This window comes from Pristis pectinata, chromosome 12 (genome assembly GCF_009764475.1).
Source record: "Pristis pectinata isolate sPriPec2 chromosome 12, sPriPec2.1.pri, whole genome shotgun sequence".
Taxonomy (NCBI): Eukaryota; Metazoa; Chordata; class Chondrichthyes; order Rhinopristiformes; family Pristidae; genus Pristis; species Pristis pectinata.
Window position 1 is genome coordinate 5,140,404 of NC_067416.1, and position 576,716 is coordinate 5,717,119.

Sequence of the window (576,716 nt, forward strand, 5' to 3'; positions counted from 1 at the left end):
GAAAGTGGGAAGAATCAAAAGAGTAGTTGTTGAAGATAAACGAGGATGTGTTTATATCTGTTCAGATGTTATGTTGCAGTTATATAAGAAATGGTGAGGCTGCACTTGGAGTATCGTGCACAGTTTTGGACACCCTGTTATAGGAAAGATGTTATTAACTAGAAAGAGCACAGAAAAGATTTATCAGGATGTTGCCGGACTTGGGGGCCTGAGTTACAAGGAGAGGTTGCGCAGACTAGGACTTTATCCCCTGGAACATAGGAGATTGAGGGGTGACCTGATAGAGGTGTATAAGATCACAAGGGGAATAGACAGGGTGAAAGCACATCGTCCAGGGAGAGGTGTGATTAAAAAAAAAGAGAGCATAGATTTAAGGTCAGAGGCGAGAGATTTAAAAGGGACATCAGGGGCAGCTTCTTCACACAAAGGGTGGTGCGTATTTGGAACGAGCTGCCAGAAATAGGGGCTGAGGTGGGCACATTAGCAAAGTTTAAAGGCCTTCTAGATAAGTACATGGATAGGAGAGGTTTAGAGGGCTATGGGTCAAACGTGGGCAGATGGGACTAGCTTGCTGGGCAACACAGTCGGCCTGGACGAGTTGGGCGGAAGGGCCTATTTCCGTGCTGTATGACTCTATCCCAAGACATTCAAGAATACTTTTATAGTAAATGAGACACCTTTTCCCCCAAAGTTTGTTTACTGTTTGTAATGGAGGGATATTGTGCAGAGCAAGATCCCACAAACCTTTTCATTGATTGTGGTTGAAGAACAGATGTTGGCTCGGATCACAGATAAAACATGCTCCTCTTCCAAAGTGGGGACTCTGATCCTGCACAGGGAGATGAGAAGACACTTCCAACAGTGCAGCTCTCCCTCGGGACTGCACTGAGGCTCCAACCTGGAATAGTTGCTCGGATAACTGGATGGGGAACCCATGGCGTTCTAACTCAGAGGAGAGAGTGCTACCCGCACATCCACAGCTCCCTGTCTGACCCCGAGCGAAAAAAAAACAGAATGTCGTGCTCAGCACCTAAAGGGTTAACAGCATTAGGCTCCACAACTGTGCGGAGGTCGTGGCCAACAGCTGCAGATCCCACACACAGGGAAAAGCGCTGCACTGACGTCGAGTAGCTGATCGCGGGTCACACAACTGTGTCACTGATTGTGGAACTGCGGAACAGAGGGAGCAGCCCCCTTGTATCTGACTACCTTGTATCATCAATGGACACCAGCCTCCCCTCCTTGGATTCTCGCTGTCTTGGTGAAGCAGCCAGCATAATCAAAGACCCCACCCACCCAGGACATTCTCTCTTCTCTCCTCTTCTATTGGGTAGAAGATACAGGAGCCTGAGGGCACGTACCACCAGACTTTGGGACAGCTTCTATCCCGCTGTGATAAGACTATTGAACGGTTCCCTTATACGATGAGATGGACTCTGACCTCACAATCTACCTTGTTGTGACTTTGCACCTTATTGCACTGCACTTTCTCTGTAGCTGTGACACCTTTACTCTGTACTGTTATTGTTTTTACCCTGTACTACCTCAATGCACTCTGTACTAACTCAATGTATCTGCACTGTGTAATGAATTGACCTGTACAATTGGTATGCAAGACAAGTTTTTCACCGTACCTCGGTACAAGTGACAATAATAAACCAATATCGATACATCCACTCTCCTAACTCTGGCTCCACTGACCAGCACCCTTCCACGTGGAGGGGCAGCAACCCCGGAACAAAGCACCCCCCCCCCCCCCCCAAAGTGCAGCAAATCTCAACGTTCACACCAATAAATATCCTCTGCTTCCTCAACCCCTCCCGCATAAGGTGAAAGATAGTCATTTGCAACCCCACCTCACAGCTCCAAAACTCGACCTTAAAGGGGCAGAACCTTTTATTGATTTTGCCATGAACAGGATGTGGGCATCACTGGTGAGTCAGCATTTATTGTCCATCCATTATTGCTCGAGGAAGACGGTCTGAGCTGTGGTCTTGAACTGGTGACCTGCGAAGTACCATCAGTGGGAGGTTATTTCCTCTTCCTGGTTGCCGTCACGAATTCATGAACAGGATGGCTCCATCAACACCTGGCAACACCAGCTCCACCTTTGTCCAATCCATCTCTCCCCCACCAGCTTAAAACTGACATGCTTCTCTTTCCCACTTCTGATGAAAGTTTTCAACCTAAATCCTTAACTGTTTCAACTCCCTCAGTAGAGAGTAAATCTGGTCTCAAGTACCTGGGCAATACTGAGGGAGTTTGTTTTTATTTACTTCTGATACCAGCAAGTCCAGCATTTATTGGCCAACCCTATTGGCCTTGAGAAGGTGGAGGGTGAGGTCCCTCCATGAACCGTTGTGGTCTTTCCGTTGAAGACACTCCCACAGGGTCGGCGATGCTCGATGTTAGGTTGTGACATTGGGAAGGGAGGTTCCCACTTAGGAACTTGCTCCCCAAATAGTGCTGTGGGAGCCCGTTCCCTCAGAAGATTACAGCGGTTCAAGATGGTAGCTCACCGCCACCGCTCACAGGCGACACCCACGTCCTGTGAACAAAAAGGTGGACATCACGATCCCATGGCACAGGTTCAAAGAACGAACATGCTAACAAAGTTCTACAGATGTACAGTTGGAAGTATCCTGATTGGTTGCATCACAGTCTGGTACGGTAATTCGAATGCGCAGGAACATAAGAAGCTGCAAAGAGTAGTGAACTCAGCCCAATACATCACGGGCACATCCCTCCCCACCATCGGGAGTATCTACAGGAGGCGCTGCCTCAAGAAGACAAAGTCTATCATCAAAGATCCCCACCATCTGGGCCGTGCCATCTTCTCGCAGCTACCATCGGGCAGGAGGTACAGAAGCCTGAAGTCCCACACCACCAGGTTCAGGAATAGTTACTTCCCTTCAACCATTCGGTTCTTGAACCAACTGGCAAAACCCTAATCACTGCAGTTTAGCAACACCATGACCACTTTGCACTAAAATGGAATTTGCTTTCTTTTTATTCTAATTGTGTTCTTTCTTGTAAAAGTTGTGTATAATTTATGTTTAATTTATGTTTTTCTTGTGAATGCTGCTTATCTGATGCTCTGTGCCTGTGATGCTGCTGCAAGTAAGTTTTTCATTGCACCTGTGCACACATGGACTTGTGCATGTGACAATAAACTCGACTTTGACCTTGAAAGGAGAATTCTCCGTGCTATCTCCTGGAGTAGTAACATTCCACGCATAATCTTTTGCCTGTAAAATGTTTTGACATATCCTGAGGTAGTGAGAGGTGCTGTGCAAGCACACATGTTTCTGTCACGTCTGGGAGTGATGTTTGCCATGACCTCCACTACCACAGCAAATGGGAGAAGGGAAAAGTGCTCCCTGTAGTAATGCAGGGGACACAGCAGCCAATGTGCGTATAGCAAGCTCCCACAAACAGCAAACTGAAAACGAACATACAGGTCCTCCCCAGGTTACGGCATGGTTCTGTTCCCATCGATTGTCAGTAACCCGAACAGGTTGCAAGTCAGAAATGCAGCCGCAAACCAAATTCCCACACGGCAGAAGATACCTGCAGCCAGCAAGTCCATCCCTGCCGATCTCCCTGACGCTTGCTCGTATGTATGACCTGTACACAAGTTGGGCATTCATAAGCTGGGAAGGACCTGTGGTGGGTTTGAATGAGGGGTAAAGAATTGGAAGGTTTATTATTGTCACATGTACTGAGGTACAGTGAAAAACTTTGTTTTGCATACCATCCATACAGATCATTTCATCACTACATCGAGGAAGTATAAGAGAAAAGCAATAAGAGTGTAGAATCTAGTGGTACAGAGAAAGTGCAGTGCAGGCGGACAGACAATAAGGTGCAAGGCCATAACAAGGTAGATTATGAGGTCAAGAGTCCATCTTATCGTACTAGGGGACCATTCAATAGTCTTATAACAGCGGGATAGAAGCTGTCCTTGAGCCTGATGGTACGTGCTTTCAGGCTTTTGTATCTTCTGCCCGATGGGAGGAGAGAGAAGAGAGAATGTCTGGGTTGGTTGGGTCATTGATTATGTTGGGCTGGACATCAGGAAGAATCAGTTCAAGTCATTTATACCTTCTGAAGGGGGCAGGCTGAATTTAACAGGCACCTCTGACAGTGTTGCAGTCCCTCCATACTGCATTGGGAGTAGCTGTGAAGTCTCTGAAGTAGGGCTCTCCAAGGGAAGAGCTCCACAGACTGAGCCAGAACCAACAAAAGGAGGAAGCGGAGAAGGAAGCTCTTGCACACCACAAAACAACAATCTGCGCCCAGCTCTGCAGATGTTTGTTTTTAAAATCAGAATCCTTCCACGTTTGAAACAAGACCAAGTTTCACATCACAGACCAGTGCGTTATCTTCAAAACAGTCTGGTCGAGAGGTTCATGAATAGCAACACACAAAGATAACTGAGCCTGACCACAAACAGTCAGCTTGCAGGAATTTAGCGTCAAAAGTGGCTGGAGCTGACAGAAGCTGGGATCCTTGTAACTGTGTTGGATGTAGTGTACAGTAAAGCTTCCATTCTATCCTGTCACAGGACAGGGGTTAAATAGGGCAAATGTCTCTCTACACAATTCTGTCAACACCCCCAGGGTAGGGGTTAGATAGAGAGGAAATCTCTCATTATCCCATTAACAGTCCCAGAGCAAAGACCGTACAGATCAGGTACAGAGGAAAGCTCCCTTTACACTGTACTGATGTGACGAAATGATCTGTATAGATGGCATGCAAAAGTTTTTCCACTGCACCTCGGTACATGTGACAATGATAAAACAATTTACCACTGTCCCATCACACACTCCCAGGGCAGGGACTGCACAGGTTAGATACAGAGTGAAGCTCCCTCTACACCGTCCCATCACACACTCCCAGGGCAGGGACTGCACGGGTTAGATACAGAGTGAAGCTCCCTCTACACCGTCCCATCACACACTCCCAGGGCAAGGACAGCACGGGTTAGATACAGAGTGAAGCTCCCTCTACACCGTCCCATCACACACTCCCAGGGCAGGGACAGCACGGGTTAGATACAAAGTGAAGCTCCCTCTACACCGTCCCATCACACACTCCCAGGGCAGAGACAGCACGGGTTAGATACAGAATAAGGCTCCCTGTCCAATCTTGCAATGGGTTGGATGGACCTTCTTCCAGTGATAGAAACTTCTACACTCTATCCTGTGAGCCAATCAAATAACAGGAATAGAGACATGTGAACCAAAGTTGGTTGGGGATTTGTTAGTAACCAGAACATCCAATTGCAACATCTGCATTAGGTCACCAATCACTGCATTTTCAGCCACTGTTTAAGTTAGCTTTCAACATCAGAACAATTTGTGGTCTCAGTAACAGAACCACTTTCCGTTACCAAGGCAACAAATAGTGAATATCTCTGTACAGCCATTCAAATGTTACATGGGAGATGACGTACAGAGACTGCTGTGCACCAGACTGACAGAACCTGCAGAGAGCAGCAAACACGGCCCAGTCCGTCGCCAGCTCCTCACCTCCTCCCATCCAGTTCACCTTCAAGGTGCGTTGCTTCAGGAAGGCTGACAGTATCGTCAAGGATGCCTGCCACGCTGGGCCATTCCCTTTCCTCTCTTCTACCTTCTGGGAGAAGATGCAGGAGCTCAAAAGCCCGGACATCCAGACTCAAGAACAGCTTCTTCCCCACTGCTGTCAGTCTCCTGAACCAGTCACCTCTCTCACATCCCCTTCCCGGTGCTGCCATGTTCTCGAACCCTTGTATTCCCTGTATTTATTGTTGTAAATATTATTAGTGCGAGCAAGGAATTTCATTGCACCCTGGTGTATATATGACAATAACTTAATCGGAGTCTAAATCTAACATTAAATGTCAAATCATCTTAGCAAAGGGAATAGTGGTAGGCCAGGAGTGGCTGAGAGATGGCTCTGAACGAACATAAACCAAGACAAGATTTCAGCCACTCTATTCAAGCAGGAGGACAGGGTCTGGGTGAGGGGAGTGGGTGAAGAGATGGTGCTCCCAGGTCATCTCTCCTGCTACCAGCCCTCTTTTCACCTTCCACCCCCACAATGTTCCTCCCCTGATCGCTGTTCATGAAGGAGGGGAAAAGAGGATTTAATTTGATGGAGGATTGAATGAGGGGGTAGGGAGGGGAGTAGGGTCAGGGGCTGGGACGATTGTGGTTCAACCCTCCTCACAGATCCCACCTTCCCCTCCTGGCTGCCCGCGCATCCACTCTCTGCTCTACGCCAGCCATTTTGTCAGTGGCCACGGAAACGATCGAAGAGCAGAGATATTTGTTATAAAAGCAGAAAATGTTATAAACACTCAGCGGGTCAGGCAGCATCTGTGGAGAGAGAAACAATTAAAATGTTTCAGGTTCGGGATCCTCCATCAGAACTGGGAAAGAGAGAAACAAGTTAGTTTTTAGACAGCGGAGAAAATGGGTAGAACAAAGGGAATATCTCTGATGGGGTGAGACCAGTTGATCCAATAAGGTGGTTAACAGGCTGTTAAGATCAGATGAGGTTATTTTGTCTCTAATAACAATAATGGCTAGTCTGTGGGACATGCCCAGCTAGTAACATTATACAGTCAGTTCCCCCAGTTACGCAAGGGTTCTGTCCCCGAGAACTGTCTGTACGCTGTTTCTCCATTAAGTCAGACATGTCTGTTTTCTATAGCTACCCACATTGTATTGTTCTACATACCCTTGTTATAATTCTTTCATTTCATTGAATAATCACCCTAACACCCCCCATAATTAAACTAATGGAAGATACACCTTAGAACATAGAATATTACAGCACAATACAGGCCCTTCAACCCAGAATGTTGTGCTGACATTTTATCCTGCTCGATCTAACCCTTCCCTCCCACATAGCCCCCTATTTTGCTATCATTCATGTGTCTGTCCAAGTCTCTTAAATGTCCCTAATGTATCTGCCCCCACAACCTCTGCTGGCAGTGCGCTCCACACACCCACCACTCCGTGTAAAAGAAAAAACTTACCCCTGACATCCCCCTTATACCTTCCTCCAATCACCTTAAAATTATGTCCTCTCGTGTTATAGCCATTGTCGGCCTGGGAAAAAGTCTGACTCTCCACTTGATCTATGCCTCTTATCATCTTGTACACCTCTATCAAGTCACCTCTCATCCTCCTATATCCAGTCGTTAATGAATACCATGAAACATTTTATTATTACTAGCTTCAAGAATGCATGGGAGACTTTGTATAAATTCGGATTTCTGCAAGTCATCTGTAACTCAGAGAGCCCCCCACCCCCGTACAAAAAAAAAGAAAAATTGAGCCAAAAAGACTTCAGACAGAAATGGCCAGTTCTGGTACAAACAGAAAGAAAGAGCGAGTTATCTAAAGTTGGGGATTACAATACTAAATCTTGCAGGGTGTAACATGCCCAGACAGAAGATGAGATTGTTCTGCATTGTTGCAAGCACTTTTCCTGGCGAGTGGGTAGCACTGACAATGTCTCAGTGAGAAAGACGTGTACAGTTGAAAAAAGCCTGTAGCGAAAGGCCCTGTCTCCCAACTCAACACAAACTGACACCTTGCCAGCATTGAACTCAAAACAGTCATACAGAATGGAAACAGGCCCTTCAGCCCAACTTGTCTATGTCGAAAGTGTTGCCTAGTGAGCTAGTCCCATCTGCCTGCGTTTGGCCCACAGCCCTCTTAAACCCCTCCTATCCACATACTTAACTAGATGGCTTTGAAATGTTGCTGATGTGCCCGCCTCAACCACTATTTCTGGCAGCTCGTTCCAAATACGCACCACCCCTTGCATGAGGAAGCTGGCCCTGATGTCCCTTTTAAACCTCTCGCCTCTGATCTTAAACCTATGCCCTCTTGTTTTTAGCACCCCCTCCCTGGGGAAAATGACCATGTGCTTTCACCCTGTCTATGCCCCTCATGATCTTATATACCTCGATCAGGTCACCCCTCAACCTCCTACGTTCCAGGGAATAAAATCCTAGGCTATATAACCTCTCTTTGTAACTCGGGGCCCCCAAGTCTAGGCAACATCTGATAAAACTTTTGTGCGCTCTTTCTAGTTTAATAACATATTTCTTATAATGGGGTGACCAAAACTGGCAAGGCTTGTGTTGGGTTGAGAGACAGGGCCTTTGCTACAGACTCTCTTCAACTGTACACGTCTTTCTCACTGAGACATTGTCAACGTTACCCACTCACCAGGAAAAGTGTTTGCAACAATGCCTCGTTTTCTTTAAGCAATGCAGAAGAAACATCTCATCAAATATGGAGTAAAAACTGTGTTGAGCAAAAAAACATGAAAATAAATACCTTTCAATTGTTTATTAAACACTTTTGTAACTGACTACAAAAATACTTGGACATTTGGGAACATGGGCTGGTTGACAGCCATTGCCAATCATCCTATTGCCTTCCTTATTGGTGACGGGAATGCCGGGCATCATGATGATTGACATATTGGTCAACCAATGGTGGGAGCAGATTAGTTGAAAGCAGAAGAGTTGGGAGCCCCAACAAACAATTTAAGTAAAAGCAGAATATTAAATCCATTAAAAAAAAATACACAGACACAGAAAATATGACTTTAAAAAGGTAAAAGATCTTTGGTCTGATTTGGTCCTCAGGACAGAGTTTATCCATAATTGCTTCCTCTCTCTTACAGACAGAAGTGTGCCGTCTCTCACAAAGATGTTCTCAGCCCAGAAGCCTTGCTCCCTTCACAAAGGTTCTGCTCCGTGCGGAAATGATTCTCCCAGCACCCCCATTCCCAGGACGTTCCTCCAACATGGAGGTTGGAGATGAATGAGTGAAAAGGGTCTGGTTTGGAGGGAAGGAGGGGGGGGGGCAAGGGAGGGTAGGAGGGAGGAGGAGAAGGGAGGGAGGGAGGGAGGGGGAGGAGGAGGAGGAGGAAGGGCATGAAGGAGAAGAGCAGGGAAGGAAGAAAGGGGTGAAAAGGGAAGAAGGGAGGGGGAAAAGAGGGATGAAGGGTGAAGGAGGGGAAGGAAGAGGGTGGGAGGGAGGGAGGGAGGATGAATTGCTTCTCAGTGCCTCTGTTGCTGGAGCTTCTGGTGCCACTGCTGCCTCAGTGGTATCCTCCGGGTTGCCCTTGGTCCCACCTTGCGATGGGGTACTTGGCCGGTGACGTTCTGCCGTGGTGGGACGGTGGACACACTGGTAGAGAGCACAACCACCTTGGGCACCAGTCGGAAGTCCAGCTGTTGGGGGGGAAGGGGGGGGTGGAGATAGAAGGTCAGATCTTCAGAACTAAGGAGGGGTTCGGACAGGGAGTGGGGTAGGGGTGGGCGAGAGTCAATTTTGTCTCTTTGCAAACTCAACACAACCTTTACTCATAGGGAACCAAGAGGCGGCAAGAAAAATCCACAATGATCTACATCAGGGGTTATTGGGGGAGACAAGCAACAGATTCAGTCAAGTCCAGTCGAGTTTATTGTCATGTGCACAAGTACGGTGAGGTACAGGCGCAGTGAAAAACTTGCTTGCAGCAGCATCACAGGCACGTAGGTACAGACACCACACAGAACGTAAATTACACCGTGAAGAGAGAAGATAAAAAGTCTAAAGAAACAAGACATTAGTGCCAAAAAGCAAATCACAATTGAAGACAAATCCATGGTGGTGCAAGAGGTGGTCTGTAGAGTTCTGTTGCTAAGGTAATGGAACATTGCTGAGGTAACGTCACAGGCAGAGGGAGAGGTGGAAAGATTCCAATGCAGCCGAAGGAGCAATGGCCAGTGCTGAACTGATTACAACTGGAAATGTTATTTAATCTGTTCGTGGGATTGACTGGCCTTTCCTTAATTGCCCTTGAACTGAGGAGATGGAGCTTGACCTGGGGGTTTGATGTGGGCTGGAGTCACATATAGCCAATCGGGGCAAGGACGGCAGATCTCCCTTCCTTGTGGACATTAGTGAACCAAACGGGTTTTGACCATAATCTGATGATAGATCGTCAGCCAGAAAGAAGGTTTTCCCTCTTTCAAGGGTTGTTGAGCATTTTTCAGTCTTTTCAGATGCTGCCATCAGGCAGGAGGTACAGGAGCCTGAAGACCCACACCTCAAGGTTCAACAACAGCTTCTTCCCCACTGCCATCAGGTTCTTGAACCCACCGGAAAGACCCAAACACTACCTTGGACTATATTTCTTTTTCTCTGTGTTGTGATGTTTATTCTGTCATGCAAGTTATGTATAGCTTGTTCATTTAAGTGCATGTTAACTTATGTTTGCATTGTCTGTAACGTACTGTGCGGCTGCTGCAAAAAGCTAGTTTTCATGGCATTTATACCCTGGGAATGAATGCCCATGACAATAAACTTGAACAATCTGGAAGTTGCATGGTTGTAGTTACCAAGATTAGTTTTTTGAGCAAATTAAAGTTCATGATTTAATTTCATGTATTTCAGTTCCCCAAGTGGGTTTTGAACTCATCCTTGAATCAATGGTCGGGTCCTTTGGCTGCCATTCAAGGCAACTCTGTCACTATGGCAGCCTACACATAACCCTCAAGGTGTCAGAACTGCAGGAGCACAGAGACTAGTGGATCCTCGGGACTGGAGGAGATTACAGAAAATAGGGAGGAGGTGAGGTAATGGGGAGGGATGAGAAGAATTGGTCAACTGGAGGCCCAGGTAGGTCAGTGAGTGGAGGGGAGAGGGTTGGGGACGAGGGTGGGTGATGGATGAACAGGACATGGGCAATAGAGTTCAGGATGAGGGGTGAGGAAGTCACTGGAATAGCCCAGGGTTATAATTCTGACTGTGTGCGCCAATGTGAAGTACCTTAGGGCAAATTTAGCACATTGGAAGGGTCGTAGAGTTGCAAGTTACCACTGCAGAGTTACATAAATTAAATAAAAATCAGGAATAGGGACTCACCCGAGTTGACTGATTATCATTAACACTGATGTGAGCAGCTTGACTTTCATAACCAGGTGCTGATGCGGTAACAATATATTTCCCCGGTAACAGCAAACGGAAATAGTCCCCGTCCAGACCTCGAGACAAAAACAAGCGGCAGTTAGCCAGACCTGTCCATCCCTTGGTTCACACTCCTGGGATGGGGAGACATCTCACTACCAGTCAGCCGGTCCACAGAGCGGGGCAAAATTCCCAGCAAAGATGAGCTGAATGCTCAGCTTCTTGGGTCCGGTACTATCTTCACTCTCCTCCTCCTCCCATCGACATAGAGCAGTACAGTACAGGCCCTTCGGCCCACAATGTCGTGCCGACCTATATGAACCTTATCCCCATTCAATCTACCCCCTCCCGTAACCCTCCATTTTTCTTTCGTCCATGTGCCTTTCTAATAGTCTCTTAAATGCCCCTATCGTATTGGCCCCTACCTCAAGTCTCATTGAGATAGCATTGGGGCACGAGACAATGTTTTTTTGAGTAAGACCAGGGCTTCCTCATTCCCAGAACCAGAACCCAGAGGAGTGGATGACCAGCCAAAGACTGAGGGCCAAGGAGAGGGGTTAGTGGTGTGGTTGGGTAGGGGAGGTGTGGTTGAAAGGAAGGGAGAAACCACTACCTGGTGGCTGTTTATTTGCCAATGGTGACACCAATTGGGGCATCATAGAACATAGAACAGTACAGCACAGGAACAGGCACTTCAGCCCACGATGTCTGTGCCGAACATGATGCCAAGTTAAACTAAACCTATCTGCCTGCACATGATCCACATCCCTCCATTCCCAGCATATTCATGTGTCAAATACTAATAGCCTCTTAAACTTCACCAAACTACCTGTTTCCACCAATACCCTGGTAATCCATTCCAGGCACCCACCACTGTCTGCATAAAAAACTTGCCCCTCAAGTCGCCTTTAAACTTCCCTCTTCTAACCTTAAAAGCATGTCCTCTGGTGTTTGACATTCTTACCTTGGGAAAAAGACTGACTGTCTACCCCACCTATGTCGCTCATAGATGTTACAAACTTCTGTCTGGGCTCCCCTCCACCTCCGATGCTCCAGAGAAAACAACCCAAGTTTGTCCAACCTCTCCTTACAGCGCATGCCCTCTAATCCAGGCAGCATCCTGGTGAACCTCTTCCTCACCCTCTCCAAGGTCTCCATATCCTTCGTGTAATGGGGACGCAATACTCCAAGTGCGGCCAAACCAAAGTCATATCTAAAATATCATTTCATTGACAGGTAATGCACAGAAGGCCATTCAGCCCACACACCCATGCTGGCCAAAGGCAGGTTGATGTAACTTCCCAGACCTTGGTCCAGAGCCGTGTCCATGAAGGTCCCCGTAGAAATGATGATCCAGGTACGTTTTACCTGCAGAGAGGGTTTCTGCCTTCACCATCCTTTCTGACAATGATTGGTGGACCCCTGTTAATGGTCCTCAACTCTCCCCTAATTCTTTACTTTTAAATCTACAATCCCCAATTACAGAGGTATGTGGAGGAATCTCCTGGCAAAGGCAACTCCTCCGACTGTCCCTTCCCCTGCTTGGGTGCGGAGCTCCTGACCTGTTGCAAGTCTCCACACTGTCTAACCCTCGGTGGGAGGGCGATGTGAAATGGCGGTATCACAGGCTGCAGAGCAAGCTGGCCACCCCAGTGGGAGGAGTTGGGGGGGGGGTGGGGTGGTGAGGTGATAGTGGGTGGGGGCATTTGGACAAAAGGGAGTAAAATACCACAGAGGAATGCATTAGTTTTGTTGCTGTGGAACATACCTGTGGTGACATCGTGATTGATGCCAAAAACAGAGATGACAGCCTCAGGAATCCCATTGTTATTTTCATCCAAAACCATTCCTTTAATTCCCTTGTGAACCTGAAAATGATTTGGAAAGCGACAACTTGTCACCTCACTGTTCATAAGTCGCAGTAAATCTCTCTCTCTACTATACAGACAAACACTCCCTGGAAAACAGGGCAGGTTAGATACAGAGTGAAGCTCCCTCTACACCGTCCCATCACACACTCCCAGGGCAGGGACTGCACGGGTTAGATACAGAGTGAATCTCCCTCTACACCATCCCATCACACACTCCCAGGGCAGGGACCGCACAGGTTAGACACAGAGTAACACAACAAGTGCAGATATTTGGGATCCAAGAGGCCCACGTTCCAAATGTTAAGCTGGGATGCTTACAACCATGAAAAGCATTCTCATATCAAATATCCTACATTCCAGTGAGAGTGGAACATTTGCACTGACAAATCATGCAGGGCCACATCCACTCCAGTGGCTGAGATAAGATACAATGTGCTGTGTTTGACAGAGGTTGGGCTATTTTTAATATTCATAATGGTATGCATGGAGTCAGTGTAACAGCACAGAAGAAACATATCTATGGGGACCTTTTCTGTCCATCTAAACTCATCCTATTTGCCTGCCTAAGGTCCGTATCTTTCTCTGCCTTATTTATTCGTGTCTATCTGTGTCTTAAAAATAATGATCATACCTGATCCCATCACCTCCTCTGGCAGCGAGTTCCAGATATCCACCACTCTCTTCCCTCTCAGATCCCCCTTAAACCTCCTTCCTCTCACCTTAAACCCATGCCCTCTTTGTTTCTGATATCTCTACCATGGGCTTCATGATTTATACACCTCTATCAGGTCACTCCTCAGCCTCTGATCCAGGAAAAACTGGCTAACCAGTGGTTTGTGAAGTTGCAACATGATGTCCTTGTATTTGTATTTCTATGCCCCACCCTATGAAGGCAAACATACCGTATGCCTTCTTCATCACACTCTCTGCTGGTGTTGCCACTTTCAGAGAACCATGGACTTGGACCCAAAGGTCCCTCTTGTTCATCAACATTCCTTAGCGCCCTACCATTTACTGTACATGTCCTATTTGACTTCACAAAATGAATCACCTCACACTTGTCAGGATTAAATGCCACCCAACTTTCCATCTGATCTACATCCTGCCCTACCCCTAGACAAGCTTCCTCGCTATCCACAGCACCACCAATTTTCTTGTCAGCTGACAACAATCTCTGAAGTATTGGGCTCAGAGCAAGCCACCTGAAGCTATCCGGCCTTTTCCGATGGGATCAGTATCGGCAACTCTTCGGCAGTCTGTGGAAAGGCATGCCTGGCTTTGTTGGAAGTTTGTCCCTCCCAATGAATATTGTTCTGATGAAGCAGTATTGATCTGAAATGTTAACTCTGTCCCTATCTCCACAGATGCTGCCGGACCTGAGTATTCCCAACTTTTTCTTGTTTTATTTCCAGCAGCTGCAGTTTATAATTTCATCCTATGAATTTCCAACAGCACTGTAAAAGTAATACAACCTTCTGTCCATATCGATGAACTCAAACAGTTGAATTTTCTCTGCTGCCCAAAACTATGCAATTTGAATTTGGTGACTGGTTTGAGTTGCTCTCAGAGGACTGGGTGAACCCTTACCTCTTCGATGTAGGCTAGCAGTGCTTCTCGATTCCCGTACCACTCCCGCTGCAGCTCGTTCTCCGGTGGGAATTTCCTGCAGCTCAGCTCCAGCGTAATCTCAAAGCAGTTGGTGTGGAGGTAATTGAAGTCTTGCATCCCTGGGTGTCGCACAGGAAGCAAGAGTTCAGTCGCCAAGGCAAAGCGAAACAACCCTACAAATGAAGTTTGACCCTGCCAATGGGACCACAGGTCAGGAACGTGACGTACCTGAGAGGTGAGCCGGTTTGATGATAAACTGAGCCAGCAGCCCCTCAGCTCGAAAGAGGGCGATGTTACTGGATAGAATGGGGAGGGAGAGGAGGCTGGGGGTCAGGGGGGTAGTGGTGGACAAATGGGAGACCCTGACCCACCAAGTTTACAGCCTTTGGCTTGGCTACTTTCACCTCTGAGACAGATGGTCATGGAGTCAGATATGGCTTCAGAGACTTAAGCATTGCAATGTGGAGGGAGTGCCACACTGTCAGCAGTGCCAGCTCTCAGAAGAGAAGCTAAATCAAGCTGATCCCAGAGCAGGTGCTCTCTCCAGTGCCCTGGGACCGATATTCATCTCTCAAACAACCTCATTGAAACAGACCGCCATCACTGTCACATTGCGATCTGTGGGATCTTGCTGTGCGGTGTGGTTTCCACGTTTCCCCACATGACAACAGTGGCAGCTCAAGAGTACTCCACCGGCTGTCAAGTAGTTTGGGATGCCCTAAAAAGGATGTGAAAGGTGCCATATGAATGCAAGTCCTGGTGGGTGAGAAGTGTCCTGGACTGTCCCAAGGATTGCACCTGACGTAATCATGAAGCACGAATTCAGAGTCTCAAGTGCAGGTCCGTTCCTGCATTTAAAGCGGGGTTAAAAAAATTCAAAGGTTAATTGGAAAAATCTTTGGTCCCAGTGGGGCAAGAGGTGGTCCTGACTTTGGGTTCCCAGTCCTGTCACCAAGATGTGTCAGTGGGTCTAATGGGACCACCTTTGTCCACCATACTGTATAAAGGACACTGCCCTGAGATTTGGACCAGGTCATGACCTCCTGACAGTCATTACATCACTGCAATCACCACAGGTGTTACCATGATAGAGGAGCAAGTACTGTATGAGTAAAAGGGTGCAGTACATGCTCATCTGTACCAATGGTGTTGACATGGAGATGGTGGAGAGGAAGTTTCTAGGTGTGAATATCACCAACAATTTGTCCTGGACAAACTACATAGACACTATGGCCAAGAAAGCACACCAATGCCTCTACTTCCTCAGAAGGCGAAGGAAATTCAGCATGTCCCCGTTGTCCCTCACCAATTTTTACAGATACACCACAGAAACCATCCTATCCAGATGCATCATAGCGACCGCTCTGCACAAAACCACAAGAAATAGTGGAGAGTTGTGAACACAGCCCAGTCCATCACGAAAACCAGCCTCCCCTCCATTGACCCTGTTCACATTTCCTGCTGCCTTGGGAAAGCAGCCAACATAATCAAGGACCCCTCCCAGGTCATTTTCTCTTCTTCCCCTTCCATCGGGCAGAAGATACAAACGCTCAAAAGCACGTGCCACCAGGCTCAAGGACAGTTTCTGTCCCGCTGTTATAAGACTATTGAATAGTCCTCTAGTACATTAAAGATGAACTCTTGATCTCTCATTCTACTGCATCATGGTCCTTGCACCTTATTGTCTGCCTGCACTGCACTTTCTCTGTAACCGTAACACTATTTTCTGCATTCTGTTATTGTTTTACTTTTGTACTACGTCGATGTACTATGTATGGAGTGATCTGTCTGGATGGCACGCAAACAAATGTTTTTCCACTGCATCTGGGTACATGTGACAGTAATAAACCAATTAGGGTGTCAGGGAAGGACAAATGGCTGCCTTCACAGCAAAACCATGATTGGTAGGGGTCTTGGGCACTCATGATTGGCTGTCATATTGAGGAGGGGCTTAGACATAATACTGGCTGAAGAAAGGAGATGAGGAGGTGGGGGGGGGGGGGGGCGGGGGGTTGGCATCTCTCCTCTGACACAGAAGCAATGGATGCATTTGTCCCTGCCTCACCACCCAATATATCCAGAGCTCTGGTGGACATGGGTGGCAGAGTGTCACAGCAGCTGTCTCTCAGCTCCAGCAGCCCGGGTTCGATCCCGACCTTGGGTACTGTCTGTGTGGAGTTTTCTCCGTGATTGCGTGGGTTTCCTCCCACATCCCAAAAGAGATGTTGGTAGATCAATTGGCCTTTGTACTGTAGATGGGTAGCAGGACAACCAGAGGGAGTTGATGGCCATGTGAGAGGTAGGTTACGGGACAATTAGTGGGGGGATTGGGATTGATGGGATTGCTCTGACAGCCAAACTGTGACATATGAAATCTCCCTCCCTTCCACCTCTGTCACTCAATAGGTCACAGACACAGCGGTGCAGAACAGGGCGCCTCACCCCTCGCAAGTGAGTACCAGCTGGCTCCATTGGTGATCCCATCAGGAAAATAGTCTCCACAGTTGGTCCCACTGTGCATCCATCCATGGGAGAAGGAGTAGACACGGGCAAGCTGGGAGAGGGGTTAACAGAAAGACAGACAGGTACGATTAATTTTCTGGAGTTAATAAAAGAGTATCCCAATGTTCACAGAAGCAGTTCTCAATAATTATCAAAGTCTGGACTCCAAAGTCACATGCTCCCAGGGCAGGGACAGCACGGGTTAGAGGCAGAGTGAAGCTCCCTCTACACCGTCCCATCACACACTCCCAGGGCAGAAGCGAAACAGGGGAGACATCCACCAAATTCTCTTAACCACTGATCTGCTCTAATGAGAATCCCTCTCAGCAAGAACAGTCAACTCCACCCCAGGGTCCCTGTGCTTTCCACAGTGAACAGATGAGGCAGGTGTTGATCCAAAGTGTTCCCACACCAGGCACCCAGTGAAAGGAAGAGCCAGCAATCTGCCACAGCATGAAATACAGCTGCTCCCTCTGGTGGAGTCCAACAATGTAAAGGATGCAAATGTACTTACTCTGATAAGATAAGATAAGATTTCTTTATTAGTCACATGTACATCGAAACACACAGTGAAATACATCTTTTGTGTAGAGCGTTCTGGGGGCAGCCCGCAAGTGTCGCCACGCTTCTGGCGCCAACACAGCACGCCCACAACTTCCTAACCCGTACGTCTTTGGAATGTGGGAGGAAACCGGAGCACCCGGAGGAAACCCACGCAGACACGGGGAGAACGTACAAACTCCTTACAGACAGCGGCCGGAATTGAACCCAGGTCGCTGGCGCTGTAAAGCGTTACACTAACCGCTACACTACCGTGCCTGCAAACATCTGACCCAGATAAGATATCTTGATATTCACAGTGAACCACATTCATTAGAATCAGAAACCATCTTGCAGCCAATAGTTGCTGCTCGATATTTAACCACCCCTCCCAACCAAACCTCTCAATGAGGTTTCACTGCTGCTCGTTTGCAATTCACTGCCAAAACCCTTAACTGGATCCCAATTTGTACACCACATATATTCATCATACGAGCCCTTGTGGTGAAGGTGGCTTGTGTTACAGCCATACAAGGTGTTGGTGACCCTGCACTTGGAGCATTGTACACAGGTCTGCTTGCCATTATATGGGAAGAGTGTGATTAAGCTAGAATGGACAGGCTGGGACTGTTTTCCCTGGAGTGAAGGAGACTGAGGGGTGACCTTATAGGGGTTTATAAGATCACTAGGGGCAGAAATAAGGTGGACGGTCACAGACTTTTTCCCCAGGGTAGGGAAGTCTTAAACTAGAGGGGGTTGGTTTAAGGTGAGAGGGGAAAGATTTAGAGGGGACCTGAGGGGGAGGCTTTTCACACAGAGGGTAGTGAGTGTATGGAACCAGCTGCCCAATAAAAGACACTTGGGACAGGTACCTGGATAGGAGAGGTTTAGAGGGATATGGGCCAAATGCAGGCAAATGGGACTTGCTCAGGTAGGCACCTTGGTCAGCATGGAGGAGTTGGGCCAAAGGGCCTGTTTCTGTGCTGTATAACTGTATGGCTCTATTACTTGTGACACTTTGTGAAGGCTGAGGGAGTAATGCATGGTTGTAGGGGTGGGTTTGCAGGTGAGACATTTAACCCAGGGTCCCTTCTGATTGTTCGGGCAGACGTTGAAGATCCTCGGCACCACTTCCGTTGGGGAATGGTGGTGGGAGAGTGAGGGAGGGCTTCTCTGCCTGATGCCCTGGCTAATATTTAAACTTTAACCTACACCACTGGCTTAAAACAAAAGATCCATCATTATTCCCTCAGGGATCTTGCTGCGCTCAAATTGGCTGCATATTAAAAGGGCAGGCATGGTAGTGTAGCGGTTAGCGTAACGCTATTACAGTGCCAGCGACCTGGGTTCAATTCCGGCCTCTGTCTGTAAGGAATTTGTACCTTCTCCCCGTGTCTGCGTGGGTTTCCTCCGGGTGCTCCGGTTTCCTCCCACATTCCAAAGACGTACGGGTTAGGAAGTTGTGGGCATGCTATGCTGACACCGGAAGCATGGCGACACTTGCAGGCTGCCCCCAGAACACCCTACGCAAAATGATGCATTTCACCGTGTGTTTCGATGTACATGTGACTAATAAAGACATCTTATCTTTACCCTACAATGGCCATACCAAAGAGACATCATTGGCTACAACTTACTCTGAAACACCCGGAGACTCGTAGTTATTACCTTCTGGAAGAGTTCATGATCAGGTGTACTGGAGACGATGGGTCGGTGCTGGACACGTCCAGCAGGCTCCAGAGCCTTGTCGAAGGGGTAATTCGCCACCACGGCCCCTCCGTGCAGATTGGCCGACAGAACAAAGTTGTAGCTCTGCATCCAGCGGATGACGGCGTACGTCTCCCGCTCCACCTGCCAAGGAGAAGCATCACAAGGCTGGGGCTGCATTTCACCAATCGAGTTATGATGCATCTCTATAGAACTCTGGTCAGGCCGCACTTAGAGTATTGTGTGCAATTCTGGTCACCTCACTATAGGATGATGAGGCGCAGAGGAGGTTTACTAGGATGCTGCCTGGATTAGAGGGCATGTGCTATCAGGAGAGGCTGGACAAACTTGGGCTCTTTTCTCTGGAGTGGTGGAGGCTGAGGGGTGATCTGTTGGAAGTGTATAAAATGATGAGGGGCATAGATAGGGTGGACAAGCAATATCTTTTTCCCCATTACTGAGCGATCCAATACCAGAGGGCATGCATTTAAGGTGAGAGGGGGTAGGTTCAGAACAGACATGAGGGGTAAGTTTTTTTCACTGAGAGAGTGGTGGGTGCCTAGAATGTGTTGCCTGATAGGGTGGTGGAGGCAAATTCATTGGGGGTTTTAAGAGGGGCTTGGATGGGCACATGAATGAGAGGAAGATAGAGGGATATGGGCATTCTGTAGGCAGGAGGGAATAGCTATGTCAGCACAACATTGTGGGCCGAAGGGCCTGTTCTGTGCTGGCCTGTTCTATGTTCACCACTGCCTGGGCTCCATCACCACCACTCAAAGGTCCTTCATTACTCTATCTTCATTCACATCCCCAATTTCCATTCTATTGGATCAGAAAAGTTTAGCGGGATATGACCAAACATGAGCAAATGGGACTGGCTTGGGTGGGCACCTTGAATGATGGGCTGAAGGGCCTGTTTCCGTGCTGTATTACTCTATGACCATTTCCTACAGTTCTCGAACTCCCTCCCCAATCCCCTTGGCCTTGGTCTCTCCCCACTCCTCCAAGACATTCCTCAAATGACAGCTTCCCCGACCGAACATTGGGTCTCTCATCCTAACAGGTGGCTCGGCCTAAAATTGTGCTTGATGTCCCAGCTCAGAACTGCCTTTGGGATGGTACTGTTAAAGACATTACACAGTAGAAACTTTTGCAGAGATAGAGAGGGGCTATAGTTGGAAACTGTTGAAAGCCCTGACTGCCGTTTTATTTTATTAATCAGTCACCTTCATTGGGAGCCTCTTGGACAAGCCCAGCACTGAGTGTCCAGTTGTCCTGAGACGAAGGGTCTATCTAGTTCACTTCAGATGGCAATTCCAACAGAACCGTGTTGGTGTCGGACTGGAGTCACAGAGGCCCAAGCCATTCACAGTACAGCACAGACGGAGGTCATTTGGCCCATCATGTCTCTGCCAGCTCGATGTCACCGGGGAGGTGGTACAGGAGCCTGAGGACCCACACTCAACAATTCAGGAACAGCTTCTTTCCCCTCTGCCAACAGATTTCTGAACGGTCCACGAACATTACCTTGTTATTCCTTTTATTTTGCACTATTTACTTATTTTTGTAATTTACAGTAATTTTGTCTTTGCACTGTACTCCTGCCACAAAACAACACATTTCACATCATACATGTCAATGATAAAAGTCTGATTCTGTAGGTGACACTGCCTCCCAGATCCAGTAACCTGGGTTTAATCCTGACCTCCGGTTCTATCTGCGTGGAGTTTGCACGTTCTCCCTGTGACTGCACAAGTTTCCCCAGGCGCTCTGGTTTCCTCCCACACCCCAAAGGCGCGTGTTGGTAAGTTAAATAGCCGCTGTAAGTTGCTCTAGTGCGCGTTAGAATCTGGGGGGGCGGGGGGTGGAGATGGTGGGAATGTGGGAAGATTAAAATGGAATCAGTGTGTGGGAGCTTGATGGTCCTGTTTCCGTGCAGTACGACTCTACGATCAGCCTTGCTCTCCCTCATTCTTTCCCCAGACTTGCCAACTTCTCCCTACTCTGGGTAGTTATCCAATTCCTGTTTCCACTGCCCTTTCAGACAGGCTGTTCCAGATCAAGAAATAAACATCTCTGCTCACTATCTGGCTGCCAACTACCTTCACTTCATGGCCTCCAGCCACTGCCAATGGTTCCTCCCGACTTCTGCCGTTAAAACCCCCTCACTGAACCCCACGGATAACACATAGCCCCGAAAGCACGGTAGTGATCCATTTGGGTCACTGGAATCCAAGGGCTCCAAGCTCACTGTTACTAGTCTCAGGTTTTTATTTCCAGATATTTTTAAACAAGGAATGAAAATTCTCAAACTGGCCATGGTGGAATTGTAACTCCTGCTCTGAAGGTTCTCAGTCCAATTCTGATCTATTTCACATGCTGTTGATTTGCTAAATTATGTTCCGGCACATCAGTGTCACAGCTTGGAGAACCAAAGACTCTTTCAAAGTTTCCAGTATCTATAATAAATACTTACTCAGGTACTCTCAGGGCAGGGACATCAAGAGTTAGATACAAAGTAAAGCTCCCTCTACACTGTCCCATCACACGCTCCCAGGGCAGGGGCAGCACGGGTTAGATACAGAGTGAAGCTCCCTCTACACCGTCCCATCACACACTCCCAGGGCAGGGACCGCACAGGTTAGATACAGAGTAAAGCTCCCTCTACACTGTCCTGTCACACTGTTTATGGGAGGTACAATCGTACAGCTGGTTGAATCGCTGCTTCACAGCTTTAGCAGCCCAGGTTCAATCAGGACCTCGGGTGCTGTCTGTGTGGTGTTTGTATGTTCTCCCTGTGACCGTGTGCATTTACCCCGGCTTCCTCCCACACCCCAAAGGTGCGAGTGTTGGTGGATTAATTGGCCGCTGTAAATTGCCTCTAGTGTGCAGGTAAGTGGTATAATCTGGGGAGAGTTGATGGGCATGGGCGGTGTGGGAAGAAAATGGATGCTTGAGGGTTAGCACGGACCCAGTGGGCAGAAGACCCTGTTTCTGTGTCGTATGACTCTAAGACTATTCCCAGAGCAGGGAACAGCCTGGGTTAGAACTCACAGGAAAACTGCAGATGTTGCTAATCGGAAAACATCACCAATAGCTTGTCATGGTCTAACCATGTAGATGCCACAGCCAAGAAAGCTCAGTAGTGCCTCTACTTCCTCAGGAGGCTAAAGAAATTTGGCATGTTCCCTTTGACACTCATCAATTTTTAATTGATGCACCACAGAAATCATCCTATCTGGATGCATTACGGCTTGGTACGGCAACTGCTCTGCCCAAGACCGCAAGAAACTGCAGAGAGTTGTGGACACAGCCCAGCACATCAAGACACTGCCTTGGTGAAGCAGCCAGCATAATCATAGACCGCACCCACCCGGGTCATTCTCTCTTCTCCCCCCTCCCATCAGGCAGAAGATACAAAAGCCTGAAAGTACATACTACCAGGCTCAAGGACAGCTTCTATCCTGCTGTTATAAGATGATTGAACGGTCCCCTATGGATAAAATGGAACCTTGACCTCACAATCTATCTCGTTATGACCTTGCACCTTATTGTCTGCCTGCCTGCACTTTCTCTGTAGCTGTTACACTTTATTCTGCATTCTGTACTGCTTTTACCCTGTACTACCTCAATGCACTGTGTAATGATCTGTATGAATGGTATGCAAGAAGTTTTTCACTGTACCTCAGTACAAGTGACAAAAATGATCTAATTCCAATTAAACTGAGGAAGAGTTTCTCATGTTTGGATGAAAGGTTTCAGATCTGAAACATTAGCAGTTTTTCTCTCTCCACAGATGCCGCCTGACCTGCTGAGGGTTTCCGGTGTTTTCTCTTTTTATTGTTATATTAGAACTCACAGGCCCCTCCCCTGCACACTTCCGTTGACCAATGGGAACTGTCATGCGCCTCGGCTGGTTCTGCTGCACGGACTCACCTGCTCCTCCCAGTTGCTGCCGAGCGAGATGTGGTGGTTCCTGCCTTCCATCTTCTGCATAGCCAGGTGTAGGTCGGGAAAGTTACGGTTCAGGTCAATCCCACGGGCGTTTGCCCGCCCTGTCACGTATGAATTCATCTCCGGCCCCTGCAGAGAGAAGTTCACCCTGATCGGATCTCTTTGCCATCTCTTGCTCATCCACACACACTAGGAGCAAGTCACTAGATCCCGAAAGCCTGCTCTGCCATTCAGTGAGATCATGGCCAATCTGGTTTATCAGAACAGTCACAGATCCAGCAACTCTGGTTCGATCCTGACCTTCTGCCTGTGTGGAGGTTGCAAGTCATCCCTGTGACTGGGCGGATTTTCTCTGAGTACACAGGTAACACGAGAGGCTGCAGATGCTGTAATCTGGAGCAACAACCAATCTGCTGGGGGAACTCAGCGGGTCGAGCAGAATCTGTGGCAGGGAAGGAACTGTCGACATTTCTGGTTGAAACCCTGCATCAGGGCTCACTGGTGCAGGGTTTCGGCCTGAGGCATCGACAATTCCTTTCCTCCCACAGATGCTGCTCGACCCGCTGAGTTCCTCCAGCAGATTGGTCGTTGCTTCCTCCGGGTGCTCCGGTTTCCTCCCACATCCCAAAGACGTGCAGGTTGGTGGGTTAATTGGCTGCTGGGGATTGCCCCTGATGCGTAGGTGAGGGGTAGAACCTGGGGGGAAGTTGACGAGAATGTGAGGAGAATAAAAAAATGGGATTCATGTAGGATTAAACGGATGCTTGATGGATGGCACAGACTCAGTGGGGTGAAGGGCCTGCTTCCCTGCTGTATCTAACCTCAACTCTAGAGTCTTGTCTACCCCCAGCAACTTTTCACCCCTCACTTATTTACCACTGCCTTAAAAATATTCCAGGTCTATGAGTTTAATTTAGGGACAGGTGCTAGGATAAACCTGATCTAGGCTTTATAAAAGCAGTCAATCGCATTCTGCGGAACCTTCCCCTGAATGGGTCAGACTCTCATCCCTCCCACGACCTATTTGTCCCACTGCTGTCTGGCAAGCAGTACCGGATCATCCGGGCCAGAACTACTAGACTGTACAACAGATTTTTCCCCCCAGGCTGTCAGGCTCCTGAATACCCTGGAGGCAGTCTCAGGCAAATGCCACGTCAAAAGTCCTGGTTTGCACAACAGCGTATAAGAACTTTGGCCGCTGCTGAACATGTTTATACACTTAGTGCAATATACTGAGTTCTGTATTTTCTTTGTCCAATTCAGTTTTGCACTAACCTTGCACTAATTTTGTATTCTGTATGTAATTTGCACAATTTTTCTGTCTGCTTTTATTGTATGTCCTCTGTTCCATGTATGTCTGTTGTGAGAGTCTGGGGGAAAACGACATTTTGTTCCTCCATGTGTTTTTACAGCATATGGGTGAATCACAATAAGGTATAATTTGACTTGACAACTTGACTTGACAGAAGAATTGCACCTAATTCTGGGCTTCACACTTCATAGTAGCAAGGTCTCAGAGACCGAGTGATAGAGATTCAGGGATAAAGGGCTTCAGTTCTATGGAAAGACAGGGCAGAGGAGGTTAAAGGGAGTTTTATTAAGGGTGTTCAAATTCACAAGGGTTTTTGATAATTTGGAAGAAGCAGTTTCCAGGGGCCGCAGTTTTCTCCCACACCCTGGGTAGGTTAGTTGATCGCTGTAGGTTGCTCCTCGTGTAGGTAAAGTCAGAAAAAGAATCAAGGGGGTGGGGAGGGGAATTGAGAGGCATGTGAGAGAGAATAAGTCAGCAGGGATTCAGGGAAATAAGGAAGGAATGGGCCTGGTGGGATTGCTGCCCTGGGAACCAGCAGGAACGTGATGGCCCAAATGTCCTCCACTTGTGTCGTTATAAATTGTGGGTTCAAGTCCCCCTGCAAAGCTCCAGGTTCAGGGATGACACTCCACACAGTCCTGAGGGAACGCAGCATCAGCGGGGCAAATGTTGGACCAATGCCTTGGCTGCTGTTTTCAGTGGATATAAAACACATTGGAGGTACAACCCCGAGGCCAATACTCCATCAGTTACCACCACCAAAACAGGTGACCTGTTCCTCATCACGCTGATGTTTGTGGGAGCTTGCTGTGTACAGATTGGTTGCTAGATTCCAAACAAGAAACCACATTGCAAAAATGTACTTCATTAGCCATAAAGCCATTGTGGGGTCTTGAAAGTTGCTGCATTTTATGCTTTGTCTTTTGAAATGCTTCTCTTCTCCCCACTCCCTGCCTCCCTCTCCCTCCCATCTTATCTCCCCCTCTTCCTATCTGGCTCTTGATTTCTCCTCCCTACAAGTCTGGCTCCCTTTCCCTCTCCCCCCATGTCTGGCTCTTTCCCTCCATCTTCCTGTTCTCCCTCACTCCAAGAGTAGTTCTCCTTTTCTCCCTCCCTCCCCCCACGTCTGCTCACATTTTGCTCACATTTTGAAATGCTTCTCTTCTCCCCGCTCCCTGCCTCCCTCTCCCTCCCATCTTATCTCCCCCTCTTCCTATCTGGCTCTTGATTTCTCCTCCCTACAAGTCTGGCTCCCTTTCCCTCTCCCCCCCATGTCTGGCTCTTTCCCTCCATCTTCCTGTTCTCCCTCACTCCGAGTAGTTCTCCTTTTCTCCCTCCCTCCCCCCACGTCTGGCTCTCTTTCCCCTTACCACCTTCTAACTTCCAGCTTTGGGACACAGTGTCATTGGAGGGTGTGTCAGACTGGAGGGTGTGTCAGACTGGAGCGCAACCCTGACCCAGCAAACAACATTTCTGCCGCTCCTGCTAATCACCAATGCTTTTAATCTTCTCTTTTACCCTTCAAAGACAAAAAATAAACCATCAAAGCCGCCCGGGTAACATATAATTCTGACCACAAACTGAAGGCACAGCTTGAAAGGATTTGACTGGAAGTTAAACCTATCATTTTATGCACCGAATTTAGAATATCGTGAAGGAGACAAGGCATGGTGTCAGGTTGGACTAGGACTTCATTCCTGGTTATTTGGGTTAAAACCAACACAGGCTGAAGAGATCATCATCTCAGAGCTTTGAATGAATGTTTTTTGGGAAAGTGCTGATTCAGCCTCGGTATGGGAGACACTATGTTTATATGGGACAGTGTAGAGGGAGCTTCACTCTGTATCTAACCCGTGCTGTCCCTGCCCTGGGAGTGTGTGATGGGATGGTGTAGAGGGAGCTTCACTCTGTATCTAATCCGTGCTGTCCCTGCCCTGGGAGTGTGTGATGGGACAGTGTGAGGAAGCTATGTTCTTTTGGGTACATTAGATCAGTGACTGCCTTTCAGAAGAAAACATTGTGTGGCCAGATCATGAGAGGTTCTGTAGAGATGGACTCCCCAGGTAAGATTGGCAGCTTTTAGAAAGAGGAGCCTTTCCTGACCGGTTAAAGCCATGGATTTAGCTTATGTGATGTTAGAAGTAGGTTTTGAAGATTCCCAAAAATTGGAGCAGAGGATTGGGTAGGGGCAGGGTGGGGAGGGGAGTAAGGCTGTCTAGTAAGCCCTTTGTTTCTGATCAAAGATGAAGGTGATGATGTGATGAACTTGTTGCTAGAGTGAATGAGGGGCCGTGATTGGTGTCTCGGAGGCACTAGTGTGGGGAGGTTGCGTTATTCATAAGAGAGACCAGCAAGGTTGCGATGGGGGGTGAGCGCAGGGACAAACCTTGTACCTTCTAACCACACCCACCAACCCCAGGAGCCTGTGGTCCCCACCATCTGGAGGAAGGAGTTACCTGATCAGCAGCCACCTCGTATCCGTCAGGGTTCATGGAGGGCAGGATGTGAATGCGGGTTTCGTGGATCAGGTTGGTGATGCGCGGGTTCCTCCGGTTGTACTCCTCACACAGGTACTGCGCCAACTGGATCAGGAGCTCCCGCCCCAGCACCTCGTTACCATGCATGTTCCCCACATACTTAAACTCTGGCTCCACTGCAAGCACAGCACAAGAAACGTCAGCGATCGCCACACACGCACTTTGCTCTCCAACCTTCTCTCCTGCAGCATCACACAGCAGAAGGTGGCTGCTCAGCCCTTTCTACCCCTGCTACCTCTTCCAACACCATCATTTCATTAGCCCACCTCTTTTGTTCCTTTTCCAAAGGAGGTTTATTCAGTGATTACAGGATCACATTAATACAATATAACAGTACTTCACACTATTTACAGGTTCAAATTATAACACAGTCATTGCTATCCGGAATGCACCGGAGCTCCTGAGGTGCCCACCGGTCCTGGAAAGCCTCCAGTATACCCATGGATACCACATGCTCCTTCTCCAGGGACACACGGGCACGGATGTAACCTTGGAAGAGGAGCAGGCAATCGGCTCGGGTAGGACCCGAGTGCCCGCTGCTTGGACCCGTGAATGGCCACCTTGGCCAGGCCCGGGAGCAAACCAACCAGGAGATCCTCCCCACCCCCCCCCCCCCCCCCCCCCCCACTGAGCAACCACTGCCTCCCCCCCGGGTGGCCGCAGATCAGGAGCACAGGGCTGAAGTGCAGCCAGAGCTTGAAGAGCAGCCCCTTCAGATACTCTCAACCTCCATCTATACATGATACACAGTCTCCTCCTGGCCGCAGGAAAAACAAGCGGCTGGGGAGTCCATAAACTGACTTAAAGAATCTGTTACGTGGTACTGCTTTGTGTACTAATCCCATCTGTCTGCACATGGTCGGTATCTCTCCGTGCCCTGCCTGTTCACGTGTCTGTCTAAATGCCTCTTAAATGTTGCTATTGTATCTGCTTCTGCCACCTCCCATGGCAGTGTGTTCCAGGCACCTACCACTCTATGATAAAAAAATTGCCTTACAAATCTATCAAGGGCCTATCTAGTGCAGCAGTGGGAAGTGTGTATGGATCCAGAAGAAATGGCGGAGGTACTTAATGAATACTTTACATCAGTATTCACTATGGAACAAGATCTGGGGGATTGTAGTGGGGACTTGCAGCGGGCTGAAAAGCTTGAGCATGTAGATATTAGGAAAGAGGAGGTGCTGAAACTTTTGGAAAGCATCAAGTTGGACAAGTCGCCAGGACCGGATGAGATGTAACCCAGACTGCTGTGGGAGGCGAGGGAAGAGATTGCAGAGCCTCTAACGATGATCTTTGCATCATCGATGGAGACGGGGGAGGTTCTGGAAGATTGGAGGGTTGCAGATGTTGTTCCCTAATTCAAGAAAGGGAGTAGGGATAGCCCAGGAAATTATAGGCCAGTGAGTCTTACCCCAGTGGTTGGTAAGCTAATGGAGAAGATCCTGAGAGGCAGGATTTATGAACACTTGGAGAGGTATAATATGATTAGGAATAGTCAGCATAGCTTTGTCAAGGGCAAGTCCTGCCTTATGAGCCTGATTAAATTTTTTGAGGATGTGACTAAACACATCGATGAAGGGAGAGCAGTAGATGTAGTGTATATGGATTTCAGCAAAGCATTTGATACCCCATGTAAGGCTTATTGAGAAAGTAAGGCGGCATGGGATCCAAGGGGACATTGCAGTGGGGATCCAGAACTGGCTGGCCCACAGAAGGCAAAGAGCGGTTGTTGAAGGGTTGTATTCTACGTGGAGGTTGGTGACCAGTGGTGTACCTCAGGGATCTGTACTGGGACCCTTGCTCTTTGTGATTTTTACAACCGACCTGGATGAGGAAGTAGAGGGGTGGGTTAGTAAGTTTGCAGATGACACAAAGGTTGGGGGTGTTGTGGATAGTTTGGAGGGCTGTCAGAGGTTACAGAGGGACATAGATAGAATGCAAAGTTGGGCTGAGAAGTGGCCGATGCAGTTCAACCCAGATAAGTGTGAAGTGGTTCATTTTGGTAGGTCAAATATGATGGCAGAATATAGTCTTAATGGTAGGACTCTTGGCAGTGTGGAGGATCAGAGGGATCTTGGGGTCAGAGTCCATAGGATGCTCAAAGCGGCTGCGCAGGTTGACCCTGTGGTTAAGAAGGCATATGGTGTATTGTCCTTCATCAATCGGGGAATTGAATTTAGGAACCGGGAGGTATTGTTGCAGCTATATAGGACCCCGGTCAGACCCCACTTGGAGTACTGTGCTCAGTTCTGGTCGCCTCACTACAGGAAGGATGTGGAAGCCATAGAAAGGGTGCAGAGGAGATTTACAAGGATGCTGCCTGGAATGCGGAGCATGCCTTGTGAAAGCAGGTTGAGGGAACTCGGCCTTTTCTCCTTGGAGCGACGGAGGATGAGGGGGGACCTGATAGAGGTGTATAAGATGATGAGAGGTATTGATCGGGTAGATAGTCAGAGGCTTTTCCCCAGGGCTGAAATGGTTGCCACAAGAGGACATAGGTTTAAGGTGCTGGGGAGTAGGTACAGAGGAGATGTCAGGGGTAAGTTTTTTACTCAGAGAGCAGTGAGTGTGTGGAATGGGCTGCCAGCAATGGTGGTGGTGGATACGATAGGGTCTTTTAAGAGACTGTTAGATAGGTACATGGAGCTTAGAAAAATAGAGGGCTATGGGTAAGCCTGGTAATTTCTAGGGTAGGGACATGTTCGGCACAGCTTTGTGGGCCGAAGGGCCTGAATTGTGCTGTAGTTTTTCTATGTTCTATCTCATTTAAACTTTCCCTTCTCACCTTAAAGTCAAGAAATAAATATCCTTCCCATCTTTTAAGCTTTGTGGACACTCCCACTCTGTTCCTGCATCACCTGCAGGATTTATTTTATCTTTATAATGTTTTTCCTTTGTCTTCCTTCTTCATTGCAGTTACTTAAGGGTAGGTGGTAGCTGCCCGGAGCCAGGGAGGGTCAGACAGTCGAGGGAACATCAGAGCACTCTACTATGTGCAGTTTTGGGCCCCTTATCTTAGGAAGGATGTACTGATGTTGGAGAGTGTTCAGAAAAGGTTTATGAGGATAATTCCCGGAATGAAAGGGCTTACATACGATGAGAGTTTGTCGGCTCTTGGACTGTACTCACTGGAGTACAGAACAATGAGAGGGGACCTCATAGAAACATTTCAAATGTTGAAAGGATTGGACAAAGTAGATGTGGCTAAGCTGTTTCCATTGGTGGGTGAGTCCAGGACTAGGGGGGCAGAGTCTTAGAATTAGAGGGTACCAGTTTAAAACAGAAATGAGGAGATAATTCTTTAGCCAGAGGGTCATGGATTTATGGAATTCGTTGCCACATACAGCTGTGGAGGCCAGATCATTGGGGGTGTTTAAGGCGGAGATTGATAGGTATCTAATTAGTCAGGGTATCAAGGGATGTGGGGATAAGGCCAGAAATTGGGGCTAGATGGGAATAGTTTAGTTTAGCTCAGCTCATGGAGCAGACTCGATGGGCCAAATGGCCTACTTCTGCACCTTTGTCTTGTGATCTTGTGAGTACACTGTCCCACAGATACCTGACAGTGTTTCTACCTCAGCAGAGTAATACGGACCCAGCTGGGTGAACAGAAGTTCAGTCAGAGAAGCAAGTTCTTGAGAGGGCACTGAAATAAAATTGGGAAGAGGTAGAAGGATTTAGGGAGGGAATTCTGATACTTCACCCCTGATGAGCAACACACACACAAAATGCTGGAGGAACTCAGCAGGTCAGGCAGCATCCGTGGAGGGAAATAAACAGTTGATGTTTCGGGTCGTGACCCTTCACCAGGACTGGGTTTCCAGTTTAAACTAATCTGGCAAGGGGGATGGAAACCAGGATGTTAGGATACAAGATGATAGGGTAAGGGAGGATGTTTATAGAAACAAGTCCAAGACAGTGTGCAGTGAGGATGGTAAGAAGGACAGGCAGGTGAGAAGTCGGGATAATTTGCTGAACAACAGAAGCACAACAAAATCACTAGCAGATACTGGACTAAATGTACTATATTTAAATGCACGTAGCATTAGGAATAAAGTAGATGACCTAGTGGCACAACTACAGGTTAATAAATACGACATTGTGGCAATCACCGAGTCATGGCTTTATGACGGATGTGATTGGGAACTGAATGTCCAGGGGTACACAGTGTATAGGAAGGATAGACAGGTAGGCAGAGGGGAAGGTGTGGCCATAATGGTTAGTAGCGATATAAAATCAATAGAAAGGAAGGACATTGGGTCAGAGGAGGTGGAATCCTTATGGGTGGAGCTAAGAAATAGCAAGGGTAAAAGGACAATAGTAGCAGTCGTATATAGGCCCCCTAATAGCAGTCAGGAAGTGGACGATAAGTTGCAGTTTGAAATAGAAAAAGCATGCCAGAGTGACAATGTGAAGATGATTATGGGGGATTTAACATGAAGGTGGACTGGGAAATCCAGCAAGGCAGTAGAACTCAGGAGAGTGAGTTTGTGGAATGTCTACGGGACGGTTTTTTGGAGCAACTTGTTGATGAGCCCACCAGGGGATCGGCTGTTTTGGATTGGGTGCTGTGTAATGAATCGGAGGTGATTAGGGAACTAAAGGTAAAGGAACCACTGGGAACCAGTGATCACAATATGATTGAGTTCAGTTTCAAGTTTGAGAAGGAGAAGCTGATAACTGGTGTATCGATATTTCAGTGGAACAAAGGAAATTACAATGGTATGAGAGAAGAGTTGGCTCAAATTGATTGGAAGAGTAAGCTATCTGGAGGGACGGCAGAGCAGAAATGGAAGGAATTTCTACAAGAAATAAGGAAAATGCAGGATAGATATATTCCAAGAAGAAAAAGGTTTTGAATGGAAAAAAGGCACAACTATGGATAACAAGAGAGGTGAAGGCTAAAATAAAAGCAAAAGGGAGGGCATACAAGGAAGCAAAAATCCGTGGGAAAACAGAAGACTGGGAAACTTTTAAAAACCTGCAGAGAGAAATGAAGGTGGTCATTAGGAAAGAAAAGATGAATTATGAAAGGAAGTTGGCAGATAACATTCAAAAGGATACTAAGAGTTTTTAAAAAATATATAAGGAGTAAAAGACAGACATGGGTTGATATTGGATCAATTGATAACGGTGTGGGAGATTATAATGGATGATAAAGAGAAGGCAGAAGAACTAAATGAGTATTTTGCATCGGTCTTCACCGTGGAGGACATCAGCAATATACCGGTTAGTCAGGGGTCTCACAGAATGGAACTGAGTTCAGTTAAGATTACTAGAGAAGGTGCTAGGAAAACTAAATGGGCTAAAGACTGATAAGTCTCCCGGACCGGATGAGGTGCATCCCCGGGTTCTGAAGGAGGGGGCTTTAGAGATAGCAGAGGCATTGGTGATAATTTTCCAGGAATCGATAGACTCCGACATGGTTCCGGAGGACTGGAGGGTCGCAAAGGTAGTTCCGCTGTATATGAAAGGTGGGAGGCAGCATAAAGGAAATTACAGACCGATTAGTCTCACGTCAGTGGTGGGAAAGTTATTGGAATCGATCCTCAAGGATGGGGTTATGGAATACCTAGAGGTGCAAGGCAAGATAGGTCCTAGCCAACATAGTTTTGTGAAGGGAAGATCCTGCCTGACCAACCTATTGGAGTTTTTTGAAGAAATCACAGGTAGGGTGGATAAGGGAGAGGTAGTAGATGTTGTGTATTTAGACTTTCAAAAGGCCTTCGACAAGGTGCCACAGAAGAGACTGATTAATAAGATGAGAGGTCATGGAATTACAGGTAGGATAACAGAATGGGTGAAGCATTGGCTGGTTGGCAGGAAGCAAAGGATGGGAATAAAAGGACCTCGTTCTGTTTGGCTACCGGTTACTAGTGTTCTGCAGGGGTCGGTATTGGGGCCGCTTCTTTTTACCTTGTACGTTAACGATTTGGATGATGGAGTAAATGGTTTTCTGGCTAAGTTTGCGGATGACACCAAGATAGGTGGAGGAGTAGAGAGTATTGAGGAGACAGGAAGGTTGCAGAGAGACCTAGATAGTTTAGGAGACTGGGCAAGGAAATGGCAGATGAGATTCAATGTTGAGAAATGTGCCATTGTACACTTTGCAAGCAGAAATAAGCGGGCAGATTATTATCTAGAAGGAGAGAAAATTCAAAGTACAGAAGTACAAAGGGACTTGGGGGTACTCGTGCAGGATACCTTAAAGGTTAACCACCAGGTCGGATTGGTGGTAAAGAAAGCGAATGCTATGTTGGCATTCATTTCGAGAGGAATAGTGTATAAAAGTAAGGAAGTGTTGATGAGGAAGAGGAGAAAATGAGGCCTCACTAGTACGGGGTACTAGTGAGGCCTCATTTGGAATACTGTGCACAGTTTTGGGCCCCATATCTTAGGAAAGATGTGCTGATGTTGGAGAGGGTTCAGAGGAGATCTACGAGGATGATTTCCAGAATGAAAGGGCTTACGTATGATGAGCGTTTGTCGGCTCTTGGACTGTACTCACTGGAGTACAGAAGAATGAGAGGGGACCTCATAGAAACATTTAAAATGTTGACAGGACTGGACAGAGTAGATGTGGTCAAGCTGTTTCCCTTGGTGGGTGAGTCCAGGACCAGAGGGCACAATCTTAGAATTAGAGGGTACAGGTTTAAAAGAGAGATGAGGAGAAATTTCTTTAGCCAGAGGGTGGTGAATTTGTGGAATTCCTTGCCACGTACAGCAGTGGATACCAGATCATTGGAGGCGTTTAAGGAAGAGATAGATATCTAAATAGTCGGGGTATCAAGGGATATGGGGATAAGGCCGGAAATTGGGGTTAGAATTGTTGTTTTTTTTGTGCCCCCCCCCCCCCCCCCCCCCCAAATTTCTCATTTCTTTTTTCCCTTTTCCTTGGAGCAGACTCGATGGGCCAAATGGCCTACTTCTGCTTCCTTGTCTTGTGATCTTGTGACATGGCAACCATACCTCCATGGCACATACGATTGATCAGAAGTTGTAAACACAGTGGGGGAGAGAGAGCGCGCACAAGAGAGAGCACAAACTAGTTCTGCCATTTGTAGGAAGGAACGTACGTATGTATGTTGGACCTTTGAATTTTGGAACTGGAATATTATTGTTACTTGTACCGAGGTACAGTGAAAACTTTGTCTTGCATGCCGATCATACAGATCAATTCATTACACAGTGCAGTAAGGTAGTACAAGGTAAAACAATAACAGAATACAGAATAAAGTGTTACAGCTACAGAGAAAGTGCAGTGCAGGCAGAAACAAAGGACTGCAGATGCTGGAATCGAGATGAAAAACACGATGATGCTGGAGGAACTCAGCAGGCCAGGCAGCATCCGTGGAGAAAAGCAGACGGTCAACATCTCAGGTCAGGACCTTGCTGTTCTACTAATAGACAATGAGGTGCAAGGTCATAACAAGGTAGATTGCCAGGTCAAGAGTCCATCTTATAGGATCTCGTTCATATGCAGGGGAGTCCGTAAGTCAGGCGTGCAGGGGTGTTCGTAAGTCAAGCATTTGTAACGCAAGGACGGCCTGTATGTGGAATTTGGACAACCTCAAGGTGTGGAGGGCTGGTGGGAATCCAGTCAGGAGAGCATTGGAATCAAGGAGTCTGGGCGTAACAAGCGGATGGATGACTTGCTGAGATGGGGGGGGGGGGGGTGGGGGTACTGTACACATGAGCCATTTGGGCCAGATGTGGGATCAGTTGTTCTGCTCAGAGGCCAAGTTTGCAACGAGTCTCGTAGAACCCGAAAGAGGGACCTTGCAGGGAGATGCCGCTTGATTCTCCATTTCCCTTGGCTTCAGGATCAAGAACTCAGGGACGTTGTCGGGATAAGGAGTCACCCATTTGGATCACGATGAGGAGAAATGTCTTCACCTGGATGGTTGTGGATCTTCAGAATACAATGGAGGTTCACTCACTGAGTATATTCAAGACCGAGATTGATTGAACTTTGGATACTAGACAACACTAGTAGTGTGGGAAATGTTGAACGTTCAAGAAAGGAGGAAGAGGGGTAGGCCACTCAGCCCCTTGTCTGTCCTATGGTCATCTTTGTCTTATGAGGATAGGTTGAGTGAGCTAGGGGTTTTCTCTTTGGAGAGGAGGAGGATGAGAGGTGACTTGATAGAGGTGTACAAGATGATAAGAGGCATAGATCGAGTGGACAGTTAGAGACTTTTTCCCAGGGTGACAATGGCTAACATGAGGGGACATAATTTTAAGGTGATTCGAGGAAGGTATAAGGCGGACGTCAGGGGTAAGTTTTTTTTTAATACACAGAGAGTGGTGGGTGCATGGAACACACTGCCGGCAGAGGCTGTGGGGGAAGATACATTAGGGACATTTAAGAGACTCTTAGATAGCCACATGAATGATAGAGAAATGGAGGGCTATGTGGGAGGGAAGGGTTAGATAGATCTTCGAGCAGGATAAAATGTCGGCACAACATTGTGGGCCGAAGGGCCTATACTGTGCTGTTGTGTTCTACGTTCTATGATCTTGGCTGGTCGGCCTGAGATAAGGTACAGGGGTACATCGAGGTACAGAGTTGACACATATGGTACTTAACCAATCCCTGGACTCTCCTGGGTGCAGGCTGTGCCTGGGGGCACATGTACCTCTGTGAGGGTGGGTGGTGTCATTGTCTGGTTGCCTCAGAAACATACAAGTAAAGGGCAAGTAACCACCTCACCGCCAACAGACTTTCCTGGACCGGGAACGTGCCTTCCTCCGGGATTCATGACCTCTGGGAGAAGTCCAACTCTCAGAGATACATGGATGTCTGGAGCCCTTTGGTACAAGGCTCTTCTATTTGCATTCACACCCAAGCAACCCGAGATTCCAGGGGTACCAGTTCTCAAACGCAGCCGTGACCTCATCAACTGCTAGGACAGACTTGAGGGGCCAAATGGCCTACTTGCATTTTGCCTCTTGTTCATGTTCCTCCAGAGAGAAGGGGGTGGGGAGGGGGGAAGGGGGGTCGAAAATCAGAGCACATCATAAAAGAAGTCTGTGATCATTGCTGACTTCCGAGACAGTCTACCCAAGGTGCCAGGGTGAGGGATTAGGGGTTGGGACTGTGGCGGGGGTGGGGCAGGTTGGCTGGAGAGTCAGAGACAGGTAGGGGCTTTGTGTAGCTGTCTCTCCTGGACGCCAGCCAGTCCGAGCAGGCTCTCCAACACCAGCCGTCTTTGTGCTGGATTCATTCGTAGACACTAAGCCCTTTTCATGAGGCTCACAAATATTTAATTGTGGGATCCCAGAGAAGCGAAACCTCGGGAGGTAGAAGGGGAGGCATCTGCAGGCTTCTGGAATCGGAGGGCAGCCCGTAGACCGAGGGTAACAAGGCAACTGACTCCGAGCAGTAGGGGCAGGAATACCCTCTGTTGCTCACTCTTACCCCTCCCAATGTGATAGGTCGGGTTCCCACACCCTTCCCCATCCACTCACCCTTCCGTTCCCCACACATCCTACAGTAATTCCTGCCAATGACACCAAGGATTGGATCAGGCCCTACCACGAGGTCTCCCTTGGTCGAATAGCCTTCTAATTCTAACTACCTGGCTCTTTGGCCCACATGGCTCCTCTTTCCTCAGACTTGATGGGGAGGTGTTCAAAACCACAGCAGCTTTCGTTAAAGTAAGAGGAACCAGCTCCATTGATTGAGGACTTATACTCAGTGGACACAGAATGGATAAAGGGCCAGGAGAGAGAGGAGGAGAAACTTCTCACACGGTGAGTGGTGAGGTGGAATGAGCTGGCTTCTGTATCAAGCTTGTTCTCTGTGGAAAATCCATGGATTCCCTCAGCGACCTCAAAATCTACAAGCAGCATTCAGCATCACCCGAACTCATACAGCACAGAAACAGGCCCTTCAGCCCAACTCGTCCATGCCAAAGTCTATCTGAGTCAGCCCCATTTGTCTGCGTTTGGCCCATATCCCTCTAAACCTTTCCTAACCATGTACCTGTCCAAGTGTCCTTTAAAAACCATAATTGTACCCACCTCTAACACTTCCTTAGGCAGCTCGTTCCATATCCCCACCACCCTCTGGGTGAAAACGTTGCCCCACAGGTCCCCATTAAATCTTACCCCTCTCACCTTAAACTCATGTCCTCTGGTTTTAGACTCCCCTACCCTGGGGAAAAGACTGATCGTCCACCTTATCCATGCCCCTCATTATTTTATAACCCTCAAGAAGGTCACCCCTCAGCCACCTCCACTCCAGGGAAAAAGTCCCAGCCTATCCAGTCTCTCCTTATAACTCAAGCCCTCCAGTCCCAGAAACATCCTCGTGAATGTTTTTTTTCCCCATCCTTTCCAGCTTAATGACATTCTTCTGGGCAGCTGGGCAACTTCTTAGACCAGTCAGTGGTCCTGGGGAAATCTGGAAATGACCCGATCCCAACTCACCCCCGCCTTTCCCTGACCGTTCACACCGCCCAGCAACATCACCCCCACCTCCACTTCCCCAAATCCCACCCACACAGCCTACCACCGCTCCCCAGATCCCACCCACAGCACCCCAACATATCCCATAACCCCGCCCACACACACCCCCGCCTCAAACCCATCCCACCCCCACACATCCCATAACCCCGCCCACACCCCCGCCTCAAACCCCTCCCAGCCCCACACATCCCATAACCCCACCCACACACACCCCCGCCTCAAACCCCTCCCACCCCAACACATACCATAACCCCACCCACACACACCCCCGCCTCAAACCCATCCCATAACCCCGCCCACACCCCCGCCTCAAACCCCTCCCACCCCCACACATCCCATAACCCCGCCCACACACCCCCCCGCCTCAAACCCCTCCCACCCCCACACATCCCATAGCCCCGCCCACACCCCCGCCTCAAACCCCTCCCACCCCCACACATCCCATAACCCTGCCCACACCCCCGCCTCAAACCCCTCCCACCCCCACACATCCCATAACCCTGCCCACACCCCCGCCTCAAACCCCTCCCACCCCCACACATCCCATAACCCCGCCCACACCCGCCACCTCAAACCCCTCCCACTGCATCACCCCCACACCCTTCCTCCTCCACCCACCCCCTGCACCACCCACACACTGCAACCCTCACCACCTCCCATATCTCACGCATCCCCACCCCCCACACGACCCTCACACCCTCCTTCCATCACCCCCAAACTCAACCCAGCATCCATCAATCACATACACCCCTAACCCCACCACCCCTCAGAAAACCTGAGGCTGGGGCAACTGTAAGCGTCCACACTGCGACTGACGGCTTCTTGTTGGGTGGGGTCATTGATGCAGATGGAACCAGAGTGGGTAGCTGGAGTTAACCATGACCTAATCGAACAGTAGGAGAGTTAATCATTCCTATGGGATAGGATTAATGGGCTGAATGGCCTCATCCCATTCCCATTCAGTGTTGAAGGGGCTGTTTGTCCTCCCTCCCACTCCTCTGTAATATGCTGAAAGGGGGGGGGGGTGTTAGCTGAAATGACCTCTTCCTGTGTTCCGCACTTGATCCCTGACTCAGGTCACCCAATCAATGGATCCACTTTTGCAATCTGTTGTACGGCAGCCGTGCAGAGACAGTGAGCGAGAACAGTGTTGGTTGTGCAGGTAACGGGTCCCGGAACCACATCCCTACCCGAGGGACATCTACTCGTCCTTCAGCTCTCGACCAAACTACGTGCAACTGGTGGACCTGCAGGTGGCTGCCCACACTCCCAATCCCACCACCTCACACACTCACCCGGATTTCACCAGGGAAAATCCCTGATCAGAGAGAAATAGGAGCAGTCACAGAATTCCAGAGTTTGATTACATTATGATCCAAGGATGAGATGCATCACACAAAAAAGCTACCAGTGATTTAGGAATTGTACTGGTCCAATGCTTCAACCAAAGGGTGGTGAATCTGTGTAATTCTTTGCCACAGAGGCTGTGGACTGGGTGTGCTTAAGGCAGAGATTGATAGGTTATTGATTGGTAAGGGGGTTAAGGGTTACGGAGAGAAGGAGGGGAGAATGGGGCTGATACAAAAATCAGCCATGATTGAATGGTAGAGCAGACTTGATGGGCCGAATGGCCTAATTCTGCTCCTATATCTTGTGGTCCAATCCGATGGATTGCCAACCATGAGCAGCTTAGAAAGGAGGGAAATGGAGTGGGAACACGAACGCGGGCAGGAGACTCCAGCTCCCAAGGAGATTCCCGGTTTGTGGAGAAGGATGGGATCGGGCAGGGTTTCCATAAACAACCGTGTTTCCGGAGACAAAAGATGTTTGGAGAGGTTGGGTCTTTCCTCGCCACCCCTGACCCCCTTCCTCCCACTCGTGTATGTGGAGCGCCCCCAGGAGGGGTAGCTGGGGCTGAGGGGTTTCGTCCATCTGCTTTTCTTTCAGCTCCATTTCCCCACCTGCTTTTGCCAATTTGAAGTTGGGGTTTAGGGTGCAACTAATCCTCCTCCCCCATTTGCCCAGGGTAGGGGAAGGCAGGGGCTGTACTTACCCCTCCCCTCCACCCCAACTCCTCCATCTCCTAACCATTCACACTCCTCCTGCCCTCCTTCGCCTCTATCCCAACCCCCTTCACCTCCCCCTCTGCCCTCACCACCCCACTCCCTCTCTATCTCCCGCCACCCCTCCCTTTCCCCTCTCCCTACCCTCCAAATCTATCGTCTCCACCCCTTCCATTATCACCACCCCATTCCCCCTCCTGCTCTCTCAGCGCCTCCATCCCCTGCCCATCCACCCCCCTCCCTCCACCACCCCATTCCCCACTCCCACCCCTCTATACCCTACCCATCCAGCACCCCTCCCCCTATCTCCACCACCCCATTCCCCACTGTCCCACCCACCCACCTCCCTACCCCCCCCCCCTCCATCCCCTACCCATTCAGCACTCCGCCATCTCCAATCCCTCTCTATCCCCCCCCACCCCACCCCACTCGCTCCCCCCGGGACTCACACGGCTCATGGACGCCGGGGTGGTCGCTAAGCTCCAGCACGTACAGGTGTCGGCCCTGCTGGCTGCGCCCGATGCTGTACAGCCGGCTGATGAAGGGACAGTCCCTCTGCACTCCGAGCAGCGCCCGAACCAACGCGTCGTAGCGGTGATGCTGGAACTCCAGGGCGGCGAGAACCGCGGCGAGGCGCAGCCAAAGGCAGCCGAGGCGAGGCAGCATGGTGGGAGCCGCTCACCTCTCCCCTCGCAGCGAGCGACCAAGCGAGTACAACCCTCCCCAGCCGCAGCGAAAGGGGTGGAGGATAGGTAGGTCCCTTTATTTAAAGTGACAGCTTCCCCCAATGTGGGAGAGGGGTTTGTGGCAAACTCTTTACTGGTGTTCCTAGCCTCCTGTACCAAGTGCTGATATAAATCCCTCTCTCCCACCCACGTGGCGACAAAAAAAAACTTGCATTGATATAGCACCTTCAACCTCTCAGAGTGCTTTGCATGAGTCATTTCAGGAGGGTCTGTCAACCAGTTGCTTGGAATGAATTCACGAGTAGAATATTATACACTAAGCGATATCCAGGAGGGAGTTACAGGTTGGATGACATTGACACCTGGGAGTGGGTTACAGGCTGAAATCTAATCAAGGGTTTTGGGGGGGGGGGGGTGGGGAGGCGAGGTGGTTATATATGGAATAACCAACACCAGGGAGCGAGTTACACTGTGAAAACATTGCACGATTTCGGGGATTTACATACCGATAATGGATTCCCAATAGAATGTAATTTAGAATAACTGGAATAAGGGGTGTTGTGGTGCTGAGACCTCGACCAAGCACAGTTATTGATGTGTTTACCCCATCAGACTTAGGTCTGTTCCTGGCATACATCCACTGGGAATGACGTTGCAACCAGTGTTTCACAACCTTACAGGTCAGGGGTCGGACAATGGCACAATCTCAGCTCCACAACAGGAAGGATTAACTCTTTGGGGGCTGCAGCCAATTGCTGAGGGCAAGGGGTCTCAGGAGTTAGGCTCAGTGTAGATAAAGGAAGAGCCAAACGTTGACCAAGCTGGCAATGGAAGGACGGTGCCACCACACTCCTGCCGCATGGTGGACATCTCATCTTTGGGAGGTGCTGTTGAAGAAGCCTTGGTTAGTAATTTAAGGAGACAGAACACACTGCCATTTATGGACGGGATGGTGTTTAGTTCTGTAGGTGGGATGTTAAACAAATGGGCTGCTTCATCCTGGATGGTACCAACGGTAGTTGGAGCTGGACAAGTAAAGTGCGTCCAATCAGACTCTTGACTTTGACTAAGTGTTTTAGTTTAGTTCTGGGGGAGATCTGACCATCGCTTGTATGTCCAGCATTATTGCCCATCCCTCATTGCCCTAGAGAGAAGGTAGGGGTGAACTATCTTCCTGAAGATGCTCCCACAGTAATGCTGAGTAGCGTCAACAGCACTGATTTAGGCCAGATAATGCCTAGGATTTAGGTTGGTGACGATGAGGGAGGAATGACTCAGCTCCCAAGCTGGGATGGTGTCTGACTTGCCAGGAAACCCCATGGGTGTTGGTGTTCCCATGGACCTGCTTCCCTGGTCCTTCTTGGTTGTTGAGGTTGTGGATCTGGGGGCTGGTAATGAAGTGCATTTTGACTGCAGTGGTAGAGAGGGTGAACGTCTGCTATAGTGGGTGGAGTGCCAGTCAGACAGGTTCCTTGTCCTGGATGGTGTCGAGCTTCCCAAGTGCTGTTGGAGTTGCATTCGTGCTCCTGACTTGTGCCTTCTAGATGGTGAGAAGGCCTTGTGGCATCAGGAGATGAGTCACTCACCTCAGGATGTATAGCATCTGACCTACTGGTGATTTATGTGGCTGGTCCAGTTGAGTTTCTGGTCAATGAGATGTTGGTGATGGTAATGCCACTACGTGTCAAGGGTGAATGGTCAGTCTCTCTTTTGTTGATGGGCATTGCCTGGCACTTTTACGCCACAGATGTTATTTGCCACATCAGCCAATGCCTGAATGCTATCCGGATCTTGCTGTACAGTTGTGGGCTGAGGAGTTGCGAATGGAGTTGAACAAGGGGCAATCAGTGACAAACATCCCCATTCTGACCTTATGCTGGAAGGAAGGTCACTTATGAAGCAGATAAAGACACTGCCCTGAGGAATTTCTGCAGTGAGGCTGCTATGGTTGACCTCCAACAACCACAATCATCTTCCTTTGTGTGAGGTGTGACTCCCAAACATTAAAACATCTTCCCCTTAATGCCCATTAACTCTAGTTGTACCAAAGCTCCTTCCTGCCTCAGTCCCTTAATGTCAAGGCCAGTCCCTCTCAGCTTGCTGCTGGGATTCAGTTCTTTGGTCCATGTTTGGACCAAGGCCATGGTGAGGTTTGAAGTGGAGTGATTCTGGCAAAACCCAAACTGGGCATCAATCAGCAGGTCATCGGTGAGTAAGTCCTGTTGTCACTTTTTTGATTGAGAGTAGGCTGATTGGGTGGGAATTAGCTGGATTGGATTTGTCCAATGTTTTGTGGAGAGAACATACTTGGGCAATTTTCCACTGGTGAATGCTAGTGTCGTAACTGAACTGTAAGAGCAATTAGTTCTGGAACGGAAGTCTTCAGTACTACAGCCAGGGTGTTGTGTCTGGTCCCGTGATCTATGTTTTATCCAGTGCTTTTAGCCTTTCCTTGACATCACTTGGCAGATCATTCCAGTCTCACTACAGAAATTCCTCAAGGCAGTGTCTTCATCTGCTTCATAAGTGACCTTCCTTCCAGCATAAGGTCAGAATGGGGATGTTTGTCACTGATTGCGCATTGTTCAATTCCATTCACAACTCCTCAGCCCACAACTGCATACAGCAAGATCCAGATAGCATTCTAAGGTAGGGACATGTTCGGCACAACTTTGTGGGCCGAAGGGCCTGTATGTGCTGTAGGTTTTCTATGTTCTATGTTCTAAGACAGACTTCTGGAGGAAGTCTATGGATCATCTGCTTGGCACTTCTGGCTGAGCATGGCTGTGAAGGTTTCAGTGCCCACATACTAAGCCCTGCCATTAATGACCATGGAGGTATTCCTGGGATCTCTTCTGTTAGCTGTCCAGTTATCTATCACCATGCATGACTAGCTGAGATAGGACTGCAGAACTTCTAACTGGTCAGTTGTTTGTGAGATCACTTTGTTGCCTATTGCATGATGTTTTAGAAGTTTCGTTGGTCTGGGACGGCAATTCGAATGCACAGGAACATAAGAAGCTGCAGAGAGTAGTGAACTTGGCCCAATACATCACGGGCACATCCCTCCCCACCATCGGGAGTATCTACAGGAGGTGCTGCCTCAAGAAGGCAACGTCCATCATCAAAAAGATCCGCACCGTCTGGGCCATGCCATCTTCTCACAGCTGCCTCGGGCAGGAGGTACAGAAGCCTGAAGTCCCACACCGCTAGGTTCAAGAACGGCTACTTCCCTTCAACCATTTGGATTTTGAACCAACCGGCACAACCCTAATCACTACAGTTTAGCAACACTATGGCCACTTTGCACTAAAATGAACTTCGTTTTTTTGTTCTAATTGTGTTCTTTCTTGTAAAAAATTGAGTATAACTTATGTCTAATTTATGTTTTTCTTGTGAACGCTGCTTATCCGATGCTCTGTGCCTGTGATGCTGCTGCAAGTAAGTTCTTCATTGCACCTGTGCACACATGCACTTGTGCATATGACAATACACTTGACTTTTGACGTTTTGACTTTTGACATAGCCCTGTACTACAATTTAGCACCTCCCAGCACACCCTCCTGCACTCCTCATTGAACCAGAGTTGATCCCGTCTTGGTAGCAATGATAGCGTGAGAGAGCCAAGCCATCGTGGTGACATACATTTCTGAAGCTGCTGATGGTCCTCGACACCTCACAGTTTTGAGCTGCCAGATTTGCTCTGGGTCCACCCCATTCAGCACGATAGTACAACACCTCCCAAAAGAATCTCCTTATGTGGCTTGGGCTCAATTTGTTTCTGCTTATGATTCTTTGAAGCTCCTTGTAACACTTTGCAGGTGGTGCTGGCTGTTTGTGTCTTGCAGGAGGTGTTGGGGCCTTGGGTACTCACTAAAAACAGCTGGCTTCTGGAGAGGAGTCTGACAGCTGCACCTGCTTTCCATTGCAGTAGGAATTCATCACTGGAAAAGTTGTCAAGCAATGTAATGACAGGAAAAATCATTCGGAAAACACTGAGGCGAGCAGCGGTTGAAAACTAAACAGGGAACTTGATTATTTTTATAGCAATTGTGATTTTTCATTTATTTTTCTTACAAAATATACAGATCTGGATGGCTGAGCATTTGGTGGGCAGCAGTGGAGGACGTACAAACCAAAGTTACACAGGGAGACCTTGGCAGATGGTTGGAACAAAACATGCTCGTCACAAACACTCTCACACGGTTCGTCAGTGCCCCTGCTGGTGAGGGGTGGGAGCACAGGACACAGCCCTGGCACTGTTCTTGGAGGACTCTTGGCAGCGGCGGGTGCTGTGGCCATTCTCAAGAGGGGAGGCGCGGAGGAGCGCGGGCAGGAATGGAGGGGCGCGCATGCGCGCGCGCGTGTGTGTGGATCTGTCCATGCAAGCGCGCACATCGGAGTGGGATGACCGTCGGCTTCTCAGCTTGGGATGGGACGGTCCAGCCCTTGGGAATGTGGGAGCTGCCCTGTGACCTTGTGGAGTAGCCGGCTTGGAGGAAGTTTCATAAGAGGGAAAGGCAGAGGTTGCCTCAGCAATACAGAGGTCCTGCCAGAATAAAATGGTATTGGTATCGGTTTATTATTATCACATGTACCGATATACAGTGAAACGCCTTTGTTTGTGTGTCATCCAGGCAGATCAAATCGACAGGGATACCTTGCAGTCTTAAGGCTCTGCAGTCTTAAAGGAGCTACACCAACGTTGACACCCAGATGAATAAAATTGTCTTTTCAATCCATCTGGGATTCTGAGATTGTATCTCACTTTAACACCAGTGGTCACAAACAAAATTGGACTGCCCGGTATCCTGGGGGTGTTACAGAGACCGACCACACCAACTGTCCAAGACGTGGATGCCTCAGGCATTTGCATTGCACAGAGGGTCAGCATTTGTTTCCCTCCTCCCCAGAGCGTCTGAGCCTTCACATTTGGTATTGACTGGATATTATGTTTCATTCCCCAGTCACTGACTCCTTCCCTCCAACTGGACATTGTCCAAAACCAAGCCACCAGAGATGAGCTACAGACTGTATCTGCCATTGGAAGCAGTCTCACCTTACTCTGTCAAATCCCTTCATACTTTTGAACACAATGATTAAATCTCCCTTTAACCCTTTCTTCCATAAAAAGAACAACCCCAGCTTCACTTGACCCCAGTCACGTCACATAGGTGGAGCTTAGAAGCAGCTCACGTTGAAGGCTTGGGGTTTGGTTGACAACTCTCATTTGCCATTGTGGTAGCTCTCCCACTTCTCCACTCCTGTAACTTAGCTCACTCAAACTGAGCTCATCGTTGACACTGACACATTCAAATCTCTGCGCAAAAGATCCCTTCTACAAGGCCAGAATCAGTCAGGAGGAGTGAACTTCCAACACTTCACCCAGTTCCAGGTCAGGGACAGCACAGGATAGATACAGAGTGAAGCTCCCTCTACACCGTCCCATCACACACTCCCAGGGCAGGGACAACACGGGTTAGATACAGAGTGAAGCTCCCTCTACACTGTCCCATCACACACTCCCAGGGCAGGGACATCTGGGGTTAGATACAGAGTAAAGCTCCCTCTACACTGTCCCGTCACACACTCCCAGGGCAGGGACAACACGGGTTAGATACAGAGTAAAGCTCCCTCTACACCGTCCCATCACACACTCCCAGGGCAGGGACATCTGGGGTTAGATACAGAGTAAAGCTCCCTCTACACTGTCCCGTCACACACTCCCAGGGCAGGGACAACACGGGTTAGATACAGAGTGAAGCTCCCTCTACACTGTCCCATCACACACTCCCAGGGCAAGGACAACACGGGTTAGATACAGAGTGAAGCTCCCTCTACACCGTCCCATCACACACTCCCAGGGCAAGGACAACACGGGTTAGATACAGAGTGAAGCTCCCTCTACACTGTCCCATCACACACTCCCAGGGCAGGGACAACACGGGTTAGATACAGAGTAAAGCTCCCTCAGCAGCTGTACGCCAATGTAAATTCTTGCAGAAATTGATTATCTGGTTAACAACAGGACCCCTAGAGAGAAGGCTGTGTAACATCACTGGAGTAGCAGACCCCAAATAAAGCCTGGGCTTTTCTCGCAGAGCTCTGCCGCAGACAGAAAGAGTATTACGAAGCAGTCAATTGGTTAATATTAGTAAACAAGCCAAATCAATACTTTGGAGGTTTTGCACCCTCAAGGTATTGATTTGTCTGTCGCAATGCAGGCTAACCCATAGATCCCAAAAATAAGACACAAACCTGAGATGTTAAAACTGTCAGAATTGTTGGAAAGTAAATCTGAGACACCGTCAACCTTACGGTAAGAATCTATTCCACTGCTTAGTTCCCTTTGTATTCAGTGTACTTCCCTGCCCTCACGTTCATCTTCCTGAGGTTTTCACTTCGTATGCGATGCACACTCCTGTCTGCATTGCTTCATGGACTTGGAGGATCCAACAGAGAGTGCAGGATGGCAGTTATTGCTTTGACTTCCTGCCTGTTGAAGAATAATTTGTCATACTCAGGACAGAGGGTCATAAACCAGAGAAATTTATGGCCAGAGAAAGCCAACTGGCTTATCATTGTCCATGGTGGTTACCTGTTGAAGTGAAATGAAAAACACGATGATGCTGGAGATACTCAGCAGGCCAGGCAGCATCCGTGGAGAAAAGCAGCCGGTCAACGTTTTCGGGTCAGGACCCTTCTTCAAGACTGAAGATAGGAAAAGGGGAAGCCCAATATATAGGAGGGGAGGGAAAAGCAGAGCAGTGATAGGTGGACAAAAGAGGGGAGGCGGGGTGGGCACAGGGTGGTGATAGGTAGATGCAGGTAAGAGACAGTGACAGGCAGGTGCGGGGGGGGGGGGAGGGGAGAGCAGATCCACCGGGGGACGGGTCAAAGGGAAGGAGAGAGAAAAAGGGGGGCATTAGCAAGAGAGATAGGCTGGGAAAGGGAAGGAAAGAAGAACCGTGGTCGGGAGGTGTTGGGGGGGAGGGGGTGTGGGGATTACTTAAAGTGGGAAAATTCAACGTTCATGCCGTTGTTCAGGAAGGGTTGCCCGAAACGTTGACCGCCTGCTTTTCTCCCCGGATGCTGCCTGGCCTGCTGAGTTCCTCCAGCATCATCGTGTTTGTCATCTAGACTCCAGCATCTGCGGTCCTTTGTTTCCCCAGCTGAAGTTATCCTGCTTTCCCAGCTCAGTCCGCAGCACTCCTGGCCACGACTGTTGACGTGGTCATCCCACCTGCTCTTTCAGCACATTCCGTCTCCACCACCTTTCAGACAGGGAATTCCAACTCTCCAGCGCTCTCATCCACGCGGATGTGTTGGAACTTCAAAGATGTTTGGCTTCGTCTAATGTCTGATCCCAAAACCCAACCCATTAGGTCAGACAGTGAAGCAATTTCTCAAAGTGCTGCTTCCTCATTCTTAACGAATAATTCTCGTCCTGAGTGAGGATTTCTCATCCTGAGCGAGGATTTCTCATTCTGAGCGAGGATTTCTCACTCTGTGAGGATTTCTCATCCTGAGCGAGGATTTCTCACTCTGTGAGGATTTCTCATTCTGAGCGAGGATTTCTCACTCTGTGAGGATTTCTCATCCTGAGCGAGGATTTCTCATTCTGAGCGAGGATTTCTCATTCTGTGAGGATTTCTCATCCTGAGCGAGGATTTCTCATTCTGAGCGAGGATTTCTCATTCTGTGAGGATTTCTCATCCTGAGCGAGGATTTCTCACTGAGTGATGACTTCTCACTCTGAGCGAACACTTCTTGTCCTGATGTCCAGGTACACCCTATAGCCCCGCAAAAGATCTTCCCACTCTTCCAATTGTAGACCCCGAATGTTCTTGTGTTCAGTTGCTCCATCATCAGTGGGCACACCTTCTGCTGCTGAGAGGCCAAGTGCTGGAATTCCCTTCACGAATCTCCCCAAAAATCTTTCCTGCAGCATACACTCTTTAAAATCTGCCTCTAGGACCAAGTGTTTGAGTCCCAACACTTGAGTCCTTCAATGAGTCCTTCTGTGACTCAGTGTCAAAGATTAATTGTTAACATCCCAGTGAGAAGACTTTACTCTATTAGGGACCTTGTTGTTGTTGTAGAAACATGTCGCTAAGTTCCCCCGAGACTGGTCATTTTTCTCCAACCAGTGATAACCCTACTTCCTAAACACATACGTTAAATGACATTGTGAGATTAACAATGCTTTCCCCTGTCCTTCTGATGGATTCTTACTTATAATGTCATGGATCAGCTGATACTGGTGAGGTTCACCCTGTGATGAAGGGTATATCATTAAATGGTCTGTTCACTTGGAGGACTTTAGTACAGTTGGGGATAAAATACAAGACTTCTGGTAGAGAACGTACTCTGTAAAATTTGTGACGGTTCCACTGAGAGAAGCTAATCAAGCAGGATGCAAGAACATTTCACTCAATTCTTTACAGCAAAACTCCTAGGCAATGAATTGACACAGGGAATAGTTCCCTCTACACTGTCCCATCCCACACTCCCAGGGCAGGGACCGCACAGGTTAGATACAGAGTGAAGCTCCCTCTACGCCGTCCCATCACACACTCCCAGGGCAGGGACCGCACGGGTTAGACACAGAGTGAAACTCCCTCTACACTGGCCCATCACACACTCCCAGGGCAGGGACCGCACGGGTTAGATACAGAGTAATGTTCCCTCTATATTAGGTTTTCTTTCGACCCACGGGTTTAGAATTTAAACTCAGGTGACAAAGCTGAATGGGACAAGGAAGACATTTTGGCACAGGCGGGTTCGTTCCGTGAGTCCGACTCTTACAGCAGGCAGCATGACAGATGGAAGGGATGGGCTGTGGGTGACTTGCCCTTTTTGCCCCCATGCAACTTGGCGTTTTTGTATAAAGATGCTTATAGTGTGACCCAGTAACATGCTATGAAGATCTGTATCCTCTGCACTTGGGCGCACGTCTTGTGACTCATACGCCCATAGCTGCAACGATGTGAGGTTTCTCCATGCCGATTGTTTGCATTCTCGAGCAGCTTGTGAGGACCGTGAAAAGTACAAAACGTTTGTCACAGAAGGCTGTTCTCCCTCGCTCCATGTCCGTGGTCAATGGCATTGTCCAACTAGTGACCACTCCCACCTCCAAATGAAGTTCTGATGCCAGAAGTTGAAGCTCCCCGTTGCACAAGTCCAAGGTAGCCCCACCAAGGACAGGAGACAGAGGTCAGCCCATCACTGACCTCAGCTCCACCTCTGACCTCTAGATGACGTTCTCAAAAAGCTGCATTGACTTCATGATGTTTTCATCCTGAGAAAAATCAGGAAGAAATTAATTAGTGAACAAAATGCACACTTCCCCACACATGCACAATGTAATTAGACACGTTCACTAACACGCTCGTTCATACGTGTTCACTAACATTCTCACACCCATTCACTAACATTTTTGCTTACGTACACTCACTAAACATGTTCGCTCATAGACTTACACACACATTCACTAACACACGTTCACACACAGTTGCTAACTCTCACTCACCAGCACACTCACTAACACACACTCACCAACACTCACTAATACACACTCACAATCACATTCACCAACTCACACTCACCAGCATGCTCACTAATGAACATTCACATGCACACTCACATGCACACTCGCGAATACACACTCACACACACATTCATCAATTCACACTCACCAGCACACTCACTAATACACACAATCACATTCACCAACTCATATTCACTAGAACACTCACTAATGAACATTCACATGCACACTCACTACACACACTCACACATACATTCATTAATTCACACTCACCAGCATGCTCACTAACACACACACATGCACACATTTACACACTCTTACATGCACATTCACTAACAGACCCTCATGCAGAAGACATGCTCTTACTCTCAAACACACATGTGTAACTACACAAATACACAGTTTCTGTCATACGTACAAACACATACTGTCATACCAATACAAATATAGAAACTCCATCATATTCACACAACTACACACAGTCACATGCACACAATCACACACACTCACAAACATTTTCATTCACAATTACATTCAACGAGCCAAATACTGTTTCAGACCACTCACACTCTTACCAATACACATCCAATCATCACACCATCTCAGCCACACACATAAGCTCTCATGCAAGCAAGCAAGCTACAATATGCATAGGGACACAGGTATGTCCCTGCACCCTGAGAGACAGGTATCTCACCTGGAAGACCGGTATCCCCCTGGGGAACAGGTGTATCACCTGGGAGACTGGTATCCCACCGGGGAACAAGTATCTCACCTGAGAGGTGGGTACCTCACCTGGGAGGCAGGTATCTCACCTGAGAGACAGGTCTCTCACCTGGCAGACAGATATACCACTAGGAAACAGGTATCTTACCAGAGGATACACTCACCCCAGTGGGATACACATATCGCAACCTGGGATACAGTTATCCCACTGAAGCACGGGAATAATGATATTCCTCTGGATCACAGATATATGTATGCTTGGTAAGTTTGCAGATGACACCAAGTTGATGGTGTTGTTGAAAGGAGAATAGTTGTAGGATATAGGATGATATTGATTATTTAATAAGATGGGCAGAGCAATGGCAGATGGAATTTAATCCTGATAAGTGTGAGGTGATGCAGTTTGGGAGGATTAATAAGGGTAGGAAATACACAGTGAGTGTACACTAGGGAATGTTGAGGACGGGGGAACCTTGGTGCACAACAAGAATCTCAAATTTCTGTAGGTGTACGGTGGAGACCATTCTGACTGGTTGCATCACTGCCTGGTACGGAGGCTCCAATGTGCAGGATCGCAAGAGGCCGCAGGGGGTTGTATCAGCCAGTTCCATCACGGGCACGACCCTCCCCACCATCAAGGACATTTTCAAGAGCCATTGCCTCAAGAAGGCGGCATCCGTCACTAAGGACCCTCACCACCCAGGACATGCCCTCTTCACGTTACAACCATCGGGGAGGAGGTACAGGAGCCTGAAGACCCACACTCAACAATTCAGGAATAGCTTCTTCCCCTCCACCATCAGAGGTAGTTATTCCTTTTCTTTGCACTATTTATTTATTTTTGTAATTTATGGTAATTTTATGTCATGCACTGTACTGCTGCCTCAAAACAACACATTTCACATCATATGTCAGTGATAATAAACCTGATTCCAATTCTGAAAGGGGGAACAACGGTGAAGAAAGCAAATGAGATATTTTCCTTCATTAGCCAGAGCAAAGAATATAAGAGAAGCTGTGGTACAACTTGCTAACACACTGGTTAGAGCACAGCTGGAGTACTGTGTACAGGTCCAATCACCACACCACAGGAAGGATGTGACTACACTGGGGAGAGTGCAGAGGAGGTTCACCAGGATGCTGCCTGGGATGGAGTGTTTCAGTTATGGGGAGAGACTAGCGAGGCTGGGTTTGTTTTCCTTGGAGCAGAGGAGGCTGAGGGGTTGCCTTGATAGAGGTGTTCAAAATTATGAGGGGCATAGATAGATTAGATAATAGGAAACTGCTGTAGATTACAACAGGACATTGATGGGATGCAGAGCTGGCCTGAGAAGTGGCAGATGGAGTTCAACCCGGAAAAGTGTGGTGAAACACTTTGGAAGATCAAATTTGAAGGCAGAATACAAAGTTAATGGCAGGGATCTTAGCAGTGTGGAGAAACAGAGAGACCTTCGGGTCCACATCCATAAATCCCTCAAGGTTGCCGCGCAGGTCGATAGGGTGTTAAGAAGGGGTATGGTGTGTTGGCCTTCATTAGTTGGGGTATTGAGTTCAAGAGCAAAGAGGTAATGTTGCAGCTCTATAGAACTCTGGTTAGACCACACTTGGAGTATTGTGTTCATTTCTGTTCGCCTCATTATAGGAAGGATGTGGCAGCTTTAGAGAGGGTGCAGAGGAGATTTACCAGGATGCTGCCTGGATTGGAGAGCATGTCTTATGAGGATAGGTTGAGTGAGCTCAGGCTTTTCTCTTTGGAGAGAAGGAGGATGAGAGGAGACTTGATAGAGGTGCACAAGATGATAAGAGACATAGATCGAGTGGACAGTCAGAGACTTTTTCCCAGGGCAACAATGGCAAACATGAGGGGATGTAATTTTAAGGTGATTGGGGGAATGTATAAGGGGGATGTCAGAGGTAAGTTTTTTTTAAATAGTGGTGGGTGCGTGGAACGCACTGCCTGCAGAGGTTGTGGGGGCAGATACATTAGGGACACTTAAGAGACATATGAATGATAGCAAAATGGGGGGCTATGTGGGAGGGAAGGGTTAGATAGATTTTAGAGCAGGATAAAATGTTGGCACAACATCATGGGCCAAAGGGCATGTACTGTGCTGTAACGTTCTATGAAACTCTCTCCCATAGCAGAGGTGTCTTAAAACTAAAGGGCGTTGGTTTAGGGCAATGGGTAAGAGGGTATCTGAGGAGGAATATTTTTTCCCCCAGGGGGGTTTGGAATCTGGAATGCACTGCCCGAGGGGGTGGTGGAGACTCTCACAACACTTAGGAAGTATCCAGACAAGAACTTGAGTCGGCAAGGTATAGACGGCTACAGACCAAGTTTTGGTAAGTAGGAATAGTACCGATGATCAGCATGGACATGAAGGGCCAAAGGGCCTGTCTCTGTGCTGTACGACTGTATGACTCACTTGGACTACACATATCCCATTGGAACACAGGTACCTCTCCTGGGTATCAAGTGTCCCATTGGAGTACAAGTTCACCAGAGCACCAACATACCAGCAGCATACAGGTATCTGACTGGAGCAAGGTATGGCTCCTGGGACACATAGGTTACAGATATCCCAGTTGGAGTTATAAGCATCTGATCTGGGGTGGGGGAGGATGAGGGGTGGAGGAGGGTTTCACATCTGTGGCATGACTACCTCACCTGGCTACAGATGTTTCACCTGGGGATTGGTATCTCACCTTCTGACAGGTTTCGATGAATTCCTCGATGGTTACCACTCCATCCCGGTTCTTGTCCATTTTCTGCGGTGCATGAAAGGATACAGAGTGAAATCAGAACATAATGAATGTCTGTGCCGCAAAAATATTCACTGTGCAGGTTCTGAAACAATTGCTTGTGTTCTAAACCAATCAACCTATTGGTTAACAATTCACTGATCATGGAGCTGAGTTAATGAGCAGAATCAATCCCAGGGCAGGGACATCATGGGTTAGATACTTAGTAAAGCTCCCTCTACACTGTCCCATCACACACTCCCAGGGCAGGGACCGCACGGGTTAGATACAGAGTGAAGCTCCCGCTACACTGTCCCATCACACACTCCCAGGGCAGGGACAGAACGGGTTAGGTACAGAGTGAAGCTCCCTCTACACTGTCCCATCAGATACTGATTATTTTCAGCCAGTAACAGCTTACCTGGAAGAATGTTTCCACGTGCTCCTGTGGAGACTCTTCCCTCACTGTCGGGTAGGTATACTTCCCCATCATATCGTAAATGGATTTCATAATATCCAACATTTCCTAGAAAGCAAATGAGACCAAAAGACCACAGTCGGAAGGAAATCCTGTGTCCTATCACGCTAACAACTTATCCACAAGTGGTCACCCAGAAAGTGACTGCCAGACCATTAGAGCATGAGTTTCCATTTGCCATTCTCCTGACAGGTTCTAGAAACTGACGGAAATTTGTTGGGAATCACAGTTCCTGGGTTGACAGGAACATCCCATTCCCTTTCTCTTGGATGAATTTCCTGCTGCTGAAAGCTGATTTGCACTCAACAACAACTTGCATTTACCTGGTGCCCTTAACACCGTAACATGCCCTAGGGTGCCTGAATGTCATCGGGAGTTCAAACTCCATCAAGGTTCACCTCGAGGCTGGAGGCCGAAGCTGTGAAGACTAGGGAGGGGATTGCAGAACTCCGCAGCTGTGCACAGAGGGAAAGGAGACAGCAGGACTGGAGGAACGTGACAACTCCGGGGTTCCGGGGCTGGAGGAGGCGGCAGGGAGAGGGAGGGGCGAGAATGAAGGGGTGTAACAAAAAATAAGGGTCAGAATTTTTACAAGCAGGATTTTACCAGTCTGAGATCCAGCGTGGATCTGAGACCAGCAACCGACGCTTGAATACGATTCAGTGTTCTTTCTGCCTTTATGTTTCTGTCTGGTCTGTCTTTCTCTCTCCTCCTGCATCCTTTACTCTTTCTTTTATCTTCTTCCTGTTTGCATTTTCCTTTCCTTCTGTGTTTCACTCTGTCTCTCTCACACCACCTCACTCTCTCTCCTACTGTCTCTACATCTCTCACTCACTCTCACACTCTCATTCCCACACACTTTCTCTCTTGTAGCCTCTCTCTCCCCTCCACACACTCTCCCCTTTCACTCTCTCACATACTGTCTCTCCCCCTCACATTGCCACCATCTCACTATCTGTCACTCTCTCACCGTCACTCTCTAACGTCCTCTCATTCACACCCTCTCTAATTCACTTCATCACACACACACTCTCTTTCTCATTCACTCTCTCTCTCCCTCTCCCTTCTGCTACCTCTCTCATTCACTCTCTCCCTCTCTCTCACACAGTTTCACTCTCTCACTCACATCAGTTACCCCTCTACATCCTCCCCACTTCCCAGCTACCTCTCTGGTGATGCAGCCGTCTTTGTTTAAATCGTACAGGTTGAAGGCCCAGTTCAGTTTGTCATCAACGGAACCACGAAGGATCACTGATAAACCGGTCACAAAATTCTGGAGCAGAAGGAGAGAGGAGGAGAAACAGTTGGATTTGCTCAGGCAACAGTAAGAATCTCTGATGTTTACAGTCGCAACCTGGAGCCCCAGATGGTGTTTCACCGGGTTCAGGAACAGCTACTTCCCTTCAACCATTCTGTTCTTGAAGCAACTGGCAAAACCCTAATCACTATAGTTTAGCAACGCTATGACCACTTTGCACTAAAATGGACTTTGTTTCTTTTTGTTCCAATTGTGTTTTTTTTCTTGTAAAAATTGTGCATAATGTATGTTTATATTTTTGTGTGAATGCTGCTTATCTGATGCTGTGTGCCTGTGATGCTGCTGCAAGTGATTTTCATTAAGATAAGATATCTTTATTAGTCACATGTACATCGAAACACACAGTGAAATGCATCTTTTGCGTAGAGTGTTCTGGGGGCAGCCCGCAAGTGTCACCACGCTTCCGGCGCCAACATAGCACGCCCACAACTTCCTAACCCATACGTGTTTGGAATGTGGGAGGAAATCAGAGCATCCGGAGGAAACTCACGCAGACACGGGGAGAACGTACAAACTCCTTACAGACAGCGGCGGGAATTGAACCCGGGTTGCTGGCACTGTAATAGCGTTATGCTAACCGCTACACCACCGTGCCTTTGCATCTGTGTGTACATGTACTTGTGCATATGACAATAAATGACTTTGACTTTGGTGAATGTCAAGGGTTGGGAGGTGCTGTTTCACGCAAGTAGATAGGGTGGTAAAGAAGGTGTACGGCATGTGTGCCTTCATCGGTCGGGGCATTGAGTATAAGAGTCAGGAAGTCACGTTGCAGCTGTATAAAACTTTGCTTAGGCCACACTTGGAGTATTGCATTCAATTCTGGTTGCCTCAATATAGGAAGGATGCAGAGGCTTTAGAGAGGGTGCAGAAGAGGTTCACCAGGATACTGCCTGGATTAGAGAGCGTAAGCTATAAGGAGAGGTTGGACAAACTTGGGTTGTTTTCTCTGGAGCGTCGGAAACTGAGGGGAGACCTGATAGAAGTTTATAAAATTATGAGAGGCATAGATAGGGGAGAGAGTCAGAATCTTTTCCCCAGGGTAGAAATGTCAAATACTAGAGACATGCATTTAAGGTGAGAGGGGAAAAGTTTAAGACAGACATGTGGGCAAGACATTTTACACAGAGAGGGGTGGGTGCCTGGAATGCGCTGCCAGGGGTCGTGGTGGGAGCAGATACGATTGTGGCGTTTAAGAAGGTCTTAGGCACTTGAATGTTCAGGGAATGGAGGGATACGGATCATGTGCAGGCAGAAGGGATTCAGTTTAATTTGGCATTGTGTTCGACACCGATATTGTGGGCTGAAGGGCCTGTTCCTGTGCTGCACTGTTCTATGTTTTATGTTCAGGAGCCTTGGTGAGTTCCAGCAGTATGAAACGTCAGTGGCAATTTTTACAGCTGCTGCTTTCTGGTGAAGGATATTGGCTCTAACATTTGATTAGACAGGAAGCCACCAATAGGGATGGAATGGGTTTCCCAGTATCACCAAGGGAGCCTAAATTTCTTGAAACTATTTGACTGTGGAGGGCATCACTGCCTAGCTTTATCCAGTCACTGGCTGATTTGCACAACACACAACACACCTTCCAGAAGGATAGTTCTCGTTGAGAAAGGGAGCAGTTATGATCTGGAACTCACTGCTTGTAGGGGCGGTGGAAGGAGAATCTCGGATTGGTACAAGGCAGGGCTGTGGAGAAAGGGCGAGGAAATAGCATGCACTGGACGGGCCAAATGGTCTCCTGTACTGTGTCAATTCTGCGATTCTAAGTTTATGTTCTCATGGCCCAGCAGCTGTTCATGAAACGTGATGCCCAATGTGTATCTCCGTACTGACCTGGTGCCAGAACTTCACCTCAGTCACCACAAGGGATCCCTGACAGCACTTTGTGTACATGGACACCAGTGAATTAAGGAGCACGATCATCACTGTGAAAGGGCTCAACGTGGTATTCTCATAACTCAGGGCCCAATAGATATAGGACAGGGCAATCCTCCCATCATAGAACAGTCCCTCAAACCTCTCCCATCAATGTTTACATCATGGCTGGTTGGTGACTCAAATCTCTGCCCTTGACTCGAATCCCTCATACCTTTCCCCAGGAAAACTCTTCCAGCCTCAGACCCACTTGTTTCTCAGTGGTCCCAGTAGGAGAGAGAGTTCCATCAACAGTGATTTGCCCAACAGGGAGAAGAGATCCCTGCTAGAATCTCCCCCAACCTCTGGACCTGTACTTGACCACCACCAACCCTGCATCGCACCAGATCCCAGGAGACCTCTCTTACCTCAAAACTGACAGAGCCATTATGGTCTGTATCGAAAGCGTTAAATAGGAAGTGTGCATACATACTGGAATCTGCAAAGGAAAACACATTAATTTCAGTCAGGGAATGGTGAGATTTTCTTGATTATTCCACATATCCAACATGAGGAAAATATCTCTCGGCAACATCCCATCTCATGCTCCCAGGGCAGGGACGGTGGATACAGAGTGAAGCTCCCTCTACACCGTCCCATCACACACTCCCAGGGTAGGGACAGCACGGGTTAGATACAGAGTGAAGCTCCCTCTACACTGTCCCATCACACACTCCCAGGACGGCGACAGTGCAGGTTAGATGCTTTGAACCATGTCCAATTCAGCATGACCAGGTCAATGTTTAGGCAGTAAGTTCACTTCTCACAACTGCCAACTGATGCCCATGACTTCAGGACAGAACTAAACCACCTTCCCTCAATAGTCACTGCGTTTACCATTGACACACCCCCTCCATTAATCTCCCTGGGTTAAATACACAGTGAAGTCCACTGACCAAAAACCTCACTGGACCAGCCACATAATTTCCGTGGCTACTAAATGAGCTTAGAGTCTGTGTTAAGTGACTCACCATATGATACCCCAAAGCCTTTCCACCATCTACAGGGTACAAGTCAGGAGTGTGACAGAACACTCTCCACATGCCTGGATGACTGCAGCTCTAACAGCTCTCAAGAGGCTCAACACCAGCCACTTTATTGGCATCCTATCCCCCACTTTAAACATTTGCACTATCCACCACAGGTTTACAGAGGCTGCGACATGTACCATCTACAAGGTGGACCTCAGTTACCTGTCTTGAACCTTTCAACCGTGTCTCCCGGTCCCATGAAAGGACAAGGGCAGCAGGTTCCCCTCCCAGTCACCCACCATCCTGACCTGGAAAGACATCACCGTTCCTTCTTCGTCACTGGGTCTGTCCTGGAACCCCCTCCCCAACAGCACCGTGGGAGCACCAGAAATAGGTGGTATAGTCAACAATGAACTTACAGGGGGATCTTGATCAGCTGAGTATGTGGGCCAAGGAACGGCAAATGGAGTTTAATTCCGATAAGTGCGAGGTGTTGCATTTTGGAAAGTCAAATCCAGGTAGGATTTTCAGAGTGAATGGTAGGGCCCTGGAGAATTGTTGTAGAACAGAGGGACCTAGGAGTACAAGTACATGGTTCCCTGAAAGTGGAGTCACAGGTAGACAGGGTGGTGAAGAAGGTTTTAGGCATGTTAGCCTTCATCAGTCAGGGCAATGAGTATAAAAGTTGGGAAGTCATGGTGCAGTCGTACAGGATGCTGGTGAGGCCACATTTGGAGTATTGTGTTCAGTTTTGGTCGCCCTGCTGTAGGAAAGATGTTATTAAACTGGAAAGGGTGCTGAAAAGATCTACAAGGATGTTGCCAGGATTTGAGGGACTGAGTTATAGGGAGAGGTTGGACAGGCTGGGTCTTTATTCCTTAGAGCGTAGAAAACTGAGAGGTTGGACAGGCTGGGACTTTATTCCTTGGAGCATAAGAGACCGAGAGGTGATCTTATAGAGGTGTATAAAATCATGAGGTGCATAGATAGGGTGAATGCACTCAGTCTTTTTCCTAGGGTTGGGGAATCAAGAACTAGAGAGCATAGGTTTAAGGTGAGAGGGGAAGAATTTAATAGGAACTTGAGTGGCAAGTTTTGTTTTACACAAAGGGTGGTATCCATATGGAATGAGCTACCAGAGGAAGTGGCTGAGGCAGGTACAGTTAACAACTTTTAAAAGACAATTGGACAGATACATGGATAGGAAAGGTTATGGGCCAAACGCGGGCAAATGGGACTAGCTTGGATGGGGCATCTTGGTCAGCATGGACCAGTTGGGCTGAAGGGCCTGTTTCTGTGCTGTATGATCCATGAACTCTACGAACTCTATGAAGAAGCAGCTCAACAATTAGGCTTAGACAATTAATGCGGGTTACACCCATGTCTCAAGAACAATAAAGTCTTTCTAATTACTTTGCTCATGAGTACATATTTTAGTCACGTTACTACAGGCTACACCCCTCTCCCAGAACCTAGTGACCTTTAGTCGACGTTAAATGAGCTTGCAAAATCCGCCACAATCAAAGGGCAGCCAACGAGGAATTGTTAAGGGAGGGTCATGCTTAATCAACTTGACGTAAGGACACACAAGAAGAACACAAGGAAATAGGAGCAGGAGTAGGCCACTCGGCCCCTCAAACCTGCCTCACCATTCAATATGACCATGGCTGCTCTGCCTCAGGCCTCAGTTCTTCTTCTGAGCCCGTTCCCCATAGCCCTCAATTCCCTGATCTTCCAAAATTCTGGAATTTCTGGGATGACAGAATCTTGAGGCAGTAACAATAGTACATCTGAAGTACAGTTCATGGGTTTTAGAAAGGGATTTGACACAAGTCCAACATGAGAGACTGACCATAAAGATAAAAGCCCATGGGGTCCAAGGAGGTTGGATCCAAATTTGGGTTAATGGCTTCCTAGGAAGACAGACACAAGCTCCTAGGATGACAACCATCTCTTCTCAGGAATTAGCCTGGTGAATCTGCTTTGGACTGCCTCCAATGTTACTATACGCTTTTTTTTGGTAAGGGGACCAAAACTGTGCACAGTATTCCAGGTGTGGCCTCACCAACACCCTGCGCAACTGGAACAGAACCTCTCTTTTTAATCTCTAACCCCTTTGGAAGAAAGGCCAATGGCCTTCTTACCTATTAGTTGGACCATCCTCTGGACTTCTAACCTTCTTGCAATGTGGAGAAAGGCCAAGGGGAGATCTAATTGAACTGTATAAAGTTAAGAGAGGCTGAAGGTCCGAGCTCCCTTCGCAGAGAAGAACAGAGATTTCAGGAAATTGGTGGCAGGACTTAGCCATGAAGTCATACGGATGGTCCAACTCATCCATGCTGACCAAGTTGCCTGTCTAAGGCAGTCCCATTTGCCTGCGTTTGCCCCACATCCCTCTCAATCTTTCACATCCATGTTCCTGTCCAAATGTCTTTTATATGTTATTGTACCTGCCCCCTGCCTCAACCACTTCCTCTGGCAGCTCATTCCAGATACCCACCACCCTCTGCATGAAGAAGTTGCCCTTCAGGTCTCTTTTAAATCTTTCCCCTCTCACCTTAAACCTGTGCCCTCTAGTTTTTGGTTCCCTGGGACAAAGACAGTGTGCATTCACTCTATCTATGCCCCTCATGGTTTTATACACTTCTATAAGGTCACCCCCCCCCGTCTCCCAACTCTCCAAGGAATAAATTCCTAGCCTGCCCAACCTCTCTCTATAACCCAGGCCCTCGAGTCCTGGCAGCATCCTCGTAAATGAATTACTTGAGGAAATTTGTGTTCACGCAGAGGCTGGTGAGGGGACGGAACTCACTGCCTGAAGCGATAGTGCAGACAGGAACCCTCAGCACAGGTAGTTGGATGAGTTCATGATGAGTTGCAGCCATTAGAGCCACAGAGTAAGGAAAGTGGAAGTATTCTCACTAGTTCTACTTCAGATGGGCCAAAAGGCCTCCGTAAATGCCGAATTTCCCTCATAGGATCCCTGAACTTCCAGCTCTTGTACTGAAGAACTGCCAGGTAGGAGCAATAAATGCCTGTCCCACCTCTCCTGATCCAACATACCCTGTGTATCTGGATTTAGGTCACTACCATGCAGGGACCAGGATTTCTTAATGCCAGGAAGATTTTCCATATGGAGCTCCTCTGACCTTTGACAACAAGTGTCTCACTAGGTCATGCCTGAGGGCAGTTGAGAGTCAAGCGCGTGGTTGCAGACTGGAGTTACATACAGCAGCAGATCAGATGTTACTGGACAAGGTCGTCATGTTAAACATTAACTCTGCTTCCCCTCTCCACAGATGCTGCCTGACCTGCTGAGTATTTCCAGCATTTTGCCAGTAAAGTTGGCAGCTTCCCTTTCTAAAAGAGACGTTGGAGAAAGAGTTGAGACATTGCGACAACCCAACAAGTTTGTGATCACTTTTTCCCTGACACCTGAGTTTGTTTTAAGAAACTGAACTTTAGTTCTGTCCTGGTGGGATTCGAACTCATTTTCTACATTATGAGCACGGGCAGTAAGTAGTGTGCACCATCATGACCCTAGAAGCCGGTGGTGCTCGCACTTACCTCCTTGAGGGAAGAACTGGGAGTAGATTTGTTTAAACGTCTCTTCATTGACCACACCACTGGGGCACTCCTGGGAACAAGGAGGGAATATGGCATTACGTTTGAGATCTGTGTGATCTACATTCACCATTCTGATGCAACAGCATCTGTTCCTTCAGCATAGTCGTGGATCGAGGAAGGGGAATACGGATACCAGAAATTGGTTCATTGGCATATTGTAAAGGAATACAGGCATTAATATACAACAGGACCAATTATCTAAGGAGTAGGATATCAATGAATTTTCCTGTGTGTTCATTTTCCTCATTAACCACTGATATCAGTGCCAAAATGTGCAACCTATGACCTGGGTTTTTCACTCATAGTTAAACAGGGAATAACCCTCACAATGAGCTGCATTTAGCTCTAATAGCTAATGGTGCAACATGCTAAAAATTGCTAAATTGATGAAAATTTCCTTTTAAAAAATCATTTAGTTGCCTTATAATTCTTAAGTATGCTAAAATATGACTTGCCTTGCCCCCGAATGGCAAGGAATAAGTGTCAGTCTTAATGCAGAGCCTCCGTGGTTGCCCCAGCAAATGTACGAGTGGTTACCACAGAAAGAAGGTAAAAGTTCAGGGAGGAAGATGCGAAGACAAACGATACAGCAGACGCTGAATCTAGAACAAAAACAGAACGCTGAAAGAACTCAGCACGTCAAGCGGCATCTGTGGAGGTGAAGAGATGGTTAACGTTTTGGTGGAGACCCTCCATCAGGACTGAGAGGAAACAAGGGAGAATTGCCAGTGTATAATGGTTGGGGCATGGAATGTGCTGCCTGGGATGGTGGATGAGGCAGGTACATTGGTCAAATTCAGGAGATTACTAGATAAGCATATGGAGGAATTTAAAATCAAGGGATATGTGGGAGGAAGGGGTTAGGTAGTCTTAGGCGAGGTTTAAAGGTCAGCACAACATTGTGGGCCAAAGGGCCTGTATTGTGCTGTACCGTTCTATGTTCTATAACAAGAGGCTGGTGAGTGACATGTTGATCCAGATGGGGAGGGGACGATGGACAGAAGGAGCCGGGAGGGGGAAGGGGATGGAAGAAGGACAAGAAAACTAGGTGGACAGCTGATTGTGTGGGAGGAGAAGACCAGGGATGTGGCTCATAGGAAATTGGAAAATTCAACGTTCATACCACTGGGTTGTAAACTACCCAAGTGGATTATTGGGTCTTGTTCTTCCAGTTTGTGTCTGGCCTCTCTGTAGCAATGGAGAAGGCTGAGGACAGACAGGTTAGTGTGGGAATGGGAAGCAGAGTTAAAATAGGAAGTGAAGTGTCCACACGATGTGTGGCCACACACCTTGAATTACCGCAACCCCAGTAACCCTTAGTTAGATTGCTCTGATCTGTGCTGTAAATGCGTAAAACTGAGTGCAGAGATCAGCCAGGCAGACACTCCAAAGGAGCAACTGACTGATATCCATGTGGGGACCCTTTAATTTGCATATGGTTGGTGTCTTAGTGTGGGTGAAAAACGCAGGTCATAGGTTGCACATTTTCCCACTGATTTCAATTGTTAGTGAAGAAATGAGCGTTGTGCACTTTGATGGTATCGTCATGTTGACGGGTGATGCAGCGGAAATGACAGTCACTCTAGGTAGTTTCCAGTCCAATTTCCTGATAAGTTGGAAATGGGTGCAGTCACGTCAAATCATACACAAACTGGTTTTAATGTGGATCTTAGCATTAAAAACCATACACATGAAAGTCTAATATCGAGGCTAAGGTGGTTTACAACCAATGAAACACATCTGAAGTTTAGTCACTGCTGTAAGATAGAAAACATGGCAGCCATTTTATGCACAGCACGATCCCACTGGCAGCAAAGAGACCAGATCTCCTCTTTTAGTGGCGTTTGTTGAGATATGGATGTTCAAAATAGCTCCAGTGGGATCCTGTCGATGCACCTGAGGTCCAAAAGTGCTAAAACCCTCTCCACAACACTGATGTGAATTACGTGCGTGGGTCTTTAGCTCAGGTCTCGAGTCCAGGATGTCCCGTCACGGTTCAGAGTTTTTATATCATGTTATTTCCCACCGTTTATTAATAACACTTCCAGACTCAGGTCTGTGACTTACAAGGTGCTTATTCATTCAGTCTGTACGCCCTGTGCTTGTTGAATGGCAGAATGTGTACTCATTACATAGAATATGGTGCAGTAAAACCCTTACAAAGCCTATCAATAACTGGACAATATAACATTACCAATTACATGACAGAGCTAATGGTTACCCTCTCCCCCTCCCCTCTCAGATGAAGGCAGCAGTGCTGGTCACCGCCTTACAGCCCCACTGCCAACTTACCGTTTTGAAACCCCGGTAGAGGACCTGCAGCTCCTTCTTGGTGAACTTTGTTTGTCCTTGAAGCTGCTCGAGTCCTTCCGGTCGGTGACACACAGTGGAGGGCTCAAACTCATCCTCGATGCTGTCTGTTGGGGACAAAGGCAGAGTTAGGGAGGGGTGTTTGACTGCCTGCTGTGTCCGCTGATCAAGTGTGTGGAGAACGAGGGAAGAAATAAAGTGGGAAATAGCGAACGGGAGAGCAGGAAGGAGGGGAAAAGGGAAGGAAAAGGAAGGGGCATTGGCCCAATGCCTCTCCTCCCACCCCACAAACACCTCAGCAATTAACGTCTTGGCCTCGGCCAGGAAACAAGTCTTGGCCACTCCAGGCTGATCGAGACTACTCCCTACCCTGCTCCCACCCCATGGGCAAGCTTAATTATGCAAAACACCGTCCAGCCATCTTGAGTTGCCAACTTCAATTCATCACCTATTTTTGACCAGGAATCATGGAATCTTATGGTGGGAAAAGAGGCCATTCAGCTCGGGTGCCTATGCTGGCCCTTTGAAGGAGCTATCCAATTAGTCTCTTCCCTTATTCCTTGCAAACCTCTCCCAGCAATTCCTTCTCAAAGGTTCCTCTGGAATTATCTTTCCGGGCAGCACATTCCAAATCATAATGACTCACTGTGTAGATGTACTCACAACCTGCTACGTAAGATGGCAGTTTCCTTATCCGGTTCTTCAACTAATTACCTTAAACCTGTTTCTCTCGGTCATTGACCGTTTGAGCACCAGGAGCAGTTTCCTCTCACCTTCTCTTGTTAAAACTCCTCTTGATTTTGAACAATCTCACTTTAACTTTCTCTGCCCCCAGGAGAACAACCCCAGCTTCTCCAGTCTCTTCCCATGTTGTAAGGAGGAAGTGATGTTTCCATAAGACTATAAGACAATAGGAGCAGATTTAGGCCATTTGGTCCATCGTGTCTGCTCCGCCATTCAATCATGGCTGATTTATTTTTCAGCCCCATTCTCCTGCCTTCTCCCCATAACCCTTAACCCCCTTACCAATCAAGAACCTATCAATCTCTGCCTTAAATACACCTAATGACTTGGCCTCCACAGCCCTCCGTGGCAATGAATTCCACAGATTCACCACCTTCTGACTGAAGAAATTCCTCCTCGTCTCAGTTCTAAAGGGACGTCCCTTTATTCTGAGGTTGTGCCCTTGGGGTAAAATGTTCCATTTCTGAGGAGAGACTGAATAGACTGGTTTGTTTTCCTTGGAGCAGAGAAGGTGTGGGGGAACTGACAGCGAAATACAAAACTATGAGAGAACTGGAGAGAGTAGATAGTAAGAAACTTTTCCCCCAGCCAGATGAGTCTAAGACCAGAGGGCACAGGTTTAGGGTGAGGAGCAGAAGGTTTAGAGGGGATCTGAGGAAGAATTTTTCACCCAGAGAGGGGTTGGAATCTGGAACACAGGGGACGGTGGAAGCAGAGACTCTTGGAACATTCAAGAAGCATCTGGACGAGCACTTGAATCATCGAAGCAGAGGAGGCTAGGGCCCAAGTGCTGGTAAATGGGATTAATTGGGAACTTGATGGTCAGCACGGACACAGTGGGCTGAAGGGCCTGTTTCTGTGCTGTAGGACTATATGAATTAAAGGCCCCCAACCCTGTTACTGCTCTTGTAAACCCGATTAGTATAGATGTACAACGTAGATGTGATGGGCCAAAGGGCCTCTTTCTGTGGTCTAAGGCTCCATAACTCCACGACTAAACCTCTACAAGCCTGAGAATAGGAGCTAGGACGTTATGTTGCAGTTGTACAAGACGTTGGTGAGGCCGCACCTGGACTATTGTGTACAGTTTTGGTTGCCATGTTATAGGAAAGATGGCATTAAGCTGGAAAGAGCGCAGAGAAGATGTACGAGGATGCTGCCAGGACTCGAGGGCCTGAGTTATGAGGTTGGGCAGACCAGGACTTTATTCCTTGGAACGTAGGAGATTGAGGGGTGACCTTATAAAGGTGTATAAAAAGGGGTATAGATAGGGTGAATGTCTTTTTCCCAGGGTGGGGGAGCGAAAAACTAGAGGGTATAAGTTTAAGATGAGAGGGAGAAGATTGAAAAGGGACCTGAGGGGCAACTTCTTCACACAGAGAGTGGTCAGTATATGGACTGAGCTGCCAGAGGAAGTGGTTGAGGCAGGTACATTAACAACATTTAAAAGACAGTTGGATAAGTACATGGATGAGAAAGGTTTAGAAGGGTATGGGCCAACCGCAGGTAAATGGGACTAGGTCTGATGGGAATCGTGGTCAGCATGGACAAGTTGGGCCGAAGGGCCTGTCTCTGTGCTGTATGAGTCTATACGCTCAGGTTTGCATTGGGCCAGGCTGTCCAACCACCACTCACCCACAACTTGCACCCCTCGGCTATGAATGACAGCTCTGCCGAGCCCAGGGGTGACCCTCTGGTGAATCCTGTGCTACTTGCACGTCATTGGTTCGTGGGCTGGAATCACATGACCAGCGCTTGCGGCACCAATGATGTCCTCACGATAGGCAATCCCCATTCGTCAGCTGCACCAGCATCTCAGTCCCTTTGGTGAGGAATGTGCGAACAAAAGAATTGCCAGGTTCAAAATAAGAGGTTATTTTAAAAACCAAAAAACTGCAGATGCTGGAACCCTGAAATAAAAACAGAGAATGCTGGAAACACTCAGCAGGTCAAGCAGCGTCTGTGGAGAGAGAAACAGTTAATAATTCAGGTTCCAAAGACCCCTCGCCAGGAAGGAAAATGAAGAAGAGTCCTTGAACTGAACCCTGTTCCTCTCCCCACAAATGTTGCCTGACCCGGGTGTCCCCAGTGTTTTCTGTTATAATTTCAGGGGATTATTTTACTTGATTGGAATCTTAAATGAAGCTGGAAACAACATGAAGTAATCCCAAACAACTGGCAAATAAAACATGAACCTTCAGAGTTCATTGTGAAAAGGAAATCCACACAGTTTATGTTTATAAATCAAATAAGCCTTTAATCCCTATTTTATCTGGTTTTGTTATTTTCCATTGCATTTAATTATCATGTAATAATGCTTTTTTGTCAATGCTAGGAATTAGTACAGAATAGGGAGAAGATGCACTATTAATGAAGACACAAGGGAGACTGCAGATGCTGGAAATCTGGAGCAACACACCGTGCTGGAGGAACTCAGCAGGTCAGGCAGCATCTGTGGAGGGAAATGGTCAGTCGAGCTTTCATCTGGACTGGATAGCTGGTGTAAAGAGGTGATGGGGGAAGGGGCGGAGCAGGAGCTGGCAGGTGATGGGTGGATCCAGGTGAGGGGGGTGATAGGCAGGTGAGAGAGGGAGGAGAGAGGTGGAAGGCCTGACAGGAGAGGACAGTGGGGCATGGAATAAAGGGAGGGAGGTGGGGAGGGGAACCGGTGGAGGAGTGTGTGAGTGACGGGCAGATGGAGAGGGCAGGGGAGGGGAATGAGATAGGATGATGGGGTAGTTGGAACAGGAGGGTAAAAAGAAGGGGGAAAGGGGACAGAGGGGAGCGGTTACTGGAAGTTAGAGAATTCGATGTTTCATGTTGGAGACTGCCCAGGCGGAATATGAAGAGGTGTTCCTCTGATTTGAAAATTTAAATTAATGCTCTAATTAGCTAATTAATGCTAAGTTGTTAATGCGGAGTTCAAGATTTGCACTTTAAAAAAATATCCAGGCCGTGAACTAACCTTAAATTCCGATTTGTGTTTTTGTACCGTGGAATAAAACAAACTGTGCTAAATCAACTGCTCATTTTTCGATCGGGTAACACTGACGTTTTGCCTGTGAGTCCCAGCTGCGAAACCAAACTGCTGGAGGAACTCAACGGGTCAGGTAGCGTCTGTGGAGGGAAATGGACAGTCGACGTTTCGGGTCGAGATCCTTCACAGGACTGAGAGATCTCTACCCTCCATAGATGCTGCTTGACCCTTGACCTCCTCCAGCAGTTGCCCTTTGACTCCAGCTTTCAGCATCTGCAATCTCTTGTGTCTCTTGTGTCAGATGATCAGTCTAAGGTCAAAGTGGTGAGGTGAAGTAAACTTCCAAAGATAGGATAAGCTATCTTTATTAGTCACATGTACGTGTATTCGATTTACAAATCTATTTTTTGCCATATTAAAATTGCACCACCATCTGTCCACCAGAATATACCACACCAACATACCAATTTGTGAAGTTTTGCTTAATGAAATCTTTTCCAGGAATAAATCCCATTTGTAACTCAAGGGATTAGTGTAATTTGCAGTATAGAGCCTGCAATGGAAATGCATCTTTTGCGTGGAGTCTCCTGGGGGCAGCCCGCAAGTGTTGCCTCTCCAATTATAATAAATTGTAAATTGGTTTATTATTGCCACGTGTACCGAGGTACAGTGAAAAACTTTGCTTTGCATGCCGTCCATACAGATCATTTCATTACAACAGTGCATTGAGGTAGAACAAGGGAAAACAACAACAGAATGCAGAACATTATCAGTAGAATTTATATATAAAAGAGTAGAACGATTATCATAGAAGTAATGAGTGGATCTGCAGAGAGCAGGTTGCAAGGAGGCACCATGCTCCAGCACTATCTTGCATCTTTACCTATAAAAATAAGTTTTCCTGTGAATCCAGTGTGTTTAAAGGGAGTGGGAAATATACAGGCACTCTGAACCCTGGCTCCAGCTGCACATCTTGCTCACACTCTGCACTGATGACTGAGCCAAATGCTGAACCATCAGGATTTCCGAACAAGCAGCTGCTGGATTATCGGAGTTTTACACACTGCATTGCATGTAGGCACCAGGGGAGATGGGTGCGTCCCTCCAGACAGGTGGGTGGAAATAAATTGCTCCTAGCTCCTGAGGCAGTTTACTTTACAAACTTGTCTGGCCATCCATTTAGAGGGGGAGATGCTGCATTGTGCCAGACAGCCTTTGCAGATACAGTGGGACCTTAAATTTAGACGGCATAGGTTTAAGATGAGAGGGGAAAGATTTAAAGGGGACCCGAGGGGCAAGTTTTTCCACACAGAGGGTGGTGGGTATATGGAACGAGCTGCCAAAGGAAGGGGAGGGGAGGGTATAATGACAACATTTAAAAGATAGTTGGACAGTTTATGGATAGGAAAGTTTTAGAGGGATATGGGCCAAACGCAGGCAAATGGGACTAGCTCAGGAGGGCACCTTGATCAGCATGGATAAGTGGGCCGAAGGGCCTGTTTCCATGCTGCATAGCTCTATCCCCGATTTATGAACATTCGATTTACAAGTCTATTTTTTGCTATATTGAAATTGCACCACTGTCTGTCCACCAGAACATACCACACCAACATACCAATTTGTCCTTTTTAATTTGTGAAGTTTTGCTTAACGAAATCTTTCCAGGAATAAATCCTATTTGTAATTCAAGGGATTACTGTAATTTACAGTATAGAGCCTGCAATGGAAATGTAATTGTGCTGGAAGATACAACAATGTGAACATAATTTGAGTTCTTAGGCAGGATATAGTATGTTATAGACAATACATTTGGAATGCTTGTAGAGGAGAGTGTAACGTTACCATAAATATTACTTCAATTGCTCAGCGTGGGAGCTGATGATGTTCTGGCTTGAAAATGATGTTGGGAGTGGTCGACATATACACAGCCAGGACTGGACGTCAGGCAGTTCTGGCAACTGCCAGAGGGGGCAGTGCAAGGGCCAGTGGGCCCGTCCTTGTGAAAATATTACCTAAAGCATCTAACGTTAACAATGTCAACATTCTATTTATATTCATTCTGATTTTTATGTATCACTTCTGAAGGTGCTGTATTTATAATTCATGGGCGGCACAGTGATGCAGCGGTTAGTGCCACTGGCTCTCAGCTCTAGGGATCCGGGTTCAATCCTGACCTCGGGAGCTGTCTACGTGGAGTTTGCATGTTCACCCTGCGATCACTCAGTATTCCCCTGGGTGTTTTGGTTTCATAGCGTCACAGTGTCATACAGCACGGAAACAGGTCCTTCGGCCCACCATAACCATGCTGGACAATGAGCACCTACATACGCTAATCCCATCTCCCAGCACTCAGTCCCTAGCCTTTTACATGGTGTTTTAAGTGTTCCAGTATTCCTAAGGCATGCTGGCAGGTTAATTGGCAGCTGTAAATTAATGTTGGCAAATAGCACAAAGAACAAAGAGGAGTTTGTGCAATGGAGATTATGTTATGAACCCATAAATTCATTATCTAATGGAAAAAGTTGGATAAACTTAAACTGGCTGACCCTGGAAACACTCCAGATACGGACAATAAATCACCCAAAACAACTCATAACAATAAACACAGAAAAAATAACTTGGCGTCGAGCCATGGCTTGAACTTGGGCTGCTCTGCTTTAAATACCATGGACCCACATGGTACCACAGGGCTCAAGGACAGCTTCTATCCCGCTGTTATAAGCCTTTTGAACGGACGTCTTGCACAATAAAGGTGAATTCTTGACCTCTCAATCTACCTCATCACAGCAGGAGGCCGCAGAAATTTGGCATGTCCTGGTTGACCCTCACCAATTTTTATTGATGCACCATACAAAGCATCCTATCTGGATGCATCACGGCTTGGTATGGCAACTGCTCTGCCCAGGACTGCAAGAAACTACAGAGAGTTGTGGACACAGCTCATCACATCATGGAAACCAGCCTCCCCTCCATAGACTCTGTCTATACTTCTCTTGGTAAAGCAGCCAACATAATCAAAGACCCCCCCACTCCGGGCATTCTCTCTTCTCCCCCCCTCCCATCAAGCAGGAGATACAAAAGCCTGAAAGAACAAACCACCAGGCTCAAGCAACAGGCCACCAGCACTGCACTTTCTCTGTAACTGTAACACCTTATTTTGCATTCTATGACTTCTTTACCCTTGTAATACCTCAAGGTACTTAAATTTAGGAAATGATCTGTCTGGATGGCATGGAAAACAAAGTTGTTCACTGTATCTCAGTACATGTGACTCTAACAAACCAATACCATCGCTCTGTACTGCTTAGTCTTTCGGCTCAAGTCTCCGGAGTGGAACTTTAACCCCTAGGTTACTGACTCACAGACATACGTAGCCCTTACTGAACAGACCCCTGACTGAGGGAGGGGCAGAGTCCCACACTGCTGACACCCCAGAGCTGGGGGTGGGGGGGGGCGCGATACATTGTCAATGCACTGTTGGGGAAGGGGAAGAGTAGGGAATGGGAGTGAGGTAGGATGTACGGTTTGCAGAAAGTCAAGAAGGGAGAGTGCAAGAGGTATCACACAGAAGAATACTGATGGAAGAGGGAGAGGGAGAAAAAGAAGTCTGAGAGAAAACAAGAGAAAGAGAAGAAGAGAGAAAGGGAGCAAGAAGGTCTGGAGAGAGAGGATGTTTTTGAACAGTTGTCAAGTTGATAGACCTTGCCCTCAAAGTGGTCACAGAGAAACGTATACGGGATCTTCAGATGGCCTGGTCCTTTAGTCCAGTGGATCTCATCCTTATAGAGGCATAATGAGGTAAACCAGGTTCAGCGGAGCAAGATCTAGTGATCTACGGTGTGTTGTCTGAAAGGGCAGCGGAAGCAGATTCAATAGGGACTTTCAAATGGCAAATAGTTGAAAAGGGAAAGTTGTGGGCAAGAACAGAGAAGTACTTGGAGAGCTCCTTAAAAGACATGATGGCCTGAATGCCCTGTGCCAAATCTTTCCACAATACCACCTCCCAATTATGCTTCCTGATGCTTAAAACATCATTCAGTCTCCAGGGTCTCTCTCCCATCACCTCCTGGAGTTCAGTCTGAATCTCCAGTCTTCTGAAGCAGGGTCCTCCTGAGGCATTGGTGCCAAGTCTGGGTGCACATGGCCCTGAAGGACTCATCACATGGCTTTCCAGGTCGCACCAACTGTTCCTTCAGGTTTATGACGGACAAAGACACCATTCTTACCTCCCCTGTGAGATTTCTCCCCTGAATGGCGTCAACTAGTCAGCCATTAATCAAAGGGAACTCCAGGGCATTCCTGGACGAATGTTAAATCCCATCCCAGTCGAACTTGTCCAACACTCAAAGTCAAAGCAGAAATGGATTTCCCTACAACTTCAAAGCCGTACAACAACCCTTTCCCACTGGAAGATATTACAAGGTAATTGACATGTAAGGTTAGCGGTTTCTCTCCCCACAGATGCTGCCTGACCTGCCCAGCATTTTCCGTTTTTATCACAAGGATCTAGTTATCCAAACACAACACTATTGTATCTCAAATTCCTAATCCCTGCAGCCATCCCTTCTCAAACACAAACTACTCTTGTTGCTGGAAATCCGAAATTACAACAGAAAATGCTGGAAATATTCGGCAGGTCAGACAGCATCCGTTTATTTCTTGTTATTTTATTAATCTCGTTCAATGTCATTAATATTATCCCCAATGATTGGGTGTCTGGAGATACCTGCTCTGGGTCCACATGGTGCAGTGTGCATTATATCACTCTGATGATACTGCTTCCTAGGTAATGGCCCAAAGGTGGCAGTGACCAGCTATGAAATAATTGGATCATTCCCCACATCAACTGCACCCAGAGATGACACTTGTGTAGGTGACTCAATCACATCACCTGTGTCCTGCATAGATTCTCCACCCATTGCATTTTGATGGTGAACTAATCTTGCCTTTATCGGGAGGCTATGTTGTATGCAATTCATGCTGTTTGCAATTCAGACACAATTTCTTGTCGTAGTTCAAAAATACTCAAGTAAACTCTGTAAACTGATGCAATTCATAAGTAGAACCTGTAGACTGTCTGTTGTAGTTCAAAGATTCTTTCGCCCTTGAAGTATTTTGTCAGGTACACAGTGCTCTACACAAGAGTGCTTGTTGTCATTTCTGCTGTAAAACATCCTCTCCTTCCCCTTCCCTATCATACTGGTTGGTACCCGTGGTGTCCACAGATACTCTGTCTATTGGTCACCTTGTGGGTGTTTGTGAGAGAAATAAAGACACATAATATTCAGTCATCATTTTACACGAGATAAATATGGGTAGAAGATTCACTTGCATTCACTGAGTGAGGGCACCAGCTTAGGCCGACAGCATGGTAAGATTTTCAGGAAACGCTGCTTTAATGCTTTTGTGTTATGACGTGGCTGGTTGCCTGAAAGTTCATCAAAAAAAATAACAAGAAAATTAACCAAATAATAAAGAAAAAAAAAACTACATATCTTCTTAAAAATCTCAACCAATTTTGGGTGATATGTCCACTGGCTTTTAAAACATCCTGGGGATTTATCTTGCATTAGGGCACGTTGGTATCAAACAAAGGGACTAATCTTCTGGATGCTGCAATATTTAATTATTTATCGATGCCAGTGATTGCTCTGTGACATTGTCCATCATCATTTCCTGTGATGCTTGGACAGACCTCCCCTTTAAGGCTGCTGCTCTGATTGGGCATATCCAGCTATGGGTTGTGAACGATCTTGGCCAATTGGATGCCTGTGTTGGAAAAGATGGCAAGTTACTGGCTGTGGATCACTGGACAGCTTTATCTTACCCTATTGTTTCAGGTTGCTTTTTGTCCTCATGTGACATCTAATGTTTGGAGTACACTGGATATGGAACATCTTTTTGGTTGTCTTAATAAGGGAATTTGGGCATTTACTAGCATCTCTAGATGAGATAGTTCAGTCTTAAGGCTTGGGGCAATTATTTACCCCAATTGTTCCACTGTAGGTGTATCTCATACCCTCTGAAGGGGTTTTCCCCCGAGCACTTTAGTTCTGATTGGGAATGGGAGGGGATTCAATCTGTATACATCACCAAGACCTTCTATACTAAACCAATCCAGCATAGGCAGTTTGACCCACCACTTTAAACACTCATTCCCTTCACTACTAGCACAATATGTACCAGATACAAGATGCATCGCTAGTGTGCTTTTTGTAGATGATGCATGCTGCAGCCAAGGCGCTCTGCTGGCAGAGAGAGTGAATGGGTGGGTTGGTCTGGATGGTGTTGAGTGCTGTAGGAGCTGCTGTCGTCCAGGCAAGTGAAGCATGTTCCATCACATTCCTAGCTTGTAGACGGTGAAGGAACTCTGGAAGTGTATTGAGTCACTTGGCACACAGTCTGACCTACTCTCATGGACAGAATGTTTACATAGTCGCTCCACTTCAGAAACCACCAGGAGATGTGGCAGATTCATGATTTCACCAACTCGCACTGCCCAGGATAACCAAGATCAATTTCCCTCTGGTGGGATTTGAACTCACAAAGTCAGGAACATGCACAGCCCGACACCTTAACCAGCACACGGACCAGACCCACACAGGATGCGGGTAGCCTTCATTCTGCTGTGTGACGTGGGCTAGTAGCTCTTCTCTCCTGTGGAAACTGGGAGAAAATGGATCAGGAATCTTTGGTATGGGAGCTGACATGATTCTCAACCACCACAGCTCGTTATGCAGTGTAGAACACCCAGGAGAATTTGAAAGCCAGCAAACTCAAAAACCCAACATTTTAAGGAACACCCAATGCAACTTGTCTTCAAAGATCAAAACTCCCAACGCCTGTCCTTTCTCTACAGTGTAATGTGTTTCTGTCAGTCTGGTTTTATCTCCATACCTCTTCTCCCCCCTATTCCCCTTCCTCCTCTATTCAAGACCTTGCTGGGGGTGGGAAGGATGCTTGGTTGGGGCACTGTTCAGTAACCCAATGTCAGGGTCCATTCATTTAGACAACAAGATCATTCAAACTATTCAACATCGGGAGGCTTGGCATTCCTTCTAACCCTTCAAAACTTTGGGCTTTATTCCCAGAAATTTAGACTGTCAATGAGTCCTACAGACTCACTTTTCGAGACATTTAAAGGACTTGATAAGGGCTGACGGAGAGAAACTATTTCCATAAGTTAAGAAGTCTGGAACAAAGTCCAAAAATTAGAGCCAGGGTTTCAGGTGTGAAATTCAGAAGTCATCCTCATGAGGCAGCTGCTAAAGGTGGAGATTGACCCACAGATGGGAATTATTTTTGGGCCAATGATGAATTTTAAATGTGAGATTAACAACTAAAGAACAGGTTCATGGCATTTATTCAGGACAGTTTCTTACAACCTGTGGAACCTTAAATGCTGTGGAATCAACTGGCAAAGACTATTTTATATTTGGTATTGAGTAATAAGAGACAGGATTAATTAATGATCTCATGGGGAATGGTGATCATAAGATGATAGAACTTCACATTCAGTGTGAAAGTGAGAAACTAGTGTTTTAAACTTATAAACGCAAACATAAAGCATTGAAGTCAAAGTTGGCTAAAGTGTACAGGGAAAAAGATAAAGAAGTAATTGAGTAGCTAAGCAATGGTAGATATTTTAGGAGATATTTAATAATGCAACAAAACATGTAATAAAGATTCTACAAGAAGGATCCATATCTCACCAAGGAAGTTAAGGAATGTGAAGATTGGAGGTACATTGGAAAATTGGTAAAATTTTAGAAACTAACAAAGGGTAACTTAAAGATAATAAGGAGGGAGCAAATAGATAATGCAAATAAACCAGTAAAGATTAGACAGTGAATGCTTCTACAAGTATAAAAAGAGGAATGAATTAAACACTGTTCCCTTCAGAAGACCGGAGAATTAATAACGAGAACAAAGAAAGTGCCGAAGACTTTGGAGAAAACATCTTGTATCTGTCTCAGATGAGAAGACACGAAGGGAGTTCTAGTCATAGAAGAAAATTAGGGGACAAAAGGGAAGGAGAAACTTAAATAATCATTATAGTTAGAGATAAATAGTAGGAAAGCTAATGGGACTGAAGGTTGACAAGATCCCTGGATATAATGTAACCTGCACACTGGGGTCTTAAGGGAAGCAACTATGGAGATAATGGATGTGCTGACAGTGATGTTCCGAAGTTTTCCTAGATTTTGCAAGATCCCAGTGGACTGGTAAACTGCAAATGTAACATTTCTTCTGAAGAAAAGAGGGAGAAAAGTGGGAAGGCACGATATATACAGTAAAAGATAGGCTCCAAAGAACATTGATAAACAGAGGGACCTTGGGATTCAAGTCCACAGTTCCCTGAAACTGGTGACACAGGTAGAAAGGGGTGGCGAAGAACACATGTGGCGTGGCTTGCCTTCATGGGTTGAGTCATAGAATATAAAAGTTGGGATGCTATGTTGCAACTTTAACAAAACACTGGTTAGACCACACTTAAGAGTATTGTGTGCAGTTCTGGTCACCACACTACAGGAAGGATGTGATTGCAGTGGAGAGAACGTAGAGAAGATTTACCTGGATGTTGTCTGAATTGGAGGACTTTAATTATGGGGAGATGTTGGAATAGGTTGGGCTTGTTTTCCCTGGAGTGAAGGAGGCAGAGGAGGTATATAAAATTGTAAGAGGTACAGGCAGCATTTAGTTTAAATCCTGAATTCTAGCTTCTACATTTTGTTTACATTTATTTGATGCCGTGCAGTTATCACACGGAAGAAAATGAATTGGCGTTTAGTTTTGTCTCCACTCCTCGAACCTGGGCTCTAAATCGGATCAGATTCAATTTCAATTTCAACCAATTTAGGGTGAGGGTAGTTGATGTTGCTCATTGGCACCCCACACTGGCAAAGTGCGGAACTGTAGCTTTAACTGTAACTGTACAATAACTGTAACTCTAACACTGCATTGGAGCTGGTGGGGTTGGCAGCGGGAAAAAGCTGGTGTGGGTGAGAAGGGGCACGGGAAAAAGAAAAATATTTGACACTAATTAAAATATTGGTGCAAAAGTGCCCAATACTGGGACACTGATGGCCAACTGCAGATCCCTCTTAAAGGTACAACCAGAGAGACTGACAGAAACACACTTCATCGTAGCTGTGATAGAGCAAGGCCAACAAACACATGCAGCAAGCAAGTACGTTAATGATAAGTTGGGTTAGCTTTCTTGTTATTCTTTCCTCTTTCGTACAGAACTCAAGCAAGCGCTTTGTTGGTTGTCTTTGAGGGCATGCAGAGAGAAAGTCTAAGACAAGAAGAAACATGAAGCTGAGAGGTAAAAAGCGAAGTGGTAAAAGCATTTTGTTGCCAGCAGGGGCCTGAGGAAACAGGCTCACCCACATCCTACGCTTAACTAATCTCACTGAGGAAATCCCAGTCAGAAGTTGGAGCTACCATCTCTGGTTGAAGGAGTTCCTGGAGGATTTGTCACATGAGCATCTCCCTCTGATAGTCCTACCCCCTCTCCTCACCCATTGGTTGTCCATCCTCATGATGACGCACATTCCCATGGCCAATTGAAAAGTGGGCAGACTTCTTTGTACTCCGATTGGATGATTTTTGATTGTCAATCAAACAGCCTTTCCATTCCCAACAGCGATATTTTTATAACTAATGTGTTGAAATATTATTACCTTTGCTTAATGCCCCTATTGATTTTTCTCCTGGGTCCGGCAGGGGAATGGACTTGAACTCCTCTAGTCTTCAGATCATAGCTGGAGTATTAGCAACTGTGGACTCCACTCCAGGTCCACAGATATCAGTAGGATTCAGAGAAGGCTGGCAAGGAGGAATCAGCTGGTTTTGGATCTGGTGGTTATAGTGGTGCAAGGGAGGCTTATTCCTATCAGCTGGAAGGGGAATAAACTCTGGACTCACCATGGTTTCATACTAGGGCCACCAGTTGGAAAGGAAGGTCTCTGAATTGACAGCCTTCCAGCATTGATTTGGGCTGAATGGTCTCCTATGCTTGAATAATTCTCCAAGTAAGTGAGAGTGTCATGGGATCAAAGACCTTTTACTTTGTGTGCTGTAGGTTCCTCAACTTTCCATCACCAATTTTCAAGCCTCCTTTGTATCTGAAGCTATTTGTTTTCCTCTTTAAATGAATTAGGTGAAGAATCTCATCTCTGGTCATTTTGCTGTATAAAGCTGTGGTCAGGTCACATTTGGAGTATTGCGTGCAGTTCTGATCGCCCATTATAGGAAGGATGTGGAGGCTTTGGAGAGGGCGCAGAAGAGGTTCACCAGGATGCTGCGTGGATTAGAGGGCATGTGCTATCAGGAGAAGTTGGACAAACTTGAATTGTTTTTTCTGGAGCGGCAGAGGCTGAGGGGGGGTTTATAAAATAATGAGAGGCGTAGGTAGGGTAGCCAGTCAGAATTTTTTCTTTCCCCAGAGTAGAAATGTCTAATACATGAATTTAAGGTGAGAAGGGGAAAGTTTAAAGGAGATTTGTGGGGTGTTTTTTTTACACAGAGAGTGGTGGGTGCCTGGAACGGGCTGCCGGGGCGGTGGTGGAGGCAGATACAATTGCAATGTTTAAGAGGCATTTAGACAGGCAGAGGAACAGACAGGGAATGGAGGGACATAGACCACGTGCAGGTTAAATTGGCATTGTGTTCAGAGCAGACAAAGGTGGGTTGAAGGGCCTGTTCCTGCATTGTGTGTTCTACGGGCATCAGCGTGAGAGTATTGGCTGCTGGTTCTGTCTACAACCACATACACAGTCCCTGTTGGCTTCAGAGGAACCCAAAACTCTCACACTACTGTAGTGACTGCAACTAGAGTCAAACATCTCTCTCTGGAACCTTTCCCTTGTGAGTGAAGGAATGGACAGGCAATAATTAAATATTACAGGGACAAGGGGCAGGTTTTAACAAACCTAGCCCAAAGGATTTGGTAATTTTCCACGATTTGAGCTCTATGATTGTAACGATAATTCACTGATACACTGGCCTTGTGAGATCACTGATTAAATTACCAGTATTAACTATGAAATTAAACTACTTAATCATGTGGATCATGAGCTCCTAAGGTGAATATTTTATTGGATGTCTAATATTAATGCTAACTTTAAAATAGTCTAGGTTATTCAGTTTGTTCACTTTGTTCTTGAGAGCTTCAGTCCATGGGCATCTGTACCCCAACCCCAAGAACTTGATCTTCACCAGATATGGGGCATCCGTTGGAGAGTGGGGCTTCACACTGAGCCTGCTGTCCCTCACTCGGAGCCCACAGGAGTAAGGAGGCACGAAAGGTCTTGCCTTCCTCAGCCTAAGGATGCCACAACCCAAATTGTATTGGCCAAGATGGCACATGCCCTCTAATCCAGACAACATCCTGGTGAACCTCTTCTGCACCCTCTCCAAAGCTTTCACATCCTTCCTGTAATGGGTGACCAGAACTGCACACAATACTCCAAATGTGACCTGACCAAAGTTTTATACAGCAAAATGACCAGAGATGAGATTCTTCACCTAATTAATTTACAAGATGGGGCATTAACCCTTGACTCTCCATTGTTTTATCATAGTCCATCATTTGGGGCCGAGGGTCCCTTGAAGGGATCTTGCCCATCTTGGATTGTCAATCATCCAGGATGGTTTTGAGATAAACAGGGACTAAAGGTTCACCTCTTGGATGCTGTTATAAAAAAATAGAAAAGCAATTTGGCAACTTTTTATTCTCTTTAGGTGCTTTTGTTGCAGAGAAATGTGGGCTTCTTCACTGGTGATCAAGAATCATCCAACTGGGTAACAAATAGTCTGTTTGGCTTGCGATTGGCTGTGAGTAGCTGGGCCACCGAGTGATTGGACCAGTGGTGGTGGTTGGTTCAGGTCATATGATGAATTCTCCAAGAAGTTGTCCAACCAGAGTTGTGGCAGGGTTGGCCGCAACTTTTTGCTGTTTCAGGTCTGTCGTGAAGGCATGCACACGGAGTCTCCTGGAAGGAAAGGCAGCTGACATCGCTCTGTGCCCAAGCCCGTGCCTCAGGAAGCAAGAGCTGTGTATCCAGAAGCTGCAAGGTGGTAGCAGCGGGAAGCAGTAAAGAAGCGGACTACTGTAGGTGGGAATAAGGTTGGACGGATGGGATGGAACAGACAGAATGGGAGGATAAATAGAGGGTGGTGGACAACTGAGGAGAAGGTGGTGATCTGAGCGAGACTGACAATGTGAAACTACAGGAGGCAAGATGGAGTTGTTTTCTGTGATCATCATAGAATAAAAGATCTTTGCAACAGCTATCCAAATAATCCTGCTTCGCAGGAACCGAGTCCCCCATCTGTTTGCTGACATACCTCACCCTCTTCTCCCAACAACCTGGATTCTCATTTGGGTCCGGCCGCCTCCCAAGAAGCTGTTCAAGCAAGGGTGCCTCACACTCCCTTTTTACCTGATGTTGAAGTATAACCGCTTTCCGGCAAGAAGCAAATGAAGTTAACCAGGTGGGGGAACGTCTGCTGATCCCCCCCCCCTCCCCGTAACACAGAACATAGAACAGTGCAGCACAATACAGGTCCTTCGGCCCACAATGTTGTGCCGACCTTTTAACCTCACCTAAGACTATCTAACCCCTTCCTCCCACATATCCCTCGATTTTAAATTCCTCCATATGCTTAACTAGTAATCTCTTGAATTTGACCAATGTACCTGCCTCCACCACCACCCCAGGCAGCGCATTCCACACCCCAACCACTCTCTGGGTAAAAAACCTTCCTCTAATATCTTCCTTGAACTTCCCACCCATTACTTTAAAGCCATGCCCTCTTGTATTGAGCATTGGTGCCCTGGGAAAGAGGGTTCCTCTCAATATTTTGTACACCTCTATCATGTCTCCCTCATCCTCCTTCTCTGTTGTCCCTCCTGGCTTCCACCCACCTTCCCCCCTCACAGCCTCAAGTCAACCAACTCAGAATGGACCAGACAGTGAAGAGCCTGAAAGATCGGTGTTGCATCAAGCATTTCCCTTGCCTCATGCAACCCTTCTCCTGCCCATAACTCCAGGTCTTCAGATAAATATCCCAAAATCTCTCTCCTGTCCTTATTGCCAACCTCTTTGACCAGGTTCTGATCATCACCCTGACTATCTCCTTCAGAGTGTTAGGGTCACTTACTTTAATAATGTTTCTGTGAAGTTTGAATGACCAGACCTTAATAGAAGTGTTTAAAATTATGAGAGGCATAGATAAGGCGGACGGTAACAGTCTTTTCCCCAGGGTAGGGGAGTCCAAAACCAGGCAGAACAGATTTAGGGTGAGAGGGGAAAGATTGAAAAGGGACCTGAGGGGCAACTTTTTCCACGCCGAGGGCGGTGAGTATATGGAACGAGCTGCCAGAGGAAGTGGGTGAGGCAGGTACAATAGTATCATTTAAGAAGCACTTGGATAGGTACATGGAGGGTCAGGGCTTGGTGGGATATGGGCGAAATGCAGGAAATTAGGGCTAGCTGGGTGGGCACCGTGGTCGGCATGGACTGGTTGGGCCGAAGGGCCTGTATCTGTGCTGTATTGCTCTATGACCCTACGACTCTTTTGCTTTTGCTACTTTAAAGGAGCTATGTAAATGGAAATTGTTGTTGTTGGTCCCTGAATGATGGAGAGACCGTGATTGTAAGATCAAGGGGCAGGCAGACAAAGGAGAAGGGAAGAACGATTCAGTGAACAGATCAGGGTGCGGAGGATAGCAACAGATCCAAGTTATGAAACTTCAAGAGAGGAGTGCACGGAAGATGGGAGAGTGAGAAATGCAGAAGTAGAGATGGTGGGTGAGAGATATACTGAGGAAGACAATAAAATTGAGACATACTGTTGGAGAAGTAAAGGAATAGAGGGAGAAAGAGATGGGAAAAGGGTGAGAGGGATCAAGGAACAGACAGATACTGCAGACAGAAAGGAAAACAGGAAAATATCCTGGGTAGAAGGGAGGTGAGAAGGTAGGGTTCACCTGAGTGATCACCTGTTCCCCTCTCTGCTGAGGAAACCAGGTGTATACACAGACCAGCACAAGGGGTCGAGTAGGGGTGGAATAGGCGAGACATTTTATAGCGAGGCATTTCAATATAAGCATTCATGCAAACATTTCCTTTGGATCATCCCAGCCACATGCAGTCACAGAAACTCTAGCAAAGGTTTTTGCTGTCCAGGCTTATAGATCACTCTTAAATCCTGTTTAATTTTGTGGTGCTCAGAACCATTTCCTTTCGGTGTTTGCTGGGGCTCAGCGGGGTCTCTCAGCAGTGGGTTCAAATCCCACCCCAGCTCAAAAGCCTGCACTGTCGGAAGTGTTGTCTTTCAGAGAGGATATTAAACCAGGGTCTGTTGGCTCTCTCGGGTGAATACCATTGAGCCAAGGGCTCTACGTCGAAGGCAGTGGTGTTGGTTCGAGGGCAATATTTATTCCTGACTCAATGTCACTGAAACCCATAATCCAGCCACTTCCTGTTGCTGCTTATGGGAGCTTGCTGTGCACAAGTTAGCTTCATAATTTCAGACATTCCAACAGTACCTTTACATCATAAAACCCTTCAGTACTTTGCATGTATTGTGGAGGGTCGTGGCTGTCACGTGACAGCACTGCCCCCTACCTGGTCGGAAGACACGCCACTGTCAATCAAGGTTTGGCCCCGCCCCACCCATCAGTGCACACCTGACCATTGGCCTTTGTAAATTACCTGGGCTGGACCCCCCAGCCCTCCAACATGAGAAAGAGTGCCACATGTGCTCAGTTCTCTCTTTTTGTCTGCTCCGAGGGATTCATCCTGCTTCATTCCAGGCCAAGGACCGTGGGACGGGGCTGGAGAAATCATTGGTGAGGTGCGCACTGTTAAAAGGGTTGGGAGCGTTTTAGTTAGTGTCCCTAGTAGCATAGAGCCATGCCTTCACTGAGTCAAGGGGTGGCAGGTGTCGTATTGTTTTTCCTTGATTGTATGTACCTAGTTCGCTCTGTGTGTGTGTGTGCGTGTGTGTGTGTGTGTGTGTGTGTATATATTTTACCCCATTGCAATTTTCCCACGCTTGCTATAAACTGTGCGCGTGTGTGTTATCCTCGCTACCATCTTCCCATGTTTGTCTTTTGTAAATAAGTCATTTGTTTCCAAGACTGTGTTCAGAGTCCTTGCCCTCTGAGACCCCGAATCTGTTTCACAACAGTCCCGTCAGGACAGAGGGAGAGAGCCGTCTTCCTTTGTTGAGATAAATCATTCTTCAGAGAAGTCTATGGTATGTGAATCTAACAGGTCCCACAGACTGTCCACTCTTCCCTGTCACGGATTGTAGCCACACTGACCCTCCCCCACAGACCTTGAATACCTTCACCAATCATGGACTTGACTCATTTAGAGTCCTGTTTGAAATTATATCAACAAATTCTCCCTGAATATCAAAAATAAAGCAACCAAATTCAAGAGGATGCATCATTCAGGTATTGTTGTTAATCAGTGTTCATCAGTGAGTAGTGACTGAAGATCACATCCCACCATGACTAAATTCACAAAAGCAATTATTATATAAAATGCAAATGAAATTTGCCAGATTAGCAAAAAAAGAAGCTAATTAAATCACAAAGAGTCCTTCAGCAACAGAATGCTTCCCTGGTATGGCTGCAGTGAAGCAGTGAAACAAAGAGTCAGCAGCTACGGAAAACATTCTACAAAATAGGTTGCTCCATCACTCCCAGGGCAGGGACAGCTCGGGTTAGATACAGAGTGAAGCTCCCTCTACACTGTCCCATCACACACTCCCAGGGCAGGGACGGCACGGGTTAGATACAGAGTAAAGCTGAAACCCATTCTCCCAAGCCTATAACACCATCTTCCCCATCCCTGTATCCCCACCCTCCCCGTCCCTGTATCCCCACCCTTCCCCTCCCTGTATCCCCCCCCTCCCCCCCGTATCCCCACCCTCCCCATCCCCGTCCCTGTAACCCAATTCTCCACAACCCTGTGACCCCCTCCAAATCCCCGTGACCCCATTCTCAACAGTCACATCCTGTAACCAATTACCCCACCAACTCTATAATCCTAAAAATGTACATTGCCATACAATCCCAAACTCCCAGAACACCATCTGCATAATTCCACACCCAACAATCCATCCACAAATAACTCCATAGACCATAAACCCTAATCCCTGACCCCCTCCACACCCCGAACCAGATAGGACTGCAGGGAGTGCCATCTGCAGCTGGTGCTGGGGAGTGGGGTGATAACCACCCCAGTTCCCAACTCACTGGGGGGGGGGGGCGCGGGGAGGGGGTGGGAGATACTCGTCTGGGAGAGGGGGAAATTCCCAGTGGCGGGATTGAGATAAGAGCCAGGATTGGTGGGTGGGCACTTGTCAAAACCCAGTGACACACCCTGGCATGAAATGTGACCTAATATGGATGCCAACTAAATCCAATTAACATATTACAGGCAGACTCGTTCTGGCGATATTAATTATTCATGTACTATTGAGTTAATTTACATAAAAGGCAGCAATCATTTACAGCCTCCAAAACCTGGCCACAAATCTCTTTTTATCAAACACATGAAAATTATAGAATCATCAAGATCTATGGCACAGAAAGAGGCCATTTGGCCCAATGATCTCCATGCCAGCTGAGATGGAGACTAGCTCACCTCCCAGCTTTTGCGGTCTGTGGCAGAGTTCCTCAAGAACACAGTTGACTTCCTCATTTCCAAGCACACAACCAGTTTCGGTATTGCCTAGAAACTTCTCAGTCGCACATCTTGACTCATATCACACATGACAGCATTCAGTCACTGGACTTGGTGACTTTCGCAAGCTACGGGAAATTTTTAAATCTGTAATGTCTCAGGACTCATCTTTCCCCAGAGCTGAAAGGAAGGAAAGTTTGTTATATGCAGTTGGCCCAGGGTGTACACAGGTCTGATCTGGAGCAGGAGCTGAAATGATACATCCTGTTCAATGCTCTTATTCATTAGACTCTTGAGGAGATCTTGTGTGTGTGTGTGTTTATTCATTTGTGATGCACTGATGTGATGAAATGATCTGTATGGGTGGCAGGCAAAACAAAGTTCTTCACTGTGCCTCTGTACCTGTGACAATAATAAACCAATTTACCATCTTGGCAATGCTGGCAAGACCAGCTTTCATCACTCATTCCTAAGTGCCTTTGTGGTGAGCTGCCATCTTGAACCACTGTTTTAAAAATGTATGGGAGAATTTGTGCAAAGTCGGATCTTCGCAAGTTAGGTCGCCCGTAACCTAAGGAACCCCGTACATTTCCAACTTTCATTTACACTTTCTTCTAAAATCTAGGATGCATGGAAAGCATCCTATCTGGATGCATCACGGCTTGGTACGGCAGCTGCTCTAACCACGACCGCAAGAAACTGCAGAGAGTTGTGGACACAGCCCTGCGCATCACGGACACCAGCCTCCCCTCCTTGGACTCTGTCTTTACCTCTCGCTGCCTTGGTGAAGCAGCCAGCATAATCAAAGACCCCACCCACCCGCGACATTCTCTCTTCTCTCCTCTCCCATCTGGTAGAAGATACAGGAGCCTGAGGGCACGTACCACCGGGCTCAAGGACAGCTTCTATCCCACTGTGATAAAACTATTGAACGGTTCCCTTATACGATGAGATGGACTCTGACCTCACGATCTACCTTGTTGTGACCTTGCACCTTATTGCACTGCACTTTTTCTGTAGCTGTGACACTTTACTCTGTACTGTTATTGTTTTTACCTGTATTACTTCAATGCACTCTGTACTAACTCAATGTAACTGCACTGTGTTATGAATTGACCTGTACGATCGGTATGCAAGACAAGTTTTTCACTGTACCTCGGTACAAGTGACAATTATAAACCAATATCAATACCAATAAGTGTTATCAAGAGCATTGATTCATCAGCAGTAGATGGTAATCAGGAGGAGTTTCCTTGACCCTGTTCAACCTGATGCTGTGAGACTTCATGGGCTCTAGAACAAACATTGAGGACTCTAAGGCTACTTCTTCCAACCTGTATACCATTGTGCCAGCGTGTCTTGGGGACCTGTCCTGCTGGTGGGACAGGATGTCTCCAGGGATTGTGATGGAGGAGTTTGGCACACTGTTTGTAGGTATGATTGTGTGAGTACCACTAGTTCAGGCTGTTGCTTGACTAGTCTGTGAAACAGTGAAACAGATCTCCCGGTAAAGACACCAGCGCATAGGTGGACATGATGACGTTGCAAGAGTCAGCTGGGTTGGAAGGGAATTTGACTTTTCCAGTTTGGGAGACTTGGCTGTGCTTGTGTATGTATTGGATTAGTGACAGTGGGGGGCGGGGGGGTGGGGAGAGAGAGAGTGAGTGAGAGAGAGTGGGTGACAGGTGAGAGTGTGAGAGACAGTGAGAGTGAGAATGAGTGAGATTGAGTGTGTAAAAGTGAGAGAGAGAATGTGAGAGAATGAGAGAGAGTGAGTGAGAGAGAGAGAGAGAGAGAGAGAATGAGTGAATGCATTGCATCCAAGTGTGTCAGTGTGTGTGTGCATTGCAGTGTGTCCAAGTGTGTCTATGTATCGGTATGCATATACTGTGTGCACATGTATGCATGTACAGTACCTTTGTGTGTGTGTGCGTGCATGTGTGTGCATCTGTGTTTGTGTGCAAGTGTGTGTTGTATATGCATGTGTTTGTATATCATATCTGTGTTCATGTGAAACACCTTGCATTGATGTATGCTGAGGTAAACATTGCACACACTCAAATCTGAAGTTTCCCCCACCCCCAAATTTACTCCAAAGCTGTAACAGTAAACAAGACAGCCTGGTTTTTGAGAGCCAGGAAGAACATAGTATAAAACCAGCCCTCACTGTCAGTGAGTATACGCAACCAAGACAAGTTTAAACCATGACATTTTCAAATTAGAATTTGCCTTTCAGCAGAAAATTAATTAACTAAATTCAAGTTATTTTAAGCAACTACAGCAGTAATGGGTGAAGGTTTATTTATTAGCAGGAGAATGTGAAGAGAACAAACACAGTTACTTATCCACAGAAAATGCTGGAGGGACTCAGCAAGTCAGGCAGCATCTGTGAATAGAGGAACAGAGTTAACGCTTCAGATCAGTGATGTGATGATGAAAAGTCCTGAAACGTTGGCTTGTGTTTCTATCTCCACAGCTACTGCTTGACCCACTGAGTATTTCCAGCACTTTCTGTTTCTGTTTCAGATTTCCAGCAGTGGTGGTTTTTCAACATTTGTTTATCCATCGGCCCTGACGCCCCATTGCAGTGCTGAGGGAGGGCAGCACTGTTGGAGGTGTCATCTCTTGCATGACAAGATAAACCAACGTCCCTGCGGACTCAGGTGGAAGTTAAGGAACCCATGACTGTGCAAAAAGAGCAGGGTCATTATCCCTGTGTCCTGGGAAATATCTACCCGACTACATAAATAAAACAGATTATTTGGTCATTGTCCCTGTTTGTGGGAGCTTGCTGTGCACAAACTGGCTGCCACATTTCCAACAGTGATTATACTGATTACAGCTGAGAAAGTTGCTATAGAAATGCAGTTCTTTCTGGTTTTCAGGGGAAAATGAATGGACTTTGTGATGTTTAGGGATCCAAGGGGTACGGAGCTAATGGAGGAATGTGAGGTAAAAGAACTGCCATGATCTTATTGAACAGTCTTTTCCCTACGGTTGGGGATTCAAGAACTAGAAGGCAGAGATTTATGGTGAGAGGGTAGAACTTTAACAGGAGCCTGAGGGGCAACTATTTCCACCCAGAGGATGGTCCATATATGGAATGAGCTGCCAGAGGAAGTGGTTGAGGCAGGTACATTAACATTAAAAAGACACTTGGACAGGAACATGGATAGGAAAGGTTTAGAGGGATATGGGCCAAATGCGGGCAAATGGGACTAGTGTGGATGGGCATCTTGGTCAGCATGGATCAGTTGGGCCGAAGGACCCATTTCCCTGCTGTATGACTCTATAATAGGAGAGCAGACACGTGGTGGACTAGGGTTCTTGCTCCCAATCCCTGTGCAGTGATCCCTGGGCAGAACTTTGGAAGCAGTAGGTGTTCACATCAGTACCTGGTGTCCGGTTGCAGGATAAAAGTCACCAGAGATTGTGTACCTGACCTACAGGACACGGGACCGGGAAAATTGCTTCCTCTGGACTCTTCCTTCCACTTAGGGAGTTAAAACAATTGGAAGTAGGGATTAAAGGTAATGAGTCTTTCACCATAACGAGAGCGAGGTTGCTATAATGATTGCTAGGCAGATGTTTGGTCTGGGTGTTACACGTTATGCAGCATCCTCCCCACACACCACCCCACCGACCCTCGTTTCCCCTCCCGCACTGCTCCGTCCCGGGGAAACCCCAGGAATAAACTGAAGGTGGCACTTACATCGGCCCCTCTTGTGAATGCGCCCAGGCAGCAGGATGCGAATGGTTTTGAACAAGACTCCAGCCGTCTGAGGGACGAACGCCATTGCACCAGAACCAAGGGTGGAACCGCTCAAACAGGACGACTCACCCAACTGCCCATGCTCACCCAACCAGCAGGTAGGACCCCACCCCCTCACCCGCTCTCTTCCTCCCTCACTCACCAGCCCTCTCCTCTCTCTCTCTCTCTCTCTTCTCTGACTCACCCCTTCACTCTCTTTCTCCCTCTCTCTCTCTCCCACCCCCTTACTCTCTCTCACTCACTTACTCCCACTCCTCTCTCCCTCCCCCTTCTCTCTCTCCCTTTCCTTTCTCGAATACTCTCTGATTCTTACCCCTCAGGTCTCTCCCTCTGCACACTCTCTCTCTCTGTCTCTCTCTCTCTCTCTCAGCTCTCTTTACCTGCTACACTCCCTCTCTATCTGCCCACTCTCTCTCTCCCACCTACCTCAGGCTACTTGCCCTTTTCCTACTGTTGTCTTCCTCTGAGCTGCCCTGTGTATCTGTCTTACTCTGTGACAGTCGCTCCCACAGACTGTTGCTCCCAGTCTGTCTCTGCCCTTACATACGTGTGTGTGTCTCTCTGTCCCACTGTCTTGCCATGTCTGTCTCTCACCTCCTCTTTGTCCGTGTTCCTCTTCCTGTCTGTCCCTGACCCCCAGTGAGTCTCTGTCTAGTTTCCTGGCAGCCTCCCTCACTCTCGCTCCTCTCTCAGTGTCCAGCCTGCCTGTCTCTCTCTCTGTCTCACTGTTAATTTTTGCCTCTATTACTTGGCTTGTCTGACTCTCTGTTACCCCCCCCCCCCCCCCGCCTCTGTTTCACCCTTTGTCCACTTCTTGTTTCGCTGCTGTTTTCTCTCCGTCTGCCTCTCTCTCTCTTTCTCTCTCTCCAGATCTCTCCGTCTGCCTGTCCGTCTCACCCTCTGTCTCTGTCTGCCTCCACCCCGTCTCACTGTCACCCGGCCTCTGGTCTCCCTGTCTACTCCTGTCTCTCGGGACATGGGTGCTCCATCCCTCTGACAAGCACTCTCACTGCGATGGCTATTCTGTCACCCTCTTCACTAATCACTGCAGCAGCCGCAATGAGACAATGATTGAAAGGCTCCACTGCACCCAAGAGAACGTCACATTGTCATGGCCGTACGTTGGAGGAATATTCATCTAATCCCAAAAGTACCAGTTGGAACTGTGCACACGTTAGGTCCAAATTGAACAACACAGGAACAGGCCCTTCGGCCCACAATGTTGTGCTGCATTAAACTAGTAATTAAATGTCTAACTAAACTAATCTCTTCTGCCTACACATACCCCTCCATTCTCTGCACATTCGTGTGCCTATCTAAGAGCCTCCTAAATGCATCTGTCGTATCTGCCTCCACCACCACCCCTGGCAGCACATTCCAGGCACCCACCACTCTCTGTGTAAAAAACTTGCCCCGCACCTCTCCTTTGAATTTACCCCCTCTCACCTTAAATGCATGCCCTCTGGTATTAGACATTTCTACTCTGGGAAAAAGCTACCGGCTGTCTACTCTATCTATCACAGTTTTACAAACCTCTATCAGGTCTCCCTTCCCTTCCCCTCAAATGTACAATAACCTTCCCTCAAATTCAAACAGTAAAAATGTAAGTTGCCTTGGATCACTTAGTTACACATTATTTATCATAGAACAGTAACCAGCTGAAAGAGTAGCAGATGATATGTGGGGGCAGGGGGGGAGGGTTTCACGTCCTCCCTGTTAACGGGTGGGTTTCCCCCGGGCGCTCCGGTTTCCTCCCACATCCCAAAGACATGCGGGTTGGTGGGTTAATTGGCTGCTGTGAATTGTTTCTGGTGCGTGGGTGAGGGGTAGAATCTGGGAGGAGTTGACGGGAACGTGGGGAGAATGAAATGGGGTTGGTGTAAATGGGTGCTTGATGGTCAGAGTGAACTCATTGTGTCGAAGGGCTGTTTCCCTGCTGCGTGGTTTATGTCTCTGCAACAAGACCTCAAGAACCTGCACATGGGAGCACCCAGAATATAATCTAAAGCCACAGACAGCACGGTGCGATCCCAGACTGACGGTGCGATCTCAGACTGATTGTGCGATCCCAGACTGACATTGTGTGGTGCCAGACTGTATAGTGCGATCCCAGACATGATAGTGCAATCCCAGAAGCACAGTGCGACACACACAGACAGTCAGCACGGACTGGGATGAGATGTAAAGAGGCTTCAAGGGCATCCGGACAAGTTGAGTGAGAGGGTGGGTGAGAACATGGTAAATGGACGAAAGTGGCAAGGTTTGAGTTCATCCACTTTAGTATCCAACATCGGAAAGCTGAGTATTTATTAATTAGTGAGAGACCCAAGAGATATTGGTGATCAGAGGATCCTGGCCGTCCTTGGCCCCAGATTACTTAAGGCCAACTTGCTGGCGCAGTGAGAAGAGCCATGCCCTCTTCTCACAGCTACCATAGGGCAGGAGGTACAGAAGCCTGAAATCTCACACCACCAGGTTCAGGAACAGCTACTTCCCTTCAACCATTCGGTCTTGAACCAACCTGCACAACCCTAACCCTACCTCAGTAACGGAACACTACGGCCCACCTCTTGTACTGCCAAGGACCTGTCTCTGTGCGTTTACACTAACGGCTTGTTTTGCGCTCTTCTTCTTCACTGTCTTGTATAATTTATGTATGATTTATATTCTGTGTGTTGTCTGTACCTATGTGCCTGTGATGCTGCTGCAAGCAGGTTTTTCATTGTACCTGTACCTCACCGTACTTGTGCACACGGCAACAAACTCAACTCGACTTGAGGAAGGCAAATGGTATGTTGGCCATCAGAGGAGGATTTGAGTCCACGAGCAAAGGGGTCTTATAATTATAGAGGACAACAGTGACACCCCTCCTGCAATATTAGAACATAGGACAGTACAGCACAGGAACAGGCCCTTCGGCCCACAATGTTATGTCGAACTAATTAAATTAGTAACCAAATGCCCAAATAAACTAGTCCCTTCTGCCTACACAATGTCCATATCCCTCCAAATGTGTACAGTTTTGGTCTCTTTGTCCCCATTGAAAACATAATGTTTGCCATAGAGGGAGTGCAATAAAGATTCATTAGACCCGTCCCAGTGTGATTTCAAACAGAGAGTGTAATTTAGCAGTACCTAGACTGACACAGTATGATCCACACTGATAAGCATCCATGTGATGCTAGACTGATAGTACATTTGTAGACAGACAGAGATCTCAGTCTGCGAGTGGGACAGCTTCCAATAACAGAGCAACCCTGTTCTGATGCAGTGACCTGAGACTCCCACTGTGATCCCAGACTCAGATTGAAACAGTGAGACACACAGAGTGCGATTGTAGATTTACACAGAGTGAACACTAACAGTGTACCCATACCTTAGGGACTGCAGCAGTACAAGAAGGCAGCTCACCACTACCTTCTCAAGGGCAATTAAACGCTGGCTCAGCCTGCGAAGACCACATCCTTGAATGAATATTAAAAACAAGCAAACACGTAGTGGGAGAGTGCTGTCCCCATGTTTTCCTGTTAGCCCAGCGATAATCCATTTCGACAATTCCATTTCATACAGACCATACTATTGCTGGTGGGAAGAATAATCCCAGACTTTGATCAGATGTTCAGAATTCGATCATAGATGCACCACAGAAAGCATCCTATCCAGATGCCTCACTGCTTGGTACGGCAACTGCTCTGCCCAGGACCTCAAGAAATTGTAGAGAGATGTGAACACAGCCCAGTCCATCACGCAAACCCCTCCACTGACGCCGTCTACACTTCCAACTGCCTACATAATCAATGACCCCTCCTACCCCGGTCATTCTCTCTTCTCCCTTCCCCTGTCAGGCAGAAGATACAAAAGCTTGAGAGCACGTACCACCAGACTCGAGGACAGCTTCTATCCCACCGCTGTGAGACTCTTGAACGGAGCTCTCATACACTAAAAGATGAACTCGTGATCTCCCAATCTACCCTGTCATGGCCCTTGCACCTTATTGTCTACCCGCAGCGCACATTCTCTGTAACCGTAACACTACATCCTGCATTCTGATTTTCTCTTTGCTTCCTCGATGTACTTATGTACGGAATTATCTGTCTGGATGGCATTCAGACAAAAGCTTTTCACTGTATTTTGGTAAGTGTGACAATAATAAAGCAATACCAATATCACAGATAGTCAGTGCAGCACCTGACTGATATTGCAATCCCAGTCTAACACTGCTGGATCCCAGGCACAGTCTGACTCCTAATTGAGAGCAAGTGGAGCAATAAGTAAGATGCTGGAGGCAGCATCTGTGGGAGGGAAACGGAGAGTCGATGTCGAATCTGCATTTCCCTCCACAGGCGCTGCCTGACCTGCTGAGTTCCACCAGCAGTTTCTCTGTTGCCCCAGATTGCAGTATCTGCAGTCTCTTGTGTCTCCACTTTGACACTGAGTGGTCCCAGACTGAAACAGTGCAGTCAAATCAGCCAGGAGGATCTTGGATTGATTGTCCAATCCCACTTTGTCAACGTGGTCACAGATTGACACGGAGCGATCCCAGACAGGCACCGTGCGATCTCAAACTGTCACGCTGTGTATAAAAGAAAGGGGAAGAAAACCGACAGAGAAGAGAGGAAAAACTATTTCAACGCAGTGTGTGGTTGGGATCTGGAGCACAGCACCTGAGATGTGGTGGAGCCAGGTCCCACTGCCGGAGAGAGTGGGTGAAGCTGGGTCACTGACAGCATCTAAGAAGTATCAATACAGAAGGGTGCCTACTGGTCAGTGTGGACAAGTTGGGCCGAATGGCCTGTTTCCATGCTGCACGATTCTATGACTCGATGACATTGTGGCCTTTGAGAGGTAATTGGATAAATATATGGAATAATGTGGCACAGTTTCAGATAAAGTTGCAGGGGTGGGGAGTGAAGTTAATGAATTGCCCTAGTTAGGAGCTAGCATGGACACAATGGGCCAAATGTCTCTGCTTGTGCTGAAACCATTCAACGAGCCAGAAAGACATGTGATCCTGCACAGTTCAGAGAGATCCCAACCGGACTCACTATGCTTGCGAGCTCCCAGTGCCACGCCATTTCAATTTCCTTTCCCATTCCCCCACTGACTGTCCATCCCCGATCTCCCCTACTGCCAGGGTGAGGGTCAACACCTCATATTCCGCCTGGGTAGTCTACAACCCAATGGCATGAACGGTTTATGGTAATCTCCCTCCAGTGGGTTCTTTGCCCCATTTCCACCCTCCCCCCCTCTCCTCTCATTTCTGTCCCCTTTCCCTCAAACTTCCCCCTCCCTCCTGCCCCACATCACCCTCCTGGTTTTTGTCCATGCATGGCACACACAATTCACCCACCCCACCCCACCCCACCCGGTTCTGGTTCCACCTGCCATGCTCCTCTCCCCTGATGGTTGCCATTCTCGCCCCCTTTACTTATCTGACTTCAACACTGGTAGCCCTTTGTGCTCCAGCCCATCCTCCTCCACCTGTTTCAAACCTTCACACTCCCCTCCCTCCACCACCTCGCTCCATCTGTCTCTCATTTTTTCTCTCTCTCTTTCTCTGCCTTCATCTATCATCCACCTGCCACTGTCTCCCACCTCCACCCCCGCTCCTCTCCCCTACCTGGTACCACCTGCCCGTCATCCTGGAGACACCAGACGCCGGAACCTGGAGCAACACACAATCTGCTGGAGGGACTCAGCGGGTCGAGCAGCGTCTGTGGGGGAAAGGAATTGTCGACATTTTGGGTCAGGATTTTGACCTGAAATATCGACTATTCCTCTCCCCCCAACAGATGCTGCTCGACCCGCTGAGTCCCTCCAGCAGATTGTGTGTTGCTCCAGGTTCCGGCGTCTGGTGTCTCCTGTGTCTTCACTATGATCCCAGAACGGACAGTGAAAACCCAGCTACCTTTGATCGTAGATGGTCACAACGCAGAGACACTGTGTGCTCATGGATTGCCATGTGATCCCAGGTTACGATGATATGATCCCAGACACAGCCACAACACAATCCCAAACAAATGCACTACAAGGTCAGACTGACAGTGCCTTTGGAACAGATTAACCTAATGCAATTCTGTTCTGACATAGCACAGTCCCTGCCTGCAACCACATGATACCAACTGACAGAGTGTGACCAACACTAGATCAGTGCAATCCCACACTGAGACACAGCTGTTGTGACACGCTGCCTCCTTGTCACTCAAAGTGTGGGTTCTCGATGAGTCATGTTATAAAATTGTTCCTGAGCCTGCAGTGTGACTATCCTCTACCTTGGCTCTACCCACTGACCTGAAAGTACTTGCTTCCTACAATTACTGTATTACCATGCGATGGCAGTACTTCACTCTCAAAGACAGGCACAGCGACCCCAGACAGTCTGTGTGATCACGGTCTAAGTCAGAACAATCCCGGACTGGCTCAGCGCTATCCCGGACTGATATAATGTGCTCTTACACAGACAGTATGATCTCAGACTGCTACTTCAATACTGTAATCCCAAGCAAACTCGTCACCAAACTCCGAGACCTAGGACTCAACACCTCCCACTGTAACTGGATCCTTGACTTTCTAACGAACAGACCGCAATCAGTGAGGATAGGCAGCAATACCTCCAGCACGATTATTCTCAACACTGGTGCCCCACAAGGCTGTGTCCTCAGCCCTCTACTCTACTCCCTATACACTCATGACTGTGTGGCCAGATTCTGCTCTAACTCCATCTACAAGTTTGCAGATGATACCACCATTGTAAGTCGTATCTCAAACAGCGATGAGTCGGAGTACAGAAAGGAGATAGAGGGCTTAGTGGAATGGTGTCATAACAATAACCTTTCCCTCAATGTCAACAAAACAAAAGAGCTGGTCATTGACTTCAGAAAAGGGGGCGGTGTACATGCACCTGTCTACATCAATAGTGCTGAGGTCAAGAGGGTTGAGAGCTTCAAGTTCCTGGAGTGAACATCACCAATAGCCTGTCCTGGTCAAATCACGTAGACGCCAAGGCCAAGAAAGCTCACCAGCGCCTCTACTTCCTCAGGAGGCTAAAGAAATTTGGTTTGTCCCCTTTGACACTCAACAACTTTTATTGATGCACCATAGAAAGCATCCTATCTGGATGCCTGATGGCTTGGTATGGCAACTGCTCTGCCCAGGACTGTAAGAAACTGCAGAGAGTTGTGGACACAGCCCAGAGCATCACGGACACCAGCCTCCCCTCCTTGGACTCTGTCTTTACCTCTCACTGTCTTGGTGAAGCAGCCAGCATAATCAAAGACCCCACCCACCCGGGTCATTCTCTCTTCTCTCCTCTCCTATCAGGTAGAAGATACAGGAGCCTGAGGGCACGTACCACCAGGCTTAAGGACAGCTTCTACCCCACTGTGATAAGACTATTGAACGGCTCCCTTATACAATGAGATGGACTCTGGCCTCACGATCTACCTTGTTGTGACCATGCACCTTATTGAACTGCACTTTCTCTGTAGCTGTGACACTTTGCTCTGTACTGTTATTGTTTTTACCTGTACTACCTCAATGCACTCTCTATTAACTCAATGTAACTACACTGTGTAATGAATTGATCTGTATGATCAGTATGCAAGACAAGTTTTTCACTGTACCTTGGTACAAGTGACAATAATAAACCAATACCAATACAGCGCGATCCCGGCCAGACATGGTGTAATCGGATTGTGTGGACCCATATAGTGATTTCAGGTTAAACAATGCCAACCCAGACTTACACGGTATGACCCCAGGCAGACAGTCCCATTCCCACCTGACTGTTCAGTCCCCCAGTAGATACTGTGGGACCCAGACTGAGATAATCCAATCCCATACTATCAGGAGAGGCTGAACAAACTTGGGCTCTTTTCTCTGGAGCGGCAGAGGCTGTGGGGTGATCTGTTGGAAGTGTATAAAATTATGAGGGGCATAGATAGGGTGGCCAAGCAATATCTTTTTCCCATTATTGAGCGATCCAATACCAGAGGGCATGCATTTAAGGTGAGACAAATGTAGGTTCAGAGGAGACGTGAGGGGTAAGTTTTTTTACTCAGCGAATGGTGGATGCCTGGAATGCGTTGCCTGATAGGGTGGTGGAGGCAAATTCATTGGGGGCCTTTAAGAGGGGCTTGGATGGGCACATGAATGAGAGGAAAATGGAGGCAGATGGGCATTCTGTAGGTAGGAGGGAATAGCTATGTCAGCACAACATTGTGGGCCGAAGGGCCTGTTCTGTGCTGTACTGTTCTATGTTCTATGTTCTTTACTCTGCATTCTGTTACTGCTTTTCCCTCAATGCACTGTGTAATGAATTGATCTGTACGAACACTATGCAAGACAAGTTCTTCATTGCACCTGGGTACATGAGACAATAATAAACCAGTTTACCAAATTTACCAGACTGTGCCAGAGTACACAGTGTGATCCCAGACTGCATAATGCAATCAGTGGCCTCTGTCTCACCCCTGCCCTGCTCCTCTCTATACCGGCCATCTCCCCTCTCAGTCCTGATGCAGGGGTTCAACCTGAAACGTTGACAATTCCTCTCCCCCCCACAGATGCTGCTCGACCCACTTGAGTTCCTTCACCAGACTGTTTGTTGATGCACAGTGCAATCCCAGACTGATTCGGTGCGATCCCAGACCGACAACAGCAATCCCATTTTGACACAGTGCGATCCCAGACCGACTTGGCATTATCTGAGGCTGCACAGTGTGATCCCAGACAGACTTGGCATTATCTGAGGCTGCACAGTGTGATCCCAGACAGACTTGGCATTATCTGCTACACAGTACGATCCCAGACAGACTTGGCATTATCTGCTACACAGTACGATCCCAGACAGACGGCATTATCTGAGGCTGCACAGTGCGATCCCAGACTGCCATTGTGTTCCTTTCTTTTTCAATCTTCTTATTAGTTTCCAAATTAATACAGATTAATATATAACATCGATGTTTGTACATGTAATACGAAGAGATCAGGAGAACAATCATGGCATAGATAATCATAAAGAATAGTAAAATATAAAAAAAACTGTAGATCCCACGATCTCTTAGTAAATGAATATAATATAAAAGAAAGGAAAGAAAAAGATTTATTGTGTATATAAAAGGAAAAAAAATCCCCAAATCAATAAGAAAAATTGTAAACAATATATGAAAACAAACTGAAAAAAAAATTTAAAATAAGAAAAAAAAAGACTGGACTGAAATTTCTCAGTAGAAACAGAGCAATATTGTGTCGTCAACTCCGTTCCTCTAAATTGGAAAGTTATTGAAAGGGAATCTATATCATGTGAAAATATTGAATAAATGGACTCCAAATATCTTCAAATTTAAGCGAAGGATAAACAGTAACACTCCTAATTTTTTCTAAACATGATATAGTTTGGGAGAACCATTGAAAAGTAGTAGGGGGTATTGGATCTTTCCATTTAAGCAAAGTGGATCGTTTGGCCATTAATGTAACAAAGGCAATCATACGGTTAACGGAAGCAGATAAATGGCCAGACTCTATATCCTTGGTAATCCAAAAATTGCAGTGATAGGGTGAGGTTGTAAATCGCCATTGTTGTTCCTAAACAGGCAGAGTGCGATCCCAGACTGACATTACCTGGTCCTAGATGAGGTTATATCCAAACCGGGTAGTGCGATCCCAGCCATACAATACAATGCCACTCTGATAATGTGCTGCCAGTGTGGCACAGTGCGACCCCAGGCCTGGAATGGGGTCACTGTATGGGCAGGACTTCAGTATGTTACATACTGATACTCATTACTGTTCTATCCACATGGAATTCGCACCAAGGTCAGAAGGAAATTAGTACAGGCAAATTTCAGAGCCACACAGTAGAAAAACAGGCCCTTCAGCCCATCGACTCCCATGCCGACCATCAACTACCCATTTACACCAATCCCATTTCATTCTCCCCAGATTTCCATCAACTACCCCCAGGTGCCACCCCTCACCCACTCACTGGGGACAATTTATAGTGGCTAATTCACCTACCAACCCGCACATCTTTGAGATGTGGGAGGAAACCGGAGCACCCGGGGAAACCCATGCGGTCACAGGGAGAATGTGCAAACTCCGCACGAACAGTGCCGGAGGTCAGGATTGAAGTTGGGTCACCAGAGCTGTGAGGCAGTGGCTCTACCAAGCTGCCCCACTGTGGCACCCTACTCACTGCGTCTGCCTGTGGTAACATTGCACAATCTGTTATCCTCCAAAAACTACAGGTGAGATCAGGACACAATATCTCAAGAAGAACAACTTTATGCTAAAGGGCTGCTGTGAAGATTCACCAGCATAACTAGCAGGCTAAGGAGGGTGAAGTTGTCGGGACGGTTTGCAAAGACAAGATTTGTGCTCCCTGTGTTTTGTGATGCAGTGTTAGGATTCAGCAGGTCTCTTCCCTCTGGTGAACTGACTCCGGAACAAGAGGGCTCCACAAACTTAGAGGGAGGTCACTCAAGGATGGTATCAGCAAAGGCTTGACACACAGGCTGGTTTAAACCCAGAACCCCAATCCAGAAAGCTGCTGAGGCCGGAACTTATTGAACACAGATTAATAAATTCTTGTTGGGTACCAAGAAGGAGAGACTGGAGGCAAGATACAGATCAGCCATCGTATAATTGAATGCTGCCAAGGTTTGAGTGGACAAATGCCCTCCTCCTGTTCCCAGGCAGAGACTACATCTAGTTCCACACATCCAAACCTGACTTGTGTCAGTGGCGAGACAGTTGGAGTTGAAATACATTGACATAAACTTTTCAAAAATAACTCGTTACAGATACATAAATTAACTAGGAGGAAGGTTATATTTTACAAGGATATATATAGAAATTTAAAGTACCTTAAACTGGGTTAATCTGAAAAAGCTAGACATTGATAAATGAGGCAGTGCTCTGGGCTTGCCGTCTCTTCCTACCTTCACTGGAGAAATCAATCAGTCCCAGGAAATGTAACAGCTTCAGAGAACTTAGAACAAGGAAGATAATGCCTACAGTTTGCAGTCCTTCAGACTGCCACTCAGTGTCTGCAACCATCCTGCTGTGACCTGCAGTTCAGAGTGCAGAGAAAGTGGTGCAAGAAGGAAGCAAGACCCAATGGACACTGAGGCACTCACGGACATGTAACACAGCATCAGAGTTACAGGAAGACGAGACCGAGAGATTCACAGTGAGAGGCACAGGCTGAGTGAGCGATATACCGTAAAATGATATGGAATGAGACGGGGTGAGGGACGCACATATGGTATACGTACGTGCGTGTCCGTACACGTACACAGGCACAGAGTGAGAGACAGCAACACACACACACACACACACACACCACACACACACACCACACACACACACACACACACACACACAGAGTGAGAGACAGCAATGGACGCAAAGAACACAGTCAGAAACACAGGATGAAAGACTCAGAGGTGTACAAGAGAAGGTTTCTCAGTGAACACACACTGAAATCAGGGACAGAGAGTCTCACATACACACAGTTTCAAACACGGAGTGAAAGTCACAGAAAGGTACCACGGGTAAGACACCCTGAAGCACCCACCCACAGACAAAGATACAGAGGCACACTCTCAAGGTTGTTCAGGGACACAGATAATCACACACACATAGAGCACACAGAGACAGATGGTCCAAGTTGTCGGCAACCCCGGAATGCAGGACGTGGGTAATCATCATCTGAAGACATTCCTCAGCCCACATCTTAAGCTGTTTAAACACTCAGCGACAGAGTCAGAGTCCCCATTGGCAACTTCTGTTTGAAAGGAGAGCCGCCACTAGTCAAGGGAACTCAGCATCACCACTGTGATGTGGTAGTTCAGCAGCCTTTGTCTGTGAAAGGTTTGTGCTCTCGGGAGACGGTGGGGCTGTCGTTCAGAGTCGCTGTGGGTCTCGGAAACGGTCAAGACCTCCACAAAGCCTCAGATGCAGAAACCTGGAACAAGCGATCTGAAGGAGAAGAAGAAAATAAAAGCCCCCGGGCATGGGAAGAGTGAACAGAGGTGTTGGAAATGGGCAGAAGGTCTGTCAGCCTCTGAAGAAAAGAAGTCTTGTTTTCTGGTCACGCCAGGGAAAGAGAGGGATGATAAAGGAAGGAAGCAGGTAAGAGGTGGAGATATTGCTCACTACCAACATCTAGCACTCTAAGCCTCCGTCCACTTATCCTTCAGCACGTTCTGCCCCGTGTTTTATTCACTGAACTGTCCCTCTCGGAATCTAGCCCGTGGACACTGCTTGAAACGTTCAGCTTCCTGTTGACAGGCGATGTTCAGCTGGCCTTTCGGAACATTGTGGCCTGCTCCCAAATACACACCAGGTCCTGTTCATCCCCTGAACCCTGGCTCCCAGTTCAGCAAAACATTGATGTTAAGTTCTTACACCTGCTTGCAAATCCTTCTGTTTGTTTGCCCCTCTTTATCCTTGTAGCCTTCTCCAGCACACTATCCATCTGAGATCTCTGCACCCCTCCAATTCTGGTCTCCCGATCATCTCCAATTGAACTGTTCCACTATTGACTGCTGTGCCTTGAGTTCCAAGCCCTTTAATTTCTAGAATTCCCTTTCCAACACCTCTCCAGCTCTCTCCTCCTCTTCAAGACTTTCTTCAACACTGACGTCTTTTACCAAGCCTTTGATCACCTGACCAAATACCACTGACAATGGCTCAGTGCTCAATTTTGTTTGGTAACACCTATGAATCATATTGGGTCAAGGTGCATTACGAGAGGCGCTACATAAATGCAACTTGTTATAGTAAAAGACGGAAGAAGAGGTGCGGATAACATCACTGCTTTCAGCTGCCTGTGTGTTAGATTCTTACTCGAATTCTTTCCAGTGTGTTTAACTGGCACTCTCAGGTATTCAGCACTGCCTCTGTTTTGGCAGCTGTACAAGCTGCTCCTGGGAACAAAACTGAGCAGTCACAGTGTATTTAAAGTAATGTACCTAATTTCTGGATGTGTACCATTTGGTTTAAAGTTAGGTCCATGCAAGGGAGTATGTTCATTATCCCATCACACACACCCAGGGCAGGAAACAGCACAGGTTAAATACAGAGTAAAGCTCCCCTCTACACCGTCCCATCACACACTCCCAGGGCAGGGACAGCACGGGTTAGATACAGAGTGAAGCTCCCTCTACACCATCCATAACACACTCCCAGGGCACATCCACATCTGAAGGTTACTCTGTTGATTTGTGTGTTGCTGGATCTGAATGCTTCTGCAGGCCTCTTCTGTATCCCTGCTGGCTCAATGTATATAAATCAAGCTTTTCCAGAGGGATCAGGAGAGATATGTCAAAAGTTAGAGTTTAATTTACGATGAGCGATTGTCGGCTCTTGGACTGTACTCACTGGAGTACAGAAGAATGAGAGAGGACCTCATAGAAACATTTCGAATGCTGAAAGGACTGGACAGAGTAGATGTGGCTAGGCTGTTTTCCTTGGTGGGTGAGTCCAGGACTAGAGGGCACAGTCTTAGAATTAGAGGGTACCCATTTAGAACAGAGATGAGAAGAAATTTGTTTAGCCAGAGGGTTGTGGATTTATGGAATTCGTTGCCACATACAGCTGTGGAGGCCCGATCATTGGGGGTGTTTAAGGAGGAGATTGATAGGTATCTAATTAGTCGGGGCATCAAGGGATATGGGAAAAAGGCTGGGAATTGTGGCTAGATGGGAGAATAGTTTAGCTCATGGTGAGGTAGCGGAGCAGACTCAATGGGCCGAATGGCCTACTTCTGCTCCTTTGTCTTGTGATCTTGTCTCATTGAATAACAGAATGGGCTGGAGAGGAGGAATGGCCTCCTCCTGTTCCAACGTTGCTAATATCTGCACCGAGTTGTCAGTCAGCTCCCAACGGGATCCGAGCCTAAAGGGTAACCAGCTGCCTGCCCTTTACTGAGCAGAGCTATTGGAGCCATACCATCTGCTGTTATCCGTATTGACATTACATCTGTGTAAATATCATCTTCACCCCAACAGCGATGGGATTGGAGAAGTGTCACAGTATGGTGAGCCTGTTGACTGCAACTCAGACGGTGGGATTGTTCCTCTCAATGTATCAGCCAGTCAGCAGCCTTGGGTTCTGCTGGGTCCCAGTGCCTGCTGTGTGCGAAACCCCGACCCAACTAATCGTCAACAGTGGCTGCGTGTGGAGCACTCTGGTTCCTGAATGCAGAAGCAGTGAGCGGAACAATCTGGAGACACCCCCCTCCTGCAGTAAGGAGGGGGTGCAGTACTGATGGTACGGTCTATGTCTCTCACACACTTTAGAGAACAGTACAGCACTCTACAGGCCATTCGGCCCATGACGTTGTACCGATCTTGATGCCGATTTATACTGAATGCCCTCCTCCTGTGTATCGTCCACATCCCTCCATTCCCTTCACATTCCTGTGTCTATCTAAAAGCCCCTTAAACTCCACCAAACTGCCTGCTTCCCCCACTACCCCTGGTAACCCATTCCAGGCACCTACCACTCTGTGTAAAAAAAACTTGCCCCTCACGTTGCCTTTAAGCTTCCCCCCTCTAACCTTAACAGCATGTCCTCTGGTGTTTGACATTTCTACCCTGGGGAAAAGATTCTGACAGTTTACCCTATCTATGTCTCTTCTGATTTTAAAAACCTCTATCAGGTCTCCCCTCAGCCTCCGTCACTTGAGGGAGAACAACCCAAGTTTGTCCAACGTTTCCTTACAGCTCATATCCTCGAACCCAGGCAGCATCCTGGTAAACTTTTTCTGCACCTTTTCCACAGTCTCCACATCCTTCCTGTAACGGGGCGACCAGAACTTCACACAATACTCCAACTGCGGCCTGACTACGGTTTTATAAAGCTTCCTGACTCTTACACTCAATGAAGGCGAGCATGCCATATGCCTTCTTTACCACCTTACCCACTTGTGCAGTCACTTTCAGTGAACTATGGACCTGGACCCCAAGATCCCTCCGAACCTCAATGCTATTAAGGGGCCTACCATTTACTGTATACTTTCTCCTTTCATTTGACCTCCTGGGTCTCCCGTCTCCTCCCTCAATGGCTCCATCTGTCCACCACCCCTCCCTTATCTGGTTCCACTTATCACCTTCCTTACTTATCAGCTTCCAGCACCACGTTCCACCTTCAATCCTCTGCTTCTACCTCCATCTGCCCCTCTTTTCTTCCCCTCTTTCTCCTTATCTTTTACTACCGCTCTCTCTCCTTATCTGTCTCTACCTATCACCCACGAGCTGCCGTCTCCCAGCTCCGCCTCTCCCCCTCCTGGTCCCCGTCTGTCCATCATCCCCCTGCTCACCTGGTTCCACCTATCACCTGCCAGCCCCCCGTCTCACTTCTCCCCCTCGCCTCTTTACATGGGCTATCTCCCCTCTACACTCTCAGTCCTGTTGCAGGGTCTCAGCCTGAAACATCCACCATCCCTTTGCCTCCACAGATGCCTCTCGACCCACTGAGTTCCTCCAGCAGTTTGTTTTTTAAAGAACTTATTTCTGATGTGGACCCAGGTATACAGAGCACAATTGTGAGATTAAATTGGTTAGTGGTTTACTATTGTCACATGTGCCGAGGTACAGTGAAAAACTTTGTTTTGCATGCCATCCATACAGATCATTTCATCATGTCAGTACATCGAGGTAGTACAAGGGAAAACAATAACAGAATGCAGATTAGTTACAGCTACAGAGGAAGTGCAGTGAAGGCAGACAATAAGGTGCAAGGTCATGACAAGTTAAATTGTGAGGTCAAAAGTCCATCTTATTGTACAAGGGCATTATACAGTAGGGAGAATGAGAAACTTCACACTGGGACTTCAGAAAAGAAATGTGGGGTTGCTGGTGGACAAATCAAAGCAGGCTCCAGGACAGTCCAGGACAGACTCCAAGAGTACAAAAGCCAGGGAGAGATATTAAATCTATATAAAACTTGAGCTTGACCCCATGGGTCCGGTTCAATATTCTTATAACAGCAGGACAGAAGCTGTCCTTGAGCCTGGTGGTACGTGCTTTCGGGCTTTTGTATCTTCTGCCCGATGCGAGGGGGGAGAACAGAGAATGTCCGGGGTGGGTGGGGTCTTTGATTATGTTGGCTGCTTTACCGAGGCAGCGAGAATTGTTGACAGGTTAGACGGTAACACGAGTGTTGTAGAAATGGGGAAGTTGCCAATATACTCCATAGACGGACAGGTAGAATAGGAAGACAAATGGCAGGTAGAGTTTAATACAGGAAGTTGATGGGTTTCAGTAGGGAGAATGACAAACTTCACACGGGGACTTCAGAAAAGAAAGCTGGGGGTGCCGGTGGACAAATCAATGCAGGTGCCAGGACAGGTTAACCAAGAGTACAGAATCCAGGGAGTGATATTAAATCTGTATAAAACACCAGCTTGACCCCATGGGTCCAGTTCTATGTATTAGGAAGGACGAGGAGGCTTTGGAAAGGGTGCAGCGGTGTACCAGAGCAGTGCCGGGGATGGGGGCTGTGGGTAGGGGGAGAGACTGGAGAAGCTGGGGCTGTTCTCCTGGGAATGGAGGGTTAAGGGGAGCTCTGATCAAAGCCAGGAAGGATTGCCATGAAAAGAAGGCCGCATATGGCAACAGTGCTAGGCCCAGCCAGAAGCAGGAATTGCCCTGCCAATTAGACAGTGACTACAATCACTCCCTCCCCCACGACCAATGATACAGTGTGGTTGCAGTGTGCACCATCTACAAACTGTAGCACAGCAGCATAGAACATAGAGCATAAAACAGTACTGCACACGAACAGGCCCTTCAGCCCACCATGTTGTGCCAAACTAATTAAGATAATGAAACAGAATCCTTTCTGCCTGTGCATGGTCCATATCCCTCTATTCCCTGCATTTTTGGTATTGGTATTGGTTTATTATTGTCACTTGTACTGAGGTACAGTGAAAAACTTGTCTTGCAAACCGATCGTACAGGTCAATTCATTACACAGTGCAGTTACATTGAGGTAGTACAGAGTGCGTTGAGGTAGTACAGGTAAAAACAATAACAGTACAGAGTAAAGTGTCACAGCTACAGAGAAAGTGCAGTGCAATAAGGTGCAAGGTCACAACAAGGTAGATCGTGAGGTCAGAGTCCATCTCATTGTCTGGAGGCTCTGAAACACCTCTATCGTATCTGCCTCCACCACCACCCCTGGCAGTGCATTCCAGGCACCCACCACTCTCCATGTGAAAAAACCTGCCCCGCACATCTCCCCTGAACTTAACCCCTCTCACCTTAAATGCATGCCCTCTAGTATTAGACATTTCGACCCTGGGGAAAAGATACCGGCTGTCTGCTCCATCTCCGCCTCTCATAATCATCTTAACTTCTATCAGGTCTCCCCTCAGCCCCCGCCGCTCCAGACAAAACCCTAGTTTGTCCGGCCTCTCCTGATAGCACATGCCCTCTAATCCAGGCAGCATCCTGGCAAACCTCTTCTGCTGAGGCTTCTTTATCCCATGGCCTGTACCACCCAGAAGGACAACAGCAGCAGACACATCAGATCGCCGTCACCTGCAGGTTCCTTTCCAAGTGGTTCACCATCCTGACTGGGAAGTATACAGCCATTCCTTCACTGTCGCTGGGTCTAGATCCTGCAGCGATGTGGCAACACCCTTACCACTAACCACAGTGCTTCAAGGAGTCAGCTCACCACCACCCTCTCAAGTCAAAGTCAAAGTCAAAGTCGAGTTTATTGTCACCTGCACAAGTCCATGTGTGCACAGGTGCAGTGAAAAACTTACTTGCAGCAGCATCACAGGCACAGAGCATCAGATAAGCAGCATTCACAAGAAAACCATAAATTAAACAGAAATTAATCAGATTTCTGAATGGTCCATGAACCCATGAACGCGGCCTCGTTATTCCTTTTTTATTTGCACTCTATTTATTTTGTAATTTATAGCTTTTTTAAATGGCTTTGCACTGCACTGCTGCTGCAAAACAACCAAGTTCACATCATATAAAACAGTGATAATGAACCTGATCTGGTTATATGCGATTTTTAACACAAAGAACACAGTTAGAACAAAAAAATACAAAGTCCATTTTCGCGCAAAGTCATAGTGTTGCTAAACTGTCATGATTAAGGTTGTGCCGGTTGGTTCAAGAACCGAATGAAGGGCGAGACTTCAGGCTTCTGTACCTCCTGTCCTGTCTGATGGTAGCTGCGAGAAGGTGTCATGGCCCGGATGGTGGGGATCTTTGATGATAGATATTGCCTTGTTGAGGCAGCGCCTCCTGTAGATACTCAAGGACAACAAGCAATGTGCAATCTGCCCTGTGTACTTCCTATCACTCCCCAGTGTACAGAGGTGCCAGTATATGGTGGGATTTTCTGCTGGCCCCTTGTAACTGGGGCTGTTATAAAGAACTTCCATGCTTCAAGTTAGGGAGAGGGCAGAGCATCAGATCTTGTTCCTTAACCTATCCAATCTACCCTGTGAAACCTGTCCAGCTCCCAGTGACCATAGCCAGTGAAGGATGGAGACCAGACACCAGAGGGGAAGTATCCAGCAACCTCATCCAGAATCCTCACCCAGCACATTCCTGGAAGATGAGAGATGCTTCTCCCAATTCTAGCCCTTCTTGGATATCCAAGATTTATATGGAAAGATAAGAAAAAGAATGTAATCTTTTGTCAAATGGCAAGGGAGATGTTGAAAAGAAAATTAGGAAAGGGATGGGTGTGAACAAATACTGTTAGTAACATCAAGGAATGGGCCGCCCCGTTACAGGAAGGATGTGGAGGCTTTGGAGAGGGTACAGAAGAGGTTCACCAGGATGCTGCCTGGAGTAGAGGGCATGTGCTATAAGGAGAGGTTGGATAAACTTGGGTTGTTTTCTCTGGAGCGTCGGAGGCTGAGGGGAGACCTGATAGAAGATTATAAAACTATGAGAGGTGTAGATAGGATGGACAGACAGAATCTTTTTCCACAGGGTAGAAATGATAAGTACTAGAGGACGTGTATTTAAGGTGAGAGGGGGAGAGTTTAAAGGAGATATGTGGGGCAAGTTTTTTACACAGAGAGAGGTGGGTGCCTGGAACGGGCTGCCAGGGGTGGGGGTGGAGGCAGATACGATAGAGGGGTCTAAGAGGCTGTGAGACAGACACATGACTGTGCAGGGAATGGAGGATATGGATCACGTGCAGGCAGAAGGGATTTAGTTTAATTCGGCATCGTGTTTGGCACAGACATTGTGGGCCGAAGGGCCTGTTCCTGTGCTGTACTGTTCTGCGTTCTGATCTATGGAAAGTGTGGATGTTTTACTCGTAAGTAAAGGATGGGAGGGAACCAAAGGAAAGGGTGTAAAGGGTGAGGTGGAACACATTGGTATGGCTCTTAATCAGGTGGGAGATACAGGCTTGGCAATGAGTCGACTGCACAGGAACGGTGGAGAAGGATTTGCTTCTCTCAGCAGCGAGCTCGGTAACCAGGGGAGAAAGATTTCAAGTGATTGGTGGATGGATGAGGGTGGATGAGAAATTTTCTTTAACCCAATGAATGGTGGGTTTTTGGAGCTCACTCACTTCCCAAAAGGGTGGTGGGGACACAAACCCTCAGCACATTTAAACCGTACCTGTTTACTGGTATAGAACATAGAACATTACAGCACAGTACAGGCCCTTCGGCCCACGATGTTGTGCTGACATTTTATCCTGCTCTATCTACCCCTTCCCTCCCACATAGCCCTCCATTTCTCTGTCATTCATGTGTCTATCTAAGAGTCTCTTAAATGTCTCTAATGTATCTGCCTCCACAACCTCTGCCGGCAGTGCGTTCCACGCACCCACCACTCTCTGTGTTAAAAGCTTACCCCTGACGTCCCCCCCTACACCTCCCTCCAATCACCTTACAATTATGCTCCCTCGTGTTAGCCATTTTCGCCCTGGGAAAAAGTCTCTGACTGTCCATTCAATATATGCCTCTTATCATCTTGTACACCTCTATCAAGCCCCCTCTCATCCTCCTTCTGTCTGAAGAGAAAAGCCCGAGCTCACTCAACCTATCATGGTGGTAAGTTTGCAGATGACACTACAATAGGTGGTGTTGTAGACAGTGAAGATGTTTATCAAAAATTACAAAGAGATCTTGGTCAGCTAGGTAAGTGGGGCAAGGAATAGCAGATGACATTCAGTCCAGATAAGTGCAAGATGTTGCAGTTTGAGAGATCAAACCAGGGTAGGACTTTCACCATGAATGGTAGGACCCTGGGGAGTCTTGTAAAACAGAGGGATCTAGGAGGACAAATACATTGTTCCCTGAAAGTGGGGTCACAGGTAGACAGGGCGGTGAAGAAAGTGTTTGGCACACTGGCTTTCATCAGTCAGGGCACTGAGTGTAGGAGTTGGGATGTCATGTTGCAGTTGTACAGGAGTTAGTGAGGCCACACCTGGAGTATCGTCTACAGTTTTGGTCACCCTGTTATGGGAAGGGTGTCATTCAGCTGGAAAGAGTGCAGAGAAGATTTACAAGAATATTGCCAGAATTCGAGGGCCTGAGTTATAAGGAGAGGTTGGGCAGGCTAGGACTTTATTCCTTGGAGAGTGGAAGACTGAGGGGTGACCTTATAGAGGTGTACAAAATCATGAGGGGCATAGATAAGGTGAATGTACTCAGTCTTTATCCCAGGGAAAGTGAATCAAAAACTAGAGGGCATGGGTTTAAGGTGAGAGGGGAAAGATTTAAAAAGAGACCTGAGAGGCAACTTCTTCACGCAGAGGGTGGTGGGTATATGGAACGAGCTGCCACTGGAAGTGGTTGGGGGCAGGTACAGTAACAACAATTAAAAGGCACTTGGGCAGCTATATGGATAGGAAAGGTTTAGAGGGATATGGGCTGAACACGGGCAAATAAGACTGGCTCAGGTAAGCAACTTGGTCAAAGGGTTGGGGCGAAGAACCTGTTTCTGTGTTGTATTACTCTGTGACTATGTGACCTGGGTTAACACTTGAAGGACTGTGCCCTGAAGGGTTGCAATGCAAGCGCTGTGAGGAGGGATTAATCTGGATGTCTCTGTTTACGCTGGGATGGCCAAGACCTTCTATGGGTGGAAACCAGCTTCAATGAACCTTGCATTTATTGGCTAAAGAAATTTGGCATGTCCCTGTCAATCCTTACCAATTTTTATCGATGTACCATAGAAAGCATCCTATCCGGATGCATCACGGCTTAGTATGGCAACTGCTCTGCCCATGACCGCAAGAAACTGCAGAGAGTTGTGGACACATCACGGAAACCAGCCTCCCCTCCATGGACTCTGTCTACACTTCTCACTGCCTTGGTAAAGCAGCCTGGATGACCACACCCACCTCGGACATTCTCTCTTCTCCCCCCTCCCATCGGGCAGAAGATACAAAAGCCTGAAAGCACGTACCACCAGGCTCAAGGACAGCTTCTATCCCACTGTTATGTCTATTAAACGGTCCTCTAGCATGATAAGATTACTCTTGACCTCACAATCTACCTCGTTATGACCTTGCATCTTATTGTCTACTTGGACTACACTTTCTCTGTAACTGTAACACTTTACTCTGTATTCTGTTATTGTTTTACCCTGTATTACCTCAATGCACTGTGCAATGAATTGATATGTGTGAACGGTATGCAAGACAAATTTTTCACTGTACCTCAGTACAAGTGACAATAATAAACAAATTCCAATTCAAGATTCCTTTTGGGGGCTTTGGCCACCAGGTGGCAGCTGTAGCCTAGACACAGGCCTGGAGACAGATTTGGTTCAGTCACCGGGAGATTTGCTTGATTGTGTCTTGCTACCTCCTTGGCTTTCAGTTTCTCATGCTCTCTGCCTATCCAAATACATCTCCCCTCCACCCTCCTTCCACCTCCCCTTGCTCTTGTAAGAAGAGCACACGGTGTTGCTGGTGTATTAAGCTGCTAGATCAGGATACACTGACACCCATCTCAGCTTGCCACTCACTTCAACCCAGAGAGGGTCTTGTACCCAATGTCTCCTGACTCCAAACTGACTGTGAGCCACGGTTGGCAATGAAATGGTTAATAGAGGAAGAGGCAGGGACCTGTGAGCAGATTCCCTAATTCCCGGGGGAATTAGCTGATCAGGGATACCCATCTCTGCTCCCCTTGCAATAAGGTTTACTGATTGGATGGTTGAGATTTCAGTCTCTTTTAAGATATCTTTATTAGTCACGTGTACATCGAAACCCACAGTGAAATACACCTTTTGCGTAGAGTGTTCTGGGGGCAGCCCGCAAGTGTCGCCACGCTTCTGGCGTCAACATAGCACGCCCACAACTTCCTAACCCGTATGTCTTTGGAATGTGGGAGGAAACCGGAGCACCCGGAGGAAACCCATGCAGTCACGGGGAGAACATACAAACTCCTTACAGGCAGCAGCCGGAATTGAACCCGGGTCGCTGGCGCTGTAATAGCGTCACGCTAACCGTTACACTACCGTGCCACTCTTGCTCTGTAAGTCACACAAAGCTGTTCAGTGATGCCTGCGCTCTACTGAACCAGAGGGTTAGTGTGGGGAGGGGGATTAGAGGTAGAGACAAGGCCAGTGAGGAGAATCAGTGGAGGGTGTGGGATGGATGTGGTGGGACCAAGAGTTTAGGCTTGGGCGGGGAGCAGGTGGGGCTGGGTGAGATTCAGGGGATTGGGCAATGGCTAGAAGCGGCAGGTGGGTTGTTGTTGCTGGGGGCGGCGGGGTGGAGGGGGGAAGGTCCTCCGTGGTGGGCAGGGGGCTGCTGGAAACCTCCGACAGAATTCTGAAGCTCTTTGTCACCTCCACCTATCACCTCCCAGTCTCTGTCACCCTTCCCTCCCTCAACTGACTCCATCTGCCAATCAACCCCTCCTCACCTGGATCCACCTGTCGCCTGCCTGCTCTTGCCCTGCCCCTCCCCACTATCTCCCCTTCACTCTTTCAGTCCAGATGAAGGGTTGAGCCTTCCTCCCAAAACGTCGGCCGTCTATTCCCCCTCCCACAGATGCTGCCTGACCCGCAGAGTTCCTCCGGCATTTTGTGTGTTGTCTTGCCTCCCTTACAGAAGTCAGCTGGGTGGAGAGCTTGCACTGCCTACAAGATCAGAGAGAGGTGGTTGGGGATTGGCGCAGTGTGGTGGTGGGACAGAGGCAGATCTAGATGGCTGGGTGTGTGGTGGTCCAGAGAGGGGTGAGCTCCCGTCATGGAGAGAGGGCTTTGCACCGCAGGAGATGGTGTAGGTGTTGTGTGTTTCCATGGGTGGTTTGCGCCTGGTTCTGCTTCTCAGGGACGGAGGGAAGCAGGTAGGCCGCAGAGAGGAAGGGCGCAGGTTCGAGGAACAACACCTCATATTCCGCCTTGGGAGTCTCCAACCCGACGGCCTCAACATCAATTTCTCTAACTCCCGGTAACCCCTCCCCTCTTTACCCCCCACCTGTTTGTTCCCCCTTTGTTTTTCCTCATACCTGTGGCCCCTTACCCCCTCCCTTTCCCCTCCCCCACCCTCATGAGCTGCCCATCTATTCCCCACCTCCTTCCCTCTATTCCATGGTCTACTGTCCTCTCCTACCGGATTCCTTCTTCTTCAGCCCTTTGCCTACATATTTTCAAACAGTGATCCTAGTTCTAGCTTCTCCTACAGGAGGGAACATCCTCTCCACATCTCACATGTCAACACCCCTCAGGATCTTATGTTTCAATAAAGTGCTGTCTCACTCTTTCAAACTCCGGTGGGTAGGAGTCTGGACAATCCAACCCTTCCTCGTAAAACAATCCACCCGTTCCAGTAGAGACTCAAGAAACTGCAGATGCTGGAATTTGGAGCAACGCACAATCTACTGGAGGAACTCAGCGGGTCGAGCAGCATCTGTGGGGGGAGAGGAATTGTCAACGTTTCAGGTTGAAACGCTGCGTCAGGTCCTGAAACATTGGCAATTCCTTTCCTCCGCTCTGCCGGCTGAGTTCCTCCAGCGTGATTCACTGTACCCTTTCCAATAGGTCTGCAGTTACAGTTATCGTCAGGGTAATTGGGGAAATCCCCCACCCTTCTCACAACCTTTTCCATTTACCTGAGGGAACAGGTAAGGCCTCAGTACAACATCAGCATGGCCAAGAAAGCTCATCAGCGCCTCTACTTCCTCAGGAGGCTAAAGAAATTCGGCATGTCCCCTTTGAGCCTCACCAATTTTTATAGATGCACCACAGAAAACATCCTATCCGGATGCACCAAGGCTTGGTACGGCAACTGCTCTGCCCGGGACCGCAAGAAACTGCAGAGAGCTGTGGACACAGCCCAGCGCATCACAGAAACCAGCCTCCCCTCCATGAGCTCTTGTCTGCACTTCTCGCTGCCTCGGTAAAGCAGCCAACACAATCAAAGACCCCTCCCACCCTGGACATTCTCTTTTCTCCCCCCTCCCATCAGGAGGAAGATTCAAAAGCCTGAAAGCACGTACCACCAGGCTCAAGGACAGCTTCTATCCCGCTGTTATAAGACTATTGAATGGTTCCCTAGTACCATAAGATGGACTCTTGACCTCACAATCTACCTCATTATGGCCTTGCACCTTATTGTCTGCCTGCACTGCACTTTCTCTATAACTGTAACACTTTATTCTGCATTCTGTTATCGTTTTCCCTTGTACTCCCTTGATGCACTGTTATAATGAATTGATCTGTAATAAACGGTATGCAAGACAAGTTTTTCACTGTACCTTGGTACATGTGACAATAATAAACCAATCTACCAACTTACATCTCAGCTGAGAGGCTGCACCTCCAGTTATGCAGCACACCACTCCCGCAGCCTCAGTTCTGCACTGGCAGCCAGCCTGGGTTATATGTTCAAATCCCGGGGAGGACCTTGAACAACTTTCTTCTGACAGAGGCTGAGCCATGCTTCACTCTTCCATGCTTCACTCAAGGACAGCTTCTATCCCACAGTTACCAGACTCTTGAACGGACCTCTCATATGCTAAAAGTTGAACTCTTGAACCCTGGATCTCCCAACCTACCTCATCCTTAGCCCTTGCACCTTATCATCTGCCTGCACTGCACTTTCCCTGTAACTGTAACACTATATTCTACTACCTCGATGTACTTACGTATGGTATGATCTGCATCTTGGCAGGCAAAACAAAAGCTTTACACCTTATCTCGGTACATGTGGCAATAATAAACCAATATCCAATATTAGGGTGATTGAGTCATCCAGCACAGAAACAGGCCTTTCGGCCCAACTTGTCCATGCTGGCCCAAGCTGCCTACCTGAGCCAGTCCCATTTGCCTGCGTTTGGCCCACATCCCTCGAAACCTTTCCTCACCATGTACCTGTCTAAATGTCTTTGAAAAGACATTTAGCTGCCTCTACCACCTCCTCTGGCAGCTTCAGTTGGTTTAGGCTCAGTATTAGATGAACAGACAGGGAGCTCTTCAAACTGGAAAGTGCAATGTAAACTTCAACAGGTGGCTTTACTTTTACGATTATCGTTTATCAATGTCACATTGGGTGTGGGACGTCGCCATCAAGCACCTGAAATCTGATGACACCTGAGACAGCAGATACTGCAATCTGGAGCAACAAACAATCTGCTGGAGGAACTCAGTGGGTTGAGCAGCATCTGTGGAGGTAGAGGAATTACCGATGTTTTGGGTTGAAACCCTGCATCAGGACTGAATCTGCACCTGAAGTGTTATGTTTGGACCCTGATGACAGAGCCATATAGAGAGAGACAGCAGGAAAACAGGCCCTTCGGCCCACTGAGTCCATGCTGACCAGCGACCACTCATTTTACTTTAATCAATCTTATTCTCCCCACATTCCCATCAACTCTCCCCCAAAATTCTACCCCTCACCCACACACCAGGGACAATTTACAGCGGCCAATTAACCCACCAACTCACACTCCTTTGGGATGTGGGAGAAAACCAGAGTATCTGGGGGAAACCCACACGTTCACAGGGAGGATGTGCAAACTCTGCACAGACAGCGCCCGAGGTCAGGATCGAACCTGAGAGGTTAGACAACAAGGAGCACCCTGGTTCTTACATCTTCGATCAGTCAAGGTGACCAAGGAGGATCTTCAGGAATAATTGCATCCTGTTCCTTGGGTGAGCCAACTGCTATCGACCAATGCTCTTTGGCTCAACTCACAGCTATTGATCTGAAAGAACAGACAATAAGTCAAGCGTCAAGATCAGCTCGAGGTAGGAGATTTGTGGTCGGGGGGCTCCATATCAATGCACACAGCTGGCTTCTGACACTGTCAAAATCCTTGAACCTTAAGGCAATCCAATCCGTATTCTCTTATCCTTCCCAAATGAATTTTGTGGGAATGGATTTGGAAGGGGGCTGCTTTTGTTGCTCCTTCCCTCCCGGAACATCAGTATCCGTCTCAGTAAAGTGGAATATTGAAGCAAGTCTTTGGATGTGGGCTGGCCAGTCCCATCTTTGGATCAAAGGGATAGGTTCAAACCCTGCTGCAGATGGTCTCCCCAATTGGGGTCTGAAACTCCAAGGTGAAATTCCAGGTTAATGTTCAGTAGGATACTCTTAACCAGTGAGTTCTCTGACCTACCATCTGGCTGTGGTTTCCAATAACCACACCCTCATCAGCTGGGTCAAGGCCATGATGAAATTATTCACAGTAGGTTGTTAATCAGCTTGAGGAACCTTGCACTAATTCAAGGGAAGATACCAAAACAATGAGATTGCCATATTGTCAGACAGAAAATCAGCCTGTGACTCCTTCCACTGAGGATCCTGTGGTATTATTTTAATCAAGCATGGCGCTGGAGAACTTACACCCCGCAACAATCATTGCCAGTAAATTGGCAGAATGGTCAGAATGCTGTTTTATGGGAGTCGGATGATCACACTTCAAAAGGACATAAACAGATGTAAAACACTTTGGGATCCCTAAGATTGTGCAAGAGGCTAGACAAATACACAACTGTCCTCACTGAATCAGCTGCAGTGAAGGTATTAGAGGGAAACAAATGCAGACATTTAGAAATCAATAAGGATATCAACCACACTGAATCTGTAGCTTCTGAGACAATTACAGAGGGTGGGCAATCCTTCGTATTGGCACCCTGCTTCCTGCACATTGGGAAGTGTAGAGGGAGCTTCACTCTGTATCTAATCCGTGTTGTCCCTGCCCTGGGAGTGTGTGATGGGACAGTGTAGAGGGGGCTTTACTCTGTATCTAACTGTCCCTGCCCTGGGAGTGTGTGATGGGACGGTGTAGAGGGAGCTTCACTCTGTATCTAACCCGTGTCCCTGCCCTGGGAGTGTGTGATGGGACAGTGTAGAGGGAGCTTCACTCTGTATCTAACCCGTGCTGCCCCTGCCCTGGGAGTGTGTGATGGAACAGTGTAGAGGGGGCTTTACTCTGTATCAAACCCATGCTGTCCCTGCCCTGGGAGTGTGTGATGGGACGGACGGTGTGCTATTGTCTTTGACTCCTGCCAGCCATGGAGAAGAGTGAGGGAAAGGATAGAATATTAATGATGAACTGAAGCAAGCTCTCTGTCTGAACAACAAACCATACACAGAGCAGAGTTTAAATATTCATGATGGGCTGCTTGGAAACAGCTGATATAAAAAATTAATGCGAGAGATCGTTTGTGGGACTATTAGACAGACATTGTTTAATGTTTACTTCACCATGATCTATCTCCTGGTGTTAAAAGCCCCAATAACCAGTTAGCAGCTTGCATTGGGCCTCATTGTAACAGTGCAGGAGGCCTGGGCTGCTGTTGTTCTGGTCTGACACTCACCGTTAATCCTGTTTTAAGTACCTTGTTGTGAGGTGAGCAAATGCAAAGTTTGCAGTTTGCAGCATCAAGGTCACTGGCTCCTGTGTCACCCAAGTACTCCCTCTCTCTCATTTTGACCACTTCCAGCCCTCCGAACCCTCGGCACTACTCCAAGTGTACTGGGTATCCACAAATTTAATTACATCGCCTTCAGCTGACACATTCTTTTCATTTCTGTCGCCACCCCCCCCCCCCCATCTTGTATAATACTTGTTAGAACAAAATTCTTTGACCATTTTTGCACACCTGTCTTAATAATCTCTTTAAGCAACTGTGTGAAAATTTGATTGGTTAATACAATGTGATCTCCTCTACCTTGGGGATTGGTCTATTATTGTCACATGTACCAAGATACAGTGAAAAGATTTTGTTTGTGTACCACCCAGACAGATCATTCCATACATAACTATGTCGAGGTCGTACAAAAAGAAAAACAGAATGCAGAATATAGAGTTACAGTTGCAGAGGAAGTGCAGTGCAGGCAGACAATAAGGTGCAAGGCCCATGACGTGGCAGATTGGGAGATCGAGTGTTCATTGGAGAAACCAAATGCAGATTGGGTGACCATTTTGAAGAGCACCTGTGCTCAGTCCACAGGAGTGATCCTGAGCTTCCATTACTTGCCACTTTAAATGTCCGTGACCTCCTGCACTGTCACAATAATGTAGCTTTGAGGAACAACACCTCATCTACACTATCAGGCAGGCACGGTAGTGCAGCAGTTAGCGTAACGCTATTACAGCGCCAGCGACCCGGGTTCAATTCCGGCTGCTGTCTGTAAGGAGTTTGTACGTTCTCCCCGTGTCTGCGTGGGTTTCCTCTGGGTGCTCGGTTTTGTCCCGCATTCCAAAGACGTACGGGTTAGGAAGTTGTGGGCATGCTATGTTGGCGCCGGAAGCGTGGCGACACTTGCGAGCTGCCCCCAGAACACTCTACGCAAAAAGCTGCATTTCATTGTGTGCTTCGATGTACATGTGACTAATAAAGATATCTTATCTTATCTTACGGCCTTCAGGATTCAACATTGAATTCTCCAACTCTAAGTAAGCCACTCTTTCTGTCTGTCTGTATCAGAACTCACCATTTCTGATTCTGGCTCAATTTTCTCTCTCCCTTAGTACAATCTGACCTCCTGGACAAGTCGCATAGTCCTGCAGTTAGCAAGACATGATACAGACAAAGGAGGATAATCTGATTGTAACTACCACATTAACAATCCATCGAACATGTTCCCTTTGTTCTACCTGCCCCTCCTCCACCTTCTCCGTGCTGAAAACTGACGTGCTTTCTCTCTTTTCCGGTTCTGTTAAGAGGTTCTGGAGCTGAAATGTTGACTGGTTTCTCTTTCCACAGATGCTGCCTTACTGAACAACTTCTTCCAGCAGTTTTGGAAGAACTCTGGGATGTTTTGGGGTTAGGGACACTATATTGTTGATGCTAAATTGCATGTGACCTTTTTGTTTTGAAGGCTGATGCTTCCCTGCAATGACTGGCAGGTAATAGCAATGCAGTCTGAGACCTTTCCTCCTCTCCAGCCTCGGTTGCACGCAGTTTCAATGGAATGTCCCAACATCTTCACCCTTCCACAATCCCAGCAATGTCAGTTCAAACCCGTTCCCTACTCTTACTGATTGATCTGGGAATAGAATTCATAGTTACACAGCACGGGAGCAGGCCCTTCAGCTCAACTCGTCCATGCCGACCAAGATTCCCATCTAAGCTAGTCCCATTGGCCTGCATTTGGTCGATATCCCTCTAAACCATGTACCTGTTCCAAGTGTCTTTTAACATTACAATTGTACCCACCTCTACCACTTCATCTGGCAGCTCGTTCCATATACCCACCGCCCTCTGTGTGAAGAATTACGCCCCAGGTTCTTTTTAAATCTTTCCCCTCTCACCTTGAACCCATGCCTTCGACTTTTAGACTCCCTTTCCCTGTGGAAAAGACAGTGACCATCTACCTTATCTATGCCCCACATGATTTTATATACCTCATCCCTCTGCCTTCTTCACTCCAGAGAAAACAGTGTCAGCCCATCCAATCTCTCCTTATAACTCAAGCCTCCAGTTGCGACTGAAATTCTCCGGCCTTCTGTCTAAGACGGTAGGAAATAAAACCGAAATAAAGATTGTAGTAAATAGAAAGAGTCTTTGGTCAGAGACATTGTCACTGTTTCTCTTTCTACAGATGCTGCCTGAACTGCTGAACTGCTGAGTGTTTTTACACCAGTTTTGGGTTGTTATTTCAGATTTTCTGCACCATTTGTATTTTCAGTCAGGTATTTCTCTTCTACCCAATCAAATCTCATTTCGCATTTAGGTAACCCTATAATCTTCCACACTTGAATGGTTGCAAGTCCCATCAGGCAGAAGATACAGGAGCCTGAGAGCACGTACCACCAGACTCAAGAACAGCTTCTATCCCACTATTGAACGGTTCCCTTATACGATGATATGGACTCTTGACCTCACAATCTACCTTGTTTGACCTTGCACCTTATTGTCTACCTGCAATGCACTTCCCTGTAGCTGTGACACTTTACTCTGTATTCTGTTATTGTTTGTACCCTGTACTACCTCAATGCACTCTGAACTATCTCAATGCACTGTGTAATGAATTGATCTGTACAAACAGTATGCAAGACAAGTTTTTCACTGTACCTCGGTACAAGTGACAATAATAAAGCAATTCCAATACCAAGTCTACCAATCTCAGAACTTAATCCTTTAAACCCTGGTCACCCTTCCTGTTTACTTCTGTCGATATTTCAACACTTATTGTCCATCCCTAGTCCCTTGATTACAAACAGGGAATGTTGGAAAAATGAGAAGCAGTTAACATTTCAGGTCTGAGACCCTTCATCGGAACCAGCAAATCCCACTACTCAAAAATTATTGATTTTAAAAGTCGCAAGATTCCTCACCACAGGTTGTAAATAAGGTGCTTGCTTTTGCTTGAGCTGGAATACTGAAGTGTGAGTTACATACTCTACTGGAAATAGTCTTCCCTCTGTTTAACTCGATACATGAGATTGGTAGCGACAGCCGTGTTCTGCAGAACTGTCCCCTAACTTGTTATTGAGCTCTCTGGGAAGGGAATAAGGATCCCTTTGGTTATTGCTGGGAGGGAGTCACACTGTTAGAACAGATAAGGGAAGGTTTTACTCTACAGATACTGCAGCTCACACTAGAGCAGTTGGGTCTATGTACAGAGGACACCACTCTGCATTTCTGCAGAGCTCCACTTTCCTGAGGTCAAGTCTTCTGCAAGCGCAATGAAGACTTTGATTTCTGCAGTGCCTTCTGTGTCCTCAGGACTTTGGGACAATGCACGTTTAAAACCCGTGAAGTACAGTCACTGTCAAAATGATGGCAGCCAGTTTGTGCACAGCAAGCTCCCACAATCACCAGTGGGCTAGTCTCCAATAAGCTGTGCACTTGGTGTGTTGATTGAAGCTTAAAATTAGTCACAGGGCAGTGGAGAGGACTCCCTGATCATCTCCAAAATGTCCATCTCTTGCAGCTGGCGGAGTGCCAATTTCAGCAGTTCCTCTAAACCACTGACACCCAGTTCTGGAATTGGCAAGTCAAGTCGTGTTTATTGTCAGCTGCACAAGTCCATGTGAAAAACTTACTTGCAGCATCACAGGCACCTAGCATCAGATAAGCAGCATAATTTAAATTATACACAATTTTAACAAGAAAGAACACAATTAGAACAAAAAAAAACAAAGTCTATTTTACTGCAAAGTGATCAAAGTGGTCAGAGTGATGCTAAACCTGCAGTGATTAGGGTGGTGCCAGTTAGTTCAAGAACCGAATGGTTGGAGGGAAGTAGCTGTTCTTGCTTTTGTGCTTGAGCCTCTGGAGTGAGACTTCTGACCTTGAGGGAACATCAAACCTTCTGACCTTGAGGGAACAGCGCTAACCACCGAGTCACAGCAACCACCCCAGCACCAATGACTGAAGCCTCATGAAAGTGAAGTGAGTTGCGTTGGATGGTTCCAAGTGTCAAAGGAAATGTACGGCCTCCACAGTTCACCTCATCACCTCCCACTGAACTTTGTGTTTCCTTAACATTCCTTTCAGGCCAATACAGGATTCTGGTTCAATCCTGATCTCCGGTACTGTGTGTCTGGCCTTTACATGTTCTCCCTGTGACCACATGGGTTTCCCCCACATCCCAGAGATGTGCTGATTGGCCACTCTGATTACCCCCAGTGAAGATAGGTAGGTGGGCAGGAGGAGAATTAGCGTGGAATCCTTTTGTATTTCCCTTTAACAGAGGAGGCCATTTGGCCCATTGGGTCTCTGCTGGTTCTCAGAGCAATCCCCCCTCCCCACATTTACCAAGAGGGGGGAAAGGAAAGGGAGGAAGTTTAAGGGAATGTGTGGGGCAAGTTTTTTCTTACACACAGGTGCCTGGAACGGGCTGCCAGGGATGGTGTTGGAGGGAGATACAATAGCGGCATTTAAGAGGCTGTTAGACACGCGAATTTGCAGGGAATGGAGAGACATGAACCACGTACGGGCAAAAGAAATTTAGTTTAATTTGGCATCATGTTCGGCATAGATATTGTGGGCCGAAAGGCCTGTTCTTGTGCGGTACTGCTGTATATTCTATGCTTAAGAGGAATTCAGACAGGCACAAAAAGATACAGGGAATGGAGGGATATGGACTATGTGATGGGATTAGTTTCATTTGGAATTAGTGGTTGGCACAGACATTGTGGGCTGAAGGGCCTGTTTCTGTGCTGTGCTGCTCTATGTTCTATTCTATAACCTACGATATCATATATGACCTTCAATACCTTCTTGATAGCCCCAAAAGCCTGGGGGGACTTTACAGCAGCCAATTAACCTAACAGCATGACTTTGGAATGTGGGAGGAAATGAGAGCACCCACAAGAAACCTACATGGTCACAGGGAGAACGTGCAAACATTTGGGATTGAACCTGGGTCACTGGAGCTGTGAGGCAGCAGCACTAACTGCTGTGCCGCAGAGCTACCCTGCACGAACATGCAATAGAAATTGGTAGGGAAAAATGTCTGATAGGATTGCTCTGAGAACCAGCATAGACTCGATGGGTTATAGAACATAGAACAGTAGGCACAGAATAGGCCTTCAGTCCACAATGTTGTGCCGACATTGCTAATCCCTCCTACCTACAGAATGCCCATAATCCCCTATTTTCCTCTCATTCATGTGCCCATCCAAGCCCCTCTTAAAAGCACCCAATGAATTTGCCTCCACCCCCCTATCAGGCAACACATTCCCGGCATCCACCACTCTCTCAGTAAAAAACATACCCCTCACGTCTGTTCTGAACCTACCCCCTCTCACCTTAAATGTATGCCCTCTGGTATTGGATCGCTCAGTAATGGGAAAAAGATATTGCTTGTCCACCCTATCTATGCTCCTCATAACTTTATACACTTCCAACAGATCACCGCTCAGCCTCTGCCGCTCCAGAGAAAAGAGCCCAAGTTTGTCCAGCCTCTCCTGATAGCACATGCCCTCTAATCCAGGCAGCATCCTAGTAAACCTCCTCTGCACCCTCTCTAAAGCCTCGACATCCTTCCTATAGTGAGGTGACCAGAAATACACACAGTACTCTAAATGCAGGTTAACTAACCTCTTTCTGTAGCATGAGAAATGTGCACCATTTAGCACTCAGTCTGCCAGTCTCAGAAGGAAGGAATCATAAGATCTCTCTGGGACATAACCGCTTGTCTTTCAAATCCATCGCTGGGTAATTGATGGTGCATTAGCACTATATCACTGTCAAACAGTGCTCCTTCACATCCTGTGGATTAGCATCAGCCAAACACAGGGTGGACCGTTGAGTTATGATGACAGTGTATTGAACAGCAGCAATAAATAACAAGGAGGAATGACTCTCCCTCTGTTGAAGCTATGATAGACCTGCGTGATTCATGTCTTGAATTCCTCAATCGTTCATGTGTCTATCCATCATTCCATGCTATCTGAGGTCTACAGTCCCTCCAGCTTGTATTTCTCATTACACTGTGACACGGTGTGAGGAAGAAAAGTCAAAGGACGCCAACGATGTTTGATCTTCAATTCTTTCACTTGTCTTATCGAAAACCTCCTTGATAATGTGTTGTTGAGTGATCTGGGGAAACTATAGACAAACACTGCCAGTCTCAGTAGCTGGCACCTTTCACGTCCCTCCTTGCCTTTCAGAATGTCACAAATGATTCACAGTCAATATTTGTCTAACCTACAAGTACATGGTTTCCTGAAAGTGGCACCACAGGTAGACAGGGTGGTGAAGGTGGCTTTTGGCAAACTGGCCTTCATCAGTCAGGGCACTGACTATAGAAGTTGGGACAGTACGTTGCAGTTGTACAAGGTGTTGGTGAGGTCGCATTTGGAATATTGTGTTCAGTTTTGATCGCCCTGCTATAGGAAAGATGCCATTAAGCTGGAAAGAATGTTGCTGGGATTCGAGGGACTGAGTTATGGAGAAATGTTGGGCAGGCAGGGACTTTATTCATTGGAGGGTAGGAGAATGAGGGGTGATATTATAGAGCTGCACAAAATCATGAGGAACATAGATAGGGTGAATTCGCACAGTCTTTTTCCCAGGGTTAGGGAATCAAGAACGAGAGGGCATAGGTTTAAGGTGAGAGGGGAGAGATTTGATAGGAACCTGAAGGGCAACTTTTTCATCCAGAAGGTGGTCAGTATATGAAATGAGCTGCCAGAAAAAGAGGTTGAGGCAGGTACAATGACAACATTTAAAAGAAACTTGGACAGGTAAATGGATAGGAAAGGTTTAGAGGGATATGGGCCAAACGCAGGGAAATGGGACTAGCTTGGATGAGAATCTTAGATAGCCACATGAATGATAGAGAAATGGGGGGCTATGTGGGAGGGAAGAGTTAGATAGATCTTAGATCGTGGGCTGAAGGGCCTGTACTGTGCTGTAGTGTTCTATGTTCTAATCTTGGTCAGCATGGACTTGTTGGGCTGAAGGGCCTGTTTCCATGCTGTAGGACTCTAAACTATTCCTCCCCACAACTTAATATGAACTTAATTTTTCTCTTTCCCATTTCTGATGAAGAATCTTCAACCTGATAGAATAATTCAGTTCCTTTCTCCACAGATGCTGCCTGACCTACTGAGGGTTTCTAGCATTTTCTATTTTTATTTCAGACCTCCATCATCTGCAGTGTTTTGAGTTTCATGTTTCTGTACCTTGACAGTTAGCGGACACAGAGCATGCCTTTTGCATTATAGGGGACATGGTAGTCAATGTATGCAGAACAGTTGGGCAGGAACCTCATCAAAAGAGTGGCCATCTGATCTTTTACATTATGAGTCATAGAGTTATACAGCACGGAAACAGGCCTTCGACCCAAATCATCCATGCAGACCAAGATGTCTACCTGAGCTAGTCCCATTTTCCAGTGTTTGGCCCATATCCCTCTAAACCTTTCCTATCCATGCATCTGTTCAATTATACCTGCCTCTACCACTTCCCCTGGCAGCTCGCGGTCCCTTTTAAACTTTTCCCCTCTCGCCTTAAACCTATGCCCTCTAGTTTTAGACTCCCCTACCTTGGGAAAAAGACTTGAGACCATCCACCTCATCGATGCCCCTCATGATTTGATCAACCTCTATACGGACACCCCTCAGCCTCCTTTGATCCAGGGAAAACAGTCCCAGCCTGTCCAGCCTCTCCTTATAACTCAAACCCTCCAGTTCCGGTAACATTCTTGTGAAAAGGGAAGGGGGAACCTTGGCTTAATGTCTTATCCTGAACACATCTCTGTTGGTGCAGAGCTCACCACTACTTTGAAAAGCATGAGAATTATTGCCATGGTCCTGCCCAATATAAATTCCTCAATCAATATTATTAAAGGACCAATTAATTGGTCATTATCACATTGCTGTTTGAGGGAGCATGCTATGCATAAATTGGCTGTCGTGTTTCCTACAATACAAGATCTTTGTCCTCAAGTCCCTGGTGTGGGATTTGAACCCACAATCTTCTGACTCTGAGGCCAGTGTGCTACTTACTGGACAACATCCAACACAAATTGTGAGGCTAATTGAAAACTGATGATTGAAAAAATAGACGCTGTCGCTGGACATGTTTCCTGCCATTATTTGTTCTCCAGCGAACATTACCAAAGGAGATTAGCTGGCTTGAAACAAAAGGTGCTGGAGGAACTCACCAGGTCAGGCAGCACCTGTGGAGGGAAATGGAGAGTGGACGTTTCGGGATGAGACCCTTCACTTGGACCCTTCAGCAGTCCAGATGAAGGGTCTTGACCCAAAACGTTGACTGTCCATTTCCCTCCACAGATGCTGCTTGACCTGGTGAGTTCTTCTAGTGCCTTTCGAGTTTCTCCAGATTCCAACATCTGCAGTTCATTGTGTCTCCAGATTAGCTGGCTATATTTTTAGGGGTCAGGGCTTGCTGTGCAGAGATTTGCTGCTATGTTCCTTACAATACAACAAAAACACACTTTAAAAGTTACATCAATGGCTATGAATGTTTTCTTTAATGGAGAGCTTCCTCTTTGAACTGGGTCCCAATGGGAAGGCTCCTCTTCAATAGGGCATGCTGAGAAATCTCTACCAATGGACCCTCAATGGTTGCTTTACAGACTAAGATTTGTAATTTCATTGTTTATTAGAGCACGGAAGACCGTGCAATGATGGAAACACTCAGCAAGTCAGGCAGCATCTGTGGCGAGAGAGAGACGGAGTTAATGTTTTAGGGCAAAGACCCTTTTGGAATTTGAAAAGAAGGAAAACAAGTTGGTTTTAAGTTGCAGAGAGAATGGGGGAGGGATGGATAGGACAAAGGGAAGACCGCTGATAGGGCAAGGCCTGGGTTGATATGGGGATAATCTGTAAATTAGCTTGTCTGCTTGAAGGGTTAATGGGGGCAGTTATCAACCCGTTGACCAGATGACCTTACTTACAGATTAACCCCAGAGTAACCCTGACCTCAGTCCATCAGAGATGCTTCCTTTCTCCACTCCATTCCCTCCCTGAAACTTAAAACTAATTTACTTCCAATTTCCCAGTTCTGATGATGAGGCTACAACTGCAAACATTAAATGTGTTTCTCTCTCCATAGATGCTGCCTGACCTGCTGAGTGTTTTCAGTATCTTCTGTTTCCATTTCAGAATTCCATAATCTTCAGTTTCTTCATTTTCACCTTCTTTACCCTGACTGACAGGAAGTGGACACTGAACATGTTCCTTCTACATTGAATGTTACGCATATCTTCTTTCACATTATGTATGTTGTGTTCCCCCCCACTCCCCCCAAGGGTGGCTGGTGAAGCTCCCTACGAACTGTAGCCCAGGGGTGTTTGAACAGACAATGCGTCTCCAACACCACTTATTACCTTCCTCGTTCTATGCATTACTGCTAATTTTATTATAATTCCTGGTCACTACAAGAGTCGGTACAGTCTAAGTAAACAGTGAACATTGATGCCTTTCAGCATGATATCCTCTCTCAGAATAGATGTGTTATTTCAGGCCTCCTGTCAAAAAGTTTCACCAACAGACCCCCTGTTAAAGAGAAATCTCATTAGCAGATCCCTCCATTAACTAGGAGTCCCATTTCCCTCCATAGACGTTGCCCGACCTGCTGAGTTCCTTCAGCACTTTTCGTGTATGGGAACACCTCATATTCCACCTTGGGAGTCTCCAATCTGTTGGCCTCAACATCGATTTCTCTAACTTCTGGTAGCCCCACCCCTTATTTTCTCCCCCTGCCCCCCCGACTCCTTTGTCTTCCCTTATTCCTGTGGCTCCCTTGTCCCGTTTTGATGACCTGCCCATCTCCTCTCCTCCCCCGTCCTTTATTCCGTGGTCCACTGCCCTCTCCTACCGGATTCCTCCTTCTTCAGCCCTCGGCCTCTTCTACCCACCACCTCTCAGTTTATTACATCTTCTCCCCCCCCCCCCCCCACCCACCTACCATCCCCCCCTCACCTGAACTCACCTCTCACCTGAACTCACCTCTCCCCTGCCTGCTTGTCTGCTTGTGCTGCTCCCCATCCACCTTCTTATTCTGGCTTCTACCCTCTTCCTTTCCAGTACTGATGAAGGGTCTTGGCCCGAAACATCAACTGTTTACTTTCCTCCATGGATGCTGCCTGACCTGCTGAGTTCCTCCAGCACTTTTTGTGTATTGCTCCCATTATCAAACCTTCAGTTAAAGAGGAAAATATTATCAGCCTTCTGGTTGAACAGCAATCCATTACAGATTATTGTGTAAACCCCATTATTCGGTCTCATTATTACACCCACTTTTCTTGAAGAAGGTCTTACTGATTTTAGTGGGAATATGTGATGCATAAATTAGCTTCTCCTTGCCTATGACGGGGACTGTTCGTCAAAAGATAGGTCATGCAAAATGCTTCAGGAACCTTGGGCATCTTGGGTATTGAAGACTAATCTCCATGATTTTCCAAAGCAGGATCAATAATTTGACAAAGAGATGGCTTTTAAGGAAGGTTTTAGAGGAGAGGGGGTAAAGAGGCCAAATGGTTCAATGGACAGAAGGAACAATGATGTTATTTTTGACCAAGGAGACACCAGAGACTGCAGCTGCTGGAATCTGGAGCAACAAACAATCTTCTGGAGGAACTTAGCAGGTCAGGTAGCATCTATGGAGGGAAATGGACAGTTGACGTTTCATAGAACATAGAACATTACAGCACAGTACAGGCCCTTCAGACCACAATGTTGTGCCGAAATTTTATCCTGCTCTAAGATGTATCTAACCCTTCCCTCCCACATAGCCCTCCATTTCTCTATCATTCATGTGGCTATCTAAGAGTCTCTTAAATGTCCCTAATGTATCTGCCCCCACAAACTCTGCCGGAAGTGTGTTCCACAAACTCACCACTGTCTGTGTAAAAAATTTACACCCGACATCTCCCTTATACTTTCCTCCAATCACCTTAAAGTTATGTTCCCTCGCTTTAGCCATTTTCGCCCTGGGAAAAAGTCTCTGACTGTCCACTCGATCTATGCCTCTTATCATCTTGTACACCTCTATAAAGTCACCTCTCATCCTCCTCCTCTCCAAAAGAGAAAAACCCTAGCTCACTCAACCTATCCTCGGAAGACATGCTCTCCAATCCAGGCAACATCCTGGTAAATCTCCTCTGCACCCTCTCTAAAGCTTCCACATCCTTCCTATAATGAGGCGACCAGAACTGAACACAATACTCCATGTGTGGTCTGACCAGAGTTCCATAGAGCTGCAACATTACCTTGTGGCTCTTGAACTCATTACCTCAACTAATGAAGGCCAACACACCATACACCTTCTTAACAACCTTATCAACCTGCACAGCAACCTTGAGGGATCTATGTACGTGGACCCCAAGATCTCTCTGTTCCTCCACACTGCTAAGAGTCCTGCCATTAACCTTGTATTCTGCCTTCAAATTCGATCTCCCGAAGTGTTTCACTTCGCACTTTTCCAGGTTGAACTCCATCTGCCACTTCTCAGCCCAGGTCTGCATCCTATCAATGTCCTGTTGTAATCTACAGCAACCTTCTACACTATCCACAACACCACCAGCCTTTGTATCATCATCAGCAAACCTACTAACCCATCCTTCCACATCCCCATCCAAGTCATTTATAAAAATCACAAAGAGCAGGGGTCCCAGAACAGATCCCTGTGGAACATCACTGGTCACCGACCTCCAGGCAGAATATACTCCATCTACCACCACACTCTGTCTTCTATGGGCAAGCCAATTCTGAATCCACATAGCCAAGTTTCCCTGGATCCCATGCCTCCTGACGTTCTGAATAAGCCTTCCATGAGGAAACTTATCAGACGCCTGACTAAAATCCATGTACACCACATCCACTGCTCTACCTTCATCAATGTGCTTTGTCACATCCTCAAAGAATTCAATCAGGCTTGTGAGGCACGACCTGCCCCTCACAAAGCCATGCTGACTGTCCCTAATCAGCCTTCTTTCGGGTAAGGTTTCGGGTCGATACCTTTCATCAGGACTGCTGAAGGGTCCAAATAAAGGGTCTCAACCTGAAACATCGACTGTCCATTTACCTCTGTAGATGCTGCCTGACTCACTGATTTCCTCCTTATTTTTGACCAAGTTTGTGCTCTTATGCGAGTGGAAGTTTGACAATTTGCCAGCTTGTTTGAAAATACAAAACACTAGACATTTACACCTGAAATGTGGATTTATTTATCAACTGGATTCATTTTAATGAAGCATCTTGACAGAACTTTGTAAAGATGCCTTTTCCAGAAGGAAAGAAACCAAGGTCCATTTTCCTTGGCCAACAAGCTGTCTTGGAGAGGTTACGTCCTCCCCATGTGAAGATCAAGTTTCCCAGGCTGGGTTAAGAGATTGGGAGAAATCCATCTCATGTTTCAGTTGTATCTCGGTGGACAGTTTTGTGGGAAGGCTAGGTCAAGTTCAGGATTGATGCAAGGGTATGGCCCACCTATTGAAAGAAAGTATCTGGAGGACAGAGGTATAAAATGAGAGATAGTGTGACAGGGAGAATGAGCGAGGGACTCGGGGCAGTTAACTTTTGGCTTGATGTCCTGTCCTAGAGAAAGCATGCTGATAGGACAGATTTCTGATTGAATTGTTCAAAGGAGTGTGAGAAACAGAGAGAGAGTGTGCAGACAGCTACTGTTGGCACACTCAACCAGCTAATTTCATTTACTGCGTGTAATTATCATTTCTCAATAAATCAATAAACCATTTACTATTTCTCAACCTTCTGGGTAATCTATGACCTTCCTTTAAAATTTTAAAGCTTTAAGCAGGGAAATACAAAGCTCGGAGCCCGGACAGCTGAAGGCACGTGATTCAGAGGAGAAAATAACTGAAGAGGAATGTCATAACCCGCCCAAAATGTTACTCGTTTTGACTTTTGAGCTGAGGTCTGCCGAAGAGATGGGGGAATGACTCAAGCAGGGTGGGGGGGGGGGTGGGGGGGGGAGGAAATGCAGCTAATGGAGTCATTCCATTCCTTTTCTGCAGCAAGGAAATAATTATTTGGCAGTGTGGAGATACAAGAGACTGCAGATGCTGGAATCTGAAGCATAAAACAATCTGCTGGAGGAACTCAGCAGGTCGAGCAGCATCTGTGGAGGGAAATGGACAGTCAACATCTCGGGTCAAGACCCTTCATCTGGCAGTCCAGGTGAAGGGTCCCTAACCAAAACGTCGACTCTCCATTTCCCTCCACAGATGCTGTTCGACCTGCTGAGTTCCTCCAGCAGTTTGTTTATTGCTCTATATCAGCAAAACTAACTGCAGCAACAGAGACACAGCTGGGGAGGGCGCAGAAAAGATTTACAGGGTTGTTACTGGGACTGGGGGGGGCTTGTGTTACAAAGAGAGGCTGGATAGACTGGGACTTTTTTCCCTGGAGCATAGGAGGCTGAGGGGGTGACCTTTTAGTTTATCAAATCACGAGAGAGCACAGGGTTAAGGATTTAAAAGGTGCTGCATTGTGCCAAACAGCCTTTGCAGATACAATGGGAGCTTAAATTTAGACGGCATAGGTTTAAGATGAGAGGGGAAAGATTTAAAGGGGACCCGAGGGGCAACTTTTACACAGAGAGGGTGGTGGGTGTATGGAACAAGCTGTCAGAGGAAGTGGTAGAGGCGGGTACAATTACAACATTTAAGAGGCATTTGGACAGGTACATGGATAGGAAAGGTGTAGAAGGATATGGGCCAAACACGGGCAAATGGGACTAGCACCTTGGTCAGCATGGATGAGTTGGGCCGAAGGGCCTGTTTCCGTGCTGTATAACTCTGTGACATCCACGGCTATTAATCTGCGCTCAATACCAACTAACAATCATGGGAATTCTAATGCTAGTCAACATTGCTGCATTTGCTTAATAACAGTTTTTAACCCCTTCATGTTCTACCTAACATCACGCTGTTCCTACTATGGACTACACTGACCCTCTTTCCTCACCAGTGGGGTTCGCTCATTCACCCATCACTTCCTCTGAAGGGGCAAGCTGCCAAGCTAACCTAATTCTCTCTCTCATCTCTCTCCATCTCTTCCTCTCATTGACTCTCACTCTCGTCTCGGTATCAGACCATCACCCCTGTTCTCACTGACCTCTGGGCTGAGTTGTGTGACCCACTCCTTCTTTAGGGATCATCAGCCTCTCCCCAAATCTCTGGCCCCCCTCTGCTCAGCCAATCCCAGGGCCCTCCCTCTGCCCAGTCAATCCCATTCACAAGATTCATCTCATTCTGCAGCAGACAGTAAACCAGGCCAATCAGATTCCTGGAAAACAGCAATGAAACACACTGCACCAAGGAATATGTAGATAGATAAACAGCTCTTAAGTCATTTCTATGGAGTAGTTTATGCTTTTTCTAATATAAAGCACTCCACAGAAATGACTTATTGGCACTTTGAAAATATTTTAAAAATATAAAAAATTGTTTATGTAGTTTTATCTGTGTCCACCTCTGTAGAAATTAATATGTTGGTAAAATTTACAAATTACCACGATTAATAAAAGAATTACTCTCCCACATTTTGTCTGTCATTTCACAACACAGCTAGAATTTTTTTTGAAGATTTTCCAACAATTTAGTTTGACCTTTATCTATCCACGTAAGTTATAACTTCCATCTATAGTTTAGGATGTCACCTGTCTTAATATCACCAGCAATCTTATCCCATCATCTAAATCATTTGTAAACACAGTGGACACTTTGGCCCTGGTCACATCCTTTCCACCCGACCTACCCATTACACCAACTGTCTACCTCCTGCCGCCCAGTTAGGTTCCAAGCCTGGTCAGTAAAGTGGCTCCATTTGCAACCCTCTCCGGGGAGACAGATGGCGTGAGCAGGCAGAGAGGAGGATAGAGACGGATGCACAGGGTTTCAGAGCTGTGTGGACCAGCAGGGTGGGTCAATGGGGCTTGTTCTTCACTGGTAGAAGGGAACCATTCACATTATGTGTTGCAGCAGAACATGGGGCCACGGGGTTGATTCCCGGCTTCCAAACCCCTTAGTTACCCAATCAGACTCAAAAAGCTGGAGAGTGTGTATAGGAAATACATAGGGTCAGAGGGCAGCTTTCGCCAGGATCTTAACCACGAAGGGGTTAACTGGGTTTACCTTATAAATAGGAGTGGAAGTAAGCCATTAGGATCTTCGAGCCTGCCCCACCGTTCAACAACACCATGGACGATCTTCTGCATCCAAACTATTTTTTAGCGCTATCTTCATTTTCATTGACTTTTGTTTTGATTGAACTCATTGACTGAGCCTCCATGGGACAGAGAATTCCAATGGTTTATCATCCTCTGAGTGAAGGAAGTTCTCCTCATCTCAGCCCTACCCCTTATTTTGGGACAGTGACCTCGAGTTCCAGTTTACATTAATCCGTCTGAGCAGGTCAGGAAGATTAGGGACTCGCACCTCACACTTGGGATGAAGTGATAGATGTCAAGAAGAGGTTTCTTCTCTGGAGGATCATGGCTCATTGGACATGCTGCCTTCTCCTAAGGTGGTCCACAACTCACTGGCTTCCTTCATCACGAGCCAAGGCTGTTTCTGGTTGGGGTTTGGATCATTTTGTAGAGGAGGTCATTGTGTGGCAACAGAAACCAGGGTCAATGTGATCTCCTGGACTGGCGTATGGGCTAATGGGTTTGAGGAGGAACTTCACAAACTTATTTCCTTAGTTGTCTCAGGTTTTTGTCTTTCCCAGGAGATCCCTTGGATCCAGATGGGGAGGATAGTTTACAAAATTGTGACAGTCAGTATTTTGTTAAAGTGACATTATACGAATGGACCAGTGACTCTGTATTATCAGTATATAAATACAATTCTTCCTCCAGTCACATGTACTTACGCTAACACCCGTAACAGAGGATTCTCTGATCTACGGGCTGTTCCCGGGGACACACACAGAGACGGACATCAACTGCTGCTGGAAGGTCATCAACTCGGTGAAAGACGCCCTTTGGTCTGCCCGAAAATTGTTGGTCTCCCAGCACTGCGAGATGTCCGTAGGGGAATGCTGCCGACTGCCACATTCCAGGCTGCAGGAGTACGTGCTGAGGGACACACTGAAGCTGGGCACAGCCAGCGCGAGGGCTCGGTGGGGAAGGACGACAGTTTAGGGTTCTTCTGCCACAGGAGAAGGAGGGGCGGGGTCAGGCAAGGAAGCCGCTCAAACGTTGTAAATATGGGATTGGGGTATCACCCCAGGGAGCCACATGTGTGGCATCGGTGCTGTGTTTTTTATATATAAAAAGGTAACACTAAGAATTGAACTGTACACGAATGTAAAGGTTTGAACAGTTTTATTATTGTATATAGTTTCTTTTATTATGAATAAAGTTTATTTTGTATAAAAAAAACACCCAATGGTTAGAACACAGTGGCACAGCGGTTAGTGCTGCTGTGTCCTTGGACCTGGGTTCGATCCTGACCTCTGGTGCTGTCTGCATTGACTTTGGATACTTTCCCTGTGATGGGTGGGGTTTCCCCCTGGGTGCTCCAGTTAATTGTCCACTGCAAGTTGCCCCCTTTGTGTATGTAGGTGGCAAAAGAATCAAAGGGGAATTGATAGGCATGTGAGAGAGAATAAACTGCAGGGGTACAGAGACTGGTCTAATTGCCTCCTTCTGTGTTTTAATAGCATCTGACAAAATTCAGTCCTGGACTATTTTGTATTTTGCTTCATCCTGCCTGTTTAGTCAAAGTTCAACTCAAGTTTATTGACATCTGCACAAGTACGTGTGTGCACAGATGCAATGAAAATCTTACTTGCAGCAGCATCACAGGCACATAGCAGTACAGGCAAAACATTCAGAAGAAAAACATAAATTAAACAAGAATTGTACAAGGAAGAACATAACTAGAGCCAAAAAAATAAACAAACAAGGTTCATTGTAGTTCGAAGCGGTTAAAGTGACCACAGTGTTGCTGTACTGAGGTAGTGATTAGGATTGAGCAGGATGGTTCAAGAACCAAATGGTTGAAGGGAAGCAGCTGTTCCTGAACCTGGTGGTGTGGGACTTCAGGCTTCTGTACGTCCTGCCCGATGGTAGCTGCGAGAAGATGGCATGGCCTGGATGGTAGCGATCTAAATGTTAATTGAAACCAAGGCTGGTGCATAAAGAAGTCATAGGATCATACAAATTAGGACCAGGTGTAGGGGATAGAGGAGTGTAGTTTGGGAGATGCTGTGGGAGTGAATCCTCTTTTACCTCCTGTCCATGTACCTTAACAGGAGGTGGACTGAGTCAAGGTATCCCATGGAAGTGAGTCATCCACGTTCAATCCAATAAACCAAAGACAGGCAGAAGGGTCAGGGGCTCCAGGGATCAATACCAATCATGACGTCTCCAAATGAATCCTAAATTGATGCCAGTTTGCTGGTGGGATTTGAGCATCTGGAGGACGAGGAAGTCACTGGCAAAGTGCCACACTCCGGAATGAATTATTTATTCAATCATCTTCCCCACTGCCTGGGGCTTCCAGAGAATTACCTGCTACTTATCAGTGACAGTCCCTACACGGGATGGAAATAGACCTGTGCATTATTTATCGGAGGAAAGTTCACTGGTTCCAGGACGATGAAACCTTCAGAGAAAAAGGCAGGAGAAAGGCACTTCTCACAACTCTGCAACTGGCTGAGGAGGCATCATGCCTGAATCCTTGAGAGGCAGACAAGAGGTAAAGAAACATTTTAACTTACCAGTGCACATTTGGCACAGGGACTCTACACTGTCCCATCACACACTCCCAGGGCAGGGACCGCACGGGTTAGATACAGAGTGAAGCTCCCTCTACACTGTCCCATCACACACTCCCAGGGCAGGGACAGCACGGGTTAGATACAGAGTGAAGCTCCCTCTACACTGTCCCGTCACACACTCCCAGGGCAGGGACTGCACGGGTTAGATACAGAGTGAAGCTCCCTCTACACTGTCCCATCAACAGCTCCTCCTGCAGGCCACAGATGGGATAGGCATTGAGTGGCATTCCCTGAGCCTGTCCTCACTTTGTGAGCTGGCTTGGGTGATCAAGAAAGAAATCAGCATAACAAGATTCAGTGGATTTCCACTGAAACATGCTAAAAATAATTGTGAAGCAAAGTATTATCCTTAAAACTCCATTCATGTCCTCATCTGCAGACTGAATGTCAGCTTGTTCCTTTGAAGTCCCTGATAATTAGTCCTTCAGAAAGGCAGAGAGGTGGGAGTCTATGTTGGAATGCTGGGGATTTTTTAGCAGGTTATTTATAGCACATCTCTGGAGACAATCCCCATTGTGATTCACACACTTGCAGACTGGAAGCAGTGGACCAGAGCTGTATGTTACGCAGTGTGATATTAGCCCCAGCCAGTGAGTCAGTGACAGAAACAACCTCTGTAACCTGCTCTGATGTGTAAATGTCCAATTACATCTATTCATAGTGGTAACAGAGACAGTGGAGAGAGTCCCCAAAGCTCAGTGGGGACACGAATGTACCAGAGGCACATCCGGCAGGAGGTCGATCTCATCCACACGGAAGAAGATAGGAAAATAGCAGGAGTAGGCCACTCGGCCCCTCAAGTCTCTTCCACCATTCAACATTCAAGGCCTCAACTCCTTACCAGATGGCCATAAACCCGTAATCCCCCAACCTTTCAAAAAATTATCTACCTCCACTTTAAATATTTCTATTGCGCTAGTCTCCACAATCCTCTGGGACAGAGAATTTCAGAGATACACAGCTCCCTGAGTAGAAATCTCCACAACCAGACCCTTGTCTTGTAACCATGATCCCTCGTTTGATAGGCTGGGACTATTTTCCCTGAAGTGCAGGAGGCTAAAGAGGTAAATAAAGTCACAAGGGGCATAGATAAAGTGGATGGTCACATCCTTTTTCCCAGGATAGGGAAGTCTAAAACTAGAAGACACAGATACAAGGTGAGATGGGGAAGATTTAAAAGGGGCCTGAGGGGTCACACAGAGGGTGGTGGGTATATGGAACAAACTGCCAGAGGAAATGGTAAAGGCGGGAACATTTAGTATTTAAACATGGATAGGAAAGGTTTAGAGGGATATGGGTCAAATGCAGGCAAATGGGACTAGCTTGGATTGACATCTTGGTCGGCATGGACGAGTTGGGCTGAAGGGCCTGTCTCTGTTCTCCCACTAGTGCAAACATCTCAACATTCACCCTGTCACGCCCCTGGGATTTTATATCTCAATAAGATCACCCCCTCATTCTTCTAAACTCCAAAGAACACCAACCAGACCCATTTAGCCTCTCTTGATAGCACACACTGGTCAACCTGAAAGGACTCAGCAAACACCAGCTCTGGAAAATCTACCCGCACCAATTTCTCACATCTCCCACCAAAGGTCACAAGACACAATGAGGTTCATCGAAAAGGGTCACTATGGTTGTGTGGGCTGCTGTGTACCATCTGCAAAGCGCATTGCCGCAGTTTTCGAAGTTACTCCAACAGCTCCTCCCAAAACAGCGACCTCTACCTGGACGGAGAGCAAAGGCAGCATGTGTGGAGAACACTGCCTCCTGCAGGTTGCTCTTCAAGATGCACACCATCCTGACTGGGAAAATTGCTGTTGGCTCCGAGACCTGAAATATTTTATTTCCCCTTTGCCTGCCTGTTTAGTCAAAAAATTGGAAGCATCTTCACCAGAAGGACAGAGATGGTCCATAATGAACAAAACATAGGTTGCCATTGCACACACAGAAAGATCCCACAAATAGCAATGTGATAAACGACTGATGTCTATTTTATGGTGATGTCGGATGAAGGATAGATGTTGACCCAGAAGGTGAAGAGGAAGTCCTCTACTCTTTTTCAAAAATGTGCTGCTAGATCCCTTGAGGGAGCAAACTGAACTCTGGGACATCCTGAGGTTCAAAGAACATTCAACAAGGTCCTAAGTTAGAACTTCATGAAATTGTTTTTGATAGACTCAGAGCCACATGACCAACAGATAGAGGCCAATCAGCCCATTGTGAGTGAGATGCAAAAGATAATAGCACTGCCCCACACACACCTCACATGAAGACCCATGCTATCCCATAAATGCAGCAGTAGATGAAGATACATACAGGAGTTGACAATGAGACACATAAAATTGATCCTGCTGCTAGATGCCAGCCCTCATTTGCTAAACTCTACCTGATGTATTGATGAACCTGTGCACATTTAAGCTCTCCTTTATCTGTTCAATTATGGCTTGATTTATTGACATGCAATTGCACTCTATCTAAAATTCATTTTGTCTATGATTTGAAGTCATTGATATTAAACCTGCCTTGTTCAATTTGAGAAGAAAGTTGATTGACTGATGATGGGCTCCAATTTCTGCCAAATCCTGTGGATTGCTGATCTCGCTAATGAAAGGATGCCTACTCCAGCAATGAATCAACGCTGAAAGTTTCACAGTATCTACCCTGGCAGAGTTTGATGGGACAGTGCAGAGGGAACTTTACTCTGTATCTAACCCATGCTGTCCCTACCCTGGGAGTGTGTGATGGGACGGTGTAGAGGGAGCTTCACTCTGTATCTAACCCGTGCCGTCCCTGCCCTGGGAGTGTGTGATGGGACGGTGTAGAGGGAGCTTCACTCTGTATCTAACCCGTGCGGTCCCTGCCCTGGGGATGTTTAATCCCACGATCTGCAGCAATGACAGATACCAATGAATCTGCGCTAATAAACTGCCAATAAAAATCAATCCCATAAAAAAAAATCAGCACCAAACCCTGACGGTCGTTGTGGATATTGAGGCTCCATTTTTCGGTAGAAATGTAAGTAATTGACTAACTGGATGATCAGGAGGGCAGCCTGACTGTGACAGTTCACTGCAATGTCTGCACCTTCCTGATACAGAGATTTATTCCACAAAGCTGCACCTGAACAAGGGAAGAAATATCTAGCAGGTGCCTCTCTCCGTTCCAGTTTTTGCTTCATTTTCCCCGTGGTCTCTGGACGACCATTTTGATTGCAATTCGTTCAGTTGCACTCCTTTTTCAGGCACAAACTGGTTAGTGCAAGTGGGTGAAACTGCTCACCTGTCAGTACCAGAACCACCACTCTGAACTGGAACATGACCCATCCTGTTCTGGAACCCCTTCACATCAGATCCAGCCATTCTAGAACACCCTGCTGCCACAGGGACTCCATTCTAGAACCTCTCCACATCTCAACCCTCTACACCACAACCTACCGCTTTGTCTTCCTGCCCACACTCAAACTCAGAGCATCGGAGGCTGAGGGAAGAGCTGACAGAAGTATGTAATGTTATGAGGGCCATAAATAGGGTTGATAGTCTTTTCCCGAGGGTGGAATTGTCAAATACTAGAGGGCATAGCTTTAAGGCAAGAGGGGGAAAGTTTAAAGGATATTTGCGAGGCAAGTTTTTTTTTAGACAGAGTGTGGTAGGTGCCTGGAACATACTGCCAGGAGAAGCAGACATGAGAGTGGAGTTTAAAAGGCATTTAGACAGGTACACGAACAGGCAGGGAATGGAGGGATACAGATTACGTGCGGGCAGATAGAATTAGTTTATTTCGGCATCTTGGTCAGCATTGTGGGCCAAAGGGCCTGTTCCTGTGCTGTACTGTCCGATGTTCTATGTAATATGGTAGCCTAGTGGTCTCCAGGCATGGTGTATTGATCTCGAGATTTGAGATCAAATCCCACCAGGGCAACTAGTGAAAGTCTGGAATAAAAGGTTAATCTCACTATTGATAACCATGGAACTGTGGAAATATCGCTAATACCCATTTGGTTCTGCAATATCTTTCACTGAAGGAAATCAACCATCCTTAATTGGTCAGGCCCATATGCAACTCCAACCACGGTTGACTTTCCAAAATATCCCTGCAAACCCTCAGCTTGTTGGCATTTGGGGAGTTGGGCATTAGTTACTGATGTTGCTTCATCCCATTAATTATGAATAAACCCCTTCCTTATTGCAACTGGGGGTTGGAGGCTAGAAATAAACAGACGTTGTTCCAATTGTACAGGACATTGATAAGATAAGAGATATCTTTATTAGTCACATGTACATCGAAACACACAATGAAATGCAGCTTCTGCATAGAGTGTTCTGGGGGCAGCCCGCAAGTGTCGCCACGCTTCCGGCGCCAACATAGCATGCCTACAACTTCCTAACCCGTATGTCTTTGGAATGTAGGAGGAAACCAGAGCACCAGGAGGAAACCCACGCAGACACAGGGAGAACGTACAAACTTCTTACAGACAGCGGCCAGAATTGACCACAGGTTGCTGGCGCTGTAAAGCGTTACGCTAACCGCTAGGCTACCGTACTGCCCGTAAGGTGCCACGTGCCTGGTGAGACTGCACGTGGACTACTGTGCACAGTTTTGGTCCCCTTATTTAAGGAAGGGTACATTGGAGTTGGCGGCAGTCTGGAAGAGATTCACTGGGCTAATTACTGGGGTGAGAGGGTTGTCCCATCATCATAAATGGGAAAAAAAGTTTCGAACTGCATTCTTTGGAGTTTAGAGGAATGAGGGATGAACTTATTGAAACAGAACCTTATAGAAGATGCTTAGGGGACATGACAGGATAGATGATGAGATGTTTCCACCAGCGGGAGAGTCTCAAAGCAAGGGACGTAGTTACAGATAAGGAGCCAGTCATTTAAAACTAAGGTGCATAGACATTTCTTCTCACAGATGGTGTTGCATCCCTGGAATTCTCTTCCTCAGAGGGTTGCAGAGGCTGGATCACCAAAGGTATTTAAGGAGGAAGGAGATACATTTCTGACTGGTTGCATCACCTCCTGGTACGGAAGCTCCAATGCACAGGATCGCAGGAGGCTGCAGAGGGTTGTAGACTCAGCCAACTCCATCACGGGCACAACCCTCCCCGCCATCAAGGACATCTTCAAGAGGCGGTGCCTCAAGAAGGGGGCATCCATCACTAAGGCCCCTCACCACCCGGGACATGCCCTCTTCTCGTTACTACCATTGGGGAGGAGGTACAGGAGCCTGAAGACCCACACTCAACGATTCAGGAACAGCTTCTTCCCCTCCGCCATCAGATTTCTGAACAGTCCACGAACCCATGGACACTACCTCGTTATTCCTTTTGTTTTGCACTATTTATTTATTTTTGTAATTTACAGTAATTTTATGTCTTGCGCTGTACTGCTGCCGCAGAACAACACATTTCATGTCATCTAAGTCAGTGATAATAAACCTGATTCTGACAGATGAGGGAATTGGGGAACTGGCACAGAAGAGGAGATGAGGCCTGGGGAAGATCTGCCATGATCGCACGGAATGCAGGGCAGGCTCGAGTGGCCGAGTGACCTACTCCTGCTCCTATTCCCTGTATGGTCATACCCGAACCTGTTGGATTCACACATCTCCTTGTCTGGTCTTGGGGCACAGAAAGACACCTCTTAACTACTTTATTGCCTTTGTGTCTTGTTTTGGACCCACATTTTTAAGAGCGTTGTTAGGGAATTAAAATTAAATGATGAATTGTCAAGGCTTCACAATAGGTTGCTGTTAATGATCATATTCCCTGGTCTCCCTCCCTCACAACTAGCCCACCCACTTCTGCCCCTCCCCTGGCAGAATCTTACTGACTGTCTTAAACACCTTGGGGCAGCCTTGAGCTTGTGAAGCTCTCTGCACTAATGAAAACCTTTCCTTCCACTGTCCATGCTTTTCCATCCAGGATGAATGAACGGCAGTGCAAGCTGCATCAGGAATGCCCCAAACGTCAATGTGTCCATGGGACCGACGTTTCCAACACCTACAGTTCTCAGTGGTCTGCTGCTAGATCATCGATTGTCAGGACTAGGAAGAGATCTGGTGATCCGTCACACACTTCCAGGGCAGGGACAGCACGGGTTAGATACAGAGTAAAGCTCCTTCTACACTGTCCTGTCAAACACTCCCAGAACAGGGACAGTGTGGGTTAGATTAAAAACTAAGTAATTACTGCATCGACTGTGTCCAGCAATATCCACCACGCCAATTATTCTTCATTAGCCATCCCTCTGGCCTTTATAATTGGGTTAATAATCCAGTGCCAATATGATTATGGATTAGGGATAGTTTGATTCTAACTCTCTACTTCAAATGAAAGTTACTTCAGCTCTTCCAACCTATCATGTATCAGCTCTGAGACGTGATGGGACATCTCCCTCCATCACCCAGGCAACCTGAAGCAGAGCCACAGAGTTCAACGTTCAGTGCACTAAGTTCAGGGGAGAAGTTTCCTAATTTCCATGCTGGCAGTTGCGAGGGAGACTGCTGTGATCATCTCAGTGGGTCAGGCAGCATCTGTGGAGGCAGAGGGACAGTCGATGTGTTGGGCAGGGACCCTTCGTCGGGACTGTGACAACATCAGCAGTGTGAGGGCCTTGGCTGACGATTCAATAACGTTGGGTTTTCGCACTCTGTGGAACTTGTCTCATGAGTCAAGCCAGACAGCCCTGTATGGTGGTGAGATTGGAATGGGGTAGGGAAATCATGTGGGGCTGGGGGGGGGGGGGGTGGGAAGAGGAGGAGGTGTGTTGTTGTTGACTCCAGAAACTGCCATCAGCCAAGGAGCAAATGGAACCTTGCTATTCAGTGTTATGGACCTAGGATCCATTGCAATTGGTAGGATGGCGCTACTAGTAGAGCCACTGTCCTACAGAGACAGAGACCTGGGTTCAGTTCTGATCTCCAGTGCTCTCTGCGTGGAGTTTGCACGTTCTCCCCATGTCTGTGTGGGTTTCCTCCGGGTGCTCCGGTTTCCTCCCACATTCCAAAGATGTGCAAGTTGGTAAGTTAATTGGCTACAGTACATTGTGAGGGTAAGCGATGGAATCTGGGAGTTAGAGTCATGGAGTTGTACAGTTGTAAAGGCCCTGCAGCCCAATTCATCCATGCTGACCAAGATGTCTATCTGGGCTAGTCCCAGTTGCCTATATTTGGCCGACATCCCTCTAGGCCTTTCCTATCCATGTCCCTGTCCAACTGTCTTTTAAACACTGTAATTGGACCCACCTCTACCACCTCCCCTGGCAGCTCATTCTATATACCCACCACCCTCCGTGTGGAGAAGTTGCCCTTCACATCCCCTTTAAGTCTTTCTCCTCTCACAAACCTATGTCCTCTAGTTTTAGACTCCCCTACCCTGGGAAAAAGACTGACCATTCACCTCATCTGTGCCCCTCATGATTTTATAAACCTCTAAGGTCACCCCTCGGCCTCCTACGCTCCAGGGAAGAAAGTCCCAGCCTATCCAATCTCTCATTATAACTCACGCCCTCCAGTCCTGGTAACGGCCTCGTGAATCTTTTCCGCACCCTTTCCAATTTAATGACGTCCTTCCCATAGCTGGGCGATCAGAACTGCACATAACTGGGAACGTGGGGAGAATAAGATGGGTCAGGGTGTAAAAATGATGGTCAGTGGGCGTAAGAGTCTTTTTCCATGCTGTATCTCTCTATGACTATGGTAGGAGCCTCGTTTGACAGTAAGGTCATAAGTAGGAGGTGTAGACGGTTGACTGCATAGCTACCAGAGACTGCCCAGCTGTAGATCAGGGCTGACTTTAATACCTTCCAGCTCATTCTCCATTCCTCGATTCCTTACAATCTAAAAACATCAAATAATCACATCAGTGGCTGCATGCAAGAATAATTTGCTCAGGGGCAGGCAACACAGGGGTAAGGTGGAGAGCTTTTTCTCACACTGGAGGGAAATGTACAGCTGTTGCTCTCCCAGGGTCAGATTTCAAAATTTTGTTTCATATAGTGCATGGGGATAGACTTCAAAAGAACATACACACACTGGCAGAACGGGAGGATGGAATTAAATGCAGAAAGTCATACACTTTGTCAGGAAGAATGAAGATAGCATTGCAACATTAAAGGGTTCAGGTACAGAGAAACCTGGGTGTGTATGTGCTAAAATCTTCACTGGCAGCAGGGCAAGTGGAGAAAGTGGCTACAAAGTCTTATGTGATCTGGGCATCTTAAATTGCGGCACAGGCTACAAAAGCATACAAGTTACTGTGAATTGCTTCCAGCCACAACAGCTTCTAGTCTTGATCAAGCCACTTAAGGATGTGAAGCCCTTGGAATGGGCCCAGAAAAGATTTACCAGAATGGCTCCAGGGATGAGGGCAAGATTTAGGGAAGGGATAGAGAAGACGGGGTTATTTCTTGGGGCAGAGGGGTTGACATATGGTGTGGGTGATCAAAATACTGACCAGGCATACAGAAACAGCTTCCGTTGGTGGAATGGTGAAGGTCCAAAGGACAGGTGTGGAAGGTTAGTGAAGGAATCAAAGCCTTTGTTATTCAGGGAGTGAGAGTGGATTGCTGGCTAGGCTCAACCATGGCTTGAAAGAAAAAGAAAGATTGCAGATTATGGGAAAAGGGTGTGAGAGAGGGAATTGGAGAGCTGACAGCGAAAGGGTGAGTCAATGGTTTCTGACTGTGGGCATTGTACGGTTTGTTCCACGATGGGATTTATGACTCTGCATCTTCAGCTTCCTGAGATTCACAATCCAATCAGTGAAGAGATTTGACCCCTTCTCAACAAAAACAACATGAACTTCTTACGCCACTTATTCCACACAGTGTGTGGGACCTTTATCTCAATGAGGGTCAGGATCCATGGAATCTGTATCTCAGTGAGGTGTGTGAGAGAGAGAGAGAGAGAGAGAGAGAGAGAGAGAGATCTGTCCCCCAGTGAGGGTCAGTGTATGTGTGTGAGAGCGATCTGTCCCCCAGTGAGGGTCAGTGCGTGTGGGACCCATCCCCCATTGAGGGTCAGTGTGTGTGTGTGTGTGTGTGTGTGTGTGTGTGTGTGTGTGTGTGTGGGACCCATCCCCCAGTGAGGGTCAGTGTGTGTGTGGGAACCGTCCTCCAGTGAGGGTCAGTATGTGTGTGTGGGACCTGCCCCCCAGTGAGGGTCAGTGTGTGTATGGGGCCTGTCCCCCAGTGAGGGTCAGAGTGTGTGTGTGTGTGTGTGGGGGGGGGGGAACCCATCCCCCAGTGAGGGTCAGTGTGTGTGTGGGACCTGTCCCCCAGTGGGAGAAACTGCCTGTGGGCAGAATTTTTAGTCAATTGTATTTTCCTAGTAATCATTACACAAAGATTTACTGGTTTATAACACTCTGCTGTTAATTAACTGCTCTTAATCAGTTCTGTCTGCATTGTCTGCAGAAAACCCTGTCACCAGGGACAGTTTTGTAAATTCATTTACAGAATGTTGGCATCACTGGAGAGGCCAGAATTTATTGGTCATCCTTAATTGTGTTCGAGAAGGGGAAGCGAAAAGCCCTCTGACCTATGTCTATGTTGCACATTATCAAGTCTGAAATCATGGACAAGAAGTACACCTTTAAGGTATAAACCACCCCCCCCCCCCCCCCCCCCCCGAGGGTGCACTTTTCCCACGGAGCCTCAGGCACTCCCTAGCACTGGCCGCCGACTCTGATGCACAAGGTTTGACAGTACAGTTTAACTGCACTCCTTTCCCACTCACCCACTGACACCTTTGCAATTCTGAAAACCGACCCTTGTCCATTGAATCCACGCTTTTGTATGTGCTCCACCAAAGCCCCGAACATCTGGCCCATCTCCCCCAGCTGCGCAATCTCCCACTCCTCTCCCTCCCTTTCTCTCAAGTAGCTGCCTGGGTTTTCCTTAACTACAGTTTCCCCCTTTGCCTCAACCGCTGGTTACGAATTCGAGTCTCCACAGAGAGGGGCTGAGTTTCAATGTGATTCCTTCCCCCGCCCACATTCAACACAACGCTTATTGAAAAGTACTAAAACCGTGGGGTAGAAGAGTCGAAGATACAGCAAGAATTTGCTCAGCTGAATTTACTTCCTAAAAGAAGTTGCGTTTCTAAAATAGCCTCGCTCCTTGCAACTTATTCCACTGGCAGAGTTCAAGCTGAAAAAGTCCCATAATGACAAACAAATAAGGATCGAACTCTGAACAAACAACGCAGTCACACTGGGGGCTCAGATTCCCGACAGGATTCACTTGTTTCTTGGTTTACATCAAGAGTTATTTCAAAGCAGAGCAGAAGGCGAGTGTTCAAGATAAACGACAGTACCTGTTTCAATGACCACCGGCTCGAAAAGTCCAAATTGCTCTAGTACTTTGACAAATAGGGCGAGAACCACAAGGACAGCTATCATCTCAAGGCCCTCCAGATGCATGGCGAGGTGCGACCATTCCGTCTCCGCACCAGCGACCAGACCCCGCTCACCTCCGCCCGTCCGCTCTCCAACGGTGGGAGGGGCATTCACCTAGAGGAGGGCTGGGGAAGCGGTGGAGGGGGTGCCACCAAACTTTCTCTCTGCTCTCCCCTCCTCCCCCACCCCTTGCTCTATGTGGGAGATGGAGAGGGAGGGAGAGGGAGATGGCGAGGGAGGGAGAGGGAGATGGCGAGGGAGGGAGAGGGAGATGGCGAGGGAGGGGGAGATGGCGAGGGAGGGGGAGATGGGGAGGGAGGGGGAGATGGGGAGGGAGGGGGAGATGGGGAGGGAGGGGGAGGGAGGGAGGGGGAGGGAGGGGGAGGGAGGGGGGGAGGGAGAGGGAGGGAGGGGGAGGGAGAGGGAGGGAGGGGGAGAGGGAGGGAGGGGCAGGGGGAGGGAGGGAGATGGGGAGGGAGATGGGGAGGGAGATGGGGAGGGAGATGGGGAGGGAGATGGAGGGAGATGGGGAGGGAGATGGGGAGGGAGATGGGGAGGGAGATGGGGAGAGGGGGAGGATGGGGGGGGGGGAGGGAGGGAGATGGGGGGAGGGGGAGGGAGGGGGAGATGGGGGAGGGGGAGGGAGGGGGGAGGGAGGGGGGAGATGGGGGGAGGGGGGGGAGGGGGAGGGAGGGGGGGAGGGGGAGGGAGGGGGAGGGGGAGGGAGATGGGGGGGAGGGGGGGAGGGGGAGGGGGGAAGGGGGAAGGGAGGGAGGGGGAGAGGGAGGGAGGGAGGGAGATGGGGAGGGGGAGGGAGGGAGATGGGGAGGGAGGGGGGAGATGGGGGGAGGGAGGGGGAGGGGGAGGGAGGGGGGAGATGGGGGAGGGGGGGAGGGGGAGGGAGGGGGGAGGGAGGGGGAGGGGGAGGGAGATGAGGGGGAGGGAGATGGGGGGGAGGGGGGGGAGGGAGATGGGGGGGAGGGGGGGAGGGGGAGGGGGGAAGGGGGAAGGGAGGGAGGGGGAGAGGGAGGGAGGGAGGGGGATGGGGAGGGAGATAGATGGAGGGAGATGGAGAGAAAGGGAGATGGGGAGGGCGGGAGATGGGGAAATGGAGGGAGATGGGGAGGAAAGGTGGTGGGGAGAGAGGGAGGGAGGGAGAGACGAGGGGGAGAGGGATGGGGGAACAAGGCTCGTAGGTCGAGAAGTGGGAGCAGGTTGCAATGGGTCACGGGGAAGGTGCCGGGGACTCGGTGGGTGGGTTGGAGCGGTGGGACATTGTTTGACCTGGGGCTGTGTGATCCCGGGGCAGGTTTCTAGCAGCGCTGCCAGTGTGTGAGACTGAGAGGGAACATGCCCTCCCATCTCAATGACACCACCTACATCGATTTGCTTAATGCAGTTGCCGGGGCAACGGCTGATGCCTACTTAAACTCCCTCTCCCTGCCGTGACGGTCCAACTAGCTTTTCCCCTCAGCAGAGATTACAGCATCCTCGGTTCCTGACTATCTCACAGGTTGCACCGTGTGGTATGCCGCAGCATTCCAGCAAAGTTAAAGAAATTAAAGGAAAGCCTGAAGTGCCCCTGGATCTGGGTGGTGCAATGTTCGGAGCACCTCAGATCACTGGCGCTCACAGTGTGGGTTGTTAACCTTCACGGGTGAAACGGTAGCCTTCAGGAATAAAGATAACTTTTCACCCAGACTTGCTTCAACCGAGAAATCCCAGGGGAATTATTTAAAAAAAACAAAATGCGTTATTTCGTTCTCTTTTTGTAGTTTATTATTTGCAAAGTTATTGAACGCAGGAGTTGCATTTCTATAGAGCCTGCCACGTCGCTTTCTGGACATCCCCCTCCACCCCCCGCCCCCATTTCTATTTTGAAATTCTATAGGAAATACGGCCACTAACTGGTGCACAGCAAGCTCCCACAAGCGTGACCGGCCAGAGATGATGGTCAGGAATCCTCCAATCAGGAAAGGAGGATTTTGCTTGCTTTCCAATTGGCCGTGAGAAGGCAGGAGTGGGGTAGTGTTCTGATGGGCGTGTCCAGTAACCAATGGAGGAAAAGTGTCGCCAGGACATTGTTCTGGTGGGTGGGTTGAGCAAGAGGTCATGTGATGAATATTCCCATAAATTGCTAGCCAGAATTGTGGATTGTGAGAAAGGCTCAGTGTGAAAGAGGTGTTGCTTCTGTTATGTAAGGTATCGGTGAGACCATATCTGGAGTAGTGTGGACCGTATTGGTCTCCTTCATTCAGGAAGGATCTCTGAATGTGTTGGAAGTAATTCAGAGAACCAATACCTGGAATGGGTGGGTTGTATTTTGAGGAAGGGTTGGACAGATCATGCCTGTATCTGAAGGTGTTTAGAAGAGCAAGGGGGCACTTGATTGAAGCATATGCCAGTCCCGTGGGGACTTGATGAGATGGATATGGAGAAAATGCTTCCTCTTGTGGAAGAAACTTGAACTAAGGCTCACTGTTTAAAAATAAGCAGTTTGCTCATTTTGGATGGATTTGTTTTTCCTCCAAGAACTTTCTCCTCCTCAGAAGATGGTGGAAGAGGAGCCTTTAAATACTTTCATTGTAGTGATAGATTACTAGGAGAAGGTAGTAGTGCAGATTTGAGGTTAAAATCAGACCTGTTGATTTAATTGAATGGCAGAACAAGCTCAAGGAGTTGAACGGCTCACCCTTATGCCCAATTCACGTGTTTGTATGACTCATTTGGTGCCTGGACCTGGATTTGATTTCCCAGTGGTACACTGGCACAAATTGACCCCACCACATGGAGACCCTCAGCCATCATTCCAGACTATCATCTGGGAGGAGACCTCAATTTTCTGTGTGTGCATGTGAGAAGGGATGTGGGTGGTAGAATTTAGGAGAGATGCAATGGGTGTTGGAGAAGGAATTGGCAGGGAAAGGATAAGAAGAGAGGTTGAGCAGGGAGAGATGGAGAAGGAAGGAAGGGGGTAAGAGCAGGGGAGAATGGTTGAGCAAAGGCAGCGGAGTGTTCAGGTGTTGGGAGAGTTGTGAGGAAAGTCCAACATCACCAGGTTCAAGCTTTTGTTCTTGTAAAAACTGTGTATAACTTGTTATCCTTGTGGATGCTGCTTATCCGATGCTGTGTGCCTGTGATGCTGCAGCAAGTAAGTGTTTCATTGCACCTGTGCACACATAGACTTGTGCCTGTGGCAATAAACTCGACGACTTGAAAGGAGGGAGAGGAACGGGGGCAGGATGTGGGGGTCAGTGGGCAGGTAATGGAGGTTCGGGAGGTGGGGGGTAATGGAGGGTCGGGAGGTGGGGGTCAGTGGGGCGGTAGGAGGGGTGGGAGGTGGGGGTCAGTGGGGGGTAATGGGAGCACTTCTGCCCAAGACTCTGTGTGTGTGTGTGTGTGTGTGTGTGTGTGTGTGTGTGTGTGTGTGTGTGTGTGTGTGTGTGTGTGTACAATAATCCTCCCTCTAATTTTCCCCAATGTAGCCTGGGAGGATAAGGGGTTTATCTTGGTTAAGGTGACAAGTGAAACTGTCTTCACTCATCATTCTGATGCCCACTTGCTTTTGCCTCTTAAGCATTGTATCTGCATCCTTCATGGAGATCGCAACAATGCACAGTGCTTTGCTCAACACAAGGTTAACACGACCTCTCTGCTTTTTTTTTTATCTCTCTCATTATTCCATTTCCCACATCAGAATGGTTCGTGCAAATGTTGAACAATGGTGGTCCCAGCAACGATCCTTGTGGAACATCACCTCCCATTGTTTGCAAGCCTACACAACTCCAGCTCCCTGTGGTGGGATTGGCTTGCTGTCCACAGTACAACCTGTCACCCACGATTCACATGCTACCCTTGAGTCACAATGTTATAACTTAATTAAAGGCTTTCTGAACACACAAATACATCGCATTTGCTGCATTACTGATAGAGATCTTGTTAAAAAAAATGTTTCTCATACCGCATAACACAATCTTTCAGTGATAGCATACGAGATAACTTGTCTAAGCGAAGCATGGATAAATAATTGGAAATGATACATCTTCAGGGCAAAGACAGAAAGCAAACAAGAAAGGTCTGCATATTTGGAGTGCCCCTCAAGTCATAACGGGGAGCTTGGCACTGAAGAACTTACCTGTAGGAAAGTATAGGGCAATGGGACTAATTGGAGAGGTACTTCAAAGAGCAGACACAGGTGTAATGAGCTGAATGGTCCCCTTTTGTATCCCATGGTTCTATAACTAATGTCATTTTGTTTTTCACTGCCTCATTTCAAATGATACAAAAGTGTCCCCAAAGATGCATGGAGCCCAATGATACAACAGAGTTGAAAGAGCAAATGCGTTACAATCGCTGATTCACTTGAATGCTAATGAGTCAAACTCCACTGATGTTAATTAATTTCTCATGGCAAATTGCCACTAATTGGTACTAATTTGGCTGTCAGCTCAAGAGAAGTGATCAGATTCCTTGGTGTGGGAAATGGAAGTGTGACATCGATACAATAAAACAGCTCACCCGGGGCAGTAGTGGGCAGTACAGAGAGGTTTATCCAACCTGTTTTTATTTATTATCCCTATTGTCCCTGCCCTGGGAGTGTGTGATGGGACAGTGTAGAGGGAGCTTCACTCTGTATCTGACCTGTGGTGTCCCTGCCCTGGGAGTGTGTGATGGGACAGTGTAGAGGGAGCTTCACTCTGTATCTGACCTGTGGTGTCCCTGCCCTGGGAGTGTGTGATGGGACAGTGTAGAGGGAGCTTCACTCTGTATCTGACCTGTGGTGTCCCTGCCCTGGGAGTGTGTGATGGGACGGTGTAGAGGGGGCTTGACTTGTGCTGTCTTTTCCCTGTGGGTGTTTGCCAGACAGTGCAGAGAGATCTCTGTATCTAACGCAACATGGTGGCCAGTGTTGCTGTTCATTGAACAATGTTGGAAGGTTAGAATTGGGCAGTATTGAGACCTGTGGCACTGTTGGAGGGGCAATACTGAGGGGAAACCAGACTGTCAGAAGAGCGATACTGAGGAAGTCCTACACTATCAGAGGGACAGTAATGCAGCAATGTTAGAGGTGCAGTACTGAGGGAGCTCTGCACAGTCAGGGGCACAATATTGGTGGTGTGTTGCATGGATGGAGATGTCTAATGTAGGAACGTAGCAGAATGAGGTGTGACCTTATAGAAGTGTTTAAAATTATGAGAGGCATCGATAAGGTGAATGGGAACAGTCTTTTCCCCAGGGTAGGGGAGTCCAAACCTAGGGGGCATAGGTTTAGGATGAGAGGGGAAAGATTTAAAAAGGACCTGAGGGGCAACTTTTTCCACGCAGAGGGAGGTGAGTGTATGGAATGAGCTGCCAGAGGAAGTGGGTGAGGCAGGTACAACAGTATCATCTAAGAAACACTTGGATAGGTACATGGAGGGACGGGGCTTGGAGCGACATGGGCCGAACGCAGGAAATTGGGACTAGCTGGGTGGGCACCGTGGTCGGCATGGACTGATTGGGCCGAAGGGCCTGTATCCGTGCTGTATGACTCTATGTACTGCATTGCTTCTGGACAATCACTGCAGGAGCACTGCATGGTCACAGGGACATCATCAAGGGAGCACCACACTGTCGAAGGGGCAGTATTAAGAAGGCATTGTACATTCGGAGGAGGCGTACCGAGGGAGCCCTGCACTGTCAGAGGGGCAGTACCAAGGAAGCCCCACCTTGCCCTAGGAGTGGTATGGAGTGAATGCTGCGCTGTTGGAAGGATAATACGCAGGAACCACAGCACTGTGGAGTCTTTACACAGATAAATCTTTTTCAGGTTATGTCTACCCTCTCAGCTACATGTACAGGAAGATCAGGGAAGCTGGCCCTGGAGCTCTGTGTCCAACAAGGAGCAATACCTGCTGCATTGCAATGGGGATGACTCTTTAAAAACAATTCCTGCATTGTCTCCAGAGGTGCCAGGAATCTTCCTTTCACCCATAGGTCGAGAATGGAGCAAGTTGATTGCCAGTGTCTGGCTTCTCCTCTCCCAGAAGCTCTTAGCTTGATGCCAGCAGCCAAAGAGCTGCTTGGGTTGTCAGAAGATGAGAGTCAGTGTGGAATCGATCGGAAACATTAGCTCAGACTGCAGTCACCGGCTTAGCCAACTGCACATCCAGCGAGCCTGTGGTTATATTGCCCATCAGTCTCACACTGTTTGTGATTTCTAACTGGTACTCATCCAGAACTCCAGCTGCAAGTAACCTGCATTCGTTCCCCTATACACCCTTCACCCTCTGTGCTCCCTGATCTATATTAACTTTTCAAACAGCAATAGCTCCATCTTAGAAGTCATAGAGAGATACAGCACAGAAACAGGCCTTTCAGCCCACCCAATCTATGCTAGCCATCAAGCTCCTACCTTAGTATTTTCTGAGCCCCACTGTGGTCTTCACCCCCTCTCGGTCCCTGTCACCCTTCTCCAAGATCTTTGTTCTCTCCCAGTTCTGGTCCCTAATCCAACAAAATAATTGTATAGCGACAAACAAGCTGCTGGGGGATCTCAGTGGGTCAGGCAGCATCTGTGGAGGGAAATGGATCCAGATGAAGGGTCTCGACCTGAAACGTCGACTGTCCACTTCCCTCCACAGAAGCTGGCCGACCCGCTGAGTTCCTGCAGCATCTTGTTTGTTGCTCCAGATTCCAGTAGTCTCTTATGCCAATGTAATTATAGATCTGCTGTCCAATCTCTCTTGTGCTATCTCATCCATCCTGTGGCGTGGCACTCAGATCTGTAAGCTCCAGCTGCGGCCTAACTAATACTTTCCACAGTTCCAGTATTACCTCCTTGCTTGGATGTTCCTCTGCCTTGGCCCCAAAGTATCTTAACCAGCTTATCTTCTGCCAGCTTCATCGATCTGTAGACTTGCACTCCTAGGTCCCTTGACACTTCTTAGCATCCTACCATTTGTTGTGTAATCCCTTGCCTTACTTGTGAGCCCACACTCCAATATCGAGCAAGGAGACAGGCCCTTCGGCCCATCTTGTCCATGCCCATTTATGCCATTCCCATTTTCCTGCATTTGGCCCATATCCCTCTATTCCTTTCTTATCCATGTACCTGTCCCATGCTTTTCAGATGCAGTAATTGTTCTTGTCTCCTTTGGCAGCTTGTTTCAAACACCCATTACCCTCCATGTGAAAAACTTGCCCCTCAGATCTCCTTTAAGTATTTCCCCTCTCACCTGAAACCTATGTCCTCCAGTTTTAGATTCCCCATACCCTTGGAAAAAGTCTGTGACCATCTACCCTATCTGTGCCCCTCATAATTTTATAAACCCTTGCACTCCAGTGAGAACAATCGCGGCCTATCCAATCTCTCCTTGTATCTATAGCCCTCCATTCCAGGTAACATCCCGGCGAATCTCTTCTGTATTCTTTCTAGTGCTACCACATCCTTTCTGTATGTGGTGACCAGAACAGCACACAACATTCCGAGAGTGACGGAACCAATGCCTTGTACAGCTGCAACGTGATGTCCCAATTCTTATACTCACTACCCCTGCCTCGGAAGGCAAGCAAGCTAAACGTCTTTTTCCCGACCCTATCCACCTGTGTTGTTGTTTTCAGGGAGCTATGAACTTGCACCCCAAGGTCCCTCTGTACACCAATGCTTCTCGTGTCTGTCCCTGCTGTTTATTGTGTACATCTGGCCACTATTAGGCAACCCAATGTGCATGACTTCACATTTATCTGGCTTAAATTCCATCTGCCACTGCTCTGCCCAACTTTCCAGTTGATCTTTGTCCCTCTGTATCCTCAGGTAAATTGGTTTATTATTGTCACATGTACCGAGGTACAGTGAAAAACTTGTCTTGCATACCGATCGTACAGATCAATTCATTACACAGTACATTGAGGTAGTACAAGGTAAAACAATAACAGAACGCAGATAAAAGTGTTACAGTTACAGAGATGGTGCAGTGCAGGCAGACCATAAGGTCCAAGGCCATAACAAGGTAGATTGTGAGGTCGTACCAGGGGACCGTTCAATAGCCTTAGGCAACCACTCTCACTATCTATAACTCCACTAATCTTCGTGTTGTCAGCAAACTTACTTATCAGACCACAGGCATTCTCATCCAAGTCATTTATATATATATGACAAACAATAAAGGTTCATTAAAAGGCCCTGTGAAAGTAACCTCTCAACCAGAAAGGATACTCACATAACTCACCACCATTTGACAGCCGATATTCCCCTGTAATTGTATTGTGTATAATACCGCCATCTGCCACAGCAACATTCTACATTACAGAGCAAAACTCAACAAGGCTTTTCTTTGCCATGGAATTTCAATGGGTGATCCTAATGGGAACGTGAGTCACTAGTCCTTTGCTAATCAACTGCACCAAATCTAAGACTCTCACCCAACAGAAGCTGCCAATCTCACCCCTGGGAACATGGTGATATCAGTGGGGGAAGGAAGTGGCGACCAGTGTGTCCCAAAGATGCTGGCACACTGTAGCCGCTCCTACAGAAACAAAGAAGTCTCCGGCAGTCCACTCCGTCACCACCTCGTTCAGCTCACCACCCACAGTGGGACTAGGATACGTGAGAAATAAGCTGTCTGCTGATGAACGATTGGTCTAGTCATCAGACTTTGAGAGATAAATCACAGTGCTGTGGGAGCACCTGTCTGGATGAAAGGTTACTCAAGACTGCTCATCGCAGTGTGATATTCCGACTTCCTGCACAGCAGCCGTCAAAAGCAATCGTCTGGGTGAGCGGTCTTTCCAACTTGCCCTGGTTAGTGTTCGGTTCCCATCCATTTAATACTTTTGACAATCAAAAATAGATTTCCAGGATGGAAATGTCAAATACTAGAGGGCATAGCTTTAAGGAGAGAGGGGGAAAGATTAAAGGAGATTGACAAGGCAAGTTTTTTTTACACAGAGTGGTGGGTGCCTGGAATGTGCTGCCAGGAGTGGTGATGGAAGCAGATACAATAGCCATGTTTAATAGACATTTAGACAGGCACATGAACAGGCAGGGAATGGAGTGATACAGACCATGTACAAGCAGAGGGGATTGGCATTATGGTTGACACAGACACAATGAGCCGAAGGGCCTGTTCCTGTGCTGTACTGTTCTATGTTCTATGTAAAAAAATGCAGATGCTGCAACTCTGAAATAAAAAACATAAAATCATGAAGAAGGCATGCCAGGGGCTCTACTTTATTAGGAGTTTGAGGAGATTTGGTACGCCACCAAAGACTCTTGCAAATTTCTGTAGATGTACGATGGAGAGCATTCTGATTGGTTGCATCAGCGCCTGGTGTGGAGGCTCCAATGCACAGGATCATAAGAGACTGCAGAGGGTTGTAGACTCAGCCAGCTCCATCACGGGCACAACCCTCCCCACCATCGAGGACCTTGAGGTGGTGCCTCAAGAAGGCGCATCCATCACTAAGGATCCTCACCATCCGGGACATGCCCTCTTCAAGTTACTACCATCAGGGAGGAGGTACAGGAGCCTGAAGAGCCACACTCAACGATACAGGAACAGCTTCTTCCCCTCCGCCATCAGATTTCTGAACGGTCCATGAACACTACTTTGTTATTCCTTTTTTTACACTATTTACTTATTTTGTAATTCATTGTAATTTTTATGTCTTTGCACTGTACTACTGCCTCAAAACAACAAACTTCACAGCATGTAAGTCAGCGATAATAAACCTGATTCTGATTCTGATCCGTGGAAAGAGAAACAGTTAATGTCTCAGTACCCGAACCCTTCGTCAACTGTTTCTCTTTCCACAGACGCTGTCTGACCTGCTGAGGTTCTACACAAGGTATTCTTTTTATTTAATACTGTTGACATCTACAATTAGGGAGACAGCTCATTGGCTATTCACTGGACATATTCCTGGATCAAAGTGCTGCACCCATGTCAGATATGTCTGCCCTCTGTTTTGATACCTCACTGTCCCACCAACCAATTCAAGGGAACCTATGGGAAACCTAGTACCCACAAATGCTGTCAGTTTATGGTGTCCTGCAATACAAAAGGAGCTAACACACAGAAAGAGCATACAGGGTGATGGTAATCAATAAGGAATTATCAGCTCCAGGGGCATTTACCATCCATGATGACAAATCAGTCCTATTGATCTCAAGTGTGATTGTCCCATTAGATCTGTACTCTCATTAATTGTCATTGTCAAGGTCAGGATGTTTGTGGTGGAGACCTTGCCAAACTGTCCTGTTTATGTCTGATAGCCTCTCAGTGTTAGCCAGCAAGCCTCACATCAAATAAACACCAATTTGTTCTTCCCAATGCAATAAAGGGCTGCTTTAGGAAGGCATAGAATCTGAGTGAAGCTCCTTCTGCACTGTCCTGTCGAACACTTCCAGGGCAGGGACAGCATGGGTTAGTCAATGTGTAAACAATCTACATCAATGATTTGGATGACAGAATCAACTGTAATATAAAGAAAAAAAACAAGCTGCTGCAGGAACTCAGCAGGTCAGGCAGTATCTGTGGAGGGAAACGGACAGTCAACGATTCAGGTCAAGAGCCTTCATCTGGACTGAAAGATAGAGGGGAGATAGCCGGTGGAAGGAAGGGTTGAAGCAAGAGCTGGCAAGCGATAGGTGGATCCAGGTGAGGAGGGGCGATGGGCAGATGGAGGAGGGGAGGGCGGAGGTAGCGACAGAGGCCGGGAGGTGATAGGTGGAGGTGCCAAGAGGGCTGCAGATGGTGGGATCTGATAGGAAAGGAGGGGGGAGCAGAGAGAATGCAGGGACGGTTCACCCGGCTGATCCCTACAACGGCAAGTTTGTCGCGTCGGGAGAGATTTAGCAGGCTGGACCCCTTGAATTTGGATCAATGAGAGGCATCCCCATGGAAATGTACAAAGTTGTTAAGGGCTTTAGAGGGCAGATGTGGAGTAGGATGTATCTCCCGTCTGGGGTATTTGGAACCAGGAGTCACAGTCACAGAATAAGTGGTCAGCTATTCAGGACAGAGATGAGAAGAAATTCCTTCAGCCAGAGTGTGGTGAACGGGCTGCAGAGGCTCAATCACCTGAGTGTATTCAGAATGAGATCAATAGATTTTTAAATATTAAGGGATATGGTATTAGTGGAGGGGAGTGGCACTGGAGTAAAAGATCCGCCAGGATCTCATTGAATGGTGGAACAGGCTAAAGGGGCCGAATGGCCTACTCCTGCTATTTCTTGTCACAGAGTCATAGAGAGATATAGCGCGGAAACAGGGCCTTTGGTCCACTAAGATCATGCTGACCATCGAGCACCCATCATTACATTAGTTCTACCTCAACCCATTTTATTCTCCCCACGTTCCCAAACCCCCCCAGATTCTACCACTCATCTACAGATGGGAGGCAACTTACAGTGGCCAATTCACCCCAATGCATGTCAGGCAACCTCACCCCAGACCCACGAGTGCAACCCCATGGCATAGGGAATACCTCATCACAGTAGGCTTAACATGAGGGTGGGCTGTGGGGATGCAGGTAGGAGACAGCTGTTCCAGGTACATCCAGCTGTGCCACACTCCCTTAGCATGGCATTGGGGTGGCAGCCTTGACTTCTGTGCTCAGATCCTAGGGGTAAGACTTGAATCCACAAGCCTCTGACTCAGAGGGAAAAGTATGACCCAGTGGGGTTAGCCTGTTGTGAGGCTCTATAGCTAGGACCTAGAGGCATTTGAAGGCTTCCTCTGGTAATGAGCAGTTGTATAGGGGATGGGCTGGCAAGGTTGGCAAAGGACACAACAGAAGTTTGGGCACAAAGTGTGGCACAGCTGACATTGCAACCCAAGGAACTTCTTCATTGAAATTCCTGACATGTCACAGGCTCTCATTCGTGAAATGACGTCCCTGGGAGCCAGTAATCCTTCAATGCACAGATGAAAAAGCTAGCTAAAATATTTGAGAAGAGGAGTTTGAGACTGGGTTTCAGTCTGAATATTTCTCTACCAACAGACTTGGTGTCTCCTTGCGAGAAGCTCGGATTATGTTGGTAAAGTGAGCTGGAATTTCAGTGCCGTTTGACAGATGCTGGGCAGTCGCCTGAGTCGTGCAGCTTCCAGCTTAGAAAGTAAACATTTGCACATCCAGTCTGTCACTCTGAAGCAGGACTCTGAAATAGGCAGTGTTGATAATTCCGTGTAATAGTCCAGCCCCCAGAATCAGACAGCCTCTCATAGGATCTACCTCATGTGGAACAATTGTGTAAGGCAAATAATAGTGACTTCCTCCACTGACTTTACTGGTATTGAGGGAGAGGAATGCTGGGGCCATCTCCACACTGCCTCATGCAACACACCCAGTGCAGGAATGGCACGGGTCAGATACAGAGTAAACCTCCCTCTACCCTGTCCTACCACACACTACCAAGGCATAGATAGCACTAGTTAGCAATGGAGTAAAACTCCCTCTACACTGTCCCATCACACCTCCCAGGGCAGGGACCGCACGTGTTAGACACAGAGTGAAGCTCCCTCTACACTGTCCCATCACACACCTCCCAGGGCAGGGGCAGCACGGGTTAGATACAGAGTGAAGCTCCCTCTACACTGTCCCATCACACACTCCCAGGGCAGGGGCAGCACGGGTTAGATACAGAGTAAAGCTCCCTCTACACTGTCCCATCACACACTCCTGGGGAAGGGAAAACACTGGTTATTGTTAAGCACTCCCAGTCCAGCTAAGGCACTGTTGAGATAAAGAATAACATCCCAGACACAATATTTTAAAACACTCTCAGCAGAAAGTGGAGCAGTACTTAGATACAGAATGACAGGGTTTGATGTCAGCAGGTGTGTAATCTTTACCACACTTCCTCCTCTTTGACAATGTTGGCCATTTGGTGGCAATTAAACCAATGATGAGAGCAGAGGGACAGACCTGATGTCAGGGTTAACTTCTCAGCCAGATTTTAAAGATGAAAGGTTAGTGCATGATCCAATGCAGTCCCACTAGTGCTTCATCTGACCAATGCCCATCCTTCTTGTTTCCATAGGGATTCCCCTGGGAGTCAAAAAGGTGAGGAATTAGAATGTGTTCTTATGTCGTATGTGCAACAAGGTAACACACTTGCAACTTGAAGAACTTCTCTCCTTTCACATTCTTCTGTCTGAATTGAGGTTTCCAAATCATTTGAACTTTTACTTCCCTCACACAGAATCTTAATGAACCCAAACCAGGGACCTCAGGCTCGACAGGGAAAGAAATAAAATCACCAACGTTGAATCTTTCAATTCTCTTTCACTCCCTGTGCAGAATCCCAGTGGTGCCAAACACCTCCTCATTTCCTCTCTGTATCGAATCCTAATAGACCAATTTCCTGCCTATTTACTTGCATTAAACAAAACCCTGAAAGATCAAACCTCTTCCCATTCACTCTCACTGGACAGAATCCAAAGGACCAAACCAATTCCTGTTCATTTTCTAAGCTGAATCCCAAAGGATGACACCTTTCCATCATCCTCCTTGACTTCTTGACCAACAGATCACAATCAGTAAGGATAGGCAGCAACACCTCCACCACAGTTATCAACACAGATGACCCGCAGGGCTGCGTCCTCAGCCCCTTACTTTACTTCCTATACACTCACGACTTTGAGGTCAGATTCTGCTCTTAGCTCCATCAATAGGACCACAGACAATTCCATCATAGTGGGCCAGATCTCAAACAACAATGAGACAGGTAATAGAGAGCCTAGTGACATGGTGTAAAGACAGCAACCTTTCCCTGAATGTCAGCAAAACAAAAGAGCTTGTCATTGACTTTAGGAAATGGGCTGGAGTACATGCCCCTGTATGTGCCAATGGTGCTGAGGTGGAGATGGCTGAGAGCTTCTAGTTCCTAGGTGTAAATATCACCAATAGCTTGTCGTAGTCCAACCACGTGGATGCTATGGCCAAGAAATCACACGTTCCTCGACTTCCTCAGAAGGCTAAGGAAATTCAGAGTGTCTGCGATGACCCTCACCAATTTTTAGAGATGCACCATCGAGAACATTCTATTCAGATGTATTCCAGCATGGTACAGCTACTGCTCTGTCCAAGACCACAAGAAATTACAGAGAGTTGTGAACACAGCCCAGTCCATCATGGAAACCAGCCTCCCCTCCATTGACTCTGTCTACTTCCCCTTGCCTTGGGAAAGCAGCCGACATAATCAAAGACTCCTCCCACCCCGGTCATTCTCTCTTGTCCCCCCTTCCATTGGGCAGAAGATACAAAAGCTTGAAAATACGGTCCACCAGGCTCAAGAACAGCTTCTACCCTGCTGTTATAAGATTCTTAAATGGACCTCATATGATAAAGATGAACTCTTGACCTCACAATCTACCTCGTCATGGCCCTTGCACTTCATTTGCCTGCCTGCACTGCACTTCCTCTGTAACTGCAACACTATACTCTGCATTCTGTTATTGCTTTTCCCTCTGTACTACCTTGATGTACTTATGTTTTGGAATGATCTGTATGGATGGCATGCAAAACAGATTTTCACTGTACTTTGGTACAGGTGATAAATAAACTAATTACCAACTACCACTTAATAGAATATCAATGGACCAACCCCTTCCCATGTTCTCCCATTTTACACAATTCCATTGGAACAGGTTCATCCCATTAACTCTCTGTATACAATCCCAATAAACCAATGCTTTCCTATTTACTTCCTATTCAGAATCCAGTGCACCGACCACCTTCCTTCTCAATCCATTGTATGGTTTCCTGCTTCAAAATGCACCCTGACCAAGGGTCTTGAATTATTTAATTGTTGAACCATTAACTTCGTCGATCTAAGCCAAACATTTCCTGCAGAAGGCAATATAGGTTAGAGATCAAATGAATTCCTTGTATAATATGTTTTTATTTAGGGCTTCCTGTTTTTGTTTGAATTAAATATTAATCGTTCTGCACTAGAGAGATTTGTAATCTGATTCTTTAATTGTACATCCCCTGGTCCATTCTGACTTGATTGCTGCAGAACATTCCTTAGCCAAGATATCCAGAGCCGATCAGTATGCAGCTGTAGATTAATTCATCTCAGTGCTGGAGGTGGGTGGGGTCTGGCCAGATCATTTAACTCTCTATCAAACTATCTCACAGCCTCTCTGTAAATCAGCAAGAATCAAATTAACCGGATGTGGTCTTATTGTTGTTTGTGGGAGCAAGATGTGTACAAATTGGCAGCCATATTTCCTATAGTGTCTGTGCCTCATTGTGCTTTGGAGCTTTTTTGAAAGGGACAAATAAAGTGCAATAGAAATGCAAGGTCCAACGAAGAGAGACAGCAGAACCTTATCACCTGGAGGAGAACCTCCCTAGAGTCACATTACAGCCTGATTTGGGCGAATGAGTAAGTGATGGTCTGACCTTTTGAGTTGGAAAGTGCTGGGTTCAGTGGAGACACAAGGGATAGCAGATGCTGGGATCTGGAGCAAAAAACAAACTGCTGGAGGAACTCAGCAGGCCAGGCCACATCTGGTGCAGGGTCTTCATCTGAAACATCAACCATTCCTCTCTTCCCACAGATGCTGCTCGACCTGCTGAGCTCCCTCAGCAGTTTAGTTTCACTCTGGAGACTTGAAGACAAATGCCATGCAGTACCACAGGGTTAGAGGTGATGTTTTTCAGGTGAGTTATTAAATTGGGGCTCTGTCTACCCACCTAGGAAGCTGCACAAGACCCAAGGCACCCCTTACATGTGAGTGAGCATGTTCTGCATGGTGTTCTGGCCAATACTCACCCTTCAATCAGGATCATCAAGATGATATGGTCATTATCTCTTTGATGTATGTGGGAGTTTGCTTTAATGCAACAATGGCCATACTTCCAAAGTACTTACTAGGCTGTGAAGCATCACGGGATGTTCCTAGGTTGAGAAGGGTGTTTTATAAATGTAAAGTCCATCGATCTATCACTGTTACTTCAAGGGAACTGAGTCAAAAATCTTGGAGTTGCCCATTTCACACCATTGGGGTCACCAGCACCACAGGTAGCTCAACATCACCTCACTGGAACGAGTGGGTAAGTGGTAACTACTGGTCTTAGCACAATGCAGATCCCAAGTATGTGAAAGTGGTAAATGGTTCCGATTACCACATTTTAACAGTCTTCTGAGCACTCTATTCTCTGGTGTGCTTTATCCCTTTATCCTATGACTTAATAGAGTTCATAGAGTTATACAGCATGGAAACAGGCCCTTTGGCCCCATTGGTCCATGCCAACCAAGATGCCCCATCCAATCTAGTCCCATTTGTCAGTGTTTGGCCCATAATCTTCTCAACCTTTTCAATCCATGTACCTGTCCAACTGTCTTTTAAAAGTTGTTATTGTACCTGCCTCAACCACTTCCTCTGGCAGCTCATTCTACATACACACCACCCTTTATGTAAAAAAGTTGCCTGTCAAGTTCCTATTAAATCTCTCCCCTCTCACCTTAAACCTATGTCCTCTAGTTCTTGATTCTCCAACCCACCTTTCATGGCTTTCATGATTTTATACACCTCTATAAGATCACCTCTCAGTTTCCTACACTCCAAGGAATAAAGTCCTAGCCTGTCCAGCCTCTCCCTCTCCGTAACTCAGTCCCTCAAGTCCGGGCAATATCCTTGTAAATCCTTTCTGCACTCCTTCCAGTTTAATAACATCTTTCCTACAGCAGGGCGACCAAAACCGAACACAATACTCCAAGTGCGGCCTCACCAGCGTCCTGTACAACTGCACCATGACCTCCCAGCTTCTATACTCAGTGTCCTGATCTGCTGTATTGGTTAGTGCTTGCTCTCTGAGCAAATCAAGCAAAACTCCAAAACATTCCCTCAATCTCACATCCTCTATAAGTCAGCCTGGTTCCATCGGGGCTGAGCAATTGGAACTGACATTTCACTGCACAATTCTTTTCCCAGGAGGTTCTGTGGAAGCTCAGTCATTGACTGCATTCAACGCTGAGGGTGGGAAGATTATTTGGGACAGTAAGGGAATCATGGGATATGGAGACATGGCAACACACCGGTGTTGAGGGAGAAGATCAGCCATGATCTTGATGTATGGTACAACAGGCACATGGAAGAACTTCCTATATCAGCTCTTGATTCACAAGGAGCAGCACACTTCCAAGGACATTGTCTCTGGAAACTGAGGTTTAGCTTATTTGGGTCAACTGAATAGATATGGTGGAGCAACCCAGGAAATGAGACAAGATAACATCCGTATTTTCACAGAACTTTAAACCCATTGTCAAGGCTTGTTGAGAGTCAATCACATTGGTGAGTATGAAATTGTACATAGGTCAGGGAAGGAATGAAGCTTCCCTTCCCTTAAGGGCATTACAGAAGCAGGTGGGTTGTTAAGATAACCTGGAAGTTTCATGGTCACTTTGATGGCATCTAACTTCTTCTTTTATTCATTCCAGGGATGTGGGCTTCACAGGTTGAGCCAGCATTTAATTGCCCATCCCTAGTTGAAGGTGGTGGTTAGCTGCCTTCTTGAACCGCTGCAGTCCTTGAAGTGGGGGTACACCCACAACACTGTTAGGGAGGGAGTTCCAGGGATTTGACCCAGCGGCGGTGAAGGAATGGCGATATATTTCCATCAGGATGGTGCGCGGCTTGGACGGCAACTTCCAGGAGGTGGTGTTCCCCGGGCTTTTGCTGCCCTTGTCCTTCTGCCTGGTAGAGGCGGTGGGTTTGGAAGGTGTTGCCTAAGGTGTCTTGGTGAGTTGCTGCAGTGCATCCTGTAGATGGTACAAACTGCTGCTACTGTGCGTTGGTGGTGGAGTGAGTGAATGCTTGTGGATGGGGTACCTATCAAGTGGGCTGCCTTTTCCTGGTACAGTCTCGAGCTTCTTGAGTGTTGTTGAAGCTTCATTCAGCCAGGCAAGTGGGGGAGTGTTCCATCACTCTCCTGACGAGCCTTGTAGATGGTGGACAGGCCTTGGGGAGTTAGGAAGTGAGATACTCGACACAGGATTCCCAGCCTCTGACCCACTCTTGTAGCCACACTGTGGATATGGCTACTCCAGTTCACTTTCTGGTTCTTAATTGACCTTAAATCTGCCAGTAAGATTTGAATTCACATCCCCAGTTCAATAGTCTGGGGCTTTCGTCAATAGTCCAGAAGATTAGCCACTGTGAGAACGTGCCTTAACTTGCAGGCAATCATCCTTACAGCTCTGTGATTCAGCAATGCTGGAGTTCATTTTGTATTTATTCATTTCTCAGGATGTGGGTTTTGCTGATGAGGCCAGCAGTTATTGCCCATCCCTAATTGCCCTTCAGAAGGTGTGGTGAGCTCTCTCGAATTGCTGCGCTGCTTGTGGTGTAGGTGTTCCCACAGCGCCGTTGGAAGTTCCAACATTTAGATCGGATGTTGGGAAGTGAAGAGTTATATACTTCCACACCTGGTCAACGACTGCCTTGATATCAAGGGCAGTCCCTCACTTCACCTCTAGAATGGACAAGGTTGTGATAAGTTCTGGCCCTGAGTGCCCTTGACAATCCACAAGCCAGGCATTGGTGAGGAGGCCAATAGTGAGGAAGTGCCAGTGGATACAACCATCAATGACACCCTCCATCTTTTTGCTGTTGATTGAGAGCAGACGAACTGGGTGGTAATTAATGTGACAGGATTTGTCCTGCTTTTTGTGAACGGGACATATCTGGGCAATTTTCCACATTGTTGGGTAGTATACCAGTGTGGAACAATACCGGACAGTTTGGCTGGAAATGTGACTACCTCTGGAGTGCTGGTCTCTAGTACTACAGCTGGGGTCTTGCCTGGTCCCATAGCCTTTACTGTATCGAGGACTCTCACCCATTTCTTGATATCACATGGACTGAACTGAATTGTCTGAAGACTGAAGATGGCCGGGATTTCTGGAGGGAGCTGAGACGGATTCGGTTCAGCCTTGTCTTTAGCACTCAGAAGCTGGGCCCCTTTGAAGATGATGATGTTCTTGGAACTCATCCTGCCAATAGCTGTCCGGTTGTCCACCACAGCGCTTTGATCTGATTCATCATGTTGCTCTGTCTTTTGCATGCTCTTTCACTTGTAGTCCTGTGGAGCATCTTCTCTAGTCTGGCACCTCATTCCAAGGTATCCTGGAGCTGCTCTTGCTGCCCATTTACGACATTCGTTGAAATATTGATGAGCGAGCGCAAGCAATCTCAGTCAATGGTTCAGAAACAAGGCTCGGCCTGAGGACATCCAGTGAGGGGGATCTTTGAGAAGCAGAGTTCCAAAGTCAGCTATTCCTCCATGCCAACCACACTCCCCATGTATCAAGGCCCAATCACTCTTATTTTGTGGTGAGAAGTATTTTTCAAACACACACAGGTGCATGGGGATCAGAAGTTATCAAACAGCCCCCTAACCTTGCTGATTGAAAAGCTAAGCCATACTCATGCATACAAAGTGGTGCAGGGATTAAATGAATTTGGAATTGGTTTATTCCAACTCCCTAACTCCTGTGGGCACAGGATTCAACACGTGTAATAAGGCAGGAGATAAACTACAGAGGAAAGAGAGAGGAAACTTTCCCATATTTCTTTATAAATACATGAGGGTCGGCACAGTGGCTCAGTTCATAAAGATGTTGCCTCACAGCTCGGCAACCTGGGTTCAATCCTGATCTCCAGAGCTGTTTGTGTAGAGTCTTCATTTTCTCCCTGTGACCATGTGGATTTCTCATGGATGTTCTGGTTTCCTTCCATATCCCAAATACGTGCAGATTGGTGAGTCTATTGGCCACTGTAAATTGCCCCCAGTGTGTAGGTGAGGGGTAGAATCTGGGAGGAGTAGATGGGAATGTGGGGAGAATAAAATGAGACTAGCGGGGGATTGGTGTTTGATGGCTAGTGTGGAGCTGGTGGGCTGAAGGGCCTGTCTCCATGCTATGTGTCTATGACATGAAAACTTTGTCCTTGGAAGATCAAAGGAAATAATTTGCTTCTCCCTTAACTTACATCACAAGACGGACCTCAAGAAATACAATATCTGCAGTCCTCGCAAAACTCACAAGGATTCTATTGGATTCACCTCTGACCCCAATCCATTTTGTTGTGACTTGATTATCTGAAGTTAGTTGACTCGAACGCTATAAATTTTTGAAGCACCCAAGTGGAAGTAATGGACTTATGGAAACTCTTGTATCGAGGGAAAGTATGATGGTGTGTGTGCTATTGGGGATCCTGTCTTCATCAAACAAATAGACTGGGACCCAGAACCAATCCATCTTTATGTACTGAAGATCCCTCTCAATTATTTCCATCACCTCATTGCCAAGTTCACTTGTGCTTTCCAATGATGCCCTAAGACACACTAATGATCAATACATAAACAAGCTTGGACTAGTACCAATCTGCTCTGCCTCCTGTTTCCTTGAGCCTGTTACTTTGCTCTCTGTCCTTCCCCTTCATGGGGCTTGAGTTCACTTGTGACTCACTGAATAACATTGTCACCAGTGAGCCAGGTTGACCTCCGAGCACACAACGCAGGGGGACATTTTAGATAAGAAATTAAATTGGGGCTTTCTTTGCTTTCTCTGGTATGTGTGTAAGACATCGCTCTCTCAGAGCCCCCATCCAATATCACATGTGGGAGCTTGGTCTGCAGTAGTTGTCCGGTCTACTTGCTAAAATTATAACTGAAGTTACGTCACTGGCTGAGAAAGACTTCGGGATCTCTTGACACTGTGGAAAGACCATAAGACAAGGGAGCAGAAGTCGGCCATTCGGCCCATTGAGTCTGCTCCGCCATTCCATCATGAGCTGATCGTTCTCCCATTAGCCCCACTCCCCCGCCTTCTCACCATACCTTTGAAGCCCTGGCTACTCAGTATACCTATCAATCTCTGCCTTAAATACACCCAATAACTTTGCCTCCACAGCCGCCCGTGGCAACAAATTCCACAGATTCACCGCTCTTTGGCTAAAGAAACTTCTCTGCATCTCTGTTCTGAATGGGCACCCTTCAATCCTGAAGTCGTGTCCTCTTGTACTAGACTCCCCTACCATGAGAAACAACTTTGCCACAGCTACTCTGTCCAGGGCCTTTTAACATTCAAAATATTTATAAGAGGTCCCCCTCATTCTTCTGAACTCCAAGGAGTACAGCCCAAGAGCCGTCAAACATTCCTCAGATGTTAACCCTCTCACTCCTGAAATCATTCTAGTGAACCTTCTCTGAACCCTCTCCAACGTCAGCACATCCTTTCTTAAATAAAGGCCCAAAACTGCACACAGTACTCCAAGTGAGGTCTTACCAATGCCTTACAGAGCCTCAACATCACACCACTGCGCTTACATTCTATTCCACTAGAAATGAATGCCAACATTGCATTTGCCTCCTTCACCACTGACTCAACGAAAGGTGTTACAGAAAGGCAAGGAATTTGTTTGAATCTCAACTGACCAATTTCACTTCTTGCTCTTGTTCACAGAGATTTTTCAATCTCGTCTCATTCCATTACCCATTTCTCTACTTTTTCATTCTTTTCTCCAAGAACAGTGAATTCAATCTGGAGTGCAGTTACTTGGACACTGACTAACCCTCTCTCACACTTCAGGAAGGTGGCAGTCACCATTCAGATGTAACTTTAAACATGCCAAGATTCCATTCTAACGTGGGGAGAACGTCACCAGCGATCATGATATGCTGTTCATTCATTTTTCACACATTTTACCACTTGCTTGGTTCAGACACAAGCCAAGTGACAGTCTTACAGACAGACAGACAGCGAGAGGCTGGAAACTGCTCAGTAGGCCAGGCAGTACCAGGGAGCAGAGAAACAGAGTCAATGTTTCAGGTCAAAGACCCTTTATCAGGACAGATTTAATGAGAAGACAAGTGTGTCTTACAAGCCCCATCCATGAGAGAAATAAAACAAATGATGGGTGTATAACTGAAGTTGTTAAATTCAATATTAAGTCCTGAGGGTCGTAACATACCCAAGTGAAAGATGAGGTGCTGTTTGGAAACAGTGTAGAAGGTCAAAAGCAGAGTGAGAGTGGGATGGCGGATTAAACTGGAAGCTCAGGGTCACCCTTACTGCAATGTGATGACCCAATCTGTGTTTGGTTTCTCTAACACAGAGGAAGACCACATTGTGAACACACAATGCAACATTGATCCCACTAACTACTCATACAATCGTTATTTATTTGAATTTCTTTCATTTTAGTGTGCTATGTCCATAGCTCCTACTATGATTTTTTCTACACTGGAGGGACCACGTACATACTGGAATACCACCTCAACTGCGAACCACACGCTTCCAATCACCTGCCACTTTAATTCTCCGTTCTCCTCCCAATCTGACCTCTCGGTCCTTGGCTTTCTCTAGAAGGTGGAGGAGTGGTGTCTCATTTTTTCGATTAAGCATCTTACAGCTTTCTGGACTAAACATTCTCAACAGCTCAAGAACTTTTCTTTCAGAAAGTGGCTGCCGACAGTGGCTTTGTTGTTCACTGAACCTCTCCCCTCCTCCACAGATCTGTCACTTTATTCTTAACCTCCCCCCTCCCCTTTTCTTAAAGCATGTCTTATCCCTAAGTCTTCATGGTTCTGGTTATAGATCAGAAATGCTAACTCTGTCTCTCTCTCTCCTGTCTTACCTGCTGACTATTTCCAAGCTTTTTCAGATTTTTTTTATAGCGAACATCCACTATATTTTGGCTGTTGTGAAGGTAATCCCTCATCCTTACCTCTCTGTCCTTTGATTCAACATTCACTGCCCTTCTCCAATTACAGTGGCTCAAAGCTCTACTAAGCCAGCACTGATATGACATTCACTTACCTTATGAGACACTATTATACTGAAGCTAAATAGATCATCAATTCGTCCTAGTTACAGGGCAGAAGAACTGTTTCAAATTGGTATCATTTTGCTTTGTGTTCCATAAGGCAAGTCAATATCTTTCCTGGTGCTGTGCAGATTATTAGGATTATGGCTAAACAGAGAACTGGAGAGAAAAAATATTTGGAATCTATTTTCTCTTTCAGCTTCATTGATTTGGATTGATTGGGTGATGACAACATTGCACGACCCGCCAGCTATCACAAGACCTTCACACACAGCTGTCGCATAGAGGACGGCCACTCGATTAACCCTGATACCACTGACATTCAGCACAGTCACTGGAGGACGTGGGTGGTTTACATAACATGGGTGGGTGCTTCCAAGAGCAGTCAATTCCTGCACACACCCCCACCTAAATAAGGTCTCATGCCACTATTTTGTGGAAGAGAAATTTTCCCTGATCATCTGGCCTTCTTTACTCCTTGATCAACATCATTAAAGCAGATTATCTAGTCATTATTACATTGCTGTTTATGGAGCCTGATGCAAACAAATTAGCTGCAACATTTCCGGCATTATAATGGTGACCAAAAGCGGCTACAAGGTTCTTTTGGATGCCCTGGTAGGTGCTATATAAATCTAAGCCGCCTTTTTAAAAGCATCTGCACAGATTGCACAATGTTTGCCTCTTAAGCTATTAACCGCAGAATGGATTGACCTCACAGAGTTATTGTGGTGATTATTGAAGTTAATGTCACTATAGCTTTGAATGATTGGAACTGCACAACTATATAAACAGTTAGAAAATCTGGAGATTAGATTTGCTCTGTGTTATAAAGTTATGTGTTCATATTTCTTCTTTCTCTGGTTCCCTTGCCAAGTCTTTCTGACTCATGCCAATGAATAGCAAACCACCGGTGCTGGGGTTGGAAACTCCCTCTCCTTTCAAACCTCTCTGCCCCAATCTCTCTCTCTTGAGCTTACACACACGCACGCACTCATACACACGTGCACTCACACACTTTCACACTTCACACACACATGCTCCATGCACATGCACACACTCATGCATGCACTCAAATACACGTGCACTCACGCACTTTCACACTTCAGACATACACTTCATGTTTCACACACACACACACACACACACACACACACACACACACACACACACACACACACGCACATACACACGGACACTCACTCACATGCTTTCACATCTTGCACACGCTCATATTTCACACTTCATACTGCCTCTTCATCTCCCAATCTACCTTGTCACGGTCCTGCCACGTTATTTGCTCACCTGCATTTTCTCTGTAACTGCAACACTATATTCTGCATTCTATTTTTCTCTTTGCTTTCCTGATGTACTTACATACAGAACGATCTGTCTGGATGGACTGCAAAGAAAAGCTTTTCACTGTATCTCAGTACATGTGACAACACCAATATACACACCACACACACACACACACACACACACACACACACACACACACACACACACACACACACGTGCGCGCGCACTCTTGATTGCTAGATTAAGCTGTCCCTGGGGCACAAGCGTACTTTTGAGGGGATGGTGTTGGCTATATAAAGACAGCAGGAGTAAACTTGCAGAGGATGTTTACACCAGGAGGGAGCTAATAATTAAGGAAGGAAGCTCAACTCAGGTGTCAGCCATGGCTCAGTGGGTGGCACTCTATGCTCTGGGTTAACTATCAAGAATTAATGGCGGCACAGTGGCACAGCTAGTAGTGCCGCTGCCTCATAGCACCAGAGACCCTGGTTCGATCCTGACCTCTGGTGCAGTCTGTGTGTGGAGTTTACATGTTCTTCTGTGACTGTGTGGCTTTCCTCCAAGTGCTCCAGTTTCCTCCCACATCCCAAAGACGTGCGGGTTGGTGGGTTAATTGGCCACTGTAAATTGCCCCGAGTGTGTAGGTGAGGGGTAGAATGGGGGTGAATTGATGGGAATGTGGGGAGAATATATTGGAATTGGTGTAGGATTGGTGTAAAGATGGTGCTCGATGGCTGGCATAGACTTGGTGGGCTGAAGGGCCTGTGTCTGTGCTGTATGATTCTGTTACATGTAATCAAAGCCTGCACGTCCTGTATAGCAATAACTACTACATTCTGGCAGTAGCCACATTATCTACTGGCCTACCTTTTAAGAAGATAGGAAAAACAGGGTACTTATCTCAAGTGTTCCAACCAATGCTTACCAACACCTAAAACAGATTGTGGGAGCTTGCTGTGCATTACAGCATTGGCCACACCCCAAAAGCAATGGACAGTGCTTTGGAACATTCTAAGGATGTCAAAGGTACAGTAGAAAATACTTCTTTGGCCACTTTCTGTGGTTCAATGTTGTACATTCAGTACCCAAGTTTTGAATTATGCTTTAATGGGAAATTCAGTGTAGATTCAACAGCCTGAGGGTTGTCTTTGGCTGACATTCTCTGCCCTTTAAAATGATGAACAGGATATATTCCTACCTATTGCAGTTTGTGTCACTATCAATTAGCCTAGGTCAGGTTAATCTTCTACTAACATGTCTATCAAACCTTCTTAGGTCAGGTGTACCTGTGTATATGGGGAATAAATATCCCTCTACACTGAGTTAATAGTGTGCCTGAATGTCAAATGAAAAGCAGCATCCTATTGTACTAGCATACCATTTCCATTTCTATGCCAGCTATTGTGACCGTATTTCTGAGCAGCACAGTAGAACTTGTTAACAGTAATTTTTGTTCCTTATGCTTTTGGAATACAAAATTGGCATTGCCATTGCCTCATTTATCATCCCAGCATTTTTAACCTTGGTGGTGTCCTGGATTGGTTGATAACGTTTTCTTTTAACTCTTTAGAAACTTTCCAAATTAATTCAATTAAATCCCTTATACAGTTCAACAACTTGCTGTCATATGGGTCATTCTCTCTTCTCTCCTCTTCCATCGGGTAGAAGATACAGGAGCCTGAGGGCACGTACCACCAGACTTAAGGACAGCTTCTACCCCACTGTGATAAGACTATTGAACGGTTCCCTTATACAATTAGATGGACTCTGACCTCACGATCTACCTTGTTGTGACCTTGCACCTTATTGCACTGCACTTTCTCTGTAGCTGTGACACTTTACTCTGTACTGTTATTGTTTTTACCTGTACTATCTCAATGCACTCTGTACTAACTCAGTGTAACTGCACTGTGTAATGAACTGATCTGTATGATCAGTATGCAAGACAAGTTTTTCACTGTACCTCGGTACAAGTGACAATAATAAACCAATTCCAATACCAGTACCAATCAAGATGACCTTCAGATCACATATCTACACCACTTCTAGGTGCCTATTTTTGCCTTCATGACTCTGCCCTTACCTCAGCTCATCTGCAGATTAAACACTTATTCATGGAATAAAGACAGAAAAGGCTGGAAAAACTCAGCAGGTCAGTCAGCACCTGTGGAGAGAGAAAGAGCCAATGTCTACAGACCCGACACGTTGACTGTTTTTCTTTCCATAGATGGTGCACGACATGCCGAGATTTTCCAGCACTTTCTGTCTTTATTTCAGACTTGCAGCATCTGCAGCTTTTGTTTTTGACCTTCATTTACCCTTATTAATGGCTTTGTTATTTCTAAACTTGACAATTCTAATGGTATCCTGGCTGACTTATCATATTCTATCCCATGTAAACTTCAGGTCATCCAAATCTCTGTTACCTGCATCTTATTTATCCAAAACCCTGTGCTAAATGATCTACACAGTTTCCTATTTGAGCCAAGCCTCAATTTTGAAATTATCGTCCTTGTTTTCAACTGTATAATTACCATGTGTGTAATGTCCTCCAGATGTGCAACCCTCCAAGATTTCTGCACTCCTCTAATTCTGGCTTCTCCTGATTACCCATATGTAAGCTCTTCATCTTTGGTGACTTCCCTTTAGCTGCAAGTGGTCTAAGCATTGTCCTAAGCCTCCTAGCACCTCACTGCCTCTCTACGTCTCGTTCATCATTTAAATAATTTGGAGGAATTAGTAATGCAAAACAGTGAAATGGAGGAGTTTCTAAATAATTATTTTGGACAGGTCTTCAGAGTAGAAGACACTAAAATCATTCCAATAATAACAGATAATCAAGGGCTAAAGGTCTTTGGGTGTCCTTAAAGTAGCTGGAGATTGTGATTGGTTGTGATTTAACATATTTCAGGAGAATTCCCTGAGGATTGGAAAATTACAAATGTCATATCAATATTCAGGAAAGGAGGGAGACAGAAGGCAGGAAATTAAAGACCAGAGAGTCTAAAATCTTTCATTGGTAAAATGCTGGAACTCATTCTTGGGGAGGTAATAGCAGGATGTTTAGAAGTCTTGAGACAATTCTGCAGAATCAGCATGGTTTTATGAAAGGGAAGACATGTCTGACAAAGTTTCTAGAGTCTGAGGATGAAATGAACAAGGTCGATAACAGGGAGCCAATGAGCATGGTGTATTTGAATTTACAGAAGGTATTTCATAAGGTGCTACCTGAAGGTTCACAAGATAAGAGGCCAAGCTGTTGGGGATAATGTATTTGTGCATGGATAGAGGACCAGCTAACTAACAGAAAACAGAGTCTACAATCAGTAAGTTGCTGTGTGCCATAGAGATCAGTGCTGAGTCCTCAATTAATTTCAATCTATATTGATGACTTGAATGAGGAGAAGTGGACTATAGATCAGTTGCAACTTCTTCACAGCTTGGTTAGTAAGTTGTGAAGAAGATGCAAAGAACCTGCAAGAGGATATATAGAGTCATAGAGTGATACAGCACGGATACAGGCCTGTCAGACCAACCAGTCCATGCCGACCATGGTGCCCACCCAGATAGTCCCAATTTCCTGTGTTTGCCCCTATCCCTCCAAGCCCCACCCTTCCATGTGCCTATCCAGGTGCTTCTTAAATGACAGTATTGTACCTGCCTCAACCACTTCCCCTGGCAGCTCGTTCCACAGACTCACCACCCCCTGCGTGAAAAAGGTGCCCCTCAGGTCCCTTTTAAATCTTTCCCCTCTCACCCTAAACCTAGTTTTGGACTCCCTTACCTGGGAAAAAGACTGTTACCATCCACATTATCTGGATTGTAATAGTCTTTTAGGTATAGGTAGGTTAAGTAAGTGATGGGTTAAGTAAGTGATAGGTAGAGAAGTTGGCTGAGGGAGTATAATGGTGGAAAATGTGAGGTTATCCAGCTTGGAAGGATGAATGAAAAATCAAATTACTATCTAAGTGGAGTGAGACTATCAAATGTGGTGGTACAAGGCAATGTTGGGGCCCTAGTGAATGAAAACATAAAGGTTTAGGCATGCAGGTACAGAAAATAATTAGGAAGGCTAATGGGATGTTGACCTTTATTGCAAGAGTTCTGGAGTATAAAAATGAGGAGGTATTGATGTAACTTTACAGGGCACCTGTAGTATTGAGTACAGTTATGGTTGCAGTATTTAAGGAAGTATTGGAGACAGTACAGTGAAGGTTGCCTTGGCTGATTCCTGCATTGAAGTGGTTGATGTATAAAGAAAGGTTGGGCTAATACTCACTGAATTTAGGAGAATGAGAGGTGACCTTATTGAAAAATATAATATTTGGATGGTGGCTAACAGGTTGGATGTTTTGCCTAGCTGGGATCTAGAACTAGAGTGGAAAGATAGTTTCAGTGCAAGGGGTTGTACATATAAGATATGACGAGGAATCTCTTCTCTCAGGGTGGTTGAAAGTCTTTGGAACTCCTTGCCACACAGAGTTGTTGAGGTAGAGTCCTTGTGTATACGTAAGGGTGTGGCAGTAGATTTCTAATCAGTAAGAGAATCAATCATGATGGGGCAAAGGCAGGCAAGAGGACTTAAGGGGTGTTGGAACAACCATGGTCCTATTGAATGGTGGGGCAGGCTTGAGGAGCTGAATGGCCTATTCTTGTTCTCAATTCTTATGGGCTTATTAACTGTGAGATGAATCTGTCACTGGCTACTTATATTTATTATTCATGACATAGGAGGCCATTCAGCCCTTCGAGTCAGAGCATTGTCATCATTCCCATCAATCCCATTTCCTCACTTATCTCCCTGTATCCTATTCTCTCTAACATGCTCATTAACTACACCCTGATTCACCTACACTAGGGGAATTTAACCCACCCACCAGCATGCTTTTGGGATATAAGAAACCTGAGCATCCGGGGAAACCCACGTAGTCACAGGGAGAATGTGCAAACTCCAGAGGCCAGGGCCGATTCGGGTTGCTGGGATTGTGAGACAGCAACACTGCCCTCTGAGCCAACTTCCGCCCTAGCATTTATTCATTCATAATTGTCCCTGAGAGGACAACAACGAGAACCATTGCACTCAGCCTGAAGAAGGCACAAATACAAAATTGAAAAGAAAATGACCTCCCAAACAGCAGCAGATAGATTGCTTTGATATTCTGATATTATCCTGCCATCAGCATGATATTCGCATTTATTAACATTGTCATGGTTTTTGATGCAAAATTAAATCCTTTAATTGGGCTCTTAACAATGCAGAATGCAATGAGAAAATGTCTAAATGCAGAGCCATAACTAATCTATCCATTAGAGGAGAGTAAATATGCAGGGAAATACTCAAAGCAACAATGAGAATTCTGCACTGCAACATATTCAGCAACATAACTTGCTCTAAACCAGGATTTGGTTGTTCTACTCCTGGGAACTCTCCTCAAGATCGCACTGTACTATTCAACAAACCCCCCCCCCTTTGGTTTTTCCTTATCCCTCTGACCCCTTTACCCCTTCTCCCACCCTCACGACCTGCCCCTCACCCACACTTTCCTCCCTCTGGTTCCCCACCTCCTTGGTCTACCATCCTCTCCTATCTGATTCCACCTTGTTCAGCCCTTTACCTCTTCCACCTATCACCTCCCAGCTTCTCGCATCGTTCCCACTTCCCCCCCCCCCCGCACCTACCTACCTTCCCCCCTCTCCTGGATTCACCTATCACCCGCCAGCCTGTGTTCCTCCCTCTCCCCCCACCCTTTTATTCTGGCTTCTGCGCTCTTTCTCTTTCCAGTCCTGATGAAGGGTCTTGAAACATCGACTGTTCATTTCCCTCTATAGATGCTGCCTGACCTGCTGAGTTGCATTTTGTGTGTTGCTCCAGATTTCCAGCATCTGCAATCTCTCTTGTGTCAACTAATCTCTCCTACTTTTATCAGGCAATCAAACCTTCACACCACCGCAGCTCCCACCAATGCTTTCTCACCCGGTTAGGAAACTCACCCATTTGGTCTGCACTACCGCGGCCCACATTGGAAGCTGTGCGTTTGACACATTCAGACCGATATTCCATACTTGCCTGCCCCAGATAGGGAACTGTTGATTCAGCACCACCCTCACTGCGTGCCCACGCTATCCCACCCCAGACAGGGAGCTGTTCATTCAGCACCACCCCCCACTGCGTGCCCACGCTATCCCACCCCAGACAGGGAGCTGTTTATTCAGCACCACCCTCACTGCGTGCCCACGCTATCCCACCCCAGACATGGAGCTGTTCATTCAGCACCAGCTTAACCGTCCACTCACAGTATTCTATCCCAGATGGGGAGCTGTTCATTCATAACCCTTCTTCTGCACGCCCACGCCATCCCACACCAGTCAGGGAGCTGTTCATTCAGCACCACCCCCACTGCGTGCCCACGCTATCCCACCCCAGACTGGGAGCTGTTCATTCAGCACCAGCTTAACCGTCCACTCACAGTATTCTATCCCAGATGGGGAGCTGTTCATTCATAACCCTTCTTCTGCACGCCCACGCCATCCCACACCAGTTAGGGAGCTGTTCATTCAGTACCACCTTTACCACGTCCCACCCTGTCCTGCCCAATTAGGAAACAGTTCAGTCATCACCACCTTAACTGCGCACCCACGCTATCTCATTCAGTTTCAGGAAAGCATCTGCATTTCTGTTAAAACAAAACTGCATAGAAAGAGATCTTTCAGTCCATTGTCTCCACATCTTCATGATATTTTTTGGAAATGAGGAGAAATAGTTTGGGTGGCAAATGGCGGCAACAGTATACCAGATAAAGACATTGAGTATCAAGGTTGGTGTGAAAGGACTTTGACTTATGGCCAGTCACTCCATTCAAAGCAACAGCATGGCAGACTTGGAGTACCAGGTTACTACATCTCTGAGCCAGTGAGTTTGAATACAAAATTTAGATTGTCATTCCCAAGTGCTATTCTGTGGAAATATCACACTGTTGTAGGTCCTGTCATGCCATGCATTAAGCTGAGTCCCATTTGAATCATCAGGTGAATGCAGAAACTCCTGATAGCACTATTCAAGCATAGAGTGTCTATTGACAGCACTGTATTAGTCAATGAATTGTAGAGGGCGGTGTGGAGCGTATGTCTGGGAGTCACAACTAGTGGCTTATTGTACATCAAACAACGTTCATAAAACAGAGTCATTTTAAAGACCAGAGAAAGAGAACTTGCGACAGAAACTACAGCAACCTCCTACATTAAAAGCAGGTTAATTTCTTTAGTAAAAATGCAGTGAGTGGAGAATAGTTGCATACATACTGTACACATAAAACCACATTTAGTCACTTATGATTGAAGGGTCAAGAGGCATGATAGACAGGGGAACTATTCACTACCCACTCAAGTTGAGAATAGGACTGTCAGACTATATAGACATGCAAATCAGAATGTTGTCCCGGGCTGCATTTGTACACTACTCAGCATTATTAAAACAGAAAATCTGGTGGTTTAGTTTATTGCTGTTTGTGGACCCCTACATAGTACAAATCAGTGGTCACGCCTCTTTGATTACAGCACTTCAGAGTCAACCATGCAGAAGTGGAATTGGAGTTATTTGTAATTTGTAATTTTACAAATAACTGCAGAGCAGGCATGTATGGCTTCTTCTCTAATGTATATTGAGGACAAGTTAAGTTTTGCCAACAATCCGAGAATCTTGTAATCACATTTACTGTTTAATCACATCCAGTTTCTTGATGAGTTCAAAGTCTCCATGGACAGAGTTAAATTTCATGTCTTCATCAGAACCGAAAAAGTGAGATAACAAGTGTGTGTTAATTGGCAGAGATGGGGAGGAGATAGGGAATCTTCATGATGAGGAGGAGACCAAGTTTCCCAGGTAAAACAATTTATTTAGATGCAATCGAGTTAATCATACCCGACCTGCCAGGAGAAGTGTATAGAAAAGGAGGTGAACCGGAATATTTAGAGAGAAAAAGAACAGAGACAAATATGCTGAAACAGTGAGATACAAAACTCAGCATTTGCTGGAAATTGGGAATGGAAGAGAATGCAATGAATACTCAGCATATCAGGGAGCATCTGTGGAGAGACAAAAATTGACTAAATATTGTAGATGGATGAGCTGACCTCCGAACTGGTCAGTTCTAGGAAAGGCCAGTTATCTGGGATTTTTGAAGCAACTGCCAAGGGCTACATTGTGCCTAGACAGGGGTGAGCTGCTGTTCCTAAAGCTTGGATTGGACTTCCATTGAAAGCATGTGAAGACCAAAGTCAGAGAGGTCAGAGTGGGAGGGAGATGGAAAACTAAACAGCCAGGTGTCTGGAAGCTCAGGGTCACCCTCACGGACTGAGTGAAGGTGTCCTGCAAAGTATTGGCCCAATTTGTTTGACTTCTCCAAGTTGGTGAGATCACTTAGTGAGCACCGAATGCAATACAACAAGGTGGAAGAAGGGCAAGTAAATCCCTGCTTTACTTGGAAATACTAGTTTGGTCCCTGGGTAGTGGGGAAGGATGATACTAAAGCATTTGTGTCATTTGGACTATCTTAATCTAGTCTATCACAGACATTCCCTTTGTTCTCTCCACCCCTCTGCCTCTCTGCAACCTAAAGTACACTTGCTTTCACCTTTTTTCTTGTTCTGATGAAGTTCCATTGATTTAAAACATTACCTCTGTTCCCCTCTCCACAGATGCTGCCTGACCTGTTGAGTATCTCCAGAAAAATGTTGTATTAATTAAAGTCAGTAGTCTGATTACTTAATATTGCACTGAAGCATAATTTTTAACTGAGCATTAATGTGGGGATAACATAGACCCAATAATATAATGACCAGTGGAGTTTACTTAACACAAGGGATGTCTTAGCTTCAGCTTATGCTGTCAGACAGGCACAGGACACAGAGAACGGACATGGAACAACAGCACAGAGACAGACCAGTAGAGCTGCCGCCTCACAGCTCCATCTTCCTGAGCTCAATCCTGACCTCCAGTGCAGTCCGTGTGGAGTTTGCATGTTCTCCCCGGGACTGTGTGGGTTTCCTGGCAGTGCTCCGGCTTCCGCCCACATCCTAAAAAGTCGTGGGATAGTAGATTAATTGGCTGCTGTAAATTGCCCCTGGTGTGTAGGTGAGTGGTGGAATCTTGGGGGGGGGAGGGGGGAGTTGATGGGGAGAATAAATAAAATTAGTGTAGGATTACTGTAAATGGGTGCTTGTTGGTCAGCATGGAAGATGGGCTGAAGGGCCTCAATCCCATCTGTGTGACTTTTATGACACTTTGGAACAGATACTTCCTCTCCAGTAGCAATAACCTGTAGCCTTTGCTTGTTCTAGACTGGATGACAGAATCATATAAAAAACATACAGAACTTAGTACCTACATTTCACTTTCTCATTAACCCAAGACAGATGACTCAGTCATCAGACTGCTGACATCGCCAGATGCTTGGGTAGTCGGCTACCTCTCAGTAATGTTTCCCTGCTCCTATGCTAAGAGATATGTTCTGACTGCAGTGTGATGTGTTTTGAATTCTTAAGATCCGACTGATGACTGTGTCCTTTTACCTTGCCTCACCTGAAGGAGAGAATCTGAATCAAGACAGGAACCAAAGTGCAACTGCGGAAGGTCAGAAAAGAGCATTGGTTGACTGCTGGGGTCTGGTGAGGTATGTTCTCACCTCGGGCGAACTAGCACAGGGTTCCACAGTGCACAGCGCAGAGGAGAGGGAAATAATTCTGATCATTGGCCTCTTCTGAGATCAGTTGTGAGACTTCTCCCTATCCTTAACTCAATGATTAGACCCTGACTTGGTGTCACTATGGTCAATACTGCTCAACACACTATTAACTGATATTACAAAGTCAGCCTCAGTGAAATAAACTGGAGACAAAACGTTGTATCTAACCAATGCAACTCAAGAGCAAATTCAAAGGAGATGTGCAGGGCACAGAGAGTGCTGGGTGCCTGGAATGCGCTACCAGGGGTGGTGCTGGAGGAAGATACAATTGAGACGTTTAGGAGGCTCTTAGATAGGCACATGAATGTGCAGAGGATGAAAGAATATGGGCCATGTGCAGACAGGGAGGATTAGATTAATTAGGTGTCATTAGTTTAGTTAGTTTGGCACAATATTGTGGGCCTGTTCCTGTGCTGTACTGCCCTGTGTTCAATGTTCTAAATTCAACAACTTCAGGTAACTGGCTTTCTCTGTGAAGTGGCACATGGACGAGGAATGTTGGATCAGCCGTGAGGCTGAAGGGGCTGACTGGCCTGTCTTTTTCCTACTTCTGATGATCTTATGGTCTGTTTGTATCAGATCTGCTCAGTTCTGCTGCAGTTTTGCTCTCTCCACAGACACTGCCTGATCCGTTGGGTATTTCCAAATATCTCTCTCTGGTTTCGGTTCTCTGATCTGTATTACACAGTACTTCCATGTGCCTTGTCTGGGCTTCTCTCCCTCTAACTGCCCTCATTAATCTGTCAACCAGAAGCTTTGTAAACAAGGTATCACCATGGCAACCTAGCTCTTGCCCCATCGGAGACATTCCTTTTGTCCTCTCCATCCCTACCCCACGCTCTCTGCAACCTCAAGCCAACTTGACTTCTCACATTTCCATTTCTGATGAAGGGTCTTCATCACTGCCCTGGGAGTGTGTGATGGGACAGTGTAGAGGGAGCTTCACTCTGTATCTAACCCGTGCGGTCCCTGCCCTGGGAGTGTGTGACAGGACAGTGTAGAGGGAGCTTCACTCTGTATCTAACCCGTGCGGTCCCTGCCCTGGGAGTGTGTGATGGGACAGTGTAGAGGGAGCTTCACCCTGTATTTAACCCGTGCTGCCCCTGCCCTGGGAGTGTGTGATGGGACGGTGTAGAGCGAGCTTTACTCTGTATCTAACCCACGGTGTTCCTGCCCTGGGAGTGTGTGATGGGACAGTGTAGAGGGAGCTTTCCTCTGTATCCACATGAACAACACCCGAGGTCAGGATCAAACCTGGATTGTTGGTGCTGTGAAGCTGCAGCTCTACTGGCTGCACACTGTGCCACCCTAAGAGAGACTGGTGAAAGTTTGGATTCTCTTCCACAAATGGTGATTGATGTCACATCAATTTTAAATCTGAGGCCGATAATCGGATATATTGAGGAATATGGTGGAAAAGACATGGAGTGAGGTCACAGATTGGCCATCGTACGTAGGAACAGGCTAGATGGGCTGAAAGGCCAGCTGCTGTTCCATTGTTCCCATAGATTTTGTGTTCAGCGCTGCTTCTCTGTGAAGCAGGGAGGAGAAAGGCAGAGGAAGGTACTTAAATATTGATGCTGATCAATTTTAAAATGTCCACAAGGTTCATCCAACGCAGTGGAAGAAGCAACTTGAGAAGAGGTGTCTCTTCCAAGAAATCTCATCTACTCAACTTAGTGACAGCCTCAGAGGGTTGCAACCAATCACTCTCTGGCCTGGGACTTTTCCCTGTCCCTCTGTCTCTGTACATCAGAGGGAGGAGGAGCAGATGGGGGCCGGTTTGTTAAAGCACAAGCAATTAACATGAGAGAAAACTGCACAATGAGCAAACATATCCACACAGGTCCTGTCGTGGCTGAAACCCCTATCTCGATGAGCTCAAAGATTTAAGGACAGTAAATAGAAGCAAAAAATCACATAGAACAGAGGAGGCCATTCAGCCAGTCAAACTTATACATGTTTTGCTGAACGAGATCTCCAGTCAGCCCCACCTGTTCACTCCTTCCCCCACAGGCCAAATTTCTCCTTTTCAAATACTTACTTATCCAATACTTATCCAATTCCCTTTCAAAAGTTACCATGAATCTGCCTTTATTGCTCTTTCCGTCAATGACTTTCAGATCTATGTCCTCTGGTTCATGAATTCTGTCACAGGAAAGATTTTCTCATTATTTACTCTGTTAAAGCCCTTTGTGATTTTGGGCACCTCGATTAAATCTCCCCCTAACCTCCTCTGCTCTGTTGAGAACAGCCCTGGTCACTGCACATAACTGAAGTTCCTCATCCCCTGTAATATACTGGTGAATCTCCCTCTCACTCTCTTGCAAGTAAAATGTAGCCACAGTGTTTAAGCAGCACCCTCTTTCTGCTTCCCTGGGTTGTTATGTGGGACACTGATTTTATGCCATTCCTTCAGATTGAAAGGAACTCAAAGTTCAAGAGTGATCTGGTTCAAGGACAGATTGAATAGGCTGAGTCTGTTTTCCCTGGAGCAAAGAGAGGTGACATGATATCGGTGTATAAAATTATGAGAGGCATAGATAGAACAAAGAGCTAGAGTCTCTTTCCCATGATAGGCGTGTCTAAAACTAGAGGACATAGGTTTAAGGTGAGAGAGAGGAGGTTTAAAGGGGACCTGAGGGGTAAATGTTTCACACGAAGAGTAGTTGGTATCAGGAATGAGCTGCCAGAGGAGGTGGTGGAGGCAGGAACAGGAACAACATTTAAGAGGCATCTGGACAGGCACTTGCAGGTCATGGGTTATGGAATTAATGCAGGCAAGTGGGATTGGTAGAAATAGGCATGAGGTCAGCATAGACATGGTGGGCCAAAGGGCCTCTTTTGTATGCTATCCAACTCTATAACATTGTGTGTGTAGAACCTCCTGCTGTGAACACAGCATGGGTGAATTTAGCCGAAAATATAAACAGAAAATGATGGAGACACTCAATAGGTCAGACAGCAAGTGTGGAAAGAGAAAATAAAGTTAATGTTTCAGATGTGAGACCCTTCATCAGAGCTAAAACGTTAACTTGGTTTCTCTCTCCACAGATGCTGCCTGATCTGCTGAGTGTTTCCTGCATTTTCTGTTCTTATTTCTGGTTTCTAGGGTCTGTAGTTTTTTTGAGTTCCATCTATGGGGCGAAGTTAACTGCGGCTGCTCTTGAAATGTTGCCTTCATTGAAAGAGCCTGTTACCTGAGTGATCTCTCTCTTGTGCCTTAGTCTTGTTACTTGCATGAGGTTAGCCGTGTGACCATTTCCTGCCCACTTCTGGCGCCGGTGTCCAGATGGCCATCTAGAGGCAGAGCAGAGCCACCAGACTAACTAACCTGAGAGACCAGAGCAAATAACCCCACACAGCACTGTGTCTATAAACAAGGTATTGGTATTGGTTTATTAATGTCACTTGTACTGAGGTACAGTGAAAAACTTGTCTTGCATACCAATCATACATGTCAATTCATTACACAGTGCAGTTACATTGAGTTAGTACAGAGTGTGTTGAGGTAGTACAGGTAAAAACAATAACAGTACAGAGTAAAGTGTCACAGCTACAGAGAAAGTGCAGTGCAATAAAGTGCAAGGTCACAACAAGGTAGATCATGAGGTCAGAGTCCACCTCATTGTATAAGGGAACCGTTCAATAAGACTATTGAACTGAGGGCTTTGATACATGGAGCCTATCTATCTGATGCCCCCTCTCCACCTTTATAACACACTCCCTACCCCATTCACTCCTCCTGGTCTGCCTTACATATCCAACCCACTGGGTAATTTTTAGATTTCAGATTAGTTTATTGTCATATACACCAGGGTGCAATGAAATCCCTTGCTTGTGTGAAGCTCACAGCGTAAAAAGTGTACATGGTAATAATAAATACAACAATACAATGACGGGTGCAAGACAACAGAATGGTGCAAAGATTGCAGTGCAGTCTGAGGCAGTGCAAAAAGAAATGCTAAAGGAAGAGGTAGAATTAAGAGTCTGAGAACTTGGCAGCACCACTGGGAAGGGGATGTGAGAGAGGTGATTGGTTCAGGAGTTTGACAGCAGCGGGAAGTTGTTCTTGTCATCTGGGCTTTCAAGGTCCTGTTTCTTCTCCCAGAGGGAATGCAATATTAGATCTAGTATTAGGTAATGAACCGGGTCAGGTGACAGATCTTTCGGTGGGTGAGCATTTGGGGGACAGTGACCACCGCTCCCTAACCTGTAGCATTGTCATGGACGAGGACAGGAGCAAAGAGGATGGGAAGATATTTAATTGGGGAAAGGCGAATTATGAAGCTATAAGGCTAGAACTTAAGAGTGTTAATTGGGATAACATTCTTGAAGGGAAATGTACTATGGAGATGTGGTCGATGTTCAGGGATCTCTTGCAGGATGTTAGGGATAAATTTGTCCCGGTGAGGCAGAGAAAGAATGGCAAGGTGAAGGAGCTATGGGTGACAAGACAGGTGGAACAACTAGTTAGGAAGAAGAAGGCAGCATACATAAGGTGTAAGCAGCAAGGATCAGAAAGGGCTCAGGAGGAATATAGAGTAGCAAGGAAGGAACTTAAGAAGGGGCTGAGGAGAGCGATAAGGGGGCATGAAAAGGCTTTGGCGAGTAGGGTTAAGGAGAATCCCAAGGCTTTTTTTTCATATGTGAAGAGCAGAAGGATGACGAGAGTAAAGGTAGGACCGACTAGAGACAAAGGTGGGAGGATGTGCCTGGAAGCTGTGGAAGTGGGTGAGGTTCTCAATGAATACTTCTCTTCAGTATTCACCAAGGAGAGGGGCCTTGATGACACCGAGGACAGTGTTGGTAAGGATAATGTTCTGGAGCATGTAGATATCAAGAGAAAGGATGTGTTGGAGCTGTTAGAAAATATTAGGGCAGATAAGTCCCCAGGGCCTGACAGAATATTCCCCAGGCTGCTTCGTGAGGTGAGGGAGGAGATTACTGAACCGTTGGTTAGGATCTTTGAGTCCTCGTTGTCCATGGGAATGGTACCGGAGGATTAGAGGGTGGAAAATGTTGTCCCTTATTCAAAAAAGGTAGTAGCGATAGTCCAGGGAATCACAGACCAGTGAGCTTTACGTCTGTGGTGGGCAAGCTGATGGAAAGTATTCTAAGAGATAGGATCTATGATCATTTAGAGAATCATGGACTGATCAGGGACAGCCAGCATGGCTTTGTGAAGGGAAGATCATGTCTCACAAGCCTGATAGTGTTCTTTGAGGAGGTGACCAGGAAGATTGACCAGGAAGATATTAAGAGGAATAGATAGACTGGACAGCCAGCGCCTCTTTCTCAGGGCACCTATGCTCAATACAAGAGGGCATGGCTTTAAGGTAATGGGTGGGAAGTTCAAGGGAGATATCAGAGGGAGGTTTTTCACCCAGAGAGCGGTTGGTGCATGGAATGCGCTGCCTGGGGTTGTGGTGGAGGCTGATACATTGGTCAAGTTCAATAGATTGTTAGATAAGCATATGGAGGAATTTAAGGTAGAGGGATATGTGGGAGGAAGGGATTAGATTGTCTTAGGCGAGGTTTAAAGGTCAGCACAACATGGTGTATTGTGCTGTATTGTTCTATGGTTCTATGGTTCAGAAGGTAGAAGAGAGAAAGGGAATGGCCAAGGTGCAGTCATCCTTGATGATACTGAAGCAACACACCGTGAAGGTGGGCTAGATGGAAGGAACTGACAAGCCTGTGATGGAATATAATCACACAGGATGGGTACACCAGCAGAAATGCCAGAATTTCTTGTCCACTGAACTGAGGAAGCAATTAAGAATCAATCACATGGGGTCATGTACACGGCTGACTGTGTAAGGACAGCAGAGTTCCTTCCTGTGAACCAGCTGGTCTTACGACGACTCTGATGGGTTTTGTTACAGATTTTCTTAAAATAAAAATTCAGATTTAATCTCAAAGTTAATTTCCACATCTACCATGGTGAGATTTGAGCACATGTCTGATCTGACTGCTGGCGACCAGCCCAGTAACACAATCAAAGAACACCCTGCTTTACAGTAGACACTGTGTACATCCTGTCTGACTGCAGGTTAGGATTTCAGTGAGGCTGATAAACTACATCAGCATTAAAATTGGCTGTTGTTTGTAGGACATGAGACTGAGAGTGAGTGAGACATAGATGGAGGCACCTGGAGAAAGGAGGGGAGGTAGGAGAGAGAGAGGGAGGGAGAGAGAGGGTAACACAGGGACGGAGGAGGTAATAGGGAGGGAGGGTAACACAGGGAGAGAGGGTAACACAGGGAGGGAGGGGGTAACACAGGGAGAGAGGGAGTAACACAGGGAGAGAGGGAGTAACAGGGAGAGAGGGGTAACACAGGGAGGGAGAGGGTAACACAGGGAGAGGGAGTAACACAGGGAGGGAGGGGGTAACAGGGAGAGAGGGATTAACACAGGGAGGGGGTAACACAGGGAGAGAGGGTAACACAGGGAGAGAGGGTAACACAGGGAGGGAGGGGGTAACACAGGGAGAGAGGGTAACACAGGGAGAGAGGGAGTAACACAGGGAGGGCGGGGGTAACACAGGGAGAGAGGGTAACACAGGGAGGGAGGGGGTAACACAGGGAGAGAGGGTAACACAGGGAGGGAGAGGGTAACACAGGGAGAGAGGGTAACACAGGGAGGGTGGACGGATGAGGGAGGGAAGGAGAGAGAGAGAAGGCAAAAGGAGAAAATGAAAGTGGGAAAGAAAGAGAGAGACGGAGAATTGAGGATGGGGACAGAAGGGGTTGAGAGAGAAAAGTAGAGAGATACAGAGAGAAAAATAGAGACAGAAAGAGGGAGAGACAAACAGGCCAAAATCTTAAGAGAAATGATGAATCTAGAAGGGAGATTCATTCAGCAAGGCAAAGTCATTACGAAGTGTGCAGGGGACATCCAGTGGTCACTGCAGCCTTTACACAGCTCCTGTGAGTGGTGATTTTTCTCCGTATCCTCTGCCTCTCACTGTGGGTACTCTACGTAGGCACTGCACACACCACAGACAGCCTGAGACTGTTCGGACTTGCCCTCTCTCCTGGTATCAGTTTGTTCTTCGCTGGTGATAGACTGAGAGGTTCCCGGTTACTGGAGCTCATCCTGATGTAACTTGCATTGATAGCGGTTGACAAGAGCCATATCAACTGTGTACGCGGTGTGTGACGGGGGGGGGGGCGTGTACTCAGTGTGTGACGGGGAGGGGTGTGTACACAGTGTGTGATGGGGAGGGGTGTGTACTCAGTGAGTGACGGGCAGGGGTGTGTACATGGTGTGTGACGGGGAGGGGCATGTACACAGTGTGTGACGGGGAGGGTCTGCATGGTTGTCTGATGACTGCGACGTGGTCAATCCCCGTGTTCCTCGGATTGCAATAGAGATGTTCGATTCCTGACCGTGGTCTCATGCTCGTCATGTTGAGAGGGTTCCAGCTCCTCGGACCCAACTCCCCCTCAGTATTCGCTCATGCCCTAGGGTTTGGATCCCTCTCCCTCATGGTCCCAGCACCTGTGCTGTGGCTGTGGTACCGGGTGCAGCACTCAGTCCCCAGGTCACTACAGTGGTCCTTTCCTGAGGACCATCCGTAAGTGGGAAATGAACAGAAACCGTGTGTGGGAGAGGATCACAGAAGCAGCGGTGATGGGAGAGCGAGCGGGCGCGGGAACAGTGGCCTCACGGACTCAGTGAGTCTGCTCAGCGCTCCCAGCTCTGCTCGCCACCCCTGCGCCTCCCCCCCCCGCACCCAGCCCCCGAGAGTTGTGGCTCAGGGAGGGGGGAGGAGAAAAGGCACTAGGTAGTTCCCTATCCCCACCAAGCAGAAGATCCCTGCAGCCTGCAGCAGCTGGCAAATCCATCCCCATGCACCCCAGCAGTCTCCCAAAGGCCTGTCAGTATGTACGGGGTGTCCATAAGTCAGGCATTCATAACCCAGGGGGTTTTGTAGGGCACAGAGCTGTCAGAAGCTGTTACAGTGCTCACTCTCCACAGGAGTTGAACTGCTGATCTATGTGCTCAAGGGTTGTTGACAAATGATATCTGATGTTGTGCAGTTCAGTCTTGGGATTAACGTGACTTGTGATCAAAATGTTGACTTGAATATTCCACTTAATCTTTTCTTTATAGAAATATGGTTCATTTTGGGAAAAAAAAATCCTCACCACATCCAGACCACCTCTTTCAACTGGAATAGACTCTTGACCTCACAACCTATCTCGTTATGACTTTGCACCTTATTGTCTACCAGCACTGCACTTTCTCTGTAGCTCTGACACTTTACTCTGCATTCTGTTTTATTCTGCCCTGTACTACCTTAATGCACTGTGTAATGAACTGATCTGTATGAACGGTACAAGTGACAATAATAAACCAATTCAATTCGATTCAATTCCCAGTATCCACAGTAGCTAAAATCCCAAGCCCAAGTGGCTCTCTGCTCCCAATCTTACAGAGTTGTTGTGCCTTATTCAGCAATCTGTGTGCAGGCACTGCCCTCTTCTGGTGCACTGCGATCACCCACAGCTGGACTGAGGTGAAAAGCAGACAGAAGGACAGGGCCTTTGGTCTTTGCACCATTCAGTTATGTCAGCGCTGATCTCTCCCCTCACACCATTGGCTCCAGAACCCTTAATATCTGCAGCCAACAAACAGTTCATCAGCTGTCCCTTCAACCATTCAGTTCTTGAACCAGCCTGCACAACCCCAATCACTACAGTTTAGCAATATTGTGACCACTTTGCACTAAAATGGAGATTTTTTGTACTAATTGTGTTCTTTCTTGTAAAAATTGGATTTAATTCATGTTTAATTTATGATTTTCTTGTGAATGCTGCTTATCTGATGCAATGTGCCTGTGATGTTGCTGTAAGGAAGTTTTTCATTGCACCTGTGCAGATATGTACTTGTGGATGTGACAATAAACTGATCTTCGACTTTGAGTTTGTCTCTCAGTGAGGCGGGGGGGTGGGGGGGGGATTGTTGTGTGTCAGGTGGGGAGATGAGGTAACTGTGTTTAGGAATGGATAAAAGTGCTTCAGTCACACACTCTCTGCATCAGCAGGTTTAACCCAGTACTGACAGTGATCAGATTGATACATACAGTGATACAACCCCCGATTTCCGTCATTACCCAGGGATGGTATGTATACCTGGGTTCTTACTGATCCCTATCCTTTGTTTACCTCTTTTCCCTAATTGCTTGTCTTGGCTCTCGTTCCATAGCAGTCAGGGAATATCATAACAAGGCACATCTGTCGTGTGTAACAATTGAGGGGCTGCAGGGAAAGACCCGACTCGTTCACTCAGTGGGCGGAATGGTCTCATTCCATGCAGAACCAATTTGAGGATTCTATTGTGTGCGCAATTTTACAAGTACCAATACGTCACACAAAAAGCCACTTGTAAACATAATCACCCTATTTAATGGAACAGATGGGACAGTGTCCCTGCCCTGGGAGTGTGTGGTGGGACGGTGTAGAGGGAGCTTCACTCTGTATCTAACCCGTGCGGTCCCTGCCCTGGGAGTGTGTGATGGGACAGTGTAGAGGGAGCTTCACTCTGTATCTAACCCGTGCGGTCCCTGCCCTGGGAGTGTGTGGTGGGACGGTGTAGAGGGAGCTTCACTCTGTATCTAACCCTGCCACTGGAGTATTTGAAGGGATAGTGTAGAGGAAAGGAAAGGGAGGGGAGGGGAGAGGCAGGGGTTGAGGGAAGAGGGGGTGAGGGAAGAAGTTGAGGGGTGGTCAATCTGGAGCAGAGAGGTGATACGAGGGGAGATACCTGGGTCGGGGTCGGGGAAATGAGCAGAAGGGAAAGGGGAAGGAATGAAGGAGTGAGAGGAGGGGTGATGAGAGAAACTGAGGTGAGATGAGAGGAAGGAAGAGGCACTGAGGGAAGAGGAGGTAGGGAGGGGAGGGGATGGGGAGGGGAGGTGAGGGGGAAGGGAAGTGAGGGGGTGGGGGAGGTAAGGGGAGGGGAGGTGAGGGGTTGGGGAGGTGAGGGGGATGGGAGGGGAGGTGAGGGGTTGGGGAGGAGGTGAGGGGGATGGGAGGTGAGGGGTTGGGACAGGTGGTGAGGGTTTGGGGGAAGGTGAGGGTTTGGGGGAGGTGAGGGGTTGGGGAGAAGGTGAGGCGATGGGAGATCAGGGAGCAGTCAGGGATGGGAGGACAGATATATGGGCTTATACTTTAGTACTGACATTGTGCTTGACATTGATTGGAATTTATTGATAGCTTCAATAACTAATTAATAACTCATTAACACCCCCCCCCATCATGAGAGACAGAAATAAATTAAAAAGAGAGTTCTGTACAATTTCCATTTCAGAAATTTCCAAATACATTATTCAAACACGGGACAGGTATCAGCCCTAATTACCACCATCTATCATTCCCAGTTCCTATAAAAAGTCTTCCATACTGTCCCTTCAAAACCTCTCAAGGCAGGGACATCAGGGGTTAGATACAGAGTGAAGCTCCCTCTACACTCTACATGATGCCCATTTGTGGGTGTTCCTTCCATCTGATCACCCAAGTGTCCTTCCTCTTCAGGGCCACCCATATCGGCGATTGCTGTCAGGCCAGGTCAATCGTCATCCAGGACTAAAACATTTAGCTAAGATACCACATCAATGAAATATTTAGTATCAGGACATCCTTATGCATTCATGACCAATGAAGTTCATGGTTTAGTGGCTGGTGGAAGGCAGGGCAAGTGCAGTATTCAACAATATCAGCATGGTCGGCACAGACTGGTTGGGCCGAAGGGCCTATACCTGTGCTGTATTGGTCTTTGACTCTAATAAGAACAGCAAGATCCCTCAAGCAGAAATGGCCATATCATCTCTTTTTAGGGATGACTGGATGAGCCAGAAGACCAGCAAGAGTTCCCTTGGCCTTCTTCCAAATAGAACTCATGCATCCCATTGCATCTACCTTGGGAGGGCAGACCAGGTCTCCATTCGATGCTTCGGATGGAGAACAAGTCCTGAACTCACCTCCTGCTGGCTCGCCTGCTGAGATAATAACAACCCAGCAGCGATGACACAGAAAGCTGGGATCCCATCCAGGAACAAGGATAGAATAGTGATGCACGCTGGCTAAAGACTGTGTTTAGTTACACTAATTCCACTCCTTCACACCCAAGCGAGGCAGAAATACATTTTGTGACGTTCAGTGAATCATAATCCTCCCTGTTCCAGTATTTACAGGAGCAAGCAGTGTGGCTTGTAACAATAGTCCCAGAAATCTCCTGATGGCTCAGTGGATGAATGCACAGACAGGAAGAGAATGCCACAAGTCAGGATGGATTGGTTGAGCTGGGATCTCAGCCCACGGGATTTTGGATATTGGCTTCAGTGTCAGATATCCTGCTGACCCTTTCATTAGCCCCTGTGGACGACGACCCTTTCAATAGGCTCCAACATTGAATCACAGACACTAAGAGCATAGTCTAACCTGTTCAACCCCACCTTACTGTTGTATGGCAATAATTACCTTTAAATTAAGCATGATATCAAAGCGTAACTGGTGCCCAGGAACCTGTATCCCAGGGAGTGACAGATTCCTAAGAACTTGTATCCCAGGGAATGACAGGTGCCCAGTGACATGTTTCCCAGAGAACTGGTGCCCAGGAACCTGTATCCCAGAGACTAACTGGTACCCAGGAGCCTGAATCTCAGAGAACTAGTACCCAGGAGTCTGTATTTCAGAGAAAAGTTACCCAGATATCTGTATCCCAGAGACTAACTGGTACCCAGGAATCTGTATCTCAGAGAACTGGTACCCAGGAGTCTGTATTTCAGAGAACAGTTACCCAGGTACCTGTATCCCAGAGAACTGGTGCCCAGGATCCTGTATCCCAGAGAAATAATACCCAGGAACCTGATGCTTAGTAACTTGTATACCAGAGAACTGGTACCCAGGAACCTGTATCTCGGAGAGCTTGTACTCAGGAACCTATATCTCAGAGAACTGGTACCCAGGAACCTACATCCCAGAGAAACGGTACCCAGTAATCTGTATCCCAGAGAATTAGACAAGTTGGGCCGAAGGGCCTGTTTCCATGCTGTATCACTCTATGGCTGTATAACTGGTGTTCAGGAACCTGAATCCCAGAGAATGGATGCCCAGGAACCTGTATCCCAGAGACTAGCAGGTGCCCAGGAACCTGTATCCCAAAGAGCTCCAATTCCAGCAACAGTAGCCTGAGGAGCGCAGAGTTGTGTGGGTACCAAAGTACACTGAAGACTGTTAATTGAAGTTAAAGGTGTTTTAAATATTGTTAATTGACTTTCACGCTGAAAAAAGTCAGTCCAAGGATGCGCAAAATAGGAGGTCATAAATCTAAGCGATAGGAAGAAGATGGACTGAGATTCAGAGCCCACCAAAATATTTTTAGTGACTCTCAAGGCTGCAAATTAAGGGCCGTTAAATTTGAGGCCAAAGAGACATTTCTTTCTGTCTAATTAGCACATAATTTAAAATGTGCTCTGCTGCTTCCTGCTCTTGGTTCTAATTAAACAATCTTACATCAGGCAATTTCTCTCACTGAGTGTCTGCTAATTGGCACCAGTGGTTCCAGCAGAAAGGAGCAGTAATTTAACCCTGTAAGTTGTGCGAGGGAAGGGGCAAGGCAGCGAAGTGAATGAGGAGGCAGAAAGAGAGAGGTTGGAGTGACGGAAAGACTAGGGAGGGAGGATGGGAGGAGAGAGGGGGAGGAAAGCAATCATAGGAAGGAGGGAAGGAAAGAATCAAGAGGGAGAGAAGGGGGAAGGGGCTCTGGGAGATGGAAAAGGTGCACAGGAAGAGGACAGAAATGGAATGGCACTTAATGGAGTCACAAAAAACTGCAGGTACTGGAATCTGGAGCAGAAAACAGCTGGAGGAACACAATGGGTCAGGCAGCATCTGTGGAGACAAAGGGATGGTAGACATTTTGGGGCAGGACCCTACATCAGGAGAGGCACTAAATGATGAAATAGACTGACCCCAACCTGGGATGGGGGTGGGGGAGAGAGGAAGGGGTTGAGGTAGGGTGGGAAGGTGGGAAGGTTAAGTGACTTATTCTTTCCATCAAGAAAGTTTGTACGTTCTCCCCGTGTCTGTGTGGGTTTCCTCCGGGTGCTCCGGTTTCCTCCCACATTGCAAAGACGTACGGGTAGGTTAATTTGGGTTTAAAATGGGCGGCGCGGACTCATTGGGCCGGAAGGGCCTGTTACCGTGCTGTAAGTAAAATCTAAAAAAAATCTAAAAGAAAGCAATGCTAGTCTAAAACATTGGAGTGATGACTGGCCAAACACCACATTCTGGGTTTACAAGTTCTTGAAGGTGAGCGGTGGTAGAATCTGAGGGAGTAGGATAGCTGTGGAGGAATGTGAGTCTATTAAAGTTGGGTCACTTGTCCTGATCGGACGGATACTCAGTGGCTCCATCACATGACCGCCTGCCTCCAAATGCCCCACCCCTCTAGCCTCAACCTGAAACATCGACTGTTCATTTCCCTCCATAGATGCTGCCTGACCCACTGAGTTCCTCCAGCTTTTTCTGTGCTGCCCACACACACATTCAAGATTTTTTTTATTGGACAATTGGTATTGGTTTATTATTGTCACTTGTACCGAGGTACAGTGAAAAACTTGTCTTGCATACCGATCGTACAGGTCAATTCATTACACAGTGCAGTTACATCAAGTTAGTACAGAGTGCATTGAGGTAGTACAGGTAAAAAAAGTTTAAAAGTGTAGAACGGTTATAGTAAGGGTAACGCATAGATCTGTAGAGAGCAGCTTGCAACGAGTCACCACGCTCCGGCACCATATCCTTGGGAGACAAGTTGTTCTTGTGTAATGCAGAAAAGAGCAGAGGGTGGGGGCAAATATCTGTGCACGTTAAAGCCCCTTTTCTACCCTCAGGACATCCCAGTGCAGCCTGCGGCCAATAAAGACCAACACTTTTGTAATGTAGAAAACATAACAGCCAATCTGTGCATAGCAAGTTCCCACCAAGTTTCCACAGGTGTGATAACGCTAGGTATTTTTGTAGGGTTTATTAAGGGTTAAATATTGGCCAGAAGACTTGAGAAAACTCCCCTGTTCTTATTCCAAAATAATCCATGGGATCTTTCTCATTGTCCTGTGAGCAGAGTTGGACCTCGAATGCCCCATCCTCTCTATCCAAGCAGTGCTCCCCCGATAGTGCACTAGCGCGTTAGCCTGGATTTTGGTGCTCAGGTCCGGGGGCAGGGAACCTGAACTCAGAAGCAGTTGAGCACCTGACACTGCTGCGCTCCGTATCTCAGGTGCTGACTGACCAGAACCTCATGTTAAAACCTGTGCCTCCTCTGCAGCTGAATATTGCAAAGCCCTGACTCAAAATCTTGTCAGGTTGAACCTGCAGAGAATTTACTTTCATGGTTCTGGCTAAAGCTCCTCAAATGTTGATTCAAGAAAGGTAGGGGGAGATATTTTATTCATGTCTGAACACTGTTCTTAGAATAAACTGAAAGGAAGGAGCTGGCTCAGAGGTGCTTTTGTGCAGATTCACAGAGTCTCAGACTGATGAATAATTTAGCGTGTACTCTGCAAGTGACAGAGTGTGCCGGTGGGTACAATACTGACTGGATCTGATGATGAATTCTCGATGGAAATTGCCTTGTCACCAGGGGTGGTGGACATGTGGACTCCCAAACCATTCCCTGAACCCCCGCCCCCCCCCCCCCCCACGACTGCCTCCTGAACATCATGGGATCAGGTCCTACTCCAGAGATTTGAGTACAGAAATCTAGGCTGACTGTCCTGTGCAGTGCTGAGAGAAAGCTGTCTAATTGCTAAAACCGTAAACCCATCTGCTCTCTCAAGAGGAGGTAAAAGGTGGTAGGTTAACGGGCAACTGTAAAATTTCCCTCAGTGTGGGTTGCTGGCATTAGAATCACAGGGGAGGTGATGGGCAAGTGACAGAGAAAGATGTAGGGTTACAGGGAAATGGGGAGAGGGGAAAGGGGATTCATTAATACTAAGGAGGCTGACAGGGACCCAATGGGTAACTGGCCTCCTGTGTTATCGTAACTTGGACAAGTGCGAGGTGGTGCATTTTGGTCAATGAAACCAGGGCAGGATTTGCACAGTAAATGGTAAGGCTCTGGAGGGTGTTATAGAACAGAGAGACCTAGGGGTATAAAAACAAGGATGTACCACTGAGGCTTTATAAGGCATTTGTCAGACTACATTAGGAATATTGTGAGCAATTTTGGGCCCCATATCTAAGGAAGGATGTGCTGGCCCTGGAGAGGGTCCAGAGAAGGTTCACAAGAATGATCCCAGAAATGAAAGGCTTAACGTATGAGGAGTGTTTGATGTCTCTGGGCCTGTACTCGATGGAGTTCAGAAGGATGAGGGGGGAATCTCATTGAAACCTACCAGACACTGGAAGGCCTGGATAGAATGGACGTGGAGAGGATGTTTCCATCAGTGGGAGAGACTAGAATCTGAGGGCACAGACTCAGAATAAAGGGATGTCCCTTTAAAACTGAGGTGAGGAGGAATGTCTTCAGCCAGAAGGTGGTAAGTCTGTGGAATTCTTTGCCACAGAGGGCTTTAGAGGCCAAGTCATTGGGTTTATTTAAGGCAAAGATTGATAGGTTCTTGATTGGTAAGGGGGGGGGGTGGTTGAAGGTTACGGGGAGAGGGTGAGAGAATGGGGTTGAAAAAAGTCAGCCATGATTGAATGGCGGAGCAGACTCGATGGGCCACATGGCCTAATTCTGCTCCCATGTCTTATGGGTACAGGTACATAGTTCCCTGAAAGTGGCAACACAGGTAGACAGGCGGTGAAGAAGTTGTCTGACATGCTGGCCTTCATCAGTCAGGGCATTGAGTACAGGAGTTGGGACATCATGTTACAACTCTACAAGATGTTAGTGAGACCACACTTGGAGTATTGTGTGCAATTCTGGTTGCCCAACTATAGGAAGGATGTCATATAGCTGGAAAAGGTGCAGAGTTATAAGGAGAGGCTGAGACTTCTTTCCCTGGAGCGTAGAAGGTTGAGGGGGTGACCTTATAGAGGTATATAAAGTTACGAAGGGCATAGGTAAGGTGGATGGTCACAGTACATTTCCTAGGGTAGAGGAGTCTAAAACTCGAGGACATAGATTTAAGGTGAGAGTGGAAAGATTTAAAAGGGACCTGAGGGGCAAACTTTTCACACAGAGGATGGTGGGTGTATAGAACGAGCTATCAGAAGCTGGTACAATTACAATGTTTACAAGATATTTGAACAGGTACATGGATAGGAAAGGTTTAGAGGGATATGGGCCAAATGGCACTAGATCAGATAGACAACTTTGTCAGCATGGAAGAGTTGAGCTGAAGGGCCTGTAACTCTATTGACTCTAAGTGATATAAGTAATCCAATGGTCACTATTTGAAGAAGAACAGGGTTGTTCCTTCCAGGGTCCTGGGTCAATATTCCTCCCTCAAGGGTGGACCTTGCTATGTACAAATCAGCTGTCACAGTTTAATGGATATCCCCTGGGTTCATTGTTTTATGCACCTCTCCTCCAGATTTTCTTGTTCCCCTATCACTTAGAGCAAGCCAAAGCGGCCGAGTAGCTGACTCCTGCTCCTAATTCCTGTGTTTGTAGTGGTTGGCCGAAAGGGATGACCCTGGCGTGCCTGTACCACACCTTTTGTTTAATTTCTCTGTGGGATGCAGTCATTACTCGTAAGTAAGACCATGGTTAATTGCCCATCCCTATTGGGCCTCAATCTGAGTGGCTTGGCAGGAGCATTTCAGAGAAGAGTTAATACATTTTTGCACATCTGGTATCACATATTGACCCAACCAGTTCAGGGCGGGGCTACCACTAGTGAGCCAAATGGGAGTTGACAACAATGTGAACATAAGAAAGAAACAGAAGCAGGAGGAGGCCATCTGGCCTGTTGAGCCTGCTCCGCCATTCAATAAGATCATGGCTGATCTGGCCTTGGACTCAGCTCCACCTACCTGCTTTCCCCCATAACCCTTAATTCACCTACTATGCAAAAATCTATCTAACGGTGTGTTAAATGTATTCAATGAAGTAGCCTCTACTCCTTCCCTGGGCAGAGAGTTCCACAGATTCACTACTCTCTGGGAAAAGCAATTCCTCCCCATCTCCATGCTAAATCTATTCCCCTGAATCTTGAGGCTATGTCTCCTAGTTCTAGTCTCACCTAGTCTCTGTAGTAGTTCCTCAGAGCTCATTACACAGACAAGTTCTTTAATTCCTGAATGATTAAATCCCAGTTCCCCTGTTGGCATTTGATCTCAGGTCTCTCGAAGATCTGGATTACTGGTCAGGTAAATTAACTACCATGCTATTATATGACTAATAGACGCCTTTAGCAAACACACCTTAAGATCACAATGAGAAGTTCAGTGACGAGCTTTAATTCCCTGGGAGCTGATTGGATTAGGAGACGACTACTCCAAGATTACTGGATCCAGGCCACCTAGATGGTCAGCCAACCACCCCGCCCCGCCCCCCAGTGGAGGCTGAAGCTTCCCAGCTCTCAAGGAATGAAGGAAAGGTAAAGAGGAATGAGGGTGGGAAAATGAATGGGAGGCTGGATAGGCCTTGTGATAGGGCCACCTGGATTGTACTCAATGAAAATTGTCTGTCCCACCTTCTGATCTGTATTGACCTGCCTCCCAAGAACGGGTGCCTTGTTTTTGGGTGTGCGGACTACAAGACCGCAGTTACATCCAAAGGCCTGGAATGGTTGGAATTTCATCATGGAATTTATGTTAATTAAATAAATCTCAAATGAAGCACCCAGATCAGCAATGATGACCTCAAAATTGCTAACCTGTTGTACAAACCCCGTTTGGTTCACTGATGTCTCTTGGGGAGGAAGACCCTTCGTCTATATGTGACTCCTGATTGGATGATGAGGTTAACTCTCAACTGCCCAGCATGTCATTCAATTCAAGGGTGAATGGGGATGGACACAATATGCCAACCTTGCCATCAAAACCCACAGTGAGTGAATAACTAAAACAATTTCAAATTGTTGATCAGACAGCAGAGAAACCTCAGTGACAGCGATACGCAAAGAAGGAAGAACAGTTATCACCATGAGTGTCTGCAACGCTAGGATCTGCCACTTTTACACCTTGGGTGTGAGATTTTAACATTGCAGTCTGCGTTAAGGTGCGGGTGGAAACATGCTAAAGAATCTTATTAAAATTATTTGACATTTTTTTTGGTTCTGATGCATGTCCCCATACTCTGCTGGAGACTGGAACTAGGGACTGTGGAATCAACCACTTGTAATGTCCTATCTCCACTCCCGGGCTGTCAAAGCAGAATTTTACAGAGAAATTTGTCTTCTTCTTAAGGAGTCCCTTGGGTTTGAGGATTGTGGTTTTGAGGGTTAGGAGGTGGCAGATGAAGCCGATGTGGGAACTACAGACACTGTCACAGACGGGGCAGGAGGTGTCTGATGGGACAGTTTGTGAGGGGGTGTCCTTCTTCTGATCATACAGGGGGCCCATGTGCAGCTGATGCGTGGACTATACATCATTGTCTCACCAGCTACAAAGAGAAAAATCAACACCTTTGTGTAAAAATTGTGCATAATTTATGTTTTTCTTGTGAATGCTACTTATCTGATGCTGTGTGCCTGTGATCCTACTGCAAGTTTTTCATTGCACCTGTGCACACATGGACTTGTGCAGATGACAATAAACTCAACTTTCTTTGAATTTAGTGCAATAATCTGAAGAAATCTAAGATAACTTCCCAGGATAGTGACTCCCTTCTAGTTCCCGAGGTTTTGCCTCTTCCAGGATCACAGCTACGGGAGTGGGGGTGGGTGGAGGGTGGAGTGAGGGTTTTACCATGATGCTCTCATTGGGTCTGACAAAGGGTCGGGATGCTGAAATGTTAACTGTTTCTCCCCCCATAGATACTGCCTGACCTGCTGTGTGTTTCCAGCATTTTCGGTTTTCGTTTCAGAATTTCAGAGGGCATGCATTTATAAGATATCTTTATTAGTCACACGTACATTGAAACACACAGTGAAATGCATCTTTTGCGTAGAGTGTTCTGGGGGCAGCCCACAAGTGTCGCCATGCTTCTGGCGCCAACATAGCATGCCCACAAACTTCCTAACCCGTACGTCTTTGGAATGTGGGAGGAAACCAGAGCACCCGGAGGAAACCCAAGCAGACACGGGGAGAACGTACAAACTCCTTACAGACAGTGGCCAGAATTGAACCTGGATCGCTGGCGCTGTAAAGCATTACGCTAACCACCGCACTAAGGTGAGAGGGGGTAGGTTCAGAACAGACGTGAGGGGTACGTTTTTTACTGAGAGAGTGGTGGATGCCTGGAATGCGTTGCCTGATAGGATGGTGGAGGCAAATTCATTGGGGGCTTTTAAGAGGGGCTTGGATGGGCACATGAATGAGAGGAAAATAGAGGGATATGGGCATTCTGTAGGTAGGAGGGATTAGCTATGTCGGCACAACATTGTGGGCCGAAGGGCCTGTTCTGTGCTGTACTGTTCTATGTTCTAATTCCAACAGGTTCAGTTTTTAAAACATTTTTTTTCTTGCCTCTTGTCCCTCTTTACGTTTTTTTAACATAAACCGAACATTACTGATGTAAGCGACCCCTCGGCAGAGTTCCAGCATGAGTTGTCGCTGGCAAGGCAAATATTTGTCATCCATTCTTAATTGCGCTGAGTTGAGAAATGCAGGACATTTCAAAGCGTGGTCAAGAGTTGGTCTATTTGATGGGTCTGGAGTCACATACAGGTCTGAATTGCAGCTTTCCTTCCCTGAAGGACATCAATAAGGTAGATGGATTTGTTTTAACATAGAACATAGAACTCTACAGAACAGGAACAGGCCCTTCAACCCACCATGTCTCTGCCAACATACGAGTGTTCCCAAACCGGAAACCATGGATGAACTAGGAGATCCACTCCCCACTGAAGTCGAGGACTGCTGCACACAAATCTGGTGATCCTGACCTGTACAAGAAATTGAGATATGATCTCCGGAAAGCTATCAGGAATGCCAAGAGACAATACTGGTTCAAAATGGAGTCCCAGACCAGTCGCCAGTTATGGCAGGGCTTGCGTGCTATAACGGGCTACAAAACGAAGTTGGGCTGCATAGTTAACAACAGCGCATCCCTTCCTGATGAGCTGAATGCATTCTATGCGCATTTTGAACACAAGGGAAGTGGATTGTCACCACCCACCCTGACAGCCTCCAATGCAACTGAACCCGTGGTCACCATAGAGGACGTAAGATCAGTCTTCTGGAGAATGAACCCGAGGAAAGCATCTGGCCCAGATGGTGTTCCTGGCCAAGTGCTCAGATCTTGTGCTGATCAGCAGGTGGGGGGTATTTGCAGACATACTTAACCTCTCCCTGCTTCAATCTCAGGTTCCCACCTGTTTTAAGAAGACCACTATCATCCTGGTACCAAAGCAAAGCAAGGTAACATGCCTTAATGACTACTGACCAGTGGCTCTGACATCCACCATCATGAAGTGCTTTGAGAGATTGTTCATGGCACGCATCAACTCCAGCCTCCCAGACAATCTCAACCCACTGCAATTCGCCTACCGCCATAACAGGTCTACAGTGGACACCATCTCCCTGGCCCTACACTCAGCTCTGGAGCATCTGGACAGCAAAGACACCTACGTTGAACTATTGTTTATTGACTACAGCTCCGCCTTCAATACTATAATTCCAAGCAAACTCATCACCAAACTCCGAGACCTGGGACTCAACAACTCCCTCTGTAACTGGATCCTTGACTTTCTGACCAACAGACCACAATCAGTGAGGATAGGCAGCAATACCTCCGGCACGATTACTCTCAACACTGGTGCCCCACAAGGCTGTGTCCTCAGCCCTCTACTCCCTATATACTCATGACTGTGTGGCCAGACTCTGCTCTAACTCCATCTATAAGTTTGCAGATGATACCACCACGGTAGGCTGTACCTCAGATAATGACGAGTCGGACTACAGGAAGGGGATAGAGAGCTTAGTGGAATGGTGTCATGACAACAACCTTTCCCTCAATGTCAGCAAAACAAAAGAGACGGTCATTGACTTTAGGAAAGGGGGTGGTGCACATACACCTGTCTACATCAACTGTGTTGAGGTCGACAGGGTTGAGAGCTTCAAGTTCCTAGGAGTGAACATCACCAATAGTCTGTCCTGGTCCAACCATGTAGATGCCATGGCCAAGAATGCTCACCAGCGCCTCTACTTCCTCAGGAGGCTAAAGAAATTTGGCATGTCCCCTTTGACACTCACCAACTTTTATCGATGCACCATAGAAAGCATCCTATCTGGATGCATCACAGCTTGGTATAGCAACTGCTCTGCCCAGGACCGCAAGAGACTGCAGAGAGTTGTGGACACAGCCCAGCGCGTCACGGATACCAGCCTTCCCTCCATGGACTCTGTCTATACCTCTTGCTGCCTCGGTGAAGCAGCCAGCATAGTCAAAGACCCCACCCACCACTATCGTATCTGCTTCCACCAGTTTCTCTGGCAGCATGTTCCAGGCACCTACCATTCTCTGTGAGTAAATAAAAAGAATGTGAACCTGGAGGAGGTTACAGATTTCAGAAAGCTGTTACTTCAGGGCTACATTGAGTTGTCAGTGCCATTTGGGAGTGGGGGTGAGGTGCTTTCTTTTAGATGAACAATTAAACATCTCTGAGCACCACACAACAGGCAAGGCTAACAATTCCATGACATCCGTAGATGTATCAAGAGTTCCTCATATCTTGCCAAGGATTTAACTCTCAGCCTTTACCATTCCATTTCGAGTACAGTCCCAACACTAGCATCGACCTGGCACTATAGAAAATTGCCTGGTTCGTAGTTGCATTTCTGGCAATTATCAACCAAATCATTCTCCTCTTCGTCACCAGCACGATGATGGAAGGTGTCATCAACTGGGCTATCATTGCTTCCTCTCTAATAAACTGCTCACAGATCTTCAGGTTGGTGCTCACTAGGACCAAACTGACTTGGAAATATATCATTGTTCCTTCACTGTTGAAGGGTTCAAATTCTGGAACTCCCTCCCTAACATCATCATGGGAGCATCTTCACCAGAAAGTGTCTCTCCACCACCTTCTCAAGGGCAATTAGAGGTGAGAATGAATGCTGTCCTTACCATGGATGCCCAGATCCAAAGAAATAAAAAAATACAACATATCGTTGCCCATGTGACCTTGCTTCATACAAGTGGCTTCCAGATTGGTCTAAGTAACAAACCTCAGCCTTATATTTTGGTTATGAAGTGTTTTGAGATGTTTGGAGAGATATGATACCCAATACAAAAGTCTCTTGCCATCAAATTTTACCAGGAATTATCTCAAAGCAACCTTCATGGGAGAATGATTCAGTTGCTTAAAAAATGAAACGGATCGTATTGTTTTCACTGGACGGAACACTCACTCTTTTATTTGGATGGTGACTAACAGAGTGATAACAGATTCATGACAATTGAAAGCCCATAGCTCTCAACCAATTGGTTATCACCCTATTAGCTAACAGAGCGAGCACAGACTGCACAATAGTTGGTAACTAATGCAGTATTAAATGATTGGTCCACTGTTAGGTACTTGGGCCAATTGCTCTGCTTCTTGCCACTCACTCCAATATAAACCAAAATCTCCTTCAAGCTCTGAACAGAAAATGAAAAATATGGAAGACAAAGGTTTACTCCGGTGATTCCACTCTTAACCCACCGCACTTGCATCTGTTGGGCTTCAAGCCCCGCTGTAAACTATTGACATCATTGCTTGAGGGATATCAATGATTCAAAGCCCTTGATGAACTATATGTAATGAGGTGGTGGTGTTAATAAGCACCCAGTGCCCTGCTACCACACACACACATTCATGCATGCACACGAGCGTGCACACGCACATATACATGTGCACACATGTACGCACAAATATGCATACACTCCAAATGCACATACACACACATGTACAATCACCCATATGCTCATGCACACACACAGACACAAGCGTGCACATGCACATTACGAACGAGCACACACAAGCACATTTACACACACACATACATACATATACATCAAAACACACATGTACAAACACCCATGAACACATAAAAACACGGGTATATATTACACATGCGCACACCCACAGTCTCTCACACACACACACACACACACACACACACACATGCACGGATGCACATGTACACACACACACACATACCATGCAAACACACACAGGCACTGGGACACTGGCGTACACACAGAAGCAGGTGAGCACACATGCACATAGAGGCACTCCCGCAACTTCAAGGGGTTGAGGAAAGAGCAGCACAAAAGGCTTATTGATGGTCCCAACATCAGCACAGAGAGGGGAGGGAAGGGAGGCTTGATAGGAAGACAAAGTTTAGGGAAGGCTCGAGCTATAATGAGCACTGCTGTGAAGATAAATTGAGGGAGAAGGGAAAGATTGACTGAAAGAGTCTTCCTGAGATCAATAATGCAGGAGGTTAATGGCCAGTTGGCGGAGACACTAATGGGAGGTTGAGCTTTCCAGAGATGTTTCATCTTGGGATAATTCAGTACAGCTGCTGTTTAATGGAATCCAATTAGCACCCGATAATCAGGCCTTCCTCTCTGCAAATTGATCATTTACTTGATGCCTCTCTCGGCAATTTCACACACACACATGCATCCCTTTGTAGAGAGGCAGCGGTTGGGGGGGGGGGGGGGGGGGCGGTGGTAACAGGCACAGAAAGTACCAACACCCGGCACCGTGTGAGTGAGCTCTTCCGCAAAAACAGCTGCTCTGTTTCTGTTTGAAATTCTGTGTCTGAGCAGAACCCCAGAACTCCACCGTCAATGTCCCAAGTTCGTGGGGTCATGCAGCACAGGAAAAGGCCCTTAGCCCCGCTGTGACCATGGCAACTATCAATGCTAATCCTATTTACCAGGACCTGGTCCATAGTTCTGGAATTCCCTCCCTTAACATCCCTTCCTCTGGCTAATTTGCTGTTTAAAACCTATCTAGATTCATAGAGCCATAGAGCAAAACAGCAAGGATACAGGCCCTTCAGCCCAATGTCCATGCCGACCACAGTGCCCACCCATCCAGTCCCAATTTCCTGCGTTCGGTCCATATCCCTCCAAGCCCCGCCCCTCCATGTACCTATCCAAGTGCTTCTTAAATGATACTGTTGTACCTGCCTCACCCACTTCCTCTGGCAGCTCGTTCCATATACTCACCACCCTCTGCGTGAAAAAGTTGCCCCTCAGGTTCCTTTTAAATCTTTCCCCTCTCACCCTGAATCTATGCCCCCTAGTTTTGGACTCCCCTACCCTGGGGAAAAGACTGTTACCGTCCACCTTATCCATGCCTCTCATAATTTTATAAACCTCCATAAGATCACTCCACATTCTCCTATGCTTCAAGTAATAAAGACCTAGCCTGGCCAACCTCTCCCTATAACTCAGGCTTTCTAGTCCTGACAACATCCTACCTCGTTGTCCACCCTTCTAGTCAACTCTCCCTTCTGAGTTGGTCACACTCGTGCAGCTCCATGTCAAATTTTGCTTGATGACACGTCATTCCGTGAAGTGTTTCCTTCATTACAGGTTCTATATATTTGCAGACATCCAAGCATTTTTTAAAGTGCCGTGAAGGAGAAAAAGTAGCAAACAATTTGTGCATGGCAAGATCCCACAAATACCATGTGATAGTGAATGAGCCTATCCACTCCAGTGCTGTTGACTAAGTCCCAAGATACTAAGATAAGATAAGATAGATATCTTTATTAGTCACACGTACATTGAAACACACAGTGAAATGCATCTTTTGCGCTGAGAGTTCTGGTGGCAGCGCGCAGGTGTCGCCACGCTTCCAGTGCCAACATAGCATGCCCCCTAACCCGCACATCTTTGGAATGTGGGAGGAAACCGGAGCACCTGGAGGAAACCCACGCAGACACGGGGAGAACGTACAAACTCCTTACAGACAGCAGCCGGAATTGAACCCGGGTCGCTGGCGCTGTAATAGTGTTATGCTAGAATTCCGCTGCTCTGTAGTTGGGGCAGATTTTATGGTCTTCTGAACTTGCCACAATTGCAACAGATCTCCTCAGATAGTGCAGCACTCCCTTGGCTCTGTGACTACGCATGTTCCTGGAGTAGGGATCGAGCCCTTAACCTCCTAGCTCAGAGGAAAAAGGGCAATTTAATGAGCCCATCCTGGCACCTCCAACCCTAACTAACTCTGGAGGAGCCATGTGACAGGAGATGAGAGTGTGAGGAGGGTCACTGGGAACTTTACCTCCAAAGAGCATCAGGTGTGTGTCATAAATACCCCAGGGTGGGGTAATAACAAGAGTAAGGTAAGCAGGGTCAAGAGGCAGAGAAGGGTTGGGAAGACGTAACCCCAGGGACAGTGTGAGGAGGCAGGAAAGTGGGGCAGGGTCCTAACGTCTTTCCCTCAGTAATTGTTCTGATCTTTCCCATTTTGTCCTGAGAACAACAGCCCCAGGTCACAGTTGATGCAGTCAAGAGAAGCCCAGGACGTATCTGAATGCCAGCTAATTCAGGACTCTTACAGTGCCTGCCCTGGGAGTGTGTGATGGGACAGTGTAGAGGGAGCTTCACTCTGTATCTAACCCGTGCTGTCCCTGCCCTGGGACTAATGTAATAATAAAACACCATATTAAATCTAGATAATACTCAAATGGAAATGTTCCAAACCATTTTGCGAACTGACATGATGTTGGAACCTTTGGCCTACGATGGGTTAATGAGAAAGCAGAAGACTGGCCTAAATATCCCTTGCTGTCTACTGTGGAATCAATCAATTTTAGCATAAATCTAACCTGTGATGATGAACATCTGGTGTCCCAGCTTATCAGCTGTGCATCATGTTCAAGGGTACAGTGTGCTGTTATAGGTTCCAGCACATACACACTGTACTGCTGTGAGATACACAGCACTGTACAGCACTAACACTCTGCTGTTACACAATAAAATCACAGGCAGCAGGAATGCAGCAGGTTGAAATGATATAAATCTCTCAGATGTTTTTTTACTGACGCCCTAGACTCCTCTTAATTTCAATTAAAGTTAAAATTGTTCCTCCATTATCGACGCTCACAATTTATGACAGAGAGGACGGACTTTTAGACAACAAGGAGGAAGATGGGGAGTGCACTGGAGTGGTTGAGTCTGCGGGCTACAAAGGCATGGGTGAGGGTTTCAGCAGGAGATGAGCTGAGGCAACGGTGGACACAGGCACTACATCAATAAACAAGATGCTGGAGGAACTCAGCAGGTCAGGCGGCATCTGTGGAGGCAGATGGACAGTGGATGTTTCGGGTCTAGACCCTTCGTCTGGATGGAAAGGCAGCAGGGAACAAAGGGCTGCAGATAGAATCTGATAGGATGATGGGTTCTATGCACTGCCTTCCTTTCCTATCAGATTCTATCATCTGCGACCCTTTGTTCCCTCTCGTCTCTCAGTCCAGACGAAGGGTCTCAACACAAAACGTCAGCTGTCCATTTCCTCCACAGATGCTGCCTGACCCGCTGAGTTCCTCCAGCTTCTTGCTCCAGATTCCAGCCTCTGCATTCTCATGTGTCCCCATGGGCACTGTGTCACTGTACTCTGCCTATAAACAACAGGCATCCAATGCGAATGTAAGTTCGGTTACATTAATGAGAGGGGTCCTGGGAAACAGTGACACTTGTTTCCAGACTTGGTGCTTTCAGAGTTGGGGCAGTCCAAACCAAAGACATCTGGCTCGGAGGAGAGGCTGGCGGTGCATTTTATTTAAAAAGAATAGAAATCTGGAATATCCAAGGGCGGCAGAGTGGCGCAACTGGTAGAGCCGCTCCCTCACAGCGCCAGGGACCCAGGTTCAATCCTAACCTCCGGTGCTGTCTGTGTGGAGTTTGCACGTTCTCTCTGCGATTGCGTGGGTTTTCCCCAGGAGCTCCAGTTTCCTCCCACCTCCCACAGACATGCCGGTCAGTGGGTTAATTGACCGCCGTAAATTGCCCCCATTGTGTAAATGAGGGGCAGAATCTGGGAGGAGTTGATAGGAATGTGGGGAGAATAAAAAATGGGAAACAGAATCAGAATCAAATTTATTGTCACTAACTTACATAATGTGAAATTTGTTGTTTTGTGGCAGCAGTACAGTGCAAAGACCTAAAATTACTATAAATTACAAAATGAATGAATAGTGCAAAAGAAAGGAATAACGAGGTAGTGTTCATGGGTTCATGGATTCATGTAGGATTGGTGTAAATGGGTGGTTGACAGTCAGTATAGATTCGATGGGCTGAAAGGCCTGTTTCTAGGCTGTATGTCTCAATGACTCTATATTTTAATAAACCAATGTATTTTAAATTATTTTTCACAGCATATGGTCATAACCAGACATTTATTGCCCTTCAAACGAATGGATTATGAGGATATTTTATAGCCTTCTTATCCTGGGTGACATTATGATTCTACACCTTGAGTCATAGCATTTAGCCATTTGGCCCATCCTATCTGTACTAGCTCTTGGAAAGGACAATCTGAATAGACCCACACCCCAGTTTTTGTCCTCGATATCCCTATAAATGGATCATCTCTGAAAACGATTCAACCCCCTTTGCAAAGTCAACATAGAATCTGCTTCCAAAAAGTAAAAGCAGGCACAATAGTGTAGCCGTTAGTGTAACGCTATTACAGCGCCGGCGACCCGGGTTCAATTCCCGCACTGTCTGAAAGGAGTTTGTACCTTCTCCCCGTGACTGTGTGGGTTTCCTCCGGGTGCTCGGGTTTCCTCCCACGTTCCAAAGACGTACGGGTTAGGAAGTTGTGGGCATGCTATGTTGGCGCCGGAAGCGTGGCGACACTTGCGGGCTGCCCCCAGAACACTCTACGCAAAGATGCATTTCACTGTGTGTTCCGATGTACATGTGACTAATAAAGAAATCTTATCTTAAATGAAAATCAAAAAAAACTGCTGGAGATCTAAAATAAAAACAGAAAATGCTGGAAATGCTCAGCAGGTCAGGCAGCATCTGTGGTGAGGGAAACAGTGTGAATTTCTAATCCTGCACTAATCCCATTTTACTCTCCCGACATTCCCATCAACTCTCCCCAGATTCTACCACTTGCCTGCACATGAGAGGAAGCTTCCAGTGGCTAACAGAGTGAATACCAGGTTGAAGGGGATATGGGTATTTCCAGAACTTTCTGTTTATATTTTAGGATCTGCCTCCAATGGTTGATCTGGCAAGATGTTCCAGATCACAACAACCTGCTGTGTAAAAGAATTCTTTCCTCCTGGCCCTTCTACTTCATGTGTCAATCACTTGAAATCCGTGTCCTCTGGTCATTGAGCCTGTTGCTACTGGAAACAGTTTTTTTCTCATTCACCTTTGAAAAATCTTCACGGGTCAGTCAAAACTGCCCTGCAGCACTGTAGCACAGCAGAGAGATCTGCTGCCTCAACAGCTCCGGCGACCTGGGTTCAATCCTGACCTCTGGTCCTGTCTGTATGGAATTTATGCATTCTCCCTGTGACTGTGTGGGTTTCCTCCGGGCAGTCTGGTTTCCTCCCACATAGAGTCATAGGGATACAGGCCATTCGGCCCATCCAGTCCATGCCGACCATGGTGCCCATCCAGCTGGTCCCAATTTCCTGCGTTCGGTTCATATCCCTCGAAGCCCTGCCCCTCCATTTACTTATCCAAGTGCTTCTTAAATGATGCTATTGTACTTGCCTCAACCACTTCCTCTGGCAGCTCATTCCACATACTCACCACCCTCTGCATGAAAAAGTTGCCCCTCGGATCCCTTTTAAGTCTTTCCCCCCTCACCCTAAGCCTATGCCCCCTAGTTTTGGACTCCCCTACCCTGGGGAAATGACTGTTACCGTCTACCTTATCTCTGCCTCTATCACGTTAAACACTTCTATGTTGGCACCGGAAGCGTGGCAACACTTGCAGGCTCCCCTCAGAACACTCTATGTAAAGATGCATTTCACTGTGTGTTCCGATGTACATGTGACTAATAAAGATATCTTAAATGAAAATCAAGAACTAGCCAACCTCTCCGTATAACTCAGACCCCCTGGTCCTGGCGACATCCTCGTAAATTTTCTCTGCCCTCATTCTGGTTTAACCACGTTTTTTTTATGTAATAGGTCATCCAAAACCATGCACTGTACTCCAAGTGCGGCCACATCAATGACTTGTACAACTTATACATCCCAAAAATGAGCAGGTTGGTAAGATAATTGGCCGCTGTAAATTGCACGTAGGTGAATGGTAAATTCTGAAGATACTTTAGGGAAATGTGGAGAGAGTGGATTGGGATAAGTGTGGATGGATACTTGGCAGACACAATGGGACAAAGGGTCTTTCTCCTTGCTGTATGACTTGATGGCAGACACAGTATTGAATTGAGACACAAGGGACTGCAGATGTTGGAATCTGGAGCAACACACAATCCTCAGTTTTCACCTTCTCAGGAGGTCCTGGGTTGTCCTTCATTGAGACATTGAGTCAAACTATCACACTTACGACAGAGAGATAGAGTCACAGAGTGTACAGCACACAAACAGGTTCTTCAGCCCAATTGGTCCATGACAACCAAGATGTCCATCGGAGCTAGTCCTGTTTGGCCGGCATCCCTCGAAAGCTTTCCTATCCATGTACTGGTCCAAGTGTCTTGTACCTCCTTCAACCACTTTGTCTGGCAGCTCGTTCTATATGCGCACCACCTTCTGCGTGAAGAAGTTGCCCCTCAGGTCCCTGTTAAATCTCTTCCCTCTCACCTTAAACCCATGCCCTCTAGTTTTTGATTCCCTTTCCTTGGGAAAAAGACTGAGAACTATCATTTTATACACTTATATCGGGTGACCTCTCAGTCTCCTGTGCTCCAAGGAATAAAGTCCCAACCTGCCCAACCTCTCCCTAGAACTCAGGGCCTTGAGTCCTGGCAACATTCTTAGGATGGAAAAGCAGAGCAGTGATAGGTGGACAAAAGAGGGGAGGCAGGGTGGGCACAGGGTGGTGATAGGTAGATGCAGGTAAGAGATAGTGATAGGCAGGTGTGGGGGAGGAGGGGAGAGCAGATCCACCGGGGGATGGATCAAAGGTAAGGAGAGAGAGAAAAAAAAGAGGCTAGGAAAGGGAAGACGAGAAGAAGCATGGTGGGGGTTTGTGGGGAAGAGATTGGGGATTACCTAAAGTGGGAGAATTCAATATTCATGCCATTACGCTGCAAGGTTCCAAGATGGAAAATGAGGTGTTGTTCCTCCAGTTGGCACTTGGATTTCTCCTGGCAGTGGAGGAAGCTGAGGACTCATGATTTAGAATGATGATTCCAAAACCATCAGATTGTTATAAAAATCCATCTAGTTCACTGATGAGGGGGAGATCTGCCAATCTTTTGTGGTCTGGCCTAATGTGAGTCCTTTCTGGAATGGTCCGGGCACTCACTCTGTCCAGGGGTAATGGTGATTGGCTCTGCCAGTGATGTACACATGCTGGATGTATCTGCCAAGGCTCTCACCTTCTCCACACCATTTAATTATCATCTACACTTGGTCACCAGATCACATTCCTCTCAGAATGTTTCAATCCTCTCTCTACCTCTCTCTCTCCCCTCCTCCATCTCTCTCTTGGTTCCCCCCTCTTTGTCCCTTTCTCTCTCTCCCTCTCTCTTTTCCCCCTTTCATTCACTCTCTCCCCCTCTCTGTCTTTCTCTGTCCCTGTCTCTCTGTCTGTCTGTCTCTCTCTCTCTCTCTCTCTCTCTCTCTCTCTCCCCCCCCCTTTGGGGTACTCCCTAACGTACCTCCTTGACAAAACTCAGCATCAATTTTTATCAGTAAATATGCTCCTCTGAAATATCTGGTGACACTTCACCTCTTTAAAGGCGCCACATAAATGCAGTTTTTTGTTATTGTTGCAACGTCAAACTCATCAGAACCCATTTAAAAACACACCTGAAGCCCGTGACAGGCACTAATTCAATGCTTGGTCTCATGGAGCAGCTTCAGAGCCATTGAACCAAGAAGTTTGGAAAGACTGATGATGTTATGAACTATTCTTGGTTAGATGTGTTTTAATTAGGGATTGAATATTTCATGGGATTATATTCTCTTTAGATCCTAGACTTCTGCCATTTCTCAGACTCCCTAATTTGATGTTTTATATTTATAACAGAGAGAACGAAGCCAGTGCATCCGTCACTTTCAATTCAACTGTTTCCTCTTCACTTGCCACACAAACTAATAATTTTACCAGCATGTCCCAGGGCAGGGCTGCACATGTTGGATGCCAAGTAAAAATCTCTTAGTGCCATCCCATCAAACATTCCCACGGCAGGGACAGCTCAGGTTATATGCAGAGTAAAGCTCCCTCTACACTGTCTCGTCACACACTCCCAGGGCAGGGACAGCACGGGTTAGATACAGAGTGAAGCTCCCTCTACACTGTCCCATCACACACTCATAGGGCAGATTTGATAATGATAAAGTTCCATCATAGTTAGGTTATTGCATCTGTCAAAAGTTCTGGACCGTTGATCCAGAGACATCAGTCGAAATCATACCATGGCAGCTCAGGCCAAATTCAAGTAATTGAATAAATCTAGATTTTTGCTGAAAAATGCTGGTCTCTGCAACAGACCATAAAGCGAATGATTGTCATAAAAACCCATCTGGTTCACTGTTGTCCTTCAGCAAAGGATGCCTGCCAACATCTCCCAGCTGCCCCTAAATTCAAGGGGAAATATGCGGAGAAAACCAAGGTTTCCTGGTGACCCAGATCAACGTTGCTCTCTGTTAGCTGGTGCTGCTGAAAGAGGTGACGTGGTGACTACAATCTTGCTGCTGTGTGCAAACTGGCTCAAGGTTCTCCTACATTAGAGTGGTAACAAGGGAGGAAGAGGTGAGGGAAGGTGGCTGCCTCATGCAACCTCTTCCTCACCTTTGATGTTTACTTGTTTGGCTGTGAATGGCTTGGGGTGCCTGAGATCATAAAAGATGCCATCAGAGGCACAACCCCCACCATTGAAAGCATCTACAGGAGGCGCTGCTTCGAGAAGGCAGCATCTATCATCAAGGACCCCCAGCATCCATGTCATGCCCTCCTCTCACTGCTACTGTTGGGCAGGAGGTACAGAAGCCTGAAGCCCCACACCACCAGGTTCAGGAACAGCTACTTTCCTACAACCATCAGGGTCTTGAACTGACCTGCTCAACCCTAACCCTACCTCAGGAGCAGAACACTACGGACCACCTCTTGCACTACCATGGACATCTCTGATTGTGTCTTTTTTATGCACTGATGTTTTGTTTTGCAAATAATCTATACTCTGCATGTTGTCTGAAACTGTGTGCCTGTGATGCTGCTGCAAGCAGGATTTTCATTGTATCTGTACCTCACCCCACTTGTGCACATGACAATAAACCCTACTTGACTTGACAAATGCAAGACATTTATTCCATGAAAGCATGACAGATAACCCTCTGCTTCAGAATGGAGGTATCTGTACACTGGAAGTGGACGTTGAGTTCACAACATCTCAACAGGCCCAGTGGAATGATGTGAAGACTCATTCGGTGCGTGAAATGGGCAGAGATGGCAGCCAGTTTATGCACAGTGAGATCCCACCAACAGTAGGAGTGCTGAGGGGTTATTCTGTTGCTGACTGAGGGATATGTGAAAACTTTGCCCTTCCATCCAAAGTACTATTGGCCCCTTTAACAGCAGGTGGTAACAAGGCACTTCCACCGCTGTGATTGGATGTGTGGCTATTATTAGCCCCAGCACCCCTGACCAACATTGTTGTGATCTCCACCCTCCCAGGTCAAGAGCTCCCAATGCCTACAGTCTCAGGGGTGAGTGAAGGGGTGTGGGGGGACACAGGGCAGGGCAAGATGTGCAGCTGAGCAAAGGCTTAGCAACTGCAGGTGAGGAGAGGGGTAAAACAGATTCATATACACAGCGCCCGAGGTGAAGACTCGGTTGGTCCGTCAAACGGGCAAAGATGGCAGCCAGCTTACGCACAACAAGATCCCACCAAAAGCAGGAGAGCTGAGGCGTTATTCTGTGGCTGAGTCCCGATGAAGGGTCTTGACCCGAAATGTCGACTGTTTATCTCCTTCCATAGATGCTGCCTGACCCCCCCCCACCCCCCCCCGAATTCCTCCACCATTTTGTGTGCGTTGCTCAGACACTCAGCAAGTGGATGCCCCTACCCAAATCCCATCTCCCTTCAACCCTCCCCTCCACCAGTTCTCCCCCCGAGCTTCAATTGTTCCTTACATCCTCTGCCACACTCTGTATGAGCTGAAGCTACAGGAAGAACCAAATCACAGGCACCGCAAAGCAGCTTCCCACTGACAGACCTTCCCCCGATAAGTACAGGCCACTTGTCTCCTTGCTTGTCCCCTCCTCACCCACCCTCTCAACATCCTCGACAATAACCAGAATTGCAAACCTCTGAGAAAACAAGTCTCCTGGACATTGCAGAAGTGACTTCACCCTTTAACAGATAGACATCACATCATAAACCAGGTAACCATAAGGTAGATTTCTCATTAAGATAAGATCAATAGAATTCACATCACCATCAATTAGACAGAGTTAAGATAATCATAACTTCACCATATTACAGCACAGATTGAGGTCAGTCATCCTTCGATTCCTTTCCTAACACTTTGAAAGAGCTCGCCAATTACTCCCGCACACTCCTTTCACTGTAAAACAGCCTCAGATATTCACCATCAGGAGTCACAAGCGGAAGAGAGGAAGACTTCGAAGGCAAGTGACCTTTAAGCAAAGACTGAGCTATCGACGAGCTTTCTTACCTTGGCTCAAAGTCCCGGTCAGAAACCTAAAGAAGAAGCGAGCTACTTTAGTCAGCTGTCTCTTGCACCGTCTCCTGCAGACACTCATTCTGATCGCAGGTCGAGAGAGAGATGTATTTGCAAATAAACATAAAAAATAAATTATGTTCTGTGATGGAGGGTCGACAGGATCATCAATAGTGGGGAAGATGTTCTGCGAGGCACCCAGTGACTGCTGCTCTTTCCTTTCCCCTATCTGATGTAAAAATCTCTTTCTTCTTGTCAGACAGCCAGTGTTGCAATGATCTCCACTGTTACATTGCAGTCCTGATTCTTAAGAAGTCTGAGATTGTTTTGTTTTAATTGACGTTTCTTTCTCTGTGTGTGTGTATGTCTCCCTCTCTTTTGCTATGGAGTAGGCAGCCCTCAAACCACTCACACACAACATCTGCTCGTGGTTTCAGCAAATTAAATACTGATACGGTTGCCAAGGGAACCACAGACTCAATGGCTCATATCAGCCTCACTTAACACCAGCCCTCAGCAAGCAAGGAGCTTAGGGTGTGTGTGTTTGTTTGTTGTGTGTGTTTCTGTATGTTTGTTTATGGGGGTCTGTGTGTTTGTGGGGTATGTTTGCGCTCGTGGGGTCTTTTTGTGCTTGTGGGGGTCTGTGTGTGTGTGTTTGTGGGAGTCTGCGTGTGTGTTGGTGGGGTCTTTGTGTGTGTTTGTGCTTGTAGGGGTCTGTGTGTGTTTGTTTCTGGGGTCTGTGTGTGTTTCTGGGTTTGTGTGTGTTTGTGGGGTGTATGCGTTTGCATGTGTGTTTGTGGGGGTTTGTGTGCGTGTTTGTGGGGTGTGTTTGTGTGGGGTCTGTGTGTGTGTTGTTTTTACACTATGTGAATGAAGGTGTGTTCTTGGTGTGGGATATGTGTGTGTGCCGAGTCTGTGAGGATATGGTTAAAATGTGTGCTTGTCTATGTCTGTGTGTGTGTCTGAATATGTGTGTGCGCATGTCTGTGTCTGTGTATGGGAGTGTGTATGCATCTGTGCATGTGTGAATGTGTGTAAGTGGTGAGTGTGTGCATTTCTATGTATGGGTGGATGTCTGTGTGTGCGTGCGTGTGTGTGTGTGTGTACAGCCATGTTTTATTTGATTTCCTTGTTTAGCGTTCCCCAGTGTCACACACTGCTGAGGCCGCTGCTGTTTCAGATGATTTAGGCAGAGTTGAAGATCATCAGGAACCTAAAATTAAACTCAATAAATTTGAGCTCATCCAAAGTTCTGCAGCTCCGTGTCCTGATTCACACCAGGTCCCACTTACTCATCTCCCTGGTGTTTGCTGACCTACTTTGGCTTCCGGTCCAATAATGGATGAAATTTACATCCTTAAATCCATCCCTCCCTTCTCCTGCGACCCAACATCCGCTTATCCTCCAAACCTGGCCTTTTGTGGATCTCTCCTCCTTGCCTCTGCCATCCTTCCCTTCAGCTTCCTGGTCTCCAGGCTTCGGAATTCCTGCCTCCCTGCTCCCCCTTCCTACCTCCTGCCTCTTTGACAAAGTGTTGGGTCACCTAATATCTCCAAATGTGGAATGTTCTTGCAGGTATGAAACATATTGGGACACTTTACTAAATTAAAGGTACTACAATTAAGTGTGTCATTGATTATGATCTGCAGGTTTATATTCTGGGGTGTCACCTTTAAGAGACCCAGTCCTTCTGCCTTGTTCTCTGATTTCACCCACAGACGAGGCTGTTGTATATTTCCAATGGGTTTACACAGAGTTTAGACACTCACTGTTTACAGTTGGGGGTGGTGATATCTGTTGCTTATTTCTTGCAATTATAGTTTTAAGCCTTGAAAATGTATAGATGGATTGAAATACTCCTTCAAGATGACAGCCCAGAAATTACTGCTTCCAAATTTAAGACTTAGGGTTTTGCACTAAATATTTTCTTGTTATTCGGCATCAGCCTCCTCTGTATGCTGCCCTTATGACCTCATGAATAAAAGTTTGGAATTAAAATGTGTAAGCTGGAAAGAGTGTGGAGAAGATTTACGAGGATGTTTTTAGGACTCGAGGGACTAAGTGATAGAGTTTGGGCAGGCTAGGACTTAATTTATTGGAGCATAGGAGAATGAGGGGTGATCTTATCAAGGTGTATAAAATCATGAGGGGTATAGTTAGGGTGAATGCACACAATATTTTTCCCAGTGTTGGGGAATCGAGAGCTAGAGGGCATAAGTTTAAGGCGAGGAGGGAGAGACTTAATAGGAACCTGAGGGGCGAATCTTTCACTCAGAGGGTGGTCCGCATATGGAACAAGCTGCCAGAGGATGCGGTTGAGGCAGTACATTAACAACATTTAAAAGGCGCTTGAACGGGGACATGGGTGGGAGGGGTTTAGAGGGATATGGGCCAAATGTGAGCAAATGGAACGAGTTTAGACGACTAGCATGGACCAGTTGGGCTGAAGGGCCTATTTCCGTGTTGCATGACTCTATGAATCTATAACAGTCTCTACTCAGTATTTCAGCAAATAAAGTCATAGAGGGAGACAGCATGGTAACAGGCCCTTCAGCCCACAGAGTCTGTACTAACTATCAACCACCCACTTACACTAATCGTACTCAATCCCATTTTATTCTCCCTACATTACTAGTAACTCCTTCCAGATCTGACCACTCATCTGGACACTCAGAGCAATTTACAATGGCCAATTAGTGTACCAACCTGCAGGACTGAAGATGTAAATTAATGAGATGTAGGAGGAAAATAGAACACCCAGGAGAACGTGTAAGACAGCACTGGAATCGCTGAATTTTTTTTTGTTCCCACCCCATTTCTTTTTCCCTTTTCCTTGGAGCAGACTCGATGGGCCGAATGGCCTGCTTCTGCTCCCTTGTCTTGTGACCTTGTGATCTTGTAGTGTCCTCGGGATTAAACAAAGAACTCCTACTTCCTCAACAAGGGTTGAGGATTAAATTTCACCTTTATAAGATATAAACAAATTGATCAATTTTATTTAACATTAATCAGTACTCAATGCGAACAAGTCATAGTTAATACCAATATGGTTACTTATCTTGGAACCCTTTCCCCAATAGCTTGTGGCTACTTGTTACAAGAGCACCATAATCTGTTGGTTCTTCTCATCTCTGTAGCTCTATGCAAGAAACGTTCTACCATTCAGTATGATCACAGCTGGTGCTCCAGCTCTCTATGTTCCTGCCTGATGTTATATCCTCTGATTCCCCGTGTCCTCTCCTGATGCAGATGTACTCTCTATGTCTTTATTGACCATGCTCAACAACTGAGCATTCACATCCCACCAGGTGCAATATTCTGAAGGTTTACAATTCTCAGAGTGTTATCATCTTGAGCAAATGGCACTGATTTCTAGAGTCTCCACTCAGGGAAAACATCCTTTAGCCTCCGTCTTCCTTGATAGAGAGATACAGCATGGAAACAGGCACTTCAGCCCATCAAGACCTGACTGGCTATCCACCACCCATTTACACTAATTGTTAATTGGTTTACTATGGTCACGTGTACTGAGATACAGTGAAAAGCTTTGTTTTGCAAGCTGTCCCGACAGATCATTGCGTACATAAGTACATCAAAGTAGTACAGAAAAATTAGAATGCAGATTATAGTGTTACAGTTACAGAGAAAGTGTACTGCAGGTAGACGAACAAAGTGCAAGGGCCATGATGAGGTAGACTGGGAGATCAAGAGTTCATCTTTATCTTTACCTTTACTGTATAAGAGGTCCCTTCAAGAGTTTCATAACAGCAGGATAGAAGCTGGTCTTGAGCCTGGTGGTATGTACACTCAGGCTTTTGTATCTGATTCTACGATTATCCCCACTCTTCCATTGACTCCCCCCAGATTCTACCCCTCACCCACACACTGGGGACAATTTACAGCGGCTGATTAACCTACCAACCTGCACGTCTTTGGGATGGAAAGCGGAGCACCCGGGGAAACCCACATGATCACAGGGAGAACATTCCAAACTCCACACAGAACACCAGAGGTCAGGATCGAACCCGGGTCTCTGGCGCTGTGATGAAGAGGTTCTACTAGGTGCACCACTGGGCTGCCCGTGTTTAGCAAAAAAGCTCGCTACCCTTGAGAGGCTCTCAGGAAACAAATACTGGCCCTGTCACATGTAGGTACTGGGCAACAACGATTGTTTATGATGTTCATTACTGGATCTGGTGTAGTGCTGAGTTATTGGGCTCTTAGTTCACTATTGGATCCTCATTTCTACAGTACTAGTAGTGGGCCAAATCTCAAATAACGATGAGCTGGAGTACAGACAGGAGATGCAGAGCCCAGTGGTATGGTGTCATGACAACAACCTTTCCCTCGATGTCAGCAAAATAAAAGAGCTGGTCATTGACTTCCAGGAGGGGGGCAGAACACATGCTCCTGTTTACACCAACGGGGCTGAGGTCGAGAGGGTTGAAAGCTTTAAGTTCCTAAGAGTGAACGTCACCAATTGTCTGTCCTGGTCCAATCACATAGACGCCACGACCAAGAAAGCTCACCAGCGCTTCTACTTCCTCAGGAGACTAAAGAAATTTGGCATGTCCCCTTTGACCCCCGCTAGGTTTCATTGATGCACCATAGGAAGCATCCTATCTGGATGCATCACGGCTTGGTACGGATACTGCTCTACCCAAGACTACAAGAAACAGCAGAGAGTTGTGATCATAGCCCACCACATCACAGAAACCAGCCTCCCCTCCAATGGACTCTGTCTACACTTCTCGCTGCCTCAGTAAAGCAGCCAACATGATCAAAGACCCCACCCACCTGGGACATTCTCTCTTCTCCCCTCTCCCATTGGACTGAAGATACAAAAGCCTGAAAGCACGTACCACCAGGCTCAAGGACAGCTTCTATCCCACTATTGAACGGTCCTCTTGCACAATAAAATGGACTCTTGACCTTGAGATCTACCCTGGCATAGCCTTGCACCTTATTGTCTGCCTGCACTGCACTTTATTCTGCCTTCTGTTATGCTTTCCCTTGTACTACCTCAATGCACTGTTGAAAAGAAATGATCTGTAAGGACTGCATGCAAAACAAGGTTTTTCTCTGTACCTCAGTACATGTGACAATAATAAACCAATTTACCAATTTTATCAATTTACCAATTTACTGGTGACTAAACATTTGAGCTAGAGTAGGATCTTCAGTGGTCTCAGGCTGGGAACCTGTATAATGGCTTCATGTGACCATAGTTGAAGTACCATGTTGCAATATTACATTGAGGCTACACAGCCTTTGGAGGAAGAGTACACAGGGACGGAGACACCAAGCCAAATGAAGTGATAAATAATCTCCTGCAGCTGTTTGACAAGAATTCCAATGCATTAATAAGCCACTGTATATTTTAAAACCAAGCACTGGCTTTCAGTGAGAACTGGGAGATCAAACTGTGAGCCTAAAGTGCCTCCAGCAACCTCAGGGCATCTTAATGTTGTTGGAGACAATATTCAAGTAACTTGCCATGAACAGCTACGTGATGATGACCAGATTATTAGCAATGTTAATCGAGGAGTAGATGTTCTGTTCAGAGTGTCCTACCCTTTCTGAAAGAGTGTCCCAGAGCATTGTTGATGTCTCATTGGAAGAAGGGTATCTCTAACTGTGCTGTGTTTTCTCAGTACTGCGCTGGGGTGTTAGCCTGCATTATGCGCTCAAACCAGCAAGGACTGCTCGCTGAGCCATCGCGCACACAAAATGTATTCCAAGAGGGTTCAATTGCAGCCCAGTGTGATGAGATGACAGACAATCTGATTACTGACTGAAGGTCTCAACCAAGGCTAGAGTGGATGGTGCCAGCAGCCAGATCTTTCCCCAACTCTGTGCTCGCTCAGCAAGCTCTCCTGAAGAAGCAGCAGCATGGCTGTAAGTGAGAAAATGACAAAGGATGAAGAGAAGGTAATTGTGTGCAGTTCTGGTTGCCCAGCTACAGCAAAGATGTCATTAAGCTGGAAAGGGAGCAGAAAAGATCCACAAGGATGTTACCTGGACTGCAGGGCTTGAGTTATGAGGAGAGACTGGATAGGTTGGGACTGTTTCCCCTGATATTATTATAAATAATAATCATAATATATTATCATAGATAATAATATATTATTAATAAATAACATAAATTGGTATTTTAAAAACCTCCATAAGGGGTGACCTTATAGACCTTTATAAAATCATGAGGGGCATATTTAAAGTGAATGATCACAGTCTTTTCCCCAGCGTAGGGGAGTCTAAAACCAGAGGTCATAGGTTTAGGGTGAGAGCGGAAGGATTTAAAGGGGACCTGAGGGGCAACTTTTTCACACCGAGGCTGGTGGGTATGTGGAACGAGCTGCCAGAGGAGGTGGTAGAGGCGGGTACAATTACAATGTTTGAAAGACATTTAGACAGGTGCATGGAGAGGAAATGTTTGGAGGGATATGGGCCAAACACAGGCAAAAGGGATTGACAGGTAGACAACTTGGTTGGTGTGGACAGTTTGAGCTGAAGGGTCTGTTTCCACGTATGACAATGCAGCACTCTCTTGGTAATGCTCCGAATTATCCAGCAAGGTTATAGAGAGCAATACTATACTGCTAAATCTGGATCTAAAGGAAATTGTAACTCTTATTTAACTCAGCGGGTCAGGCAGCATCTGTGGAGAGAGAAACAGACAACGCTTTGGGTCTGCAACTCTTCATCAGAACGTTCTGACCTGCAGAGTTTTTCCAGCTTTTTCTGTTTTCACTTCAGATTTCCAGCATCATCCGTGTCTTTGGTTTCGATACCTGGGAACGTGGAGGGAACTCTGTACTAACCTCTGCTACAACGAAAGGACAGAAAACACTGGGGAAAAGTGGCAGGTCAGGTGGCGTCTATGGAGAGAGAGCGAAAGACCTTCTGTTTCAGATTGATGACTTTTATCCCTGGAGTGTTTGACTGGAAGTGTGGAGGGATCCATACTTTACATCTAACCTGTACTGTCCCTGCTCTGGGAGTGCGTAATGAGCCATGCGGTTCTACAGCACAGAAACAGGCTGTTCGGCCCAACTGATCCATGCAAATTCTCTGAGAGAGAGAACAAAACCACAAGCAGGACAACACAAGTTCCACTAGTGGGAGAGTCACGGAGAGGGGAACATAAGGGGTTGGTCATTTAAAACTGATAACTGATAACAGTTAATATTGCCCATTCCTACATGCCCTTGAGAAGGTGGTGGTGAGCTGCCTTAAACCACCAGTCATTTTCTAATTGTGTCACCCCTACTGTGATGTTGGATTTGGACCCAGCAGTGATGAAGAAGTGGTAATATATTTCCAAGTCAGGACGGGTGGTGAATCTCTGGAACTGTGCCCCCGAGGGGGGTAGAAGCTGGATCATTCAATATATTTAAGGTGGAGATAGATAAATATTTGAAAGATCGAGGAATTGAGGGTTATAGGGAACTGGCACAGAAGAGGAGTTGAGACCAGCATAGCTTGGCCATGGTCAGATTAATTTGGCAGGGCAGGCTTGAGGGACCAAGTGGCCTACTCCTGCTCCCATGTTCTCATGTTCTTGAGGTCCTCCAGCACACTTGAACCCCACCCCCACCAAACCCACAAGGAGAACATTTCTGCGAGAGGAGCCCTCAAGTTGTGTGGGCCTTGAATCCAACTGAGAATCTGTCAGGTGGTGTTAATCTGGAGTCCCCATTGGCCTGGACCTATTAATTCAGCATTTTGAATTCCAAAGGATAAACTTAAATCCTGCTTCATCAATACGTATGCCTCTTCTTTACTACAGTGAAAGATGTAGCAGTGGGATTAGAGACATCATCAGCAAAGATCTGAAAGGCTTGGGTGAGACAAATGTCAGCAAACGTTCAGGGAGTCCACACATATCTGCAGGTAGTTATACTGCAAATGATTCATCACCTCCTTCAGAGGGAATTATTTTTCCAATTTATTTTTATAAGCAGCCCAGTGTAAGAGATGCAACCTGCACTTTATCCACTCTTGCATTTTTAAATTCAAACAGGTAGAGAAGCCTGAAGTCCCACACCACCAGGTTCAGGAACAGTGACTCCCCTTCAACCATTCAGTTCTTGAACCAACCAGCAAAAATCTAATCACTACAGTTTAGCGACACTATGACCACTTTGCACTAACATGGACTTCTTTTGTTCTAATTGTACTTTCTTGTAAAAATTGTGTATGATTTATGTTTAATTCATGTTTTTCTTGTGAATGCTGCTTATCTGATGCTGTGTGCCTGTGATGCTGCTGCAAGTAAGTTTTTCATTGCACCCGTGCGCACATGGACTTGTGCACGTGACAATAAACTCACTTTATCTTATCTTTGATTTTGATGTATTTTATGAGATCATGGTTGAGAAAGCCAGCATTTATTGCCCATTCCTACTTGCCCTTGAGAAGGTGGTGGTGAGCTGCCTTGAACCACCAGTCATTTTCTAATTCTGTCACCCCTACAGTGATTTGGACCCAGCAGCGATGAAGGAGTGGTAATATATTTCCAAGTCAGGATGGTGTGCAGCTTGGAGGGGTATCTGTAGGTGGTAGTGCTCCTCTGTGCCTATCGGTCCTTATGCTTCAAGTGGGCGGGTTTGGGAGGTACCTTTGGAACCATTGGGGGGTAACTGTGGAGCGTTTGGTAGATGGTACACACTGCAGCCACTGTGAGCCAGTGGTGGATAGGGTGCTGGTCAAGCAGGCTGCTTTGTTGTGGATGGGCATGGAGGTTCGTCATTGTTGGAGCTGCATTTATCCATCCAAGTGAAGGGTATTCCATCACCTTCCCGACATGAAGCTGATGGAAATGTGTCGGGAAGAGAGCTGGTGAGTCACTTGTCAGGGAATACCCAGCATCCGAGCAGTTTTGGGGACATAGTATGTACAATGATGAATTGGTGATCCCCAGAATGGTGTTGATGGGGAAATAGTACTGTCACTGCCATTGTCAGGTTGTCCTCTTGGAGATGGCAACACCCTCATACCTATGCGGGGCAAATGTCATTGGCCCCCTCTGAGCCCATTCCATGTTAGAACATGGAACATTACAGCACAGTACAGGTCCTTCGGCCCACAATGTTGCGCTGACATTTTATCCTGCTCTAAGATCTATCTAACCCTTCCCTCCTACATAGTCCCCCCACTTCTCTATCATTCATGTGTCTATATGAGAGTCTCTTAAATGTCCCTAATGTATCTGCCCCCACAACCTCTGCAGGCAGTGCGTTCCACGCACCCACCACTGTCTGTGTAAAAAACTTGCCTCTGACATCCCCCTTGTACCTTCCTCCAATCACCTTAAAATTATGTCCCCTCATTTTAGCCATTTTCGCCCTGGGAAAAGGTCTCTAACTGTCCACTCAATCGATGCCTCTTATCATCTTGTACACCTCTATCAAGTCACCTCTCATCCTCCTTCTCTCCAAAGAGAAAAGCCCGAGCTCACTCAACCTATCCTTAGAAGACATGCTCTCCAATCCAGGCAGCGTCCTGGTAAATCTCCTCTGCACCATCTCTAAAGCTTCCACATCCTTCTTATAATGAGGTGACCAGAACTGAACACAATACTCCAAGTGTGGTCTAACCAGAGTTCTATAGAGCTGCAACATCATCTCGCAGCTCTTGAACTCAATACCCTGACTAATGAAGGCCAACACTCCATACGCCTTCTTAACAACCCTATCGACCTGCGTGGCAACCTTAGGGATCTATGGACGTGGACCCCAAGATCCCTCTTCCTCTATTATGCTAAGAGTCCTGCCATTAACCTTGTATTCTGCCTTCAAATTCGATCTCCTGAAGTGTATCACTTCACACTTTTCCAGGTTGAACTCCATCTGCCACTTCTCAGCCCAGGTCTGCATTCTATCAATATCCTGTTGTAATCTGCAGCAACCTTCTACACATCCACAACACCACAAACCTTTGTATCATCATCAAACTTACTAACCTACCCTTCCACATCCCCATCCAAGTCATTTATAAAAATCACAAAGAGCAGGGGTCCCAGAACAGATCCCTGCGGAACACCAGTGGTCACCGACCTCCAGGTAGAATACGCTCCATCTACCACCACTCTCTGTCTTCTATGGGCGAGCCAATTCTGAATCCACACAGCCAAGTTTCCCTAATCCCATGCCTCCTGACTTTCTGAATGAGCTTTCCATGAGGAATTTTATCAAACACCTTACTAAAATTCATGTTCCCCACATCCACTGCTCTACCTTCATCAATGTGCTTTGTCACATCCTCAAAGAATTCAATTAGGCTCGTGAGGCATGACTTGCCCCTCACAAAGCCATGCTGACTGTGCCTAATCAGCCTGTGCTTCTCCAAATGCCCATAAATCCTGTCTCTAAGAATCTTCTCCAGTAATTTGCCCACCACTGAAGTAAGATTCACTGGTCTGTAATTCCCAGGATTATCCCTACTCCCTTTCTTAAACAAAGGAAACAACATTTGCCACCCCCTAATCACCACTCCTGTGGCCAGTGAGGATGCAAAGATCATCGCCAAAGGCGCAGCCATCTCTTTCCTCACTTCCCGTAATAACCTTGGATATATCCCGTCCAGCCCAGGTGACTTACCTATCCTAATGTTTTTCAAAAGTTCCAGCACATCTTCTTTCCTCATGCCGACATGCCCTAGCGTATCAACCTGTCGTACACCATCCTCACGAACATCAAGATCTCTCTCACTGGTGAATACTGAAGCAAAGTATTCATTAAGGACCTCCCCTACCTCTTCCGACTCCAGGCACATGTTTCCTCTCTTATCCCTGATTGGTCCTACCCTCACTCTAGTCATCATTCTCACAAGATCACAAGATCACAAGACAAGGCAGCAGAAGCAGTCCATTCGGCCCATCGAGTCTGCTCCAACGAAAAGGGAAAAAGAAATGGGGAATGGGCAGGAACAAAAAAGGATTCTATTCTTCACGTGTGTAGAATGCCTTGGGGTTTTCCTTAATCCTACTTACCAAGGCCTTCTCATGCCGCATTCTAGCTCTCCTAAGTCCTTTCTTAATCTCCCTCCTGGCCACCTCGTAACTCTCCAGAGCCCTGTCTGACCCATGCTTTCTAAACCTTAGGTAAGCTTCTTTCTTCCTCCCAACAAGATATTCTACGTCTCTTGTCAACCATGGTTCCTCCACTCTACCATCCTTACACTGCCTCCATGGGACAAACTTATCCTGAGCCCCGTGCAAGTACTCCAAAAATATCCTCCACATTTCCGCTGTGCACTTACCCAAAAACATATTCCCAATTTACGCTTCCAAATTCCTGCCTAATAGTATCATAATTCCCCCTCCCCCAGTTAAATACTTGCCCATATCGTCTGCTCCTATCCCTCTCCAGGACTATGGTAAAGGTCAAGGAGTTATTGTCACTATCTCCAAAATGCCAAGATCTGAAACCTGATTAGGCTCATCACCTAGTACCAGGTCCAGAATGGCCTCTCCTCTAGTTGGCCTGTCCACATACTGTGTCAGAAATCCTTCCTGGACACACCTAATAAACTTCGTCCCAGCCATCTGCTTTACACTAAGGAGGTGCCAATCAATATTAGGGAAGTTGAAATCACAGGGTTGTTATTTTTTCACCTCTCCAAAATCTGCCTCCCGATCTGCTCCTCAGTGTCTCTGCTGCTATTAGGGGGTGGTCTGTAGAATACTCCCAATAGAGTGATTGCTCCCTTCCTCTTTCTGACTTCCACCCACACTGACTCAGTGGACGATCCCTCCAGGACGTCCTCCCTTTCTACAGCTGTGACACTGTCCCTGATCAGCAAAGCCACTCCCCCACCTCTGGACCTTACTGCATGGGGACGTGGGCTACTGATAACTGACAAGTTGTGAATGGGATTGAAGACAGTGCAATCCTCCTCCTTTCTGACCTTAGAATGGAAGGAAAGTCACTGAAAGTAATAGGGCCTTGGACCCTGTCCTAAGTAACTCCTGCAGTGATGTCCTGGGACTGAGATGATTGATCTCCGACAACTTTGTGTGAGGTCCAAAGCACTGGTGAGCCCTTCCCTTGATTCCATTGACTTTTTACAGGAGATTCTCAATGCCTTAATGTCAAGGGCAATCATTCTCTCCTCACCCCTGAAATTTAGCTCCTTGGTCCATGGTTGGATCAAGGCTGTGATGAAGTTCTGGAGATGGGTGTCATAGAGTCGTGGAGTCTCACAGCTCAGAAACAGGCCCTTCGGCCCAACTCGTCCATGCTGACTGTATTGCCCGGTGAGCTAGTCCCATCTGCCCACGTTTGGCCCACAGCCCTCTAAACCTCTCCTATCCATGGACTTATCCAGAAGGCTTTTAAACATTGCTAATGTGCCCGCTATTTCTGGCAGCTCATTCCAAATACACACCATCCTTTACGTGAAGAAGCTGCCCCTGATGTCCCCTCTAAATGTCTTGCTTCTGACCTTAAACCTATGCCCTCTTGTTTTTAGCACTGCTTCACTGGGAAAAAGATGATGTGCCTTCACCCTGTCTGTGCCCCTCATGATCTTATATACCTCTATCAGGTCAGCCCCCAATCTCCTATGTCCCAGGGAATAAAGTCTACACAACCTCTCCTTGTAACTCAGGCCCCCAAGTCCAGGCAACATCCTGGTAAACAGCTAACATTCGGGCGTTGTAGATGAAAGCTAAATTGTACAGCAGCAAGCATGTTTCTGGTGAGTCAGTGCCACATCAGATCACTGCTGATGTCACTTTGCTTTTGATAACTGATGCGATGGTAATTATCCGGTTTGGATTTCTCATGCTCTCTGTGGACAGTTGCATCTGGAATTTTTTCCATGTAGGTGTAGATATCAAACAACATGATGTTTTTTTTTCTCTCAGTGTGTAATCCAGAGCAAGATGTGACTGCAACTATTTCCGAGCTGTTTCCTGCTGCTTCCAACTGTGAGCTACCTTGTGCCCCTGGCTTAAACTTTGATCTGTAAGGCAACCATTGTGGAACAGTTCCAGGACGTTGGTAGTCCCAGCACAGCTCTGGACTGGGGGCTTGTCAGGTGAGTCCATAACATCCGGCATGGCCAGATCTGACACTCTGTGATACCCCTAGTCCAAGACCCAACCCTTCTTAACTTCTCCCCCACAATCTCCTGATGGATGGCTAGCAAAACCAGGGCTTTCACTGTATCTTGGTACATATGACAATAATAAACCAACACCTGCACTAATCCAAGGTCCCTATGCACAATTATCCTCATTATTGACTGACGTTATTGACTCACCTGTCACATAGCAAGACACGTTGTGGCTGTGGCACATGGAATCTCTGGGACTCCAGTGTGATCCAGGGAAAATACTACCCCAATCTCCCATCCCGACCATCTATCCATGTGCGTCAGGCTCCGGTGCACTCCCTGCCTTTGCCCACTGACAACCTGATCCCGGCATCCGAAAAGAGTGGTATAATTTCTGTGTCCAATGTCCAACGCCCAGTCAATTTTGCTCAAAGGTTTGAGCTTTGAGTGTAATCGAAGTTTGCAGCAGGACCTATTACTGAACCAGTCACTAGCATTCCATCTCTCCCCAATCCAACACACCCTTAGGGACACACTAGAATATCTAGGCAGTAGCTGTGTAGATGCCTGTGCTACTACTGTACTAGTTAGTGATGCGGAGTGTGGGTTTTCTGTATTAAAGATGAAATTTTTCTATTCCCATATCCCTTGCTGTATCCAGAGCTCTCTGGATACCTAGAGGTGATGCCTTTCACATTCATGTAGCTCCTTCTCGACTAGCGGCACAGTGGTGTAGCAGTTAGTGCCCCTGCCTCACAACTCCAGTGACCCGGGCACAACCTTGATCTCCGGTGCTGTCTGTGTGGAGTTTGCACGTTCTCCCTGTGACCACATGGGTTTTCTCTGGGTGCTCCAGTTGCCTGCTGCATCCCCAAAGACATGCGGGTGGGTGGTTGGGTTAACTGGCCGCTGTGAATTGTCCCTCGTGAGTAGGTGAGTGTGGTGGGGGCAGTTGATGGGAATGTGGAGAGAATAAAATAGGTTTAGAGTAGGCTTAGTGTAAATGGGTACGATGGTTGGCATGGACTCAGAGGGCTGAAGGGCCTGTTTCCAAGCTGTATCTCTCTACAACAAGGCCAGGATTCTTGTCCTCACCTTCCATCCCAACAGCCACCACTTCGTCCATCATTTCTGACACCTCCGATTTGATACCAGAACCAGGCACAATTTCCTTTCCCCTTCCCATCAGCATTCGAAGTGGGCAGTTCTGCCTGGCTTTTCCTGGTCTGCTCTTCCATCTCCATCAACACCCATTTCCCTTCTCAAGGCAACGTCCCACACCATCACAAGAGGTGTCCTCTCACCTCTTCCCATCGTTCCGAGCCCTTGACACTCCTTCCAGGTGAAGCAGCAACCTATGCGTACTTCCTCCAGTTTAAAGTGCCACATTCAATGCTCATGACATGGTCTCCCCTAAAATGGAGAAACCAAAATCAATTGGTTGACTGTTTTCCAAAATACCTCCATTCAGTCTGCAAAGGTAACCCTGAGCTTCAATTAGTCGAGGAGTTGAGTTCAAGAGTCAGGAAGTTATGTTGCAGCTTTATAAAACTGGCTGCATCTGGATTATCGCATTTATTTCTGGTCGTCCCATTACAGGAAGGATGTAGAGGCTTTGGAGAGGGTGCAGGAGAGGTTTACCAGGATGCTGCCTGGATTAGAGGGCATGTGCTATAAAGAGAAGTTGGACAAACTTGAGCTGTTTTCTCTGGAGCAGCGGAGGCTGAGGGGAAGTCTGCTAGAGGTCTATAAGATTATGAGAGGCATAGATAGACGGCCGGTATCTTTTTTCAAGGGTCAAAATCTCTAATACTGGAGGGCATGCATTTAAGGTGAGAGGGAGTAAATTCAAAGGAGATGTGAGGGGCAAGTTTTTTACACGGAGAGTGGTGGGTGCCTGGAATGTGCTGCCTGGGGTGATGGTGGAGGCAGATATGATAGGGGCGTTCAAGAGGCTCTTAGATAGGCACATGAGTGTGTGGGAATGGAGGGATATGGATATGTTGTAGGCAGAAGGGATTAGTTCAGTTGGGCATTTGATTACTAAGTTAATTAATTCAGCACGACATTGTGGGCTGAAGGGCCTGTTCCTGTGTTCTATGTTCCAGTAGCCTGTCACTTTAACTCTCCATCCCATTCCCACTCTGATAGTGTAGCGGTTAGTGTAACGCTTTACAGCGCCAGCAATCCAAGTCCAAATCTGGCCACTGTCTGTAAGGAGTTTGTACGTTCTCCCCGTGTCTGCGTGGGTTTCCTCCGGGTGCTCCGGTTTCCTCCCACATTCAAAGACGTACGGGTTAGGAAGTTGTGGGAGTGCTATGTTGGTGCCGGAAGCGTGGCGACACTTGTGGGCTGCCCCCAGAACACTCTACGCAAGAGATGCATTTCACTGCCTGTTTCGATGTACATGTGACTAATAAAGAAACCTTATCTGATCTTATCCCTCTGTCTTTAATTCCTACATTGTTCCAAAAAAGACCCACATAAATTCAAGGACAGCACCTCACTTTCTGACTGGGTCATTGCAGTCTTCCGCACTCAACAATGAATTCAACAATATCAGTAACCCTCCATTCCAACCTGATATTTCACATTTCCTGCATTTTTTTTTTGCCTCTGGCCAATTTCAGATTTTATTTCACTCCTTCCAGACACACCTTCCTGCATCTTCAGTTTTTGTACCTCAGCAACATTACTCTGACTTCTGGCATCCTTCACACGCTAAAGGATGAACTCTTGAACTCCTCTTCCAACTTTCCTCTCAATCTCTCCTCCTCCAATTCTACTTCATCATTTTACTGCATTTTACTTGTCTGCCTACACTTTCTCTGTAACTGTAACACTATATTCTACATTCCGTTTTCTTTCTCGTACCTCGATGTATGCATGATCTGTCTGGATGGCATGCAAAACTAAAGCTTTTCACTGCATCTAAGATAAGAAATTTATTTATTAGTCACATGTGCATTGAAACACACAGTGAAATGCGTCTTTTTGCATCACTGAGAATGTACTGGGGGCAGTCCGCAAGTGTCGCCACACTTCCTGTGCCAACGTAGCATGCCCACAGCTCCTAACCCGTACGCCTTTGGAATGTGGGAGGAAACCGGAGCACCCGGAGGAAACCCACGCAGACACAAGGAGAACGTACAAACTCCTTACAGACAGCGGCTGGAATTGAACCCTGGTCGCTGGCGTTGTAATAGCGTTACACTAACCGCTACACTACCGTGCCACCATCTCGGTACATGAGACAACAATAAGCCAATATCCATACCAATATCAGTTCCTTGGGCTGTCCAGTGTTCGGGGTAAATCTCTGAATTAATTGTTGGCTACCTCTTGCTTGGACCCTTCTTATTGCCAGCAGATCCTGCCTCATTGAGATGGTTCAGATTCCTGCTGGACACTGCCTGGAGCAGAGCTGTAGGAGGTTAAGATATTCCAGAATGACCATGAGGGTCACTTTGTACGATGGTTCATTGATAATTCATTAACTACCTATTGCAACCCCACCCCAAAGGGTAAGCTGGAAGGGCACAGCAATGCTGGTCAGCTGAGCACACTCACCGGTTGTCCCCAGATATGAGTGACAGAGGGTCAGGTCACAGGGAGAGAGGGTCCGAGAAGATCAGGGGATGTGGGGGGGGGGGCGCTTGGAGGAGGGGAGAGTGAGGGGGGGGGGGAACGGGAAGAGTGAGGGGAAGAGTTGGGGTGAGGAGAGTGAGGGATGGGAGAGTGGGGACTGGGCAGGAGTGAGGGAGTGAGGGGGAGAAGAGTAAAGTGTGAGGGAGGAGGGGAGTGAGGGAGAGGAGAGTGTGAGGGAGGAGGGGAGAGGAGAATGAGTGTGAGGGAGGAGTGAGGGGGTGGAGTGAGTGTGAGGGAGGAGGGAGTGAGGGGGTGGAGTGAGTGTGAGGGAGGAGGGTAGTGAGGGGGTGGAGTGAGTGTGAGGGAGGGGGAGTGAGGGGGTGGAGTGAGTGTGAGGGAGGGGGAGTGAGGGGGTGGAGTGAGTGTGAGGGAGGGGGAGTGAGGGGGTGGAGTGAGTGTGAGGGAGGGGCAGTGAGGGGGTGGAGTGAGTGTGAGGGAGGGGCAGTGAGGGAGAGGAGAATGTGGGATGTAATTTTGGGATGGGGAGGGCAAGGTGAAGGGACGGGGAGTGGACAGAGGGTGGGTTTGAGGAATTTTTGGGGAGGGACCCACTGTACACAGATTGTTGATTTGTTTCCAGCTGCTGTGTGAGAGAATTATTTTTAGCAAACATTGGTTTTGTGTCATGAGTTTATTGAGCAGTTGTCTGACAGGATGGCTGTGCATGGCTTCACCTATTGACTTCACTGATTATTAAGGGATTAGGCTGTTTACACACAGGTTATAGCAAAAGCTGACATCAGGATTGGGACCTGCTCTTCCTTTGTGTTCAACTGATCTCTATAATTGGTTTTACCACGAGTTGGCAGTCGTTGAAAGCCACTGTCTCTCTCTCTCTGTTAATTACCTTTCCTCTGTGACTGACCTTTTGAACCTTTTCCAAAGCATGATGTCAAGAGGAAGGTCTCTCATCCTCCGCCTTTGCTTTACTCCCTCTGCCCAAAAGCAGGGCTTCCAAGCTCAAACAGGTATGGCAAGTAAACAGTAGAGAGTCAGTCTGGCTCAGCGAGGAATACACTCGTCAAAGGGTGAAAGTCCAAGTCCGAAATCAGGAGGTTGAGCCATCATGTGCAGTGCTGAGGGAGTGCAGCACTGTCAGAGGTGCCATTAAACCAGTATCTTGTCTCTCCTCTCAAGTGGATGGGGAAGATCCCATGGCTACCAATCAAGAGGATCGGGGTGATTTTCTCTAACATTTATCCCAAAATCCACAAGAACTAATGTTCTTGTTCCTCATTTCCATTTGTCAGACTTGCTGTGTTTAAATCAGCTGCTGTGTTTCCTACATCATAGTTCAAACAAAACTCTCCATTGGCTGTGGGACATTTTGGGACATCCTGGGATTAGGGAATCGGATACATATGCAAACAAGGTCTAGGTTCCCCCGGGAAGAGAAACTTCCTCTCAGCATTCATTCTGTTGATCTTCCTCAGAAGCTTACACATTTAAGAAAGATCACTTCATTTACTCCAGTGAGTATTGGTCCAATTCACTCAACCTTATAAGAGAGCTTCCTTCATCGAAGGAATCAACCTTCTCAGAACTGTCTCCAATGCAAGTGTATCCCTCTTCATGAAGGTTGAAGGTTCATGAAACTGTGCTCGGTGGGAGGGGTCAGGGGCCCTCACAGTCAGATCCTTCCTGTACAGACGACATATCATCTCAATGCACACTTCCCCCAGGATGGCTGTGTTGGGGAGGAGACGGTCACCCAGCTCTTTACAGACTGTGGATTTGCTAAGAGCGTGTGGAGACGGATGCAAGGGTCCATGCCCCGATTCATCCCCAGTAGCTGCGTGACAGAGGACTCTCTGATCTATGGGCTGTTCCCAGGGACATGCACCGAGATGGACACCAAGTGCTGTTGGAAGGCCATCAATTCGGTGAAGGACGCCCTTTGGTCTCCCCGAAACTTGTTGGTCTCCAACACAGCGAGATGTCCGTGAGGGAACGCTGCTGACTGGCACATTCCAGGCTGCAGGAGTCCGTGCTGAGGGACGCACTGAAGCTGGGCGCAGCCAATGAAAAGGCTCTGTGGGGAAGGTCCACAGTCTGGGCTCCTCCCACTACCTCACATGGAGGGGCTGAGTTGGGTGGGGAGGCCCCTCGAACAATGAAAGGTGGTATCACCCCAGGGGGCCTCAGAAGTGACAATGCTGCAATAGTTTTAAAAAATAAGTTAACACTACTGAATGTAATGACCATGAATGTAAAAGTTCTGCACTATCTCTTCTTTTGTGCATATTTTTATTACGAATAAAGTTTATTTTTGAAATTAAACAGAAGTACACAAAACCATCCAGGTCTCGTGTCACCAACAACAGTAGGGTTGTAACCCTTACGCCATCCATTTCACAGTTGAGTCCATCGTTCCATTTGCCTCTCTCAATTCCTCCGTGCCAACATTTTGTGTTCCATGTGAAAGAACATTGAGATCCCTCTAAGATTTCTTTATTAGTCACATGTACATCGAAACACACAGTGAAATACATTTTTTTTGCGTCGAGTGTTCTGGGGCAGCTCGCAAGTGTCGCCACGCTTCCGACGCCAACATAGCACGCCCACAACTTCCTAAACTGTACGTTTTTGGAATGTGGGAGGAAACCGGAGCACCCGGAGGAAACCCACGCAGACACGGGGAGAACGTACAAACTCCTTACAGACAGCGGCCGGAATTGAACCTGGGTCGTTGGTGCTGTAAAGCATTATGCTAACCGCTACACTACCATGCCTGTAGTCTACACTACCGTGCCTGTAGTAACAGTCTATACCAACAGTCTGGAGTCTCTCTCCATTTAAACAACATTTGTATTTTTCTATACTTCTTACCAAAGTGAATAACCTCACACTTCCCCACATTATACTCCACCTGAAAATTTTTGACCAGAAAAGAAGCTAACTGCTGGAGCAACTCAAGAGACACAAGACGCTGCGGGTCCTGGGATCTGGAGCAACACACCATCTGCTTTTGATGTCACAGCAGCAACAGGAAATGAAAAGATGAAGAGAGGGTAAAAGGCCCGAAGGGTGTGGGCTCCAAGAGGAAGGGTCCTGAGGCAGGGTTTTGACTCAAAACGTCCACAATCCCTTCCCCCCCACAGATACTGTTCGAACTGTAGAGTTCCTCCAGCAGATTGCTTCTTGCTGCTGGGGGAGCTCAGTGGGTCGAGCAGCATCTATGGAGGCAAAGGGATGGTCCATGTTTCGGGTCGGGACCCTGCATCAGGATGGTCACACTGACCATCCCTCTGCCTCCACAGATGCTGCTTGACCCACTGATTTTTTATTCCAGTTTCCAGCATCTGCAGTTTCTCTTGTATCTGAACCTTTTGCCCACTCACTTAACCTACCTATATCCCCCTGCAGTGTTTCTTTTTATTCTCACGATCATACCTATCTCTGTATTGTTAGCAAATTAGGCTGCATGTAGCCCATTTGCTATATTCTTAATATCAAGTGGTTGAACCTTAGGACTGATCCCTGTGGGACCCCATTAGTTAAGCATACCAAGCTGAAGATGGCCTCATTAGCATCGTTTTCTGCTTTCTGTTAGTTAGTCAATCCTCTACCATGCCTGTATACCACCCCCAATGTCATGAGTTCTTACTGTGTGCATTCTTTTCTTGATCGCCCTTTATACCACATCCACACTGCTAGTTACAACCCCATAAAATGATCAAATACAACCTCTCTTTCATGAAACCATGTTGAAGCTGTTTAATTGTATTATGCATTTCTAAATGTCCTGCTACTACATTCTCAGTGACAAAAATTTGGTTTCCTGGACTATTATCCGCGATTTCCATCTCCCTCCTTTTTTGAAGTGGACCATCACATTTGCGGTTTTTCAATCCACTGACATTTTTCCAGAATTATGAGGAACTTTGGAATATCACAACCAAGGCATCCACTGTCTCCGCAACCACTTCAAGATCCTGGGATGCAGGCCCTTCATTTCCAGGGAACGTTGGCCGTTAGCCCCCTTACCTTGCCTTGTATTTTCTCCATAGAGATAGAGATTGTTACAAGTTCCCTCACTCCCTTTTATCCCCCACATTCCCTGCTATTGTAGGGATGCTTTTGTGTTTCCTACCGAGAGAGCAGTTACAAAACATTCATTCAAGTGTCTTCCATTTCCTTGTTTATGACCATTAATTCTTCAGCCTCTAACACCTTATCTTGTCTACACTTCTAAAAGCTCTTACTGTCTGTTTTCATATTTCTTACTAGTTTACTCTCATAAACTATCTGTCTCTCTTCATATTTTTAACCATCCTTTGCTTGTTTCCAAAATGTTTCCAATGGTTTGTCATTAATTTTGTCAACATTATACGTCTTTTCTGTCAACTTAATACCATACCTAACTTCCTTAGTAATCCACTGACATAGAGCCTTTAATTCTCAATAAATTATAACCTTTTTTATAAAGAAGTATCTCCTTAAATGTAAAGGGTGAGATCTGTACAGTGGTGAAAACTGATCTTGACTGGGCAGATCGTGATGTAGAATTAGAATCTATGCAGGTGGAGACAAGAAAGCCAAAGGGCAAGAAATATTGGTGCAAGTTATTTGTAAGCAACCAATTAATGGCTGTAATTCTGTGACATAGAGGGATAGAGTCATACAGCACAGAAGCAGACCCTTCAGCCCGTCATGTCTGTGTCAACTCTCAATCTATGCTAATCCCATTTACTTGGTCTGTAACCTACTTTGCCTTGGCAATTCAAGTGCACATCCAGATGCTTCTTAAACGTTGTGAGAGTCATCTGCGTCTATCACCTTCTCAGGCAGTACATTCCGGAAAATTCTTTCTCAAATCCCCAAAGGACTTGCTGCTGTTAGTCTAACATCCAGATGCTGGAATTTATCATGAAGGATGTAATCACAGATCACCTGGGAAAGAATAATCGGATTGAGGAGAGCCAACCCGGATCTATGTAGGGCAAGTTATGTTCAGCTAATCTACTGGAGTTCTTTGAGGATGTCACTAAAAGGATAAGTAAGGGGGATAGTGAAAGGCCTGGATAGAGTGGACAAGGAGAGGATGTTCCCATCAGTGGGAGATTCTAGGATTCAAAGGCACAGCCTCAGAATAAAGGGACGTCCCTTTCGAACAGAGATCAGGAGGAATTTCTTCAGCTAGAGGGGGCTGAATCTGTTAAATTCATTGCCACAGAGGGCTGTGGAGGCCAAGTCACTGGGTGTACTTAAGGCAGAGATTGAGAGGTTCTTCATTGGCAAGGGGGTTAAGGGTTACAGGGAGAAGGCAGGAGAATGGGGTTGAAAATTAAGACATAAATACTATGAGTGTGTGTTTTTATTCTGTACCTTTGGTAGCGATTTATAAATGCAGGAAGGATTAATTTCCATTGCCCAAAGTACTGTAATGCAGGGATCACTTGTCTTTTCAGAATGGTGACAAACTGGAAATGTTGATGTTCAAAGGAACTTGGTGTCCTTGTGCTCTGGTCAGAGACAACATGCAAGTCATGGAGTCATAGAGGTATACAGCATGGAAACAGGCCCTTTGGCCCAACTGGTCCATGCCAACCAAGATGCCCATCCAAGTTAGTCCCATTTGCCAGCATTTGACCTATATCCTTCTAAACCTTTTCTATTCATGTACCTGTCCAACTGTCTTTTAAAAGTTGTTATTGTACCTGCCTCAACCTCTTCCTCTGGCAGCTCGTTCCACATACACACCACCTTTTGTGTAAAAAAGTTACCCCTCAAGTTCCTGTTAAATCTTTCCCCTCTCACCCTAAACCTATGCCCGCTAGTTCATGATTCCCCAACCCCGGAAAAAAGACTGAGCACGTACAGCCTTTCTATGCCCCTCATGATTTTATACACCTCTATAAAATCACTCCTCAGTCTCCTACGCCACAAGGAATAAAGTCCTAGCCTGTCCAACCTCTCCTTATAACTCAGTCCCTCAAGACTTGGCAACATCCTGTACATTCTGCATTCTTTCCGGTTTAATAACGTCTTACCTATAGTGGGGCGACCAAAACGGAACACAATACTCCAAGTGCAGCCTCACCAGCATCCTGTACACCATGACCTCCCATCTTTTAGGTGAAACAAGCACTTTCAGGTGAAGCAAGTGATTAGGAAGGCAAATGGTCTGTTGGCCTTTATTAAGAGAGGATTTGAGTACAGGAGTAATGATGTCTTACTGCATATATATGGCATTGGTGAGACAGCCTGGAGTATTGTGTACAGTTTTAGTGTCCTTACCTAAAAAAAACATATACCTCTCATTACTACCATCAGGGAGGAGGTACGGGAGCCTGAAGATCCACACTCAACGATTCAGAAACAGCTTCTTCCCCTCCGCCATCAGATTTCTGAACGGTTCATGAACCCATGGATACTACCTCGTTATTTTTTGCACTATTTATTTATTTTTGTAATTTATACTAATGTTATGTATTTGCCCTGTAATGGTGCCACAAAACAACAAATTTCACAACACATAAGTCAGTGATAATAAACCAGATGTTGTTCTACTTCACACAAAGGAATACAGCAAAGGCTAACCAGTATGTTCCAGGGATGGTAATCAAAATCAGATGCTCGAAATCTGAAATAAAAACAGGAAATGCTGGAAACACTCAACGGGTCAGGCGGCATCTGTGGAGAGAGAAACAGAGTTAAGATTTCAGGTCGAAGACCCTTTGTCAGAACTTGCAGTTCTGAAGAAATTCAACCTGAAATACTAACGGCAGACAGGAGAGATGGTGGATGTTGGAATCTGGAGCAAAAAACTGCGGGAGGAACTCAGCAGGTCAGGCAGCATCTGTGGAGGGGAATGGACAGTCGGCGTTTTGGTTTGAGACACTTCACCAGGTCCAGATGAAGGTTCTCAACTTGAAACTTCAACCGTCCATTTCCCTCCACAGATGCTGCCTGACCCGTTGAGTTCCTCCAGCAGTTTTTTGGTCCTGAAGCATTAATTCTGTTTCTCTTTCCATGGATACTGCCTGACCTGATGAGTGTTTCCAATATTTTCTATTTTGGTTCCTAGAATTATGTAGACTATGCCTGCATTCTCTAGAGTTTAGAAGAACGAGAGATCTTATTGAAACGTACAACACACTTTTGCAAGGAGACACAAGAGATTGCAGATGCTGTAATCTGCAGCAGCCTCAGCCTGAAACATCGACCATCCCTCTGTGTCTACACATGCTGCCTGACCCACTGAGTTCCTCCAGCAGTCTGCTTTTTGCTACAGGAGCAAATATTTACAAAGCCCAACAGGTTAGATACAGAGAGGATGTCTCCATAATAAAAACAGAAAATGCTGGAAACACTCAGCAGATCAGACTGCATCTGTGGGAAGAGGAAGAGCGAATGTTTCAGGTTGAAGAAATGCTCTTCACTCTGAGACATTGACTCTGTTTTCTCTTCCCACAGATGCTGCCTAACCTGCTGAGTGTTTCCAGCAATTTTTGTTCTTGTTTTAGATTTCCAGCATCTGCAGGTTTTTGGAACTTCACGAGGATGTTTTCCTGGCTGGGGAGTTCACAATCAAGGATTGCCATCTCAGGATGAAAGGTAGACCATTCAGGACCGAGGTGAGGAAGAATTTCTTCACCCAGTGGTGAACATTTGGAATTCCCTAAGCCCAAGGACTGTGGAGACTCAGTCCTTGAGTTCCTTCAAAACAGGGACTGACAGATTTCCTAAGGTTTATGGAATCAAAGGATATGGGGATAGAGTAAATTGGTAAATTGGTTTATTATTGTCACATGTACCAAGGTACAGTGAAAAACTTTGTTTTGCATGCCATCCATACAGATCATTTCATCACATCAGTGCATCAAGGTAGTACAAGGAAAAAACAATAACAGAATGCAGAATAAAGCATCACATTTACAGAGAAAGTGCAGTGCAGGCAGACAATAAGGTTCAAGGCCATGATGAGGTAGTTTGTGAGGTCAGGAGTCCATCTTATCATACTAGGGGACCGTTCAATAGTCTTATAACAGCGGGATAGAAGTTGTCCTTGAGCCTGGTGGTACCTGCTTTCAGACTTTTGTATCTTCTGCCCGGTGGGAAGGGGGAGAAGAGAGAATGTCTGGGGTGGGAGGGGTCTTTGATTATGTTGGCTGTTTTACCGAGGCAGTGAGAAATGTAGACAGAGTCCATGGAGGGGAGGTTGGTTTCTGTGATGTGCTGAGCTGTGTCCACAACTCTCTGCAGTTTCTTGCAGTCACGGGCAAAGCAGTTGCCATACCAAGCTGTGATGCATCGGGATAGGATGCTTTCTGTGGAGCATCCAAATGGTGTGAAGTAACAAGTCCAGTCATGATCTCAATGAATAGTGAAGCAGGTGCAAAGGACCTGATTTTCTAATCCTGCTCCTATTTTATGTTCCAATAACGGCCACTATTTATTTACCATCTCAACATTTAATCTATTTTCCCATTACACCTCAGTCAACTCTGCCTTCACATCCTTGTAATTGTCTTTATTTAAGTTTAAGACACTAGCTTTAAGACTGAAGTTTCTCATTCTTAAACTGAATGTGAAATTCTTTCATCTTATTCACATTTTTTATAGATGCACCATAGAAAGCATCCTATCTGGATGTATCACAGCTTGGTATGGCAACTGCTCTGCCCATGACCGCAAGAAACTGCAGAAAGTTGTGGACACAGCCCAGCGCATCACAAAAACCAGCCTCCCCTCCGTGGACTCTGTCTACACTTCCCGCAGCCTCATTAAAGCAGCCAACATAATCAAAGACCCCTCCCACCCCGACATTCTCTCCCCTCTCCCATCGGGCAGAAGGTACAAAAGCCTGAATGCACGTACCACCAGGCTCAAGGACAGCTTCTATCCCGCTGTTATAAGACTATTGAGCAGACCCTCTCATATACTAAAAGATGAGCTCTTGATCTCCCAATCTACCTCAGTATGGCCCTTGCACTTCATTCGTCTGCCTGCACTGCACTTTCTCTGTAACTGCAACACTATATTCTGCATTGTTTTCTTTTTACTACCTCAATGTAATTATGGACGGCATGATCTGTCTGGATGGTACGCAAACAAAAGGTTTTCACTATATCTTGGTACATGTGACAATAGTAAACCAATACCAATGTTATATGATCCTTTACTGAGGGGGTCATTAATTAATCCTGTCCTGTTACACACAACCAGATCTAAATTAGCCTGTCCCTGGTTGAATCCACAACACACCACTCAAAGAAACTGAACGGGCCTTCAACACAGCCTCAAAACCACTTCGCTAATTTAACATGTGCAAGATGGATGAAGATTGAGGTTATAAAGCTGATTGCAGTACCTTTCTTGTAAGCTACTGTTAGGGGGCCTGTAGTCTACTCCCCCCAGTGTTTCCTTGTTACTTTTCACCTCCACCCAAATTGATCTGATCTTTCAAACCAAGAACATTTCTAACAGAGAAAAAAAAACTGTTGGAATGCTGGAATCTGAAACAAGAACAGAAATCAGCCGGTCAAGTAGCATCAGAGAAACCGGTTAAAGTTTCATTTGCTGTGGAAGGATCACTGACCTGAAACGTTGATTGGTTTCTCTCTCCACAGATGCTGCTTGACTGACTGAGTTCTTCCAGCAGTTCTGTCGTTGTAACCTTCCAACAACTGTGGAGTGAGAGAGTTGTACAGCACAGAAACAGGCCCTTCAGCCCATCACGTTCATGCTGACCTATCTTCCCATCTACACGAATCCTATTTGCCCGCTTTAGGATCAAATCCTTCCATGCCTTGCCCATTTAAGTGTCTGTCTAAATGCCTCTTAAATGTAGTAACTGTATCTGATTCCACCAGCTCCTCTGGTAAGATAAGATATCTTTATTAGTCACATGTACATCGAAACACACAGTGAAATGCATCTTTTGCGTAGAGTGTTCTGGGGGCAGCCCGCAAGTGTTACCACGCTTCCGGCGCCAACATAGCATGTCCACAACTTCCTAACCCGTATGTCTTTGGAATATGGGAGGAAACCGGAGCACCCGGAGGAAACCCACACAGACACGGGGAGAACGTACAAACTCCTTACAGACAGGGGCCGGAATTGAACCCGGATCGCTGGCGCTGTAATTGCATTATGCTAACCGCTACACTACTGTGCCTGCCCTAAATATGTTCCAGATATCAATCACTTTTTGTGTAAAAGAATAACTCCTCAGATCCCCTTTAAAACTCCTTCCTCTCACCTTAAACCTAAGCCCCCTTGTTTTCCGATATCATGGGAAAAGATTTTGACTATCACCCTTATCTGGTCAAGTCAAGTCAAGTTTATTGTCATCTGCACATGTCCATGTGTGCACAGATGCAATGAAAAACTTGCAGCAGCATCACAGGCACATAGCATCAGATAAGCAGCATTCACAAGAAAAACATAAATTATACACAATTTTTACAAGAAAGAACACAATTACAATTGGGAGATCAAGAGTTCATCTTTATCATACAAGAGGTCTATTCAAGACTCTTATGACAGTGGGATAGAAGCTGTCCTTGAGCCTGGTGGTACGTGCTCTCAAGCTTTTGTATCTTCTAGCGGGATAGAAGCTGTCCTTCAGCCTGGTGGTACATGTCATGTTCTCAAGCTTTTGTATCTTCTGCCCATTACAAGGGTTGCAGCCCCTCAGATGCTGTCTTCTGGATCACCTGACCTGCCTGACCTGTCCTTAACTACCTGTTGAAATACGACGACATACCCACTCTGTGACGCCGCACAATATCCGAAGCTTAGAGTCCAGCTCATCAGCTCTGAGCCAAATTTCCTCAGGCTATGAAATGAAATGCAGATGTAGTACTGTGAATGACAGCAGCCTCCCAAACACCGAAACTACAACATTAATCTGTCCAGCCTTGTATTTCATAGTCTAAATAATTTATTTATTCATTAAGCTTGTCCAAGAGCAGCTTATAATTTAGTGAACAGTAATTTAGTGAATAATGTAGTTTTAAGAAACCAGTCTCAGTAACCCTCCCTCAGCAACAGAACACTACCGACCACCTCCTGCACTACCGTGGACCTGTCTCTGATTGTGTCTCTTTTTTGCACTGAGGTCTTGTTCTTGCACAGTCTAGTTTCTCTCTCTCTTCTCTGTCTTGTACAATTTATGTTCTGTGTGTTGTCTACGTGCCTGTGATGCTGCTGCAAGCAAGTTTTTCATTGCACCTGTACCCCACTGTACTTGCGCACATGGCAATAAGCTCGACTCCACTTGACTTGCTCTATGGTATTGGTGTTGGTTTATTATTGTCACTTGTACCGAGGTACAGTGAAAAACTTGTCTTGCATACCGATCGTACAGGTCAATTCATTACACAGTGCAGTTACATTGGGTTAGTACAGAGTGCATTGATGTACTACAGGTAAAAGCAATAACAGTACAGAGTAAAGTGTCACAGCTACAGAGAAAGTGCAGTGCAATAAGGTGCAAGGTCACAACAAGGTAGATCGTGAGGTCAGAGTCCATCTCATCGTATAAGACCATTCAATAGTCTTATCACAGTGGGGTAGAAGCTGTCCTTGAGCCTGATGGTACGTGCCCTCAGGCTCCTGTATCCTCTACCCGATGGAAGAGGAGAGAAGAGAGAATGACCCGGGTGGGTGGGGTCTTTGATTATGCTGGCTGCTTCACCAAGACAGCAAGTGGTAAAGACAGTCCAAGGAGGGGAGGCTGGTGTCCGTAATGCGCTGGGCTGTGTCCACAACTCTCTGCAGTTTCTTGCGGTCCTGGGCAGAGCGGTTGCTGTACCAAGACATGATACATCCAGATAGGACGCTTTCTATGGTGCATCGGTAAAAGTTGGTGAAAGTCAAAGGGGACATACCGAATTTCTTTAGCATCCTGAGGAATTAGAGGCGCTGGTGAGCTTTCTTGGCCGTGGCATCTACGTGATATGACCAGGACAGTCTATGCTCTATGCAGGAAGGGCTCAGAGACAGGCTGAGGTGGGCAACTGATCCCGAAAGCAAGGGTCCCAGGAGCAGGGAGACCGCGGACAGGGGTTGGTGGAATTCAGGAGTAACAGTGGGTGGACAGTCTGGACAAGAAATGGGATCAAATCCCAGTTGCTGGCATCACTGAAGACCAGCACTGCCCTCTGCTGGCAGCCATCAATAAAGTAATTCAAATTAACAACGAGCACTCCAGTCAGCTCTCCCTCCAGGCTGGCTGCTTCCAGTCCCTGTTGTGTGTTGATGTCCTTGCTTTACACAGTTTCACAACCTCAGATCATTAACTATTTTAAAGTGCAGTCATTATTTTAGTCCTCCTTTTCTACAATAGTGGCCACAGGATCTTTTACAAGATCCCAAGCAGCGAACAATCTGCAGGAGGAACTCGGCGGGTCGAGCAGCATCGGTTGGGGAAAGGAACTGTCGATGTTTCAAGTCGAGACCTTGCATCAGGTCCTGACAGTTCCTTTCCTCCATGGATGCTGCTCGACCTGATGAGTGCCTCCTGCAGATTGTTTGTTGCTCCAGATTCCAGCGTATGCTCAAACAGCTGGACAGAGACCAACACCGACAGTGCAAAATTCTCTCCAACACTGCAGCACTGCCACTGCATCTCCCCTCCAATGCAGCACCCCCTCACTACCCCTCCAACGCAGCACTGCCTCACTACCACCCCGCCAATGCAGCACTGCCACACTACCTCCCCTCCAGTGCAGCACTGCCATACTACCTCCCCTCCAGTGCAGCCTCACTACCACCTCTCCAATGCAGCACTCCCGCACTACCCCTCCAATGCAGCACTCCCGCACTACCTCCCCTCCAATGCAGCACTGCCACTGCATCTCCCCTCCAATGCAGCACTCCTGCACTATCTCCCCTCCAATGCAGCACTGCCTCACTACCCGCCAATGCAGCACTGCCTCACTACCTCCCCGCCAATGCAGCCTCACTACCACCCCTCCAATGCAGCACTCTCGCACTACCTCCCCTCCAATGCAGCACTCCCTCACTACCCCTCCAATGCAGCACTCCTGCACTACCTCCCCTCCAATGCAGCACTGCCTCACTACCTCCCCACCAATGCAGCACTGCCACACTACCTCCCCTCCAGTGCAGCACTGCCATACTACCTCCCCTCCAATGCAGCCTCACTACCACCCCTCTAATGCAGCACTCCCACACTACCTCCCCTCCAATGCAGCACTCCCTCACTATCTCTCCTCCAATGCAGCACTCCCCCCACTACCTCCCCTCCAATGCAGCATCCCCTCAGCACCTCCCTCCCAATATAGCACTTCATCCTCAATGCTTTTAGAATCATGAGGGGCTTCGATACAGTAAATAGCAAGGATCTATCTCCCTTAGCAGAGTGGTCAAAACCCAGGGGAGGTAGTGAGGGACCCTCACTGTTGGTGGGGAGGTAGTGTGGGACCCCACAGTACTTGGTGTGTACTGGAAGAACAAGGTCATGGACCCACTGCTGGAAGATGGTAGTAGGCTGGGGAAATCTTTTACAACTGACACCCTGATGACTAGTTGAATGATCTCCCTCTGGGTGATAATTTTCTACCCCTCTATGGATCCCAGGAGGGTCAGCCTAGAAATCTAGGTACAAATTTCTAGACTGGAACTTGAACCCACAAAATCTAGGAGCAAGCTGATATCAGAGAAGTTTAACCCCAGAGTATTTGAAAGGACACATTAAAACACTGACATACACTGAAAAGTAATTAACTCACTTAATTTAAAAATAATGAGACTTACATTTCTCCCTCACAGCCATTCCTCTCCTTTGAAATGAATGGATATGGTATGCAGTGTAGTCTAATGATCTCCTTGTTTACAGAGGAATGTAAATACATTGGAAGCAGTTCAGAGAAGTTTTACTAGACCGATGGAGACACAAGAGACTGCAGATGCTGGAATCTGGAGCAACAAGCAATCTGCTGGAGGAACTCAGTGGGTTGAGCAGCATCCCTGGGAGGAAAGGGATTGTTGACATTTCTGATCAAGACCCTGCATCAGTCCTGCTCGACCCACTGAGTTCTTCCAGCAGATTGTTTGTTTACTGGACTGATATCTGGAATGGGCAGGTTGTTTTATGAAGCAAGGTTGGACAGATTAGGCTTGTATCTTCTGGAATTTAAAAAAGTGAGACAAGACTGGATCTAAACATCTGAGGTCCTGAGGGGAGGGGGAGAGAATGTTTCATACTGTGAAAGAATCTATAACTAGGGGTCACTAGTTAAAAAGAAGAGGTCGCCTACTTAATTAAGTTAAATGAAAGACAAAGATTTTTTCTCCCAATGGTCCATGAACCTTTGGCTCTCTTTTCATCAAAGGGCAGTGCATGCCGAATTTTGTGGGGCAGATTCTGCAGAAACTTTTCCTACAGGAAAGTCCAAGCTAATGTCTTCAACCCTGCGATATTTCAGAAACTCTCCTTTCTCTCCACCCGTGACAGAACGTCCCACAGAGAGTCCAGCAGGGCTTTACCAGAACCAATTAATTACCTGCTTCCAACCTATTATACCCCTTCACAAATTACTGGTTTGTAATCCATTATTTATAATTAATTAATTACTTGCTCGCAATACATTATTTCTCACAATTAATTAGCTTGTAACCCTTTAAAAACATGGATTAATTACAAATTTGGAATTAACTATATTGTCTGATGAATTACTAGCTTGTAATCTATTAAAACTGTTGATTAGTTACTGGCTGTAATCTGTCATACCAATTCATTAATTGCTGGTTGAAATCTACTATACTTATTGATTAATTATTCGTTTGCTAAACTATTATACGGCTTTCAATCCATTATTTGCCTGCTTTATTGCTCAGTAAGAACCAGAATGACCTTTTACCTGAGCAGCACAAACCTTTAAATCTCTAAAAAAAAATCTATTGATCTCTAATTTGAACGGAGACTAAGCCCCTATAGCCCTGGTGGAGAACTCCAAAGCTTCACTGCTTTCTGGACAGAGAAATCTTCTTTCATCTCTGTCCTGAATGGCTGAGTACTTATTTTAAGACCAATACTCTAGCTTCTTAACACACCAGGCAGGAAAATCAACTCCACATCTACCCCATCAAACCATGTAACAAGAGATAACCTTTCATTCTTCTAAACCCAAGAGAGAACGGATCAATCTCTCCTAATTCAACAAACCTGGCATCCAGGGCTTATAAAACAGAGTAAGACATCTCTACTCTTCTATTCAAAACCTCTTGCAATAAAGGCAACACACGGTTTCCCTTCATATTGTTTGCTACCTTCCACATCACTGCTTTGATGGAGGGTCTTTGACCTGAAGATGTTGACTGGTTTCTCTTTCCACAGATGCTGCTTGACCGGCTGAGTTCTTCCAGCATTTTTGTTCTTGATGACTTATAGTGATGTGTGCACAAGGATATTCAGGTCGCCCTGCACACCAACACCCTTCAATTTCTCACCATTTAAACATATTCTGCCTGTCGTTTGTTCTACCCAAAATGTCTGACCTCACGTTTCCACATTATATTCCATCTGCCTTGTCATTCTGCTGTACACTCTATGCGTATATAACCCAAAGCCTCTCTGTATCCTCTTCACAGCCCACACTATCATCTAGCATTGTATCATTAACAAACTTGGATATACTGCACTTGATCCCCTCACCCACTTCATTGATGTTGGCTGAACATCTGGGACCTCAGTACTAATCCTACTAGTCATAACCTCCCAACCCAAAAAAAAAGATCCACTTATTCCTACTCTCTGTCCATTAACCAATCCAATCCTCAAATACTAAGTGTCCTTATATTGTTTAATGATCTCTTGTGTGGCGTTTAATCAAAGACCGTTTGCAAATCTAAATAGGACTCATCCATCTTTACCTATTCTGAAGGCTTAGGCACAGAAAACTCTGAAAAAATTCTTAAATGTAACTTTATTTCATAAATGCTAGTTTAGTGATTACTTGCAGACTTGTAATCCATAATAAATTATTGATTACCAATATTTTATATTCTTTGGTTATGAAACAGGGGAATCTGGTACAGAGAGTTGTGCAGTGCTGGTCTGAGGAAGCAGATGAGCTCCTACGTGACTGCTTTGAGTCAGTGGACTGGTCCATGTTCTGTCACGAACCAGCAACAAAAACACACTGAGCATGATTCAGTGTTAAAAACTATTTTATTAATCACTACTTATGATAATACGTAAAATAAAAGTAAAAATGTTAGTATGTTAGAATTCAAAAATGTTAAACCTTGAACGTTAACCCCAAAACTACACTCTTTGTGTGTGTGTGTGACAAAGTCCCAAACTCCAAGTTCAGGAATGGTTCTTAAAGTTCAGTTCCGCAAGCCATAAAGTGAAACATGAGCAAGGGCTTCTTCAACAACCACCGTTGTCTGAAGATAAGACGTAGATGTAGAAAAACATAGAGAGAGTAAATACAAAATCCAAATGTTCCACAATGGAACCCCAGTGACACTTCAGTATTTACTCGGTAGTGACTTCCTCACCCCAAAAAGCATCCGAACCGTGGTCGTCCACACACACAAATACCTGTTTCCTTCTACAGGTCAGCAACAAAGTGAACTCCACCGGATTACTTCCAACTTCCATACATGGATTTCAGTGGCAGACACAGTTATTGTTTCTCATCCATCGATAGAGAAAACTAGCAGGCTGGTGTCTCTCTCCCTTCTCTCTCTCTCTCTCCTTCTTCTTCTAACTTCTTCAACAACGTCATTACGTCCTTTATCTTCTATTGACGTAAGCACGCCCCACACACACATACACACACACTCTCTATCTTAAAGGGACTTTCACTGAGTCCGTAACAGTTCAAAGACTCAGCTGCCGGCCTTGATGAGTATGCCACCACCTTCACAGACTTTATCAGCAAGTGTGTGGAGGACTGTGTACCAAAGAGGACAACACGGGTGTTCCCAAACAGGAAACCATGGATGAATTGGGAGATCCACTCCCTACTGAAGTCGAGGACTGCTGCACACAAATCTGGTGATCCTGATCTGTGCAAGAAACTGAGATATGACCTTCGGAAAGCTATCAGGGATGCCAAGAGACAATAACGGTTCAAGATAAGAGTCCCTGACCAGCCATCAGTTATGTCAGGGCTTACACGCTATAACGGGCTACAAAACAAAGTCGGGCTGCATCGTTAACAACAGCGCATCCCTTCCTGTTGAGCTTAACGCATTCTATGCACGTTTTGAACAGAAAGGAAGTGGATTGTCACCACCCACCCTGACAGCCTCTAATGCAGCTGAACCTGTGGTCCCTGTTGAGGACGTAAGATTAGTCTTCCGGAGAGTGAACACGAGGAAAGCATCTGGCTCAGATGGTGTCCCTGGCCGTGTGCTCAGATCTTGTGCTGATCAGCTGGCAGAAGTATTTGCAGGCATATTTAACCTCTCCCTGCTTCAATCTCAGGTTCCCATCTGTTTTAAGAAGACCACCATCATCCCGGTACCAAAGAAAAGCAAGGCGACCGACCAGTGGCTCTGACATCCACCATCATGAAGTGCTTTGAGAGGTTGGTCATGGTACACATCCAGACAATCTCGCCCCACTGCAATTCACCTATCACCGAAACAGGTCTATAGTGGACGCCATCTCCCTGGCCCTACACTCAGCTCTGGAGCATCTGGACAGTAAATACACCTATGTTAGACTATTGTTTATTGACTACAGCTCTGTCTTCAATACAATAATCCCAAGCAAATTTGTCACCAAACTCCGAGACCTAGGACTCAACACCTCCCTCTGCAACTGGATCCTTGACTTTCTAACCAACAGACGGCAATCAGTGAGGATAGGCAGCAGTACCTCCGGCACGATTATTCTCAACACTGGTGCCCCACAGGGCTCCTCAGCCCTCTAGTCTCATGACTGTGGCCAGATTCTGCTCTAACTCCATCTACAAGTTTGCAGATGACACCACCGTTGTAGGCCGTATGTCAAACAGCGATGAGTCGGAGTACAGGAAGGAGATAGAGAGCTTAGTGGAATGGTGTCATGACAACAACCTTTCCCTCAATGTCAACAAAACAAAAGAGCTGGTCATTGACTTCAGGAAAGGGGGTGGTGTACATGCACCTGTCTACATCAATGGTGCTGAGGTCGAGAGGGTTGAGAGCTTCAAGTTCCTGGCAGTGAACATCACCAACAGCCTGTCGTGGCCAAATCACGTAGATGCCATGGTCAAGAAAGCTCACCAGCGCCTCTATTTCCTCAGGAGACTAAAAAAATTCGGTTTGTTCCCTTTGACCTCACCAACTTTTATCGATGCACCATAGAAAGCATCCTATCTGGATGTATCACAGCTTGGTACGGCAACTGCTCTGCCCAGGACCGCAAGAAACTGCAGAGAGTTGTGGACACAACCCAGCGCATCACGGACACCAGCCTCCCCTCCTTGGACTCTGTTTTTACCTCTCGTTGTCTTGGTGAAGCAACCAGCATAATCAAAGACCCCACCCACCCGGGTCATTCTCTCTTCTCTCCTTTCCCATCAGGTAGAAGATACAGGAGCCTGAGGGCACGTACCACCAGACTTAAGGACAGCTTCTACCCCACTGCGATAAGACAATTGGACAGTTCCCTTATACGATGAGATGGACTCTGACCTCATGGTCTACCTTGTTGCGACCTTGCACCTTATTGCACTGCACTTTCTCTGTAGCTGTGACACTTTACTCTGTACTGTTACTGTTTTTACCTGTACTACATCAATGCACTCTGTACTACCTCAATGTAACTGCACTGTGTAATGAATTGACCTGTACGATCAGTTTGCAAGACAAGTTTTTCACTGTACCTCAGTACAAGTGACAATAATAAACCAATACCAAAATTTGTTGGCTACAGTCTATTCCATTTCATTGAGCATTTGCTGGTTTTCAATCCACCATATCAATTGATCAATGACAGCCTATCAATCATAACATCCATTGATCAATGACAGCCTATCAATCGTAACGTCCATTGATTAATGATAAGCATACAATCCATCATATTAATTAATTAATTACTACCTTGCAATCACCCATTAATCGGTGGCTGGGATCCTGTTTATTTGTTCAGTCTGTTGAATAATCACAGTTTGCTTTTCAAAAATGTCCATCAATTAATTACAAGCTTGCAATTCATTTTAACCATCCATTTGCAGAGTTGTAATCTATCATGTTTATATATTAGTGAATAGTTTGTTTTCCAATATACCAGTTAATCAATTACTAGCTATTTTATTGCTGGATTAATTACTGAGTTGTAATCTATTATATTGATTCATGATTTACTGTCTTGAAATCTATTGATTAATTAGTCGTAATCTGTTATATCCATTGGTTAATTATACTGTAATATAATATATATTAGCCTATAAATAGATTTACAGACTTGCCATTAATTATATTCATTGATTAGTTACTAGTTTAGAATCTATAAGAACTATTCATCAATTCCCAGCCTCAGCCCATGACATCCATTAATTACTGTTTCAGACCAATTTTAATCCATGATAATTTATAGCCTGGAATCTATTATATCAATTAATTAATGACAGATTTGCAATTGACTAAAGGCCAGTGATAAATTACCGGCAGTGATCTATAGTATCCCTCAATTAAATACTGGCTCAAATCCTCCATCTCTAACAATTAATTACTGGCTTGTGTCCTATCATACCATTTAATTAACTCTGGTTTGCAATGTGTTACAGCCATTGATTGATTCCAGATTTGTGGTTAAATGCTGGCTTGCAATCAATTATATTTATTTTATATTTATTGACTAATTATGGGCATGTGATCAATTTTACGGACTGAATAATTATTAGAAGACATTTCAATCAGGCCAATGGTTAATTTCTGGTTAGAAAACAATAAGATAAATCCACAAATGATAGTCATGTAATCCATAACATCCATTGATTTTAATCCATTTATCAACCAAATGGTTATTAGATTTTAATCTATTGTACCTATCAATTAATTGCAGGCTGCGATCGATACCAAATTGTCATTTATTGTATTCAATACTTACTGGCTTTCAGCCATTGAGTAATTACTATTTTTAATCAATTATATCCATTGATTGCTGGTTTTCAATTCATTCTTTTCAATGAATTATCACGTTTTTAACCATTTGTGCCCATAATTAATTACCTTCTCTCATACATTATACTCACTGAGCTATTGTTAGTTTCTGTGTTAATTAATATTAACATTTCAATCCATTATACCATTGACTAATTACTGGATAGCAATTCTTTCTATCTTTGAATTCATTATGGCTTGTATCCAGTATAAACCTTTATTAATTACAGGATAGTGTCTTTAGTATTCATTGATTGATTTCTGCCTTGTAATCCATGATATTTATTGAGTAAATACTGGTGTTCAATCCACTCTATCCATTGATTAATCACAGGCTGGTAATCTATGTTATCTATCGATTAGTGACAGGCATAAGATCTTTATCGATATCGATTAATCACTGTTTTATAGTCTGTCAAAGCCATTGAATAATTACATTGGTAACCTATTGTATCTACTAATTAATTATATTGTAATCTATTTTATCCATCCATTAATTACTGATTTACAAACTTTTACATCCATCAAGTCATTACTGAATCAGAATCTATTTTAATATGATTTCACCTATCAGACCCCTCAATTATTTACTGGCTGAGATGCATTATATCTACTGATCAAATACTGGATCACAACCTATTATATCCATTCAACGCATTGTGTTCAGTGATGAATTATTGGTGTTTAGTCTATTATGTCCATTCCATGAGTTGTTAGGTTTAAATTCATTGTCTAGTGATGAATTTAACAGATTTAATCTATGAAATAATTATTTCTGTGAAATATTATACCCACTGATCAATTATGGGCTTGCAATATTTTATATCTAACACATAATATCAGAATTTCAAGTTATTATATCCATTGATTAATTACTGGCTATTAATTTGTTTTAACAATTGATCAATAATGGTTTGCCTTTGGTTATATCCCTTTATTAAGTACAGGCAGAAAATCTATAATATCCATTGATCGGTGACTGCTTTGCAATGTATGACATCCATTGAATAATTACCCTGTAGCAATCTGCAATATATTGTGATTAATTACAGGCTGGTAATCTATTACATCCATTTCATTAATCACTGGCTTCCTAAACACTATATTCATTGATTAATTACAGGCTAGCTATCTATAATATCTATTGATTAATTATAACTTCCCAACCTATATACATCGACTAATTACAGGCAGATAATCCATAAAATCCATTCATTAATTTTGGCTTTATAAAGCCTATCTTCATTGCCTAACTGCAGACTGGTAATCTATAAAATCTATTGACTAATCATTGGCTTTCTAACAACTCTATTCATTGATTAATTACAGGCTGGTAATCAATAATATCGATTGATTAATTGCTGGATTTCTAACCACTATATTCATTGATTAATTCAAGCCCATTAATCTATAATGTTCATTGGTTAATTAAGGATTACTAGTCCTGTATACATTGATTAATTACAGTCTGATAATCCAGAAAATCCATTGATTAATTATAGCTTTTCAAACCATATATTCATTGATAATTACAGGCTGGTAATCTATAATATCCATTGATTAATTAAGGCTCTCTAACCCCTATGTATATTGATTAATTACAGGCTGGTAATCACTAATATTGATGAATGACTAGTTTGCAATCAATTATATCTATTGAATAATTACTGCATTGTAATCTGCAGTGTATTTTAATTAATTACAGCCTGGTAATCTATTACATACATTGATTAATTACTGGTTTACAATCTATTACATACATTGATTAATTACTGGTTTACAATCTATTATATACATTGTTTAATTACGGGCTTGTAACAGGCAATGGCAGTTGTTTCTGAGGACCTACTTATTATTTTGAGGTGTAATAATACAGATTGCCAGCTGATGGCAGCAATGACCAGCTTTTGGCTAGATCCAGGCTGTGCGGGGATGGCTGAGCTGGTCTTTTAATTAATCGCACTGGGGCTATGTTGTGAGAGGCGGTCTGAGAGGCTTGGAGCTCCTTCCGCAGGGACCAACCAACCTCAGACCTAAGTATGAGAGGGAAAGCCATGAAGTAAGTTTGGGGGTGGGATAATGAGATAGGAACTCACCCCAGGCAGAATGTCATCTCCAGATAGGCAGATATTTCTTTCATTATGTGGAGCCCTAGAGTCATACACCACAGAAACAGGCCCTTCAGCCCTATGAATCTGTGCTAACCATCCAGCACCCGTTCACACTAACCTTTTTTCCCTCTCTACATTCCAATCAACTCCCTCCAGACTTTTCTACCCAGCATAATCAAAAACTTGCCAATATTATCAAAGACCCCTCCCACCCCGGTCATTTCTCTCCCCCACTCCCACCCCACTGGGCAGAAGATACAAAAGCCTGAGAGCACGTACCACCAGGCTCAAGGACAGCTTCTATCCTGTTGTTATCAGACTTTCGAACGGACCTCTCATGCACTAAAGGATGAAATCTTCATGTCTCAATCTACCTCGTTATGGCCCTTGCACCTTAATATCTACCTGCACTGCACTTTCTCTGTACTGTAACATTATATTCTGCATTCTGCTGTTCTGTTTTTACTACCTCGATGTACGAATGTAGGGAATGATCTGTCTGGATGGCACGCAGACAAAAGCTTCTCACTCTATCTCGGTACATGTGACAATAATAAACCAATTACCAATTACCCTTCACCCACACACTGGGAGCAATATACAGCAGCCAATTAACCCACCAACCCGCACGTCTTTGGGATGCGGGAGGAAACCGGAGCACCCGGGGGAACCCACGCGGTCAAAAGGAGAACGTGGAAACTCCGTGCAGACAGCACTGGTGGTCAGGATTGAACCTGGGTCCCTGGAGCTGTGAGGGAGCAGCTCGTAGAGTCATAGAGTTGGACAGCAGAAATGGGCTTTTAAGTTGATTTGAAGTGATTCATTGAAGTTAGGGTGAAGGTCCATTTTACCCAATAAGGAACTCACCTCCCAATAGGACGGCAGAGGTAAGAACCCTCTTTAGCTCCAAGGTACCTGGATGAAGTGACACAACCCACAAGACTATGGAATGGGGACCCCTTTAGCAGCATCTAATCGGGTGATCTGAGCACGATGGGTGGAATGGCTGGAGATTTCATTGGTTCCGAGGAAAAGGCAACAGAAATGCAAGGTTCTTTTTACTCTCCTTTCAGCCAACACACACGACTTGGATCTGTAACACTGTTGATCCTAGGTGTCCAGCAGTGGTGTTATAGAATCATAACAACAGTACAGCACAGTACAGTCCCTTCGGCCCACAATGTTGTGCCGACCTTTAAACCACGCCTAAGACTATCTAACCCCTTCCTCCCACATATCCCTCAATTTTAAATTCCTCCATATGCCTATCTAGGAATCTCTTGAATTTGACCGATGTATCTGCCTCCACCACCACCCCAGGCAGCGCATTCCATGCCCCAACCACTCTCTGGGTAAAAAACCTCCCTCTGATATCTCCCTTGAACTTCCCACCCATCACTTTAAAGCCATGCTTTCTTGTATTGAGCATTGGTGCCCTGGGAAAGAGGCGCTGGCTGTCCACTCTATCTATTCCTCTTAATATTTTGTACACCTCTATCATGTCTCCTCTCATCCTCCTTCTCTCCAAAGAGTAAAGCCCTAGCTCCCTTAGTCTCTCCTCATAATCCATACTCTCCAACCCAGGCAGCATCCTGGTAAATCTCCTGTGCTCCCTTTTCAACGCTTCCACATCCTTCCCACAATGAGGTGACCAGAACTGGACACAGTACTCCAAGTGTGGTCTTAGTAAACATAATTAGACACCGGGCGTGTAAGACAATGTTAGGACCAAAATCTCAGTGAAAGGGGGAGAGTTATGACGATCCTTAAAGCAGGAGAGAAATCCTGAGAGAGGGAATTCTGGAACGTGGGGTCCAAGTCACCAATGGTGGGCGATTAACATCAGCAGGCTTGCATTGGCCAGGACAGGAGGATTATTAGGGTTGTAGGATCTTAGAGGAGGAGGGGTGAGTATAGGAATGTGCTTCAATGGTTCAATTTGGGGCGCCACAGTGGCACAACTGGTAGTTCTGCTGCCTCACAGCTCCAGTGTGACCCAGGTTCAATCCCGACCTCCGGCGCTGTCCGCGTGGAGTTTGCACGCTCTCCCTGTGACCCCGTGGCTTTCCCCCGGGTGCTCCGGTTTCCTCCCGCATCCCAAAAGCCATGCGGGTCAGTGGGTCGATTGGCCACTGTAAACTTGCCCCTGATGTGTGGGTGAGGGGTAGAATCTGGCGGGAGTTGACGGGAATGTGGGGAGAATAAAATGGGATTAGTGCAGGAATGGTGTAATGGGTGGTTGATGGTCGGCAGGGGTTCAATGGGCCGAAGGGCCTGTTTCCATGCTGTTTGTTGGACTTTTTCCCAGGGCGACGATGGCTAACACGAGGGGACATAATGTTAAGGTGACTGGAGGAAGGTATAAGGGGGATGTCAGGGGTAAGTTCTTTACACAGAGGGTGGTGGGTGTGTGGAATGCACTGCCGGCAGAGGTTGTGGGGGCAGATACATTAGGGATATTTAAGAGACTTTTAGATAGACACATGAATGATAGAGAAATGGAGGGCTATGTGGGAGGGAAGGGTTAGATAGATCTTAGAGCAGGATAAAATGTCGGTACAACATTGTGGGCTGAAGGGCCTGTACTGTGCTGTAATGTTCTATGTTCTATATATGATTCTATGACCATGACTGTATGATTATGACAAGAAAGTGAGGATCCACTTTCCCCTTCAATGGCTGGGAAAGATTCCAAGAAGAAGCCAATCAAACATGCCCCCTTCAATAACCACCCCTCAATCAACATCACTGAAGCAGGTTATTGCGTTTGTGAAGTCATCCTGTGCACAGACTGCCTGCCACGTGTCCAACAACAAAACAGTGACAACCCCTGAGAAAATACTTCATTGGTTGTGAAGCTCATTGGGCTTTGAAATTCCTTTCACCTCATGTATTGTTTGGAGATAACTTTCCAAAGCAGAATCCAGGTACTCCTTGATCTACAAACATTTGATTTACGGACCTTCACTGTAGCATCACCCTAATCCTTGGGGTAAATATCTTCAATTTACAAATCTATTTTGGTTAAGGAGGTTCGGCTTGTCACCAAACACACTAACAAACTTCTACCGATGTACTGTTGAAAGTATCCTGACTGGTTGCATCACAGCCTGGTACGGCAATTCAAAAGCGCAGGAACGTAAGAAGCTGCAGAGAGTAGTGGACTCTACCCGATACATCACGGGCACATCCCTGCCCACCATCGGTAGTATCTACAGGAGGCACTGCCTCAAGAAGGCAACATCCATCATCACAGATCCCCACCATCCGGGCCATGCCATCTTCTCGCAGCTACCATCAGGCAGGAGGTACAGAAGCCTCAAGTCCCACACCGCCAGGTCCAAGAACAGTTACTTCCCTTCAACCATTCAATTCTTGAACCAACCTGCACAACCCTAGTCACTGGAGTTTAGAAACACTATGACCACTTTGATCACTTTGCACTAAAATGGGCTGGGTTTTTTAGTCCTAATTTGTTCTTTCTTTTAAAATTTGTGTATAATTTGTTTATGTTTTTCTTGTGAATGCTGCTTATCTGATGCTGTGTGCCTGTGATGCTGCTGCAGGTAAGTGTTTCACTGCACCTGTGCACACACGGACTTGTGCAGATGAAAATAAACTCGACTTTGACTATTTTTCTCTATAATGTGTGCTGCACCACTTCCTGCCCATTGAATACACTGCACCCAGACACTCATATTGCATTTCACCTTGCCTTCCCCATTTAAGAAAATTTGCTTACCAAAACATTCTTTAGGAATGCACACCATTCATAAATTGAGGAATACTGCCACAGACAAACTACTTTTTATTCATTTGTTGGATTTTGATGTCACTGGAAAGGTTGGTGCGGATCCTTCCTGACCAACTGCAGTCGGTGTAGATGGTGCCTGTGGATCCATTCATTTCTATCAGGCAATTGCTTAAAGTGGCTTCTGCTTTATTGAATCTGCTGCCGTCCAGAAAACAGACTCCATCTAAATCTTTCCTGACTTTGATTAGAGCTCCCCTTAACTCCTCCACTCCCAGGAGGACAGCCCCAGCTATCTACACTTCTCACTGCCTCGGTAAAGCAGCCAATATAATCGAGGACCCCGCCCACAATGGACATTCTCCCTTCTTCCCCCTCCCATCGAGCAGAAGATACAAAAGCCTGGAAGCACGCACCACCAGGCTAAAGGACAGCTTCTATCATAAGACTATTGAACGGTCTCCTAGTATGATAAGATGGAGTCTTGACCTCATGATCTACCTTGACATGACCTTGCACCTTATTGTCTGCCTGCACTGCACTTTCTCTGTAGCTGTGACACTTTATTCTGCATTCTGTGTTGTTTTCCATTGTACTACCTCAATGCACTGTGTAATGAATTGGTCTGTGTGAATGGTATGCAGGACAAGTTTTTCACTGTGACAATAATAAACTAATTCAATTTCCAGCTTCTCCAGTCTCTCCCCCTACCCACAGCCCCCATCCCGACACCTCGGCACCTTTTCCAAAGCCTCCTCATCCTTCCTAATACCCAGAACTGGAACCATGGGGTGAAGTTAATGTTTTATCAGGTCAGGTCGAGTTTATTGCCATGTGCACAAGTACAGTGCGGTACAGGTACAATGAAAAACTTGCTTTGCAGGCATGTAGGTTCAGACAACACACCGAATATAACTGAGACATATATTATACAAGACAGTGAAGAGAAAGAGAAAAAAGACTGTGCAAAAACAAGACCTTAGACAAAATATAAAGGCACAATCAGAGACAAGTCCACGACAGCGCAAGAGGTGGTCCGTAGTGTTCCGTTGCTGAGGGAGGGTTAGTGTTCAGAATCAGGTTTATTGTCACTGACATATGTCATGAAATTTGTTGTTTCGCGGCAGCAGTACAGTGCAAGACATAAAAATTACAGTAAGTTACATAAATGAATAAATAGTGCAAAAGGGGAATAACGAGGTAGTGTTCATGGGTTCATGGACCGTTCAGAAGTCCGATGGTGGAGGGGAAGAAGCTGCTCCTGAAACGTTGAGTGTGGGTCTTCAGGCTCCTGAACCTGTTGTGCTGGTTGGTTCAAGAACCGAATGGTTGAATGAGAAGTATCTGTTCCTGAACCTGGTGTTGTGGGACTTCAGGCTTCTGTACCTCCTGCCCGATAGTAGCAGGGAGAAGAGGGCATGGCCCGGATGGTGGGGAACCTCAAAGGTAGATGCTGCCTTCTTGAGGCAGCGTGTCCTATCGATGCTATCAATGGGGGGTGGCTCTGTCCATCGTCACTCCCTGGCTTTTGCACTCTGCACCTCAGTTTATAAACCCAACGATCCCCTGTGCTTTCATATCTTCTCTCACCAACTTCTATCGATGCACGATAGAAAGCATCCTATCTGGAGGTATCACGGCTTGGTACGGCAACTGCTCTGCCCAGGACTGCAAGAAACTGCAGAGAGTTGTGGACACAGCCCAGCGCATCACAGAAACCAGCCTCCCCTCCTTGGACTCTTTCTTTACCTCTTGCTGTCTTGGTGAAGCAGCCAGCATAATCAAAGACCCCACCCACCCAGGACATACTCTCTTCTCCCATCGGGTAGGAAATACAGGAGCCTGAGGGCACGTACCACCAGCCTTAAGGACAGCTTCTACCCCACTGTGATAAGACTATTGAACAGTTCCCTTATACGATAAGATGGACTCTGACCTCACGATCTACCTTGTTGTGACCTTGCACCTTATTGCACTGCACTTCCTCTGTAGCTGTGACACTTTACTCTGTACTGTTATTGTTTTTACCCTGCACTACATCAATGCACTCTGTACTACCTCAATGTAACTGCATTGTGTAATGAATTGACCTGTACGATCGGTTTGTAAGACAAGTTTTTCACTGTACCTCGGTACAAGTGACAATAATAAACCAACACCAGTACCAATAGAGCAAGAGGCCATTTGGTCTATGCTAGCTCACAGAACTACCCCCCATTCCCATTTCCCCACACCTTCCTGCAACCTATTCTCTCCCGCATGCCCCTCAACTCCCTTCTAACTGTCCCGCCACCTACCCTCACGAGGGGTAATTTGCAGTGACTAATTACCCTGTCAGCTCACACATCACAGGGAGTTCTTGTGACTTCCCCTGGGTGCTCCGGTTTCCTCCCACATCCCAAAGATGGGTGGGTCCATAGTTCGATTGGTCACAGTAGATTGTCCCTAGTTTGGGGGGTGGGGGGGGGTAACAGGGAGAATCAGCAGCACTAACTGCAGTGGCACAATGCTTGGTTAACAATAGTTGGTGGACTTGCGGAGAGAAGATCAAAGAATACAACAGGGTATGGATCAGTTGCAAATGTGGGCGGAGAAATGGCAGATGGGGTTTAATCCCGCCAGGTGTGAGGTGCTGCACTTTGGGAGTCAATTGTATTGATGTACAGAGAGACCTTGTGCAAGTCCACAGCTCCTTAAAAGTGGTAACACAAGTAGATAGGGCGGTAAAGAAGGTGTACGGCATGTGTGCCTTCATCGGTCGGGGCAGTGAGTATAAGAGTCAGGAAGTCACGTTGCAGCTGTCTAAAACTTCGGCCGCAGTTGGAGTATTGTGTGCAGTTCTGGTCACCCCATTACAGAAAGGATGTGGAGGCTTTGGAGAGGGTGCAGAAGAGGCTCACCAGGATGCTGCCAGGATTAGAGGGTATGAGCTATAAGGACAAACCTGGGGTGTTTTCTCTGAAGCATTGGAGGCTGAGGGGAGACCTGATAGAGGTTTATAAAATTATGAGAGGCATAGATAGGGTAGACAGTCATGATCTCTTTCATGGAGTAGATATGTCAAATACTAAGGGCATAGCTTTAAGATGAGAGGGGGAAAAGTTTGAGAGATATGCAGGACATTATTTTTTAAACACAGAGAGTGGTGGGTGCCTGGAACGGGCTGCTGGGGATGGTGGAGGAAGCGGATACGACAGTGGTGTTCAAGAGGCATTTAGACAGACACTTGAACATGCAGGGAATGGACGGATATGGATCATGTGCAGGCAGAAGGGATTAGTTGCATTTGGCATCGTGGTCAGCACAGACATTGTGGGTAGAAGGGTTACAAAGTGCGGTATTGTTCTAGGTTCTATGTTTTCTAACCTGCCCTGACATCCAAAATAAAAGTCACAGAAGCCCAAGAAATAGGAGCAGGTGTAGGACCCTGCCCCACCATTCAATGTGGTTGACTTATACCAGCCAGTATGAGATAAACCTCAATTCCTCCACCTTTCAAATACTTCTCTCTCTAAAGTCCCCAGGTATTGTTCCTCTTACACCTCCTCTATGCTGTACCACGTAGCTTGTGCTTCCTTTGCGATTTGTTCATACCTTCACGTGTATCACCAGCATATCATCACCCTCTTGTCTGTGTTGGATCTCATCCCCTGTGCCCGACTGTCTGTGGACTCCTGAAGTCCATTACCGACACACACATACGGTACCCAGCGTCTTGCAAATCTGCTAACACTGCCCTAAGCCCAGATTCACAAGAGTTTCTGCTCCCGACACCAAAGGATTCACCAGTAAACCTTCTACTCATCCAAAATAAAAACCTGGCCTGTTTTTGCATTGCTTTGCCGGTTTCAGATCAATTCTATTCTCCCCCCGCCACCCCGCAACCCCAATTAGCGGGACAGAGCGTGGGTGAGTGAAATGGTTCAGTGTCAGACAGGCTACGAGAAGGAAAATGCAGCCGTGAAAGATTACAGCGCTATTGTTCCTGTGCTGGCTGTTATCCTGAAGAGATTTCTTATTACTGACAGACAATTCTTGGAGATTGAGGACCATTGATTACTCGCAGATCTGCAGATGAAATGTTGAAAAATCTCCTTTGCTGGTAAGGGAACATGCCCAATTGCTGCTCTACATCACAGTGTGCCCCCGCCATTCCTGACAGTGAGGGATGGCCAATGAGGAACAGTGCAGGCTGGATAGACTTGGCCTGCACAAACCCAGCCATGAATTATTTATCCCATGCTCCTAGTAAGTCAACAAAGGCCTCTTAAATAACCTGGCAGAAGATTGGTTGTCAAATAAGTTTGTCTGATTAATTCCCTTTTAACTCCTGCTCCTTCTAGCTGAGGAAGGATTAAGGTGAATCTTACCCATGGTATGTCTGTTAAAGGGGTCCCTGTACACTCTTGGAACACCTGTTCCCTCGGGATTGCTGCTGGAGAGGGGGTCTTGTCCTTGGGTCTCACCATCAGGATCCAATTAAAGGGGGAGTCCCACCCTTGGGTGTCCTGTTGGAGAGGGTCCCACCTTCGGGACCTCTGTCGGGACCCCACCCTCAGAACACCATTAAAGTGGAGGGTTCCACCTTCAGGACTGCATTAAGGGGAAGGGTTTCACTTTTAGGACCCCATGAAATGGGGAGTTGCAACCTCAGGACTTCTGTCAAAACATCAGAGATATCTTGGATGTTTATGGGGCAAAATTAACCCACAATGAGCCCCAGAGGGAACGCTCAATGCAATTCCAGCATAAATTTGGAAAAACGAAAGCAGGAGCTTCACTCTGTATCTAACCTGTGCTGTCTGTGCCCTGGGAGTGTGTGGTGGGACAGTGTAGAGGGAGCTTTACTCTGTATCTAACCCATGTCCCTGCCCTGGGAGTGTGTGATGGGATAGTGTAGAGGGAGCTTCATTCTGTATCTAACCCGCGCTGTCCCTGCCCTGCCCACCACAATCCTCCTGTGGAATACCTGATACACAGCCACAGATACCCACACCCCCAGATACCCACACCCACAGATACACCCACACAGATATGCAGACCCACAAAGATATACACACCCACACAGCCACACAGGCCCACAGATACACACACCCACACAGATACACAGACTCACGCAGATACACCCACGCACACGGATACACAGACCCACTTACAACATACACACAAAACGCACACATACCTACACACCATCCTATTATCCCCTATATCCACACCCTCAAACGCATACGTACACCCAAACATCAACTCCATCAGCCCCCTCATCGCACACCACACATCCATACCCACGCAGTTACACTCAAACAGGCTCTGCACACACAGAACACAGTAACACACCTCCACACACCCACACACCTACACACAGAATGCCCCCATGCACAACCATTTCCCACCCACCTCCCTTCCTCCCCACCACCCCTCCCCTCCCTCCCAACACGGAGCTGACTCCCAGGAAAGCAGGTTTTCTTCTAGAGGGATTTTCAACAGGACAGGAATTTAATTCTTTCAACCTTACAGGATATTTGAGAAGAACATTCCTCAGACTGGCTGCGATAACACAATCAAATGAGCCTACAGGGTTGTGTTGCATAATTTATCCCTCAAAATTTATCATTTATGGATTCTTGCTGCTGCTTTGTCTTCAGTGCTTGTCTCTATGTCAGCAGCTGACTTGCACCCCTCCTCCTCCTCCTCTCACCCCTCCCGAGACTAGGTGGCCCAGTCTGGTGCTTGTGCCTTTAAAGGGACAATGAAGGAAACCTAAGAGAGAAGGGTGGGGGTCAGGCAGCAATAATCCCCCAATCTCTGACTGATGTCTGAGGGTCGCTCATCCTGCTCACCTGCTCAAGGGACTGTGAACTGTTGGCTCGCCCATAGTAGACAGAGGGTGGTGGTAGATGGAGCATATTCTACCTGGAGGTCAGTGACCAGTGGTGTTCCACAGGGATCTGTTCTGGGACCCCTGCTCTTTGTGATTTTTATAAGTGACTTGGATGGGGATGTGGAAGGGTGGGTTAGTAAATTTGCTGATGACACAAAGGTTGGCGGTGTTGTGGACAAGTGTAGAAGGTTGCTGTAGATTACAACAGGATATTGATAGAATGCAGACCTGGGCTGAGAAGTGGCAGATGGAGTTCAACCCGGAAAAGTGTGAAGTGATACACTTCAGGAGATTGAATTTGAAGGCAGAATACAAGGTTCTCAGCAGCGTGGAGGAACAGAGGGATCTTGGGATCCACGTCCATAGATCCCTAAGGTTGCCACGCAGGTCGATAGGGTTGTTAAGAAGGCGTATGGAGTGTTGGCCTTCATTAGTCGGGGTATTGAGTTCAAGAGCTGCGAGGTGATGTTGCAGCTCTATAAAACTCTGGTTAGACCACACTTGGAGTATTGTGTTCAATTCTGGTCGCCTCATTATAGAAAGGATGTGGCAGCTTTAGAGAGGGTGCAGAGGAGATTTACCAGGATTGGCCTGGATTGGAGAACATGTCTTCTGAGGATAGGTTGAGTGAGCTCGGGCTTTTCTCTTTGGAGAGAAGGAGGATGAGAAGTGACTTGATAGAGGTGTACAAGATGATAAGAGGCATAGATCAAGTGGACAGTTAGAGACTTTTTCCCAGGGCGACAATGGCTAACATGAGGAGGCATAATTTTAAGGTGATTGGAGGAAGGTATAAGGGGGACGTCAGGGGTAAGTTTTTACACAGAGAGTAGTGGGTGCGTGGAAAGCACCGCTGGCAGAGGTTGTGGGGGCAGATACAGTAGGGACATTTAAGAGACTCTTAGATAGACACATGACTGATAGAGAAATGGAGGGTTATGTGGGAGGGAAGGGTTAGATAGATCTTAGAGCAGGATAAAATGTTGGCACAACATTGTGGGCCGAAGGGCCTGTACTGTGCTGTAATGTTCTATGTTCTATGAAATCACTGGAAACCACAAAGCTGCAAAAGCAGAAGTATTTCGGTTCTCCAAAGACAAGAGGGAGAAATCAGGAAACTACAGGCCAGTTTACTTAACATCTGCTGTCGAGAAAACTTTATAAGCTATTACTAAAGATGTTTCAGCAGGGGACTCAGAAATTCAAGGTAATTAGGCAAAGCCAACATGGTTTTATAAAAGGCAAATCATGTTTGATCAAGTTATTCGAGTTCTTTTCAGGGCAGTGATGCAGTTAGTCATGCTGCAACCTCACAGTACCCGAGACCTGGGCTCAATCCTGACCTCTGGTGCTGCCTGCGTGGTGTTTGCACGCTCTTCCTGTTACTCTGGGTGCTCTGGTTTCCTCTCACATCCCAAAGGTTGGGTTAATTGACTGCTGCAGGTTGCTCGTTCGTGTGTCAGTGAGTGGTTGAATCTGGGGGGAGCTGATGGGAATAAAATGGGATTGGTGTAGAATTAGTTTAAATGGGTGGTTGATGGTCAACATGAACTCGATGGGCCAAAGGGCCTGTCTCTGCGCTGTATCTCTCTATGACTCTATGTGACATGTGCTGTGGATGAAGGAAAGCCAGTGGATACACTATACCTTTCCATAGAGCACTTGAGAAGGTGCTACTTCAAAGGTTATTGTGGAACTAGAAGCTCTTGGTGTAGGAGCTCTTGGGCATGGCTGGAGGATTAATTGTCTGACAGGATATAGAGAGTAGGTATGAACGAGTCTTTTTCTAGTTGCTACAGGGACCGTTTCTGGGGTCTCAACTTCTTATAATTTATGTAAATGACTTGGATAAAGATACTGAAAGTATGTTTGCTAAATTAGCAGTTAACCCATACGTGCAGGAAGGTACGTTGTGAGAAAAATGATAAGGAAGGGTTTCGATAAGTTAAGTGAATGAGCAAAGATCTGGAGCATAATATATGACGATGTGAAATTGGCAGGAATATTGAAAAAGAAGCTTATTATCTAATTGCTGACAGAATGCAGAGCACTGAGATGCAGAGGGATCTGGATGTCCCAGTGCATGATTCACAAAAAACCAATATAAGGTACAGTAAGTAATTAGAAAATCCAACAGAGTGTTATTGTTTGTTGCCTAGGGAATTGATTATATAAGCAGGGAGGTTATGTTTCAGTTATACAGGGTTTCGGTGAGACCACATCTGGAGTACTGTGCATGGTATTGGTCTCCTTCATTAAGGAAGAATGCTAATATGTTGGTAGCAGTTCAGAGATGGTTTATTAGATTAATACCTGGAAGAGACACGTGGTCTAACGAGGAAAAGTTTGATACATTGGGTTTGTATCCACAGGAGCTTAGATCCATACAGCACGGAAGCAGGCCATTCAGCCCACTGAGTCTACACTGACCATCAAACCCCCATTTACATTAATCAATTTTAAAAAATTCTCCCCACCTTCTCTCCAAGATTCTACTGCTCACTTACACATTGGGGGTAATTTACAATAATCAGTTAATGGTTAGCGTAACACTATTACAGCGCCAGTGACCCAGGTTCAATTCCGGCCGCTGTCTGTAAGGAGTTTGTACGTTCTCCCCGTGTCTGCGTGGGTTTCCTCCGGGTGCTCCGGTTTCCTCCCACATTCCAAAGACGTACGGGTTAGGAAGTTGTGGGCGTGCTATGTTGGCACCAGAAGCGTGGCGACACTTGCGGGCTGCCCCCAGAACACTCTATGCAAAAGATGCATTTCACTGTGTGTTTCGATGTACATGTGACTAATAAAGAGATCTTAATCTTACCAAGGTGCACATTGTGGGAGGAAACCAGAGCACTTGGAGGAAGCCCACACAGTCACAGGGAGAATGTGCAAACTCCATGCAGACAGTGCCCGAGGACAGGATCAAACCCGGGTCTCCGGCACTGTGAGGCAGTGGCCCTACCCGCTGTGCCACCGTGCCGCCCCAAGATTGAGGGAGGACTGGACTGAAGCACAACATCCTGAGGGGTGTTGACAAGGACAATCTAGAACAAGGGGGTCACTGTTTAAAAATGTGGCCATCCATTTATGGAACATAGAACATTTCAGAACAGGAACAGGCCCTTCAGCCCACCATGTTGGTGCCAACAATGACGCCAAACGAAACTAATCCCATCTGCCTGCACAAGAGCCATCTCCCTCCCCACATGTTAATGTGCCTGTATAAATGCCTCTCAAACGTCACTATCGTATTCATTTCCATCGCCACCCCTGGCAGCTCTTTAAGGCAGAGATGTGGTGACTGTTTTCTCTCAGAGGAGTGTGAGTCTTTGGAAATCTCTTCCTCAAAGGGCAGTGGGAGAAGAGTGAATATTTTTGAGGAAGAGGGAGGTAGGCTCCTGATAAGCAAGGGAGTGACAGACTTCTGCATGGGATCAGGAATGTTAAGTTGCAGTCAGATCAGCTAGAATGTTATTAAATGGTGGAACAAGGGCTTGTGATTGCCCCTAACTTGTATGTTTGTATGTTAAAAGGTAGGTACAACTTTGGGGCAAGTGCAGGTGGTGAGTTGGATCGAGCTTTGCGTTGCTCAATGGTGTCAACAGTGTCACGCTGACTGAGCTTTAAACCTCGAAAAGAGAAAGCCGCAGGGTGACTTTGACAGAAGTCTTGGAGGTTATGGAGGGACCCCTGGCATTCCAGTGCTGCTGGAATTAGGAACCATCCAGTCGCTAATAAATCCCATCAGACATTCAGGGAAACTTGTAGTGGGACTCTTGAAGTGCCTTACAGCGCCAGAGACCAGGGTTCGATCCTGACCTCCACTGCTATCTGTGTGGAGGTTACATGTTCTCCCTGTGACCACGTGGGATTCCTCCGGGTGCCCCAGTTTCCTCCCGCATCCCAAAGATTGGTGTTGTGGACACTGTATAGGGCTGTCAAAGAATAAAATGGATCAATTACAGATATGGGCAGAGAAGTGGCAGATGGAGTTTTATCTGGGCAAGCGTGAGGTCTTGCACTTTGGGATGTCAAGGGGTCAAATGAAAGGAGAAAGTTTGCAGTTAATGGTAGGCCCCTTAATAGCACTGAGGTACAGAGGGATCTTGAGGTCCAGGTCCATAGTTCACTGAAATTGGCTGCACAAGTGGGTAAGGTGGTAAAGAAGGCATACAGCACGCTTGTCTTCATTGGTATGGGTGTTGAGTGTAAGAGTCAGGAAGTCATGCTGCAGCTTTATAAAACTGTAGTCAGACCGCACTTGGAGTATTGTGTGGAAGTTCTGGTCGCCCCGTTATAGGATGGATGTGGAGACTGTGGAGAGGATACAGAGGAGGTTCACCAGGATACTGCCTGGATTAGAGGGAATGAGCCATAAGGAAAGGTTGGACAAACTTCAGTTGTTCTCTAAGGAGGCTGAGGGAAGACCTGATAGAGGTTTTTAAAATTATGAGAGCACAGATAGGGTTGACAGTCAGAATCTTTCCCCCTGCGTTGAAATGTCAGACACCAGAGGACATGCTATTAAGGTCAGAGGGGGGAAGTTTAAAGGTGACGTGAGGGGCAAGTTTTGAACACAGAGAGTGGTGGGTATCTGGAATGGGTTACCAGGGGTAGTGTTGGAGGCAGGCAGCTTGGTGGAGTTTAAGGGGCTTTTAGATAGACACAGGAATATGAAGGGAATGGAGGGGTATGGATGATACACAGGAGGAGGTCATTTAGTATAAATTGGCATCAAGATTGGCACAACATTGTGTTCTATGTTCTATTTACGTGGGGGCTGGTAGGTTAATTGGTTATTGTAAGTTGTCTCTAATGTGTAAGTGAATGGGAGAATCTGAGGGAAGTTGTTGAGAATGTGGGAAGAACTAAGTTTCGGTGCTGTGTGTCTTCCTTCCAAACTCCAGTGAAAACAAATGTGCTGTTCCAGAGACCAACTGAGATGAGAGGTACAGAGTAGCAGTTCCCCCTGGATGGGGAGTCTCGAACCAGGGGTCGCCATCTCAAAATGAAGGCCTTGATGGCCACATTCAATGCTGTGAGTTTTTTAACACTTCAGATTCATGAAATTTTTGAATTGAAGCTCCCCAGCGGGGAATGTAAACAATAGGAGAAATGGGGATTTGGGGGCTACAGGAGGAAGGAAGCCTCCAGGGATCCGTCCGTAGAAGGCAACTGCTTGGTTCAAGTCCCGACGGAGGATCACTGCAGGTGGTCAGATCGGTGACGGAGAGGAAAGGTTCAGAGTCAGCCCCACCGACTGCCCGTCTCCCGCCTCCTGGGAAGTCAAAACCAGGCGTAGCAAGTCAGCGGAGAGGTGGTGGGAAGCAAACGTTCCTCCTTTCTCTGTGACTCCAGGAAAAATCTGCCTCAGCCAATGTCCTTTGATGCAGGGCAGCCACCCCGGTGAGTTCCTGCCGGTATGGGTGATGGAGCAGTTAGCACTGCTGCCTGTGTTGCTAACAATGTCCCCACTGCATGAACATCATGAGATAATGTACTCATCCCCATTGCATGAACATCATATACTCACTGCAGTTTCGAAGGATGAGGGGGGATCTCACTGAAACCTATCGGATAGTGAAAAGGCCTGGATAGAGTGGACGTGGAGGAGGATGTTTCAGTAGTGGGAGAGTCTAGGACCTGAGGGCACAGCCTCAGAATAAAAGGGCATCCCTTTAGAACAGAGGTGAGGAGGAATTTCTTTAACCAGATGGCGGTGAATCTGTGGAATTCATTGCCACAGACGGCTGTGGAGGCCAAGTCATTGGGTATATTTAAGTGGAGTTGATAGGTCTTGATTAGTGAGGGCATCAAAGGTTACGGGGAGAAGGCAGGAGCATGGGATGAGAGGGAAAAATGAATCAGCCATGATCGAATGGCAGAGTAGACTCGATGGGCCGAATGGCCTAATTCTGCTCCTGTGTCTGATGGTTTTATAATTGGGAGATATTGCGGTTGCTCATTAATTCCCAATTCCCTTTCCTTTCCTGATCTTGCTAACCCATAGTTCCTTGTTTGTCTAGGCTTCTTAATGAGGAGCCGAGGTATCTCCGGGGCGTTCCCAATCAGACTTGATACCACTGTGTGCTCCTCCCTATTGAAAGTCTTCCAACCCCTTACTCCACACTGAGATATCCATCGGTGCTGAACTTTGTCAGACAAGTCTCCAGCTTGCATTGAGCTGAATCTGAATGCTTTCAAATTAACCCAGCACTTGGGGTACTCATTAATCATTCAGAGAAGCTGCACAGTTTCTTAATAGATCAGCAGGATTTCTCATGAATATTGAGTGCCCTGGACTCCAATGGTGCCAGACACTAAAGAGTTGCTTTAGGTATCTTACAAATACAACAGGAAAAATCTTCGCCATCTTCTCCCATCAAGTGGTCAATATTTTAAATGGTTTCTTTCCACTGGTGCCACCCTAGGGAGAGGTGGAGTGGGTCATAATGTCCCGTTCCCAAAATATCCAAAATCCTTTTTTACGTCATTATGATCTTCGTCCTGCTAATGAGGCCACCTCGAGTGTCCTGCGTCCTATCAAACATTATAGGTCAGGGTTAGATACAGTGTTTATCTTCCTCTACACTGTCCCATCCCACACTCCCAGGGCAGGGACAACACGGGTTAGATACAGAATGAAGCTCCCTCTACACTGTCCCATCCCACACTCCCAGGGCAGGGACAACACGGGTTAGATACAGAATGAAGCTCCCTCTACACTGTCCCATCCCACACTCCCAGGGCAGGGACAACACGGGTTAGATACAGAATGAAGCTCCCTCTACACTGTCCCATCCCACACTCCCAGGGCAGGGACAACACGGGTTAGATACAGAATGAAGCTCCCTCTACACTGTCCCATCCCACACTCCCAGGGCAGGGACAACACGGGTTAGATACAGAATGAAGCTCCCTCTACACTATTAACATTTACCACTTGGACTCAGTTCTGGAATCTAGCAGATGTGGGAACTTCAGTGATACATGTGGACTTAGTGATTCTAATCTATCAATAAATTCCTGATGAGATGCTCCATTGCACTAAATTGGGCTCTGGGCAGTACTGCAACCTCTCTCAGTTGGCACTAGTCTCGGGCTCCTCATTCTGCTCCCAACCATCAGTCACAGATGGTGTGAACTGCCCCTTTGAAGACGAAGATTGTGCTCAAACAGCTACCATTCAGCCAGTAAATACTTTGGCTTTCATGGTCATGTTGCATCACGGTCTGGTATGGCAATAGAATATTCAGGAACATAAGAAGCTGCAGACTCAGCCCAATACTTCACGGGCACATCCCTCCCCACCATCGGTGGTAAGTACAGGACGCGCTGCCTCAAGAAGGCAACATCCATCATCAAAGATCCCCACCATCCGGGCCGTGCCATTTTCTCGCAGCTCCCATCGGGCAGGAGGTACAGAAGCCTGAAGTCCCACACCACCAGATTCAGGAACAGCTACTTCCCTTCAACCAGTCGGTTCTTGAACCAACCTGCACAACCCTAATCACTACCTCAGTAAAGCAACATGTGACCTCTTTGATCACTTTGCACTAAAATGTACTTTTTTTAGTTTTAATTGTGTTCTTTCTTGCAAGATGTGTATAATTTATGTTTAATTTATGTTTTTCTTGTGAATGCCACTTATCTGATGCCATGTGCCTGTGATGCTGCTGCAAGTAAGTTTTTCATTGGGCCTGTGCACACATGGACTTGTACGTATGGGAATGAACTCGACTTTGACTTTCATTCAGCATTGGTCTGACCAAACACATCATCATCAGCTGTGTGTTACCAACTCAATGGTCTGACGTTGTTCATGTTCCCTAATCTGCCTGTTCCTTGGGGGGGACAAATCATATAACGCTATAGCTCATTCAACCCATCTCTGAGTCCTGCTACGGAAATTTTACATCCATGTGGGAGAGAGGAGAAGGTCCATGTTTAACATCCAGCTCAAAAGTGGACCATGCAGTGCTGTGGGACGGCACTGAGACATCAGTCTGGGTGTTGGGCTCAAACCTCTAAAGCAAGACTTGAACCCACAATGTTCAGTTTAGTGAGACAAAACTCTACATGGAGCAGAACAGTTCTCCAAATAAGCACTGGCATCGCAATGAATAACTAATCCCAGACATATTATCCTGTCTATATTTGCTTAAAGTAATTGGTAATTATAGCATCTTTAAACCAGCTAATGAGCTTATTGCAGATATCAATAAATCAATGGATAGGGCAGAGAATGGTCCAGAATTGTTCAATCTACCACCCTCCAAGAAACACAGAGGGAAAAAAGCACTCCACCTTCGACAAGTCCATCAGCAGACCCTTCCCAAGAGCTTAGACACACTTGCTACCTGCCTCAGTGTTTGGGGGTGGTCACGCCTGAGTCCAATGTATGACCAAACCAGTGAAGTCACCCTCCAACTTCTGACTTTCTCCAGCTAGTTGGTGTTACACTGAGACACTCCTGGTGGGCACTGCCTCCAACTCTGGCCCTACGTCCCCCCCAACAATGTCTCAGACTGTTCCTTTGAGAGGCTAATCACTCTTGCAGCTCTCAACCAGGCCAGTGTCTGCTGTAAGATGAAGCACCTGTCAAGTATCTTGTGGGGTATTGGAACGTTAACAACATTTTACAATGAGTACTCTCGGGGTCTTGGTGGGGATTATTGTCTGTGGTCCAGTGTCTGTCCGGGGCTGTGTGTCGCTGGTCTGGTGTCTGGGGCTGAGTGTCTCTGGTCTGGTGTCTGTCTGGGCTCTGTCTGTGCTTCAGTGTCTGTTTGGGGCTGAGTGTCTGCAGTCCGGCGTCTGGGACTGGGTGTCTGCGGTCTGATGTCTTGGACTGGGTGTCTGCGATCTTGCATCTGGGGCTGGGTGTCTGTGGTCCAGCGTCTGGTACTGGGTGTCTGCGATCCGGCGTCTGGGACTGGGTGTCTGCGGTCCGGTGTGTGCTGGGGATGTGACCATCTGTGGCCCAACCTGCATCCTGCCCGCACTTCATCCAACGGTGAAGTAGGGAACATCGGGGAGTAGAAATGGACACTGGGAGAGGGAACGATTAGTCACGGCAGAGAGGGTGTGAAGCTCATCACAGGGAGAGGCAGGAGGTCGGGGATGTGGAGAGGTGAGGTGGGGGAGGACACAGGCCTGGGGACTGAAGGCAGATTGTAGGGCAGAGGAGTGGGTGAAATGAATGGGGCATGTGGGAGGGTGAGAGGGGAAGGTGTAGAGGGCAGGAGTCAGCGGGAGGAATGCTGGGTGTCGGAGTTGTATCCCCGATTCTCACAAAGGTGACACAGGACATTATGTGCAGCACTGCCAGGAATGGTCTATAAGGTGTGCTGCAAAAGTAGAAAGTTCTGGAAACACTTAGCGGGTCAATCAGTGGTTCAGTGGAGAGAGAAACACAGGTAAAGTTTCAGGTAGATGAAATATTACCCCCAAGTGCAGAGTTCATTGAAAGCAACGTCACAGGTAGACAGGGTGGCGAAAAAGGCATTTAGCACACTGGCCTTCTTCAGTCAGGGCACTGAGTACAGGAGTTGGGACATTATGTTGCAGTTGTATAAGTCATTGGTGAGGCCGCACTTGCAGTACTGTGTACAGTTTTGGTCAGTTATAGGAAAGATGTGGTTAAATCAGAAAGAGTGCAGAGAATATTTACAAGGATGTTGCCAGGACTAGAGGGCCTGAGTTACAGGGAGAGGTTGGCCAGGTTAGGTCTTTATTCCTTGGAAAATAGGAGAATGAGGGGCGACCTTACAGAATTGTTTAAAAATTATGAGAGGCATGGATAAGGTGGACGGTAACAGTCTTTTCCCCAGGGTAGGTGAGTCCAAAGCTAGGGGCATAAGTTTAGGGTGAGAGGGGAAAGATTTAAAAGGGACCCGAGGGGCAACTTTTTCACGCAGAGGGTGGTGAGTATATGGAACGAGCTGCCAGAGGAAGTGGGTGAGGCAGGTACAACTGTGTCATTTAAGAAGCACTTGGATAGGTACATGGAGGGGTGGGGCCTGGAGGGATATGGGCCGAACGCAGGAAATTGGGACTAGCTGGGTGGGCACTGTGGTCGGCATGGACTGGTTGGGCCAAATGGCCTGTATCCGTGCTGTATCTCTCTCTACAGATGCTGCCTGACCTGCTGAGTGTTTATAGTATTTTTTGCATTTATTCCAATATCTGTAGTCAATTTTGGCTTTTTACTTATAAAGCTGCTGCTCTGTAAGTAAATCCATTCTCCTGGCTCTGGCACAGGCAGTGCTGCAGTCAATCTGCACTGCTCCCACCCTCTGTAGTGCCAGCTTTGTGTGTGTGTGTGTGTGTGTGTGTGTGTGTGTTTGTGTGTGTGTGTGTTTATATCCATGTGAATGAAGGTGCGTTTTTGGTGTGGGGTATGTGTGTGTGCTGAGTGTTTGAGCACATGGTGAAAATATGTACTTGTCTCTGTGTGTGTGTCTGAATATATGTGCACCCATCTGTGTGTGTGTGTGTGTGTGTGTGTGTGTGTGTGTGTGTGTGGAGGTCAGTACGTGTGCATCTGTGCATGTATGTGTGTGTGTGTGTGTGTGTGTGCGTGCACGAGCACGCAAGTTTGTATGTGTATGTGTGTGTGTTTGTGTGCATTTGTGAGTGTGTGTGCATGTGTGCGCGTGTGTGTACATTTGTGAGCGAATGTGTGTGTCTGTGTGTGTATGTGCATGCATATCTATGTGCATGACTCTGTGTGTGTCTGCATGTGTGGATGTGAGTGTGAGTGTATTTTGTGTGTGTATATATGTGTCTGTTTTTGTGTGTGTGAGTATGTGTGCGTGTCTGTATCTGTGTGTGTGTCTGTTTTGTGTGTGTGTGTTTGTGTATGCGGTGTGTGTCTATGTATGTGCGTGTGTGTGTGTGTGTGTGTGTGTGTGTGTGTGTGTGTGTCTCCAGCCAAGAGCAGCACCTGCCACTGAGTGTGATTCATTGCCACTGACTGAGCAAGTGTCAGGAATTACAAAATGCCTCATTAGAGCTTGTGCAGTGTGTAAAACACTCAGTATCATTATGTGAAGTGATTAACTCTTCTCGTAAAGCTTTGTAGCTGCAATACTATAAATTATAGCGGAGGTTTGAGAAGAGACAACACACAGCACAGAAGGCTGATTAATTGTGGGAACTTGGGATTAGCGGGACTGTTTCTGTGACCACCCATAGCCTCCCAGAAAGCTGTGTGTGTGTGTGTGTGTGTGTGTGTGTGTGTGTGTGTGTGTGTGTGTGTGTGTGTGTGTGTGTGTGTGTGTGTGTGTGTAATCTGTGGAAAAGAGAAACAGGGTTAATGTTTCAGCTCAGAGACTAAGGGTCCTCTACATGTTACATTCTCTCTGCACCTCTCTCCACAGATGCTGCCTGACCTGCTGAGTGTTTCTAGCACTTCATATTTTTATTGCAGTTTTGCAACATCTGCAGTTCAATTTTCAGTTTCCACAACATTCCTCGTGTCCCTGTCCCTTTCAAAAGAAAATCCTTCTTTCTTTGCCTGCTGAAAGAACTCTAGGATGGTGTAATAATATTCCCAAGAAAGAATTTTATGGTGCAATCTGCTTATGAAGTTATATTTGATACAACAGATCCCTGGGAGTGAGTTACAAGCTGGACTGCAACCAATGGCATGTTGTCTTACTAATTTGGTCATTATATATGTTATTACTATGGGTTTCTCCGTTTCAATGATCTGTCTTATTAAAGCCTTTGCCACAGAGGTGACTGGGTGAATGTTGGCGCAGCCCCAGTTACAGGGTCTTGGACGTGACCTCGTGAAGTCACTCTGCCATCAATGGTCTTCTTTGGAAAGGCACCATCTTTAGGGCTAAGTCTGAGAATCTCGGGATTTTATTCAATAGTTGAAAGTGGACATTGGAGCTTTGTGGTGTAAGAGCATGGGTTAGAGAGTAGGGGTCGGGGTTTGTGGGTCACCACCAGAGAGTTATGGGAAGGAGCAAGGATTTATGGAGTAAGACCAGTGGGTTATTAGGAGCAGAGGTTTAAGGGGTAAGAGCAGGGGATGGTAATTGGTTTATTATTGACACATGTACTGAGATGCCATGCATGCCATCCACACAGATCATTCCAAAACATCAGTACATTAAGGTAGTACAGAGGGAAAAGCAATCAGATAAGATAAGAATTCTTTATTAGTCACATGTACATCGAAACACACAGTGAAATGCTTCTTTTGTGTAGAGTGTTCTGGGGGTAGCCCGCAAGTGTCGCCACGCTTCCGGCGCCAACATAGCATGCCCACAACTTCCTAACCCGTACGTCTTTGGAATGTGGGAGGAAACCGGAGCACCCGGAGGAAACCCACGCAGACACGGGGAGAACATACAAACCCCTGAGAGACAGTGGCCGGATTTGAACCCGGCTCACTGGCGCTGAAAAGCGTTACACTAACCACTACACTACTGTGCCTGCCCCACTAGTGTTACAGAGAAAGTGCAGCGCAGATAGACAAATAAGGTGCAAGGGCCATGACGAGGTAGATTGAGAGATCAAGAGCTCATCTTTATCATACAAGAGGTCCATTCAAGAGTCTTATAACAGTGGGATAGACGCTGTACTTGAGCCTGGTGGAGTGTGCTTTTAAGCTTTTGTATCTTCTGCCGAATGGGAAGGGGGTGAAGAGAGAATGTCTGGGGTGGGAGGGATTCATGATTATGTTGGCTGCTTTCCCGAGGCAGCGGGAAGTGCAGATGGAGTCCATGAAGGGGAGGCTGGTCCGTGATGGACTGGGCTGTGTTCACATCTCTCTGCAGTTTCTTGTGGTCTTGGGCAGAGCAGTTGCCGTATCATGCTGTGATGTTGGAACGGGTTTATGGGGTAATGGAGTTGGAACAGAGGGCTAATTTGCCTTCGTACAGAGAGCTAATGTTACCATAAGGCTTCTGAAGAGAATGAGTTGCCAGGAGGGATTAGCATTTCCAACTGACAGCTCATTAAACCCAGGTCCTGGCGGAGAAGAGTCAGGCTGTCAGAGTTCTTAACCCTTTGCTTCATGGAGGAAATTCCCTAAGGGTGACTGGCTGTCAATAACCAGCCCAGTCCACTGCCCCTATCACCCAGTTCACTGTGGATACGGGAGTGGGAACACCATGCAGCATGGCTGATGTTACAAACTGGAACAGTACAGCACAGGAACAGGCCCTTTGGCCCACATGGTCTGTGCTGAACACGATGCCGAATTAAACTAAATCTCTCCTGCCTGCACATGATGCATATCCCTCCATTCCCTGCATATTTATGAGTCTATCTAATGCCACTATCATATCTGCAACCACCACCATCCCTGGCAGCCCGTTCCAGGCACCCACCGCTTTCTGTGTAAAACAACTTGCCCCACACATGTCCTTTAAACTTTCCCCTTCTCACTTTAAATGCATGTCCTCTAGTACCTGACACTTCTGCCCCAGGATAAAGATCCTCACCGCCTACCCTACCTATACCTCTCATGATGTTGCTATGAAGATTCTTGCAGAGAAACAGCTACTTATTCCCTCCCCTGTCCCTGCATCGCACTGCCTCTTACATTGTCCCGTTATTTATTCTGGGAAGGTGCCTGTTATTGGCAGGCCCAACATTTACTGCCCATTCAGATGCCCTTTGGGAGGCTCAATATAACTGAGTGGTTCACTCAGTAAGTACAGCAGACAGACATGGGGATCAACCATTTGCTCTGGAGTTGGTGTCATGGAGAGATCCAGCACAGAAGCAGGTCCTTCAGCCCACTGAATCCATGCTGACCCATTCTTACACTAATCCCGTTTCATCCTCCCCACATTCCCATCAACTCCCCCCAGACTCTATCACTCACCTGGGCAGTTTACGCAGCCGATTCATCTTGCAAACTGCGCATTGTTGGGATGTGGGTGGGAACCGGAGCACCCGGGGAAAACCCATGCGGTCACAGGGAGAACGTGCAAACTCCGCACAGAACTGTCTGTGCGTATGTTATTGAGAACCTCGAGTCCATTTATTGGGGGCACACAGAGTGCCTGAGTGGGCGGCGCAGAGAATGCACGACCTCACCAACTAACCTACCCATTCTACCATTAAAGCCAGCCTCCCCTCCATCGACTCCTGTCTACGCTTCCCACTGCCTTGGGGGAGCAGCCAGCATAATCAAAGACCTGACCCTCCCCAGACATTCTCTCTTATCCCTCCCTCCCATCGGACAAGATACAATAGCCTGAAAGCATGTACCACCAGGCTCAAGGACAGCTTCTACCTCACTGTTATGAGACTATTGAATGGTTCCCTTGTACGATAAGATGGACTCTCGATCTCACAATCTATCTCGTCATGGCCTTGCACCTTATTGTCTGCCTACACTGCACTTTCTCTGTAATTGTAACACTTTATTCTGCGTTCTGTTATTGTTTCTCCTTCTGTACTACCACAACGTACTTATGTTTGGAATGAAACAACAACTTTTCACTGTATCTTGGTACATGCGACAATAATAAGCCAATTACCAATTACCTCCTGCCTGTTTGGTGGAAGAGTGTACGGTTCTCATCATCCTCCTCAGAACACTCAAAATCAGAATAGAAGCAAGTCATCCTCAATCCACAGAGACTGCATAAGAAGAAACAGACATTCCATGTGGCTTTGGTCACAGCGTGGCCCCATATTATAAGGGTTAACTGGACAGGGTGAGGGGTGTCAGTAGTGGAAGGAGGGAAGATGTCCACTCCTCTCCTTCCTGACCTGCTCGTTGTGAGTCCGCTGGTGCCCTGGGCTACAGTGAAGAGGACTGCATTGAGTGAGCCCCCATTATGAAGCAACAGTCATTAAACCAATGTTTCTGCCCAGAGCAAGAGCACCAAACACATAAATACATGTTCCTTCTTGTAGAATGAGGTCAGTGCCTTTCATTTCCATGTGTTGACATTTATGTCGTAATAGCTTTTCCATAATCAGTGTGAAAATTAAATTTCTGCACATCAATGCTCTCCTGTCCTCTGTCACTGGGAAAGTACAATCAACAGTGTAAACAGGTACCTTCACATCGACTTGCACTTGTGCTCACACACTCAGGCTTAAACTCCCCTTCTTGTATATACAGTACCCTAAAGAAACACACACACACGCACACACACACACACACACACACACACACACAAAACACACTCAAACACACAAAAAAACACACACACTCACAAACACACACAAACATCACACACACTCACACACACACACAAAAACACACACACACACAAAAACACACACTCACACACACACACAAACACACACTCACAAACACACACACTCACATACACACACACTCACATACACACACACTCACATACACACACAAAAACACACACACTCGCATATACACACAAACATCACACACTCATACTCACATACACACACAAAAACACACACTCACAAACACATAAAAATCACACACACTCACATACACACACATACACACACACACTCGCATATACACACAAACATCACACACACTCATACTCACATACACACACAAAAACACACACTCACATACACACACAAAAACACACACACTCGCATATACACACAAACATCACACACACTCACATACACACACTCACATACACACAAAAATCACACACACTCACATACACACACAAAAAACACACACACTCACATACACACACATACACACACAAAAATCACACACACTTGCATACACACACAAACATCACACACACTCATACTCACATACACACACAAAAACACACACTCACAAACACATAAAAATCACACACACTCACATACACACACTCACATACACACACAAAAATCATACACACTCACATACACACACAAAAACACACACAAAAATCACACACACTTGCATACACACACAAACATCACACACACTCATACTCACATACACACACAAAAACACACACTCACAAACACATAAAAATCACACACACTCACATACACACATATACACACACAAAAACACACACTCACATACACACACAGAGATACTCGCACACAAACACCCATATACACAGACCCCTCACACAAACTCTCAGACACATAACGCACACATATCTTCATACACACACACACGCACACATGCGCACACACACACTCATTCTTGTATATACAGTACCTGCACACAAACTCACACACACACTCAAACACCCACACACCCACACAGACACACACACACACACACACACACATAAACAGACACATGCACACATACACACATCTACACACACTCTTGTACACAGACAAGCACATGCACACCTACAAACACTCTCACAAACACTCATTCCTGTATATACAGTACCCTCACACACACTCACACACACTCAAACACGCATACACACACACACACCCATATAGACTCTCATACACAGACAAGCACACACACACACCTACAAACACTCACACATACACCCATTCTCAGACACATCCTTGCACACACATTCTTTCTCACAGCCTCACTCTAATTTCAAGGGCCTGTGCTGAGGGTAATGAGCCGGTCCTGATCTACAGTCACCTCCTCAGGCATCTGCTCACGTCGAGGCAGTCGTTAGAGATGGATGCTTGTGTCAAATATTCCTTAACGAGGATAAATGATTAGCTCACTAAATAGTGCCCTAAGTAAATGGAAGATTGTCTCTCAATGCAGAGTAATTGGTGTGTCGTCAAAAATAACTCATTGAAAAAAATAGTGAACCAATTGCAACAGGAGTAACATGAATGTGTTCCTGTATAACATGGGCAGGCGTTTTGTATTCAGTAGCATCTTAATGTAGAGCACAATCTCGAGATAAGGTCGGAAAGTAAATGTGAGGAGGATGTACAACATGCAAAATGATATAAATAGATTAAGTGAGTGGGCAAAAATTTGGCATATGGGGTCACTTAGACAGGAAGAACAGAAAAACAGAATTTTATTTAAAGGGAGAGAAATGACAGACTGCTGTTTGGGTGGAATCTGGTGGATCAAGTATAAGAGTTGATGAGACCAAACCTGGAGTAGTGTGCAGGTCTTTGGTTCCTTATTTGTAGGAGTAAATATAACCAATCACGTGTCCTGGTCCAGCCATGTGGACCTATGGCCCAGAAAGCTCACCAATGCCTCTACTTCCTCAGGAGGCTAAAGAAATTTGGCCTGTCCTCGGTAACCCTCACCAATTTTTACAGATGCACCATAGAAATCATCCTATTTGGATATATCAGTGCCTGGTACTGCAACTGCTCTGCACAAGACCTCAAGAAACTGCAGAGAGTTGTGGACACAACCCAGCACATCACGGACACCAGCCTCCCCTCCATGGATCCGTCTACACTTCTCACTGCTTCGGGAAAGCAGCCAGCATGATCAAAGACACCTCCACCCTGGATATTCTCTCTTCTCCCCCCTTCCATTGGGCAGAAGGTACAAAAGCTTGAGAACACGTACCACCAGGCTCAAGGACAGCTTCTATTCTGCTGTTATAAGAACTTGAGCAGACCTCTTGTACAATAACGATGAACAATTGACCTCCCAATCTACCTCGTCATGGCCCTTGCACCCTAACTTCGGCCAGATTAAAGAGCTCATGAGGAACAGATGAGAAGGTGAGCTTGTCCTCACTGGAGTTTGGAGGAATGAAAGGTGATCTTATTGAAACCTGGAGCAAAAAATGTACTGCTGGAGGAACTCACGGGTCAGGCAGCATCCGTGGAGGGAACTGGGCGTCGATGTTTTGGGTCAAGACCCTTCATCTGGACTGAAATGTCAACTGTCCACTTCCCTCCACAGATGCTGCCTGACCCGCTGAGTTCCTCCAGCATCCGTTTTTTGCTTCAGGTTCCAGCATCTAGTGCCTCTCATCCTGAAACGTACAGGATACTGAGGGGGGTGGACAGGGTGCATGTTGACACGACGTTCCCCCTGGTCGGGATAAACTGGTAAATTGGTACAGGTACAGTGAAAATCTTTGTTTTGCATGCCATCGTTTCATCACAACAGTGCATTGAGGTAGTACAAGGGAAAGCCATAACAGAATGCAGAATAAAGTGTTACAGCTACAGAGAAAGTGCAGTGCAGGCAGACAATAAGGTGCAAGGCCATAATGAGGTAGATTAAGGTACATTATGGGGTCTCTATAATAGTGGACAGAATAAGGGGTCATCTATTTTGGATGGAGATGAAGAACTTCTTCCCTCAGATAGTCATGAGTTTTTGGAATTCTGGGAGCTGTGGAGGCGGAGTCATGGAACATATTCAAGGTGGACTTTGTTCCGTGGAAGAGTTGAGAGAAACAGGAACTTAAGAAAGAACTAAGGGCAGAATCAGATCAGCCATGACCTTCTTCAGAAGCAGAGCAAACTCAAGGAACCCTGTGGACTATTCCTGCTCTTATTTCTTACGTTCTTAGGCACGAGTGTTATACATAATAAAAAAGGTGGTGTCAATTTATGTAACATGGAACGGTATTCTCTGCACCCAATGTTCCCAGTATATTAAGGTATCCCTTCTCCCGTTAGCCAACTGCATGTTGATGGGACAGAAACCTTTATGCTCAATAACTGTCAATGGGTTGCCCACCATAAGTTCACGGCACCAATTGCCTCTCCAGCACAACCGTTTGGGAGCATTCAGGTTGACTCAGATCAAAGTGAGCCAGAGCTCCCGAAGATTTTCCTAAATTACCGGGTCAAAACTCAGAGAGTTTCCAGGTATGGAAATCGCATTTAAGGCCAGAAACTCTGGTTAGACCACACTTGGAGTATTGTGTTCAGTTCTGGTCGCCTCATTATATAAAGGATGTGGAAACTTTAGAGAGGATGCAGAGGAGATTTCCCAGGATGCCACCTGGATTGGAGAGCACGTCTTATGAGGATAGGTTGAGCGAGCTCGGGCTTTTCTCCAAAGAGAAGGAGGATGAGAGGTGACTTGATAGAGGTGTACAAGATGATAAGAGGCATAGATCGAGTGGACAGTCAGAGAGCTTTTCCCAGGGCGACAATGGCTAACATAGGGGGGCATAATTTTAAGGTGATTGGAGGAAGGTATAAGGGGGATGTCAGGGGTAAGTTTTTTTACACAGAGAGTGGTGGGTGTGTGGAACGCACTGCCGGCAGAGGCTCTTTAGAGATTACATTAAGAGACTCTTAGATAGACACATGAATGATAGAGAAATGGAGGGCAATGTGGGAGGGAAGGTTGAGATAGATCTTAGAGCAGGATAAAATGTCAGCACAACATTGTGGGCCGAAGGGCCTAAACTGTGCTGTAGTGTTCAATGTTCTATGTACCAACCTGCCACTCTAACAGTCCTGACTTTCGTTGCTGGAGTTGATCTACAATGAGCAAAATTCCCCTGAATGATCCCACAAGCAACTGCACCTGGTCAAGGCCCATTGAGATCGATGTCAGATCTCACACTTTGGCCTAAGATCCATCCAGCTACACTTCCTATGCAGAAGGGCTATCCTCAGACACCCATCCCAAATTCAACCTTGACTGACTCCCTGGCCCATATCACTCATCCTATGCACTAAATTCCTGCCACATTCCCAGCTCCCCCCACAACTCCCAACCCTCACACCCCGCACGCGCACTGAGCCAGTAAATGATGATTTTATAATGACTTTGACTTTACTGCTAATTATGTTTATTTGACAATCTCAGGGTTTTAAATAGACCTCTCCAGGCCTGTCTGCCTCTCATTATAATGTCTTTAGCAGAGGCAGCAAGAGGGAAAGGAGACTTGAAGCATGCAGAATAGAACCAGGAATTGGGCAGAATCACGGCTGGATAAAGTGATGGATAGGGCAATAATTCTTTCTTCTGCATTAAAAAGGAAACCATGTATTAGGATCATAGAATATTAGGACACAGCAGGGATTATTCAGCCCTCTGAGCGTGTGCCAGTTCTTTTGAAGAGAGATTTCATTAGTTCCAGTTCTTTGCTGCTTTGCCCTGTACTTGCAATTACTCCTCCCATTTGAAGGTTCCGACTGAATCTGCTTCCATCACTGAAAGTGTATCCACTCAATTTTTAAAAGAAGATCTTGTTTATCATGGAGCCATACAGCACAGAAAAAGGCTCTTCAGTCCACCGAGTCTGTGCAGTACTTATTAAGACCTTAGTTATGCCACATTCTGTGTGTCCGTTACCAAGGTCTTATACAGTTGTGTACAGTTTCAGTCACCACACTATAGAAAGGATGTGGTAGTATTAGAGAGACTGCAGAAGCAATTCACCAAAACTCACCTGGAATGGAGGGCTTTAGTTACAAGGAGAGGTGTTGGGTATTGGTATTGGTTTAGTATTGTACCGAGGTACAGTGAAAAACTTGTCTTACATACCATTCGTACAGATCAATTCGTTACACAGTGTATTGAGGTAGTACAGGGTAAAAACAATAACAGAATGCAGAGTAAAGTGTCACAGCTACAGCAAAGTGCATTGCAGGCAGACAATAAAGTGCAAGGTCATAACAAGGTAGATTGTGAGGTCAAGAGTCCATCTCATCGTATAAGGGAACCGTTCAATAGTCTTATCACCGTGGGATAGAAGCTGTTCTTAAGCCTGGTGGTATGTGCCCTCAGGCTCCTGTATCTTCTGCCTGAGAGGGGAGAAGAGAGAATTACCCGGGTGGGTGGGGTCTTTGATTATGCTGGCTGCTTACCAAGGCAGCGAGAGGTATAGACAGAGTACATGGGGGGAGGCTGGTTTCTGTGATGTGCTGGGCTGTGTCCACAACTCTCTGCAGTTTCTTGCAGTCCCCATCAGAGCAGTTGCCATACCAAGCTGTGATGCATCCAGATAGGATGCTTTCTATGGTGCATCGATAAAACTTGGTGAGTGCCAAAGGGGACATGCCAAATTTCTTTAGCCTCCTGAGGAAGTAGAGGCAATGGTGAGCTTTCTTGGCCGTGGCGTCTACGTGGTTGGACCAGGACAGGCTATTGGTGATGTTTACTACAAGGAACTTGAAAATCTGAGGTTGCACCAGAGGTTGGATAGGAGGGATTGTTCTCACTGGAGCGCAGGAGGCTGAGGGGTGACCTTATGGAGGCTTATAAAATGATGAGAGACATAGATAGGGTAGATAGTCACAGACTTTTTCCAAGGGTAGGGGAGTCGAAAGATAGAGGAAAAAGGTTTAAGGTGAGAGGGGAAAGATTTAAAGGGGATCTGAGGGGCGGGTTTTTCCACAGAGGTGGTGGGGATATGGAACAGAGGGGGTGGTAGAGGCAGATACAATCAGGCACAATCACTTGTGTTTAAAAAGGATTTGGATAGGTACATGGGTAGGAAAGGAATAGAACGATATGAGCCAAATGCAGGAAAGTGGGATCTCGGTCGGCATGGACAAGTTGGGCCGAAGGGTCTCATCAACTCACTCCAGATTCTGTCACTCATTGACACATTAATTTATAGTGGCTAATTTACCTACCAACCAGCATGTGTCATGGAATGTGGGAGGAAACCAGAGCACCTGAGGGAAAGGCATGCAGTCACAGGGAGAAAATGCAAACTCCACAGACTCAGGCAGAACCAGAGGTCAGGATCGAACCCGAGTCCCTGGAGCCGTGAGGTAGTGGCTCTTCGAGGTGCACCACCATGACGCCCCTCCAGTTCCTCGCCCCTCCAATTTATTTGCCACTTTTCACCACCGGCCGTATTTCCAGGTGTAGCAACAATGATTCTGTCATTGTTTGAAGAACATTGGCCAATCTTGAGGCCATAACAGGCATTACACGCAAGGACACAAGAAAATAGGAGCCGGCCCCTCAAGTCTGCTCCGCCATTCAATATGATCATGGCTGATCTGCTTCAGGTCTCACCTCCTCTTCTGTGTCAGTTCCACATAACCCTCAATTCCCTGATCCTTCAGAAATGTGTCTACTACTTCTTTAAACCCTCCCAATGATCCAACCCCCACTCACAACCCTCTGAAAAAGAGAATTCCAGAGGTTCACCACAAAGGGACCTGAGGGGCAACTTCTTCACACGGAGGGTGGTGAGTGTACGGAACGAGCTGCCAGAGGAAGTGGTTGAGGCAGGTACAGCAACAACATGTAAAAGACACTTGGACAGGTAAATGGATAGGAAAAGTTTAAAGGGATAAATGCAGCCAAATGGGTCTAGCTTAGAAGGGCACGTTGGTCGGCATGGATGAGTTGGGCCGAAGGGCCTGTTTCCGTGCTGTATGCCTCTTTTATGACTGTAGGACTCTTTTAACACCATTCCTTCCTTATTGTCTGGTCCATCCTGCAGCTTTAGGGTCAGTTAGGGGTCACCTAATGTTGGTGTGAGCCTGAAGTCAGATGTTTTTTATTTTGGAAATAAGCTCTATTCATAGAACTTCGAACATCAAACAGTACAGCACAGGACCAGGCCCTTCAGCCCATGATGTCTGTGCTGAGCATGATGCCAAATTAAACAAATCCCTTCTGCCTACACACGATCCATACCCCTCCATTCCCTGCATATGAATATGTCCGTTTAAAAGCCTCTTAACCGCCACTATTGTATCTGCTTCCACCATTACCCATGGCAGCCAGTTCCCCCTCTCACCTTAAAGCAATGCTCTCTAGTATTTGACATTCCTACCCTGGTTAAAAGATTTTGTCTGTCTATCATATCTATGCCTCTCATAATTTTATAAACTCCTATCAGGTCTCCCCTCAGCCTCCAATGCTCCAGAGAAAACAACCCAAGTTTGTCCAACCTCTCCTTACAACTTATACCCACTAATCCAGGCAACATGCTATATCTGCATAATACATGCAGTAAATATAATATTTCTTTACATTCATTGTACCATCAGTTCAATGAATTCTCTCACAACACATCAATTCCATTCACGTTCCCCCCGCAACCAGCGCACCTGTGATGTGTTTGAGAGGCTGTTACACAGGAAGTCACATGTAGGCCCAAACTGAGTAAGGATGACAGGTTTCTTTCCCAGAAGGACAATAGCAATCATGCAAAGTCTTTGTGATAAACCAACAGCTTCAAGGTCACAGGCAGTAAGTTTCCAGATTTTCCAACATTAATGTAAATGAGTACAAAGGGATTTGAACTCTTATTTGCTGCATCATTAATCTAATAGCAGACCCACTGCACCACTGCGAGCATTGAGTGCTTTAGATCATCAAGTCTGAATGAGCTTTCACTTCAGTCTGACTCCTATCATTCCATTCACACAGATCGGCAAACCTTCCTCCTAAATATTTATCCAATTCTCTTCTGAAAATCCTGATTGGATTTGCTTCTACCATCCTCACAGGCAATCCGTTCTGGATCGTAATAATTCACAGCCAAAAAACGGTTTATCCCATTTCCCCTCTGGCTTTTTTACTTGTGATTACTGACCTTTCTGTCACTAGAAGCAGGTTTACCTATTTACACTATCAAAACTCTCCACTGTTAAATCTCCCCTTAGCTTTCACTACCTTAAAGAAAACTCTTCTCATTCCTGGGAGTTTTCCAATAATCCTCCCCCGCACCCTCTCCAAAGCCTTGACATCTTTCATACAATGCTACCCCTCAGGATCAAGACAGTGAACTGCAGTGTTAATTGCTTGCTTTTTCCACTGTATAAGAAAGGTGGGAGGCAGCATAAAGGAAATTACAGACCTATTAGTCTGATGTCAGTGGTGGGAAAGTTATTGGAATCGATCTTAAGGATGATGCTATAGAAAACCTAGAGGTGCAAGGCAAGATAGGTCCTAGCCAACATGGTTTTGTGAAGGGAAGATCCTGCCTGACCAACCTATTGGAGTCTTTTGAAGAAATCACAGGTAGGGTGGATAAGGGAGAGGCGGTAGATGTGTATTTAGACTTTCAAAAGGCCTTCGACAAGGTGCCGCATAAGAGACTGGTTAATAAGATGAGAGCTCGTGGAATTACAGGTAGGATAACAGAATGGGTGGACCATTGGCTGGTTGGCAGGAAGCAAAGGATGGGAATAAAAGGATCTCGTTCTGTTTGGCTACCGGTTACTAGTGGTGTTCCGCAGGGGTCGGTGTTGGGGCCGCTTCTTTTTACCCTGTACATTAACGATTTGGATGATGGAGTAAATGGTTTTGTGGCTAAGTTTGCGGATGACACCAAGATAGGTGGAGGAGTAGGGAGTATTGAGGAGACAGGAAGGTTGCAGAGAGACCTAGATAGTTTAGGAGAATGGGCAAGGAAATGGCAGATGAGATTCAATGTTGAGAAATGTGCAGTTGTACACTTTGGAAACAGAAATAAACAGGCAGATTATTATCTAGAAGGAGAGAAAATTCAAAGTACAGAAGTACAAAGGGACTTGGGGGTACTCGTGCAGGATACCTTAAAGGTTAACCACCAGGTCGGATCGGTGGTAAAGAAAGCAAATGCTATGTTGGCATTCATTTTGAGAGGAATAGTGTATAAAAGTAAGGAAGTGTTGGTGAGGCTCTGTGGGGCACTAGTGAGGCCTCATTTGGAATACTGTGCCCAGTTTTGGGCCCCATATCTTAGGAAGGATGTGCTGATGTTGGAGAGGGTTCAGAGGAGATTTACGAGGTTGATTCCCGGAATGAAAGGGCTTACGTATGATGAGCATTTGTCTGCTCTTGGACTGTACTCACTGGAGTACAGAAGAATGAGAGGGGACCTCATAGAAACATTTAAAATGTTGAAAGGACTGGACAGAGTAGATGTGGCCAAGCTGTTTCCCTTGGTGGGTGAGTCCAGGACCAGAGGGCACAATCTTAGAATTAGAGGGTACAGGTTTAAAAGAGAGATGAGGAGAAATTTCTTTAGCCAGAGGGTGGTGAATTTGTGGAATTCCTTGCCACGTACAGCAGTGGAGGCCAGATCATTGGAGGCGTTTAAGGAGGAGATAGATAGATATCTTAATAGTCAGGGTATCAAGGGATATGGGGATAAGGCCGGAAATTGCGGTTAGAAGAGTTTTTTTTTGCCCCCCCCCCACCCCCCCCCCCCCAATTTCTCATTTTTCTATTTTCCCTTTTCTTTGGAGCAGACTCGATGGGCCGAATGGCCTACTTCTGCTCCCTTGTCTTGTGATCTTGTACTCCAAACTTTTAAGAACCAACGATTCAGTCTATTTTCTCAACTCGTTCTTCCATCTTCAAGAGCTGTGTCTTTTAGCTTATATTGCCTCTCCTCTTTCCTCCTAATGATATGCATCACTTCACACTTCGCCGGTGACAAATTACAGTTGCTCTGCGTCTGCCCATGTCCTGATATCTGTTACTATGGCGAATGGAACTCAATCCAGAGAAGAATGAGGTAATGCACTCGGAGAAGGCAAACAAGGAATGAAGGTGGGATAGTTAGCCGTGGAGAAGAATAGGATCCTGGAGAGATAAGAGACGCAGATGTTGGAATCTGGAGCAGCAAACAAAATGCTGGAGGAACTCAGCATCTCTGGAGGGAAATGGATGGTCAACATGTTGGGTTAAGACCCTTCATCTGGACAGAAAGATAGAGGGGAGATAGCCAGTAGGCTTCGTCCTTTTGAGTGAATTAATTCTAAGGTGTTACCTAATGCAAGACTTCCATTGCATTAAGGAGACACAAGAGACAGCAGATGTTGGAATCTGGAGCAACTAACAATCTGCTGGAGGAACTCAGCGGGTCAGGCAGCATCTGTGGAGGGAAGTGGACAGTCAATGTTTCGGGTTGAGACCTTTCATCCGGACAAAGATAAGGGGGGGATAGCCAGCATAAAGAGGTGGGGGGAACGAGAGCTGACAGGTGGATCCGGGTGAGGAGGGGATGATAGGCAGATGGGGGAGGGGAGACTGGGAGGTGATTGGGGGAGGCGACAAGAGGGCTGCAGATGGTGGGATCTGATAGGAGAGGAAGGTGGAGCATGGAACTGGATAAGGGAGGTGGGGAGGGCAGGTGGGAACAGTGGGGGGAGGGGACCCAGTGGGAAAGAGCGATCAGGGGGCTGGGGGTGGGGGCAGGTGATTGGGTGTGTGTAGGAGGAAATGGGGAGACCAGGAGGAGAGAGAAAAGGGACAGAGGGGATGTAGGTTATCTGGAGTTGGAGAACCCAATGTTCATGCCATCAGATTATACACTACCCAGGCAGAGTATGAAGTGCTGCTCCTGAAGAGCACGTCCACAGGTCACTGACTGTAGTGGAAGAGGGAGGTAAGGTGATTATGAAGGCATACTGAATAATTGTTTCTACCAATTGAAGTATATGTCACAGGACAACGATGACTAGAGCTGTATAAAACACCAGTCAGGCTACAACTGGTCCACAGGAAGGGTGTGATTGCACTGGAAAGGGTGCCAAGGAGATTTACAAGGATGTTACTATGGCTGCATAAGTATAGTTATGAGTATAGACTGTAAAACATCAATTGTACAAACTTATACACGGTAGTGTAGCGGTTAGCGTAACGCTATTACAGCGCCAGAGACCCGGGTTCGATTCCGGCTGCTGCCTGTAAGGAGTTTGTACATTCTCCCCGTGTCTGCGTGGGTTTCCTCTGGGTGCTCCGGTTTCCTCCCATATTCCAAAGACATACGGGTTAGGAAGTTGTGGGCATGCTATGTTGGCGCCGGAAACGTGGCGACTCTTGCGAGCTGCCCCCAGAACACTCTTCGCAAAACGATGCATTTCACTGTGTGTTTCGATGTACATGTGACTAATAAATATATCTTATACAAGTAAGAACACAATTAGAACAAAAAAGACCATTGTAGTGCAAAGTGGTCAAAGTGGCCATAGTGTTGCTGTACGGAGGTAGTGATTAGGGTTGTGCAGGTTGGTTCAAGAAATGAATGATTGAAGGGAAGTAGCTGTTGTTGAACCTGGTGGTGTGGGACTTCAGGATTCTGTACCTCCTGCCTGATGGTAGCTGTGAGAAGATGGCATGGCCCAGTTGCCACAAATTAACCAATTTCACATCACAGGTCAGTGATAATAAATGTGATTCTGATTCTTCTGGTGGGGATCTTTAATCAAAGGTGTTGCCTTCTGAGGCAGCATCTCATGTAGATACTACCGATGGTGGGGAGTGATGTGCCCGTGATGCGTTGGGCTGAGTCCACTACTCTCTGCAGCTTCTTACGTTCCTGCGTATTCAAATTGCAGTACCAGACCGTGATGCAACCAGTCAGGGTACTTTCAACATTGCATCTATAGAAGTTTGTTACAGTGTTTGGTGACATGCTGAACCTCCTTAACCTTCTAAGAAAGTGAAGACGCTAGCACACCTTACTTGTGATTGCTTCTATGTGCTGGGCCCAGCACACATCATCCGATATATTAACAACCAGGAATTTAATGCTGCTAACCCTCTCCACTGCCCGTCCACCAACGTAGACTGGTGTGTGTTCGCCCTCCTCCCTCCTGAAGTCAACAATCAGTTCTGTAATTTTATTGACATTGAGCGAGAGGTTGTTGTCTTAGTGTTTTATGCCCCAGTAGTGTTTTATGCCTCAGTAACCCTTCATAACCACCTTGTCTACCTGTCCTGATACCACCTGTGGACATCCACTCTGAGATCCTACTATTCTTTAACACTTATTATGTAGCCGAGGGACCAGTGGTTTAATAATGAGCCCTGGGCAGGGTTAGAACATCGACTTTTCCTACCTAACATACAACTGGCTATCACAAGCCTCTTATAGTCATGTCACAGAATCATAAAGCATAGAAACAGACTCTTCGGCCCATCATTTCCATGCCAACCATCAAGTAACTATTGAGACTCATTCCATTTAGCAGCACTTGGTCTGTGGTGATTCAAGTGTTCAAAAGTAATCTGGACAACCTTGCATCCTCACAACCTTTGCCCCTCTAACCCTATGGATTTCAACTCTACTGCATGGTACTTTTGAAAGCCTGCATTTACAACATTGGCCACACCACCCTCACCAACCCTCTCCAATGTAGGATCAAAGACTCAATTAAATTAATCAAATGTGATGCAAAGTGAAATCCTACAGAAACTGGAAATTTGTACTAAAAACTGAAAATGCTCCCAAAACTGCCTATTTCATTCATAGGAAGGCCCCATGAAAGGTTTCAGAGAACGTAAAGAGGTATAGCAGGGAAACAGGACCTTTAGCCCAACAAGTCTACACTGACCATCAAGAACCCATTTCCCCTAATCCTGCATTAATCCCACTTTTTTATTCTCCTCACATTCCCATCAACTCCCCTCAGATTCTACCCTTCACCTACACAAAAGGACAATTTACAATGGACTTTTAACCTACCAATCCACGCACCTCCACGTTGTCACAGGGAGAACATGCAAACTCCACACAGACAGCACCCGAGGTCAGGATTGAACCTGTGTCTCTGGCACTGCGATGCAACCGCTCCACCAGCTGAACCACTGTGCCACACATCTCGCAGGAGAGAGAGAGGCAGAGGGGTTTAAGGTGACAACTGAAGGAAAAAGTTGGTGAATTAATTGGTAAATTGATTTATTATTGTCACAAATATCGAGGTACAGTGAAAAACTTGTCTTGCATGCATTTCATACAGATCAATCGATTACAACCATGCATTGGGGTAGTACAAGGAAAAACAATAACAAAATGCAGAATAAAGTGTTACAGTTACAGAGAAAGTGCAGTGCCGGCAGTCAGTAAGGTGCAAGGGCCATAACGGGGTAGATTGTGAGGTCAAGAGTCCATCTTATCGTTCTAGGGAACCATCAATAGTTTTATAACAGCAGGATAGAAGCTGCCCTTGAGCCCGGTGGTACATGCTTTTGGACTTTTGTATCTTCTGCCCGATGGGAAGGGGGAGAAGAGAGAATGTCCGGGGTGGGAGGGGTCTTTGATTACGCTGGCTGCTTTACCAAGGCAGTGGGAAGTGTAGACAGAGTCCATGGAGGGGAGGCTGGTTTCCGTGATGTGCTGAGCTGTGGAGGGGAGGCTGGACAATCACAAATGACAAAGCATTGGAAACCAGGGGATAGGCAAGAGGATGGAAATACAGGAGCACAGAGATCTCAGAGATTTTGTTATGTTAATTCTGCCTTATAAATACACGTTCTTGTTGTTGTTTCCTTCCTTTGAACCCTATAGATTAGCTAAGGGTTAAATGCAGGAAAAGAATTAAGTTACAGCTGACCCATTTGGGAAAGACGTGAGCCTCAGTCAGTTTAAGCTGTGGAAGGGAATGCCAGGTTTAATAAATCAAACATCCAATTAAATTACTAAACTCTGGTTGCCATTACATTTCTTCGGCTGTCAACTGCTTCTGAAGTGGGGCGGAGGTCAACGTTTTCTCTGATCTTTTCTGTAAGGCTGATCTACCACAAGGCTTATTTTTAATTTAATCCAAAATCCATGACTGTGCAGCTTGAAAAGCCTTTGGTTAAAACTCCTGATTTACTCTGAGCCTGTCAGCTCTCTGTTAGATGTTCTGTCTCCTGTTTCAAAGCAGCTGAAAGAAAGACAAGCTGATATCACATTCACGGTGAGCAAGCCCAGAACTCATTGCTAAGGTGATTGCCAGGCACGCTTCACAGCGCCAGCGACCCGGGTTCAAATCTGGCCGCTGTCTGTCAGGAGTTTGTATGTTCTCCCCGTGTCTGCGTGGGTTTCCTCCGGTGCTCTGGTTTCCTCCCACATTCCAAAGACGTACAGGTTAGGAAGTTGTGGGCATGCTATGTTGGCGCCGGAAGTGTGGCGACACTTGCGGGCTGCCCCAAAACACTCTACACAAAAGATGCATTTCACTGTGTGTTTTGATGTACATGTGACTAATAAAGAAATCTTATCTTATGTGTCTAATATACACCATTGTACCTGTGCTTGAAGAGAGGTCAGATACTGGTAAAATGTTTTTCAACCTGAAAAAATGGTGAATGGAAATATGTCAGTAGGGACGAGTTGGGCCGAAGGGCCTGTGCTGTCCAACTCTATGGCCGTATGTCAGAACCTGATGGACTTTGGCAGGGTGGATGTGGAGAGGATGTGTCCTCTTGGCAGACCTCTAGAACTAAAAGGTCGCTGCTTAGAAATAAGGAATCACCCATTTAAGACAAAGATAAGGTGAAATCTTTACACTTGGAGACTCACAGGTCTTTGGAACTCTCTTCCTCAAAGGGTGGTGTGAGCAAAGTCATGGAGTCATACAACATGGTCATGCCGATTATGTTTCCCAGTGAGCTAGTCCCATTTGCCCGCGTTTGGCCCATAGTCCTCTAAACCCCTCCTATCCATGTACTTATCTAGATGGCTTTCGCAATTTTTGAGTATTCAGTTTTTAAGGCAGGGGTAGGTACTTGGCCAACTAGGGGGTGAACGGTTGTTGGGCAGTACTTGGGAAGGAGGTGAGGTTGCTGTCAGATCACCTATGATGTGATTGAAGAGGGCAGTAGATTAGAGGGGCTGACTGGCTGACTCATGCTCCTTCGAGTGAGAGCGCGGGGGTGGGGGGAGCCTTGAGGAGGGCAGGGCATTCAGATAAGCCTATCAGCTTCTGCATGCACATTGGTGATGCGTAGATTAATGCAACTGAGCAGTGTCCTGTGCAACTTCTTCACGCAGAGGGTGCTGCACATATGGAACGATCTGCCAGAGGAAGTGGTTGTGGCAGGTACTGTAACAGCATTTGGGCAGGTACATGGACAGGAAAGGTTTAAGAGGGATACGGGCCAAACGCAGGCAACCAGGACTAGCTTAGATGGGCATCTTTGGACCTGTTTCTGTAGTGTTACTCTATGACTCTAAGAGAAATGGTCCTCCTGGAAGGCTCAACACTGCCTCTGTATGCAACTCAGCCGGTCCAGAGCCAACAGGGTGAAATGGGGTCACGTGACACAAAGTTGGAACCTGTAACTGAAGCGAGGGACAGATGGTGTAACACCTTCAAGGGCATCTCAGGTACTGTGCGATCCTGTCAAGGCCAACTCGTGAGCTTTGCATTGACTCTGGCGGATGACCAGGAGCAGACTCATCTGTCACCACCTCTCTCCATCCCTGCATCCTCTCTGATTTTCTCACTGCCTGTGCAACACCCAGGGAGGTGGTGTGGCTGAGCAGAATTTCCTCCACGAATATGCCACAGCTAAGAAAGCTCACCAGTGCCTCTACTTCCTCAGGAGGCTAAAGAAATTTGACATGTCCCCTGTGGCACTCACCAACTTTTATCGATGCACCATAGAAACCATCCTATCTGGATGCATCACGGCTTGGTACAGCAACTGCTCTGCCCGAGACCACAAGAAACTGCAGAGAGTTGTGGACACAGCTCAGCACATCACGGAAACCAGCCTCCCCTCCATGGACTCTGTCTATACTTCTTGCTGCCTTGGTAAAGCAGCCAGCATAATCAAAGACCCCACCCACCCGGGTCATTCTCTCTTCTCCCCTCTCCCATCAGGCAGAAGATACAAAAGCCTGAAAGCACGTACCACCAGGCGCAAAGACAGATTCTATCCCTCTGTTATAAGACTATTGAACGGTTCCCTATTATGACAAGGTGGAGTCCCCTGGTACGATAAAATGGACTCTTGACCTCACAATCTACCTCGTTATGACCTTGCACCTTATTGTCTGCTTGCACTGCACTTTCTCTGTAGCTGTGACACTTCACTCTGCATTCTGCATTGTTTTACCTTGTACTACCTCAATGCACTGTATAATGAATTGATCTGTATGAATGGTATGCAAGACAAGTTTTTCACTGTACCTTGGTACAAGTGACAATAATAAAGCAATTCCAATTCTAATTAAACACTAGGAGGGCCAGAACCACTGACGTCCATTACAGATTCCACTTCCCAAGCAGTGACAACACACCTTTCTCTAATTGTTGTCTGTGGCCAAGCCAGTCTGTCCACAGCCTTGGCATCGCACTCCACTCAGGCTTAATCATCCAAACAGTAACATTCCCAGCATCAAACATCTACTGTCTGCCTGTTAACACAGCTCAAGGATCTTGTACTAATAAGACCAACCCTGCAATTCATACGGCCAATTCCTACTAATTTCTTCCTGCTTTAAAGCCCCAACTGTGACATTTCATCAAAAACTTTCTGTAGATCCAAGTGTAGGCAAGTAAAGCTTCATCCTAAAGGTTACAATTGTCAGAGCAATGATGAACTGCAGTGTAGTTAAACCATCCTTCTCAATGTGAAGCTTTTGTTTATTCATTCAGAGGTTGTCACTGTCAAAGCCAACATTTACCGCCTCCTCCTATTCACCTCCAGAAATGAATGGCATGCCGCAACATTTTAGAGGCTGGTTAAAAGTCAACCACATTTCTGTGAGTCTGGAGTCACATACAGACCCCTTCCTTCCCTGCAGGGCATCAGTGAATAAGAGGGGGTCCTTATGACAAACCAATAATTTCATGGTCTTTGATCACTTTGCACTAAAATGGACTTTCTTTGTCCTAATTGTGTTCTTTCTTGTAAAAATTGTGCATAATTTATGTTTAATATGCTTTTTCCTGTGAATGCTGTGTATCTGATGCTCTGTGCCTGTGATGTTGCTGCAAGTAAGTTTTTCATTGCACCTGTGCACACATGGACTTGTGCAGATGACAATAAACTCGACTTTGACTTTGATTGATCCCTGTTTTGCTTCTGGATTTGGAAAGCAAAATAAAAACTGCAGGAAATTTGAAATAAAAAATGGGAACAGCTGAGGGATTACTCAGCAGGTCAGGCAGCTTCTGTGGAGAGAGAAACAGAGTGAATGTTTCAGATCAAGGGCCCTTCATCAGAAATGGAAAAGTGAGAAGACAAGGGTGCCTTAAGTTGCAGAGAGGGGGAAGGGTGGATAGAACGGGAGCTCATTTGGTAGGGTGAAGGCCAAGCTTGTCGAGATGACACATTTGCTTTTGATGCAATTTTAAAACAGAGATAGTAAACTTGGTAATCATAGTGTAAATAAAACAAGGTGATTGAGAACAGTTAGAATTACTGTAGGGTTTATTTCATTACTTGAATTTAAAATCCCCAGAATCGCTGGTGGTGATTCATGTCTCCAGATCAATAGCGTAAGTCTTTGTCAAAGGGTCATAGAGTCATACAGCAGAGAAACAGGCCCTTCAGCCCATCATGTCTGTGCCGACCGTCAAGTGCCCATCCCCATCTACACGAATTCCATTCACCAGCACTTGGTCCACACCCTTCTAGACCTAGACCTTGGTGATTGAAGTGTTTGTCTAGATTCTTCTTAAAGAAGAGAAACAGAGACACTCCAGATGCTGGAATCTGGAGCAAAAAAATACAAGCTGTTGGAGGAACTCGGCGGGTCAGGCAGCATCTGTGAAGAGAAATGGACAGTCGATATTTCAGATTGAGACTTTTCATGGGCAGGCACGGTGGTGTAGTGGTTAGTGTAATGCTATCACAGCGCCAGTGACCCAGGTTCAATTCCGGCTGCTGTCTGTAAGGAGTTTGTACGTTCTCCCCGTGACTGAGTGGGTTCCCTCCGGGTACTCCAATTTCCTCCCACATTCCAAAGATGTACAGGTTAGGAAGTTGTGGGCATGCTATGTTGGCACCGGAAACGTGGTGACACTTGCAGGCTGCCTCCAGAACACGCTACGCAAAAAGATGCATTTCACCTTGTGTTTCGATGTACATGTGACTAATAAAAATATGTTATCTTGTCTGGAATTCTGAAAGAACACTGGATCAGGTTCTGACAAAGGGCTGCAAACCCACAGCATTGACTGTTTCTCTCTCTCCACAGACGCTGCCTGACCCGCCGAGCTTTTCCAGCATTTTCTGTTTCTGTTTCAGATTTCCAACATCTGCAGTTTTTTTGATTTTCACTTCAATCACTGTGTTGTAGTAACCTCCCCCACGTTTAAATGCTCACTGAACCTCAGCCATGCCTTCGGCCTTTTCAGTAGCTCGTGCTTGAAGCCATGTGCAGCTCAACGGGGAAAGATATGATCTTGACCCAGTATTATGGGTTCAAGTCCCACGCCAGAGACTTGGGTATGGAACTGCCGGTGCCTCGTTAAAACGTGAATTGTTCCTTCAAGTGAATGTAACAGAACCTGCGACACTAATATTTGAACGATGTTTATTCCCTAATCAACAACACAGATTATCTGACATAAATTGATTTGCTGTTGTGGGAGTTTATCTGAGCTGCTCCATTTCCCACAATGAACTTCACTGGCAGTAAAATACTCTGGAACATCCTGAGGCCCTGATAGGTGCTACAGAAATGTAGGTCTCTCTTTGTTACAGAAACAACCATTCAGTCCAAGAGAGGGCTGTTAATATTTATTGTCCACTGTCGTCCTAACACCATAATCTCAGTTCCATTGGATCCACTTAATAATACATCTTTTGGAATACCTGGGTTCTTTTGACATCACTGAGAAATCCTCCAAATGCAGCAACTTAGAAAAAAATTATACATTGAGTGAAAAAGGCCTTCCTATCAACGCAGTCCAGAGCGGTGTTCTGTGGGTTGATTTTAACACGCAGTTATACTGTGTTGAAAGCAGTCTGATGGCAGACACAGGGATGAACACGGGTTGTGAAACTGACTTTCCATCTGGTGTCAGAGATAACGAGGGTCTTACTGGATGTTGGTAAAAGAAGGACATGAAATCTGGCTCAATGTCATTGCAGTGCTGTTCACTCAGTCTCATACTGCTGAATGTGTGCCCCTCAGAGAAGGCAATGTTATTACTGAGCTGTTAATCTCCCTCTACACCGTCCCATCACACACTCCCAGGGCAGGGGCAGCACGGGTTAGATACAGAGTGAAGCTCCCTCTACACTGTCCCATCACACACTCCCAGGGCAGGGGCAGCACGGGTTAGATACAGAGTGAAGCTCCCTCTACACTGTCCCATCACACACTCCCAGGGCAGGAGCAGCACGGGTTAGATACAGAGTGAAGCTCCCTCTACACTGTCCCATCACACACTCCCAGGGCAGGGGCAGCACGGGTTAGATACAGAGTGAAGCTCCCTCTACACCGTCCCATCACACACTCCCAGGGCAGGGGCAGCACGGGTTAGATACAGAGTGAAGCTCCCTCTACACTGTCCCATCACACACTCCCAGGGCAGGGGCAGCACGGGTTAGATACAGAGTGAAGCTCCCTCTACACTGTCCCATCACACACTCCCAGGGCAGGGGCAGCACGGGTTAGATACAGAGTGAAGCTCCCTCTACACTGTCCCATCACACACTCCCAGGGCAGGGACAGTGGAGAGCTTAATTCACTCTTTAAAGTGATATCCATAATGTGGAACATGGTTTTCCACCATTTAGACGGTGTTTACATCCAACTAATTAACAGAGCACTGGCGGTAATCCAACCCCGTCCATTACAAGGTTAGTAAATTCAGTCCTAATACTTCATTCCCATTTAAACATTTATTGAACTTGTGCTGTGTTGTGTGTAAAAGAAGGACTGATGTAGTAACCACAGGGTTAATGATATGTTTGTGGACAGTGTGAATCACGCTGTACCCATGCTTGCTTCACGTTGTATGACTGGATCTCACCAGTTTAATGAACTGGCAGAGATGGAAGTCCATCAAATGACCTGCTCAGGAAATCCAAACTCCTTTATAAACTCTGCACCAGCCCATGTCATACCCACAACCTTAACCACCAAAGACAAGAACAGCAGGATGCATGGGTGCATCAACATTGCAGGCTCTCCTTTAAGCTATAATGCATCCAGTCATGGAAGTATGTCACCATTCCTTCATTGTCGCTAGGTCTAAATCCTGGAACTCCCTCCCCAACAGCAATGGAGAGCACTTTTACCAGAAGGAAGCAGTTCAAGAAGGTAGCTTACATCCAACTTCACGAGGCCATTAGGGATGGGCAATTAATGCTGGATAGTTGGTTTATTATTGTCACATGTACCAAGATACAGTGAAAAGTTTTGTGTACCAAACAAATGACTCTACATATAAGTACATCGAGGTAGTGCAAAAGGAATAAAAAAAGAATGCAGAATAAAGTGTTACAGTTACAGAGAAAGTGCAGTGCAGGCAGACAATAAGGTGCAAAGACCATGATGAAGTAGATTGAGAAACTGGAGCCATTATTACGACTGGAAATATGTGTATGACTTGGACAAGATGTAGAAAAGCATAACACTATCTTTGTATCTGTACCTCCACATCACTACATCGATGGGCTTACCACCCTAATATTCGATGCAGCTTCAACAATACCTCCACATTCCTGTTGTCAAGGCTTTTATGTCCAAAGCCCTGAGAAACATCTACCTGCTTTATGGCCTTTTGTGCTGGAACTCTGCTTCCCATGGACAGGGAAAGGGCAGTAACCCATATAAAAGACTGTTCCACAATGGACACGGCAGGCTTTTTGGTTTGGGGGTATGAAATGGGTAGCCCTTTCACCTCCCAGAAATAGATGAGGCCCTCATTAACCCATTCCAACCTGGGTCCTGCCACATCAGTTTTGGAATACAGTGGTACCAGCTTAACTAGTGATCCTTAGCAGGGGCCTCCACAGGCACCTCCGATCAGACATGAAAGCAATGAACCCTTTGCAGGTTGAGAGGAGATCCTACAGAATGATACCAGGTACAAAAGGACAAGGGCAACACTGGGCTTGTATTTCTTCAGGTTCAGGAGGTGATGTAATGATCAGTTGAGGTGTTTACGATGATTAAAGGATTCAATGGGGTACAGAGAGGGAATGATTATATCGTCTAAGGTTGCAAGAAAGGCAAAGTGACCTGAAACCTGGCCCTTCAGGGATGATGCTGGGATGCATTCTTCCATTTCTGAAAATCCAGAGTTCCCGCTCCCAAAGTATTCCTGAGGCCAATTGGAATTTGCAAAACTGAGATTGTCACAGAGTTATTATGGTTTAGAAAGAGGCCATTCAGCCTGCCAATTCCATGGTCAATAGACTCTTATTGGATGAATGTTAAGGGTTGCAGAGCTAAGAGAGGTAATTAAGATCAGCCATGAGCTATTTGAATGGCGGAGCAACACAAAGTGCTGGAGGAACTCAGCGGGTCAGGCAGCATCGATGGAGAGAAATAAACAGTCGACATTTCGGGTCGAGGGGAGATAGCCAGCTTCTGACATCATTCCCACTCTCCTCCCTCACCTGCCTATCACTCCCTCATCTGGATCCACCTATCAACTGTTAGCTCATGCTCCACCCTCTCCCCTCACCCTTTTATACCGGCTATCTCATCTTTTTCTTTCCAGTCCTGATGAAGAGTCTTGACCCGAACCTCCATAGAAGCTGAGTTCCTCCAGCTCTTTGTGTGTTGCTCCAGATTTCCAGCATCTGCATTCTCTTGTGTCTCCATAACTGAAAGGCAGGGCAGGTTCAAGGGACTGAATGGTTACCATGCACATGGACGGAGCTGACCCCCCTACAATGACCATCATAGAATCACAATCACTTAAATGGCAGGGACTGAAATTAACCCTTTCAGGGGAGTGTAGATTCCAGCCTAAGTTGGCCTGTTCCTGGCACGTTGTATGAATCTGCGGTGTGATAAAGCAGGCTGATTAGTCCCTCTCTGTCATCCATGGAGAGAGGCCCAAGGGAGATAAAAGTAGAAAACAAGTTGATTCAACACTCTGCGATGTATTTGTTTAATCTGTCCCTCTGACTGTGGACACAGGATAAGAAGCAGTGCGCCTGCACCTCCTGCGGATTGGGTTACGTGTGACAGGCTCATTAAGGTGAGCAATGAGATGGCTGGAACTCTGGAGGAAAGCAGTCATGAGGGAACCAAGATATCGGATGTCAAACATCTCCCAGGCTGCCTGACTTGTGATCATCTGAGGGCTTCCTGATACGTGACATAACATCTCCTGTCAGCCTCCTAAAATTTTCCAGCTCCTATTTTAATTGCTAGTGACACAGGACTTTCTGTTCAGAGATTCTGACAGGAACCAAAGGGAAGTGAACATTCCCTGTAGGAAGAACAGTGTGTCTCCAGATCTCCTCCCCTTCTGCTGAAGAATCTGAGTGACAATATTGGTATTGGTCTATTAGAAGTAACCACCTCTAATAGAATATGCCCTAAGTTATTGAAATTCATTCACGGAATGGGGGATGCTGTCACTGGCAAGGGATATTGGAATTGGTTTATTATGTCACATGTACAGTGAAAAACTTGTCTTGCATACCGTTCGTACAGATCAATGCATTACACAGTGCATTGAGGTAGTACAGGGTAAAACAATACAGAATGCAAAGTAAAGTGTTACAGTTACAGAGAAAGTGCAGTGCAGGTAGACAATAAGGTGCAAGGGCCACAACGTTGTAGGTTGTGAGATCAAGAGGCAATCCTGTCATAAATACAAAAGGCTGAAATCTCGCACCACCAGGCTCAAAGGCAGCTTCTATCCTGTTGAACGGACCTCTTGTAATGACAGGTAGTACAAGGTAAAACAATACAGAATGCAGAACCTCCCTCGTTGCGGCCCTTGCACCTTATTGTCTCCCTGCACTGCACTTTCTCTGTAACTGTAACACTATATTCTGCATTCTGTATTGTTTTACCTTGTATTGCCTGTCATACAAGAGGTCCGTTCAATAGTCTTATAACAATGGGATAGAAGCTGTCCTTAAGCCCGGTGGTACATGCTTTCAGGCCCTTGTATCTTCTGCCCGATGGAAGGGGGGAGAAGAGAGAATGTGGGTGGGGTCTTTGATTATGCTGACTGCTTTACCGAGAAGTATAGATAGAGTCCATGGAGGGGAGGCTGGTTTCCATGATGTGCTGAGCTGGGTCCACAACTCTCTGCAGTTTCTTGAGGTCCTGGGCAGAACAGTTGCCATTTATCCCTAATGTCCCCAGAAGCAGGTGGCCATTTCAGATGGTAGGTAAGGGATGACCTCGTTTGTTTGGCCTCAAGTTCAAGTTCAAATTTATAATTGTCATAGGCATACATTTACAGGGAACGAGTGAAATGAAAATTAGCTCTTTGCAGCAGCAGCACGGTACATTACATGAAGAGGGCAAACATAAGTTAACATAAATTATATATAACATATGTCTAGAATCATAGAGTTATGTAGCTATGCTTCAGGGAAACATGTCCTTCCACCCAGCGCTCTGTGCCAACAAAGTTGCCTATCTCGGCAAGTCCCATTTGCCTGCACTTGGCCCATATCCTTCTCAACCTTTCCTATCCACGTGACTGGCCAAATGTGTTTTAAGTGTCGTTACTGTACCTCCATCACTTCCTCTGGCTGCTCGCTCCATATACTCACCACCCTGTGAGAAACCTACCCCTCAGTTCCCCTCTCACTTTAAACCTTTGCCCTCTAGTTTTGGATTCCCCTACCCTGGGGAAAAGACTTTGGATATTCACCTTATCTACATCCTTCATGATTTTATAAACCTCTGTTATAGGCCATAAACTCTCACAAAGAGTCACAGATAGCCCAGACCAGGTAAGGACATCAGATTTACTTCCACGAACAATCGAATTGGGTTTTTACATGAATCCCTTGGTTTTATGATCATCTTTACTGCTGACAGCTTTCTTTGAAGTCCAGCTTTATTGAATTGGCTATGTTTAAATTCTTTAGTGATTCAGTGCACTCTCTCCAGTTTCTTAACATAATCCTCTTGATCCCCAGACCAGAATTTAACCAAAATGCTCCCTGCACCCCTTAAGGCCCAGTGCACAACCAGTTTTTCACACCCCTTGATCACAATCCCTTGAATACAACAACGTATTCATTTCAGTAGCACCTTCAGCTTGTTCACGTTACCGTAATCAGGCACTGAGACGCAGAGAGAGAAGTTAGGACAAGTGAGGGAAAGGTGCATCAAAGTGGAAGGTTTCAAGTAGCATCTAAAGGAAGGAAAGGAAGGTGAAGAGGCAAAAGAGGTTTCGGAAGGTAACATTTTCTTACTTGATCTGGGCATGGCTGGCACGACTAATATTTCATTACCCGTCCCTTAAGAAGATGGTTGTGAGCTGTGTTCCACACCTTGTGCTCCCATAGTGCTGTTGAGTTCCAGGATTTAGACCCAGCAATGATGAAGGACCAGCGATGCTTTCCCATTAAGTTCGGCATAACACTCAGAGGGAACCTTCAGGTGGTGGTGCTCCCCTGCGCCACCTGCTCACGTCACTCTTGGTGGTCAAGGTTGCAGGTTGGGGAGGTGGTGTTGGAGTAGCCTGGACAGATCATTGCAGTGCATGTTGTAGATAGTATGCACACAGTGGCTAAAGTGTACTGGTGGAGGGAGTGAATGGTTAGAGTGAAGGATAGGCCCATTCCAACACCTGGGGCCAGAGTGGCCAGATGTGTTGTCCATCTTGAAAACTGAAATGGATCAGTGAGGAATGGGTCTTTATCAAGCTCGTTCTGATCATCCGTCTCATTCCTGTATGTGAGAACTTACTGTGTCCAAATTGACTTCCGTGCTCTATTATAACATTGACCACAAGTCACAAGTACTTAATAGGCTGTAAAATGCTTAGAGGCACAAAAGCTGACTCAGAAATGTAAGTTCATCTGCTGACGCAAGTGACTGCCACCATTCCTTCACAATCTCCGGAGATCATTTCCTCTCTCACTGACAGACCACCCTTGTCCCGGGGCATTGAGGATAGAGGTTAGATGGTCATGGTGCGGTTGTAGAGGACATTGGTGAGGCCGCACTTGGAGTATTGTGTTCAGTTTTGGTCATTAAACTGGAAAGAGTGCAGAAAAGATTTACAAGGCTGTTGCCAGGACTCAATGGACTAAGTTATAGGGAGAGGTTGGACAAGCTAGGATTTTTTTCCTTGGAGCATAGGAGACTGAGAGTTGATCTTTATAGAGGTGTATAAAATCATGAGGGGCATAGATAGGGTGAATGCACTCAGTCTTTTTCCCAGGGTTAGGGAATCAAGAACTAGAGGGTGTAAGTGAGAGGGGAAAGATTTAATAGGAATTTGAGGGCAACTTTTTTTACACAAATATATGTGGAATGAGCTGCCAGAGGAAGAGGTTGAGGCAGGTACAACAACAACTTTTAAAAGACAGTTGGACAGGTACATGGATAGGAAAGGTTTAGAAGGATATGGGCCAAACGTTGACTAACTTGGATGGGGCATCTTGACCAGCATGGACCAGTTGGGCCAAAGGGCCTGTTTCCGTGCTGTATGACTCTATCACCTCTCTCACTGATATACCATTCCTTACCTAGAAACCCTGATCATCTCGTCTCCCACTGGCAGACATCATCCCCTCCTAGTTGGATGCTCAGTTGAACCAGCCTTGGTGTCCCAGATTGATATACAAAGAGCCCATCTGTCCCTCACTGAGATCAGTTGTCGTCTCCTTCCTGTTGTAAATTTCTTTCTAAAATCTTAAATGAAGCAAAAACAAAAAGCGTAATGACCTCACCAATGTGAGACACAGTTGTCTACCTTCAACTTCTGACTAAAACACGATGATGCTGGAGGGACTCAGCAGGCCAGGCAGCATCCATGGAGAAAAGCAGGTGGTCAACGTTTCGGGTCAGGACCCTTCTTCAGGACTGAGGATAGGAAAAAGGGAAGCCAAGTATATTGGAGGGGAGGGAAAAGCAGAGCAGTGATAGGTGGACAAAAGAGGGGAGGTGCGGTGGGCACAGGGAGGTGATAGGTAGATGCAGGTAAGAGACAGTGATAGGCAGGTGCAGGGGAGGAGGGGAGAGCAGATCCACCGGGGGGATGGGTCAAAGGTAAGGAGAGAGAGAAAAAAAGGGTAGATAAAAGAGGGATCAGCTAGGAAAGGGAAGAAAAGAGGCATGGATGGGGAGGGGTGTGGGGTGGGGGGGGTGTTGGGGGGGAAGGGGTGTGGGGATTACTTAAAGTGGGAGAATTCAATGTTCGCGCCGTTAGGCTGCAAGATTCCAAGACGGAAAATGAGGTGCTATTCCTCCAGTTTGCGCTTGGAATTCTCCCGGCAGTGGAGGAGGCCGAGGACTGACATATCAGTGATAGTGCGGGAGGGGGTTATAGTGTTTTTCATCTGGATTCCAGCATCTGCAGTCCTTCGTTTCTCACCTCTTGACTGTTGGCCTCAAAGTCTTTGGGAAGGTAACCTTCATTGTCAAGTTTCTTGTTGCTTTCAATTGAATCTATAAACACTGATGATGTGTCCATTTCCATGGTTTCCAAGTGAAGGAACTTCATTCATGGGCTTACTGCCCCATTCTCTAGAATTCTCCACACTAAAGCCCACAGTCTCGGTGGTGAGCAAGCTCCCAGTCTCTACATCAGCATCTGTACCAAGCTCCCTTTTGTATCGTTCCTTCTCCAAATGCATTTTCTATATAAAATACATTGCAAGGCAACACGGGCACATCACTAACTGCAAATGTCAAGAAGTGTCACTAAGATAGTTGAGGCTATGCCAATTGGTGGCAAGTCATGCAGTCTGTAGCTGCTCGTCTGGTTAATGAGTCAAGTTTAATTTGTAGAACTGACTGTTCTACTGGCAGAGAATGATTGGAATTGGAATTTCACAAGCTGGAGGTCAAATCCTGGTCAATCAACTGTAAGCGCGTCGCATTAAAATGAGGACAGAAGTTTATGTAAGGTTTTTTTCATCTTTGTTGCGCTCTTAATACTGCATGACCTGTCATTTTAGTAACATTCCATTGGGAAGATAGGAAAAAGTATTCCATTTAAATCCTCCCTCACATCTTTTCTCCCATCATTCAACGCAATCACGGTTTATCAGTCCCCTTGGTTCTTTCGTTCTTGCATACCACAATCCTATCAGTCCCAGCTTCTAATTCATTGTTTATGACCCACTCTCTCTTTCATTTTGAACGGTACTGCTCCATGTTGAAAAGCTTAATAACAAAAGTCCCATATTTCTGAATTTCTAATGAATTCAATGTGGGGTCAGTGGTCTCCAAGCTGAAGCTCCCCACCAGTGGAGCCACACAAGGACTTGAGCTTCCTCATCTACTGCCCTGATGTTGAGCCAAGGACCGAAGGCAGAGACAATTTCTGAGGCATGTCGCCTAAGGAAACAGTATCTTGTGGTAATGGCAGCCGACTGATTAATCATGAAGCAGGGTAGGGAGGATGTTGCATCTTAGGCTAATAACGTGGGTCCTTATTTGCGATGGGGCTTCGAAACCCTGGTGGATTCTCCAAGGACAACGAGGCTGTTTAGACACTATCCTAGCAGCCACAGTTCAGCTGGTGTGTGGAGCAGATTTTGGATCCTACTGTGCATGTATTTCAATTCCTCAAGTAACAAATTAATTCTGCATCCTTATGTAAAACAGAACACTTACTTCAACAAGTTTCCTGGTTCAGATTGACTTTATCCCCTTTCTCCCCCAAGTCCCTCCATTTCCTTGTCTATTTCCTTCCACTTCATCACGCTTGCAAAAATCTCTGAGCTAACCTCTCGAAATCTGTCTCAGTTTCAAGTTTTCTTTGATAATCTTGCTGAATAGAATTGTAGGATGTTGTGTTAAGATGCAGGTTATCGTTATTGAACAAGGCACCACATTTTTCGATCCCTGCACAGATAATTGCTCAGTAACACAGAATCTTTCTCCCTCTCCTTAGCTCCAGAGCTGGAATTAAATGAAGGCAATTCACACTTTCAGGCAACTGGTCGATTCTACTGAGAATTACACTGCACAATTATCTCAGCACCAGAAGCCTCCAGTCAAAAGGTGACAAATAAATTAATTAAAATAATGCAGAATTGCCAACTAATTTCTCCTCTTGATTGAAGAGGGAAAGGTCCTTTAAATCCCTTAGGCTATCTGCCAGTCAATTAGATCATTGCTTCGTATTCTCAATATCCTTACTCAACAAAAATTTATTGCTCCCGATATTAATGCAACTCCTCAGTGTATTTGGGAGTTTCAGATTTCCACTGTTTTCAGTGTGAAATGATATTTTATTCTGAACTGACCCAGCTCTAATCCAAATTTAACTTGAGCACCCACATCACTCCCCAACTCCCTCGTGATCTGGACCCCACTCGTAACAAATTCTCAAACCATTTTCCTTGATCACATCACGAGAGGGGAGTTGACAGAGGCATCCGCAAGATCGTGCTGGGTTTATATAGGGTGGAGAGAAGCAGTTCTCATCATGGACAAGCAAAGATAAATCTTGCAGATGCTGGAAATCCGAGATAAAAATGGAAAATACTGGAGATAGCAGATCAGGCAGCATCTGTGGACTAACAGTCAACTTTTCAAACTGATGACTGTTCTTGCCAGTGGATTCAGATTCAGATTAGTTTATTGTCCTACACACCAGGGTGAAATGAAATTCCTTGCTTGCATGAAGCTCACAGAGTAAACATGGTATTAATATTTCCAGCAATAAATACAGCAAGTGCAGGACGACAGAATGGTACAAAGTGGAGTAGTGCAGTCTGAAGTAGTGTAAAAAGAAATGCTAGAGTGACAATAACAGAAGATGTAAAATTAAGGGTTTCAGAGTGTGGCAGCACCACCAGGAAGGGGATGTGAAGGAGGGGATTGGTTCAGAAGTCTGATAGCAGTGGAGAAGAAGCTGTTCCCGAGTCTGATCATAAGAACATAAATATAAGTGGGGCAGGAGTAGGCTATTTGGCTGCTCGAGTCCTCTCCATTATTCATCAAGATCATGCTGATCTACCTCAGTGCCATTTTCCAAAACAATCCCCCTATTCCTTGAGTCCCTTAATATTAAGATTAAGATCCTTGTTAGTCACATGTACATCGAAACAGGCAGGGAAATGCACCTTTTGCGTAGAGTGTTCTGGGGGCAGCCCGCAAGTGTCGCCGTGCTTCATAGCATGCCCACATCTTCCTAACCCATTACGTCTTTTCGTAACGTGGGAGGAAACTGGAGCACCCGGAGGAAACCCACGCAGTTAAGAAATCTATTGGTGATTTGAATGAACTGAAATGACTGAACGTTCACAGCCCTCCAGGGTAGAGAATTCCAAAACTTCACCACCCTCAGAGAGAAGACATTTCTCCTCATCTCATTCTTAACTGGCCGACCCTTACTCTGCGAGTCTGACGTTTGGTTCTGGACTCCCCAGCTGGGGAAACACCCTCCCTGCATCCACCCTGTTGAGCAGTGTAAGAGTTTTGTAAGTTTCAATGAGACCTCATTCTTCTAAGATCTAGAGAATACAGGCCTAGTCTACACAAAGTAACAAGCTCAGTGGATTATTTAGGCAAGTATATCCTTAGTTAGGAGTTTAAAACTAAGCTAAACAATGCAAGTACAGTCTCACTAAGGTTCCTTATAACTGCAGTCGGGGATCTTTATTCCCGTACTCAAATCCTCTTGTAAAAAAGGTCGGCATGTAATTTGCCATCCTCATTGCTTGCTGTACCTTATTGTTGCTTTCAGTGACATTTCAGTGACAAGGTTTGAACTATGGAATACAGATCTATAGTTCCTTGAAAGTGGCATCACAAGTAGATAGGGTTGTAAAGAGAACTGGCACTTTGGCCTTCATAAATCAGGGCATTGAGTACAGGAGTTTGGATGTTATGTTGAAGTTGTACGAGACATTGATGAGGCCAAATTTGGAGTATTGTGTGCAGTTCTGGTCACCTACCTGCAGGAAAGATATCAATAAGCTTGAAAGAGTGCAGAGAAAATTTACAAGGATGTTGCCGGGACTTGAGGACCTGATTTACAGGGAAAGGTTGAATAGGCTAGCACTTTATTCCCTGGAGCACAGGAGAATGAGGGGAGATCTTATAGAGGTATACAAAATTATGAGGCATATAGATAGGGTGAATGCATGCAGGCTTTTTCCCCTCAGGTTGGGTGAGACTAGAACTAGAGGTCATAGGTTTAGGGTGAAAGGTGAAATATATAAGGGGAATCTGAGGGGGAACTTCCTTCACTCAGAGGGTGGTGCGAGTGTGGAACGAGCTGCCAGTGAAAGTGGTAAATGTGGCTTCAACTGTAACATTTAAGAGAAGTTTGGACAGCTACATGAATGGGAGGGGTTTGAGGGATATGGTCCGGGTGCAGGTAGATGAGACTTGGCAGAAGATCAGCTGGCATGGACTAAATGGGCTGAATGGCCTGTTTCTGTGCTGTTTCTGTTTCTATGACTCTATGACTTGGGCACAACGATATGCAGGTCCTTTTGAGAATCAACATTGCCTAATATCTTGTTCCAGAAAGATGCTCATTTTCTGTTTTGTGTAGAGATTTAAAGTGAAGGTGATAAAACACAAGAGGGATGTGAGAGTGGTAATGATCTGGAACTCACTACTGGTAAAGTTGTTGGAAACAATTAATCAGGGCTTCTGACAGAAAATTGGATGGGCACTCGAAGAAGAAGAATTTGCAGTGGGACAGGGAAAGAACAGGGAGATGGGACTGGGGACACTGGACAGGCACGGTAGTGTAGCGGTTACAGCGCCAGCGACCCGGGTTCAAATCCGGCCGCTGTCTGTAAGGAGTTTGTACGTTCTCCCCATGTCTGTGTGGGTTTCCTCCGGGTGCTCCGGTTTCCTCCCACATTCCAAAGACATACGGGTTAGGAAGTTGTGGGCATGCTATGTTAGCGCCGGAAGTGTGACGACACTTGTGGGCTGCCCCCCAAATCACTGCGCAAAAAAGATGTATTTCACTGTGTGATTCGATGTACATGTGATTAATAAAGAAATCTTGTCTTATCTTACAGGGAGCTAGCATAGACTCAGTGGGCTCTCTGGCCTCCATCTGTGCCATGGCAATTCTATGATCCATCCGACCTTCTAAAATCAAGCCAGTGCAAAGTCTGTTAATGCAACCTGCCCACACTTTGTTCCTTAAAACCATTCTGCGTATCTCTACTGAATTCCTTTTATGGCCAATGTATAAAACATAGAACAATACAGCACAGGAACAGGCCCTTCGGCCCACCATGTCTGCACCGACCACGATGCCAATCTAAACTAATCCCATTTGCCTGAGCATGGTCCATACCCCTTTATTCTCTGTCTGTTCATGTGTCTGTCTAAATGCCCCTTAAACATTGCTATCACATCTGCTTCTAACACCACCCCTGGCACTCACCACTCTCTGTGTAAAAATACTTCCATCGCATATCTCCTTTAAACTTCCCCCCCCCCCCCCCCCACCTTACAGCTATGTCCTCTGCTACTTGATATTTTCACGGAAAAAGACTTGATCTACCCTGTCTATGCCTCTCATAATTTTATAAACTCCTATCAGGTCTCCCCTCAGCCTCCGACGCTCCAGAGAAAACAACCCAAGTTTGTCCAACCTCTCCTTACAGCTAATACTCTCTAATCCGGGCAACATCCTGGAACCTTTTCTGCTGAACTCTCTCCAGAGCCTCCACACTCTTCCTATAGTATGGCAACCAGAACAACCGCAATAATCCAAATGTGGCCAGTACTTTCTGATACTCCCATAAGTGCATGAGATCTGGTCAACTGAAGCCTCACTTCCTCAACCCCTCACCAATCCATGCGAACTCCCTACTAGTCCACGTGTTCGGAAGCTGTGGGGGTCACTTTAACCCCTGCACATCCACCAGGGGTCCATGAGATTTAGTATAACAGTTTGCCTCAACAAACAAAATTCTGGGTCAGGCAGCATCTGACAATTGATGTTTAAGATCAAGAGGGTTTCGACCTGAAATGCCGACTGTCCATTTCCCTCCACAGATGCTGCCTGACCTGTTGAGCTTTTCCAGTAGATTGTATGTTACTCCGGATTCCAGCATCTGCAGTTTCTTATGCCAACATTTTGCCTCATTTACTTCAGCTTCAAGAGAGGTTATTCTAGAGCAGATATGACCCAGCAACGTGGTCATCCTGAAGATTGTCCCAGTAATAGATTCCAGTTTCATCCTCAAGACTGATGTGACCCATCACATCATCCAGTTACCTGACTCAGCACCTGTCAGTCAGAGCTGGCTGATGTTTGTGTTGACTTGCATTGTGTATGCAACTGATACACAGCCAATTTTCTCAACCCCTCTCCAATCCATGGGAAATCCCTACTTGTCCACATGTTCAGAAGCAGGGTCACTTTAACCCCGCACATCCATCAGGAGTCGATGAGATTCAGCACAACATTTTGCCTCAACAAACAAAATGCACAGTATAAGTTTTCCCCCAGAGCACCCACAGACCCCACAGGACCCTGACTGGCTGGCCACAGAACTTGTAAGAGATCTGCGAGGCTTAATGAACTGAAATTTACAATGAAATCCGGCAAAATGGGAAAAGCTTCTGCTAACTAGTGCTGAGCCTGGATCCCTTCCCTCCTCTGACCCAGTTCCACCAGAGTTTGAATTGGCAGCACTCAAAGCTCACTTCACTTTCAATCTGTGAGCTTTGAACTGAATTCAAACACAACAGCTAGACATGGAAAAACATCACAGCAACCCTTGAGCTTCCTTCTTCATTTAAAGCTCCAACAAGTTAAAGATGAGCTGTCCATTTGACAGTAGCTTCTGCCCCATGGGACCATGCTGTTACATTAACACCCTCTTGTCTCGAGTCCAAGTATTTGCCCCACCTACATTGGAAGCTCTGCGAAGTCTGAGTATACTTCCATGATCAGAGAGAAGGGTATAGTAATTTGGAATAATTTACAATAGCAACATCTAAAAGACAGGGCAGAGTTGAGGGTGCAATCGGATCAGCCACGATCTTTTGAGGCTGAGGGGTGACCTTATAGAGATTTATAAAATCACGAGGGGCACAGATAAGGTGAATGTCATAGTCTCTTTCCCTGGGTTAGGAGAGTCTAAAACTAGAGGGCATGGGTTTAAGATGGGACGGGAAAGATTTAAAGGGGACCTGAGGGGCAGGTTTTTCACACGGAGAGTGGTGGTAGAGGCAGCTACGGTTACAGCAGTTAAAAAAAGAATTTGGACAGATACAGGGATTGAAAAAAGTTTAGAGGGGTAAGGGCCAAATGCAGGCAAATAGGATTAGCTGAGATCAGCATCTTGGTCAGCATGGACATGTTGGGCTGAAGGGCCTGTTTCCAAGCTGTAAGACTCTATAGTATGAAATATTTGGACAGGTACATGGATAGGAAAGGTTTAGAGGGATATGGGCCAAACACGGGCAAATGAGACAAGCTTAGATGGGCACCTTGGTCGGCATGGATGAGTTGGGCCGAAAGGCCTGCTCCTGTGCTGTATAAATCTACGACTAAGTTTGATGTTCCACATTGGAAGGGCAGGTGAACGAGTTGTGGGGAATGGGTGAGGAGTGAATGAGAGATGGACTAGGCATTTGCAGAGGTGTTGGGCTCAAGAAGGCAACACCCACCATCAGAGATTCCCACCATCCGGGCCATGCCACCTTCTCGCAACTACCATCCGGTAGGAGGTACAGAAGCCTGAAGTCCCACACCACCAGGTTCAGGAACAGCTACTTCCCTCCAACCATTCGGTTCCTGAACCAACCAGAAAAACCCTAATCACTACCGTTTAGCAACACTATGACCACTTTGATCACTTTGCACTAAAATGAACTTTGGTTTTGCTTGTTCTAATTGTGGTCTTTCTGGTAAAAATTCTGTTTAATTTATGCTTAATTTATGTTTTTCTTGTGAATGTTGTGTATCTGATGCTCTGTGCCTGTGATGCTGCTTCAAGTAAGTTTTTCATTGCACCTGTGCACACATGGACTTGTGTATATGACAATAAACTCAACTTGAGAAACCAGTGCCCTGGTGATGTCTACTCTATGTAGAGAAGAACCCATAACCAGAGCAAAGTATCAAATGGCAATGCTGCATTTTTCATGCAAATCAATGCACTTCCAGAATAAATCAGGACATAAAAAACAAAAGAAAAGAAAAACCTACAAATGCTGGAAATCTGAATTAAAAACAAAATTCTGGGAACACTCAGTAGGTCAGGCAGCTTTTTTGGAGACAGGAACAGAGTTAACATTTCAGGTCAAAGATGCGTATCTTGACCTGCTTACTATCTCCTACTTTCATGTTTTTACACCAGAGAAATGTTTGGCTGTGCCTGAACATCCCAGTTATCAATCAGCTCAATCAACCAGATATCCTGGATGAGATCATCTTCAAAAAAAAACCTCTAGAGTTGATCATTGGGCCAATTCCATCACTTGCCTGGAGAAGGTGAGGAACCATTGCACATGGTAGATTGGTACTATATGCGGAGTGGCTTGTCAAGGGAACAGTACTGGGCAGGAGTCACTGGAATAAGGGAATGTAGTTACAAGATTAGGGGTTGTTCATTTAAAATGGAGGTGTGTCGAAATCTCTCTTAGTAGATGGTGGTGCATCTCTGGAACTGTCTGCCCTTGAATGTTGTTAAGGCTAGATCATCGAGGTTATTTAAGGTGGAAGTAGATACATTTTTGAAAGATCGAGGAATTGAGGGCTATGGGGAACTGGCACAGAAGAGGTCAGCCATGATCATAGTGAATGGTGGGGCAGGCTTGAGGAGCCGAGTGGCCTACCCCTGCTCCTATTTGCCTGTGTTCTTGGAAATAAGGAACAGCAGCAGAAATATAGAGCTGGCAGTGGTCTAGAAGCCCTCAAAGTGTTGTCTCTGGATAGGACAAAGCATAAAGGGGGAGATATCAAAGGTTTGAAAGGAGGGAACTACAAGGTGATTTTAATCTGGATTTTATTGGACTATTCAAACTGGCAAGGGTTCCATGGAAGATGAATTTGCAGAGTGCATCAAGGATTAGAGTCATAGAGTTATACAGCATGGAAACAGGCCCTTCAGCCCAACTCAGCCATGCTGACCAAGTTGTCCATCCAAGTTAGTCCCATTTGCCTGCATTTGGCCAATATCCCTCTAAATCTTAGAGCAATATGTTACAGAACCTACCTGGGAACAGGCTTATTAGAGGTACGATGAATAAAAGATGTTCTGGTTAAGGATCCTCCAGAGAGTAGTGATCATAATGTGGTAGAATTCTAGATTACAGTTTGACGGTAACCTCGTCTGGGGTGAACTGGGAAAATAGGCTAAAGGAAAGATCAGTGGTTGAGCAGTGGTAGATATTTACTTCATAAAGCTCAGCTGAAATTTATTCAAATTTGTAAAGAGGACTCAATGAGAAAGAAAGAGCTGTGGTTGACATAGAAGGTCATTGAAAACATTAACTCAAAGACTATAGAATGCAAAGTGGGAGAGGCTGGTGGTAGACCAGAGGGCTGGGAATTTTTCAGGAACCAGCAGCAGGAGACTAGAAAGTTAATAAGGAGTGAGCAAATTGATTATGAGAGAAAACTGCTAAGTAATATCAAATCAAACAGCAGGGGCTTTACGGATAAGGAACAAGGAACAGGGTAGCGCAGGTAGGTGTGAGACACCTGGAGGGTGAGAATGAGGAATTACTACTGGGAAACAAATAAACAACAGATAATTTAAAACAATAATTGCAACGATCTTCATGGAGGAAGACACTGCAAATACCCCAGAGATGGGCAAGTGGGCCAATTTCAAATAGCAGGGAAGAACTTGTAGCATGTCTATCACAGATAACAAAGTACTGGAAAAAACAATGGGACACCCTATTTGGATCGTGTGTTAACATGGATTGAAGACTGGTTATCGCACAGGAGACAGAAAATTGGAATGAACTTGTCTGTTTGAGGTTGGAAGGATATAACTAGTGCAGTGCCTCAAGGATCAGTTCCTGGCCCTCAATTATTTACTCTCCATCTTAACAGATTGGAGGATAGACAGATTGTAAGGTCTCCAAGTTTGCTGAGGCTCAAATATCAGTAGAAGGGTGTGCTGTGGTGTTAATATTTGGACCCTGCAACAGAATGTAGATGGGTCGAAGTCGAGTTTATTGTCATCTGCACAAGTCCATGTGTGCACAGGTGCAATGAAAAATATACCTGCAGCAGCATCACGGGCACATAGCATCAGATAAGCAGCAGTCACAAGAAAAACATAAATTAAACATAAACTAAACACAATTTTTACAAGAAAGAACACTAAATTTACAAGAAAGGTTGAGTAAGTGTGGTGAAAGTTTAGCTAATGGAGTTTAATAGAGGAAAGTGTAAGGTTAAGCACTTTGGCAAGAGGAATCAAAAGGATATTATCTAATGAAAAATGATTGCAGATGAGTGGAGTACAGAGGCACCTAGGTATTTTTGTGCATGGAACAAATTAGCATGCAGTTGTTATTGCAAGGTGGTTGGAGTTTAGAATTAGAGAAGCATTGTTACAATGGACAGGGTGTTGGTGAGGCCATACCTGGAGTACCAGGCACAGATTTGGTCCCCTGATTTAAGAGATGAGATGTTGGCATCAGAGATGGTCCAAAAGAGGCTAATTCCTGGGATGAGAGGGTTATGCTATGAAGACCAGCTAAAAAAGTCAGACCTGTATTCTCTGGACTTTAGAGAAATGAGGGGTGATCTCATTGGAACATAAAACTTCCTAAGGGGACATGATAGGGTTGGTGTCAAGATGTTTCCACTGGTGGGAGAGTCTCGAACAAGGGGACAGGCTACAAGATAAGGGGACAGTTATTCAAAACTGAAGTGTGTAGAAATTTCTTTACAAAATGGTGAATCTCTGGAATTCTCTGTCCCGGAGGGTTGTGGAGGTCAGATCACTGGAGGTTTTTAAAAGAAGGGGGAAGGTTAATTTTGAAAGATCGGGTCATTGAAGGTTATGGGGAACTGGTACAGAAGATGAGTTGAGGCCTGGACCAGATCAGCCACGATCATAATGAATGGCAGGGATGGCTTGAGGGGCCGAGTGGCCTACTCCTGCTCCTATTCCTTATGTTCTTGTGTCATTGATGGACAACCTCCTGTAGGAGAGCCAGGGTGTCCTTCTCAGTGACCCACCCACTCAGCAAACATTACCAAGACTTTGAATTTACTGATATTAATCCAATTGCTGCATTCAGGACATTGCCATGTGCAAATTGGTGGTGCATTTCCAATATTACAGACGTCACTATATTTCAATATGTATTTCATTGGCTGTTAAGTGCTTTAGGGTGTTGTGAGGATATGAAATGCGGCAAACATATCTCTCATTGCTGCGTCTGGTGAGGTTTCTGCCCGGTTCCACTCTTCAATAATCTGGACACATTTTCCAAGGAGCCTGTTTACAATGTTCTGATGCCAAGAGGCAAAATTACTTCCACCAGTTCCAAGGAAGACAAACAACAGCCTCAGTAGCTGAGACTGCCACAAGCATCATTAATGCTTTAATTAAGCATTAATTAAAAGTCAGCTTACCTACTATCGACAGACAGACTTTACTCCATGACCTCTGGTTCAGAGCCAGAGGTTGAATTAGTTGTGAATACTTAAGATCTGAGGTAAACTTTTCAAGTTCTTCACAAGCCTTTCGTCTGTGCAATTCATTTATCGGCCTGCTCTCTGTACCTTGTGCAAAGATGCCATTTCTTACTGGCATTCAATTGCATGGGCTCTGCCAACAGTGTGCTACCTCACCCGGGTCATCTGGAGAATCTTGGCCCAAGTTCTACATCAATCAAGGACTTAAACTGATTGACGAGGATTGATACAACAACCTAGTAAAAATGCTAATGACTAGAATGGCTGCAGTGTTGGAGGGGCCTTCAGCTCCAGGATTAGGCTGGAGAATCCGGGTTGGTCTTGGAACAAAGTTGATCTAGAGGAGAGTTGATCAAGTGGACAAGATCACAATGGGTTCAGTTTGGATAGACAGAGAAAAGCTATTCCACTCATGGATGGTTCAAGGACCAGGAGATATAAATTCAAAGTGAAGAATAAAGGATACAGCGGTGATGCAAGGAAATATATTTTTAGGCAGAGAATTTTGATGATCTGGAACTCAGTGACGTTCAGGTTGCTGAGTCAATCAGAGCTTTAAAAGGGAATTGGATAGGCATTTGAGAATGAGTTTGTAGGGCTATGGGAGAGGGCATGAGAATGGGACTGAATAGATCAACCTACAAGCACTCACAGCCATGCTGATACACATGGACTAACTGTTACACAATGGACAAAATCTCACTGTTTTGCACAAGATTAACCCTTACTTTGCTGGGCACAATGGCGCACAGATAAACAGGGAATAACCTTTACATCGCCGGACAAAACCGTGCAGATATGCAGGGATTAATTCTGATCACACTGGGTATCGAGTCACAGGGATAAATCCTCACTGCAGTAAAATTAATACCATAGAGTTACAAGGAACTTAACATTTACCCTTCTGGGCACAGCTATACAGTTGTTTGGGGATTAGTACTTACCTTGCCAGATACAAAGCCACATTCTTGGAAAATCTTGCAGCCATCAATGTACAATAGAATAAGTAGAACTTCTGTTGTATTCTGCTTCTTTTCGTCCTGAAGTAAAATGGAAGTCCATGAAACTCAAAAGAGAAGCTGCAAACCTACTGCTTGTGGTTGTCGGAGGTCAATCATCCCAGACCCAGGTCTTCACGAGAGTTCCTCAGGACAGTATCCACAACCCAACCATCTTCAGCTGCTTCAACAGTGAGCTTCCTTCCAATGTCAGGCCAGAGATGGGGATGGCCACTGTTCTGTTCCATTCACAACTCTCGAATGATGAAGTAATCCTTGCCTACACTCAGCAGGGAAGGGTCAACGTTCCGGAATGGGCAGAACGACATTCACACCACACAAGTGTCAGGAGCGGAAAGAGTCTCTCCAGAAGTCTTGACATTAAATGATGGTGCCATTGTTGAGAGCTCCATGACAATCACAATTGACCAGAAACACAATCCACATGGGTACAAGAGCAGGTCAGAGGCTGGGTATCCTGCAACGTGATTCATCCCCTGACACCCCAAATTCTTCCCACCATCAACAAGGCACACGTCAGGACTTAAGACTCTCAACTTTCTCAGATGACTGAAGCTCCAACAACACCCAAGAAGTTCAACACCATCCAGGACAAAGCAGCCCACTTGATTGGCACCCCATCCACTACCAGTGCATGGTGGCTGCAGTGTGTATCATCGACAATATGCATTGCTGTTTCTCACCCAGACTACCCTTACAACACCTCTCAAACCTATAAGTGACGACAAGGGCAGCAGGGGAATAGGGACACCACCACCTGCAGCTTCCCCTCCAAATCACACACCATCTGATTTAGAAATTTATCACCTGTCCTTCATCATCGCTGGGTCCAAGACTAGGAGACCCCTGCACAACTACACTTTCCCCAGAGGGACTGCAGCAGTTCAAGAAGGTGGCTCACACCTTCTCAAGAGCAGTCGGAAATCAGTGCTTTCCTTGACATTGGTATCCTGAAAGTAAAATAATCCTTTTCTTCATTGGACAAACAACCCTGACCCAGCTGTACTGGACAATCAGTTGGTAGGTTTTCAAGGGAGTAACGAAAAAACAAGTGCCATTTGCTCAGGCAGTGTCTCCCCCATCTCTCCCCCTGATTCTATGTCTGAGTCTCCACATTAAACACTCCACTGTCATTAACTTCTGAAAACTTGTTTGCGAGAAGTGAGTCCTAATTAAGCAATAACAAGCAATTAAGCACAAATACTCCTGCAAGTCACAAATAGAAAACTATGCAAATAACCTCATTTCCTTAAAAAATAAGCAACATACATCAAAGATTAGCAATGTGTTAATGATCCCAGACACTGGCACCATGACACTCAAACTAACATTTGACAGAAATCTCATTGGCATGTTTAAAACTCGCCCACAGCTCACTTCAAGGCTACAGTGAAATGACCCCAGGGATCTGAGTGTGTTACCCATGTTAGTTACGAAGAAGCAGTGTTGAAGATCTTTACTCCCTGTCTAACCTGTGCTGTTCTGACCAACCCAACATCCCCTTCACGGTCGGGCCTGACTACCTGAAGGTGCTGGGGACCTGGTTCGGAGGGGCCGGGGCGTGCAACAAAAATTGGCGGGAGCGGATTGGGAAGGTGAAGCAGAGACTGGGACAGTGGGAACGGCGCTCCCTCTCAATAACTGGGAAGAATTTGGTCATCAGGTGTGAAGCGCTCTCAGGGCTGCAGGTGTGGCCTGTTCCTCGCTCCTCCGGCTTGAAAATCACCTGTGCCGTCTTCCAGTTCATCTGGGGATCCAAGATGGAGCGGGTCCGACAGATCGCCATGCACAAGTCCCTGGACAATGGGGGCAAAAGTGTCCCCTCATCCTGATGATCACCTTTGTCTGTGGCTGCATCAGGCTGTGTGTGGAACCAAAGTACGTGGGCACCAAGTGTCACTACGTGCCGAGGTTCTACCTGTCCCCAGTGTTGCGAAGGATGGGCCTGACCCTGTTGCCGGGCAACGCCCCAGTCAGCTGGATACTGCCGCACTACTTGTCCTTCATGGAAAAGTTCTTCCAGACCAACACCTTTGACCACAAGTCCATCAGGCAGTGGTCAGCATGGAACTTCCTGCAGACACTGCAGGAGAAGGACTCGATGGATACTGTGGGGTGGTTCCCTGAGCGGACTGTCCAGACCATCTGGCAGAATGCCTCATTGCCAGAACTCACCAACAAGCATCAAGACCTTGCTTGGCTGGCGGTGAGAGGTGCCCTCCGTGTCAGATCCTTCCTGCACGGCTGAAACATCAATCCAAGTGCGCGCTGCCCCCGGGAGGACTGCGCTGGGGACGAGACAGTCGCCCACCTCTTTGTGGGCTGTGGGTTTGCGAGGAGGGTGTGGCAAAAGATGCAAGGATCCTTGTCACAGTTCATCCCCAGCAGCTGCATAACAGAGGATTCTCTGATCTACGGGCTGTTCCCGGGGACACACACACAGAGACGGACATCAACTGCTGCTGGAAGGTCATCAACTCAATGAAAGACGCCCTTTGGTCTGCCCGAAACTTGTTGGTCTCCCAGCACTGCGAGATGTCCGTAGGGGAATGCTGCCGACTGCCACATTCCAGGCTGCAGGAGTACGTGCTGAGGGACGCACTGAAGCTGGGCGCAGCCAACACGAGGGCTTGGTGGGGAAGGACCACAGTTTAGGGTTCTTCTGCCACTGGAGAGGTAGGGGTGGGTTCAGGCGAGAAAGCCCCTTAAATATTGTAAATATGGGATTGGGGTAGCCCCCCAGGGAGCCACATGAGTGGCATCAGTGCTGTGTTTTTCTATACAAAAAGGTGACACTAATGATGGATCCGTACATGAATGTAAAGGTTTGCACTGTTTTATTGCTGTATATAGTTCGTTTTTTATGATGAATAAAGTTTATTTTGGAATAAAAAAGACCTGTGTTGTTTCTAGTCTTGTGATGGGACAGTGTGAAAGGAATCTTGCTCTGCATCTATCCCAATCTGTCTCTGCCCTGGGAACATATGATGGCACAGAGAATGTGAAGAGAACTTTACTCTGTATTTAACCTGTTCTGCACTTGACCTGGGTGTGTTTGTGGAACAGTGTAAAGGGAGCTTTATTCTACATCTATCCAGTGTTGGACCTACCCTGGGAGGGTTTATGGGACATTGTAGAGGGAGATTTACTCTGTATCTGTCCAGTGCTGTTCCTGCCCTGGGAATGTGTGAAGGAGTAGTGTAGATGGATTTTACTCTATCAAGTCAGAATAATGAAAGAGAGTATAGTCGGTGGGAGTTGTAGAGCTGGATGGGGTAAAGAGGCAAAGCCCCCGAGTTGTTGGACTCCAGGATCAATTGCCTATATCCTGTACCACTCCCTCCAGTAGATGGGCTGGGCTATGGGCAGGAGACATACAGATGCGCTGAAGGCCACATACGGTGGTAGATTGGAGACAGGTCACTGGCAGAGATGGTAAATGGAAGTGGATGAGAGTTCCAGCAACACATGGGCTCAACTGGAAACCGACCCTGGTAATAGGCTCGATGGTGGACAAGCAGTCTGACAGGCTAAAGGTCAGAGTGAGGCACAGTGTGGAAACTGATAGATGATTTCCTCAAAAAGCAGGACATAGTGAGGATAAAATATCTTTATTAGTCACATGTACATTGAAACACACAGTGAAATGCATCTTTTGCGCAGAGTGTTCTGAGGGCAGCCCGCACATGTCGCCACGCTTCCGGCGCCAACATAGCATGCCCACAACTTCCTAACCTGTACGTCTTTGGAATGTGGGAGGAAACCGGAGCACCCGGAGGAAACCCACGCAGACACGGGGAGAATGTACAAGCTCCTTACAGACAGTGGCCGGAATTGAACCCTGGTCTCTGGTGCTGTAATGAAGAGGGATCTTCATCTTCTACCCCCTCAGTGTTTCCAGAGCAACAGTCATTCCATTTGTGTGTACTACAGCTGTGGTTCTAGCTCCGATATAAAGGGCTCACATAAATCACCAGTACCAGAACTTCAGGGAAGAAGTCATTTACGTTGACAAGAGATTTGAGTGTGGAGATGACACCAATAGTCTTGCTCCTTTCAATGTAAAGGCTTGTTTGATTTTATTTTACATTACCAATTTTTTTAATCCATTTTTGGTATTTGTGGGTCTCAAGCATTTATTACCACATTTCTAACTGGTCTGGAGAAGGAGGCAGTGAGCAGCTTCAGAATACAGAACACCACAGCACAGGAACAGGCCCTTTGGTTTACAAAGTCTGCATCAAATACGATGCTAAATTAAACTAAATCCCTTCTGCCTGCACATGATCATATCCCTCCATTCCCTGCATATTCATGTGTCTAACAGCCTCTTAAGCCCCAATATTGTATCTGTTTCCACCACCACCCCTGGCAGCCCGTTCCAGGCACCCACCACTCTCTGTGTGAACCTGCCCCACACATCTCCTTTAAACTTTCCCTGCTCTCACCTTAAATGCATGTCCTCTAGCCTTATCGAACTGTTGTAATCTATGCAGTGAAGGCGGTGTAGGAAGGGGTTCATATATGACAAGGATTAATCCTGTGTGTGGTGAGCTTTTGTATCAGAACCACGTCCCATTGAGTGGAAGGGGATTGCTGACAAGAACCCATATCTGGGCGCTGGTATCCATTGTGCTTTCATCAGGTTAGTACTCAAAAATAGAAATGACATAAAAATGATTTATAAAATCATATGCAGCACTGCACCATATTCTCAGTAAGATGTTAAAGCTCCATATTAGTTACCATATGCAGAAAACTTCATTGTTTTGATGTTACAACTGCCTTTCAGTGGTCTTTGTTCGTTAATATGAGGTTTAATATATTAAACAAGGAACCTTGTTACCTATAAGATTGAAACGTATGCTGGAGCTGGGAGATAATGTGGTGAGTACTGTGAATTTAATTTTGCATCACAGCATTAACCCAGGCTAGTAAATCTTGGAGTGCAGAGAACTGTGAGTCAGAAATTGCCTATTGTTTGTTGGAAAATGGCACTTCAGCTGTTCCTTGAGCTATTTATAGACTTCTGCTGGGAATCAAATAAGAGAAGGAAAGGAAGAGTATTCTGACCATTTGGAGTACATTTGCTAACCTTGTCACTCCACTAACAAATTAAACAGTTTGTGCCTTTTCTAGTGCTACTCAATCCATGGAAGCCTGGCATTGAGTTCATTATCATTCTCCCATTTTCATTCTTTGGGAAAGTATTACATTGCAAATGTTAGCTGAAGGGATTGGAAGACTTGTACTTTGCATGCAGATGTAGTGTGTGTGTGTGTGTGTGTGTGTGTGTGTGTGTGTGTGTGTGTGTGTGTGTGTGTGTGTGTGTGTGTGTGTGTGTGTGTGTGTGTGTGTGTGTGTGTGTGTGTGCGCGCGCACATATGCGTGGATATATGTGTGTGTCTCTCCGAGTGTGTATGTGTATGTGTGTGTGTGTATGTGTCTGACTGTGTGTTTGTGTGTGTATCTGTTTCTGTGTGTCTGTCTGTGTGTGTGCATGTGTGTACGTGTCTGACTCTGTGTGTGTGTGTGTGTATCTGTGTGTGTGTCTGTGTGTGTGTGCGCATGTGTGTATGTGTGTATGTGTCTGACTGTGTATATGTGTGTGTGTCTGACTGTGTCTGTACATGTGTGTCTGTGTGGCTGTGTGGCTGTGTGTGGGGCAGGCTGGGGGGGGGGGGTGTGGGGGGCACTGTGTGTGTGTTCATGTGTATGTTCTATCTCCGGAAAACTCTCAACTTCGTTGGAAGGATAAGCTGACCAACATCAGTGCTCCCTCTCTGAGGCCCTAACTACCTTATCACTTGGCTACGTTTGGCTGGCTATGTCTCTTGCATGCCCAGCACCTAGACTCCTAAAGGTACCAGCATCTGTTGTGGGAAGAGATTATCAGGCTGATGGAGGAAAAGATTCAAGGAGATGCTCAAAGAAATACAACATCCCCACTGACTCCTGGAGATCTCTGCCATGACAGCTCAAAGTGGAGAAGGAGCTTTGGAGACGGTATTGAAAACCTCAACTAACTTGTGAATTTTTAATGAGACCAATAGTTCTTCCTCTCTCAGTCCTAAATTTGCAACATCTTTTCTGAAAATTATACCCTTTATTGTTCTATGTATCTACCCTGTCATTCTCTCTCAGAATCCTATATGTTTCAAACATACTCTGAATCTACAAGTGGAGAGGCAGCATCATTAATGGTCCTAAACAACATTCCTTAGCAAGTTATCTGTAGCTGTTTGCTTCAGTTTAACAGCTCACAGGAATGAACAGGCTGAGTCCAGGCTTGTAAAAACCACAATCTTCCAAGGTTTCTATGACAGATGACACATTGTGCAGTCATCCTACCATCCCTCAGTTGTACCAAATTAATTTTGTATTGTGATAGAGCTTTGTGGGTAATGATCTGTCCAGGGACATATTTGGAGAGAATGAACTTACCAGGAGGTTTAGTGATAATGTCTAATTCTTGGAGTTAGAATTGGTTGGATTTCAACCGATTCAAAGAAATTACTTCCTCAGGTGGGCAGGATCCAGAACATGAACGCACAAAGCTTAAAATTACAGCCCAGTTACTCACGGAGTTATCGAGTTATAGAGTTATACAGCACGGAAATAGGCCCTTCAGCCCAACAGGCCTATGCCGACCAAGGTGCCCATCTAAGCTAGTCCCATTTGCCCACATTTAGCCCACATCCCTTTAAACCTTTCTCATCCACGTACCTGTCCAAGTGCCTTTTAAATGTTGTTAATGTACCTGCCTCAACAACTTCCTCTGGCAGCTCGTTCCACATACTGACCACCCTCTGGGTGAAAAAGTTGCCCTCAGGAATGAAATCTGGAGAACTTCTTCACACAAAGGGGATGAAGAACAATGTTTTCACCCAAGGTTGGTTGGGTTCTGGAACTCAATGCCCAAAAGGGTGAGAAAAACAGAAACCCTGGTCACACTGAGTGTGTACTTGAAGGGCAGTGACCTGCAGGACCCAGTGCAGGACTAGGCGAGTTCACCAGCATACATATGATGGGCCACATGGCCTCATTCTGTATTATGAAGTTTCTATGATTTTTATTCTAAACTTGACTGAGCATATGTATTTATAATCATTTTCTATACCTGATCCAACCATGGTTGTAAAGATAACACTCTCAGTTATCTGTTGGAAGATTAATAAACAAATATGGAGCAAGAAAAACAGTTATACGAAGGAAATTATCCTGAAATGGATGAAGTACCAACCTAGCCTGGCACAGCCCAACCCAACCCAAGCCAAATATTTCATCATAATATAGCCTTGACCTGCCCAAATGCAACACAATAGTTGGATCCTGTTGATTTGGGTAGCCAAGCCTTAATATCCCAGAGGTCAAATGAAGTTTTCAGTGCTGGGATCACTGGATGTGTGTTGGATGAGGTCATCAGGGAATATGAAGCCAAGATTGGTTAATGGTGTTGACTTACAGATCAGCTACGGAATGGTTGCTGAATGGTATAGGGCTGGTCATTAAATGCTGGCCTTGCCAGCAATGCCAAGATCCCAAAAATGAATAGAATAAAACACCTCTCCTTGCCTGGCACTGACAGCACAAACAGAGGCTCGTCACACTGCCTGAATCTGCTCCCCACTAGAACCACTTACCCCACTCCCATTATACAGCATTTCCCTCTTCAGATTGTTCACCAAATTCTCCCCTGTAAATGTTGTAATTGTTTCTGCTTCAATAAAACACTTCATATTCCAACAACCCTTCAACTGAAGGGATAGCTTCTAACCTTCTAATCGAGTCCCTGGCTCTGTGCCTAGCAACCAGTGTGAAAATAATCTTTTAGCATTTACTGTTTCTAGACCTTCAGTGGTTTTGAACACATCTGATAAAGCCTTTGTCCAGTGAACAAGCCCTGATTTGCACAGTTTCATTCCTAGGTTAATCTCACTATCTCTAGACTGCCCCCAATATCCTTGCAGGTGGACTGTGCACTTAGATGCGCACACAACTTCAGTCTAGATGAACCAATGTCCTCTGTTCATCCTGCTTCATAGAGTCATAGAATGATTGAGTCACACAGCACAGAAAAAGGACCTTTGGCCCACCGAGTTGACACTGACCATAAAGCTACGCTAATCCCATATTATTCTCCCCGACCTCACTCTGTGCAAACCCCAGTTTCCAATGCCAGTATTGGCCTAAGGCTCTAGCATCTTCTGCACTGCCCTCACCAGTTATTGCTTGCCCTCGTGGTGTCCAGTTCCCATCAACTCCCCCCCAGAAGTCTACCACTTACCTATACACTAGGGGCAATTTACAGTGGACAATTGACACATCAACCTGCAAGTCTTTAGGATGTGGGCGGAAATCAGAGCACCCACATGTAACCCATGTGGTCACAGGAAGGATATGCAAACTCCACACAGACAGTGCTCGATGTTAGGATTGAACCGGGGTCACTGGAGTTTTGAGGCAGCAGTTCCACTTATCTGCACTGCACTTCCTTGCTGCTACTCTTTGGAAAGATCAGACTTTTATCTGTTCTTCCTATGGATTTTTAGCACCTATAACATTGTTCCCAAAGTTTTACCATTCCCTAGTCACCAATCCCCAGTTGCCCTAATGCATTGGAAGTTTTAATATTTTATTTTTATATCCATTCTCTATTCCTGTTATAAAGACCATTTCTTCTACCACCAACACAAGATGGCTACAGCATGCACCATATTAAAAATGCTCTACTAGTATTCACTTTAGTTTTTCTTATTACATCTCCCAAATATCTCGAGAAGAACAGCAGGTGCATGGCAACACCACCACTGCAGGTTCCCCTACCGTAGACTTACCCCAACCTAGAAATAGATCAGCCATTCATCATCGCTATTGAGTCTAAATCTTGGGACTCCCTGTTCAACAGTTCTGTGGGAGCACCTTCACCAGAAAGACTGCAGCAGCTCAAGAAGGTAGCTTCTCGAGGGGAATTTGGGAATAGTGATAAATGTTGGCCCTTTCCATTGATGCCCACATCTCAAGAATTATCTACTAAAGATCCAACTTCCTTCATCACTGTGCAACCCTGGGATTTATCAACCCCTTATTTAATTCCCTTTTTAATATTTGTACCATTTAGCAATTTACCCCAAGTGCTGCTCAGCAAATTCTTCTCTATCCTTTACTTGCAAAAAATGTCTCCATCTCCTACCTTGTTAAGTTAAAACAGACTGCAGCTCTTCATAAAACTTCAGGTACTGATATTACACGTTTCTGTCTCTGGAGTATAATTGAAGTTAAGACTATTAAATTTACACATGATTTTTTTTCTAAACAACACATTTGCACACTAAAAGTCAATTAAAGTATTGAAACTAGCTTAAATTGATTAAAAAATAGATCCACGCCTTCCTTCTGGTGGCCAATGTCTCCCATACTGATGCAGGGTTTCGACCCGAAAGGTCAACAATTCCTTTCCCCCCTACAGATGCTGCTCGACCCGCTGTGTTCTTCCAGCAGATAGTTTGTTGCTCCAGATTCCAGCATCTGCAGTCTCTGGTGTCTCCCACATTGTGCCTCCTCCAGGGTTAACCTACTGGGGATCAGCTGACAGGATTCCAAGTCTGGGAGCCAGGATGCCGGTGGAAGTCCATGCTGCCTCATTAGACAACAAGAAGGCTCCTCCGGAATAACTGGCGAGTTCAGAAGATGCTATTGGCTTAGGCCAATACCGGCATCGGAAACTAGGGCTTGAGCAGGGTGAATCCGTCTGGTATAAGTACTGAGGATGGAGACCTGCCCCAGGTTTTCAAGTTTACTTGTCAGTTCTTGGGACACAAATCGTTCTGGAAAGTTCAGCATTTACTGCCCACCTCTGGTTGTCTGGAGAGGGCGGCGTCAGCTGTTCCATTCAACCAAACGGCTCACTAGACAACTTCAGAGCATGGTTAAGAGTGTCATGGTTCCAAGTGCTGGTTCTTGATTCTGCCCTTATCCCTATTGATGGGGCCTTGTTGTGCAGCACATGGTTTCCATGCACTACTGTTTGCCTAATGACACACACCTGAGTTCCATCAGGAGACTAGTTTAAGAACCCTGGTTTCACAAACACTGATTGCCAGATTGTTGGTCTATCTCTGGGTATACTTTTGTCTCCTAGCTGCTTAGAGCCAGCAACTCTAGAGCAGTCCTGGTTTTGCTGCTTCTCCTAGAAAACCCTGTTTCCATAGAGTCTCAGAGCCCTGAGGCAAGATTCCTTCTGTTTGCTGTTCTGCGTTCGGTTCCGAGGAAGAATCCCGACTCCAGTATCGGACTGATATTTGGCATTTGGGTTCTCCGTGATCTTGCTCTTTGTGTGACATTGTGACAAAGAGTCAACCACATGGAGTGCAGGACAGTTGAACCTTGTGGGTTTTTGTGAGATTCCCACAGCTTTGTGGCCTCTGAGATCCAAGTATTTATTTTCAGACAATTTTACACTGAATTCAAATTCAGTTGAACTTAGCATAAATTTAATGGTTGGAAATCAAAGAAACATTGCAGATGCTGGAAAAATGAAATAAAAACAGAAGATGTCGAGAACACTTGGCAGGTCAAGCAGCATCTATGGAAAGAGAAACAGAGTTGACGCATCAGGTCAAAGACCCTTCATCAAAGTTGACGTCCAAGATATCCAGCTTCCCCACAGAATATCCAACAGAGAACCAGCATTAGAACCCATGTGGGAGGGATGTGAAGTCATGGTGAATAGAACTGGACATGGCACAACAAACTAGTGGTGGTCAATTCAGGATAAAGTGAATCCAAAGAGTATGACACTTACAGTCACTGCCAAACTCCCTCTCCAGCCCTGAAAATTAATTTTGCAAATGTGAAATTAACAGGAGAGAAGGGGGATGAGAGGAGACATGATAGAGGTGTGCAAAATATTAAGAGGAATAGATAGAGTGGACAGCCAGCGCCTCTTTCCCAAGGTACCGATGTTCAATACAAGAGGGCATGGCTTTAAAGTAATGGGTGGGAAGTTCAAGGGAGATATCAGAGGGAGGTTTTTTACCCAGAGAGTGGTTGGGGTGTGGAATGCGCTGCCTGGGGTGGTGGTGGAGGCAGGTACATTGGTCAAATTCAAGAGATTGCTAGATAAGCATATGGAGGAATTTAAAATAGAGGGATATGCGGGAGGAAGGGGTGAGATAGTCTTGGGTGAGGTTTAAAGGTCGGCACAATATTGTGAGCCGAAGGGCCTGTATTGTACTGTACTGTTCTAGAGGCACCGCCTCTTGAAGATGTCCTCGATGTTGGGGGGTGGTTGTGCCCGTGGTGGAGCTGGCTGAATCTACAACCACCCCCCCCCACCCCCCGCAGCCTCTTGCGATCCTGTGCATTGGAGCCTCTGTACCAGAATATTTACAGCGTAGAGAAAGAGACCATTCAGCCCAACCAATCAATGCTGCCGCCCAGTTAAGTAACCTCATCAGTCCCGTTGCTCCAGTCTTCAAATAGTTCTCTCTGAAAAGTCTCCCCAATTCCACTTTGAAGGCCCTGATAAATTCTGTTTCCATCACCCACAAGGGCACTGAGTTCCAGATCATCCCTGCTCCCTCCACCACTTTTCCCACCTTATCCTCAAAATCTTAAACTGGGGGTCCATGGTCTTTTATAGGTTAAAGCTTCCGTCTCCACCCTATGGAAAGCAGACATGATCTTATTCACCTCTATGAAATTTCCGGTTGAATGGGAACGTTAACTTGTTTGCCCTGAATCAAAATGTTTGACCTGATACACTAATTCTCTCTCTCTCTTCCCACATTTGCAGCCTGACCTGCTATTTCCAGCATTTTCAGATTTCCAGCATCTGCAGTTTTCTTTTGATTTTCAACCCCATTTTCTCCATTAAGCCAGCCAGAAATGTAAAAATAGACAGTCAGGGTTTCTAGAGACATTTTAAAATACAGAAGAGTTAATAATTCCAATGGAAAGTGAGTCTGGGAAATGAATAATGAAAACAAGGAGTTGTCAGATGAATTAAAACAGGTTTTTTGCATTAGTCTTCACTGCAGAGGATACAAGTTACATCCCAAAGATAGTTGTAAATCAGGAACTGTAAAGGGGAGTACATTGAGCAAACTTTTGGATCTGCATCTGAAATTAGTAAATTTAATTGGTAAATTGGTTTATTATTGTCACATGTATGGAGGTATGGTGAAAAACTTGTCTTGCATGCCATCCATACAGATCATTTCACCACATCAGTGCATTGAGATAGTACAAGGGAAAACAATAACAGAATGCAGAATGAAGTGTTACAGTTACAGAGAAAGTGTAGTGCAGGCAGACAATAAGGAGCAAGGCCATAACGATGTGGATTGTGAGGTCAAGAGCCCATTTTATCATCTAGTATGAGACCATTCAATAGTCTTATAACAGTGGGATAGAAGCAGCCCTTGAGCCTGGTGGTACACGCTTTCAGGCTTTTGTATCTTCTGCCCGATTGGGGGGGGGGGGGAGAAGAGAGAATGTCCAGGCTGGGTGGGGTCATTGATTATGTCGGCTGCTTTACCGAAGAGTCACAGAGGTAGTCAAACAGGCCCTTCATCCCATTCAGTCTGTGCTAACCACCAACAACTCATTTACCCTAATCCTACATTTATCCATTATTTATTTATTTTTGTCTCCATCCATCATCCACCTGCCTCTTGTCTCCCAAATCCACCCATCCCCTCCCCTACCTAGCTCAACCTTCACCCCTCCTCAGTCCACCAATCAATTTGGGCTCCTGTCTCATCACTCCCTTGCTTTATACTGGCTATCTTCTCTCCCCTCTCTCAGCCCTGATGCAGGGTTTCATCCCAAAACAGCGACAATTCCCTTCCTCCCACAGATGCCGCTCGGCCCGCTGAGTTCCTCCAGCAGATTGTTTGTTGCTCCTACCTTAATCCCATTTTTAAAAGTTTTCCCCACATCCTCATCAGCTCCCATCAGATTCTACCACTCATCTACACACTAGGGGCAATATACAGTGCACAATTAATCCAACAACCTGCACACCTTTGGGATGTGGGGGGAAACTGAAGCACTGAAAGAAACAGGGAGAATGTGCAAACTCCACACAGACAGCACCGGAGGTCAGGATTGAACTAGGGTCCCTGGCATTACAAGGCAGCAGCTCCACTAGCCACACCAGCGAGCTCCCCTTGCTAGTCTTCAGGTCCTGATGGACTACATACTAGGAGATCGAAAGAAATGACCAGTTAGATGAGTATTGTGTTTGTTTTAATTTTCCAAAATTCCATAGATTCAGGGATGATTCCATACAATGGGAAAATAGCAAAGGTAACTCAACAGTTCTTTCCCACTGCCATCTTGAACTGACCTGAGAAGCCCTAACGCTACCTTGATCTATATTTTGCCGTGAGAAGCCCTAACGCTACCTTGATCTATATTTTGCCGTGTTTGTAATGTACTGTGCTGCAGAAAGCTAATTTTCATGGCATTTATACCTTGTGTATGTACGCCTAAGACAATAAACTTCAACTTGAACTATTTGAAAATGGGGAGAGATAAAAAGCAGGAAACTACAGTCCACTTAACAGCTGTCACAGAGAAAATGTTAGAAACTATGATTGAAGATTTGAAAGGAGATCAGTTAGAAAAATCCTTGGTAATCAAGCAAAGTCAACATGCATTAGTGAAAGGCCAATCGCTTTTGACCAATTTATTGCAGCTCTTTGAAGAAGTGACATGTGCTTTGGGTACAAAGGGACTGGTGGATGTATAAAAACTGAGATTTCCAGAAGGGATTTAATAGATTGCCACATCAAATACAGAAAATAAAAGCTTATGATGTAGGATGTAACATACTGGTGTGGATTGGCTGGCTGACAGGAAATGGGGAGGAGGTATAAGTAAGTTCATTCCTGGTTGGAAAGTCAAAACGAGTGATGTGCTGCAGAGATTGATGCTGGGGTCTCAACATTTTACAATTTCTATAAAGGATTTGAATAAAGGTAACAAAGGGTTGGTTGTTAAATTTGCTGACAACACAAAGATATGAAGGAAAGTAAACTATGAAGAGGGCCTCAGGAGGTTACAAGGGGATAGAGATAGGATAAGTGAATGGGCACAGATGTAGCAAATGGAGAATATTTTATGACAAAATGTGAAATTATCTGACCCAACAGGAAAAAGAAAATGGATATTGACCAAATGGTGAGAGATTGCAGAGCTCGGAAATGCAGAGGGATCTGGGTATCCCAGTGCAGGATTTGCAAAATACTAGAATGCAGGTAAAGCAAGTAAGATAAGATATCTTTATTAGTCACATGTACATTAAAACACCCAGTGAAATGCATCTTTTGTGTCGAGTGTTCTGGGGGCAGCCCGCAAGTGTCGCCACGCTTCCGGCGCCAACATAGCATGCCCACAACTTCCTAACCCGTACGTCTTTGGAATGTGGGAGGAAACCGGAGCACCCAAAGGAAACCCACGCAGACATGGGGAGAACGTACAAACTCCTTACAGACAATTAGGAAAGCTAAGATAGAAAATATTTAGGATATGGGTCAAATGCAGGCAAATGGGACTAGCTCAGATAGGCATGTAGATGGCCATGGAGGAGCTGGGCTTCGTGCTGTATTACTCTCTGACTGTAACAGAATGTTCTGACTTATTGTGAGGAGCTTGATTGGCTTCACTTCAGTTATATCGAGCAATGGAGAGGCCACACTTGGAGCACAGTGGTCAATATCTGTCCCCTTATTTAAGGAAGAGTGTAAGGACATAAGATCCAAGAGCTGGAGTAGGCCATTTGGCCCCTCAAGCCTGCTCCACTGTGCAATGAGATCACGGCTGATCTCATCAACCTCGACAGCACTTTTCCACTTTATTCTCCATATCCCTTGGCTCCCTTGTGATTTAAAGGTCTGTTGGTTTCTGCCGTGAATATACTCAGTGACTCCGGAGCACAGTATTCCAAAGATTCACAACCCTCAGAGAGAAGAAATCATTCCTTATTTCCATCTGAAGTTAGTGGAAACTATGTCCCCTTGATAGGGAAACATCCTCTCAGCATTTACCCTGTCAATCCTCTTCAAGTTCCGGCACATTTCAATAAGGTCACCACTCATCCTTGTGAATCCAACCCACCAACCTTCCTCGCCATCTCTTCATCCCAGAAACCAACCTAGTGAACCTTCTTTGCCTCATTTCCAAGGCAAGTGTATCCTTCCTTAAATATTGGCACCAAGTTTGCATGCAATAATCCAGTGCCATCTCACCAGCATCAAGCTTCCCCTCTGCTGTTACATGTACTCCTTGCAATAAAGGCCAATTAAGGAAGGATACACTTGCCTTGGAAATGGAGAAAAGCAAGTTCTCTAGGCCAACAGTGCATTGGCCTTTGCTCTGCCCGCAAGCTAACACTGTGTTTCATTCACTTAGAACCAATCTATCTATTTGCACTGCAACATTTTGTCATGTTACTCAAATATATTTTTTCATTCTTCCTACCAGCCTCATATTTTCCTACATTATATTCTGTCTGCCAACTTTATGCTCACTCATATATCTCCATCTCTTTTCAGCCTCTTTCTTTCCTCCGTACAATTTGCTAATCCACCGACCTTTGTATCAGCAGCCAATTTGGCTACAGTACACCCAATCACTTTCTCCAACTCATTAAAATGGACAGTGAACAAATGAGGCCCCAGCAATGATCACTGTGGCAGTCCATCGGTTACTGCTCACCTATCCAAAAGTGGTCCACTTATCCTGACTCTCTGTTAGTTGCCCACCCCTCTCCCCACTCCGATATAATACCCCCACTCCACAACCATATGTGCTCTTGTGTAAATTATCAAATGCCTTCAGGAAACCCAAATATATTACATCTACTGGTTCCCATTTATCTACCCTGTATGTTACATCCTCAAAAGACTCTAGCAATTTTTTCAAGCACAACTTCCCTTCAGTAAAACCATCTTGACTCTGCTTAAGTGCCTTATGATTTTCTAAATGTTCTACTATTACCTCCTTCCGAATGGATTCCAGCATTTTCTAGATAGATAGATAGATAGATAGATAGATAGATAGATAGATAGATAGATAGATAGATAGATAGATAGATAGATAGATAGATAGATAGATAGATAGATAGATAGATAGATAGATAGATAGATAGATAGATAGATAGATAGATAGATAGATAGATAGATAGATAGATAGATAGATAGATAGATAGATAGAAAGAAGCAAAATGTTACCATGGATGGATAGGAATGGGGAGTTGAGATTACAATCAGATCAGCTATAATCTTATTGAATGGCAGAGCAGGCTCAGGGCACTAGGTGGCCAACATCTGCTTCTAAGTCAAATTCTGTTATGTTCACATGTCTAACTTTACGGCTGAAGTCCCGAAGATATGGAAACCATTCTCTTCACATCCTTCGGAAAGTGCGGTGACCAGAATTGAACCCAGTTCTCCAGCTGCGGCTGAACCAGTACTTCGAGCAGGTTCAATGTGAGCTCTCTGCTTTTGTGCTTGTTAGATCTGGTGATGATGTTGTCCAGAAGTCAAGAATGAGGCGCAAATATTATGGTTACAGCCATTTTATAAGACGTCGATCATAGTACATCAGAGAGGGTCAGCCTGCACCAGCAACCAAGGCAAGTAAAAAAGTAACAAAGAGCTTGACCACATGCTCTCCCCTTTTAATGCAACCAGTTTAGATAAGGAAGCCTGTGAACAGGTACTGACTGAGTCACACTTCAGTTATGCAGACAAAGAAACTACAGACGTATAGAACCAAATATACCACAAGTTACTAAAAGTTTGCAGACAAACAGGTGATTATACAAGCATATAAGCAAGTGTAAAGAAAGCTAAAACTACAAGAAAAAACACAATAAAAAGAACATTCTGGACCCTAATCCAACATGTTCTATCAGCAACACACACAAAATGCTAGAGGAAATCGGCAGGTCAGGCAGCATCTATGCTCTGTGCTACTTTATATAAATCCCAGGATCCAATGTGCTGCACTTTCTCATCATGCCCTGTCACCTTCAAGGATTGATCCCTACATACAGACTCTACAGAAGCCTGAAGTCCCACACCACCAGGTTCAAGAACAGCTACTTCCCTTCAATCACTTGGTTCCTGAACCAACTGGGCACAACCCTAATCACTACAGTTTAACAACACTATGACCACTTTTGATCACTTTTCACTAAAACAGACTTTGATACTTGTTGTTTTAGTTGTGTTCTTTCTTGTAAAAATTGTGTATAATTTACGTTTAATTTATGATTTTCTTGTGAATGCTGCTTATCTGATGCTCTGTGCCTGTGATGCTGCTGCAAGTAAGTTTTTCATTGCACCTGCGCACACATGGACGTGCAGATGACAATAAACGTGACTTTGACTGTATTCCTGCACACTCTTTGAAATTGTGCTAAGTCTACATACCCTGCCTTTACTCTTGCTCTCAGTTCACATCTGGTGATCAGCAAGGAACCAGATTCCAAGTGAGGCACATAGTGGGCTGATGCCACTGCAGAGCAGTGAGAGGAATTCAAAACATTGGCAACAATGAATGTTCCTTCTTCCCCCACCCCCTAGGTTGTTGCCGAGGACATCATTCTGGATGATAAGTGGGCAAGGATTTTGAGCATTGACTAGAGGCAGGTTCTGATTAGAGTAGAACAGCAAGGTTTCGTGTCCCAGACCAGTGAACGGCTTAACTGCAGAACTAGTTCAAGTCCCCGACTAGAGCTAAATCTCACAGCACAAGCCCTGGGTACACCATGGTGCTGAATGTGTACAAGCTCTCTCCACATCAGAACAGTGCTTCTAATCCTTCAGGGAAACAAAAAGGCAGGAAGATATAGCAAATCTTGTGTATCTATTAAACTTTCTTGAAGCTCAGATCAATCCAATTCAATGGAGAACTCTTGATTTGTAGGAAACATGGCAGTGATTTTGTACACAGCATGGTCCCACCAACATTTTCATAATAACCAGATAATCTTCTCACTTAGTGCTGCACTGAAGGTGTGTTAGTCCAGAGGAGCTCCCAGTTGCCAGCCATTTTAATTCCCCACCCCATTCCCACACCAACATGTCTGTCCTCGGCCTCCTCCACTGCCAGGGTGAGGCTAAAAGCAAACTAGAGGAACAACCACTCATATTCTGACTAAAACCCGATGTCGTGAACAATGAATTCTCCAATTTCAGGTAACCTGCTCCCCCTCTGTCCCTTTTCTCTCTCCTCCTGATCAACCCAGTCCCTCCTACACCCACCGCAGCCCCCCCCACACTGTTTCCTTCCCCTCCTCCACCCACTCCATTTGCCTGTCACCCACACACCCCTCCCACTGAGCCCCCTACCCCTCCCTCTGACCTCCCCACCTCCTTATCTGGTTCCATGCTCCACCTTCCTCTCCTATCAGATCCCACCATCTGCAGCCTCTGTCACCTCCACCTATCACCTCCCAGCCTCTGTCGCCGTTCCCACCCTCCCCTCCCCCATCTGCCCATCGCCCCTCCTCACCTGGATCCACCTGTCACCTGCCAGCTCTTGGTCCACTCTTTCCCCCCACCTCTTTACACTGGCTATCTTCTCTCTTCCTTTCAGTCCAGATGAAGGGTCTTGACCTGAATTGTCAACTGTCCATTTTCCTCCACGAAGGCTGCCTGACCCGCTGAGTTCCTCCAGCTGGTTGTTTGTAGCTCCAGATTCCAGTGTCTGCAGCCTCCTGTGTCTCCACAATGCGATGGAAGTCTTGCATTCAGGTAGTATCTTAGAATTAATTCACTCAAAAGGACAAATCATATCCCTGAAATAGCAGCTGTTCAAAGATTGGGGGAACTGTGGAAAGCTGAAGTGAATATTCATCCACATAAACAAACCTATTGTTTAATGCAGTCAATCTCCACAAAACAGAGAAAAACATGAATACTCCCCCAAGAAGGTAGGGGACGCTCCTTTGGGTAGCCGGAATGATGTGGGTGGGGAGATCGAGAGTGTGACAGAGTGATATAGAGAGAGCTTCGTGTTGTATCTAACCCATGCTGTCCCCGCCCTAGGAGTGTGTGATGGGACGGTGTAGAGGGAGATTTCCTCTCTATCTAACCCAGGGAATATTTGGTGGTATCGTTTTAATCAGAAAAGGCAACATGAACAGAAGTCATTCTAACATGCTCTGGGAAATATTCTATCAAAATCAGTCAAATTCTGAGGCTCCTCTCAAAAACAAGTCCATACTCGTGTGAAGCAGTGTCATCATGAACTGTTTAAATGAAATTTCAAAAGAAAATTATGTGGTCTAAAATACTATGCAGAAAGCTCTGTGATAAAGAAGGTCAAATCTGAGGGACCCCAACTTCCTTGGTCTCAACTGGAAAATCCTGAATTATATCGGGATATCCAACTGGAAATGAACCCATGACGGACAGGTCAGTGAGGAGCCAGCCCACAGGACTCTGCCTGTACGCTGTAACCAAATGATGGGATCTAAGGAAAGATGTGCAGGTCTTGGAGAGGGTCCAGAGGAGGTTCACAAGAATGATTCCGGGAATGAAAGACTTGACATATGAGGAGTGTTTGATGTCTCTGGGCCTGTCCGATGGAGTTCAGAAGGATGAGGCGGGATCTCATTGAAACCTACTGGATACTGAAAGGCCTGGATAGAGTGGATGTGGAGAAGATGTTTCCATCAGTAGGAGAGTCAAGGATGCAAGGGCACAGCCTCAGAATAAAGGGACTTCCCTTTAGAACTGAGATGAAGAGGAATTTCTTCAGACAGTGGGTGGTGAATCTGTGGAATTCGTTGCCACAGACGGCTCTGGAGGCCAAGTCATTGTGTGTATTTAAGGCAGAGATCGATAAGTTCCGGATCAGTAAGGGGGTTAAGGGTGACAGGGAGAAAGCGGGAGAATGGGATTGGGAAAAAAACAGCCATGGTTGAATGGCGGAGTAGACTCAATGGGCTGAATGGCCTAATTCTGCTCCTATATCTTATGGTCATGGTCTTATGGAGAGTAGTATCAGTTCCCCCATAACTTGGACTAAAAGATCTTCAGCAGCCGAGAGTGACGTGACAAAAGTGACAACCAAGGATAGGGAGGTGTCAGGGACAGAGACAGATCAGTGCACTGGTCATCGGAGTGAAAGAGGGAGGGTGAAAGGAGGGAGTGAGAGAGAGAGATGGGAGGAAGAGTGGGGTGAATGGGAGATTAAAGGAGAGAGAGATGAGGAGAAGGGGGGGTCGAGAGAGAGAGGGGGATAGAGAAGGGTAGAGGAGGGGAAGGGAGAGAGAAGATGGGAAGAGACTAGCAGAACTGAAAGGGAGATTGAAGGAGAGACAGGAGGATAGAGAGGTAGTGGGAGAATGAGAGGGAGAGGAAAAGGAATGAGAGGCAGGGAGAGAGGACAAGAGAGGGGGAAGAGAGGAGGGACAGAGAAAGAGAGAAGTTAGTGGGGAGAATGAAAGGGTGAATGAAGGAGCAAGAGGGGGAGGGGAAAGAGAGTGCGAGGTTGATTGGGAAGGCACATGCTGTGATAGAGGTGTAGGTAGGCTGAGCAGAAAGGGATTCTTCCCTGGTTACTCGGGGACATAGATCAATGTAACAGTTTAGAGAGGAGTGATGAGGAAAAATGCATTCACCCATTGAGTGACAGGTGCCCATAACCCTCTGCCTGGAAGGATGGTGCAGGCAGAGACTCTCATCTCATTGAGAAAGTACCTGGGTGAGCCCTGAAGATCTGTAAGGCTGCGGATCGAGAGGTGGGAAATGGAATGAATGTGAATCTCTCTTCAATCAATGGAATGGAGACAATGAAGGGAATTCTCCTGTGTTATTTATTTCTCTGGTCCCATGAATTAAAAAATTGGTCAATTGGTAAATTGGTTTATTATTGTCACGTGTACTGAGGTACAGTGAAAAACTTTGTTTTACGTGCCATCCACACAGATCATTCCATCACATCAGTGCATTGGGGTAACACAAGGGAAGAGCAACAACAGAATGCAGGATATAGTGTCACAGTTACAGAGAAAGTGCAGTGCAGGCAGACAATAAGGTGCAAGGGCCAAGAGGAGGAATCAATGCACAAAGAGTTGGGGGCGGAGGGGGCGTAATAAACTCTTCCCCTGAACCTAAGTAGGAAGCTATCAGAAGATCCAAAGGAATCCAAAAGGGATCTTCAGGATTTGTTATCTAGTAGATGGCCCATTTAGTTATTAAATGAAATGGTGCTCTGAACTCCAGCTCTGTGCAGTTCTATAAATCCATCTGCAAACTGCGGATTTCTAACCAGTCTTGGCTTTGATTCCTCGCGGTCCTGAAATAACTTCCTCTCTCATTGCAGATCCTGCCCGACACGTATCATCGCCCAGGGTGAAAGGTCAGGCAGACCATCTGTGCAAAGTCAGCTGGTCATTAATTACAGTAAGCCACAGGGAGTGCCAGATAGCAGGAACAAACAAAAGCATCCCATCAATTGAATTTCACAAGCAGGGAATTCCCATCAACCAGGGGTCTTCTTGGACCGGCTCCGATCTCTGAAGCAGATCACGGAGGAATTTTCCAGCTCACTAACTGGCTTGGGTTTTTAAGCTGTTCTATCCACTCTTGCAAAAGATTGTATGATTTCAGTTGAGATGAGAAGTGAAGGTAGAAGGCATCTTGACCCTTTACTTCTATAATCCCTATTTCCATATTCAATCTACAAACCAATTTGCTTTTTCTTACTTGAGGTTTCAATATCTGTGGATCCACGTCCTTAAATCTCTCTGTTTTTTCATCCTGTTAAAGGTCTCTGGGGTCAGTTTGACTTTGGCTGTTCATGTGAAATGACCAATATTTATTCAGCCACACATCCTGATTTTCATTTTTACTGCAGTTGACTTTGGTTATTTTACGGGCCCTTTGCCTTCCACTTCTTCATCCAACCTTTTAAGAACATAAGCAGGAGTTGGCATTCAACCTCTCGGCCCATTCCACCATTCAGTGAGAGCTTCTACCTCAGTGCCAATTTCCTGCACTAACCCCATATCCCCTCGATTCCTTTAATATCTAACAATCTCTCGAGCTCTGTATTGAGTGGCTGAATCTCTACAATCCTTTTGGTTAGAGAATTTGAACCATTCACCACTCTCTCAATGAGGACAGCTCTCCCTGTCTCAGTCCTGAATTGTCAACCCTTTCATTTGAGACTGTGACCCCTGGTTCGAGGTTCTAACCAGGAGAAGCACCAGCCCTGCATTTACTCTGTCAAGTCTTGTAAAAACTCTAGGCTGCTTTCTAATTCCTCCGCCCCACATTATTCTGATGTGGATCTTTCAGTTGTGATCACAAATTATGAATTATAACTCACGGCACAAAATATATTCTGCCCTGCTACACCAATTCCCCACAAAGTTTTTTCTTTAACTAATTAACTTAATCCTGTGTCTCTAGTTACATCCTTTCTTACTCCTGGATTTTTACTATCCATCTGCATTCAGGAAACCGGTTGAAACGTTCTCACAGACACAGGGTAGGAGGTGAGTTCAAATGGCAGGTTGAGGCAGGTACAATAACAACATTTAAAAGACACTTGGGCAGGTACATAGATAAGAATGGTTTAGAGGGATATGGGCCAAATATGGGCAAATAAGAGTCATAGGGTTATAGACATAGTTATATAGCATGAAAACAGGTCCTTCAGCCCAACTGGTCCATGCTGACCAAGATGCCCCATCCAAGCTAGTTTCATTTGCCAGCATTTGGCCCATAACCACCTAAACGTTTCCAATCTGTGTACCTGTCCAACTGTCTTTTAAAAGTTGTTATTGTACCTGCCTCAACCTCTTCCTCTGGCAGCTCGTTCCACACAGATATCACCCTTTGTGTAAAAAAGTTGCCCCTCAAGTTACTAATAAATCTTTCCCTTCTCACCCTAAACCTATACCCTCCAGTTCTTGATTCCCCAACCCTGGGAAAAAGACTGAGTGCATTCACCCTATCTATACTCCTCATGATTTTATACACCTCTATCCTATGCTCTAAGGAACAAAGTCCTAGCCTGTCCAACCTCTGCCTATAACTCAGTCCCTCAAGTCCTGGTAACCTCCTTGTAAATCTCTTCTGCATTCTTTCCAGTTTAAAAACATCTTTCCTATAGCAAGTCAACCAAAACTGAACACAATACTCCAAATGTGGCCTTGCCAGCATCCTGTACAACCGCACCATGACCTCCTGACTTTTATACTCACTGCCCTAACTGATGAAGACCAGCGTGCCAAAATCCTTCTTCTGCCAAATCCCTGTCTACCTGTGACTCCACTTTCAGTGAACCATTTACTTGTACTCCAAGGTCCCTCTGTTCTACAATACTCCCCAGGGCTCTGCCATTCACTGTGAAAGTCCTCCCAGAATTTGACTTTCCAAAATGCAACATCTTGCACTTATCTAAATTAAACTCCATTTGCCATTCCTCAGCCCACTTAGTCAGTTGATCAAGATCCCCCTGTGATTTTTGATGACCTTCTTCATTGTCCACTCTTCCACCTATTTTAGTGTCATCAATGGAACTACCTTAGATGGGCATCTTGGTTGGCATGGACGAGTTGGGCCGAAGGGCCTGTTTCGGTGCTGTATTACTCTATGACTCTTAGCTCTCATGGGTTCCATTAGCAAAGCAAATTTACATTTGTGTGGAACTGCTTTATTTGCTGCTTTACTTGGTAAAGGTTATTACCTCAGTCCTAACAGGGGACAAAGCATTCACTGCAGGACTACTAACGAGTATACTTATTGATGCACACAACAGGATTACAAACCGATGTGAAATGAGAGAAGTTCAGTGGAGGAATAAAAGGCAGGATTCAGAGTGCAAATCTAGAAAAATATAATTGATATCGTTCTTTGTTCAGATGAATCACTTTAAGGGCAGTCTCTGAGACTGCCTTTCTTCATCTGTGCTTCCACTAATCCTCTCCACTGAGACTTCCCTGTTTAAATCGAACTCTCCATGTGTGACCCAGCTGAATGTGCACTCTCTCCAATGAGCAATAGCCAAATGTTTCCTTAACATGAGTTCCTGCTGGGCTAATTCTAAATTCGTTTCCATCCTTGGCTAGTTCAGTGCTCCAGCTAATCAATGGAAGGGCATTGCAATAGGGCAGGAATGTTATCAACACACAGTGATTCACTTTAGCCCTTTTCTCCTCTCTGAATGAGTTTGAGAGGACAATTGGTGAAAAGGTCATCCCTGCTGGTTGGGGAGTGGGCAACTACAAGGGATAGATTGGGGAATTAGTCTTAGAAAGCCTTAGGACATACAACAAACTTTAATTTTCAAATGTAGTCACTTCTTTTTAACTTTCTTCTCACTGCCTCGGTAAAACAGCCAGCATAATCAAAGACCCTACCTACCCCAGACATTCTCCCTTCTCCCCTTCCCATCTGGCAGAGGATACAGAAGCCTGAAAGCACATACCACCAGGCTCAAGGACAGCTTCTATCTCGCTATTATAAGACTACTGAACGGTTCCCTTGTACGATAAGATGGACTCTTGACCTCACAGTCTACCTCGTTATGTCCTTGCACCTTATTGTCTGCCTGCCTGCACTTTCTCTGTAGCTGTTACACTTTATTCTGCATTCTGTTATTATTTTACCTTGTACTACCTCAATGCACTGTGTAATGAATTCATCTGTATGGATGGCATGCAAAACAAAGCTTTTCACTGTACCTCGGTACATGTGACAATAATAAACCATCTCCAATTCCAATTCCAAGGTAATCCCTTAGGGACCGTTGACTTCCTTCCATGAAGCAGAAAATTCCTGTGCTTGTGACTTATTTTACCATAGGTAGCCTTTTGCATTCAACTACCACAGAACTCACTCTGATGGGGGGGGGGGGGTCTTCAACCTGAAACATTAACTGTTTCTCTTCCCACAGATGCTGCCTGACCTGCTATTTCCAGCATTTTCTGTTTTTATTTTAAATATGCGGCATTTGCAGTTTTGTTTTACTTTGTTTTACTTTCATTTACCATTCACTTGGCATCTTCTCAACCTGATTTTCCAAGTTATTCCCCCTAAGTAGAAAATGAAATCAATTAGATGGAGGTGACACCAAGCCTGGGTGCTGTAACCTTGTTGATGGAATATGATGGTATCTCATTACTACCATCGGGGAGGAGGTACAGGAGCCTGAAGACCCACACTCAACGATTCAGGAACAGCTTCTTCCCCTCCACCATTTCTGAATGATCCATGAACCCATGAACACTGCCTCGTTATTCCTTTTCTTTGCACTATTTATTTAGTTTTGTAATTTTTTTGTAACCTTATGTCTTTGCACTGTACTGCTGCCACAAAACAACAAATTTCACATCATATAAGTCAGTGATAATTGAATCTGATTCTGATTCTGAGGTGACCATAGGAGGAATGAGCTAGAATTCCAGGTGATAGAATCCCAGTGGGAATTCCAACTCAGTGAGAAGACTTCAAGAGGAAGAACGTGTTTCACAGGAGGAATGGGAAGATTTGGAGAGGACATCTCAAGGACAGCTTCAATCCCATTGTTATCAAACTCTTAAACGGATGTCTCATATACTAAAGATGGACACTTGATCTCCCAATCTACCTCATTGTGGCCCTTGCACTTTATTTGTCTACCTGCACTGCACTTTCTCAGTAATTGCAACACTATATTCTGTATTCTGTTTTCTTTTAATTACCTCAATGTATGGCATGGTCTGTCTGGAAGGCACTCAAACCAAAGCTTTTCACTGTATCACGGTACACGTGACAACAATAAACCAATACCGAGACACAAGAGATTCTGCAGATGCTGGAATCTGGAGCAATACACAAAAAGTACTGGAGGAACTCAGCAGGTCAGGTAGCATCCACGGAGGGAAATAAACAGTCGATGTTTCGGGCCGAGACCCTTCATCAGGACTGGAAAGGAAGAGGGCAGAAGCAAGAATAACAAGGTCAGGGGAGGGGAGGAGCACACGCAGGCAGGGGAGAGGTGAGTTCAGGTAATAGGCGAGTCCAGGTGAGAGGGGGAAAGGTAGGTGGGTGGGGGAGGGGGAGATGTAATAAGCTGAGGGGTGGTGGGTAGAAGAGGCAAAGGGCTGAAGAAGAAGGAATCCGGTAGGAAAGGGCAGTGGACCATGGAATAAAGGACGGGGGAGGGGAGGGGAGGAGATGGGCAGGTCATCAAGGTGGGGGAAGAGAGCCACAGGAATGAGGGAAGACAAAGGAGTGGGGGGGGGGGGAAGAAAAAGAAGGGGAGGGGGTTACTGGAAGTTAGAGAACTCGATGTTGAGGCCATCAGGTTGGAGACTCCCAAGGTGGAATATGAGGTGTTGTTCCTCCAACCTGCACCTGGCCTCAACGTGGCCAGGTTAGACATGTCAGTGTGGGAGTGGGATGTGGAATTGAATTGGGTGGCCACCGGACAGAGCGAAGCGGTCACCCAATCTGCGTCGGGTCTCACCGATGTACAGGAGGCCGACGAATACCAATGGTCAGAGTAGCAGTGATAAAATATGTTTCGACCCAAAATGTTGACAATTCCTTCCCCCCCCCCCCCCCCCCCCCCCGCAGATGCTGCTCAACCACTGAGTTCCTCCAGCAGATAGTTTGTTGCTTGGAGAGAGGTGTAATGGAGACTCTCCAAGCCATTGATCATTTCATTCTAAAGCAAGCTGGAGGCTGTTCTGATGGCGGCATTTAAGAATTAAACCGTTATATTGCATTCAACACCCAGTTACATAAATATTTCATAAAAGGCTCTAAATAATAGAAAATTCTCACTGCCTGAAAGAGTGGCGGAGGCAGCACTTGGATGAGCACTTGGGACATCGGCTGGAGATTGTCATACCCATCGTCGCTACCTCCAGAGAGACAAGGGGCACCAGACCCCACCTTCCTTTTCATGTCAGACACTATCCAGATTGCAACTACATCATGATTCCTTCATCAGCACCAGGAATGATCCTTGAACTCCCTCCTGAACAAGAGGGCTGCAACATATCAAGACGGCAGCTCACCACCACGTAGCCGGGTGCAGTTATGATGGAGCAATAAGTTCTGGCCTTGTCAGCAACACCCACGTCACAGATTCGTCTAAAGAAGGATCTAATAACAACCTACGAGGTAGTAGACCAAGTGCTCAGAAGTGGGATTAGGTTAGATAGTATTTATTGGCCAGCATGAATCTGATGAAGCAAACATCCCCCTACAGTGCAGTAAAAGTTTTTATCATTCAATGAATATTTCATCTTTTCTAAAAGTACGCACTGTTTTATCAAGTTGTCTTTTCAAATATTTTTAGCTGACCCATTATGCCTCAGTTGACACCACTCTTGGCTCAAGTGCTTATCCAATTTGATTGTGATTCTGAGCCTTCAATGGGTCTTGAACCCACACTACAGTCTGCCCAGTGTCACCGAGAGAGCTCCACATTAATGACGGCGGTGTGCATTGGGTGAGTCTCCATGAAGTCAAGGTCTCCCACATCTGTTCCACTTAATGTTACAAACAGAGCACTATTCAAAATAAAAAAAAGTACAGGATATTCTCGCTAGTACCCCAAGTAAACATGCCCCCCCCCCCCCCCTCAACACACACTACAGAAGACAGGTTAACCAGTAATTCAATCGAGCTAAGTTGGCAGAAACTTGCAGTGCAAGTGACCAACTTGTGTTTCTCTTCATAACAATGATGACTATACTTCAAAACAATCCATGACCTCCTGGAATGTGATCTGAGTCTATATATATGTTTACTTTCCATATTTTAAAGGTCAATGATTCCTCTTGCGTCGATTAAACAAGTCAGTCCCAGAAGAAAATTGTTGGGGGTCCTTTTGAAACCTATAGGATTCTGAGGGGGCTTGACAGAATATGAAGAGGATGTGTCCCCTATGGGTGGAATTAGGGGGCATAATTTTAGAGAAAATGACCGCCCAATTTAGAATAGAGAGGAGAAGGAACTTCTTCTCTCAAAGTCGTTGGAATTCTCTATCCCTGGGAGAGCTCTGGGATTTGACTCAAGATGGAGATAGACAGGTTTATAGTCTAGGGGGAAGTCAAGGGTTAAGGGAAACAGGCTGGAAAGTGGAACTGCGACCAAATTCCCATTGAATGGCAGAGGGTCAAATGGCTGAGTCCAGCTCAACAGCATGGGAAACACAAGTAGAGGGTAGCCCAGGGTGTTTATTAATGTATTCACCATGAGCTTGAGGGGCAAGTCCAGCACTCATTGCCTATCTCTAGTGAGCAGAGTGTTGGAGGACAGTTATGGGTCAACTACTTTCCCATGAGTCTGGACTCACAAAGATGTCAAGGTCAGTGGGTTTTCTTATTTGAAAGATCAGAGTATTTACAAGACATTACAAAGACATCACGAAGCTGGAAAAAAGTGCAAAGAGGATTTACCAGGATGTTGCCAGGACTTGAAAGGACTGAGTTATAGTGAGAGGTTGGGCAGGCTAGGACTTTATTCCTTGGAGCATAGGAGATGGCAGAGTAACCTTATAGAAGTGTATAAAATCATGAGGTGCATAGATAGGGTGAATGCGCACAGGGAAAGGAAATCAGAAACTAGAGGGCTTAGGTTTGAGGTGAGAGGGGAAAGATTTAAAAGGTGCCTGAGGGACAACTTCTTCACCCAGAGGGTGGTCAGTGTACGGAATGAGCTGCCAGAGGAGGTGGGTGAGGCAGGTACATTAACAACATTTAAAAAGTACTTGGTCAGGATAGGAAAAGTCCAGAGGGATACGGGCCAAATGCAGGCAAATGGGACTAGCTTAGATGGGCATGTTGTCGGCATGGACCAGTAGGGCCGAAGGGCCTGTTTCCCTGCTGTATGACTATAATATTCTGGTAGTTTCACTATCATTGACCTGTTCTTTTACATACCGGATTGAGTTAATGACTTGATTTTGAGCCCCAAACTATATACAGTCAGAATCAAACTCTATCACCGGTGAATGGCCCAGATTTCTATTTATTTGTGCTGGTGTCAAAACCCCGGGGCTACCGCACTGGCAGTTGTACCGACGGAGGGGAGGTTTGGGATGGGGTTCAACCAGCGAGAGCCTCAGCTGTAAGTGTTAACGGAGGAGACCTGGTCTTTGTAACTTTCAGTTACAAGGAAGGTTGGATCTCGCAGAAATAGACCAGGCAGCCCAATCTGGTCTGTGGTGGAGACCGGCTCCCCGATCCAAGCCCGAGATCTCAGGCGTCAACAATAGTGGCGGGGCTCTGATCAGGCTGTGGATGGATGGGATCAGGGTTTAATGTTGTACCCAGAGGATCGACACTGCGCTGTCCACGGATCTCCACCCAATTCTCCCACACGGGGCAAACCCGGGTAGAATTTAACCGAATTAATTCGACGACGAGCTTGAACTCAGTCTGAGTGTGTTGCCTGTTCAACACCGGTCAGCTGGACAGGATCAGTAACACGATGCAGGAGAGAAAGAGCAAGTCTGGGTTCAGTTGCTGAGGCCAAACACTGGTTGCCGGATAGACTCCCCTGATCTTCAGGCAACCGCCAGGATCTCATCCCGCTGAGGGATCAGCTGCCTTCATTTCCCCGTGCCACGGATGGCATCTCCGACAGTGCTGCACTCCCGACCTGCTGGCACCGGGACAGTCATTTTATGGACAACTCCTGTGTTGGGACTCAACACCCCCTTTTCAAGGAGACGTTTCCCTCCAGTGTCGTCCCACTCCGTCCATGAAGGGGTTAACAGGGAGAAACCTGACGAGCCCCCACCCCCAGCAGCACCCGCTGTCACTCTGTCCATGCGGGGGCAGCGGTCGGTTGTTGGAACCCCAGAGTACCCCAGCTACCACTGCCGCAGCTCAAGGGCTGGGATTCACGGATGGGAGCTCCCCATTCGGTGCTCCCAGTCAATTCCCCGCTTTAACGTACCTTTCATATTCTTTGAAGTGTTGGGGAAGAAATAGGTTGCCAGTTCTGGGCGCTCCCTCCCATTCCAAACCACCTCGACCTCCCTGCGAAATCTCCCCGCCCTTTCAACCAACCTCCGACCCTCAACAAAATCCAACCGGTCCAACTAACTTCGTACCCCTTCCCCAAAACTCCCTCCCTTCCAAATGGTCTCCAAAACTCCAGCCCTCCCAAACAGACTACCTCCCCTCAACAGAATCCAATCCGTCCAAATACTCTCAGACCTCTCCCCAAGACCCTCCGCCCCTCCAACCACTACCCTAAACCTTCCCCCAGACTTTCCAACCAGCTCCCCCCCCCCCCTCCCAACAACAACCCGCCCTTCCAACCAAACCCCTACCCTCAACAAAATCCAACTGGTCCAACCAACTTCCTACCCCTTTCCAAACACACCAATCCTTTCAATCAGCCTCCCCCCCCCCCCCCCCCCCAACTAACACAATCCAATCCCAACCAACGAACCTCCACCTCTCCCGAAAGCTTCCCCACCCGCCCGGTACTTTAATGACCAACACACAAGCCCCGATGAGGATTTTCTCCATGGCTTTTGCTCATGAGTTGGAGCTTTAACTGCTAAAGGCTTCAGGATGGCCCTGGAGAGTTGGGAACTCAAGGGAGATGGAACTCTCCCGGGCGACACCCAGTGGCTTCCCAGCTGGACGGTGTCAACGTGAATCAGACCGACATATTGTGGTGTTGGCACCAACGAGAGGGCAAACTTTGTCATCCCCCGGGGCTGACGAGCCAGCTCCCTCCAAGCCCATGCCCCCTTCAAACACAGATAAGCTTCCCCCTCCCCCTCGTTACCCACACCACGCTCTTTCAAAATACCCCCAGAGCACTGCCAAATACCGCCCGGGGAGTTCAGGGAAAACACACACTCAATAGATCAAGTCAAGGTGTAGTCAGATGGAGTAAAATCCAATTTCAATGTAACTATAAACCTGAGACAGCAAAGATCAACAATCCCAACAATCCCAACAATTCCAAGAGGCAGCCACAGAAGCAAGACAACTGGCTGGGGTCCAGCATGCAAAAATTCCAAAGAGCATTCCCAACAATTCCCAAACCCGCAAATTCCGGCCAGCGATTTATCTTAAACCGTCTTACCGGGGAGCTGATCATATCCATCCATGTCCCTCTGCTCTGTGACGCTAGACTTTTTGGTTTTCCCTTTCATAATCTCTCGAGGAGGCAGTGGGAAGGGGAGGGAATTTGTCAATTTGTTGTTTTTAATATTGGGGATCAAAGAGTGTTACGAGCTCCCGGCAGCCGCTGGCACCGACCCCTCTTAATAGAGAATTTTGGGGGAGAGAGAGACTGGGTGGGAAACCTGGAATTGGAGGGGATTGGGGGTTAAAGTGGATCCATGGGTGAGTTATTCCTGGGGATTTCTACTTCTCTGCGATAAAAATCTGCCAGTTCCTCCCGGGAGGTGCTTGACGTGTAGTCTGGATGTAGCTCGAACTCCGGTCTCTCTCTCTCTCCCAATCGCACTGATCTTCAGCTGGGGAGAAGGCGACAGTTGTTTTGATTTCACGGCGCTCTAATCGGCTTGTTCCTTCTCCTGAACCAAAATAGATGTTGTTGAAAACATTGCCCAACTCCTGCGCTGACTTTCCCGAGACGTTGACCGAGCCTGTTTGTGTGATGCCTCAGTGCCTCAGTGGTGGATTTGTCTCCTCCTTCTGTGGCCACACCTCTCAGGTTTCGGCGGGCCGGTGGTCTGATCTGACGGCCGGTGTCTCCGAATCCTCTCCGTTTTCTCGGGGTTTCTCGTTCAACCTGCCGAGGACGGCCGGGTGAATAGACCCTGGTCGCGCAGGGGACACACACACACACACACACACACACACACACACACACACACACACACACACACACACACACACACACAGAGTACGAGGCACCAGGGGGATTGAGTAACGTGAGAAGTACAACAGGCAGACTGAGAGAGCAGAGGAAGAGGGAGAGACGGACAGACACACAGGGTGATGAGAAATTGTTAAAGAAACGACAGTCTGAAGTACACAGGGCACACTGTGTTCCACGCACGAACAGTTCACAGCACAGGCAGACAGCGGGGAGGAAGCCAAAACACACAAGACCAAGAGATAGAGAGAGTGCGGGAGAGGTAGCACTAAAAGAGAGACATTCAAAACACAATGTGACACAGAGAGGTGAAGAAAAATAAAAAAGTGTAGGCTCATAGATAGCTATAGCCATAGAGCACAGAGATACAGGCATACAGAACAGAGATACAGGCATATGGGATAGAGATGCAGGCATGCAGAACAGAGATACAGGCATACAGAACATAGATACAGGCATACAGAACATATACAGGCATAAGGAATAGAGATACAGTCATGCAGAACAGAGATACAGGCATACAGAACAGAGATACAGGCATATGGGATAGAGATGCAGGCATGCAGAACAGAGATACAGGCATACAGAACATAGATACAGGCATACAGAACATATACAGGCATAAGGAATAGAGATACAGTCATGCAGAACAGAGCTACAGGCATACAAAACAGAGATACAGGCATATGGGATAGAGCTACAGGCATACAAAACAGAGATACAGGCATATGGGTTAGAGATGCAGGCATGCAGAACAGAGATACAGGCATACAGAACAGAGATACAGGCATACAGAACATATACAGACATACAGAACAGAGATACAAGCATACAGAACATATACAGACATACAGAATAGAGACACAGGCATACAGAACAGATATAAAGGAATATGGAATAAAGATACAGCCATGCAGAACAGATATGCAAGCATACAGAACAGAGGGACAGACATAGGGAACAAAGATACAGGGGCATGCATGGACTATATATAAAAGCACCCAGAATGGAGTTACAGGCCCACAGAATACAGATACATAGAGAATATACAGGCACACAGAATAGAGGTGAAGGCACAAACAGATTAGATGCACAGACACAGAGATGGAAATGTACAGAATACAGATTTGATATTGAGGGCAGGGGGGTAACCAAGGAAAGAGATGGGCTCCAACAAACAATCTGCTGGAGGAACTCAGCGGGTCGAGCAGCATCTGAGGAAGGAAAGGAACTGTTGATGTTTCGGGTTGCAGAGAGATGGGCTCACTGGGGAGCAAAGGAACAATCTGTGTGTGGGGCCAGAGGATGAAGGTGAGGTCTAAAATGAACACTGCTCTGTATCCAGTAAAGAGAAGGACTTTGAAGTTGGACAATACAGAGAGAGGGACAGTGAAATTCTGCAGCATGTTGTCATTGAAAAGGAGGAAATATGGGGTGTTTTAGTGAGCTTATAGCTGGATAAATCACCAAGCTGCTGTGGGAGGCAAGGAAAGAGAAGTTTGCTGGTGCCCTGACAGACATTTTTAAATCTTCATTGGCCATAGGCAAGGTATCAGATTGGCAAGGAAGCTCACCAATGCCTCTACTTCCTCAGGAAGCTAAAGAAATTTGGCATGTCCTCTTTGACCCTCACCAATTTTTATTGATGCACCACAGAAAGCATCCTATCTGGATGCATCACAGCTTGGTACGGCAACTGCTCTGCCCAGGATCATAAGAAACTGCAGAGAGTTGTGGACACAGCCCAGCACATCACGGAAACCAGCCTCCCCTCCATGGACTTTATCTATACATCTTGCTGCATTGGTAAAGCAGCAAACATAATCAAAGACCCCACCCACCCCGGACATTCTCTCTTCTCCCCCCTCCCATTAGGCAAAAGGTATAAAAGCCTGAAAGCATGTACCACCAGGCTCAAGGACAGCTTCTACCCCACTGCTATAAGACTAGTGAATGGTTCCCGATAAGATGGACTCTTGACCTCACAATCTACCTCATTATGACCTTGCACCTTATTGTCTGCCTGCACTGCACTTTCTCTGTAACTGTAACATTTCATTCTGCATTCTGTTATTGTTTTCCCTTGTACTACCTCAATGCACTGTTGTAATCAAATGATCTGTGTGGATGGCATGCAAAACAAAACTTTTCACTGTACCTGGGTACAGGTGACAATAATAAACTAATTTACCCCTCTCACCTGGACTCACCTATCACCTGCAAGCCTGTGTTCCTCCCCCTTCCACAACCTTCTTATTTTGGCTTCTGCTCTCTTCCTTTCCAGTCCTGATGAAGGGTCTCGACCCAAAACACTGACTGTTCATTTCCCTCCATACATACTGCCTGACCTGCTGAGTTCCTCCAGCATTTTGTGTGTGTTACCAGTTTACCAGATGACTTGAGGACAGCAAAATTTGTATTGTTATTCAAGAAGGGAGCAGAGATAAGCCATGTATTTACAGGTCTGTGAGTTCAACGTCAGTAGTAGGGAAATTACGTGAAGAGAATTCCGAGGGACAAGAGTAATCTATATGTTGGAAAGGCAGGGATGAATCAACGATGGTCAGCATGGGTATGTTAGAAGGGAGTTCCTGTCTGACCAGTTTGGTTTGATCTTTTCAAGAGGCAGCAAAATGTTTTGACGAGGGCAGTCCGATTCATTGAGTCCACTTGGGCTTCACTAAGGCCTTTGACAAGGTCCCACATGGGAAAATGGTCCAGAAGGTTAGAGCTGGAATCATAGAACATAGAACATCACAGCACAGTACAGGCCCTTCAGCCCATGATGTTGTGCCGACATTTTATCCTGCTCTAAGATCTACATAATCCTTCACTCCCACATGGACCTCCATTTCTCTATCATTCATGTGGCTATCTAAGAGTCTCTTAAATGTCCCTAACGTATCTGCCCCCACAACCTCTGCTGGCAGTGCGTTCCATGCACCCACCACTCTCTGTGTAAAAAAAATTACCCCTGACATCCCCCTTATACCTTCCTCCAATCACCTTAAAATTGTGTCCCCTCGTGTTAGCCATTTTCGTCCTGGGAAAAAGTCTCTGACTGTCCACTCGATCTGTGCCTCTTATCATCTTGTACACCTCTATCAAATCACCTCTCACCCTCCTTCTCTCCAAGGAGAAAAGCCTTAACTCACATCATACTGTCATACAGGATGGAAGTGCAGATTGATACAAACTCAGTGAGTGAGGTGCCAGTTCAGTGAAGCTGTGATACAGGATTTCTTGCATGGATAACAGCAAAAACAGGATGCAATGGATGGAGCAAAGGAATCTCACAACCAAAGCTCTGCAGCCTTACAGCATCTAATGGTGAATGGTGATGGACAATGAAATGGTTAAAGAAGGAGGAAGCTCCAAGAATATCCCCAACATTCACAGAAGTCATTCTCCAGCCCATTGGATTCTTTCCACATGATAACAAGGAATGGCTGAGAGCACTACAGCAAAGGGTATGGGAGTAACCAACACCCCAGCTCTAGTACTGAGGACCTGCACTCCAAAACCAGCTGCACCTCTGGCCAAGCTGTTCCAGTACAGTTACAACACTGGCATCTACCTGACAAAGTTGTCCAGATATGTCCTGTTCACAGAAAGCTGGACAAATCCAATCTGGCCAAGTGCCTCCCAATCAATCTGCACGCAATCAGCCACAAAGTGATTGAAGATGTCCTCAACAGTGCTGTCAAGTGACACTCACCAAGAACCTTGCTCACTGTTGTTCAGTTTGTGGCTCACCAGGACCATTCAACTCCAGACCTTATCGCAGTGCAGGTTCAAACATGAAGCAAAGAGCTGAATTCAAGAAGTGAAATGAATTGAGAGTGATGCCCTTAACTTGAGAGTGATGCCCTTAACTTCAAGATGCAGCCTCAAGGATTCCTGGTAAAAGTGAAGTCAATGACCATCTAAGAGAAAATACTCCAGTGGCTGGAGCTGACCAAGGAAGATGGTTTTGGTTATTGGAGGTCAATCAACCCAGGCCAAGACATTGCTGCAGGAGTTCCTCAGTGTAGTTGGTAGTCAGTGGTTGGCTGGGCCCCACCATCTTCAGCTGCTTCAGCAATGACCTTCTTTCCACCATAAGGTGGGGATGTTCATTGATTATTGCAGAATGTTCAGTTGCATCTGCAACTGCACAGTAAATGAAGCAACCCAAGACCTACAGCAAAACCTAGACAACATTCAGACATGGGCTGGTAAGTTACAAATTCCATGCCACAAAAGTGTCAGGTAATGGCCATCTCCAATAAGAGAGAGTCTGTCCACCTTCCCTTGACATTCAACGCTTTACCATAACTGAGAACCCCACCATCATCACTCTGGGGTCATCACTGATCAGAGGATCAACTGGGCAAACTGATAAATAACATGCTACGAGAATAGGTCAAAGGCTGGGTATCCTGCTGTGAGACTCTTCTCCTGACATCTCACGACCTTTCCACCATCTACAAGGCACAGACCAGGAGTGTGAACAAGTACCCGCCACTTGACCCATGAGTGAAGCACAACCAACTCTCAGGAAGTTCAACACCAGTGAGGACAAAGCAGCCCACTTGATGCACATTTGATCAACATTCGTTCCCTCCGCCACTGCTACACAGTGTGTACCATCTGCAAAATGCACAGCATTTGCTTGCCCAGGCTACTGAGGCAACACCTCTGAATCCCATGGCTGCTTTCACCGAGGACAAGGGCAACTGATGGATGGGAACACCAGCACCTCCAGGTTCCCCTCCAAGTCACACACCATCCTGACTTGGAAATATATCACCGTTCCTTCATCATCACTGGGTCGAAACCCTGGAACCCCCTCCCCAACAGTTCTATGGGAGCACCTTCACCAGAAGGACAGCAGTGGTTCAAGAAAGTGGTTCACCATCATCTTCTAAAGGGCAACTAGAAGTGGGCAATAAATGCAGAGCTTGCTGGCGAAGCCCAGATCTTGCAAATTAATTTTAAAAATAAACACAGAATCAATATATGGTCATGGAGCTTAAAGATCCAAACTCAGAGAGACAAGCACATAGAGTAGAGATGGGGACTCATAAAACATAAAGACAGTGAAGACTCTGGTATTGGAATTGGTTTATTATTGTCACTTGTACCGAGGTACAGTGAAAAACTTGTCCTGCATACTGATCGTACAGGTCAATTCATTACACAGTGCAGTTACATTGAGTTAGAACCATAGAACTATAGAACTATAGAACAATAGAACAATACAGCACAATACAAAGTGCATTGATGTAGTACAGGTAAAATCAATAACAGTACAGAGTAAAGTGTCACAGCTACAGAGGAAGTGCAGTGCAATAAGGTGCAAGGTCACAACAAGGTAGATCGTGAGGTCAGAGTCCATCTCATCGTATAAGGGAACCGTTAAATAGCCTTATCACAGTGGGATAGAAGCTGTCCTTGAGCCTGGTGGTACGTGCCCTCAGGCTCCTGTATCTTCTACCTGATGGAAGAGGAGAGAAGAGAGAATGACCCAGGTGGGTGGGGTCTTTGATTATGTTGGCTGCTTCGTCACGACAGCGAGAGGTAAAGACAGTGTCCAAGGAGGGGAGGCTGGTGTCCGTGACGTGCTGGGCTGTGTCCACAACTCTCTGCAGTTTCTTGAAGTCCTGGGCAGAGCAGTTGCCGTACCAAGTCGTGATGCATCCAGATAGGATGCTTTAGATACACCAAACTGAGATACAGGTACACACAAGATACAGATATGGGAATCCAGACTAGAGAAACAGGCACATAGAAAAGAGATACCAGTTCACAGAATACAGACACAGACGCACACAGGATAAAGGCACAGTCTCAAAGTCTAGAGATGCAGGCTCACAGTTTCATGAAAAAGGTGTACAAAATAGAGATACCAGGTTAAAAATACAGGTACAGGTAGACAGAGTAGAGATGCAGAAATACAGGATAGGTAGAGCAATCCTGAATGGAGAATGAGGTCACACATGGATAAAAGATAGGGTCACAGATACAAGTGCAGAGAACAGAGATATGAGCACAGAAATTAGAGATCAACACACAGATTAGAGAGACAGCCTTACAGGGTACAGATACAAAGTCAAAGTCAAGTTTATTGTCATATGCACAAGTACTTATGACAAGCTAGGGCTTTTCTCCTTGGAGCGATGCAGGATGAAAGGCGACTTGATAGAGATGTATAAGGTTATGAGGGGCATGGCCAGAGTGGACAGCCAGCACCTTCTCCCCAAGGCAGCAATGGCCAATACCAGAGGATGTCGGTTTAAGGTCAGAGGAGGAAAGTTTAGGGGAGATGTCAGAGGTAGGTTTTTAACACAGAGAGTGGTGGGTGCCTGGAACACACTGCCGGGGGTGGTGGTAGAGTCTGATATAATAGGGATATTTAAAGACTCTTAGATAGGCACATGGATGTAAGAAAAATAGAGGGTTATGGGCTGTGTAGGAGGGAAAGGTTGGATTGATCATGGAGTAGGTTTATATAGGTTGGCACAACATCTGAAGGGCCCATATTGTGATATACTGTCCTATGTTCTATGTTCTACATAAATGCACAATGAAAAACTTACTTGCAGCAGCATCACAGGCACATAGAATCAGATAAGCAGTATTCACAAGAAAAACATAAATTAAACATAAACACAATTTTTACAGGAAGGAACACAATTCAAACAACAAAAAAACAAAGTCTATTTTGGTGCAAAGTGATCAAAGTGTACATAGTGTTGCAGGCACACAGAGACATGGTCACATGGCAGACACGTGGACAATTTTTCTACTTCCGTATTTTATGACATAAATTATCCTGGGAGTGCATTGATCAGCGTACACAAATACAGCAGCTATTAAATATCACCAAAATCCTCTCTTGCCACAAACTGAGATCAGTAGTGCATCAATCTGCACTTTAATGGTACTTGCTGGCAACTTAGAGACAGTGGAAGGTTCAGGAGAGAATGGTGACACATTACTGGGTACTGTCAGAGTGCATGGAAAGCAGTGCTGTTTCTCTTCAGAAGTAGTGAGAAGGAGCCAAAATATCCCAGGAGGAAGGTGCAGAGCAAGGAAGAGAAACTAATTGTCAATGATTCCTCGCAAAGGTAGGAGAGGTAAGAATAGAACCACGCAACAGAACAACAGTAGATGGAGGTGGAGAGAGTGATTTACCATTGTAGGTGTTGAAAGATTGCGAATAGACTTGTCACAGTCATACAGGAAATCACTGACAGCTTTGATTAGCTGTTTACATGCTGTAACAGAGGCAGAAACCTGACTGGAGGGATTTAGACTTGAGTCCGGTAAGATGGACAGGTATTTGGGAGGTTACGACAGATTCATGGTCTTTGGAGTGTGAGGTTGGAGAACAGCGATAGATTGCAAGGACTAAATTTTGCAAGAGGATAATTGCTCGCGCTAATGACATGTGTCCATAGAGTTGATGATTCATATATCCACTACAAAGGACAAATGGAATTTATGGGAACATTTGTATTTTAACTGCAATTTGAGTGATCCTCTGGGAGCTTTTACCTAAGTGGGTCAGGTTAGATTGGACAGCCTACATCTGTAACATCTGTCCTAGCCCTCTCCCCTTGTAGGGTGACCAGAGGGGGTCCTAAAGAGGACTGTTTGGTCATGACCCTAGTTCCTCGATCACGATCCTGCCAAGTCACCTCCGTCCCATTCCACGAGCACAATGGCCACCACATGTGGAGTCCGTGACTAGATCACTCAAGGACAGCTTCTATCCCACGGTGTTAAGACTATTGAACAGTTCCCTTATACGATGAATGGACTCTTGACCTCACAATCTACCTTGTTTGACCTTGCACCTTATTGTCTATGTGCAATGCACTTCCCTGTAGCTGTGACACTTTACTCTGTATTCTGTTATGTTTTTACCCTGTACTACATCAATGCACTGTGTAATGAATTGACCTGTGCGATCGGTTTGCAAGACAAGTTTTTCACTGTACCTCGGTACAAGTGACAATAATAAACCAATACCAATACCAATACTTTGCTTTCCCAAAAGGATTTGCAGTTGGATTTGGAGTTATTGGGTCCAGCATAGCAAGCCACAGCCCTGAACATCAGCAACCACCCAGTAAAAAAAAGAAAACGTTCGTCACGTCGGGCAGCATCTGTGGAAGGGGAAAGCAAGTGAATGTTTGAGGTCAAAGGCCCTTCGTCAGACCACAACAGCCATGTGGATTTTAGTGGACAAGAACCTTGTATACAATGGCAGGGACTCCAAGACTATTGGGGTTTCTCTTCCATTGCAGCCAGATAGAAGTACAGCTTCAAGCCAAGTCGAGTTTATTGTCCCGAGCACAAGTACGGTGAGGTACAGGTACAATGAAAAACCTGCTTGCAGCAGCATCACAGGCACGTAGGTACAGACAGCACAGAACATAAATTATGCATAAATTATACATAAAATTATATCATACAGATATAAAAAAGACCGTGCAAAAGCAAGACCTTGGTGCAAAGATAAAACAAACACACAATCAGAGACAAGTCTGTGGTAGTGCAAGAGGTGGTCCATAGTGTTCCATTGCCGAGGTAGGGTTAGGGTTGTGCAGGTCAGTTCAAGAACCCGATAGTTGTAGGAAAGTAACTGTTCCTGAACCTGGTGGTGTGGGACTTCAGGCTTCTGTACCTCCTGCCGTCAGTGATTTCCTCTGTGACTATGACAAGCCTAGTCCTTCACCTGCATCAACATTAAGGCCTTATGTTGTGTTGGTTTTCACCTTAGCACTCTGGTGACCATACAAGTGTATAACTCCTGGCAGTGTCAGTCCAAGGGCCATGAGTACAGAAAGCCATGAATAACTAGTGCAGCTTCAAGTTAACGCTGAACTTTGCCTGTCATTATGGATGTGCCACCCGAGGATAGAAAATATCACTGGCCGACTCCCTCATGTAGGCTGTCAGCATCAGCAACTGTAAAGAAAATCCGCTTCTTCTGTCAATCCTGGAGGCTCTGACAACTGTGTTATCTGCCCAGATGTAAATGAGCAGTGAAAGATAATGCTGCAGAGTGAAATATCGTCTCTGAAAATATTGGACCCCAAAAAAAAACCCCCAAGTTGCTACGATTGTCTCTTGCTTTCTGGGATGGGGGTAGCTGTCGATACTGCTCTTCCCCACTGCAAGGTCTCAGGCCCAGCTTTGTAAAAGCATCCTCAGATCCAGAGAGGATCGCTCATCAGGAAAGATGCACAGAATTTCAGTCTGCAAAACTGCTGAACTGCTGATATCTCAGCCAACACAGCTCCATCAACATTTTCCTTTCTCTTACTGCTGGCCTGACTTAATTAATCTCCATTCCCCTTCCAACAATTCCATGCCTCCCACCCCCAACACACACACACACACACACACACATTTTTCTGGAGGCCTTGAACAGTTCCAGTCAATCTTTTCGACTTGCAGACTTTCAGTAGAAAAGCATCTTTTGACCTCAGTTGTGAGTTTCAGTTCCTTTCCAAAAATTCCTGCTTTCCCAGAATTGATTGAAGCACGGGGAAATCTCTATGGGGAAAGACAGAAGCCACATGACTTTTCTCCTCAAATCTACATTCCAAGGGAATCAATGTGGCTGAGTAGGTGACACCTGCCTGCATTGGACAGCAAGAGTTAAATCATCATAAGAGCTGCTTGGCTTGAGAGGTGCCAGTTAAGCTGGAAAAAGTGCAAAGAAGATTTACGAGAACATTGCCAGGACTCAAGGGCCTGTTTTAGGGAAAGGTTAGGAAGGCTAGGACTTTATTCCTTGGAACATAGGAGACTGAGAGGTGACCTTATAAAATTATGAGGGGCATAGATAAGGTGAATGCGCACAGGGAAAGGAAATCAAAAACTAGAGGACTTAGGTTTAAGGTGAGAGGGGAAAGATTTAAAAGGGACCTGAGGGGCAACTTCTTCACACAGAGGGTGGTGGGTATGTGGGACGAGCTGCCAGAGGAAGTGGTTGAGGCAGGTACAATAACAACATTTAAAAGACACTTGGACAGATACATAGAGAGGAAAGGTTTCCAGGGATATGGGTCAATCGCGGGCAAATAGGACTAGCTTAGATGGGCATCTTGGTCGGCATGGACCGGTTAGGTTGAGGGACCTGTTTCTGTCCTATATGAAGATGACTGTAAGAGATTTTGTAGACCTAGCACAATTCTCTGGCATTTAGAAACCTGATTTAACGAAGGTTTTCAAGGTAACTATCATGGTTTGTGGGGATCAACTATCTTCGCTGGCTACTGTATCCAGGACAAGATGTATCCTCACAATTATACAAGGTAAAATTGCGATTTATATCTTCCTTCAGGTGGAAGGTGTTTGGAAACCTTTTCTACAAATGGTAATTGATTAAATGTTGTTAAGCAATTGGACTAAAGGATGTGGGGAAAGGTTCATACGTTAAAAGTGACACTGTGTTCATTCCAAACTGAGATCAATAGACGTCTGGAGATTGGGGGAATCAAGGGATATGGGAATCAAGGAAAGTGGCAGTGAGGTAGATCATCCATGATCTTGATGAACGGTGGAGCAGGCTTAAAAGGCTGAATGGCCTACTCCTGCTCCAATCCTTATGGTTTACTTGGAGTTGTAAGGGTCAAGTGGTCAAGCAACGTTCTCCTATCCTTAAGTTCTCATCCCTGAGACAGATGGGGTGGATTCAATCACAACAATCAAAATAGTTGCTGTGGTTGGAGGTGTCACTGTGAACAAGATGATATCCTGAGACCCTGTCTGCCCTCTCAACTGGATGAAAGATCCCATGACTCTATCCAATAAAGAGGTGACCTCACAAATATTTGTCCTCATCCAACCTTAACTACCTGTTGCCTCTTGCATTGATGTAACAAGGCCCAATGTAAGCTTGAGGAACAGTATATCATCTTCTCTCTGGGCAGCCTTCTGATTTCAATGTCAAGTTCTACAACTTGCTTTCTCCATCCGTATCAGAACAGGACATTTCTAAGTTCTAAGTCTGTGATATTGGCTCAGTTGTTTTTTCTCTCCTTTAGCGCTGCCTGACCCGTTGGGCGTATCCTACAGCTCTGTATTTTGCAACTTTAGTGTTCCTTTGATTCTGCTCTCTGCCCTCATTTCATAGTTTTTGTTCATTTCCTCCGCCCCTAACTCCACCCCTCCATCATTAGCCCATCATCCGGATGACCTCACCCACAACTTACCCCCTTGACAACCCTGGCCTCACCCCATCAGATATACTCCCTTTGTCCTATCCATCCCTCACCTACCCTCTCACTTTCTCTCCTTACCAGTTCCGATAAAGGGTCTTCAACCTGAAATATTAACTCTGTTCCTGCAACGTCTTCTGTTTTATTTCAGATTTCCGGCATCTGCAGTTTTATTTTTATTTTTCAGAGCGAACGGGTTCATTATCGCTTTATTTCTGGGATCTTGCCGCATGCAAATTATCTGCTGCCTTTCCTGTTTAATAATTCTGGTTGTAAATTGATTCAAAAAAGGCGAATACTTTATTACCTAATGTCAGATAAGAATGGAAATGGAGAGATTATACTAAGTAGTTGTTTTGCCCCCAGTCATTCTCCAGTGTTCAGTGTTTTAGTCAGCAGCCAGTCATCCATCATGACTCCCACTGATTCAACAGCTCCACCTCACCCTTATTCACATAACTCTCAGCAGTGTATATGAGCAGGAAGCCAGCTCGACAGTGTACCTGAGCAAAAACCCAGGGCGAACAGTGTATCAGGAGCAGGACATGCGTTTAAGGTGAGAGGGGGAAAGTTTAAAGGAGATGTGCGGGGCAAGTTTTTTTTACACTGAGAGCAGTGGGTGCCTGGAACGGGCTGCCAGGGGTGGTGGTGAAAGCAGATACGATAGTGGCATTTAAGAGGCTGTTAGACATGTGAATATGCAGGGAATGGAGGGAGATGGATCATGTGCAGGTAGAAGAGATTGAGTTTAATACGCACTATGTTCATTGCAGATATTGTGGGCTGAAGGGCCTGTTCCTGTGTTGTACTCTTCTACGTTCTATGTTCTAACAGAGTATCAGGAGCAGAACTCAGGATGATTGTGTATCAGGAGCAGAAAGCCAGATTGAACATGTATCAGGAGCAGGAACCAGGTTGAACTGTACATCAGGAGCAGGAACCAGGGTGACTGGTGTATCGGCAGCAGGAATCTAGGCTAATTTTTTCCCCACCTTTAACCCAGGTTAGGTGAAGTCAATCACCCCAGTCCCGGGGTTTGCCCAGCTGAGATGAATTTTCCCACACGAACCCAGCACCAAACCTTCTTGATCTGCCCCACCCACACAACTCACATCTGGGCGGCCCCCTCACTGGTTCACATCAGCATGGCAACACCCAGGCTACCTGGAGGAATTGGGAAAAGAGGAGCCGGAGGTGTATGATTGTGGCTGAGTGGTTTTGTTGCTTGGCAAGTAGACCAGCGGCTTAGACAGCACTTCAAAACATGAGATCAAATCCCACCATGGATATTAAATTCAGTTAATTAAATTATCTGTAAATTTAATAAAAACAAGCCTCAATTATGGTGACTACAAAGCTGTTGGATCGTTGTAGAAATCCATCTAATTCATCGATACCCTTCAGGAGTGAAATCTGCCAACCCTATCCAGCCCGTGTGAGATTCCAGACCCACACTAATGTGGCTGGCTCTCACCAGCCTTCTGAAATGCTCCAAGCAATCCAATCAGTCACTGCAACAGCTCCCTCCCACCTCCTAAAGGGCAACTAGGGATGAGCAGTAAACGGTCAGCAATGTGCGGATCCCATAAAATAAGCAACAGAGTCGGCTGCTTAACTCCCTTCCACTGTCCGTTGGTAATTCTGTACCCAGATTCACCCACTCCTCACTGCCCTCAAGGTCTTTTCTCTAGAGTAAATCAATTGATTTTTTTTTCATTATTCATTGATCTGAAGCATACTTATGAACCAGATAAGATTTTAAGGAGAATGCTGCAGTTTTGTGTTCCTCATTACTGAAGCCAGTTTTCATTCCAGATTTATTTAATTATTTCTATTGACATTTCCTGTCCACCACGTGGGATTTGAACTCACATCACCAGATCAATAGTGCAGTTCTCTGGAAACTCTCAATACCAGTTGTGGGAGCTCTAGCTTAAAATTCCAGATGACCTTCGGGTGAGGAAGTGGCTCTGAGTGTCCCTGGTGATTGGCTGTGCTCTAAAGCTTACGATGGTGCCAAAATTACACAGGGGTGCGGACAATTCGATTTCAAATCAAGCCCTTACTGTGTGAATACTGGATTCACTAGAGCCAAGGCATGCTTTTGATCTCCTGCAGGTTGTCGTGGCCTACCATCAAGCAACTCTTTCCTCAGGTGTTCAGTTTGGTAAATTGGTTTATTATTGTCACATTTACTGAGGTACAGTGAAAAACTTTGTTTTGCATGCCATCCAGACAGACCATTTCATCACACTGAGGTAGTACAAGGGAAAAGCTATAACAGAATGCAGAATAAAGTGTTACAGTTACAGAGAAAGTGCAGTGCAGGCAGACAATAATGTGCAAGGTCATAACGAGGTGGATTGTGAGATCACACAAAAAAATTCTGCAGATGCTGGAATCTGGAGCAATACACAAAAAGTGCTGGAGTAACTCAGCAGGTCAAGAGTCCATCTTATCATATTGGTTTTGGTTTATCATTGTTACTTGTACCGAGGTACAGTGAAAAGCTTGTCTTACAAACCGGTCGTACAGGTCAATTCATTACACAGTGCAATTACATTGAGTTAGTACAGAGTCCATTGATGTAGTACAGGTAAAAACAATAACAGTACAGAGTAAAGTGTCACAGCTACAGAGAAAGTACAGTGCAATAAGGTGCAAGGTCACAACAAGGTAGATGGTGAGGTCAGAGTCCATCTCATTGTATAAGGGAACTGTTCAATAGTCTTATCACAGTGGGGTAGAAGCTGTCCTTAAGTCTGGTGGTACGTGCCCTCAGGCTCCTGTATCTTCCTGATGGAAGAGGAGAGAAGAGAGAATGTCCCGGGTGGATGGAGTCTTTGATTATGCCGGCTGCTTCATCAAGGCAGCGAGAGGTAAAGACAAGAGTCCAAGAGGGGAGGCTGGTGTCTGTGATGCGCTGGGCTGTGTCCACAATTCTTTGCAGCTTCTTGCATCCTGGGCAGATCAGTTGCCGTACCAAGCCATGATACACCCAGATAGGATGCTTTCTGTGGTGCATCGGTAAAAATTGGTGTGAGTCAAAGGGGACAAACCAAATTTCTTTAGCCTCCTGAGGAAGTGGAGGCACTGGTGAGCTTTCTTGGATGTGGCATCTACGTGATTTGACCAGGACAGGCTGCTGGTGATGTTCACTCCCAGGAACTTGAAGGTCTCAACCCTCTCGACCTCAGCACCATTGATGTAGACAGGTGCATGTACACCGCCCCCTTTCCTGAAGTCAATGACCAGCTCTTTAGTTTTGTTGACATTGAGGGAAAGGTTGTTGTCAAGACACCATTCCACTAAGCTCTCTATCTCCTTCCTGTACTCCGACTCATCGCTGTTTGACATACGACTTACAATGGTGGTATCATCTGCAAACTTGTAGATGGAGTTAGAGCAGAATCTGGCCACACAATCATGAGTGTATGGGGAGTAGAGTAGAGGGCTGAGGATGCAGCCTTGTGGGGCACCAGTGTTGAGAATAATTGTGCCAGAGGTATTGCTGCCTATCCTCACTGATTGCGGTCTGTTTGTTAGAAAGTCAAGGATCCAGTTACAGAGGGAGCTGTTGAGTCCCAGGTCTCGGAGCTTGGTGACGAGTTTGCTTGGAATTATTGTATTGAAGATAGAGCTGTAGTCAATAAACAATAGTCTAACGTATGTGTCTTTACTGTCCAGATGCTCCAGAGCTGTGTAGGGCCAGGGAGATGGCATCCGCTGTAGGCCTGTTTCGCCAATAGGTGAATTGCAATGGATCCAGGTTGTCTGGTAGGCTGGAGTTGATGCGTGCCATGACCAACCTCTCAAAGCACTTCATGATGGTGGATGTCAGAGCCACTGGTCGGTAGTCATTGAGGCATGTTACCTTGCTTTTTTTTGGTACTGGGATGATAGTGGTCTTCTTAAAACAGGAGGGAACCTGAGATTGAAGCAGGGAGAGGTTGAATATGTCCGCAAATACTTCTGCCAGCTGATCAGCACAAGATCTGAGCACACGGCCCGGGACACCATCTGGGCCAGGTGCTTTCCTCGTGTTCACTCTCTGGAAGACTGATCTTATGTCCTCCATTGTGATCACAGGTTCAGCTGCGTTGGTGGCTGTCAGGGTGGGTGGTGACAATCCACTTCCCTTTTGTTCAAAACACGCATAGAATGCGTTATGTTCATCAGGAAGGGATGCACTGTTGTTAGCTATGCAGCCCGACTTCATCTTGTAGCCTGTTATGGTATGTAAGCCCTGCCATAACTGGTGGCTGGTCAGGGACTCTATTTTGAGTTGGTATTGCCTCTTGACATCCCTGATAGCTTTTCAAAGGTCATACCTCGATTTCTTGTACAGATAAGGATCACCAGATTTGTGTGTAGCAGTCCTCTCCTTCAGTAGGGAGTGGATCTACTGTACAAGGGGACCGTTCAATAGTCTTATAACAGAGGGGTAAAATATGTCCTTGGGCCTGGTGGTACGTGCTTTCAGGCTGTTGTATCTTCTGCCTGATTGGGGGGGGGGGGGGGGAGAAGAGAGAATGTCTGGGGTGGATGGGCGATAATGCTGGCTGCTTTACCAAGGCAGCGAGAAGTGTAGACAGAGTCCATGGATGGGAGGTGATCTTAATTCATGACAATGAGTGCACATAATCAATGAGGTCTCTGACCTAGATGGAACGAATGAATGTAACTGTCCCCAGAGTATGAAGGGCAAAGCTCTCTCGTCCTGAGCTCCACCCAGCTAAGACAGGTTACTCTCACCACCATCACAGTGGAAATCCAGCAAAAAGTGGACTTTACCTGCTGGGAAGGGGTGAATACCAAAGGGTTGAATTCCTGACCCCCTTCTCTTCACTTCAGTTAGGAAATAAGTGACAAGGCTTGAAATCCTGACTAACAAAGATTTGGAGCAACACACCAAATGCTGGGGGAACTCAGCGGGTCAGGCAGCGTCTATGGAGGGAAATGGACAATCGACATTTCGGGCCGAGACCCTTCATCAGAACTCTGGAGGGAAATGGACAGTTGATGTTTTGTGTTGAGACCCTTCATCAGGTCCAGATGAAGGGTCTCGATCTGAAACATCGACTGACCATTTCCCTCCTCAGATGCTGCCTGACCTGCTGAGTTCCTCCAGCTTTTTGGGTGTTGCTCCAGGTTCCAGCGTCTGCAGTCTCATGTGTCTGCCAAAGATTTGGAATCTGGCTTTGTTGCCTGAGGCTGCTGCTTTAATAGGACATTCGAATAATGTGTCATCTAGAAGGATTACAATCCATTAATCGATCTGTCACAGCATTATGTACCGTCAGATACAATCACAGTAATCCAGTATCGAGAGGAAATTGAAATACTTGTTCTATATAGTGGCGACAGAGGCTTGTTCTCAATTGGATTGCAGAGTGAAGCTCCCTCTACACTGCCCCATCACACACTCCCAGGGCAGGGACGGCACAGACTGATCTTTTCAATTGGAGAAATAAAGGACTTCAGATGCTGGAATCTAGATGAAAAACACAATGATGCTGGAGGAACTCAGCAGGCCAGGCAGCTTCCATGGAGAAAAAAGGCAGTCAACATTGCAGTCCTGAAGAAGGGTCCTGACCTGAAATGTTGATGGCCTGATTTTCTGCACGGACGCTGCCTAGCCTGCTGAGTTCCTCCAGCATCATAGTGTTTTTGATCTTTTCAACTGAATGGAATGCCCCTGCAGTTGACCACGGTTAGTGGGAGGTGTAGCTAAGTGGATAAGTAGGTCGTTTTTCCCATTGGTAAGATGTAATGAGTGGTGTGTCAAAGAGCTCAGATTTAAGCCTTCACATTTTTACGGTTTATAGAAATAACTTGGATGAGAGCATAGAAGGTTTGCTTGCTGAATTTGATGATGACACATGGAAAGGTCTGGGAGTAAATTGTCAAGAGGACATACGGAGGGATGCACATGGGTTAAGTGAGTTGGCAAAGATCTTGCAAATGGAGGGGAATGAAGCAAAATAATTGGCCATTTCGGCAAACAAAATGTTAAAAAGATACACATTATCTAAATGGTGAGAGACTGCAGAGCTCGATGCAAAGGGATCTGGGCGTCCTAATGCATGATCTACGAAAGGCTTGTATGCAGGTAAACCAAGTAATTAGGAAAACAAGCAGAAAGTAACTGTTTATTGTTGGTGAATACAAAAATAATTGGTAATTGGTTTATTAAAGGGAATTCTCCTGTGTTATTTACTTCTCTGATCCCATGAATTAAAAAACTTGTAAATTGGTAAATTGGTTTATTATCGTCACATGTACTGAGGTACAGTGAAACACTGTGATTTGCAAGCCATCCATACAGATCATTTCATCACGTCAGTACATTGAGGTAGTACAAGGGAAAACAATAACGGAATGCAGAATAAAGTGTTACAGTTGCAGAGAAAGTGCAGTGCAGGCAAACGATAAGGTGCAAGGCCATGACAAAATAGGGAGATCAAGAGTCCATCTTATCATCTAAGGGATCCTATCAGGCTCATTAACAAATATAACCAGTCCCTGAATCCCTTCTCAGGAGCTGGGCCCCAAAATGTGTGCCATCTTTTGGAAATAGCTTCCATGCCGTTCCACACTGTATGGAGGAGTTTCCTGTACAGGCTGCTCAGAACTTCCTTGTCCTCATCTGTCAGCCGTTCAACGATCTGACAGTGGACCCCAGTGGAGGTGTGTCTATTCAGGAGCCCTCCCGCTTTACATTTGGGAACTCTGGTGAAGAGCATTGCACAGAGCTGTCCTTTGCAACAACCTTTTAAACAGGGTCACTGACTCCAACGTCATATGTAATTTCTGCAGCCTGGATGAGTCCGTGTTCCATGTACATAATGAATCTGAGAGGTTGCAGCTCCTCTTTGAATATCTGGTGGGGTTGTTCCACAAACTACCGCTGTATAAAAGTTCAGTTAGGCTGCACTTGGAGTAATATGTGCAGTTCTGGTCACCCCATTACAGGAAGGATGTGGAGGCTTTGGAGAGGATGCAGAGAGGTTCACCAGGATTCTGCCTGGACTAGAGGGTATATATGGGGGCAGATACATTAGGGACATTTAAGAGACTCTTTGATAGCCACATGAATGATTGAAAAATGGAGGGTTATGTGGAAGGGAAGGGTTAGATAGATCTTAGAGCAGGATAAAATGTTGGCACAACATGGTGGGCTGAAGGGCCTGTACTGTAATGTTCTATGTTCTATGAGTTATAAGGAGAGGTTGGACAATTGTTGTCCAATCCGAGGCTGAGGGGAAACCTGATAGAAGTTTATAAAATTACGAGAGGCATAGATATGATAGACAGTCAGAATCTTTTTTCTCAGAGTAGAAATGTCAAGTACTAGGGGACATGAATTTAAGGTGAGGGGGGGAAAGTTTAAAGGAGATTTTTTACACAGAGAGTGGTGGGTGCCTGGAACAGGCTGCCAGGGTTGGTGGTGGAGGCAGATACAATAGTGGTGTCTGAAAGAATATGCAGAGGATGAAGGGATATAGATCATGTACAGGCAGAAGAGATTAAATTTAATTCAGCATCGTGTTCGGTGCAGACATCATGGGACAAAGGATCTGTTCACTGTCCACGTTATATGTTCGATGTTCTACACTCTGACTGCACTGAAGCCCCACGTTCATGATCTTCAGTGTAGAGGAGGAACAGGCCTCCTCATTTGTCTGTTCCCTGACCCGGGCAAGTGGACCAGGCAGCAGGTCATTGATGGGTCTGTCTGTTACAACTGCTTGCCCCTCTTCCTAGGTTATATTCATGCCTGGGAGTCCCGGGAGAGGTTAACACACAGCATCCACTGGCTCACTGGAGGTCTTCTTGGATCTGTAGCTGCCTCTGGAGCCAAAGCATATTATAAGTGGAAAGGACAATATTTTAATTTGCTTTGCTGTTTATTACTCTTAATAAAATCAGTTAGGAAAAAAACATAAAATGGAGAAGGTTGGAATATAAAAGAAAATAAATAAATGGGTTAGGTACAGACTGAAGCTCCCTTTACACTTATCAGCAAACACTCCCAGGTATGGCATCAACCTTACACAGAGAAAATCAACAATGATTTTTACTTTTCTCTGGTTTCCTGAACTTCCTTTGATCTGAGCTTTGAGAAAGCACCAAATCCCCGTGCTGTCAAATCTTATCAAAAATTAATCAAAGATTTACTTTGGTTTTTAATTAATACTTACTCATTTTACTGAAGTGCTTAGAATTGAGTAGCAGAGGCAATTAGTTTTAAAATAGCCATTAAAAAGAAATTAAATTTTGATGCTAAGAAACATGGCCCTCTGTGTGCATTTTAGTGGAGATGGTACTCCAGTGCGCTTGTGGGTCCTTCCTGCACCTTTCCACAGGTCTCTAGATGGATGTGCTCCCTACAGTTGGATGGATGATCACCATTACCACCTATCTCCTGTGGAGGGGAAGCTGTGGATTATATCCTACCCTCACCAAGAAGAAAGGTACTGCAATTATACAGTAACTTGGCTGGATTACACCACGCACAATGCTGGTCTCCCTGTTATATAAAAAAAAGATCAGGAGCACTGGAGATGATGTAAAACAACTTGACTTGACTTGAAAAATTGCTGGGATTGGTGCCAGAACTAGTTAAAGACAGAAACGGCTCGAGGTAATGTATTCCAGAAATGAAAGTGTAAAGAGCAGCATGACGAAGGTCTTCAAAACTGTGAGAAATACTGCAATTATAAATCAGAATCAGGTTTATTATCACTGACAGATGACATGAAATTTGTTGTTTTGCAGCAGCAGTACAGTGCAAAGACATAAAATTACTATAAATTACAAAATAAATAAATAGTACAACAAAAAGGAATAACAAAGTAGTGTTCATGGGTTCATGGACCGTTCAGAAATCTGATGGCGGAGGGGAAGAAGCTGTTCCTGAATCATTGAGTGAGGGTCTTCAGGCTCCTGTACCTTCTCCCCAGTGGTAGTAATGAGAAGAGGGCATGATGCCTTACCACTACTGTTTAGGGTCTTGGTGAGACAATACCTAGAGTGTTGTGCCTCTGTACCCAAGAAACAATGTAGATACAAGAGACCACAGATGGGTGAAGATGAGGCAGTGGGGGGGGGGGGGGGGTGGTGGGAGGGTGGGGTGGGCAGGGAACTGGTGGAGAGCATGTGAGGTGTCCCAGATGTAGGTGGGAAGGGACTGGACAAGGGGGGGACAAGATAGAGTTGGGGTATCAGGAGGTAAGTTCAGTGGGGCAAGAGCAGGCAAAAACAATGGCCATTGAGGCAGTGCAGTGAAGCTCCATTGGACTCGTCCAGGAATGACAGGTATGCTGTATGGGGAAAGACTGAGTAGGATAAGTCTGGATTTTGTAAGAGTTTAGAAGAATGAGAAGAGATTTCATTGGAATTTAAGATATTTTTTCAGGGTTCAACAAGCTGAACGCAGGGAGGATGTTTCCCCTGGCTGGGCAAACACCCGGGACATTCTCTCTTCTCCCCCCTCCCATCGAGCAGAAGATACAAAAGCCTGAAAGCACGTACCACCAGGCTCAAGGACAGCTTCTATCCAGCTGTTATAAGACTATTGAACAGACGTCTTGTATGATAGGATGGACTCTTGATCTCACAACCTACTTCATCGTGGCCCTTGCACCTTATTATCTGCCTGCACTGCACTTTCTCTGTAACTGTAACACTTTATTCTGCATTCTGTTATTGCTTTTCCCTTGTACTACCTCAATGCACTGATGTGATGAAATGATCTATATGGATGGCATGCAAAACAAAGTTTTTCACTGTACCTCGGTACATGTGACAATAGTAAACCAATTACCAATTATAAATCATGGAACAGGGTTGACAATCTCGGGCCGAATAGATAAGGATAAAACTCTGAATCTATTCCTCCTCTATCATGTTGTGGGGATGGTTTCAGAGAGCCCTGGGGCTCTCCATCTCCCTCTCAGGTGTTGCACACACTCCATCAAGTTGAAGTACAGCTGTTTCCCAGACAAACTCACCAGTACTTTATCTTCATTTCTTGCTTGTGTGTGTGTATGTGGGAGCTTAGGAGGAGCTTCTGCACAAATCCCTGTGTCTATTGCCCACCACTAAATAACTTGGTGGGGCTATTTAATAGCCAGTCATATTGGTCGGGATGAAGTCCACAATAAGGACAGCTGACTGTTGCATCATGGTCTGGTACAGCAATTCAAATGCACAGGAATGTAAGAAGCTGCAGACTGTAGTGGACTCTGCCCAATACATCACAGGCACATCCCTCCCCACCATCGTGAGTATCTACAGGAGGTGCTGCCTCAAGAAGGCAACATCCATCATCAAAGATCCCCACCATCCGGGCCGTGCCATCTTCTCACAGCTACCATCGAGCAGGAAGTACAGAAGCCTGAAGTCCCACACCACCAGGTTCAGGAACAGCTACTTCCCTTCAACCATTTGGTTCTTGAACCAACCGGCACAACACTAATCACTACCTCAGTACAGCAACACCGTGACCACTTTGATCACTTTGCACTAAAATGGACTTTGTTTTTTCATTCTAACTTGTATTCTTTCATGTAAAATTGAGTATAATTCATGTTTAATTTATGTTTTTCTTGTGAATGTTCTGCATCTGATGCTATGTGCCTGTGATGTTGCCGCAAGTAAGTTTTTCATTGCAACTGTGCGTACATGGACTTCTGCAGATGACAATAAACTCGACTTGACTTGAGATTTCCTCCCCTCAAGGGCATCAGTAAACCAGGTGGGTTCTCACTGCAATCTGGCCATCATTCCTCATGTTTCTAAAAAAACCAGGTTATCAACTGAATTTAAATTCTACAGCAGCCCCTGGTGGGATTTGAACTCAGGTGTCTGGACTGTTACGCTGAGTGTCAGGATTACTAGTCCAGTAATTTAACTGCTGTGGCACCACTATAACCCAACCATGTAAGGATACGACAGAGAAGAGTTTGACAGAGTCACCTTGGAGATGTGACAAATGGCAGAAGTCACCGGGGTGGTCAGTAGTCACAGATATATCCAAGGGAAGCCTCCATACAGGAGTGAGAATGTGCTCTGACAGGGGTTGGGTGAACTATTAGCCCAGGAATTGTACCCAAAACCCAAGTTGTGCCACAACACCACCACTGTACCCTGAGGAGACACAGGAGACTGCAGACGCTGGAATCTGGAGCAACACACGATCTGCTGGAGGGACACAGTGGGTCAACGTTTGTGGTCGAAACCCTGCATCAGGACCTACCCACACACCACCACCATACCCTACACCCCACCCTGTGCTGTGCTGCTGTTTCCAGAGCTCCCCGTCCACTCACTGAGGCACTGGTTCCAGTGCTCCCCATCTCCCCGTCCATTCACTGGGGCACTAGTTCCAGTACTCCCTGTCCATTCACTGGGGTACTGATTCCAGTGCTTCTCTCCCCACTCAGTGGGGCACTGGTTCCAGTGCTCTCCGCCCACTCACTGGGGCACTGGTTCTAGTGCTCCCCATCCACTCACTGGGGCACTGGTTCCAGTGCTCTCCGCCCACTCACTGGGGCACTGGTTCTAGTGCTCCCCATCCACTCACTGGGGCACTTGTTCCAGAGTTCACTGTACACTCACTGGTGCACTGGTCCTGCACTTGCCCGCCCATTCACTGGGGCACTGGTTCCCGTGCTCACCACCCATTCACTAGGACACTGGATCCAGTGCTCACTGTCCACTCACTAGGCACTGGTTCCAGCACTCCTACCCACTCACTGGGGCACTAGTTCCAGCGTTCCCCACCCACTCACTGCGGCACTGGTTCAGGGCCCAGGTTCTGTGACCACTCACCTCGTTCTGTTGGCGGAGCTCCCTTGAGACTTAGCTGGTTAACTGAAATGTTATTGTATAGCATCTTAAAAAAAAGCAAATTAAAAGTGTGTTGGTGCATTAATAAAACATAGAACAGGCCAGCACAGAACAGGCCCTTCAGCCCACAATGTTGTGCTGACATAGCTATTCCCTCCTACCTACAGAATGCCCATATCCCTCTATTCTCCTCTCATTCATGTGCACATCCAAGCCCCTCTTAAAAGCCCCCAATGAATTTGCCTCCACCACCCTATCAGGCAACGCATTCCAGGCATCCACCACTCTCTGAGTTAAAAGCTTACCCCTCACGTCTGTTCTGAACCTACCCCCTCTCACCTCAAATGCATGCCCTCTGGTATTGGATCGCTTAATAATGGGAAAAAGATATTGCTTGTCCACCCTATCTATGCCCCTCATAATCTGTCTGAACAATATGCAAGACAAGTTTTTCACTGTACCTCAGTACATGTGACAATAATAAACCAATTTACCAGCCAGCTGACCAACTCATGATAATCAATGTAATGAGAATTTCTTCTCTGGGCTGCTAAGTAACCACTCTATTCAACACAGATATTTGTTATTTTCTTTTTTCCACAAGCCAAGTACGTTGGTAATGCAGATTTACTTTAGTTTCCTTCTGTTCGATTTTAGTCCAATAGTCCACAGAATCTGTATTCTGGGTTACCGGAGTTTACCGTAAATCCCCAGCCCCTCTACTTTCTTTACAGCTCTGCAATTTAAATTGACGATTCAATTTGCTTCCATCCCCCTATCGGGCAGATCACAGCAGCATCAACCTGAGTTGTCAGATTTTCCTTCCGCTTGGAGCAACAGAATAAAAATCCTCCCTATAATTGGGCACTAAATTGACAATTGAGGCAGTGGAGAGGAAGAGAGGGGGGTGGGTAGAGAGTGAGAGAGGGAGGGAGAGAGAGAGAGGGAGAGAGAGAAGGGGTAGAGAGTGAGAGAGAGTGAGAGGGGCAGAAGGGGGAGAGGGAGGGAGAGAGAGAGGGAGTAGGGGAGAGAGAGGGAGAGAGGGGGAGAGAGGGGGGATAGACAGGGGGGAGAGAGAGAGAAGGAGAGAGGGTAGAGAGGGGGGAGAGAGGGAGGGGGAGAGAGAGATAGGGGAGGGGAGAGGGATGGAGGGGGAGAGAGTGGGGAGAGAGGGGTGAGGGAGAGAGAGAGAGAGCGAGGGAGAGAGATTGAGTTGAATTATTGGGACTGGGCATCTGTCCCCTGCGGTCATTTCCCATCCAGGTCTAAACGAACAGCGGCTGAAAACTGGAATAAAAACAAAGTTTGCAAACTGCTTAAGCAGAAAATTATCTCAAGATAAAAATAACAGGCAAATTGTGATTAAATTGTTTATTGAACTATCAGTGAGAGGGAATGAAATCTCAGCACCCTTCACCAGGTGATGAGAGACTGAGTCCTCGACCAAACCAGCCCCCACCCCATTCACTCACCCGTCCCCTAACCCATTCTTACTCACACCCACGTCTTCATCCCTCCATACCCCTCATCTCTCCCTCCCATCACTCACCCTCCTCACCCCACCCTCTCGTCACTCCCTCCTCCCCATCACTCGCTGTCCTGCCCCAATCCCCCGTCCCACCACCCCACTCATCCCTCATCGCTCTCGACCCTCATTCCCCCCTCCTCCCCACAGACCCTCATCCCACGCCCTCTCTGCTCCACCTACCCTGTCAACCCATCCCTTCCCATCACTCAGCCCTCCTCCCCCCATGCACCTCCTATCACCCTCCAAATCACTCAGCCTTCCTCCTCCTACAGCCCCTCATTCCACCCTCCTCCACACACACACACACACACACACACACACACACACACACACACACACACACACACACACACACACACACACACACACACACACACACACACCCCAACCCACCTTCTCTCTGCCCCCACCCTCAATGCTTATGCTCCAAATATTGTGGGCCCTTTAGTTCCTCAAAGCACTCTTGAGGAGGGTCTGCATTGTAAGGGGGTGGAAATGTCTCAATCTATGTTAGGTTGTGGTCCGAGCCTGTCCTTAGTAACCATGCCAAGTTCTAGATTCCCTGTGCACTCTGACTGTTGATGTGGAAAGGCTTTGGGCTAATTCTTCTTCTGTACGTCTGAGCTGGAGTGACTGTAAGGTTGGTTAACCAGGTCAGGCTCCAGAGGAAAGGGAAGGTCCCTCTCCAATGTCACTACTGACACAGTTCATTCAGGATACCACAGTCATGTCTGCTCGAAGACGAATACCTCACTTGTGCATCAAATGACTCCAGTGGCCATGCCTGGTTCAAATCCAATTTAAAACTTTCCCCGGTTTGGTAATTGGTAATTGGTTTATTATTGTCACATGTACTGAGATTCAAAACAAAGCTTTTGTTTGCGTGCCATCCAGACAGATTATTCCGTACATAAGTACATCGAGGTAGTAAAAAGAAAAACAGAATGCAGTGTTACAGTTACAGAGAAAGTGCAGTGCAGGCAGACAATAAGGTGCAAGGGCCACGACATGGAACATAGAACACTACAGCACAGTACAGGCCCTTCGGCCCACAATGTTGTGCCAACATTTTATCCTGCTCTAAGATCTATCTAACCCTTCCCTCCCACATAGGCCCCCATTTCTCTATCATTCATGTGGCTATCTAAAAGTCTCTTAAATGTCCCTAATCTACGACAAGGTAGATTGGGAGATCAAGAGTTCATCTGTATTGTTTTAGAGGTCTATTCAAGAGTCTTTCAAATAAATTGGTAAATTGGCTTATTATTTTCATGTGTACCGAGGTACAGTGAAAAACTTGTCTTGCATACTGTCCAAACAGATCATTTCACTACAACAGCGCATTGATGTAGTACAAGGGAAAAGATATCTTTTTTAGTCACATGTACATCGAAACCCACAGAGAAATACATCTTTTGCGTAGAGTGTTCTGGGTCAGCCCGCAAGTGTCGCCGCGCTTCCGGCGCCAACATAACATGCCCACAACTTCCGAACCCGTACGTGTTTGGAATGTGGGAGGAAACCGGGGCACCCAGAGGAAACCCACACAGACATGGGGAGAACGTACAAACTCCTTACAGACAGTGGTAGGAATTGAACCCTGGTCGCTGGCACTGTAATAGCGTTATGCTAACCACTGCACTACTGTGCCTGCTCGGTATGCAGAATAGAGTGTTACAGAGAAGGTGCAGTGCAGGTAGACAATAAGATAACCTTGCACCTTGTTGTCTGCCTGCACGACACTTTCTCTGTAACTGTAACACTATTCTGCATTCTGTTATTGTTTTACCCTGTACTACAAATAAGTTTAAAACCAGGAGGGTTGACTATTGGGTCATAAGTTAGATATTTTATTTGCAAGTGGCAGGTTTTATTCCACACTTTCTCCATGCTGTTGTTCTAATATCTGGAGGTGAATTGATTCACAACAGATATATATCCAGAGAGAGATTTACAAAACAGCACACTAACTACTTACATGTTGAGCCTTTGATCTGCAGACTGAAGGTCTGTGGGTCTGATGAATTGAGAAGAAGGCACACCACATGACTCTGCTGTCCAATAAGATCACAATACAAACACACACAAAGATGCAGAGATAGCAGCATATTCCACAGTTGAAGATACATTTCAGCTGTCTTCCATGGGCTTGTGGACATGTCCCTGAAAGTGTCAGTGTCTTGGAAGGGTTACTGACTGTGCATTGAGGAGGACTAGTCAGATTTACCTTCCTGCAAAGGTCTTCTCTAATTATTCAAAGTCAATGTCAAAGCTGAGTTTGTCAGATGCACTAGTACAGGTGCAATGTAGGTACAATGTACAGGTACAGGTGCAGGTAGTGATTAGGGTTGTGCCGGTTGGTTCAAGGACCGAATGGTTGAAGGGAAGTAGCTGTTCTTGAACCTGGTGGTGTGGGACTTCAGGCTTCTGTACCTCCTGCCCGATGGTAGCTGCGAGAAGATGGCATGGCCCAGATGGTGGGGATCTTTGATGATGGATGTTGCCTTCTTGAGGCAGCGCCTCCTGTAGATACTACCGATGGTGGGGAGGGATGTGCTCGTGATGTATTGGGCAGAGTCCACTGCTCTCTGTAGCTTCTGTTTCTGTGCATTTGAATTGCTGTACCAGACCATGATGCAATCAGTCAGGATACTTTCAACAGTATATCTGTAGATTCTATTGGGAATTGCATGGATTTCCCAGAAAGATATCAAGCTGTCTCTATCCTACAGGTCTATGCAAGTATTCATCCACCTCAGAGCTTGTCCCTGGAGGAGTGACCAGTCTATACTGGGCGGCTCGAGTACTCCACAGACACACAATCAACTGCAGAGGTGGGAACTCTGAAATAAACGCTGCAGGATCTGAGGGAATTCTTGAGGTCATCAGTAACCCAGAGGTTTTTGACTTTACTCCTGCAACAATTTTGGTTTAAGCCTTGTTGGCAATTGAAGCTTAGCTCATCACAGTTTAATAATGCAGGCATGACCTTAAGAGAACTTCCTGAACCTCAGTGTGATTAAATTCAGAGCTGAGAGAGTGTTTGAAATTGAATCTTTTTCTGCAAACTCTCACAATTATGATCTGGGAAAGGAGATTTTAACAAGACGGCAAAGGGCTTGGACTTTAGGTTCTGTGGTCAATGGTGAACGAGAGTGAGGCCATCAGTTGGTAGTTGTACCCTTTCCCCATCCTCTGTTCCAATATCAGGCGGGCAGGACCAAAATGGATACTTTCACAGTTTCCCACATTACACTGCAATAACCAGCTCTTTGACCATTTTGTGTTATCAGTAAACTCAGCAACCATTACTTCGGTGCCGACGACCAAATCATTGACACAATGTTGTTAAAAGATATCTTTATTAGTCATCTACATCGAAACACACAGTGAAATACATCTTTTGCATAGAGTATTCTGGGGGCAGCCCGCAAGTGTCGCCACGCTTCCGGCGCCAACATAGCACGCCCACAACTTCCTAACCCGTACGTCTTTGGAATGTGGGAGGAAACCAGAGCACCCGGAGGAAACCCATGCAGACATGGGGAGAACGCACAAATTCCTCACAGACAGCAGCTAGAATTGAACCCGGGTTGCTGGCACTGCAATAGCGTTACACTAGCCACTACACTACCGTGTGGTTAGAGTCCCCAGCATTGATCCGTCTGGCACTCCACCCAATGTATCTTGCCAAACAGAAAAAGACCCATTAAAGCCTACTCTCTGATTCCTGTTAACCAGCCAATCTTCTATCCACACTAACATGTGACCTCCTACACCACAAGCCTTTGTTTTCTGTGATAACCTCTGATGTGGCATCTTATCAAATGTCTTCTGGAAATCTAAGTATAGTGCATCTACCTGGTTACCCTTTATCCACAACACTTGTTACTTCTTCAACGAAATCCAGTTGTGGTCAGACAGATTTCTCTTTCACAAATTGTGTGGCAGTTCTGATCACCCCATTCCAGGAGGCTTTGGAGAGGGTGCAGAAGAGGTTCACCAGGATGCTGCCTGGATTGGAGGGTATGAGTTATAAGGAGAGGTTGGACAAACTTGGGTTGTTTTGTCTGGAGCATCGGAGGCTGAGGGGAGACCTGATAGAAGTCTATAAAATTACAAGAGGCATAGATAGAGTAGGTAGTCAGAGTGGAAATGTCAGCATTGGTTGCTTAGTTTACTGATAACACAAAATAGGTTGTACAGTAAGGAAGAGGACAGAGAGAGGCTACAAAGGGAAAAAAGATAGGTGAATGGTCAAAGATCTGGTTAATGCAGTATAATGTGGGAAACTGTGAAATTATCCATTTTGGTCACTTAAACATGTTATCTAACCGGTGCCAGATTGACAAGCTCTGAGATGCAGAGAGATCAGAGTGTTCCAGTTCATGATTCACAAAAGGCTAGCATGCAGGTGAAGCAAGTAATTAGGAAAGTTAATGGAACGGTGTGAGGGGATTGAATACAAAGGTAGAAGGTTATTCTTCAGTCATATAAGGCACTGGTGAGACCACTTTCAGAGTACCATGGAGAGTATTGGTCTCCTTATTCAAGGAAGAATGTAAATGCATTGGAAGCAGTTCAGAGGTTTACCAGACTAATGCCCCTACTGGGTGGCTTGTCATGTCGAAGGATAGTTTAATCCAGCATCGTGTTCGGCACAGATATTGTGGGCCGAAGGGCCTGTTCCTGTGCTGTTCTATGTTCTATAAAGCCATGTTGACTTTACCCAATTACTGCCAATTTTCTAAGTGACCTGCCACAAGGTCTTTAATCCTATGATTTGTCTTTAGTATAATTTCCCTATGACTTGTCTCAACTAACTCACCAGTAGTTTCCTGTTTTCTGTCTCCCTTGTTTTTTTGAATAAAGAAGTTACTTTGCTGCTTTCCAACCTAATGGAACCTTCCCGAAAATCCAGAGAATTTTGGCAGCAGAGTTCTTGCTTCTTTTTCGTATACTTATATCCAAAGAAGAATTTCCAGTCCAAATGCTTTCGTCATAAGTCTGCATCATAATGCAGATTTAAGCTTTTTGCAGCTCTTGCCTCCAGGTGCGCATGTTTTTAAGGGGAAACTGGGTCGAGATAGGGGAGAGGCGGGAGAGGGACTAATACACAGGAGGAAGGAAGTTTCTGTGGAGCATGAACAACAACCAGCTTCTGTTCGCGCTGTAACTTCTATGTTAAAAATATTATCCCTCTTTCTTAATTTTCAATTCAGAATCTTTTTGATGTCTTGCTACTTTACACCAACTGAATCTGTAATCTTCTTTCTAACTGAACTTGCTCATACAAAACTGTTTGTCCTCAGCCAACCTGTTCCCCCTGTTGCATTTGAGAGTATTGAATAAAAGAGGAAGTCCCAAAGATGTTCTCTCTGGGAGCAACTCTTCACACACACATCAGTTGTCACTTTCCATCCAGTCCAGCTTCACCATGCGTTGCTTCAGGAAGGCGAATGTTATTGTCAAGGATGCCGGCCACCCTGGTCATTCCTTTTTCTCTGTTCTACCTTCTGGGAGAAGATACAGGATAAGATCTCTTTATTAGTCACATGTACATTGAAACACACAGTGAAATGCATCTTTTTGCATAGAGTATTCTGGGGGCAGCCCACAAGTGTCGCCGCGCTTCCAGCGCCAACATAGCATGCCCACAATTTCCTAATCCGTACGTCTTTGGAATGTGGGAGGAAACCAGGGCACCCGGAGGAAACCCACGCAGACACAGGGAGAATGTGCAAACTCCTTACAGACAGTGGCGGGAATTGAACCTGGGTCACTGGTGCTGTGATAGCGTTACGCTAACCGCTACACTACCGTGCCACCCTACACACTACTGTGCTCGAAAGCCCGGATGACCAGACTCAAGAATAGCTTCTTCTCCATTGCTGTCAGACTCCTGAACCAATCGCCTCCTTCACATCACCTTCCCGGTGGTTCTTACTCTCTTACCTCACTCAGTTATTCCGTTATTGTCACGTCAGCATTTCTTTTTCAGATTGCACTGCAATCTTTGCACCATTCTGTTGTTTTGCACTTGTCACTGTATTTATTGCTGTATTTATTGTTATCACGTACACTTGTTTACTCTGTGAGCTTTACGCGAACCAGGAATTTCATTGCACCCTGGTGTATCTGACAATAAACTGATCTAATCTGATGTTTTAATCCATCACAGAGCCATTTGCTCATCCCTCTCTCCAGCCATGGTCCTGCTAAATTGGAGGGACTGGGGAAGGCTTCTTCAACCCTCAGGACTTGGACGGTGTGCCGGCAAGGACCGCGCGCATGGAGCGAAGGTGAACAGGAAATGGCAGCAGCAAGACGTGTCACCGAGACTAGAGCCACGGTTGGCAGCTCACCAGGGGCTGACAGAGAGAGCAGCACGAACTCCAGAAGATAAAGAGAGACAGGAGATTCGGTGCAAGAAACGTCACAGCCTCGGTCCTGGACATGCGCGTCACCACGGATCACAATGGGATTGGGAATGGCAGGATGTGGAAGGTTGTGTGGTCCATACTTCCCTCCTTCCTCAGTGCACCAGTTCAGAGTGCGATGGAAATATCATAGAGTGGGTGGGCCGGTATCCCTGGTAACAGACTCTGGGCAGTGGAAATGGGTGTGGCATCCATGGATCTGGACCCAGTGTCTGTGGTAGTGGATCTAGTGTCTGGTAGTGGACCCAGTGTCTGTAGGATCGGACCCAGTCTGGGTGGAACTGGACCCAGTGCCTTTGGAGTGGAATTTTTTTCTGCTGTGATGTTCCAATTCCATCCAGTGAGAGGACATTCCTCTGTACACTCCGCATTCACCGTGTATCTGAGGCTCCCCCAGTTGTCAGTCCTGTCTGAAGATTAAATACTTCAGGATATGGGATCTGCATCTTCATCGACAGCAGGATTCGGAACTGAAGAGACGTGTGGGTGGGGTATTGAGGTTGGAGGGGTGAGGGTTTGGTCTGCGGACCCCTTCGTCCCTCAGTATTGGGGTTGGGGGGGTGGGCGTTTGGTCTGTGGACCCCTTCCTCCCTCAGTACACCAGCACAGGAACATGGCTGTGATATCAGAGTGGAACCCGGCACAGTGTGAGTGAAACCGGATCCAATGCAGGTATAACGGCCCCCAGTGTGGGTGGAATGGGGGCTGAGTGCGGTTGGGACAATCAAGGGTGCCACAGTGGCGCAGTTAATAGAGGCACTGCCTCACAGCACCGGGGACCCAGGTTGAATCCCGACCTCTGGTGCTGTCTGTGTGGAGTTTGCACATTCTGTCTATGGTCGCAGGGGTTTCGATGACTTTACAAACCCTGATCCAGCACCAGCAATGCCAAACACAGTGTGCGTGGGGCAACAAACCATCTGCCGGAGGAACTCAACGGGTCGAGCAGCATCTGTGGTGGGGAAGGAACTGTCGGAGCTTCGCGTCAAGACGTTGCGTCCCGATGCAGGGTCTCGACCCGAAACGTCGACAGTTCCTTTCCTGCCACAGGTGCTGCTTGACCCGCTGAGTTCCTCCAGCAGATTGCTTATTGCTCCAGATTCCAGCGTCTGTGGTCTCCACAGTGTGGGTGGGACCGGAGCAGTGTGAGGGGGACTGTACTGTGTGGATCCGCACTTTTAAAGCAGGAGGAGAGATGTGGAGCGTTGAGGAATAATAAATGGCAATGCCTGGGGAGGTTTGAAGGAATGATGTCCTGTGTGATTTAACTGTGCTGAAGGGAGTTTGACATCTGATGCCAAACTGAGTTAACAATGCTTCTAAATGAATCTCTGGCTAAGTGTAGACTTGTGGATAAAAGATTCATGTGAAACAGAATAGCACGCTTGATGGAATTATCTTCTGCTGATACCTGAGGCGTGAGACTGGAGACAGCTTCCTGACACTTTGACCAAAATTGATTTCTTCATTACACACACTGTCAGATTAACCCCTTCCTCGCCATGCAGCACAGTAGTGTAGTGGTTAGCATAACGCCATTACAGCACCAGCGATCTGGGTTCAATTCCGGCCGCTGCCTGTAAGGTGTTTGTATGTCCTCCCTGTGTCTGTGTGGGTTTCCTCCGGGTGCTCCGGTTTCCTCCCACATTCCAAAGACGTACGGGTTAGGAAGTTGTGGGCATGCTATGTTGGCGCCACTTGTGGGCTGCCCCCAGCACATTCTCAGTAACGCAAAAAGACGCATTTCACTGTGTGTTTCAATGTACATGTGACTAATAAAGAAATCATATTTATAACATTCCTACTGCTTTCTGATCCCTGAACACTTGGCTTTCTCCTTCCCACAATCTCTTCCCCACTTTCAATAAACTGGAGTTTCAACCAGTGAAATACTTCCAGCTAAACAGCTCCAGGACAAGGGCAGCACGGGATGGAGGAGGTCCACCAAAAGGTCTTATCGGGTTTAGTATCACAGCCTTATATGACGTGAAATTTGTTGTTTTGCGGCAGCAGTACAGTGCAAAGGTATAAATCACAAAATAAATAAATAGTACAAAAAAAGAATAACGAGGTAATGTTCATGGGTTCATGGACCATTCAGAGATCTGATGGCGGAGGGGAAGAAGCTGCTCCTGAATCGTTGAGTGTGGGCCTTCAGGCTTTGGCTGCTGCCTCACCGCCCCCCCCCCCCCTCCTCGTTATACTAGCCAGTCTCCCCCCCTCCACTCTCGGCCCTGATGCAGGGCTTCGACCTGAAACATCGACAATTCCTTCCCTCCCACAGATGCTGCTCAACCTGCCGCGTTCCTCCAGCAGATTGTTTGTTGTGCCAATATACAGAGCACCTTATAAACCTATGTATCCATTCCTTCTCCCTTCCAAGCTGATGTTCCCAGCGCGATATCCAGGGAATGCTGCTCCTAGAGAGAACAGGCCCTTTGGCCCACTGAGCCTGTACTGACCACCAGGAACCCATCTACATTAATCTCACACCAACCCCATTTCATTCTCCCCACTCTGAGTGCAGTTCTGGTCGCCCCATTACAGGAAGGACGCAGAGGCTTTGGAGAGGGTGCAGAAGAGGTTCACCAGGATGCTGCCTGGATTAGAGAGTACTAGCTATAAGGAGAGGTTGGATGGACTTGGACTGTTTTCTCTGGAGCTTCAGAGCCTGAGGGACAACTTGACAGAAGGGGATAAAATGATGAGAGGCATAGATGAGGTAGACAGTCAGAGTTTTCCCCCAGGATGGAAACACCAAATACTAGAGGTCATAGTTTTAAGGTGAGAGGGGCGAAGTTTAAAGGAGATTTATGAGGCACGTTTTATACACAGAGAGTGGTGGGTGCCTGGAATGTGCTGCCAGGGGTGGTGGTGGCTGATACGATAGCAACGGTTTAGAGGGCTTCAGACAAACTTGTGAACAGGCGGGGAATGTTGGTACATGGACAGAGACAGGTTGGCATAGCGGTCAGCACAGACTCGGTGGGCTGAAGGGCCTGTTTCCTATGTTGTACTGTTCTATGTTCTGTGTTCCATCAACTTCCTCCAATTTCACCCACTAACCTACACACTAGGGGTCATTTACTGATCCCCAGAGGAAACCCACACAACCACAGGTTGCACTCGAGTCGGGATTGAACCCTGGTTGCTGGAGCTATGAGCCAGCAGCTCCACCTGCAACATCACTGGGCTCTGTGCCACCTTTCAGGCGATGGCCAGAGCTCTACTTCATAGAGTGGGAGAGAGAGAGAATATCCATTCATCAATCGACATGCCTGAAACAAATAATCTGCTCTTTATGACATGTGTGGAGTTTCCTCACGTACAGACTGGGTGGTTTTTCCCTGCCTTATAACATGGACCACACTGCGAACATGCTTCAATGGCCTTGTTGGATGTCAACGGTTTGGAGCAGGGTTCTCACCATGAATAGAAAAGAAAAAACAAAATGCCAGGTGCTGGAAACACTCAACAGTTTCCTACAGTTTCTCAACAGATTTGACCCAGATTCAAATCCGGCCACTTTCTGTAAGGAGTTTGTACGTTCTCCCCGTGTCTGCGTGGGTTTCCTCCAGGTGCTCCGGTTTCCTCCCACATTCCCAAGACGTACAGGTTGGGAAGTTATGGGTGTGCTATATTGGCGCCGGAAGCGTGGCGACACTTGCAGGCTGCCCCCCAAATTCACTACGCAAAAGATGCATTTCACTGTGTGTTTCGATGTACATGTGACTAATAAAGATCTAATCTTATCTTAACAGGTCGGGTGGTGTCTGTGGAGAGGGAGAGTGAATCGACGCGGGCGTCTCTGGTCAGCCTGAGTTCCAAGAAGACATGCAACAGAACTCCTCTGTTCTTCCAAAGTCCCATCTGGTGTCCTGCAGCAGTGAAACAGACCCTGCGGCCCAACTCGTCCATGCCAACTAAGTTGCCTACCTGAGCGAGTTCCATTTGCCTGTGTTTGGCCCATATCCCTCTAAACCTTTCCTATCCATGAGCCTGACCATATGTCTTTTGTACCCACCTCTGGTGGCTCGTTCCACATACGCACCACCCTCTGTGTGAAAACATTGCCCCTCAGGTCCCCTTTAAACCTTTCCCCCTCACCTTAAAGCTGTGCCCTCTAATTTTAGACTGGGAAAAACATTGTGACCATTCACCTTATTATAGAGACATAAAATGGGAAAATGACAACTATTTCAGGCAAAATTGTACACTTTCATGTTTGTGAGGAGTCGGAACAAATAAGCTTCGGATACTGTTCCATAATTATGGCACACTAGAGCTGTGTTAGGAAGAACAGGCAAAACGTGAACTCTCTGAGAAACAAGAATGAATCGTTTCAAGATTTTCTCACAGAAAAAAAATCCCCAGAGCATCTGAGAGAATAAACCTAAAGGTGAAAAATTCTCTCACTAAACAAAAAGGCAGTCGTAGTCCCGGTGTTTATGTCTCAGGACTGGAGACTTGATAAGATAAGATTTCTTTATTAGTCACATGTACATCGAACCACACAGTGAAATGCATCTTTTGTGTAGAGTGTTCTGGGGGCAGCCCGCAAGTGTCGCCACACTTCCGGCGCCAACATAGCATGCCCACAACTTCCTAACCCGTACGTCTTTGGAATGTGAGAGGAAACCGGAGCACCCGGAGGAAACCCACGCAGACATGGGGAGAACGTACAAACTCCTTACAGACAGCGGCCGGAATTGAACCCAGGTCGCTGGTGCTGTAATAGCGTTACGCTAACCGCTACACTACCATGCCTGCCCCACAACCTTCTGAATCTGCTGACCCACCACTATCACAGCTCAACCTTCCAGCTACAGGGCATTCCCACTGCCAATTTCCTTGTGGTGGAGTGACGCCATCACTGGGATACAACCACAGCTGGTAGAGAATGGAAGGTTCGTGAGGTTAGACCACTAGGAGCTAGCTTTTGAGGGCCAAGCTTACACATCTCTTTTGTACAAAAGAATTGTCCACAATAAAGGCATTACTACTGTGCGGGGGAGGAGATCATTGAAGTCAAATGATTACAGGTGAACAGGCAATAAATCGGCTGGAAGTCCTTCCATTTTGTGAATGCAGAGTAATTATGTTCAGGAATAATGTAGTCAACCTTAGGGAATCCTGTATTCCGGGGATGTGCAATGTGGTTGAGTCATAGTTGCTCTCTGCCTGGCAGAGGGCACATCAGTAACCCGCTTGTCGCAACTATGCACCTGCTCATTGACTAACAAGGAGGTGCTATAGACCATGTTTGTGTGGGGGATCATACTAAACCTCCCTTTGGTACAAACTGAAGGGACTCCTCCTCCTCGACAGAAAAACAGAGAGAAACCAAGGACTGCAGATGCTGGAATCTAGATGAAAAACACGATGATGCTGGAGGAACTCAGAGAATCCGTGGAGAAAAGCAGGCGGTCAACGTTTTGGGTCAGGACCCTTCTTCAGGACTGAAGATAGGAAAAGGGGAAGCCCAATGTATAGGAGGGAAAAGCAGAGCAGTGATAGGTGGACAAAGAGGGAGGCTGGGTGGGCACAGGGTGGTGATAGGTAGATGCAGGTAAGAGATAGTGATAGGCAGGTGCTGGGGAGGAGGGGAGAGCAGATCCACCAGGGGATGGGTCAAAGGGGAGGGAAAAAAAGGCTAGGAAAGGGAAGAAGAGAAGAAGCATGGTGTGTGGGGGGGGGGGTCGGTGTTATGGGAGTTGTGGGGAAGGGGGGTGGGGATTACCTAAAGGGGGAGAATTCAATGTTCATGCCGTTAGGCTGCAAGGTTCCAAGAAGTAAAATGAGGTGTTGCTCCTCCAGTTTCTTCCCCCTCTTCTAGCTCCCACGTCAAACAATAAGGGGCATCTTGTCCACCCTTGTCTCTCTTGGCCTCTTGTACAATAAAGATGGACTCTTGATCTCCCAATCTACCTCGTCGTGGCCCTTGCACCTTATTGCCTACCAGCACTGCACTTTCCCCGTAACTGTAACATTATATTCTGCATTCTGCTTTTTTTCCCTTTTGTACTACCTCAATGTACTTACTATGGAATGATCTGTCTGAATGGCACGCAAACAAAAGCTTCTCACTGTATCTCGGTACATCTGACAACAATAAACCGATTACCAATTGTTCCAAATTTACCACTGGCTAAAACAGTGACCAAAAAGAACACGGAAGATACTCCGGAGACACAAGAGATTCTGCAGATGCTGGAATCTGGAGCAACACACAAAATGCTGGAGGAGCTCAGCGGGTCAGGCAGCATCCGTGGAGGGAAGTGGACAGTCAATGTTTCGGGTCGAGACCTTCATCTGGATTGAAAGATTGAGGAGGGATAGCCAGTGTAAAGGGGTGGAGCAAGGGCTGGCAGGTGATAGATGGAGGTGACAAAGGGCTGAAGAAGATGGGATCTGAGAGGAGAGGAAGGTGGAGCCTGGGGAGGGGACCCAGTGGGAGGGGCGTGTGGGTGACGGGCAGAGGGAGAGAGTGGGGGAGGGAAAGAGAGAGGGTGATGGGGGCCAGGTGGATCAGAAAAAGGGAAAGAGACAGAGGGGGAGCAGTTACCAGAAGTTTTGAGAATTCAAAGTTTCGTGCCAAAAGTTTCATGGAAGAAACTCTCTTCAGCCACCGGAGTAGCATCCTGCGGTAACAATTATCAGGGAAACATCGGATTATAGAATTTTTGTGGCACACAGGTGCCCATCCTGTGCACCATAACATCTTACAGAGGCTGCCACTTCATTCCTGTGAAGGACCCTTGAGCAAGTCCTCCGCATCCAGTCTCCCAGATGCTTTCCAACCTGACCCTTTCAACCTGAGGCAGTGCCCACAAAATGGAATTTCAGCACCTGACCAGGAATCACATTGAGTTTGTTATGGGGATCATTTATCCCTTCAGAAGTGAGGACGTCTTATTGCATTTGTGTAACAAGCTTGTTTAACTTACTGGCAGTCAGAGGTCTGGACCACTGATCACTGAAGATGATGGAGGGGCATAGTTATAAGGTGATTGGAGGAAGGTATAAGGGGGATGTCAGGGGTAAGTTTTTTACACAGGGAGTGGTGGGTGTGTGGAACGCACTGCCTGCAGAGGCTGTGGGGACAGATACATTAGAGACATTTAAGAGACTGTTAGATAGACACATGAATGATAGAGAAATGGAGGGCTATGTGGGAGGGAAGGGTTAGATAGATCTTAGAGCAGGATAAAATGTTGGCACAACATTGTGGGCCGAAAGGCCTGTACTGTGCTGTAATGTTCTATGTTCCATGATTTCAAAACCCACCACTGGGAATTTAAAATTCAAACAATTAAATAAAAATCCAGAGTCTCTACTGGATTGTTGTGAAGCCGCAACTGGGTCACTAATGTTCACTAAGAGTGGCGCAGTGGGTAGAGTCGCTGCCTCACAGCGCCAGAGACCCAGGTTCAATCCTGACCTCGGGCGCTGTCTGTGTGGAGTTCACACGTTCTCCCTGTGGCCGGCTGGGATTCCCCCGGGTGCTCCGGTTTCCTCCCACATCCCAAAGACGTGAGTTGTTACGTTAATCGGCCGGTGTGAGTGGTCTGCGATGCGCAGGTGAGTGGTAGGATACGGAAAAAGCTAATGGGAAGGTGGGGAGAAACTAAAATGGGATTAGTGTAAATGGTGCTTGAAGCGTCAGTATGAACTAAGTGGGCCGAAAGGCCTAATTCTGTGTTGTATGAGTCGTAGAGTCACATAGCAGGAAACAGGCCCTTCGGCCCAACTTGTCCATGCCAACCAAGATGCCCATCTAAGCTGGTCCCATTTGCCCTCATTTGGCCCATATCCCTTTAAACTTTTCCTATCCTTGTACCTGTCCAAGTGTCTTTTAAATGTTGTTACTGTACCTGCCTCAACCACTTTTTCTAGCGGCTTGTTCCATGTACGCACCACCCTCTGCGTGAAGAAGTTGCCTCTCGGGTCCCTTTTAAATCTCTCCCCTCTCACCTTAAACCCATGCCCTCTAGTTTTTGATTCCCTTTCTCCAGGAAAAAGACTGTGTGAATTCACACTATCTATGCCCCTCGTGACTTTATGCACCTCTTTAAGGTTGCCCCTCATTCTACGCTCCAGTGAATAAAGTCCTAGCCTGCCCAACCTCTCTCTGTAACTCGGGCCCTTGAGTCCTGACAACATTCTCGTAAATCTTTGCACTCTTCCTGGCTTAATGACATTTTTCCTGTAACAGGGCGACCAAAACTGTACACAATACTCTAGGTGCGGCCTCACCAACATTTTGTACAACTGCAACATAACATCCCAACTCTTAGACTCAATGCCCTGCCTGGTGAATGTATGAAATCTGCCATCCTTACCCAGTCTGACCCTGTGACTCCAGATCTACTAAACTGGGATGTCCAAGCCAGTGGTGTCCGCATTCTGTGTACGAACATACAGTATATCAAAGCCCTCTGTGGTCAATGTGAAAAATGGGACGTTTCAAGGAAAGTACAAGCTTTTTATTCCGCAGCCACTCCTGAAGATTGTGGATTTTGGATCTTGCTGTGTGTAAAGCATACAGTAGACTAACAGTCAGGACAGATTTAATAACTGGCTAGGATCCTCCGATAATTTTGGTTTGAGGGAGAAAATGGTTCATCATTCCAGTGGTGGTTAACAGCTGGGAGCCCATTCACAGCCCCATTGAGGAGAGTGAGACAAGGAACAACAGTCTGAATGTCATTGCATAATTAGTGAGCCAATTGTGAATGGAACAGATTAATTTCAGCGCTGAGATTGTTCAGGGATTGATTGAGCTGTGTGTTTTAAAGGCTGGTGGATTAAAGGCCATCAGAATCTTAAATACTGAGAATAGGAATGAAAGGTCACACATCTAATTAATTTTCACATTGTTTCTTCTCTTACATTGTGGGTGAGCTGCCCCTTCCAGCAGAGACGTGGTGAGTGTTTCTTGTGCTCTTTGCACACACCCTTTAATATCCACCCAGTCCAACCCCACTCTCCATCCATCTCCACACACCCTTTAGTATCCACCTAATCCACTGGATCCTTGACTTCCTGACCAACAGACCTCAATCAGTGAGGATAGGCAGCAATACCCCTGGCACGATCATTCTCAACACTGGTGCCCCACAAGGCTGTGTCCTCAGCCTTCTACTCTACTCCTTTTACACTCGTGACTGTGTGGCCAGATTCTGCTCTAACTCCATCTACAAGTTTGCAGATGATACCACCATTGTAGGTCGTATCTCAAACAGCGATGAGTCGGAGTACAGGAAGGAGATAGAGCTTAGTGGAATGGTGTCATGACGACAACCTTTCCCTCAATGTCAGCAAAACAAAAGAGCTGGTCACTGACTTCAGGAAGGGGGCCGGTGCACATGCTCCTGCTTACATCAATGGTGCTGAGGTCAAGAGGGTTGACAGCTTTAAGTTCCCGGGAGTAAACATCACCAACAGCATGTCCTGGTCCAACTACATAGACACCACAGCCAAAAAGCTCACCAGTGCCTCTACTTCCTCAGGAGGCTAAAGAAGTGCGGCATATCCCCTTTTTTATTGATGTACCATAGAAAGCATCCTATCTGGATGCATCACAGTTCAGTATGGTAGCTGCTGTGCCCATGACTACAAGAAACTGCAAAGAGTTGTGGACACAGCCCAGCACATCACAGAAACCAACTTCCCCTCCATGGACTCTGTCTACACTTCTCGCTGCCTCGGTAAAGCAGCCAGCATAATCAAAGACCCCACCCACCCCGGACATTCTCTCTTCTCCCCCCTCCCATCGGGCAGAAGATATAAAGGCCTGAAAGCACGTACCACCAGGTTCAAGGACAGCTTCTACCCCGCCGTTATAAGACAATTGAACTGTTCCCTAGTACGATGAGATGGACTCTTGACCTCACAATCTACCTCGTTATGACCTTGCACCTTATTGTCTGCCTGCACTACACTTTTTCTGTAACTGTAACACTTTATTCTGCATTCTGTTATTGTTTCACCCCGTACTATCTCAATGCACTGTGTAATGAATTGATCTGTATGAACGGTATGCAAGACAAGTTTTTCACTGTGCCTCAGCACATGTGACAATAATAAACTAATTTACCAATTTACTTCTGCAAGGACTTGACATCCTTCATAAAGTCTGGTGGCTGGAATTGAACACACGAGTCCGGCCAGCCTCAATCTTCCCCTCGCCAAGACAGGTATCAAAGTTACCAATTCAGTGCTCTGGAGACATTCCCGTGCATTCATTTGGGAAAAGTATCACCCACAAAGCTGGCATTTACTGCTCCCACCTTAAGGATTGCAGTCAGCCATGTCTCTGAACTGCTGGCAAGGTGAAAGTGTTGTGGCTTTGGATGTGGCAGTTAATTTTGGATGGTTATTACAGACAGGGAAGCCAGTTGTTCTTCCCTGAAGGACAATGGTGAACCAGATAGAGTCATAGAGTCATACAGCACAGAAACAGGCCCTTTGGCCCAACTAGTCCATGATGACCAAGATGCCCATCTAAGCTTGTCCCATTTGCCCACATTTGGCCCATATCCCTCTAAACCTTTCCTATCCATGTCCCTGTCCAAGTATCTTTTAAATGTTGTTAATGTACCCACCTCAACCACTTCCTCTGGCAGCTCGCTCCATATACCCACCACCCTCTGGGTGAAAAATTTGCCCCTCAGGTTCCTATTAAATCTCTTCCCTCTCCTTAAACCTATGCCCCCTGTTCTTGACTCCCCATCCCTGGGGAAAAGACTGAGTGCATTCACCCTATCATGATTTTACACATTTCTATATGATCACCCCTCATTCTCCTACCCTCCAATGAATAAAGTCCCAGCCTGCTCAACCTCTCTCCATAACTCAGTCCCTCGAGTCATGGCAACATCCTTGCAAATCTCCTCTGCACCCTCTTCAGCTGTGGGGGAGTGAGATGGGCCATTGGTTTTCTAAACTCAATCTTTTCGTCTTATGATCGATGATGCATTTCACTGTGTGTTTTGATGTACATGTGACTAATAAATATCTATATCTAGATCACCATTAATGATACTTGTTTTTTAATTCAAACTATGTAATTAACTGAATTCAACTCCCTCAGCTACCTCAAGGGGGATTCGAACTTGTATCTCATCAAATAAGCCCTATGCAATCTAATAATATAAGCACAACTATGCCACACATTGCCTATGTGAAATTACCTGCAGGAGAACACAGGAGCACTTTACAGCACCAATTAAGATCAGTATGGAAGGGGCACCTTCAATGTACCAGTGGTTAGACTGAAACCTAGGTCCTAAAGGTAAAGGGACAGTTTATCACCAAATCCACTAGCCAGCCTTTTAAAAATATTTAAATAGCGGAAGAAATTCTCACACTGTTGAGTCTGCCGAAACAGGAGAAATCCTCATTAGTACATTGTGTTGCAAACTACTGACCCCTGGTCTTGTGGCACTGAATTATTCAGTCTAATTATTTGGAGAGATATTCATAAAAGTTGCACCTTGTTAATGAGGTTCATTGAGTTCGGTGTTTCAATGCTGATCTCCCGGGTTGTGGATTCCATTTCCGTCACAATGCCGTCAACAGCCGGTGGGATTGTTAATATTTGATATTCTGTTTCACAAGCTGGTGCTCAAGCTGCTGCCGATAACAGGTGCCTCCAAATCCTCAACCAGAAGCCTGCGTCACAAGGGAAAGAGGTGGGGGACGGGCTGATGTTGTGCTCGGGAATGGAGACAGAGGAGCACGGGCAGAGAAAGCTGAGAAAGGAACATGGGCCGGAGGGTGTGTGAGACGGGAGGAACGTGGACCGGGCAGAAATGGGTATCTCCAATATGGCCCACATATACTGGCCTCGGGTAAGATCTTTATTAGTCACATGTACATTGAAACACACAGTGAAATGCACCTTTTGTGTAGAGTGCTCTGGGGGCAGCCCGCAAGTGTCGCCACACTTCCGGCGCCAACATAGCATGCCTACAACCTCCTAACCCGTACGTCTTTTGGAATGTGGGAGGAAACCGGAGCACCCGGAGGCAACCCACGCAGACACGGGGAGAACGTACAAACTCCTTACAGACAGCGGCGGGAATTGAACCTGGGTCGCTGGTGCTGTAAAATGTTACACTAACCGCTACACTACCGTGTCTCCCTTGCCCCATGTATATCTGTCTCAATCCCTTTGCCTATTACCCAGTCCCATTGTCTCAATCCTCTTGATCCAGTTCAATTGGACTTTACCCAGTCTCCTTGCTCCAATCTCATTACCTCCTGTATACTTGCACCAATCCCATTTCCTCAATCCCTTTTCCCTATATTCACCCCAATCTTAAATCCCATTGACCTTGGAATGGTTGCTCCAAACCCATTACCCATTCCTTTTCCCCTTGTATATTTGCCCCAATCCCTTTTACCCCATGTATATCTGCATCAATCCCATTGCCCCATTTATATCAGGTCTCCGCCTGAAACGTCAACTGTCCATTTCCCCCCACAGATGCTGCCCGACCCGCTGATTTCCTCCAGCATTTTGTGTGTTGCCCCATTTACACATGCACCGATCCCATTACCCCAAGTACATTTATCTCAGTCCCCTCCCACCAATCCCATTGTCCCACATATATTAGCCCACTTGCCTTGCCTAAGGTGCATTACTCCATTCCCATTCCCTTGCTCCAACCCCATTGCCCAGTGTACACCTTCGTCATTGATCAAGCAAGTCTTTCCATTCTGGCTGTTTGGTTTTGACCGTTACAGTTCAGTCCCCTTGCACCAGACTTCTTTCTGATCTCTACTGACGCTGAGTAACATGTAGTGTGGAGCGGGGACAGTTAGGTGTACAAACAGAACACTGGAAGTTTGTCATAAGCCCATGAATCATATCACTAATACAAACGTTGTGAATGCGTGGGCCCAGTGGATCTCATGTACTTGGCTGTATCCCATTTTTCCTTATTATGTACTGATTTTCCAGACTTTTCAGAGCGTGTGCCTCCTATATAGAGACAGAACAGATGGCAAGGAAGTCGCACAATGAGTATGGTGTGTTCAACTGCATCAATGCTCAAGGCAAGCAGAATGCAACAAGAACACTTGGAGACGTATTTAACTGCTCTAGTCAGGTATATTTATTCTCCATTTTGCTTCGTTTCATTTATTTCTCTAAGATTCACTTTTACCATTAACTTGATGGAACGCTGCCTCCTTTATCTCACACTGCAGGCGAATGAGATTCAGCAAAACAAGGCACGGTGCACAGTGATCGCAAGACCAGACCTTCAACTCAGATAACAAGGCCATGCGTGAGTGCTTGGAAATCCAGGTGTGGCAGGAAAATGTGACACCACCCAAAGCCAGGCAAGACTAGAACCACTCCAGCTGATGTTGATAGCTTAACTATCCACAGTAGTCATCATAGACCAGAAATTCAACTGGACCAACCACGTAAATATGGTGACAAAAGCAGGTCAGAGGCGAGGTACCCTGTGGAGTGACTCACGTCCTGACATCCCAAGGTCTTTCACCATCCACAGATCAGGAGTGTGATGGAGTACCCTCCACTTGTCTCGTTAAGTACAGCTCCAACCACTCCTAAGGAGCTTGACGTCATCCATGACAGAGAAATCCAACTGATCAGCACTGTATTCACCGGCCGAAGTAGACGGTCCCTTGGAATCAACACTGCACAAAACCTTTAGAGAAATAACAACACAATAATGTGCAGATAATCTGACTTTACCAAGTGGTTGAAGAAAGAGCGATGACAAAACCATGGGGTGAACTTTGCTGCTCTTCTTCAATGGCCTGAGTAGCAGCCCAGATGAAGGATCTCGACCCAAAACGTCGAGTGTCCAATTCCTCTCCACAGATGCTGCCTGACCCATTGAGTTCAGCTGGCTGTACACTCAGCCAGCTCCAACACAGGCACAACCCTCCCCAATATCAAGAACATCTTCAAGAGGCAATGCATCAAGAAGGCAGCACCTCAAGAAGGCGGCATCCATCACTAAGGACCCTCACCATCTGGGACATACTCTCTTCTTGTTACTACCATCGGGGAGGAGGTACAGGAGCCTGAAGACCCACACTCAATGATTCAGGAACAGCTTCTTCCCCTCCGCCATCAGATTTCTGAACGGTCCATGAACCCATGAACATTACCTCATTATTCCTTGCTTTTGCAATATTTATTTATTTTTGTAATTTATTGCAATTTTATGTTTTTGCACTGTATTGCTGCTGCAAGACAACACATTTCATGTCATATAAGTCGGTGATAATAGACCTGATTCTTATTCCTCCAGCAGTTTATATTTTGAACAAGAATCAATCAGGAATATTTTGTGTTGTTGGCCCTGGGTTTTTTCTGCTGTTTTTGATTTCAAGGGGGACAAGGGGTGACTTTGACAAGTGGAAGTGGTGAAGGAGAGATTGTAGAAGAAGCAGCTGGTGAAATTTGGTCTTCAACAAAAGTATGAACCAAGTGTCAGTTCATTAACAAGATATTCAAAACTGATCATAATTCTCCCTTCTCCTGTGGTGTGAAATGGCTTGTGACCCTCATCACATTTCTGCTCAAGGACAATGTTACCCCCAAGACTTTGAGTTTGGGAGTAGGGAGGGCAATGCCAAGACAGGAGAGATTCAAGATAGTATCAACAAAACAATTGTGTGCAATTCCGGTCTCCCCATTATAGGAAGGATGTGGAGGATTTGGAGAGGGTGCAGAGGAGGTTCACCAGGATGCTGCCTGGATTAGCGGATATGAGCTATAAGGAGAAGTTGGAAAAACTTGGGTTGTTTTTTCTGGAGTGTCAGAGGCTGAGGGGAGACCTGATAGAAGTTTATAAAATTATGAGAGGCACAGATAGAGTAGACAGTCAGGGTGTTTTTCCCAGGGTAGAAATGTCAAGTACTAGAGGACATGCACTTAAGGTGAGACGGGGAAGGGAGATATGCAGGGCAAGTTGTTTACAGAGAGTGGTGGGTACCTGGAACGAGCTGCCAGGGGTGGGGGTGGAAGCAGATACGATAGAGGGGTTTAAGAGGCTGTTGGACACATGAATATGCAGGGAATGGAGGGATATGGATCACGTGCAGGCAGAAGGGATTCAGTTTAATTTGGCATCATGTTCAGTGCAGACCTTGCTGGCTGAAGGGCCTGTTCCTGAGTTGTACTAGTCTAGGTTCTAACAACATGTGAAAAATGGGGCTGTGGATCAGCAGAGTACTGGGAGGGATTGATGTTATTGTGGAAACCAGGAGATAATCAAATAAGTAACAAAAACCTAGCATGAAAACTGCACCTCAAGAGAAAGGAAGACTAAAGTTTCATTGTCGCCCAGCCTATGCATCACTGTAAATAGAGTAAACAAGTAGCCCAATAATCTGGAGCAGGATGGATGGAGTTACAACAGCATTAGTGCTTCTGCAGTCAATCTTTCCAGCTGCTACCTGGCAGCTTGTGTCACACTGATGTGATTCTGTGGTTTTGGTCTCTTGTTTATCTTCACCTAGCATTGATCTGGATTCCGCTGCCAACCAAGGCCAGGAAGACCCACATACCGACCAGACTGCAAGGCCTCAGACAGGAGCCGGAACGTGGTGAGGTAAATCTGGAAAGGCAGCTCTCCCCCTCTATTCCTTGCCCTCCTTCCTCAATCCCTTCCACCCTCCCCTCTCTCCCTTCATTCCCTCCCTCCTTCTCCAATCCCTTCCTCCCTCTCCAATTATTTCCTCCCTCTTTCCATTACTCATATCCCTCCACAAGCCCTCGTTCCATTCCCTCTCACTCCAATCTATTATCCCTCTTCCTCCCTCAATCCTCTTACTGTCTGCCTGCACTGCACTTTCTCTGGAACTGTAACATTTCATTCTGCATTCTGTTGTTGTTTTCCCTTGTACTACCTCAACGCACTGCTGTAATGAAACGATCTGTATGGATGGCATGCAAAACAAAGCTTTTCACTGTGACAATACCAATTCCGTCTCGCCCTCTCCAATCTCCCTCTCAATTACTTTCTTAATCTCTCCCTTCCTTGTCTGTTCCCTGCCCGCCACTTTCCTTCCCCTTCTTCCCTGATTATCCCAGAAGCCCAGATACCTCGGAAGAGCGGAAGTGTATATAATATTCCAGGTGTGATCTCATTGGAACAATGGCGAGGATGTGGCAGGGCTGGGGAGTTATAATTCTGCGGGGAGACTGTCTGGGCTGGGGTTGTTTCCCTTGGAACAGAAGAGAAGATTTAATTGGGTGTACAAGATTGTGGGACGACAATTAGCCAAGGTAGTTTCCCTGGGTAGAGCAGATAACAAGCAGAGGGCACAGAAGGTTCAAATGCAAGAGTCATTGACTATGCTTCTCGTCTACTGAGTAGGGCGTATGTGGAGCTCACTGTTTGCACAAGTGCTGGAGGGAGAACCCCTCATCACATTTAACAGGCTCCTGACAAGCACTTGAAGAGCAGTCAGCTCCAAGGTTACTAGAACTAGGAAGTAGGAGTAGCCAAAATAGCTGTATTTGTGTCCCGTATGGCCACGATGAACTGAGCACTGTTTTGTGAATTTCTCTGACTTTAATTGAAAGAAAATGTTTATATTCTCAATTTCTAACAAGCCATTTGTTCAATGAGGATTGTGCACCCTGGGAGTTAACTGGAACAAGATTGCCTGAACTGCACTAACTCCATCGCTGTATTTTTCCCATTCCCGAGAGATTCCCAGATAAATCACCACCAACTACCACCTCTGGTCTTCGGCTTATCAATCATCCCACTGTCCACAGGACAGAAAGGAGAGGAGGTAGTTTAATTAGCTCAGTCTGCTGTTCCAAACAACACTGAACATCCATTCAGCACTGTTAGAGAGAGAGGTTGGGCAGGCTAGGACCACACCTTGGAATATAGGAGACTGAGAGGTGACCTTATAGAGGTGTACAAAATCATGAGGAGCATAGATAGGGTAAATGCACTCAGTCTTGTTCCCAAGGAAGGGGAGCTAAAAACTAAAGGGCATAGGTTTAAAGTGAGAGGTAAAAGGGACCTGAGGGGCAACTTCTTCATGCAGACGGTGGTGTGCACATGGAACGAGCTGCCAGAGGAAGTGGTTGAGGCAGGTACATTAACAACATTTAAAAGACACTTGGACAGGTACACGGATAGGAAAGGTGTAGAAGGATATGGGTCAAACATGGGCAAATTGGACTCACGTGGTGGGCACCGTGGTCGGCATAGATGAGTTGGGCCGAAGGGCCTGCTAGCGTGCTGTATTACTCTCTGACTCTGACTGTATAACTCCAAGAACCTTGGAGAACTGAGGGAAACCAATGGGAAGAGGCAACAGTTACACATTGGAAGTACTCAGAGGTATGGACACAGTTGCTGGGAGGTGCTTAACAAGCTTGTGATTGATCCACAACCAAAATTAAAAGGAATATCCCACTATCCACTATCCCTGCCGCACATTCAACTCAGTGTTAACTCAGTTTCTCTCTCCACAGATGCTGCCTATCCTGTTGAGTGTTTCCAATATTTTTGTTCAATGATTGGCTGGGTAGTTGGATTGGGGGTTAGAAAGATAATTGCAGTGATCGACAATGTGGGAAATATGATGGATCTCAAGAAACTGAACATTGGGATGAGGGATTTTGTTCTTCCTTCCCACATAGATGGAGGCCATTGAGACCATTGAGTCTACGCTGCCTCTCAGAGCATTCCTACCAATCCTGCTCCCCCACTTACTTCCCTGTAAGCCATTCTCTATCATACATCACTCACTCCCCTCTGATTGTTCTGCCAACCAACAACTTACATTGGCTAACTGAATTCCTTTGTGATGTTGGAGGAAGAAAACACAAATTTCACACAGCAGTAGGTGTATAAAACCACGAGGGGCATAGATGGAGTGAGTGCACACAGTCGTTCTCCCAGGGTTGGGGAATCAAGAACTAAAGGATATAGGTGAGAGGGGAGAGATTTAATAGAAACCTGAGGGGTAACTTTTTCACCCAGAGGGTGGTCGGTCTATGGATCGAGCTGCCAGAAGAAGTGGTTGAGGCAGGTACAATAAAACCATTAAAAGACACTTGGACAGGTACACGGATAGGAAAGGCTTAGGGGGATATGGACTAATGGAACTAGCTTAGATGGGAATCTTGGTTGACATGGACTGGTTGGGCTGAAGGGCCTGTTTCCATGCTGTATGACTCTATGACCAGGGGTCGGGATCGAACATGGGTTGTTGGAGCTGTGAGGCAGCAGCCCTACCTGCTGAGCCACCGTGCCAGCTCCAAGATCGGTCTGGAGAAGTTGGGGTCACCCTTCCTGGCACCAACTCGACGGAGAGGAGATCCGACAGAGGTGGAGAGGACCGTGATGGATTTGGCAGGGGTGTTCCCAGCAGCAGATGATTCAGAACCAGGAGACACAGATTTTGGGATGCAAGGCAAAAGATATGGGAGGGGGAAGGGGGAGAGAAAGATTGGTCAGGATCTGGAACTTTGGGGGTACATGGAACCAGGGCCTTCAAATGGGAATTGGATCGGAGTTGGAGAGAAGATAATCGGCTAGGCTGCGGGGAGTGTGGGAATGGGACAGATAGGATTGCTGTATATGGAGCCGGCATGGATTTGATGGGTTGAATTGCCTCCTTGTCATGATTCTACATCACATCGGGGAAGAGACGCATCTGAGAATGAGGTTAAGTGGATATTGAATTTTGAATCCTTGGAGAAGGGTTGCAGGGAAAGCGAGGTGAAACTTTGAAGACCCTTCTTTCAGAGATAAACCAGGAGAATAAGACCCCACCAACACCCCCCCACCCACATTACTCCATGCATTAATTTCCCGTTGAACTCCCAAGTTCTCTGAACCCACAAAGTCTCGCTCTCCTGACCGAATGCAGGCCCTCCATGCAAGTTCTCACCATTCCCACTTACAATGAAATCTTTAATGGTTGTGACTGCCTGCCCTTTCAGTAATTGGAAGGTCAACCCTGCTCAGTGCTGTCAACGGGCTTCAGGCAGTGATCATTGCCCAGTAATTAATCAGGATCAATGCGGCAAGGCAGCCGGTCAAGAGGGGGCAATCACAGGTCAGTGAGCAGAAAGTTGATTAGAATTGATGAGGAGGATTTCTTCACCCAGAGCCAATGAAGTGAAGGAAAAACGGGCCCTCAACAACACAACAAACCCCTTCAACTCCTCGGGATTGTGCTTTGGGGGCTTTTATACTCTTTTGAAAACAATGAGAGCCTTTGGGTTGTCTCACATGAAATGGCACCTCCAATCAGTCTGCACCACCTCAGTACTGCCTTGACATTGGCCTAGATTTTTGTGCTCTAGCATTGAAGCCATAATGCATGAGCATAAACAGAAGCAGACCACATGGACCTGCTCCAGCACTCAGTCGGGTCATAACTGAACTCCAATTTCCTGCGAGCCCCCCCCACAGACTCCTCTATGAGTCAAAAATCTATTTGTCTTCATCTTAAATAAACTCAGTTACTCAGCGCCGTGTGAGGCTAAGAGTTCTAAAGAGTTGCATCTGAGAAAAGAAATTCATCCAGTCAGCCTTAAATGGGTGACACCTTTTCCTGAGATTATATCTCCTAGTCAGAGAGTCATACAGCACGGACACAGGCCCTTCGGCCCAACTCATCCATGCCAACCAAGATGCCTATTTAAGGTGGTGCCGTTTACCCACGCTTGGCCCCATATCCCTCTAAACCTTTCCTATCCATGAACCTATCCAAATGTCTTTTAAATGCTGTTATTGTACCCACCTCAACCACTTCCTCTGGCAGCTCGTTCCACATACGCACCACCCTCTGTGTGAAGAAGTTGCCCCTCAGGTCTCTTTTAAGTCTTTTCCCTCTGACAGGCACAGTAGTGTAGTGGTTAGCATAACGCTATTACAGCGCTAGTGACCCAGGTTCAATTCCTGCCGCTGTCTGTGAGGAGCTTGTACGTTCTCCCCGTGTCTGCGTGGGTTTCGTCCGGGTGCTCCGGTTTCCTCCCACATTCCAAAGACATACGGGTTAGGAAGTTGTGGGCGTGCTATATTGGCACCGGAAGCAAGGCAACACTTGCGGGCTGCCCCCAGAAAACTCAACACAAAAAAAAGATGCATTTCACTGTGTGTTTTGATGTACATGTGACTAATAAAGATATCTTAAACCTACGGCCTTTAGTTTTTGACTCTCTGGGATGGTGTGCATTCGCCCTATCTATGCCCCTCATGATTTTATACACCACTGGAAGGTCACCCCTCATTCTCCTATGCTCCAATGAATAAAGTCCCCGCCTGCGCAATGTCAGGACCTCGAGTCTAGACACTCCCATGGGTGGAAGCAAGCTCTGAACATCTACCTCCTCACGCCTCCTCAGAATCTCATGTTTCAATGAAATACCATTTGCTACCTCAAGGGAAGATTGCTGTAACTTGGGATTGTGAACACATGGGTTGTGTAATTGGTCAAAGACCCTTCAAGAGATGTTACTTGTTCCTTAAATTAAAAGGTATCTCACCTCATGGTGGTTAAGTAAATGTTATTTCCTCTTTAAAAGATGTGACGAGTGCGAGGTTTCCCAAACACTTTTTAAACAATTGCAAGAAAACTATTGACTTATTACGAGTATTGGGCAAGGCCTTATGATCCAAAATCAATAACATCTGTCTCTTGGAGATAGTGTTTGTATTCAATCTAATTTCTTGTGAACAAGGTGGGGGAAGAGGGGAATGTTTCACATTTCTGCAGTGCCTTTTACTCAAGCAATTCTGAAGAGCAGTCATCACTGTAATGTAGGAAATGTGGCAGTCAAGTTGAACACAGCCGAGCTTTGATTCCAATGATCCCAGTGCAGTTTTGTCCTCACCTCACTGAAATTGCTCCTTCTCTGATTGATTAATCTTACCTTGAAGTTGCTATCTTTTTCCATGGCTACTCTAAACCATATAATATTTTGATGAAATCGAAAGATAAGATACCTTTATTTGTACATCCAAACACACAGTGAAATGCATCTTTTGCATCGAGTGTTCTGGGGGCTGGAATGTGGGAGGAAGCCGGAGCACCTGGAGGAAACCCACGCAGTCATGGGGAGAACGTACAAACTCCTTACAGAGAGTGGCCGGATTTGAACCCGGGTCGCTGGCGCTGTAAAGTGTTATGCTAACTGTTACACTAAACTGCATTTGCTGGAAATCTGAAATAAAAACAGAAAACGCTGGAAACATTCAGCAGGTCAGGCAGCATCTGTGGAGAGAGAAACTGTCAAATTTTGGGTTAGAGACCATTAGAACTGAGAAATATTTTGATCGCTGTTTCCTAGATGTCCTCCCCACCCCCCGATACCTGCCCCACTTGTACCTGCCTCACCTCCCACAGCCAAGTCTAGTAATACCACCCTCCTGCTCTGATACAGGGTTTCAACCCGAAATGTCGACAATTGCTTTCCCCTCCCAGCTGCTGCTCGACCCACTGAGTTCCTCCAGAAGATTGTGTGTTGCTCCAGTTTCCAGCATCTGCAGTCTCTGGTGTCTACAATACCACCATCCTCTTTGGCCAGAAACATCATCAGGAAAGTTGTCCTGAAGACACTTCAGGAACTCCTCCCCCTCTTTCGTCCAACTCAGGATGGTGTGTTGTAGAGACAAACGTGGAGCTGTTGGCCTTGCTGTGCATCTGCTGGGCTTGTTTTTCTAGGTGGTACAGGTCAAAGGTTTGGGAAATGCCATTAAAGGAAGGTTAATGTGTTAGCTTTGTGCATCTAAGGCTCTTAGACAGGCACATGAGTGGGCAGAAAATGGAGGGATATGGACATTGTGTAGGCAGGAAGGATTAGTTTAATCAGGCATTTCAACTACCAGTTTAATTACTTTGGCTGTAGGTCCTGGTCCTGTACTGTATTCTCCTATATTAGAACATGGAACAGTACAGCACAGTGCAGACCCTTCAGCCCACGATGTCGTGCCAACCTATATAAACCTACTCCACGATCAATCTAACCTTTCCCTCCTACACAGCCCATAACCTTCCATTTTTCTTACATCCATTTGCCTATTTAAGAGTCTCTTAAATGCCCCTATTGTATCAGCCTCTACCACTACCCCCGGCAGTGCGTTCCAGGCACCCACCACTCTCTGTGTAAATATCCTACCTCTTGACATCTCCCCTAAACTCTCCTCCACTCACCTTAAATGGATGCCCTCTGGTATTGGTCATTGCCGCCCTGGGAAAAAGGTGCTGGCTGTCCACTCTATCTATGCCTCTCATAACCTCATACACCTCTATCAAGTCACCTCTAATCCTCCGTCGCTCCAAAGAGAAAAGCCCTAGCTCATTCAACCCATCCTCATAAGACATGTTCTATAATCCAGGCAGCATCCTGGCAAATCTCCTCTGCACCATCTCTAAAGCTTCCACGTCCTTCCTATAATGAGCGACCAGAACTGAACACAATACTCCAAGTGTGGTCGGTCTAACCAGAGTTCTATAGAGCTGCAACATTACCTCATGGCTCTTGAACTCAATCCCCCGACTAATGAAGGCCAGCACACCATACACCTTCTTAACCAACCTATTAACTTGGGCATGTTCTATGCTATTTATTGCAAACACATTAGCCTTAGGCTCACCTATAGTTAACGTCATATGGAATGAATTAACATGACACCTGGCTTCTATCCCAATCCCTGCCTATATGATATTCAGATAGTTGAAGTTAAAATCACTACTTTATGCCATTTGTACAGTCCTTCAACTTTCCTGTTCATTTTCTCAACAATCTTCCCAACGGTTGGCAGCCTTTAGAATATTCCCAGCAGTGCCGTTGTACCTCGTAACTCTATAAAGAGATAGATTCTGTCCTTTATTGTTCCAGATTACTCAGCCTTGTTTCCAGAAATATTTAGAACCTATTCCTACTCCAAGAATCTGCTGTTGCCAAGGCATCATGATCCCATGTGGTTAATTATGCCAGCAGTTTAGCAACCGTGTTTAATATGGTTCTTAGGTTTACAGTGTATTTATCTGTAGACTTGCACTCTCTTGTAATCCTGTCTAAAAACTTTCTATTTCTTCTTCTGGTGCTAGCTATCTCTCCCAATCTTTTTTTCACCATTTTTTTCTTTTTCAATGTTTCCCATGTGCGTGTCCATCCCCTTCCAAATTAGTTTAAACCTCCCCATCCCACACTGCCCACAGTACTGGTAAACCTTCCCATCGGGGCACTGGTTGTAGCGCAGTTCAGGTGCAATCTGTTTGGTTGTACAGGTCCCACTTTCCCCAGAACATGACACAAATCCACAGGAATCTAAGGCCTCCCTCCCTACCATCTCTCCAGCCACACATTGATCTGCAGTGCCCTCCCCTATTTCTAAAGGTGATTGTAGAAATAGGAGGGTAGTGCAGATAAATCTGTGCCACAGGGAGGAATCTACAGACTGCCATCTCTGAGGTACTGACCTTTAAAATCTGCCCACGGAATCTCACCTCTTTTTTCTACAGCAGCCACCAGTACCCAATGTCCTGCTGTTCGCTCTCTCCATCCAGGGTGTCCTTAATTCTGGCACCAGGGAGGCAACATACCATCCTGATTTCACTTCTGCAACTGCAGGAATGCCTTCCTGCTCTCCTAACTATAGAATCACCCTCTAACTAGAGTTCCATCAACCTTCTCTTTCCTCCTGTGCAGCTGAGCCATCCATGGTGCCTTGATCTTGGCTTGGGTTGCATTCCCCAGGAGAAGCACTGTATAATGAATTGACCTGTACGATCGGTTTGTAAGACAAGTTTTTCACCGTACCTCGTTACAAGTGACAATAATAAACCAATACCAATACCAATTTGGCACTCAGAACTGAATGCTGGTAAGAAGGTGAGACAGCCTGAACTACCCGCCTGCTCTTTCTTGTCCATCTGCCAGTCACCCATTGCCACACTCTCAAATTCCAGGGTGACCCCTCCTGAAATGTCTTATCCGTTACCATGCAGTTCTGTTCCCCCATTACAGGAAGGATGTGGAGACTGTGGAGAGGGTGCAGAAGAGGTTCACCAGGATGCTGCCTGGATTAGAGGGCATGATACTAAGATATTAAGATTAAAGATATTAAGATATTTATTTATTAGTCACATGTGCATCGAAACACACAGTGAAATGCATCTTTTTGCGTTGCTAAGAATGTGCTGGGTGCAGCCCGCAAGTGTCGCCAGTCTTCCGGCGCCAACATAGCATGCCCACAGCTCCTAACCCGTACGTCTTTTTGGAATGTGGGAGGAAACCGGAGCACCCGGAGGAAACCCATGTAGACACGGAGAGAACGTACAAACTCCTTACAGACAGCGGCCGGAATTGAACCTGGGTCGCTGGCGCTGTAATGGCGTTATGCTAACTGCTACACTACGAAAAGCTGGACAAACTTGGTTTGTTCTCCCTAGAGTGTCGGAGGCTGAGGGAGACCTGATGGAGGTTTTTAGAATTATGAGAGGCACAGATAGGGTAGACAGTGAGAATCTTTTCCCCAAGGTAGAAATATCAAACACCAGAGGACAACGCTGTTAAGGTTAGAGGGGGGAAGTTTAAAAGTGACGTGAGGGGCAGATTTTTACGCAGAGAGTGATAGGTGCCTGGGATGGGTTACCAGGGGTAGTGGTACTCCCAAGTACTGCATTGAGAATGGTAGCCTAAAACTCTGGATCGGTTTGGCCAACCTCTGAGACATACATTCTTTGATAGGGCAATGACGCAGCTTGTTTCTCAGGTTTGGGAAACAGTCATAGATATCTTTACCTTTATTAGTCACATGTACATCGAAACACAGTGAAATGCATCCTTGTGTAGAGTGTTCTGGGGGCAGCCCACAAGTGGTCGCCACGCTTCTCCGGCGCCAACATAGCATGCCCACAACTTCTGAACCCATACGTCTTTGGAATGTGGGAGGAAACCGGAGCACCTGGAGGAAACCCACGCAGACATGGGGAGAACGTACAAGCTCCTTACAGACAGCAGCGGGGGCAGCACGGAAACAGGCCCTTTGGCCCAACTCATCCATGCTGACCAAGGTGTCTACCAGAGCTAGTCCCACTTGCCTGTGTTTGGCCCACATCCCTCTCAACATTTCCTGTCCACGTACCTGTCTGAAAGCCTTTTAAACATTGTACCTGCCTCTACCATTTCCTCTGGCAGCTCGTTCCATATACCCACCACCCCCTGTGTGAAGAAGTTGCCCCTCAGGTCCCTTTTAAATCTTTCTCCTCTCACCTAAAACTTATGCCCTTTAGTTTTGAACTTTCCTACTCTGGGGAAAAGACTGTCACCATTCACCTTATCCATGCCCCTCAGGATTTTATAAGCTTCTATAAGGTCAGCCCTCAGCCTCCAATGCTTTAACGGAAACAGTCCCAGCCTCTCCAGTCTCTCCTTATAACTCGAGCCCACCAGTCCCAGTAACATCCGTGTGAATCTTTCCTGCAACCTTTCCAGCTTAATGACATTAGCTTAATGGCAAAAAAAGTTAGCTTCATTCTGTAAAAAGATTAAAAACAAGCTTAAAAATAACTTTAGAAACAGCTGGAACGCCCAAGGGAAATCCAACTTCCAATATATTGGGCAATTTCTATTTTTGAGAAGACATCTGTGCAGCCAGGTTGGGTCCCTTAACCCTCTCTCTGTAGCCTGCTCCTGCCAAGCACACACTCTGCACTCCGAGTTTCTACCTGAAACGTCAACAGTTCCTTTCCCCCTACAGAAGCTGTTCGACCCGCTGAGTTCCTCCAGCAGATAGTTTGTTGCTCCACATTCCAGCATCTGCAGTCTCCCTGATGTCACTTACTCCAGCACCACCAGCCGTGTTTTCAGCTACCGAGGTTCAAAGCTCAGAAATCCTTCCCTGAACCTCTTGCCTCTCAGCCGCTCCCCACTCAAAAGATTCACAAGGATGTTGCCGGGACCGGAGGGCTGGCGTTATAAGGAGAGGCAGGATAGGCTGGGACTATCTTCTCTGGAGCTTAGGAGATTGAGGAGTGACCTTTTAGAGGTTTATAAAATCATGGGAATTTTGAGATCCAGAGATCTGTAATGGATCCAAAGGCCTGTCGATGGTGCCTTTTATGTCCTCAGGTATTCGCAAAGCTCTTTACAGCCAATGAAATACTTCTGGAGTGTTACCATGTGACAAAGGAAACAGAGCAGGTAATTAGTGCACAGCAAGCTTCCACGAACAGCAATGATTTCATTACCAGATGCTGTCTCACTGACCTTGGTTTGAGGCTAAGTTAAGGACACTGGTAAGGTCCATCCATGAGATCTTTACTTAACGTTTCTTTGTTCTTAGGATGTGTACATTGCTGGCAAGGTTAGCACTCATCGTCCACCACAAATTGCCCCTCAATTGAGAAGCTGGTTAAGAAAAAACTGCATTGATACCTGTTGGCAGACTTCCGATTTTGTACCAAAACCATCGTTAATTCTGATTTATTTAATTCCTTGTATTTAAATCTCCCAGCTGTTGTGGGATTTGAACAAACATCTCTCAATCAGTGATTCAGCCACCTCAGTTACTAGCCCTGTAATTTAACCATTACACTTCGATCAATTGTACGCACCCAGTGACTCAAGAGCATCAACACTGCCCACTGCACCATGGCTCACAGTTAGGTCATCTTTCTGATATGAACTTTCTACAAACAGCATCCAAGTATTTCTCAAATGGTTCTGAAACCTTTGCATCAATACCCATTCAGATTCTGCTCCCACCTTAAGCAGAGAAGTTAATGCCTACCAGTTCAAACCTACCCTGCTTATATCTGCAAGAAACCTTCAGAAGCAGTGGGTCTTCTATTGAAAGTGCTTGAAATTCAAGTTTCTACACAATTCACCAGTTACAACACTGTCAGCACGGAGTGGGAGTTTTAAAATCCCCTGGGTCCTGTGTTTGAAGATGATGACAGTGGCCCAGATACCCTCTGTACTGTAGTTTGATGAGTTGCCAGCTTCGAGCTACCTCAATTAGCAATTCCAATTTTTCCCTGCACGCATGAAATCATGAAGAAAATCAATATCAATAGCATGAAGATAATTTTAGATTTGGTGACACGGATCAGCATTGAGGCAAATCTGTTAAACTGGCTGGTCTCAATGACAAAAAACTCCAATTAGCAGAGGGGCCAGCCTATTGAGAATAACTCCCCTCAGACAGCCCATTTCATTGTGGAATACATCCTTCTCAGATCCCATTCCTCATGCTTTTCCCCAGACAGCAATCACTTTATCAATGCTGCTTCCTGCTTTTGCACAGAACTGAAAGTTTCATCACCTTTGCTGTCAATTTCCATCCTGCTCTTTCTTACCGGGTCTGGATTTGACTCTTACCTTTTATTTCAGGTGAGTGTGTAGTACCCACCACAGGCCCACCATCTCCCACACTGCTTCTTGTAAGGACTCCATCTCTCAGTACATCTGTTCTAATGACAGCTCAGCACATCAAGGAAACCAGCCTCCCCTCCATGGACTCTGTTACATTTCTCGTTGCCTTGGTAAAGCAGCTAACATAATCAAAGACCCCACCCACCCTGGACATTCTCTCTTCTCCCCCCTCCCATTGGGCAAAAGATACAAAAGCCTGAAAGCATGTACCACCAGGCTCAAGGACAGCTTCTATCCCACAGTTATAAGACTATTGAACAGTTCCCTAGTACAGTAAAATGGACTCTTGACCTCACAGTCTACCTCGTTATGGGCCTTTGCACCTTATTGTCTGCCTGCACTGCACTTTGTTCTGCATTCTGTTATTGTTTCCCCTATTGTACTCTATCTATGCCTCTCATAATCGTATAAACTTCTATCAGGTCTCCCCTCAGCCTCCGCTGCTCCAGAGAAAACAACCCATGTAAACATAAATGGATTTTGTTTTGGTTCTAATTGTGTTGTTTCTTGTAAAAGTTGTGCATAATTTATGTTTAATTTATGTTTTTCTTGTGAATGCTGCTTATCTGATGCTGTGTGCCTGTGATGCTGCTGCAGGTAAGTTTTTCACTGCACCTGTGCACACATGGACGTGCAGATGACAATAAACTCGACTTTGACTTTAACCTCTCCTCACAGCACATGCCTTCTAATCCAGACAGCTGGTTGAATGACTGCTTTGCAGAACACCTATGTTTGGGCTTTTAGGGCAACCCTGAGTTGTGTGTTGCCTGTCACTTAAATTCTCCTATCCCACTGTGACCACTGTGTCTTTGGCACACCATTCTCTTACAACAGAACTTCATGTAAGCTTGAGGACTCAGCACTGAGTTCAACAGTTTCAGACAATCTGCAACTTCCAGTCCCTTATCTCACTTTCCCAGTGTTATTTGTCTCCACTGTTCTGCTGCTTCTGGTTTCAGTTTTCTCCTCTGTGCTTACGTCTTGTAGGACACAGCTTTACCACTCCCTCGGACAGCACCATCACCACTTGTGTCATTCAGTCTCTCCTGATCTCCATTCACAAGGACGTTGCCGGGATTGGATAGGCTGGGACTGTTTTCCCCGGGAATGAAGGAAGCTGAGGGGTGACCTTATAAAGGTGCATAAAATCATGAGGGACTCATAAGGTGGATACTCACATTTTTTTTTCAGGGTAGGGGAGTCTAAAGCTAGAGGGAATGGTTTAAAGTAAGAGGGGAAACATTTAAAGGGGATCTGAGGGGCATGTTTCTCACACACAGAGTGGTGGGTATATTCACACAGAGGGTGCCAGAGGAAGTGGTACAACTGCAACGTTTCTCTCAAACGGTGCCTGACCTGCAGAACATCTCCAGCGTCCTCTGTCCCTATCCATCCAAAGGGCTGCCTGTGTAAGGTTACCATTCACCCACATGAAGACCAGATGGTGAGACCAACTTCCATCTTCAAAGAGGGTCTCACAAATGTGGTGTGGACCTTGGATCGGGACCAAGCTGTGATGTTCTCCTGGGCTCTATCAGCTCTCCTGTGGTCAGCTGCGTCGAGTGATCCTTTGCGCATAGCTAGTTAGCACCTGGAAAGCTGCAGCCTCCCCTGAAACCACTGGGAAAAGAGGAAGGTTTAATCTGCTCAGTAACCTACAACTTTATATTAATGTTTCAATTTCATCTTCCACCATGTGCAGTGGAAGTAACTAGATTATCTGCAGTAGAATTAAAAACACTCACCCGCAATAATATCAACTGCAGAGTGTCAGGAAAATTAAATAGAACGTTCACTATTCATACATTAATATATAATGGCAAAGACAATCTTGAATATATTTAAATCTGTAAACTAATTCTGAAAGTGAATTGCAATTTTGTTGTGTCAGTGCAATGCTCCCAGCTATGTTACCGCCGAACACAGATTTCTTGTTTCGCAATGGTGGAAAGATTCCTCTGTGTGGCTGGTTGGTCAAAAAGGTGAACTGTCTCAGTGCTAAATGCTGTGCGCAGTTCTGTGCCTCCGTCAGTCATTGTGGACAGTGGTTTCCGGGCCATGTCCAAGACTGTGGGTGGGGGTGGGGGGGTGCGAGGCGAGTGTTGTTGCGTTTATCTGGATGTTCGGTAGAATTGTGTTCTTTTTGTGGTCTGTGCTGGAAGTTGATTTGTAGTGCGTGTGTGATATGTAATTTAGCCGTACTATTTGTTGATTAACAACTGTGCCTCCGTTAGTCGGTCTGGATGGTGGTTTCCAGGCCCTGTCCGTGACTGTGGGCGGGACGAATGTTGTTACGCTCACCAAGATGTTCGGTAGAATTGTGTTCTTTTTGTGGTGTGTGATGGTGGTTACTTTGTAGTGCATGTGTACTATGTAATATAGACTACTGTTTTTTGTTTAACAACTGTGCCTCTGTCAGTCAGTCTGGATGGTGGTTTCCAGGCCATGTCCATGACTGTGGGGGTGGCGAGGCAAGTGTTGTTGCGTTTACCTAGATGTTCGGTAGAACTGTGATCTTTTTGTGGTCTGTGCTGGCAGTTAATTTGTAGTGCGTGTGTGATGTGTAATAAAGATGTACTTATTGTAAAATAAAAAAACTGTGTCAGTGCTGGTGAATGGAAACTGCTCCCTTTTGTTAACCCACGGCTGTTAAAAGCTCTGTGGCTGTCATTTTAATAGATGAGTGTTAGATATCTCCTTTTGACACTTTTGCCTAACCAAAATTTAACCATCTGCCTTTTTAGCCACAAGCGTCACAGACGATTTGTGGTGTTCCAGATTTATACCCCTCTCTATGTGAAGAAGGGTTTCCTGACATCAACCACGAATGGAGTAGCTAATTTAAATTCTCAAATCCTTCCACAACCCTGCCCCTGCCCACCCCAGTGATCACCTCCAGCTCTAGAACAAAAAGCAGCCTGCCCTCCATGGACTCTATCTACTCTACACTTCCCGCTGCCTCGGGAAAGCAGACAACATGATCAAAGACCCCACCCACCCCGGACATTCTCTCTTCTTCCCCCTCCTATCAGACAGAAGATACAAAAGCCTGAAAGCACGTACCTCCAGGCTCAAGGACAGCTTCTATCCTACTGTTATAAGACTTTTGAACAGACCTCTCATACAATAAAGATGAACTCCTGATCTCCCAATCTAGCTCGTCACAGCCCTTGCAACTTGTCTACCTGCACTGCACTTTCTCTGTAACTGTTACAGCTTATTCTGCATTCTGTTATTGTTGTCCTTTTGACTGCCTCAATGTAATTATGTATGGAATGATCTGTCTGGATGACACGCAAAAAAAGCTTTTCACTGTATCTCCACACATGTGACAATAATAAACCAATTACCAACCCTCTGGCTTCCTTGGACAATTCCCTTGAGCATCGCTGAATTTAATTGAACACCATTGCTGGCTGAACTCTAAACCCTAGAATTCCTCCTCTAAATCTACTCACTCTGTCCCTCCTTTAGGCTCTCCTCAAAACCCAGTTCTTCAACCAAGTTTCTGGGCACTGGTCAGATACATCCTCTGGTATGTTGCAGAAGCTATAGTTGTGTTACTATCTGTCCTGATGTTAATCCAGATCCCTTTGTGAACAACTTCACTCAGTGTTCATGTTATTGACTGTTCCTGAATTGGTTAATCCATGCCACCCCCCCACACGGTCACTCACTAACCCCTCTTTCTACAGTAATATTGATTGTATCGCTGCTGATCTTAATCTAGGTCTCTCACCCTGTCACTTAGAGTAATGCTTCTCCCACAGAACTGTGCTACTGTTTCTCCAATGTTAATCCAGCTCCTTCAAACCATTACTCATCAACTCCTCTCTTCTAACAACCTACATGACTGAATGTATCTTGGCTGGTGTTAATCCAGCTCCCTCACTCCATAACACAGTGCTGCATTACTGAATCTATCTTTACTGGCATGATTCCGACTTCCTCACAGTCGTAGAGTTTTACAGCATGGAGACAGGACCTTTGGCCCAACTTCTCCAAACCAACTGAGTATTCCAGTTGACCCAGTCCCATTTCCCTGCCTTTGACCCATATCGCTAAACCTTTCCTATCCATGTACCTGTCTAAGTATCTTTTAAACACTGTAATTGTACCTGTCTCTACCACCTCCTCTGGCAGCTCGTTCCATATACCCACCCCCTCTGTGTGAAAACGTTGTCACTTGGGTCCCTTGTAAATCTTTCCCCTTTGCCCTCTAGCTTTAGATTCCCCGACCCTGGGAAAAACAGTTCGACGATCCAACTTATCTCTGCCCCTCATGATATTATAAACCTCTCTAAGGTCACTCCTCAACTTCCCAGAGAAAACAGTCCCAGCCTATCCCTGTAGCTGAAGCCCTCCAGTTCCGGTAACAACCCCCAGTATTTTGTGTGACTGACTATACTTCTACTGCTGGTAACCCAATCCATTACTCCAGCATCCAGTAGTTGCTCTCCTCTCCACTCAGCTCAACACATGTCTTCTGGGCTCACCCAAAATGTGGGAAATATCCCCATCAATGTCACGGTTGTTAAACAGCAGAGGTTCTACAGAGCCCCACACGATGGTTCTGGAGTCAATCCGCATCGTATTCCGTGTAGCACTAACATCTACCATTCATTCCAATACTTCAGGGACGATTCCACTGGGTTTCTTGTTTGATCCACTGTGGCTTATTAGCCAGAAGTCTTGGTTTTGAGTCAGGAGGCTCACAAAATCCAGTGCAACAGAGATAAGATGTAGAACCTATGATTCCAGCTACCCTCTCAAAGGGATGCAAATGGTCTCGTGGCCTCTTCTACAAGGACAATAGGAATCTAACTCCTGGTGTTCTGGACAAATCTTCCCATCAATCAATGCCATCGTATTGTGGGATCTTGCTGTGTGCACATAGCCAGTGTCTTTTCCTACCAGTGTCTGCACTGCATTGAGAAACAAAGGACTGCAGATGCTGGAATCTAGATGAAAAACACGATGATGCTGGAGGAACTCAGCAGGCCAGGCAGCATCCGTGGAGAAAAGCAGGCGGTCAACGTTTCGGGTCAGGACCCTTCCTCAGGACTGAAGATAGGAAAAGGGGAAGCCCAATATATCGTAGGGTAAAGCAGAGCAGTGATAGGTGGACAAAAGAGGGGAGGCGGGGTGGGCACGAGGTGGTGATAGGTAGATTCAATATTCATGCAGAAATTGAATTCTCCCATTTTATATAATCCCCACCCCCTTTCCCCACATACCCCTCCTCCCCCCACCATGCTTCTCTTCTTCCCTATCCTAGCCTCCTTTTTTTTCCTTCTGCAACTTAGAAAAAATCTTAGGATTTTTTCATCTGCACTTTACCGGCTGTGAAACACGTTGGGACATCATTAAACAGCGAGACACTTTAGAAGTGCCAGTCATTCCTACTTGACTAGTACCCAACGACTACGGAGGTCCAATTTGATTGGTCTTAGCTGCAATAGCAACTAAAGTCAAGTACCCCCCCACCACCAGTCAGTTTCTTGGCTCCACCGTTAGATCTGGTGCTTTGTAAAACTGTTCTCGCAGCTTGAGGCAAGGGGAGCAAATTGAGGACATTAATACTTCCCTGCAAGAGGCTATCTTGCCTTGACCTCCTACAGTGTTGCACCAGGCATGATTGGGGGTTAGTGAGTTGTAAGGGGACACAGAAGCCAGATGATTAAAATGGCACAATTGGTACTAATCCTCTCTGAGTGGCAGTAATGTGCAGTTAGATGGTGGAGGGGCACAGGTGTAGGGCGGAGACACGGTGCAGGGAAGCACCAGGGTTGAATAGAGCGGGAGGATAGGCAAATGCGCACTCACATCACACACAACTTATAATTAACAGCAGGCAGTCTCAGTGTGTTGATCACTCAATGTAAGCCGTCTGCCAATGCAGTCCCTGCGTTAAATAACACTGCTGATTCCTCACACAAACTCCAGGATCAAATAAACATCTTTTGAGAGTCATTTCTTTGATTTCACAGTAAAAAGCTTCAATAATAATCCCCAGCTGTTGCAACCTCTCACTGCTTCTCTCCTCACAGTTCATCTCATCCCAGCAGCAGCAAACACTTTCATCTCTACCTTCTATTTTTAGTCACGGGGCCACGGGGAACGGAAGGGCAGAGGAACTCTCTTCTGCAAAAGGGAACTCATGCTTGATCAAATGTTAATCTTATCTGAGATTCATGGATATTTTATAACCAAACTGTATGGAGGGGATCTGGTGGAGGCAGGAAAAGGGGGGTAAAAGGCATTTATGTGGAGCACTGAGTGATGGAGCAGACGAGCAGACTAAGTAGCTGTCACCTCTCCTGACATCGACCTGATGGTTTGAGTTATTTCTTTCTGTGCTGTTCATTTCTATTGATTTTGTTCCTATAAATACCTTGTGTTTACACACTCAGGGCAAGCACAGTATGGATTGGATACTAAGAGAAGCTTATCGTCCCATCACAGACTCCCAGGGCAGGGACCGCACGGGTTAGATACAGAGTGAAGCTCCCTCTACACTGTCCCGTCACACACTCCCAGGGCAGGGACCGCACGGGTTAGACACAGAGTGAAGCTCCCTCTACACTGTCCCGTCACACACACTCCCAGGGCAGGGACCGCACGGGTTAGATACAGAGTGAAGCTCCCGCTACACTGTCCCGTCACACACTCCCAGGGCAGGGACCGCACGGGTTAGATACAGAGTGAAGCTCCCTCTACACTGTCCCGTCACACACACTCCCAGGGCAGGGACCGCACGGGTTAGATACAGAGTGAAGCTCCCGCTACACTGTCCCATCACACACTCCCAGGGCAGGGATCGCACGGGTTAGATACAGAGTGAAGCTCCCTCTACACTGTCCCATCACACACTCCCAGGGCAGGGACCGCACGGGTTAGATACAGAGTGAAGCTCCCTCTACACTGTCCCATCACACACTCCCAAGGCAGGGACCGCACGGGTTAGATACAGAGTTAAACTCCTTCTACACTGTCCCATTGAATACTAGGGCAAATACAATTTGGATTAGAGGCAGAGAATTGCTCCCTCTGTACTATCCTCTATCCAACATAAAGGGAGAGTACACAGTTAATGGCAGGATCCTTAACAGTGGTGAAGAACAGAGGGATCTTGGGATCCAGGTAGATGGTTCCCTGAAAGTGGCTGCACAGGTTGATAGGGTGGTAACGAAAGCATATGGCATGCTTGCCATCATTAGTCGAGGCACAGAGTTCAGGAGACAGGAATTCTTGTTACAGCTTTATAAAACTCTGGGTACGCCACACATTACTGTGTTCAGTTCTGGTTGCCTCATTATACAAAGGATGTGGAGGCTTTGGAGAGGGGGCAGAGGTTTACCAGGACACTGCCTGGTTTGGAAGACATGTGCTGTGAGGAGAGGTTGGACAAGCTAGGGCTGTTTTCTCTAGAGCGGCGGGGGCTGAGGGGAGATTTGATAGCTTTATAAAATTATGCAAGGCATAGAGTAGATAGCCAGTATCTTTATCCCAGGATTCAAATGTCTAGTACTACAGGGCATGTATTTAAGGTGACGGGGGAGAGTTCAAAGATGTGCGAGGCAGGTTTTTTACACAGGTGGGGGCCTGGAATGTGCTGCCAGGGGTGGTGGTATAGCACAGGAGCATTTAAGAAACTCTTAAGTAGGCACATGAATATGTGGAGGTGGGAAGGATGTGGTCAATGTATGGGGAAGACGGATTAGATTAGTTAGAAGTCATTGGTCTAATTAGTTTGGTACAACATCATGGTCCGAAGGGGGAAATGGAGAAATGGTCTACGTTGGTCCAGACATTGTCTGCCCTTCTGCTTCCACTATTTTCATAGGAATGTGGATCGTCTGTGTGTTAGTACAACAAGATTGCCTTCCATGGTTTGCACGCTTACCTTGTGAAGTGCTGATGAGATCAGTAGCTTTGCCTGAAGCTGTCCACATTCCCAATCTCCTGCAGCCCACCCTCACAAGAGCTTGGATCCTTAACGTCTGAAACGAGTGCGTTTGTGTCCCGTCGAGTCGAGGGATGGACACCGAGTGGGGTGGTGTCAGCCTTGGCTCAGTGTCAGGTGGTCGTGGATTCAAGCCAGACCCCATAGACTTGAGCAGATAACCTTGGCTGATGGCCCAGTGCAACGCTGAGCGGCTGCTTCACTGTCAGAGGTGCCAACCTTCAGAAGGGTTGCTCCTACCATCTGAGGCTGACACTGCTTCCTCGAGCAAAACTACTTCTATAAAATGATCTGCTTGTCATCGCATCATTGCTTTCCGCGGCTTTCTGTGCACACATTGCCGATCGCATTTCCCTGATCTCAACAGTGAGTATAGTTTAAAGGAAGTCCTTCACTGTGCTTTGGGATATCTTGAGATAATGAAAGGTGCTTTAGGAATGGAAGTCCTTCACCTTTTTACAGCCAGGCAGCAATATCCAGGGCCTAGCATGGTTCAGTTAATAAGTGCCCCATGTGTTGTGTGAAACATATACAAAAGGAAAGCTGAGGTTTACAAGTTGGGGTTGGGACGTCATGTTGCAGTTGTACTGGTGAGACCACACCTGGATCATTGTGTTCAGCTTTGGTCACCCCTGTTATAGGAAGGACGTCATTAAGCTGGAACGTGTGCAAAGAATATCTACGAGGATGTTGCCAGGACTGCAGGGCCTGAGTTATAGGGAGAGGTTGGGCAGGCTGGGACTTTATTCTGTAGGAGACTAATGGGTGACCTTATAGAGGTGTATAAAATCATGAGGGGATGGATAGGTCTGTTTCCCAGGAAAATGGAACCAAAAACTAGAGGGCACAGGTTTAAGGTGAGGGGTGAAAGATTTAAAAGGAACTTCTTCATGCAGAGGATGGTGCATATATGAATTGAGAAAGTAGTTGAGGCAGGTACAGTAACAACATTTAAAAGACATCTGGATACGTACGTGGATAGGAAAGGTTTAGAGGGATATGGACCAAACACGGGCAAATGGGACTGGTTTATGTGGGCACCATGTTCAGTATGAACTAGTTGGGCCAAAGGGCCTACTTCTGTATTGCATTACTCTGTGACTCTACAACCAGTGGCCAATGTTCCTATCACCATGTACTTATGTACGCAAAGGCTACAAGGCAAAGCAGAGTACAAGGTACACCAGCACAGTTGTCTGTCCAGAGAGCGAGTAGTGTATTATTTTGCTGAACTTAGAAAGAAAATGATTCCAGTCGGGACCCCTCAGAGGAGGAACTGCACAGCCGCGGTGTCACTGAGCCACCGACGGAACCCAGATTTTGTCCCGGAAGACTGAACCACATTGGCTCCATCCTCTCCAGCTATCAGGGCATGGACTTGGAGGTTCACTCCTACACCTCTGACAGCCGCAAGATCAGCTGCCAATGTGGGCAGGGTGCATCATTGGGACAGGCGGGGTGTGGGGGCCCGATCCTTTCCCCCTCCAACACGGGACAGCAGTCGGCGGCAGGATACACCTGTTCTACCCAGCCACCAGTCGACTGCACCTTCCCTAACGCTCCCCGACTGTGATTGGCTGTATCCGTGTGGACTGGAAGCCGCGGGCGCGACCGTGCGCGATGACCCGCCCCCCCGTCTCTCTCGGAGCCCGCTGCATCCCTCTCCCACTTCCAGCCTCTCAAACGCACGCCCGGTGGGATCGAAAAGGGGGCCCTGTGCGAGAAAGGTGGTACATCACAACTCTTTATTCTCAGACCACACTCCACGCTGTGGTGACAAGAGGCCGAATCTCTTGCCTTCCAGCCACCACCGCTTGCAGAAAATGCAGTAAACAAGGATCACCACTAAAGAAATTAAAAATAAAATCACTCCAGCTCACAGCAGACCGTCGCATACTGGTGTCAGCTGAGAGCAACTATCACTAAGCTGAGACTGTCAGGCATCCATTCCCAGGTTGGGGACTTACTTCCTCGTAAGCCTGCGATTTAGGTTACCCTGAGAGCTGGGTGCAAGTCAGAAGTGGGACTGTTAGCTCAAACTGATGGAAGGTCATCGGCCTGAAATGTTTCTCTCTCCACGGATGCTGCCAGAACTAATGAGTATTTTCGATATTCCTTGTGCTTAACTCAAACACATCAAGAAACCCTCGTGCCTGCCAGGCTGCGGAAACCAGCCACAGAGTCGCCCTTGACCTGGAGAGAGGAAGCCAGCAAAAGGGGAACATAGGTATCGACAGGCGGCCAGGGAAATGTGACCACGTGTTGGTGCCAAGCTGGTGTGACTGCACCTCAGCTCCACGAAGACCGTCACGGAGAGCAGCTAAAGGAGATGAACGTAAGCTGGGGTTCAATGACCAGTCCCAGGGACACTGAGTTCCTCTCTGCTGCTGTGGAGACGGGGTGGGTCTAGGAGAAGTTCGAACGAAACAGCTGGCAGTCACAGACACCGCAGGAAGCCAATCCGATTGTTCTTTTGACGAGTAAATCAATGCACAGTAATCCACCAGGAGAAAGAAGAGGAAATGGAGATATTGGTGCTTTGGGAGGGGGTTGACAAGCTGGAGTCAGTTTCAGGATATGGAGGAGAATTCTTTCAGCAATATCTCCTGGCTCAGGGTGTTCACAGCAAGATTCTTCCTCACGTTAAGACTGATGGAGCGGACCTGCACGAACAACAGAGAATTGGCTGAGACTGCAGATGCCAGAATCTGGAGCAACAAACTTTGTGCTGAAGGAACTCAAGACTCAGGTCCTACTGCAGAGTTTCGACCTGAACTGTTGATCTTCCCCACCAAACCGCGCCACCCCCCCCCCCCACCGCACCATAGATGCTGCCTGACCCATTCAGTTTCTCTCGTAGATTGTTTGCTGCCAGGGAATCAGCTCAGACTGGAGGATGAGACTGGGAAATTATTAATGGGAAATACGGAAATAATAGGCAGAAAATACTTTGTATTCATCATCAATCAGGAAAAGCTAAAAGTATCGGAGTAGTTACAACATGTGGGGCAGAAGGGAGGAAATAAAAACATTAATTGGACGAAGGTAGGAGGCAAACTGATTGGACCAAAGGCTGATAAATCCCTTGGACTTGGTATCTGCATCTCAGGGTATTAAAAGAGGTGGCTGCAGAGATCGTGGATTCATTGCTTGTCCCCTTCTGAAGGTCCCAGTGGACTGGAAAGCCATAAATATAACATAATGAGGTAGAAGAAACTATAGGTCATTTAGCCTGACATCACTGGGAAAGTCTTGGAATCCATTGCACGGCAGCATAGCGGTTAGCGCAACGCTATTACAGCGCCAGCGATCGGGGTTCAATTCCCGTCGCTGTCTGTAAGGAGTTTGTACATTCTCCCTGTGTCTGCATGGGTTTCCTCCGGGTGCTCCGGTTTCCTCCCACATTGCAAAGACGTACGGGTAGATTAATTTGGGTTTAATATGGGCGGCGCAGACTCGTTGGGCTGGAAGGGCCTGTTACCACACTGTTAAAAAAAACTAAGGAATTGCAGCAAGATACTAATAAAATCAAATACCATGAAGCAGAGTTAACTTTGTTTGATGAAAGAGTAATTGTGTTTGACAAATTTATTGCATTTGTTTAAGTATGTAACTAATAGAGCAGATAAGGACGAATAAATAAACGTATTTGGATTTTCAGGAGACTCCAGATAAGAGGGTCATGCACTGAAGGTAAGGTATTAGCATGGATAGAGGATTAGATAAATGGACCACTTTCAGGAAGGCACATTGTAACTAGTGGGGTCCACAGGGATCAAGGCCTTAACTATTTATGATCTACATTAACCACTTAGGTGAAAGGATCGAGTGGATTGTGGGTGAAATTTGCTGATGATACAAAGATGGGTGGGGAGACAAGTTGTGAGCAGCACACAGGCTCTGCAAAGGGATTTAGACAGGTTAAGCCAGTAAGGCGAAAATCTGGCGGATGGACACACTGTGGGGAAATGTAATCCACTTTTTAAAAAAATTTTATTTACAGTGTGGTAACAGGCCCTTCCGGCCCAACGAGTCCGCGCCGCCCATTTTAAACCCAAATTAACCTACCCGTACGTCTTTGCAATGTGGGAGGAAACCGGAGCACCCGGAGGAAACCCATGCAGACACGGGAGAACGTACAAACTCCTTACAGACAGTGACGGGAATCGAACCCCCATCACTGGTGCTATAACAGCGTCGCACTAACTGCTACGCTACCATGCCGCCCTTTGTTAGGAAGAAAAGTAGAAATCATGTTTAAATGCAGAAAGATTACAAAATGTAGTCACATAGAGAGTGATCTGGGTCTCCTTATACATGAAACAGAAAGTTATCCTTTAAGTCCTAGAATGTTCAGTAATTTTGCAAAGGGGATAGGGTGAAGGTAGGGAAGTCTTTCTTCACCTGTAGAGACACCACTGAGGCCACACATTGGAAGCAGTTTAAAGAAGGTTTACTAGGGAAGCTTGGGCCTACACTCATTGGAATTTGGAAGAGTGAGAGATATTGAAACCTGAGGGAGCTTGACGAGGTGGATACAGAGAAGATAGTTCCTCTTGTGGCGAAATCCAGGACCAGGGAGTATAGTTTCAGATAAAGGGGTCGCTCATGTGTCAGAAATGGGGGAGGGATTTCCTCTCAGGAACCTTTGGAATTCTCTACCGTAGAGAGCTGTGGAAGCCGAGTAAGTGAGCATATTCAGGACTAATACAGACAGATGTCTGATCAATAGGGGAATGGTGAACAAGCACAAGTGTGGAGCTAAGGCCAAATCAGATCCACTGTGTTCTTATTGTAGTGGAGCAGGCATGAGGGGTCACATGACTCGTTCTTGATCCTATTTCTAAGAAAATGGTGAGGCAGGTTACAGTAACTCTAGCCTGTACTTCTCCTCTATCTCATAAAGCTCAGTGAGCAACTTCCTCACCTCTGAGCCAAAAAGGCTGTGGGATCAACTCCTAATCCAGAGACTTGAGCACAAATATTGAAGCTGACACTCCAGTGCAGGACCAGGGTGATGCAGCATTGTCAGGGGAGTTACCTTTTATGTGCAAAGTAAACCCAAATTCGCATCTGCTCTCTCCGATGGATGTAAAAGACATCATGGGATTGTTTCAATTAAGGGCAGGGAGCCAATATTCATCCTTCAACCAACATTATTAACACAAATTAGCTAGCTGCTCATGAACTGCAAATGATATATGTTCAAGTTTCAGACTAAACTTGTCTACTTCCTTGGCTAGAAAGGAGCCTGGAAGGTTCTGATACCTTGAAAGGGCAGCAGATATGCAAGGTGTTTCCTCTGTGCCCTGGCAGCTCCCCACTTACCAATTCTTTGAAGAAGGCTGCCTCTTTGGGCTGCTCTGAGTAACGCTCGTACTGGTCCAAGCCGTCCTGCAGCTTCAGGGTCAGTGTGTCATAGTTGGAGCGCACAACCTCCAGCACCTGGAGAAAAGGACACACACATCACTGAGGCACCAAGGCTCCATCCACACAGACCCAAGCAAGGCAAGGAGAAGGGGGAGGAAAGATCAATGTGGCTGCAATTGGTTTAGTCACTTAGAGAAACAAAGGACTGCAGATGCTGGAATCTAGATGAAAAACACGATGACACTGGAGGAACTCAGCAGGCCAGGCAGCATCTGTGGAGAAAAGCAGGCGGTCAACATCCTTCTTCAGGACTGAAGATAGGAAAAGGGGAAGCCCAATATATAGGAGGGAAAAACAGAGCAGCAATAGGTGGACAAAAGAGGGGAGGTGGGGTGGGCACAAGGTGGTGATAGGTAGATGCAGGTAAGAGATAGTGACTAGGCAGGTGCGGGGGAGGAGGGGAGAGCAGATCCACCGGGGGATGGGTCAAAGGGAGGGGAAAAAAAGGTAGAAAAAAAGAGGCTAGGAAAGGGAAGGCGAGAAGAAGCATGTTCGGTATACTGGTCTTCTCTTTTCCTATCTTCAGTCCTGAAGAAGGGTCCTGACCCGAAACGTTGACTGCCTGCTTTTCTCCACGGATGCTGCCTGGCCTGCTGAGTCCCTCCAGCATCATCGTGTTTTTCATTAGTCACTTGGAGCTTTATGATATATGTTTAAATTACATTATAGAAAGAGGCCACTTGGACCAACATGTCCAAGCTAGTGAAGCAAACTATCTGCTGGAGGAACACAGCGGGTCGAGCAGCATCTGTGGGGAGGAGAAGGAATAGTGACATGTCCAGTCAAAATCCTGTATCAGGACTGAGAGTGGAGAGGGAAGATGGCCGGTATAACGAGGAGAGGGGGAGGTGGACAGTGGAGAGGGAAGATGGCAGGCAGGTTGTGTCAGGTAGGGGAGTGGGGGTGCAGCTGGGAGACAGTGGCAGGTGGATGATAGATGTAGGCAGACAGAGAGGGAGAGAAAAACAATTGAGAGGCAGATGGAGTGTGATGGGGGGGACGGGAGGGGGGAAAGTTGGAGACAGCTGCTGGAGGGAGATAAGCAGGATTCCAACCCGAAAAATCGACAATTCCTTTCCTCCCACAGATGCTGCTCGACCCGCTGAGTTCCTCCAGCAGATTGTGTGTTGCTCCAGGTTCCAGCACCTGCAGTCTCTGGTTTCTCCACATCCGACCTGGTGTTTGAGCCTCCTCCAATCTATAGCTCCCCCATTTTGTGCATACTTCAACCCCTGCTCATTTGTGCTTGCATGATTTCCCCTTTAAATGCATTCAAAGATTGCTTCATGTAATCAAACCAACTGGTGGCTTAACTGATGTCTTTCTTCAGGAGGTTAAGGAGGTTCGGCTCATCACAGAACACTATAACAAAACTCCTACACATGTACTGTTGAACGTATCCTGACTGGTTTGCATCATGGTCTGGTACGGCAATCTGAATGTGCAGCAATGTAAGAAGCTGCAGAGAGTAGTGGACTCAGCCCAATACATCAAGAAGGCAACATCTATCATCAAGATCCCCACCATCTGGGCCATACTATCTTTTCACAGCTATCATGGACAGTACGTACAGAAGCCTGAAGTCCCACATCACCTTCCCTTCAACCATTTGGTTCTTGAACCAACTGGCAAAATCCTAATCACAACCACTGTGACCACTTTGCACTAAAATGTACTTTTTTTTTGTTCTAACTATGTTCTTTCTTGTAAAAATTGTGTATAATTTATGTTTATGTTTTTCTTGTGAATGCTACTTATCTGATGCTGTGTGCCTGTGATGCTGCTGCAAGTAAGTTTTTCATTGCACCTGTGCACACATGGACTTGTGCATGTGACAATAAACTCGACTTTGACTTAGCTAGTTACCCAAGTAGAAAGTTATAAAACCAGCTCCAAAACTATAATCACTCCAAATTGCAAGACAGAAGATGGGAGATGGTTTGGGGATAAATGAGCTGGACGCAGGCTTTGTCTGAACACAAACTCTGTGTGGGGAGAAATGAGTGAAAGAAATCCTATAGGTGATTCAGATGGATGAGATAATGACCCGAAGGGTTTGATTCAAACACAGAGAGGAGTGGGAGATGGGAGCATGGGCAGGATGAGCATGGTTATAAGTTGGGAGAAAGAAGGGAGAGCAATATAATGGAGCAAAGATCGATGGCAGACCCGAACGATATAAAACAAAAACAGGAAATGGTGGGAACACTCAGCAGATAAGGCAGCATCTGTGGAGAGAAACAAAGGCAACAATTCAGGTCTGAGACCCTTCATCAGAACCAAAATCGACCTTGAAATACAACTTCCCACTCTATTCAAAGTATATTACGGTTGCACTGTTAAGTTAATAAACTATATTACAGCAGTTCAAAAGTAAGGCACGTGTAAAGTGACTTAGGACATTCTGAAAGGGATGTGAGTGGTACTAGAGAAATGTAAGTCTTATGTCACATATTAAAGGAACATAAGATTCATAAAGAATATGACATCCCAAATAGCTGCACAAAATATTTTCACCAGGATGTGGTTTTATGCTTTGAAACTAAAACGTGCAGCAGTTTGGAAACGGTTATTTTTTTAGGGCCCATTCCCCCCGTGTGACATCACTTATCAAGACCCCCTTCAGCACATTATTGTCCTTGCTGTGACATCATCACCCTATATCATGATGCCATCACACATGACAATTAAGAATTTAGGGTATTAAGGATGGACAATAAATGAAATCTAGTTCCTGTGAACTACACAAAGATATAAATGAGAGGGGAACATTGTGTTTTAAATTAAGAATTTTAAAGAATCAAACAAAATGGTATAGAGATTGGAATCTCAAAGAAAAGCGAATTTGGACAAAATGTATGATGTGAAAAAATGCCACAAAACAGGATGTTGAATAAATCTAAGATAAGATATCTTTATTAGTCACATGTACATCGAAACACACAGTGAAATGCATCTTTTGCGTAGAGTGTTCTGGGAGCAGCCCACAAGTGTCGCCACCCTTCAGGCGCCAACATAGCACGCCCACAACTTCCTAACCCCTACGTCTTTGGAATATGGGAGGAAACTGGAGCACCCGGAGGAAACCCATGCAGACACGGGGAGAACGTACAAACTCCTTACAGGCAGCGGCCGGAATTGAACCTGGGTCGCTGGTGCTGTAATAGCGTTACGCCATCATTGAGACGTTTTGCTGGAATGAGATGGGATTGAGTGATATGGTGATCTGGGATTGAGCTTTGAAGAAAGAGCAAGCTTGCTGGTCTTGTACAGCTGTTTACAGTCCTGAATGCTCTTTAGTGGCCTAATGAGTTCAAGCCCTACTGCAGGGTTCTGAGCAGAAAAGTCTAGGCTTACACACCAGTGCAGAACTGAGGGAGTGCTGCATTGTGGAAGGTGCTATCAGATAAAACATTAAACTGAGTCCCGCATCTCTTTTCTCACATGGCAGCAAAAGATTTTTTAATGCAGAAGAATCTGTCCACTAACTTCAACAGATGACCATTGGTCATTGTTACTTGGCTGTTAACAGGAGCCTGTTGTTCACAAGGTTACTTCTGCACTTCCTACACTGCAATAGTGGCTACATTTTAAAAAAGAGCTTCAGTGGCTTTGGGCCTCCTGAGATTGTGAAAGGTTCAACAGAAATTCAAGTCTTTTTTTGGTAAAAGAAAGAATCAATGACAATTAGGTGTGCAAGTGCCCAGGAAGCCTGTCAGGTCCCATTATCAACACTTCTCTTTACAGTGCTAACTAAATACATAGCTCCTGGATACCTGGGCTAGTGGCCTGCTTGGTCGATAATAAAATCCACTGCTCATCGGCCTGCCTTCGCTTCAACTTCACCGTTTCATGAAAATAACGAGCTACTAACAAGACTGCTGAGTACAGTCCCATAATGCGCAGCGTCCTGTCTAGGGAACTCAGTAATTGGAGCTGTCTTCAGTTCCCCTGAAGCATAGAGTTATCCAAGACATTCAGAGATACAGTTGTGTCATGCAAAAATAGGCACAAAACTATCAAGAAAGTGAAAACATGATTAAGTAAAATGGTTCTAATTATTCACAACAATTTAGATTTATATGAGTGTCCCAAGATGTTTCAGAGGGGTATTTTCAAATGAAGTTTGACACCAAGCCACATAAGGAGATATTAAGAGAGTTGACAAGGTGCCAGATAAAAAGTTACTGCACGAGGTCAGAACTCATGGAGCTGAGGTTAATGCATGAGGATTAGTTAACTGACAGAAAACAGAGCGTCAGCATCAGGCTGGCAAGCTGTAACTAATGGGATGCCGCAGGGATCAATGGTGGGACCTCAACCATTTACAATCTATGTTAACGAAATGGAGAAAGGGCCAGGGTATATAAAAACATTTTGTTGTGGGCAAAAGTTGTGGGCAAAAATTTGGCAGATGGGATATAATGTAGGAAAATGTGAGGTTATACATCTTAGGAAGAAGAATCGGTAAACAAACCATTGTTTAAACAGAGGGAGACTACTGAATGCTATTGTAGAAGGGATCTGGATAACCTGGTACATGTCACACAAAGTTTGGTGAAGCAGATAACTAAAAAGGCAAATGAATATTGGCGTTTATTGCAAAGGGAGCTGTATAAAAGTAGGATAGTCTTGCTACAGCTGTACAGAGCAATGGTCAGACTACAGCTGGTGAAAAATATTCAGTTTTTGTCCCTTATGTAGTGAGAGGTATACATGCACAATAAGTTCACTGTAATGATTCCTGAGATGAAGAGCTGTCCTAGGAGGAGAGCTTCACAACACAGGCTCCCTTCTCAGCAAGTGCTTCAGTTAGGTCAGGTTGATGCTGTAAAGTACAGACGACAGAGCTTTGCACCTGGAGCAAAGGTGGGTGAATTGCCAGAATAGATGAGGAGCTGAATGTTTGCAAACTGTTGACTTCACTTCTGGGGTCTGCAAGCTACATTACTACATGCCTGGAGTCTGGCAAGATGAGTATCCCCCCCCCCCCCCCCCCCCCCCCCCCCCCCAACTCTGAGATGCTCACTTATTCAGAACGGCTTCCTAACACCAAGCTTCCATCCATTTCCATTGACTGTAAAGCACACTGGTTGGTTTAAGGTTGCGAAAGGATCTACAGTAATGAAGGATTTTCTTTTAAATCAGCAAAGTAAACCTTTAATGCCTTTAAGATGGATATAATTACAATATTTTAAAAATATTTGGACAGGTACATGGATAGAAAAGGCTTAGAGGGATACAGGCAAATGCGACTAGCTTGGATAGACATCTTGGTCAGCATGGACAAGTTGAGCCAAAGGGCTTGTTTCCGTGCTGTAAAACGCTATGACTCTGCACACCATGGTGTCCCAGTGTGGGCTAATAACATGGAGGCGATATAATCACGGTCAGAACAGAGTGGCTGCTCTCCCAGTGCCTCCATGTGTGACTGCAACAACATGTGGCTCTACCTGAATGATCAAAGGCTAATTCACAGCACACCTAGATAATTAATGTCTGTTTTGGTTATCCCAGTTCCCCAAGGCAAGGTAGGAAAACCAAGCAGCATTCCTTATGACTGCCATCCATTCTACATGTTGACTGTGGAAGGAGCAATGCAAAGTTAGGGGTTGTACATGAAGATTTACCAGCCAGATCAAGGTTAATGAAGACACCCTACCCTGTAACAGTCAACACCTTCATGACAGGTTTGAATCCCACCTGACTAACTGAGGAATTTAAATTCAAATAATTAAATAATCTGGAATTTAAAAGTTTATATCAGTAATCAGATTTTAAAACAACAGTTTATTAATGTCATTCAGGCAAAGTGTCATCTTACTTGGTCAGCCGTATATGTGACTGCAGACCCACCAATGTTGTTGAGTCTTAAATGCTGTTCAAATTGACTCAACAAACCACTCAGTTCACGGAAGAACAAGGGATGGGCAAGGAATGGCGGACTTGCCAGTGACGACCACATCGTGTGGGCAAATTAAAATAAAACCCTATACTACAAAGGTAAGTGCATTTTCAAAATACTTCATTGGCTGTGAAGGACTTGGGATGTCCTGAGATTAACCTGCAGAAGCACAAGCTCCTTGAGGAACACAGGTCTTTCTCCTTGGTTGCCTTTCAAGAACACTGTCACCCACCATCAGCACTGAGCTGAGATCGTCAGCCAGGACTTTGTACTCAAGCTTTGGAAGAGGGAAAGGAACCTTAAATCTATCTGAATGCCACCCAATGGATGATAAGTGTTAAATCTGCAATGCTCAGAGACTGTGACATTTGCGCTGGGTCCCCTCTGTAACTGCTAATGTAAGAGTGCTCTAAGAGTATCAGTCACTTTACTTAAGCTGCAGGATGTATAATCCTAATTGCTTCTGTGATAAATCCTGCCTATTTATTTTCTTATAAATGGATATGGGTGAAGGTCACTAATGTTAGTGACTGGAATTGACTCATTCCTGAGCAAAGATGCCTCAAGAGAGTGCGTGGCAGAATTTCAAAATTATCCCTTCCATTTGTGACTTATTGACTGGAATTGAGCCAAATTCAAGTCCCAGGCACTGAATGCTCAGTTGAAGGATTAACAGCAAAGAGTCTACTTACATCTGGTTTTTAATCATTTTTCTTCTTTAATTCATTGAAGGCAATGCTCATTCCTAATTGCCTCCTAAGCTTTGTGACTTGCTTGGCCATTTCAGAGGGTAGATAGGAGCCAACCGCATTGGGTAAGCATAGGCCAGACTGGTAAACCACCTCCAAAGCGACCCACCCACCTGCTCCTGTCCCACCTGCGGTAGAGTCTACGGTTCCCACTTTGACTTCATCAGCTACCTCAGGACCAAAGAACCAGCGTGGAAACAAGCCGCCCTCAATCCCAAGGAGCTGCCTAAGAAGATGGACCAGACTGGGTAAGGAGAGCAGGTTCTAATCCCTAGTTCCATGAGCTTTTAGTTCTAGAGTTAATTAATTACTTCAGTTTAAATTCATGTAGCATGTCAATGGTAAATTGGTTTATTATTGTCATATGTACCAAGCTACAGTGAAAAATTAGTTAGTCTGCAACTTAACCACTACACCATCACAGGCCTCCAAACAAGAATAGGGAATATTCAGGAACATACTCACCCTAGTGAGCTTTACTAAAGGAATGCTGCATTGGCTGTTGACATTGGCTTTCGAGAGACACCTGCTGCTCCTCTAGATGGTCAGAAAAGATCCCATAAAGTTGAAAGGTTGACTCGGCCAGAATTCTTCTCTCAGTCAACGTCACAGAGTCAGACTGTCTGGTTATTATCACACTGGGAGCTTGCTCTGTACCACTACATTCCCTACATTACTGCATTTCAAAAGTAACTCATTGGCTGCGAGGTGCTTTGGGATGACCATGAAGGCACTATAAAAATGCAGAACCCGAACCACAAGGACTGCAGCAGTTGAAGTGGGCAGCTCACTACCATTCTCTCAGAGGCAATTAGGGATGGGGAATAAATGCTGGCTTTTCCAGTAATGCCCAGGTACAACAGTGGACAAAAACAAGCACGGTGTTGTCGTTAATAGATCAGTACTCCTCCAAAGCACCACATACGCTGGCTTACACCCCCTTCCTATGTTCACACCATCGCATCAATTGCAAATCTAACGTTTACCAGGACCACTGACCCTGCTCCCACTCTCTCCTCTTTCATACGACATTCAGGTTGTTAAAATCTAAGCTTTACGTTGCTTGACCACCAACTCCTGCTTCAGCAGGTCTTTGCTACATTTTCCAACCTGAAGCAGTCTGAGACGTGGACCTCCACTGAAGAACTTCAATCATTTATAATAAAGCACAGGAAAGTCAAATTTCATTTTGTTTAATAAGGTAGGTATACATATGTGTGTGTGTGTGTGTGTGTGTGTGTGTGTGTGTGTGTACCATGCACTCATGCATGTGAGTCTGAATGAGCATCCATGTTAATACATTGAAGTGTATGCATGAAGGTAAGATATTTATTTATTAGTCACACGTACATCGAAACACACAGTGAAATACGTCTTTTTGCGTTGATAAGAATATGCTGGGGGCAGCCCACAAGTGTTGTCACCCTTCTGGCGCCAACATAGCATGCCCACGGCTCCTAACCTGAACATCTTTGGAATGTGGGAGGAAACTGGAGCGCCCGGAGGAAACCCACACAGACACAGCGAGGACGTACAAACTCCTTACAGGCAGCGGGCGGAATTGAACTCAGGTTGCTGGTACTGTAATAGCGTTATGCTAACTGCTACATTACCGTGCCGCCATGAGTGCGTGTGCCTGGTGTGTGCATGCCTCTGCGTATGTGCAGATGAATTTGTGTGTGCATGCATGTAGAAACACACATTTATGCATGTACATTGGAGACTATGGCTTTGTGTGAACATGCACACATGTTCCAGTGCATAAGTGCATGCCTGTGTGTGACTCCAGTTATATCATAAAATAAAAACAGAAAATGCTGGAGACATGCAGCAGGTCAGACAGCATCTGTGGAAAGAGAAACAGACTCAACATTTCAGGTCAAAGACCCTTTGTCAGAACTCTCAGATATCCACACGTGCAAAGCAAGAGGTTTGAGTGAGACCAAGCCATTCGTCCCCTCATACCTGTCCTGCCATTCAACAAGATCGTGGCTGATCTTTTACTTCAGTGCTTCTTCCTTACATGAACCCCATCTCCCTTAATTTCCATATCGCTTTAAGTACATCAGGGCACATCCAAAGACCCTGTGATCAGGATAGACATTTGTTACTCTGATAACAAAACAAAAGGTATATCAAGATATGACCAAAGAATTAATCTAATGCTTTTAATCTAATGTAATCTAAGCAACACCTCAATATTAAAAAAAATCCTGTCATTATGTTCAAATCCTCCTCACAGTCTCCCCCTTTATCTGTATGGTCACCTCCAGCTCTGAGATCTCAGGGTTCTGCCCATTTTGCGCACTGCACTTTCTCTGTAACTGTAACGCTACATTCTGCACTCTTTTGTTTTCCTTTTGTACTACCTCGATGTATTTATGTATGGAATGATCTGTCTGGATGGCATGCAGACAAAAGCTTTTCACTGTACTTTGGTACGTGTGACAATAATAAACCAATTGCCAATTAATTGATCTTCCTCCAATGCACTGGTGCCAAGGCTTATTTCAGAAATTCCTCCCTAAAACTTTCCTCCTTTAGGATGGCCTTTAAAAGCTGTCTCTTTGATTGAGCTTTTAGTGATCTCCTCCAAGCAACCCCTAAAGTGGCTCAATGTTAAATTTAATTTAATAATGTTCATGACACTTACAGTGGTGGAAGATGGCAAAAGCTTGTTGATAAAGCTGAATGCAGCAAGTGCAGGACTCCACAGGAGGGGAGAACTGGAAGCAATCAATGCAGCAACCACTTTATACAGATTGGAGCATGCTGAATGCAAAGCCAGCTTGCTTGGATTAGATTATCCAGCCAGCTTGCTGCGTCAACTGCTCTCTTTTAACTTAAAACACTAAGACAAGATACTGTAACAAGACAGCAATTCTCAGAGAGGGCAGGTTCAGGCCAGAGGTACAGGACTGTTCACTTAATGACCAAGGGGCATTTTACCCTCTCATTTCAGAATCAGATCAGAATCAGATTTATTATCACTGATATGACGTGAACTTCGTAGTTTTGCAGCAGCAGTACAGTGCAAAGACATAAAATTACCACAAATTACAAAATAAATATATAGTGCAAAAAAAGGAATAACGAGGTAGTGTTCATGGACCGTTCAGAAATCTGATGGCGGAGGGGAAGAAGCTGTTCCTAAATTGTTGAGTGTGGGTCTTCAGGCTCCTGTACCTCCTCCCTGATGGTGGTAATGAGAAGAGGGCATGTCCCGGATGGTGAAGGTCCACAGTGATGGATGCCATTTTTTTTGAGGTACTGCCTCTTGAAGATTTCCTCGATGGTGGGGAGGGTTGTACCCGCGATGGAGCTGGCTGAGTCTACATCCCTCTGCAGCCTCTTGTAATCCTGTGCATTGGAGTCTCCATACCAGGCTCCACAGACTAAATATACTTTTTATGTATCGTGTACTCATCCCATTTTCAGGAACCAAGACACGTATCAACAGCAACTTGCTATTCCATATCACCCTTAACATCTTAGAACTTCCCAAAGCAATGCACAGGAGTGATTATTAACACCATGTGACAGCAAGTCTTGCAAGAAAATTAGGGCAGGTGTGCAAGAGCTTGGTCACAGGAGGGTTTTAAGGAGCATCTCGAAGGAGAAACAGATGGGGAGGTTGAAGAAGGGAGGACCTCAGTGCTGGGCAGAGTAAAATGAGAACTGGTGTTTGGGTGTCAGTGGACAACTGTCCAAAGTCTGTGGTGTGAAAGAGGAAGAACAATAGGAACAGCAGTCAGCTCGACGGTCCCTCCTGCCTACTCTGCTAATCACCAAGTCCATGGCTGCTCCCACTCTCCAAGACTATTCTCCTGCCCAATTCTCACAGCCTTTGGTTCACCCAAAAGTCTGTCTGTCTCAACTTTGAACGTGCTCAATGATTGAACACCCACAGCTTTGAGGGAGAGCATTCCAAACTACACCCCTCTGAATAAAGATATTTCTCAGCAATCTCCTATATCCTCAGAATTTGCCCAACACCTCCAGAGTTCCCAAAGTGGAGAGCATCTCTTGACAATCCTCTTAGAAGCTGCTATGTCTGAATGAGGTCACTTTTCATTTTTGTAAACTCCAGTGAATTTAAGTTCATTTTACAAAATCTCTCCTCAGAGGGCAAGGGGTAACAAAGCGAGAAAATCAATAGTATGAGGTTACTGGGAATCGTGGAACATTTACAATAATGGAATGAGGCCATTAGGCCCTTGCCAATCAAAAAACAACCTATCCAACCTAACCCTTCCTTCCAGCACTAAGAACGCCAAGACCAGGATTATCAATGAAACAAAACAAGACAGGGAAAGTTACAACAGAACGTTGGAGGCACTGGTGCAAGCATTTATAAGACCATAAAGCTGTTGAATGTTATGCCAAATTGAACAAAGCTTTTAGAGGAATTTAACATAAAGGAGTACCTCATGGACAAGGAACTTCAGATATGCAGAGTCAAGAGATGCTGAGAACTTTTTTTTAGAGCAGAGAACGTTAAAGGGTTCAATGGAGGTGATCAAAATTACTTGGTGGTGCATGTAAAGAGAAAATGTTTCCATTAGCTTGAAGGATAAAAGCCAGAGTTCACGGATTTAAAATGACTGGCCAAAGAACCAAAGGCGAAATGTGGAATTTTATTAAAAACATACAACAAGTTAGTGGTCTGAATCTAAAGGTTGATGGAAGCAGATTCAACTGGAACTTTCAAAAAGGAATTGGATAAATATCTGAAAAGGAAAAATTTGCAGGGCGTTGGGGAAAGGACATGAATGGTAGAGGAAGGGCACAGTGAATATAACCAAGGAGATATGTCAGCATTAGGTTACTGAATGGCTTACATCTATAATGCTGTAGATGGTCCTGGGAAGATTGTATTCATCCAGAGGGTAGCTGTAACCTGAGGAGATGGTGGAGGCAGAGTCATACAGCACAGAAACAGGCCCTTTGGCCCAACTGGTCCATGCCGACCAAGATTCCCATCTAAGCTAGTCCCATTTACCCGTGTTTGGCCCATATCCCTCTAAACCTTTTCTATCCATGTACCTGTCCAAGTACCTTTTAAATGTTGTTAATGTACCTGCCTCCACCATTGCCTCTGGCAGCTCACTTCGTATATGGTCCACCCTCTGAGTGAAAAGGTTGTCCCTCAGGTTCCTATTAAATCTTTCTCCTCTCACCTTAAACCTCTGCCCTCCAATTCTTGATTCTCCAACTCTGGGAAAAAGACTGTGCGCATTCACCCTATCTATGCCCCTCATAATTTCATACACAGACACTCTCACAGCATTTAAGAAGCATCTGGATGACCACGTGAATTGTGAAGACAGAGTAGGCTGTGGACCAAATGTCAGTAAATGAGATAAGTATAGATGGGTACTTAATGGTTGGCATAGACATGATGGGCTGAAGGGCCTGCTTCCATGCTGTATCACTCCGTGACTCAATGTAGTATGAGTATTACAATGGCCCAACTTCTGTCAAACACAGAGAACTTTACCTCACCTCAGGCCACTGGAGTAAATGTGGCCCCAAAATCCTGACCAACATTTTTCCCTCAACCACCGTCTAAAGGCAGATGATCTGGTTGTTATCAAGTGGCTATTTGTGGGATCTTGCTGTGTGCAAACTTGCTGCCATCTTTCACAGCTACAAAATGCTCTGAGGGGGTATCCTGAGGCGGTGAAAGGTGCCAAATAAATGCAAGCCCTTTCTTCTCGATGCCATTGCAATGTTAAGTGCTCTGCTGTGAGCCGACAGGATTTTGGGTCACAATGAGCAACGATGACCTGGGTCAGACAGACTTGCAGACGGAATGGGGAGGAAATTTAAAACTTAATGAAATCAACAAGACTTCAAAGTGAAAATTATGTGTAGGAGAAAGCTGGTAAAATGATTGGGGAACAGCCTTAATAAATGTTTCACTGACTGCATCTTGGGAATAAGCAGAGAACAGATTAAACCAGGAAGTGGAGACAAATGCTTATTATAACCCTTACTGGAAGAACTACACAGGCGAGCATCAGCCTGCAACAACACTTCTGAGAAGCTGTGCCACTTCTCTTTTTGATCTGCTAAGCTCGTTCTCGGAGGATGTCTTTTGCCAACGGATTACTGGCTGTTGTTGATAAACCGAAAGAAAATTGCTAGTCTTAATGTGGAAGACTGTGAAATGTACACTAACCCATGCAGCGCCAGTTGCTGTATGAGATTCCACAACTTCTGGCTCACCCGATGTAAGGCGACCGACTCACTTCGTAAAACACTAGAGGCCATTTGGCCCATTGGGTCCATGCTGGCTCCCAGGGACCAATCCTTACAGCCCCATTCTCCCCACCTTATTTCCCTGTAGCCCCTGCAACTTAGTCCCACACTCAGCAACGCTCCTTTTGATTGTTTTGCCTTTTATTTATGTTAAGGGGTAAATTCACAGTAGTGAACGGATCTAACGACACGTCTTTGGGATATAGGAGGAAGCCGGAGCACTGGAAAATCCCAGGAGGTGACAGTGGGAATGTGCGAACTCCGCGCAGACAGCACCAGATGAGAGGATCAAACTGGGGTCTCTGGAGCTGTGAGGCAGCAGAACTAACTGCTGCACCACTACGCCACCCTTCCTCACCTCTTCCCGAGAGTACAACTTCAGACTGGAGTCAACTATCCACCATGCTCATTTCTGTCTCCAGCTCCACAACCATAGTCAAACATCCCTCAGCAACTCCATGCCCATGTAACCACTGGGCACCTCCAATACCAGAGGTGGTCACAGGGAATTTGCCAGGGTATTTATCCTGTAGTTCTCATGGAATTATTCTCCGTGTTCTTTGTTTACTGCATGACAAGAATATTTCATTAGGAGTTTGAGAAAATTTGGTATGTCACTAAAGGATTCTTGCAAATTTCTACAGATGTACGGTGGAGAGCATTCTGCTTGGTTGCATCACCGCCTGCAGTGTATGGAGGCTCCAATGTGCAGGATTGAAGGAAGCTGCAGCGGGTTGTAGACTCAGTCAGTTCCCATCATGGGCACAACCCTCCCCACCATCAAGAACATCAAGAGCCAGTGCCTCAGAAAGGTGGCATCCATCATTAAGGAGCCTCACCACCTGGGACATGTCCTCTTCATGTAACTATCATCGGGGAGAAGGTACAGGATCCTGAAGACCCACATTCAACGATTCAGGAACAGCTTCATCCCCTCCGCCATCAGATTTCTGAACAGTCCATGAACCCATGAACACTACCTCATTATTCCTCTTTTGCACTACTTATTTATTTTTGCAACTTCTAGTAATTTTCATGTCTCTAAGTCTTGCACTATATTGCAGCCGCTAAACAACACATTTCACGACATATGTCAGTAATAATAAACCTGATTCTGACATGTGATAGACGTAGAGAGAGGGAATGCATTGTCACACTGCTCTGGCCATCATGGTGCATGGAGTAGGCCGATCAACCAATTCAGTTTTTCCTGGCTGTCAGTGTTGTAGTCTATCACTTGGCCAGGGGCAAACCAGTGCCTAAATAAATAGAGAACCTCTCCCGCCCGTCTTAAATACCCCACACATCTTTTTCATTCACCCATCAGTCCTGCGCTCCCGGACCTGCAGAGGCTTTCTGCTAAGCCACACCTTGAATTTAGCATTTCACACATGTATTTTTGAAAGTCTCCCCATGCCTCACTCCTCCCTATCTCTGGAATCTCCTCCAGTCCTAGCGTGATCCAGGATCTCTTGGTCCCTCTAATCCTGGCATCTTGTTCACTTAGAATGTAATAGCACCATCAGAGCTAGCCGTACCTACAATTGCCAGTGCCCTAATGTCTAGAATTTCTTCCTTATACCTCTCAGATGCTTCCAATTAACCATCAGGACATCTGGTTCAATTTTCCCATATACGTTTCGATGTCGAATTTTGATCCTTTCCCTATTTACCTACATTAGGAGGTAATTCACAGTAGCCAACAAACCTACCACACATCTTTGGGATGTGGCAGGAAACCAGAATACATGGCAACGCCAAGACTAAATCCAGTGAAACATGGTGGGACACGTCGCTATGTTGAAGACACTGCAGTTATTATTTCAACCGGTGATAACCATTGTAACTTTTGTTGTGGTTATTAATGAGGTTGGCAGACATTCCCTGGAACTGCTTATAGTTAAAACAATCTATTCCTCTCCTTCCCCGTGACTGCCTCTGCACTAGACACATTCCAGACAAGGTAGTTTATGCACTGCGAACCACATTCTGAAACACATAGATAATTCTTTTCATTCCTGTGTCAAAAATGTTGCTGATGATGAAGATGACAATGATGTAAGAACTGAGCGGGCAGTGGAAAGTTGAACTGCAGTGGAAAGAAACTGCAGAGAGTTGCAGACACAGCCCAGTCCATCATGGAAACCAGCCTCCCCCCCATTGACTCCTATCTGGATATATCACGGCTTGGTACGGCAACTGCTCTGCCTAGGACCGCAAGAAACTGCAGAGAGTTGTGGACATAGCCCAGCGCATCACGGACACCAGCCTCCCCTCCTTGGACTCTGTCTTTACCTCCCGTTGTCTTGGTGAAGCAGCCAGCATAATCAAAGACCCCACCCACCAGGGACATTCTCTCTTCTCTCCTCTTCCATCGGGTAGAAGATACAGGAGCCTGAGGGCACGTACCACCAGACTTAAGGACAGCTTCTACCCCACTGTGATAGGACTATTGAACAGTTCCCTTATACAATGAGATGGACTATGACCTCACGATCTACCTTGTTGTGACCTTGCACCTTATTGCACTGTACTTTCTCTGTAGCTGTGACACTTTACTCTGTGCTGTTATTGTTTTTACCTGTCCTACCTCAATGCACTCTGTACTAACCCAATGTATCTGCACTGTGTAATGAATTGACCTATACGATCAGTACGCAAGACAAGCTTTTCACTGTACCTCGGTACAAGCGACAATAGTAAACCAATACCATTCTCTCTTCTCCCCCCTCCCATTAGGCAGAAGATACAAAAACTTGATTACATGGCTCAAGGATAGCTTCTACCTGGCTGTTATCAGGCTCTTGAGCAGACTTCTCATATGCTGAAGATGAACTCTCGATCTCCCAACCTACCTCGTCGTGGCCCTTACACTTTATTTGTCTACCTGCACTGCACTTTCTCTGTGGCTGCATCACTATATCCTGCATTCCTTTTTTCTTTTTATTTGATGTTCTTATGAGTGGCATGATCTGCCTGGATGGCATGCAAACAAAAGCTTTTCACTGTGTCTCGGTACACATAACAATAATAAACAAATACCGACAGCCTTCTCTAAAGGGCTGTGGGTCAACTGCCAGACTGAGTTCAATGGATGTTTGCAGGTCAAGGGATACGGAGCAAGGTTGGGTGATGGGAGGGGAGGTACCGAGTAGCCATGATCTAACAGAATGGTAAGACAGGATTGTGGGGCTGAATAGCCTCCTTTCATTGCTCAGTGCAATTCTGGTTCTTGCTAACAGACCGATCAGAACTTACTGATGTGTGTGGCTCCGCATTGCTCTAATAAAAACAGAAAATGCTGGAAACACTCAGCAAGTCAGGCCGGAAAGCAAAGCACTTAATCTTTCAGCTCCAGGACTGTTCTCCTCTCTTCACAGATGCTGCCCGACCTACAGAGTGTTTCCTGCATTTTGTGTTTTTATTTCAGATTTCCAGCATCTGCAGTTTTTTTGTAAGACTTCCAGCACTTGTCTAATCAGTCGATTATCAAAGCGCAAGGAAAATTGCTCAAACACCCTCAGACTGGGATGCAGCGTCAGTAGTTCTGAGGTCTGTAAGTGTCCACAGTACCATCAAAGCCTCAGTATTTCATGAGACATGAGAGATTGCAGATGCTGGAATCTGGAGCAACAAATGATTTGTTGGGGAGGGGGGAGGTTTGTTGACGTTTCAGGTCGAAACCCTGCATCAGGACAATTCCATTCCTCCCATTCTCGACCGCTGAGCTCCTCCAGCAGATTGTGTGCTGCTTCAGATTCCAGCATCTGTGGTTTCTTGTGCCTCCAAAATCTCAACGATCGGTTTCAACCCAAAACGTTGACAATTCCTTCCCCTCGACAGACGCTGCTCGACCCGCTGTGTTCCTCCAGCAGATTGTTTGTCACTCAATATTTTCAGAACTGATTTCTCATTTGTTCAGTAGTTGGGTCTCTCAGCCCTGACCCAACCCCAGGTCAGACTGTCAACTCAGATCTCTCTCCATTCTGAAGCACTTCCAGCGCAGTTCAGAGAATGCTACATTCTTACATGAGACATTGAAACAAGGTACTGTATCCCAACCCAGCTCAGATCCTACAGCCAATATTTTGAAGAAAAGCAGCGTCTAATAGTAATGTGGAAATCTTTAGCCTTCAGTCAATGACACTCACAAATCAGATTACCTGATCATTATTACATGGCTGTCTACAAGAATGGTAATTAGATGCCACATTTCCAACAACACTACACTCAGAAGTGCTTTATCGAATGCAATGCACTTTGGGATGTCTTGAAAGGCCCCATTTAAATTCAAGTCTCCCTTTTATTTAACAGCGCTGTTTATACAGAAATAAATGTCACAATGAAAGAAAAACATTTATATCACAGCGAATCTGTGCTGTTGCCTACTTAATGCAAAACATCAAAGGGAACCCATAAAATGTATTGAATACTAATAGAATGATTCCTGACCCTGTCAGTCACACAAGAGGCATTATCCCTTCACTCAAAAACTGTATCTAACAGCTATCATGAAAGCTGAATATTCAGATTAATTTTAATCATGTCAGTAAATTGAGTTCGAATTTCTGTTCCCTTGTACTTGAGTATCCCCACAAAATAGATTAAAGAAATATAATGGAATTCAGTCTGTGCTGTCAGCTGTCAGAGCTGGGATAAGAGCCAGTAAACCTCCCACAAGGACATTCGTACTCACCAATCTTATTTAAGAAACATGATTTGTGTTTATCAAGGTGAATGGGATCAATGTTTGTGAAAAGAATACAGATTAAGGCTCCCTCTAGAGCACCCATCAACAGGTACAGCACTGAATATTTACAGAGTTTTCTCACCAAAAAGACTCAGTGGGGTCAGAAGTTAGAAACAGATAAAACTCCCTCGACTCTGATCCACCACCCACTCCCAGGGAAGGAAAGCACAGGTTAGATACAGAGTTTAGGTGGCACAGTGGTTCAGCTAGTAGTGCTGCTGCCTCACAGCTCCAGCAACCCGGATTTAATCCTGACCTCCGGTATTGTCAGAAGGGAGTTTGCATGTTCTCCCTGTGACCACGTGGGTTTCCTGTGGATGCGCCACTTTCTTCCCACATCCTAATCATGTGCAGATTAGTAGGTTAATTGGCTGCTGCAAACTGCCTCTTAATGTGTAGACAGGCAGAAGAATCTGAAGGAAGTTGATGGGAATGTAGGGAGAATACAATGGGATTAGTACAAATGGGTGCTTGATGGCCAGTGTGAACTCAGCGGGCTGAAGAGTCCGTTTCTGTGCTGTATGCTTCTACGACTCCAACAACCATCAGGTTATTGAACCGACCTGCACAACCCTAATCCTACCTCAGCAACGGAATACTATGGACCACCTCTTGCACTACTGCTTTCTGGTATAAGTTATGTTCTGTGTGTTGTCCGTACCTACGTGCCTGTGATGCTGCTGCAGGCAAGTTTTTCATTGTACCCGTACCTCACCGCACTTGTGCACATGACAATAAACTTAACTTGACTACACTGTACGGTCCCAGGGCAGAGACAGCCACAGGTTAGATACAGAGTAAGCCTCCTTTTATTCTGTTCTGTCGAACGTGGGTTAAGTTTAGATTGTCACTCTGGATACAATTTCAGTGCCACCACTTTAGAAACCGTTTGATGGGGTGAGGGACACAGGGTACTCACAAGAGGGCAGAATTGAAGTGCAGAGATATCATAAAGTTGGGGGCCTGGGGGAGATTGGGGATTGGGAGGAGGGAGGTGCTGGTTGGATATGTAAATGAGAATACCAAAACTAAGGTGCTGCTGAACCAGCCAAAAATTAGGTCAACAAACTTCCACAAATGAAGTTATGGTCAAAATATGCTAGTGAGCAGAATCAAACTGCTGTAACATGGGGGTCACTGCAGTCTCACAACACATTTCAGTACATAGACGAACACTTGAAATGCCATGCAGGGAAGGCTAATGGTGGAAAATGGGACTAGTAAAGATTGGTACTTGAAGGCCAGGACATTCGTAGTGGGTCAAAGGGCCTGTTTCTGTGATGTGTAACTGGCTGTGATAAGTAACTGGCCAAGAAAGTGACTGATAGAACATGTGGAGATGTTACCCACTATGGTTTGAAATCAGAAAAGCAAATAATTTTCAAATAGTGAGAGACGGGGAAATGCTGGCATTCTGAACACGGATCACAGAAAGTTAACACACAAGTGCAACAATCCATTTACAGAGATAACTAAACTGGTTTACCTCAAAAGGATTGGAGTATGAAAGTAAAGAAGTCTTGCTGTTACTATAAAGGCCTTGGTAAAACCACATGTTGAGTACAGTGTAGTTCAGAATCAGAATCAGGTTTATTATTGCTCTCTTATGTGTTGTGAAATATGTTGTTTTGCGGCAGCAGTACAGTTTGAAGACATAAAAATTGCTATAAATTACAAAATAAATTGTGCAAAACGAAAGGAATAATGAAGTAGTTGCGGACCCTTTACCCAAAGGATGCACTTGTCAAAGAGAGGTTTCAACAAACGTCCTCTAGACTACTTCTTGGGAGGAGGAGGTCTCCCAGGTGGACATAAAGACCAGGATTATATTCCATACAATTCAGAAGTTTATAATTCAATGAGGTGCTCACAATGAAATAAAATTCTTAACAGACTTGACATAATTCAGAGGAAAGGTTACCAGTACAAGTTTTTATTCCCTACAGATGCTACCTGATCTATATTTTGTGTTTTATTTCAGATTTCTAGCACCTGTAGGTTTTGGCATGGTGATTTTTTTTGATCAGAGCAGATGCTGGGAGGATGTTTTTTTTTCCCTTGTGGAAGAGGCTAGAACTAAAAAGTGTCACAGCCATTTAGAATGAGGCACTGGTCAGTTAGTAAAACTTTGTTAATTGAGAGGGTTGAGAGATTTTGGTATTTTCTATCCTAATCGTTGATTATAGGTCCTTCCCCAGGTTATGATCACCCTGACTTGTGTACAGCTCAAATATTTGACCGGTGGGATGTTTTTGCCGGCTACTGTGGGGCTGCAGGCATCTTCTGCTGCGTAGGAACTCTGTGGCCGCAGTTCTGACTTGTGAGCTGTCCGCCTTACGAACAGTTCCCAGGAACGGAACCTTGACATCACCCAGGGATGACCTGCTCATTCAAAACTTAAGATTCTCAAATACTTTAAGGTTCACAGGATGGGGATACAGCAGCCCAGTGATTAAATTACTGGACACTGATTTTTTTTTTAAGGGACAAGTTCAAATTCCACCAGGGTAGCTGGGAAAATTAAGTTCATGTAATTAAATAAACCTAGATTTATACAAAATAAAATCCAGTCTTAGTAAAGATTAAATGACTGGATTGTCACAAGATCCCATCTGGTCACTAATACCATTCAGGGACAGAAGATTTGCTGTTATTACCAGAACACAACTCCTGACCCACCAGTGTGGTTGACCCTCATCTGCGCCCTCAGTTCAGAGGTAATTAGGGATTGACAATGGGCAATAAATGCGGTGCTCTCGATGACACCCATGTCCCATGAAAGAACAGCACTGCTGAGAGTGTGGAGTCACTGGGCTGGGAGTGCAGATTTCCTCCTCTGAAGGACGGCAATGAAACAGACTCTTTTCATGACAATCCAGCAGTTTCACTAAGCCTAGTTTATCAATTTCTGATTTATTTAATTATTTGAATTCCAATTCCTCAGCTGCCCTTGGTGAAATGGGAAATCATGACTGGATCATTTGTCAAAACTCTGGTAGCATTCCTGTAACTTAACCACTATGATACCATACCCATGTCACATATTAAGGATATCAAGGGTGATAGTGTGGAAAGTGTTGAAGGAGGGGTAAAGTTGTGATCTTATTATTGAATCCTACAAGTTTATAGCACTGGCCATTTGGTCCATCATTTCCATGCCCACTGACAACAGATCTCACTGAATCACAGAACAGATGGGCCAAATGTGCAGTTCCCTTCCTATTTCTTGTCCTTGTATATGAGAACATTAAATGCACACCCCTGCCGGATCCAGCACATTTATCACTTCCCTGCATCGAGGTGAATTTCAGACTCTGCCTCAAATCATTACAACTGATGTGCTGGAAGAAAAGTGTGAAAGGATTTGTCAGAGATTTTTTAAAATATTCAAATGTAATCATAGCTTTAAAAGAAAATATAGATTTGAGATTCAGTTTAGAAGGCATCATTTGAATGCATGAATATAACCCATTAATTAGTCAAATATATCTTATATTTATTTAAATTTCCAACTGTGTACAATAAAGGCCAGTCTATCTTTGGGACTTCCCTAGTTGGTTGCATTGACAGGTACCAAGTCAACTGGTAGCATAATAGACAGCAGGAACAGGACCTTACTCCCTCTGCTTTCTCACCTCCTTCCCTTTATTCCATGGTCTACAGTCCTCCCCTATCTGATTCCACCTTGTTCAGCCCTTTGCCTCTTCCACCTATCATCTCCCAGCTTCTCACATCATTCCCACTCCCCCCCGCATCCCTCACCTACCTTCCTCCCTCTCCCCTGGATTCACCTCTCACCCGCCAGCTCCTCCCCCTCCCCCTCCCTCCACCTTCTTATTCTGCCTTCTGCCCTCTTTCTTTCCAGTCCTGATGAAGGGTCTCGGCCTGAAACGTCGACTGTTCATTTCCCTCCATAGATGCTGCCTGACCTGCTGAGTTCCTCCAGCATTTTGTGTGTTGCTCCAGATTTCCAGCATCTGCAGTCTCTCGTGTCTTCTCTTTTTCATATTTCCTTAAGATATGGTTGGGACCCACTCAGCCCATCAAGTCTATGCCAGCTCTCAGAGCAATCTCCCTTCCCCATTCATTTCTCTGTGAGCTACTCCCTCTCATATTCCCATTAACTCCACCAATTCTCCTGCCCACCCGCACTGGGGGTAATTTACCGCAACCAATTCACCTCCCAATCATCTTTGGGAGGTGGGAGGAAACTGGAGTGCCAGGGGGAGATCCCTCACGGTCACAGGGAGAACGTGCAAACTCCACGCAGACAGGATGCTGGGTGACGCAGCAGTTCCACCCATCACCCACAATAATTTGGTTGCCACGTGGCCTCCTTAATGACACCAGATTTATTTTCTTTCCAGTGATTTAATTAATTCAAAGCTGCTGTGGTGGGATCTGAACTTGCTCTCCAAACCATTTGTCCAGGCCTTTATATTACTAGCCTATTAATATCACCCCCATGTTACCGTTCCTGCTTGCTACCTATTTCAATTCCACAGTGATGATTCTCTTGTATCTTGGACCTTTGCCCTTCCCCAAGCAGTTCCCAATAAATCAAAAACTAATTGACTGTAAAAGCTTCTCATTTAGCTGCAGTATCCATCTATTTAACACTGTGAAGTCAGCCTGTTTGTTTTTAAAGTATCATGCTGATGTCACAGGCAAGACCTCTGGGGGGTCAAGTCATTGCTGGAGAAATACGTTGCCATGGTTATGCAGTCTTAGAAAGATGAGGTTTAAGACAAATTACAAATGAGAGAATTCTGGCTAAAGATTGAAAATACAATCAGGCCTGGACACACTTGACGACCCCCAATAACTTACGTCACTGGGGAGGCTGTGGGAAGGGGAATGGGGGAATTGGTTTGTACAGTGAAAAACTTGTCTTGTGTACCATTTATACAGATAAATTCATTACACAGTGCGTCGAGGTTGTACAAGGTAACGATTAGAAGTAATGAGTGGATCTGCAGAGAGCACCTTGCAATGAGTTGCCACGGTCCAGTGCCATCTTGGGAATCACCTTCAGGGGAGCAAATAGTCAACACAAAAGGGCCCAAAAACAAACACACAGAGGGCAGACGAGAAAAACATAAATGCATTCTTTGTACCGAATCCACTTTCACAGTGGATTGATGATCCAATTGACGTAGTTAGGGCAATTAAAGGATTCAATGAAGTCAAAAAAGGAAGAAATAAATTCCTTTGCTGATGGCCACCTTCAGCTAGAGAGAATAAGGCACGGTAGTGTAGCGGTTAGCGTAATGCTTTACAGTGCCAGCGACCTGGGTTCAAATCCAGCCGCTGTCTGTAAGGAGCTTGTACATTCTCCCCGTGTCTGCGTGGGTTTCCTCCCACATTCCAAAGACGTATGGGTTAGGAAGTTGTGGGCGTGCTATGTTGGCGCCAGAAGCGTGGTGACACTTGCGGGCTGCCCCCAGAACACTCTACGCAAAAGGTGTATTTCACTGTGTGTTTCAATGTACATGTGGCTAATAAAGATATCTTATCACCATCACCAAGTCACTGATCACCACCCACAGCTAGACCTGGCATGTAAACACTGTGGCAACAGTGGTAGGTGTCCTCTGGTACATGATTCACCTCCTGAAGCCTTCCCACCATCTGCAAGGCACAAATCCGGAGTATGATGGAATACTCCTGCCTGATTGAGTGCAGCTCCAACCACACTCAAGAAGGTCAAGAGGAAACCCACCCAAGCCACTACCTTTAACATTTAATCCCCACAGTTGCTGCAATGTAAAGAAGGTACTGCAGTTATTTATCCAGGCTACACTGACAGCATCTTCCAAACTCGTAGTCTCTACAACCGAGAAAGACAATGGCAGCAAACAGAAAGGAATACCATTTACCTGCAGGTTCCTCTCTGAATCATGCATCACTCTAACAGAAAAATACATCAGTTCCTTGGGTCCAAATCCTGAAACCTTCTCCCCAATATCATCGAACACTCTGCAGTTCTTCAATGGGGCAGCTCCCCACACCCTTCACAAGGGCAATTATGAATGGACAATTAAAAGCTGCTTTGCCAGGAACAACAACTTCCTCTAAATAATTTTTTAAAAAAATCAGCAGAAGAGGGTATCACCTGAAAAAGTCAGCTATTCCAGGGATTCAGAACTCACTTCTTCACAAGGAATAATAAAAACATGACTTCTTTTTCCCATAAAACTATAGATTCTATGATAACTGTCCCTGATTAATCTGCCCTTTGCTCAGGTAGCACAGTAGCATGGCTAGTAGAGCTGCTGACTCACAGCTCAAGGGACCTGGGTTCAATCCTGACCTCCGACAGTTTATGTGGAGTTTGCACATTCTTCCAATGACCATGGGGGCTTCCTCCCACATCCCAAAGAAGGGTGGTGATTATGTGGAATGAGCTGCCAGTGCAAGTGGTAGAGGCGGGTACTATTACATTTAAAAGACACTTGGACAGGTATGTGGATAGGAAAGGTTGAGAGGTATATCAGAGTCAGATTTATTATCACCGACTTGTATGATGTGAAATTTGCTGTGTTGTGGCAGCAGTACAGTGCAAAGACATAAAACTACTATAAATTACAAAAATAAACAAATAGTGAAAAAGGATTAACGAGGTAGTGTTCATGGGATCATGCTGGCAAATAGGACTAGCTTGGGCACAGCTTGCCAAGGCACCTTGGTTGGCATTGCTCAGTTGGGCTGAATTACCTCGTTATTTCTCTTTTGCACTATATATTTTTGTAATTTATAGTAATTTTTATGTCTTTATATCTGCCACAAAACAACAAAATTTCACGACATATGTCTGTAATAATAAACCTGATCCTGAAGTGCTGGTTTCCATGCTGTAGAACTCTATGACTCCTTTATGACACTTCTTAAAGCCACCCAAAACTTTTGGCTATCTGTCCCAATGTGGTTCTGGATGGTTGGTTAATTAGCCGCTGTACATTACCCCTGGTGTGTAGGTGAGGTGGCAGAGACTGGGAGGAGTTGATGGGAATGTGGAGAGAACAAAATGGGATTAGTGTGAATGGGTAGTTGATGGTCAGCAGGAACCCAATGGGCCAAATGGTCTGTTTCCATGTTATATGCCTTTATAGAACCTCTAAATTATGGTATGAATACAGTTGCTTCCAATAACTTACCACCATACAGTTAAACTAATTGGCTTGTTAGAGCCCAGTTTATCTGTTCCTCCCTTTTTAAACCACGGTATATTGTTAGCAGCCCTCCGATCCTTGAGCACCACTCCAGTTTCCCCTCTATGGGCAAGTGCAGCGGTTAGCATAACGCTACTACAGTGCCAGCGATCCGGGTTCAATTCCCACCGCTGTCTGTAAGGAGTTTGTACGTTCTCCCCATGACTGCGTGGGTTTCCTCCGGGTGCTCCGGTTTCCTCCCACATTCCAAAAAGACGTACGGGTTAGGAAGTTGTGGGCATGCTATGTTGGCGCCGGAAGCGTGGCGACACTTGCAGGCTGCCCCCAGAAGATTCTATGCAAAGATGCATTTCACTGTGCGTTTCGATTTACACGTGACTAATAAAGATCTTATTTATAACTCGCTAATTATTTCCTGTGAGCTTCTTGACCTCTCTGCTGTCTCTCATTTGGCTAGATACTGTAAGAGTTCTGTTCCAGTGATGCCACTGATCACAAAGACGACCTCTCAGGTCTTCCAACCCATTTCCACTGGCAGATGGCTGGTAAGCAGACCTCAAGGTACTTACCAGCCAAAAGAATCAGCAGGCAGACCAGCAAAACAAAACTGCCATAGCGGAGGCACCGTGGCACAGCTGCTGCCTCACAGCTCCGGAGACCTGGGTTCAATCCTGAGCTCCATGCTGTCAGGGTGGAATTTGCACGTTCTCCCTGTGACTGGGTGGGTGTTTCCCCCCAGGTGCTCCGGTTTCCTCCCACATCCCTAAGACGTGCGGGTTGCTAGGTTAATCGCACACTGTAAACTGTTGCTGGTGTGTAGGTGGGTGGTAGAATTGGGGGGGGGGGGGGGGTGAGGAAGTTGATATGAATGTGGGGAGAATGGATTACAGGGAAAATTACTGGGGGTAAAAGGATTGCTTAATGAACCAGCAGAGTCCAACCTTATCCATGCCGACCAGGATGCCAATCTAAGCTAGTTCCATTTGCCAGTGTTTGATATGTATCCCTCTAAACCTTTCCTAACCATGTACCCGTCCAAGTATCTCTTAAATGTCATTATTGTACCCGTCTCAACCACTTTCTCTGGCAGCTTTTTCCATATACACACCACCCTCCGCGTGAAGGAGTTGCCCCTCAGGTCCCTTTTAAACTCTTCACCTTAAACCCATGTCCTCCAGTTTGTGATTCCCTTTCCCTTGCAAAGAAACCATGTGCATTCACGCTATCTATGCCCCTCATGATTTTATACACCTCTGTAAGCACCCCTCAGTCTCCTACGTTCCAAGTTCCAGCCTGCCCAACCTCTCCCCTCTCCCTCTAACTCAGGCCCTCGAGTCCTGGCAATATTCTCTTAAATCTTCTTTGCAAAGTTCCCTCTGATGGACAAAATATCCCCCTCCTATATAATATGAAAATATAGTACCAAGGTAGATTAAGTTCTGATGATCTGGGAAATATTAATGAAAAAGGCTGAGGAACAACATTAACTTTACAACTGCAATCAGTTAAACATTTGGAGGAAGAACAGTCTGTAGATTTATAGGGAATCTGTAGACTAGAGGGGATTGGGAGTAATGCTGTTCTTGGCTCTATCAAAGAGCTAGCACAGACACGATGAAATGAATGGCCTTCTACCACCTTATTTGCCATAACAATCCATAATTCCACACTCCCAATGCAGGAAGCCTGAAGATTTCTAGGCAAACTGCACAAACAAATGGTGTTAGCAAATACTGTGCTGGGTACTGACATTCCCAGCAAATGACTGCAGGCATCTTTTTCAGTGCTCTGTTAACACGGTAGCAAGTCCTCGCCTGTTGTCACACAGCAGCACTCTGACCAGTGCCAACAAAATAATTAAGGAGCCAAATGGAAAGTCAGCTAATTAAACCAAAGAATTAAAGTGAAGCAAATACCTGTGACACTGCAGAGGGAACTTTGTTCTACCTACCTTCTAACTGTCCGACGAAGCCTTGTTTTGTACTGGTCCCCACATGAGGTCGACCACATAGATTCAAGGAGTTATGCAACACAGAAACAAGCTCTTCAGCCCAATCCATCCATGCCGACCAATATGCCTACCTAGGCTAATTCCATTTGCTTGCATATCCCTCTAAACCTTTCCTATCCATGTACCTGTCCAGATGTCTTTCAAACATTGTAATTGGACCCGCCTTCATCACTTCTTTTGGCAGCTCGTTCCATATACCCACCACCCTCTGTGTGGAAAAAAAAATTACCCCTCATATTCCCTTTAAATCTTTCCCCTCCTATCTTAAACCTATGCTTCTAGTTTTAGACTCCATTGGGAAATTGACTGCGACCATCCAGCTTAATTTTATAAAGCTCTACAAGGTCACCCTTTAGCCTCCTTGTTGTAGCGAAAACAGTCTCAGCCACATGTAAGAAACAGAACTCAGACCATCTATTCTACAGTGACATCTCCCAGCTCAATCACTATCTCAACTCATCCATCCATGTCCGAACAGATGACGAGTCCTGCTCACACATCAGCTCTGTCCTATAATGATTTCTGGATCAACTGGATGTTAAAATTTCCAAATCTGCAATCCTCCATGCTGCCTGAGCTCTCCCAGTTCTGACTTCTTGAGCAGCTCTGAATTTAACTGCTCCACCATTGGCCCCTGGACCAAGTGTGTCACTGGGTGGGGTCGAGGACTGGATGGGCAGTGGGTGATGGTGGTTGGGGGGGGGGGGGTGGGTGGTGGGGGGGGGTGTAATTGAGACCTTCCCCTAGTTTTCAAACACTCCTTCCACTGTGCTCGCACTTATCACACACTTCTAGGATGACAGTAAGCTGTGCTTTGACATCAGTGGACATTTCCTTTGAGGGCCCGGAATGGGTATTCCCAGCCACTACCTTGCACTCTGATAGTTTCAAGGGAAAATTGGCACCTATCACAAAGTAATACGAGACAATCCAAGTTTTTTCCTCAGTTGAAAGTCCAACAACATGCAGGACTGCTGGCAACCCTCGCCCTGGGGACAAGGCCACACAGCCAGCAGATCCTGACCAGTGATCCTATAACCTCTGGATTGATCTGTCTCATGTCTAAGATATAGGAGCAGAATTAGGCCATTTGACCCATCAAGTCTGCTACGCCATTCAGATGTGCTGATTTCTTTCATCCCCACTCTCCCATCTTCTCCCCGTAACCCTTAACCCCCTTACCAAGCAAGAACCTATCAATCTCTGCCTGTGATCCAGGCAGCTCTCTACGGCAACGAATTCCACAGATTCACCACCTTCTGGCTGAAGAAATTCCTCCTCATCTCAGTTTTAAAGGGGCGTCCCTTTATTCTGAGGCTGTGCCCTTGGATCCTAGACCCTCCTACTGATGGGAACATCCTCTCCACGTCGACTCTATCCAGGCCTTTCAGTATCTGGTAGGTTTCAATAAGATCCCCCCTCATCCTTCTGAATGCCATCGAGCACAGGCCCAGAGACATTAAATGCTCTGCACAGTCATACGTTCATATGTTCAGCAGTAAGGCCCTAATCTCTAGAAGGCTCTTACCAAATTCTGCCATCTTCCTCTTCATTTTTAAGTCAATCCTTAAAACTCAATTCTTCAACAATCTTTTGGTCACCTCCCCTGGTGGCCTCATGTTAAGTTTTTGAGTGACAGTCATAGAGATACAGCACAGAAACAGGCCCTTCAGCCCAGCAAGTCTGCACCAACCATCTAGCACCTATTTACATTAATCCTACCCTAATCCCATTTTATTGTCAAGAGATTCCCATGAAGTTCCACCACTCATCTACACACCAGGGGTAATTTACAGTGGCCAATTAACCTACCAACCCGCACGTCTTCAGCATGTGGGAGGAAACCGGAGCACCCGGAGAAAAGCTACATGGTCACAGGGAGAACATGCAAACTCCACAAAGACAGCACCCGAGGTCAGGATTGAACCCGGGTCTCTGGAGCTGTGAAGCAGCAGTTCTACCAAGTGTGGTACTGTGCTGCCCAAACAATTTTGTTCATTAATATACCCATAAAGCAACTTAGGGCAATTTAGTGTGCAAAAGGCACTCTAATAAGTTGTCACTTTGTGCTTCTATTTAATTAACAAGTGTGAAGGCCAACTTTATTCCATTGGTTAAAGTGCTTATACCCATTATCTAGGTGGGTGCCATCAGAATTAGCTGTGGCCAGATATTATGGGAATAGGATGCAATGGTGCTGGAAGTCTGTTAAATGTCAATGCAGTTCCTGTTAAACTGCCACCCCCGTCCCTTTTCTCTCTCCTCCTGATCCACCCATCTCCCCCTACACCCACCCCAGCCCCCATCACCCCTTCTTTCCCCTCCTCCACCCACTCCATTTGCCATCACCCACACACCCCTCCCACTGGGTCCCCTCCCCCCACTGTTCCCACCTGCCCTCCCCACCTCCCTTATTTGGTTCCATGCTCCACCTTCCTCTCCGATCAGATCCCACCATCTGCAGCCCTGTGTCACCTCCACCTATCACCTCCCGGCCTCTGTCACCATTCCCACTCTCTCCTCCCCCATCTGCCCATCACCCCTCCTCACCTGGATCCATCTATTGCCTGCCAGCTCTTCTTCCATTCCTTCCTTCCACTTCTTTATACCGGCTATCTCCCCTTTTTCAATCCAGACGAAGGGTCTCAACCCGAAATGTCAACTGTCCATTTCCCTCCATAGATGCTGCCTGACCCACATCACTGAAACCAGCCTCCCCTCCATGGACTCTGTCTGCACTTCTCGCTGCCTTGGTAAAGCAGCCAACATAATCAAAGACCCCACCTGGATAGTCTCTCTTTTTCCCGCTCCCATCGGGCAAAAGGTACAAAAGCACAAAAGTACACACCACCAGGCTCAAGGACAGCTTCTATCCCACTGTTATAAGACTATTGAACGGTTCCCTAGTATGATAATATGGATTCTTGACCTCACAATCTACCTCCTTATGACTTGGCAGCACTTTATTGTCTACCTGCACTGCACTTTCCCTGTAACTGTCACATTTTATTCTGCATTCTGTTATTGTTTTATCTTGTACTACCTTGATGCACTATATAATGAATTGATCTGTATGAATTGTATGCAAGACAAGTTTTTCACTATACCTCGGTACACGTGACAGTAATAAACCAATTTACCCTCCAACATCTTGTGTGTTGCTCCAGATTCCAGCATCTGCAGTCTCTTGTGTCTCTTGTTTAATTTATCCTGACTATTTCAGGCAGTACACCTTCCCTCAAAGATGTGACTACATTCAAGTTCAGTCTGAATCAATGAATCAAGTTGCAAACGTTTGAGCAGAGAATGAAGGCCTACAGTTCCCTGCAGTACTGAGTGAGCACTGCCCTGTCAAGAGATTAAACTGAGCCCCCATCCACAGCAGCCTTCTGATGTAAAACCAGGGACTGTCCCCAGCCTTTGGGAACAGAAGGGAGAAATTAATGCCATTGGTACAAGGGACGGAAAACCAGTAAAGACATTTCTGAATTTAAGGTGATTCAGGATGTGATAGGAAGGCTAAAACATTAATAGTCATCGATAGCCCAGAGGAACCTTTAACACTAGAGATGAGCCACATTAGATGGTGAAGGATAAACATTGTCTGCACTGCACCACTGCTGTTCACAATTTACATTAACGATTTATTCTTTGGAATCAAGAACACAATGTTTGTTTGTGGACGATACCAGATCTGTATTGAGGAGGACTGTAACAATTTACAAGGGGACCAATGTGTAGGAAGAAGAGAAGACTTACAAGGATATCGGGAAAGGATCAGCTGTGAGTGAATTGAGATAAAAATAGAAACAACCTACATGATCTCCTGAACCAGGGCAGAGGTGATGACCCAACAGAGAAATTTAAAATATGTTGGACATGATGTGATGGTCACCAACATACCCAACAGAGAACTCAGAAATACCAAATACTTCCAGCATTTTCTGTTTTTACTTCAAATTTCCTGCATTCAGAAGTAATGTCTTCACCCAAAGAGTGGTGAGAGCGTAGATGGATGTTGGAGGAACATACTGACCGCTTTGACAGCCAGTGAGCCAGGCAGGAGAGCCTGGGGAGGTTGATACAACCACACGGGGAGGTTGATGCAAACAGGGCAGATGCATTTAAGGGGAGGCTGGACGAAGTATCTGAGGGAGAAGCACCTGCTAGATTTAAATGAGGAAAAACAGGAGGAGACTCCAGTGAAGTATAAAAGCCAGTATAGACTGATTGGGCTGAATGGCCTGTTTCCGTGCCATATATCCAGTGGAATTCCAAGGGACACAATCTCTGTGTGGACCCAGTGTCACTTGCTGAATGACACGAGAGGTCCCCAAAGCAATCAGAGGCTGCCATTTCAGTCTCAGCAAAGATAAAGCACTTGCCCTGATTTAACCTCCCCATCAGCAGTGAATGAATTTAGATAAAAATAGAAACAGCTCACATGATCTCCTGAACCACGGCAGAGACGAGTACAAGCAGCAAAACTCCAACTGCGACTTCAAAAAGATAGGCTTTTAAGAACCCACTGTGCATAGCACTGAACACTCAGTGAAATGCCAGCAGTCTTCCCTTCCACAGGGAGAATAGAAATCACCACCCCCACCCCTCCTGTTCAGCACACACAGAAGCACAAATGTCAAGAGGGAGAGGTGTTTCAGGTGGTGCCTCTCCTTTCATCATCCACAGCGGAATAGTAACCGATCGATCTCCCGAAATCACAGCCCATGCAGTCCGACTGTGTTTGTAGTAAAGGCTATCTCAGCACACAGCCAATCAGGCTCTCCTGCCTGGCTCACTGGCTGTCAAAGCGGTCAGTATGTTCTGGCCATTGAGATGAGCTCTGATACTTGGGCTCCCCTCCCCAGGGTAGGGGAGTCCAAAACTAGAGGGTGTAGTTTTAGGGTGAGAGGGGAAAGATTAAAAGGGACCTGAGGGGCAACTTTTACACACGGATGGTGGTGAGCATATGGAATGAGCTGCTGGGGAAGTGGTTGAGGCAGGTACAACAGTATCATTTAGGAAGCACTTGGATAGGTACGTGGAGGGACGGGGCTTGGAGGGATATGGGCTGAGCGCAGGAAATTGGGACTAGTTGGGTGGGCACTGTGGTCGGCATGGACTGGTTGGGCCAAAGGGCCTGTATCTGTGCTGCATTGCTCTATGACTCAGAAACCTTCAGTAAAACTTGGGACATCTTTAAAATAAAAATTGAGGTCAGAGGAACAGGGCAGGTAGAAGGGCTCGAGGGAAGGAGGCAAAGGGGATGAGTAGAGGGAGGGAGGGAGGGAGAGAGAGAGAGAGGGAGGAGGGAGAGAGAGGGGGAGAGAGAGGGAGGGAGGGAGAGAGGGAGGGGGGGAGAGAGAGAGGAGGGGGACAGAGAGAGGGTAGAGAGAGAGAGGAGGGGGAGAGAGAGAGAGGGGAGAGAGAGAGGATGGGAGAGAGAGAGAGATAGAGGGGGAGGGAGAGAGAGAGAGAAAGGGAGGAGGGAGAGGGAAGATGAAGCAGATGGAAAGATAGTGCATGGTGAGTGTGGGAGAAGAACAGAGGGGGAAGGGGCCACGAAAGAGAAGTTGTCCAGGACTGCACTTCCAATGAAAGGTCATTGACCAGAAACATTAACTCTTATTTTTCTCTCCACAGATCCTGCTCGATCTGCGAAGCATTTCCAGCATTCTGTGTTGTTATTATTTTGGATTTCCAGCAATGGCAGCTTTCTGCCTCTTGGCTGTCATTTCTATTCATTATATTCTGAGCCGCATGGCGAAGTGTGGGTGTGTGGATGGCAGGCCAGGATGGGATTGTTCTCAGCCACGATTCATCTGCGGTAAAACAGTTGCCTGGGTTCACTGGTCGGCCAGCCAATGAGTGACAGAACTAAACTGCAGCACCTTTCAGAGGGGCAGAGGTAAAATGAAGCACAACTATATTAAAAAGCATCAGGGCCACGTACCTGATCTTCAGAGAGCTGTGAGATGTGATTGACTGCTGCATACGACTCTATCTTGGGGTTAAAATGGTTGATGATGGCTCTGAAAAACAGATAATGGCCCTTAGCAATCTAAATTGACAACTGTGTAAACGAATTAATATTCAATATCTGAAATTTGATACAGATGTTCTTTTTTTAAAAAAATGGCTCAAACATAAATGTGCTTTCAAAATGCTGCTTAGTATCTTTAAACAAGGAAAGACGTCCACTTTGTAATCACTGCGTATACATGGGCAGAAATGGTGATGCGTATGATATGATTACCTGCCTATTGTCAAAATTGCCTGTCATGGCAAAATAACACCCACCACTTACAATAATGCATCCAGAAGTCATCACCACTTCTTCTCTACTGTATGACTGAGATTACACTTAAAAAAATACTTCACTGGCTGTGAGCAGCTTTGGGAGGTGCTGGAGTTATGAAAAATGCCATATAAAATCAAGTGCTTTTCTTCCCTCTGTCTTTGTCATGGCTCCCAAGGAGGCAGGAAATATAACTGTTCTCTGCATTATAAATGCAATTGGTGAATAACTGGGAGAGAGCGGGTTCAGTCCAGTGTTACTTTGCTAGAGGCATGAAACTGCAGATGCTGGAATCTGGAGCAAAAAACAAACTGCTGGAGGAACTCAGTGGGTCGGGCAGCATCTGTGGAGGGAAATGGACAGTCGATGTTTCAGGTTGAGACCCTTCGTCTGGACTGAAAGATAAGAGGGGAGATAGTCAGTGTAAAGAGGTGAGGCGAAAGGGTGGGGCTAGATCTGGCAGGTGATAGGTGGATCCAGGTTGGGGGGGGGGGGGGGGTGGTGATTGGCAGATGGAGAGTGGAAATAGTGACAGAGGCCGGATGGCATGCAAACAAAATTTTTGTCTGCGTGCCATCCAGACAGATCATTCCGTACATAAGTAAATCGAGATAGTAAAAAAAAACAGAATGCAAAATATCGTGTTGCAGTTACAGGGAAAGTGCAGTATAGGTAGACAAATAAAGTGCAAGGGCCATGACAAGGTAGACTGGGAGATCAAGAATTCATCTTTATTGTTCAAAAGTCCGATAAGAGCAGGACAGAAGCTGTCCTTGAGCCTGGTGGTACGCCTTTTCAATCACTACTTAGCATATCATTGACTCCAACATGAAGCGTCTTGGAGCGTGATCACTTATGCACCGTGCAAAACACAGCAGTTAATCTTGGGTCAAGTTAACACAATACATTGCACTTCTTTTATCAGTGATCTGTGCACCTTTTGTCCACAGCCCCAAGTTCCCTCTCAGTGCAGAGGCTGAAATTCTATGGTTATGAATTTGCTCAGTTATTCCCCTTCTGCTGACATAATTTTATCACCTTCCAAAACTAACGGGTGAAAATCAGACAGAATGCCACATTAACCACTGTGCCATCGGGTCAGCCCACTGTGATGGGAACAACATTTTAAACATCTTCTCCCCATCATCCTGATATAGCTCTCGAGCAAGAGTGCGTATAATGTAGCAATGCCTGGCTGCTGAGAGGCTGAGAAAGCCAGATGGGGACATTGAAATCAGATTTATTTATGAAGGAGGGATGAATTTGTCGCAGGAGACAGCGGGGCACAAGGCTCGTAACTCAGCTTGCAGATAAAAACAGCAGGATTCAGCCAAAGTCATGGATTCAAAGACAGAACAAATGTGATCCAGATAATTGCAGGATGTTCCTCGCAATGGCTTACATGAGGTTGCCAGCTATTTACTAAGGGCCGTCTTGTTGGGTAAGACTTTCACTGTGGAGCAGTTGGTTGCTGAGATCTGACCTTAACATTACTGCTCATGGTCATAAGTTAAAGGAAGTTGTACTTCTGTTTCACCTCACCAATTTTACAGATACACCATAAAAAGCATCCTATCCAGGTGCATCACAGCTTGGTACGGCAACTGCTCTGCCCAAGACCGCAAGAAATTGCAGAGGGTTGTGAACACAGCGAAGTTCATCACGCAAACCAACCTCCCCTCCATCAACACTTCCCGCTGCCTTGGGAAAACGGCCAACATAATTCAAGACCCCACCCACCCCAGTCATTCTCTCTTCTCCCCCCTTCCAATGGGCAGAAGATGCAAAAGCTTGAGAACACATACCACTAAGCTCGAGGACAGCTTCTATCGCACTGTTATAAGGCTTGAACAGACCTTTTGTACAATAAAGATGAACTCTTGGTCTCTCAATCAACCTCGTCATGGACCTTGCACCTTATTATCTACCTGCATTGCAACTTCTCTGTAACTAACACTAAATTCTACATTCTGTTATTGTTCTTCCTTTTGTACTACCTCGATGTATGTCTGGAATGATCTGTCTGGATGGCAGGCAAACAAGAGCTTCTCACTCTATCTCGGTACATGTGACAATAATAAACCAATTACCCCATCTAGTCCTGAGGATGTGGACCAGCACCTGGACAGTGCCTTTGATGCAGAGTCACCAATAAGTAGGAAATGTGACAAGCAAATTTTATGCACAGCAAGCTCCCAAAAACTGCGTGAATGCCAAAATGATTCACCAGGACACCAAGGAGAACTATCTTCCAACAGAACCACCTGATCCACCTGGGCATACAGGACCTAGATTTAAAGCTGCAATTGAAATATAGCATTGTGGATGATGGATGTGTGGCTCCAACCCACAAGCTCCTGACACTGAGGGGACAGAATCTCCATAGAAGCAAAGTGATAATGGAGATGCTTACAACTTTTCTTTCATTGAGACCTAAATTTCTTCCAAACCTCCAAATATCTTTCCTACAACCTTGAATATTCTGATCTAGAATGGTGCAGTCTCATTAGCGAACTGTATGTATGACAAGTGACAGCCTATGGAACGGCAATGAAAGCAACAGTAGGTCACACGGGGACCTTGTCAATTGGAGCTCCAGCCCCACAAGATCTCGTATGAAGGGAAAAACACCACTGCTTACAGCAAAACCTTCCACCTCAACTGATCTCCATCAGGCCCTCAGTCATTCTCATCCCCGAATCCTTGCTGTACAAAGGCCAGCGACCTACTTTTGGCCTCTTTTCTATAATCTGCTTCAGTGCAGAGTACAAATTTAATCAACAATCCTTTAAGCAAAGTCTTTTGCTCAATTTCCTTTCTTAATCTTAGTTCTCTTAACACTGATATCTTGTGGTATTTAAAACCTTCAAAGGGTCGGAGAGGACATACAGACCTTCTAAGACTACAGACAATGGAGGAGGATGTTCAGTCCCTCGAGGAAGGGGGGAACTGGAGGGGGACAGTCAGTCCCTCGAGGGACTGGAGGGGGGCATTCAGTCCCTCAAGGAAGGGGGCGTCTGGAGGGGGACATTCAGTCCAAGGAAGGGGGCAACTGGAGGGGGACATTCAGTCCCTCGAGGAAGGGGGGAACATTCAGTCCCTCGAGGGATTGGAGGGGGACATTCAGTCCCTCGAGGAAGGGGGGAACTGGAGGGGAACATTCAGTCCCTCGAAGGGGAACATTCAGTTCCTCGAGGAAGGGGGGAACTGGAGGGGGACGTTCAGTCCCTCAAGGAAGGGGGGGGCTGAAGGGGGACCATTCAGTCCCTTGAGGGTCTGGAGGGGGACATTCAGTCCCTCGAAGGTGAACATTCAGTCCCTCGAGGAAGGAGGGAACTGGAGGGGGACGTTCAGTCCCTCGAGGAAGGGGGGGCTGGAGGGGGACATTCAGTCCCTCGAGGAAGAGGGGGACCATTCAGTCCCTTGAGGGTCTGGAGGGGGACGTTCAGTCCCTTGAACCTGCTCCAGATTAAGCCACAGTTGATAAGTACCTCAAATCCATTCTGCTCCATTTAATCCTCCATCTATTCATCATGACCCAACAAGAACTTCAGTTGTGAAAATTTTAGCCGTTTCCCTGCATCGCCTCTACCTGCACCAGTTAAAATCCCAACCATTCACGTTCCCCCCACATCCATCAGTGACCCATCCAGTCTAATTTCAGATCCCTGCTCCATCCACATGCACCTTAGCATCTCACCCAGCCTAACCTAACTTTTCTTCTACCCTTTGATATTCCAGCTCACTCTCCTGTTTGCTCCCAATGAGCCTTATTATTAATTATTTAAAAATGAGTTAATTGTTTAAAAATTAATTGTGTCCAAAGAAACCACCCCAAACATCTATTATGGTCCAAATGGAGACACAAAAGACTGCAGATGTTGGAATCTAGAGCAACACATGGGATGTTGGAGGAACTCAGCGGGTCAGGCAGCATCTGTGCAGGGAAATGGACAGTCAATGTTTCAGGTCGAGACCCTTCATCAGGACTGAAAGATAGAGGGGAGATAGCCAGTAGAGAGGAGGAAGGGTTGGGCAAGAGATGTCAGGTGATAGGTGAATTGATTGGAAGATGGAGTCGGGTGGGGGGAGGGAAGGGTGGGGATAGTGACGGAGCCTGGGAGAGGCAACAAAGGGCTGCAGATGGTGGTAGTTGATAGGAGAGGAAGGCGGAAGGGAACCAAATAAAGGAGGCAGGTTGGGCAGATGGGAACAGAGTGAGGGGGAGGGGACCCAATGGGAGAAGTGTGTGGGTGATGGGAAGGGAAAGAAACTGGGAGATGGGGGTGGGTTCGAAAGAAGGCAGTGTGTGAGAGGGGCTGGGTAGATCAGGAGGAGAGGGAAAGGAACAGTGGGGGTGAGGGTTACCTGAAATTGGAGAATTCTATGTTCATGCTGTTGCGCTGTAGACGACCCAGGCGGAATAACAGGTGCTGTTCTTCCAATTTATGTTTAGCCACACCCTGGCAGTGGAGGAGGCCGAGGACAGACAGGTCAGTGGGGGAATGGGAAGGGGAATTAAAATGGCTGGCAACTAGATGGCTCTGGCAGACAGAGCATAGCTGCTCGGCACAGCGTTCACCTAGTCTGAGCTTGGTCTCAATGACATTATGGCCCATCGTGTCATAAAGCACCCATGTTAAGAGAAATTAAGATGTCCTTTTGCAGAGTGCCTTCATGTAGCTCCCTAATCCATCCATTGCTAAATGAAAGCAGGTGTCTATCTGAGAACAGCAAGGGAGGTAAACTGGTTTGTTATTGTCGCATGTACCGAGGTACAGTGAAAAACTTGTTTTGCATGCCATCCATACAGATCACTTCATTACAACAGCGCATTGAGGTAGTACAAGGGAAAACAATAACAGAATGCAGAATAAAGTGTTACAGTTAGAGAGAAAGTGCAGTGCAGGCAGACAGTAAGGTGCAAGGCCATAACGAGGTAGATTGTGAGGTATTAACAGTAGATGGACAGCAAGTTTAGGTTTTATAAGCTTCCATCCTGTCAGAACTACTGAGCGAGGCGAGGTGTGGCTAAAGGTTCGAAGCTTCAGGTGGGTATAACAGAGTGGTGATGATTAAGGGAACAGGGATGAAGATATTAAAGACAGAAAATGCTGGAAACACTCAGCAGGTTAGGCAGCATCTGTCGAAGGGGTAACAGGTAACGTCTCTGGTCCAGGTCTGTGCTGATAACAGGATCCTGAATCCCAAATGTTAATTGTCTCTGTTTCCACGGATGCTGCCTCATCCACTGAGCACTTGCAGCATCTTCTGTTTTTACTTCAAATTTCCCGCATCAGCAGTTTTTTAAATTTTCATTCAGGGATGAAAGAAAGATTAATGATCTTGCATGCATCATGCACGATTAGTGGTATCAAAGCTCAAGGATGGATTGCTTTCCGAATCACACTGTTCCAAACAGCCATTAGTTAAATAAAACTATTCAAGGTCCTGAATTAACTTTCGTGCAGATATTTGATAATTAAAATACAATTCTGAGCTGTTGATGGATTTTTTTTTTCCATCATTTTCATAACGCAAGATTTATGAAGCCGTATGCACAGGGATCGATGACTCAAAGCCGCTGGCCCTCGAAGGCAGAAAACCAAAGCTGTCGTCGTAGGATTGAATCGCTGTCAAATGGAATTGTTCCACCTGCTCCAAGTGCAGACGTTCCTCTCTCCCACCCACTCGGAGTATACAGATTACTCACATCTCCAGTTCTGAGTGCACAAATCGCTTCTAATAGAGCAAAGGCAGCAAAAAAGGTAAAAAAAACCTTAAAAACTGTGCCATATCAATGGAGCTGTGACAATGGACAATGTTCTAAAGATGCCTCGATAAGGTGAAATGGTGTGTCCATTGGCACAAGGGTCAGTTACCCGAGGACAAACATTACACCGACCTGGACGCTGTGGTTTGCACTGGGAAGCCTGAACGGCCAGTGGCAGCAGACTCAATAGTGTCTTCCGAAAGGGAACCGGAGAAAGGCTTAGTAAGGAAAATAGTGGCAGTGGGGAAAAAAGACGGAAGTAATCAGGGAACTCAGCCAGAGGACTGGCAGTGTTACAGCAGCAACTACCTGACTTTATGGAGCGCCTTTAACTGTGGAGGGTTTATGTAGCGGCATCCCTGTCCCAGGACTGTAGCAGCGTCAGCCTGTGTCCAGGGGGTGCAGTTTGGGGTGGTGGTGGGGGGGGGGGGGTCCCAGACATGCCCAGTGTTGGGGGAGGGGGGAGGGGAAGGGTCCCAGACCGTAGAATATAGAACACTACAGCACAGTACAGGCCCTTTGGCCCACAATATTGTGCTGACATTTCATCCTGCTCTAAGATCTATCTAACCCTTCCCTCCCACATAGCCCCCTATTTTTCTATCATTCATGTGTCTATCTAAGAGTCTCTGCCCCCACAACCTCTGCCGGCAGTGCGTTCCACACACCCACCACTCTCTGTGTAAAAAACTTACCCCTGACATCTCCCTTATACCTTCCTCCAATCACCTTAAGATTATGTCCCCTCATGCCCAGTGCTGGGGGAGGGGGAGCGGAAGGGTCCCACTGTCGGGGGAGAGGGTGGGTCCCAGACCATGCCCATTGTTGGGGGAGGGGGTGTGGGTCGCACTGTTGGGGGCCAGGAGGGTCTCAGACCATGCCCAGTGTTATGGGAGAATCCCAGACATTGCCCAGTGTTGGGGGAGGGTCTCTCCCAGAAGCCCGCCCCTACCCTGATAGCACAGTTGCCTTCACGGGAGATGGGTGCGAGTCGGATTTGCAGTGGTTTCACACTGCTGCTCTTCATTTGTAACCACAGTCTCTCCTCACTGGACACGGACTATCTAGTCTGCTCCAGGGAGCTGTGGTGATTAATCAGCGACTTGGCATGTCAGCCTATCGATCTTAAATATTGTGCAACTGTTGAAAACCCTTGTGTGAAACAGATGCCTCTGCAACCTCCACTAAAAGATTTGATGAAATTACCAGCTCTCTCTGCGAGTTTAATACCGAACAAAATGAATTCAACAGTCAATGACTGTGAGCATCAAACATTCCCAGGACAGGGAGAGGACAGGCTAGGTGCAGAATTGAACTCCACCGAGATCATCTCAGTAATTTGCCTCAGGACCCCAGTTTGGAGCTCAGTGTTCCATTGTTGATTTTTTTCTATATACTGTTGCAGCTGTAACATGTTGTCGGAATGAGTTTGCCAGTTAATGTTGGTCAGTGCTGAATTAGAAGCTGGTATATATTATGTGCCAATGTCTATTAGGAGCTGGGCAGAGACTGTCAAGATCAATTTTTCAATGGACAGTTGCACCTTGCAAATCAACCACCTACTCAGTGATTTAACTCAGATCTAAGCACAAACTCAGCACAAAATTAAATCACTCCACTTAAAAATGCACGGTTTAATGTGTGGTCACGATTCTGCTTCCGACTGGGTTCGCAGTTTTGATTGGTGGCATACCAAACAGACCCATCACCATTGATCACTAGACATGTCCATCATCACAGAGCTCCGCCAACCTCCATTCAATTTCAAAGTCAACAAATCTTTCACGATGTTCGACCCGTCAATGCCTTTCTATCACAAAACTAATCAGTTAAAGCACCACCACTCTATGTACACGGATTGGTACACTGCTCCCAGAGTGCAGTACTGCCTCTCTGTGTACACAGACTGGTACACCGCCCCGCGCACACAGACCGGTACACCGCCCCGCGCACACAGACCGGTACACCGCCCCGCACACGCAGAGTGGTACACCGATCCACGCACGCAGAGTGGTACACCGCCCCGCGCACGCAGAGTGGTACACCGATCCACGCACGCAGAATGGTACGCGGCCCCGCGCACGCAGAATGGTACGCGGCCCCGCGCACGCAGAATGGTACGCGGCCCCGCGCACGCAGAATGGTACGCGGCCCCGCGCACGCAGAATGGTACGCGGCCCCGCGCACGCAGAATGGTACGCGGCCCCGCGCACGCAGACTGGTACTCTGCTCCCAGAGTGCAGCAGTGCTGTTGTCACTAAAGCTGCAAAAATGGAGAAGGGAATAAAATTCAGCAGCATGGTATTTGTAGCATATATCCAGAAGTGTACCCTTCACCATTGCTATGCTGTGCTATCCAAATTCTGTGATATGGTGAAAGACGCTTATATTAAGCTCACTGAAGTACTGCAACAGCCAAAGGGTACTTTGAGACACCGACTGGTGAGAGAGGGGTACCTGGACACAGCACTGAAGACAAAACCTCACTCTGGGCTGTAGCCTACAGGACTGGCTGCATGAAGTACTCATGATCCCCAATAATTCATCTCTCTCCCCTCCCCACATTCCCCCTAAACCCACCTGGCACCCCCAAAAAACAGTGCAAGAGTATGACCTCAGCTTAGAGAGTGAGAAACAGGACTCCTGCCCTGACTGGGATGGACTCTGAATGCCTGTGACAGCATCTAGGCATGTGCTTTGAATAGTGTGGAGGTCATGGAGTGTGTAAAATTAGCCAGGCTCATGCTAGCACACAATAGTAATGATACAGATTTAAATGCTACTGCAAGAATGTGCAGCAGCGTACTGAATTGAGCTGGCAAACAGCACAGAGCCTTTGTGGCAGAAAGATGCCTGGACCAAACTTTGCATTGCTGCACCAGAACTGCCTCACTTATTACCACTGTGAAGAACAATTAACAAGGGTAAACCTGTGCACCTATAATTAGCACCCTTGCCACTACCAAGTCATAACTGGTAGCTTCTTTTAACGCAAGGAAGATCTGCTTCATTAAAGGGAAAAACACATAAATTGTGACAATAGTTTGTAGAGTCAGGGGGCCACAGATTAAAATTGGAGAAATGGGGGCATTAATCAAAAGCAAAAGTAGACGTTAAGGTGGACAGAACATGGAGCTTCTGAGTATGAGACACAGAACACTGCAATGTGAGCAGCAAAAGTTGAAATGTTTGTAACAGGAGCATGATGCAGGGTTTCGACCCGAAACATCGACAGTTCCTCTCCCCCCACAGATGCTGCTCGACCCACTGAGTTCCTCCAGCAGATTGCTTGTTGTAACAGGAGCTTGGGTTATTAAAGATTCCAAAAGCATTCAATGCGTGCATGATCCAAAAAGGGATTTTGTAAGTTTATCAAATAAACTATTGATAAATTATCAAATTATTAAATTATTGATTGAATGCAATATATATTGTCAATATAACCCAATAATTAAAAGCATCGCTGACTGACCTTAATTATGCCATTGGCTAAATCTAAACTAGAGATCACTGGCTGAATTCAAAAATCAATATATTGAATTAATTATTGCCACTCAATGACAGGAGCCTGGAACTAATCCAGTCACTTGCAACTGGAGCTGAAATCATACACCCTGCACCTTTTGCTCACCACAGCAGAGTATCGAAGAATATTTATACAACAGCTCATCACAGAACCCCTCTGAGAGTGAATCAAATCAAGGAAGATGATTCCTCTGAACTAGTTCAGCTTCCAAACTATGAGTCACAAGTGATGCCACCATCATTCAATTCTTTAACCCATGGGGCAAGATGAGTTCAATAATAATTCAAACTTCCTCCCAAACGGGCTTTTGTTTTCCTTCCAGGATGAAAAGAAACCAATCAGGATTATTTAATTAACTCCATGGTGAGATTTGACCTCACGTCTCCAGGTGTCCAGGTTACACGCAGAAATTTAACCACTGCCTGATACATACCTGCTGCTTTTACAATGTTGGACTTATCTGGGAGCCAGCACTTGGTGTACATCCGTGCAATGAGCACTATTGTGCACATCAGCAGTCTCACTTCACACTGCTACAAGAGAGTCAGCTGTGGAACAGCGGGCAGCATCTCACTTCCAAGTGAGAAGGCCATCTGCACAAGTCTCAATCCAAAGACACACAGGAAATTCCAGGCTGATGTTGTACCCAGCGCATTAGTGAGAGGCTGCCACTACTTCTTTGGATAAAGTCTTAAACCAAAGCCCAGTCTGTTCTCTAAGTGAAAGTCAAAGATCCCAAGGCTACTTGCTTTGTGCAAAGATTCTTGAAATCACAGCTACCATTTATGCTATAGTTATGATGCCAGTAGTGCATTTATATTCAAGCAGTTAAGTAAATTCAGATTAAAAATAGTTCATTATCGGTGAGCATGGAAATAGAGTAAAAATCCACTTATCATCTATACTGTGAGGTTATCAGTTTTGGATGTAAGAACTGAAAAAGCCACTCATTATTTGAGCAGTGTGAACCTGCAAACTGTGGTCCAAAAGGACCCGGGGTGCCCTGGTACATGAAACAGAAAATGTTAGCATGTAGCTAAAGCAAAGTAACATGGCCTTTATTGCATGGAGTATGGAGAACAAAAAAAGGGAAGTTTTGATATAAACTTACAGGACACTGGTGAGACCGTCCCTGCAGTACTGTGTATAATCTTTGTTTCCATATTTATAGAGAATCATACAACAGTACAGCACAATACAGGCCATTTGGCGCACAATGTTGTGCCGACCTTTAAACCTCGCCTATGACTATCTAACCCCTTCCTTCCACATAATCCTCTATTTTAAATTCCTCCATATGCTTATCCAGCAATCTCTTGAATTTGACCAATGTACCTGCCTCCACCACCACCCCAGGCAGCGCATTCCATGCCCCAACCACTCTCTGGGTAAAAAAACTTTCCTCTGATATCTCCCTTGAACTTCCCACCCATTACTTTAAAGCCATGCCCTCTTGTGTTGAGCATGGGTGCCCTGGGAAAGAGGCACTGACTGTCCACTCTATCTATTCCTCTTAATATTTTGTATACCTCTATCGTGTCTCCTCTCATCCTCCTTTTCTCCAAAGAGCAAAGTCCTAGTCTCTCCTCATAACGCATACTCTCTACACCAGGCAGCATCCTGGTAAATCTCCTCTGCACCCTTTCCAACACTTCCACATTCTTCCTATAATTTAAAACTTGCATTGCCTCCAATGCAAGGAAGGTTCACAAGGTTGATTCCAAGGATGAATGGTAGATTTATAAAGAGATGCTGAGCAAGTTGGGCCTCTACCCATTATTTGGATGCTTCCTCTAGCGGGGGCTACGTAAAACAAGGGGGAAATAACTTTGGAATAACGGGTTGTCCATTTCAGACTGACATTAGGAAGAACAACTTCTCTTAGAGGGTGATGAACCTTTGGAATTCTGTATCCCAGAGTGCTGTGGAGACGGAGTCAATAATATGGAGACTGAGAGGCATTAAATATAAGGGGCATGGGGGGAGAGCAGGGAAGTGGTGTTGAGGCCAAGACTGGATCAGCCATGATCTTATTGGGGGTGAAGCAGGCTTGGGGGGCCTATTGGTTTAGTCTTACCCCTGTTTTGTTTTGTGTTCTTATGAGATTATCTGTAAATTATCAGATTGCTGAGAGCCTGGTGGGTATAAACTGTCCTACGTTACCACAATGCCCACAATTCAAAACCACTTCTCTGGCTGTAACCTTCTCTGTTACAAGAGATATGTTGGAATCTGGAGCAAAAAACAAACTGCTGGAGGAACTCAGTGGGTCAGGCAGAATCTGTGGAGGGGAATGGACAGTTGACGTTTCAGGTCATCTGGACTGAGAATGAAGGGTCTCGGGGAGAACAGTGGAAAAGGAAAGGAATTCACGACGGGAACAACCCCAGCCCTCCTACACACCAGTCAGAGGCAGAGAGACCTTCACGGGCACGTGGTGTGCAGCTGGTACAGCCACCTCCTCTGCTCCACCAGAGACCCGGGTTCAATCCCAACCTCTGGTGCTGCCTGCGCGCAGTTTTCATGCTCTCCTTGTGACCCCTGGAAGCTCCGGTTTCCTCCCACATCCCAAAGATGAAGGGTCTTGACCCAAAACGTCATCTGTCCATTTCCCTCCATGGATGCTGCCTGACCCGCTGAGTTCCTCCAGCAGTTTATTTTTAGCTGCACATTAATTTTGTTGACACTTCCCAACCCCTCAAACACATTAGTTTGGTGTGCATTTGTGACTCGCTGAGCTAAGTGACATAGCGCACATATTACAATATTCCCAAATTCGGCAGGTTGTTTGAAGGTAGACAAATCACTGTGGTCCCACTCAGTATCCACAGCACAGAAGAGGCCATTCAGCTCAAATGATCAATGCAGCACTTAAAATCTCTTTCCTTCCTTACCTGACATTGATCAGCGCATGCGTGACCTTGCTTGCTGGTTCCTTCCACTGACCGCTGTTTGTTGAGAGCCTCAAAACTGGGACAGAGCAGAAACAAAATTGGCCAGTACACACTGCAAGCTCTTCCATGGACACATTTATAGACTGAATAATACCTTGTGTCCATCACACCTCCAAGAACAATTAGAAGGAAGGGTCGGCAAGGAGGTTCTTTGAGGAGCATGATTCTGGGGAGGATATTGTGGGGAGTGGGGCGCAAGTGGTAGAAACCAGCCCACAACATTGGCGACTGAAGTGAAGGAGACACACAAAATGCTGTACCTAACACATCCCTGAGGCACGAGACCTTTGCCTTCAGATTCTCAAACTCCCCAATCACTTAGTCAGAAGATCATGGGTTTATGTCCATCTCCAGTCTTTAAAAAACAACCCAGTTTGACTCCCCGAGTGCAGTACTGAGAGAATGTTGAGGCAATGACCTTGCAGTTGAGGTGCTAAACATGCGACTCCTCATCTACCCTCCAAGGTAGACTTAAAGATCAAAGGGGAGGTCCTAGTGTCAATATTTATCTCTCAACACTGTCACTAAAAAAAACTCATCAAGTCGTTATCATGATGCCGTTTCTCAGCTCTTACTGCTTCTTATATTAGAATAGTGACCCCCCCTCCCCTCCAAAAATACTTCCATGGCTGCAAAGGATTTTCAAACACCCTGCAGTGTTAAAGAAATGCAAGTCCACAACCATCAGTAGAGAAAAATGTAAACTTACCCATTGAATACAAGTTATCAAAGACCTGGTGCATGCGAATGATCTCGTAGTAAAGTTCATCGTAACTGCTCGGTGTGGGAAGGAAAGTGTCACCGTAGGTAATGAACACATTGAATAAATTCACCACCTGCAATGAGAGGGAGGTGCGGCCCAATTAATCCCTCATTGTCTCCGAAGAACAGTGGAAAAGGAATGCAATTCACAACGGGAACAACCCAGCCCTCCTACACGCCAGTGAGAGTCAGAGAGACCTTCATAGACACAGTGATGCAGATAGTAGAGTCACTGCCTCACAGCGCCAGGACCCAGGTTCGATCCTGACCTTCGGTGCTGAGTGGAGTTTGCACGTTCTCCCTGTGACCGCATGGGTTCCCTCCGGATACTCCAGTTCCCTCCCAAAGACAAGTGGGTTGGTTGGGTTTTTTGGCCGCTCTAAATTGCGGCTTGTGTGCAGATGAGTGCTAGAAAACTCATTGTTAAGAGCAGGTTGTGGGAATGTGGGGAGAATGAAAAAGGATTAATGTAGGATTGATGTAAATGGATGCCTGACAGTCCACATAGACACAGTTGGTCGAATGGCCTGTTACCATGCTATATATATCATGCTAGGGCAGGCTTGGTAGTGTAGCAGTTAGCGTAATGCTATTACAGCACCAGTGACCCGGGTTCAATTCCAGCCACTGTCTGTAAGGAGTTTGTACGTTCTCCCCATGTCTGCGTGGGTTTCCTCCGGGTGCTCCGGTTTCCTCCCGCATTCCAAAGACGTACGGGTTAGGAAGTTGTGGGCGTGCTATGTTGGTGCCGGAAGCGTGGCAACACTTGCGGGCTGCCCCCAGAACACTCCAGGCAAAAGATGTATTTCACTGTGTGTTTCAAAGTACATGTGACTAATAAAGATATCTTATCTATGACACTCCACACTATCTCAATAGCTGTGATGCCGAGACTACCACAGTTTGTGTTATCATAATCTGAACATCTTGGTGCTTGCTGCAATTAATGTACAAATTGAATCGGTTTAGTTTTGTGGACAGTTTGTATAATCTATACCCCTGTTCCCTTGAGTATGGGAGATTAAGGGGTGCTCAGATTAAGATGATGACGTTTATAGTAGATAGACAGCCGGTACCTTTTTCCCAGGGTCAAAATGTATAATACTAGAGGGCATGCATTTAAGGTGAGAGGGGGTAAATTCAAAGGAGACATGTTTACACAGAGTGGTGGGTGCCTGGAATGTGTAGCCAGGGGTGGTGGTGGAGGCAGATACAATAGAGGCATTTACAAGGCTCTTAGACAGGCACATGAATATTCAGAGAATGGAAGGATATGGACCATGTGCAGGCAGAAGGGATTAGTTTAATTAGGCATCATTAGCTTAATTATTTTAGCACAACACCATGGGCCAAAGGGCCTGTTCCTTTGCTGTACTGTTCTATGTTCTACTAAAGGGAGGGATGGTAGTATAGCGGTTAGTGTAACACTATTACAGCGCCAGCGACCCGGGTTCAATTCCGGCCGTTGTCTGTAAGGAGTTTGTACGTTCTCCCAGTGTCTGCGTGGGTTTCCTCCGGGTGCTCCGGTTTCCTCCCACATTCCAAAGACGTACGGGTTAGGAAGTTGTGGGCATGCTATGTTGGCGCCGGAAGCGTGGCGACACTTGCAGGCTGCCCCCAGAATACCCTATGCAGAGGATGCATTTCACTGTGTGTTTCGATGTACATGTGACTAATAAAGAAATCTTATCTTATCTATGGGGTAGAGAGAAACTAACTACTGCTCGTTGAGGAGACAGTCCAGAACTAAAGGGGTGGGGGATGTAACATTAAAATGAGAGCAAGTCTTTCAAAGGGTGGTGGAAATCAGGAACTTGCTTCCCCAAAGAGGTGCGGAGGGTTTTGAGAGGTAGCAGTTGATGAGTTGGGTTGCTGATTGGTTGTGATTCAATCACTGGTGACACAAGCTCAGGGGCTGAATGGTCCTGTCCCACACCCACACTCCTTGAGCCACTTTCACACAGGCAGGCTGAACGGTTGATGGCTTGTCTGCAACTGCAGACAGATGAACATCAGTTCAGTGCGCTAAGCAATCACCTGCTGATTCCAGTGGTGGCTTCCTTGGCATACGAACATATTGATCACACACAAAGGAAACAGGAGCCAGCCACTCTGCCCCTCAAACCTGCCCCACCATTCAATACCATCAATGGCTGACCTACTCTAGCCTCATCTCTCCTACTGTGCCAGTTCCCCCATAGCCTTCAATTCCCTGAACTTTTGAAAATGGATCTACCTCCCCCTTTAAATACCAATGACCCAGCCTCCCCAACCCTCAGGGGCAAGAATTCCAGAGATTCTCCAACCTCTGCTAGACGTTGTTGCTACCTACCTCAGTTTTAAATGATCACCCTCTAAACGTTAACAGTGATCCCTTGTTCCAGACTCTCTCAGCAGTAGAAATATCTCACTGTCAACCTTATCACATCACCTTTGTTTCAATAAGATCACCTTCATTCTTCTAAACTCTGAAGAATGCAGGTCTAACTTTTTTTTAAGACGTTTGTGATGGGACAGCCGTCTCATCTAGGAATTAGCTCAGTGAATCTCTTCAGGGCGTTATATCCCAATGGTGTTATATCCCTTCTTAAGTAAGGGGATTAAAGCTACACAATGGGAGCTGCAGTGGACCTCTCAACCTCTTGAGCTTCCTCTGGAGAGGAGGAACTGAATGCAGATCAGGTGATCATTTTGCCGAGCCCCTGCGCTCAATCCACAGGAGTGATCCCATACTTCTGGCTGCCTGTCACTTTAATTCTCCATCCCACTCTGATCTCTCTGTCTGTGGGCTCCTGTACTGTTACAGTGAGGCTTAATGCAAGCTAGAGGAACAACATCTCATCTCTCGTCTGTGTACGTTGCAGCCTGCAGGACTCAATATCGAAATCTCCAACTTTAGATAACTCGTTCTTTATGGTTTTTATCAGGATTAGCTATTTTTACTTGACATCCCCCTCTCCCTTTTTCTTTCTGCCCTCCCCCCGCCTAAACTAAATTGCTTCTCTCTTTCTCAGTTTATCAGAACTGAAACGTTAACTACTTCTCGCTCCACAAATGCTGCCTGCCCTGCTGAGTTTTTCTGGCATTTTCTGTTTTTCTCATTTCTTCTTTTCACTGAAGTTCTGACTACAATCTCAACTCCGTATTGTGGCCTACCCCTGGATAACCTTTCACCCCCTTGCTTATTAAGTATCTAACTTTGCCTTAAAAATATTCACAGACTCTGCTTCCACCAAGTTCCAAATACTCACGAGGCACAGAGAGAAAATATTTCACCTCACCTTTGTCTTAAATGGGTGATCCCTTATTTTTAAGTGAACCTTGGTTCCAGAGGCCAAGATCAAGGACACCCTTCAGGACTTAACAGCCCAGGCTACACTGTGGGTGGTTTCTACCAAGTGAATCTGCGTGTGCAGGCAGGTTAGGCATTGAGGGAGGTGGGGATTACATGGGTTCGAAATGTTGAGGTAAAAGAGAAATGAACATCTCTGCTGGACCAGCTGGGTTTCCAAAGAATCTATATTAACGGTCAGGTGACATTCATTTGCCCTGTTGCTAGGTTTTTGTTGCTAGGTAACAATGAAGAGCAATCCTTCAATGGTAAAAAAAATCCTCCTTTCTGCTCTGTTTACAGCGTGGAATCTCTGTTTGTCATTAATAAACAGAAGGGCTGCAGGATTTGTTGCCAAGTTCGGAGGCCTGCAGGTTGCCTGGTTAGAAACACTGCTCCTGATAACCATACCCTATGTTTCACATTCCCCAGTCAATTCAGAGTCCGTTTGCAACGAACGTCTTGAGCGCCCAAGCATTCAATACAGACAAGAATTGGGAGAAGCATCTCATCAAGGCATCCGTTCTTTCTTGGGACACTTCCAGGGGATAAGTAAACAGTGATGGGATCACAACATCCAGAGACAGCAGCAGATGGTGTGACCACACCGTCACAGTGTCAGTCGCACAGTGCGTGGGGAAACACCGTCACAGTGTCAGTCGCACAGTGCGTGGGGACACATCGTCAGTGTCAGTCACGCAGTGCACGGAGATGCACCGTCAGTGTCAGCCGCGCAGTGTGTGGGGACACACCGTCAGTGTCAGTTGCGCAGTGGGTGGGGACGCACCGTCAGTGTCAGTCGCGCAGTGGGTGGGGACGCACTGTCAGTGTCAGTCGCGCAGTGGGTGGGGACGCACTGTCAGTGTCAGTCGCGCAGTGGGTGGGGACGCACCGTGTCAGTCGCGCAGTGCGTGGGGACGCACCGTCAGTGTCAGTCGCGCAGAGGGTGGGGACGCACCGTCAGTCGCACAGTGTGTGGGGACGCACCGTCACAGTGTCAGTCGCGCAGTGTGTGGGGACGCACCGTCAGTGTCAGTTGCACTGTCCGTGGGGACACACCGTCACAGTGTGAGTCGCACACTCAGGGTCACTCTGTGGAGAGGTCCGTAAGGCAATGACAGGGCTCCAGTGTGAAAGGATCCACGGCACAGTGCAAGTCCACACTTTCAACGGGCCAGTTGTTCTCGATGCTACACACCTTCTGAGGAAACAAGAGGCATCAAGAAAATGAAGAATGACAGCTCACCATTAAGGCCAGGGCAAAGATGTTATGTTTTCCCAATAGCACCGTCTCATTCGACATCACAAACTTCAACAAATTGATTAGTGCTGCAATGAGATGAAGCAGACAGTAAGAAAACGATATACATTTTCAACACAGTTTGGTCTGAATTTCACACTTGCGCTCCAGGTAGCGGGAATGATTCATTGGCCTCCAACAACTGATGCACCTCCCTGGAGTGGGGGAATCCATGCTCTGGCCAAAAGGAATGGAGCTTCCCCCTGCACGGCTCGTCTGCAGAGATTGGGTAATGCAGTCTGGCCAGCCAGATCAGAAACAATTCAGCATTGGTGAAGCATTTGCTCTCTTTTATTCATTACATATGACAACGGCAAAGCCAGTATTTATTTCCCATCCCCAATCGTCCGAGATGCTGCCAGTGTGAACCTTTGCTGTGCATGTAATGGAGATACCCCCACAGTTCTGTTAGGTATGGGCTTCCAGGATTTGAAAGCAGCAACAACGAAAGGACTGTGATGCATTTCCAAGTCAGGGTAGTGTGTGACTTGGGAGAGATGCCCAAGGGGTGGTGTTCCCAAGCACGTTGTCCTTCTGGAAGTAGAAGGTTTGGGATGCACTGCTGAAGAAGTCTTGGCAAGTTGCCCTGATGCATTTTGCAATGGAACACATTACAAACATGGTGGTGGAGGGAGCAAACAAGATGGGGTACCTATTAAGAGGGCTGATTTGTCCTGGATGTTATTGAACTTCTACTGTGTTGTTGGAATTATATTCATCCAGGCAAGTGGAGAGTACTCCATCAGACTACTGAATTGTGCCTTGTAGCTTATGGAAACTTTCACAGTGATGGGTATTGAGCGACTCGCCACAGAACACCTAACATAGCTACAGTCATCTGTAAGGCCAGCAGAGAGTTGTGGAAACAGCCCAGCGCATCATGGACACCAGCCTCCCCTCCTTGGACTTTACCTCTCATTATCTTGGTGAAGCAGCCAGCATAATCCAAGACCCCACCCACCCGGGTCATTCTCTCTTCTCTCCTCTTCCATCGGGTAGAAGATACAGGAGCCTGAGGGCACGTACCACCAGACTTAAGGACAGCTTCTACCCCACTGTGATAAGACTACTGAACAGTTCCCTTATACAATGAGATGGACTCTGACCTCACAATCTACCTTGTTGTGACCTTGCACCTTATTGCACTGCACTTTCTCTGTAGCTGTGACACTTTGTACTGTTATTGTTTTTACCTGTACTACATCAATGCACTCTGTACTAACCCAATGTAACTGCACTGTGTAATGAATTGACCTGTACGGTTGGTATGCAAGACAAGTTTTTCACTGTACCTCGGTACAAGTGACAATAATAAACCAACACCAATACAGTGCCTAGGTCTTGCTGCATGGAGGTATGGCCCTTTACAGTATCTGAGGAGTTGCAAATGGAAGCCCCAGGGAACATCCTCACTTCTGACCAAATGACTGAAGGTAGTTCGACCAAGGACACCGTGGAACTCCTCAGGAATGTCCTTTGGCCAGGATTACTGATCTCCAGCAAGCACAATCATCTTCCTTTGTGATGGGCATGACAGAAGCCGGGGGAGACCTGTCCTCCAGTTCTTCCTCCTGACTGCACAAATGCAGGGTCAGTGGTAGCTCTCTGACCTTGGAGAGGTTTGTGGGTTCAATTGCCACGTACTGTGTGAGGCAGTCCTGGCGTAGCAAGGGTTGCCATGATGTGTTGCCAGAAGTCGCAGTCTTCAGATGAGGCAATAACCTGTAAAGTTCAGGTACCCTTGAGTCTAAAGGACAAAATGCCCATCAAAGTCTCCAGGCAATTGAACTGACATTCCTCCCCCAACCAACTCTACAGAAATGGCGGCTAAAACTTTCTGCTGTTTGAGAGATCTTGCTGTATGCGCAAGACACGATGACTACCCTACATAGAACAGTAAAGCACAGAACAGGCCCTTTGGCCCACAATGTTGTGCTGACATAGCTAATCCCTTCTACCTACAGAATGCCCAGATCCCTCCATTTTCCTCTCATTCATGTGCCCATCCAAGCCCCTCTTAAAAGCCCCCACTGAGTTTGCCTCCACCACCCTATCAGGTAACGCATTCCAGGCATCCACCACTCTCTGAGTGAAAAACGTACCCCTCACATCTGTTCTGATCCTACCCCCTCTCACAAATGCATGCCCTCTGGTATTGGATCGTTCAATGATGGGGAAAAAGATATTGCTTGTCCAACCTATCTATGCCCCTCATAAGTTTATACACTTCCAACAGATCACCCCTCAGCCTCCGCCGCTCCAGAGCCCAAGTTTGTCCAGCCTCTCCTCTAATCCAGGCAGCATCCTAGTAAACCTCCTCTGCACCCTCTCTAAAGCCTCGACATCCTTCCTGTAGTGAGGTGACCAGAATTGCACGCAATACTCTAAATGCAGCCTAACCAGAGTTCTATAGAGATGCATCATAACTTCTTGACTCCTGCACCCAATACCTCGATTAATACTTACAATACCTATACTTACAAAGTGAATAACTTTGAGGAACTTGCAGGATTTCTTCTCAGACTGAAGAAATGAACCTCAGATGGTGAGGCATCCATTTTGCTGAGTCTGAATAATTTCCAGCAAAGGGGGAGCCAAAAGAGACAGCGGCAGATGGTGGTGGCAGATGCTACAGTGCGGGAGAGATTGAGCCTTGCTGCCTGTGCTGTGTTGTGCTGCTGATCAGATCTGGCTGCAAGGCAAACTGATCAGGAGCCAGGCAACAGCAACTGCAGCACGGTAATCGTCCAGGGGAAGGAGCTCAGGCAAAGAGTTTATTCAAACCGCAGGAGGGGGACAGAAAACCAGAGAAAAGATAGAGCGAGTGAGGGAAACGGAAACAGAGAGATTGCAATGCAGTGAAAAGAGGGGGTGAAGCTGGAAGAAAGGAATAAATCAGAAAGAACAAAAGGAGATCACTGCTCCTGGCACAGTGGTACAGCAGGTAGTGCTGCTGCCTCACAGCTCCAGGTTCGATCCTGACCTCTGCTGCTGTCTTTATGTATAGTTTGCACGTTCCCCGTTCTCCATTTCCCTCTACAACCCAAAGATGTGCAGGTTGGTAGGTTAATTAGCTGCTGTAAATTGCCCCTAGGGTGTAGGTGAGTGGTAGAATCTGAGGTGATGGGAATGTAGAGAGAATAACAGTGGGGTTAGTGCAAATGGCAACATGGAGTGAGTGGGCTGAAGGGCCTGTTTCCATGCTAGATCCATGACCACACTACCTCAATAGCTTTGATGCTCTGAGGCCACCACAGTTAGAGCTTCAAGTCCCCCTGGGAATGAACATCACCAACAGCCCATAGATGCCACGGCCAAGAAAGCTCACCAGTGCCTCTACTTCCTCAGGAGGCTAAAGGAATTCAGTTTGTCCCCTTTGTCTCTCACCAACTTTTATTGATGCACCATAGAAAGCATCCTATCTGGATGAATCACAGCTTGGTATGGCAACTGCTCTGCCCAGGACTGCAAGAAACTGCAGAGGATTGTGGACACAGCCCAGCGCATCACAGACACCAGGCTCCCTTCCTTGGACTTTGTCTTTACCTCTCGTTGTCTTCGTGTAGCAGTCAGCACAATCAAAGACCCCACCCACCCAGGTCATTCTCTCTTCTCTCCTCTTCTGTCGGGTAGGAGATACAGGAGCCTGAGGGCATGTACCACCAGGCTCAAGGACAGCTTCTACCTCACTGTGATAAGACTATTGAACGGTTCCCTTGTACGATGAGATAGACTCTGACCTCACAATCTACCTTGTTGTGACCTTGCACCCTATTGCACTGCACTTTCTCTGTAGCTGTGACACTTTACTCTGTACTGTTATTGTTTTTACCTGTACTACCTCAATGCACTCTGTACTAATTCAATGTAACTGCACTGTGTAATGAATTGACCTGTACGATCAGTATGCGAGACAAGTTTTTCACTGTACCTCAGTACAAGTGACAATAATAAACTAATACCGATATCATACGTTGTACTACTCTATAGCTCTAGGCTCCAAGCACAGATGACAATATAGAGAGAGAAGTTGAGGTTGCAGGTCTGGAGGTTGAGAGGGTCACAGCTTGGTCTGAGTGGCAGAGAACAGTGGTGGGCAGATGATCACTTGCCCTCTGACAACAGAATAAAGAATGCTCATGCAGATTTCACAAACTCGTGACATCCAAACTTCACAGAGTGTTGTCCTCACTGTATGCAGGAACTGTTAGTGCCTAGAACACCCAGCAGCCAATTTGGAGACAGGAAGCTCCCACATATAGTGGAAAGAAGCAAACAACAATCAGAACAATCAATTCCCTTCAGGTGACTGATGCTGAAAATCCAGAATATGGAAAATGCCAGAAACACTCAGCAGGTCAGGCAGCATCAGGGGAGTCTGACGAAGAGTCACTGACCTGAAACATCGACTCTTGTTTTATTCCCCACAGATGCTGCCTGACCTGCTGAGTGCTTCCAGCATATTTAATTCGCAAGAGGCTGCAGAGGGTTGTAGACTCAGCCAGCTCCATCATGGGCACAACCCTCCCCACCATCGAGGACATCTTCAAGAGGCGGTGCCTCAAGAAGGCGGCATCCATCACCTAGGACCTTCACCACCCAGGACATGCCCTCTTATCATTACTACCATTGGGGAGGAGGTACAGGAGCTTGAAGACCCACACTCAATGATTCAGGAACAGCTTCTTAAGATATTTTTATTAGTCACATGTACATTGAAACAAACAGTGAAATGCATCTTTTTGCGTAGAGTGTTCTGGGGGCAGCCCACAAGTGTCGCCCTGCTTCCGGTGCCAACATAGCACGCCCACGACTCCCTAACCTGTATGCCTTTTGAATGTGGGAGGAAACCGGAGCACCCGGAGGAAACCCATGCAGAGAGAACGTACAAACTCCTTACAGACAGCGGCCGGAATTGAACCCGGGTCGCTGGCGCTGTAATAGCGTTACACTAACTGCTACACTACCATGCCTGCCCTCTACTTCCCCTCCGCCATCAAATTTCTGAAAAGTCAATGAACACTACCTCATTATTCCTTTTTTCTGCACTATTTGTTTTTGTAATTTATAGTTTTTGTGTCTTTGCGCTGTACTGCTGCGCAAAATGACAAATTTCACATCATACATCAGTGATAATAAATCTGATTCTGAAGGTACTAACTAAGTGATGGGACCTCAGAGTGATGCCGTGTTAGAAAGGCAACAACACCAATACATTGCTTCTCTGACAGCATGGCATTCCTTCCCCCCACAGTTGTTCTCCCTCACAGCTGACCATCTCACAATGCAACGGTCCCTGCGAAATGTCCCACAAGCAGCAGAGGTTATGGGGGATAGGTAAATAGAGTTGCCACAATGTAATCAAATGGCTGAACGAGGCTCAAGGGATCCAGTTGCTTTACTGCTGTGGCTACAGGGCACCAAGCAGCAGATTACTAACATTGATGATGCCTGGCCAACCAGCTAATGCGCTGTGCTTGAATGAATTAGTGCAACAGAGACATCAGCTCCTGACTACCTGCAACGGCAGCTTGTTCTGTTCCATTATTTCTGCTATAACTTCACTGAAACTGATGTGAATAACATAGTGGTTAGCGCAACGCTATTACAGCGCCAGCGATTGGGGTTCGATTCCCGTCGCTGTCTGTAAGGAGTTTGTATGTTCTCCTGTGTCTGCATGGGTTTCCGCCAGGTGCTCCGGTTTCCTCCCACATTCCAAAGACATACAGGTAGGTTAATTTGGGGTTTAAAAAATGGGTGGCGCGGACTCATTGGGCCGGAAGGGCCTGTTACCACGCTGTAAGTAAAACTTAAAAAAAAATTTAAGTAATTATGTTCCCCTCTTTCAGATGCAGTCATTTTCCATACAACGCAAGAAACATGCAGATACCCCCCAAAAGATTTTCTGCTTCATCAGATCCACTGTTATTATTCCAGCTTACTACCCTGCATTTATTTTTATAGTAATCACAATGCTGGAGATCTTTAGTCACAATGTTCTTCTGGCTCACAACAGAGACAGAATCAGTGAATTGTACAGCACAGGAGGCCATTCAGCCCATCTTGTCTTTTTGAAAGTGTGATCCAATTATTCTTTCTCCAAACCCACAGCCCTGCAAATTGTTCCACATCAAGTATTTATTCATTATCAGCTTGGAAGTTACTGTTGAATCAGCTTCCACTACTATTTCAGGTAATGCGGTCCGGAACATCAACAGTTCACCAGTTAAACACGAGTTCTCCTCAAACAAAATAGTCTGTATTTACACAGCTATCCTCAGCAGCGTAAAAACCTGACCTCCGTTCTGTCTGTGTGGAGTTTGCCCATTCTCCCTGTGAACATGTGATATTTCCTCCCCTGCCCTCCTCCGCCAGACGCTTGGTTTCCTTCCACATCCCAAAGACATTGCTGGCATGTTAAAATGTCCATTCTGAATTACGCCCAAGTGTAGATGAGTAGTAGTTGAACTAGACTGGACAACAGGCATCTGAGAGCCAATAGGATTACTCTGAAAGTTGGCAGAGGCTTGACAGGCCAAATGTCTTCCTTCTACGTCACAAGGAAATATTTCTTCTACTTTATTCTAACAAACCTCTCTTAATTCTAAACAACCTTTAAATCTCCTCTTAATCTCACTGTAACAGTGGAGAGGCTGAACAGATGGGACAATTCAGGTGGATAGATACCCCAACCATATACACAAATCAAACTGGCAGTCCTGTTTATTTGCAACATTCTATGCTTGCTGCCAAACCTCAAAATCAGCAGTAGGCATCGACTCGCTTTAATAGTTAACAATGCACCTTGAACATCTCCTGGGCACTCCAGCGCTTCCCTGCATCCCCAATCAGCCACTCATTCACATCTGGGACCCCAGATCATGGAGCTAGTTTCAGATGGGTTCAAAACCTAACCATGACTGCACTGCAGAGTATGGAGAAGTGCATGAGCTGGACTGAATGGTGAGCTGCACAGGTAGTTATGATAAAGAGACAAGAGACTGCAGATGTTAGAATCTGGAGCAACAGTCAACTGGAGGAACTCAATGGGTTGAGCAGTATCTGCGGGGAGGGGAAGGAATCATCAACATTTTGGGTTGAAACCCTGTATCAGGACCATAAGGAGTGCCTGTGGAGAGTGACAGTGACACAGTTAAGGGGAAGCTAGATTAATACACAGGCAATAAGCATTTAGAGAAGACAAGATATAATAATGGGAGGAGGTCTGCATGTAACGTGAATGGTGACATGGGCCAGCTCAGTTTCACGGCATGTTGCAATGTTGTCAATTCTATGAATCTCCAGGTGGGGCAGAAACGGATAAATGAATGGGAATGGGGAGAATGAACCATCGTCTTTCAGCACCCCCAGATACCAGCATTCCCCACAGTGTGCAGGTGCAAAATGATGGGGTAAGAAGTTAAGATTTCTTTATTAGTCACGTGTACATCGAAACACACAGTGAAATGCACCTTTTTGCGTAGTGTTCTGGGGGCAGCCCGCAAATGTCGCCACGCTTCCGGCACCAACATAGCACGCCCACAACTTCCTAATCTGTACGTCTTCGGAATGTGGGAGGAAACCGGAGCACCCGGAGGAAACCCACGCAGACACGGGGAGAACGTACAAACTCCTTACAGACAGTGGCCGGATTTGAACCTGGGTTGCTGGCGCTGTAAAGTGTTACACTAACCGCTACACTACCGAGAATAAACCAAGGAAACTCTCGAGCCTGCTACAAAAACAAGATTATGATCAATCTCATGCTGAGTCCACATTCCTGCCCTATTCCATATATCTTTGATCCCAGTCATGAGCTAAATTTCATCAACCTCATCCCTCTTGGATAAAAACTGCTAAAGATTTAGAAATTTTTCCTCATCTCAGTCCTAAATGGCCATCCCTTTACCTGAGATATTGCCCCTTAATTACGTACTCTTCATTGAGAGGGAACAGTTTCCCACCTTCCAATCCCTCTCAGAACCTTGTATGCTTTGATGGAGATGTGTACTAAACTCCAATGAGTGCAGGTCAAGTAACTCAATCACCCTTCATAGCACAAGCCAGCCCTTCATCCCAGGAACCATTCTTGTACAACCAGGCTGCACTGTCTCCCAAGGCCAGGATATCTTTCCTTAGACACTTTAACCAAAACTGCTCCCATGCAGGGGTATTCCCATCAAGGGTACTTGCAGGGTTGCAAATACCCAAAAATTGCAATCCCAATTTGCAGGGTTTTGACCTGAAACATCGACAATTCCTTTACTCCCACAGGTGCTGCTCGACCCGCTGAGTTCTTCCAGCAGATTTTCTATTGCTCCGGATTCCAGCGTCTGCAGTCTCTGTGTTCCTATCAAATCCTGGCACCACTGCAGCAAAACTACCTTACTCTTGTGCTTCCTTTGCAGATGAAGACCAAAAAATTATTTGCTTTCCCATCAGTTTGTTCTAAACTGCAAGTTTAGTTTATGTTTCATGAGCCAGCACACCAAGATCCCCTAATGTGTTGAGATGGACTCTTGACCTCACAATCTAACTCGTTGTGGCCTTGCACCTTATTGTCTGCCTGCACCGCACTTTCTCTGTAACTGTAACAATTCATCCTGCATTCTGTTATTGTTTTCCCTTGTACTACCTCAATGCACTGATGTAATGAAATGATCTGTATGGATGGCATGCAAAACAAAGTTTTTCACTGTACCTCGATACATGTGACAATAATAAACCAATTTACCAAGATACCTGAAATATCCAGGACCTATTTTCTCACAATTTTAAATATATTCAATTTTTTTTCTTCCTACCAAAGAGAATAACCTCACTTGTGCCTGCACTATAGGCTGTCTGCCACCTTCTTTCCCTCATTCTTAATCTGTCTTTCTCACTTTGCAGGTTCTTGGCATGCTCCTTTCAAATCACTTAGCTTTCTATCATCAGCAAACTTACATTCTACCTTTTCATTCCACTCTTTAAAATAAACTTTGAACAGTTAGTCATAGAGCAGTACAGCACGGATACAGGCCCTTCGGCCCAATCAGTCCATGCCGACTACGGTGCCCACCCAGTTAGTCCCAATTTCCTGTGTTCGGCCCATATCCCTCCAAGCCCCGCCCCTCCATGTGCCTATCCAGGTGCTTCTTAAATGACAGTATTGTACCTGCCTCACCCACTTCCTCTGGCAGCTTGTTCCATACACTCACCACCCTCTGTGTGAAAAAGTTGCCCCTCAGGTCCCTTTTAAATCTTTCCCCTCTCACTCTGAATCTACGCCTCCTACTTTTGGACGACTCTACCCTCGGGGAAAAGATTGTTACCATCCACCTTATCTATGCCTCTCATAGAAACATAGGAAAACTACAGCACAATTCAGGCCCTTCGGCCCACAAAGCCATGCTGAACATGTCCCTACCCTAGAAATTACTAGGCTTACCCATAGCCCTCTATTTTATTCAGCTCCATGTACCTATCTAACAGTCTCTTGAAAGACCCTATCGTATCCGCCTCCACCACTGTTGCCGGCAGCCCAATCCACGCACTTACCACTCTCTGAGTAAAAAACTTACCCCTGACATCTCCTCTATACCTACTCCCCAGCACCTTAAACCTATGTCCTCTTGTGGCCACCATTTCAGCCCTGGGGAAAAGCCTCTGACTATCTACCCGATTAATACCTCTCATCATCTTATACACCTCTATCAGGTCCCCCCTCATCCTCCGTCTCTCCAAGGAGAAAAGGCCGAGTTCCCTCAGCCTGCTTTCATAAGGCATGCTCCGCATTCCAGGCAGCATCCTTGTAAATCTCCTCTGTACCCTCTCAATGGCTTCCACATCTTTCCTGTAGTGAGACGACCAGAACTGAGCACAGTACTCCAAGTGGGGTCTGACCAGGGACCTATATAGCTGCAACAATACCTCTCAACTCCTAAATTCAATTCCCCGACTGATGAAGGACAATACACCATATGCCTTCTTAACCACAGAGTCAACCTGCGCAAGCGCTTTGAGCGTCCTATGGACTCGGACCCCAAGATCTCTCTGATCCTCCACACTGCCAAGAGTCCTACCATTAATACTATATTCCGCCAACATATTTGACCTACCAAAATGAACCACTTCACACTTATCTGGGTTGAACTGCATCTGCCACTTCTCAGCCCAACTTTGCATCCTATCTATGTCCCTCTGTAACCTCTGACAGCCCTCCAAACTATCCACAACGCCCCCAACCTTCGTGTCATCCGCAAACTTACTAACCCACCCCTCCACTTCCTCATCCAGGTCATTTATAAAAATCACAAAGAGTAAGGGTCCCAGCACAGACCCGAGGTACACCACTGGTCACGGACTTCTACTCAGACTACGACCCTTCAACAACCACTCTTTGCCTTCTGTGGGCCAGCCAGTTCTGGATCCACACTGCAATGTCTCCTTGGATCCAATGTCTCCTCACCTTCTCCATAAACCTTGCATAGCGTACCTTATCAAACACCTTGCTGAAATCCACATACACTACATCTACTGCTCTCCCTTCATCGAAGTGTTTAGTCACATCCTCAAAAAATTCAATCAGGCTCGTAAGGCAGGACCTGCCCTTGACAAAGCCATGCTATTTCTAATCATATTATACCTCTCCAAATGTTCATAAATCCTGCCTCTCAGGATCTTCTCCATCAGCTTACCAACCACTGAGGTAAGACTCACCAGTCTATGATATCCTGGGCTATCCCTACTCCCCTTCGTGAATAAGGGAACAACATCCGCAACCCTCCAATCTTCCGGAACCTCTCCCATCTCCATCGAGGACGCAAAGATCATCGTCAGAGGCTCCGCAATCTCCTCCCTTGCCTCCCACAGCAACCTGGGGTACATCCCATCCGGTCCCGGCGACTTATCTAACGACGCTTTCCAAAAGTTTCAGCACCACTTCTTTTCTAATATCTACATGCTCAAGCTTTTCAGGCCGCTTCATGTCCCCACTACAATCCCCTAGATCCTTTTTTAACATTTTGATGTTAAATTTTTAACATTTAACTTTTAACATTTCGAGAAGGTCTCCAATTTGAGGGCCAAATGCCCATCTCTGTGGTAACCCACCAATAATAACCTGCCAGCCTGAAAAAGACTCACATCCCTACTTTCTGTAGTCACTCCTTTAACCAATCCTCCATCCTTGCTAACGTATTATCCCTACACTGCAAAGCTTTTGTTTTGTAACAACATAAAGGTGTTCATGCTTTGGGCTTGTGACCGACAGGCTACTCTCCGCTTGAATGGAAAGACATTAACAGTTCACCACAGTCTAGCACACAGCAAGGATGATGGAGGAGGGTGGTACTTCTGCAAATTAAAACCTGCAGCACCAGGCACTTTTCAAAGTGACGCTCCTGTCAGCTGTGATCGCCATGAAGGAATGCAGGGCTGTAAGTTACAGAGAGAGGCAGCACCCCCATCAAATGGCCAATAATCTTTAAGTCGAGTTTAATTTATGCTGTTAAAATGCTTGCTTTTCGGTATCATTTTACAGTGAGGACTACAAAGTGCCCCCTGGGGTAAATATCTGCCAAAGCTTCTGTTGCTGATTCTCATCAGTTGTAAAGTTATCAGGGGGACAAGACTATACTCTGTAGTTGGATGGTACTTCCAGCCTCTTTCACAAAAAGCTTGGGTAACATAAAAAAAAAGGGATTCCTTTAAGTTCCTTTGCAACTTGTAAGTTAAGGAGGAAACCTAACAGCCAATCTAAGTACAGCAAGATCCCATAAATAACTGGAAATTTTCTGTGCCCCTACGACCTTTGGTGTTTCCTCTAAGTGGTGTTCAACACAGGGGAGCAATGAATCCTCCACTGAGGATGAGTGGAAGATGGTAATCAGCAAGAGGTTTGATCACTCATGTTTGACCTTGTAGGATCCAGAGTCAATGCTTCTGACTCCCAGGGGCCATTCCCTCCGGTATGGATTCCACTGTGGTGCCACCTTTGGCTCAGTGCATCCTAGAAGTGGGAGAAGACACTCGCAGGCAGGCAGAAAGCATGTTGGAACTAGTAAGGACACTCTGCCGATAATCACTAAGCACATTAAAGGTGTATGTGCGTCTGCGTGTGTATTATACCCCGAAAAAGCAGACAGATTAAAAATCTTAAACACACTCTGTGCTGAAGGATTATAATGGAGGGATCTGGGATGTTGCCTGGACAAGCAGTTCCCATCACACTTACAAAACATGACACCATCCAGGACTTGGTTAGCACCCCATTCCTTCCTTAAATACATACTTATAGACTGTGGTGCGGTGTAGCCTGTCCACAACATACAGCCCAGCATATTGTCAAAGCATCTCCCAGCCTTGAAGAGCCATGGCAGCAGCTACAAGGCATCCACAAGCTCCCCTTCAAGTCACATGTCACCCTGACTCACAAACATATTCAATGATGGAACAACGTTGCTGAGGCTAAAGGCTGCAACTACCAGCCAAACTCTGTGGGTTAACATCACCACAAAAACTGAGGCAAGCATTTCACCAGCAGCGTCCCAAGGAAGCGGTGATTAGCGCCCACATCTAGTGAATGAATAAAACAAAACGCCTGAAAGGTAGGAGGAAAAGGTCAGGCTGTTGCCGACTACATCAGTTGTACTGTTCACCCAGGATGGGCACAACCCCAGGTGTTGATGAGGTGGGCTTTGTACGGCTGCCTTGACTGGCTGGGGCAAGGTTGACCCTTGTGGTCCATCAGCTCTAATTACATTATATTTTGTCATAACTGCTCAGTAAATATGAAGCCTTTGGAGAACTGGAGTCAATCACATTGCTTGTGAAGCTGGAGTTAAGATATAAGGAGACAAGATAAGGACACCAGACTTCTTCACTGAGGGAACACTGGTCAACCATCTGGGTCATCATGGCGAGACATTCATTTCACAGATACCTTTACTGATAATTCAACATTTATTCAATTAACTGAACTTAAATTCCCTCCCATGGTAGGATTGTGAACATGGGTCACCACAGCAGCCCAACTTCTGGGTTATTTGTTCAGTCACATGACAGTGTCTCTCTTCTTATGGTAAGAAGCACATGGCATTGCTGCTTCACGGCTCCCGGTCTCCTGCTGCTCTCTGTGTGGAGTTTGCACGCTCTCCCTATGATTCTGTGGATTTCTGCTGGGTGCTCCAGCTTCCTCCCATGCCCCAAAGGTGTGCTGGGAGTTTAACTGGCTGTTGCACATAATGCAGGTGAGTGAGAAAAGAATCAAGTGGAGTTGATGGGCATGAGAGAGGGAAATGTTGGCAGGATACAGGGAAATAAAAGGAATGGGTCCGAAAAGATTGCCCAGGCTGTAAGTCCGTATTGCCTGGAAGGGCCAAATGGACTGCTTCTGGTCATTGGAATTGGTTTATTATTGTCACTTGTACCGAGGTACAGTGAAAAACTTGTCTTGCATACCGTTCATACAGATCAATTCATTACACAGTCCATTGAGGTAGTACAGGGTAAACAATGCAAAATGCAAAGTATCACAACTACAGGGAAAGTGCAGCACAGGTAGACAATAAGGTGCAAGGTCATAATGAGGTAGATTGTGAGGTCAAGAGTCCACCTTATTGTACTACGGAACTGTTCAATAGTCTTATAACAGTGAGATAGAAGCTGTCCTTGAGCCTGGTGGTACATGCTTTCAGGCTTTTGTATCTTCTGCCTGATGGGAGGGGGAAGAAGGGAGAATTCCTGGGTGGGTGGGGTCTTTGATTATGCTGGCTGCTTTACCGAGGCAGCAAGAAGAATAGACAGAATCCATAGAGGGGAGGCTGGTTTCCATGATGTGCTGAGCTGTGTCCACAGCTCTCTGCAGTTTCTTGCATTCCTGGCAGAACAGTTGCCGTACCAAGCCATGATGTATCCAGATAGGATACTTTCTATGGTGCATCGATAAAAGTTGGTGAGCATCAAAGGGGACATGCCAAATTTCTTTAGCCTCCTAAGGAAGTAGAGGCACTGGTGAGCTTTCTTGGCCATGGCATCAATGGGTACATATCGGATCACACTTCCTCAGTGTACATTGTCTAGCTATGAATAACAGGGCACTCACCTGACCAGAGCTCACGCCAGGTGTAATGTAATCGCACTCGGCATTTCTTCTGGTAACAGATGAGCTTGTGGACAATCTGAACACACCGCCTACAAATAAGCAAGGGAGAAGAGTTATACTGACAAAAATTATAGCATAACCATTCCGTAAATGAACCCATGATCAAAGAGAAAGGCAACCAAAAGCCTGGTGATACAAGGCGGTTGAAGGAGGTGAGAGGGGGGCATGGGTTGAGGGAGTGGGTGTGTGGGTTACCATCTGGATGGCTGAAGACAGGGCAGCTGGTGCTCAGGTGAAGGAAGTAGGAAACACAAGAGCCAGCAGTTGCTGGAATCTGGAGCAACAAACAAACAATGTGCTGGAGAACTCAGCGGGTTGAGAACTCAAAGGAATTCTCTACATTTTGGGTCAAAACCCTGCATCAGGACTCAAATTCCTCCACCCTAAAAATAGATGCTGCTCGACCCGCTGAGCCTCCAATGGACTGTTTGTTGCTGAAGGAAATGGGAGATGGAACACAGACCACGTGGAGAGTTCAGAGGAAAAGGGTCGAACGGTTGATGGTAGTGACAGCTGCAGACAGGGGCAAGTTCACAAAGGAAGTCAGAAAATGCGAGACTTTTGCAGAGTCATTCTAGGTCAGCTGGCATGAGGGTGATAGACGAATGGGAATGAGTGCAGAGCTTCAGTAAGCCCACATCAACACTGGGTGAAAGCTGGGAGGTCAACCAGGAGAGCACTCGAGTCCAGATGTGATGAAGACAGTAGAAGAGAGAGATGAGCAATATCGTTAAGGTGATAGACAGGATACAGGATAGGAAACTCTCAGCTCATGTGCAAAACCAAGGTACTGCCTAACTCACCAAGGAGGGGTCAGGATCACTGCGTATGGAACTAGCAGGGAGGTGCAGAACAGAGTGGCACATCGAAGTAGGCATGAGAGTTATACAGCACAGAAATAGGCCGTGGAAGTAGGAGTGACCGTGCAAGGGTTAATACATGACTGCTACAGGAAAATGACCGCATTATCATTTTAGACTTCAGTCAAGCGCCGTGGCAGGGGAAGGAACAGGACTGAAGAGCTTCACATGGACCTGTGGGGAAGCTGAGCACAGATTTGGGGAAAATAAAGTTGGAGGTGCAGTGATGTTTACAGGTGGATCGTCTGGATGCGAAATGACAGCAGCCTTCAATTCAAGTAAAGGGAGCACAGTTCAGTATCCGAGGAGAGGGAAGCGATCATAATGGAAGGGAGATTGTGTGGTCAGCAGTTTATTGAGACTACTGGTCAAGGGAGAAGCAGGTGGGTGTCATTGGGAAGAGGAACTGAGAGATTATTGGAGGGAATTGGGACAAAACATAAGATCAAGACCAGCCTGGTAGAGGTGGTGATGGTGGATTCTAGGGGAACATTTAGCTTAGTGGGTAAGTGGAAGCAGCAGAGGCAACAAATGATACACATTTAGTTTTGGAGACAAGGGTGAAGGGAAGAGGGAGAATAGAAGCCATGATCCTGAACTACAGAGCAGGATCACGTTACGGACCTCTGAGCCAGCTGGGCAGCACAGACGCTGGGCAAACTTTGGACTTGAGCAAGCAAATAAGTGTGCCGCAGGAGGTCCAACAGCAATGGAAGACAGTAGAGGATTAACAGGAAAGAAGGGATTTCAAAGTGGAAATGAGTAAGTGGTTGATCAATGGCTTCAGAAAGACTGTGGTGCAGTAAGTGGATTAAAGAATCACAGTGCGCTAAGTAATGTTCATGTGCATTCTAGCTATACAAAGTTTAATTAATCCATTCAAGCAGATGCCATAAAATTATTACCATTGGTACCTTTTCACAACCCAAGCTCAGTGACTGCAGAATTTCACTGACTTATATACAACAGTGCAAATCCTGGGTTTAAGTCTATGCTGGTTACCCAGGTCTCAGGGAAGGATCAGTTCCCCATTTTATTCATTGTATGGAGTCTCACTGGACTTCAAATCATCTGCCTCTTAAACAGGCTTCTGGTGAACACCATCAGCCTGGCTTATAACACACAGGCAAGGTACAGGGAGGAGAAACAAAGGATGCTAGAATCTAGATGAAGAACACTATGATGCCGGAGGAAGTCAGCATGGCCTGCTAAGTTCCTCCAGTATCATAGTGTTTTTCAAGGTACAGGGAGGAAACTAGTGCAAGGAGGAGAAGTCGCCTCAGGAGGATAGGCAACAAATAAATTCAATACACACAGAAAATACCGGAAATTCTCAGCCGTTTAAGTAGCATCCATGGAAAAACAGAGTTAATACTTCAAGTCCATCGCCATTCATCAGAACCCCACTTCCAAATTTTCCTGCAAGTTTTTTCCCCAATATCTTCCATTATGGTGGTAACGAGTGTGAATTGTACTACTGGCTTTGCACCAGTATGTGGGAGGGTCCAGAACATGGAACAGTACAGCACAGGAACAGGCCCTTCAGCCCACCATGCTGTCAATCCAGACTAATCCCATCTGCCTGCACATGGTCAGTATCCCTCCATTCCCTGCCTGTCCGTGTGTCTATCTAAATGCCTCTTAAACGGTGCTATTGTATCTGCCTCCACCACTTCCCCAGGCACCTACCACTCTCTTTGTAAACTATAAATCCCTAGAGGCATCTTCTGGTTTTATTACGATGAAAGGAAAGATGGTAAGTGGGTGGATAGGAGGGGTTTAGAGGGATATGGGCCAAATGGGACTAGCTAGATGAGCACCATAGTCGGCACGGATGAGTTGGGCCGAAGGGCCTGTTTCTATGCTGTATCACCGAATGACCTGAACCATTAACTATTTCTTTCTCCGCAGATGCTGTATGACCTGCTGAGCATCTCCACACTCTTTTTGTTTCAGATTTCCAGCACCTGCCGCACTTTGCTTCTGACTGAGTAAATTATCCTGAACTTACATGTATAGGTCCATGGGGAACTCTTTCATCATGTGCGTGACCATAAATTCCACCATTAGATCTGGAAAACACAATGAAATACAGTTATAATGTGGATGAAAGTTGGCTACTTTCCACTAAGACTAAGGGAGCTAGGGCTTTACTCTTTGGAGAGGAGGAGGATGAGAGAAGACATAATAGAGGTGCACAAAATATTAAGAGGAATAGATAGAGTGGACAGCCAGCATCTCTTTTCCCGGGGCACCAATGCTCAATACAAGAGGGCATGGCTTTAAAGTAATGGGTGGGAAGTTCAAGGGAGATATCAGAGGAAGGTTTTTTTTACCTAGAGAGTGGTTGGGGCATGGAATGCACTGCCTGGGGTGGTGGTGGAGGCAGGTACAGTGGTCAAATTCAAGAGATTGCCAGATAAGCATATGGAGGAATTTAAAATAGAGGGATATGTGGGAGGAAGGGGTTAGATAGTCTTAGGAGAGGTTTAAAGGTCGGCACAACATTGTGGGCCAAAGGGCCTGTATTGTGCTGTACAGTTTTATGTTCTAATTATCACCCCCCCACTCTGATCTTGCTGACTTTGCTGTTTGACAACGTTACCTACTTTGGGGCTGTTTACTTAATAACTGTGGTTGGAAGGTGCAGCATGACACTACATGAATCAAAAAGCTTTTCTCTTCTCCCCTTCCCCCCCACTCCCGGCTGCCATCTACAGCAGAAACAAGAGAAGGTCGGCTTTGTACCAGGGCAGTCGGAGGATCAAGCAGCCCGCTCACAAATCCACAGAAGATTTGAACCGCACCAATCTCATGATCTGTTTCAGGACGCCAGAGACACATAAATTTCTCCCCACTCCAGCATCAATACTTCCACTTCTCTCGATAGGGAAAAAAAATTGATGGCTGCAATGACTGGTCTGGGATTGCTGCCACCTCAAGTTATACCCAGTGCTGAGGTAATGTTCAATATAGTCATTTCCAGCGTTGTAAATATACAACACACGTCAACTCAACGATAAATAAGCATGAGTGCCTGTCAGACAAGGAACTCATTGAGGAATTAATTGCTCTTCACTGCAAGGCTGAAGGACTGATTAACAACATAGTTGCAGTACTTGGGTGCCTGCAATCTCGTAAATCCTGAAGACATAATGAATAAAGTTATTAAAATGGAAAACCGTATAAAAGGACATGTTGTTTGCAATGGCACCAACCAAATGCATTGTTGAGGTAATACAGGGCTGATCAATCTGTGCTTAGTTGGACAAAATACTAGACCAGATGCAAATGGGCTTGAAACTACAAGATAACAAATTCCATTTATATAGCACCTTTAGTAATAACAAAAATGCCTCAAGGTCCAGGACAAAAAAAAAATGCACACTTGATGCCATGTTCTTGGACAGAGTAGTAGAAGGGTTTAAGCAGGGGCTTCAGATGAGGAAAAGTGAGGTGATGTTTTTTTTGGGGGGGTGGGGGGGGGTGGTGTTGGATGGAAACACCAGAACTTATGTTTGGGTAGTTGAAGACACAGGGGGGTAAAGGCACAGAGAGCCCAACTATAAGTCAAGTAGGACCTGACTGTGCGCCTCAGCTTGAAGTCTGGTTAAAATCAGACTTGATCAGATTCAGTTTCACCAAGGTCAGATCTGGTTTTAATTGCAGATCCCTCGTGGCATTACGATCAAATTCAGGTATACTCAAGAGAAGCCAATATTGAAGGAATGCCGATATCCCACTGTGTTAAAAAGCTTGAGGACCACAGGGAGTGGGCAAGGCCTTGGGCGGGATCTGAAAACAAGAAATCTTAAATCAAGGCATTAGAAAATAATAGCGGGGGAAGTCGCACTTGACTGCAAACCACAACTGTGCACAAAGGTAAGGGAATAGGTCTAGCTGTGGTAACTTTCATAGATGGTAGAAAGACCATTGCACCTTTCATGGATTTCAGCAGTTTACAACCAATGACAAAATTGTGAAACGCAGTCATAGATGTAACATAGGAAATATTTGTGCACAGCAAGATCCCACAAGCAGCAATGAGATAACAAAATATGCTCTGTTTTAGCCAGGAACTAGCAAGGAACCTTCCCTCTCACTATAGTGAAATGGGATCTTTTTGGTCTCCACCTTCAGCACTCAGGGCCTCTGTTTAATACAAAGGATGCACTTCTGACAGTGCCGCACTCCCTCAGTGCTAGACTGGGAGTTTTCTGCTGATGTCTCTGCGACTCACAAATCTCTGTGGAGACCAGGACTGGAGTCACGGACATCACCTGGACATTGGCCGATGTATCAGTTAGCCCTGACACACTGAGGAGCCTCGCCCCATCCGGAAAAAATGGGCAGCAACTAGGGAGACAGGAAATACAGCTCAATGACACTTTATAATCATTTTGATTCCATTTCACAATGTCTGTATTTCCTCAAAAGCAACATCCACATTTACATATTCATTCCTTCTTGGATTGCCTGCAAGCAATTGATCAGTAAGACCACATTACCTGTACAGAGTACAAGCTCATTTTTGAACAAAAAGGATAAATAAAAAATGATACCATTTAGTTAAAATATAAAAAGTATATATAATATTAAATATTTATAAAATATGTAGATTAAAAAAGTAAAAGAACCTATGTATTCAAGTATTCCATTACCACAGCTCCACGAAGCTGCAATAATTTGATATTGCTTCTATATTTCCATAATTAGTTCTTTTCCAATGTGGTGCCAAAGTGGCCACAGTCTAATTTCTCATGCTGTTGAATTGGAGCTAAATTAGCATAATTCATTCATATATATTCACCACTAGCAATAATGAGTAGACTGGGCCAAACTGAAAATGGGACTATATTCTCTCTTCGATGGGGGGGCTGCCTTTTAATTCACTTGATTTGCACAGACTTCAGACATTCACAGCATGCAGGACGAGGTACAATCCTCAGTCTGTGTTGGGCAAATGATCTTAGCCACGACAGCACTGCAATGATCTCAGCCCCCAGAGAAAGGTATTTTGCACTAATTTTTTTTTCCCACTGGATTAAGTGGTGTGTGTGGTTAATTCAGAGGACTGTTAACAGTCAGCTTCATTTCTGTGGGTTGGGAATCACATATGTTATAAAGAAGGTAAATGTCCTTCACTGAAAGCTAGGGTTGTAGAGTTAGACAGCACAGAAATAGGCCCTTCAGCCCAACTCATCCATGCCGACCAGGGTGTCTTCCTGAGCTAGTTCCTTTTGCCTGCATTGGGTCCACATACCCTTCACATTTTTCCGACCAATGAATCTGTCCACGTCATTTAAATGTTATAATTGTCCTCACCTCCACCACTACCTCTGGCAGCTCATTCCATCTACCCACCAACCTCTGTGTGGAGAAGTTGCTCCTCAGGTCCCCTTTAAATCTTTCCCTTCTTACTTAAATCTGTACCCTCTAATTTTAGACTCCCCATATCTTTGGAAAAAGGTTATCACCCTATCTATGCCCCTCATGATTTCATAAACCTCTAGAAGATTCCCCCCCCACCCCCTCAGCTTTCTTTGCTCCATGGAAAACAGATATTAATGAAGAGGTAGGTTTTTACAACACAATTTCATCGTTACTATTCTTGATTATTTAACAAGATTAATTTTAACTGTCTCACCTCCCACAGCGGGAAGTGCACTTGTGTCTTTAGATCAATTCATTAATATAACCACAATGCTATTGCGCCCCAGTGTACTGGTGTTCCCAGCTGTTTAATGGTGACTCCTACAAGGATGAGGAGATCAGACACAGCTGGTCGCTGTGGCTCATTGAACAGCACTCTCAGCAGCCAGAAGGTCACGGGATTAAGGAGCATTTCAGAGACCTGAACACAGAAGCCAAGTTGACAAACCTGGTGCCAGTACTGAGGGAGCACGCCAGAAGTGGCAGAGGTTCAGGAATTAATCAGAGATCCCTATCTGCTCTTTCAGATCAACAGAAAAGATACCATGACACTATTTCACAGAAACACAGGTGAGTTATCCCTGGTGGCATGAGCAATGTTTAGCCCAGAACCAACACTGCTAATACAGATGGATTTGGTCAATTCTCTGGTGAGTATTTGTGGCACTTTGCTGTGTGCGAGGTTCCTACTTTAAAATGTTGACTAAATTAGAAAGTACTTCATTAATTGTAAGTTACTTTGGGATTCCCTGAACTCAAAAGGTAGGTAGGTGTGTGTGTGTGTGTGTGTGTGTGTGTGTGTGTGTGTGTGTGTGTGTGTGTGTGTGTGTGTGTGTGTGTGTGTGTGTGTGTGTGTACACACACGAGGTAAGTAGATAAATGAGTCTAATCAAAGAAATTGGATCAAAATAAATTCAAAGAACGCTCATTTTTGGAAATGCAGGATCCTAGAAACAGTTCAGCCGGTATCACTTGTTCTCAGTGAGTCCCAACGTGGACATCACCAGTAAACCCAACATCACCTCAACCATGTCTTTTCACAGAAAGAGACACAGTCACACACAAAGAGCACACAGACACATGTATCAGACAACACTAATTCCAAGAAACATAGAATTTTACAGCATAGGACGAGGCCATTTCGCCCATTGATCTTGTGCTGGCTCTTTGAAAGGGGCCTCTGATCAGTCATACTAGTCTGTACTTTCCACACAGCCCTGCAGTTTTCTTCCTTTTCAAGTAATCAATCAAATTCGCCTTTTGAAAGTTCTATTAAATCTGCTTCTACAGTTTTCTCCCCCCAAGACAGAACAATCCAGCTTAGAGAAAAAACTCTCATCTCCACTCTGGTGCCATTTCAATAAAATGAAGCACCAACTCTTCTACCAGTGCAATCATTTTCTCCTCATTTATTTGTTCAAATAGGAATTAGGTTTAAAGCTGATTCCACTTCTCCCACCCAACATCCCACTACACTCCCAATCTACATTGAGGAGAATAATTGCAGCATTCCTACCGCTATCCTATCTAAGACCAGGTGCCTCACTAGTAAATTGGTAAATTAGATTGGTAAATTGGTTTATTATTGCCACATGTACCGAGGTACAGTAAAAAACTTGTTTTGCATGCCATCCATGCAGATCATTTCATTACAACAGTGCATTGAGGTAGTACAAGGGAAAACAATAATAGAATGCAGAATAAAGCATTACAGTTACTGAGAAAGTGCAGTGCAGGTAGACAATAAGGTGCAAGGGCATATGAGGTAGATTGTGAGGTCAAGAGTCCATGTTATTGTACTAAGTGACCACTCAATAAACTTATAACAGCGGGATAGAAGCTGTCTGTGAGCCTGGTGGTACGTGCTTTCAGGCTTTTGTATCTTCTGCTCGATGGGAGGGGGGAGAAGAGAGAATGTCCCAGGTGGGTGGGGTCTTTGATCATGTCAGCTGCTTTACTGAGGCAGCGAGAAATGTAGACAGAGCCCATAGAGGGGAGGCTGGTTTCTGTGATGTGCTGAGCTGTGTCCACAACTCTCTGCAGTTTCTTGCAGTTAGGGCACAGCAGTTGCAATGCCAAGCCGTAATGCATCACAAGTGACCTGGATGTGGAGATATGTGGGCCGTGCCACAGCCCAAATTTACTAACGAGTCACCAGAGAGCTTATGAACTGCTTTAAGTAATGACTGAGGCATTAGAAACAAAGTTTCTTTGTAACTCAGATTACATTTATATGATAATTCAGTAGACTACATAATCACTTTATTGAGCAGTCAAGAGAGATATCTGAGAACTCAATCATAGACTGTCGGTATATGCAACAGCCTTGAGCTTGGATGTGCAGAAGGCAGCTGTGAACCACATCTCCTATCATTCAATGAGACAGGACGTCAACTCAGTTCAACATCAAATCCAGAGCCGATTCCAAAAATGTTTAGTGATTGTTGACAATTTATACTTTCACTTCCTTATCTTTCCCCTCCTCTCTGCTCCTGAAGTCTCCATCGCCTTGTGGAGCCCACTACCACAGAGACCCGCCTCCTTTGATTTGGCGTCATCCTTGATTCAGAGGGAGGAGCCCTGCCTCCACGTGCCAGAGGCTTGAGCACAAGAATTTATACCAACTTTTCCAGTGCCAGTATCGTACACGTCAGAGTTTCCATCAATGGGGAAGAGAAACCTGTGCTCCACAGTTTCCCTGTTACCAAAGCAGGCATAAGTCTTCACAGCAACAAACAATCTGCTGGAAGAACTCAGCAGGTCAATCAGCATCTGTGGGAGGAAAGAAATAGTCGCTGTTTCGGGTCAAAACACAGCATTAGGACCATCGAGTCCTGGTGCAGGGTTTCGACCCGAAACGTCGATGATTCCTTTCCTCTCACAGATGCTACTTGACCTGCTGAGTTCTTCCTGCAGATTGTTTGTTGTTCCAGATTCCAGCATCTGCAGTCTCTTGTGTCTCAACAGTCGTCACAGAACTGCTGGACTCTGCAGAGCAGCTGCATAGTTAAGCACTCTTGAATGCAAAGTCCCAGAGCCAGCTCCACATCAATAATCACACAGCAGTGTATTTTCTCAGCTTTACAATGGCACTGCATCACCAGCTCCTCACACTGAAGATCTTGAGAGAAAAAAGATGTGGCATTAAACCAAGAAACTGCCTGCCATTTCAGATGGAATTGTACAGCAAAGAAACAGACCCTTCGGCCCATCGCTGCTTTACCAACCATCATGCCCACCTCGACTAATCCCATTTGCCTGCATCAATTCCATATCCCTTGATGCCTCGCTCATTCAAGCACCTGTCAAGGTACCCCTTAAGATGTTGTTACTGTTCCTTATACTTAAATTTCACAGCTGCTTTGGGATAATGAACTCGCATCTCTGAACCAATGAACTGAGACATTCCATTGTGAAAGTCGACCCGCGCTCTGTAATAAATCAGACAACAGCAGAACCAAAGAACTTACGATTAATGCTTTATTAGTTTAAAGCTAGCAGTAGTGAGAGATACAGAGAAAGAGTAAACAGTGTAACCCGAGCTCTGTATTAGACCCACTCAAAGATCCCCTGGTTAGTCTGTACCTTTATACCCCCTTCGTTAGAAACCTTCGTGGGAAGTTGCACTTACTAAGGCAGTTGATTACAGCAAGTTTTTAGCAAAACAAGATATAACTAACAAACTTCTTTCTTTCTCATCCACACCTGGCCTCACTTCCAGCCATTAACTATAGTCACCCCATGGCTGAGGCATTATCATACCATGGGAAGAATAGCTGACTATTGGAGAATAGCTGCATACCATTAACCCTTACATTGCCTGTCATTAACCCCTGCATTCCCAGTTATCTTTTACACCATGGTACTACTTTGAAGAGCAGAGAGTAGGAAGTGAAATATTGTAAATATTCCTGCTGTCCCAAAACCAGATTGGCTGATGTCTTTACGTAATAACAGAGAGCGCGCTTCATTAATACCTCATTGGGTATGACACAGACAGACAGTCTGAGGATTGCTCTCAGGTCCTTGGTCTAATAAGGTAGACTTTTCTTTTAAGGAGGAACAAGGCAGGCAGAGAAGTTTACCAAAGTGATTCCAGGGATGAGGAACTTTAATAGTGTAAATAGATTGGAGAAGCTGGGGTCATTCTCCTTGGAACAGAGGAGATTGTGAAGAGTTATAAAACATAGAAAACCTTCAGCACAATTCATACCCTTTGGCCCACAAAGTTGTGCCGAATATGTCCCTACCTTAGAAATTACTAGGCTTACCCATAGCCCTCTATTATCCAAGCTCCACGTACCTATCCAAAAGTCCCTATCATATCCGCCTCCACCACCGTTGCCGGCAGCCCATTCCATGCACTCACCACTCTCTGAGTATGGAGTTATGATGGAGGCTTAGACAGAGCAGACAGAGAGAAACTGCCCCAACTACAAGGGACACGAATGGAAATGATTAGTACAAGTGACAAAAGGAAAAAAAAATTCAGCATATGTTTAGGGTCAGGGATAATCTGTTAGTGGAGGCAGTTCAATCGTAGCACTCAAAAGGAGAGTTGGATGTATCTGAAAGGAAAAAAATTGGCAAGGCTATGGACATAGGGTAGGAGACTGAGACTAACTGTATTGGCCTTATGTAGAGCCAGTATGTCCTCGTTCTGCAATTCAGAGCATCACTGAACTCACCCACCCATGAGCACTCTTGCCAATGTGAACCCAACACCAAGACCACATCTCCACCCAAGCCCCTTGTACATTCCCCATTAACAGATACCAAAGAGCATGGATGTTTTCTAGTTCCTCAGCAGGGATGACAATCCTGTGCTCTACGGTTCCGCTGTTACCAAAGCAGGAAACAGTCTCCACAGACTTGCTGGACTTCACTGAGCAAATGCAAAGTCAAGGCAAAGTCCTAAAGCCAGCTCCACATCAATAACCACACAGCAGGATATTTTCTCAGCTTTACAGTGGCACTGGATCACTTGCACCACAGATTGAAGGAGATTTTGAGGGAGCCAAGTTGTGCTCAACAATGACAGAATTCCCGAATTCCAGACTGAACAAACTGCATTCCTAACACTTGTTAGTACTAATGGCAGTCATCAAATCCTGCTTTTCTCTCCTGCCAGGAACACTGTTTAACAACATTCAAATCATAACCCGGACGGAAGAGACAACATAAAAAGTTTTGGCATGATACTTACCCAACACAGCACAGACCAGAGGCCGTGAAGGGATGTTCTTGTCCGCAGCCTTCTTCCGGTGTCTCATGGGCTGCAGGGTAATTGAGAAGTAAAGAATGGACCACTTCCAATGAAAATTAAGCCATCAGTCCTTTTTTGGGGACCTTCTACATCCTTATAAATGAAAACTCTATTTCCTGTTTCTCGCCTAATTTACAATATTCCACTTCCTACTTCCCACCAATTAAAATAAAGCTGCTTTACTAAGTTGTGTGAGGCTCCAGAAAAAGCAATGGCCAACCGATAAAGAACACCAAAGCAAAGAGCAACATTAGGCAGAAACACAGTGTACTTCTGTTAGATCTGAAAGGGGGGCAGCGACTCTTTGAGTAGGTCACTGATTATCACTCTGGTGGGCTGAAAATTCAACCATTAATACTTTGTCCTCTCTCAGATGTCCCACTGACTATGCCCAATCTTTCCTGGATCTATCTCCAGCTTTCCCTTGCATCTCCTAACTGCAACTTCCAACAAGAATCCCCAATTGAACCTGATAAGTACTCACACCCCAGGTTACCTTTCATTCTGATGAATTCTCCTCATGCTCCTTGGAAAACCTGTTGATTGAAGCACTAAGTCAAAGGGGCGCAAGTGCTTCTACTGTGGGAGTGCCCTGTACAGTTCCTAAAGGCTGCTCACCTACACTCTCAGCCTTCATACTCACCATTCTATGCAAGTTGACCCGAAAGTTCATGTTGTCATCGTGGAGAAAGGCATTTGCATACTGATCCTGCAACACAACACACCAGAAAAACAACCAGAAAATAGTTAGAAAGGGACTAAACTCCAGTCTGATAGAGAGTAGCACAGCAGTTAGATCCAGGTTCGATCCCGACCCCCGGTGTTGTCTGTGTGGGAAGATTCAATCGGTTGCTTTAAATTCCCCCTCAATGAAAGTGACAAAGTGAAACAAAGGGGAGCTGATGGCATGCGAGAAGAATAAATTGCAGGACTACAGGGAAATAAGGAGGAATGGGATTGATGGGATCTGATGAGCTGAATGGCCTCCTGTACTGTAACAGATAAAATAGTACAGCATCGAGTGTCACTACAGCATCGAAGTCAAGACTGAGGCATTTTTTTTGAACAGACAAGATGAAATCTTGATCTAATCTGTACTGACACTGCCCTGGAACACATGACAGGACAATGTAGAGGGAGCTTTACTTTGCATATCTAAATTGTGTTGTTCCAGCCCTTGGAATGTTTAATGGGACAGTGTGGAGGGAGCTTTACTCTGTATCTAACCCGTGCTGACCCTGCCCTGGGAGTCTGTGATGGGACAGTGTAGAGGGAGTTTTTCTCTGTATCTAATCCACGTTATCTCTGCCCTGGAAGAGAGCATAAGGAGAATTTTACTCTATGTCGAACATGCATAGTGGAACTGCTGCAAGTACCTCATGATAGTCACAGAACTCTGTGAATGCAGTTGTACATTTGTTATACTCACCTCTGCTATACAGGTGAGTATGATCAGGCAGAGTTTGGCACTGTTCAATCGATGCTCATCTGAAACAAGAATGCACTCATAAATTTCGGAGCACTATAGTAGGCAAAGAGGGAAAGCGTGCTTATTGTATAAATGAACTGTGAAGAGCGCAAATGTAGCAGAAAACAGTATAGGTCCAAAGACTGCATTTATAGTTTAACAGTCAACATTCAAGCACTAATTGTTTCCAAAGTTCAGTCACTGTTGTAATGTAAGAAACGTGACGGCCAATTTGCACAGCAAGTTCCCATAAACAGCATGTGATAGTTAACTGTTTTTAGTGATGCTCGTTAGGTGACTGAAGAACTAAGGATCAATGCATTGGTTTATTAACAAACTGTCCCTTGCTTCATCTGAGAAGGCAGCGTCACAGGTAGACAGGGTGGTGAAAAAGGCATTTAGCACACTGGCCTTCATCAGTCAGGGCAGTGAGTATAGAGTTTGGACAGTATGTTGCAGTTGTATAAGTCGTTAATGAGGCCGCACTTGGAGTACCGTGCGCAGTTTTGGTCACCCTGTTATAAGAAAGATGTGGTTAAACTGGAAAGAGCTCAGAAAAGATTTACGAGGATGTTGCCAGGACTGGGGGCCTGACTTATTGGGAGAGGTTAGCCAGACTAATTCCTTGGAGGGTAGGAGAATGAGGGGTGACCTTGAAGAGGTTTATAAAATCATGAGGGGCATAGATATGGTGGATGGTAGCAGATTTTTCTCCAGGGTAAGGGTGTCCACACTTGGGGGCAAAGATTTAGGGTGAGAGGGGAAAGATTTAAAAGGGACTTGAAGGGCAACTTTTTTCACACAGGGAGTGACAAGTATATGGAACAAGCTGCGATAGGAAGTGGTTGAGGCTAGGAGCCTCACTCCCTCCTTTTGCACTTACTAAATTGAGTAAACAAATGACTAACCCAATAGTTAAACATACAATATGAATATGGTTTCAATTTCATAAATTTTTTGGATTGAATAAATTCATTTTATCAAGTCCTATCCAACGTAATCTTTTCTTTCAACCATCCAGAATTGATTTAGCTTTTTCTTTATGGAAAATGAAGGGAATAACATGCTTTCATGATTTATTCATTGATAACTGTTTTTTGTCTTTTGAACAGCTGTCTAACAAATACAATTTGCCTAGATCTTTTTTTTTGATATTTACAGATTAGAAATTTTTTAAAAGTTATTTTACCTTCTTTTCCAATACCATATAAAATTGAAATTAGGGAAAAGATTTTAGGTTTTAATCCTTATCAGAAGGGCTTGATAGCAATAATTTATGATCTGATTATGAAAATACTTCTAGAGACACTTGATAAAATTAAGAATGAATGGGAAAGAGAACTCCAGGTACTTTTACCGACAGAGACATGGAAGAAAATTCTCCAATTAGTTAATACATCTTCAATGTGTGCCAGACACTCTTTGCTACAGTTTAAGGTGGTTCACAGGACCCATATGTCTAAGGACAAGTTAGCCCGTTTTTAATCACCACATAAATCCTATATGTGACAGATGTAATTTGGAGATGGCTTCCCTGACACATATGTTTTGGTCCTGTCCTCTTTTGGAAAAATATTGGAAAGATATTTTTAATATTATTTCAACTGTATTGAATATTGATTTACAACCCCATCCTATTACTGCAATTTTTGGGTTACCAATGATGGATTCTGGCCAGTTATCCGCTTCTGCTTGTCGTATGATTGCTTTTGTTACATTAATGGCCAAGAGATCCATTCTATTTAAATGGAAGGACCCTACACCTCCTACCACATTTCAATGGTTTTCTCAAACTATAACATGTTTAAACTCAGAAAAAATTAGGAGTGGTACTGTTGACCCTTCGCTTAAATTTGAGGAAGTTTGGAGTCCATTTATTATTTCGATATGATATAAGCAGACCTTTCTCGAATCCCTTTCAATAACCTTTGAATATAGAGGAGCAGAGCTAACGACATGATAATTTTTTTTTAACCGAAGAAATATCAGTCCAGTTTTTTTTTGAAGTTTTTGGTTTGCTTTTGTTTTTTTTGATTTGGGGGTTCTTTTTTCATATAAGTAAATTTCTTTTCAATTTTGTTTTTGTATCACGCTCACTTAGCAAGAGAGCGGGAGGTCCAGATTATATATTTTACTCCCTGTGAGTGTATATATTAACTGTTATTATAGTTATCCCAATCTCTTCGCACCATGTGTACAATCATTATGTATATTACTTTGAATTAATTTGAAATTCAATAAAAAGATTGAAAAATAAAGGAAGCGGACGAGGCAGGTACAACAGTATCACTCAAGAAGCACTTGGATAGGTACATGGAGGGGCAGGTCGTAGAGGGATATGGGCTAAATGCAGGTAATTGGGACTAGCTGGTGGGCACAGTGGTTGGCATGGACTCGTTGGGCCGAAGGGCCTGTATCCGTGCTGTATTGCTCTATGACTCTAAGGAAGATGGGCCTTGGTTTAATGTGCCATTCACGTATTTGCAGCTGTGTCAGCTGCACTCCATCAGTGTCGGGCTGCTGCTCAGACACATGCTGGTAGTTGGTTTATTATTGTCGCATGTACCAAGATACAGTGAAAAGCTTTATTTTGCATGCCATCCAGACAGATCATTCCAAACACAAGTACGTTCAGCAACACATAAAAAAAAGCTGGAGGAACTCAGCAGGTCAGGCAGCATCAGTGTGTGGAGGACTGTGTACCAAAGAGGACAATACGGGTGTTCCCAAACAGGAAACCATGGATGAACCGGGAGATCTACTCCCTACTGAAGGAGAGGACTGCTGCACACAAATCTGGTGATCCTGATCTGTAAAAGAAATCGAGGTATGACCTTCGGAAAGCTATCAGGGATGCCAAGAGGCAATACCAACTCAAAATAGAGTCCCTGACCAGCCGCCAGTTATGGCAGGGCTTACATGCCTTAACAGGCTACAAGACGAAGTCGGGCTGCATAGCTAACAACAGCGCATCCCTTCCTGATGAACTTAATGCATTCTATGCGCATTTTGAACAACAGGGAAGTGGGTTGGTACCATCCACCCTGACAGCCACCAACGCAGCTGAACCTGTGATCACAGTGGAGGATGTAAGATCAGTCTTCCGGAGAGTGAACACAAGGAAAGTACCTGGCCCAGATGGCGTCCCGGGTCGCGTGCTCAGATCTTGTGCTGATCAGCTGGCAGAAGTACTTGCGGACATATTCAACCTCTCCCTGCTTCATTCTCAGGTTCCCTTCTGTTTTAAGGGGACCACTATCATCCCGGTGCCAAAGAAAAGCAAGGTAACATGCCTCAATGACTGCCGACCAGTGGCTCTGACATCCACCATCATGAAGTGCTTTGAGAGGTTGGTCATGGCACGCATCAACTCCAACCTACCAGACAACCTGGATCCATTGCAATTCGCCTATCGGCGAACAGGTCTACAGCAGATGCCATCTCCCTGGCCCTACACTCAGCTCTGGAGCATCTGGACAGTAAAGACACATACGTTAGACTATTGTTTATTGACTACAGCTCTGCCTTCAATACAATAATTCCAAGCAAGCTTGTCATCAAACTCCGAGACCTAGGACTCAACACCTCCCTCTGTAACTAGATCCTTGACTTTCTAACAAACAGAACGCAATCAGTGAGGATAGGCAGCAATACCTCTGACACGATTATTCTCAACACTGGTGCCCCACAAGGCTGCATCCTCAGCCCTCTACTCTACTCCCTATACACTCACGACTGTGTGGCCAGATTCTGCTCTAACTCCACCTACAAGTTTGCAGATGATACCACCGTTGTAGGCCATATCTCAAACAGCAATGAGTTGAAGTACAGGAAGGAGATAGAGAGCTTAGTGGAATGGTGTCATGACAACAACCATTCCCTCAATGTCAATAAAAGAGCTGGTCATTGACTTCAGAAAATGGGGCGGTGTACATGCACCTGTCTACATCAATGGTGCTGAGGTCAAGAGGGTTGAGAACATCACTAACAGCCTGTCCTGGTCAAATCACGTAGATGCCACGGCCAAGGAAGCTCACCAGCGCCTCTACTTCCTCAGGAGGCTAAAGAAATTTGGTTTGTCCCCTTTGACTCTCACCAACTTTTACCTATGCGTCATAGAAAGCATCATATCTGGATGTATCACGGCTTGGTACAGCAACTGCTCTGCCCAGAACTACAAGAAGCCGCAAAGAGTTGTGGACACAGCCCAGCGCATCACAGACACCAGCCTCCCCTCCTTGGACTCTCATTGTCTTGGTGAAGCAGCCAGCATAATCAAAGACCCCACCCACCTGGGACATTCTCTTTTCACTCCTCTTCCATTGAGCAGAAGATACAGGAGCCTGAGGGCACGTACCACCAGACTTAAGGACAGCTTCTACCCCACTGTGATAAGACTATTGAACGGTTCCCTTATACAATGAGATAGACTATGATCTACCTTGTTGTGACCTTGCACCTTATTACACCGCACTTTCTCTGTAGCTGTGACACTTTACTCTGTACTGTTATTGTTTTTACCTGCACTACATCAATGCACTCTGTACTAACTCAATGTAACTGCACTGTGTAATGAATTGACCTGTACGATTGGTTTGTAAGACAAGCTTTTCACTGTACCTCGATACAAGTGACAATAATAAACCAATACCAGTACCATCTATGGAGGGAAATGGACAGTCAATGTTTCAGATCAAGACCCTACATCTGGACTCATCTGACTCAGCCAGATTCCAGCCTCTGCAGTCTCTTGTGTCTCCATAAGTACATTGAGGTAGTTCAAAAGGAAAAGCAGTAACTGAACACAGAATATAGTGTTACAGTTACAGAGAAAGTACAGTGCAGGTAGACGTCTGAAGAGGAAAAGTGGTACCAGATGGGCACTGTAACAGGCAGCAAGGGAAGGTGGTTGGAGCTAGTACCTTAGCACAGGAACGGTGCATTCAAAACATCATTTGGAGAGCGGATTAGAAGACTAGTTAAAAAGCAGTGTTAAATCTAGTGCCAAGGAATTAACACCTATGGAGGAATTAGCATCTAACAGTATGCATCAGGAAACAAACAAAAACCACTTGATAGCTGCATACAAGAAGAGCGATTACCGAAGTTCCAGATTAGTCATTGCTGGCTGTAGATAATGGGTCGAATCTATGGGCTCAAAGCAACATTTACAATTCATGTCACTTGAGAGAGCACTGCACAAAAACTGGCTGCATTCCAGCAGGACAGAAGAATAAACCACAATAACAAGGGAAGGCTGAGCCACCAGCACAGATCCACTATTGTCTTTTACAGCATTTAGAAGGATGTGGCACTTCAACTTGTTTGGCCTCTTGCCCTTTCACAATGCTGTAAATGCATACATCGCTCACTGGGAGATAATAACCAAGCTCATTTATATTTGAGAGGAAACTGGCAATGGCAAAATGTTAAACCCACAGACTTTACTTCAGTGCACACAAAAATTGACTCAATCACGTGGTTTAAGAGGGAATTAGATAAACACCAGCAATGGAGTGGGCAGGGGCAGCTGCTGGCATCAACTCAATGAGCCAAATGGCCTCCCTTCTGTGCAGAGACTTATCAATGCAGCCCAAGAATTAGGCTTCCCAATATATGACACAGCCAACATAAATGTTTGAAGTAAAGCAAGCAAGGCGGCACAGTAGCATAGCGGTTAGTGTAACGCTATTACAGTGCCAGCGACCTGGGTTCAATTCCCACTGCTGCCTGTAAGGAGTTTGTACGTTCTCCCCATGTCTGTGTGGGTTTCCTCTGGGTGCTCCGGTTTCCTCCCACATTCCAAAGACATACGGGTTAGGAACTTGTGGGCATGTGATGTTGGCGCCAGAAGAGTGGCGACACTCACGGGCTGCCCCCAGCACATTCTTAGCAAAGCAAAAAGACATATTTCACTGTGTGTTTCAAAGTACATATGACTATTAAATAAATATCATCAATATTAACTTAAAGCACATGACAGATAATGTTACAGGACAGCAGAGCAACATCTTGATGAAGGGATTCAGCCTGAAACATCGACCGTTCATTTCCCTCCATAGATGCTGCCTGACTTGCTGAGTTCCTCCAGTATTTTGTGTGTGTTGCTCCAGATTTCCAGCATCTGCAGTCTCTCTTGTGACTGACATGCAGAGACTGAACAAAAGGAGAAAGGGGTAATGAAAAACATACCTTTTAGCCAATGATTAAGAGTGCCTTTAAAGTGAGAAACTTGAGGCGTAGAAGGGGTAAGGTAAGGTCTAATGCAATGAGTTTCACACAGGCACACATTGAGCTACATGTTGGTGCAGCTACCAAAGGAATGTTCAGGACCTGGCTCGTGACAGGCTTGTGACTCTTGGCTTAGTGTCTGACCCCATTAATGAACCGACCTTCCCGAAACAGGAAAACCAAGGGCACGGGCAGCTGAAACACTAGGCAGTTTCTCCTATTCAAACTGAGCCGCTTCCTCCATGGAGACATCTTCCCTCTCTGCTGACCCCTTCCCCCTTCCTGCGTGACCAAGACTTACCGCTGGTTGCGACAAGGAAATATTTTTCCTTACCTTTTGTATCCTGCATGACGATGGAGCAATACTTGAGGAAGGTGATGAGCAGGTTACTGGTGTGAAGGTTTGGATCCAGTGGAAGCTCTGAAGAATTCATCACTACAGTGGAAAGAGAAAGCAAGAACTAACCACAAAATTCTCCCTGAACATACCAAGATCAGTCATTGCTCCGTACCAAGAGAGATAATATGACCACTGCCTTGCTCGTCCCAGCCTCTTATATGCTAAAAATGAACTCTTGATTTCTCAGTCTACCTCATCGTGGCCCTTGCACTTTATACGTCTACTTGCACTGCGCTCTCTCTGTAAATGTAACATTATATTCTGATTCTGTTTTCCTTTTGTACTATCTCAAAGTACCTACGTATGGAATGATCTGTCTGGATGGCATGCAAGCAAAAGCTTTTTACTGTATCTTGGTACACGTGACAGTAACAAACCAATTGCCAAAACACTGACACTGACAGTGAGGGGAAGTCGTCTAGGCTGCTCCAGCTTCCCTCCATGTTCATGTGGAAGTTGAGAGCCCTGCAGCATGGAGCAGCCCACTGTGGCAGTGCGGCCTTTGTGAAAGAGCTGTCATATTATTCCCAGTGCCCTTCCTTCTCGTAACCTCGGAAAGACTTCATTTCTTCAAATATTTATCCAATTCTTTCCTGGAAGATCCTATGAGTTGCTCTTATCACCCCTTCAAGGAGCACATTCTAGGTCACATCATCTATCTGAATTACAGCATCTCTGTATTTCCCCTCTGGTTCTGTTGCCGATGATTTTTTAATCAATGTTCCCCGGTTTCCAACCATTCTGAGGATGAGAGATTTTGTTTTGGCTTTCTCCTTCCACTGAGGAACCCAACCAGTCGGGGTTTGGTCAGACATGTGTGAGGGAGATTCTGGAGTTTCACTGCAGTGGGCTTGGTGGGAGAGGAGGTGGTGGAAAGTCTGCAGAACTCTCAAGTGGCTCAGTTAAACAGCAAACAGTAGGATGGTTTGCAGTTAACTGTTTGGAGGAAGTAAGTGTATGCCCATTTGACTTCTTTGTTCTGTACTTTCCCTTCAAAAATTGGTGGAGTCTTGAAGGTTGTCTCAGGATACGTCAGGACATAGATCAGGTGAAATACTGGACTGAGCAGTAACAGATGGAATTTAATCCAGACAAGTGTGAGGTAATGCACTTTGGGAGGTCAAATTCTGGTAGAATGTATAGAGTATGGCAGGGATCTCAGAAGTGTTGATGTACAGAGTGACCTTGGGGTGTAAGTCTATAGCTCACTGAAAGTGGAGACACAGTCCGATAAGGTAGTGAAAAAGGCATTTGGTATGCTTGCCTTCATAGGCCAAGACATTGAGTTGGGATGTCATGTTGCAGTTGTACAAAACATTGATTAAGCTGCACTTTATAGAGTACTGTGTACAGTTCTGGTCACCATACGGCAGGACGGATGTGGTAGCAATTGAGAGAGTGCAGAAGAGATTCACCAAGGGTGCTGCCTGGAATGGAGGGCTGTAGTTCTGAGGAAAGATTGGATAGGCTGGGTTTATCCTCACTAGAACGTAGGAGGCTGAGGGGTGACCTTATAGAGGTTTATAAAATTATGAAGGGCATATATTGGACAGAGTCAGAATTTTTTCCCCAGGGCAGGAGAGTCTAGAACTAAATGGCACAGATTTAAGACGAGAGGGGAGAAATGTAAAGATCTGAGGGTTAAGTTTTTCAAAGCGGGTGGTGACTATCTGGAGCAAGCTGCCAGAAGCAGATACAATGACAACACTTCAAAGGCGTTTGGACAGGCTCTTGGATAGGAAAGATGTAGAGGGACACAGGCCTAACGTGAACAAATGGGATTAGTGTAGGTAAGCATCACAGTCAGCATGGAAGAGGTGGACCGAAATAGCCCATTTCTGTGCCGTATGATTCTTCCTGTACACGTTCAAACCAACAGCCTCGGGGAGCAGGCATTGTTCAATAATGTATGTGCCCTAACCCTCTGTATCACTTAATTCTGTGGACCCAGCACTCAGCACAAGTCAGCTCCTAGACTGGAATTAAAAGCACTCCACAGCATAATGTCCATAAAACAACTCTGCTCAGCTAGTTTGGGAAATGGACTACTCACAAGGAAGGTCCCAGGTTTTGCCAACTTCTGTTGGCCCAGTTAGCAAACCTCTTACCATCACGTTAGCAGTAGAGATGAAACTTGCCTCAGTGCCCACTAGATGGATAAAGGGTGAAAGGTAACCATGGCTCCCAATCCTGATCAGTGTCTAGTCAATCCTCAGAGTACTAAACCAAGAACAGAATTAAGCTCACCATGTACGCCAGTATCTAGCAGTGAAATAGCCAGGGATCCCACCCGAAGAACACCCAATGCAGTAAAACAACAGGTTCCCAAGGGAATCCAGGCAGAAGTTAGCAGCTCCAGGGAAGGAGGGGGTGGGAATTGATGGAAATTAATTCCAGGAAGACTTACCATCTGATGAAGGAGGCGTGGTTCCCAAGGGTGTGGTTGGAGTTGTCGGCAGTACAGGTGTTGTTGGAATACTGACCAGTCCCATCTCGGGATGGCTCTGAGTTTGATAAAAAGAACATCTTGGTTTCAGAGGCTTCATCTACAATGTTTCAGATGACAATTTCTAATTTTAAAATCTATCACTTCCAAACACGGAGGACCTCTCAGCTCTAGCTACTTACCGCCACAATGCATATCTTTCCTGTGGCCTTCGCAATCCCTGCCCAAGTCCTATTGGTGTTTGTCAGGCAACTTGAGTGGCACTTGCATCATGGTGCTGACATCATCAGCATGTGTCTGGCCTTCACACCCGCTGATGACATCGCCTTTAAAGGCATAGCCTCAATACTGTGCAACTGTGACAGTAGCAGTGGCAAAAAGTGACTAGGTAAAACCTCAGAGTTGACCCAATTACACAGGACACCTTCTCGGAAATAATCTTTTTAAACTGCCCTCCGATGAGATGTGCAGTATATAAACTCTTCAAATATGCTCCAAGGTTATGAGATTATGTGCCGTGATCAGGAGCAGAAACTTAAACAAGTTCATTTCCCCTTTTGTAGCAACGGGGTACTGGGGTCTATTAAAGCACAGTTGCTGCCCAAGGTCAGCGCAGTGCAGGCACTGGTTTGCAGTGTGTGTCCAGCACTTATTTTTGAGTCAGTAAGTCGCTAGACACACACTGAAAACCCCTTGCAGGAGTCAATCCTGTAGAACCAAAAGAGACTGATGGGGTAGATGCAGATCGAAGTTAGGATGCTCACCTGCGCTAATACTGTGATGAAGTTTCTGTTTAAGTGAACGGCTTCGTACAGTGCCAACAGGATAGCCTCATTAGTCCTAGGAGAGAACAAGCACACAAATAACCAACAATCAAACAAAGAAAGCAATTACTTCTTCAAAAACAACACCTCGGCACCTGTAACACAGTAAAGCATCCCAGGGCAATACACAAGAGTGACAGCAAACAATTTGGCACCAATCCACAAAAGGAGCTATTAGAGCAGGTGAAAAAAAACTTCTTCAAAAGAGCTAGGAATTAATCAGCATCTTAAAGCAGGAGAGCAAGGTAGAGAGAGTGTTAGGGAGTTTAGAACCTGGGTAGATGAAGGCACAGCTACCAACGGTGGAGCGATTAAAATCAGGGATGCACCAAGAAACCAGTCTTTTATAGAACAGTACAGCATGGGCTGAGACCCTTCGGCCCACGATGTCTGTGCCAAGCATGATGCCAAATTAAACTCATCTCTTCTGCCTGTACATGATCCATATCCTTCCATTCCCTGCATACTCACATGCCTCTCTAAACCTCTTGAACTCCACTATCGTATGTGGAAGCTTTAGAGAGGGTGCAGAGGAGATTTACCAGGATGTTGCCTGGATTGGAGAGCATGTCTTCTGAGGATAGATTGAGAGAGCTAGGGCTTTTCTCTTTGGAGAGGAGGAGGAGGAGAGGTGACTTGATAGAGGTGTACAAGATGATAAGAGGCATAGATCGAGTGGACAGTCAGAGACTTTTTCCCAGGGTGACAATGGCTAACACGAGGGAACATAATTTTAAGGTGATTGAAGGAAGGTACAGTATAAGGGGGATGTCAGGGATAATTTTTTTTTACACAGAGTGGTGGGTGCATGGAATGCACTGCCTGCAGAGGACGTGGGGGCAGATACATTAGAGACATTTAAGAGACACATGAATGATAGAGAAATGGGGGGGCTATGTGGGAGGAAAGGGTTTGATAGCTATTAGAGCAGGATAAAATGCCAGCACAACATCGTGGGCCGAAGGGCCTGTACTGTGCTGTAATGTAATATGTTCTGTGTTCTATGTATCTGCTTCCACCACTACCCCTGGCAGTGCATTCCAGGCACCTACCACTCTGTGTTAAAAAAAAACTTGCCCGGCACCTCCCCTTTGAACTTCCCCACCTCCCCTTAAAGCTACACCCTCTAATATTCGACATTTCTACCCTGGGAGGAATATTCTGCCATCTACCCTGTCTCGGTCTCTCATAATTTTATAAATTTCTACCTGGTCTCCCCTCTGCCTCCGATGCTCCAGGGAAAACAACCCAAGTTTGTCCAACCTCTCCTTATAGCACATACCCTCTAATCCAGGCAGCATCCTGGTGAACCTCCTCTGAACCCTCTCCAAAGCCTCCACATCCTTCCTGTAATGGGGGGAATGGAGAATTATGGGACAGGGATTATAGAGACCTGCATGTGGCATTCTCTCAATCAGCTTAATAAATGGTACATGCTTCTGTGATTGCTTTGGTATTTTCAGTCCAAACATCCATTTATATCTTAATACAAAACTTGATTTCTGATCGTCAAGCTCAAACTTCTTTGGCCAGCCCTCTTCCTCAGAAGATCCTGCTTTCCCACAGTGCTGCTTCAACAACTCCCACTGCGGCAGTGTAAAAAGATTAACAGTGAAAATAAAACCAGAAAATGCTGGAATATCTCAGCAAGGCAGGCAGCATCTGCGGAAAGAGAAACCGTTAATGTTTCAAGTCTGAGACCCTTCATCAGAACTGAGAAACAGAAACAAGTTAGTCTAGGTAGCAGAATGGAGACGCAAGAGAGACCGCAGATGCTGGAGATTTGGAGCCATGAACAAAATGCTGGAGGAACTCAGCAGGTCAGGCAGCATCGATGGAGGGAAATGGACAGTTGACATTTCGGGCCGAGACCCTTCATCAGGACTGGAAGGAAAGAGGGGAGATAGCCAGTATAAAAACATGGAGGGAAGGGGTGGAGCAAGAGCTGGCGGGTGATAGGTGGATCCAGGTGGGGGGAAAAGGGGTGTGATAGGCAGGTGAGGGAGGGAGTAGAGTGGGAGATGATAGATGGAAGTGACAAAGGGCTGAAGAAGATGGAATCTGATAGGAGGGGGACAGTGGACCATGAAATAAAGGGACAGACGTGAGATGGGGAACCGGAGCGAGGAATGTGTGGGTGAAGGGCAGATAGAGAGGAAAGAGAAGGTTTGATGGGGCCAGTGGGACAAGGGAAAATACGGGACAGTGGGGAGTCGTTACCAGAAGTTAGAGAGAAGGTGGGGAGGAGGGCGATGTATGAAACAAAGGGAACTTCTCTGATAGGGTGAAATAATGTAGCCCATGGAACATGCCCAGTGGGTTGGTCTATTTAAATGAAAGGAAAAGACAAAAAATTGCAGGCAAAAGTGGCCAGTTCTGATAAAAGGAAGGAAAAGAGAGTTATCTAAAGTTGGGAGAATTTGATATCGAGACTTGCGGGCTGCAACGTGCCCAGTGAGGTGTTGTTCCTCCAGCTGCATTAGGCCTCATTGTAACAGTGCAGGAGGCCACAGACAGAGGTCAGAGTGGGAGTGGGATGGGGAATTAACATGGCAGGGAAACAGAGACTCAGGGTCACTCCTACAGATGATGGACCAGCATCGCTGTGTACTTGATGACCAATACAGACAGGATGGGCTGAAGGGTCTGTTTCTGTGCTGTATGACATCACACAGACAAAGGAGCACATCTGCCCCTTAATGTCACATTACTTCACCCACAGATAAGTTCCCTCTGTTCCATCCATCGCCCTCTCCACCCTCTCTGCTACTTGACCAGCTTGTTTTTCTCTTTCTTAATTCTGAAGGATCACAGATATGAAATGTGAACTGTTTCTCTTTCTGCAGATGCTGCCTGACCTGCTGAGTTTTCACAACATTTTCTGTTTTTATTTCAGATTTCCAGCATCTGCGTTTTTTTTTACTTTTAGATCAACAGGCTGATTATCAAATCCCTGGAATCCTGCTCTAGACCAAAACGGCAATACGTGCAGGACAATCCTCGGACATACGTTTATGAGCGTTCCCAGAGTCTCCTGACACAACGGTTAATCTTAAAGTATCAGATACATTCCTTCCAATAACTTTTAAAGCTATCATTCATGAACACATTGGAGATTACAAGTCCCACAGGGACTCCATTAACCACTGCTGTCCAAACTACAGGCATCAACCACAGCATCTTATCATTTTGCAGATGTTAACTCATTTAAAATGTTTAATGTTCCCCTTCCAATTGTTCTTTTGTCACAAGGCTCCTGTGAATGACCTTAACAATTCCAATAATTCTTTGGTTAAACTGTAGAGCTTTTTACTAAGGGATTACAGAACATTGCCTGGGGTCCCAAAGCAGTCGAAATTGTCCCAGAAAAGTTAAGAGCATTACTTAGCATTCTCTTTCCTTAATCTACCTCAGTTATGGCTCTGCTGAAAGCCAAAATGTCTATAGTTACTTGCGTTAATAATTTTTGGCTAATATAGATCTAATTCTTATTCAGTGCATTGGTTGGCCCAAAGCAACTCTCTGCATTCATGTTTCATTGAGCTATTTGGGAGACAAAGGGAGAAGTAATCTTTACTTGGACAGATTTTTGAGTACTTTTTAACTGTGTTATAAACGTTCTGTGCTCTGCAGTCTGCTCACCTACTGGCACCCTTCTGTCTAATGCTCACTGCCCTTAAAACTTGCATCATACCCATCACTCTTCCTGCTTTACTAGTGAATATGAACTCTGCCACCATTAAGACTGTGAAGTTTCCCAGGGTCCCAGCCTCAACCAACTCCACCCTCGACCAACAGAACCATAAAACCACAGGTTAGTTGCTGGTTCATCTCATGGCTATTGCGACAGTAACGATCTTACTAGAGCAATACACAAAAAGTGCTGGAGGAACTCAGCGGGTCAGGCAGCATCCATGGAAGGAAATAAACAGTCAACGTTTCGGGCTGAGACCCTTCATCAGGACTGGAAAGGAAGAGGGCAGAAGCCAGAATATTCTTATTAAAATGCAACATGGAGCCAAACAGAGCGGTAATGGGGCACTCAACCATAAGGTGAGTCAAGGAGAAATTTAAGAGGCAAAAGAGTTAGAGACACCTGCATCCCTGAGCAGAAGGATGATAAATGGAGGGTGTAGATTTAATTAGCAGTAGGATTGGAAGTGGGTTGAGAAAAAGGATTTCATTCAATGCATAGTGGAAGTCCGGAATTCGTGTTTAAAAGGTACAGATTATGACAAGGTTCCGTTCCTGAACTGCTCGTAAGTCAGAAATGAACAGCAACAGTGTGTAGCAGAGGGTCACAGAAACAGCGGTGACAGGAGAGCAAGCAGGCGCATGAAGAGTGGCCACCAGGCAGCCTCACTGAGTGAGCGAGTCTGTTCAGCGCTCCCAGCGCCGCTCGGCTCCACCCAGCCCAATTGTTGCGGCTCGAGGTGGTGGTAGAGAGGGAGGGCACGGGGAAATGCCCCATTGCCATCTGGCAGAAGATACCTGCAGCCCTGCAGCAGCTGGTAAATCCATCCTGCCGGTCTCCCAAAGGCTCGTTCGTATGTACAGGCTGTCCATAGGTTGGATGTTTGTAATCTGGGGTGGACTTGTACCTGGATGACCACTTTAAGAGCCGTAGGTACAAGTACATGGATAAGAAAGGTTTAGATGGATATGGGTCAAACATGGGCAAATGGGACTAGCTTGGATGGGCATTTTGGTTGGCATGCACCAGTTGGGCTGAATGGCCCGTTTCCATGCTGTTTGACTCTATGACACATGGACCAAGAGCTGAAAAGAGGAATTAACCCAATGTTCAGCTTTGGCCGATGTGGAAACAAATGACCAAATGGTCTTCCGCTTGTGCTGTCAGTTTTCTACGATTCTTTCCCTGTTACATCACAGTCTGACTGCGATGAGCTGCTGCCTGTAAACCCATTTCAGCTTCTGCCTTTTCCAGGTGCTCTCTGGTTGCTTGTACTGGCCCAGGCATCCAGTGACCTCCCCTGGGTTTGGTGGGCCCCTTTCAAGGCTCGTGGCCATTCCCCCCAGGACCACCCACTGAAGGCCAATAATCTCACGGAGACAGAAGAGACTGCAGATGCCGGAATCTGGAGCAAAAGACAAACTGCCAGAAGAACGGTGGGTCAGGCAGCATCTGTGGAGGGTCGCCGTTTCAGGTCGAGACCCTGCATCAGGACTGGAGGATAGAGGGGAGATCGCCAGTACAAAGAAGTGAGGGGAAGGGGTGGGGCAAGAGCCAACAAGCGATAGGTGGATCCAGGTAGGGGGGCCGGGGGTTGATTGGCAGACAGAAGAGTGGAAATAGCGATAGAAGCTGGGAGGTGATAGGTGGAGGTGACAGAGGGCTGCAGATGGTGGGATCTGATCGGAGAGGAAGGTGGAACATGGAACCAAATGAGAGAGGTGGGGAGGGCAGATGGGAACAGTGGGGAACAGCGGGGAACAGCGGTTTGAACGCCTGACCTTTACTTTTCTTTGGAATGAGACTATTAAGTTCCCCAGATCTTTGACTGCTGGGCAGTTCTGCAAATAACTGCAGCAAATGAATTATTCCACAGCTTCTCACAACTAAGTGCCACAGGGATACTGGTGAGGGTCGAATGCAAAGGACAAGGGCACAATAAGTCCTACTATTATAAAGATTTCTGTTGAGTTTGTGGCACACAAAGACCACGCTGGATACTCCACAGAATCTCACCTCACCACACCACACGTTATCTCACACTGTCTCCCTCTGTTCCACTCTCTCTCTCTCTGCTGTGTCAATGCATCTATTGAGCCTGCAATCCCCTATGTGGCAAGTTAAGGCAATATCACCAACCATCTATATTAACAGTTCAGATATAAAAGAGCAAACAACATGCTTCTTCAGTGGCGAGAGTGTCACCTCTGAGCACTGGCTGACTTCCAAATTACAGGGCAGTGTCAAGAACAATGGACAGTATTGTTAAAGCAGCCCCTTATTATTATTGAAGGCAACATATTAATGCAACTCAGTGTGCACATAAAAATGTGGTGAAAGAGAGACAGATAGGAAACAGGTTTCTGATCTCACCCGAGATATCCAAGGACTAATTATCCTACAGAACTGTCCAGCAGATGCAAAGGGAAATAGCAAGCAGAAAAACCCACTTAACATGCAGAACACACCCCAAAGGAGCCCAAGATTAACTGCTGTAAAATCAGAGGTGGTATTGCATAGATGCCTAACAGAAGATCAGGAGACTTGCTCTCAGGTCCCTGTTAAAGATGGAGCCTCACTTTAAGAACTCCCCTGTCAAAGGGGAAAACTACAGCCTTACCATCATCTAAAACCTAGTTTAAAAGGACTGGGGTTGTAGCAGTCCCCTGATTTTTTTCAAACTCTCTTCTTTTAGGCCATTTCTATCATTGTTGTCAGTAGCTGTGAAAGGCTGCCCAGTTCGGATTTGCGAAAGGGTTGCATCAGCATAAGCCGTTCATTCTGAATCAGGCTAATTGTGTTGTCACAACTCATGTTAATTGAACTCCCCCACACTGCTAATCTGAGCATGTCCTGCAGGTCATGGACTTCTCTAGCATTCAACATTTACTCTCTATTTAACCTTACCTCTCCCTTCCTCCCCACAACTGTTGATGGGGGACAACTCCACAGATGGGTTGAGCTTTGGAAAAATGTCTCCCCTGTGGTTCCTCTTCAACCTGGGAAATTCAACCTGGATAGCAAACCCAGGTCCTATTCTCAAAATAACTAGCATGAAGGGCGGCAGGATTGCAAAATTCCTTCTCCCTTGCTTTGTGTTTCTTCATCCCATCCCATCCCACTCCCACCCCCCACCCAAAATCTGGCAACACCTTTACCACCACATAGTTATAAGGTGGTATTGAAGGCATAAGGAATACGTTCCTCTTTCAACTGGGGCACAGTGTCAAAGAACAGGAAGATCATGCCAGACACACATAAAGTACAGATGGAGACACAAGAGACTGCAGATGCTGGAGTCTGGAGCAACACACAAAAAACTGGAGGAAGCTTCCACTTTTTTATGCTGGCCATCTCCCCTCTATCTTTCAGTCCGGATGAAGGGTCTCAACCCGAAGTGGCGCCTATTTCCCTCCATAGATGCTGCCTGACCTCCTGAGTTTCTCCAGTTTTTTGTTTGTTGTTACATAAAGAGTGCCAGTTGGCCACAGCTACAGTTCTGGTCGTCACACTACCAGAAGGCATGGTGGTGTAGCGGTTAGCGTAACGCTATTACAGCGCCAGCGACCCGGGTTCAATTCTAGCCACTGTCTGCAAGGAGTTCGTACATTCTCCCCGTGTCTGCGTGGGTTTCCTCCCACATTCCGAAGACGTGCAGGTTAGGAAGTTGTGGGATACAGCAGACATTGCCAGGACTGGAGTCACAAGGAAAGGTTGGCTAGGTTGGAGTTGTTTGCTACAGAACAGAGCACGATGAGGGAGGATTTAACCGAGGTGCATGAAATTAGGAGGCAGACTAAGACTGAGTCAGCAGGAAAGACATTTCCCTTAGCAGAGAGGATGCGTGTGCTGTTCAGGCGAGCATGAGTGATCATGGTAAAGCAGGAGCAACTTGCTTTTTGAGATTAGCTTCCCGAGGGTAAATTGTCAATAAATCTGGTAATCTGGGGGCCAAAGCTAAAATACAAATCCACAAAAACCAGAGAGATGATTAATGTCTCTTGGCAAACCTGCCATCCTGAACGAGAGAGAATGCAATACTTGATCTCCTATTAGGGAACCAGACAGGTCAGGTGACAGAAGTATGTGTAGGTGAGCATCTTGGGTCCAGTGACCATAATGTCATTAGTTTCAAGTTAATTATGGATAAGGACAGGTCTGGTCCTCGACTTGAGGTTCTAAATTGGAGAAAGGCCAATTTTGTGGAAATGAGAAAGGATCTAGGAAGAGTGGATTGGGATAAGTTGTTTTCTGGCAAGGATGTGTTCAGTAAGTGGAAGGCCTTCAAAGGCGAAATTTTGAGAGTGCAGAGTTTGCATGTTCCTGCCAGGATTAAAGGCAAAGTTAACATCCCTTAGATGGTGTTTCAGAATGATGACCTCTATTGAGAACTCTTTTCTGGGAAACAAGTGGTTTGATGTTTAGCTTGTTGTGGGAGCTGGAGTCTTCATTCAATGAGATATGAGGAGGTGTCAGAGAGCTGGCAATGGCACTGCCCTTACCAGTAGGTTTGGTGACAATGTCGTGGTTGGTCTTTACTGTTGCAAGTTCACAGATGGGCACATTAGTGTGGGTCGGGAGGGGAAAATCGGGATGGTCCAAGTCATGTGACATATTAGCAGTGAGTAGGTCCAGAGGTAAGAGATCAGAGGGATATGTTCAGATGGATCAGGAGAAAGGGTTCATTGTCTGAGGTGAAGACCCTGGCCAACGGAGGCAAAGGCGGTAGAAGGCAAGCACAACCACACCAGGTTTTAGAATTCATTGAGGTGGGACCTAAAGAGATGAAGCTGAGGTCTGAACCTTGCTGTAAGTTTATTGGTAGAAGAACTTTGGGGGGGGGGGGGGGGGGGGGGAATCTGGAATGCAGAGCCTTAAATGGTGTTAGCAGAAATCTTTGCTGTTTTAAAAAGTTACTTGGCAGAGCACTTGACATGCCAACACCTAGAGGGCTCCAGACCAAGAGCTGGAAGTGGAGTTAAACTGGTATGTGTTTTACCAGCCAACACGGGGAAAACCTGCTGTTCAGGAAGGCTTCCTTTGTCATATTGAATCTGCCATGCTACTGCCCATTCACTCACTGTATGTTACAGAAAGTCTGTCTACTTCGATTACAGAAATGTGAGTTGGCTACTCCAGGCTCCTTCACCCAAGTAACAATTCATGATCAACTGACTCTTCAACACCTACTCTCTGCTTGTTTTCCTCTCTTCTCTTGAATTGATTTTCAGTTGCAAGGGTGCTGGTTGCTCTTAATAATGTCTAAGCCTAGGGAACAAGTGCCAGCAGCACATGCTCAACCTCACCTCCTTGTATGTACTTAGTAACAATGGTCTCTGGCAAGAGATTGGTTGGCTACAGAAATATCATTGCATTACTGGTGCTCTTCAGAGCTCAAGTGGGAGCTGAAGTGAAAATGTCACAGTTGTGACATAGCACTGAAGAGGGTGCAAAGGAAATTCACTAGGATGTTGCCTGGGATGGAGCATTTCAGTTACGAAGAGAGACTGGAGAGGCTGGGTCTGTTTTCCTGGGAGTGGAGAACATTAAGAGGGGACGTGACTGAGGTACATAAAATTATGAGGGGTATAGGTGGGGTAAACGGCAGGAAACTTTTTCCCCCATATCAGAAGTGGATGAAACTAAAGGACATAGATTTAAAGCAAAGGGAAGAGATTTAGAGAGGATCTGAGGGGTACCTTTTTCACCCAGAATGGTGAGTACCTGGAATAAAGAGCCAGAGAGAGTGGCGGAAGCAGAGCAACACACACAAAATGCTGGAGGAACTCAGCAGGTCAGGTAGTATCTGTGGAGGGAAATAAATAGTCGACATTTCAGGTTGAGACCCTTCATCAGGACTGGTGTGTGTTGCTCCAGATTCCGGTATCTGCAGAATCGTGTCTCTATAGTGGAAGCAAACTCGCTGAGAGCATTTAAGAAATGAGGAGTTGAATTGCCTAGGCGTAGAAGGCTACGGTCAAGTGTTGGAAGATGGAATACAAAAGGGTCCCATTGGTCATGTGGACACAAAAGGCTAAATAGTCTGTTTCTATGCTGTATGACAGTGTGTGTGTGTGTGTGTGTGTGTGTGTGTGTGTGTGTGTGTGTGTGCATGCGTGCACGTGTGTGCGTGCACATACGTGTGTGTGCGTGCGCGTGTATACGCGCGTGTGCTGTTCAGGCGGGCATGAGTGATCATGGTAGAGCAGGAGCAACTTGCTTCTTGAGATTAGCTTCCTGAGGGTAAATTGTCAATAAATCTGGTAATTTGGGGGCCAAGGCTAAAATACAAATCCACAAAAACCAAAGAGATGATTAATGTCTCTTGGCAAACCTACCACCCTGAACGAGAGAGAATGCAATACTTGACCTCCTATTAGGGAACCAGACAGGTCAAGTGACAGAAGTATGTGTAGGTGAGCATCTTGGGTCCAGTGACCATAATGTCATTAGTTTCAAGTTAGTTATGGATAAGGACAGGTCTGGTCCTCGACTTGAGGTTCTAAATTGGAGAAAGGCCAAGTTTGTGGAAATGAGAAAGGATCTAGGAAGAGTGGATTGGGATAAGTTATTTTCTGGCAAGGATGTGTTCAGTAAGTGGAAGGCCTTCAAAGGCGAAATTTTGAGAGTGCAGAGTTTGCATGTTCCTGCCAGGATTAAAGGCAAAGTTAACATCCCTTAGATGGTGTTTCAGAATGATGACCTCTATTGAGAACTCTTTTCTGGGAAACAAGTGGTTTGATGTTTAGCTTGTTGTGGGAGCTGGAGTCTTCATTCAATGAGATATGAGGAGGTGTCAGAGAGCTGGCAATGGCACTGCCCTTACCAGTAGGTTTGGTGACAATGTCGTGGTTGGTCTTTACTGTTGCAAGTTCACAGATGGGCACATTAGTGTGGGTCGGGAGGGGAAAATCGGGATGGTCCAAGTCATGTGACATATTAGCAGTGAGTAGGTCCAGAGGTAAGAGATCAGAGGGATATGTTCAGATGGATCAGGAGAAAGGGTTCATTGTCTGAGGTGAAGACCCTGGCCAACGGAGGCAAAGGCGGTAGAAGGCAAGCACAACCACACCAGGTTTAGAATTCATTGAGGTGGGACCTAAAGAGATGAAGCTGAGGTCTGAACCTTGCTGTAAGTTTATTGGTAGAAGAACTTTGGGGGGGGGGGGGGGGGGGGAATCTGGAATGCAGAGCCTTAAATGGTGTTAGCAGAAATCTTTGCTGTTTTAAAAAGTTACTTGGCAGAGCACTTGACATGCCAACACCTAGAGGGCTCCAGACCAAGAGCTGGAAGTGGAGTTAAACTGGTATGTGTTTTACCAGCCAACACGGGGAAAACCTGCTGTTCAGGAAGGCTTCCTTTGTCATATTGAATCTGCCATGCTACTGCCCATTCACTCACTGTATGTTACAGAAAGTCTGTCTACTTCGATTACAGAAATGTGAGTTGGCTACTCCAGGCTCCTTCACCCAAGTAACAATTCATGATCAACTGACTCTTCAACACCTACTCTCTGCTTGTTTTCCTCTCTTCTCTTGAATTGATTTTCAGTTGCAAGGGTGCTGGTTGCTCTTAATAATGTCTAAGCCTAGGGAACAAGTGCCAGCAGCACATGCTCAACCTCACCTCCTTGTATGTACTTAGTAACAATGGTCTCTGGCAAGAGATTGGTTGGCTACAGAAATATCATTGCATTACTGGTGCTCTTCAGAGCTCAAGTGGGAGCTGAAGTGAAAATGTCACAGTTGTGACATAGCACTGAAGAGGGTGCAAAGGAAATTCACTAGGATGTTGCCTGGGATGGAGCATTTCAGTTACGAAGAGAGACTGGAGAGGCTGGGTCTGTTTTCCTGGGAGTGGAGAACATTAAGAGGGGACGTGACTGAGGTACATAAAATTATGAGGGGTATAGGTGGGGTAAACGGCAGGAAACTTTTTCCCCCATATCAGAAGTGGATGAAACTAAAGGACATAGATTTAAAGCAAAGGGAAGAGATTTAGAGAGGATCTGAGGGGTACCTTTTTCACCCAGAATGGTGAGTACCTGGAATAAAGAGCCAGAGAGAGTGGCGGAAGCAGAGCAACACACACAAAATGCTGGAGGAACTCAGCAGGTCAGGTAGTATCTGTGGAGGGAAATAAATAGTCGACAATTCAGGTTGAGACCCTTCATCAGGACTGGTGTGTGTTGCTCCAGATTCCGGTATCTGCAGAATCGTGTCTCTATAGTGGAAGCAAACTCGCTGAGAGCATTTAAGAAATGAGGAGTTGAATTGCCTAGGCGTAGAAGGCTACGGTCAAGTGTTGGAAGATGGAATACAAAAGGGTCCCATTGGTCATGTGGACACAAAAGGCTAAATAGTCTGTTTCTATGCTGTATGACAGTGTGTGTGTGTGTGTGTGTGTGTGTGTGTGTGTGTGTGTGTGTGTGTGTGTGTGTGTGTGTGTGTGTGTGAATGCGTGCACGTGTGTGCGTGCACATACGTGTGTGTGCGTGCGCGTGTATACGCGCGTGTGCTGTTCAGGCGGGCATGAGTGATCATGGTAGAGCAGGAGCAACTTGCTTCTTGAGATTAGCTTCCTGAGGGTAAATTGTCAATAAATCTGGTAATTTGGGGGCCAAGGCTAAAATACAAATCCACAAAAACCAAAGAGATGATTAATGTCTCTTGGCAAACCTACCACCCTGAACGAGAGAGAATGCAATACTTGACCTCCTATTAGGGAACCAGACAGGTCAAGTGACAGAAGTATGTGTAGGTGAGCATCTTGGGTCCAGTGACCATAATGTCATTAGTTTCAAGTTAGTTATGGATAAGGACAGGTCTGGTCCTCGACTTGAGGTTCTAAATTGGAGAAAGGCCAAGTTTGTGGAAATGAGAAAGGATCTAGGAAGAGTGGATTGGGATAAGTTATTTTCTGGCAAGGATGTGTTCAGTAAGTGGAAGGCCTTCAAAGGCGAAATTTTGAGAGTGCAGAGTTTGCATGTTCCTGCCAGGATGAAAGGCAAAGTTAACGAGCATAGGGAACCTTGGTTTTCAAGGGATATTAGCGATCTGGTTAAGAAAAAGAGAGAGGTGTATAGCAGGTATAGGCAACTAGGAACAAATGAGGTACTTGAAGAGTATAGAAAAAGTAAGAAAATACTAAAAAAGGAAATCAGGAAGGCAAAAAGAAGACATGTGGCTGCTTTGGCAGATAATGTGAAGGTAAACCCGAAAGGTTTCTACAAGTATATTAAGAGTAAAAGGATAGTAAGGGACAAAATTGGTCCCCTAGAAGATCGAAGTGGTCGTCAATGTGTGAAGCCACAGGAAATGGGAGAGACCTCAACAGTATTTTTTGCATCAGTATTTACTCAGGAAACTGGCATAGTGGATACGGAAGGAAGGGAAACAAGCAATAGTGTCATAGAACATAAAGAGATTAAAGAGGAGGAGGTGCTTGCTGCCTTACAGCGAATAAAGGTAGATAAATCCCCTGGGCCTGATAAGATATTTCCTCGGACGTTGAGAGAGACTAGTGTAGAAATTGCAGGGGCCCTGGCAGATATACTTAAAATGTTCTTAGCCATGGGTGCGGTGCCGGAGGACTGGAAGGTAGCTCATGTTGCTCCGTTCTTTAAAAAAGTATCTAAAAGTAAACCAGGTAATTACAGGCCAGTGAGCCTGACATCAGTAGTGGGTAAATTATTGTAAGGTGATCTGAGAGATCAGATATACAAGTATTTGGACAGCCAAGGGCTGATTAAGGATAGTCAGCATGGCTTTGTGTGTGATAGATCGTGTTTAACAAATCTTGTGGAGTTTTTCGAGGAGGTTACCAAGAAAGCAGATGAAGGAAAGGCTGTGGATGTTGTCTATGTGGACTTTAGTGAGGCCTTTGACAAGGTCCCACATGGGAGGTTAGTTCAGAAGGTTCAGTCACTAGGTATCCAGAGAGGTTGTAAACTGGATTCGAAATTGGCTGTGTGGGAGAAGACAGAGTGGTAGTGGATGACTGTTTCTCAGACTGGAGGCCTGTGACTAGTGGTGTGCCTCAGGGGTCTGTGCTGGGGCAATTGTTGTTTATTGTCTATATCAATGATCTGGATGATAATGTGGTAAATTGGATCAGCAAGTTTGCTGATGATACTAAGATTGGAGGCGTAGTGGACAGCGAGGAAGGCTTTCAAAGCTTGCAGAGGGATCTGAACCAACTGGAAGAATAGGCCAGAAAATTGCAGATGGAATTTAATGCAGACAAGTGTGAGGTGTTGCATTTTGGAAGGACAAATCAAGGTAGGACTTACACAGTAAATGGTAGGGCACTGAGGAGTGCAGAGGAACAAAGGGATCTGGGAGTTCAGATACTTAATTCCCTGAAAGTAGAGTCACAGGTAGACAGGGTTGTAAAGAAGGCTTTTGGCATCCTGGCATTCTTAAATCAAAGTATTGAGTATAGGAGTTGGGATGTTATGGTGAGGTTGGTGAGGCCAAATTTGGAGTATTGTGTGCAGTTCTGATCACCTAACTATAGGAAGGATATTTGTAAGATTGAAAAAGTGCAGAGGAAATTTACTAGAATGTTGCAGGGTCTTCAGGAGTTGAGTTACAGGGAAAGATTGAACAGGTTAGGACTTTATTCCTTGGCGCACAGAAGAATGAGGGGAGATTTGATAGTGGTTTACAAAATTATGAGGGGTATAGACAGAGTTAATGTGAGTAGGCTCTTTCCACCTAGATTAGGAGAGATAAGTACAAGAGGACATGGCTTTAGGGTGAAAGGTTTAGGGGGAACATTAGGGGGAACTTCTTCACTCAGAGTGGTACGATTATGGAACGGGCTGCCATCTGATGTAGTAAATGCGGGCTCACTCTTGAGTTTTAAGAATAAATTGGATAGATACATGGACAGGAGAGGTCTGGAGGGTTATGGACTGGGTGCAGGTAAATTGGACTAGCCAAATAACGTTTCAGCACAGACTAGAAGGGCCGAATGGCCTGTTTTCTGTGCTGTGGTGTTCTATGGTTCTCACCTGACAATCCTATATCACTCTTCTCACACTAGTCCAACCCAACCCAGGTAGTTGAGATTAATGCCTTCCAGAATGGCCAGGTATTCACCTTGGCTGCAAAAACTATCAGTAGCAAATAAAGATCACTGCGCAACAAGTTGTGGTAAGTGCCAAATGTTGGCCTTATTCATATTCTGTGACCTACTAAAATGAAATGATACTGTACTGAACAGTAACAAGTCAAAGATCCCCACCATCCAGTCCATGCCATCTTTTTGCAGCTACCATCGGGCAGGAGGTACAGAAGCCCTGAAGTCCCACACCACCAGGTTCAGGAACAGCTGCTCCCTTCAACCATTCGGATCTGAACTGACCGGCACAACCCTAATTTAGTAATACTTTGCACAAAATGGACTTTAGTTTTTCATTCTAATTGTGCTCTCTCTTGTGAAAGTTGTGTAAAATTTATGTTTAATTTATGTTTTTCTTGTGAATGCTGCTTATATGATGCTATGTGCCTGTGATGCTGCTGCAAGTTTTTCTTGTGCATACATCTATGTGTGCATATGACAATAAACTCAACTTTGACAACTTATGTCCATCGTTGTGTGAACATGATTCAATTATTATTTGGAAAACAGCGCTGCAGTGCAGCTCAGATTTTGCGATCGAGTCTCTGGAGTGGGATTTGAAGGCATGACCTTCTAAGATTTACGATAAGAGTATGATGCACAACTGAACTTTCAGTTCCTCTAAATACCATTGGGGAAGGGAGTAGGAAGAAAATCAGAAAATAAGATTCAACACCGAGTAACTTACTGGACTGAAATCTTCTCCTCTACTTCCGCTATGAACATGTTACCCACCTGTGTACACAGAGAGAACAGCTGTTAGTTTTTACCCTGCAGTGAGTGACATGGAGAAATGGAGTGGAAAGGACCACAAACTGACAAAGGCAATGGCGGTGACATGGAGCTCTTGTGAGAGTCACACTGTGAGCAAATTGATGGCACTCTGCGTTGAAAGCCCATCAGCCAGTGATAAACAACAGTCAGAGAGAGGGGAGTACAAAGCCTCAATATACTGTATTATATTTTGCATCTGTACAGCACCTTCAACTATCAAAGAGCCCAAGGTGTTTCACAGCTGCATTATCAGATTGATGCTGTTCCATACAAGAATGCATGAGGACTGTTTCTTACTTGCAAAGTAAGAAAATAAAAGCCAGAGTCCGCAGCTGGTGAGAGAATGACAAAGGAAAAGTGAGGCAAAGAAGAAAAATATCAGCTTTATAAACTGTAATATTGGAATTCAAAAGCAAAACAGCTGCTTTAATGGCACAACAAAAAAAAATTCCTAAATGAAAAAGTTTGACTCAGTATCCAACCTACACTGCAAGGTTTTGATGTAACAGCATAGAGGGAGCTTTTGTGAGTGTTTGTTGGGACACTGCAGAGGGAGCTTTACTCTGTACCCAACCTTGGCGGTTGTGTTTAGTGGGACAGCCTACGCCTCCCGTTATCCTCCCTGTTCAGATAATCCAGGTCAGATACAGATTAGATGGACAGCAAATCTCCTCACACTCCACTTCACATTGGCCCATTCTCCATTGTAACCACCTGCCTTCTGTAGCCGGGCTCAACGCTGAGTCAAAGTGGTGTTGAAGTGCACCTTCCAGCTGGATGACTCTGCCCAAACATATCTCACACTGATCTGTGCAGAGAAGGGACTTTTTCGCCATCTCAGCTCGATTGCATAAGTGTTTATTTTTAACCAAGCCCCCTGTGGATACACTGCTGGGACTGAGTGCAACATTAATTTAACAGCCTGCTCTGCTGAAGTTTTTGGTGCAGCCAACTCTGCTGGATTCTCACCTGATAGGTTATATTACATTAACCTCCCGTCTCAGAACCAATGCAGCAGCAACTAATCCATTCCAACTCTTGCCTTACAGAATCATACAGCAGAGAGAAAGTTATTCAGCCCATTTTCCCTTGTGCTGCAATTAACTCTGCTCCTCCAGCTCTTCCCCCATGACCTTACACATTTTTCAACTCAGCATCTTTCCAATTTCCTGTTGAAAGTCTCCGGTGACTCCACGTCTACCCACCTTTCAGGAAGCAGATTTCAGATCACAGCAACTCGCTGCGTTAAAAAATTCTCAATCCCTCTCCGTCAGCTTATCCTATGGTTACTGCCCCTCCTCCACTGGAAATACTTTCTTCTCCTTTTCACCAGATTAATGACTGCTGTTGGTTTGAGGCATAAACTACAGGGACGTCCTACATTCTCAGGGGATCAGTGTCCTAGGGGGAGACTCTGGGCGATTTATCACCGAGCTTACCATGTTGGTTAGAGCAGAGAAGAAACCTCCTTGGCTTTCCTCCTCCTTGTCTTTGTACTGCCTGTGTAATGCAGGAACAAAAAAGATTTACAACTGTGCAAGTAGTTTAAAGTTTCTCCCCGGTAACCCACCGCACCGCAACTGTGCCACACTGACCCACTCTCAAGCTGCAGCATGGATCTGGGATTGTCACTACAGTCCCACAATTAGAGAGCAGTGATCTCTGCTCAGTCGTGCACAGTGAGTCGCAGAGGCATACAGCACAGAAATAGGCCCTTCAGCCCAACGTGCCCAAGTGGACCATCAATTAATCCCATCTTTTATTGTCCCTACATTCCCATCAACTTCCCCAAGATTCTACCCCTCACCCACACACTGGGGACAAATTACAGCGGCCAATTAACCTACCAGCCCGCACGTCTTTGGGTTGTGGGGGGGAAACCAGAGCACTCAAGGGAAACTCACACGGTCACAAGGAGAACGTGCAGACCGAGGTCAGGATTGAACCTAGGTCTCAGTTGCTGTGAGGCAGCAGCTCCACCAGCTGCGCCACTTCATACAAGTCGATAAGGTGGTCAGGCTCAGCTTTAAGTCCGAACTCGAGCAGTCCTGACGTCTACAAGTGAAGACTCTGGGGTGGAGGGAGGGGCAAGAACCAAGGGGTATCCACAATCAGCAAACAGGCAGTGCCAACATCAAAACTAACATGCTGCCATCAGGCAGGAGTCTGAAGACCCACACCAAGGTTCAACAACAGCTTCTTCTCCACCGCCATCGGGCTCTTGAACCAACCTGAAAAACCCTAACACTACTTCAGACTATATTTCTTTTTCTCTCTCTCAACTTGCACCAAGTTGTTGTGTTTATTTTGTCGTGTAAGTTATGTACAATTCGTTAATTTAAGTTTACGTTAATTTATGTTTATAACGTACTGTGCTGCTGCTGCAAGAATCTAATTTTCACTGCACTTATACCCTGTGTAGGTATGCACGACAATTAACTTGAACCTGAAGAAACTTATCCATAGAACACTACAGCACAGAAAACAGGCCATTCGGCCCTTCTAGTCTGTGCCGAAACTTTATTCCGCTAGTCCCATTGACCTGCACCCAGTCCATAACCCTCCAGACCTCTCCCATCCATGTATCTATCCAATTTATTCTTAAAACTTAAGAGTGAGCCCCATTTACCACATCAGATGACAGCCCGTTCCACACTCCCACCACTCTCTGAGTGAAGAAGTTCCTCCTAAATCTTTCCCCTTTCACCCTCTCATACTCATCTCTCCTAATCTAGGTGGAAAGAGCCTACTCACATTTAGTGTCTATACCCCTCATAATTTTGTAAACCTCTATCAAATCTCTCCTCATTCTTGTCTTTGGTGAGCAACCATTCATTGTCCCAGTTTCCAGCTTGATGCCAAAGGATAACAGTCTGGATAGGATCACCAAGTGACCAAACAAGGTTGACTGCTTCCTGAGTCAGTCTGCAGGGAGTAATCAATTAATCAAGCCTGCTGTATATACCAGGACATACAATCTCTCGATCACATTACCTGAATAAGACCCCACTCATGTTTTTATTATTCAAAGGAAAACAAGAATAAAGTTTGTAAAAGTGTTACTTCACACTGCTGAGTCACCTCCAAGTGTTTCTGATGACATTATTTTGCTTTGAAAGATAATTGGGCAAACCGTTCTGCAGATGGAAATGGTGGCAAGAGGAACAGTCTGCAACTTGCTGGCTTTGGCAGTTCCCAGCTGAACGCTGGCCAAGACAGAAGCAGTAATCCCCTGCTCTTCAACACACTGTGCCCACAAAGCAGTTAAAAGTGCACCACAGTGTGCCCTAGGGTTAATGGAGAGGAAGTGACCCAGCAGAGACAGGGCGCTACCTTAGAACTGGGCTCTGAACTGTTGTCTCAGATGGGTGAACCGCTTTAGCTAAGCCAACACCCTTCACACTGACCCCACAATCTGACTGCTAAATCCACAGCCCAATGCCTTTGCTGTTGACTCCATCTCCTTTCTCACATCACAGCTACCAAGCCTGCACAGTGCCAGGACTCACTAAACCTGTGACTCAGCATGTGAATCACAGTGCAATTTGTTAAGAAAGTCTCACACTGCAATTAGTTGAGAAATTCTCATACTGTGGGACTCCATTTACTTTTACATTTTTAATGTTATTGCATTCCCGACAATTGAGAACATCAGCCCACACATCTGGCCCTGGGCACTGCCTGCCTTTATAACAGCAACCTTCTGAAACCAACACACTATTCCTTTTAATTCCACTTCCCATTCCCACACTGACATGTCTGTCCATGGCCTCCTCTTCTGCCAAGTTGAGGCTAAATGCAATTTAGAGGAACAACACCTCATATTCTGTCTTGGAAGTCTCCAACCTGATGGCATTGACATCAAATTCTCTAACTTCCAGTAACCCTTTGTACATCCCCCCTTTTGGTTTTCCCTTATCCCTCTGGCACCTGTACCCCTTCTCTCTCCCCTCCCCCACCCTCACGACCTGCCCATCACCCACACCTTCCTCTCTCTCTGGTTCCCCACCTCCTTCCATTTAAGATTTCTTTATTAGTCACATGTACATCAAAACACACAGTGAAATGCATCTTTTGCGTAGTGATCTGGGGGGCAGCCCGCAAGTGTCGCCACGCTTCCGGCGCCAACATAGCACGCCCACAACTTCCTAACCCGTACGTCTTTGTAATGTGGGAGGAAACCGGAGCACCCAGAGGAAACCCACGCAGACATGGGGAGAACATACAAACTCCTTACGGACAGCGGCTGGAATTGAACCCAGGTCACTGGCGCTGTAAAGCGTTACGCTAACCGCTACACCACCGTGCCTGCCCGTGGTCTACTGTCCTCTCCTATCAGATTCCTTCTTCTTCAGCCCTTTGCCTGTTCCACCTATCACCTCCCAACTTCTTGTATCATTCCCACTCCCCCCTCCCTACCTTCCCCCCTCACCTGGATTCACCTATCACCCGCCAGCTCCTGCTCCTCCCCCTACCCTTTTATTCTGGCTTCTGCCCTCTTTCTTTCCAGTGCCGATGAAGGGTCTCAGCCCGAAACGTTGACTGTTCATTTCCCTCCGTGGATGCTGCCTGACCCTGTGAGTCCCTCCAGCATTTTGTGTGTGTTATTCCTTTAAGACTCTTTACTCTGTACAAGTAATTCAAACCTGTTATATTCCGTCAGTGCTTGAGAGATGACCAGCCCCATTCCCTGTAACAGAAAGAGGAGACAGAATTATCACCTGCGCGCATTGTTAAATACAAGTTACTCTTCACACTGGTCACGATGGATGCAACACACTGCTAGAAAGAGGGACAGGGTGATTTAACAGCCAGTGTTGCTGCTGCACAGCTCCACCGATCCCACATTCAATCCTGACTCCAGCGGTGTCTGTGCGGAGTCTGCACGTTTTCTCTGTTCACTGCATGAGTCTCCCCCGTGTGCTCCAGTTTCCTCCCACGTCCCAAAGATATGCTGGTTGGTTGATTAGCTGCTGTAAATCTCTCCTTAATGTAGGTTATTGGCAAAAAGAAAATCAAAAGGAGAGTTGATGGGCACATGTGTGACAGAACAAGTAACAAGTTGCAGAGGTAGTGGGGAATAATGAGTGGGATTGGGATTGATGGGACTGCATGGACACGATGGGCTGTAAGGCCTCGTGCATTGCAATGAAATCCATTAGCACACAGACACAGGTGACACACAGAGCAGTCGGTCCCAATGACACAGTGTGCACTAACACCGCACTGGAGCTAATGCAGAGTACCTGGAAGAGCAAATACTTTTGCTCTCCCTCCCACCCTGCTTCTGAATCTTTGGAATCCTCTTCCATCTTCCACAAAGGACGACGGTTCAGCTCCCACCTTCACGTCCACACTGACGTAGAATCCAGTGTCTGCTTTAACCAGCCCATGCCGATCTGGATAGATTGTATCAAACACCCCGGGGGTCTCATTCTCCTCCCACCAGCTGGTTCTCCATGGTACCTTTCTCTTTACTCAAAATCTCCATCCCAAACCCCATCCATCCATTCTTTGTACTACCTCGATGTACTTATATCTTGAAACGATCTGTATGGATGGAATGCAAGACAAAGTTTTTCCACTGTATCTCAGTAAACGTGACAATAATAAACCCAATTACTCTCTCACCTCTAGCATGTGTGAAGAGCTCTTGGGTAGCAGTCATTGACACTGCCCGTTCAGTGGTATTTATAGCTTCCACCTTCTTCCTCACCCCACATCTTCTTGTCTGTCAAGCCAAAACTTCTTCCACATTCTCCCAGCCCCTATCGTTCCTCTTCCATCTCATCTACAGGAACCAGCTCCCGCCCTCTTGGTTGTAATCCCACAAATCTGTTGAACACCTGCCTCTGCCTGACCCCATGCTGGCCAATCAAAAACCAGGCGGCCCGCCCCCTCATTTCAGAACACTTCCCTCTTCGAAGGAAGGACCCTTGGCCCCTCTGTCCGACAACACACATCCTGCCCTTTCCCCTGCCTTCACGGTGCTGTTACTGCGCAAATCAGTCTTTTTCCCAGGGTAGGGGAGTGCAAAACTAGAGGGCATAGATTTAAGGTGAGAGCGGAAAGATGTAAAAGGGAACTGAGGGGAAACTTTTTCACACACAGAATGGTGGGTAAGTGGCCAACTTTTATCGATGCACCATAGAAAGCATCCTATCTAGATGTATCACGACTTGGTTCGGCAACTGCTCTGCCCAGGAACGCAAGAAACTGCAGAGTTGTGGACACAGCCCAGCGCATCACGGACACCAGCCTCCCCTCCTTGGACTCTGTCTTTACCTCTTGCTGTCTTGGTGAAGCAACCAGCATAATCAAAGACCCCACCCACCCGGGTCATTCTCTCTTCTCTCCTCTTCCATCGGGTAGAAGATACAGAAGCCTGAGGGCACGTACCACCAGGCTCAAGGACAGCTTCTATCCCACTGTGATAAGACTATTGAACAGTTCCCTTATACGATGAGATGGACTCTGACCTCACCATCTACCTTGTTGTGACCTTGCACCTTATTGCACTGCATTTCCTCTGTAGCTGTGACACTTTACTCTGTACTGTTATTGTTTTTACCTGTACTAACTCAATGCACTCTGTACTAACTCAATGTAACTGCACTGTGTAATGAAATGACCTGTATGATCAGTACGCAAGACAAGTTTTTCACTGTACCTCGGTACAAGTGACCATGATAAACCAATACCAAATGATAGAGGCGGGTACAATCACAGCATTTAAACATATTTGGACAGGTACAGAGATAGGAAAGGTTTAGAGGGATATCGACAAACATAGGCAAATGGGACTGGCTCAGACTGACATCTTGGTCAGTATGGACGAATGGGACTGATGAGCTATAGAACTCTATGACTACAAGTCCATCCAAACATACACAGGAGTAGACCACACAGCCCCTTCAGATTACTCTGCCATGCAAGAAGATCATGGCTGCTCTGTTCCACTTTCCCACCTTCCCTCAGTAATTTTCACCCTCTTACTTGTCAAAAGACTATCCATCTCCACCTTCACAATGATCAAAGACTGCTTCCACCATCCTTTGTGGAAGAGAATTCCAAAGATTCACAACCCTCAGAGATAAAATTTCACCTCATCCACCTAGCAGTTGTACAAGATGTTGGTGAGGCCGCACCTGGAGCACTGTGTACAGTTTTGGTCGCCCTGTTATGGGAAAGACGTCATTAAGCTGGAAAGAGTGCAGAGAAGGTTTACAAGAATGTTGCTGGGACTCAAGGGCCTGAGTTAGAGGGAAGACTTGGGCTGTGGGACTTGAAATGCATTACTCAATAACTCCAAGTGTAAAATAGGCATCCCCTCATTGTTAAACAGTGACTCATAGTTCAACTCTCCCACAAGAGGAAATATCCTCCAGACCCCCACACTTTGACCCTGCTCCCCCCACCCCCACCCCCAAATCACCCCTCACTCCTCTGAACTCCAGGGGTTATGCCTATAGCCTGTTGTCCTACAACAACTTGTTTAATCCAAGCTTTAGTTGAGGGAATCTTCTCTCAGCTGCTTTCAATGTATTAACATCCTTAAATAAGGAAACCAATACTGTACACCAGATGTGGTCCCACCAGTACCCTACATATCTGAAACATAACCTCCTTACTTTTGTATTCAATTCTGCTCATAATAAATAAAATTCTGTTAGCTTTCCCAATTACTTGCTACACCTGGTTTCTAGCCTTTAGCTAATCGTGCATTATGACAGCCAGATCCTGCTACATCTCAGAGCTCTGCAATCTCTCACCATTTAGACAATATGCTGCTTTTTAATGTTATGCTTACTCCCCGGAGCTCTGCCTCCAAGAAAACTGGAAGAGAAAGGAGGGCATGTGCAGGACTCTTGCCTGTCACGTCCCGTCCTGCCTTACTGCAGAAGCTCATACTCACGTTTAATGTGGCCTCATCGTCAACAATGGACAACTTCACGATGTACGGGTTCACGGACTGCAACACAAGACACTGCATGTTAGCCGAGTTGCGATGTAGAGCTTGCTCGTTGGCTGAATTATAACAGGAGCCCAACATTATGTGATGCACAATCGACACTAGGTATAGTGGACTGTAATACTGCGTGTACTGAAGTGGTGAACATTAATTGGGCCGTAACAGACTCCATAATGACAGCTTGTATTTATATAACTGATCCATAAAAAAGATCACTTTTATAAATTTTTATAGAGTGGAGAGCATTTAGCCTGGTTGCATCACAGCCTGGTATGGAGGCTCCACTGCACAGAATCGCAAAAGGCTGCAAAGGGTTGTAGACTCAGCCAGCTGCATCACGGGCACAGCCCCTCCCACCACCGAGGACACCTTCAAGAGGCTGTGCCTTAAGAAAGCGACATCCATCATTAAGGACCCTCACCATCCGGGACATGCCCTCTTCTCATTACTACCATTGGGGAGGTGGTACAGGAGCCTGAAGACCCTCACTTAATGATTCAGGAACTGCTTCTTCCCCTCCGCCATCAGATTTCTGAATGGTCCAAGAACCCATGAACACTACCTTATTTTTCCTTTTTTTTTGCACTATTTATTTCTGTAACATAGTAATGTTTGGTCTTTGCATTGTACTGCTATCGCAAAATGACAAATTTCACGTCATATGTCAATGATAACAAATCTGATTCTGACTCACTTTTAACCTGAAAATGAACAAGCATTCCCTTTAAGATTTTCCTGATACCAGGACATGTTTAGAATTCCTGAACTTAAAAGGCACAAGTAGATTCAACCCAAACTCCATAGAACTAGAGGGCACAGGTTTAGGGTAAGGGGCAAGAGGTTCAGAGGGAATCTAAGAAAGAACCATTTTCAAGGGCTGTACAACTTACTCCATTTGTGATGTGGATCGCACTGCCCGAAAGGATGGTGGAGCCTGGTACTCTCTCAACATCTAAAAACTATCTGGATGTCCCTTGAACTGCCAAGGCACAGATGGCCAAAAACTGATTGCTGGTAAATGGGATAGCCGTGAAGATCCTTTACTGTACTGTGAAATATAACATTCCGACTTGCAAACTGTTCAGGTTACCTGGGAAGGACCTGAACTGTAAATATGAAATAAAAACAAAAACTGCTGGGAACACTCAGGTGTCAGGCAGCATCTGTGGAGAGAGAAAAATGGTTAACAGTTCTGATGAAGGGTCCCAGACCCCTAAACATTGACTGTTTCTCCTTTCACAGATGCTGCCTGACCTGCTGAGTGTTTCCAGCATATTCTGTTTTTATTATTGAATTCTTTAATCATATTAGAACCAGAGAACACTACAGCACAGAACACAGGCCATTCAGCCCTTCTAATCTGTGTCAAAACTTTATTCCGCTAGTCCCATTGACCTGCGCCCAGTCCATAACCCTCCAGACCTCTCCCATCCATATTAGATCACAGTTAATCTTCCCACCCAAGTGCACTACCCTTGCTGATGAAATCTGCCCACATAATATAACCCTTTCTGCCCCATTATCACTTAAAGCATGCATTACAATAGAGGGGGGAAGAGAAGCATCGATTCCGTCCATAGAGAGCTTACCTCATACTTTCTGTAATTAACAAGCAGTGCCAGGAGTACCACACCATCATAACCATGCTGCACTCTGCTGGAGGCCACCGAGAGAACCTGAAGCAGTGGGAGAGGGAGCAAATGTTGGTCACAGAGGCAGAAGCTATTGTGAAATTCCTGACAAGTCTTAGTGGTGGTGTCTCGAGGCATAGCGATTAATCAGTACCAATCAGCAATCAACCTAACACATGGCTTTAACACATTAATCCAGAACTGTTTCCATAGTTCAGTCCCAGCTGAGTTGGGGGTGTTACATAGAGCTGGTCACCCCGGTAAGTGAACTAAGTGTTTATATGTGCAGGGGTGCGCCCTACTATCTAATATCTAAGCAGACGCTGGTGTAAACTGGTAATATAACATTATACAAAAAAATTACTGTGGTTACTGGAAATATGGGAAACAAAACAAAAAGTCCTGGGAATCCTCAGCGTTTGTGGAGAGTGAAAACACCACAATTGGGAATAAGAGGAGATAAATAAAAGTTTTAAGATTGGGGGCAGGTGAGGAGAGGATGAGAGGGGTCTGCAGTAGGGGAGAAGGCTGGAGAGATTAAATGATAAATGGGACAAGGGGGACCAAAGGTCAGTCTAGAGAAATAAACAAACAAACTGCTGGAGGAACTCAGCGGGTCGAGCAGCACGTGTGGGGGGAAAAGAACTGTTGACGTTTCGGGTCAGGATTGTGCCCCCTCTGTGGTTTCTACAATTCCTTCACCAACCCCCACAGATGCTGTTCGACCCGCTGAGTTCCTCCAGCAGATTGTTTGTTGCTCCAAATTACAGCAGCTGCAGTTTCTTGCATCGTCAGTCTAGAAAAGGCCTACTGTGAGCACCAGAATAATTTTCTAGAATTACCAGGAGGGAAATACTGCGAATGCTGGAAAAGAGAAATAAAAACGTGGTTTTCAAAAGGGGGTGGAGATGAGGGGCCAGCCCTTAGCCCCACAAATACTTCTTTCAGGCAATGTGTGCCAAATAACTTTGGATCAAACCCAGAATATAAGGAACTGCTCTGCTCCGTGGAAACATTTAACATTGCAGGTCTAGGACCCTTCATCAAAACTGGTTCTAGACCCAAAACGTTAACCTCTCTCCACAAATGCTGCCTGACCTACTGATTGAGTCCAACGTTTTCTGTTTTTATTTCAGATTTCCTGCATCTGCAGTTTTGTTTTTTGATTTTCAATGCCCCTCTTTAGGAGAGTATTTTTAGATGGGTGCCTGGGATGTGCTGCTGGGGTGGTGGTGCAGGCAAATGTGATGGAGGCGTTTAAGAGGCTCTTAGATAGGCACATGAATGTGCAGGGCATGGAGGAATATGGACATTGTGTAGGCAGAAGGGATTAGTTTAGTTAGGCGTTTAATTACTAACTTAATTTGTTCGGCATAACATGGTGAGCTGAAGAGCCTGTTCCTGTGCTGTGCTGTTCTGTGTTCTCTGTAAATCTGGTTCTGATTAAGATTACTATCAGCTCTTGGCAAATCAAAGCACCTCCACTGCAGCCCCAACTGTTTCAAACTCCCAGCAAGGAGAACAGGAAAGGCACAAATCCCTGGCTCCACTGCATTCCCTTTTGAGTGGATCTGAATTTGCAATAGTGGGAAACACTCCGTGGAGAACGGCTCCATCTGGTGGGAGGGCAGATTCTGCAGATCCTTCCACCGAAAGGAGCAATCGCTCAAGGATGAGCAGCACTTTGTACGATGCAAGACATCAGACCCATCCCAATTCTGCCCCAAAGCCACTGACAATTACAGATTTTACAGCATGGAACAAATTTCTCCGCCCTCCTGATCAATACTAGTCTTTGTGCTCCATGCGACCTTCTTCTCCTGACCCCACTCAATCCTTCAATTAATTAACTGTGATACCAATTTAAATCCCATTTGCCTGCACATGGTCCATATTCCCTCCCTGTTCATATGCCTGTCTGAATTCCTCATAAACTTTGCTTTCGTATCTGTTTCCACAACCACCCCTTGTGCATATGACAATAAACCAAACTTTGATGTTCCAGGCACTACCACTATGTAAAAAAAAAGTCTCAAAAATCTCCTTTAAACTTTCTCCTGTCACATAGACTTCCCCCCCACCTTAAACTTGTACCTTCCAATATCTGACATTCCCACACAGGGTAAAAGACTCTATCTACGCCTCTCAATTTTATATGCTTCTATCAGGTCGCATGAGAGAAAACAGAAGATTGTCCAATCTCTCCTTATAGCTGATTCTAATCCAGGTAACGTCCTGGTAAACCTCCTTTGCACCCCTCTCCAAAGTTTCCACATCCTTCCTGTAATGGGGCAACTAGAACTGTACACAATTGGGCAACACTGCCCGACATGTTACAGACCAAAATGGAGTCTACTTGCATTGGAAGAGCAGTGACGCGGTGCCAGCTTGGGAAACCAGACAGTCAGCAGGATTCCCGAGGCCTTACACAATGCTGGGAGATGAAGGGGCTCCTCCTAGAGCCCAGTTCTTCCTCATTGAGGAGGATAGACACATCAGGACCTTGTGAACACCTACCCAGCAGAAATTCCCAAGTGGTGCAAACTCATGCACACGGCAAGTTGTAGAGTCCTGGAACCTCCCAGTGAGTCATATAAAAGCCACTTTTGGGCACTGCTGTGACACAAGTCATAACTGGTCTTTGACTTAGCACAGTGGTATTAAAAATGCAGTCGGCACTGAAGCCACATCGTTATAGAAAATTATAACTGCATAGAAAATGCAGAGGGAACTGAGGCCACTCAGCCCCTCAAGTCTGTTCCCTTTCAATTACATTGTGGGTTCTGCATCTCATCACAATCTACCCACCTTAACTTTATGTATCTTGATACCCCAGAAAACTTCGCACATATTTTTTATTGATGCACCAGACACTACATCAGCCCTTTAAAGGTCTTGATATATGTCATCCTCCACCACTAAAGGTTCCAAAGCAGCTTCATAGGAGTGATAATCAAAACCAAGCCACACAAGGAGATGACAAAAGGAATAGAGTTTTTAGGGAACATCTTAAAAGGAGTGAGATGGGCAGGGAGGGATATCAGGGATGGGAATAGCAGCTGAAAGGCACTATTGGTAAAACAATGAAAAACCAGTGAAGTTTGAGGACTGGAGGTGCACCAAGATCTGAGGGTTGTAGCAATGATTGGAAATAAGGCTGAAAGTTTTAAACCTACCTCACTGCAGACCAGCAAACACTGGGGCGATGGGTGAACGTGACTGGGTGCGGGTCAGGGTTCAGGCAACAGGGCACCAGATGAGAAGTTGAACAGAAAGAAAGAAAGACATTGGATGGTCAAGTCTGACAGTGACAATGGAATGGCTGAGGGTTTCATCAGCAGGAGAGTCAAGACAGATGTGGAGTGTCTTATCGTTGGCACAGATGAGGGCAAAGTTTATTCTGGGCCAGGTGCGATAACGAGGTTGCAGGGACATGTCCTTGGTTTCAGACAGTTGCCAGTGAAAGCAATGCAGTCAGTGGCCACAGACAGACAGCTCTGATGATGGTGGAACTTCCCAATACTTAGTTGGAAGAAGTTTTTCCACCTCCGACTTTGGAAGTCAGACAAGACTGGAGGTCTTGTATAATTTATGATGCCATGTGCCTGTGATGCTGCTGCAAGTAAGTTTTTCATTGCACCTGTGCACAAATGGACTGGTGCATATGACAATAAACTTGACTTTGATTTCAGGGAACAGGGATGAAGATATTAAAAACAGAAGGTGCTGGAAACACTCGGCAGGTTAGGCAGCATCAGTAGAAAGAAGTCTGACAAGTTCAAGGCAGTGGAATGGGCAAGAGGTGGAACCAAACAGAGTCAGCGTACTACCGGGTGATGTCAATGAGAGGAAGTGTGCAGGTGAGTGAGAGGAAAGGAGAGGATCAATAGGGAGACACCAGCGGGAAAAGTGAGGGTGCAGAAGCCATTGCAAATTACTCCCTGGCAATAACCAAGTAGATACGAATCAGTCATGTTCACCCATTGCCCCAGTGTTTGCTAGTCTGCAGTGAGGTAGGTTTAAAACTTTTAGCCTTACTTCCAATCATTGCTACAACCCTCAGATCTTGGCGCACCTCCAGTCCTCAAACTTCACTGGTTGTTAATTGTTTTACCCATAGTGCCTTTCAGCTGCTATTCCCATCCCTGATATCCCTCCCGACCCATCTCACTCCTTTCAAGAGCAGCCTCATCCAGCTGGACAATGAAAAGGAGGGAAAAGATTGATAGGGATCATATCAAAGCTGCAGACAGCTTGCGAAGGATAAGAAATAGATACTCCACAGCTCAGGCAGCGTCTGTAGAGAGAGAAATAATTAACGTTTCAGTTTTTATTTTATTTTTGTATTATAATTTTTTACATCAACTTTCCTGCAAATGGTGTGGCTCAGCTCCAGAGCCCCATGGGTAGGGATCTCATGGTACTGCGGGTGTGTGGTAGCTGACAGGGCCCCCTGCAGTCACCCTGCAGAGTGGTTGGAAATGGTCCCATTACACTGAATGAGCAACACACAAACAGGATTTGTCAGGTTGCGTGGTTACAAGGGGAAAAATGTGGTCATCAGCACACAAAGCGATGATGAAAAATATACAGTTCTCATTCCTCTGTGACTGCAGAGAAACATTCCTGAGCAGTGTCCTCGGTTTCCGCACTATCCAAATGAATCAAAGTTGGCAACAGGACATCAGACTTTATTCCTTGGAACATAGGAGACTGAGGGGTGACCTTAGAGGTGTATAAAATCATGAGCGGTACGTGTGGTGAATGCACACAGTCCTTTTTCCCAGGGAAGGGGAACTAAAAACTAGAGGGCATAGGTTCAAGCTGAGAGGTGAAAGATTTAAAATGGTCCTGAGGGGCAATTTCTTCATGCAGAGGGTGGTGGGTATATGGAACGAGTTGCCAGAAAAGATGGTTGAGGCAGGTACAATAACAACGTTTAAAAGACATTTGGACAGGTACATGGATGGGAAAGGTTTCGGGGGATATGGGCCAAACGCAGGCAAATGGGACTAACTTGGTGGGCACCATGGACCAGTTGGGCTGAAGGGCCTGCTTCTGCACTGTTTTATTCTATGACAGCAAGTCAAGATGACTGAAGCTGGCCCACATAATGCCTCCCCCCACCCTTGATCCTCAGAGTGTAGAATATAGAAGTCAAGGCTGTTGCTCCCAGAAGAGCATCGAGGGGATGTGATTCTGTCAGAGGTCCCATCTTTCAGATGTAACATTAAATCCAGGCCCTGCCTGCTCTCTCGGGTGAGTTCAGAAGATCTCTCGGCACTGATTTGCAGGGTATCGAAGTTAATTCTCGATGCCAGGCCAATATTTATCCTGCACTCAACCTGACTGTAAAAAAAATTATCTGGTCAATAACAGGATGTATTAACTTGCTGTGCACAAATTACCTGCCCTGCTATTCACAGTTCCAAAGTGCTTTACTGGCTGCAAAGCATGTTCAGAGATCCTAGTACAGACTTTAGGCACTTTGTCAACTTAACCTTCCTTTTATTCTTCAATATAACGTACTATTTTTTGCTTTGGGCAGATTTCCCTTAAAGGCAACAGAAGTGATTAGAAAGACTCTGAAACTTAAAGCTACCAAAGATTAAACGTACCTTCACCTGCTCAATAAAGGTTACTACAGAGCTAAACCCACAGGCTCCCAGCTGCTTCTAAAATCGAGGACTGATCTGCAGTGATCACCACCTACTCAGTGATGCACACAAGTTGCTCAAAAGATGTTTTACCTATCTTATCCTTAGTAAAACCCAGAATATTTCAGAGAGTCTTTAAATTACAGTTCATGACCTCATATGAAGATCTTACAGGCTTTGCACAGGGGGTTAATGCAGGGAAGAGGACCGTTCACAAAGCATCAGATCATGTAACCCACTGATCGGATGCTTTGCGAATGTAGGGCTGTAGAGAAAGAGTGAGGTTAATTGGAGAGCTCTAGCAAAGAGCCAGCTCAATGGCAGCTGTGTTGTCAGAATCTAAAAGTTCCAGCAGTAACTAGGGTGTAACAGTCTTTAACACAGGTTGTCAAAGGTGTGGCAACATTTAAATTACACATGCTGCAGTCTCACCACAACTCAGAAGGTCATGGGTTCAAATCCCAGTGCAGGAACCAGATCCTTTAATTCAGACTGACACACTATCCCAGTACTGAGGGAGTTTTCTCTCGCTCTCTCTGAAACACTGAACCAAGGCTTGGCTGGTCTCTAATGGAGGTGGGAGTATTCAAAAGAATTGCCCCTAGGTGTTCCAGCCAACACTTGCCTTCAGCTCAAATTGCTCAGCAGAATGACCTGGTCATTGCTTTACTGCCTGTGGAAGGTTGTTGACTGCAAATTCGCTGCTGTGCTTCAAAAATGATGAATGTTTACAGCAGAGGGGGCTCTTCAGCCTATCAATTCAATCCTGTCGAAAAATAAATTATCTTGGCTCATCCCACTTGCCAGCCCTTTTGTCAGTCTATTCAAGTACTTTTAAAATTAAGGTGAGGAATTCTGCCTCAATCATCCTTCCAGACAGCCCATTCCAGACTGCCTCCCCTTCTCCACTATCTGAAAAATTCCTTCTAACCGTCTAACAATTTCGAAATGAGTGCCTTTTTAGTTGTTTGTGCCCGTTGTTGCTGTCTATAACGTTACCCAGATTCATTCTCTGGAAGATGTGACTTCTCCTTCTTACCCACTTTTATAAATGCTCTATCATCTGAAATGAAAAACTCTTTGTATTCTTTATAAGTTTTCAAAATGAAGGAAAACAGCTCCAATTGTTTAGAGATATCCAATTAATCGACATCAATTGAAGCAATGATCAAGGCGACACGGTAGCGTAGCGGTTAGCGCGACGCTATTACAGCGCCAGCAATCAGGGTTCGATTCCCGTCGCTGTCTGTAAGGAGTTTGTACATTCTCTCGTGTCTGCATGGGTTTCCTCCGGGTGCTCCGGTTTCCTCCCACATTGCAAAGACGTACGGGTAGGTTAATTTGGGTTTAAAATGGGCGGCACGGACTCGTCGGGCCGGAAGGGCCTGTTACCACGCTGTAAATAAAAGTTAAAGTTAAGAAGCTATAAGGAGACACAAGACACAACACACACAAAATGCTGGAGGGACTCAGCAGGTCAGGCAGCATCAATGGAGGGAAATAAGCAGTCAACGTTTTGGGTCGAGACCCTTCATCAGGACTGGAAAGGAAGGGGGCAGAAGCCAGAATAAGAAGATTGGGGGAGGAGGAGGAGCACAGGCGAGTCCAGGCGAGGGGGGAAGGTAGGTGGGTGTGGGAGGGGGCAATGAAAAGGAGTGTTGTAAGAAGCTGATAGATAAAAGAGGCAAAAGGACTGAAGGAGGAATCCGGTAGGAGAGGGCAATAGACCATGGAATAAATGGAAGGAGGTAGGGAATAGATGGGCAGGTCATGAGAGCAGGGGAGGGGAAGAGAAGGGGTGAAGGGGCCACAGGGATGAGGGAAGACAAAGAGGGCATGGGGGTGTAGGGGGAGATATGAGGAGCTATAAGGAGAGGTTGGACAGACTTGGGATTGTTTTCTCTGGAGCATCAGAGACCGAGGGGCAATCTGATCAAAGTATATAAAATTATGAGAGGCACAGATAGGGTAGATAGTCATTTTCCCAGGGCAGAAATGTCAATAGTATAGGTTTAAGATGAGAAGGGGAAAATTTAAAAGGAAAGTTACGAGACAAGATTGATTTTTTTTTGTTCACACACACACACACACACACACACACACACACACACACACAGCAGTAGGTGCCCGGAGCATGCTGCTAGGGGAGGTGATGGAAGCAGGTAATGCTTAAGAGGCATTTAGACAGACACATGAACAGGCAGGGAATGGAGGGATACGGACCATGTGTAGGCAAATAGGATTTGTTTAGATTGGCGTCATAGCTGGCACAGACTTGTGGCTGAAGGGCCTGTTCCTGTGCCGTACTGTTTTATGTTCTATATACAAGCATAACATGCTGTAACCAACATACTTTGCTTAATTTATTGTTTCTTCTCTGTTTCATGAATAAATCTTTTAACGTGCAACTTCCTCCTTAATTTGTGATACCTTATGATTTACTAAGTTTGTAAAACAAAGTTGAATGTTATGAAATATATGTTATAGGGAGAGGTTGGCCAGGCTAGGTCTTTATTCCTTGGAATGTAGGAGAATGAGGGGCGACCTTATAAAAGTGTTTAAAACTATGAGAGGCATAGATAAGGTGGACAGTAACAGTCTTTTCCCCAGGGAAGGGGAGTCCAAAACTAGGGGGCATAGATTTAGGGCGAGAGGGGAAAGATTTAAAAGGGACTTGAAGGGCAACTTTTTCACGCAAAGGGTGGTGAGTATATGGAACAAGCTGCCAGAGGAAGTGGTTGAGGCAGGTACAATAGTATAATTTAAGAAGCATTGGATAGGGACACGGAGGGACGGGGCTTGGAGGGATAGGGGCTGAATGCAGGAAATTGGTACTAGATGGGTCAGCACCGTAGTCGGCATGGACTGGTTGGGCCAAAGGGCCTGTATTCATGCTGTATTGCTCTATGGCTCTATGTAATTATGAAATAAACTTCCTTCTTTATAACAAGGACTGCAATTCACAAGTTTTAAAGTGCTTTGGGGCATCCTAAATGGGGAGTGAAAGAAGCTGTTTTCCTCATTTTCCAAAATGTATATAAAATAAAAAAGTTGGAAAACAGGTACACCTGTCCTGGCCAATGAAGCACGTCTGAAGTGTAGTCATTGTAGCAACACAGGAAGTGCGACAGCTGACTTGTGCACAGCAGATTCCACATAACAAGGCAAGGACTGAGGGATTAATATTCACCGGGACACTGGAAACACAACTCCATTGCACAGATTACTCCCTCCTGAGAGGGCAACCAAGGTCTTGGTTTAACATCTCATCTCAGCAACAACCAACTGTGATAGAACAACCCTATCTCAAGGAAGGCAACACTGACTGGATGGGTCAACTGCGTAGTTAGACAGCAGATCGATCCCAAAGTTTTGTAAAGGAAGAGCAAGAGGTTGCTCACCTGAAGAATGGCTTCAAAAATACTGTTAATCATCACATACTCCAAGATTGTGTTCTGGCTGATATTGTCAGTAACCTGCCAATTAGAAAAGAAACCCGTTGTGAGAGAGCCCAGAAAACCTCATTTGCGTGATTTTACCCATGTGGCAGTACAATTTGTTGTCAACAGGAGTCACTAGTGAGTAATCCCTATGATGATGATGATGCTCCTGCTGCAGGACACCAACATAGTGGGGTAGGGGGCAGAAGAGGTGTGGGACACGCGCACAGAACACCAAGGGACAACATAGGGAAATACCCCAACCCAAGAAAAGGGCTTTCTTACTGTGACTAGGCAGAGCAGCAGCTTAAGGCAGAGACTCTTCAAACTCTCCGAACCATCACCGCATAGCAGCGAGTCCAAACTCTCCACCAAATTCTAGGAGTCAAATTACAGAAGGTTATTACACTGAACACCTCATCGTCATTCTTCAAACTGCTGCACAGTCCCTGTAAACGGAACCTGCAATGGACAAGCATTCACTAATCAACAATGATTCAGATTAGTTTATTGTCACATACACCAGGGTGCAATGAAATTCCTTGCTCACATCAAGCTCACACAGTAAATAGTACACGTGGTAATAATAAATAGTGACAATCTCAAAACAACGGAATGGTGCAAAGTACAGTAATGAAAGAGGTAGAATTAAGGTTCCAAGAACGTGGCAGTGCCACCAGGAAGGGGGAGGTGAAGGAGGTGATTGGTTCAGAAGTCTGATAGCAGTGGGGAAGAAGCTGCTCGGATCTGGTCAGACAAGCTTTCAAGCTCCTCGAACTATTCCTGGAAGGGTGGAGAGAGAAAAGGGAATGGCCAGGGTGAATTCCCCAAAGGAAATTACTGGGGGAACAGGATTGCTCTATGAGCTGGCATAGACTTGATGGGATCAATGGCCTCTTCCTATGTCATATATCTGTATTTATCTCTAGACTCACTCCTGGCTGGCTCTCCATCCGCCACGCTCTCTAAGTGCGTTTATTCAAAGCCCTCGCACTGTTCAACCGTCACCCATACTAGAACATCCTCAATGACAAAATTTATCCTTGTTTATAAATCCCAGCAACCTTACCTCTGCCCAGCCCGTCATCTAATCCAGCCTTGATTCCCTTCTGGTCTTGTCTGCACCTACAAATGTACCCACTTCTCGGCTGGCAGCTGCCAAGGCCCCAAGCTCTGGAAATCACTTCTTCCCTTTTATTTCCTTAAAACTCTACTTAAAACCAAGCTCTCTTTCGAAGCTTTTGGTCACTTGTCCTAATGTCTCCTTATGTGGAAGGAGGTTTCAGTATGTAAAAGGTGTTCTGTGAATGCAAGCTGCTGGCACTGTTAACCAGCTGAAGCAACACACCTTACCAACCACCTGTGACCAGTGTACAAGCGAAGGTCCTGCAAAGACGAAGACCCAGAGAGTGACCCTGGCAACACCATGTCGGGGAACCATCTGCCTGTCAACTTTGTCCTGGAGTGTTAACAAGTAATTAGTCCGTGATGTCCACCAACTCTATTTACTATCCCCCTCACACAACCCAGTGCACCGCCATAACCACCTGCTATCACGACACTCACCCCTCACCCAGCCACCCCAACACACAACCATGACTCCAACCCTGATACTTACCACACACACACAATACCCCCACACCAAGACCCCACTGCCAACACCAACCCTTTACACTGCCAACCCTGACACTCACCACCCACACAAGACCCAACTCCCATCCGACTCCCCCAACCCCGATACACCACCACGCTCTCTCAACCACACCCTGCACTGACACCCAACTGCCAACCCAATACCACTCCCCTGACCCTGACACTGACACACGTAACCACCAAGCTCGATATTCACCAGCACACACCCGACTGAAACCCTAATCCCACTTCCCCCCCAATCCTGACACCTACTGATTCTTAAACAGACATCTTACATGACAAAGATGAACTCTTGATCTCTCAGTTTACCTCATCAGCCATTCTCTCTTCTCCCCTCTCCAATCGGGCAGAAGACACTAAAGCATAAAAGCATATACCACCAGACTCATGGACAACTTCTACCTTGCTGTTATCAGACTCTTCAACAGACCTCTGATATACTAAAAGATGAACCCTTAATCTCCTAATCTAGCTCATCATGGCCCTTGCACCCTATTGTCTACCTGCACTGCACTTTCTCTGTAACTGTAACAACATGTCCTGCAATCTGCTTCTATCTTTTGTACTATCTTGATGTACTTATATATGGGATGATCGGTCTGGATGGCGCACAAATAAAAGCTTTTCACTGCATCTCGGTACATGTGACAATAATAAACCAACTACCAATTACTGCCACACACAGCCCCCACACCACCACGCTCACCTTCATCCTGAGCTCAGCTTTGTCGAAGCCCATCAACATATTGATGATGTCGAAGCCAGAGGTCGGCTTGTTTTTCTGGTGGACTCCCCGGATCAGTGCACATAGCGTCTGGAGGAGGAGCAGGGAAAGAGGAACAGAAAACGTAACCCAGCAAGCAATGGATGTTGACCCCCTGCACCCTCCACCAAACATGGAGCAGCCAGCAGGGAGAAGGAATAAAAGGACAGGGCAGTTAGGCAGTAGAGAGCATATAGAGCTTTGGACCTTTACCCTCCTCCAAGTGGACGTAGAAGATCCCATGGGACCATTCTGAAAGTGGGGGGTCTCCAAGGGGCTCTGGGTGATACCAATATCATTAATAAATCATGTGGTCATTATTACACTGTCATTTGTGGTAGCTTGCTGCGTACAAACTGGCTGCCGCATTTCTCTTTTTATAACAGTGACCAGACTTCAAAGATAAAGCAAATGGGATGTCCTGTAAAAACAAACGTGAAAGGTGCTACATAAATGCAAATCTCCTCTTGTCTTTCCTTCATGTCCTGCCCATCATCAGGGTGAAGGTTATAGGATGACAAAGCACGAGAATGGTCACGTGGCAGAGGAGAGGGTGAAACAAAACACAGTGTAAACCCCACTGGCATAAACCTTACCTGCAATGCATTCACCACCTTGATCTGGTGCTCCTCATTTAAGGACACTATACAGTGCTGGAATAGGCTGTTAATATTATCCTTCAGCTTCATCAATTCTTCGCCATCCACAGACTCCAGTTTCGCCTCCAGGTACTCCAGGTTCACCTGAAGAGTAGAGGAGAAAGGTCAATAGTCGACACTTCATACTATACAATCGAACTGTACACTCTATCCCCCTCCACACCCATTCACACTTCACAATCTAGAATACCACCCATCAATTTAATATTCTCTACAGATCTTCTGAAGACACCCAGTCAAAGATGCTACTCATTTATTCAGAACCATAGGACAGTACAGCACAATACAGACCCTTCGGCCCACAATGCTGTGCCAACCTTTAAACCTCACCTAAGACTATCTAACCCCTTCCTCCCCCATATCCCTCTATTTTAAATTCCTCCATATGCTTATCTAGTAATCTCTTGAATTTGACCAATGTACCTGCCTCCACCACCGCCCCAGGCAGCGCATTCCATGCCCCAACCACTCTCCAGGTAAAAAACCTTCCTCTGATATCTATCTAATCTACTTGCAAAGCCCGCAGACACTCTTCCTTCTAGACCTCTGTATAAATATTATTTGATCTACAAATCCAAACTGCAGAATATTCAATTACTTTCACTTCTACACATGCGACTCCTGGGCGTTCCCAGGCCACAGAACAGTCCAAGTAGTTATCTGGACAGCATAACCCCAGATCAGTCGAACAGACCAGCATCACAAGAAAGAGCAGACAAAATACTGCAACCAACCTTCATCAGGAAGAGTTCCTCCCAGAATCGAGGACAGTTCTTTGCTGGGTCTTCATGCTGTGACAGAAATAGCATCACTACATTATGCTAGATGCAGCATAAAAAATTTCTACTAATTCTTCATACTTTTCTAAAAATGCTGTAGGATACAGCTCCCATTGCAATTCTTCCCTGGTGTTCTCTACTCTTCCCCTAAGTTCCCTTCAATTCTCTCCTGTTCCAGGCCATCTTGCACTTCTGCCATGGTCTTTCCCTTCTGACCCTCTTCTCCCAAATCCTTTCTCCAATTGCTCCCCACCGTCCCTTCCCATTCTCCTCGCATTTCCTTTCTCTTCTCAGCAGTGGAGTCACCAATGGCAGGAGGGTGTAATCACATCGTATTTTATTTATATTACGTATATTTTCCTCCATTATAACAGCAACTGCACAGATTATTTGGTTAATTATCACGTTGCTGTTTGTAGAGGCTTTCTGCAACAAACTGTACGTCTTTTTTTTAAACCCCATGTCATCAACAAAACTGCCAGTGGCTGTTCTGCAGTTGGGATGTACCAAAAGGAATGTGAAAAGGTGCATTATAAATGCAAGATTTTTTAAAAAACATAAACAAATCCTGTCATAAATGTGGATAAAGGAATTTATAATTATAATGATCATGAATCAAATATTCCCAAGCTTCCAACCGTCCTCACCTGGAGACTTTGCTCAGTCTGAATTCTCCTTATGAAATGTTCCAACAAGAGCTGGAAATATGGAAATTGGTCACTGGAATCATCAGGCAGGTCTGACAGTCAGTGTTTGTGGCTTCAGGTCAATAATCTCTCCTAGTCTTTATTGGTCCTCATCCTATCATAGACATTCCCCTTGTTCCTTCCACTCCTCTTCAACTTAAAACATATTTGAATTCTAACTTTTCCTCATTCTTAGGTGACTTGAAAGGTTAACCTCTTCTTTCTCCCTGGATGCTGCCTGATCTGTTCAGTATTTCCAGCACTTCACGCTTTTACGTCATGAATGTTAATAATACGTTAAATCACTGGATGCAATTCCCGATAACATTTTACATTATAAATTCCTACAGCATTTGGAAAATGGAAACCAGCCCTGACAGCCTGGAATTGCACATTGACCCACAGTGCTTGCAGCCTCTGCTATAATGGACCCAGGTGATAAGGCCAAGCTAATTAGCAGATGTATAAGGATTCATACAACAGAAAGTTGTGCCAAATGCACCAAATACTCCATGACTACTTTTCATGATGGCACCTCATTCTGAATTAAATGGCACAGTTTCTTTCACATCACGGTTGCAACACTATCACTTCCCCTCAAGGATCAGAACTGAAAGTTAATTTCCATTCTGTTAGCGAAACTGGGTCAACACCTAGGAACTCCAGACTAACCACCACCCAGGAACTCCAGACTAACCACCACCCGGGGAGATCTAACACCACCTAAACCGCAGGAGATCAGGAGAGTGCTTCAATGAGCTGTTAGGGATAGGCAGAAGAGACAGACCTCGTCCATGGTGCTCACATCCCAATCATGGAAAAAACACAGATCAACCCAGTCCTTTTCCTGAAAGTACACACCCTCAGCGTGGATCAGGTTTATAACACACACCTTGAAGATTTCATCGTACATCAAAACCACCTTCTCTTTCAGGGGTTTTTTGGTGGATGATGCTTTGCGGAGAAGCCCTCCCTTCTTCTCTACCTGTGCCATTGTGTGGATCCTGAAACAAGGAAGACAACTGTTAGGAAATTTACAAAGTTGTCGCTCAGTGTTACTGCTCACATGCACTAAATCACAACAGGCAGAGGTCACAATTAAGCCAACATGCTGTGTGATGCGCTTGCACAACATTATTTGACCAACCCAAAATGCTCGCATGGTAACAACAGATGGACAGGTAGCCAAAATTACTTCATCAAAGCATTGCATGCACAAGCAACTCTCTTCCTTTTTATTAAATTCGTTCAAGGGATGTGGGCTTCACAGGCTAAGCCAGCATGAACCATCCTTAGTTGTCCCTGAGAAGGTGGTGGCCAGCTGCCTTCTTGAACCACTGCAGTCCCCGAGGTGTGGGTACACCCACCATGCTGTTAGGGAGCTCCTGGACTTTGACCCAGTGATGGTGAAGGAGTGGCAATATATTTCCAAGTTGGGATGGTGTGGGGGGGCTTGGAGGGCAACTTCCAGGTGGTGGTGTTCCTGGTGCTTTTGTTGTCCTTTGCCCTTCTAGCGTTAGAGGTGCCAGGTTTGGAAGGTGCTTTCTAAGGAGCCTTGGTGAGTTGCTGCAGTGCAGACTCTGGGTGTGAAAAACCGCGTATCCTTTTATGTCATGAATATCAATAATACGTTAAATCACTGGATGCAATTCCCGATAACATTTTACATGGATGGTACAAACTGCTGGGTGTTTACCCTAGAGTTAAATAGAAAGTGCTCTATTGCAGTCTGGCACACAGTCTGGAACTGTATTTCTGTATTTAAAAACATTAATATACAGTTGCAAAAACAACACAATGGGCACTCCAATTATTTTATTTCTCAATGTGCTTAAAATGCAGCTAACCAGCAAATATGGCAATTATATAACTGTGTGGACCGAGCACAATCTTTGCTCAAGTTAGTTCAGTTCAAAACAAGGGTTTAATAAGTTGTTCTAACTCGATGCCATCTCCAAACTGTCTACATTGTTGTGAATAGCATTGATTCTCAGTGTCTAATCAGGTCTAGCTACCAGATACTCCAAGTAAACCTCATTAAACCTGATGAGAACACAAAGCAGGAGATAGAAAATCAAATATAAAATAAAAATAGGTGTTGATATACGCTACTGGTCAGGTATTGGTTTATTATTGTCACTTGTACCGAGGTACAGTGAAAAGCTTGTCTTACAAACCAATCGCACAGGTCAATTCATTACACAGTGCAGTTACATTGAGTTAGTACAGAGTGCATTGATGTAGTGCAGGTAAAAACAATAACAGTACAGAGTAAAGTGTCACAGCGACAGAGAAAGTGCAGTGTAATAAGGTGCAGTGTAATAAGGTGCAAGGTCACAACAAGATAGATTGTGAGGTCATAGTCCATCATATTGTATAAGGGAACCATTCAATAGTCTTATCACAGTGGGGTAGAAGCGGTCCTTAAGTCTGGTGGTACGTGCCCTCAGGCACCTGTATCTTCTACCCAATGGAAGAGGAGGGAAAAGAGAATGTCCCGGGTGGGTGGGGTCTTTGATTGTGCTGGCTGCTTCACCAAGACAACGAGAGGTAAAGACAGAGTCCAAGGAGGGGAGGCTGGTGTCTGTGATGCGCTGGGCTGTGTCCACAACTCTCTGCAGCTTCTTGTGGTCCTGGGCAGAGCAGTTGCCATACCAAGCCGTGATACATCCAGATAGGATGCTTTCTATGGTGCATCGGTAAAAGCTGGTGAGAGTCAAAGGGGACGTACCAAATTTCTTTAGCCTCCTGAGGAAGTAGAGGCGCTGGTGAGCTTTCTTGGCCATGGCATCTACATGATTTGACCAGGACAGACTGTTGGTTATGTTCACTCCCAGGAACTTGAAGCTCTCAATTCTCTCGACCTCAGCACCATTGATGTAGACAGGTGCATGTACACCGCCCCCTTTCCTGAAGTCAATGACCAGCTCTTTTGTGTTGTTGACATTGAGGAAAAGGTTGTTGTCGTGACACCATTCCACTAAGCTCTCTATCTCCTTCCTGTACTCCGACTCATCGCTGTTTGAGATACGGCCTACAACAGTGGTATCATCTGCAAACTTGTAGGTGGAGTTAGAGCAGAATCTGGCCACACAGTCGTGAGTGTATAGGGAGTAGAGGGCTGAGGACGCAGCCTTGTGGGGCACCAGTGTTGAGAATAATCGTGCCGGAGGTATTGCTGCCTATCCTCACTGATTGCGATCTGTTTGTTAGAAAGTCAAGGATCCAGTTACAGAGGGAGGTGTTGAGTCCCAGGTCTCGGAGTTTGGTGACAAGCTTGCTTGGAATTATTATATTGAAGGCAGAGCTGTAGTCAATAAACAATAGTCTAACATATGTGTCTTTACTGTCCAGATGCTCCAGAGCTGAGTGTAGGGCCAGGGAGATGGCATTGAGAAAGAAAAACAATGCTCTTTTGATCATACATTTTCAGAAGACTTGTATAGGCCCCAAACATTAGAGTCATAGAGTTACACAGCACAGAATAAGGCCTTGGCCAATTCGCCCACGTCGACCAAGTTGTCCATTAGAGCTAGTCCCATATCCCTCTAAACCTTTCCTATCTGTACCTGTCTAAATGTCTTTTAAATGGTGTTATTGTACCCACCATTACCACTTCCTCTGGCAGCTCGTTCCAAATACGCATCACCCTCTGTGTGGAAAAACTTGCCTCTCGTATCCTTTTTAAATTTTTCCCCTCGCCTTAAATGCCTGCCCTGGGAAAAAGATTGCGACCGTTCACCTCATCTACGCCCTTCATGATTTTATAAACCGATGAGGTCACCCCTCAGCCTCTTACGCTCCAGGGAAAACAGTCCCAGTCTCTCCTTATAACTCAAGCCCTCTAGTCCCGGCAACATTCCTGTGAAAGGAATGGGTTGACTATAAGTCAGGAGGAAAATCGCCTGCTTTATGTCTCCGATCCATCAAGCAGCATCCTCAGGATGGGTTCCACATTGTGTGATGATGACAGGTAAAAAAACATCAATGTGTCTTTACAGGGCTGAAGGTTTTTCTCCACGTAACATTGAAATTAATGGTTGTAAATGGATGTCAGTTGACAAACACTACAACAATGAATTCAGGAGAAATTTCTTTGCCAGGTACATGTTGTAAATGTGGAACTGCAGATCAGAATAAATGGTTGAGGCAAATTACAGACTTGCCTTTAAAGGGAGAAAGGGATGCTGTAAGGCTTCAAACCTGGCTGCCTGAGCCAGGCCTGCCAAGACCAGATTCTATAGCAACAAACAATCTGCTGGAGGAACTGTCGACATTTCGTGTCGAAACCGTGCATCAGGAATCTGTGCCAGGTGTGGGTCAGATCAACATAGAACATAGAACAGTACAGCACAGAACAGGCCCTTCAGCCCACAATGTTGTGCCAACATAGCTAATCCCTCCTACCTACAGAATGCCCATATCCCTGCATTTTCCTCTCATTCATGTGCCCATCCAAGCCCCTCTTAAAAGCCCCCCAATGAATTTGCCTCCACCACCCTATCAGGCAATGCATTCCAGGCATCCACCACTCTCTGATCAGGCATGTATTCTGATAAACATTTGGTTTTGGAATGAGCTGGGTCAGGTACAGAACTTTGAGACAGGTACAGAACTTTATCCAGGTCAGGAGTATTGCTCAGTATTACAGCACACCTCCCCTGTTCTTAATCAATAGCAACATCTGTGCAGCATAGCAAGTCTTTCCTGCAAGTACATCCGGGTTAAGTCCCTAAACTCTTATCCAAAATTTGTTTCAGCAACTTTCACCCAAATTCTCCCAAGCATCATGAAACCAGTCGAGTTTGGGCTCTGTCACTTGATGGGAATTATCTGCGGACCTTTGGAGAATACAGAAACCCCAGCCGTCTGCTTCATTCTCTGCACCAAACTTAACAGTACATCAACTGAGTCACTTGGCATGGTGAATAAACTGGTTGGTAATGTGTGGAATTAATTAGTCTCAGCCAGTTGCTCTAATATGTGACTGGGAAGTTGCTGCATCTGCTACCTTTTTCCTTCTAGGTGGTCGAGGTCACAGTTTGGGAGGTGCTGACAATATGTTGCAATGCATCTTTTGTAGCATAGAACATTACAGCACAGTACAGGCCCTTCAGCCTATGATGTTGTGCCAACCTATATAAAACCTAACTCCATGATCAATCTAACCCTTCCCTCCTACACAGCCCATAACTCTCCATTTTTCTTACATCCATTTGCCTATCTAAGAGTCTTTTAAATGTCCCTATTGTATCCACCTCTACCACCACCCCCGGCAGTGCGTTCCAGGCACCCACCACTCTCTGTATAAATATCCTACCTCTGACATCTCCCTGAACTTTCCTCCACTCACCTTATAACCTCTGGTATTGGCCATTGCCGTCCTGGGAAAAAGTCTCTGACTGTCCACTCAATCTATGCTTATCATCTTGTACACCTCTATCAAGTCACCTCTCATCCTCCTCCTCTCCAAAGAGAAAAGCCCTAGCTCACTCAACCTATCCTCATAAGAAATGCTCTCCAATCCAGGCAACATCCTGGTAAATCTCCTCTGCACCCTCTCTAAAGCTTCCAATCCTTCCTATAATGAGGCAAACCAGAACTGAACACAATACTCCAAGTGTGGTCTAACCACAGTTTTATAGAGCTGCAACATTACCTGGCAAGTCTTAAACTCAATACCCTGACTAATGAAGGCCAACACACCATACGCCTTCTTAACAACCCTATCGACCTGCGCTGCAACCTTCAGGGATCTATGGACTGGATCCCAGTGTTCCTCCACACTGCAAAATACATGTGAAAGTGTGCCAGCATTGAAGAGAATGAATGCTTATAGTGCTGGGTGAGCTGTCAATCAGGTGCACTGGTCCACTCTGTGCAGTGTTATATTTTGAGCATCCGTCCGGTGCAGAGAATTCCATGACCCTCTTGACTGTGACTGAGGCAGCTTTGGAAAGACAAGAGGTGAGCTCTTGTTGCAAAATACCCAACCTATGACCCAGCCTCACTGGCCCAGTTAGCAGAAAATAACCCAGAGATATCCAGCACCGGCCTTACACCATGCCAACAGTTACCACCTTCAGAGGCACAGGAGGGAATGCAGAAGAAAAAAAATCATTGGCCAATCTCTTGGAATGTTGATAACATGCTACTCTGTATGAAGCCGCATCTTCTCAATATTGGATTAAATCATTAATGATAACAACGATAAAGCTTTATCGGGCATAACAAGTCTTGACTGTAAGCATGGGACAGTAATTACCAATACCGAGGTCATCTGAGGCTTTAACCAGTTACTGATTAAAAGTACAGTGAGATCACATAAAATTGAGCTCCTTTGCTGCAGAAATAGATTCCCCCACATCAACAACACATTCATTAGGGTCCCAGGCTCAAATACCACATACACCAATGATTTGAACCTCCTGAAGTATCACATGCCAAAACTATTTTAGCAGTCTACTTCAATTCTGAATCTATTGCAAGATCTGTTCTTAATTCAAGGCAAATTGGTAACTTTAATCTGGAGATTCCATCAGAATCAAATCTGGAGGAAAATTGAAACCCATCACAAAATTGTACAGTAGGGAGAGGTACAGACATAGAGCACTACAGCACAGAAACAGGCCCTTTGACCCATCTAGTCCTTGCTGCCTGATCTTCTGCCTAGTCCCATCTACCTGCACCCAGACCATATCCCTCCAAACCTCTCCCATCCACGTATCTATCCAAACTTCTCTTAAACATTACAATTGAACCCCCACCCACCACTTCCACCTGAGGGGAAAAAGCCTGCATGCATGCACCCTATCTAAACCCCTCATAGTTTTGTATACCTTCATAAGATCTCCCCTCATTCTTCTGCGTTCCAGGGAATAAAGTCTTAACCTATTCAACCTTTCCCTATAACTCAGGTCCTCAAGTCCTGGCAACATCCGTGTAAAGAGTGGGGATTATGTAGTGGGAACTTTACTCTGCATCTCATCCCTGGTGTACCTGCCCTGCAAATTTTAATGGAAGCTGCTCTGTATCTAACCTGTGCCACATCAATGTTGGCGGAAAGTGATAGGACAAACATATTTAATTCATGCTGTTCCTGCATGCCTGGATAGTGTAGAGGAAGCCTTACTTGGTTTCTATGTTGTCCCTGCCTTGGCAGTGTTTGATGGACAGTGTAGAGAGAGCTTAATTCCAGGTTTAACCCATGCCATAAGTCGAGAGATCGAGTTTAAGAGCCGTGAGGTAATGATGCAGCTCTATAAAACTCTGGTTAGACCACACTTAGAGTACTGTGTCCAGTTCTGGTTGCCTCATTATAGGAAGAATGTGGAAGCATTGGAAAGGGTGCAGAGGAGATTTACCAGGATGCTGCCTGGTTTAGAGGGTATGCATTATGAGGAGGGACTAAGGGAGCTAGGGCTTTACTCTTTGGACAGACGGAGGATGAGAGGAGACATGATAGAGGTGTACAAAATATTAAGAGGAATAGATAGAGTGGACAGTCAGCGCCTCTTTCCCAGGACACCCATGCTCAATACAAGAGGGCATGGCTTTAAAGTAATGGGTGGGAAGTTCAAGGGAGATATCAGAGGAAGGATTTTTTTTACCCAGAGAGTGCTTGGGGCGTGGAATGCGCTGCCTGGGGCAGTGGTGGAGGCAGGTACATTGGTCAACTTCAAGAGATTGTTAGATAAGCATATGGAGGAATTTAAAATCGAGGGATATGTGGGAGGAAGGGGTTAGATAGTCTTCGGCGAGGTTTAAAGGTCAGCACAATATTGTGGACCGAAGGGCCTGCATTGTGCTGTACTGCTCTATGTTCTATGAAACCTGCCCAAGGAGTGTCTGAAGGTATAGTTCCAAATGGAAACATTACTTTCTACTGAGTGCTTGACAGATACACCAGATGCTTCAACCTCTCCACCCCTCATGTACCTTCATGTTATTAAACGCAACTCATGAATAAAGAAACTCTCCGAGTGTCTGAAGAAACAATGTCAATCTCACACACTGATTCCTCAGCCCCAGTCAGCAAGGGAACTCAGAGTTGCTCTAACAGGTTCCAGACCCATTCCTAAACACTCCCTCGTTGATCAAGCTTTGGATCACCTATCCTAGAATTTCCTTACTTAGCCTGGTATTAACTTTTGTTTGATAATCATTCCCGTGAAAGACCATGGACATGTTACTGCTTCCGACATAAACCATTGAGTGAGATAATTACATACAACAACATAAGAAATGGAGGAGACAGCAGATAAATGCGTGTCTGAGAAGTTGGTGCAGGAGGGAGGGTTTTAGATTTTTAGATCATTGGGATCTCTTCTGGGGAAGGTGGGACCTGTACAGAGAGGACAGGTTACACCCGAACCTGAGGGGGGGCCAATATCCTTGCGGCCAGGTTTGCTAGGGTGGTTCAGGAGGGTTCAAACTAGATTGCGAGGGGGAAGGGAACCGGAGGAGTAGGTCAGAGGAAGAAGGGGATGGGGAAAAGGCAGATCTGACAGGTAGAGAGGCTTTGAGGAAGGAGAAGCAGAGTACAGGCTACAAAAGTAGTAAGGTGGATGGGCTAAAGTGCATTTACTTGAATGCGAGAAGCATCAGGAATAAGGGAGATGAACTGAGAGCTTGGATAAGTACATGGGACTATGATATTGTGGCTATTACAGAGACATGGCTGACATCGGGGCAGGAATGGATATTGAACATTCCTGGTTTTCAGTGTTTTAAAAGGGATGGGGTGGGGGGGGGCATGGAAGAAGAGGAGGAGGGGTGGCAATACTGGTCAGGGACACTGTTACAGCTGCAGAAAGGGTAGATTATGTAGAAGGATCCTCTCTAGAGTCAATATGGGTGGAAGTTAGGAACTAGAAAGGGGCAGTTACCCTCTTGGGAGTACTCTATAGGCCCCCTGGTAGCAGTAGCGATACCGAGGAGCAGATTGGGAGGCAGTTTTTGGAGAAATGCGAAAATAACAGGGTTATTATAATGGGAGACTTCAACTATCCAAATATTGATTGGCACCTACTTAGTGCCAAAGGTTTAGACGGGGCGCAGTTTGTTAAGTGTGTCCAGGACGAATTCCTGACACAGTATGTTGCCAGGCCAACTAGAGGGTATGCCATATTAGATCTAGTTTTAGGTAATTAACCGGGTGAGGTGACAGATCTATCGGTGGGTGAGCATTTCGGGGACAGTGACCATTGCTCCATAACCTTTAGAATTGTCATGGACAGGGATAGGAGCAGAGGACAGGAAGATATTTAATTGGGGAAAGGTGAATTATGAGGCTATAAGGCAAGAACTTGGGAGAGTAAATTGGGATGACATTTTTGAAGATGTGGTCGATGTTCAGGGATCTTTTGCAGGATGTTAGGGATAAATTTGTCCCGGTGAGGCAGAGAAGGAATGGCAGGGTGAAGGAACCGTGGGTGACGAGAGAGGTGGAATAACTAGTTAGGAAGAAGAGGGCAGCATACATAAGGTGTAAACAGCAAGGATCGGACAGGGCTCGTGAGGAATATAGAGTAGCAAGGAAGGAACTTAAGAAAGGGCTGAGGAGAGTGAGAAGGGGACATGAAAAGGCTTTGGCGAGTTAAGGGGAATCCCTAGGCTTTTTTTCTCGTACGTAAAGAGCAGAAGGATGGCTAGGGTAAAGGTAAGTCCAATTAAAGACAAAGATGGGAGGATGTGCCTGGAAGCTGTGGAAGTGGGTGAGGTTCTCAATGAATACTTCTCTTCAGTATTCACCAAGGAGAGGGGTCTTGATGATGCTGAGAACAGTGTAAGTGAGGGTAATGTTCTAGAGTATGTAGATATTAAGAGAGAGGATGTGTTGGATTCGTTAGAAAATATTAGGACAGATAAGTCCCCGGGCCCTGACGGAATATTCCCCAGGCTGCTTCGTGAGGCGAGGAAGGAGATTGCTGAACCATTGGTTAGGATCTTTGAGTCCTCGTTGTCAACGGGGATCGTACTGGAGGATTGGAGAGTGGCGAATGTTGTCCCCTTATTCAAAAAAGGTAGTAGGGATAGTCCAGGGAATTACAGACCAGTGAGCCGTACGTCAGTGGTGGGTAAGATGTTGGAAAGGATTCTAAGAGATAGGATCTATGAGCATTTGGAAAAACATGGACTGATTAGGGACAGCCAGCATGGCTTTGTGAAGGGAAGATCTGCCTCACAAGCCTGATAGGGTTCTTTGAGGAGGTGACCAGGAAGATTGATGAGGGTAGTGCAGTGGATGTGGTCTACATGGATTTTAGTAAGGTATTTGACAGGGTTCCACATGGTAGGCTTCTTCAGAAGGTCAGAGGCCAAGGGATCCAGGGAAGCTTGGCCGTGTGGATTCAAAATTGGCTTGCCTGCAGAAAGCAGAGGGTTGTGGTAGAGGGAGTGCATTCGGATTGGAGGGCTGTGACTAGTGGTGTCCCGCAGGGATCGGTTCTGGGACCTCTACTTTTTGTGATATTTATTAACGAATTAGATGAGGGGGTGGAAGGCTGGGTTAGCGAGTTTGTGGATGACACAAAGATTGGTGGTGTTGTGGATAGTGTGGAGGGCTGTCGAAGCTTGCAGAGGGATATTGATAGGAATGCAGAGCTGAGCTGACAAGTGGCAGATGGAGTTCAATCCAGAGAAGTGTGAGGTAATACACTTTGGAAGGACAAACTTCGAGGCAGAGTACAAAGTAAATGGCAGGATTCTGGGCAGTGTAGAGGAGCAGAGGGATCTGGGGGTTCATATCCACAGATCACTGAAAGTTGCCACACAGGTGGATAGGGTAGTTAAGAAAGCTTATGGGATGTTAGCTTTCATAAGTCGGGGGATCGTGTTTAAGAGCTGCGAAGTGATGATGCAGTTTTACAAAACCCTGGTTAAGCCACACTTAGAGTATTGTGTCCAGTTCTGGTCGCCTCATTATAGGAAGGATGTGGAGGTGTTAGAAAGGGTGCAGAGGAGATTTACCAGAATGCTGCCTGCATTAGAGAGTATGGATTATAAGGAGAGACTAAAGGAGCTAGGGCTTTACTCATTGGAGAGAAGGAGGATGAAGGGAGACATGATAGAGGTATACAAGATATTGAGAGGAATAAATAGAGTGGACAGCCAGCACCTCTTTCCCAGGGCGCCAATGCTCAAAACAAGAGGACATGGCTTTATGGTATTGGGTGGGAAGTCCAAGGGAGATGTCAGAGGGAGGTTTTTCACCCAGAGAGTGGTTGGTGCATGGAATGCGCTGCCTGGGGTGGTGGTGGAGGCTGATACATTGGACAAGTTCAAGAAATTGTTAGATAAGCCTATGGAGGAATTTAAGTTAGACAGATATATGGGAGGAAGGGGTTAGATAGTCTTAGGTGTGCTTTGAAGGGCAGCACAACATGGTGGGCTGAAGGGCCTGTATTGTGCTGTATTGTTCTATGGTTCTAAATAGGAGCAGGAGGTCATCTGGCCCGTCGAGCCTGCTCTACCATTCAATAAGATCATGGCTGATTTGGCTGTGGACTCAGCTCCACCTACGAGTGGTCCAGCCCCTATGCTGACTACTGTCCTTGTGTGGACAGTAATCCAATTTCCCTCAAAGTCACAAGATTCCAAGTTAAACATCTGTAATTGTGTAAAAAAAACTGAGACCATATTCTCTGCAAGCCTGTTCAGAAGACTCTGCAAAATTCCCCTCAAATATAATCACACAGATTGCACAGAATCCTAGGACACAGAGATTATTCAGTTCTTTGAAAGAGCTCTCCAAGTAGTCTAACTCACTCCTTCTTTCCCCACTGCCCTGCAATTTTCTTCCCTCTAAAGTCTTTACGCACTAGCCTTTAGAATGTTCTAGATCACTATTCACTGCACAGGATATTTCTGATCTCCCCCTCTGGCTCTTTCCCCAGTGACCTTGAACCTGGGTCCTACTGGTTGAGGCATAGATTGAGTGGACAGTCAGAGACTTTTTCCCAGGGCGACAATGGCTAACACGAGGGGACATAATTTTAAGGTGATTGGAGGAAGATATAAGGGGGATGTCAGGGGTAAGTTTTTTTTTACACAGAGAGTGGTGGGTGCGTGGAACGCACTGCCAGCAGAGGTTGTGGGGACAGGTACATTAGGGACATTTAAGAGACTCTTAGATAGACACATGAATGATAGAAAAATAGGGGGCCATGTGGGAGGGAAGGGTTAGATAGATCTTAGAACAGGATAAAATGTCAGCAAAATATTGTGGGCCGAAGGTCCTGTACTGTGCTGTAGTGTTCTATATTCTATGTTTAAGATTACTGTCAGCTGAAACAATTTCACCCACTCAATCAAAAGCCCCATCTTCTGCTGGCTACCATTCTACGGCATTCTGCAGCACTTCCCAACTTGCTCGTCCTCCAGCTGTGCTGAAGCCAATCTTGTACCCAACCTTCCTCCACCTTTGGAGATGGGGTAGGGGAGGAGCAGGAGGGGACTAAATGGGAGCACCAGCTTACAGGCAACCCCCACATTATGGCCATTCAGATAACAGAAATTCACCCTTACAGAATTCACAAATTACTACTCAAAAATTTGAGTTACAGAATTAAATACACCCTCATGGAAATTATGTGGTAGAAGGAATAAAGGTGTAGACTATTTTCTAAATGGGGAGAAAATTCAGAAATCGGAGATGCAAAGGGACTTGGGGGTCCTTGTGCAGGATTCCTTAACCTTTGCAGGTTGAGTCGGTAGTAAGGAAGGCAAATGCAATGTTAGCATTCATTTCAAGAGGACTAGAATATAAAAGCAAGGATGTAATGCTGAGGCTTTATTAGGCGTTGGTCAGACCACATTTGGAGTATTCTGAGCAGTTTTGGGCCCTATATCCATGAAAGGATGTGCTAGCGTTGGAGAGGGTCCAGAGGAGGTTTACGAGAATGATCCCGGAGATGAAAGGGTTAACATAAGGAGCGTTTGATGGCTCTGGGCCTGTACTCACTGGAGTTTAGAAGATGAGGGGGGATCTCATTGAAACCTACAGGATATTGAAAGGCCTGGATACAGTGGACGTGGAGAGGACATTTCCAGTAGTGGGGGAGTCTAGGACCAGAGGGCACAACCTCAGAATAGAAGGACGTCCTTTTAGAACAGAGATGAGGAGGAATTTCTTTAGCCAGGGGCTGGTGAATCTGTGGAAATCACTGCCACAGACAGCTGTGGGGGCTGCTATTGAGTATATTTAAAGCGGAGGCTGATAGATTCCTGATTAGTAAAGGTGTCAAAGGTTACAGGAAGAAGGCAGGAAAATGGGGTTGAGAGGGAAAAATAAATCAGCCATGATCGAATGGCGGAGCAGACTCGATGGACCAAATGGCCTAATTCTGCTCCTATGTCTTATGGTCTCATGTAGAAAAATAAACAATTGTTTTTTCAATTGGCGTTTCTTGACATACCCAGAGATGACACAGCGCATTACAGAAACTGCATTACAGGCTGTTTTCTAGGAATGCAAGCCTCCCCACCCTCCCACCCGGGCTCTCGCTGTCTTAAAGCAGCCAGCATAATCAAAGACCCCACCCACCCAGGTCATTCTCTCTTCTCTCCTCTTCCATCGGGTAGAAGATACAGGAGCCTGAGGGCACGTACCACCAGACTTAAGGACAGCTTCTATCCCACTGTGATAAGACTATTGAACGGTTCCCTTATACGATGAGATGGACTCTGACCTCACGATCTACCTTGTTGTGACCTTGCACCTTATTGCACTGCACTTTCTCTGTAGCTGTGACACTTTACTCTGTACTGTTATTGTTTTTACCTGTACTACATCAATGCACTCAGTACTATCTCAATGTAACTGCACTGTGTAATGAATTGATCTGTACGATCAGTATGCAAGACAGGTTTTTCACTGTACCTTGGTACAAGTGACAATAATAAACCAATACAGGTTGCCTGTACAATGAGGATCACACCTGTGTCAGTGGGGAAACAATTACTTTCTGTCACGTCTCCACGAGATAGCCGAGTAGTGCTGCAGTGTACCAGGCTATTTGGACACATGCAGCAGAATCAGATAAGCAATGAATTCACAGAGAAAACATTATTAAAATTATTAACGTGATCCCTCTTTGGAAGGTCAAATTTTACTGCCCACCTTTCCAGCCTCTCCCACAATTCCACCTCTCGGCAGAAGCACATTAGATTGAATAAATTCACAGCACCCACTTGATATCTTTGCTTGGATATTCATTCCTTGGGTAATTCATTCCACAACTCCACTCCCCAGAGAGCAGAATAGCTCCCCTTCCCCGTCTCTCCATTTCCCTTCCTATTCCTCATTTTAATTCCATGTCTGAGATCTGAACCCTTCCCCACGGAACAGAGCTTGTCTGGGTCATTTCAGACTCTGCTACTGACCGGAGAGTGAACAATCTAACACTCGGTATATTTTGCTTGACAATAATAGAAAGAGCTGACATTGAAGGATGAAACCGTGATCTTGGAAAAGGTTTCAAAGGGAAGGCATCTCCTGACTACCACCAACCAGTGTCCCTCTCTCAATGAATCAGTACTCCTCCATTTTGCATTCTGCTGAGGGTCGCAATAGTACAGAATGTAATCTGGGTGGAAGACACGAGTACCCAGCAACCTGATTGGGTAGTGTCAGCACTGGCAGAGCAGAGAGGTTGGTCTGACTGGTAAGCAACAAATCAATATGAGGGATAAAGTCGCACACCCTCATCCTCACCACTCTATCTGCTGGAGACACTACTGTTCGTGATGGTTTTGGGAGAAGTAACCGCCAAACTGTACCAGTGAAGACAAAACCTGGTCATCACTCTGAGCACAGGCTCCACTGTGCAGCAATATCACCACATTAAATGGGTCAGATTCTCCATAGATCCTGGAGATGAACTATGAACCTGGAGCTCCATAGATCCACAGGGTGCTATGGACTGTTACCACCAGCAGAACAGCAATCATCAACCTCACTTCATGGCATACCTCAGCTTTCTCCCAAGGTCCCCATCACAGCAGAAACCAGTCTCTGGCAAATTCAATTCACTGCACATGATATGGAGTAATGTCTGACAGCACTGGACACAGCAAAGGCTATGGGACCAGACAATATTCCAGCTGTAGCACTGAGGACTTGCACTCCAAAACCACCTGTGCCTCTGGCCAAGCTGTTCCAGTACAGTTACAACACTGGCATCCATCTGATAATGTGGAAAACTGCCCAGCTGTTCACAATAAGGTGGACAAATCTGATCTAGCTAATTACTACCCAATTAACCTACTCTCATTCATCAGAAGAGTGACAGAAGCTGTCAACAGTGCCCTTACTCATGGCATTTACTCATCCATGCTCAGTACAGCTTTGGCCAGGACTACTTGGCTCCAAACCTCTTCAAACACGAACCACAACACTGAATTCCAGGGGTGAGATGAGGTGAGGTGAGAGTGACTGCCCTTGACATCCAGGCAGCATTTGACCAAGAGTGGCATTAAGGAGCCCTGGTAAAACTGAAATCAATGGGCATCAAGGAGAAAGCATTCCAATGGTTAAGAGTCATACCTCACACAAAGGAAGATTGTTGTGGTTGTTGGAGGTCAATCATCCCAGACCCAAGACATCAGTGCAGGAATTCCTCAGGGGAGTATCCAAGGTCCAACCATCTTCAGCTGCTTGCAGAGGAGATTTACTAGGATGCTGCCTGGAATGTGGAGCATGCCTTATGAAAGTAGGTTGAGGGAACTTGGCTTTTTCTCCTTGGAGCAACGGAGGATGAGGGGGGACCTGATAGAGGTGTATAAGATGATGAGAAGTATTGATCGGGTAGATAGTCAGAGGCTTTTCCCCAGGGCTGAAATGGTGGCCACAAGAGGACATAGGTTTAAGGTGCTGGGGAGTAGGTATAGAGGGGATGTCAGGGGTAAGTTTTTTACTCAGAGAGTGGCGAGTGCGTGGAATGGGCTGCCGGCTACGGTGGTGGAGGCGGATACGATAGGGTCTTCTAAGAGACTGTTGGATAGGTACATGGAGCTGAGAAAAATAGAGGGCTGTGGGTAAGCCTAGTAATTTCTAAGGTAGGGACATGTTTGGTACAGCTTTGTGGGCTGAAGGGCCTGAATTGTGCTGTAGTTTTTCTATGCTTCTTCAATAACTTTCCTTCCATTATGAAGTGGCGAGGCTCACTGATTGTACAATACTTATTTCCATTCGCAACTTGCCAGCAACTGAACCAGTCCATCCCTGCATGCAGCAAGCCCTGGACAACAGTAAGGCATGGGCTGATAAATGGCGATAACCCCACAAAAGTGGCAGGCAGCAACCACAACACTGGTGCCCACAAAGCTGTGTCCTCAGCTCCCTACTCTACTCCCTGTACACTCATGACTGCGTGGCCAGATTCTGCTCTGACTCCAAGTTTTCAGATAACACCACCATAGCGGCCCAAATCTCAGATAATGAGTCAGAGTACAGGAAGGAGGCAGAAAGCCTAGTGGCACGGCATCAAGACAACAACCTTCCCTCAATGTCAGCAAAACAAAAGAGCTAGTCATTGACTTCAGGAAGGGGGCAGTGCACACGCTCCTGTTTACATCAATGATGCTGAGGTTGAGAGGGTTCAGAGTTTCAAGTTCCTAGGAGTGAACGTCACCAATAACCTGTCCTGGTCCAACCACATAGATGCTATGGCCAAGAAAGCACACTAACGCCTCTACTTCCTCTTTGACCCTCACCAATTTTTATCGATGCACCATAGAAAGCATCCAATCCGGATGCATCACAGCTTGGTATGGCAACTGCTCTGTCTGAGACTGCAGAGAGGTGTGGACACAGCTCAGCACATCACAAAAACCAGCCTCCCCTCCCTGTACTCTGTCCACTCTCCAGTGCCTCAGTAAAGCAGCCAGCATAATCAAAGACCCCTCCCACACCAGACATTCTCTCCTCCCCCCTCGCATCAGGCAAAAGGTACAAAAGCCTAAAAGCACGTACCACCAGGTTTAAACTTCTATCCCACTGTTATAAGATTACCGAATGGCCCCCTTGTATAAAATGGACGCTTGACCTCAAAATGTACCTCGTTATAACCTTGCACCTTATTGTCTGCCTGCACTGCACTTTCTCTGTAACTGTAACACTATATTCTGCATTCTGTTATTGCTTTTTCCTTGTACTACCTCAATATACTGATGTAATGAAATAATCTGTATGAATGGTATGCAAAACAAAGTTTTTCACTGTACCTTGATACATGTGATAATAATAAATCAATTTACCTCTTAACAGGAAAGAATCTAACCATTGACCCATGATATTCAGTGGCATTACAGCCACCAAATCTTCCACCATCAACATCATGGGAGTCACCATTGACCAGACACTCAAATGGAGTACAAAAGCAGATCAGATACATCAGTGAGACATCCCAAAGCCTTCCCACCATCAACTAGGGACTTGTCACAAGTGTGATGAAGTACTTTTCATTGCCCAGATAAGTGTAGGTCTGACAACACACCTTATTGCACTGCACTTTCTCTGTAGCTGTGACACTTTATACTGTTATTGTTTTTACCTGTACTACATCAACGCACTCTGTACTAACTCAATGTAACTGCACTGTGTAATGAATTGACCTGCACGATCGGTTTGTAAGACAAGCTTCTCTCTGTACCTCAGTACAAGTGACAATAATAAACCAATACCATCCAGGACAAATCAACCAGTCTGATTGGCTCACCATCCACTACCCTGATCATTGAGTCCCTCCACCAGCAATTCACAGTGGCTGCAATAAAATTATTCACCCAGGCTAATCCAACAACATCTCCCAAACCACAGACAAAGACAGCAGGTACATGGGAACACCACCTCCTGTAAGTTTTCCTCCATGTCACACACCATTTCAACTTGGAAATACATTGACACTTCATCATCACCAAAAATACTTTCCACCAAAAGGACCTTGAAAATGTGGCTCCATATCACCTTCTCATGGGCAATAAATTCTGGGTTTGCCAGTCAAGGCCAAATCCCAAAACCAAAAATTTCCCTTTACTCCAATTACCTCCAAACCATTAGTCCAAAGCCAGTTGGGCTGAAAGTGTCAGTCACTATGAACTAACAATAGTGAGCCACAGCAGTGCAGTCTGTTATTTGTACGTGGAGGATCAAGTAAACCATTGTGTCTTGAATGGATTCAAGTCTGGAGTCTTGTTGGAACTGTGCTAATTCAGGTGAGTATACCATCACAATTAGAAAATGATGCAGCTTTGAGGGGTCATGGAATACACATGCTCTCACCTGCTACTATCTAGCTGGGATTCAGCATGTCGAATGTTTGGGTGTAGGGCAGAAGTCACACTCCAGAGTCAAGCAAGCAAGACAAGACTGGTACCTCGGTGCCAGTATTGATGGAATGGTGCAATATCAACAGTACTACCGTTTAGATGAAAGCATAGTTTGTCTTCCCTCTCAAGCAGATATAAATAAACACACACCATTATTTTGAAAGGAATGGGAGTCTTCCTAATGTACTGACTGATGTTTAACCCCGAGAAAGACAAATCACTAAAATGAATTATCTGATCAGTATCACATTGCTGCTTCAGTAGCTTGTTCTGTGTAAATTGGTTGCCACGTTTCCTGCAACAGTGCCCACGGTTCATTATCTGTGAAGCCTTTGGGGAGAATCTGAGACCGGGAACTTGTCCTGCCAGATTTCTTTCCTTCTGAAGATCAGAGTCAATTGCTCTCCTCTGGTACTTAGTGCTTGCATCACCAGAATCGGAATGGGCTCTAACCAGAACCAGGATTCAATTTCCCAGAAGTAATCTTGGGAATGGCAAATAATGACTTCCAAATGTGGGTTGTCAGAGGTAGCAGTGAGCCACTGCTTCTTACTTCTGACCATCAAGCAGAAGCCCTGATGTAAAGTTCACTTGTTGACACAGCAGACAATGAATGGATATGGATCTGCATGCGTACAATGCACTCCCATTGTTGCAAGACAGTTGTGGTATCTTTGCACATTCCATTTTCCTCTGGGACTACTTTTCCAGAGGCCTTATTTCCACATTTAGCCAAATGCTTCATTTACATGGCAGTGAAGTGATGCTGATCATTGGCTGATTCAGTAAGGCAGTCTGCAGCGATGTATTCCATCCTTTCCTCCTCCTCACATCTTCCCCTCGCCAATACGCTCCAGGAATGGTGACGTTGGTATCAAAGTGTGACTAGTAATCTATTACCATTAACATAACCATTGTATAGTTTGTGATTTTTGTTGGGATTATTTGTTAGTGGCTGGGGGCTAAAGTTAGTAAGAAAGGTCCACGATTAGGGGGTAGGGTAATGCGCAAGGGGCTGGAGGACATCAGTGGGAATGAAGGAAGGGGTGTAACAGTGCAGGGCCAGGAAAGGAGTTTGGGGGTGGGGTGGGGAAGGGGAAGCAGGCTGGGGGAGGGGAGTTGGGGGGAGGGTTGGCCTGGGGGAGGGGAGCTGGGGGAATGATGGCCTGGGGGAGGGGAGCTTGGTGGGGGGGGGGGTGATGGCCTGGGGGAGGGGAGCTTGGTGGGGGGGGGAGCTTGGGGGGAGGGTGATGGCCTGGGGGAGGGGAGCTTGGGGGGAGTTGATGGCCTGGGGGAGGGGAGCTTGGGGGGGGGTTGATGGCCTGGGGGAGGGGAGCTTGGGGGGGGGGGGGTTGATGGCCTGGGGGAGGGGAGCTTGGGGGGGGGGTTGATGGCCTGGGGGAGGGGAGCTTGGGGGGGGGGGGGTTGATGGCCTGGGGGAGGGGAGCTTGGGGGAGGGGTGATGGCCTGGGGGAGGGGGGACGGGCTGGGGGAGGGGAGTTTGGGGAGGGGGAGTTGGGCTGGGGGAGGGGAGTTTGGGGGGGGGGGTGATGGCCTGGGGGAGGGGGGGACGGGCTGGGGGAAGGGAGTTTGGGGGGGTGATGGCCTGGGGGAGGGGGGACGGGCTGGGGGAGGGGAGTTTGGGGGGGGGGGTGATGGCCTGGGGGAGGGGGGACGGGCTGGAGGGGAGTTTGGGGGGGGTGGTTAGGCTGGGGGAGGATCCAGCTAAGTGTGGGTGTATCATCACAATTAGAAAGTGAGTCTGGCTGCGGCTTTACCTGGAAACCTCAGGCTCTCACCCGCTGCTGTTTACCCTGTGAGTGTGGGCTTCGATGACATTGCTTTTTCCCTGGTAATCGTGAGGAACCACGCCGTAATTACAACCTCTGGGCCGTCACAGAAGGCTTCAGAGGAAGGGTATCACAGGGCCACCGAGGCCTACTCTGGCATCAGTCCTCGGCCTTTCCTACTCTCCCCGGCCGCTCACCGCTGCAGCAGACCGGGGCGCGGCGTTGATCCCAGCCGCTTCCATCGCAAACCTGCCCGAAGCGGGGGGGGGGGGGGGGGGGCAGCATCTCCCTGCCTCCCCGGGCTCCTTACCTGTCGCACCCATTCCAGTCAGCAGGCAGAGCTCCGCTCACACACCTCTCCCATCCTCAGCCCGTCGGTCAGCCAGTATCCCACAATCCCGGGCTCCTCTCCCTCCCCCTCAGGCGGCGGCTGCTCCTCCGGACCTCGGTCAGCCAGTATCCCACAATCCCGGGCTCCTCTCCCTCCCCCTCAGGCGGCGGCTGCTCCTCCGGACCCCGGTCTTCCACTATCCCATAAATCCCAGGTCCCACCCCCGGGAGCGCGGGGATGACGGGATACTGGCGGCCTCGCCGGGAGGAACGGCGGCGGACGCGTCGGGAATTGTGGGATGCTGGCAGACTGGTCGGGAGGACCCGGGGAAGTGGGTGACAGCCCTGCGGTTGGGGGCTCGTCGCTGCTGAGAGACACAAGGAAAGGTGCTGGAACCTGGAACAAAACAAGCTGCTGGAGGGACTCAGCTGGTCGAGCAGCGTGTGTGGAGGGAGAGGGCTGGGTAGTGTGTGGGGGTTGCACTGTTACCAGCCAGGTTACTGCTGGGTGAATGTCCCTTTAAGGCACCTGGACAGTAGTGTGTGTGGTGTTACCTGTAAGAGGGCAAGACTGGAACTGGAGTATCCTGGCTGTTGGTGTTGGTATTATTTATTGCAGGCAGGGCAGTGCAGCGGTCAGCGCGACGCTAATACAGCGCCAGCGACCCGGGTTCAATTCCGGCCGCTGTCTGTAAGGAGTCTGTACGTTCCCCCCGTGTCTGCGTGGGTCTCCTCCGGGTGCTCCGGTCTCCTCCCACGTTCCAAAGACGTGCGGGTTAGGAAGTTGTGGGCGTGCTGAGGAAAGGGTTAGATAGTGTGAGGGTGGTTTGGTGGACGGCACAATATGGTGGGCCGAAGGGCCTGTTTTGTGCTGTATGGTTCTATGTTGGCGACACTTGCGGGCTGCCCGCAGAGCACTCTACACAAAAGGTGCATTTCACTGTGTGTTTCGATGTACATGTGACTAATAAAGAAATCTTATTGTCACTTGTACCAAGGTACAGTGAAAAACTTGTCCTGCATACTGATCGTACAGGTCAATTCATTACACAGTGCAGTTACATTGAGTTAGTACAGAGTGCATTGATGTAGTACAGGTAAAAACAATATCACAGTGGGGTAGAAGCTGTCCTTAAGCACAGAGAGAGAGGGAGAGTGACACTGACTGCTGGTCTCTGTATCTATGGATGATGAACACTAGCTGTGGCTGTCACTATATAATCCATGTATGGATTTTTGGAGCAATCTGTGGAGTCCACTTTGTCATTAACCTGTACTGGAAAGGAGGTATATCTGTGGGCGGCTGCATATCGAATGCCTTCAGGGTGGCAGATACTTCGGAACAAAGCAATGGAGATCTTCGGTGATTGAGGTGTCATATTGGTTCCATCGTGGAACATGTAGATTTCGTAAATTCTCTCTACGTTCTCTCTACAATCTACTGTGGTTTTGCAAAAGCCTCTGCTCATCGTTCTACCTTATGACTTGCCGAACTGAACTTTGAGAACTATTCCTAGACTTGGGGTTTGGGAATTTGCCACACACACACTTCGAGTTTATTTTTGGGCTCAATGTTAATACCTAACATTTTTATTTCTCTTGTTATTACAAGTAGTTATTAATAAATAGATTCTAACACTTGATATTGGTTTATTATTGTCACTCGTACCAAGGTATAATGAAAAACTTGTCTTACAAACCGATCGTACAGGTCAGTTCATTACACAGTGCAGTTACATTGAGTTAGTACAGAGTGCATTGAGGTAGTACAGGTAAAAACAATAACAGTACAGAGTAAAGTGCCACAGCTACAGAGGAAGTTCAGAGCAATAAGGTGCAAGGTCACAACAAGGTAGATCGTGAGGTCAGGGTCCATCTCACTGATTAAGGGAACCGTTAAATAGTCTTATCACAGTGGGGTATGTACATGGCTCTGTGTTTCTATTGTTGCTGGTACGTAACAGGACCCTGCATCAGGACTGAGAGTGCAGAGGGGGGATAGCCAGTGAAAGGAAGGGCTGAGGCAGGGGCTGGTAGGTGAATAAGGAAAGGTTTGAGTTCTAGAAAAGGAATGGACTTGTAGAATGACAGAGATGAGGAGAGACTGAATGGCATGAGTGGTGTTGGTGGCAAAAAGAGGAGGGTAAAAGTGATACGTGGACCCAGGTGAGGGAGGGATGGAGCCAGGTGGACCCAGGTGAGGGAGGATGGAGCCAGGTGGACCCAGGTGAGGGAGGAATGGAGCCAGGTGGGGGAAGTGAACGAAGGGAGAATCAGATTTATTATGACTTGGATGACGTGAAATTTGTTGTTTTGTGGCAGCATTACGGTGCAAAGACATAAAACTACTAAAAATTACAAAAATAAATAAATAGTGCAAAAAAAAGGAATAACGAGGGGTATGAGTTCATGGACCATTCAGAACTCTGATGGCAGAGGGGAAGAAGATCATCTTCAGTCCCAAAATCTTTAAAGTCCTTGAATTTAACATTTGAATGTCTTTAGACCAATTGCTCAGGCCTCTGGAAACAAGACCAATAACTTGACTGCTGTTTTACTGGGCCAGTGATGTTCAGAAGACTACAGTTCAAGGTGTTGGAGGATGTTGTAGAGATAGCAAGGGAGTGTAACATCTCTCCAATTTGTGTAACTATGTTATAGATTGAAGTGTGAGAAGTAGGTGTAAAGAAATAGGAACAAAAACAGCCAACCTGGTCTTCAACCTGAAACATTAACTTTATTTCTGTCTCCACAGATGCTGCTTGACCTGCTGAATCTTTTTAGTTTCAATTTCCAACATCTGCAGTTTTTTTTTAAGATTTTCATAAAAACCAGATGCCTGAAAAACATAGTGGGTCAAGCAGCATCTGTAGAGAGAGAACCAGTTAATGGCTTAGGTCGTCAGAAGTGGGAAAGTTGACAATAAGGGGTTTTGAATCCCAGGGAAGGAATGGAGTGGAGAAAGCAATAGAGAATGACTGATAAAATGGATTAAACAATGGTTTTGTTTATGGAGATAAATATTTATTTCAGCTTTCCACAGTTCCCCAGTCTTGGAACAGCTGCCATTTCAGGGATATGCCTTGTACTTTTGAGTGAATTAATTCCAAGGTGCTACCTGAATGCAAGACTTCTGTTGCATTAAGGAGACACAAGAGACTGCAGATGCTGGAACCTGGAGCAACAAACAAGACCCTGGAGGAACTCAGCGGGCCAGGCAGCATCTGTGGAGGGAAATGGACCGTCGATGTTTTGGGTGGAGACCCTTCATTGGGACAAAGAGGGGAGATGGCCGGTATAAAGAGCTGGAGCAAGAGCTGGCAGGTGTTAGGTGGATCCAGGTGAGGAGGGGGGATAGGCAAATGGAGGAGGGGAGGGCGGGAACAGCGACAGAGGCCGGGAGGTGATAGGTGGAGGTGACAAGAGGGCTGCAGATGGTGGGATCTGATAGGAGAGGAAGGTGGCGAATGGAACCAAATAAGGGAGGTGGGGAGGGCAGATGGTGAGGGAGGGGACCCAGTGGGAGGGGTGTGTGGGTGACGGGCAGATGGAGTGGTGGAGGAGGGAAAAGGAACAGGGTGATGGGGCCTGGGGTCAAGGGGAACCCTCTCCTTGCTCTGGATGGGAGGAGGGGGAACAAAAGCCAGAAGTGCAGGAAATGAAATGGATGAAGTTGCAACTCCTGTGAACTATTGGTGTTGGTTTATTATTGTCACTTGTACCAGGGCGCAGTGAAAAACTTGTCTTGCATACCAATCGTACAGGTCAATTCATCGCACAGTGCATTGAGGTCGTACTAGTGGGGAGGGGAAGCTGCGGTTAAGGAAGACACCTCAGGTGCACCAATCTCTTCACCAGAACTTGTCAGTCTCATCCCAGAACACATTAGGATCTGTCAGCAGTTTTAAAACCTTACCTGACTGGGAGACGTTGTAAGTCAGCAAGAGCAGGACCAACGGGTCAGTCCAACAATACATGTTCGGACACAGACAACAGAGATTCGGTTGACGCATTTACAGAGTCGAGATCAGCCAAGAGAATGTTCGAATGGTCAGACTTAGAGGGTGAAAGAGATGCACTGATGAGGGTTTCAGGAGCAGACGAGCTGAGGTGGGGGTGGAGTAGGACGAAGATACATCGATGGGTATAGCTGCCCTCAGTGATGGTCTCGGAACCTCAATTTGCCATCAAATGGATGGCCAGGTTGTGAAAAGTCTGGATTCCCAAGACAGAGAGTGGGGGTGTGATTGGATCAGAACCTGTCAATCCTCCTGCAAAACATCTTAGAACCATAGAAAACTACAGCACAGAAAACAGGCCATTCGGCCCTTCTAGTCTGTGCCGAAACGTTATTCCGCTAGTCCCATTGACCTGCACCCAGTCCATAACCCTCCAGACCTCTCCCGTCCATGTATCTATCCAATTTATTCTTAAAACTTAAGAGTGAGCCCGCATTTACCACATCAGATGGCAGCCCGTTCCACACTCCCACCACTCTGAGTGAAGAAGTTCCCCCTAATGTTCCCCCTAAACCTTTCCCCTTTCACCCTAAAGCCACCTCCTCTCGTACTTATCTCTCCTAATCTAGGTGGAAAGAGCCTACTCACATTTACTCTGTCTATACCCCTCATAATTTTGTAAACCTCCATCAAATCTCCCCTCATTCTTCTGCACTCCTTGTAGCTCCTTCTGGTTGATGTACTGAATTAGAGCTGGCTGGTGCACCCTGAAAAAAAATTGAATAAATTACAACTATAATGTGTGTAAAAAGAAGTAACTTCATGACCGGAGTAAGTTATTTAAATGTTGCAAAGTTAGATGTAATTGCAGCAGGGTTATAACAAGAAGTGGAGGTTTGGCTGAAGCATTGAAATGTGGGCCAAGCTTTATTTCACATCCTCTTTCTAAACAGTTGTTGTAGAAGTTGCAGGGAACATATTCAAGAAAAGGTCTTCAGGAAGCCGTCAGAATTCTGCCCTCTCACCTGGAAAGGAGGAAAAGGCTTAACCAATGTATGAGATCAGAAAATTACATACTTCAGATCCCCATTAAAGTCGTACCAGCTTCTGGACTGCACATTTTAACTTATGGAAGCAACTAGAGTAAGTTATAAATCTTGGGACCTTGGGGTCCGCGTCCATAGGATGCTCAAAGCAGTTGCACAGGTTGACTCTGTGGTTAAGAAGCCATACGGTGTATTGTCCTTCATCGATCGGGGAATTGAATTTAGGAGCCGTGAGGTATTGTTGCAGCTATATAGGACCTTGGTCAGATCCCACTTGGAGTATTGTGCTCAGTTCTGGTTGCCTCACTACAAGAAGGATGTGGAAGCCATAGAAAGGGTGCAGAGGAGATTTACAAGGATGCTGCCTGGAATGCGGAGCATGCCTTATGAAAACAGGTTGAGAGAACTCGGCCTATTCTCCTTGGAGCGACGGAGGATGGGGGGGACCTGATAGAGGTGTATAAGATGATGAGAGGCATTGATCGGGTAGATAGTCAGAGGCTTTTCCCCAGGGCTGAAATGGTGGCCACAAGAGGACGTAGGTTTAAGGTGCTGGGGAGTAGGTATAGAGGAGATGTCATGGGTAAGTTTTTTACTCAGAGAGCGGTGAGTGCGTGGATTGGGCTGCCGGCAACAGTGGTGGAGGTGGATACGATAGGGTCTTTTAAGATATTTTTGGATAGGTACATGGAGCTGAGAAAAATAGAGGGCTATGGGTAAGCCTGGTAATTTCTAAGGTAGGGACATGTTTGGCACAGCTTTGTGGGCCGAAGGGCCTGAATTGTGCTGTAAGTTTTCTATGTTCTATAAACGATCCATTGAGAATCTTCCATCAATTTGGTGGAAATGTATTACAGTTGTGCTGTAACATATCCTATAACATCTCAGACCCTTGCCCAAAAAATTGTAATTGATTTGATTCAGATTGACTTCCATTTTGCAGGCAACTGTGGCAACTTATTTTGTACACAGATCAGAATCAGATTTACTATCACTGACTTATATGACATGAAATTTGTTGTCTTGCAGCAGCAGTACATAAAATTACAAAGTACAAAGTTAAAAGTACAAAGGCATAAAATTACTATAAGTTAGAAAAATAAAATAAGTAGTGCAAAATAAGAGGAATAACGAGGTGGTGTTCATGGACTGTTCAGAAATCTGATGGCAGAGGGGAAGAAGCTGTTTCTGAATCATTGAGTGTGGGTCTTCAGGCTCCTGTACCTCCTCCCCATGGTAGTAACGAGAAGAGGGCATGTCCCAAAGGGTGAGGGTCCTTAGCGATGAATGCTGCCTTCCTGAGGCATCCATCTATATGTCAACAGAGTTAGAGGGAAGGTATCGATAAATATTCAAAGTAGAAAACAATGGGCTGTATTTAGATAGACCATACTCCAAGGCACTGTACATATTGGGTAATTTCAAGCCAGTGAGGCTTGTGTTGCTGTCAGTAACTGACGTTGAACAGAAGCACATAGAAATTTGTGTCCTGTCCCCGCATTTCTAAAATTACAGAGAGTGGGAGAAGCTGCAGTAGTTTTTGTCATTAGTTCTGCTTCCTCCTCTCATTTCTGTGTAAATTGTGTTGGCTGCAGTTCAATTGACTGTTAGCTGACAGCCTGGACAGACTCCCATCCCACATCTAACTCAGAGTTGGCAGTAGGGACTCTTGGTAAAGCAATTGCAAAGCAACTGATCAGATTGTTTCCTCTGCTGAGATCTTCGTTAAAATGGTCACAGACTTCTTCCCAGTGTAGGGGAGTCTAAAACTAGAGGGCATAGGTTTAAACAAATAATCTGTGGGGGGAAAAGAATTGGTGATGATTGGAATCAAAACCCTACATCAAGTTCTGATTGTTTTGATTCAAAGTGGCTTCCATTTTAGGTTTAAGGTGAGAGAGGAAAGATTTAAAGGAACCTAAGGGGCACATTTTTCCCACACAGAGGCTGGTGGGTACATGGAATGAGCAGCCAGGGGTAGTGGTAGATGCAGGTACGTTTGGACAGGTACATGGATAGGAAAGGTTTAAAGGGATATGGGCCAAACACAGGCAAATGGGACTAGATGGGTATCTTGGTTGGCATGGACAAGTTGGGCTGAAGGGCCTGTAAATTGGTTTATTATTGTCACATGTATGAAGTACAGTGAAACACTGCTTTGCATGCCATCCATACAGATCATTTCATCACATCAGTACATCGAGGTAGTACAAGGGGAAACAAATACAAAATGCAGAATAAAGTGTTACAGTTACAGAGAAAGTGTAGTGCTGTGTAACGAATTGATCTGTACAAATGGTACGTAAGACAAGTTTTTCACTGTACCTTGGTACAAGTGACAATAATAAACCAATACCAATAAGGTGCAAGAGCCATGACTAGGTAGATCAAGAGTCTATTTTATCATACAAGAGGTGTGCTGTATAACTCTATGACTCTAAAACCTGCCTCTGCTTAAGGTTTTGTGAAATGCTGTCAAATTTGTGTGACTAGAAGGTCTCTCTGCTTTACAAAGTGCTACAGGGTTAGAATCGCAAGAGGCTGCAGAGGGTTGTAGACTCAGCCAGCTCCATCAAGGGCACAACCCTCCCCACCATTGAAGATATCTTCAAGAGACGACGCCTCAAGAAGACGGTGCCTGAGGACCCTCACCACCTGGGACATGCCCTCTTCTCATTACCACCATTGGGGAGGAGGTACAGGAGCCTGAAGACCCACACTCAATGATTCAGGAACAGCTTCTTCCCCTCTGCCATCAGATTTCTGAACGGTCCATGAACACTATCTCATTATTCCTTTTTTTTAAATAAGATCTTTATTAGTCACATGTACATTGAAACACACAGTGAAATTGGTATTGGTTAATTATTGTGACTTGTACCGAGGTACAGTGAAAACCTTGTCTTGCCTACCGATTGTACAGGTCAATTCATTACACAGTGGAGTTACATTGGGTTAGTACAGAGTGCATTGAGGTAGTACAGGTAAAGTGTCACAGCTACTGAGAAAATGCAGTGCAATAAGGTGCAAGGTCACAACAAAAATACATCTTTTTGCATAGAATGTTCTGGGGGGCAGCCATGAGATAAGATAAGGTATCTTTATTAGTCACATGTACATGGAAACACAGTGGAATGCATCTTTTTGCGTAGAGTGTTCTGGGGATAGCCCACAAGTGTCACCACGCTTCCGGCGCCAACATAGCATGCCCACAACTTCCTAACCCATACGTCTTTGGAATGTGGGAGGAAACCGGAGCACCCGGAGGAAACCCACGCAGACATGGGGAGAACGTACAAACTCCTTACAGACAGCAGCCGGAATTGAACCTGGGTCACTGGCGCTGTAAAGCGTTACGTGCCTGCCCCACAAGTTTCACCACGTTTCTGGCAGCAACTGGGGAAGGACGACAGTTTCGGGTTCTTCTGCCAGTGGAGAGGGAGGGGCGGGGTCAGGTGAGGAAGCCTCTTAGATATTGTAAATACGGGATTGGGGTATTACCCCAGAGAGCCTCATGAGTGGCATCGGTGCTGCAGTTTTTATAAAAAGTAACACTACTGATTGGTTAATATAATATTAATATAATAATAATAAGTTAATTACCCAGCACCTTCCAAACCCACCACCATGGGCAGGCACGGTAGTGCAGCGGTTAGCGTAACACTATTACAGCACCAGCGACCCAGGTTCAATTCCGTCCGCTGTCCGTAAGGAGTTTGTACGTTCTCCCGGTGTCTGCGTGGGTTTCCTCCGGGTGCTCCGGTTTCCTCCCACATTCCAAAGACGTACGGGTTAGGAAGTTGTGGACATGCTATGTTGGCGCCGGAAGCATAGCGACACTTGCGGGCTGCCCCCAGAACACTCTACGCAAAGATGCATTTCACTGTGTGTTTTGATGTACATGTGACTAATAAAGATCTTAAAAGTTTGCACTGTTTTATTATTGTATATAGTTTGTCTTTCGTTATGAATAAAGTTTATTTTGGTTAAAAAAATAATTATTTTTTTGTAATTTATGGTAATTCTATGCCTCTGCTGCCGCAAAACAACGAATTTAAGTCAGTGTGAATAAATCTGATGCTGCTGCAGGGGCGCGTTGTTGCTGTTGTTGTAGCTGTTGTTGTTGTTGTTGTAGCTGTTGTTGTTGTTGTAGCTGTTGTTGTTGTAGCTGTTGTTGTTGTTGTTGCGGGTGGCCCCGCCCCCTCCCCGCCCGGAGCGGAAGCCGGAAGCGCCGGCGACGCGGAAGTAGCGGGAGCGGGAGGTCGATGCCGCGCTCGCCGCCCCGCCGGCCCTCGGGCCTCGGCCCCTGGCGGGACCTGCTGCCCGGGGCCCGGATCCGCCGCGGCGCCGCTGGCGGCCGCCTCTTCCTCTACCTGCCGCGGGAGCGCCGGCTGCTGGGCCTGGAGCTGGAGCCGGAGCCCCGGGCCGGAGCCGGGCCGCTGGACCGGCGGCTGCCGCCCGCCGAGCAGCTGCTGGAGGTGCTGGAGCTGGGCGGCGGCGGCCCGCCGACCCCCGGGCCCGTCCCCGTCCTCCTCCTCACCCCGCTGGGCCGCGCCGAGCTCTGGGTCCCGGCCGCCGCCGGCTGGAGGCTGCAGCGGGACTTCCAGCTGTGCCACAGCCCCCGGGCCAGGGTGCTGGCGGCCGCCTGGGACGGGCACTCGGTCACCTGGTGCGAGGAGAGGCCGAGCAGCCAGAGCCGGCAGTACTGCGTCTGTTCCCGCAGCCTCGGGCCCGGCCTGGCCTTCGACGCTGCCCGCATCGTCCTGCACAACAGCCCGGCCTGCCGGCTGCTCGCTGCCGGGGACGCCGTCTACCTGCTGCCCGGTAACGCGCCCGGCAACGGCCTGAGTCACGGCCCTGGCAACAGCCCCATCCCTGGCAACTGTCCTGGCAACGGCCCCATCCCTAGTAACTGTCCTAGCAACTATCCTAGCAACAGCCCCATCCCTGGCAACTATCCCGGCAACATCCCCATCCCTGGCAACTGTCCTAGCAACAGCCCCAGCAACAGCTCCATCCCTGGCAACTGTCCTCACAACAGCCCCGTTGGTGACAACCGCCACGGCAACAACACCCGCTCCTGCCGCACGAGTAACCTGGACAAGCTGATCCTGATCTGGAGACCGCAGGCGGACACCTGGACCCTGGCCAGCCTCGCCCGTGGCCCGCTGCTCACCAAGCGACTGTCACCCCCGGACACCGACTTCAGGAAGCTGGTGGCAGACGCCGTGGGTCTGCTGCCCGGCCTACCAACCCTGGACCTGTGGGCGGTCAACACGTCCCCAGCTGGGCTGCTGGCTGCTGCCGCCGGCAACGGGGAGATCAGCCTGGTGCGAAGCGACGGGACGGTGCGGCTGCTGGGCCCGGGGCCGCCGGCCGAGGCCTTGGGGGAGAGGCTGCTGATGGAGCTGAGCGGCAGCACCCTGGCCTGGGCCCTGGGCAGGACGGTGCAGCTGCTGGACACAGAGACGGGCAGAGGGGAGGAGGAGACAGCGCTGGAATGCCCGACCTTGGCCCTGTTGAGTTGCCGGGACACAGGGGAGCTGCAGGCGCTGGCGGAGGACGGCCTGTACAGCCTGGGGCCCGGGTTCGGGCCTGGTGGTGGCCTCCCCCGGGGCCCCAGCTACCCGGACACTCTGGTGCTTGAGGAGGCCTGTGACTACTACCAGAAGCGGAGCCTGGGCCGCAGCCGGCTGACGGTGGAGAGGCTGAAGGGCGAGGCAGCCTTCCGAGCCCCGGCTGTCCTCTGCTCCATCCTGCGGAGTCGCCTGGGCCTGAGCCCGAGGCTGGGGACCGGGCCCCAGAACCAGGCCAAACTCCTCCGCGCTCTGGCTGGGGAGGTGGAAGACTATGCCGGCCTGGAGCAGGCCAAGCGGCGGCTGGTGCAGGCGGCCGAGGCCGAGGCGGCAGCCTGCGTGGAGGAGATAGCCCGGCAGGAGGTGGCGAGGCTGCTGCGGCTCCCGCCTGAGCCCGGGACCCTGCAAGGCCTGCGCTGCCTCAGCGCCTCCTACCCGGCCCAGGCCTGGCGGGCCTTAAGCCGGGCCCTGCGGCTGCCCGAGGCCCAGGCCAGCCCCGAGCAGTGGAAGGCCCTGCTGGGCCCGTCGCCCGAGCAGCCAGCCGCCTTTGAACTGACCTGCGGCCTGATGCTTCGCTTCCAGCGGGGCTGGCTGTC

At 46.3% G+C, this 576,716-nt stretch overlaps 4 protein-coding genes and 1 long non-coding RNA gene across 10 annotated transcripts in view; 2 read left to right on the forward strand and 3 right to left on the reverse strand.

The window, feature by feature from the left end:
* Nucleotides 1-8,322: 8,322 nt before the first annotated feature.
* Nucleotides 8,323-40,579, reverse strand: cpn1 (carboxypeptidase N, polypeptide 1). Its single transcript, XM_052027110.1, has 9 exons — nt 39,987-40,579; nt 26,921-27,117; nt 23,135-23,281; nt 19,160-19,342; nt 16,892-17,003; nt 14,429-14,568; nt 12,739-12,838; nt 10,929-11,047; nt 8,323-9,250 (listed from the first exon to the last, which is right to left on the reverse strand). Exons 1-9 carry the CDS (start codon nt 40,201-40,203, stop codon nt 9,077-9,079), a joined length of 1,389 nt encoding a protein of 462 aa, XP_051883070.1. The 5' UTR covers nt 40,204-40,579; the 3' UTR covers nt 8,323-9,076.
* LOC127576567 (uncharacterized) lies at nt 40,141-51,283 on the forward strand. 2 transcript variants are annotated; one of them, XR_007957252.1, is made up of 4 exons: nt 40,141-40,289; nt 44,312-44,428; nt 44,861-46,542; nt 51,006-51,283. It is a non-coding gene; the product is annotated as an uncharacterized LOC127576567 (long non-coding RNA). The 2 variants fall into 2 exon arrangements; XR_007957251.1 differs by lacking the exon at nt 51,006-51,283 and having other exon boundaries at nt 44,312-44,965.
* LOC127576564 (Kv channel-interacting protein 2) lies at nt 46,535-346,597 on the reverse strand. Of its 4 annotated transcripts, XM_052027111.1 has the most exons (9): nt 345,760-346,597; nt 72,916-73,011; nt 63,845-63,969; nt 61,493-61,562; nt 57,323-57,393; nt 54,885-54,992; nt 53,663-53,767; nt 53,206-53,268; nt 46,535-49,524 (listed from the first exon to the last, which is right to left on the reverse strand). In XM_052027111.1, the coding sequence occupies exons 1-9, from the start codon at nt 345,827-345,829 to the stop codon at nt 49,477-49,479; spliced, it is 756 nt and encodes a 251-aa protein (XP_051883071.1). In that variant the 5' UTR covers nt 345,830-346,597; the 3' UTR covers nt 46,535-49,476. The 4 variants fall into 4 exon arrangements, with proteins under 4 accessions (XP_051883071.1, XP_051883074.1, XP_051883072.1 ...); XM_052027114.1 differs by lacking the exon at nt 72,916-73,011; XM_052027112.1 differs by lacking the exons at nt 72,916-73,011; nt 345,760-346,597 and adding an exon at nt 144,040-144,194.
* Nucleotides 346,598-414,680: 68,083 nt separating this feature from the next.
* On the reverse strand, nt 414,681-565,714 carry armh3 (armadillo like helical domain containing 3). Of its 2 annotated transcripts, XM_052027107.1 has the most exons (26): nt 565,520-565,713; nt 545,982-546,093; nt 544,359-544,415; nt 543,562-543,708; nt 542,909-543,016; nt 540,835-540,927; nt 540,511-540,585; nt 531,411-531,497; nt 529,765-529,821; nt 526,496-526,539; nt 523,289-523,349; nt 521,764-521,810; nt 506,194-506,269; nt 505,391-505,487; nt 502,918-503,019; nt 496,314-496,372; nt 495,528-495,593; nt 494,825-494,894; nt 486,197-486,257; nt 483,266-483,354; nt 469,126-469,208; nt 464,496-464,622; nt 463,727-463,802; nt 451,189-451,267; nt 418,283-418,399; nt 414,681-415,617 (listed from the first exon to the last, which is right to left on the reverse strand). In XM_052027107.1, the coding sequence occupies exons 2-26, from the start codon at nt 546,081-546,083 to the stop codon at nt 415,525-415,527; spliced, it is 2,073 nt and encodes a 690-aa protein (XP_051883067.1). In that variant the 5' UTR covers nt 546,084-546,093; nt 565,520-565,713; the 3' UTR covers nt 414,681-415,524. The 2 variants fall into 2 exon arrangements, with proteins under 2 accessions (XP_051883067.1, XP_051883068.1); XM_052027108.1 differs by lacking the exon at nt 540,511-540,585 and having other exon boundaries at nt 565,520-565,714.
* A 9,051-nt stretch (nt 565,715-574,765) lies between these two features.
* The window catches only part of LOC127576991 (BLOC-2 complex member HPS6), a 3,794-nt gene continuing 1,843 nt past the window's right edge, over nt 574,766-576,716 (forward strand). The window contains exon 1 of the mRNA XM_052027836.1: nt 574,766-576,716. This exon is cut by the window's right edge and continues 1,843 nt beyond it. Within this exon, the coding sequence (XP_051883796.1) occupies nt 574,810-576,716 (1,907 nt within the window). The 5' untranslated portion in view covers nt 574,766-574,809.

Excerpts from the sequence above, each read along its gene's own strand:
- cpn1 (XM_052027110.1), bottom strand. The coding sequence starts at position 40,203 with ATGCTGCCTCGCCTCGGCTGCCTTTGGCTGCGCCTCGCCGCGGTTCTC. Across the intron at positions 12,839-14,428 it reads TGCTAGCCTACATCGAAGAG|GTTCACAAGGGAATTAAAGG; the intron begins GTAAGGGTTCAC and ends AATCATTTTCAG. Across the intron at positions 9,251-10,928 it reads ATGATAATCAGTCAACTCGG|CTGGACTTCCGACTGGTGCC; the intron begins GTGAGTCCCTAT and ends CCCCCCCAACAG.
- LOC127576564 (XM_052027111.1), bottom strand. The coding sequence starts at position 345,829 with ATGAAAGGGAAAACCAAAAAGTCTAGCGTCACAGAGCAGAGGGACATG. Across the intron at positions 57,394-61,492 it reads CCAGTTCTTCCCTCAAGGAG|ATTCCAGTATGTATGCACAC; the intron begins GTAAGTGCGAGC and ends TTTCCTTTGCAG. Across the intron at positions 54,993-57,322 it reads ATGGCTCTGTCAGTTTTGAG|AATTTTGTGACCGGTTTATC; the intron begins GTAAGAGAGGTC and ends CTTCTGCTCCAG.
- armh3 (XM_052027107.1), bottom strand. The coding sequence starts at position 546,083 with ATGGCACAGGTAGAGAAGAAGGGAGGGCTTCTCCGCAAAGCATCATCC. Across the intron at positions 494,895-495,527 it reads GGGTCAACTTGCATAGAATG|CCCATGAGACACCGGAAGAA; the intron begins GTGAGTATGAAG and ends ATTACCCTGCAG. Across the intron at positions 451,268-463,726 it reads CATGCGCTGATCAATGTCAG|AGCCATCATCAACCATTTTA; the intron begins GTAAGGAAGGAA and ends TCTGTTTTTCAG.